Genomic DNA, 554,383 nt, shown 5'->3' on the forward strand with positions numbered 1-554,383 from the left:
TACAAACCTCAGAAAAGCTGTGTTAGAAAATGCTGCTTATTTTACTGAAGAAACTACAGCTGTTACAGTACAAAATTGCAACAAGAGTTCATTGCATATCATTGCTGTTATACCAACCTTGTATCTACTTTTTATAGATTCATTTTTATTTTTCTGCATCATCTGAGCCCTGAAACTGTCCTTTACATTCAGTGAACCATCAGAAATAGTCCAAAATTACCTAGAAAAAAATCTTGTTACATTAAAATACATTAAAAGTCAAGAATGCTTTGCCTTCTTTATATATATATATATATATATATATATATATATATATATATATATATATATATATATATATAAATAAAAGCACAGCATTAATATGCAGTGCACACTGGCAAAACCATGCTAGCTGCATTAAAGCTAAGAGACCTGCCTATATGTTCTACAGGCTTTAATGCTTTTGGAATAAATGATTCAAAACTGTCTTGAGTGCAGTCATCTTTACTATACTATCAAAGTGCTTATGGTTATATTTGGCAATAATAGAAAAACAGACACTTTTAATAAATTATCATCTATCTCAGTGTTTCATAGAAATGCCTCTGCAGTCATGCATTTAAGCTGGTTTTCACTTTTTTCTTGTTTGAGATTGCAGGGATCTTATCCTCGACTTGTCTACAGGATTATAAGAACGTTTCTGTAATGATGAATGTATAACCGATAAGTAATAAAGGCTTGTCTTAAAACATCAATATGTGAGATGTAACGAGTTGATTACTCTTTTTTCACATGAGAACCCCCCCCATTAACATGGCCAGTCGTGCCATTGGAGTCAAGTTTGCCCTCTGCCTGTAGTTTCTTGATGCAGTCATGCGGCCCCATCCCCATCAGAGCCGAGGGGTGTCTGTAGGAGCGTCCGATGCGGTCCCACAGGGTAAAGTACTGTCCATAGTTGTAGTCAAAGAAGAGGTGGTGGTCAGTGTGGTGTGCCGCGCCATTGATGAATTTTTCCAGCACTTTCGGGACCCGGTAGTCCCCGTCATGAATGGAGATAGTCCATATGTTGACAAAGACATAGAGGCCTAAGTAGAGCACCTTGTGCAGGGGGAAGAGGAAAGGGTAGATGTGGTACGGCAGACCCTGAAGGAAACCATCCACCGGGTGGAAAGCGTGGCTGGCGAAGGGAGTCGGGATCTTCCAAACGTGGTGAGGTTTATGTAAGTGCTACACAAATTCATGTACACATGAATTCGTTAGTAATGTATTTGTGATACATGTAAAATGACAATATGTTTTGTTAGAAATATGTTATCTTCTTGAGTACAACGTGGGCATCATCAGTGCTTCTAGAACAATGAACAATTGCATGTATAATAAAGAAGATCAATTGTCTGTAAACAACAACCTGCAGAAGCGGCACAGTTAACAAGTAGTTGATTGGATGTCAGCCCAGTATATTATTTTATTATATAACTGTACTCATTGCTTATCATAGTCTTTTTAAATGTGGTGCTACTGTTTTTCTGGTGTATTTTGTCCGTTCCAACTTGTCTGCAAAACCTCAGAAAAACTAAATACTGTGTTATGTATCATGATGTTATCATTGTGTTACATTTTGCCATATTGCCCACCCCATATTCAAAGATTCCATTCCAGCCCCTTTCTGAACACTTTATTAGTTCCCTTTGCTTTACTAGTTCTCTTTTCTTTTTTTGTTTAAGAATATTATAAGCTTGGCAATTACCTTGTAGAAAAGTTTGTGATGAAGGAACCTGTGAACCCAGTAGATGCACATATCGGTGAAAAAGAGGAATGAGAACATGCTGAAAATCAGCCCTGGCCAACCTGACAAATGCAAGAAAACAGACAGACTAAAAGGCCTGGAAAAGCTCAAGAATCCAACTGTATAAACAGAGAAAATACCAAGAACGAGCAGATCTGTAAGAACAGGCAGTTATTTGCTTCACACATTTTTAAATACATCTGAATATAAAAAAAAATAAATCAAAGAGAAAAAAACGTCTTAGCTGAGACATTTAATATACAGAGATAACTATGGTTCTCTCTATTTTACTAAGATGGATGAGAAGAAGGAAAGAAAACAAAAGTGGGCTTTTTCACATTTTTATATTGACTGCCATTCTTAGAACAGACAGAAGACCTCCAAAAGAAACTGCACTTTGAATGGCATCACATAATCTTACCCAGTGGAGAGTCGTCGACATTGTCATAGAGCTTGCTATAGCCTCGGACTTCAGCGAAGAACAGAGCGACTGTGGGAATGCTGATCACCGGTAAAGAAGTCATAGCATATTTTATTTCACGCCACACCTGGTTCTGTGAAGCAAGAAAAACAAAAAGCAAAAAAACAAAAATGAAGCAATATCACTTTTGGCTGATACCTGGATATTCTGGACATATGAAGCCTAAACTAAGGAAAGGTACATGCAAAATCACTAAAGTCAGAGTAACTTTTGCAGCTATATGCTCGGTCTGTGTTATTTGCATGTTATTTAAATGCGAGTCCTGACCTCCAAAAACTGAGGGTGTTTCATTAAACTGTGGTCAAAGATGAAATAGTAGCTTAAAGCACCCAGGCCAAGATATAAAATTGCAGCGCCGAGGTTGGTGACCACCAACAGTCCAAGGATCTGCCGCAGGGGCTCATCTTCAGGCCAAGAGGAGGGATACACATACGGAGTAAAGAAGTAATAGTCTGCAAAGTTCAGTACAAGGTCCATGGTTGGCACTATGGGATGAAAAAGAAAGAAGGGAGACAAAGTTTCATATAAGCTCTATACATGTACCTTACAATAACAATAAGTTTAATGAACCTGGCACGACATAGAAATGCTTAGGAAGGATACAGTCCTCAGTGCTACTGATATTCATTTGAAGTAGAAAAAAACGAGTGATCTGCTGTTTGCTCTGAATACACAGAACAAGTTCAAAACAACTGAGAAACACGGACTTCACACAGAGATACGTGAAATGCATAGTAATAAGGACATAATTAAGCACTAATTTGCCGTGTGCGACTGCAGGTTTCAAACACCCATGTACTTCAGTTCAGAGAAGAGTTTGGAGAAGAAACGAGCGTGTCTTACCTGATTAGGTGCTGAAGTTCAGCTCCCTGCAGGCTGTCTGCTGCTCAGCACTGATACCAGTACAACATTGCGTGACGCAGTCGCAGAATACAGCTGAGACCAATGAGCGGTCAAAACGTCACAACACAAGCAGATTTCTCGCGTCTGATTGGACAAATGTGTGATCTGATCATGGCGTTATAGAGACAGCGACAAGATTTAAAGGAGTACAGTTATGGATCTGTGTGACTTCATTTATATCTGAAAAAGTAAGTGGTTGTAAGTGGTGTACATGTAATACGTGCTTGATGTGGCTGCGTGTAGTAATAATCTAACAAGGTCTAGTTTTGTTTAGCTTACTAGAAGCTGCGTTTCAGTAAAAAAAAAAAACGATTTGTTGCCCTTTGTGTGATATACAGCGGCATTTCTGGTTGGATTTATGTGAAGATCAGTGACAGTGAGTGAAACTGCGACAGGATAAAGGCCCCGAGCCGGTTTAAGGGGCGCCCAGACACTTCCTATTTATCCCGCTATCTCAAAAACATGACTGCAAAACGCCAGAGGGCGCCCGCGAGCGAGTCCTAAGTGAATGGGGGTAAATGGTACTAAACGGCTTAAATGTAAAGTTAAAAGGGTTACTCGCCGTTCGTTCATGACCTTCCTTTAATTTTAGAAAGTAGAAGGATATATTTCACAAAAAAACCCCAAAAAATAAAACAAGGAAAACTTGCCTATACTTTTTTTTCTACAACAAACAGGTTTTGGGCAGTAGGACTTCAGCATTACAGCTACTGTGTGCTGATTGGTTAGCGTTGCTGCCACTGAATGCTGATTGGTTGGTGAGCTGATCTGCTCATTGGCTTGATGAAGCAGTTCGCGCTCACAGACGTCATGACCGCCCCTCTAGCGTTTGACAAACCTGGAAGACATTACTGAGTGGCAGTTTTCCACTGTATAAAATTCTGTGAAGCTCCTCTGTTTTGGTCTGAGAAGTTGACACATCGCCTTCTGCTATTCGCGTTCAAAACATAACGGAAGACACCGATGCACTTTACAGACTGTACAACATGACGCGGCCGTATTCAGTTATATTTCTTAGTACTTAGTAAATGCTTCCCCAAAACGGACTACAAAGTCTGTCGCGCGGATGACGCCACTATCACACATCCCACGAAGCGGCGCCTGTCCTGAACTATGGGTTTTGTAGTTCCGTTATACAAAAGCAAAATATTCTGCTGTTATATTGTATTGGCAGCCGCAGTTTGTATGGCAGCAAAGTAGTAAAATAAAGTTCTAGCTCTAGAATTTTAATCCGTTTTAAGAAAGGTCCAAAACAGCAAGTCTGCACTTCCTCCCATCCAGGACTAGAGTTCTGGACTGGTTTTAATCGTTATTTTACTGATGGCAAAATCAGTAAAATCATACACAAAGTGAGATATACAAAAACAATCGATTTTCTAGTCATTCCACAACGAGCTCTCTTACCACTATAAACTTTTAGAAAAAAATTATTTGATCTCATAGACATGACCTGGCAAAGTTTGTCTCACCCCTCCCCTTTTAAAAACTTTTATACTTATTTTATTTTTGTTTACTAAGTTTTAATTTTTACACTATTCTATTTATTTATAATTCATCTGTTTATTTATTAATATTAATTTTGTAAGTTAATAGTCTTACTAATATTTGTTGACCATGCACGGTTTGTGTTTTCGAATATATGTGGACATTGTTTTGCTATTACTAATTATACATAAATAAATAAAATTAAAAACCCGTTTAATTAATGTGATGACGTTGGGGTATAACGTCATCAAAAAGGGACTGGGCTGAAAAACACCGCGCTAGTGCTGACAGTCGGCTCTGCGGAGACTGACTCCTCGAAGTTCATTGTTGGTTATCGTTGTCTTACTGCGCGTTTTAGATGTGAAGCAGTGACGCTGGTGGCTGCACGGGGACGACAGTACTGTGTATTTAAAGCCGTCTGCGGTCTAGTCTGGTTTACCGGCTCAGCTGGTCCTGTTTGGCTCGGAGTCTCAGAGGCGGGATGGACAGCGAGGTTCAGAGAGACGGCAGAGTGCTGGATCTGACCGATGATGCCTGGAGGGAGGACCGGCTGCCATATGAAGATGTGACAATTCCTCTGGTAACTTCTCACTGTCTCTAATACTGATACTAATATTAAGGTTGGCTGGCTGTGTAAAACTGCCAGAAATTTCAGTAAAAACGTGTAAAATAGACGAAACGGTTGAACCACGTCAGATGAAAATGTGACAATACAAAAAGATATACGGCATTATTAATATACAATGAATTGTCACGTTAATCACATGCAGCTACCATAAAGGTGCATTTTGTAGGTTTACAGATGTGCCTGTACCCCATCTGTGGCTGCACAATTTAACAGCGCCCCTCTGACCTACCTATCAGTGGACACGGACCACCATAGAAGCATCTCTGACCAGATGTTATTTGGGATATTTTGGTGGTGGTCCATTTTCAGCACAACAGTGACACTGAAATGGTAAGGCTATCAGGCCCAGCACTGCTGCTGGGGTTTTAAAACACCTCTTTGTCACTGCTGGGTTGACAATGGAATAGTTTGCCAACCAAAATATCCTACTAACAGTGGATGATGGGCTTGAATATGGAAACACCAATTGTGCATGGAAAAACTTGAGATAACTAAATCTACACTGTGTACCAACACAGTAATGTGTTGAATAAAGCTGACACAATCCAGATGGTGTTCTAAGTCCCCTGAACCCTGTGGTTCTCCCCATACTTTAATGACATAAATTACATGCAGACCTATAGGGCGAGACACCTCAAGGGTGCTTGGTTTAAACACATGCATTTGGGACAGACTCTGTTTTGCACCCATCGAATTGGCCAAGCAACGAACCAGATTCCTTCTCTACAGTGGCTCAGTTTCAAGCATAGTGTAGCTAAATAACAAGCTAAAATAATAAACAAATGCATTTTTACTCACGTTTCAATATCTTCCTCTCTGCCATGTTGGCCAGTCATCCACTCTGACTTTTTAGGATTTTTGGGCAAGAGGCTGCATTGTTGTGGTCCTCCCTGAAGGCTGCATAGCTGGTGCTAGTGAGCACCCCTTTGAATGCCAAAGTGAGAAATGGGACACCCTATAGCCTTGCAGTCCTCAGGTGCACTAATTTGGGACTGAGCTGAGCTGAACCAACGTGTCCGTACCATGTCAGTATTACTTCTTTGCTGGGAACAGTCCACCTCCAAAATATCTGGTCTGTGGTGGTCCTATGGTGGCCACTTTCCACAGATGGATGGGATAGAGGGGAGCTAACAAACTGTATTGCAACAGATGGGCTACAGTAAATAACTGTAAATGTAGGAAGTGCACACATATGGTAGGCGTACCTGTTAAAATGGCCAGTGAGTGTGAGGTGTTCCTAATAAACTGACAACTTGGTGTACATCTGTTTTGATATATTGTGTTTATTAAGTTATTATTCACATTAGTAATGTTAATCTTGTTTTTCTTTTAGAGTGAACTTCCAGAAGCAGAGCAAGATAATGGTGGATCCACAGAGTCAGTCAAAGAGCAAGAAATGAAGTGGTCCGATTTGGCCCTTCAAAGTTTGCATGAAAATACTCCAAGTACTGGGACATAGCAGATTAAGTGTATTTTTATATGATCAATTTGCATGCAAGTTATGTTTATGTATGTGGTGGCTGATCCAGACTTTAGTTTTTTTGGATAAACCTTCAGATGTGCGAATGATCAAGCACATTTATGCCTGTACAGTTCTGTACACAGATCTAGATACTACGAAAATGTCTCACATCAGTTGCCATCTAAAGCAAATAATGCAGTTTCTGTAATACTATATAAAATTGTTTAAATTATATTTTGTGATATCTAAATGGAGAATGAATGATTTGTATTTGAAACCCAGTTAAAGCTGCAGTTTGACAAACATCCTTTTTTTAACAGCTCAGCAGATTTAGAACATGTTTGACTAAATAAATGTCTGTTGGACTTGGGACGTACTTGTGTGGATGTATAATTTTGTTATAAAGAAGTAAAGTTTTCATTGAAATTACATGTACAGTAAACAGCTGATGTGAGATTACTGATGCACTGAGAAATCAAGACTAATAGATAAAAACAGAACTGATATTAAAATAATAATATAGTTTGAGACAGACTTTCGAGGCATTGTTCAAATTAATATGCACATGGAAAACAATGTATGAAGAAGAGAGGAGTAGATTCTTAGTTCATAAAAAATAAGATTAAAAAAAGCATTAATTTCAACCATCCTTCATAGCTGGACCAGTTGTTGTATCTCTCTGTAGATGACTTGCCAGACAATTCTATACACAGAAAGCAATCGGGTTCCTCTGGCTAGACTGAGGTTTATTTGTATTTGTAAAGGTAACACTGAAATGATCCAAATGTAAAACACAAATAGCATAAATATATATTTAACCAGTGAATAATTTTGATCATATTATTCATCAATAGGACTCAACATTTAATACTTGAACTTACAAAAAGATGTTTTCACATTTAGCACACAACTAGGTGGCTCCGAGACATGTTAGTAAGGATCGGGGGAAATTTACTTGTATGTCCATTTGTGAGACAAAATCTGAGCCCATCACACTTCAATGGGCTGCTTTGCACAGCAACTAAGGGCCAAATTCAATCAAGACTAAGCCTGATTAATAAACTATAGGATTTGTGGATAATGTGAACCAATACTGTATGTTTAAAACAGAGTGTCATTAAGGTGTGCAGATGTCTTTTCTTAGGGTGACCATACTTTGGTTCGCAAAAAACACTGGGGGCAGGAGGACAGTCAACATGTAAGCAAAGCCAAATCCCAGATATATTAAGGAATTCAGAAATCCCAGCCAGATGAAAAAATAAACACGTATGGCCACACTAATTTTCCTGAATGGCTATCAAGAACAGGAATGTTCAGATGGAATATTTTGTACCATGAAGTGCTAAACACTACTGTGATTATCACTTACCAACTGGCAGGAACAGTTCACTGAGGGATCTAGGAGGCTTGACTGAATAAGGCCCTTACATTTCACATTTTACCTCCAGGGGGCATGCTGGAGTGGAAGATCCAAACACATATTAATCAGATAGGATTTCAGTTTGGTCCCGTAAAATACTATACATATGCTTTTATTTAGCTCTTTTTTTTAAACTAGACCACCATCCTTTTCACAGTCTTACAAAATCCAAACCAAAACAAAAAACAAAACAAGGCATGTTAATGAATCACGAAAGTGTCCATAAAAATGAAAACTATTCAATAAGACTTTTGGAGAGACATATGAGGCAGGGCAACACTACTTATAATCATTGACATGTAATAGGTCAATTTTAATTTCACCAATTATCCTGACCCTATTCCAATGAATTACAGATATAAACATACTGTTATGCAGAATGAAGTTTCATCTATACAACAAATTGAACAAAACAGAAACATGCAACTGATGTGGCAAACAATATGAACAGGTCCCCCTCATCATGAACCACTTTTTAAGAGTTTTATTATTAATTTATTAATAATTTATTATTATTATTATTATTTGGGAAATTTAACTTTCTATTCCTTATGCAGACCATGCGCTCAGAGTAAGAATGCTGGGATCTGGGATCAGCTTGTGCCTTTTACATAGCACTGACTAGGATTACATGGACTGACAGGGTTCTTATTCTGAATGAGGCCCCTGATACAATACCTGACAAATCATTCGGGTAGAGTGGCTCCTAATGAAAGAATATCAAATTCTGGTGTAAAATGTGTCTACATGAAATGTATTCGCTGGAAAAAACATCTTTAAATATAAGTCATTAAGGTGCTGGTTTAAAAGTTGTCTGACTAAAGCGTTAAAACTGCGAAACTCAATCACTAGTACTCAGTCAGTATCATGTTTCCCTTGCCAAGTTCTCAAGTGGGGAAAAAAAAAAAAACAAGACTCAACAGTTTTCTCTGCTGATTCATGCTGGCACTCTCAAGCTCAGTCATTAACCAACACAGCTGCAGGAATGCTTCCTCAGTTACAAGTCTCATTCATTATTTGGTCCTTCTGAAGACAGAATATCCTCACCAAACACAGTTCATTAAAATCTAGTATGTTGAATTCGGTTCATAGCAAAAATACACTGTATAATAGTAATGGCACAGTTGGAGAACAAAAGGTGAAATTGCACATTTTGGGCCCCCAACCCAAAGGCAGAGAAGTACAGGTTAACGTACCACCTAGTTGTGTACACTGAAAGTAGTGGGGGGTATGATGTTAACACAGATGTTCTCCTCCACTGTTACTGTAACATTCAAAAGTACACAATGGATATCAAGGTACACAGAACTGTTCTGTAAGAGATAGATTACATGCATTTCTAAAATGCAAACCTTTATCCCCCCCAATTATGCCCAACCCCAAGCAATTCTAATATAACAAAACAGAACATAAAAAATCCCTTATAACCAGTAGTATTTTGTCAGATATACATTACCTTTCTGGTTCAGGTGCATGTACCATTTGTCAATCACATACAGTATTTACAGTCTGACTGCCACGTTTCTTACTATCACAATGTGGCTTTGTACACTACTGAATCATGGTACATTCAGTTCCATAAAAAGTCCTTTACATATTGTTAACACAATAAAAAAAACTGAAATTAAATGGATACAGTCATGAGACAGTCCACTGTCCTGCAGAGGCTGCTGCTAAACTTTAATTCGGAAACTGTTATCAACATCCAAACCCTTTAGCCTGTTAAACATCTGCTCACTCTGCATTAATCTCTGCTTCGGGCCTCTGCATGGCAAGCTCAGCTTGAATAAAAGCACCCTGTCCCAAGGCAGTGGAATATGCTCGATTACTGTGGGAGGCGGAGTACCCAGGGGCATGATAGGAGCTTGAGCCTCCTCGGTTTAGCACGGAGGATTGTGAATGAGGTACTGGATGATAATCATCCAGATTATCATAGTGGGATTGCAGAGTTTGTCTTTGTCCGTGTGGTGGGTGAGAATAGGATCCAGCATGGTCTTGGTCCAAGCTATCCTGTACATGAGACGGAGGGTTAGACTGGTTGTAGTGTGGCCGTTCTCTAACACTATGCGATCTCTCTGGCTTTGGAGGAGGAACTGGTTTCACAGGGGCTGCCTGCTGGTCATCTTCACTGCTGCCGCTGGTGGTTTTGACCCTGCCTATGTGCCGATCTGGATCTGGACGATCATATCGAGGCTGGAAACTTCTGCTGTCTGGGTGTTCCTGCCAGTGTTTACTGGTTAGCTGCTTGTCTCCCGTTTCAAACTTTGACTCGAGATGTCCACTTTCTGATAGATGCAGGCTCCGTGGGGGAGGCTGTGAATGATGTGAATGGTTAGACGGATAGGTTCTGGAGCTACTTTGCTTTGACGTAGCAACTTTGTCTCCTATTCCATTTCCCTGGCCGTGTTTCTCCGTTTCCATATACATCAGAACGTCCGGATCTGACATCAAGTGTCTGGAGACATGCTGCGATCCAGGAGTTACACTATATCTCCCATCCTTTCCTTCAGCAGCCACCAACACAGTTTTACCAGGATCTGATTTACTGCGCAAGTGTAGCACTTCTACTCCTCCGATGTCTCCTGGCATGTAGGGCCCCACATTGTCATACTGAGACATGACGGGCCCTTTCACCTTTTGCCTGGCTCGACTTTCTCTGCGAATAGAATGCATGCGAAGCCTCTCCGCCTCCTCTGGGTCCCAAGCGAAGTAAACAGCTCCCTTTGAGCCATGGTAAGGAGGCATGTCCCTGCTTACAAAGCTATGCTCTTTCACAGGAATGACATACCGTGACAGGTACTGATAGCCTCCTGATTTGCCACTTGCCCTGCTGAGGTGCACGGCAGCATCACGGCCACTGAAAGAATGGATGTGGCGTAGTCGGATGGTACCATAAGGATCCACATCATAAAAGGGAGCGTTGAGAGGATGTGAGCCAGAATAAGGACTGTACCGGTACTGGACTCTTCCGTTCTCAAAATAAGGCTGCAGCTGCGTGACATGATATTCAGCTTGCGAGGTCTGCTGGTAAGACTTGCAGTGGTAAACCGGGCGCTGACAGTAATAGAGCTCATCTTCTGGAGGAACCTCTGTTCTAGTTATTGGCACTGAACGGATGGCGGTGGGTGGCACATGTAGAGAGTGCACTCTGCGGATAGTTGGGTACACAGCAGCTCCGTCCACTGAGCTATAGCCATGGCGGTGCACTGATCCTGGGGAAATGTATTCCCCCCTCATTGGTCCACGAGATTTGAAAGAGTGGTGGAAGGACCTTGGTCCAATCGTATTATAGCGGCCATCGCCATGGGCTCTGTAAGGAATCTGGGGCTCCGATTTAGATACGTAAGAGAGGTGTGGAGGCACGCTCTCAGGCCGATAATGGCACCCCATGGATGACGGCCCAGAAGGGGCAGCCCTCTGATGGTAGTAGGCCTCCCCAGTGGGCTCAAGTAACGCAGTCTCTCCCTTAGAGCGGTAAACATAAGCTGACTGATGAATGGAAGACTTGCGCTGTGATGGATGAGACTGTGGCAGAGTGTCATCCAATGGTCCAGGCACAGAGGCCTCTGCCAACATTGCATGATAGGTGGCTGCACTGGCAGCCTCAGTTTTACAGAGGGCAGCTGTTGCTATTTTGCTTTCCATTGAGCGAACAGGTGGGATTGGTGGTGTGACTCCATGAGTGTGGTGATGAGGAACACTTTCCACTCGAGAATTCACAGGCTTTATTGCTTCCCAAGGCCTTTCTCCACATGGCTCCTGGGGTGCTGCTGGGGTTGGTGCAATCCGTGCATTGGGCTGAGACTTAGACTGGGTTTGAGGCTGACACTGAGAGTGAGGCTGTGGTTGAGGATGGGATTGAAAGTGCATTTGAGGTTGACTTTGCATTTGACGCTGAGGTTGGAGAACAGCTATTGGCTGCTCGGGGAATTTTGTGGTTGGTGGTAGCAGGACACTTTCAGAGGTGTGAACCTGAGGAAAAAAAAACAGTACATTATTTATTGATTATTGGTATCTCTTTTCAACTGTAACTGTACACCTGCTGTGTATATATATATCATGATAAGTAACAACAAAAAGCTCACCTCAGAACTTTGTTGTGGTGTGACTCCGGATTCCTGTCTGTTGGTGGTTGGTGTGGTGGCACCACTGGTGGTGCTGCAGGTTGCAATGCTGACTGGGGTCTGGCCCACAGAAGGCTGGTGCCTCTCTGGACTTTTGTGTGTAGGGGGAAGCTGAACAGGTTCACTGGCAGGAAGAGCACTCTGGCTTGACACCACTGGAGTGACAATATCCTCGCTATTGCAGGGAGTGTTTGGTGACTTTGTACTGTCTACTATGGTGAGGGGCAGGCTCGTTGAGTGGGTTAGTGTTGCAGTTTGGGTGCAGGGAGGAGGTGAAGAAGAGGTAGCAGGGATCTGTGGCACATCCACAGCTTCCTCTTGGGATGTCTGTGATTGGAGGGTGGGCGGGGGTGGCCAGTCAAGTGTTTCTAGAAACTCCTGTGGCCTGAGAGGTGAGATTGGTGTGGGAGGTCCAGAGGATCTCCTTTGCGAAAGAATAGTGGCCTGCTGAGCAGATTCAGCTAAGGCTAAAGCCAGCATGCGGGCAGCGTTCTTTGGTTGGGGAGGAGGAGGGAGTAGGGACACAGAGCTTACTGGAGCAGTGCCCTTTGGTGAATCCAGAGCTACAGCTCCTGGGAAAGGACAAAACAGAGGGTTCTGAAGTTCAGGAGGAGTACGCTAATTGTCAAGAGCAGGAAAAAGAGGGAAATGTTAAGTGTGCACTATCTACAAAGTTTTTTTTTCTACATTTAGGACAGGCATGCATAGTGTTAAAGCTCAAAGCCTGGTAAACTAAACCTGAAAGCAAAACAGTTACTTTATTAACAAAATCCAATCAAATCATGACTTGAAAATTTTCTTTAAAAAAAAATCAAGATCATACAAGGTGAGGGGTTCAAATGAAACAGTTGCTTACTTACCTGCTTGCTCTTTGGCATTGGCAGCCAGTGTTGGTTCCAGTGCTTCCTTCCCTGATGCCTCTTTGCTCTGTCTACACTCACACAAAGCAGATTTAGAGAGCAGCTCTAGCTGAATGGCTTCACTCAAAGGCAGATCAGTGGATTTTAAAGACAATGAATTAATTTTGGCAGGAGAATCTTGGGGAGATAAAGGAGAAGGTGGAGCTGGCTGGAGCACAGAGCTTTCTTGTCCTTTATTAGGTATGGAAACATCTACAAGTTCAGAGATACTTAAGGGTGCCAACATGGAAAACTTTTCACTGCTCTCAGGAGACTGAAACATAACTTTCTCAGCAGAGGCCATCTGCTTAGCTGGACTGAGGTCAGGAGACTGATAAGGGCTGATGACTTTCGCTCGGAGAGGTGAAACCGGCTCTGAGTCACTGGCACTGCCAGGACTTCTCTTCAGACTTGCAGCATCAATTTCAGGTGAAAGGACAGAACTCTCTGCCAAAGGCAAACTGCATTGAAAAGACATGGGGTCAAAGTCCAGAGTGGCCATGCCAATGTCAGGAGGACTCAAATCTACATCATCAGCGGAGCGGGGTGGAGAGATAAGAGCTGGCACACAGATTGGGCCGTCATCCCCATCACTGTCTCCATGGCCCACGTTATCATAAGAATTACAGTGCTGTCTGCTGTCCAACAAGTCACCATTGAAGGATGTCGACAAGGCATCACTGCTGGAACGAGGTCTCCGGGGTCGATACATTTTAGACTCGCCTGGGTTTAAAGCACAGACATAAACATTAGGACAGCCATGGACTTTGTCTTTTACTGTTCATTTGTTGTTTTTAGGTTATCCCTCAACATTTTGTTTAGTGCAATCACTTTTTTTATTGTTGCTTTTGTTTGGAAAACAAAGGTAAGTATTGTCTATGTTGAATAGCTGAATGAATAAAGTGCTAACCCAAAAAAATAAATAAATAAAAAAAAACAAAAAAAAACCTCAAAGAAAGAACAGCCAGACAATCACTTTCAATACAAGTAAATCATGTGGGTAAACTTACCTTCAACATTGTGTAGTGAGCTGAGGGACTCCTCACTTTTGGCAGATCGAAGTGTGCCAGTATCTCCTCTACCTCCTGCTAATGCCATGGCTTTGAGTTCATTAGGTTCACTAGGGTTGCGGTGCAGTTTGCGCTTAGACATAGAGGAAGACTTGCCAAGGTTAAAGAATGATCGCCAACTACCAACTGGAGACTTCTTTGACTTTATAGGTTGTCTTTTTCTGTACAGGAGAAGAAGTAACATGAAATAAACCCCCATTGTACAAAATTTGTACAATTTGTTTATTAAAATAACAAAAAAATGGACATTTATGTATATTTTAATAGTAATTTAACAAACCTCTCAGTGGGGAATTCAATGACTGTGTGGAATTTGCCCTGTAAAGCAGCAGGTCCCTCACCCACTTCAATATATTTGCTATCTGCAGTGACAGGAGAGTTGATCTGGGCTTGAGTGCGTGCCTGAGCTTCCTCTAGCGTTAGCAGCTTTGTGGAAGGAGAGGGCACCAGCAGCGATTTAGGACGAGACAAAGAGTTGTGACCTACAAAAGCAAAGAGAAAGAACAGTAACAGAAAAATGAATATGCAACAATTGAGCATGTATTTGAAAAAAAACATTTATTCAAATTCAGGATGAACAATTCCTTTTCGGTCATTTATCTCACATACCTGCTCCCTCTCTGATAAGTGAGCTCAGTTTAGGGCTGAAGAGAACATCAACATGGTTGAGAATAAACTCAACCACCACTGACTGTATTCGTACTTCCATGAAGGCAGCTGTTCCACTAAAGCATGCAGACTCTATCTGCTTAGACCTGATAAGATATAAACAACAGGTTATTGCAACAAAGTGCATAAAATTTAAATAAGCTCTACAAACGTATGTGAGCAGTAGTAAAGCTTACCTCAGCAGGTTGGGAGCCCAAACAATGGCCAGATTCTTACTGTGCATGTTGGTGACATAGCTGAAAGTTGCCAGTCGTGACAAATGCCGCATCAGAAACTCCAAGGTTCTAAAAAGAGATTGACAAACAAATTAAAATATTTTAATCAAATCTACTTAACCTGAAAAAGCTGACATTACATTTACTGTTTTTTTTTAAGGAACTGGCTTTGTTTTGTATTAAAGCAATTGATACCAAATTCACCCCCCCCCAACAAACTTTTGCTTACAAATTATATTTTTACAAGTATTATTTGTAAACGGAGGGACGGAGCAGGAAATTCTCTGAAGAAATGTACCATGAAAGCCTGCAGGGGGCACTGCAACCATTCTCTTACCTGTAATGTGGAGGAGGCAGCTGCTGAATGACATCATGTATTTTGATCAGCCTCTCCTCATCTGTAGCTGCTGACACTGCCTCCTAAAGGGGTGGGGAGGGGGGTAGGGAGGAGGGAAGCTGAATCAGTGTCGATGTTGACCAGTGGTCCTTTTAAAAACACCAGTAACAACCATTCTTTCACCCAGCCCAAGCAGAGCACTGCACTTTCACACCACTTTACTGAGCCAAGTACATAAAAGCAAAGGACTCAACCCCACCTTCAATGGCCATCTCTATTTCCGTGCTCCCATAGCAACCTGGAAACATTTGTGCCTTCTTTACCCCTGCTTGTTTTATTTGCAGAGGGCTTTTATCTTGAGAAGCTGTAAATGTTCCTGTTCTATTTTGCATATGGATAAACTGAGAGTCTCGCCTCTGAAAATAAAATCAGCCCAGCTTTTTGCATATCCAAATGACTTTTAAATGGTCAACATAATAAAAAGGTTTCAAACATTAATACAGGGCCTGTACTTGCTTAACTTAGATAAGCGACAATAACTTCTTTTCATACTAAGACGTGACACCACAAAGATTTAACCGCAGTGAAATATGGACACTCATGTTTTTCCCGATACAAAAGCCTCCATCAAACACAGAACATTTGGATGTGAAAGTGCGTGTCTGTTGTGCTGCTTTAAAGCGATACTGTCTCAATGACAGAAGTGCTTACTGAGAATTTCTCATAGAGCTGATAAGTAAGCAGTGGGTTGGGCAGTTCTCGAAAGTACAGCTTGCAGAGTGAGCCCACACAGTGGATGTCCTGGATGTAAACATCTTTCGTCAGGTCTGGGATCTGCTCTGAATCAAATTCATGCCTAAAGGGGAAAAAATTACAATTACAAGTTGACTTGGCAACGTTGCAACTGAGAGAAACGTGCAACCTTTAATGGAAATAAAGTTATTATTCAATGTTTTGACAACATTCAGAAATACGCATATATACTGTATATTAAAGTTACTTTTTGTTGTGTCAAGTACAAACCTTCCAAAAAAGGTTGAGGCAGTATGTGAAATGCTAATAACATCAGAAATCAGCTATTTTAAAATCTACTTTGACAACACAAAGACAAGATAATTATTGTTTTACCTTATTAACTTCAATGATTTCATAAATGTACGTACAATCTGAAATTGTCTGTCTATATACATCATTTTAGGTTTATACCCAATGTATGTAGCTGAAATTGATGCCTGCAACACATTCCAAAAAAGTTGAGACAAATACAGTTTAAGACTAGGAACATTGTTAAACAAGCGAAGCAATCATGCTTGGGTAAAAAAGGAGCATACAGGAAAGACCTTGTCCTTTCTGAGCAAGGATGGGTTGAGTCTCGCCACGTTGCCAAAACACCCATCCACAAAAAATCCAACAGTTTAGGAACAACGCTCCTTAATGAGAGATTGTAAGTATTTAAATCCCCCTCTACACTGAATACTGTCAAGGGTTACAGAGAATCTAGAGAAATGTCTGTGCATAAAGGGCAAGGCTGAAAACAACAACTGAGTCCCTGTGACTACAGATTCCTCATACAGCACTGCAATAAAAACCAGCATGCTTCTGTGATGGATAGCACCACACGGGGTTGGGAATACTTTCATAAATATTTGTCAATAAACATGTCACTGTTAAGTTTTTAGATTGTCTTATTGAAATAATGGATGTTGTTTTCTAGGCCAAAGAAGAAAAGCACCATCTGTACTGTTACCAGAATAAAGTTCAAAAGCCAGTGCTCCCCGTGCACCCATCAATGCCTGAAAAAATTCAAAAAGTATTTTACTGTTTTCAGTTTGAAACAGGTCAAACAGAATGTACTAATCACTGCTTTCTGTTTTTATTATCATTTTCCATGCTGTCTCTTTTTAAAATTGAGGTTTGCATAAACTGTCCAAATAAACAACAATAACATAGCAGTATTATCTCAAAATCAACACACAGCTACATACATATAACAGAGACTAATATAAACCTATGTGTTCAGGGCATCATATTCCCAAAACTACTTCCACTATTTCACTGGCAATCTAGAATTCTGCATGAGCAGATCAGATCTACAGAGTAGTGTGCTTCTGTAATTTTCAGCTTAGTTTCTTTCTCATACCGCAGTTTCTGGATGTTGGAGGCGATCCCAGAGAGTCGATACATTCCATCCACAACTCCATGCTTCTCAATGAACTCTGTGCAACTCTTGAGTACCTGGGGAACTAGAGATTGAAATGAAGTGTTAGTAACATTGTTACTGTTAATTTTAGGTAAGTTCTTTATTGAAATTTAAGGTACAAACCTTACGCATATTGAAAAAAGATTTAAAATATTCTGCAAAATACTATACAGCACAAGATAAACAGTATAAGACTGTATGTCAGTATTCTAGATGCAGGCTACATTTAACTGTTAACTATTCATTCTCTATATACATCATTTTAGTTGTGAATATACCCAATGCATGTTTGGCATTTTTTAGTCTGGATTAGTTTGCAAAAGAAGAAAAATATTCTTAGATTTCACATAGTGGACACAGAGGACACCAATCACATAAAAAAGTGACAAAAAATATTCTGGGCAAGATTATAAGATAAGCCTTAAAAAAAAGAGGACTGTCTCTTTCATCAAAAATATTTGCACTGCAGTGACACCAGACAAACAGCAGACATCCAACTTGGCCTTGCAATGTCTCATTCAAGAGTAGACCGATCAGAGACAGACACCCTTGCCTGGCCTCTTACTCCTAACAAACGTTATCCGGATGATGAGTGAGACTCAGACCCTCTCGGAAGCAGCTGTTCAACTGAATTCCTGACATAGCAGTTTGCAGCGGAAAATCCGCAGGCCATATAAAACCCTTTCTGAGCCACCTCAAATGTACCCATAAGGATGAAAATGCTGCATTCTCTAAGAGATGGAATATAAACAGAGTTAAAAGCACACCTCTTTGAGGGTTCTAAATTAGAGAGACAAAAGGCGAGTGTACTCTTACATTTATGAAGCCATGGTTTGTCAGTTAAATTTCCAGATCTATAAGTAAAAAGTCTAAAGAGTTTTGAAATTACGTGATATTAATATTGCCTTACGCTAAGTGTGGAATATTTGAAGGGAAAGTTAAGTCAGTGTCATCTTTGTATGAGAATGTCTGGGACTGAATATATGGTCTGACATCAAACTCCTAAAACACACACAGACTTCAAAGATATGTGCTCCTGGCCTGGGGTGAGGCAGGTAAACACTGAGGAGAGCAAAAAGATCAAATCTTTCGAGGAACAACAAACTTCAAATGTACCTTGAGCATATTCTTAGCATCTGTAGCACCAGGTTTGATAGCACTTGAAAACACAACATCTTGCTCGATATACAAAATTCAGCACAACAACAGAAATAAAAAGTCCCTGCTGGCATGCTGACGGCATCTGCAGCCACAGTTTTTTAAAATGACAAAAACATTTATAAACGACAGTGCAAAGGTATAGCCTACACACAGGAGTAAACTTTTATTTATTATCAGCTTTTTTATGATTTTCAGAATTTAGTAGTTACTGAGGGAGTTTTATCCTACACGTGGTCGATTAAGAAAGCTTGTAACTGTGTAACAGTATTAACCAACATTTAAGGAAAAACCCAAGACTCTTTCCTTTTTTTTCATCCTTTAACTGTAAAAATGTTTGCAAAGGCTTCTCAAGTTGCATGGCACCCTTTGAAAAGGACAAGCCGTGGGTTCTGAGGGTAGGCAATAGCTCAGGGCAGATTTCGTAGACTAACAAACAGACCAAGAGCTGAAAGCTGCCAGGGAGCTTTGAATCAATGAAGAAGAAATCTTCAGACACTGCCTTCCAAACCATTCCATCTGACCTTTACACCCCTTTGAGCCAAGCAGTTGCTGTGGTAACTAAACCAAGCAGGCGTAGCCAGAAGAGGTGCTGGAGGTTGAGTGTGTCTTCTAGGCCACACAGGCAGAATTACTCACTGTGGCTGGAGTCAAGCCAAACCACGCATAACATGGGCAGCATGACCTCCCTTTTACCCAAGCCATGAGTTATAGAACAAGGTCTGTTTTACAGGCCAGCAGGGGCTTTAAGAACTTACCGTCATGGCCTGAGTTGAGGAGGTGCTCTCCCAGGTCACAGCCAAACACCCTCTCCCTGAGGATCCCTCGCTGCTTCAGCTTCTGCTTGGTGGGCCGGGACTTCATGAAGGTGCGCAGGAATGTGATCAATTTCCCGTGCTTCTTGGACACTAAAAAACAATTTGAGATAATAATCTTATTAAAGTGATGCATGACGGACACCTTTTGACCTAATGTACACTAAATGGATGAACAGAATTTATCACCTACATGGACTGAATTTAGACAGAAATTAAAGGCTATAACATCTTGGATTTGGAGAATAAAGGATTACCACCATCACAGCCTTTGCTGTTCTGTCGAAAAAGGAATTTCCTAAATCCTCTACTGAAAACTGTTGCTAACACAGCTCTGAATAACAATAGGCTGATCCTCCAGCAGAGCAGAACTACTGCATTCACCCAAAAATGGACCTAAACGAGGACACTTCATCCTCTTTCAAGTTATTTGGGCATTGGTTATTGTATAGCTGGCAAAGCAATACTGACCTGAGTTGTCCACTCCCCCTCCTCTTAGGATTCATGATATAAAGTAATTTCCACCAGAAGAATGCAAAAAGCCAGTAGCCCACATGGAGCAACTACCTACCTAACAAATATTACAACACTACAAAATGCTCTCGGGGGTTCAGTTATGAAATAGCCTACACAGTGTGACTGCCAAGCTCTAATTACACAATGTTAGGTTTATGAAGCTGTGAATAAAGCTTTCCATTCATCTGATTCTTAAAGCAGAATGAAATACAGTGCTGGACATCAGAATGTTTGGTCTGCTATGCTGCCTTTACTGACATTAAGTGCTGACCTTCACAGCCATGCAAATGAAATCCAGAAGGCTGATGTGTAATTTGCATGAGCAGTTCTTGGACTAACTAGAGGAAACATGGGCAGGAGGATAATGAACAGAGAAATGCCATGTAGCTCACTGGAAAATAAAAACAACTTCACCTACAGTGCTAAGACTCAAGTGAAACCAATTCTTTAAACACTTTTGTTTCTGAACTAAGGTAGTGTACAAAACCATATGTCTTATTTTCATAATATAAAAACATATAAAGTATTTAAACTAGAAGGCCATCTTGGCTTTACTACTTCTTTTCCCCCGTTTTCACACAGAAAACATTCCCAGAATATCCCAGGGAACTGTCTGGATCGAGAAGCTGTTCAGATCAGAAAGTCAGCTGTTGCTTGAAACACATGTGGAAACTATAAAGAGCCAAAGTCTGAGCTATCATAACTGTTGTGATCATTGGGCCTCACAAGTGACAGACTCAAACTGAGTGCGTGTGAGTGTATGCACACTTTGACATAGTGACGTTACCGGAATAATTGCAATCACTCTCCGTCTCTGTTAAACGCATTCCATTCCGAACTAACTAAAAGGACATATGCAATCTTCCATTACAGTGAAACCACAATGGACAAAACAGGATCTGAAGTTGACATTGAAAATGGATTTTTTGTGCCTCATTTATCTGCAGCCTATTTTTTGACATATTGACTGGAAATTTATTCATGATGGGACATTTCAAAGCCATTCTAACTGCGCCCCATTTTGTTATATTCTTCTTGTTAAAAACAGTTAAAGAATTTTCTCAAAGGGTTAAGATTCCATCACAAGTATTTCCTGTTCTACTTTTCAAGGGCCAGTAAAGTCACAGATATGGATTTCACAGATCCACTTCTGGCATAGCCAGCCAACTCAAGGGCCCAGAGAAGCTGCAGGCAAGGAGTGTTTGTTAGCACAGCAAGTGTGTCATTTATGCTGCAGAATGAGTGATTGTCCCAGGCTGTACCAAACCCTGTCTGAGGAGACAAAACGATACAATGTGCTCTACTAATGAATATCACAGAGTTTGGATCGGAAAGAATTACCATGAGCTGCTCTATTCAAACGGTTTACACCACATTTAAAATTTGTGCAATGTGCCCTGTCATTTGCAATATATGCAAATATGTATCTTATGCACAGGCATTACACTGGCAAATTGGGATTTAGAAATGAAACGTCCCTCGCCTCGCCTCTTACTGTGTCCAAATGCAGGGAAATTATATTTTAAACAAGTACACAAAAGTATACCTACAGACAAGCCATTTATCATGTAAAGAAAATATACTGAATATTTAAACCAAGCCGAAAAAAATCATTTAACAGCTCTGCTCTCACAATTTGACAGCCATGCCTGCTGCTTCTCTAAGGAAATAATTCATGGAGAGTGTAGCCATACGCTGGGTCATTTGTGGTGAAATAATGCGGAGAGAAAAACAAGAACCCAAATTAAAATCTACTGAGATATGAGTGCTAAAGTACAATAAATGGAAACAGAACATCAAGTTCAAACTACTGTACAGACTAACTCTTTAGCCTTCAGCTTAACTTCAGACAATAAAGAAAAAACAGCCAGCTCAAGTCAACAGAGTATGCTAAATGTCCAGGATAATATACAGAAAATAACTATAACTCTTACCTGAAAAGGGACTTTGCTTCAGCTCAAGTTCAGACTAAGAGTAAGACTAAGATGAAACCTGAGCCTGGCCGGCCAGCACAGCAATAACCGCAACCACAGCTCCATTCACCCGGTGTAAACTTACAGTCAGCTTTTTCCCCCTTTTGCATTTTTTCCCCCTCAGTAGTTGTCCAGCCCCCAGTATCAGCTTTCAGCCACGGAAGCCCGTAAAGAAGTCGATGATTTGGGCGGACTAAGCCAAACCGCTCCCACCACCATGCACAGATCCAGAGGAAAGCTTTCAGCCCCGTCTACAGCTATAAAACACATGCACTCCAGCAGCACAGCCAAACCCTCCCTGCTTATCTATGCTTTTTATAGTCAAATACTTACTTTCTACAACAGCACTGTTGTTGTAGACAGGTTAAATGGCATTTGAAATATTTACTTTTTATGGCCAATAGCTCTTCTGACTCAGAACTATCAACGTATCTCATACTGCTAAACGCTAACTAAAGCCACGCCTTCTACTGAAAGGCCAAGCTCCATTCAGCCACTGACAAGGAAAACCTCGTCTTCTATTAACTGCTATAAACTATGTCATAGCCTATGTTGCTTAAGTGCTGAACGATAAACTAGACAAAACATTTCTGCTACATCCAGGCGCTCAAGTGTATCAATAATGAATTAAACTATTTATATATAACCTACAGAACTCTACAAAATTCAAACATTTAACAATCACACAGAAAGTAAATATAATTATAACAAACATAATATAACTAATATAATTATAATGTAATAATACAATCATAACAAATATATTTTTTCAGTATTGAGTGTGTTTACCCTTTGCCTTTATTGCAGCTTCCATTCTTTTTGGGAGAATTACTATCAGTTTCCCAAAGAAATCTGCAGGGGTATTTTTCTTCATCTTGTGAACTCACACTTAAAAGTTGGTTGTAAGTTCTGTTTCTCACAATTCAAGTAATCCCAAACACATAGGATAATGCTGAGGTCTGGACTTTGGGGTGGTCAGTCCACTGTTCTGAGAACACCAACAATCTTTGCTTTATTTATGCACTTTCTTTTTCAGTAACAGCTTCTTGACAGCTACACTTTTCAGACTCACAGCATAGAGTTGTCTTCACACAGTGAAAGGACGGACAAAAACACCTGTGAATTTTTCAGACATGAAACAAGAGCTGAGCTTGATTTTCTTTCTTTCTAAGATGAAAACTTGAAATATCTGACGACACCAGAAGTGGTGGCCTATCAGGTCTTGCATGCCTGTTGAGAGCCCCATTTTCTCCATATCTTAGAATTCTTTAAACTCCAGTTTTGGAAACTCTGGTTTTAATCACTTATATAATACATTTAAATAAATATACGGTGGTCTCTGACTTTTGCACAGTGCTGTATACTTATCTGAAACTAAAAGGAGGGGAGGTCAACACTGGTCTGTTTAACACTAACACTGTATGTGCTAATTAAATAAAACCCATTTACCAGCGTACTTGTACATTATTACAGCTTTCAAATAACAGAGTACACAGTACAAAGAGTTATTGTTTAATATGAAACCAAATTAAAATACTGCTCAAAACCACTCGCAAGACAGTCAGACAGACAGAGAGCGAGGGAGAGGGAGGGAGAGGGAGAGGGAGAGAGAGAGAGAGAGAGAGAGAGAGAGAGAGAGAGATAGAGATAGAGAGAGAGATAGAGAGAGAGAGAGGCTGCAGTAGAGCCACAGATCCGTTTTCCCATTACAGGAGTTTTATGCACAATACACTTCTCACTCACTCACTCACTCACTCACTCTCTCACACACACACACGTTGAGAACAGGTCAGGCAGGAAATGGACGATATCGCCTAGGAGAAGAGGACAGTTACTGCTATGTGTTCCTTCAACAGTCTCTCACAGTCACACTCAGCTGTCTTGGCTTGTTAACACGCACAGCTGCCCTTTGCTCCTATGAGAGGAAGATACTGCTGCTCCACAAGGAAGTGAACGATGCAGAGAGAGTCAAAGAAGCAACATCTGGACTAGCACCTGCTCAGACTGAAGGCTAAACTTACTCTAACTGGGGCTCCACAACAAAACATTCTGTGTGTGAAGTACAGCACTCTGATGAACTGAAACAATTATATGATATACAAATCCTGTAAACGACCTGGCTTGGAAAGATTAGCAAAATGAAATTTAACACTGAATTACTATAAGCAGGCAAAGAAAAGATAAGCTTAACCATTGACTCAGGGCATGCCAGTCTCAAGACAGTCACACTGAGTGAATGATTCATAAAGCTCTGCCAGTTCAGACAGACTTCAGACAGCCTGAACACTCTCCACCTGCTGGGGAGCTGAAGAAAAGCTTGTATTTGAACACACCAGGGTAGCCTACAAGAATGTGGTATTTCAGACACCACAAAGAGACTGTAGTTCATATTGTCATAGGACAAAGCTGGAATTATTTTATAGCTCTGCTTTGACAGTGTTTAGTAAATCAGCTTTGAGACGGTGAAAGCCCAGCATTCTACCAATGCAGCTGGATCACAACTGCTTATAGATGGATATTAAAGAGCACGGCTGCAAATGCGGACATGATGTCAGAAGTAGGGCAGATTAGAAAAACACTGATGGAGAGAAATTTGGGCACAGGTACATTAACTGTTGAGTTGGCCTCAGTAAAATGCAAAGCACAGCACATTATACATTTTAAAAAAGAGGAAGTATAAAGGTGAATGTCACTGAAGATAAGTGGACAAGTGGAAGGTTGAAAGTCAGACAAAGGACAGAGTGAGCCAAAAAGTGAAAAGGCCAGAACTTTTCACACCTAGTACTGGGCAGTATTGATTACATTCCATGTACCAATATTTTCCAAATACAATATTGTACAAAAGCTTAAGAAAGAAGTTATAAATATCTTGGTTAGAAAAACAGTTATAAAAACACAAGCTTGGTTCCTGACTTTTCAGTGCACTCCAGCCATCACATCAATTTGTCAATTTCATCATCAGAACATCTGATGTAATTTAATGAAGGACTGACTGGCCAAACTTGGTACTGAATTTTGACTGTAACTACTGAGCTTTCTCAAGAAGAGGTTTGGAAATGATTAAAAAATACTTTGACAAAATCTAATTTCCACAATTTCCACTTACCCTAGATACAGTCGACCAACCGAAACAAGTCTTAAGTCCAAATTTTGCTTCTTTAGTTTAGAACTGGAGCTGCAAGTGGCACTGCTAACAAACACTAGAACTTAGTCAACCAAACAGCCCAAATAATTTCTGCAGCAATACACCAAAACTTCTCTACTCAATCAAACCACATTCAGATCTAAAGGCAAAAATGTAACACCACGATACTTCAAGAACTTATACACAATAAATATTTTTATCTTATTTTCTAAACTGATAAATTGGACCAAAGTAGTACCTCTTTGAAAAAGTAGTCAAAAATTATGAATACAATTATTTCTATTTAACATTTCACTGCACTATATCCAATTAAGCAGGACTAATCATGCTGTCTTTGTAATCAAATATGCAGATGGGAAGTGTTTAAGTACTGACAGTAACCATGATATGCTAGTAAAAGCATACTGTGACATATTTTGATGTAATTTATAACAATAGCGATAAATATTGTCATACTGTCCAACCATATCCAGACCACATTTAAGGTCGCACAGAATAATCAATGTGTTTTCGGACAGAGAACGACTTACTGTTATTTTGTTTGCCTTGCAGCTCCAGTTTAAAACTAAAGAACTAAAGTTTAGACTCCTAACATGTCTTCTCTGACTGACTACATCTGGCATAAGCGGAGATTTGTGTAAATTAGATTTTTTCCTGAACTATTCCTTTAAGCTAACTCACTGACAGACACACAACCACTATGTACCGCTGTTTGTATTAATACTAATGTTAAAGGTTTTTTTAACAAACAAAAGCTTACTACCCTGATGAATGGCTTACACAGAATTTTCTCTGAACGCTTTTGCAAGGTAATTTATATAATGGAATCAGATGATATTCAAGCACTTTAAGTACTGCATGCTTAAATAATGATCTGCTATTTGAGATTTTTAAGATAAAATTTTACAGTTTTTAAAAATCAATGTAAAATATGAACTATAAGAAGTTTAAACAGTTTCTTTAACCAGACAGAAACCAGATTATCAAATTACCTGTTACCTAATCATTTTTTGAACTGCTATTCCAGAGCAAATTACATACATTGCATTTAATTAAGTTTTTGTTATCCATCAGTACTGCTAAAGTTAAACTTTGGTTAAATTCAATATTGGCAAACTGATGTAGACAATACAATGCCCAGCACTAGCAAAACATAAGAGTACAGATAAGAAGCACACAGATAAGTGTAATGAGAATTCCTATATGGACTACCCATTGTGAAATTAGTGGAGTAGTGATTTTAAGACAGATTCGTGACTAACTACAGACTAATGTCAGTGGTTTTCAAGAAGACTCTGTAAAGGCTCGGGCAGTGACTGTGCAGAGAAGCACAGCAGTGGATTAGTTGGTGGTTAGGTACACAGAGAAACTGTTTGGTCTACCTGAGCTCAGCCTGTAGGGGTTTAATGGGTCGGGCACCCATGCACTGTCCTGCTTTACACTTTCCATCTCCAAATCTGCATGCAGGAGAGAGAGAAGCCAGGGAGCCTGTTAGAGAACATGTTAACAGCAGCCGCCCTTGAAACTCTCCATTGGTTTGGCAGTTGACACTTTGGAAGGAGAGGAAAAAAGGGCATTCCCTATGTATTAGGCAATGTTTTACAACGGTTCAGAGAGGGCCATAAACTGATAATAAACAAGCCAGTGCAGTAAAACGCACTGAAAGAAAAACAGATTAGGCTACTATAAGGAAGAGTGCTGTGTGTGGGTCAGAGTACTCTGTAGTGCTGAGAACCAGAAATGTCACCGAGTGACAATGCTAGAGCATAGGCGATTATATGAGATAGATAGATATAGAGAGAGAGAGAGAGAGAGAGAGAGAGAGAGAGAGAGAGAGAGAAAGTGAGAGAAAGTGAGAGTGATTGAGAAAAAAGGCAGGAGAGAGCAAGAGAGAAAGAGTGACTGAGAGAATAAGAGGGGAAAAGCATGAGACAGAGGAGGAAGAAAGAGGAAAAAATGAGGGGGGAGGGGGCAAGACAGCGAGAGAAAGCATTAAAATGCGAGACAGAGGACAGAAAAAGAGAGTCATAGAGAGGGAAAAAGAGTGAGTGAGACAGAGAGATTAAGACAGAGGGAAAGAAAGAGGGACAGAGAGAAAGAGGAAGGGAGAGTGGGAGAGAAAAGAGTGCAAGAGACAGGAGGAAGAGAGAGAGAAAAGGAGAGAGTGCAAGAGAGAGTCAGAAAAAGGGAAAGAGAGGAAAACAGACAGAGATACAGGGAAAAAGAAAGCAGAAAGAGGGAAGAGGAGCAAAAAAAAGAGTAAAAGAGAGAGTGAGCAAGCAAGATGGAGTCAGAGTGTGTACATGTGTGTGTATGTGCATGTGTAAGAGAGAGAGAGAGTGTGACCACGAGCTAGTGAGCAAAAGTGTAGGCTGAGTGAGTGAATGAGAGGGGGAAGAACAGTAGGTGAGTAGGAGAGAATAAGAGGGGAAAAAAGCATGAGAGAGAGAAGAGAGAGAGAGAGAAAGAGAGAGAGAGAGAGAGAGAGAGAAGAAGGAAGAAAAAAGAGACAGAGTGAAAGAGAAAGAGGGAAAGAAAAATAGAGGGGGAGTGAGAGGGAAAGAAAGAAGGAAGGGGAGCAAAAGAGAGAGAGTAAGAGAGCAAAAACAAGTGTGAGCGGGAGAACGAGAACGAGAGAGAGAGAGAGCGAGAGCGAGCGAGAGCGAGTGAGAGAGAGAGAGAGAGAGAGAGAGAGAGAGAGAGAGAGAGAGAGAGAGAGAGCAAAAGTGTGAAAGGAGGCGTGTTTTTGATTTTTACAAAGTGTAAAAGAGTGAGTCATTGAGGTGAAGCATTTAGGGAGAATACCAGCACGCACAGGGTGGGAACAGACTCCAGGAGGCCGGCCGCAGACCAGAGCAGGGGGACGCTGAGGGTACAGTGGAAGGAGGCACAATGACACGTCATTACACATGCATGGGAGAGCACAGCACGCTCATGCAAATACACATTAAACAAGCTCATCAACAGCACAGACAATGGGCCACTGGGAGAACAGTGATTATGCAAGCAGTAAAGTAAAAAGCAAAACCGCAGCCAAAAAAAGCTTTATATGCGCTTTTAAGCTATTATGCTCCTTGTGTGGTAAAGCATGTAAACACCATGTACTGCATTCCAGTGTTATGTTGTCCTTTGTGATAAAACAGTTTTAGAACACATCCTGAGGCATGACGCTATTCTTTTCCCTAGACTCGCTCATGTGCTGATTGCATAGCGCCGTGTCATCATGTCCCTGTTCTGATATTGTTCCCTGAAGAGCACGCAGGCTGCATATTCTGCCCACCCAGAGGCAGCACACTGATTAGTTTGATGAGTCAGGATGAGTCACTCCTTTGGGGATGCCAGCATGCACTGATGTGAAGCATGAAAAGGCCAGAATCTCAGCAAAAGGCTTATGATGTTAGAAAGCCCTCTAGAGTATTTGGCAGGGCGGTCAGTCCAAGAGATGATGTAAAGTGACCTCTCAAGCTTTCTGAGCATGAACTGAGACCACTCCAAACATGACAAATTTCATTACTCGTTCTGTAAATGTTCCGAGTTTGAAACACTCCATTTCACACTTCCGTTAAATCATGAGGTTTATTTCGCCTGTCTTTGTAGCATTTGGCCACATCAGCTGTGTGCTTAATGTACTGTAAATAAAGGAGTTCTGTATACTCTATATGGCATGATCCATGAATACTCATAAGATTCCTCCCTATGACTCTGAACAACTGAATGTTGGAAAAAAACAACTTTACAAGAACTGTTGCAAATGCATAAGGTCACAGAATTTGCAGAGAGGGCAGAAAGAAAAAAGAACTAGATTTGGAAGTGAAAGCTCAGAGTGAGCACAAATTACTTTATCTGCAGATGGTGGACAGAATGCTTGGAGGTATGAAACATTTTGCATCTCAGTTTTATCAGAGTTTTGAAACCCAAGATGACAGCTTAGGAAACTGTGCCACAAGAAGTGAAAAATATTCCTCCATTATTCTCTTGAATAGCGACCGGTATAGTATCACATGACAGCATTTAGTCTTCTCCTGTCTGACAGGGCTCTAGGAGCAGTGATTCATCTGACAGTATCCATGAGTTTCCTCTCAGCACCTGTTCCTGTTCACAGACACAGCCATACCACACAGGCTTGCTGCACGGCTGCTTCAGCACATCACTTCAGATTTCCTGCACAGGTCCCCTATCTCTCTTCATAATCAGCAGCACTCACATACAGCATTAACCGCCATCAGACACACATTGCCTATATGCTTTTACACAGTATGACACATGCTGTAAAATCCTCAACAGCTTTGAACAGGATTTAGATGGTGTGTAAGCAAATCACACAAGTATTACTTCTGACATTTGTTTTTTTTCTGTTACCTGGTCTGTTTTTTATTACTTTCACTGCAAGAGGTAAAATGCAGAGGTTGTTATTTGACAAACAGCATTGGTAGTTTGTGCATATATGTGTGTTTATATATTGGTACCTGGTTTTGGCACCGAATTGGTGACAGACTGAGGGACCTTGTCGTTAATCAGCTCCACACACTCACTGGGAAAGAAGCCAACCTACAGAGAGCAAGAGAAAATTGCTAAAGCATCAACACATCACATTCTGCACATCAACAAAAAGCACCTTGCACATAGACCCTTATAGCAGTGTCATAACACAGAAAGCATAACAGCCAGAATAACAAACATTACAGCAAGACATCATTAGTCACTGGCCTGAAATGCTTGTTTTGGAATGTGACTAATATATGAAGCAAATAAATAATTTGGCAAGGCCTTCAAATGAGGTGGACTTTGACTCAGAGCAGTACTTTCATGATGGTCTAGTTTTATCATTAGCAACACGGAGTGTCACATTATTAAAACTGTAGCTGAAGAAAGCTCTTGCACTTACAGTAGGCATGGCTGAGTACAGTTTAATTTGCTGTAGTATAGTAAATCGCAAAGGGCCAGAGCCACAGAGAGGCACTAAGGAGGCCACAAATAAATTACTTAGTAATTTTCTGTTTTGTCAGTTTATTAAATCTGCTTCGGCCATATATAAAAAAGTGGGGCTTGTTTAAAAATGGTAGATGTTATTAAACACTATTAAAATTCAACGGACGTGCCCACCAATCATATCCATCCATCCAGCGACCATCCAAGACCCACTTAATGAGTTATCTGTAATATCATAGAACAGTGCCATGCCATGTTAGCAATAGCTAAATGGACCAGCAAATGGACAAGGTTCTGGTAAGACATGGTTTGAGAGCTGCTGCTGATGGTGATTCCTGAAAAACATACATAAATCAGAGACCACCCTTCATTTATTTAATTTCCAGTCAAAACAACCTTTAAGAACAAGTTATTCACTTTCCAGTAGATATTTCTGAGGAGATCAGATATAAGATAATCCACTTGTGGAAGGGGAAAGTAAGAAATACATGAGTGAAAATACAAGTTTCCAAAACAGGGGTTTAAAAAATGATTAACATATATAAAAAATGGGACTCCTAGTAATATGTAAGACCTGGTAGACAACCAAAACTGTCACCATCAAACAAACAATACTTATAGCTTTCATCTTTGAGAGAAAGGAAAAACTCTATTGTCTGAAAGGGTGAAACAAAATAGAACAACATTTGCCAATCAAACAAAGAAGCTGTTGGTGTTCTAAGGACAATGGACTGGCCACCCTACAATGTGTTTGGGATTACTTGGATAGTGAGAAAGACAAAAAATACAACTAACTTGTAAGACTGAACTTTGGAGGTGAGCCCAAATGTCTCTGCAGAATTGTTTGAAAAACTGAAAGCAAGTCTAACAAAAATAATAGAAGCTGTAATAAAGGCAAAGGGTGGACACACTAAATACTGAAAAAAATCTATTGTACTTAGTTGTTGAGGCTTCTGTGTAATTTTCTGGTAAATATATGTTTTCTGCTTTTTTCCTGATGCTGAAAAATGAATAACTTGTAATTAATTTAATAGCAATTTTGACTGGAAATTAAATAAATGAAAGGGTGGTCTGACTTTTGAACAGTAATTTATATGAGGTCGGTTTCCCAGACAGGGACTAGGCCAAGTTCTGGACTACACAGTATTCTAGTACACTAGTACTCTACTGAAAAACTGATCTAGTTCTAAAGAATTGTTTCATATTCAATTTCCATGAAATGGAGAGAGGAGTCAAATAGTGAATTAGTTCAACACTGTGTGTTCTGACAACAACAACATCTTGAACGCTCAGAGACCTGTAGATAAGAGGCACATGTGAGGATCCAAAGTTCAGTTGAACTCTCAGTCACCAATATGAAGAAAAGAAAGAACCGCAAGTGTCAACAACTCGTTAATCTGATTCTATCAAAATAAAACTGCAACTATACCCTAGAAGGAACCAAGTGGTGCTTGTCTATAACAGCAAAGTCCTCGATCCAGCCCCAGTGCTGACCTAGCACAACCCTTCTTACCACTAAACCTGATTACATACATGCACAATCCCTAACCCTGCTTGCTGTGTGTGTCTCTGTGTGACAGCTGGTGTGGTTTTTGGCTCATCCTCTCTCCAGACAGATGCTGACTACCTGACCTCCAGCTGCAGTCTGCAAGAGTCCTGAGCCAGACTGCCCCCTGGTGGGCATCCCACACATCTGCCACCAATAGCCACTGCCATGCCTTTGCACATGTTGCCTCACTGCTGGACTAAGAACAAATGAACATCACAACGGCACGACTTGCCATAAAGTAGAATATAAACAAGAAAATAACGAGGGAAAGACATGAGTAAACTAGGCTGGGCATATTTTTGGGGTCCAATTAGGGAAGACTGGCGAGTTCACTTTTGCAGAACGTGTAAGTGTAAATGTCAGCGCTTCCAAAAAAAGAGGAGAGAACTAATTAATTAGCTACTGTCAACAACTCTAAAAATCAACAGAGCCATATATAAAAGAGCCATTCTACCCACACACTTCTGCGACACACCGAGACAGCATGAGCCCAATCCAACATGGCCTTATTCACAGCATTCCTGCCTGCTTGGCTGAGAGTGTGTGAGCTCCCCAGGGCCAATGAGGAGCCAAACACTTGGAAAATCAAACAGCCATGGTCCGCCATTACAGAATCCTATAGCCTGCAGAGCTCAGTGCAAAGTAAGTTCAACCACAACTCAACATTGATCATTATTAATGGGATTCGCTCACACATAACCAATCAATTTTCCACATATACACTAACATCAATATGCCCACCAACCATGAACAGGATAATAGCAAAACACTTGTAAGGTTTATAATGTAATTGTAGAGCAAGTTCATCCGCAAAATACAAACCTGAAATCCATGTTTTCCTCGCCACCATGTGGTATCCTCTTTAGGAGGCATGTCAATCACCGAAACAATGTCTCCAACCTGAGAGAGAAAGACAGCACAGTCATTTGTCACTTGTCACTACAAACGTCCTTTACTGCCAGGTCATTACCGTGGCCAATAAGGAATTGACCTATCCATGCACTGCCCATAATTGTGCTCTGCAACTGCTGCAAGGTTGCACAAACTTTACAGAACAATAGCAAAAATCCCATTCTGCATGTCGGATATTTTGACAAAAACTAAGTTGTCCACTACAATACCTCCTTAGATCTTCACTTCTCAGTAGAACTTCCCAACCTCGTCTTACTCACCTCAAAAGACAGCTCATCAGCTGCCTGGGCAATGTAGCGTTTAATGACGTGAGCAGCTGCAATGGCGGGGACATTGATGGAGGACTCTTCATGCACCAACAAATGATTCCCTTTGTTGTCAACCTGAAGACAAACAGGATGTGTCAACTCACTCAAAATGTGGCACTCAAGCTAATTGCGGTATTGAAATGCTGTTTTACTAAAAGCTAATGAATCTTTAAGCTTTTCTTCATAATGTCCTAGCACCCACACAGCACTAGGATACAATAAAGCCTCTGTCAATACTCTGCCTCTTTGAAATGAGGAAAGCGATACCAGTGTCAGGTTAATACCTCCATCCACGTGAGGGCTGGCCCACAGTTTATCTTATTATCAGCAATTGCTGAGAGACGGGAGAGGTAAGCCATCAGCATCTGGGATACTGCCTGTTAGGAAAAAAAAAAAGAGCGAGAGATAGAGTGAGATTTTGATAAAGTGAAAGTGAGGAAGGCCTTGATCTAGGTCTTACTGACCCTTGAAACACAGTGCACACAAACATTGAGAGTTTCTTCTTTCATATAGCTAATTTTGTGTCTGTATAAAAAGCACATAAGCTCTTAAGGCTGAATTTCCCTCGAAGTAAGAGGCATCCTAACTAAGGCCATGGGTCAGAATAAACTAGACAACATATAAAATAAGAACATACCAGGATCTTGACAAATGATTTATTTTCAAAGTATGTAATACAGTACTACATCTTATTGCAGTTATCCTCCAATTTTTGAGAAAGAGACTCTGGCTTGTTTTTTCTTCTGTTGCTGAAAGAAATTAGAAGAAGAACCAAGAACACCTGCTTCTATTTCCACCACAATCACATCTAGTCATATAACAAAAACTACAACAAAGCGCTTGATGTGTTTATTTGTGATTTAACAAGGCATATGTGTATTTTTGTTGCTTTTAGGTGTGCATGGGTGTTAGAGAGAGGCGGAAAGGGAATGTGTAGACGAGACTGCTTTTACTTTAAGAGCATAATGGTGGTTCAAAAAGCTACAGCTGCACTCAGAATGATAAATTGGGCTCAATTATAATTCCACATGGCTCTCACATTGAGTCATATGGCAAGGGGTGGCGAGGTGGAGCTGTTTCAACTTTAATGCAGCTCATGGATCTGGATGTGTGACTAAGAAAGAACTCAAGTATCAACCACCACTTTAAAAAAATACTGTACATCAGCTTTCTTTAAAAACAAGACACTATTCTCATGAAATGTTCTCTAGAAAAGAAAGTAGAAGAAAGAAGACATGTGCACACCTTTAAAACATGCCAAAACCAAAGACATTGCTTAGGAGTCAGTACTTGTCAGTACAGCTTAAAACAGAATGTACTTTAGGACTAGGATTAAACCAGACATACAGAGTAGGACTGCTATATCGGAGCAGCCTCCTCATCTCTTAATAGAGATCTCAGCTGCAGCCCTAGATCTGCTCTCCTATTCTAAGACGCTTCATGAATGGCTCTGGCTGCTAAGATTACCTCCACCCACATCAGCAGTCCAACAGCATCCATATCAAACCTTTGCTAAGTCACTTCTTAAGGAACCCCATGAGGAGCCTTTCACTGTTGTGCATTCTTCATGAATGGCTGAAAGGGAGAAGAATCAAGTGCACCACTGCAGTCTGGCTATAGAGCTCAGCTATAATTTACAGAGCTCTGATGGGACCTGCTCCAGCTAAACTTCTCTCCAGGTTCCACCCTAGTGTCACACTGAATTCTGAACACATGTTGGCCCCAAACTACAAAAATTAGTCCAAAATGAGCTCAAAGGCCTCAGTGGGGCTGAAAAGTAAGGCTTAATTATGTGAACAGGGACACAGGACTCTTTTAGTGTAGATTCTGTGCTTAACTAGAGGAATAAATGGAACATAGCAAGAGCAGCAAAAAGCAAGTAGAGCTTTGGCTACATTGGTAACAAGAGGGTAAAACGTTTTCGGTAAAACTTTCTATGAATGTCACATTTGTAAGCATCTATAAACACATTTATAACATGTTATAATGTATTCATAAGGCATTATACACATGGTTATAAATATTTATAAAAAAGAATTACACTGAACTACACTTTATAGCCATGTTTATTATACATTATGAATCGTTAATATAATGCATTATAAATAGTGGTAATAACATGTTATAATGTCGGTGCCAAAGAAGTCAGTCCCAGCTTGGTAAAGTAAAGACAAATACCAAGCCAACAGTGGTGTACATTACCTTTCCCACATTGGGTAAAACACTGATGGCAGCACTAGCACTATTATGTTAACAATTCATAATGCATAATAAACATGGCTATAACGTATAATGCATTTTTATAAATATTTATAGCTATGTTCATAATGTCTTATGAATGCATTATAATGTTATGAATGTGTTTATAGATGCTTACAAAGGTGACATTCATAGAAAAAGTGTTACCACGTTTTCTTTAATAAAATGGCTGTCTGCCTTTCTCAGACCGTTTGTTGTTACCCTGGAACCCGTGCCCAGTCCCCACAGTAACAAATTCTCCTGAAACTCTAAAGAACAAATCCTGTCTTGAACTAATTCAGTCAAACAAATTCAAAGAAAGGACCAACAGTCTTGAACTGGACATTGGACAAGAACAAGTTTGAGAGGGTTTCAAGGCTTGGGCTGCTTTCACATTACACAACCACCAAAACAAGATACACAGCATGCTGTGATGTTTTAGAGTGACATCCAAATATGCAGAACTTCAGAATTCCACTGACCTTCTAAATGACCCCTTGTGTTTATGCGAAGTACTAAACCCCTTATTGCAACCAGAGCTGTTGTGCATATGTGGTGTCATTAAATGTGTGTGGGGCTGAAGTAGCACCATCGTGCAAAATTATTTTTTGAAAATAAAATGAATACACTTTACATGTTTTACATTATCTACACTTTTATTTTCAAGGAGTTAAACTGTGTAATTAGTTCATTTATAGTCAATTCATTTACATCATAAGAATTCATGCGTGACTAAATGCTTTACAGTTACATACTGAGCCAAAGCTTAACATGCATGTATTTCTGTAGAAATGTTTAAGAAGTGTTAATAGCTCCACTGACCACACTAAACTCTAAGTGCTGCTTGGAATGTCAAGCCTATAAGAAAGCCCAAACAAATCTGCTTTTGATTGTAAGAGCTTAAAGACTGCTATAGGAAGCTTACTGCTTATGCCTACAAACATCCAGAAGAGAAAGCTCTTGCTAGTTTTACTCATCAATAAAACAGCAGATGATCATCATGCTTGAGCTTCCTGTCTTATTACTATTTATCAAAAAAATTCCATTAATATTCCATAATATTTCAACAAAACAACCTCAAACTAATATTTCAGCTTGTACAAAAAAGTTGCTTCTACAAGGACCAAGAAATTCAATGGTTAAAGCCTACTTATGCTGCTCCTCTGGCACAAACCAGCCTGCCTCTGCCACACACCGTTGCATTCACACCGCTGTATTACACTGTTGGATCGACAATCAAATGTTTGTCAGATTTGAATCTTTGCATTTGAAATTTGCATATGTATGGTAGGGGGGCACTGGACCCCAGAATATTCTCAGAATAAAGAAAGCTTAAAACAGTGTTGAAAGCGCTTTACTTTTCTGCAAAATACATCTATTATTCCAGATTGTTGTATTTTTCTATTTGTATATATGCCTATAGATAGGATTTCTTTATATTTATTCTTCCTGTTATATTGTTTACATCCTTATTACTGTCCTGTGTTGTGTGACTGCTACTGGCTGCTAAATTTCCTTCAGGATCAAAAAAAGTATCTATCTATCTATCTATCTATCTATCTAGAAGTACAGTCTCTCACAGGAGTTGATGTTGTGCTCATGCCCATGCCCATAGGTGTAATATGACCTTGGGAGCTCTTTTCTTGTGATGGTGCAAAGTGTTGGGTGGGCATAGAGCAGCTGATTACACAGGAGAGCCCCCTACTTAGCAGCAGAAAAAGAAAGAGCCTGCCATTACTGCTAACCATTATGGGCAGCATTAACAGCCACTCTATCTTCAAAGCGGATCGATTTAGCTGTGAAAATATGCTATAGTTCAAGTATACTTCTCAGGCAAACAAATGGAGAAAAAGCCCAATGCAGCAGGGAGAAGAGGCCTTCCAAACACAAAAAGTCTACAGAGACATACATCTGACTGCCTCTACATCACAAACCATTAAATGCTATAAACCATTCTAGCTTCAACACTTGCCTCACAGATGACTTAAAATGCTCAGAGCTTTGGAGGTGAGGCAGGCCATCTAGGATAAGTACACACACTGCAAACAACCGACCATTACTGTTAAAAGCTTAGAGTCCAAAACAGTTCACTGGCCTCATGGAAGGGGTAACGGAAGTGCATAACATCAACTTCAACTCTCTCTGGCAGGCAAAGAGCTTTTTATCATTAACTGATATCATCTTTAATAGCCTATAATCTTTAAATTAGTTTCATTTTGAATGTTGTGTAGTGGTCTGTCACAAGTATTCTCAAGGCATTTTCAGACAATCAATGAAAATAACATTGTTATGAGCCTACACTGCTAATGTTCATGAATCTCTGTCATTAGTTTTTTTTTATCTGGGTATCTAATAAAATTTGTCATGGTGCAAAATAAAACTCTTTTTTAAAACTCTTTTTGAGAGTTTTAAAAAATAAAACTGTTTTTGTTCAGAAGGGGAAACAAGTTACTAAGTTGCAAGCAACAAGCAAGTCTCAAGTTTTGATACTCAAGTCCCGAGTCAAGACAGCCGAGTCTTTGATTCAAGTCCTGAAACAAGACAGCTGAGTCTCGATTCAAGTCTCAAGTCAATACAGGCAAGTCTCAAGCCAAACAAGTAAGTATGCATTTGTTAGCTAATTTAAGGCCTTTTCAAAACTGGACACCAAGATGATGGTAACAGTAATACATCCTTTTAAAGACAACATGTTAGTACTGTGTAGCAATTTTTTTATTACATTTTTGTCACTTTTTCAAACAAAAGACAAAATCCATGTTACGCAGGAAACTCATAATTTTTGATGATTTTTGGGAACATTGTGTGCATTGGATTTATAAAAAAAAGCTCAACACTAAGCCTAGCTCAGCAAACTAAAAACAGCTGCTAGTTTGAATTGAATTTAGACAACAACAGTAACCACAACGATGGAGCTGAACAAAGTTTACAGAAAAGATAACAAAATGATGGTGAATGTACAAAGCTAAAGCTGACTCTTTATTCGCCAGCTTCTTATTCCAATTTTCCGTTCCACCTTAAACGGAGCAACAGTCAGACACCGGAATGTAACTGCTGCACCATTTAAGGCGGAACGCAAAGAGTCAGAGTCAAGTCGCAAGTCTGATGGAGTGTTGTTTTTACTCATCAACTATTATTAAGGATAACATAGTGAACTAGGCAAACTTAGTGACTGTTTTCTAACTAATGCTAAAGCCTCATGGCCCTCAGGTATGTAAAGAGTATGTGTTGATTTGTAAAGGGGAAATCCAACTCTGATCACTATAATTAGTTTTTACTTAAAAATTAACAGAATATTTGTTCATTTTACAAAAATTCTGGCATGATGAGCATATACCAGAAGCATCAAAATGTCCACATGTATGAACGTCTTACCTCTGCTCTTTCCCTCAAGCTGTCAAATCGAGGCAGCTCTGGTAGCTGAGAGAACCGTCGGTCATAGATACAGAGATGGAGATGCTTGTCCAGCACCCGAAAGTCTTCATAACTCCGCCTCACGATCCAGCTTCGTCCCTGTGGAGCAGCAGGACAGGGTCACAAACTCAGACAGGTAAACAAACATGCATTGCGATGTTGGTGTTCGTCCACTCCCTATCCGTAAAGCCTTTAGCAAAAAATCATGCTCTCACACTCTTTTTAGTGCTGGGTAAATAAAGGGCTTAGACTTTGGCTTAGGGCCCAGCAGGACAGTGCACTACTGCACGCAGCACGCATCACACATGTCACAGTAGTTCTCTAACTGCTTTAGCTTCTCTCACTGCAACAGCTAGCATGCAGAGAGTGAAGAAAGATGATGAGGACACATGGCTATGAACAGATAAACCAAGGCAGTGGAACAGAAAACCATTATTCACTGTGTCACACAAGGTTTCCTCACAGTAAGGGTGGTTCTAGTTCATACTCCTGAATAGGAATATGATGGGGATGGTGTGTAAAACAGGGGTGGGTGAACTATTTTTGCTTTTCAAATAACCACATTTTTAAACAAACAGTATCAAATACAGAGAAAAAAAAGAAAATATTTTAGACTGTACTAGAAAACAAACAAACAAACAAAAAAAATTACGATAAGTTTAATATTCCTTTAATGCATGTAGTCTAACTGGTGATTTGTAATCTGACCATTCATGTTGATTTAGCATAATACAGCTGACACACAGAATAGCACCTGGAACAGTACAATTTACACTGTACAAATCTGTCACTTTATGCAAAATATAGCTCTCTTGTTTTAATGTTTTCTGTAGTTCTACATTACATGGTTAATAATAACTGATAAGGCCTGTATTCAAAATGAATTCCACCATTTCTGTGTAGTCATTAAAGAATCTGAATCTGAACAGGCAAAGTGTAAACTACGAAAATTGGTTAATACATCTACACTCAAGTAATATATCCACACTCAAGTAACCACACTGAAAAGAACTTTTATCTCTTCACTAAATTTTTGAAAGCACTGAATAATGAATTGTGGTAATGAACATCACCACAGTCCCTGAAACATCACCACAGCACCATGGGTCCTGCTTCAATTCTTGCTGAACACCACAGCTTGAGTTTTTACATCAGCCAGTATATGAATTGATGCTAAACAGATCTACTATAAATCCTTCCCAGGAGCAATTCGGTCATGGCTGCCTGAACAATGTAGATGATCTATCATTTGACCAATCACTTTTTGATTGAGTTCAGGCCACTGAACTTTTGGGGGAGGGGGGAATCTTTACTCACACTAGAGACATTAACCACTAACCTACAGGCTAATAGAAATATCACTCAGTTTAAGAGCATCCTCAGAGCCTCCATTAATAATTGACAGAATTCAGATATAGAAGAAAAAGCAAGTGAAGTGAGAGATATACATATGTAGGGGGATTTAAGCATATACAGACAATACTTATACTGATTCTGGCACCATAGCATCTAATACTAGCACCGTAATTGTCAAACCACTCTCTGTCTCATGGTTAAAAAAAAAAAAAACTGCGGATCCCCTCTGCCTGAGCACATTTGTTGCTGTCCTGTGCTAGAAATCCATCATCCTGGCAGGTTTCTGGAATCTGGCTCTGAGCCCACCATAAAGTCCTGTACCCTGCATGCCTGCAGACCCACAGAGCACCATCAAGTAAAGACAAACTCTTCTCAGAGTCCTTTGGTAACAACCTTCATGCTTTCTAACTTCATGACTGACTGCAGCATGCAAATGTTGTCTTGTTTCATTATTTAGCTTGGGGCAAAATAGCAGCGTTACAAGACAAATAAGAATCCAGAGCCTTTTGAATTCAGATCATGCAGCATGATCTTAAAGGCAGGTTGAAATAAAATGTTGCTCATTGAATTAGGAGCTTACCCCAACAATTTATGACCCGTCTTTTAAAGTGATGTTCTGTGTCTTTTTCCTCCATTAACCTTTGGAATTTGAACAGATCAGATTCCTCATTCCACATCGCTGTTTCAAACCTCCAACCTTCAGAATCCAAGGCAACACAAAACCTCAGTGCCTTTGATATGGCCTTAAAAGATTCGTCTGAACTAGAGCCATGGCAGGGGGGACAAAAAAAATGTGCCACAGAGCCTGGCCTGCTGCAAAGCTTGCACAGCCGCTAGGAAAATAAATAGAGGAGTGCGGCCCATGGTGCTTATTCCTCGGGTCCCATTTTGTTTCATATGGAACTTCTGGAGCAGTTATTTGTTTGGGACTCCTGCTTCAAGAGTGTGTGGAACTAAAGTGATCTTCCTGTGTGTGTGGACAGGGGCTCTGGGCCAGGTCCAAACCACCACCTTTCTTCTGCAACAGGAGCAGGGGCTGTGGATTTAGGTCTCTTCTCACACACTGAAGGGAATTGGTGGAATTTCCACACATGCACTCATACTCAAGTCACATTTTTCCACAGAGTTGTCAAGGTCAGGATGAGAGTTGCAAGCACTTAAGCAAGTGCATGAAGAGAGACTTTCTGAAAGTCCTTCCATACTTTTTACCCAGTCAGCATTTTTGTGCGATGCTGCTAATAAACCTCTTTTTTTCCAAAAAAAATGTATCATATTTTCAAAATTATACTGGCTTGACTTTGAACCAATCCATTCAAAAAAGCCCTCAAATTAGGTAGCTTAAACCACAGTTTGACCAGCAGCAGCTCATCATATTTTTTAATAAAACTTAGGTTAAAGGAATGGTTTTGCAAAAATCAGTATGTAGTTGATCAGCCAAGACGTTTTTGGTGATCAAATTTTGCATCTTTAGTTTAGCGCTTTTATAAACAGGTGTTTATAAAAACAACAAAAATCATGAGAGTAATCCATGGCAACCATATGCCTCAGCGATGTGCATGCATGTGAAGACGTGTCAGAGGATGTTTTATTTATTTTTACAGTCCTTAAACCACTTTGACTGTGCATCTGCGTAGCCTTTATGAAGACCTGGATGTGGTTTGAGTGGGTTGAGAGAGGTTGGGGATGTATGTACACAGAATATTTGGGTGATTGTTGACTTCTAACGTGTGATAGCAATGTTAGCCTTCAGTGCCAAACTAAAGAAGCAAAATGTAGACACCAAACTTGTCTTGGCTGATTGGCAACATCTAGGGTAAGTGGAAAATTGTGCAAGTTTGATTTTTTGATCAGAATAACCTGACATTCTGTCAGCACACTAAATGAAAAGGCTGGGGCATGTTTTCCTCAGAACATTCAAATAAATCTAACAGTGAATGACACATTGCTTTCAATATTTTCATTGTTGGGAAATGAGTGGAAATATGTATTATCTAATATCTTTTTCCCACTATTTTAGGAAAGTAAAACCTTCTATTGTTTTGTTTTACAGTGAGCAGTCAACCAAAGATGTTAAGCAGTGTTTGGAGAATTCGGTCTGTAAAATGTTCGCTCAGAATCAGTGAGCATATAAACATTTTACATACAAAATCACCTTTACAGTAATTCAATACAATCATTCCAGCAGTAACAATGCTTATACATCTATGTTATTGTGTATTTGTTTAGTGTTCTAAAATGTCAGGCCCAACAGCTTTTCTTTTCCTAAACGTCCCTCCCATCAGTCTCACCATACGGATCAGTTCCATGCAGCATCAGATGCTGGTTTGTGGGCTACTGCCATCCATGCATTTGTGTGTTTGTTGTTCACTGTGATGTATAAAGCTGCTCAACAGAAAAAGGTAGGAATATTACAGAGAAATATAGACACACCTGACAGTAGATCTGGACCAGGTACACCAGCTCTTTCGACTCCAGGCCATTCCGGGTCACTTCACTCTGCTCTTCTGCGAGGCTCAGCTGCAAACATTGAGAGGCAAAGAGATGGAGAAATAAATCAGAAGAAGGTTATGTCTGAATTTTAAAGCGGTGGTTGCAAATGATGCATTAGCCCTTTCACACTCTCTTGTCCTTTGCTAAAGCTATATTTAGAGCACTTTGCTATTCCTCTGTTCAAGAAAGGTGCTACAAGGTTGAAGAGGCGTTGGATGATTTGTCACCAGCTGAGCATATTGCCCACATACTATGAATAATAGATGGAGATAAGTGGAATTACTGCAGCTGTGTTAAACCAGCACGGCAGGTGAATTACACAGTTTATTGCCATTCAGTGCTGACTGACAGTTGCAAGTGCACACAAATCAAATCATGCGTAGCATATCATTCAGAAAGAAAAGCACCGACACAAAGTAATGTGGACTTCAATGTACAAACCTGGTTCACAAAAGAGGCAATAGTTTGCCACACGCTCAGAGTAATGACAGCATTAACCGTCTATGATTACATAATTTGCATGAATCACACTGAATCCCACATACCGTCACATCACAGCTCTTCTTAGGGCTCCCTGCTCATATACTGGTGCGATACAAAACTAAAAACTAAAGAAGCCCTTTCTAGGAATGCAAATCTCCTTGATTATGTTTCTTTAAGAAGCAATTCTTTGAATTATGACATTTCAGAACTATTTTTTAAAAACACACTAAAAATCTATTCCAAAAATCTGACTGGAAAAAATCATTTACACAAGGGTGACAATGATTACTTTCATAATCAGTTAATCTATAGACAATTTTTCTGATTAATCAGCTAATCTAACGATTATGTTCCTGTTTCAGTACTTTTGTTTACATTAAATCTATTTCCCAGTTGAAATTGTTGTTGAATTTAACTTTATGTATTTATTTACTAATGTCTCTTTATATTACTTCATTTATGATTTACTGGCTTTTTTTCCATCTTATCACTTTTCCTACTTTCTCTATTGTAGCACACATTTAGTCATTTATTTCCTATTTCTGCCAGATATATCACTGGCTAAAGGTTTCTGTGTTAAACACTAATATGTTTATGGCTGGCATGAACGACTGGCACATTTCTGTTCTGACTGTGTATTTCACAAATTTTAGGTGTTACAATTTCACTCTGCTGAAAGCATCCTTAAACAGATTTACATCATCTTATGCATTGTTTTTATGCTCCCTTGGACAAATGGATACCGTTAGTCTGGAGCCTTAGAACTTTTCATTATTGAACTACTACCACATTATGGCATCTACGTTGTTCTCAACATCACTGATATGTTACGAAACCCTCTGTATTCTAACATGCAGCACAGCATTAATTGTACTAAACTGACAGTGACCACTTATGCTTCTTTGAAAAACACTTCCTAGTTAAAAGACTTTCCCACCAACAGTAGGAGTAGAAAACATGTTCAGCCCCATGTGCAGAATGTATGGAGCGAATTAATGCATATATTAACGTTATAGCACACATTTTTAAATAAAGTATTGATACATAACTCTCCTAGCAATTTCATATCTACCCAAAGGTCATTAAAACAAACACCCACTCACTCACCCACCCACCAGTGAAAAAGACCATCAGAAAGGGTCACTCTTTGAGTCTGTTTTTTAGTGTGCCCATTTTCAGAGGCAGTACTTATTTTGCTTTGTAGCACATTACAATCACCTATCGACAGAAACAGTATATAGTACAGAGTGTCTGCATGGGGCTCTTTTCAGACTATTCTCATGATTGAGATTGTGGGGGCGTGTGCATGTGTCTGTGAGTGAATGGTACCAACTGTCCTTTGTGCCTGGAGGGGACTGCTCTGCATTGCACTGTGACTGACACATTATTTCTGCTGTGGCTCAGATGGGTCTGCTCACACTACGTGATTGGTGATGCACATCCGTATCACCTCAGGGAGAAGCCTGCTTTCACTTCTACACATACATAAATACATACACATGCGCAATCACACGCACACAGACACATCAGGCGTCCCTCACAAAATGAGTAAAAGAGCTTCATTTAAAGATGAATTAAAAACTCATTTATCTGCCTATTTCAGTAACTGCTCCTAAGCAGAGTTCTGTTCCTCCATGCACAAATGAAATTTCTGTCTGTGATTGTTAAGCTCCTGGTTGATATGGTGACACAAATGTGGCCAACTTTAAATCATAATACATAACATCTCAGTATTTAATCAAGCACTTGGAGCTTCTTCAAGCGTGTTGAAATATTTGGGAAAAGCCATTTAAACCAAGACCTTCACCAACAGGATTTTTTGTGGGTCCATGTAAAGAAAAATCCCCAGAGGCCTTTCAGCATTCACACAACAATGGAAAACCACGTCCAATCTCAGTCATTAAAAGGAAACAGACATAAATTTGGCAAACTGTTCCTTACGTTATCCAATAGTGATGGGCAATATATCATCTATAATGTTATACTGGTATTGGTGTCACACAACAGTATAGATTTTTAGTGTTATATGGTACTGATGGACAAAAACTTTAAAGGGAAATTGCAAATTTTTCAAACTTTTTGCATAATTCAATCATTCAGATGTAAACAAAGTAATTCAGAGTGGTCTGATGTGAAATGCACCATTCTAGAGAAAATTAGGGCTCAGGTATTCTTACAGTGGTGGTGATAGTAACATCTTTACTTTTCACATCTTTATGAATTATATGAAGAAATTTTGGGGGGGAACAGTGTAATTCCCATTTAACTGCACTTTGTCATTTGTTAAGTACTTTTGTTTAGAAAGAACAGTTTGAAATGCATAACAAGAAAATAAATAGTATGTGTCCTTTCTGGAGATGCGCATTCTGTCTGGTTAACATTTAAAACACTGCAAGGTTTTCTTTAATGAAATTTTAGGAACAGTCTAATCAAAACAAGCTAACTCAGGTTTGTAAGACATTCTTTTTGCATAGGGTACCAGCACAGAAGAATCATGGGTGCACCCACTTTATAAATGAGATTTTAAATATCATTACTTACTACAAAACCTTGATACATTTGGAAAGGGTCATGATAAGTTATATACCGCCTAGCACTGCTATGTATAGTTAAATATCAGTGACAAAGATCTTAGAGATCAGTTACTGATTCTCACTCTCAGAAGTGCCATCCCACACAGTTTCTACTAAACCCTGTCCAGCTTCAAAAGCACTTTTAGCACTCTCCAGCAACCCTTTCTTTAGTGTGAGAGGACTGTGCACCCAGTGCTACACAGGCAAAACATATTAAATAGCAGCCCCCATACGAGTGTGTGTGAAACTTTATCTGTCTTGGCAGTAGTTGCAACTGTCTCATGGTCTAAATCCCATTCCACAGTCATTCCTCGTTCACTGTCCCATGTTCAAATATGAAAGGAAAGCATAATGCCGTTGGTTTCTCTGCTAGGGACAAAAAGTTTAAGCTGCTAGCACGTACATGGGAAAAGGGTGGTCTAACAGCTGAAGCAGGGATCAGGATACATTTCAAAGCATTGCAGGGAACACATGGTAGTGTTTTCTTTCACCCATTAGAGCTTGGTTCATTAGGAAAACTGCAGGTTTGGCTGGCTGAGCCATAGCAATCATCACACAATTTATGCGCCAGTGTGGTTCTTCTAAAAACACTAGGCAATCTGAGAACAAATGACCTAGTTATCCAAAAGAGCTCAATACCACTACTGTGAAACAGTAGTACAGCTTGCTAATGCACTTGTTCCAGAATGCACAGGGAGAGATGTTCCTCTACAAGTGCCAGGACCATAAACCAAACACATGCTATATCGAAGTAGATTAAAAATATTCTCCCTGTGACCACAGAGGTTGCTAATAATGAAATTGGTAAAGTGCTTTTGCTTGGTGGGTTGCACTCGCCATACTGGTGCACGTGTACTCTGACATCAGCACAAGAAGGACTACACACTGAAACTTTATGGGACAAAATGCTTACATGTTTCATTTGTGAGAAGAACCCAACTGGAACACAGGAATACAGCAGCTTAAACAACTGAAAATTATAAAGGTGATCTTGTTGCTAAAGAAGTGAAGTAGAGCACAAGCATAAATCCTATCCTGCCCTGCAGTGAATGGCTGCAGAGTGCTGGTCTACAGAACTCAAAGTTAACAGCACTAGCAAGAAAAGATTTACTAAATTGTTCAGTGAGAAATGACAGCACATTGTAGCCTTTAGACAGAAAGTGCTACCACACTTAAGCGCAACACAAGTACAAGGGCAAAAAATCCACAAACCAGAAAGAGAAGAAAAAGAAAGAGAGGGAAAGCAAGAGGCAAGAGAAAAGGAAAAAGAGAACGAGAGAGAGCGAGGGAGCATGGTAGCACTCACAGAGACGCAGCGTCCCGTCTGCACTGATTAAGGCAGACGGTCTTTTGTTCACGCAGAGACGCTGGCCGCACGCTGGGGGCTCGATACTGAGCTGCACTCCTCAAAGCTCAAGCCTTCCTCCCCCCAGCCTGCCTTCCATCTCCATCACTCAGCAGGAGTTTGGTGTGAGAGAGAGTAAGACTCGTTTCGGTTCAGCACAAATCCACTCTGGAGAACACAGATGTCAGTAGTGTTGCCCCCTTTAGAGCTCTGTCCCAGCACAGTAGTAAAAGCATGCTAAGTAAGGTCCTCCCACGACTGCGTTCACACAAACATACACAACACAGTGGTGGCTGGCTGGCTGTTTAGTGGATTCCACAAGACTTCTGTGGTTTCTCAGCTCCATCGTTTTTGTTTATCCCATCACCCTGCTGATGCACCCATACTTTCACTCCATGTCCTCTTCCTGGCTGGTCTTCAGGATTAGGGAAAAAAACAGCGTGTCCAATTTACCGGCCAAAGGAGGTACGACTAAACAGAGGCTGATGGAAAAAAAAAACACAGTTCTGCACCAATCCGGTGCCTGTCCTTTTACCACATGCTCTATTTCCCTCCTCCTGTCTTTCATTCCCTTCCTGCTACAGCCTCCCCCCTCTCTGCAACCTCCAACACCTCCTCCCCCCTAGCCTCTCCCACTGGTACAGTCCAAGAGACAAAGCACAGGACTAGTGCGCCAAAAGAAACAGTGGAGATCGCAGTGGAAGTAGAGGATTGCCCTTGCAGCTGCCCAGAGTACTTCTCCAGCATGTGTCCTCACTCTCTTGCTTTTCCCCTCTGGGAGTAATATGGGCCAGACTGAGAGGAACAAAGTGACACGGACTAATACAACTCTTTCCCCAGAGTGAAGGTGTGTCTCGAGATTGGTTAATGAGGGACAGTAGGTCTGCAGCCATAAAGACAATAAACAAGTATGCATTATCCCAGTCCGAACCACTGAAAGTCAACAAATAGACCAACATTAAGAGCAAAGGGCTTGTCGATTACTCATACCCCAGCTCAGGCTGCTTTTCATTAGATGTTCTTTTCATGAGACCAGTACTGTATGAGATTGGTCCAGCTGGCCAGGCAAGTGCTGTAGCTCACTGCAAGCTGAAGGTCAGCTCGTTGAGGCAGGGCTGAAGAGGTAACCCCAGGGAAGGACATTCAGGCTCTAACAGCCTGGCCATCTTTCGCCCAACTGGAACAACATGGCTTCTGATGAGAGGTAAAAGCCGGAGGCAGAGGTCATAGTAAGTCACAAGCAAGCAAGGGAGACTAAAATGTGCCACAGCAGAAAAGTGTTCCAGCAAAATGGCATCAGTCATGCCATCACATCTGAGGATGATTAAAAAACTTTCCTGGAGGGGCATCAAGACACAGAGCAGCCACCAGGAGAATCCCAGAGCCAGGCTATTTGACCTGTATAAATGAGAAATCTCTCCCCATAGCCTGTTATTTTGGAAATATATTTTTAAACCCCCCCGACATGACTCTGTGTGTGGTGGTTGTATCACATGCATTTGTGAGAGATGTACAGTACACCATCATAGAATGAATTCAGAGTGAAGAAAGACGAAAACAAATGAGAGCTTTAGGAGAACAGATGAAATGTGAAGATGATTTCAAAACTGCCATAACCTTCCCTTAATCAATTTCATATGACGTGTCATCTGTGAAAGGATTAAAGAAAACAGTGTGTTCTAGCAGAATGACAAAAGGGTATATGATTAAGAGATCAGTCATTTTACAGAGGTACGCCATTTTCCTATATGTTATGTCATTTCTAAACTGTGATGTTCGGTTTGAATTAGTGAAATCTTGAAGTTAATTATTCAGTTAAAATGGATGAATATCAAAGGAACTTTCTTGAAAGAAGACACATTCCTACAAAAGATTTAAGCCTATGCTTCAATATAGATCATAAGATAAAGTAGGGAAAATGATTTGAGGGAGAGGGAAAAACTATACGTTTTGGTCACTTGTCTTTTGTATGTACATTCTTCCAAAAAAAGATATGCTGCAGGCATTTTTACGGCTTTAATACATACATTTTACACTTGCAAAAGACATGTCAGTTAGCTGTTGAACTGAGTCTGGTGTGTTGAAAGCAGAGACAACACTACTATAGTTTTTTATATGCCTCTTAGACATAGATGGCATGTATGACTTATAAATAGAGCCCCATATCATAGACTGAATAAAAAACAAGCAAAAAAACAAAAACAAACCATGTTCTCTGAACAACTATAAATATCATAAAATCGTAATCCAATAGTGACCTAGTTCAAATTCCTATCACCAAAGACCTGCATGCTTTAATCCTCACATGATTTCACCAATCATACTTTTAAAGGATATTCAAAGAAAGGTCACATAGCTGAATATGAGCTGAAAGCTGAACACACTATATGCCAACTACAAAAGACTAAACAGTAATGAAAGTGGCAACTGAATATTTTAAATCAGCATTCCTGAGCTAAAATCTTCCAGCACAAACAAAATTGCAGAAGACCCTGCAGAGGAGCAGGCATGCAATTACAGAGTGCACTCCTACATCCACTACAACAAAACGGGCTAAATGGTATTTTTGTCCGGCAGTGCTGTTATGCATTTGAGTGCTTTGTGCCCACGAGGCTGGATGGCAGTTTTTCAGTGCAGAGGCAGGGGCCAAATACACCACCTCATATGATGATGCAACTAGGGAAGTTAACTTTGACAGGATTTAGACCTGACAGGAGATTGAACCAAGTGGATAGCATTAAATCTCATGGAGGAGGGTAACAAATTAGAAATCTGCTTATGAAACAAGGATCTAGGCTAATGCGAGTTTGTTTACAGCTCTCACATAAATTAAGCAGTGCTAAAGCAAATGTATTTTTTTTCTCTCACTGTAGCAAAAAGTGGTGCACAGAGCATTTTGCTTAAGATAATGTTCTATTCAGAGGTTACCCAAGATTGGTTGTTAGGCTGGGCAAAAAACCTTTGAAGCTACTGCTGTTGTTGTGGTAACATGGTATCATCAAACATCTGCGGGGCTGGATTGGTGTCCTAGCAAAGAATTATTTTAAAAATAGTCAATATATGTTTAAAGTGAATACACCAATTTGTACTTTCTCTATTGTTTTTTTTTCAAGAAGCGTGACTGTGACTGATTAGGAGTTCATTTATAGTCAGTTCATTTATATCTGAAAAAATTAATGCACGACTACTGTGCCAACTAATAATTTGCTTATTACTTATACTTCTAAATTAATGTATAAGCATAGCGTTAGAATAGCGTTATTTGTTCCATAAAGCCCAGAGAACCATAATCCATGTTTTCTTCTCGGCACACATAATACACATAAAAAGTATGTCAAATAAATTTAAATAAACTTTCCAATGTCTGCGAAATGGCTAACGTGTTTCCCCAAAATTCTCCTTTTTTGATGTAAACTGGGTGGACCTAATCTTGAGTATTCACCATATAAAAGCTAGAAGTGAGCTGTAGACACAGTGGAGTACTCTACAACATGACCTGCACATGCAGAACCTGTTCACTAATTTCTCCCCACTTGCAGTACTGTGTTTAATCCTGCTTGAATGGCGTAGCAGGCTGGGAGTGTTGGACTGAGGGATGTCAGTCAAGCATGCTCTTTAGAGTATTAGACCATGCCCACCCAGTTGTCAGTTTTTAAGCAGTTTTATCATATTTTTCTCTTCCATTTTCAATCAAACTTTGCTGCATGTTTAACATAACACTCAATTTTAGGATCATACAAACATTTTTAATATTTTACAATGCATCCCCTGGGACTTTAAACAAACACTAAATACTGTACGGACTGCCCATAAGAAAACTCATTTGGAGAATGCTATAGAACATTGACTGCTTATGTCTGTAAACATCTAGAAGCATTAAACAATGGTAATGATACATGGTAATCTTTCAGTACAAACAACCTTGCCTCTGTCACGCTGCTATATTAACAAACCGATCAAATTATCGGAAATTTAAGGATATGGGAAATGCTGCTATCTGCATTCTCTTCAGAGAAACAGAAAGCCTTCACACCTAAAGAATAATGCTGCATAGCACAGAACTTTTAGACTAATTGACTGCATTGACAATTTAGCATACATGTTTCCAAATCACAAATCACTCCTCCCTTCTTAATTAGCGTGCAGCCTTAGGAATGGCGCTTTCTGCTCTGCCAACAAACAAGCATGCCAAGTCTGTAAGCATTAAAGCTTCAACATAGTGTGAGCATCCTACAACTTGATTTCATATACCAGGTGGGTTAAACATATGGACAGTGGGTCAAATACAGCCCTGCGGTAAATTTCACTCAGCCCAGAGAGCATTCTTCATAATACATGTAAAATATACCCACACAAAAAATGACATTTAGAAAATATGAGATGGATGTGGTTATTGAGACCTTTACTCGACCTTTACAAGAACTGGCCCCCTGTTTAATTGTGTACCCACAAACACCTAAAAATATCAGTAATAATGCACTTGAAATGCCATTTACCCAAATTTATTTCTGGTAGTTGGTCCACTGTGAGTAGAATAAATAATATTCTTATGTAGGCCATGCCTCATTTGTCTGTAAAGTTTCCAAAACTCAAATTTCACTGCTGTAATCAAAACTATATACCTTGCTCTGCACATATTCATGACACAGCCTACCTCAGCAGCTAGCATACAGAGCTTTTGAGGCAAGAATCTTCTAAAAGAGGAAGAAGGTCATTCAAAAGTAGCTACACCTCCTATTCAGAAACAGTCTACATCTTATGCAGAATAGAGTTCAAATGTGGTAAAGAGCAGAATAGGTGGTGTCAAGCAAAGGCACATTCTATAGCTGTGGTATACTGCAGCACAGAAGAGAAGAATAAGCAAAGAGCAGCAATGTTGGGAGGGGAGATAACAGAGCATGAATTGAAGGTATAGAGGACATAAATGTTGTTTTCCTGTTTACGGAAGTTTTTTACGTTTTTTTTTTTTATTCCCAATCTTCCAGTCTAGCCTTCCTCCTACCCTCAGCGCTGCCTCGGATTTCTGTGTTATATTGAGCCTGCTCATTTACCACTTTTCGACTGGGAAATGTGTAGTGGCACAGCAAAACTTCAATCCTTCCTGCAAAAGGGTCTTCAGAGTTACTACCACAACAAGAAGAAACCTCATCCCCCTCAGTGACATGAGTGCCCTGCCTATAGTGTGAAAAGACCTTCAGAAACTCTTCCGAAGCAGAGTCCCACAGTAGCTACTCTCCTTTGACTCAAAGTCTCACAATGTAACTGTTGGTTTTCCCCAGTAGCTTTTCCACCTTAGTACAGAAGCTAACCACACTTAGAGATGCTCACGGGTATGTGTCAGGTACCAGTATCCAAATACAGAAATCACTATTCAGGTATTCGTTACGTTCTATTAAGAGAAGATGAAGAAAATAGACAGGTCTACAATTTAATAAACCACAGATTTTAGGTTTTAACAGAGCTGTAAAATGTGCCAATTTTGCTTTGCCATTAGAACAATTTGGTGACCAACCTTGCTGCCTTGATATAGATCACATTAATCAGGTCTTAAACAATTCAGGTTTGTACTTCAGCGTCACCTAAGCAGAAGTGTTTCAAACAAGATTATGGGCTTTCAGTACCACAACTGTGCCTACAAAAAAAAGAACAACAACAAAAAAGGTGCTGTTTGTACATCTACCACCACACTGTATCACTTCCACTCTTACCATCTCTGCAGGGTCTTTCTGAGATGGCACCTCAGCAAGATCCTTCTTCAAGTTCACAAAGTTTGTGTGGTTCTACGTACCAAAAACTGCTGTACTTCAGTTTTACATGACCACTTTTCAACCTTTCTTTCTCCTTTAGAATCAAAAGTGCACCTCTTTTCAGCCCTGTACTGTGTCTTGTTCAAAAAGCAGTCTGGGCGGAAATACACAGAAAAAAACTGTTAAGGTCAGACTAAAATTCTTAGGGACATCAAAAAAAAATAAACTAAAAAACTTCAGCCACTCTTTTCAAATGTCCTCTGGAAGGCTATCAAATAGTACACTTACTTCTTCACATCCAGCAACAGCACAATGTTCAATAATTTTCTTCTTTTAACACTTTAGTATGAATGGGTTGGTCAAACTGTTGTAGGCTAAATGGGTACATTAGATGCAAATGCATTCACGGTTGTTACTTCACCAGCATTATGAATTCACAATGAGCTGCTACTGCAGTTTAGTTTCCATGGATGGGGCAGTATGTTTTGAATCTTGCTGATGCTGATACCAGTGCAGACCAATACATACACATAAAATGTAAAAAACATTAGCAAATTGGGACAAAATCCTTATTATAAATGTAATACAATTAATAAAATGTAGACATTGCAGTGTAGTAGTCCAGTGCCACCTGAACATTATGCTCGATCGAAATATTGGTAAAATCTGCCAATTTTTGTTAAAACAAACATCTGGCCATACCAATACAAATTCAATTTCACTGCACATCTTTTGAAATTTAACGATGTTTACATAGTACATCAAAACCCTTATTTCAAGAAAGCAAGAAAATTGGGTTTCCTAAGTAATGGGTCTAATAATTCCTTCACAAACTAGCAGGACACTTGACAGTGGCCTTTAAGGCATTACATGGTTTTGTAACAACTGTCAGACAGAAAATGATTTGTTTGCTTTTTAAGTTATTGCTATGTCGGTGTCAGGGCTAGACCTATGCACAGGTGCATAAGAAATATGTAACTGGTACGCCTCTGGCGATATTCCAGAGAGAATTACAAGCAAGGTTCATGAATTTTGAGTTGGCGGTAGAAGCACAGGCTCTTATGCAAGTGACAAACATTCAGAGAATTATAAAAAAGCTCTCAAGTACTACAGACAGTTAAATGATTGGTGTGCCATCTCTATAAGTAAGTATTCATAGATTGTGCTCTGTTTTCAAAAGGCTGATATGAACAGGAGGAGAAGAGGATGAGGCAAACAAAAGATTCGCAGCAAGAGACCCCTCCCCCCAGTTTATTTCACAGGCCATATCCTTTCTCTATTAGTACCTAACTGCACCAGCTGAGACACTGTGTCATTATGAGACATACACAAGACTAACTCAGCGACATGATTAATGCGACTGCACATGCACACATGGCTAGACACGCGCAGATACTGCAGCGCTGCTAAAATACTAAGGCTGAGGCAAGCGCAGCTCTTGAGCTGGCAGGTCAAGATCGAACACTTCTCATGGGATTGGAGCATCAACAATGCTGACGGTACAACTGCAGATTGCAGATAACAAAGCAGGCTCTTCTGAATGATTTCTACATGAAAATGCACAGAACTAGTAACAACCAACCACCATCTATTGTGTTATCAGATAAAACATAGTGCTTGAACCTCAGCCAAAGAGAAAATTAACAGATTAGTTTTCACAAAAAAAACAAAGAAATACATAAAAATAATGATAACACTAATTTAAAAAAGCCACAAAAAACTATGTTAAATAAGTAGTACTAGTATAGTAAAAGTAAACGTGTGCTAAACTGGAGCTTGCCAATATTCTTAATCAATGAAAACCAGCAAAAACTGCAAGAGTAGCATAGAGTCCCACTGGAAGAAGAATGCAACACATTTAACAACTGAAAAGCCAGATAATCATTTGTGGGAGAGAAAATCTAGAGCAGTTAAGCTTTCTTTTGGATCTCTGTGAGGCAGCAATAAAGGCACTCAGTCACCTAGAAGGAGATTTCAACAAAATATTTCCTCTGCCTCATAAATCTGGGCAGAAACGTTAACTGTGCAGAAGTAATTTCCTGTAGCCTGCCCATGAGTCGCAGATGGTGCTGATCAACACATTAATATTGGCCTAAAAATAAACAGCTGACCGTTCCAAACTGAGAGGAGATTCCAGGCTCTCCTGGCCTGCGATGCGAATGAAGGGGGAGAGGGAAGCAGAGCGTGCCTACTTTGTTTCAATATGTCCACTCAAGTGTTATAATTGCAAACCAAAAAAAGGTTCGGTCTTCATTCAATTAGTTTTTTCCCCTTACTTTAATTGACCTTTTTAGCGGAATGACCAGGTGTTGCTAAGTGGCTCCACTTGAGATAGTAATTCCCCTGTGTGCTTTAATATCAGTCTGACGTGCTTGTGTTGACAGTGGCCATACTGGCCTGTCTGACCCCTGGGGTTGAAGCTGCCTCTCTCTGTCTCTTCTCTCCAGGCTGCCTAATAGTTTAAAGAGCGCACATGTCATCTGCAACAGCTAAGAGGGGAAAGTGTTTGACTTTCTCTGCAGGCCATAGAAATGACAGAAAGATGGGTGGGCAGACAGACGTGTGGAGAACGAGAGCGAGAGAGAGTGTAAATAATTTGGGCCCTGACGGAAAAACACAGATGAAACAGTGTTTAGAATATCAGAAAATAGATGTTTGTAGAGAAAAAAATAACATATTCACACAACAAATTATCAACACAGATGCAAGAAATCTAGTGGAATGTTTCTTTTTTTGTAAGTTGCACTAGACTGAAACTAGGACAAGACTATCTTTTTCAGGTGAGAACGCCATTAAGATTCTTCATGCATTGTTAGTCTTTGTTTTTTATCAGTTTGACTTCTGCTGTTCACACTTCCATTGTAAATCACTCTAGATTAGAATGCCTGACAAATTACTAAATGTAAATGGAGGAAGATATTTTTATTATCATGGCAATACCCTTCGGTTGATAAGTGATAGTCAAATATCAATATAACCCATTACTGCAATTATCGTTCTTTCATTTTCTTTCACATTTTTTTTATTGCTTGGCCTTTATTTACCCATTTCCTTTGTACAATCATTCTGACAAGTGGAAAGATTATAATGTGGCTTTTCAGTCTAGCAAGGAACGCTGGGGAAAATGAAAAAGAAACAAAATAAACCTCAGATTTGCTCTATGGTAGAGAGTAAAATGGACAAACCTGTCTAGAAGAAGGGTGCCAGTTTGTTGATTTGATGGACCTTCTACTCTCCTACAGACCAGACCCAGTTATACTGAGCTGGATGAAGTATCCTGAAATATACTTGCAAATCGGCAATATTACCACCCTTGCTAATAATCTATTTTGAACAGGTAGCATGTAACAATTTTAACATTTAGTGGTTTGTCTGGTTGGAAACCAAATATTGCCAAATTGGCACCCTATAAATGAAGCCATAAGAAGTTAGACCAAAAGTTAGTCTAAAGCTACTTCTTAACTGAATTTGGATCATTCTGATATTGATAACTCTGCAGACTATAATCATTTGTCTAAACTGACATTATTGCCCAAGCTTATTAAAAACGGATTCCGTGACACACTGCGAAGAGCTGCGACAACAGGAAGGATCAAATTGCATCACACATTCATGCGGCTGTAGTGATACAAATATATTGGAAGAAAAGTAGCATAAGAAACAATGCCTAATATTACAGCAGTGGTGTTCCTGTCTCAGCAGGGGATCGAACCCCGGTCTTATGGAGCGCAGCTATGATTTTTTAATGTGGGCTGTTTGCTTAGAGGAGTGATATACCTAGTGGTGCTCTTTTCAATCAAGAAACATCAGACAAATGCAAAATGGACATACAGAATACTGCTGTGCTTTTATCTACTGTTGAATAAACTAGAAAAAAGATTATGTATTATCTACATAGCCAAAAAGGCTCTTTACTTGTTACATACCTGGTCAGAGAAATACTGAAATTGTATGTTTTAATCATATTTTACTGCTTTTCACATTGTCATCACAACATGCAATAACTTGACCAAACATCACATTTTAGGTCCTAATCGTGCAGCCCTAGTGGAAAAAGTCTGTGATGAGATGTGAACTCTAATTACTGGTAGTCATAGAGACAGAATATCAGCTTGTAAGCTGCAATATTTGCTGAAATACCAAGAGCTATTCAAAGGACAGGAGCAGCGTCCAGAGTTAGAGAGCATTCCCTGGCTCTGAGGTGGAGCAGGGAAAGTTGTATGTTGAAGAGTCATGTATCTAGGGAAAGAGTGCCGGATGACTATTTGAGCCCAGAGCAAAATGGGGGCAGGGACAGCACGTGGCTCAGTAACAGTACCGACATGCCCACTGTAAAAGCCACACAAGCACTGCATGCTCTCATTTACTCACTCACTCACTAACAAGCCGGCCAGGAGGGGAATCCATGGAAACTATTTCCTCTCAGTCAACAGTCAGTGCAGCAGCATACAACACACACTCACAGTCCAGGGGGTTAAATACACACTCCACCACAGCCTCCTGCCTCTCTGTCTATTTTCTGCAGTTGGCAATTTCAGGCATATCTGTAATTAAATCTAAGTGCCACTTTGGTCTTTTGACTCATCGTTTTTTCTTGTGTAGTGCCAGGTACCACACAGTTACAGTGCTGAGCTGAGTGATGACTGCTGACAGATCTGCCGCACAAAACTGCCATTGTGTGCAATGGCAAAGCCTCAGACAATAAGCCACTACATCCAGCAGCTCTGTTGTCTATTAATATGTCAAATACAAAGCTAGCTTCTGAGCACTAACGCTGTCTGCTTATTGAAGAGTGGAAATTTCATCCAGGACTGTAAATTGGAAAAGAAAGCTTTCCACTCAGCAGTTCTTACTCAGTATTTGGAGCAAAGGGCTGTTTTAGAGTTCATTAAAAGCACTGACTTCCATTTGCTGCAGCAATTGCTGCAATAACAATCAATAACTGAGCTTGAACAGGTCAAATAAGCAGCTACAAAATGACCACTGTGGTGACACACATTTTCCAACTATGAGACCTTTAACAAGGTCACCATCTCACTGTTAATACCCCTGCTCTAACTTTAGTTTCTTCATACTGCGTACATGGCTCAGATATTGGGCATGGGGGCTGTTGTGCGCAGTGTGAGGGCCTCTTGCACTGCATCTGAGCTCAGAGAAACCCAATCACTGCTCAGCTCTACTAGGAACACAGGCCAACCCAGACCTATAATTACAAGCCATTCATAAACCACCATGAGAAGGCCAACATGCAGTGTTTCAGTGCAAATACAGGGCAGCAAACACGACTCAAGAACCTAATCCAGCAGCAGACGCCGCACTTTCACGCTCTGACTCATTTATTCTGAGCTCCATTTACACACGGCTTGAATCCAGAGCAGTGTTTTGTGCATATGCCATGATTACGAGCTGATTACCCAACAGCGCAAAGAGAATTATTCATATAAAATTGTGTCGCCATGGTGCCCTGCTGCTCTTACTGCCCACTGGCAAGTGCTATCAGTTACTGCCCTCTACTGGACAACCACAGAAACCACAGCTTCCATCTGCTTGATGCATCCCCACAAGACACTAAACTTGACCACAACTTCTACAGAGAAAGCTTCCCATCTATTAATGATGTGCACTATGAGAAAGCTTTCATATTAGGCTGCACCTGTGCTCACTAGACTAGTCAGTCTGGCCTCCTCTGCTCAGGATTAGTATTCGGAGCTTAATGCCTCTGCTCTGTTCCCACCCAGTGCTGAAGCTTGCCAGAGCTTCCCCATCTATTATCTCTAACTGTGTGTACTCCATTATAGCCACTAATCCCTAACACAAGAGCACAGCGCTGGCCTACTCCACAGCACCTCACCACCTTCTGTCCCCAAAGAACAAGACACTATTCACAACTCTCCCCAATCCTTTTAGGCTTTTCTACACAGCATTGCTTCTGGACATAATAAGAGAAATGTAAAAAAAAGCAGTATTTAGGAAAAGAACAGGAATTCCAATACACTGGAAAAAGAGACTGTTGCTCAAATAAAGCTTGAAGGACCGTGATCCAAGGTAAAGACAAGTTTTCTGAGACAAATAAACAAAAACACTGGACATAACACACAAAGGCTAAACAATAGAGGGGCCACTAGTTAAAAAAAGAACATCAGAATTAAAAAGGCATATAAAACAGGATAAAAAAATTATGCTACTTATAGCATTTAGCGTCATGAGCACAAAATATAAGAATTATACTCAGACCCCAAATATCCAACGATTAGTATACTTGTTTCTGGAAGAACTCATGCAGGGAGAGGGAGACAGTAACAGCTGGGGCAGAGTGTTATTGCTCGTTTGTGAGGCATGGTAATTACGCCAGTCACTGCTTTCCACTCCACTGCCCTTGAATTCCAGCCATCCCTTGAGGAACGTGCCACCGTTCCACTTGCTCTAGCTGTATAACCCAAACTTCTGATACACAGGCAATATGGGGCTAATGATAATCTCCACTAGCATTTCAGCAGTGGAACACTTTGCATCTCCAGCAGATGAACAGTAAACATCGTACCTGTATGGTCCCAAAGTCAACATTTTCATAGTGGAAGTGGGCGCACTCTGCTAACTTTGGGAAGTGACCCTTGGTGAATGAGAGTCTAAAGAAAAAAAACAAAACAAAACAAAACATTATGTAAGAGAGCCTTTGGTGCATGGTTGTAAGTATAGACATAACCTGTGTAGGCAAGCAGCTTGCGTCAAAATGTCAAACGTTTAAGAAAGAGCATTTCCTCGGGTTAGTACATCTCCATTTTTAGGACTGTATATCTGTCTGTGTGTGTGTGTAAAAATTAAAGGTACACTTACTTCTTAACATTCTTGACCTTCATGCTGGCAGTGCTGCTGCAGGAGCGTAGCAGCGGCTCTGAGCAAAGCTCTGGAACTTCAGCACTTCGTGCCTGAAAGAGAAAAGAGGAGGATACAGACATCAGCCAGCATCACTATGAGGTTCTATATCTTTACAAAGTGTAAGGCAGTTGATAATCAGACACTAAACTACAATAACATTTTACTAATCATTTGAAATAATCCTTTAAAAAAATAAATTAAGCCAGATAAGTCACAGAATGACTGCACAAGCAGACATGTGGCAGATGCACGCATAAGATAACAAAATTAAATATTCATCATGCAGTACCTGCAGTTCTCACTAAGTCATGGAGAACAGAAAATGCCACTAAATAAGGAAAGTCAGTGAGAAGCAGAGGAAGTAAAGAGAACAGGACAGGAGAAGAGGGCAGTATTTACTGGGAGCAGAGGACACTCGGGATGAGATGAAAGTCAGCATTTTGTACTGAGTTTAACACTGTGCCCAGGCACCCCTGCTGGTAAGGTGGAATAAATCTTTTGACAGCTGGTATGCCTTATAAATCTGCTACCAGTCACTTCAGTGTCTAGCCAAGTGTAAGACAGACATGGTTATCTGGCAAGGCCCATCAAAACAATCCAGTGAGTCAAAACACTTAGAAAAAATGAATCATCCTTGTGGCTGCGTCACAGCCAGACAGCAGCAAATCACAACACCCCTAAGTAGAGATAGCAAGAGTTATTGCTATATTCTATCATGGTATCTGTTTAAAAGGATGTGGGAAAATATATGCAGGTAAAGACAGGCAGGTCAGAGTGTCCCTGCCAATTGCGGCATAATGCATTCAACTTTAAATTCAAAGGCACTGATCTCATTCTCACCTCAGAATTAATAATGCATGAAAACAGCACTAGCTGTCATACACTGTTAAAAATAAAGGCACCAAAAAGAGCTCTTAGAGCAATGCCACAGAACAACCATTTTGGCTCCCTTAAGAACTTTCTCCCCACAGAAGACCACTTATAACATTTGTGTGGTTTTATGTACGAAAAACTAGTGTTGTATTATTCAAGTCCAGTTTCAAGTCTCAAGACTATAAACGAGCGGTCTTGGTCTTGAACTCATTTTCACTCATTTATTCCAAGCTTGTGGTAAGGTGGACTCGGAAATTGTTGTGAAGACCAGATGAGTGCGATTCCTCTGTCTGACCACAAAAGCTTCTGCAGAGTTAAGGTATCAGATTGCCTTTTCTGGCTCACCTAATGAGAAGGCTGATTTGGCAGCTACCAAGTGCTGGATGTCAGGATAAAGAGAAGACGCAAACAAAGTTCTGGCTCAATTTGACAGGTTTAGATACATATACACCGTATTTAGTCTCCAACTGTTGAAATTGAAAGCTTCATTTGAAAAGACCCCTGAGCAAACAGAAAAGAACTGTAGTTACTCGCTTTCAGTTCTCACGCAGGTGAAGCCCAGGGCTACATATTCGCTGCATTCTCTTTGTTTCGGTTAACTAACTCGCAGTTTGCCAAAACAATCAAGGAGCTCAATATGATTATGATTGATTTTTGCAAATAATGAAAAATATTTGTCATATGTAAAAGTACATTTGCTTAAATATTTATATTGAAATTAATTTTTGCATTAAAAAAAATGCAGAACCACCACGGCCCACTGGATAGCTGCAGCCCAAAGGTTGAAAACCACTGTTGTATAGGTTTAAATAAAATCTGTTGGTTGAGGATCTAATTGATCCTTTCCAGGATGGCTTAACTGAGTATTAGCAATTTGTTGATGCTCACTGGTTATAAATTCCAACGTCTTTAAAAAAATTCTTCATCTGGTCTTGGTCTTGTCTCGGTCTCGACTACTAAAAGTCTTTATCTTGATGTGTTCCAGTCTTCATCTTGACTCAGACTTGGTTCAAGTGACCTTGACTACAACACTACCAAATACAGACATAACTAATCGTTAAATGACCATTTTACAACCTCTCTTTGATATTTAACACCATTCAAATGTCTCGGGCACCTAAGCAAATTGTTTAAAACCATTTATCTAGGCAATAAGGCATATAGTTTGCTTTCTTGCATAGGTATGTTAAAATTTCCTTAGCAGCAAACCTGATTTATCTCAGATAAAATAAAAATCTAATCAAAATACTCATTTTGCTAGCATACATGCTAAAAACATCTGAATTAGCTAGACAGTTAACAAATAAACAACTAACTCATGCTGCGCTCTGAATGTGTTATAGCACAAAGTTAGAAGTCAGATTTTTTCGTTTTCATTAGACCCATGATGTATCAGTGAATTTACATTTCTTAACTCAAAGCACCAAATTCACATTCCAATGATACTGCTGTAGAGGTGGCAAACATAAGATTGCAATATTTCAAGCAATTTTCATCAGGCAAGCAATAAATAACAATTGTGACAGTTCTAGGTGGAGTGTCTTGGAGGTCAGACAGAACTAAAGAAAAAGTCTGGTAGGTCCACACCAAGCAAGAGTGAAAATATCTTTAAAGCTGCACTATGCATGATTTGTTTATTAAAATTGAAAGAATTCACATTACTGAGTGAAGAGGGAAAGAAATCTGCTAAAGTATGGTGTTCTTGCACTGCTGCGAGTCTCCCTCTTATGTCTGAAATACTCATTCAAAAGTCAGAGCTGTCAGGTCAGATTTGGCGGGAGTTTTTTTAGACCACATCAGATGTCTTTACGTATTGATGTCACATTCACAGACTCAAAAAGAAGGTCTGGCTTTATATGGGCTGGCTACCTGAGCAACACTGGTGGGGGCATAGCTCCTAGTGCTGGTCTGTACAGTGCTGAAAGTTAGTAATAGAAAGGAGAGAGATATCGTTCAATATGGAGACATCAGAACAGCAAACCCAGTCATCTCCTGTGGCGCTACCCATGGTCAAAGTGAAGAAATGCAGAATTGAAGAGAGCCAGTGTTTTAACAATTTATCCTACTTATCAAACAGTAGTGCACATCATTAGCAGAGCGTAGTAACTCAGTGCTTTAACCATTTTACTGTGCTTTTAATGTTAATTGAGCACAAACTCAGCTTGATGTTACTATTCACCCCCTGGTAAGGTGATTTAGGCTATCAAAATGTCCTAATCCTAATAATGCTGGTAACATTTTCTGATAACATTCACCAGCTTCTTGTTTGAACTTGCCCATTTCACCTTAAATGGTGTAGCAGTTACATTATGGAGGCTGAGGCATTATAATAACAGCTGCAGCATTTAAGAAGGAATGGGAATATTCAAATGAGAAGCTGGCGAATAAGATGCTTCAGCTTTGTAATTTTAATGCTGGTAATACATATGCATCATTTTTTTGATAAGGTGATTTAGGCTATCAAAACATCCTGTCTAGGATTTTTTTTTTTATGTAGACAGCTATCGATAAATATAAGCTACAATAAGGCAATTTGATAAGGTGATACAATTCGTCAGAACACCGGTAAGCTAAACGGCACAGCGACACAACTCGAGCTAAGACCAGAATCAACACTGGCTCAGCTTTTCAGAGATAGCAACAGCTCCGTGACCTGAAGGGACTCAGGAGTGATGCTGAATAGGCCTTTTTTATTGCTGGACTAGTAGGTTATGTTGGTTGCCTGCTAGATAGCTACCGAAAAATAGCCAGCCAGGTTATTACTGTTGTGGAATTGTTAGCCTTGTAATGTAATGCAGTGTACCCTTGTAACAGTGAAGTTGTTTCAGCTGTATACTTAGCGTTAGCAGGCTAATGTGCTAATATTAGCCGATTACTTGGTTAATGGTGCCTTTTTTGCTTCAGAGTTCGTTTTAGCTGTATAGCTAAGGTTAGCTGGCTAATTCACTAATATTAGCCAATTACTTAGCTAACAGTGTTTTTTTTTCCCTTCAGAGTTCAGAGTCCTCTATTGTGTGATAAACAATTTCCAGTGCTACTGTCTGTCTTATTTCGTAAATGCAACCAATATAAAATATATTTGGTTAACATTGCCTAAACAGAAATCTGACTGAGTTGAGGCTTGAATAACTAATAAACATGTACTACCCAGCTGTCGTGGGAACAGTAATGTTAGTTAGCCATCAGTTTTCCGCAGTAAAGCAGGATATCCATATATCTATACTTTTCCCCTCAGTTTTGAAAAAGAGTAGTTCAGATTAACCTACTCATAGAAGGAGACCACAGCACAACCCATGTTACAAAATGTTCTTCCGCATTTTTCATGCAGTTACATATTCCCACCAGAGAGGTTGCCAGTTCCCCAAATTTGCCAGACTTACGAAGTGCAGCATTAATGAAGCACTGATTAGACATATCAGGCACTGGATGGTAACTACAATTACACTAGGCTTCCTCGAGAAGAGGTTGGGAAATGGTTAAACAAAGATTTTAACATATATAAAATCACTATTAATTATTTTAATTTAAAGTTTTTTGTATTTACTCTAATATTAATGTTTTTCTTAAAGAAAAAAAAAAACGTCTACAGCCCAGAAAAATACATATTTTATTCTGACCGGATGCCCTGTATCGTGCCTCACTCAAGCAGTCAGGGCTCCTTAAAACCTCAGCCTGAATAGGTGGGGTTAGACTGCTGTAGGCGGATAAGGTGGACATATTTAAATGACATCACAAAAGCAATTAATTAAAAATGGGCTGATTTTCAGTTTAGTTTTCATATATGGACTATACGGACTGGGAAGTGAATGGTACGTTTTGAAACTTATTCAAATTTTTCATATTACATCAAACTATTTCCTTTTCAGGACTTGGAAGTGGTGCAACCATCTAAGCGTTGACCCTATCATCAGGACATCGCAAGTTCGATCCCTTGTGATGTTACATCCATCCGTGGCCGGGAGCCTAAAAGAGCACAACTGGTCTCGCTTTCTCTGGGTGGGTAGGATGGCCCCCTGTCTACCCGCATCAGCGTAATGCTAGCCAGCGCAGGCATCTGTTAGCTAATGCAATCATCTGCTGAAAATACATTAAAATACATTCTACTATGTATATGTATTAACATATAATTAATGGCATCAATTTAAACAGTGGAGATCTACAAACTCAAAGAGTGTGAAATGGATTTGTTTCATGAGCTGCCTGATAAATGGCAACTCTCCTGACACTGAAAGTAGTTTCCCAAATCTGTTTGTGCTCAAAACATCAGCCAACATTCAGGTTGCCATGGAGACCAACTCATTCCAGCTGCACTGAATGCAGTGGAAGCATGTTTAGAGTTGTTAAACTGAACATGAATCCAACCGCTTTCACTGATGCGAGAAGTGAAAAATAATGCTCCGCTTAAAGGAAGACCCTCTAAAAATCACTGTCTAACGTTCACTATGGCAGCCCTCCCATTACACCTACGTCTCTATAATAAAGATAGTCACTCATTCACATGGAATGGGTGTACAGCACCGTTTCAAGCATTTTGGTTTACATCAAAGCAGTAAAATGTAATTAGTCTATAAAATAAAGGAACAATATCTTCAGAACAGAGATGTGGGTGTGATAGTAGCATTGAAGAAGCTTTATCAGGGAGGAAGGAGTCAATCTTTAATTACCACAGAGAAACTCAGTTTTTCCAGCACTATCTTAAAGATCAGTGAATTTGGTGCATTATATGTGTGTGTGTGTGTGTGTGTGTGTGTGTGTGTGTGTGTAAGCAGGACATTTGCATGTGTGTATGTGAGATATGTGGTTCTCACCATAGCGCTGATTGTTTCCTCCCAGTCAGGTCTCTCCCGGGGGTGAATACTCCTGGCAAGATCAGGCACAAGGTCGTCCTCTTCCGGGTGGCGGCCAGGCCTCAGTCCCCTAGGGCAAAGTGGAAAGAGTAGAAGAAAGGAGGAAGGAGCGGGGGGGAAAAAAAAACAAACAAAAAAAAAAACAGAAAGAGAGAATGAGCTTAGTGAGTCAGGCTGTGAAAAACGGACATACTTGCATACTTTGTGACAATCTCTCTTTCAAACAGTCCAGCTGAGCAGAACATCAAGCACAGAGTGCAGATATAAATGGCATCTCTTCATTGTAGACAGAATTTAAAAACGTCTAAGCACGCACAGAGGTGTTAATGGTGGCACCATTTCAATTAGGAGAAATGTCAAAACCAATCACTGGGACATGCAGGGAAAACTATATCCAGCATACCCAGAAGAATTCAGAGCAAGGCGCGGAGACATCTTACAAGCTGAGCATACAAGCAGACATTTATTTAATTAACGACATTAACATATGTCTAATGACAATTCAGATAAATATGACTAACAAAGAATAAAGTCCCTGACACTCTCACCATCTTTGCAAATAAAACATTTACGAGATATAAAGATCCAACAAGATGAATTTACTAGGAATGCATAGTGATATCGGAATCAGTTTGCTATCGGCAGATTTACATTTACAGTGTTTAGCAGACGCTCTTATCCAGAGCAGCTTAGAAAAATGCTCTGTTGTCCACTAGAGATGGAAGGATCGATGGAAGGCCCAAATATGCAATTGGCCAGTATTTCTTCAACTTAGTCGATCCTGAGAGCTAATCAGTGACGTAAAGCAGGAGGATGGTTCTGTCCTGTTAGCTGTGCCGGTTGCTTAGGCTCCAGTTATTTCTACGGTTATGGTAGCCTGAGGTGCCAGAATGTAACTGCTGCACCATTTAAGGTGGAACGGGAAAGTTCAAACAAGGTAAAGTCATCTTCATTGAGAGCTGAAAGACATGAAAAGGAATCAGTAGGTTTCTCTGTTTCTGCTTGACAGGTAGCATTAACTTATTTTTGCTGTTTCACAGAACCAACGTCAATATTGTTTTGTCCTGTTTGCCAATGTTTGTGATAGCTGATCCTAACTGGTTACCTTCACAGCAGCAATTGTAGCAATAGTTTGCTAACCCACAATCTAGCTAATGTTAATTACGTTACTTGCACTCTAAAGTTATATCATAGTATTTGTCCGTACAACATTTGTGAAGGGTTTATGGCCACGAAGATCTAAAATAGTGTTGTTCACTTTGACAGTGCATGTACATGAATTTGGGGGCACAGATTTTTTGAAGGAGCACTGAAGGGAGGGGTGTACGTGTTCTGCTGTTGAGTTTAAATATAAGCAATTATTCTCCAGAATCGCTTACTACGCCTTTATATGTGACTCCCAGCACCCTTGATCAGTATTGGCCCCAAAAACCCAATTGTTCACTCGGAGAATGTATCCTAACTAGTACAAATAGTTTAGAGTTCAAATTACCTTTGAGCAAAGACAATGACAGAAACAAGAGTCAGTGCTAATATCTAGAAAGAACAATACAAAATACATAAATAAGACATAAGTGCAAAACAAGAAATTGCTAGATTAGGGTTCATTAAAATGCTTCACAAAGTAATGGGTTTATAAACATGCTCGGCATTGGACAGATGTTTAGAGTTGACTACAGGAATGCAGAACACTTAGACCATGCTTCTGTCTAAATTTTATTGCACATAAACCCAACAGAAACAACTTATCTGTGAAGCTAAACCAGACAGACATAGACATAAATGTTTGTGTCGGCAGATATGTACATGAAAAATATAAGCATCGGCCCACAATTCCCATATCAGTGCATCCCTAGGACTTACCCATAAAGCTTGCTTTAAAAAAAGAAATAATTATGTTGCAGTAAATACAGAATGCAAGGTAAGATGCTAGAATTTGGATGTGGCCATAATTAGAAAACTATACAAGCAAAACACATAACGTGTCATTTTTTTATCTTCCAAGGTTGGTAAAACATTTTCACAGCATTAACTTAGGATAGTCTTCATACTGAAGGTTATACTGCTTGATATTACTCATCGGTGAGACTGATGAGAAAATAACAGCAGAGGAGAGACATGATCGGCATGAACCTTGCGCAAACAATGACATGAGGTCTGGGAGTCTCGTAGGAAAAATAGCAGCCTCCTTTTTTCAGAAGAGCTAAATGAGTAACAGTCACTGCTCAAAGATGAAAAGCACAGCACTGTCCACAGCATCATTTCAGTCTCCAACATGGGGGAAAAAGTCTGTATGGCAGTTTGAATAGAAAATTGTTTCCATGAAAAGATCTGGAACCAATTACATAAAACCTTTTGCGCCATGGATTAGACCCATTGTGGATGACCTTAAAATTGCAATACATATTTATTTGTCTATTTTAGTATTGTAGAGCAGGCATCTGACCAAGAGCTTATAGCAGGGCAGGCAATTCAATTAGTGGCCATTTTGTTTCAGCCAATCTGCACAGTTAAAGCTATATAATGGCATCGCTTAAGTAATAAGGACATTTGCATCCTCATAAAGGCTTTAAAAATAATGATCTATGTAGCTCAAAACTTTAAATAGTAAGGAAGTGTGAGGGAAGACCAATACTAAACAGTCTCAACAAGAGGCAGCAAAGTATCCCAAAAAAACCAAGCAGTTTCTATTTGCTACAGGCAGCTGAAACCCATTCATCTCTGACACAGATTCAGTTTGCGATGAGCCCTTGAGGAAGAAACCAACAAATAAAAAATGAGAAGAGAAAGCATTAGAATGAGGACAGCAGATACGGCCCACAAGAGCACGCAGGATTTATCCAATACTCTCCAACACAAATTCCTTTCTGATGAGAGCTAGCCTACATCATGCAGGCACCCACTCCACCCTACGTCTGGAGCCGTCTCTCATGAGCATGGATGCGCCCCCCACAACCCCACACCTCAGGGGGTATCTACACGTGGTTGACCTCAAACTGTCATCCTCAATGCAGGTTTGAAGCAGCACGGTTTGCATCTCTAATCACCAGGGGAGGGGGCGCCCAGAGAGCAGTAGCATGCTGCATTATGACACAGCCTCAAAGGCTCTGACTGATCCAGGTGCAGCCAAAACAACCATCAACACTAGGGCCAACCAGTATTTCACTAATGTATCAGTATACACAAAATCGCCTCCTATAAAGCAGTGATAATTCGGGTCTTGTTTTATATTGACGTGAACGGTCAGAAAACAGCTGCTTGCTCATATGCCAGTTTTTAAATTCATTGTGATATCAGCTTGTTCCCATCATAACAATAAGGGTCTTGTTGAGGTTTTGTTGATTTTCTAAATGAAATTGAGTTATCACATCCGCTACAGGAAACAAACTTAAATATGGCATTTTCGTGCAAATTTTAGTGTACAATTTCTATTTATTTGCTATGTTTAACATATTGGAAAAAATAAAACACCTCAAGCAAATTCATCCTTAAATAACATACATGTGTATTTGTTCCTGTGGAGTAGTACAATGTAGTACAGAGAATGACAGCCTGCATCTTTAGTGAAGTGCTTCAATAAAAAAAAGCTCATTTAAAGCTTGATTGGCTTTGAATAAAAAATAATAATAAATAAAAATTAGTCACAAACTTCCATGTCAGTTGGGCCTAATCAATACCACCTTTAATGACTGTGATACAGGTTTGGACCCGAGATGCTTCGGCTGAGTGAGCATGCAGAGAGGTGTGATATCAGGAGATCATGTCTGGCATGTGTGAAGGAGAAAGAGCCAAAGCAATGATGTAGGAAGCACTGAGGGCTTCCCTCATTCAACCCTTCCAGGTTAATGAACAAGAAAATTAGTCCAGTGGTGAACAACAAATTATTCTTCCGAAACATGGAGTAGAAGGATAACCACAACAAACACAGGACAACAGAGATTCTCTCTACTGAGGAATAAGATCATTACTGTCAAAGAAATCCTCTTTACTCAGACACTGAGCAGGTGTTGTCGCTGTGCAAAAAAATAAAGAAAAAAAAGATGTATGTGCATTTTTATTTTTCTACATCATTTGAACACAACAGCTTATACTGAGTGAAAATTTTTGAACAGCAAAAGATATGCTCCATTACTATGCTCATTTGTAGGGCTGTCACAATTAAATAAAATAAAAATTAAATAAAAAAACAGCTAAATAATTTTCTCCATGAATCAGGAATGACTAGTTGGCAATTTGCATTATGATATTGCATATTTTAAATTCTTCTTCTAGTCCCTTTTATAGAAAGAAATGTGTTTTTAAGGCTTCCTTGCTCTGCATCATTTGTTATTTATCAGTTCAGTAAATTTTGATTGTTTATAGAAAGATGGAGAGAGAGAGAGATCGAGATTGAGAGAGAGAGAGGGAATCATAAAGACAGAGCTTGGCAGAACAAGAGACAAGTGAGCAGCAAAGAACATAAGCACCTCATTTTACAGAATACTTGCTTATCCTGCATGCTGGCACTAAGTGTCACCCTGCAGGAAAGACTTTGTCTTGGGGCTGGAAAGCTGAGATAGTCCAATGGGTCTCTGTCTGGCACACACACCCTGCTTCAAGGCAATTTTCACTGAAACAAACACGATCTGATACTACAGAACACGGCTGATTGAACAGCAATCCCACTGTATTACACTCTTCCAGCGTCAGAGAGAAGCGGGGCTATTACTGAATGGTACTTCCATTACAGAGCTTGCACCATCCTCTTTTCCAATTCAAACTGTCTCTGAACTTGGAGGAGAGCACATATAGCAACACACACCGACACACAGACATACACACAGACTCAAAAGTTTTAGTATTTCAGTAATGGACAACAGCAAGACACACTAGCATATATGAGTGGAGCTTAATGATCAAAACAACTGTCAAGCTGCCTTAACGTTCTTGTTTGTTGACCCTGTTCAAAGCACTGGCGCAAATGAGCACATGCAGGAGACATGAGGCCTTCAGAGACTCACTCTCCTGCAGGGCATTGTCTATCTGCAAACTCCAGCAGTAGGGTGTCAGTGAGGTAATGCAATTCTGAGAGCCAGGCCAGCCCACACAGAGGGACACTTTTTATTAAATTCACTGGGGCTGAACAATTGGGCTGTTGACAATGTAAACCTTTATGCGGCCTACAGCAGCGTTTTCATCTTGAACTGAGACTGTTTTCATCTTCATAGAGTGGCATTCCATAGTGAACCTGAGGACACCTGGGAGCCATTACAAGACAAGGTTGCACCCAAAGTGCATGTACTGTGCACCAACTGCATGTCTCATCATCTGACTCCAAGACATAAGCGCTAGGCATCTGTTCAGATAAAAATGATATGTTTAAGCAGCCACACCTACCCAGCAATCATTTAACCTCCTAGGGTTTGGGTGAGGTGTAAATGAGATAAGTAGAATAGCACAATCAGTCATGCTAAATGGATAATGAAGCGTGGAAGCTAATAGTAATGTCACTGGCTTACTGCTAGTTGGTGGTTATAAAACGGATAGTTACAGTCTAAAATCCAGCTGAGCCACGTTCAGAGCCATTATAAAATTCACAATATACACACACAACAACTGAACTCTGCATTACTGCACCATGTCACAAATAAAATGGGTTCTTATTTTGTCAGTACACAGTACAATGCTGCTCACAAGGACCACTGAGTGTACTGATAAAGTAAGAACCCATTTTTTGTTTAAAATGACAGGCTGACAACTTATTTTCTGAACTAGAACTAGGCTGGTCAGCTAGCTAACAGGCTAAAAATTATTAGCATAGACCTGAACTGATGTACTTACGATGTGATTCACTGTAAAACAGCAACATAAAAGGCTTAAAGAATGTCAGTTGAACGGCTTACACACTTCAAATGTCCGCGTTTTAATCAGAAGTAGCATCAAACCGAGGCTGAATCTCCAACGGCTCTGTACTCCCTAGCTAAATAGTGTGCTGTGTAAGTTTTCAAAATACTAGGTTCTACAGCCAAACAGCGCATTGTCTTTTGAGTATGAATGAGGCTGAATCACAGGTGACTATTTTTAGCAACATTATTCACTCGAGTCAGTATTTAAATTCTTTTGTAGTGAACTATGTAGGGAGCCATTTGAGATTCAGCCCCAGCATGGGAAGAGGGGAAGCATTAGATTGGCAGAAGAAAACTCATATTGGTACTTTGGTGACCAAAAGGTACTTATTAAGCAAAAGTTTTTGCATTAAACAGTGCTATGTTATGACGCGTTTACTGTTATAGAACAAAACATTTAAAAGTTCATGAAATACAACAGTATACAGTGATGGGCGCTGTTCTCCGCATTCAATGGTCCATGGTTGCTTGGCAACAAAATTATTTCATTCACCGTGAACAACATTAGCATTTTGCACTAGAGATGCCAATTTTGGCCATATCTTTTGACCAACTGGTATCAGTCACCAATAAATCATTAACCATTAAGCCCAAAATCAAAGAAGTGAATAGGGATGTGCTTTCTGACTACTTCTGATATTCAAGTCTTCGTTAATGTTCATGAACGGATATCCGGTTAACAGCGCTAAAGGAAAAAAACAACAGCAAAAAAAAGTATTTTGTCTGAAATTACTTTCTTTTTTAGGAGATAGTACTGGTGTCGCACAAAAATGCATCATATTGCGCAGAGGAAAACATTTCAAAACATGCTTTATTATTGATTATTTATTATTTCTCATCAGATCAGTAGCGTTAACATAACAAAGCATGCCTCAGATGAGCTAACGTTAATGACAAAACTGGATGCTGACAGAGACTTCTTGTCATCTAGCCTACACATCTTTTTTTTTCCCCTCTTCACTGGACAATGTTCCACGGTGTTAGTTTGTCAGAGAAATATATTATAACTGTTTCAAGACCTAACATCAGCTAACAGCATCTCTGCCTTCACGACTTTAACAACACATCCTCAGCAGTGCGCCAATGTTACGACACTTGCAAGGAGTAGCAAAATATAATGTAACATACACACAAATACTAGCAAAACTCTCATGTTTTAGAGTTCTTAAAAATAAATAATGGCGCCCTTTTATTAAAATATTGCTTACAAAATGGATAGTTGTACCCTAAAATCTCATTGGCATCATTGGAGTCATGCTTAATGTCATTGTAAAATACTTGATGATTGCATACTTATGAGTGCACATATTAACTGAACTCTGTATTAATACACCAGGATATTTAAAAATGCTCCTTGTATAGACTGTGGAATGTCGTACAGATCAGTGAGGCCCTATACCAGGGGTGTCCAATCTTATCTGCAACAGGCCGGTGCGGCTGCAAGTTCTCATTCTAAACAAGCTGGAGCTCATCTGATTCTACTTGTTCAATTAATTGCTCAGCCTTCAAACAACTGATCATGTGCAGTCCTGCTTTGTTGGAACAAAAACCTGCAGCCACACCGGCTCTTTGTGGATAAGATTGGACACCCCTGCCCTATACCCTATGTACAAACCCAGATTGGTTCAAAACAAAAAAAATAAAAAGCTGACAAAACGACAGGAATATACACTGATGGGTTACTTAATGTTCTATATTCTAAAGTTCTTAAGTTATACTCATCATTGATTACCAGCCCAAGTTCAAACAAACCTAAATACCATGCCTGGGGTCATGAGAAGCTCTGGCTCAATGAACTTCGACAACTCTTAAAAGCTGTCGCGTCCACCACGTCCTTCCTTATAATTTTGCACTCTCATGTGATTTCCTCACACATGTGCATCTTGGAGAGCTTGGACCAAATATTTGTCTGTTTTATCGTTTGCAGATGTTTGCTTTCGATATGGTACATCACTGTAGTTGTGCTATCATCCTCTTGACAGGTCACCAATATCTTTAGCTGCTTCATTTTTGAGCAGGCCTGTCTAGCAGAACCAACTGCCTACCGCACCATCATAAGTTCAATTTTAAAAACCTTCACTCAACTTCAATGATACACCAAACTATTCATATAGGAACTGTTGCTTATTGGAAACGAAACAGATTTAAATTATGGATGGGTAAACAAATTATGACATTGGTTAAATGTAACTGATAGCATTTGCTGAACAACTGTTTGTTTGTTGGTTAATGGTTAAAAAAGTAGGAGTGATAGTCAAAGTGGAGATAGGATTTTTCACATAATCAAAAGCTATGAATGAGCTTCCCATGCCAGAGTGCCTGAGGATGTTTCTGTTCAGCACTGTTGGGAAGAATAAACACAAACAATCTGGCTACTATACACTTTCTACAATTTAGTTCATTACTCTGTACATCACAGACCGATGTAGCTTTATGTCATAAAATGTGTGATCCTTGAATCTTCTCGCCTTGCCTTGACGGCTGAGGGCTGTTCAAAGTCAGAGTCGGGCTCTCGGGACACAAGGCACTGGCAGGACACCAGCATTTAAAGAGAGGTAGTGGCACTGCTGTGGGTCAGCATTGCACTCTGGACAGGGAAATAAACACTGCAGCCTGAAAACTGCTAAATTTACCATTCGTCAAGCAAGCACGAGTCACAGGGGCAACTGCTGATGGCATTCGCATAGTAAATTTAGAAGCCAAGTTTTTCAAAGGAGATGAAAGAAATAATGGCCTCGCTTTCGCTCCTTCTACTCTTTTGCCTCTGTAATGTTGTGCTAATATCTAATGTATGCTAAGCTGTAGCTACCATGGCAACCCTCAGCATACAGGATTTGGACCCTGTTCAAGTGAGGCAGAGGACTAAAATGGCTGGACAATAATCCTCAAATACAGACAATTCCTGCCCCTCCGGGCCCAAAACTGGTGGCAGGAAGGTTATCCTGTGAAAGGGATTTAGTGCTGAATCTCAGAAAAGGAAGCCAGCAGAAAGAGTTCACACCGCAAAAGCATGCAAGCACTCGTGAGCACTTGTGATCATGTGACTTGCGCTCAGGGCTCTGCCTCTGATGTCTGGCACTGCGAGTGGGTGGGAGTGTACCGGCATTTCAATAGTGTGTGTTGTAATTGACTGCCTACTAGAGAACATGATGGTGGTCACCACAAGTGTTGTTTCGTAGCACGTACAGAATGGGTTCTGAAGGTAACTGGGTAATGACATCATTCGCAACTGATTAATGACCTAATAGAGAGCTGTTATTACTGAATATGAACCTGTACAATAAAAATCAACTGCAGATGCTCAGAAACTCGCCTAATAACAGCTCCTCTCCTCAGCAGCCCAACGCTGCTGCATAGCTGGCCAAAAATCAGTGCATCTCACAGAACAGATCTTACCAAGCTACATCAGCCTATGCCTCCATACACTCACTTCTCTCACTTCTGACATTTCCTCTTCAGCCCCAGGAGGGAAACAGAAGCCCATGCCAGCAACAATCATATGCACACCTGCAATTATAATCACCTTCATCCCTTCTACTCTTGCACAAACATACACTCATAAATACGTATACAACGATGCACTCATACATGCAAAAATTCACTGACAAACAGAGATATCTCTTATATTCATGATTACCAGTGCAGGGAAGCCGGAGAACACGCTGAGGCAGGGAGACACACAGCACATGCTCATCCACATAGACACACGTAGCCTGCCCAAATGCAGCAGGATCCCCACAGATACGAGAATGACCCTCATGAGACTAGTGGAGTAGGTTAAGAGGAAGAGAAGTAAGTTTTTACCTGTCAGAGATGTCATGACTTCCTGTGGCTCCGAGCAGTCCTAGCGCTGCACTCCCCACCACTGCAGCAGCCCCGCTGCCTGCCTCCATGATACTGACTCACTGCAGGAGCAGCCTGCCAGAGAGAGAGCAAAGGAAAGAGTAGGGAGGGGGAGAGAGAGAGAGAGAGAGAGAAAGAAATCGAGGTGATGTAGTGTCACAAAGACAGGGAGATAGAACAAGATAGACAGGGGAAATATGAAAGTAGAGCAGGGAAAGAAAAAAAAGAGAAAATCGGAGTTATATTTTTTTCTCAGCCTATTCCAGGCAAGCTGAAACCCCTTTATTTTTTAAACAGTTAGCATTATGCACAGATTCCTCAAGGCTTGTCGTGCTATTTCCTGCTGCGCTATTAAAACACTATCATCAAACCCTTTATTCAGATCAACATACACTCTGTATATAAAATATGTACACCAACATTCCAAAAATAGCATGGCATAATGGTATCTGACAATGTTTAAGCCTGCATTAATAAAGTTAATGAACCAATGCTTCATGAGTACTGCTGCTCTAAGCTAAAGGACTCTCTCGCAAACAATCTTTTTTCCTCTCTTAAAATGACACCAAAGGGAACACTACACAGTATATTTCTGCCAGCATGACAACATTGTTATTGTATGGAATAGAACGCCAAAATGGATATAATTCTCAGTATCACTAAAACAAGGGATACGCCGAAATTCTGGTCACTGAAAATGACTAAAAATGAGGACACCGCAAAAAAAAAAACGCTAAGCACTGAGGGGATACACCCAAGAACTTCTTCACTAAAGGTTTGATATTGCCACAGAGTTTTGGCCTGGATGACTAACTATTTTCTGTTGCTGAGAATGTTGTATTTCATGGCACATACTGCCACCTAGATACTGTAATCATTTCCGTAAGTTTATTTTATCTAAATTGTTTATTGTAAGTTTTTTTCACTTCTTAGCCGAATGTGTCCTGAATTTTGGTTTTGTTTTGGGCAAAGACTTTCATTTTAGTGCATCGCTAACTAAAACTAAAACCTATGGACACACTGTTATCACTTCCAATACCTGATCCTTAAGTATCTACTGATATAGAGTATTGATACCGATACTAACTGTAACCCATTTTACGCCTGAATTTCTCAAGTTATTTATTCTCACTCGCGTGTCCTGAACACTCATGTTTACATCTGTTTTGCACTGTTTGTATGTTGTGTTTTCTGCACTTATTTGTGGCTAATCCCACTCAAATGTGAATTAATCCAACACTGTTGACGTGTTGCTTGCTTTAATTAAAGTCCATCTACTGGCCTATATGTACATGCAGAAACTGCTTCACGGTATTGATATACTGTATTGTTGATACCGACACAGTACTGGGGCAACACCGCTACAGTCAATATTATTGCGAGACAGAAACACTAGTATAGACAAAATATCGCCCAAAGCTAAAAGCATGTTTAGTTGTTATTAATCCCACTTAGTCTACACAGCCAGCAAACACAGAGGTGCCCACTAAGACATGGTGTGCATCACACTTAAAAACTCCTGCTCCAGAGCTTGGTGAGCTACATGATTTAATTGCAGAGACAGACGCAGGTGAAAGAGACTGACAACAAGACCGTCCCTCATTCACTAAAAAAACAAAACCTAAACCCACATAGCAAGCCTCCGACCACCGTCACTAAGCATCCTCTGAGGCGGACAGGAGAATTATATCAAAGAATGGCAGGGAGAGAAATCATGGAAGGCGTAAAAAACACCCACACACAATCCAAAAGCAGCTTGTCTTCAATAAGAGGGATGGGTTGTTGTCCATACACTTATGTTGAGGTTTGTTGAGAAAGTGTATCATTAAGATGGTGCTAGCACTCAAAGAGTGTCCTCAACTCTAAACTCCATTCAGAAACTTTCACAAATTGCTCAGTAAACTCTTTCTGCAAGAGGAATGGAGCAGCTGCTTGATGGATAGGTCTGGCCTAATTGTGTCACCCTCCAGCCTGACTGAGTGAGCCTGCCATGCCCAAAGCAGGCTTTAGCAGCCCACTATTAAAGTTGCAGTGAATGTGATGCAGCAAAATCCTCGGCCAGTGCTGCCAAATAGATTACAACCTCCACACACATGGCTGACCTAGTCAGAGGACATAATGCACACGATGGAGCCAGAAATTTCAATTCAAGTGACAGTATGGATCAAGAAGAACAAACTAATGTAAGAGGTGACGTCTCAAACAGCTTATAAAGTATTAGAGCACATTAAGCAGCAGCCATGATGAGAGTCATTACAGACACATGGGATATTCTATAAAAATCAATGATTAGCCAAAAGCCACAAAGCGTTTGGCCGAGAGAAGATCTATCCTCTGGGATATACTGAGAGCAGCATGAGAGCAGAAAAGGAGACACACTATCGCTCTCATATTGAGCCACTGTGGTGGGAACCTCCATGGAGTCCTCCTCTCAAGTGTTTAGTCATCTCTCTGAAAGCCTATGTGCGTCTGCTCGCTGCCTTTCTCCATTCAGCATGGGATTACTCATACCTGACATTTACTTTATCCCCACCACCACTCAGCATTTAATAAGATTCAAATTACTATGACGTTACCTAATTGCCAACATCCAGCTGACAGAAATACAGACAAACATCTGAACAGTTTTTCACATCCAGCTACCAGCTCTTGTCATTTGTGACTGCGTGGGCTGTCATTGCATTTTTACAATGAACAGAACAGTCAACATCATTTTGAAAGATTTCATTCCTCAACAATCTGTCAAAATTACACAAATAAGCAAATAATTAAAATAGTTCTCTCTATGAACAGGTCAAAGCCCTGACAGTTGCCATTTTGTAAAAATCATGACTGTATCCATGTTGTCGCACAGCTTACTAATGAAAAACCTGCAAACTCTGGTGTTCAAACAATGGAATTGTAATTGATGGCAAATTTAATTGATGGCCATTCTTGCCAGGGCACTGTGAAATCACAATAGCATGATGCATTGATACACACCTACAAATCTTCAAATAAATGCACCAGAAAAAAATTATATATTTATAGTTACATCAATTGTGTAAAAATGTATTAAGAATAACGCATTCACATTAACACAACAATATAGTCACAAAAAAAAATTACTGTACAATGATTCCAAAGTACAGGCTCATTCCCCATTAGTTGCATAAAATTATGTAAATGACAAGGCACACATACTTGCAACTACTATTTAGCTTAGAGGTGTCTAAGACATACCATAACAACACAAAAGATTCCTTCTTTTCAGTATTTTGTTGCTTGACACATCTTTTTTCAAATGTATGCCTAGAGTATATCGCCTTGTAAATGCAGCAGGAACAGTCTGGGTCTCCAGTTTAGAGCATCAGCTTTGCGAGGCTCTGACTGAAATGTGATCTCATTGACAGGCGGCTGATATGTCTGCTGTGAGACGTGGCTGCCTGCACTAATATGAAAAATCTGGGGATGTGTTTACATCACATTACATCAGGGGGAAGGGCTTGCTCCCAACTGACAATTACTTCATTTTAGGTAATACAAGGCCACCACACTTCACTGGACAGTTTGTTCAGGCAACCAGCACTTAGCACCAACAAATACAGGCTTAGGGCAGTATGACAAGCTGAGTGAATGCTGATAATGTTACAATATGCAAATAGTGTTTTTTCATTCATTTTTTGGATAATATTAGATCAAATATTGCATAATAGAAAAATGGAAACATGAAAATGGGCTTTAACTTTCAGTATTTCTTCTTCTTCGTCTTCTTCTTCTATATCTGTTGTTAATATCTCACAGTTGCAAACACAGCTATATAAGTGACTAATATTAGCATCATCTAACAGTTGTGGAACAATCAGTATTTTGTCAGGAGAGTTTTCAACACAACACAAGGCAACTAATAAGAGAGACTTACACCAAACACAGACAACCTGCAACGGTGAAGAGAAACAGTGGTTGCAAGTCAAAGCTCAGACTGAGACAAACAGGCATTTAACAGGATTCTCACTGAATGCCACAAAACTGTGGCTTTAAAAATCACCACAGAACTGAATCATACCTCTGTGATCCAGTCTCAACAGAATCTGAGCACTGTGAGTTTCACAAAGATGAAATTTATGGCAGCGTTGCCATTTGGAAACTACTTGTATCCAAGTCCAACACACAACGATGCATGACTTGGGGAAAGTAATGCAAAGCCAGGACCCTTGAGCAATGGAAATAAGTAATATGGTTTTATGAGTCATCGTTCAACCTTTTGACATCTATCTGTGTTTACATTTGAAGAATGCCCAAGGAAGTCTTCAACCCACAACGTCTGTTGCCAATGTGGGGATGGTGGTAGATCTTGTATGAGTCAGTAGGTCTAATCACTCCCCACAAAAGAATTGAGGCCATTTTATAAGACCAAGGACATTCTATGGTGTAAACAGAGATGCCTCATGACGTTACTCCAAGATAAGGTCCCCTATACATACTGCCTAATGAAGTCTGGTTTAATGAACATCAAATGCATCAAGACTGGTTTAATGAACATCCAAGAACATCAAGTCCAGTGTCCCACTACACACAGCTGAGAACAGTCAATACTCCAGAAAGGAAGCTGTTCTGATACTTACTCCTTGCTCCTTATTAGGTGTTAAGATTCAGACATTGTTAGGTGTTATTTTGTCCAACCAGTGTAAATACATCATATAAGCCCTATATGTTAGCACTAGTCAAACTGCACAGTAACCAAATAGAAAGACATGACTCTAATTTCAGTCATAACATAAAGGGGATGTTGCCGAAGTCTCTTAAAGCCGTGCTAGTCCCAGAACCAGGCAGCTCCAAGAGGTTAGGGTGCTTACTGATATGAAAAAGTAATTATCAAACAAAATACCCAAGGCTTAGTGTTTACATTCATTTAGACCTTGGGCATTTTATATTCATACAAACACCTTCGTTCCATATCGGAGAGGTACACTGCAAGGAGAGCATCTGTTAGCTGCTCGATAAATCACCATTAACAGACTGCAGAGCTTGAGGGGTGTTACAGCACATCTTGCTATTTACAGACACAGGCACTTGCTTTGACTTTAGCAAAGACAAAGGTTAAGCTGATGAGCAAACTTGTACTTTGTAAATAAGCAATTATTAAGGCTCGTGTGGGAGAGCACAGCAGCTCTCTAACATCAGGGAAGGGACTACAGAAAAGTGCAAGCAGTATCCAGAACCTCTGGGGCTGGAAAAACAGTGAAGCTAAAACAGAGCAACGATGAACTTCCTTTGCCGAATTACATGCTCAAAATACTGCATGCAGCTTTAAAAGGATTCACACAGAAATCCTTTTTATATTCAAACCTTTCATCTGAAAAGTATGTAAAAAAAAAAAGAAAAAAGAAAAAAGGCCAACTTGGGTGATTGGGATTATTATGTGCATTTCACTGATGCGAAAATCCATACGAACGTCATCATAACAGAAGCAGACACTGAGTGGCTGATTACAGTAAATTATTCTGCATATCAAATAAGGACACAGTTATGAGAAATGCATCAGCTCAAAGTCTCAATTTGCACTACTGTATATGCACTAACTGCTCTTGATTTACCAAACGATAGGAAAGAAGTCATCACAGCTTATGTTTTAGAACTACATGTACTGGACTATGTTGTGCAAGGATGTGTGTTTTAATCAGACACACAAAAAACATGTAATGGTGCAGCATACAATTTATTAATAGGTAAAGCAGATATTGGGTGATTTATTAATCCAGGAGTAATATCACTAAAAGACCTCCTTTGAGAGTGAGTCAGCAGGTCTTTCCTCTCTCACTTGGACTCTTTAAAAAGCCATGCCAGATTCAATACTTGTGGACTGCCAAACTCCCCATGCTGCCAACCTAACCTTGCTTTGGGAAGCCTTTAACAAGAAAGTCAAGGCAATTGTTTTCAAAGGATTAATCAAACTGGCATCGCACCTTGATAAACCTGAAAGTTCTCTATTAAAATGTTTTTCTGTCTCTGTATACGGAACTTTATTCTACAAGACAACAATTAGCATGCTTCGAGAAGCTTTGCCATAACTCCTTTGGGAGCCTCAATTACAGTGTTGCTTATTCTTAATTAGTCAGGGAAAGCAAAGGGACTTAATGTGCTGTTTACTTGTCAACTCACTGTATTTGGACACAAGTCCCAATATGAAGCAGGAAGTTGGGGGGGAGGGGGTGGCAGAGGGGCAACAATTTTCATGATTTGAAATAATAAAAGATGCTCTGCATTCAAATGGAAACTGAAATGCTATTAAGAAACAAAAGCAGAGCAATGTAGGCCTGGCCAATGTCTAAAAATAATTAACCCAATATTTTCTAGTTTAAAAAAAAATTGAGATCTTATTTTTAGTGTACATTCCTTTTTTTTAACTTAAGTTGTTTTAATTAAAATATCTGATAAAAACATCTATTAAATAATATAATACTGAGTAGCTCAACATCTTTTGAAAACAATTTCACCTGTCGTTTCATGGATGTTACGGTAAACTCGTACATTTATGAGCTTCTTCTGGTGCAGGTTCATAGCAACACTTGTGTGCTAATAGTGCTCCTTGCTGGAGAGACTTCTGACTGCAAGTGATTGCCAAAGTCAAGCCCACATGCTTTACACATTGAACAATTATGCATTTTCTGCTGTTATAGCAGATTTACTCTAGAATTCAGCTATTACATATATTAAATAATCATCTTCTAAATGTGATCACATGTTTGTTTTGTTTTCATGATTTATTTTCTGTATGGCTTCTGCAGAGTCTGGGAGGCACTGCCACTCTGCTCAGACAGGCTGTGTGAATGCTTCAACCTGTTAAAATGTTAACCTATCAATTTTAGAATGTATTTATATCCATTGTCTAAACTGCTGTCCAAATGAGGGCAAGCAATTCACACATTGTGGTCTACACATCATACATCCCCAGTAAAAAATTGGCTTATTCACAGCTTGTAACAGAATCCTGTGAATTTTATTTCATTGCAATAGAGAATGCTCTGCATCATGTTCATTTTGTAATTCCTGTGGCATGTCTGGCATTTTATGGCTATGACAAGCGTTCTTTTGCTTAAAAAAAAATAACTAAATAAAAAATTTGCCAGCAGTTTTAACCACACGGATAACTACATTCTTCTGCTAAATTATTTGGTACTGAGCTGGGTTCAATCATTTCAAGTCAATTCCAGATATTATATGGGGCGCATTGCTTAAAACTTTGTGCTGCCAACTTTTTGGTAAGATATACTTATTAAGTGAGCCCTTCACATAATCATATAAGCATGGTATGGCACTGTTCGATGCCCTGTATTTAAAATAAAGCCATCACTAAAATGTAAATAAAGCATAGTTTGACTTTTTAATGTAAAACGTACAAAATAAAACAGGAAACAAAATAACTGGTAATCAAAAAAAGGGTGGAATGGTTAATACATGAATTCTTGTTGAAGAGGCTCAAGAATTATTTCAGGATTTATTAGGTATTATTAATACCATTGTGAGAGCAGCTGAGAAGATCGTTGGCACCTCCCTCCCCTCCCTCCAAGTGATATACAGCTCCCGTCTCACCCGGAAAGCCCTCTGCATGGCAGGTGATCTCACTCACCCACTACACAGCTTCTTTAGCCTGCTGCCATCAGGGAGGAGACTGCGGAGTCTCCGGGCCAGGACCAGCAGACTGGGGTACAGCTTCAACTCTCTCCCTACTTTAATTTATGTCACACATTTCCTGTTTACTGTCTATTTAATGTTATTGCTACACCATGGGGTCTGAGAGTAACACATTTTCAATACTCTGTATGTCCTGTACATATTGTAGTATTGACAAAAAGCTGACTTGACTTGACTAGGTAGCACTGATCCAAATCAGGCCTGACTGTTCACTAAAGTATTCCAACAACCGTGTTTACACTTAAAGTCCAGTCTATTATTTAACTCCTTCTAAGCATGTATCATGGTTGATCGAATGGGTGCTGTGTTATTCTAAACTAGAAATGTATCTGGAGAAGATTGTGGCTGAAGTGGACATTGCTTATGAATAGTTGGAAGCCTACTTACGTTGCAGGTAAGGTCGGGTATTGGTAGCAACTTTACAATACATATCATGATACAAGCGTCATAATACTATACAATGACACAGAGCAGACACTGTTACCTGTTCAACAAAAACAATGTCAATCAGTTGACTTACGATTAAGAGTAACTTGATTTATGGTCTTTAGACCATAGACATACGAGTCTGAAGGTTGCCTGGTTGTTGGGTTGCTGAAGAGGGAATGACTCCCTTGTAGTTCTCATGTAAATAAATAAATAAATAAAATAAAATGCAAATGTCAGCTTGAGACAGCTGCTCTGCTAAGTTAAAGTATCTTCTCTACTAGACTGCAGGTAATATGCTTCTGTTTTAAATACTGTTATCTTAAATCTGAATGTGGCAGCAATTTCTGTCGTATATATGTGCCCAGCATAAATGTAGATAAAATATATATGAAACATCCATGACTGTATCAATTTGCACATTGTCAAAAGTTAATTCACAATGAACTGCTGTATCGATATTTTGAACACAGCCCTAACTGCAGGCTTACATGGCAAAGAAGCAAGTCTGGTAAGTGACTGAGAAAGGAGAGAGCCTATTGCATTGGTAGTCTCCCAGGCTTGGACAAAACCCTGTGCTTCTGTGTGTTCACAACAAGGGCTCTCCACTCCAAACAATGCAGCCCGGAACCTTCAGGCCTCGGTGGAGCGGCAGCACAAAAGCAGTACAGACAGGTCCTGGAGCGCACTGCCCACTGCCGCACAGCATCGCCCTGTGTAGGCTGTAGGTCACAAAAGGACCTTTGATCGCACACACAGCCAGGAAAACACATTCATATACTGTATTATAAATGTTATTCTCACAAACTGTAGTCAGAAACAAGCAGTTATGTCTAGAATTTTAAAATGAACCAAGATTCACTGCTACTAGGCGTGGGTAATTCAAGCTATAATTAAGACAGAAACCGATCATTTATGACACATAGAACATTACATAAAACAAGGCCCATACTATAATCACAGCAATACAATCCTTTAAATGAACCTGAATTCTCACACAATGGCACTGTCTATGCAAGCTTATCGTCCACTGTGGCCACATTGTACAAGATCATTACTGTACACTAATAACTGACCTATCTCCATGTTACAGCTGCCATATACAAATAGACTACGGGGAAAAAAACACTCACAAAACTACTCTATTTGGGCCAGGCATCAATTTTTTTTATAATCTCTGCTAGTGCCACTGTGCCAAGGCTTAGTGCAACTTCACTAACACAGAACATCACAAGCTCCCGGATGCTGTCTCAGGACTAAATAAACTCACGTTAAATTAATAGGAAGGCTGCAGCCAGGTACAGCCTTAAACCAGATTCCCATAGGGCCAATTCCCATAGGGCCAAATATATAGACCTTGTGAGCCTACACATAGAGACAGATGCCATCAGTTAGACTGTTTATCCAGTAGTTTGAGGAAAAACCCCATCACAGTAGCCTCTGGAGTATCCTAACTCTGCAGTAACTGGTAATAAAGACTCATCATAGCTTCTGCTTGCTGACATAACTTATCACAAAGTGGCATGGACCAAGATCTGAGTTCTGGGTATTACTGGAGACAAAACCATCTGGGAGACTCAAATTAAGGCTGCGTTATTCATCATGTATTAGGCCTAATGGACATTATAATTTTGCATCTGCCATTTTTCCTCATCTGTTTAATTTCTGTCACATGGAAGGACTTTTAGTTACAAACAGCAGCAATCATCAAATCAGTGTGTTGTTGTGAATTTGTGTTTGCTCACCATTCTAATATCGCTGATGAGACTTAATAAAACACATTCACAAAGTTGACCAACACTTCTGCAAAATGTGCTGTGATGCTGTGATTAAGCCTGTGTTCTTGGTTAACTGAGCATCTGAGATAACATGCCCATATGACAGTACAAGCTAATTAACAGGCCATGAGAAGGTCATTTACTTTATTACAGACCACTACAAGACAGTAGTATGTTATTAAACACATGACAAGGAGACATTCGACACTATATGGTTAGCAAAGTATGCAAATTTCAACACAACTCTGTGAAGGCAATTCCTAACTGTGTTTAACCATGACATTTCTTGTATCTCGATTCATGCACTATGCACTATATACATCCAATAAATATAACATAATTCACCACCTAGTGACTGCATTTTTGTAGAGTACTATCATCTCAAACACTAACATTTTTCACTAGACAGAAATGCCAGTGTGAAACTGTGGCTGATGAATAATAGAATATTTGAAATAAGAAATTTAATTGCCTTTTTTCTTATTGTGTTAAACTATTAAAGTACAAGTCTGAATCAGCCTGTTACTTTAATTCATTTTAATTCCTTGCAGTCAAAATGTCAGACACAGCTTGAGCTCAAATAAACAATCTCTCCGCTGCCCTCTGAAGGTGTCGGAGCACCTAGAACAAGTTAGAACTTTCCTGCTTTAATCAATATGAATTTGCCCCAACCCAACTGATGGATAGTCTGCATACAAACAGCAATCAAAATCTATGTGCATTAAATTATATTTGTTCACTCTACACTTGTAGCTCCTAATTTGCATCAGTGGTCTTGTTTGGTGTGTCAGCAGCATTTAATGGCTACTGTAGCAATGTCCCACATTCAAATCTTGGCTGTTCTAGTACATCATCAACCAGGTATTAACAGTATGCTACATCCCACTGCATTTCCAGTGTGAATTCATTACTTACACTAAGAAGTGGCTAGTACACACCTTTGAAGCGTTCGATTCAAGACAACTAATACATACATGATCATAGGGGTGGGAATCTCTAGATACCTCACGATTCGATTCAATCACGATTCAGAGGGCTGCGATGCGATTATAAAACGATTATTGATGCATCTTTTTTTTCTATACAGCATTTCTATTTTCTCACTGTCTGAGGACTTGGTACTTTTAAAACAAAGTATTTGTAATGATCCATAATGAATTTACTTCCAATATGTTTTATTAATAAATCAAATGGAAGTGATGTGGCAAGTGAACTAGAAGGTTCTCATTCACTGCTCTTGTTCAGAGCACATGAGATGCTGCTACCACTCATCTGCGATGAAATGCGCAGTTACGGTGAAATAAGATCCAGTGGTAATGGATGACCACGCAGCGCGTTACAGCCGTCCTACCCGTCCTACCCATTTAATTCAGTGATTTTATAACTTTGGTTTTGGTCTCGTTGTAGAGACGGGGAGGGGAGGTCGCTGTGTCAGTAAAATATCTTCGAGACAGCATGTGCGCAACATAGCGCGAAAGCCCTGTTTCGCAACATGCAGACTGCAGGTCACATAGCAACGATGCGTCATTCGCATTTATAAGCAGCGCAGTTGGTTTCCTGGTACGTTAAATCTGCAGCAACAGACAGTCAAACACTAAAAAGTTGCTAAGATGAAGTCGCTTTGCTTTCGAATTTTCCTGTTCCACCTTAAATGGTACTGCATTTTAGGTTACATTCAGCACCTCAGTCAGAATTTAAGGTGGAACGGGAAAATTCAAACGAGAAGCTGGAGAATGAGGAGCGACTTCAACCTCGTAAAACAGTCGAATGATGAGAGACATTTTAGAAGAAACTACTGAACTTATGAGGAAAAGTTTCCTGAGGGAAAGGGGAGGAAAGCGGCTATAGCTAAAGCTTAAAGCAGAGTAAAGTAAATCTCCACTCTCGTTTATATTGTTTAGCCTATACTAGGACATTAATACATACTGGACATTAAATGTTGTGGCTCCCAGGGTGGTTTGATTTTTGTTGAAAGATCAAAATGGCTCTTCTTAACATTTGTGTTGTGACTCCTGACCTGACCTGGCTTTAATACAGAGGGAGCTGGCCAGATTTCTCACTTATCCATGTGTGTTTTTGTTATGTGCCACCACAGACTGTCCGGGCGCTGCACTTACCCACTTCCAAGTTCCACCTTTTACGTTCCGTCAACATTATATATTAAATATTTAGAAAATCGATTTTTGGCATTTGTGAATCGATTCAGAATCGTTCACATCTGCATCGTGATGCATCTAAGAATCGATTTTTTCCCGCACCCCTACATAATCAGTAAGTGATATATCTTTGATTTGCCAGGACACTCATGGAACATGAACATACCGTCAGTATGCAGAAAGGATACAAAATGAATGCAAGATTTGTCAATATTGTTTTTTTAATTGTTTAATTTAATTTTCTTAAAAGACTAAAGTCACAATTTATGGAACTACCACAAACATCTAACAGGGGTTGGTTGTTATGCCTTGAACATCATAACTCCATGTTTTTTTAGATTATATCCCAAAGTGACTTGATCGCATTGCCTTGCCTCTGACTTTGATTAATGATGCAAATAAACCATGATAATCCTCTCAGTGGCATCCTGGCATTAAGTGATGACAGGCACACCAGTTAGGGCTGTACTGAAGCTTCCCTAGAACAGAGACTCTGCAACCTGATAACAATCCTCTACTCTAATTAAATGTAAAACTGTTCTTCTTTCTGAGAAAATTCCAGAGACTAGGGAACACGCAGCGAACAAACACTCCCACATTATTAAAATGTCCACGATACAGAGCACTTTCTGCCCCAAAAGAGAAAGCTTATAATTCTGGGTGATATCGCATATAATCTCATATCTCCAAAAAAAATCTCTATTCAAATTCTGCTAATTAATTAAATAAATAAACAAACAAACAACAAAACTGGCAAAAGTCTGTCTCTAATTAGTCTTTTTTTGATACTTATAGCTACCACGACCCAGAAGGATAAGCGGTTTAGAGGATGTGTGTGTGTGAGGATGTGTGAAACTTATAGCTTGTGATCAACACAGTGGCTACATGAGTTGATTCGTTTCTCAAATCTTCTGGCAAGGCCAAAAAGAACGAGGTCATATTTAAGATCTTATTCGTCTACAGCAAGGCTGGGTTTACGACTGTCACTAGACACTCAGAATGTAGATAGATGAGCAACTGCTGAGCACTCCACAACCCGCATGCCCTTTAGTCAAGGCTTTAGAGGAACACCATCATATATCTTCCCTTATATGACAGACATTATCTTTCAAAAACGAAAAATATTTGCGCACACTCACACACACACACACACACACACACACACACACACACACACACACAAAAAATATGTATACACACAAAACTACAATTAAAATAGACAAATTCTAAAGTAGACAATGTTGTGTCTGGGCCGAGATTTCCAACAAACTGTAACAACTATTGGAACAGAACGAGTTCACACTGGCAAATAAGAGAAAGATAAAAGTTTTCACACTGAATTTCCAAACAATACTGAACTTTCAACTGTGGAGTTCTCATCATGTAACTTGTGAGAAGTGTTTGGGTGGAGACAGGCAACCAGAGCCAAAACACGGAATAGCATTTTCATGAGGTTATGATCCCCCCATTGGGTGGGGAAAGATGTATCATAGGCCATTTTTAACAACTGTTTTTAATGACTTCTAAAGGCAACCTCTAACTGTCAGATCTGTAGATTTGTTTTACGGTACTATCTAAAACACAACCACTAAAACAGAGATGTTATTGCAGTTTGATGCAGGGGCAGTTGTAAGGGAGCCAGTGGTAGAGGATTTGAGGTGGTGGCATCTATTTCAATGACGTTAAAATTGTTATTCATGTAGAGACACAGTTTGGGTATGTTTAACTGATGATTACCTAGTTAGATCATTTTGCACAAAGTATCTGATTGTGTAATTTTGCAATAACAGAGTGCATTTTCGATAAATTACTTACAATTGATCACCAGATCAACCAGTGTACTTCAATATCAAATTGTGGAACTTCTATGCAAAATGTGTGAAGGTTGGCAAGTCCCCTAAATTGTGCTGGATACTGGCCCTCCAGGACAAGTACTGTGGTCTAGCCTGATAGTAGTCACATCTTACTGGAGCTACTTATTAATATAGTGATCATTAGAATACCATTGATCAAAACCTGCATGCTGACAAAAAGGAAATAGCTGCTATACACAGACGCTCCTTCCTACAATTAAATGGACGGATTACTGTGTTTCATGGCTATGAATAATAATGCCAACAACACTAAAACAACCCCAGTCAGTTTCACTGTCTAATTTTCGACAGTGGATTAGTAATGCAGAAAAATGTAAACCTATAGCATATGAGACTCTGTTCTTAAGTGGTCCAACTTTAATCAAAATAGCTTAAAAGATTATATGTAGCCAGAAAGTCACCTAACTACAAAATAAGCCTCTTGTGAAGAGTTTGTGCCATAAGCTACTGGATTATAATCACACACAAACTCTTGGCAAGCCAACATCAACTTCCACAACACACACGCGCGCGCGCACACACACACACACACACACACACACACACACAAATATAACCCTACTCACAATCTTAAAACTTCCTCAGTGAGTAGGTGGCATAGAAAGACAGACAACTTTATAGTCTTTGGACTTTAATTGAAAAGATCTACTTAGCACCTCGGTACATGCAGATGCTGTGATTCTTCACCTTATTTGAGCCCTTAAAAAGAAGTGATTTTAATAGAGAGAAAAGGTTTTGAAGAACAATGTAGTGAATTACATAACTTAGCAGCCCTTGGTTTACATGCTAACATGAAAGTGGATGATTGTTCTGCTTTTCCAAAGACCCGTGGCCAGAAATCTCCACCAAAATGGGTTACAGCAAATAATGCAACATTACATGTAAATATATTTTAACAAATTATCTTAAATATAGGCTATAATGAATGCTACAGACAATTCATCACACTTTCAATCCACCTCGTTTCAAACACACAAACGAGAGGGAGACTAACATAGTAAGAACTAAATAAGAAGAGAGGAATCCAAATATTGCAGGCTCTTCCAAAAGCATGCAGAAGGATAAAAAGAGAGCTGCACTGTGAAGCAGTGCCCCTTCACAAGAGTGAATTAGGCTCTCCAGATAGATCCTGAGGGAAAAGTGCTTGCCCATTCTGATTGCAAAGCCAGGATTTTCTCTCAAACGTTTCACTCCCTCTCTCAACAGCCAGACCTGTTTGGTCTCGCTCCTAAAAAGCACTGACCCTAATTCAGCAGGTAGCACATGGGGTAATTTATAGCAGGATGGCAGGAGAAATAGGCCGCCGCCCTTAGGACTGCATCACATCTCTGTGAGGAGCCACTAAGACACGGTTTGAGTTTCAAATGGCTGAGCCTAAGCTAGTGTAAAGGCGCAAGCACACACACATGCACATGCTGCTTCTTAGTATTTCAACTCTGCTTAGGCAGGTTTTCAGCAAGGGGTGATTATTAAAATAAAGAGGACCTTTATTTCTGCCTCTTTGTGGATTCAGCACTTCATTTCTTTTGACTTCCTTGAAAGAAACTGCATTACCTTACTTTCAGAGCACAGCAGGAAGGACGTTCTTGAAAAATGACCTTTCGAAACATTTTAATATGAAATATAAATTAGTGAATGTTAAATCACGCAGTACTATGCCACTTCTTAAAAGCTGAATCTTGCATATGTCTGCTTTCAGATCCTCAAGACACATGGAGAAATCCTATTCGTGTTGAAATGAGGGCAGACACTACCCTCACTCATACATACCCTCACTCCTTTTCAGTCATGGAGTTACCAAGTCCCCCCCAGCTGTCATGCCTTTTGACACTAAATCAATAGGCATGAGACCATGAGGAGTTCTCCTTCACTGTGTCTTCCTTTCCCTTCGTAATTTGATCTCCCATGCTGCAGGCTTTAGGGTAAGGACATTTAAGCTGTCCTTCCTGCCTAAGTCATAACCAACAGCAGTCTGTGGGCATCATGCCACAGACCATGTCTACTCTGTAAACAACTTAGCAGCCATTTATTTATCACAACAGATAGGGCAGTGGGGCTGACATGTGAACCTGCTAACAGAGTGCTTGACACTTATAGTGAACTGGAGGTCCATCAGGAACCAGGTGTTTGCAACATAAGCCTATCTATGGCAATATATGGTGCACCAGCTTTCGCTATAACCATTCTTTAGTGAAAACATATGAGATTATATATTTCAGTTAAATCTCAGACGCTACTGTCTTGTAAACATCTTATTTCTATCAGGTTGTCTGGATTATGACCTAAGACTCCAGTGCACCAATCATCAATAAGGCTGGGTACAGTCAGCAACTTCAAACTTCACAATATAATACATATTATGATACAACCATTACGATATGTTACAATACAATTACAAAACACGCCAGGTGCACCTCAGACTACATTAATGTCAATGACATTTTTAAGTTTTAAAAATAAATAATGCTGGAGGAGCTTAAGAACTATTGTACAGGTAGATTCACCCAAAAGAGGCCCCAAATATTCTGTTGTAACTCCCGTTAGGATGAAGCAATCTGAACCAAAAAATACACTACATACCTTGACATATGTGTAATCGATTGCATTACATGCGATGCTGGAAGTGATCTCCATTTTCTGCCAGACACATGAAGGGGTACTGGGGTATGCACCCAGAAGTTGCAAATGGAGGTTAAACGTTGGGATGGCCTCATCGCTCTGACGCAGGGGCATCTCAGCTTGTTTGAAGCTCCATATACTGAGGAGCACACTGCACATTGTTTCACTCAGATTGCTTCGCCCTAGCGAGAGTTATTACATCATTTTTGGGGCCTCTTTCGAGTGAATCTCCCTGTATTAGTGTGGTTCATTCTGAGGTGTTGGTCAGAACACAGAGAGGGAGAAATTGTTCTGCTCTTTTTATTCACAGAGGCACATATGCATCTCTGATAGCATGTGTGGCTGTAAAATAACAAAACGTTCACAAGCACATATCACAGATCACGCCAACAGCTAAGTGCTGACGTCTGATTGCTAATTACAGTAGCAACAAACAAATAATCCAATACAACTGCTAACTAAACCATGCCTAGGAAATTGAAACCAAATCGATTTCATGACTAATCAATGATTACACATGCCTTAAGGACAGTTCAGAAAGATATATATACACAAACACACACATAAACATATACATATATACAAGTGGATGTACTCCCAATTTCTTTAGAATTGTTTACGTATGGGCATAGATATGAATATGGAAAATATCAGATGTCAGTATTGGCCCAAAATATCTTATTGGTGCATCACTGATACTAATATAAAAGGTTCTATCTACTGATACTGACGTAAAACAGATTTTCTCTGCAAGTATCTGCCAATGCTGAATGTATAATAAGTGATTAAAAGATCGACTCTAAGAAACCAAAAACTGCTTGAGGAGCTCCAGGGATTGCAGTCGTACTATAACAGTAATCTGCAAAATAAGGCCCTCTACACCCTTATTGCTGGGGGTGGTGTCCAATAGCATTATTATGTTATGAATGTCCACCCTGATATCCATCTACCCCACAATTTCAAACTACACACACAAACACTTTGAAACACAAATTAGTCATGTGAGCTATTAAAAGGGTAGCGAATATTCAAACGTACTCATTAAATCAATACTGAAATCTGAAAAACTGATGAACAGTTTTGCACTCTCACATTTAAAACCTGCTGATTAATGAAGAGTAAATCAAAGCTGCAAATGAAAATTAAATTAAATGTGCTGCTATTTCAGTGCTGTCATGCTCCACTGGTGACAAAAATTCAAGGAAAGAACACTGATTTAAGCACAGCACCAGAGATCGACAATGAATGCTGACTATCAACCCTGCAAAAAGCTTGAGCTTGAGCTCAGAGATCCAGGCTGCATAGCAGACTGCTTTTGTGAGATGGAGTGCATTAATAACAGAGAATATAACTAAGATAAAAGAGAAATGCTACAAGCTATATTTTTTTCTCTTCAGAGCTCTAAATACAGACTTATACAACTGGCTACTGCATTATACTCGGGGTTGGAAAAAAGACAATAAAAACTGCAGGACGACATTCCTTCTTCAAAGTGCAGTTTTGAAGCCTGACAGTTGGATGTCCTACAAAACAAACAGGGAGCCAATAACAGCAGTCCAACCTTTCTGACAAAGCCAAAGGTGCCAGCTCATTCTTTTTTTTCCCACCCTGGAAACTATGAAAAGCCGCATTTTTCAGGCTAATAAAACGCTGCAGTGAGGTTTCTTTTCAAAAGGAAAAAGGAAATCATTTGTCATCCAAATGGTGAACAAAGGATTCAGTGAGTTGATTTGAAATGCAGCTCTTTTTACTTCTAGGTGTGCCGACATCGACTGTGCTGCACTGTCAACAGAAGGTTTTCTATGCAAGGAATCACCTTACTTCAATGTACCCTGACCAAAGAGAAAGCTTCTGAAAAGTTCTGTGAGAGAAACCAAGAAGCTCTAAAGCCCTTTTGAAATCGGCATGAATTCCACAAACCTTTATCAAGAAGAGCTGACAACACAAAAATCATAGCCATCTTAAAAGGTGTTGCCACAATAGAAGTCAATACAGTAATGTTTCTGACAAGAAAATTACCCACTCCCTAAATAAAGATGCCATAAAAAGAGCTATAAAATAAGCCCATCACATGCTTAATGTTATCTCCCCACCCGTATGACTTATTGCATTCTTTCCCGAATATTCATTAGTCACATGTCCTTACTTTGACCTCAGTTTGGGAAGATGATTTTTTTTTTAGGATCAACACATATTATAGTGATATTAGAGGAAGAAAAAACAAATTGGGAAATAGCAGGAGATAAGCCAGCTAAGACCTTCATCATTCATTTATAAACCTAAATTCCAGCAAAGCTGCAAGTAGAACTTTAAAAACAGGTTATGAAATCAGTTGATTTCAGTGACAAATCCTCAATCCCCTTGGTTAAAAGGCAGACAAAAAGTTTTCAGTGCTATGAGTACACGCATGTGCCAAACTGCCTCAATGATCAAGAAGATCAGTCTAAGTAAGCTGTCAGTGCTCAGATACAGGTTATAAGACCAAACAGAATTTCAAGATTTTTGGAAATATACTTTTTTTAAGCATTTTCTACGTTCACAAATCTATCTGTACCATTAGCTTTTAGAGAAGGCTGATCACTATTACTTTGGGTAAAAAAGATGCTATTTTTGTTAAATTATGCAAAAGTATAGACAAAAGATATTGTGACAAAAACATTTTAAAAGTTTGGGACTGAAGCAGCATGTCTTGTGAGCATGTGGGAAGACATGGGTTTACACTTTAAGTGGTGATGCAATAAAAAAACAGACTGGAATGCAGGGACCTCTTTAAAATAGTGAGAAAATTTATTTTCTAATTATTCTCTATTTATAATGAAAATCAAAATACAAGAGCTGTATTTAAGAGCTGTATTTAACAGCTCACCTGCAGACATTGGGACTGCCTTGTGTGAAAAGTCAAGGCTGTAATAGCGTAAGAGATGTGTGAAGAGGCAATCAGAATCACATCAATACAGCTCGTGAGTAGAGAGTCTGGAAGTGCTGCAGCTAGCAGGAGTAAAGCATGAATGCTCTGTTGCTTTTCACTCATGGTGGGCAGCTGGCTGACGTTTGCCTGGGGCACAGCATGCCAGTGTCAAGTGCCAGCATCTGATCAAAGAACATAGTAGCCTGTGGCATTAGACACTATGCCAATGAGTAAAAAAACAATAAATAAATAAGAGTATTCCACATAGTTAAGTAGCAATGAGGCGTTCTGCATGGGTCAAGTAGACCTGTTGAAAATAAAGAAAGAAATTAAATGAAGATTGTACAAATGAATATGCCTAAAAATATATATCTGTTTGGATATGAGACGTCTTCCATCATCAAATAATAGACGTCAATTTACAGTTTCACACTATATTAGTGGCTGAAAAACAATTTGCTGTGAGAATTCAAAAAGAATCTTGAAAATGAAACAGAGTCTAACGCCAGGCTGGACCAGGGAGATCACAAGGATAGTTTCTCACTGCCAGAATATATGATGAATAATTAATATTTTCTATCTTTAATGACTTTTTTATGAGACTCAATCCATATTAGCACTGGGCCATTCCCTGAGGGAGAAAATCAGTGGTGAAGAACAGAAAGTCTACAATATCTACTTCATTGACATATTTTGAGAAATTCTAATAGTACAGGAAAAATGTGAGCATACAGGCTCTCAAACTGAGGAAGATCTACAGGAGTGTAATGGAAGACCATTCAGAACACATAAATGATTCAGTCTGTTTCCTGATCTGACTTTAACAACACAGCCCATAAACTTCACTTCAATAAAGTTTCTTGTGCCACGTCTTTTCTCCCCCCCCTCCAAGAACCGAAAATGTCTTATAAAACATTTTAATGAGAATACCTTCTTGTAAGTCTCAGTTGTACTACACAAAAAATCATCAACTAAATCATTGTGACTGCCAAATGCTGTTTTAGAGAGCTTGTGTCACACTTGACCCAGAAAATCTCTAACTCGTTCTTTGTGCAAAAGAATGAACTACAATCTGTCAATACTTAGAAATCATGTTTTAAAGAGCCACAGTCAAATTTACATATAAATAATGTAGTAGGCTTCTGGCCTGTTTTAAGCAGCACTGGAAAATCTTATTGTTATAACTTCAAGACAAGAATTTATTTGTTTTTTTATATATATATTGGGTACATAGTTCAGTGTAAACTGCTGCTCTTGTTGGCCCAGTTCTGTCATGCATAGTTTTGCTCAAGATTTTATTTATGTGTTTTAAAAAAAAATCCTGCATCATAAAAACCCTTTTAATGCATTATTCCATCTTAAAGTATTACAATTAACTGTTCGCATTTAAATATTAGTAGAACAGATCAACCTGATTAATCTGATTAATATGACAAAATATAATATTTAATGTAGTCAAACACTCATATGCCCTTTAATTAATTATTTTACTGTGAAAAAAGGGAAAAAAACAGTTCATTCACTTCACCGGTCACCTGATTACCAGTTAGATAATGTATTTATTTTCTCACTCCATGCACTGTGTTCAGAACCTGCTAAGACTGCATAATCCTTCAGGTCATGTCACTGATTAGAAACAATACACAGATACTCCACTTTTAATAAAAGTAATCAGTAAGCTCTAATGGAATCCATTTTTTAAACAAATCCTAACCATAGGTATCACCTACAAACATAACATCATTCTCTGGAGCCATAGCACTGCATTTCTCTAAGAGCCAAATTCTGTCTCACAGCTTCCTCAAATCTTTACTCACAACACATGGGACACAGAGAAAGCAGCCCTGCATATGCATTTCAGTCAAATTAGAAGCAACGGGGAGAATAATAAGCCATAGCTGTCAAGACTGGGATTCAAGAAGATTCTTGGCTGATGAGTCATTGCTCAAATTGCTTCTTCCCACAGCTGGAGGATCAGGCACACAGCTTGTTGTGAATAATGCTGTTTTAGAAATGCACTGTGAATATGACAAATATGAGTTTTTGGCAGCACATTTTACAGACTAATTATTAGTAGAGCTCCACGTGGAAAACATGGATTGAACTTCAGGTTTACACATTTTTGTTAACTCCTAATATTTATTGATAATTCATTAGATTTTTCAGGACTGAAATCTGATATGAAAACTGGTCTGACCAAGTGCAGTCAGCATCAATAGATTCAACAGCATTTAAAGAACTGGACAAGAAGAGTGATTTTAGGGCTTTGAAAGCAACAAATTCACCTTAAGGAACACTAAATGACATGGAAACACTACAAACCAGATTCAACTAGACATAGAACTATATAGAAGACTCACAGAATGTACACAGAACTAGAAATGTCCAGTGGGAAAACACTAGTGGGTAAAAAGTTCATTCACTGACATGAAAACAGTGCAGAAGGAGAATTCTGAAAAACTTTATTAAAAAAAGGCTGAATGATTTGGGGAAAATATCTAATTGTGATATCTATTTTTTTCTGACAAATAATATGACTGCAATTTAAATGGTGATTATTTTCTATAAATTAGGTTGTAATTTCCCCAAGAAAACCAGCAGATCCATTTTTTTTAGCTTGAGGCTTGCTGTGATTGTGTTGTACACAGCACACGGGCATTTGCCTGCTTCTGATTAGTCTAACTCATCTACAGGCAGTTCACAAGCTCCATGTTATTAGGTTAAATTTCCCCACTTAAAACTTGATCGTATAGGCTCTTAAGATTATAAGATTGCATTTCTTGAAATTACAATAAAAATAATTAACCTTTCAGTCTAATTTTACAACTAAATCTGTGAAATCTAAAAACTGTGAGGGAAAAAATCTTTAGAATAGGATGCAGCACCCAGCCCAATTAGCATAACAATTACAATTACAGTTAGCTAGCAGGCTGAGCGTCTCCGTTGGCAAACACACAGCTGCTCTATCTTAGCAAATCTTAGTAAGAAAAGACCAAACTTACACAGAAAGTTTGTGTTTTTATGGTACACTGTAAAACTCTCCAAAACAGTCTTGTTTAAATTTTTTGTACTATAAGTAAGGCCCCATTGATTTCATTTTAATTTTTCACCAAATTCATGTTTTACTTTTTCCACTTTTACTTATTTTATTTTAGATTTATTTTTCTGCCATCTAGATGTTTACAGTTTTGCCTCCTTGGAAGGCAAAATTGGTGATACAGGTTAAAGAGCACATCTGTATTTCTATAATAAAGAAAGAACAGTAATGAACAAAAATTGTAAGGTCAAAATTACTGAAATAAAGAGTTGTAAACAAGAATAAACGGTGCAAGCTTTAATTCTTCTAAAACTACTAGTCATTATTCTTTGAAGTTGCACTGTGCAGCTACAAACTGAGCTTAAACAGTCCCCATTTCCTTGATGGTTTTGATGTTTCTGTTGGCTATTGCTTCAACATACTTTAGGCCTGCTAACCCACTGGAACAAAACTACCCTGCCACATTCACACAGTGAACATATTTAGCAAGGTAAGTACACACTATTGCACCCCTCACTGCAAGAAACTCTTAAAGCAGATGTGTGAAAAACAGTTAATGAGGGACTTCTAAAATTGCAATTCTGGGCGTTTATAGGGAAATTACGTTTTCAAGTGTGAATTCCAAGAACTCAATTCAGAACAAGGAATAGATAGAGCCCAGTGTTGACATCTAAACCGAAACCTCCTCTGATTTATTAATTTATGTAGCCAAAACATAAAATCCTGCACATTCATGTTCACAGATATCACGTATTTACACAGAGGCTCCTTTCACACACCGTATTGCCAACTGAATCTTGAATGAAGACTCCAATTGTCAATGCATTCTCATTATGCCTCTATTGTAGGAATTCCCTGGCGGTTCTCCAACAACGTCTCTCAATGCAAGAATTGTTAGGGTGCAAAGAATCCAATAGGGAATTCCAAAACATCTCCTCGCGCCGATGTGTGGTAGAGGCCAATGGAAATGCTTTTCATGCTTTGCACGATTCAGAGCATCAGCTCGTGTGTGGGGTTGAGGGAGGGCTCCTGTAATTAATGGACATGCAGACTGGAATGACAAAGCCCTCATTGCTATACAAAGCATCCTCAGCATTCAAAGCTTTGGGTTAGAGGTCACCCAAGGCTTTGTGTGTGGCATCAATGGTTGTTGAAAAGACAATAAACCCTTTGATATAACCATAAATTTTTCACAGTTGAGAGGGTGAATTTAAGCTTGGATTAGTTTGGCAAATGTAGCAACACATAAAAAGAAGGAGAAATGTTGATTTGGAGAATCTGGGCAAGCGTTAAAGCTTGTTCATTCTCCTGACAAGCAGACGTTGAAGATAAATGCATTGCTTCACTGGGTTTAAACGTATCAACCATGATAAAAATATTGAAAAGATCTCTCAAGCCTTACGACACGCAAAAATAAAATGTGTCTGATCTGCTAACTGCAAAACGAGCTTGAAACAAATAATGATCCAAGTAGTTCAAACTAAGACCACTTCAACTCTGCCTGTCTTTAAAATGGATAGCCAGTAAAAGACGCATTCTGGCTTACTACCCTATTTTGACCACAGGTCTGACCTCAGCTAAAGAATACTAAAGTAAGATACAGAGAATGTTGTTCTCATCATGGTAAGGACAACGTTACCGGAAAGTCTGATACATGCAACTGAACAGCACCAAACAAAAACCAGTTTAACTGCTGACACATCATATCTCCCTGGAAGGGAAGCAAAGGACAGATGAAACACTGAGCATGGCATGCAAATACTTGCACCTGAGGGTGAGTAAGCAGTCATTGCACAGCACTTCTCTGACTCTCTTCTCCTTGCTCTTGCAGCTTATTTGGTCAGGCTGCAATGCGACGGGCTGAGTGAAACACAATAAATCTGCCCTGCCCAAACTACCCCAGGGCTCAAGCTCAATTCAGCTTCTCCAAAAGCAATCTCACAGTCCAAGTAATGCATCTCCTCCACTCAACACAGCATGCAGGAAACCATCAAACATACCAAAGCTGAGCTGAGTCAAGAGCATCATTCAAGTGCAAGGTTTAGCAAAATCTGACCAACATCTGAGCGGAGAACCTCTATAAGGTTACAATCAAGCAAGACTACTTTCTTCTCCATTAACACTATAAACAATGATTGGGCCTACAAATTTAGGCAACTGAACTTCTGTAGTAGTGCAATACTAATAGGTAAAGCTCCCAGCTTCCAGAAAAATGTTAATAAAACATGCATAGAAATGCGAGATGCAAACAAAAAACAACTAACTTCTACTCAAATACAGGCTTCCCTGAAACAAAGTGGAGTTCCCGTTTCAGCATGTGCAATAATGAGATATTTGAACTAGGGATGTACATGATAAACCTATTACCCATTAACCAACAAAGAACTGTTAGAACAATGTTATTGGTTAAAAAAGTTTATCTAATTTAATTGACAACAAACAACAGTTCCAATCTGAATAGGCCAGTTAATCATTCAGTTTGAGGTACGATTATGAACCATACTCATGAGGGCACTGTAGCAACTGGCTGTGCTAGATAGGCCTACTAAAAATGAAGCTCACATCTAAAAAAAAGTGGTGTTCCCGATCACTGTTCAAGAAGATGATAGCACAAATACAGCAATATACCACACCAAAATCAAACATCTGCAAGTGAGAAGACAACAAGTTTATCCATGTTCTCCAAGAGAAAGTGTGAGGCATGGTGGCCTGAGGGAATCTCACACGGGTATGCAAAATTATACAGAGGGATGAGGTGGAAGACAACAGAATTTACATTCATTTTCACTTAGGCTAGTAAAGAGTGGTAAATGTAACTTCAGAATATAGAACTTTAAGCAGCCTATTATTATATATTCCAGTCATTTCACCAAATGTTTAGTTTTGGGTTATGTAATCATGAACACATAGTCGCCAGCCTTTTGGTTTAAACAAAACCAGGTTCTTATGTAGGGTACAGTTGATGCGGATTTAGGCCGTTTACTTCACATACACTCTTATGCCTGATACCACCTATCAGTACTACATTCCATGGTCCACATAAGGAACACTTTCTAATAGCATTTCTTGTTTACTTTTTGAAAGTATTTAACAACAGTTTTGAACGCGGCTCAACCAATCAGATTTCAGAACTGGAGCTAACTGCTTTATAAACAATATATTAATTTTACGCTTGCTGGTTAACAGCTAATAAGTAACGATCATTTGATAGTTGGTTATTGGTCAAAAGCATGTGCCAAAATGTACATCTCTAAATTAAACAGAAATAGGCTGCATGGAAGCATTGAGTTACAATTTTTGTACCTCTTGAGACCCTCAAGACTTCTGAAATACAGTAATTTAGAGCGCTGAAACAAAAACGTAACTTTATGTTCACAACAATAACTAAGTTTGGAGAAGAACAGCCCAATGGCCCAGCATGAAAGTGGATATCTGTTGTTATGGGTGTGTGAGCTACAGCAGCACAGGAAATTTCAAAATTGATGGCAAGATGAATGCAGCAGATTATCTGAAAATCTTAGAGGAAATTTTGCATGCTTTAGCCTGGAAGCTGCACATGGGGCACATTTGGACTTTACAAACAAGGCCAAGCCCACTGACTTCAAAACCATTGCTTTAAAAACACTTCAAAAAGGCAGTACATGCAAGGTATTGTTATTATTATTAATTTTGATTAATTTTGATAATAATAAAAATGACTGATTAATGATTATTATAATGAACATTTATGTGATGGATAGCTTTATCTGAGCACTATGCCTGCACAATAGAGTGATGCAATAGGATACTGTTGATGACTGAAAAGTAACTAACAAGTAATTATAAAAACATTTTAATTACAATACTACAAAGGTATCTACAGCTGAACTCCAGAGTGACTCCGCTATAATGACATAAAACACCTTTTTTTTAATAAAAAGTACGTGGACAGCCTTAGGTTTCTCCAGCAGGGAGCGGTTTTAGCATGCAAATCACCACGAATCTGCACCAGAAGAAATGCATGTCTGCAGAACCTTCCATTAAAGGACAGGTGAGGTTGTTTTCAAAAGATGTTGGTATACTCAGTATTATATTATTTAAAATCTAAGTTTTATTAAAGATTGTTAATTAAAACAGGCAATGTTAAAAAAAAAGAAAAACAAAAACAAAAACAAAAAATAGAATAGAAAGTATGTCCAAGTTGCCTCATACTGTGTGAATTGGTTGGTTGGGTGGGAAATAGTGTGGGTTTGGGGAGGGATATAATCAATAATTGTGATCTTAATTAAAAAATACCATGCTAATTATTTTCAGATATTTCCCAGACCTATTCAGCACTTTTGCTAAATACAAGAAAAGGTGTTTTGTATGGTAACTCATATTTTCTGACAAATTCAGCCAGGGGTATGTAAACTTATAAGCAGAACTGAGAACATAAGAGAACATAATTCTATGCCTGTGCAAAATTCCCAATTCACTGGCCTGAAACAACTTTACAATTCAAACACATAAGCTTACTATAAGACTGTAAAGTTCTAGTAAGAGAGGGTAAGGCTAAGGGACATTTGTGCGACTCTTATTGATCGCTACATCTTATTAGCTGATTTTCTTGTTAACGGACCTTCAAAACAGGCACTAGCAAAGCTATCTGTTTAATCTGAAGCAACAGTTAGACTGTGGAAAAAGACTGCTGGCTTGATTCATGTCACCCAAGCTAAATTTGCATAAGCTTATCCTCTGACCAGGATCTAAGGTCAGAAAGGCTGTTTTGATCTCAGACAATGCATTTAATCTCTACTGGTCTTACGATATACTAGGCCAGTCATTAAAATTTACTTTTCATGATAAAATAAAAGTATCTACGAACTTTAAACATTATCACTAGGCCAAATATTTCAGATTTTTGTACATTTCACAGAGTAGCGCAAAAACCTAGGGGCATTCATCATGCACACAAGAAAAAATGCAAATAGGGCAGATACTGGAGTACTTCTAAACAGGAGCAAAGCTGATATCTGCAGCTGCACAAATGTTAGGCCACAGTTTGTAAACAACCTTGCAACTGAAAGTGTTCAACAAAATCAGTGCCACACACAGCAGCACTGGCAAAGTTTACATCAGTACAGAATCTGACTATACTCAAAGATATGTGTGTGTGTGTGTGTGTGTGTGTGTGTGTGTGTGTGTGTGTGTGTTTTGTGGGCAACATCTCTGTTAGTGAGCTGCCAATGGTATCAAAATCATCAAGTTTCACAAATACAGATTTACTGAATCCAATTTCAATGACAGCATATAATAACTGAGAACTAGAGGCTGTATTAAATTTCATTAGCATCACTGCACTAACACTGTTGCTACTATCATTAACATTAGGCTATATAATTCCTAAAAAAAATCTGTTCCAGGAAAAAAGCAACATGACCATTTTGTAAATATATAAAGAAATTATGAAAGCAGCTAATTAAACTCTGGTTACTAGTGTAACCCACTTATAGCTCCTTACATATAAATGCAAAACAGGCAAAAAATAAGCATGTCATCAAGACAGGCATTACCGCAATAACAAGCATTTCACCCACATTCATTAAAAGAGTGTGCTGACAAAGTATGTAAGGCAGAGCTTAATGTACTATTCCACATTGAGTGCCTGAGCCAAAGAACAGATGAGCTTATGAAAAAACGCTTTGATCTTTCTGCCTGTTGGGGAAAGAGGATCTAACTTCATTCTACAGAAAATGAATCTGGACAGGCAGCCACGGAGAACTTTGGATCAGGCAGGTTTAAACAAAAACAGTCCTTAAAATCACATGTACACCCTGATAAAATGTAATTATCATGATGCCAAGTAGCATAGCTCCTAAAACACTTACTATCTTACCAGCAAACCACAGGCCAAATTTCCAACATTCATTATATTTTGTATGACAAAATTAGCACCTTTTAAAAAATAAATTGTTTTACACTGGGAAACAGTAATGGAAGAAGATATCCAACAATGAGAAATGTTGTTCTACAACACTGATTACATGCAAAGGAGTGCAAGCTGATGTGAAACAACATAGTTGCACGGCCTCACCAAGAAACTATGAAACACCCATAAAACATTTTGACTAGGGGTGCATAATATGATATTTATAAATATCATGATAAATTCTATCGCATTGCAACACAACATGCCTCTCTGTGCTTACAAGTCAGTACTTACAGTATTTGGATATTGTCAGACCAACTGCATGTCTCATTACCCAGAAAACTTGATTAGTCCTGTTTAACTGGATTTAGAGCAGAAAGCTGAATGTGAATCTCTAAATAAAAATCATTGCATTCACAGTTCTTTTCCCCACAGGCTGCCCCACCTTTTCAATTATCAAAGAAAACTAAACATTGCGATGCATGTTGTGTATTGTGAACATGGTCTGAAGTTGAGATGATTTTGCCATATCATTCAACCCTAATTTTTTTATTTACACTGAGCAGAAACATAAACTAACCTAATACACAAAAGGTGGCCGTAAAAGCATCAGGAATAAAGCCATCGCTTCTCACCAGCTGAGAGAAAATGAATAAACCAGTGGCTCTTCACTGAGTTATCATACTCAGTTTTCCTATCTCTATTAATACAATAGCATCAAGCCTTTCTGTGGCAAGAGCACAAATAAAAGAGAAATGACACTTTTCACATTTTCAAGTTTAGCCTGTCACAGTATTTGACAGAAAGGATATTTTCTTCATAAATCTCTCAGCCGTCACTTTACCACCACCTTAGGTGTGGCAATAAAGAAAAGGAGCGCATAACAATATGTGTCATTGAAGGGCAGGGCATTTTATATCATTATACACACCTTTCAAACACAGAATCAGGACAATTCTAGCGTTAACATTTCAGTATTATAAATGTGCTATTTACGGCACATTGTGTACAGGTATTTTGAAAGCTGATGCCATGATAGATTTTGTCTGGGAAAGCATGCAACAATTGTGGACATGGTTCTGCCAATGGAATTTAAGCCAAGAACTCTTTACAAAGGTTCAGAGCATGTACAAAAACAGAGCTACGCTGTTTGTTGGTGAACAAGGCGAATCTTAGACCAACATGCTTTGTTGTCCAGGGAAACACCATTTTCTCTGGGGATTGTGAATATTTTCATTACACTGTGAGCCAGTTAAGTTCCTGTCTTTGAAATATTGATGCAGGAGCACAAAGTGCTCCAGCACACAGAGGGAGAAAGGAAGACCTGAGCAGTGGTTTGTGGGGCTGCAAATTGACTCAACATTAAATGCAGTCAAACTGCTGTCTGAGATGATGCTGAGACAGGTTTATTAGTTAAAGATTAATGATGATGATTTTTGAAATGATGTTTGAAAATGATAAAACGTTTACTTATACTTTACTTTACTTATACTATATTTGTGAGGTAGAAAGGTTTTACTCAGTTAAATGTTTGTCATATTTCTAAACATTTCACTGCATTCTATTCTGCTGGGATGACACTTGATCTGCTTTGCTCTCTCTCACACCTCTCACTTTCGAGTTCTCATTTTATTTTACACCAAAAGGATCCATAAAACAGCTGTCTGACATATGTAGTTCCCAGTGCAGATCTCAGTCACTCAGAACCTGAGTAGTTTTTTGACCACTACTTGACCCTACTCAACTGATTTACTGGTTGGCTACATTTACTTCTACTTGAGTCATCATACTCTACCCACCTACATGGCAATATGCTCATGGTTCTGTCATAGAGTCAATAAACGCTTTCATTATAGGCCTTGGGAATGTGATGTCATAACACAGTGCTCCGCCATGGTGGCAGGGTTTGTCAGTCCAGGGTGGTGTCGAACAGTTGAAAAACACAAACGTTTCTATCTGCTTTCCTTGATTTTGGCTGATCTGTAGCTTATGGTCTTGCTAAATATGTTTGCAGAGCTGACTAGCGTGTAGATCTACATGACTAACAGATCACAGATAAGAGCCAAATCAAGAAACAGATCAGATAGGAAGGTTTAATCGGCTATTCAGACGCAGCTCTAGTTAAACAGCACATATGAAGAATCGCAGCGAGAGTGTGCATAAAGTTTAAGCTCATTTTATACTCTAATCATATAGATTTAATGGGATAAAACTTTTAACATTATTTAGTGGATTTATCAAAGGTTGGAAACAGCTAACTTTACAAAAACACTCCATAGGCGCCAGGATGAAACCGCTGCTCCTTTGAAGGTGGAATGGATAAAGGAATTAGAAGCTGGTGAGTAAGTAGCAAATCTCAGCATTGTGGTAACATCTGTAATTATATTATTACCATTACCAATCAACCAAACTAAGGATTTAATGTGATTTTCAAATATTTATGTGTTGAACATATCTGGATTCTACAAGTCAAAGTGCACATGCTACACAGATGGTGTAGTAAAGTATGCTAAATAGTAATGTTACAAAACAAAAGTAAATTAGAGTTGGGCAATACGACAATATCATTATTGTGATAAATTACATCACAATATGTCATAATATGCTTTTCTGAGCATATCATGGATATCATCAGTACTTAAAACACCTCCCAACTGCATGTTTGATTAAAAAGAGAGTATAATCAGTCCTGTTCAATGGGATTTAGTGTAGCACGGTGTGTGAAATGTTGAATACAAGCAATCGGGTTTACAGTTTTTGACAGTATTTTTAAAATGTGGCACTGCATTGGCTGTTATAACTTAGCAGATTTCAGTATTATAAACATGGTGAAATACCGTGTATCGTAAAAAAGCTTCCTAAGTATCACTATGACACATTTTGCCATAGCGCACACCTCTGGTGCAAATAAGCTCTTATAAACTATATAAAAGAGTTCTGATCACTGACAGCGTTTCCATGCAAGACAGTAGCTAAACGTAAACGTTGATTTTTTCGATTCTGTATTAAAATCGTTACATCCTTATGAGGTAAAGTTATTATTGAAAACACAAAGTAACGTTACGCCAGTCACAGGGGATGTTAGCTAGGTAGGCTGCCAACTTTTTCATTCAGCAATTCAGAACCGAAGAATACACGTTTACATTCATTAAGTCTGGACAGACTGACTCATCAACGTGAACCAGAGACTAGCAGCAGCAGCAGCACCACCAGTCGAAGCTAGCTAGAACCTAACCTTCTTATCTTACTTAACTAGGTAAATTACACCAGCATGAGCGTCTCCGTATGAAAAGCAGTCAGTCTAACGTAGTTTGAATTTGAATGGTCGCACAAGCTCGTCTGAATCAAGTACGGCACTTCCACACAGAAACGAGGCGACAGCCAGCCAGCCAACGTTAAATAAAGTCGCTACTCGCTAGCCTACTTACCGGTGTCCTATCAGTGGGGTATTTCGATGTGACTGTCGCCTAGCAGTGCTGCTCCTCCGTCTGGTGCCGGTGGTCTTCCACAGACTCTGCACAAACCCAGCCGAGGAACCCGCCACACCACAGTCTCATAGTAAATCAAGATAATCAATAAAACCCCATCGAGACCGGTTCCTGTCGCCAATGTATCACATGTAGAGGGAAAAAAATCGGGTCAAAAATAATATCCGCGTGCAAATAGTCGTTTCGTGGCTAGTGCTGAGCCGCTAGCGCAGACAGACTGGCTAGCTTTGTGGTTAGCTTCCACCAGCCAGCTGTTTGTGCTGCGCTTCCTGTGGTGTCTACGTGCGGAGAGCTTTGAATTAACTTTCAGAAACGACAGCCTGTACCTTTCTGTTTCTTCACCGGCGTGTATCTTTTTTCTTCAATGCAAAAACGCGGCTCGCATAAACAAACGCCGTTGTCAGGAACAATCCGCGCGGAGAGCCACGCGCACCGCCACTCGCAGCGGAGACTTTCCCTCAACATTCGAAATCGTGAGCGCGCCTGTGGGGTTTGGGGGGGGGCGGTGCGGTGGGGCACTCTGTGCGCGCCGCCGACGTGACGTGAGCGCGCAGGGTGATTAGAATGGCGCAGATGTCCGTACAGTGGCGCTCAGCGGTACGCGTTATTTTTAGCGCGCCGTGCAGCCCAAAGCCGAGCCAAAGCATTTCTAATCTGAACACTTTCTCTGCGTGGAATTATGGGACACTTAGCCATCATAATTAGGCTGGACTAACAGCTGTTTATAGTTTGCTGATTTTTTAAATACATTTTAGTGGTTGTTACACTATTTGTACAATTTACAGGTTAGTGAATATGGAAATCTCAAAATATAATAGTTATAAGTTAGTAAAAGTTAAAATATTAAAATGCGATAGGCCAACATTTTTCTGAATTTCGCAAGTCTGAGTAGGGAGGGGGTTTAATTCTATGATTTTAAAGGTAATTTTATGAAAATGAAGATGAAGAATAAGAAGATAAGAATTTTATTTAAAGGAAACTGTAATGTGCACTTTCACTTTAATAAATTTGTATTATTTGCCCAGTTAGACATTTTAAAGGCCAGCTTCCCAGACAAGGAGTAAAGGAGAACGCCACCAATTTTTTCAAAATGTCTGCATAATTAAGGATTAAGATGTGAAATACACCGTTCTAGAGAAACTTACACTACCTACTCTAGAGTGAGAAATGTTCACAGTGGTGGTGATAGGAACCAGACGTCTGAAGAGTTTAACACTTCTAAAAGCTCCTTCACAAAAAAGTTTTTACACAATTTGGTTATGAATACGCTGCCTAATGCCTGAGACATTGTTTTACAATAGTTTTGTGATAAAGTTTTGGCCTAAAACATTTTATTAATCCATTTCTTTTAATCCATTTATGGCAGAGGTGTACATGCAGGGCGCTGTAAAACAAAATAGTCAGATTTACCACTATTTTACCATCTTTAAGGGAAACCCACCCTAAGACTGCAATAGCTTAAATGGTCCAGATGAATGAATGAAATGGAATGAAAAGAAATTAGCCTATGTATTATTACAAAATGTGTTCAAATTAATATGGATAATAGGAAAAGGTGTTACTTTACTACTAAAATAACAGTTTCATTGTACAAATGTTAGGACTAGATATAATAAACTATAATGAAGGGAAAACCTAGGCTGATATGTATGTATTTGTGAATGTACATGCAGTTTGTTTTATATGGTGGCCATGGTCAACTATGTACCACATATATTTTGAAATATACTCACTAATATATTTTGTTTGAAATTAAATTTGATACCAATAAAATCTGAAAGCATCAAAACAGTGAAACCTGGCCATTTTGTAGTCTTGAGGTGTGCGTAAGGGTCAATTTTGTTATTGAAGTGTAGATGATTCTTCACATTAGGAGATATGGGATGTTAAAATTTTGAGAGAACATTTTGGCTGGAGCTTACATAACAAATGTAAATACTACAGTAGCCTAAGAGTAAACACTCACTGCAGTCAAAAATGTGCAGGAAGGAATGACTCAAACAAATATTGTGCTGGACTAAACAAATCAAAAGTACAGAAAGAGACATTGTTTTACAATAGTTTTGTGATTAGGTTTTAGCCTAAAACATTTTATTAATCCATTTCTTTTAATCCATTTATGGCAGAGGTGTACATGCAGGGAGCTGTAAAACAAAATAGTCAGATTTATCTCTATTTTACCATCATTAACATTCAATTTAAAAACTCAGACTTGTAGGTTCACGGTGGTTTTCGATAGTGAATAAAAGGGCTATATTTGTGTTGTAGACATTGTGACCCCTGGTTACTATCACTGCCATTGTAAAGACGTCTGACAACTGTGAATGACTTTGTTTACATCGCAACGACAGAATGCAAAAAAATTGTAAATTCAGTGGAATTTCCCCTTAAACCCAAGCCTATGTTCTCCTTTCAGTGGTGCATCTCCATTCAGATGGGTGTGTATTCTCAGACTAGGCTTAATCCCTTTAAGGGAAACCCACCCTAAGATTGCAATAGCTTAAATGGTCCAGATGACACTCCTGAATAATGTTGAATCTTTATTATTCTTTAGGAGCATTTAGCCTCAGTATTGGTGATAAAACACCTCCTTTAAAAAAGACAAGGCAGAAAATGATCAACTCTATGTTATTATATTTACATTTGTTTCTTAAGATTTTTCCCTGTTCTACACTGTTGTTAAAATACAGTCTAAGATTGTATGAGATTATGAATTATTATAAAGGCTCACACACATAAGCTTCTGTTTTGATTCTTTTATTATATCAAAATACAAAACATTTCTGAAGCAGAGTAAAGGTTACATGACACTATAGCATCTGAGCATGTCAACTCAATGAGCTTTGGAGCATGTGAAATAAAGGTAAACTCAGCATTTCTGAAGTAATAGCTCTTTCTTTATCAGGGCTACAAGTTTCAAATTACATGCCACGGTATGAAATTATAAGTCAATATGACTGACCCCAGTGACATTCCCACAGTCTGAGTCACTCCAGGCTACTACTGCACTGACACAGCTGACTTAAAATACATGAGCTTTCATTTTTGATAAAGGAGGGATTTCAATGACGAAATCTTTCATTCTTCACATTTTTGCCCTCTCTTTACTGTTTTCACTAACCGAAAGAAGGTGGAGAAAGAATGGTTACAGAAATGGCCTTTTGGCTTGACCTTAATTAACTGGCTATGTCAGCCTGCACAGAACAAACAGATGGAAAAAAATGAAAAAAATGCTGCTCAAAGTATAACAAAAGGCAAATCTTTGCGGTCTATGCAGCTCCACAGCATTTTGTTTACCATATATCAACTTTTCTCCATTTAGATTGGAATGAAAAGAAATTAGCCTATGTATTATTACATAATGTGTTCAAATTAATATGGATAATAAGAAAAGGTGTTACTTTACTACTAAAATAACAGAGTTTCATTGTACAAATGTTAGGACTAGATATAATAAACTATAATGAAGGGAAAACCTAGGCTGATATGTATGTATTTGTGAATGTACATGCAGTTTGTTTTATATGGTGGCCATGGTCAACTATGTACCACATATATTTTGAAATATACTCACTAATATATTTTGTTTGAAATTAAATTTGATACCAATAAAATCTGAAAGCATCAAAACAGTGAAACCTGGCCATTTTGTAGTCTTGAGGTGTGCGTAAGGGTCAATTTTGTTATTGAAGTGTAGATGATTCTTCATATTAGGAGATATGGGATGTTAAAATTTTGAGAGAACATTTTGGCTGGAGCTTACATAACAAATGTAAATACTACAGTAGCCTAAGAGTAAACACTCACTGTTACTGCAGTCAAAAATGTGCAGGAAGGAATGACTCAAACAAATATTGTGCTGGACTAAACAAATAAAAAGTACAGAAAGTCCTGGAGAACCAGTTAATAAACAGTAAACATTTCAAGAAAAACAAAAGCCATTCTTTCTCTCTGTCTTTCTTTTTCTTGCATAATCTGCAATACAAATGATTTATTCCTATTATCAGGCCTACACAGAGTACGTGTTCTTTTCGTCACTGACAGGCTTGTTTGCAGCAGTTTGCAAGTTCCACATCTTCTTTCTTGCTTTCATAGCACATTTGTTACACGTCATTTCTAAGACTGCAGTAACAGAAGTTTCTCTTTTGTATGAAATATCATTCACAAATACTTTCAGCTAGGTTTCCGCTTTAATCTGCAGATGTAAGTGTGATGCGTACCACGGGGATATTTCATAAGTGACAGAGTGCTTACAATGAGTGTGAACCAGAATCATCTCTTGTCTAGACCACAGAATGGATCAGAAATAGCACCAAGTCATAATGTGGTCGATGGTATAGCTGAGAAATATGCACCACACTGATGTTTCTAGAAAAGGTTACTGTGAGTTACTACAAAAGCAGTTTGTAACATCTGCTGTATCTCTAATAACCACACTTTCGCTACCACTGCAGCAGGGGAAAAAACAAAACAAAACATACATTTTTCTTTCATAAATAAGACATCTAACTTGGAATACACTTTCTTGACTTTTTATCTTAATACAAAAGTAAGATTTTCCCCGATTTTCTTTTTATATTTGTAGCTATAAATATCTGTCATTTATACATACAGTACACTGCCAAAATATCTCTACTTGTACAGTCTGCTTACTAGAAGAATACATATTACACATATCTTGCACTGTGCTGCTATACATATTGCATGTGCCCCACACCTCCCATCCGTCAAATGCCACTGAAGTCAATGGGATGAGACACAGTAATCCTGTGTAGACCGGTCATTGACTTAAACAGCATTATAGGACAGCAATGCATCGCTGAAATGTTTGTGATAAAGCAAAGAAAAAACATTCTGCAGGTATATAAACTGGTGAATAGTATAAGCTAACATTACAATGCAAAGAGTGAGACAGTTCACAGTTCAGATTCTTACACAAATGGGTACTGATGGCACAATAAGTAACTTTCTTATGCTGTTTGGGCCATTTAGAAAGTGTTGCAAAACAAAATGTGCTATAAATCTGCAAAAAGAATGTCTAATATTGTAGTCTAATTTATGCATCAGTCTTAAAATACTATTCCGCAATGTCAATGAATTAATTCAAAATCAGCCATACATTTTACCCTCACATAAGAAAAAACAAAGCATGTTTATGACATTTTGCAAGAACACTTTCAGACACCTGCATTTGTGCACTATCATAATTCATCTGTACTATAAACATCTCTCAACATGTATTGCTAAAAGCAGAGCTGCATATGAAAATGAAATTAATGAAACGCTACGCACTACAAGCAAACAACTTCTTTCCCCCCCAATAGTAGATACCGCCATCCACTTTGGTTTGTAATGAATCTTTCTTTTTAATCACTGTGTCGACTCTTTAGCTAATTTGTAACATCATCATTCACATTGTAAATATCTCAAAGTGAGGGCCTGCTACATATTTCACTATACAGACCATAAAATTACTCTTTTATCACTCATCCATCAATATCCACAGTGTGCAACAATATCTCATATACAAAAAATATATATTGCAAGATGTTTTCTTTATTTACACCTTTTGACAAAAGTTCTATTGTTTTGTGTTGTGTATGTGTGTCTGCTGTACGCTGTTGTCCTGATAATTTCTGTGTATTTCCTGCAAGTGCCATTTTAGGACAGGTTGTTCCATACCCCCCTCCCTCTTTTTTTCTCCACATTGTGCTGATAGCGCCTCCCTCTCTCTCTCTATCTGAAAATGTACATCAAAATGATGAGCAGCATGATACTCCTTTGAATCCCTGATGTTCTTTAAGAGGTCAACTTTTTGAGGAATAGTTCAGCCATGCATGCCACTGTTGCCAACAACAAATGGAAGCTCATCACCATTTGGCATGAGGTCATTTGCTCATTTGGTGACTATTCACTTTCATCATTAGCAATGTTAGCATTGCTGACTGAACAGGCAATTTGCACGTTTGACATTTGTGTTGATTTCAAGAACTAGCCAAGCATTATACAGGTGTGGTTAATTTTCGATAAGATATACAAATGGTTTATCGCAGTCGGGAAATTTGTAGTCTTTACAGATAAAATAAAGCCATAAATATGTCATGGCTGATGTCATATACTGTCATGAGTTGTCATGACAGATTTTGTTCGATGTCATGCAACCATTACTGGTAATTGTCATGACCGATGCCATAATGTAAAGCTTATGTCACATGCTATACACGGTTAGCTCTTATGAAATCACACATTGTTACATCTCTTATGACAATTACCTTTAATGATAACATGACACTGGACATCTAGCATGACAGCATATGACCTCTGCATGGTATAGCTATGTCAACATCATGTAGCAGGGTTCAAATAAAGAGTTACTGAGTAACGAAACCATTTGTGACATTTACACAACTAGTCTTTACTTGCTCCAGCTGAGAAAACATGTATAACTCTAAAGAACAGCATGATTTTGTCTCCTAGTTTGCCTTTGAATGTATGTCAGATAAACTAGACCAAATCAAATCAAAACCAATCAAAATGTGGATTAAAATGTTACATGATTAAAAAAACCTAAAAACTCCCAAAAGTACTGGCTAATATGTGTGTTTATCTGCAGTTGAAAATCTTAAATCTACAGTATTTTGATAAAATTTTGCAATTTTGTGTTAAATTTGTGGTGGCAAAAAATAACCATAGGCAAAGTTGGCAGTTTTTTCCTCATCATATTATCTCACCTTCTCTATCATCGCTATAGGTGATCTGAAAAAACACAACAAAAAAGGAATCTACTGCGTTCAGGCAAACCAACAACAGGCAACTCTGCACTCATACTGAAACACATCTGTTCTGGATAGTAACATTTAACAAAACTGCAAAATCATGCAAAACATCTACCTGCTACTCATTATGTACATGTACGTCTGTTACAAGAATTTTACTGTCAAGTCCTTGAAAGCGTTGACTAAGTTTCTGTCAATAACAAAACGATGCTCGCAATAATATTAAAATCACTTTCAAACATTTCAGTGCCCTGATCTGAAATGAAATATACATTTGACCACTGAATATGTTGTAGATGACACTGAGGTTCATTGAAGATAATGTAATGCATCCGGTTTAATCATTAATTAGCATTTTTATGTTATATATATATATATATATATATATATATATTTAAAGAAAGAAAAGAAGTATAGTGTAGATCTAAACTAGACATATCAATGATCCATATCAATAAATGTGTAATCAATGGCAATACAGATCTGCTCATGAAATCCTCATCAAACAATCAAATTATATGCCGAGAAGTCGGTTACCTCTGAGCTACATTCTCACAAGCATGGCATCTGAAAAAATACATGGGGATGGTGGGAAAAAAGCAAAAACAAAGCGAAAAATGATCCATCCTCAATCAAAACAAAGACTCAAGCTTTACTAAGATGGTTGTTTTATTCAAAATTATGCAAACTCAAATGATGGATTGAAATGGAAAATGTTCCTCTTGAAATATACGGTCAACAATGTAGTATCATGTTTGTTCTTTGTAAACGTATAAACGCCATATAAAATAAATACAATGCAATAAAAAAATGTGTTCAACTAAATTAAAGATCACCAGCGTCATTGCCACTCTATGACGGCTACAGTGCTACTGAGTGACAATCAGTTGTGAGCTTAAGGTGTTCACTTAATCACACTCTCAAATTTCTTTTATTGCCAGTTTTATTCTACACTGTTCATGGGCCAATATTTAGTCAGCATTAAGTAGGTCTCCCAAGAGTTTCCAAACACTTCTTATATGACTGTTGCCCTGCCACAGCCTAATTACACAAGACATGATGGTGCTACAGAGAATATTGTTCAATTTGTGATAGGGCAATCATCTTCACAAGTTATGTAAAGGAAAAAATATATTTTCCACTTGAATCTGTAAAATGTACTAGATAACTAACAACAAAATATTCTATATGAGTGAATTTTTTTCAAACGCAGCATTTTTTTTTCCCTCTCTTCTTATGTGTTTCTGAAGCTTAAAAATGCTTTCATGCATTGAAACCTTCATGGAAAAAGTAATATACAAACACACAGTTAGAAACTGAATCCAAAATATGGGAATATGTTTTATGAATATATTTAGTTGCGTGCATATATTGTCCAATTTATTCAAAATTTCTAAAATTTTATCATACATTGTGCAATATATGCTATTATATACAGTCTTTTGACATAGTACAGTACATTCCTAGTATTTTGGATATTCCTCTTGATATTACTCTTTTGAAAAAGAAACAAAAAACAGAATATTTCATTTAGGTAATTAAATAGTTCTATATCTTTTACAAAGCACCATAGTTGACAAAAAATTTGCCCAGATAAATGTTTTGTAAATACTTGATGAGCACATCTTCAAACTGAACTACATGACTGACCTATTGTGAACATCTATCTAAACTTGTGTTGCCACTTCCCTAGCTTTGTGAGTAAGTCATCTAATTAGACAAGTTACTTGAATTATAAATGGAACAGCAATTACAGATATTAAAAATCAGTTCTTTGCAAAGACTGAAAACCATTCACACAACGTAAAAAGTGGCATGATCTCGAATGACAAGTGTTTAGCTCAGTACAGTATTTCTAGAAGCTTCGAATGCTGTATAACTAGTTGACAATCAATCCCCTGACCAAGGCAAAGTGAAATCTCCCATAGGATTTTCCTTTATCATCATCATGCCTACATATGGACACTTCTAGTGCGCTGGTCTCAAATAAGCAGAAAATACATCAAAGGACTTCCTGTATAACAAAGTGCAATCACAACAAAATAAAACTGCATCCGCACACCTTCCTTTCCAGCAGGCTGTTTCCTTACTTAACTCAGCCTGAGGTACAAGCCTGCTTCTTCACGTCCAGAATGTTCTCACTGTAGCTAAAAACGTAAATGCAAGTTGGTGATCACATTCAGCACCCAGATGTAAGTCAAGTATGAACGAGGAAATCCTTAACGCTTAAAAAAAATGCATTTTGATGGACATTAAACAATGGCCCTCAAGATGCCACAGCAGACACTGGTAGGTTGATCCATCATAGATGCTGGATGATGTCGAAATCCTAAAACATCAAATACTGTGGTGTTAAGGTGACAAGCAGCAGCCACGTCTACTGCTGGAAGATCAACTCAGTGAAATTAAGCATCAAGTGATTACAGTCTGAAGACTCCCAAAGTTTTGATAGCACCTGAAGCAGGCTGTTGAGAATGCCTGTATTGTACTGATTGGCCATTGGGAGGGGCTTGTTCATGAACCAATGCAATCGATTTGCAAAACCCAAACGCAGGTTAATATTCACCCTAGCTTAATGTTGGAGTTCTGTTAAGATGGCCGAAGTAGCAGCAAACCATTCAGCCAAGCTATGCCCTCGTGAGCTTTTCAACAGGGTCGGCGTAATTTGAAAATAAGCCCACAAGTGCAGCACCACCCCTGACCACCACCAGCAACATCCCCCCTTCATACACTGGCCACCAAAGTGAATGTACATGAGCCCAGATATGCCTGTCCTGACAGTGAGAATACATATTAACCGGTAGAAAAGAAGCACCCTTGGATGATAGATACACAATAAAAAACTTTGGCCACATGGGAAAGCCATGTCATCTCATAGGCATTTCCCCTAAGGTCTTTCCAGAGGAGACAGACCGGCGCTGGGGTGCTGCTTCTACTTGCAGCCAAGTTAAACCACGAAACAAAAGGCTACAAAAATGGCCCACAAAGGCAGTTGGTTTACTTTTTAATAAACTAAAAAAAAAAAAGAGAAACAAAATGGAGGCAAGCATTCAGGAGCCCTATTAAGGCCTAAATATGCCTGTTTTGGATAAAAGGGGAGTATCTTGTATAGATGAAAAAAATACTACAGTATAATATGGCACAAAATCCTATCCTCCTCACAGTACAGTACACTTAATAGTTTTATTGATTAAGGAAGCTGTAGTATTTTTGGCATTACTATAGTATGTTTTGAATAGGAGCTCACAAAATCAATAGAGACTAAATGAGCATCAATTTAAAACATTACATCACAGTGATTACCAAGGTTTTGCTCCGATGCAAAAAGTTGTCTACTGAAAAAAACCCAGAACAATGCACACATGTGGCCATAGCAGCTTCTGGTTGTAGTGGAAATTAGTCTGTGTGCATCTTTGGGTGAATGTTTTTGTTCCCTTTTCAGTATTATTTCACAATTGACAGCAAAATAGAACCTCTCTTTACTTCAGCGAAAGAAAAAGCATGAATCGTTGTGCTTTGAAAAAATGAGGCCCTCCGCCAAACTGGAAATACTGATCATTCCACGTTCCTGGAGGAGCAAATGAAGGATCCTATACTGTATGTGAATGGGAAAGACTAACAACACTGCACACACACAATGCTTATTATGTACTTGTAATACATAATACCATCATGGGCATAACAGTCAGGGTGCCTTAAGACCTGAAACGTCTCCTTTCTTTCAATGCAAATACTCAACCTAACAAGAAGCAATTCTCAGAAATGCAAAATGCCTGAAATGTACACTTGGAATGAAATGTCTGGAACTGTTTGGAGGTTTATTGAATGTTTGTCTGTACAGCAGTGTTGAGCTGATGAGTCTCGGGCGACTCTGAGGTATATTTTGTCTATGTGTGAGAACCCTGTGTTCTACTGAGACAGAGTGAGACTACTGGCAGAATGGGACAGGTGCAGGAATGTGAGGAGTCATGAAAGCTGTAAACTATATGCATGAGCCTAAACGCTGACCCTCCTCTGCTGGAAGAGGAATAAAAATCTCAGGGACTCAGGGACCTAAAAAAAGAACTGCTTAAAACTGGACCAATTCTTTATTTGAGGTAATCTTGCACTGGAGCAAAACCTTGGAACACTACCAACCAGCGATATCTCATGATAAAATAAGTGAAAAGAAAAGAGTGGAGCGGGACATGAGGTGTGGATACGGAGCGTGGCTGGCTGAGCCAAGGTGCCGGGATAACTCAGTGCAGGATCAGTGGGCTTTGGGAAGAGTGTGGCCTGGTCTGTGGGCCCTCACAGGAGAGTGGCGTGGTCCGGGTCCGCTGTGTCCATACTGGCCAAAATGGCCTTCTGGTCCTCTCGCAGCGGGCGGCGGTACAGCAGAGCAGAGAAGCGGGTGTACGGGTCCTGTCTGGTCAACTTCCTCTTCTTCTTGCGGAGGTAGAGAGCTTCTTCTGGCGGGAGGACCTGAGAGGTGTGGGGCTGCTGGGTCTGAGAGGGCGGCACACCTGCAGCCAATGAAGAGACACCAGTTACTGAGATATAGATGTGGATTAAAGATGCATCATGATATAACATGATTATATCAGTAGGAAAAAAACAATCTAAGAAGAAGGGAAAAACAGGGCAGCACACTGATGTAACATTAAGCATGGTTTGCAAGAACTAAGTGGTAACTTCACAGCTAAATGATATTTGAATTTACAATCCCGTTCCCAAAAAAGTTAGGACAGAATGCAATGATGTGCAAATCATTTAGATCTTTGTGCGCTCAGGCAGCAATGCATTGAAAACAGACACAATTATGTAGTGGATCCACAAATGCAAGTTAAAACTATACCATGCAAAGAAGAAACCATATACACAGCACCCAGAAACTCTGCTGCCTTCTCTGGGCCCGAGTTCATTTAAGATGGACTGAGGCAAAGTGGAAAAGTGGGGTTTAAATTATTTGCACATCATTGCATTTTGTTTTCATTTACAATTTGCACCGCGTCCCAACTGTTTTGTAATAATCTGACAATAGAACTCTAATAAAAAATAATCATGTAAATGTCTTTACATCTACTCCCCACAAACCTTTGCAATCAAGCTGTATTATCAACATGCTGGCAGGTCAAGCTGACATATTTTTCTCTATGATAGCTTTTCATATGGCATGAGTATTAGGGTATGGATGTCTAGTTATTTTAGTAATGACTGCATTAAACTTGATTTTATCCACTGCATGTACAGCACTCAGCTTCTATGTAAGCAACACAGATCACCTACTTGTATGCATAACTTCTGCATATCTAGGGAATATGAGGGCTGATCAGGGTTAAAAACACCCCTAGTAGGTACCGGAATGTCTTCTTGACTACTTCTGATACTGAACTTCCAGGACATCTATGCACAGGGCAAAAGTTTGCATCTTGCACATGCATACATTTAGGTAAAGTCGAGTATACTGCAGTCTTTATTATGCTTAATTACATGTCTGAAGGTCAGTGACTGAGATAATTTGGAACAGTGGCTCCCAACCTGGCCCTCAAGGCCCCCAGACGGTCCATATTTTCCTTCGCATGAGCTGTGAGGTGGGCTGGAGGAAAAATGTGGACTGTCTGGGGGGCCTGAGGACCAGGGTTGGGAACCCCTGGTACAGAGTATGATTAAGATTATTATGAATACTGGTTCTGGTCTGATACTGAAGAGTTTAAGAGTTTTAGAGAGTTAGGATGCAGAGAGTAATCAATGAAAGTGTTCCCAGAAGTGCTGCTGTTGTAGAAGTGCTGCCAAGAAGGAAGTTCAGTAATGCAACACACTAACTACTCACACCTCAGTGCTGTGCTGTTGCTGCTTGGCCACAATCAGCTGATGTATATAGACTATTTGATTGAGGCCTGCAAAACAGGATGTGCTTTGTCAAATATATGGGAAAATATAATTCCAAAACCAGGGGATCTGTGAAGAGAGAGGCTTCCTTAGAAGATTATAAGTACAGTATATGTTTGACAGTGACTATTTCAGTTTTGTGCAAGATATAGTGACGGGCATACTGCTGAAAACTGTGTGAAGACTCACCTATTTTCCTTCTGGACTTAGAGTTGTTATTGTTGACTGCAACCTTCTTGGCTTTTTTGACTCGTTGGTATCTCAGTGCTTCTATCCTCTCAGACCCTGCAGGGCCACTCGGTGTACCTCGACGTTTTCTGTGCAGAGGACAAAAAGGAGGCAGAGCTATCACACAGAGGAAGAGCTGTCCCGTGGCCCACTATTGATAAAACACTGGCCACATATGGCTTGGCCCAGTCCTTCTTAAGTTACTGCTGTGAGTGCCAAGCTATAGGCGCACCAGATTACCTATAAACCAGTCCAAGACATCCACACTGTCAGAATCGGGCAGCTTGTTCAGCATGACAATATGGAGCAAAAAGTTATTTGAGTGGAAAGAGAGGTATACTTAAAGCTTTAGACGTGTACAGTTGATTTCTCTTGAGCTACAGTATGTGTTTTTCTGCATACTCAGAGCAATGAGGAATAAATCAGTAACTGAAATTTTGAAAGCTGAGCTTGATATTACTCTGGAATGTTAACTGGACAATATATTAACTTGAAGGGGCATACCTTAGTATAACAACATAATAAGTATCTGTTTAGGGGAAAAAATTAAAGAAATTACTGAATGGTATAAAATGCAATCATACTAAGAAATAGGAAGCCTAATATTGACTAGTACAGTATCAATACTGTAGCAATAAAAGTATGTGTTTTCATTTTTTGTAATTCATTTCATTACAACATTTAGGTTGTATTCACAGTCTTCCCATCCAAATACAATATGGAGGCACTAAAAATGGCAGCCCACATACTCTGCCACACACACACACGCACACACGGCTCTGACGAGGCATGGTAAACAAGGAAAAGAGCATTATAGAGGGGCCGTCCTTCTGCCGGGGCTGCCAAGAGAAATTAAAAGCCATTAGTAGAGGGGGGAAATCACAGCTGAGCGACAAAGCATCATCAAAAATGTGTTCATAGACATGAATACTGTCTACAATGGGCTTCACCATGCTGACAGGGGGAGAGATGGCGGGAGGGGAAAATGGCTACTTGGGAACAGTCACATAATGAAAAATAAAACAAAGCACTCGGACAACAAATGTAACAAGAATTTAATCAGATATTTGTTTGTTTTTCAACTGAAGAGCAATATTTAGCGATGGCATGCATGGAATTTTGCACATGGAACAGAACTTTAAAGGGGAATACTCTGAAAAGCACTTCACTGGGCAAAAGACATAAATTAAAAGGGTTTGCTGTTTGGTGCCCAGAGCCAGTAGTATTTTCCCCGTTACTTAGGTAAGTGCATGAGCTGCAGTATACTTTTTCATATGAGGGTGTTCTGCAGTCTAAACATACAAGTGCAGTTTAATACAAACATGTGCTTTTGGACTATGAATCATGTGCTAGAAAAGGGTAAATATATGTCTAAAATGATTCCTGAACAAAGCACTTACCCAAAATGAATTACAATATGCAACTCAGTCTCATGCTTGAAAAGTCCAGAAGGTAAAACTGCTTGTTTCCTACTTTGATGCTGAGCATTAATTCACAGCCAACACACTGCAAACGCTGCTTATAGTGTAATCAACCATGCAACAAGATTACAGTGAACATTCTCCATTGTAAACGTAGAGGCTCCACTCTCACAATGTTGCTTATAGGACTTTCAGTCACTTTTATGGACTTAATTTGGGGAACTTCCCAGCAAAAAAGTAATCACAATGCAAAATGTTTTTACATCCTTTAACAGTACTTCACATTTAGCAAAATAAATAAAGAAATAAATAAAAATACAGCCTTTAAAGCATGAGGTTGTGTTGACCACATGATATATGCCAAATTTCCTAATCAGGAATAACTAGAAAATTCACATATGCATACCAGGACAAGAATGCATATAGGATTCAAGACTGCAGAACTTAAATGCGTGGCTACCTATAAAACAAAAAGAGGAAAAAAAAAGAAATCAAGATCCACAGACTCGTATTCCCCTTTAAAGAACAAGGTGAATAAAAGCCCCACCTGCTGCCCCCCCCCTTTCAGACATGGATCCAACCCTTACCTATTGCGGTGTAGAGGACCTGGTCACAACAACGCTGCCCAGATAGCTGAGATCAATCAAAAACAAAGCAGGTAAGACTCCAGGAGTCATCAAGAATGACCAACTGCCCCTAATTGAGATGATGACGACATTGCAACAGATGAGAGCAGACAGTCCCTGCAACGCGATTCGCCCAACAAGCCTCCCCCTGGCAGTCAGAGCTGGGGTGACCTGGGTGATGGGGGGGTGGGAGAAAGGGGGGTGGGTGTGGGAGAGGCAATCATGCAGTCAGATTATTAAGGAACAGGAGAGGAGCCCTGTGCCTGCTGTGCTGCACACGTCTAAGTCAACCTCCATTTCATACATACTGTAAGTCATCCTAAAAAGCCTGTAGTTAGTCAAAACAGGGCTTCATTTTGACTTCATTTTGAATGATCAATTGGGATGCACATGTGGGGTTCCTCCTGTTGGGTGAAAGGCAGGGTAAAGCATGACACAGAATGGAAAGGCTTGGGTCCAGTGGTGGTGTCCCTCTGATTCCAGGCTTTTTAAGGGGCTTTGTTACTGCATTTTAAATGGACTTAAAATGGCACTTCTCCAGAGACTTAGCCCCAAAAGGTCTGTCACCATATCTGTGAAGCAAATAATCCATCCTGCCTTGGGCTGCTGTATACTGTCCCAATATCACAACTCAAAGAACTTTACTTTGTTTTGGTCGAAGACAAGTGTCTTTAAGTGCTTCACAGACCTTATGAATGAAATTTGATGTCTGACATGAAAAGCAGCATTAGTGAGACTGAGAGCTACGTTGCTGTAAAGCACAAATCATCTATGTAGAAAATGATTTTGAATGGTTTGGAAAATGTAAGGCATCTAGGGCAGTTTAGCAATGAGCACATTATTTTCAATGCAAATATTTTCTTTAGCATACATTGCTAAATCTGCTGTACTTTCATAGGAACTTGCTAAATATTTTTTCCTCAACACATACGAGCAAATGACTTTTTTGAAGTTTCAAATATCAAATTTGGCATGTTTATATATGTTACTGCACTGAGGCCTCGAGAAAGTCTTATTTGTGTGACTCTGGGCAGATGGTACATTAGCCATTTGATTTGTTTCCTGTAAGCCCATTGCACCTACCCTGAAGCTGATAACTGGGGCGGAGAGGGTTCTGATGGAAGGATCTCCTCCTCAGTCCTCCTCTGGGTTGGCATCTGCCCAAAAACGTTGCTGCTTTCCATGGGGGGTGATGGGGACTGGGACGGATAGCTTGTTGCTGAGGAGGCAAAGGCCATGTGGGAGCGGTAGCTAGGACTTGCCCTTCGGCTGCCCTGGCCTTGAGCAGGAGAGGAAGAGGGTGAGGACCTTCTAGAGAAGGTGACAGAAGAGGGGGGCTGCAGGGTAATTTCAGACATCTCAGGGGGGATTGGTGGCTGGACAATGCTAGGACGGGGCCTGGGACGCACTACGATCTCTGGTGAGCCCTCATGAGAGCTAATGGGGCTTTGAGTGAGAGGTGAGAGACGGGAGGGCTGGAGAACCACCATGCTGGGTTCCATCCTACGCGGCTGCCTGGGGCTGAGTCTGGGAGTTAGCTCATACCAGCGCGTATCCAGGCTTCCGAATGAGCTAGGGCCAACCATGTGAGACGTTGGGTCAGGGTAAGGCAATACCGGCACACCCATACCGTGGCTTGTGTGTCTTAGCTGCCCTAGACTCTGTGCCTCTTGCATAGGTAAACGCATGGCTGGAAGGCCCTGAGGCTTGACTTTGCTGGGAGACTTGCCTGGCCGACTTTTTGGGGCCTCCAGCTGCAGGATACCAGGGTAGGAGGGTAAGTGAATGGAAGCGGGTGGGAGAGCACTAGGAGGGAGAACAAGTGGAGGAGGAAGGGGAGGTTCCCGGTGAAACTGCAACGGGTGGTGGGGTGGGAATATGAAGTGAGGACCCTCAAGCGTGGCGAAGGAGAAATCAGGCCGTTGCCAGATGTCTGGGGAACGGGAGGAGGTATGTGTCAAGGGAAGGGCGCAGCCAGAGACTGCATAGTGTTGAATCTCTCCCTCACTGATCTCTTCCGGTATTGTAGGATGACCAAAAGGACCTTCGAGGTGGTAAGGGGGTGAAGACATGACCGAGCTAAGTGGGCTGGTGTCGGGCATGTAGAAAGGAGGTGGAGGCTCAGGTTCTCCAGGACTGCTCAAATAGCCGTAGAACTGGCCATGGGAAAAGGCTCGGAAATGAGGAGCACCACGAATTTGCCCTGTGGCCTGAAGCCGACTGCTTTCCATGATGGTCATACCTTCCATAGGCCTCTGGAAGCGAGGGCTATAGGCTGGCGGCTGCATGTAAGACTCCTGGCTGGAAGAGATGGGAGAGATCTGATGGGGTCTGAGAGTGGCCATCATAGGAGGCATAGGACCTGGATCATCATTCTCTTCATCGGACTGTCGAAATTCCGGGTAGAGATCCGACTCTTCCACAAAAGGGAAGCCCTCAATACGCCTGGGCTTGACAGGAGTCTCTGTTTCACTGGTATCAATGACAAAGCGACCATCTGGGCCACGGCTGATCAACTCTATAGGTGTGGTAGCCTCAGCTTCATGCTTAGAGACACTGTATTTCTTGCTAATTATTGCTCTTTTGGTCTTCTTGTATAAGGACAGCTCTTTCTCCTTGGCAGGACTTGGAGGAAACTTCTTAGCTCTCAAGCCATCCTCAGAGGACTCAGATGGTGGTCCAATGGAGCGGACACTCTCCGGGCTCATCTTTCCTGAAGATGACCTGAGAACGACAGGAGAACAGTTTGTAGCAGCATCTTAGTCAAACTGATTGACATGGTAAACAAGAACACCTAAATAAGCTTTAAGGCATGTGACATTCTTTGCATTTCTCAGATGGAGCGGGTACCCAAATCCTTGAAAAGAAAATAAAACCTGGTTAGCTAGAGCTAATCAATGGTCCAGGCAATGTGTCTCTGGTGTATAAAATTTTGTTTATCCAGTGATCACCAAATGTCAAGAAGTCATATTTCAACCACTAACCATTTCGTGCAATACAACCCAGATTATTGGCGTTTACCTATCCTCGATCTAACTGAAAAAAGAAGAACTTTACTCAGCCAGTCAAAGAAAGAAATATATATAGTCACTTTTCCTACAAGACAGATTATGAAACTTTGGTGTGAATGAGAAAGATGTGCTATCCTCAAACCTTCAACTTGGCTTTGAACTAATAGGTTTTAATTGTTTGTTATTCTGAATAACCAGTCAGCATCCATTACTATTTTTCAGTGTATTGTACACTTTATTAGTCATTTCACTCAAGTGAATTTTTGCTTTAGGTTGGAATATTTTCAGCTTTTGTTACAATGTAAAGATTGTACTTAAGTAACACATTTTTTTTTTTTGCAGGTTCATACAGGACTGGTCAAGTGCATAGTCCTGTAATACTGTGTGATCCTAGAATTCTAGTCTCTTAACCTTCTTTAGGACCCAGATAGGTTTAATAAGTCTGAGTGAAAGCCATCCACTCTTCCAATAAAATCTCTCCTTTCTGGATGCCTTGTCATATCTCTCTGCTAAGACCATGTTGTTCAAACATCAACATTCTGTGCTTTTATTGTAAATTGTGCTTCATTCTTTATTAGTCCAGAATGTAAGAATATGAATAGAATTACAAGGAAAGCAAACAAACAGGTGCTGTGCTCTCTATGTTTGTAACCAGTGTATGCCACTGTTCTCATGTCTCATGTCTACATGAGGAAATTAACACATATAGTGCTCATTTTTAAGAAGAAAGAAATCAGATTCTGGGCTAAGAAAGTATTTATTTGACCAAATGAGACATAACAAGCAAAAGCCAGAAAACAAGAGAGAAAATCTGGAGATTTTAAGATCCATAGTATTTTTGTGTTTTGCAGTAGTAAAATAATACACATTGTCGCTGAAGCTGCAGTTCCTGCTGAATCACTACAGCTTGTACATGTGCTTTTAATGGCTGCAGTGACGGAGCTGGGTTTCCACGGCAACTGCCTACTGATGACCAACTCTGGAGGCAATGACGTCATCCCTGCTTCTAGAGACAATATAATGCACCAAAGAGGAGGATTCCTACTCGTCGACAGAGATATGCTTACACACAAAATGGAAACAAAAATAACAAATCAATGCCTGCCAAAAGTATTTACAGCCACTAGACTTTGTATGTAAAACAGATTTGCTTTTCAATAAGCTTGTGCTTTCCATGCGGCTTAAAAATATGTCTTAGGCAAATAACAAACAAACAAACAAACAAATAAATAATAAAAAGAAATACAATGTTGTACACCTACCTATTCTGTCTACTCAACCTTCTGCCTGATTTGATGATTGTCATAAGCTCGTGGCCTCTGGGCAGATGTAGCCACAGAAACCAGCTGTACTAATCAAGTCAACTGCATTGATAAGCAAGTAAACCTAACTTTGGGGATACATCTGAGATATTTGAATGATGTTCCTCATTCAGATACTCTTCTGTGCCTTCCCAAAAGATTCAAATGAGTCAAGGTTGATTTAATTCGAGTTTGAATAGGAACAGATGTGAATACTGAGAAGTGTTTCTTCTTCATGGAAAGAAAGAAACCATGTAAGAGCCCTGATGACAGTGTAACTCACAACTCACTTGCATTGGCTCAGTCTTCAGTCTTAACACACTACTGCCATTCCAGTTAATATGGTATGAAACATTTAACATGGTAAATTGAAAGAAAAGGTAAGATCACTTGGCACTAAACATTAACTATTGAACAAGCTCACATCTACTACTACTGTATTTCACAGGGTGGAGACTGCTGTCAGATGTACCGAACAAGCACACGTTCCATATTTATATGCTCTGTAAGTGAGAGTGATGAGTAAAACTTCAAAATTACATCACCAATAGTTCAACATGAAAGAAAGAAAGGAGTAAAGGATTTGACGCAGGAATGTATGCTGCTGTGTGGTCACGCTCGAGTATGCAGTGGTGTGTTGGTCACAAAGAGGCGGTTCAGAGGGCGCTTAGCAGCGAAATCTGAAAATCTGAAATGAAGACCGTGAGGTGATTAAAACACGAGACATATTGTTTCAATGTGTCAACATGCAGTACTGTGTAAAAGTCAGAAAGCATCTATCATTTATTTAATTTCCAGTCAAAATGGCCATTAGGTACAAGTTATTCATTTTTCACAAGATATGAGGAAAGGGAAGGTCAAAAGAAAATGAATGAAAAAACTGGACTTTCCAAAACTGGAGTTTAAGATACAGAGAAAATGAGAGAAAGTGGTAGACCACTAAAACTGTCTCTTTCAGATAAACAGCACTTAAAGCTTTCATCTTTGAGAGATAGAAAAAAATCAAGCTCCACTTTTGCTTCAGATCTGAAAAATCCACAGGAGTGTCTGTCCATCCTTCCACTGTGAGAAAACGACTCATTGTTTGAGTCTGAAATGATGTGTAGCTGTCAAGAAGCTGTTACTGAGAAAAGGACACAGACAAGAAAAACTGCACATCAAACAAAGAATATGTTGGTGTTCTCAGAACAATGGATCATATCAGAGTCCAGATCTGAACATCATTGAATGTGTTTGGGATTACTTGGATCACAAGAAGCAAATAAAGGTCTAAGACTGAACTTTGGAGGTGTGGAAAAATATCCCAAAAGTTTTCTTTCAAAATTGAAAGAAAGTCTCCTTAAAATAATTAAATACTAAAAAAAATATATTATCTTTAGCACTTGAGGCTTCTTTGTAATTTTCTGTTAAATAGATGCTGCCTGCTTTTCTACCCAGTGGCCGTTTTGACTGAAATTTAAACAAAAGGGTGGTCTGAGATTTTAACACAGTATTGTACAACCCTATTTCCAAAAAAGTTGGAACTCTGTGCAAAATGTAAATAAAAACAAACTGCAATGATGTGCAAATAATTAAAACCCTATATTTAATAGAAAATAGTTGAAAGACAACAGACTGCGATGGACTGGCGACCTGTCCAGGGTGTATCCTGCCTTCCGCCCAATGACAGCTGGGATAGGCTCCAGCACCCCACTGCGACCCAGAAGGATAAGCGGTTTAGATGATGTATGATGTATGAAAGACAACATATCAAATGTTGAAATTTTATTGTTTTTTGAAAAATATATGCCCATTTTGAATTTGATGCCAGCAACATGTTCCAAAAAAGTTGGGACGGGGGTAACAAAAGGCTGGTAAAGTTGTTTAATACTAAAAAAAAAAACACCTAGTGGTTAATTGACAACAGGTCAGTAACATGATGGGATATCAAAAGACCATGCTTGAGAGGCTGAGTCTTTCAGAAGTAAAGATGGGGAGGAGATCACCACTCTGTAAAAGACTGTGCGGGCAAACAGTGCAGCAATTCAAGAATAACGTTTCTCAACGTAAAATAGTAAAGAACTTTTGCTTTTCATCATCTATGGTACATAATATCATTAAAAGATTCAGAGAATCTGGAGAAATCTCTGTATGCAAGGGACAAGGCCAAAAACCATTATTTGCTGGCTGTGATCTTTGGGCCCTCAGATGGCACTGCATTAAAAACAGACATGATTCAATAGTGGAAATCACTGCATGGGCTCAGGAACACTTCTGAAAACCACTGTCTATGAAAATAGTTCGGCATTGCATCCACAAATGCAAGTTAAAACTCTAAAATGCAAAGAAGAAATCATATATAAACAGGATCCAGAAACGCTGCCACCTTCTCTGGGCCATTTAAAATGAACGAGGGGAAGTGGAAAAGTGTCCTGTGGTCCGACAAATCATGGACACTGTGCCGTCTGGGGACCACTCAGCTTGTTATCAGAACACAGTTCAAAAGCCAGTATTCATGATGGTATAGGGGTGCATTAGTGCACATGGCTTAGGTGATGCGCACATCTGTAAAGGTACCATTAATGCTGAACAATATATACATGTTTTGGTAACATATGCTGCCATTCAGACAATGTCTTTTTCAGGGAAGGCCTTGCTTATTTCAGCAAGACAATGCCAAACCACATTCTGCATGTATTACAACAGCATTGCTCGATAATAAAATAGTCTGGATGCTAAACTGACCTGCCTGCAGTCCAGATCTGTCACCCACTGATAACATTTGGCATATTATGAAATGAAAAATACGGCAAATGAGACCCCGAACTGTTGAGCAGCTGAAATCCTATATCAAGTAAGAATGGGAAAAACATTTCACTTTCAAAACTACAGCTATTGGTCTCCTCAGTTCCTAAACACTAAACACAGAGTGTTGTTAAAAGAAGAGGTGATGAAACACAGTGGTAAGCATGCCCCCCGTCCCAACTTTTTTGGAATGTGCTGTTGGCATCAAATTTAAAATGGGCATATATTTTTCAAAAAACAAAACAATTTCTCAGTTTCAACATTTGATTTGTTGTCTTTGAACTATTTTAAATGAAATATAGGGTTTAAATGATTTGCACATTATCGCATTTTGTTTTTATTTACATTTTGCACAGCATCCCAACTTTTTTAGAAATGGGGTTGTATATTACAAATGAAATACCTATGTTATAGAATTTACGATTTGGCTGCAGGCAGACGTGGGCTGAGTAGCCTACACCTCTACTCAAGTAGACATATTGTTACAACTTCATAGTTAATTGCACCCTTGGTAAAGATGGTTAAAAAGAATAGTGAAAAAATGTCTTTGTGGTTCATTCCAATCTCAATTACAAGCTCAATCTCACACTGAAAATACAAAAGAGGAATTGAGAAAAAACGTCATAATTATTGGCTTCCCAAGGAATTTTTATGAACAACGTAACTGTATAATGTTTCCATTTATATTTCACTTTTTCAAGTTTACCTGAGTATTCAGGAACTTTTAAGATGTCATCCTTCACTTTATGTTTCACTGGGGTATAAATTTGAGGAAAGACAGAGGGTAACATAGAGCCATGCCCGCTGTTAGGGCAATAACTAAGAAGTTTAAAACAACCAGAGCTGTAGTGAATCTGCCTAGAAAAGGATGCACATCTATTTTGTCAACACAACCAGTAAGGTGGAGGTTAATCATCTCAAGCTTCATAGGAGATGACCATGTGTTGTTATGTTGGCAAAGGCAGGTTGCACTATGTACTAAATGTTGGGCAAACAAGGGTTTTTTGTTTTCTCAGACTAAATTTACTTCAGTTAAAAAACTTCTCTCCTATTTTCAGTGCAAGATCGTTTTTTCATGGCCTGTTTGCCCCATCAGTACCAAGGGAGCCAATAATTATGGAGCTGACTGTAAAAAGTAGAATAAAATAGCTACCAAAAACTGAAACTGAACACACAAACTGAATGTTTTAATTTCTGCTATTCTTCTATACCTTTTTGGTATAGAATAAAATGTTAAAGCTCAGACGTGAGGTGTGAGAAAAACAGTTCAGGTGCCAAACCAAAACCGAACGAAAGAAATCAGACAAAATAACAAAATTAATTAATAAATAGGAATGACTAAAGTGTAATTAAGTAAAAGGCAGATTATTCAAAAACACTTGAGTAGAAGTAAAATATAAGTAAAAGCATTATCATTTGAAAATAAGTAGAAGTACAAGCACAAATTCTGAAGAACATGTAAATGAGTGAATTGTCTAGCTATTACCCTAACTAACCAGCTAGTACCCACCTCTGGCTGCAGCCTATACAACAGGTTATTCAAACCAATGATACGATGATGCATACTTCAGAACATCACATACGTTTTCAAATCTATTAATCTATCATATGTAAATACAATACACATATGTGTGGACAAACTGCCCTACAGTTTGTCCACACATGCAGAAGCACACACTTTTAGTTAGGTGCAATAACACGTTTAATATGTAGTCTTGAGCAAAGTCAGCTATGTTTCCTAAAATCTGATGATCAGACTGTCATAAACCCTTTCATTTCTGCACAGCTTGCTCAAGGACATCTACTCTGTAGTGATAAAATTACAAAGAAATAGGTGGATGCGGAGAAGCGGCAGGCCAGCCAGTGAATCAAGGTCAAAGGTCAGCAAGGTGCGTGCTGGACGTGCCCCAGAGAGGCTCAGCCAGGCAGAGCAGGAAAGGCCTCACAGGAGGATTAAAAACTCCCCCTCCAACCCCTCAGTCTCACTCCCTAATACCATTCAGAATCCCGCTAAATGAACGAAATAGCATGTGAATCATGTAAAAACATGCTGAACATATGCTGTGTATGTCTTGAGTTGTTAGCATGTATGCCTACTTTGCTCCTACACTCACTGGCCATTTTATCGGGTAGACCCATCTCGTAGGTGCACTTTGTAGGGTTACAATTACTGCCTGTAGCCCATCTGTTTATGCACAATGTACCACCTGCCCTCCACTCTGCTCATCAATCGAAAAGGATAACTTTAGGACCACCACTTACTGGATATTATTTAGGTGGTGGACCATGCTGAGCACAGCAGTATGACATGGCATGGTAGTGGTATGTTAGTGTGTTACACTGGTACAAGTGCATCAGGCACAACACTGCTGCTGGGGTTATTAACACTGGTAGGTACATTGGTTGGTGTGTCTAATAATGTAGACAGTAAGTGTCCACAGTGTTAAAACGTTGCTGTTCTGAGGAAGATCCACTGCCCAAATAATATCTGGTCAGTGGTGGTCCCAGGGCAGCCCCTTTCCACCAATGAACAGTGTCTGATAAATTGTGCAGGGACAGATGGGCAACAGTCATTGACTATAAACCTTTAAAGTGCACCTATGTGGTGGGTGTTCCTGATAAAATGACCAATAAGTACAGAGCCAGTGTACATAATAAACTGGCACTTCATACAGTGTGTGTCAGCTACACGTATGATAAATAACTTGATTCCCTGTTTTCTCTGTTCCCCTTACATAAGGAAGAAGGATCTGTCAAAGCCTTTCCCTGTAAATAAATCATTACGTCAAGCCTTTATGGGGATTCCATGACGAATAAACAAACTGAAGCTGCACTGCCCTCTGCTGGACACATATGACTCAACAACTGTAGCAGTGGAGGTCAGCAGGCTGTTCAAAGCCAGATGTGTGGTGTGTATGTGAGACAGACGGGGTGGAAATAGGCAAGGGTCTCCTGTGAGCGCAGCAGGGGTGAGGGGGATCCACGGCCCGCCACAACAACTGTGCCCAGCAGCGTACATGCACAGCAAGATCCCCACTGCTGAAATAACTTGTGCAGTGTTCATTCAAGTTCAGTTGCACTCTTAAACATAAAAGTGCCACAAAGGGTTCTTTGGAACTTTTCAACTTTTCAGTGAATCCTTTTAATGAAATGAACAAGATGTGTGTGTAAAGAAAGCTTAAAAAAGCTCCACATAATGTAAAGGTCATCTACACCAATTAAATGTTTTTTTTTCCCCTAAACGTTATGTCTTAAGCTAGAACCATTTGGGAACCTTTATTTTTGAGAGTGTGGACTTGAATGAACACTGTATATGTTAACTCAACACTGGGGATTTTGCTGTGTCGGAGAAGCGGCCAAGACAGCTCACACTGCTGCAGGAGGTGCAGGCACTCACTGAGGGCTTGAAGGTGGGGGCCTGTAGCTGCTCCCATCCGTCCCCTCCCAGAAGGGCTCTATACCAGGCAGGGGGGTTAGAGGAGTCCTGCGGTGGAAAACATAACAGAAAAAGGAGGAAAAGGAAGGAGCAGGGGAGGATGAGTGCCATCAGTGAGCTTCATCTTCCATAAAACCAACAGAGCAGGAAAGAGGGAGAGTAAAAAGAGAAAAGGAGCTACACAAAAAAAAATTGACTGAGGGCACTTTGGGTAATTTTGCATTTATAAAGTAATAACATGAATTATATTCACATTGAAGATGTGAGGGCCTGGGCTGATATTGCTAGTAGCAGTACATGTTGGTTAGACTGAGCTGTGAGATTCTATTGCTGTTCTATGTACTGCAGCTTTAGAGTACATGATCTTAATGGACATGGCAGACACTGTCCAACAACATACTGACCTTTTAATGTTGGCAGTAATTATTATTTGTTATTCTGTTTCAGCATAAGAACTGACCAGCCAAAAGAAACCGTGTGGGAAGCATGAAACAGCAACATCAAGAGAACACTCTAGACCAGTGAGAATTAGAGAAATTATTCTAGAACAATGTCAAAGAGGGCAAACATGAAAGAGGGAGATCACTCTATAGAATGGTGTAACAGGGCAGAACATTCCAAAGCAGTGTGAATGGAGAACATTCTACAGGAATGTGAATGTAGGAGAACATTCTACAGAGAGTTGAAGCATTTAGTCATGGTGTTGCGGATGTTTTGGGCGCCATACCACATCTGAAATCATCTGTATAATTCAGCTCCATTAGGCAGTGTATCTACTGTTTGGTGATGCACAGACTAGCACCACTTTTTGTCACAGTTTGCAGGAAACAGAGAGATCATGTTAAAGATCCTCTCGCTATTAAGTAACAGAAGGATTAGGGAAGATTATCAACTACTTTAAGTGCAATGCACTGAATGTAGGAGAACATTCTACAGGAATGTGAATGTAGGAGAACATTCTACAGGAATGTGAATGTAGGAGAACATTCTGTAACAGTGTGAAATGGGGAGAAGATTCTAGAACAGTGTAAATAGGGAACCTCATAGAATGGTGTGAATAGGGCAGAACCTTCTACAGGAGTGTGAATGTGGGAGAACATTCTGTAACAGTGTGAAATAGGGAGAAGATTCTAGAACAGTGTAAATGGGGAAACATCATAGAATGGTGTGAACAGGGCAGAACATTCTAAAGCCGTGTGTATGTGGAAGAACATTCAAAGACAGTGTGAATGGGGAGAACATTCTAGAACAATGGAAAGAGGGAAACATTTAAGAGCAGTGTGCATGGCTCTACAGGAGTGTAAATGTGGGAGAACATTCTAGAATAGTGTGACTTGGAAGGAGCAGTCTAAAACATGAAATAGGAGCAGTCTAAAACATTGTGAATTAGTGATAATCTTCTAGGGTGGCATGAACAGAGAAGAACATTCTAGAAGAGAGTGAATGAGGGAGAACATTGTGAATGGGGCAGAATATATTGTGAATAGAGGAGAATATGCTACAGTCTCCCAACAAACACTCACGGGTCTGGGTTTGTTGGAGAATGCTGGGTCAGTGTTCTCTAGGCTTTAGGGCTAAACTCTTGGCTCGGCTAATGAGTGAACATGCTGTTTGAACCTCCTGGAAGGCAGCTAAAACCCCTCTGAAAGCCCTGGTCTAGGTTACAAAGGCTGTACGTTTTGAGAGTAAGTGTGCTTCAGAGAGTTGAAGCATTTAGTCATGGTGTTGCGGATGTTTTGGGCGCCATACCACATCTGAAATCATCTGTATAATTCAGCTCCATTAGGCAGTGTATCTACTGTTTGGTGATGCACAGACTAGCACCACTTTTTGTCACAGTTTGCAGGAAACAGAGAGATCATGTTAAAGATCCTCTCGCTATTAAGTAACAGAAGGATTAGGGAAGATTATCAACTACTTTAAGTGCAATGCAAGCAAAGATCAATCCACTTAACACCAAGATGCACCACTGCATATTATGTGATATTAATAAGTATGACTGAGGGCAGAGAATTCTTCAAGGGACAATGAGTATCTTTGTGAATCTATAGCAATCTACACATTTCTCTTGTATCTGTACAACTGCGGTAAAATTATTCTACAATTCTGACAAGGCAACAATATTGCAATGCTATGCACAATACGCATAGTGAACAAACAGTCACTAATAAACAGATCATGTCCAAAATGAGCAAAGTTGCAGTCATTTTCACTAGGGGAAGAAAAACATGTTAGAAAAGAAAGATTAGGACATTCTGAATGCAGCCACTGTGAATAGAGAGAAGGAATGCTGCCTTATCTGTTTTGTCCTTCACTTCGGGGACAACCGTTACAAATAAATGAAGAAAAAAAAAACACAGTCTAAAACACTTATTGGTATGTCTTTGTCATGTGTTGGTATATATATCATGGTAATGTAGTACAAGCTTAGAAAGCATTAAAGGGACACTCCAGCCAAAATAATAAACGTAGCCATCTGTTGTAAACATGCTAACTGACATCCTACAGCTGTGTCGCAGTAGTTTCTAAAGTAAGACTTTCTCGATTAAAGACTTGAAAAAAAAACCCTTCTGATGACATAAAATTAAGGTGGGGGGAACATTTGCAAACCATCTGCTCTGGGATGGATTTTTAGAGATGAGCTGTTTTAAGTGTTTCTTTTTTTCATTAGCTGGTGAACACAGAAGGAAGAAAGATAGCTAACGGTATGTCTAGGAAACCAAATGTCTTGTTGCAGCTGTAGAAATGCAGTAACTTTAAATCATTAATATCGACAGAGAGAATGAATTATTCAAAACTCAGAAACAACCCCTCAGATTTGCAGGACAACAAACTCAAAGTAAGCAAAGTAGCTACCTGGCTATTTAGAAACCTTACCTCAGTTTGGATCCTTTTCTTTGTCTGAAAACATAAAAACGTATCTCTGGCGTCTATTTTGTGCCAAATAATAACTGAATTTTCTGTTTTCTTTATAGTTTGGTTTGATGACCGAGGCATGACTTTCACTAAAGCTAGCTTGGTTGTATTTATTAGCCTATAGATGAGTGGCTAGGCAGTCAGAATTGGTTGACACCACAGGGATTTGCAATGTCTGTATGATGTGTATGAATCATAAATGCTAGGATTGTAGTGAGAAAACACAGATGAACAAAAACATGATGTTAAATCATACATTCTGTCAAACTTCTGAAGCCTAGGTATATGATGCCGTGCTACATAATACTGTCTGTCATGGTAACATATTAAACTCGAGTGTCAGGCCGGAATGCCCCTTTAAGAGGCAGGGTCAAAAATGAAAGCATGGTGAAGGCCATCTTTAGAACCACAGCAAAGCAGTGCATGCACATTTACTATGGTAACATTTCAGCAAAACACTGTTAAGACATTATTTAATAAAAATGAAACATTTTCTTCTTATAAATTAATGCACATTTCATTTATGACAAATGGCAATGCGTCTTATGCTGTTAACATTCATTTCTTAAACATGAACAGCTTTTCATCCAATGCATTTGCAACAGTAAAATGTTCCGCTGTGTTTGAAATGATATATACAAACCTTGATTCATGGGTTGTTATCTTTTCATTATCAATGTCATTTGGAGATTGTGTTTATAGCATTCAATCATTTTAATGCAAACACACTGTGATAAGTTCAACCAATTTTCATTTGAACAAAGATTCTTCGTTTCTCTCCGCTGGTCATATGATTTCGTTATGAGAAGAACTCACATGTGAACCATAATTAGAAAACATTTTTAAAGCCCAGGCCAGTGTGTGTGCAATCCACAGCAGACATCAGCGCAAGGATAAACCAAACTAAGTCGACAGAGTCACCCTTTTTGTCACCCATCCTTGAATGTGAGGTTACAACAGCTGAAAATTATCCAGTAATCATAATGATTCACTGTATCCAACTTAAATCGACGCATGTTAAAAAGAAGCATACTGCAGGAACATAAAGAGCATGAGTGTACTCTTTATTGTGGGATTATTTCAATTTGCCTGTAAAGTCTGTAATTAAAACTAAAACGAATGCCTTAGAATAACCAGCAAATCAGCTCCACAGGAAAACTGAGATAAGCCTGGCATCCTGCTCAAAACGCAGGGCTAATTAAAGAAAATGCAGTGCTGATTTATTTCTCTGCACTGTATTTACACGCATGACAGCAGTACGCCATTAATTCCCAGTGTAGAGCACATTTTTTTTGCTTGTTTTCTGTTTTTTTTTTATTCTGCTGTGTAACTACAAATACTGCACACCTGGATATAAACCTATTTAAAAAGCACTGTTGAAAAATCATGTTTACCCCAAAGCTCTTTCAATAACAACAAAACTGCTTGGAAAGTGGCATCTACAGGATACAACATGCAGTTAAAAACAAATGAATATGATTTGTACACAGTCTCGATAACATTGTTTCTGAAAGTATTCCTGTAGATTTCTATGATTCTGAAATGTTACCAACATTTAGACATTGTACATTAGCATTTCCTGCCTGAATATATTTTACTGATTTCCCATGTTTGGTCCAGTCCTGAGGCTTTAATATCGTTACTCCATGAGTGAATCTAATTTAGTATTTAATGAGCTACTTACTGTATGGCAATGTAGAGCAATTACATTCCTAATGTAGTAATTAAGGCAAATATATGCAATAAGCACTTTGACCACTACTGAAAAAATGTGCAACGCTGCTAATGGACGTTGATGAAAAGGCTTGGGCTGTCTACTCTGTGACCACTTTACGTCCAAGAGTTATCACTGACCAGTAATTAGTGACAATGCCAATAGGGGCTCGCAATGAGTAGGCATGTCTGTCAAGTTTGTGGGGTAACACGCCCTACTCATTGCACTGGAAGAAAATGAGGATGTGAGCAAGTTTGAGAGGTCACTTACGGAGTCTCCACGCTTTTTCTGCAGTGTGTTATCGAAAGTGGAGGATCTGGAGGCAAGAACAAAAACAAAATAAAACAATTTTAAAATAAGAAGACGAATTTGCAATTCAAAATTTAGATAAAAACAGCCTCAAGATGTGATTCCTCCACAAGGACGTAAAATTAGCTGCATGCAGAACCAAGTTTGGCTCAACAACATGTACAGTGGCCCCAAAAAGTATTTTGACACTTTAACCATTGGAGAACTTTAATGAATGTTCAGATATTAAGACTATTCTACATAATCTAGATGTATATGTGTATATATGTGAATATTTAAATATAAAAATATCTAAATATAAAAATATGTAAACATTTTAGATTTACGTCCAGATGCCTATATTGTGCATCTTCTATCATGACATGAAAAGTTTGCAAATGACAATGACAGTGGCCATGTCACATGGGAGAGTAAGAATGACAGGGCTGTAGGACGCGGACATTTAAATTTACGCATTTGTCAGACATTTTTATCCAGAGCAACTTGCAATTTAATGAATTATAAAGGCAAATGAACACAGTGTTAGGAGTCTTGCCTAAGGATTCCTATTGATATAGCATAACATGCTTGGCCAAAACACCATATTGCAATTATATTGCTGCATACTATGATTGCAATATGTATTGTGATAAAAACACTGGTGAACTCTTGATGAGTTTTGACCCTTTCGACCATTATTTACACCTTGACTTAATGGAGTTATGAAATTACTGAAGTTTGAGGAAAGACCACGCCTAAAACTCCTCCTTCTCAATTCCAGCTTCCTATAAATACTACTTCACTCCTCCCCCTTCTCCTCTACCTTGTCCACACCTGCACATGATCTTTACTACACAGGAAGGTTGGCCTTCTAGTGACCCACAGAAACCGTACTGAACTCCAGCCCAAAATTCCCCAGAGTTCCCCTTCTCTCATTATCTCATTTACCAAGGTGTGGTCTGCATTCGCAAGTTGGTCATTGGTCAGAATGCTCATAGGACCCAACAAAAAACTGAGTGATCGGTTACAGCGCTCATATGCATATTGCATCCTTTTGCAATTTCAGTGCTGCAAAGCCAATAAGCGATATCAAGAAACGATTTATTGTACAGCCCCAGTGTACAAGCAAGCTACTATGCTGACAGTGTTCCAGTAGTAGTGTGATAGTGAGCAGCAGTGGAGTGAGCCGCAGCATGTGTGTCAGGCCAGGACGAGATGGGAGAAGACGTTTGAACTGCGAGGGCACCACTGACCTCGTCTCCTCTTGAGCTTGCGCCGCCGCTGCTTGTTGACGAAGCAGGCTGCCAGCGTGCTGAAGAGGATGGCTGCTGCCAGGAAGCAGATGGTGGCCACAATGCCCGCCACCACCGGCCGCGCCAGTCCCTCGTCTGGCATGTCTGGCGGGAAGAATTCTGACAGACACAAAGGGTCGTCTTAGGGCAAACGCACTGGCACACAGCACAGAAAAGGCACTTTACAACGAATATGGGCCCTAGCATGAATGTTTCACTAAGATGTGGAGTAGTATTAAATGTCAAATTGAGGATTCTGCCTATTATGATAGGACTTTAATCATGTCGAAGGAAAATTTACTTGAAATTTCTTTAGATTGCAACTTATTAAGGAACATGAAAAACCAAAAGTGCACTCTTCATGAAGAATATTCTTAGAACGCAACAGGTTCTATTACCAGTTTTAAGTGGTGTATATGCTGTATAGTACTTGCAGAATGAACAGGCTGGTTAAAAGCTTGATGTGTTTTTTCCGGCTTGGACTGAGAATCACTATAATTATAGTCCATGTAACACGTAATTAGAAGCTGACTAGGATCTTAGCATTAAGCTAATTTCAGCCAGTGCTACTGGAGCGTAGTATCGTGTAGAACCTGACTGTAAACTGGGGGTGGACGATATGGTAAAATACACATACACACATTTTCTAAACCGCTTATTCTTCTGGGTCGTAGGGATAGTAACATATATAATATTATAATACTTGAAGACATTTTTCTGCAATGTGATATGCATCATGTTATACAGTTTTTCTGAGGTTTTATAAGTTTAAACAGACAAAAAAGAGACAGTAATTCCAGATTTAAAAATACAGTCAAAAACTATGACTACAATAATTTTGATTTTTTATGATTTTTAACATTTCACCTAGTGCACTGCACTAAATCCAATTAAACAAGCCTAATTAAGCTCTCTGTGTAATAAAACACTTGGTTCACTGGGCAGTGTTCTGTAAGTACTAATGATATCCACGATATGCTCAGAAAAGCATACTATGAAGTAATGCGACTTTTTTGGTTACCTTACTGACCAACCCTTTCTGTAAACTCACCGCAGTGATTCTTGATTCGACAACAGGGCATATGGCAATTTCTGTTACTTCTTATCTGTGGAACTGAGTAGTGTAAAACCAACCAGAGTTCATAATCACAGACGTAAAACAGCTGGTCTGAATACAGTGAACCCTGTCATATTTTTGTGGCTATTTGCTTTGCTATATGAAAGTAACAGATTCATATTTGAAACATGTCTCTTTTCTGAAAGGACCATATTCTCTCTTTTATTGTTAATAATAAAGTTATTATTTCACAGACATTTTAAAAAAGTGTCTGTAGAAAGGTCTGTTATTCATCTGTTAACTGTACATATTGAAGCACATTACACCACATTTAGATCTTAGCTGTAATCCAACGGTATATCCAGCAGGGGGCAGTGCAATAACATCAAATATGTAGAACTCTCATTGAATATCTTATATTCTGACCTCCAGCATCTGAAGAAAATGTCACAGTGCAATAAGACTGTTTATCTTCAGTATGTAGTAGATAATACAAACAAAGGATTTAGGAAAATGCACTGTATAAAGAGGTATTTTTACAGTCCTATATGTGTGGACTGTTCTTTACTGACCTGTACTGGAGACCCCAACTATATTACTGGGTTCACTGATGAGGTCTTCCATAACTGCCATAACTCTGAACTCATACCATGCCTCCTGGAGAAACAAACCCAGAAACACACACATAAATATATATACTCTGTAAACAGATAAACTTCAAGTTTTTAGCATCTTAGTTGTAATATAAGGCTGCGCAAAGCCTGAAAGAGACAGCAAGTAAGGTGCAGTAATTACAGGCTTCCCAAAATATGTTGTTGTTTATAAAGAAGGTGCTACCCGGTTCTCGGCCCCCTGCCAATCTCCATTTCTGCTGTTTCAGCTCCTAGTGCTCTGGAGCGGCAACATGCTCTTTTACTGCCCTGTTGGGGCTCCACAGCAGAATTAGATTTTAGGTAAAAAACTAAATAATCCTCCTTTACAGTAAAATAAAGCTCTGCTGGTCGTTTAACACAGTTTTAACACTAAACGGTCTTAAACGCTGGAGGTAATGTAGCCTATATCTGTTAATTCACCCTTAAACCCTGGATGTTGGTGCGCTGCTGGTCACAGCAACACAGACAACAACCTTGCCTAGCTAGTAGCTAACGAAAAGACAAAGAACCTCGATAATTTAGGGATGAATGGAAGACTTATCTGCATTTATAATCACTCCAGCTGTTTCCTGATACGTTTAATCTGCAATGAGAAATTGTAAAACACCAAAAAGTCGTGAAGCTGAAGTCAGTTTAGCGTTCGGATTTTCCCGTTCTACCTTAAATGGTGCCGCAGTTAACTTGCATTCTGGCGCCTCAGGCACCATTTAAGGTGGAACGGGAACATTTGAACAAGAAGCTGGCGAATGAGAAGCTGACTTTTCCTGCTGGATACGCCGTAAAAGCGGCTATAGCTGAGCTAAAGTTTAAAGCAGAGCAAAGTGAGTCAAAATTTTGTTTATAGTATATTTTTTAGCCTACACTAGTCAATCAGCACATACTGAGACATATTTACAGCCACGATGTTAAAATAGACATAAAATGTTGCGGTTTGATTTTTGTTGAAAGGACAACATGTCTCTTCTTAACATTTGGGTTGCCGACCCCTGGTTTAGTGGGTAAATCGTACCCCCCACGCTGTAGACTAGGGTTCGATGCACCCTATCCCTGATAGCAAGAGGATAGTGGACCACTGTCGGCCCACTGATGGCAAAGCTGGCGGTCCGATGGCATTTTGCTTAGTGTTCTCTGGGCGGTCCACCAGTGGTTAACCAGAGTCACAGACAAAATTCCACTCATCATCACTCATTTTCCACTCACAGTCCAATTTACTTTCTTTTCCTTCCTTCTTTACTTTAGTTATGCTTTCTAAATGAGTAGTTTAGTAAGTAATTTTCATCTAGAACAGTGTCAGCAACATTTTCCATAAAATAATTTTATAGTCATTATTTTTTTTACTTTCAGTTGTTTGTAATATTTGTTTAGGTTTATTTTCTAAAATAAAAGTCTGTGTGTATTTAAAATTTGTTTGGGGAGATAAAAAACTAGTTAGAGCTTGTATGCAGGACAGTAATCTGGGTGGTCCGAGGGTGGACCAGCAGTGGCGTACAGTTAGCGGGGTGATGACCTTATCAAGCCAGCGGACCGGTATATGCTTGCTATCTGGGATGCTACACCAATAAGAGTCCTTTTGCAAGACTCGTAACACTACTCTCGCCTACCTATGTAAAAAAGGTTCAAATTGTAAGCTGCTCTGGATAAGAGCGTCTGCCAAATGCAGAAAGATCTAAAAAAATAAGACAATGTAAAGTATCAGTGCCTAAATAGCCTTTCACTTAAAGCATGCTGGGAGCAGGGCTGGGTATTTCAATACCGATACCAAATTCAACTCTGGGACTGTTCTTAGCAGAATTGGCATTAGATGTCTACATTCACACACTTGTCTACAGTCTTTAGAGAGTATAAAAATATGTGCCATCTTGTTCTCTAGATATTAGCATGTAGGCTAATAACAGAAGCATTACAGCTTCAGAGCTAGCTAACATTATGTTATTTAAAGTACTTTTTAATTGATAACTTTAAAAATAGCGATTGGCACATCAATATAGCCTACTATTCCAGTTTACATTCTGATGAACTTGTTGGTCATGTGCTAGTGCTTGATGACTTCATCCTGACCTGAAAGAGTGAAACATTGCTAAATAACACTGCAAATACTGCAGTCAGAATTTCCAGTTGACATAACCTACAGTCCGAGCACATATGTAAATTACTTATCACTGTGTTATTGCAGCCCTTTTGTTGTTTGACCTATGACATGATGAAATAGATGCATTTTCTGTTTTCTTTTATTAGCCCTACATGAGTAGAGGATGAGTAACTGGGGCGATGACTTTGCTTCATTGAATTTGGTGTATAGCGCCACCTTCTGTTTGTCTGGGGTGACGTTTGTGCATGTGTGTTTTAACAATGGGTATCAGACATATCAGTCAGTCAGTCAAGCTGGCAGAATACTTAAAACAACATCTATTTTTTTGAGTACATATGGCGTGGTGGGGCAGCTTGCTGAATAGAACTCCTGAATACTGTGACCTCCACCTGACTGTGATTGGTCCACTGCACAAAGTGGGCTAAGGGGTAAGTATACTATGACAGTGTGCTTGGTGGGTCTTCTATTTCGTTTAGTTCATCATTTGAAGTATAAATCCGGGAACTCAGTAAGCAGCAGTGACTCTTGAAAGGTACAGATACAGACGGTAGTAGTAACAATGCTATTTGTTTTTGTGCTCATAAAGGCCCAACAGACAAAATAATCTGTATTTGTGGGGGCAGAATTTATTTACTTGCTTATGACGTACTTTAGTCAGCCAATCAGGAAAGACTGACCGCTTTCGTATTAAATATGACACCAAATTATTTGATACTCGGTTGTACTGAAATAATTTTGTGAGTACCATTACATAGTATTACATTTGCTGAGAGCAAGAACAGAACAAAACCACACTGTAAGTAAATCTTTCTCTTACATTTAGGTTTTTGGAAACATCTACCTCTCTATAACTCCCCTGTTCAAGCTTTATTTTTCAGATAAATGGATAGAGGACTGTCTGTTTTCATAAACGCTTCCTTCACCTCAGGATATGTCAAACTAAACTGATACAAATAGATTTATACAAAGTCAAATTTGACTTTTAATACCAAGGGGCCTTACTTCAGATAAAATGCAAGCTCTAAAAATAGGTTACAGTGTGACTGACTAGTGAGAAAATGTTCAGCATAAAAGTCTTGCTTTGGGCTTTTTAAAATGACTTTTTAAAATTCCTCATCCTCGCTGTGAAGAATATATAAAAAGTAAGCATTGTGTAAATATGCAGTGTGACAGAGCACTGTGCTGCTTAATCAAACACATTACATCCTGTAAAAACAGATGAATCTGCACATTCTCCACACAGATCTGGGCAACGGTATGAAAATGCCATTTACTTTAAAGCCCATGTATGGGGAAACACATTCTCAGACACTGTGTCTGCTGACATTAGTCTCACATTTACCTGAACTAGATCTCTGGCCAACAGCTCTGTCTCTCCAGCAGGAATTGCATCATCCAGGACTTCCCAACTCTCGCCAAGGCGAAACTCCATGATGTAATGATCAATTGGCGACGTGTGATTGGCTGGAGGGAGCCACGTTAGTAGGACTCCCTGTTGTGTCCGGTTGGCTGTGAGGCACCGTGGTGGGGTAAGCAGCACCAGTGGTTCAGGGGTACTTATAGGAAATACTGCAGGAACGAAAGAGAACATGAGTTCAAACGAATCATTCAGTATCCAACTGGCATCTCTAGCCAGCATCTAGGTGACTATGAATGGCAGTCCATCTACAACAGTGGTCCACATGATAATTTTAAAGCACATAGAACGCTGTCCTCGCCTGGCCAACAAAAGGGTGTTTTATCATTTATTGTTCTAATCTATTTGTCTTACCTAACACCGCATTTTCAATGTTTGTAGTGCTCCACCTTAAATATCTGCCAGACATTTGCAGACATAGTCACTCACATAGCATTTGTATTAGTCCACTTCAAATTAATGGCCTGTAGTTCAATGAAAACAGCACAGAGACAATATATATAATGTTTCAGCTAATCAGCTTCATTGTTTTTTGTAAATATACGCTCATTCTGAAATTGATGCTTGCAACATGTTCCAAAAAAAGTTGGGACAGGAGCAATTTAAGACTAGGAACATTGTGAAATTTTCAAAAAACATCTCTAACGGGATGCAACCACACCTTGATAAAGAAGGAGCATCCAGGAAAGGCCTAGCCCTTATAAGCAAGGATGGGTCGAGGCCCGTGATGGATATCACCACATTGGCTCGGGATTACTTTGACAAACCATTATCAATAAACACTGTTCGCCGCTACATTCACAAATGCAAGCTAAGACTGTACTGTGTACAGTGGAAGCCATATGTGAACAATGGCCACAAACGGCAACTTTGCTGGGCTTAAGCTTATCTGAAATAGGCTGAAGCACAGCAAAAACGTGTATTGTAGTTTGGCCAGTCAATCTTGTAGATTATCTACAGAAATAAGGAAATAACATGAGTATCATCCAGAGTGTTACCAGCATAAATTTCAAAATCCAGGGTTTGTCAAGGTATAGGGGTATATTAGTGCCCAGGGAATGGATAACTTGCCTGTAAAGGCACCATTAAGGCTGAAAGATGTATACATATTTTGGAGCAGCTTATGCTGCTGATGCTGACTACTTGTTTTTCAGAGAGATCCAGGCTTAATTCAACATGACAACACCAAATCACATTCTGCATGTGTTAAAACAGCATTGCTGTGCAGTCATAGAGTGCAGGTGCTAGACTGGCCTGCCTGCAGAAAAAATATGGCACATTATGAAACATAAAATACAAGAACAAAGGCCCTGTATGGTTGCACAGCGGAAGATTTGTACAAAGGAAAAATGGCAAAAAAAATCACTTTTAAAAACTAAATCAATTGGTGTCTCCAGTTCCCAAAAGATCATTAAGTGTTGTTAAAAGGAAAGGTGATGTAACACAGTGGTAAACATGCTCCTGTTTCAACTTTTTGGATGTGTTGAAGAAATCAAGTTTGGAACGAGTGTATACTTTCAAAAAAACAAAGTTCTTCAGGTATAATATTGTGTTTTGTACTTTTTTAATTTAATACACATCTAATTACTGCTTTCTGTTTTTACTAGCATGTAACATACTGTCCCAACTTTTTAGAAGTGACATCTGTATAAGCTTCCATCCTTTAGATGTTTATCTGATACAAAAAAAGGTTTTAATGCAGAATAAAATATTCATTGTGCCTGGCTTAATGATTGGTAAGGGCTACTATAACTAAGCAGACTAACTGAACAAAGTGACTGTTTTCCAGCTAACACTAAAGCTTTAGCCTTTCTGTTTCCTTGTCACATCAAATACAGTTACAAGTAACAGTTCACAAAAAAAATCTAATTTACACATTTTTCCCTTCATCCTAAACACAATCAGTCAAGACATATCTGATGTCCCAACAGCTGTTTCTTTACTTTTGCAGAAGAGTTATGAGGCTAATGCAATAGAAGTCTAGGTCACCCAAAAAGGTTCTTGGTTACATAAACATCCATTACTTTTCAGCTACATGAGCCTATAGACACAGTGAAACATCTTGACACCAAACATGTCCTTGCTGATTGAGTATGTTTGTGGTATGGAGAAAATTGTGTAAATGACATTTTTCTGTAAAACATTTTTTATTTGATGAATTAACTTAACAATAATGTAAATAATGAAAAGTAATCAATTTATTTTTGACTAGATTCCAGGACAAGCATACAGCCAGCATACAGCAAAACCCCTGGTCAAATTACAAATGTGCCTTCTAAATGAAAATAAGACATCCTGTACAAGGAAAGATGCACTAAGAAGTTTGCACAGACCACATTTTATTGTTTATTTCATAAGTGTATTCTAGGTTATGTGTACTTATTTTCCAATCAACAAAACATGAAACATGTCATTTTAACTTTTGCATGTGGCTGTAGGTCGCAGGCACCAAAATACTCATGTGCACAAACTTACCTAGAGTGTTCACAGTGACGACCTCGCTGAAGGGGCCTGTCCCCAGCTTGTTCTGGGCCAGGATGCTGAACTGGTAGGCCGTCTCGGGCGCCAGGCCCTGCACCAGCAGCCAGTGCTGCCCACTGGGCACAGGCATGGAGAGCCAATCATGCGGGCCCAGCTCCTCCCTCTTCACCCTGTGGAGGGAGCCACATGCACAGAAAACAGAGTTCAGCTCTGAACCCCAACACACACACAAACACACTCATACACACACACTCCCTCAGATAACGATCGCCATGTCACTCACAGTATTGATGAAAGCATTGCCTGCAGCTAGACACGTTCTCCAAAAAAGAGAAAGCCTATTTAGCTTGGGGTAAGTGCTTGGTGATATCCAATAGTGCAGAAGAATCTGCCAGCTTCCCAAAGGAACAAGAACATCATGCATCTGCCAGTGAGCTTTACAACAGCCGACACCTAAAAAAGCACGTTTTCATACTGTACTAGTAGCTACAGCTTGTGTCTTTTGTGGGTTGAGGCAATAATGATAATGTGAACCAGAAAAAGTGCATTAGCGTGAATTAGGATGAGTCATGGAATCACAAGAGCTAATCCTGACAGTGTGTAAACACAAACATAATTCCAGGTGACAGACGTGTGCAGAGGACGGTGATCGTGTGTATGATAGGGGCGGAGGCCTGAGAGGGACATAAATCAAAGTGTGCTTACTGTGCGCTTACTGTCAGCATGCTCTCTGCTCTGATATACTGCCCACAGCATGCGTGAACCTGAGCCTTATTTCACCACCGCAGTCAGTCTTCCTGCACAGTCAGGCGGGACACAGGGAGAGTGAGTGGTGCCCTATTCTGCTGACGCTAACCCGTGTGCTGTTTCTGTCGGTTTGTGAGCGCAAGTTTATAATGTTCATGTCAGGGCAGCCTAAGGGGGACGTTTCATGGGTGTATGGGGGAGGTGTGTTTCTATCAGAATCAGTTCCCACTGACAAAATTCAAAAGCTGAAATTATTATTTTTTTTTTTTTACATTTATTGTTCTTCCCAGTGGTAATTATTATTAATTAATAGTTATTTAAATATTTAATTTCCAGTCTAAACTGCAATTAAGTACAAGTACATTTCTTTTCCAGGAGATATTTCTGTAGAGGTTACATATAAGATTAACCACTTGCATAAGAAAGGAAAAGATAGAGAACATGGGAGTCCTAACAAACTATACAAGACCAGTTAGAGCACCAAAACTGGCACCATTAGATTAGACAGTACTTCAATCTTTAAGTGACAGGAGAAAATAAGATCTGAATTAGATCTGAAAAGAATCCACAGGAGTTTCTGTCCATCTTTCCACTGTGAGAACACAACTCAACACTGGATCTGAAAAGATTTGTAGCTGTAAATAAGCCATTACTGAGTAAAGGTTGTTGAGGCCTAATGTTCTCAGAACAATGGACTGATCACCCCAGAGTCCAGATACCAACATCACTACATGTGTCTGAGATTACCTGGACTATGAGAAGTAGAAAATGCAACCAGCTTCTAAGACTGATCATAAAAGGTGTTGAATTTCTTTGAAAAACTAGCCTCTGTGGAATATATATGCCTTCTGCTTCTTTCTTGGTGCTAAAGATGATTTACGTGTACCTTAAGGCCAGACTGGAAACTAAATAAATGATTGGTGGTGTCTGACTTTTTAACTTTACTCTTGATGTTATACAGCTTTCTCAGTTATTTTATCTTTTTTGTTGCTTTCCACTGTTGTCAAGGACAAGCACATTAGAATCATCATACATTTTTCTGCGATGAAAATGGTTTAATGTTATTAAAAACAGTGATTCAAACCTTATAACCATATATATTTTTTATTTCCCCGTAGTTATCCATTCATTACCTCTTATAAACACAGACTGTACTTCCCTAGTATCTTATATCTGTGTGGGTGTCTGCTTGTTGGGGGAGTTGGGGGACATTGAAGGGTTGAATCAATTCATCAGAAATGCAGGTGTACTGCCCTCGAAGTGGTTATGTAGGCTGCAGTAAGAAAACTGAACACAGTAGTTTGAAAGTGCTTAGTGCATTACTCATGATGTGCATGTGCTCACTACCATTGTTTTTCTGTACAAAGGCTCTACACCATTAAAAAAATACTGCTTAGTCATACATGAATATGGGCTGAATAGTGCTTTTTTCCTAATAGAAAGACAGTGGCCTCTAGACCCTTTGGCCCGCGTGTTACCCTGGCACAGTGGTCAACCATCACTACCTCTGCAATGCACAGGAAATGGCAGCCACATGCCAAGGATCTACGTCAATGGGCCTGATGTGGGCTGCTGTGGAGAGGGACAGAAGGCATTTTTAAAGGTTAGGCAGAACGGCCATTCATACAAAACCTTTAAAGTATGAGTCAGCCCCACTTCCACTGACATCTGGCCTACGCTCAGGAGAGACACCTGCTGTGCACAAATCAGACTGGAATGCGCTGGAGCCAGAGCGAGTCGAAAAGGTTGACAAAACTGTTATGGAACTCACTCATCCAGTCCATTCAGGATAGCTCTTCTCTATCATTACTCACATTTTTTGCTTATTTGTTACGCGCAAGTTTTCACTCTTTCTCTTGTCTTTGAATCTACTGTTTATGTGGGCGCTGTCTCATATACTATCTCCACTGCTGTTCAAGGAGTACCCCCAGCCTAAACTCTGTCTGTGATGTTTTATACGACTGATTATCACAGACAACAATTTCTCTGTGCTTAGAAAAGAGCAGAAAAAACATTGACTCAAAACACGCTCAGTAGACAAGTGCTGCCCATTGGCTTCTATTATAAATGAGTTTTAAATCAACAGTTTTTCTGTTCTTTTACTTAGTACAGGGAAATGACTGTCCATAGTTATCAACCACAAGCTACAGATGTGTCAGATAGAGATTAGTTAAAGGAAAAAGCCTTGAATATTCTTTTAAATACATAGCCATACACACTATTGACTTCAGTCTCGCATGGCCTCAAGTTTAATATGTTTCATGTACTGTGGAGGTAAAGCATCCTTGAGCATGTGGACCGAACTACATAAACAAAAAATATGATGAGAATGAAACCGGTGAACTTAGCAAAGAGGTGGTATGACAACCATTTAGAGTTACTGTCACAATGCTCTTGCAGCCAGTAATAGACAAGTACTCAAATCCAGCACTTGAGTAAAACTAGAAATAAAGTATCACTCAAATAAAAGTAAAAGTGCCCTGTTTGTATTTGTACTTGAATTAAAGTACAAAAGCACTTGCTTTTAAATGTACTTAAGGATCAAAAATATTGCAAGGTATTGTAACAATCATCTATTCTCCTCTTGTGTCTGCAGTTTAGGAAATTAGTAAAATTTTACTCCTCATCCAAACACCAGGTGTATCGGGTGTCGGATTTAAAAATACCCCACACCTAACATTATGGCACTTTCTTTAATTGCAAAAGCTTGTCAGAGTTGCCTAGTTATACTTGCTACAAATGGAGTGTATTTAAAGATGCAATGTGTAAGATTTAGTTGCATGTAGCAGTGAAGCTGCAGACTGAATAAACTAACTGAACACCCCTCCCTTTCCAAGCATGCAGTAGAACCTACAGTGGATGTCAGGTTTTCTGCCATCGCCTGTCCTGATTCCATTTTGCTTCTACATGTTTTTGCTTCTTTGACAACAAGAATTCACCCTCTCTTGCTTTTGTTCTTGTGCTAAATAATAAGTATGATCCTCCATTTGTCAAAATATGGGTTCTCAAACTTCTCACAATACAAAATGGTTGCCAGCCCTGGCAGCAACCACTGATTCTTCGTTCTATGTCTTCTAGTGCTGTAGCACCACCAAATTCAAGCTGCTGCTTCAACGTAAAAATGCACCTTTAAGAGAGGGATTTAGTGAAAGGTGCATTGTGATTGGTTGGATCTGTTTATGAAAGTGCATCATATTCTTTGGGACAATATGAAAAAGCTAGTTTTTACTTCACAGTACCTTGCAGAAAGAAGTAGAGTAAAAATAGGATACTTAGAAATGTAAGTAGAATCTCAAAAATTTAAGTATTTTAATACAGTACATGTACTTGAGTACAGTAATGAAATCTATGCTCTTCATTCTACTGTCCACCACTGCTTCCAGATCCCATAATGGACATAATTGCCACATAAACTGGGACATATTCAGGCAGAAAAAGGATGTGTATGAGTTTGGCTTTTGTATATGGGTGTACAGGTGTGTTTGAGTGCATGTTTGTGTGTGTGGGAGCTGCTGCATTAGCAGCAGGACTTGGAGATTAGTCTGCTGGTCTTAATCTGGTGGGCGGGCAGGGCATGCGGCGTGAATATTGATGCTGATGCTGTCCTCTATCAGTGCCTCTGCCTGCAGAGCACAACGTGAGCAGCTCGTTCAGTCACACATACACTAACACACACACACACACACACACACACACACACACACACACACACAGTCACATCCACCAATATACGGCCTTCTCTCCTCTGCTCTCCTCTCCTTCTTTCCACACACTACAATCTCAAGAGCTCAGCCTATTCACACAAGCACTTCAGGGCAGAACAAAGTTTATAGAATCTCAGCAGGAGAATGCTGTGAGTTTGTAAAATTCTGCACTGTTGCTTTCACCCATTAAACTGCTCATGTCACAGATAAACGAATTGTCCAAAGTTTCAAAGTTTCACTCCCCAGTTCAGACAGTCCACATGTGGAAACTAAAGGTGTTTTTCCACTGCCAAACAGAGACCTACTGAACTTACAGTTCCTGTTACAGTTCATTTTCATCCAACTTGAGGGGCCATCATAATGCGATTATTTTATTGTCTTTTTGGTCATTTTATGCCTCTCTGAAGCTTGTAATCTGGCTATTTAGCTATCTGGCTTGCTAGTTATAGTTAGCTTATCTTATTGGCTGATATGAAATGATGTACTGCACTTATAAGAGCACACACTCACACAAATATCTGCATTTACCAAGAAACAAAAAAGCTTGTATTTTAGTGTTCAGTGTGAAAATATGGGCAAAAACACTCTGAACCTATACTGATAGTGTTAGCTTCCTAACTAGCTTACCCTAGCAAACTCTTTACAAATTAATCATTCTAAAAATAGCACTCAACACCATCAACATACCGTCCAAACGCACATTCTTGTGCACTTATTGGTCATGTAATGGTGCTTGCTGTTTTTATCTTCACTTGAAACAGTAAATATGAAACAGTAAACAGCTAAATTACTGTTGGCATCAGCAAAAGACAGAAGACAACACCTAACAACAAGTATTATTAGGTCCTATTGGTACCAATCTTCAACAGGTTTCAAAAACCATAAAACTGTAACTTTCAGTACTGGAGTGATGGCCAATGGAATAAGCCCAGTTTTCCACTGCTAAAGATACTTCTTAAGTAAAAAAAATGACAGAAGCTGCAAAAAATGGCTTCTTTTGTGTCACAAAAACCAATGCATTTACAAATATCTGCCTATTTCATCTCCAGCACTTTAGCTCCATCCATTCACGCTGAAGTAATAAGAGTAATAAGAGTATTGAAGCCTATTTGGGCCTGTTGAATGAAGTACGTAGCAACCAGCTTTAACAGAGCTCACTGACATATTAACCTTAAAGGTACAGTCATAAATAAAAATGGTTTAATTCCAAGGGATGAAAGGATGTTATAAACTGATTTTGGAAAAAGTAAAATAGAAGAGAAATGTAGGATATTGGCCCTTTAAATCAGTCAGTAGTCATAGTAGTTACAGAATGATTCATAATAGTTACTTTATTTAGTTTAACACTAATAAAAAACATCAGTTCACATGCCAGTTTAGCACACAGTAATCTAAGACAGTAAATAAAGTAGAGCATAATGTGAAATAAAGAAAGACTATGGTCACAAACAGTTCACTGTTGTTTAAACTAAAGAGTGATATGTGGTATATTGTTCTTTTTATTCATGTTAAGCCTTGAGCTACTGGGCAAGAAGCCTTAAGACTAATATTTAAATAACAAGACTAGCCCTCCAAGTGGTTAAATATGATGAAGCGCTTCAGATAAAATATATGTAGAATATATGGTGTGTGTATATAAAAATACATGTATTCTCTCAGTTCAGAGTCAGAGAACAAGTTTTGCATTCCTCACTTCATTCACTCCAGCCTTTGTCATGGAATCCTTTTATTTAACAGTGTTATCTGCTTACACCCACAAAAACAAATATGCAAAGGCACTGCAAAGCATGTTTCCATTCTATAGGGAAGAGAGCACAAGGAGCTATAGAATGCTGATATTCCTGGTGAATATCACTGGGGACTGCGCCAGTGCAGTAGCAGAGCTGGGGGCAAGCACAGGCAGCAGACGAGAAAGAGAGAGACCGAGAGTAAGAAAGAAAGAGAGAGAGAAAGAGAGAAAGAGGGGTGGAGGTGCAGGGGGATAGAGGCAGATCAGTCACAAAACGTGCTGCTAGTTAGTTAAGCCGAGGCAAGAGCTTGGCAAGATGAATCCATTCATTCTCACAGCAAAAACACCCCCAAGCCCCCAATAATAATGTCTCCAAACACTCAGTGTACAGTCTAACCATAACCAGCATAACGGAGTGAAGTTACAACATTGCTTTCTTATCCAGATTTACTGTATGAAAGGGCATTCTTTGATGTTATACTTACATACTGGCAATTATGGCCTTTGTATACGATTCACCTACTGTAGCACAATGAACGTGCTTCACTGGATTGGGAGAGGGCATATGACAGAGTCTACACATTAATACGTCAGATTCATGCATCTTCAATCTCATTCCTAGCAAATCTGCTTTGTTAAAATAGTATAAGGAGATGACATATCTTTGTCTGGGTCATTTCGACAGGATCAGTCTTTCCCACTGGGCCAATCCATAACATAACCAGTGGAAGCAGCACAAACAGGACAATATGCTAGATGTGAATAGATGCAATGTATACATTTCATTGGAAACACATACCCTGTCACAGCCCTGTCATACTGCATCATTATCTGTACATATTTAAATCGGGCATATATACAGTAGCTGATTTTTGTAATGTACCTGTACATAAAATTCAACGCACATCCTTTTTATAATGCAATAATACATGTTATTCATCGTACATCGAGTCCACTTATCTGAAGAGTGACATTTATGTTGAAATTCAGAAAAATTTATTCAGGAAAATTCTCAGTTTCAAGAAAAGCTTAATGCAATCAGAGAAGTTACAGAGTGGTTACATTTAAACAAAGGCTTTATGGACTGGGTAAATCTCTTTGTCAATGTTATGTGAGTGGCTTACAGTAGACAGTCAATGCTGACTGCTTTTCTAGTACAAAATAAGGTTCCAGACAAAGATTTTCCATCTCAGTTAAAAGTTGAGCTGCCATACCTACTTTGTACTTGTTTGGTTCTGGTCTCTGTGAGTGACCTCACTGAGCAGATCACTCCATGGTTAACCACCCACCCTTTCCCCCAAACCCCCCCACACAGATGCAGCAGCCTTTCAGCATCAGCACAGCTCAGGGCCCATATGTATCAAACATCTCAGAGTGAAAGAGCTGATGTAGGATCAGTATTTGAAAAGCAAGGTAAAACTGAACCTACATAATAGGGGTGGGAGAACAAGACGTTGATACAACATAGGTTTCTATTTTACCTTAGTCTATCTATTTCTTTCTGGTAAGACCAGGGCTTCTGTCAGTGGTCACAGGAATGATTGGATAATATAGTGGATTACACCATACTGGACTGAGGTTTGGTTCTAAATCTAAGCAGAAGCTCTGCCGCTTGGGTAAGACTACTAACATCACATTCACCTACCAGTAATAGGTGAAGTGGATTATGCGAGTCTTATTACTTAATAAATGGTATCTGGAGAAAGCATCCACTAAATATGTAAGCGTAAGAGCACATACAGTACTGCGCAAGAATCACAGGCTGTCCTTGATGTATTCATTGTTTAGCATCAGGAACTAAAAAACATATATTTAAATGAAAATTACACTGAAACCTCAACAATTAAATATATTTTTTTCAGGATTTGGTGTGTCCAACTTTTCCCCTGATTATAGCTTCTATTCTTTTGGTTAGACCATTTTCAAAGAAATCTGCAGGGATACTGTACCACACCTCCAAAGTTCTGAGAAGTTCTGCTTGTGATTCAGGTAACATACTCTACAATGTTGAGGTCTGGACTCTGGCGTGGCTAGTCTATTGTTTTAAAAACATCAGCAGCTCCTTTGTTTGATTTGCAAATGTCTTTCTGATTTGTCCATTTCTTTTTCTCTGCAACGGCTTCTTGACAGCTACACATCCTTTCAGACTCAAAGTGTTGCGTTGTCTTCTCACAGTGGAGGGATGGACAGAAACACCTGTGGATTTTTTTCAGATCTGAAGAAAGAGTGGAGCTTTATTTTTTCCTCTCTCTCAGAGGTGAAAGTACTGTTTATCTCCAGGTATCTGGAGGTTTATCTGTTTTTATTTTATTGTTTATCTTATTTTCCTTTGACCATTTCCTTCCTTTTGCAAGTGGATTTTTTTATGTCTAATTTCCTTAGAAATGTCTCCTGAAAAAAAAAAACTAGTACTTAATGGTTGTCTTGACTATAAATTAAATAAACCAAGGTGACTTTTGCACAGCACAGTATATGTCATGTGGCAATACTTGGCATATCACATAAGAATCATACTGTGGCTAAAGTATCATGGCTTGTAGTGATTCCCACCCATACTAGATCAGCACTCTTCTCTAAAGAGGAAAGATACATACCACCTGAGGAAAAGAGTTAGGAAAGGAAGCAGAAAGCAAAGCATGCTGGGATGACTCACACATGGCCGTACCAGACTGAGAATGTCTGCTCAAAACCTCCGTCATAGCCAGGGTCCCACGAGACGTTGGCCGAGGTCGTCGAGACCGTAACGCGGACGTTGTTTGGGGCGTGAGGGCTTGTGCCTGTGGGGAGCGGACAGCATATGTCAAAACAAACTCCTAAAAACACACACTCATGCACTAATACTGATGGCGGCTTGTTTATTTTCTTCTCTACTTGTCCTACAGCACTGTCTGCAGACAGAGGTCTCTAAGTCACACTGATTAGCTCAGTTACTCACCCACAAACACATGTACAAACAATAAACAGAAAGAGAAATGGACATAGAGAACCAAGACACAAAGAGTGAATCAGTTATGCTGTATATCTTAACGAAAGCCAGCAGGCCTGTTAACAACCAGCTGGTTTAAAGTGTCTTACAAGTCACTTACAATGGACAACATGCCTTTAAAAGCAATTAAATGTGCTCTTTTGTACAGGAACTTGCACTAGAGGCATTCATATGAGAATACAATAAATAAAGAGGCAAAGACTGAGACAAGCTGGCCCACAGAACCAGTATTGAACACCTACAAATTGCTGCAGCAGCTGCCGCCCAGCTGCTAATTAGAGGGGCCACAAAGACTTTGCTTCAGACTGTCCCCTTATCTTTTGCATTCACGCTGTAGCCAGCAGCAGAAAACGCCACACACCAGCATCTATGCCACTGGACAACCGTTTGAAGGCTAAGCTGGCAGTCCAACCTATCTGCAGCTGCCCTTCTAATACAGGCCCTGTCTAAATCAAATGAAACAACTACAACTCTATACTGCTTCCTCTCAACCAACAAAACCTCTCACAAATCAAATTAGACTCTGTGCTTCCTTGCGTACGCTCCCAGCCAAAGTAGACACTTGCCCGTCTGTGCTATTCAAATAGCAGCAGCACTGCACTCCACTGGCCTGGCAAATTGCTCCTCACTGTGTCTACCAGGTGCTGCAGTTTACAAATTGAGCTTTTGAGAGGCATCAAATCACGCTGATAAAACGATACTGCCTCCAGAGCAAACAGAGATCCAGAGCCATCTCTGCTTTCAATTAAGCCAACATAAATGTCTGGACTCTACGTGTACTCTGATCATAACAGACCCCAGGGGGAGTAAAGGTGATATTAGCTCATGCTGGTACGTCACTGTTTTGCGTCACCAGCTGCATAGGTTCCTACCGATTACTAGGAGGTGCGTGCTGGCAGTGATGCTCGTGGCGACGTTGGTGGCGACACACTCCCACTCTCCGTGGTCCTCCTTGGTGAGAGATTTAAACTGTAAGCTGCCTCTGGGTAGGACGTTGTGCTTGCCCTTGCTGGGCTTCCCTACCTTTGCCAGAGAGAGAGAGAGAGAAAGAGAGAGGGAGAGAGACAGAGAGAGTGAGAAGGTGAGCAAGTGAGAGAGAGCGACATAGGGAGTGAGAGAGAGAGCAAGATAGAGAGGGGGATAACAAGGAGAGAGAGAGAGAGAGCATGAGGAGGAGAGAGGGAGGGAGGGGGAGAGAGAATGAGAGAGAGGGAGAGGGAGAGAGTGTAAGAGGGAGAGAGTGAGAGAGCAAGAGAAAGAAAAGAGAGAGCGTGAGGAGGAGAAAGAGAAATGGAGGGAGAGAGAGAGAAAGGGAAGGAGAGAGAGTGAAAGAGAAAGAGAGAAAGTGAGAGAGAAAAAGAGAAAAAAGTAAGAGAGAGAGAGAGAAAGAGAGACATAAATAGGAGAAGAGGGAGGTAGAAAACAGTTTGAGCATCAGAACGAATGAGTTAACACTAATGCTAACAGGGTCTGTGAAACTGTATCAGAGGTGAAACTTTACAGTAATTCAATTTGATTATGATTCTTTAGGAAATGATTCAATGCATCATAAAATGTGATCTGATTTGTTGAGTTTGAATATTTAGGTATGATCTAGAATTTTGAAGAAGATATACTGACTACGTAAGTGTGACTAGAGGACCTGTTTACACCGTAGTGGACCACAGACACTGAGAACAACACAGCAAGCACTGAGAGGGCTCCCACTGTGCTTTTCTGAAGGCTGCAAAAAATGCTAGGTGCACTTTTCTTGGGGATTCACACTAGTTTTTTAAATGCCTCTTCTGGCTGTGAGTCTCCGTGTTGCTAAGCAATAAGAGCGTTGTAACTGTTCATCAGCTATGCTAGCTGGCTGTCTTTTTGTACGTACTAACAGAAAGTTCAGTCACTTGCCCTTTAAGAAGGGACCTACTATTAACTAAGTAAAACAAGCTTAAAAAAACGTTTTGTCATGCTAATTTTGATCTGTGAATTCATACAGTTCAAGACACTGAATAGCAAAATGCTTATGATATAGGCTACCTTGAGCTCTCTTACCTGAAGGGAAGAGGATTTTTTTAGTTATGTAAGATTTAGTTACATAAGACTTAATTAACAGCTTCAGTTTGAAACTCTTTTAATATGGCCTTTTTACTTTAAATTCCGGTAGTGTTACTTAATCTCTGCTTTACAGACCGAAATGATTGTCACCTGTCAGTTGTGAATTTAAAATATGATGGTGTAAGGTCTGGACGTATGTTACACATCTCAGTGAATTGAAAAGTTCATTCTGCATTATTGTAATAAAATTGAGCTGATATGGTTTGTCTCTGTAACGAGAGGTATGTGACCAAGAAACTGTTTCCAGATTGGTCACTAGTTCTCTGTGCTTTTGCCAATACTCTTCAATATTGGCTGACGTTATCAGCCCACCAATATATATTGGTCAAATCCTAATTTTTACACACCACTATATTCGACCACCCGTGCTGCATAAGTAACACTGAAGTCACAACAGTATGTCGAGGTGACTTTATGACTGACATGAATTTCTGACTCATGTTACCTTTCTCCAGGTAATGTTGGGGAAGGGGTCTCCTTCTGCCTCACAGGGGATGACCAGCTCTCTTCCTGCTTCCTGCCTGTATTCTCCTCCAGGAACCACCATGAACTTAGGGGGATCCTACAAATATACACAGAGCACATCAGAGAGCAAAGACACTTTTAACATGTGTGCGTGTATGTACTGTGTGATCATAGATGTGTATGTGGGTACCTTTAGCACCAGGGGGGCGGGAGGGGACTGTCCCATGGTACCCAGGGCGTTGTAAGGCACGCAGGTGTAGGTGCCGAGAGAGTCCTCTGTCACCTCAGCCACTCGAATACTCCCATCCTCCATCTGGCTCCAGCCAGGGTACTGAAACACAGATGACAACATGTCCCACATCCCACAAAACAACTGAAAATATATATTTAACAGAAAAGTACACACAGGTTTCAACAACTGCATATAGCATCAGTTCAGTGTGTTCTTTGTCCTTTTTAAATAAGATTTGCTTTCAGTTTGTCAAAGAAATCTGCTTGGATATTTTTCAACACCTCCAAAGTTCAGTCTTAGAAGTTGGTTGCATTTTCTGCTTCTAATGATTCAAGGCAGAGAATACCCCCTTTGTAATATCCCCAAAGCCCTGCAGCATTAGCTGGCTGGCTGAGAGCAGGAGGGAGCCTAACCTTCTCTACCCGCAGAGGCAGGCCGTCTTTTCTCCACTTCACTGAAGTGACAGGTGGGTTGGCATCCACCGGGCAGCGGATGTACCCCGGCAGTCCGATGGCCACGTAAATGACGGGTGGCATGTTCACCACGCGGGCAGGGTCTGCAGGACATATATGGAGAGAGATGGCTGGTTTAGTGTAACTCTCTTGAAAATAAAGACTTGCATGTACAGATCCAGGAAAAGCCTTTAGTTGCCATTATGTGGAAATGTTTTGAACATTGCCCCATACTCTACTTTTATCATGTTTTTATTTATCTCCCTGTAGTTCACTTAAGACATGTGTGGGAGTTTATGTGCCATACACAATAATAATTACTTTTTACATGATCACTTTTAAATCTCTCTTTATCCCGTAGAATTAAACATGCTGTTTTGCTACTGAACCTTTTATGTATTATATCCGCAGTGGGAACAAAACCTTGTATCTTCATTTTTGTTGTTTTTTAGTTTTTAGCATAATTTGAAAATGCCTGTTACCTTATACATTGTGTGTACATTTCATGATGAATGTGTCACAAATGTCACGAGCGAAGCGGAAGAAACGAACTCTATCTCCCAGAATCCTCTGGGAGATCAAGACTTTGACGCTTCCTACAAACCCCAATACACACACGGACTCCATCTCTCAAAATACACAGGGAGATCAGCTGACTTCTGATCTCCCCACACTCTCCTATCAGCGTTCTCGATCGCCCGAATTCTGATGTATTACACCTGTGTGTTTTGATCATGTGACTTCCTCAGTTTAGCTTATAAGCCTGGGCTTTAGCGTTAGTTATTTGCGAGGTATTGTTTCATTTTTGCAAACTGCTGAACGTTCTATCTGTGATCCTGATTTTGTGCATGACCTGTATTACCTGTTCTTTTCGACTCTGTTTTTGGATTTGCCCTTAGGATTGATTGCCCTGGATATCTGTTCTATGTGTTTTGACCTTTTTGCCTGTTTTTTGACGACGACTTTGGATTCTGACTTCAACATTAAAGCTTACTTCTCTTTCTTTATCCGCGAGCGTCTGCATTCCGTGAAACTGTTACAGAATACCTCGCCACAAATGCAGACGACGGACCCAGAAGCCTTCCAGAAAGCCCTGACGGAGCAAGGACAACTGCTCGGACGTCATCAACAGGTTTTGACGGGGGTAACACACTCACTTGAATCGCTAGCTCACCAACAAGCTGAACAGCAGAATCAGCTAGCTCAACTAGTGACCAGCGTGAAGGGATTAACCAGCCAATTACAAAATATGAACCTAGCTTTTCCGTAAGTTCCATCCCAGGCCCCTTCATTGCAACTCGAGGTTTCTCCCTGTAAGTAAACCTGATAAGTTCGAGGGAGACCCGGATAAGTGTCGCGGATTTTTACTGCATTGTTCAGTTTTTTTTGAGAATTCTCCTGTTTGTTCCGACCAAGCCATGATTTCATTTGTAGTGTCCAGATTAGCTAATAAAGCATTAGAATGGGCTACTGCTAGTTGGACTCATATTCATAGACTGTCTTATGCCCAATTCGTAAACGAATTTAAGACTGTTTTCAATCATCCATACGAGGGCAAGATTAGTGGTGAGTTGTTGTCCAAACTATGTCAAGGAAGCCGCTCAGTAGTAGACTACTCCCTGGAATTCCGCACCCTGGCAGCTAGTAGTGGGTGGAACGAGGCTGCGTTGCTAATAATGTTTCGCCAAGGACTGAACGCTGAAATTTTGAATGAACTCGCATGTAAGGATGATGAATTGAATCTAGATCAGCTAATAAATCTAGCAATCCGCTTGGATCACTTGCTACACCACCGCACACACTCAAAGAGCGAAACACGGACCAGAAGAACGTTTGCTCGAGTAAAAGTAGTTCCAGAGCAGAACGATAGCACCGAGCCCATGCAATGCGAGTCCTTTCGCCTATCCCAAGAAGAGAGACAGCGTCGCATGAGAGAGCAACTGTGTCTCTATTGTGGCAAAGCAGGACAGCGAATTTGTGACTGCAGAATTAGGCCACAAACGATGAAGGCGCCGACCCTTGGACAGCTTGTGGAGTATACTCCACGTGCTAATGTGGTGAGTGTACCCACAAAGGGGTTGGTCTCAAAATCTGTTATGATACCTGTTACTATCTGCTGTCAGCCTCAATCTCTTGTCGTCTCAGCCCTATTTGATTCCGGAGCTGAAGGTAATTTCATTCATGCTAGAGTGGTGGAGCAGCTGCAGATTCTCGTAGGAACTTTGAAGACATCCCTGAAGGTGACAGCTCTGGATGGAGGTCCATCAGAATTCAACATGATTTTGGGCCTTCCCTGGCTAGAGAAACACAATCCATCCATTTCCTGGGCCGAGCATACTATTGAAAGATGGTCAGACTTTTGTATACAAAACTGTGTCACATCCCCCGTAATCACCATATCCTCCACCTTAGTGGAAAGCCCCAATGTTAATGACAAATTCCAAGTCCCTTCTGAATACTACGATTTGAAAGAAGTATTTAGTAAGCATAATGCTACTAAGCTACCCCCACATAGGACCTATGATTGTACCATTGACCTCATAGACAACCCCATTTTTGCCTCGCATTTATCCCCTGACACAAGAAGAAGAGAAGGCGCTTGACACATACATCAGTGAAGCCCTGGAACAAGGTTTTATTCGACCTTCCACCCCCCCGGTAGTTTCTAGTTTCTTTTTCATTAAGAAGAAAGATGGTGGATTACGCCCCTGTATTGATTATCAAGCACTTAATCAAGTCACTAAGAGTTATCAATATCCTCTTCCTCTAGTACCTGTAGCTTTGGAACAACTAAAAGGGGCCAAGTACTTTACTAAAATCGATCTCAGAAGTGCATACAACCTGATTCGAATAAGAGAGGGGGATGAGTGGAAAACTGCTTTCGTGACCACTAGGGGGCACTACGAGTACCAGGTAGTGCCTTTTGGGCTCTCTATCGCCCCCTCTGTTTTTCAAGCATTTATCAACGAAGTGCTTAGAGACATGCTAGGAAAATATATGATAGCCTATCTCGATGACATCCTAGTTTACTCTCCAGATAGAGAATCACATGTCCAACACATTTGAACAGTCTTGCAACAATAACTGGATAACAACTTATACTTAAAAGGTGAAAAATGTGAATTCCATTTACAAACCATGTCCTTCTTAGGCTACATCATTAGTTCACAAAGTGTGATTATGGACGATCAAAAGGTAGAAGCAGTAGTTCAATGGCCCACACCTACTTCTGTAAAAGATCTCCAAAGGTTCTTAGGATTTGCCAATTTCTATCGTCGTTTTATAAGAAACTTCAGTAGCATTGCGGCTCCCCTCACCTCTTTATTAAAAGGACGTGCTAAGAAACTACAATGGACAGAGCAGGCAGACAAGGCTTTTCAGACACTAAAGGAAGCCTTTACCACAGCCCCCATTTTAAAACATCCAGACCCGTCCGAGCCCTTTGTTGTAGAAGTAGATGCTTCTGAGACAGGTGTCGGAGCCGTTTTATCCCAACGATCAGGATCCCCTCCAAAATTACATCCCGTTGCTTTCTACTCACACAAAATGTCGCCAGCAGAACGTAATTATGGCATAGGAGATAGAGAGTTGTTGGCGGTCAAACTAGCTCTAGAGGAATGGCAACACTGGCTCGAAGGAGCCATCCACCTTTTTGTAGTTCTAACAGATCACAAGAACCTAGAATATTTATGTACAGCAAAACGTTTAAATTCCCGCCAAGCTCGATGGTCTTTGTTTTTCTCCTGCTTCAAGTTTAGCATCACGTATAAACCTGGATCTAGAAACACGAAAGCTGATGCATTGTCACGAATCTACCATAACGATCACAGTTCAAATGTGGCTGATAAGGTAGAACGTATACTCCCACAGGAAGTGTCTACCAGTACTATTCGCTGGCAGATAGATGAAGAGATCGCTAAGGCATTATCAAATATAGAGATCCCTGATCAGTGCCCTTCTGGAAAAATCTATGTACCAATTCAGTTCCGTACGTCACTCATTACTTGGGCCCACTCCTCACTTACATCTGGCCATCCAGGAGAGACTAGAACGCATCAGCTCGTAGCAAACAGGTATTGGTGGGAGTCGATGCATAAGGACATTCACACTTTTGTTAGTTCTTGTTCCACTTGTGCTCAATGTAAGACCCCTAAGACTCTACATGCAGGAAAGATTGTCCCATTGTCTGTTCCTAGTAGACCCTGGTCCCACATAGCTGTGGATTTTATCACTGATCTGCCCGAGTCACAAGGAAATACCACTAACCTGACGGTAATAGACCGCTTCTCTAGGGGAGTTAGATTTGTTCCTTTTTGTTCTTTGCCCACTGCGTTTCAGACAGCAGAAGCACTTTCTCACCATGTTTTTAGATTGTTCGGTATACCAGAGGATATAGTATCAGATAGGGGACCTCAATTTACTTCCCAAGTTTGGACTGCGTTTTTTGAAAGTTTGGGCGTTTCCGTTAGTCTCACATCTGGATATCACCCCCTACTGAATGGACAGTGCAAAAGAGCAAATCAGGAGTTAGGCAAGTTCCTTAGATTATTTTGTTATGATAACCCTTCTGACTGGTCACGTTTCCTACCATGGGCAGAAATGGCTCAAAACTCGCTCACCAGCTTGGCCACTGGGATGACACCATTTCAGTGCGTCTTGGGGTATCAACCACCTTTAGCGCCCTGGACGGGTATGTCTACAGACGTACCAGCAGTAGATGAATGGATGCAGAAAAGTGAACAGGTATAGGAAAATACACATCAGCGAATTGAGGATGTTTTGAAAAGGAACAAGGAGCAAGCGGACAGACGCCGGACGGAGAACCCTGTTTTTCAGCCGGGGGACCGTGTGTGGCTATCTACCAAGGACTTTCGCCAGTTTGAGGGAAGTAGGAAGCTTCAGCCCAAGGACATTGGACCATTCAAGATAGTAAAAAGAATCAATGACGTAACGTATAGACTAGACTTACCTCCCCGATATCGTGTTTCCCGTTCTTTTCATGTCTCTCTGCTTAAACATGTTATTTCAGGGCCCTTGGACGAGGCGGCGCCGGGCGACACGCCACCTCCGCCTGAGGAGATAGATGGGGTGCCAGTCTATGCTGTCCGAAGGCTGCTGGACTCCAGGAGGCGCGGAGGACAACTCCAATATCTGGTGGACTGGGAGGGATACGGACCGGAGGAGCAGAGTTGGGTTACAGCTAAAGACGTTCTAGGTCCAGGCCTGGTGGCGGGCTTTCATAGCCAGCACCCGGACAAGCCTGCTCCTCGTCCCAGAGGGTGCCCGAGAAAGGGGCTCTCCAATTTTCTCCCTGCTCGTATGAGGAGTCCACGGGAAAGGTCCTCATCTAGCCGGCGCCTCGGCAGCTCTGGGTCTGCCCCTGTTCGGCTTTCAGGTGGAGTTAGTGGTGGTCGTCCTGGCCGGCCTCGTTCCGGGGCCACCCCGGACTCTTTAAAGGGGGGTACTGTCACGAATGTCATGAGCGAAGCGGAAGAAACAGACTCTATCTCCCAGAATCCTCTGGGAGATCACATGACTTTGACGCTTCCTACAAACCCCAATACACACACGGACTCCATCTCCCAGAATACACAGGGAGATCAGCTGACTTCTGATCTCCCCACACTCTCCTATCAGCGTTCTCGATCGCCCGAATTCTGATGTATTACACCTGTGTGTTTTGATCATGTGACTTCCTCAGTTTAGCTTATAAGCCTGGGCTTTAGCGTTAGTTATTTGCGAGGTATTGTTTCATTTTTGCAAACTGCTGAACGTTCTATCTGTGATCCTGATTTTGTGCATGACCTGTATTACCCGTTCTTTTCGACTCTGTTTTTGGATTTGCCCTTAGGATTGATTGCCCTGGATATCTGTTCTATGTGTTTTGACCTTTTTGCCTGTTTTTTGACGACGACTTTGGATTCTGACTTCAACATTAAAGCTTACTTCTCTTTCTTTATCCGCGAGCGTCTGAATTCTGTGAAACCGTTACAGAATGGACCAAAAGGGTTTCGAAAATTTTTTCAAAATTACTTGAAAAAAGGTCTGGTTCCATTAACTTACATTAAAAGTAAAGTAGGTTTTTCCTTCTCCTGTAAACATTTTGGAGATATGAGGTTTTGTTCTGACAGCAGTGATTATATATATATATATATATATATATATATATATATATATATATATATATATATATATGGCTACCCTGTCTTGTGCCTCATTCAAAAAGAAATCTTAGGTGACTGGCCACTTTAAAAAAGCTCTTCACATTTAACTGTCCCTATTCTTTAAGAACCAGTGCTTGAAAAGTTCTGAAACTGGTTTGTTTATGGAACTGCTCCAAACAACTCTATTTGGCACCTTTATTTGAAGAGCGTAGGACAAACAGAAAGCTGCAACACTGCTGCTGAACATTAGCGGTCATTAGGCCTCACTGCTGAATCACTGGCTGCCTCTCAACCATTAGCTAACAGCAAGATGAGAGGAGATAGTCCCCCCAGATTCCAGCAGCAAGCAGGAGGATAGACATCTGAGTGATTAGACTGGCACGCGTGACATGGATCCTCTAATGATGGAGTAATCCCCTAATCAAGGATCATGTGCTCCTGTGCTGTAGCCAGAAATATGGATAACTCTAACTCCGCAGGACAGAGAAAATGAGAAATACATCGGCCGGGTATAAAAATGAGCCATGTGTCTGACCTTCGACTAAAAGAACCAGCAAATGCAGACAAGCGTGAAAAGACCAATTTCTTCAAGTGGAGATGCAGTGGGTTTTTTGGGGAGTGGACATCTATAACGCCATCAAGTATACAGTCAGTCATGTGTAACTCGGAGTGTAGATCACTGTCTCTCATTTGAGCGCAGCCTACTGTAGGAGTAGCCGGCGGGGGAATATGCGCCGAGCACTTTGAAGAAATTCACTGCTCCATCTTTACGCTTGGCAAAGTGCCAGGATCTATTTTTAGCAGAGGTGGAGGGGGGGCGGTGAAGAGAAGGGGAGGATGCAAGATAAAAAGATGGAAGAGAATTAAAGAGCAGAGGAGTAAAGAGAGAGCACGAAGAATACGAAAAGAGAGCACAGACTCAGAGAGAGAGAAATGGCTGGAAAAAAGGAGTTAAAAAAAAAAAAAGGTGCTGAGTGTAGGCCAGAGCTGCAGTGCTGCCAGCCGTCTCGTGGGGGCGCCAGTATCCACAACCGCCAGCCTGCCAAGTGTCTGCAGGTGACGTCACTGCAGAGGAGAGGGTTTCCACACAAGATGATGTCACCCTCTCCATATCGCCCCCTCCTCTCTCTCTCTTGCTCTCTCTCTCACTCACTTCACACATCAGACTCAGAATCACTTTATTGGCCAAGCACATTTGCATGAGGAATTTGCTGAAATTGCTTACATAAATGTACGGAATACCAACAGCATACAAATTATATGAATAAATACAATACAAAGGCTCAAAGGCTATTACAAATTATACATATATCAACAATATATAAACTGACCAGGTGGGATATGATTGTAACAGGTGTAAATGTATCTTCTTTTAAACAAAATGATTGCATTCCGCCATATGCTACTTATTATGATACCATAATGCACAATGTGGGACAAACCAAAGTGTGTTAAATATACATGTATATGAGTCAAAATACACAGTTTTACACAGGGCTGTCCAGGTTGGCTGGGGGACAGCAAAGAGGACAGACTCGGAGACTAAGAGAAACCCGGAGACTCCTCACCACACATTCCACAGCACATATCCCCTCCGCTTCAAAACCACAGGGGCTTCTCCAAAAGCCTTCAGAAAAGGCAGCTGCCGCCACCAGCTGTCGAACGGTTCCACAAGACGAGTGGGGGGGAGGTATTGCATAACAGGAGCAAACAGATCAATCCTACGGTTCTGAATTAGAGCGCTGATTGGGTTTTTAAGCGTGATAGGATGAGCCCCCTGCAGTCTGTGCTTTCTCTCTCTCAGCCTCAGCTCAGCTAAACTATGATGTAATGCCTCTCTCTCTCTCTACTGCCACACTTCCCTGCCGAACCAACGTGGGCCAATCTCGTGCCCGAGACTGAGGGAATTCAAAATGTCTGTTGCCTTGGATACCACAGTCACCATGAATGGCACGTCGTCTCCTCTGGACGGTCGCTGCACTCATCCACCCCACTATTCTCCATACGCACCTCCTGCTAGCTTTTCCCCTCAAAACCTTTGAGCAAAATGAGGCTTATACATTGAATGGTTACTTCAGGCACTTTCCCTACACATGTGTACTTGTATAGAGCCACGACTGACTGATCTTCTGGCTTACGCACTCAAGGTCACTGTTTCAATTCAAGCCCTGACTCCAGGGACAAAGAGCCATTCCAATCTTCAGGCTGCAAATAGAAAGCGCTGGGCTGCTGGCTGAAGCTAACACGCCCCGAAGCCCACGCACGAGCGCGCTGAATTGGCTTGGAGACTGGAGTAACCTCCGATCAATTACAACACAAAACCCTAATAGAAAAAAAATCACATCTCAGTTCTACTGTTCAGCATACAGGCTATATGAAGAGGGAGGTAATTGAATTACATATGTTTCAACCCACCACATGGATAATACAGCCGTGAGGATAAAGGCTTTCACTTAACGCTCTTAGCGTAATGGCATGTAATGAGTACATGCATTACATGAAAGCAAAAGTCATGCATTACCTTATATAAGCCTAAGGGTATGGGAGAGGTATATTGAGGAAAACGATTTCATGACTATGAATGTCAGTGATATCACCAAAATGTAATATCCTGAAAGGGAAATCATTATTGCCATTATGCCCCAACCGCACAATGTTTTATTGAAACTGGACCAATAAGCTTAGTGATAGCATAACTAACTTCTGAATGTATATGAAGCCACTGGTCGCAGAAATCATTGCATTTTCTTATCCCATATTTAAAGGGCTCATATCATGGAAAACAAGTTTTCCGTGCTTTTTTAACCCCTTAAAATCTCAGGCTTATTACATACAAAGTCTTATTATTCAGTAACTACAGGGACTTCAGTGTAAACTGATTGAGTTATTCTTATGGGATAGTTTGGGACATGGAATATGGGTATGGGATAGGTATATTTAGGAAAACAATTTCACAACTATGAATATCATTGATATCACCAAAATATAATATCCTGAAAGGGAAAACATTATCGCCAGCCCAACCACACACTGTTTTACTGAAACTGGACCAATAAGCTCAATAAGCTAAGTGATAGCATAACTAACTTCTGAATGTGTATGAAGCCACTGGTCGCAGAAATCATTGCATTTTCGTATCCCATATTAAAAGGGCCCATATCATGGAAAAACAAGTTTTCCTTGCTTTTTTAACCCCTTAAAATCTCAGGTTTATTACATAAGTAGTTCTATTATTCAGTAAATACAGGGACTTCAGTGTAAACTGGCTGAGCTATTCTTAGGCAATAGAAGTGCAAAACTTTGGGCCTGCCGATGGGCCTCTGGCCATTTAAGGGGTTAAATAGTTTTATGCAGTATGTAAATATTAGCACTTATAATGTACTGTTTTGTCCATATTGTCCACATATAGAACCAAAAAATTTGGTTATTGTTTCAATTTCTGTTGTGATGTTACAAAACCAAAGAGTTTACATACATCTGTCTATTCAGCCAGAAGGAGGTTCACACTGTATGGATGAAATGGGCCCTATAAAAGCACCATTTGATCAGTATAGAGCAGCACATACAGTCATGGTTTATAAGAGTAGTAGATTGTATGTGGCACTATTTAGATTCAGTGTGATGGTCTGTATGGGACAGTTGTGAAAGCTGCATGTATGTGATGATGATATATAAGTACTACATCAGCAGGACACGTAGCCTGACTCACATTGCACTATCAGGTATGCTGATGCAGAGGGCGACCGGCCAAGGCTGTTACTGGGAATGCAGGTGTACTTCCCAGCATCTTCAGGTTTCACCTGGGCAATGATTAGGGAGCCATCGATCAGAATTCTCACTCTGCGCTTCAGATCACTGCAGAAAGAATGAGAAAGACAGCTTCAGTAAAATTAACATTAGTGTCCTGATAAATAATTGTATACTTAATTATATTTTTCTAACTACATGAAAGTACACTAATGTAATTAAATTCAAAACTCTTAAAAAAAAAAAAAACTCTTACAAATCAAAACACTCTCCAAAAGCTATCCACAGCTATCCAGAGAGGGGAATAGGGAAAATCAAAACAGCTTGAGCAGACAGAGTGCTTGAGCGAGCTCTATTCATGCCCCAGTCTCCCTCTGCTCTCCTCCCCTGTGCTTTCAGCAGAACAAAAAAGCCATAAGATCCTTTTTCTATAGAGTGTACAGGCCACGCATGAGGGAGTCTAGGATAGCTCAGGGCTACGCTACTTATAATCAGTGCTAGTGGAGCGTATGATGACACAAGCACCATGTCACTTGATATTTCTGTCAGGGGAGCAAGGAGAGCAGAGGACATGCGGGCAGAACCTGAGCCATCTTACACTGAGACTGAGATTAGACTGAGATCAGATCAGACTGAGGTCAGACCAGAGTGAGATCAGATCAGACTGAGGTCAGACCAGAGTGAGATCAGATCAGACTGAGGCCAGACAAGACTGAGACCAGACAAGACTGACCTCAAACTGATCTCAGTCTTGAGATCAGACCAGACTGAGATCAAATCAGACTGAGATCAGATTGAGATCAGACCAGACTGAGATCAGACCAGACTGAGATCAGAGCAAGATCAGACCCGACCGAGATCAGGCCAGACTGAGATCAGATCGAGAAAAGACCAGACTAAGTTTAGACTAGACTGAGATCAGACCACAATGAGATCAGATCTGACCACGATCAGTCTATAGTAGGCTCTTGATTCAGAATGGAACCCAAGTGAGCTCAGCCTACAATCAGAACAGGACGCGTTTACAGCTGACCTATAAATCTGTGTGCATCCACTTCTTACAATTTCAGTTAAACTGATAAGCAATTACACTACCATTTAAAAGTTTGGGATCACAGTTCAAAAGTTTGGAATCAGTGATTTAAAAACAATTTTGCTGCAGAAGCATCATCATGGTATCATGGTGGACTCCACTTTGTCTTTTCCAGCCTGGATGAGCTCACTCCAGCTAATTCTGGACTGATTCTGTTAGCACATACCTCAGTTTGGCTTTGTTATTTCTTATTTTGTTTGCTGTTGTCTTGGGCTAAGTCTCAAGTGGCTCTCTACTCCCTATATAGTGCACTAAGTAGGCCTTAAAATAATAGCTCCCACACCTAAACAGTGCATCATATGTTTGACAGTGAGCTTCCACGGTATATTTCTGAGCCTTTTTCATTGCTTTGTGTTTACTGTGTTTTGACCATAGCTCTGTTTTTCTGTTTTTATTATTTTTTATTTTTTTGGAAATTGTGGATTTGCCTTGAGCGCACTTCTCTGCTTGTGTTTTGACCCTGCCTGTGATGACTACAAGTGTTGGATTGCCCCTAATAAAGCTACTCTGCGCATGTGTCCATCCTCAAAGCCCCTTCCATTACATACACGTTTAAAATGATTCTAATATTCCATAATAACCGAGAAAGATACAGAGCATTGAGAATGAACATCTAATAAAAGTAATATCCAGAATGCCTCACAATCAGAAAGCAGTGACCATACCTCACCAATCAAATAGCTATTTACAGTTTATTTATGGTATAGGATATTTTTTACCATGAAATAAAATAAAGTCATAACTTCTCACTTTGATGTCTAGTTTCTGACATTTAATTCTACATTGTATAAAGTATTATTGAATGACAGTCATTGATATGACTTACTAACATGAGTGATACCAAACCTTTGAATGATAGTGTGTAAGTAAATCATATATCATCACATGACTATGATGTTTGAAAATAATTACATCACTATATATGGAAAATGTGTTATTGACTCTTTTTGATCAAGGCCTCTTGGGGACCCCTCTACCTAGAGGCTCTGTGTAGTCAGTTCATCTATTCCCCTGTATGTGTGTTTTTATAGACTGCTGTGATCTGGCATATTATAATTTCCTTATCAGTTCAACCAAAACAACCATTTTTATTCTCAAAGGAGAACTCCACATCCTGCTATTTGTACTGCGCTGAGAAATATAGTCTGTCTAAACTGAACAATTTCTTGGTCTAGACTATACAATAGAATAACATGAAACTCAAACCCACCTGCCCCCCAATATAGACAGTCTTGACTAAATCAGGCACATCGAATAACAGCTAGCATTTAAGTATTCAGTAATGCAGTGTCGAATAAAAATAACTGCAGAGACTGAGAGAGAAATGTGTGAGGAAGCTCAGAGGTGTGTATGATCTTGAGGCGACAAGCTCAGTGACACACTGACACACGTATACAATGTGAAGATGAGCGAGAAACGCATAAGCAGCGTGACAATTCAGCAATACAACCCACTAAAGTCACTCGCACTTCCGTGGAGTGCAACTCAGTGCTCATGCAGATGGAAATAAATCAGCTAGATTTTCAGCTCATATAAAGGTGAAATCCATTAGTAGCACATTTTACCTCGAAAAATCTACATTTAAACTTGACATACTGCATTTACATCTATTCTTAAACTTTTAAAGTGATAGATTCATTTATAATGAATAGACTCCTTAAATGCACCTTAAAAAATGCGTTAAAGTGAAACTCCACCCAAAATCTGTTGAAAATCTTCAGCGGGGCTGCAGTGGTCTCTAAAGTGGGATTTTCCAGTTTAAAGATTTTTCTCGCTAGGTGGCCAGTGCAGAAGGAATCCAGATAGCTGTTGTTACTGGTAGGAAGCCACATATCATGTCTGTATTTGTTAGCCTCTACACTGGTGGCCACACAAGCATTCAAGATTTCTTTATCGCAGTGGGAATGTTCTCAATGGTTGCATCATATATTCATATAAGATCAAACCACTGAGCCTGAGGGATACAATTCTGCAGTACAGAATATTATATAACATGACAAATAACATGAAGCTCTAGTTTTAGGCTGGAATGCCCCTTTAAAAGAGTGCAAGTTTATACACTCTTTAAACAGATAGGCGGTTCTAGGAAAATCAATGTAAAACTTTTACATTACGTGGAGGTTCTTTAAACTTTTAAAAAAGTTCTTCCCACTTTCACATCACATTTAGAATAATGTTGTTTTTTAAAGAATCACCCTTTCAAAGGTTATGTAGGGAACCAAAAGTGGTTCTTCTATGGCATTGCTCCAAAGAACTGATGGTACTGATGGTAAACCTGAATGAGGATGGGCAGTGCACAGTGTATGGATGGTGGAGTATCCCCTGTGCTACAGCAGGGGTCACCGACAGTGAGGTATGGTACAGTAATGAACCCGATCATAACTTTACTTCTTGAAGAAGACATTATCTTCCTCCCAGAACCAGGTGTACGTCAGGTTGCCAGGATACGCCTCGGCCTGGCAGGTGAAGAATGCATCCTGGGATATGTTTACGGTTATGTTCTCTGGAGGGGATACGATAAATGGAGGTCCTGCAAGCCAAAATGAAACACATAATAAACCAAGAGCTCTTGTCTTATCGCATTTGCTCATGTCTGAGGTTGAAGGTTAAAGACAGAACAGTGTTAAAATTGTTTATACACATAAATCATTCATAACACATCTTCATAACATTGACAGGCTGTGAGCTCTCGGACACTGTGAATCAATCAAAATGATAAAATCTGTCAAGGTTTGAGCTGGCATGCTACACAAGCAACGATTGTTCTTTTCAGTCAATGCTTTCTTACTGCAAAATAAACAAAGTTAATAAAGACAACTACACTTCCCTTCATAGATGTAAATAAACCAGACGGGTCATTCATAAACCTACCCTGAGGTGAATATGACTACTTGTTAAATTTATGAGCACAATATGTATTATTTGAGTATGATTTGAGATTAGATTTATTATTGTTGTTGATTATAACAATAATGCATATTGTCACTGTCCAAAGAAAAACAAGTATCTCCAAAATAGTAACTTTACAGGAGAAGGCAAAAACACTTTTACCTTTCAATCTAAGTTAATGTAAAGAGATTTTATTTCAGAGATTTTAGAGCATTTCTATTGGTCCATTCATCATGAAATATTCACACAATGTAAAGGAGAGCTGGTGTGTTGAAATGATATAGAAAAATAAAAATTGCCAAAATGGAGATACATGGTTTTCTTTGGACAGCAAAGATATACAGTTGTATATACAAAATGTTCTGTTGATTTTCAAAGTGGAAAGTTAACACATACTCTACAGGGAAGAAACTTAAATATGCCCCTTAAGTCAAATGAGCAGTTTCTGCAACTGTTCTTTGCCGAACATTCTGGCACTCAAAACACCTGCTTCATGGAGTCTCATCTTTTCTTTCTGTCTGTCTCTCAATTCTTATTGAAAAACTACTTTGATATAGGATGATTACAGGCCATTCTGTGTCATCTTTGGGAACAACTTGAGTTAAAATTGTGGTCAGTATTAAAATGTCCAGTGTTATATTTTAAGAACTGCATGTGAAATAGACACTATTAGAAACAGGAGACAAACTGTGAGATGGACACCATGCAACTAAAAAGTTAGTTGTTATATAACATGCTATGTCATTTTACCCCAGGAAGTGTTATGACACAATCTAACGTCAACAAAAACATGACATGAGTGTTCTGTCAACTTAACAGTGAAGTTGACAAAAGCCAACTGCTGCTTGTTTGACTAAGCCTTTATAAATGTGTATGTAGGATTATATCAGCTGTCATGAAGGTCATGTAGCCTTATGAACATTACCCACAGTGATCACACAGCAGGGTCTGTATTTGCTGGACACCCAGTCAGCAGCACATTTAAATCATAATTTACTGCCACTGCAATGTCTAACATCGTCCACATTGTGCAGCTCTGCTGCAGATGTTGAGGAAACTGCTCTGTGTCTTTGTATCATAGCACAGTGACAAACAGTAAGTGTTTGTAAGCTAATATGGGCAGCGCCAGAATGTACCTCACAGGCCACAGATTGGGAACAGACGCTGGATTTGAATATCAATAGCTGAGGTGATGATCAGAGTCATCCCTACTGGGTGTGTGTGTGTGTGTGTGTGTGTGGCTGTCTGTGGCTCTTTGTTGGTCTCTCCACAGATCTCACTTTACCCCCTACCTAAGGGCCTCACTTTGGCTGGCAGTGGCAGTACAGAGAGAGAGAGAGGGATTATGAGGCCCAGAGAGTGCTAGCCCTGCGGACACCACACTGTGCAGTCGAGCAAAGAAGCTACAGATGCTCCATGTCTCCCTCTACAACACAGTGCTCCACTCAAACAAACACATACACACTCCAGCCAAAAGGCCCTTTAAACACCCACACCAGCTAACACAAACATATAGACTCATGCCACTCACAGTGCACATGCATTATGACAATACTTACATGTACAAAATGGCAACACAACAAAACTCTTCCAATAGCAGATCTCTGAGAACGAGTCATTATCTTGTAGTTTGTCATTAGCAGAAAGAAGAATGGTAGTTTCAAAAACCGACCTATAACACTGTGATTAACCAACAAGCTCTAAAGCCGAAACATCACACACTTGGACAAGCGACTACCCAAATACACCTTAGCTGCCTTGCAAATTTCTTTCTCAATCCACAATTGCTAAAGGAGATATTTCTGAGGATATATTAGATATAAGACAACCACTTGTTTAAGGAAGGAGAAAGTCCAAAGAAAATAAGTGAAATAAAGGAGCTTTCAAAATTGGAGTTCAAAATAGAGACAAGACCTGGTAGACCACCAAAACAGTCACCTTTAGACAAACAGTATGTAAAGCCCTTTTTGCTTTGAAAGACAGGAGAACATCAAGCTTCACTTTTGCTTCAAATCTGGTGTTTCTGTCCATCTTTGCACTGTGAGAAGACAACGCTATGAGTCTGAAAGGATGTGTAGTTGTCAAGGAGCTGTTACTGAGAAAAGGAAACAGAGACCAGACCTCAACATCTCTGAATGTGTTTGGGATCACTTGGATCATGAGAAGTAGAAAAAGCAACCAACTTCTGAGACTGAACTTTGGAGGTGTGAAAAACATCCCTGCAGATTTCACTGAAAAACTGAAAGCAAGTCTGAAACATGTAAGAATGTGAGCTGTAATAAAGGGTGGACAAATGAAATATTGAAAATGGTATTATATTTAGTTGTTTAGGCTTCTGTAATTATCTGATTCTAAATATGTTGTCTACTTTATCCTTATGGCTGTTTTGACTGGAAATTAAATAAATGAAAGGGTGGTCCCTGACTTTTGCACAGTACTGTGCATTTTTATTACCTAAATATCACTGTGTTAATTTGCTTATAGAACTTGCTATGAATTCAGAAGATCTAGTGATATTCATGGAGAAAGGTAAATCAGACAAATGTATTAGCACACATTTTGTATTTTCATTTACCGTGTGATGTGGTGATTTTCAAAAATGCTATTCGTTTTTTGTCCTAGTTCAGACTCAGAATTCTTATCCGAGCATGTTGCCGACTACAAAATGACGCACGACTCCAGAGGTCTACAGAGGGTCACACAGTCGCCACTAGTTGAGTCCGACATTCACCCTTGTTGTGACATGCTGTCTTTTCATTCCTGGTAAACACTGCTGAGTGTCTTGAAACTGTCCTTAAGATTACCTACTGAATGAATGTGTGCTAGAGTGCATGCTTGGACAGCGTGCGTTACGTAAGCCTGAGAGTGAATGAGTCTCCGCTCACACACATCGCCTCGGCTCAACCCTTCTTCGGCTCAACAGCATAATGTGCTTAGCCATCTCCATCCCTCTGGCCCCTCTGTGCGCTGGAATCCCGCAAGAAAGCAGCCGGCTACAATTACCTCTTTGTCATGTTAGCTGGTGCCTCATGACATGAGGGAGATCAGAATAAGTGATGCTTCTGCACTACTGTCTTGAAGATAGAGATGTAGGCAGCGAATTTTTAAAAGAGGCATGTCTAAATTGCATACTAAACCTCCTTTACCTAGCTGGCAGTACACAAAAATAAACCGGCCAAGGTTTCAGTTGCACATGGCCTCTAGTGCTGGTATTCTTTCAGATGAAGCAGTGATGGTCAGCGGGCTTTTAGAGAAGAGAATTGGGACTGGACAATGTTTTTAGCTGATAAAAATGGCTGATTTCAAGGTTTTAAGGTTTCACAGAAAATATCTCTTTAAATGTAACACCTATAATGATAACCATACTAGGGCTGTTACAATTAATCACTTAAATTGATTACTAGATTAAAAAAAAATGAATCAATTAAATTGTACACGCTTAATTAATCAGCTTCGTGATTAGCAATTTGAATGATCCATAGTGTCTTATAATGCTGGTAACTTGATGCTAGCTGGATGTTAACAAAACACTGAAATGTCCATAGAAGCACTAGTGGAAATTAGCATTATAATACTGGTGGTAATAAGGCTGCTTATCTAGTGAGTCTTTCTTCTATAAAATGATACGCATGGCCGTGACACTGGCCCAAAGCAGCATTAAAGATTTCTTAAAATTGCATTTAAAGTGACTTTAAATTTGTTGAAATCTGCAGATACACTAAAAATGCACATTTTAAATTACATTACTGTTATCTCTGACAAGAAACAGAGGCTGATGAATTTGTGCATTTTTTGCCAGACAGTGTTTGATTTGTGTAGAAAGTATATTCAAAGCCTTCCTTTTTTAGCTTTATTTTAGAATCTTTGTAGGATCTGCATTGTATATTATTAATAAGCCCATTGTTTGAGCCCACAGATCACTTTATTAATTGGCAAAATAGTTGCTAGATTACTCAATTTCTTATATAACTGATAGTGACAGCCCTACACTGTACATGCTTACAGGCACTACTGGAACTCTTGATTGGCAGGTCAACATTGTGAGGCAGTTTAACATGTTATTTAAAACTTAGTTAAGTTTTAAGGTTAGGTTATAAGGTTATTTATGCATGTATAGAGTAAAATGCATGTAAGTCTATCCATATACAATCAGCAACTAAATTCTGTAAAAGGTTTCGGTGATTAACTGGGGATGTGTAGAGATCATTGTGTCAGAGTGGTGATCCTGATGTCCATGTCCTGAGTGAGGGAGCTGCCCACAGTCAGCTCTTAACTCTCTCACCCACTTTCACACAGCCAACATAGTGTGCCCAATTAGCTACTGCCCTACAGCTCTACTGTGCAGACATTGTGAAGCATATGTTATAGTGACAGAAACACACACACATGCACAATTTGCTTAAACGTTAGCGTCACCCCCCTTTCCGTAGCTTGGTTTTTAATTTCTAACCAGTTGCTTACATATTTGGTGGTGTATTTCAGAACCTGATGCACAGTTGTGCAATAAAATAATGTTTATTATAATTTCACATGAACATTAGAAACCACAGCCAACAGTCAATGTCAAGATTTTGTGTTTTCATCATCCTGGGGACATCTGGTCCACACAAAGAGCTAAATATATAGCCACACACACAAACACACACACTTGAAGTAAGATTTGAAATGCTGTTGGCTCTACCTTGGACGAGTAGGCGTGTGGTATGGATGGCCTCTCCCTGCACGCTGTAGGCCCTGCACGTGTACGCTCCTCTGTCCTCCCGGCTAATAGACAACACAGTCAGACTGCCATCACTCACCTGTGGACACACAGCATGCTCTCATCATCACTACACAAACACAACGGCTTCTTAGTGTACACCCAAGTGAACAATTGTCTGTTAACACTCAGCATATTTTTCGCTGTAGCGACAATTTCTCTTATCTCAAAATTTGTGCCTTTACAGCAGAAGGAAAAAAATGTTCTTAATTTTGAATGGAAGTTAATGGAACAAAATGTTTTTCTAAGTTATTCTGGAGCATTTCTAATGCTCTGTTTATCATACAATTTTAACACAGTATAAACGGCAGCTGGCATTTTCAAATTCTGAAAACAATTAAAAAATTCAAAAAGCAAGGTTTTGTTCCAACAGCAACAATATTCACAATCACTGCATATTGTATGTTAGGCTACCATTTGGTGTAAAATAAAATCCAAGTTCTTTGTTTTTTGCAGTTGCTTACAAGTTTTAAGTCTAAACATACATTGTTAAAAATAAATGGTTCCTGACATTAGGGAAAACCTTTCAATTAGTGTAGAACAGGTTTGTGATGGTTAACTGAGTTACCACAGCAACAGACCCCACTGACAGTAAAAACTCATTTACTAAGGACTAAAAAAAGTTTTGTTGTTTGTTCATTTATTGATTTATTTCATGCAAACCATAGCAAGACACTAGTATTCTCACATGTGAACATAACTGAACATTTAAACATGTTGGGTGAGGCAATATCTACATTAATACCAAATTTGTTGTATCTAACATAGATTCTACAAACACGGCTGTTGAGCTGCACTGGTTGAACACGCATAGGAAGCACTTTTTTCAATGTAAAACCAAAACTTTTCCTAAACTGTGTTAATGTTAAGTTCTTTTATTTCACAAGAAATTAAGCATCACACAATATCCCTGTGTTTGCTCCCACATCCACATCTTAGTTAGGAACAGTCACAAAATTATTGCTTTATTATTATTATTCTGTATTAAAGACCCCCTCAAAGTCACATCATTTACAAATATTGTTCTTTTAAGAACCATATAGTAAAAAAAAATCATTATAAAATCAGAAGTGGTTCTTTTATGGCCTTGCTCTGAGAACCCTTTCAGTATCATAACTTTTCAAGAGTGTATATTATAGTTTTTAGGAGTTTATATTGTGGTTTTTAGCACTTTATACACATCAACACTGCAAGGGTACAGGGGTATAATTTTCCATCATGAAACTTCATCAGAAGCAGCTATATTATATAAACAGCACAACTACATAACTTTCAGGTGTGTGTACAGTTTACCGCTTACAGTTTACAGTGCACCTGGCACATAAAATACTTTGTTACATGGTCCATATGTCCATATGTCAATGAAACATTTTGTAAAGAGCATTAGCCAAAATCACATGTCTGTCATTATATCGTAGCACAAAAAGGGCCCCACTGCCACGAGGCGGGGAGCAAAGAGAGCGAGACAGCATAGCTGAGATCAAACAAACCAGGCCACTCCATCAGAGACTTAAAGATCAACGTGCTCCTGTTCTCTCTCGCCTCGCGCCCACACATGCACCATTTCCTTTTTATTACTGCCCCCTCCTGCTGCCACTGCTACCACTGTACCACAGCTCTGAGACCACTCCCCCCTAATCAAACACACTCTGGAGTCTCCTGCCCGATCAGATACATTGGTCCCAGTAGAACTAGGAGGACCACTGCACATCTCCCAATACCCGATAATGAAGAGAACACTTACTACCATGACCTTTTCACTCCTGAATGGAATTCCTCTCAGAAGGCAATTAACAATTTATAGTAGTGTTAAATATGCTTGCGGAGATTCTTGTTAACCTACAAACTCTTTCAACACAAAGCATAAGACAGGCCATCATTATTTATCATTAAAGGCTTGCCTACACATGAAAGTCTTTCCAGTTCTTCTGCCCATTAAAATTACGACACTATCCTCTCGATGCCTCTTAAGCCCCAAGAGATTAATAAAAATTTGTGTTTCTGAGAGAACTTAGGTTGAGATTCTAAGCCATAGTGTATGAATTCATGGAAAGTGAGCAGATGTGGATCTGAATAATTGATTGATTTTAAATATACTCATGTTTCTGCTGCAAGTGGTGCAGATTGGGAGAGTGATGCCGATGCTAAACAAAACCACCTGTTTCTTTCTCTCTTTCTCTTCTCTATGTACATCCAACTTGCCTTCAGTTGATCTAAGACCTCTTCCATCGCACTCCAACCCTTAAAACCAACCCTCTGAGCACAAAGTATGCTTAGAGGAAAAACATCCCATCTTTGTGGCTGTCTCAGGCTCTGTAAATGGGTGAAAAATCATATGATGTGCACCACCAACATCCAACCAATCAGGACAGGAAGTCCCATGTTGCACATGCTCAGCGTACAGCGTACAGCATACCAGGGCTGTAACCACTTATTAGTTGGTTAATAATTATTAATAACAGCAGAGAAATCATTAAGTTGAATTTATCATTTTTTCTTTTGATTTTGTATGCATGAGAGCTCTGCGCTCTGATCTGAAACTCCAGCCCTGACAGCAGTGAGGGAACCAACATCATCTCAAGCAGCATTTTTCATTCTTAATTATACAGGGAGATTCACTCGAAAGAGGCCCCGAATATTCTGTTATAACTCTCGTTAGGATGAAGCAATCTGAACCAAAAAAATTTTCTACATACCTTGACATATGTGTAATTGACTGCATTACATACGATGCTGGAAGTGATCTCTGTTTTCTGCCAGACACATGAAGGAGTATGGGGAACTAGAAGTTGTTTCCTATCTCAATCTAACAAAAAGGAAGCTCTGAGGGATTCCAGGACTCTGAGAACCCCAACAAGGGTATAGTTAGCTAACTAGCTAGCTTCTATGTTAACAAATGCGTGTTAGTATCCGCTCGTCTCATTATATTATTTGTGACAACTGATTATACCAGCATTTAGTTGTTATTGTCTAGGCAGTATGTGTCTTTTGGGGAACATTGCTGTATTTGTTTGTCTGTTGAGTTCCAGAACATCTAGTTTCTGCCAAAGTTGGTGAGTGTGCTTTTAAGCAGAATCAGAGGAGAAACTGTGAAACTTGCGTCAGATTGGGATAAAAGGACACTGTTTTATGAGCAGAGGCCGCATTGTCCTCTTAAGACTCAGAGGACCATTACAGCTTTTCTCTATTTTTCCTGGACGGCTCTGTGACAACACTTGTTTAAAAATGCATGAGGGCCACTCTGGAATAGGCCCATGCAGGTGGAACTTGTTGTGTGGAAGCAGGACGAAGAGTAGACAGATCACATAGATTCACGTTTATGTAAGTCTCCGCTCGGGAAACAGGAAGTTTTCAGATAAATTATTCACCTCTACACCAGATTAGATGTTGGGAAAATACAGGCAAGCCACATATTTCACAAGCAGATGGATCAAGCAAGAGATGGATCAAGCATGTAAGATTGAGCATGCTGATCTACGATAAGCTCCCTGTGTTCATTTGACTAGATTCTTACTGATAAGCTTGACCTTTACTATGCAGTGTGTAATTTATTGTGTATATGTGTGTATGTTTGGGTTACACAATGTACTGTTTGTTTATTGGTAGCATTCTCCTGCAAGTGTGTTGAGTCGTCCATGACATTGCATTAGCAGCAGTTTGAAAAGATGCAGTGACTTGGAGAAAGTATGTCCTAGCCTTGTGGCACTGTGTGTCATAGATGGAGACCCAACAAGTGGGTGGAAATGGCCAGGACTACATGGGGAGAAAACTGGGTTAAAATCCCTCACCCCCCCCAAAAAGATTTGCTTTTGCAGTAATGATATCACAGAAGATTTCAACATGTAAATGAGCCATTTAATAAATCACAAAATACTTAATTGTGTTCTGTGAGCATCCTTAATGACATAAATAGCTTTTTGATGAGTGAAAAGATTCAAGTGAATCAAAAAACATGAATAATTTTGGAAATTCTGAAAGGTGTTTTAAATCTATTTCAAGGTAGTCCAGACAAAGTAAACAAGTTTGTGAGTGAAAGTAAAGACAGCTCTTGTAAAATATTACTCGATTAAAAGTAGAAAGTCATTTATTTATATTTCTACTTGTGTTAAGGTACAAAGTACGTACCTCTTATTTTGAGTCTTTGGTTTAGGTACTGGGTCATATACATTGTTAAAAATAATGGTACAATGTAAATGTACGCTTAAAGGTACAATAGTGGATTTAAGGTCCAACTGTGAAACTTAAATAATTTTTTTTCCAGTGGAAAAGTACATATTTGTACATTTTCAGAACCTAATGTTTTAAAACAGAACAATCCAATAAAAAGCCTCGAGATGACAGAGATGGAGTGTGTGGAGTCAATAAAACTTATAGTTTCAGTGGATTATGGTACAGTTATGTTCCCTGACTAAAGATACTGAGATGCACCCTTGAGGGTACCACCCCAGTGACAAGAGGGGTACTGCCCCAGTGACAGATACTGATAGTGTATCATGCTATCACTCCTCCATCAAAACTCTTGGATATTGTGTATCCCATTTACAAAGATCCCACACAACATCACAGGCTGTTGTTAAATTACAAAAGCTCGTCAGAGGTGCCCAGGCCTAGTTGCAGTTGCTAAGCTACAATTGGAAAATCAGTATGTACAGGTGTGAGTTAGTGAAAGATGCACTATGATTGGTCTGCTGAAATATGAAACTGCATCACATTCTTTTGGTTATTTTAATAATAAAATACAGTTTTCTGGTCACAGGTTCAAGTAATGACACATTTGTGCAGAACGAAGTGGAGTAAAGAGTAGGATATTTTACTCTGAAATGTAATGAAAGTCTCAAAAAAGATAGAATAGAAATACTTTAATAAAGCAGTCTAAAACAGTACATGTACTTCACTACTATCCATCACCGTTGCAAGGCATATCAAATTCACAATACATTCACAATATGGTATATTTTAGTTGAGTTCCTATAAAGGAGTGATATACACTTTTCATATCTCCAGAGCATTATATGTTCCTGCTTCACACAGCTCAGCTGGAAGTCTTCTGGGCTGAACATTGAAGCTGACTGCAATTCAGTGATGTCATCTTATATAAGAGCACTACATCTCATGAAGACAATCAGAGAAAGTCTGAGCTGGAAATTGAACAATACCGCTCACACACAGAGTACACAACCACACACACACACACACACACTCACTCACACACACACACACACACACATAGATACACACGTATGGAGTCTCCGTAAGGCGAGAACGTAGATAAGTGCAGCCCATTTACTCAACAAACAGCAGCAGTCTGAGGCACAGTAATTACTCTAATTACACAGATGGAGACACATGGCCAGGCTACAGCAGACCCAACAGCGCACAACCACACATACACACACTCACACTCATGTAGATATGAGCATACCACAGCCAAGCAAACCACAGCGCACACTCTCAAACAATTAGACCTGACAGAATAGCTAGAATACTGATCAAATACATCAATCCCTCATTAGTTTGACTGAGCATTGATCCAGTAGATCAATACTGTGCTTTCAAGTACCATTCATTAAAACATTTCTGTCAGGGACAATGAACATATTGTGGTTGTCATAAAGAAACCCTGTAACTCAACTATTTCTGTTTTTTTTAACACCATATGAAAACACTAGCTGCCAATCAATAGGATCAATAGCAATGGTTCAGAATTACTTATATCTGGTTAAATCTTGTTTAGGGCTATCACTATCAATTATATTAGTAAACAAAAGAGCAAACAATACAAATAGGTTTAACTGAACAATAAAGTACTATGGAGTGCATTTTCCAAGGCTGTTTTATCTTTTGCAGAATGTATATATGGCAGGAAATGCATAAACCTGTGTCCATCAGGCTCTTTAAATATGTACTTTGAAGTATTTGCAAGTATCTGCAAATTCAGCAATATATTTTCAGACCTCTTTAAGCTTTTTAAGTTAATACTTTTTTGCCATGCATGTCATCATATACCAGTGTTTAATTCAGCCCTATGATAGTGATCATTTCTGCTAACGGATATCCTGCTATCCTATGGGTAGCAACAGTACATTCACTTCCCACACTGGGTTTAATACTACTCAGGCCAGGTCTTAGTAAAACATGAATATTTTATGCATTTCAAGTTTGTAACAGACATACAGGTGTTATATTCTTTACTTGATGTGCTGGAGTTTTACAGTAAATCCATTGGTTTCAAAGCCTAACTTTCAATATTACTGTAGTAGCCTGTTAGTCTGTAAGCCGTCTGCTGAACTGTTCAGCCTAGACATACTTGAACAAAACTTTTTACTTCATATACAGTTTTACTCCATTTACACACACAATTTGTAGCAGCAAACTTTTCATTTTACTTCATATATATGAAATTTATCACTACAGTGATTTATGCATTTGTGAGATCCTGCTGGTGTTGGTTTCCTCCTTTTTAGCAACATATGCGAAAAGTAACCTGAATGCTAATAACTTCCCCTTGTGGAGAATCTGCAAAACATGGCTTTATAATGACATGCGGATAACTTGCTTTGTCATTCAGACTGCAAACTGGTCACTGGGCTGATTCATTGAAAATGTACATTTTATTTAATTTTTTTTCTTTTTTTTAATTTGAGAATCAATTTTAACCGAAATAATCCTTATCATGTCACATTAACTTACATTCAGGTTAGGAAAGTTCTTTTCCTTCTCCTCTAAAATTTCCGGGCCTGGAGTTTTGTTATGACATCAACAACATTTCCAGATCAACCACGGCCACCAACTCAGATGAGCTGTCTTTGTAATTAAGCAATCTGCTTAAAAGTAGATAACTTCAGAAAGTGCACCCAAAGCACTGTTGCTCATGCCAGGATGGCGCGAGGGGGCAAGATGCATTTAAAAATAGATCACTTGTGTAATCGATTGCAATGTTCTCTGCGGTGCAGCGAAGGAGAGTGTGGAAGGTAAATGCGTAATTGAGCTGTCGTTCGCTAACCTCGACATCCATCTTCAGAAACCATAACACGTGCAGCTTCCAGCCTGCAGTCACTCTCTCACTCTCTCTCCACTCTGAACTCATCTCACAAGCAGACACAGCCACTGTGACAACTGCTTGCACACTTCACTGCAGAGCACATCATCAACAGGTGCAGTCCTGGATCACTCTATCTTTATGGGAATGGCTTTCTGTGAACCCCAAAGAGAATCCAGTCAATTTTTCTTGATGGTCAAGGCTATCCGTGATTAATTATCACAGGAATGCTGCAGACTCTACTGTCCAGCTATTGACTAAGAGGAGCAATGGAGGCGATGTGACAAGCAATTTGCACAAACTAAACGACTTGTTTCTTTTAAAATGTTAGACTGATTGCCTTTCACTGTGTAGACTTCAAGCCACATGTCATCTTGGTTGTCCATGGTAATCGACCACACAGATGAGGCCGAGGAAAGTTTGTGACTGAACTTGAAGTTGGCTTGACAAAGCATTTGCTATGAAACCCCAGGTGGTTGCTAATGTGTTGTTAGTCCATTGCTATGGTATCCTAGATGGTTGCTAGGGTGCTGCTAGGTCACTGCTTCCAGGTGGCTGCTAAGATGCTGCTAAGCTATTGGTACGGTATCCGGGGGATGTTGAGGTGTTGGTAGGCCATTGCTTTGGTGTACAAAGTGGTTGCTAAGGTGTTGCTAGGGCACTGCTATGGTGTCCCAGGTGGTTGTTAAGGTGTTGCGTGGCAAATGCTACATTATCCCAGGTGGTTTCTAATGTGTTGTTATTCAATTCCTATGGTATCCTAGATGGTTGCTAAGGTGTTGCTATGTTATCTCAGGTATCTGATAAAATGCTGCTAGGCCATTGCTATGGAATACCAGGCAGTTGCTACAGTGTTGCTAGGTCATTGCCATGGAATCCCAGGTGGTTGCTAAGGTGATGATAGGCCATTGCTATGTTATTCCAGGATGCTGCTAGGCTTATGCTACAGTATCCGGGGGATGTTAAGGTGTTGCTAGGCCATCGCTATGGTGTACAAGGTGGTTGCCAAGGTGTTGCTAGGGCACTTCTATGGTGTCCCAGGTGGATGTTAAGGTGTTGCTAGGCCACTGATATGGAATCCCATGTGGTTGTTAAGGTGTTGCATGGTGAATGCTACATTATTCCAGGTGGTTTCTAATGTGTTGCTAGGCTGTTGCTATAGTGTCCCAGGTGGTTGCTAATGTGTTGTTAGTCCATTGGTATGGTATTTTAGGTGGCTGCTAAGGTGTTGCTATGTTATATTAGGTATATGCTAAGATGCTGCTAGGCCATTGCTATGGAATCCCAGGCAGTTGCTACGGTGCTGCTAGGTCATTGCCATGGAATCCCAGGTGGTTGCTAAGGTGATGATAGACCATTGCTATATTATCCCAGGTGGCTGCAAAAATAGGCCACTGATATGGAATCTCAGGTGGTTGTTAAAGTGTTGTGTGGCGAATGCTACCTTATTCCAGCTGGTTTCTAATGTGTTGCTAGGCTGTTGCTATGGTATCCAAGATGGTTGCTAATATGTGTGTTTGTAATGTCTATGAAGGGCAGTGTGAGAGATGTCCTTTGTGACATCATTTGTGGCAGTTAGACTTTCGCCATCTAGGCTATCTAACTGTGAAATACATACACGTGACACTTTACTATCACTCAGCAAATGAGAAACACTGTTTGAAAAACACAAAATCCAGTATATGTCATAGTCAGTTTCAGTATCGCAATGTCAGTGCATGTTTTCTAGGTCAAGAGGATTTATTTTTCCCCACTTGAAACAGCCACTATTTACCTGAAGTCAAAACATGTGCTCTTGTAATAGTCTCGTACATGATCTCTTCTTTCACAAAGCATTGCTGTCTGTCAGTAGGCTTCTTCTAAAACTAAACTGCATCATTTTGAAGAGTATATATACACAAATACCCCACATATTCACACTTTCAGAATCAAGAAATGTGCTCTCAGCAAAACTGCTTCTTTAAAAAACATAATCTTCAAACATTTTGTTGAACACATTTACAGTAATCTTTGCCAAGTATTAAAAGCTGATCATTATGCTTTAACTTTAAAAAAACTCCATCCAGCATTAGGATTTTCTCTGTACGAAGCCACTGCCACTGAGGCATGTAATACATTTCATGACAGAGCGTATGTGGCATAGCAGTACAGCGTTTAACCAAAGTCTGCCGTGTTTGTCGAGTGAGAGCGGCTCTGCTATAATTGGAATGATAAGGCATCCTCTCTATAAATACTGTTTGACTTTCTCTCTCATCAGCTTCGCCAGCACCTCCCTCTCATCTCAGTTCAACTAAACGTTTGCTGTCACTCAATTGAAACTGCTACACATGGCAATATGCTTCATAACAATACCTCATCTTTCTACAGAAGTGTTTCATTTTAAAGGCAAGGCCTTCCGTCACCAAGCTGCCATTTTTCACCTAGTATTCAGCTCTGCGTACGGAAATGGCATTGATCTATGATCTGCTGCAAATCAAATGCCTAGTCACGAGAGCAACCTAACCATCCATTACTCTGGCGTCCTCTCTGCTGAGTCTACTGTCTTTAAAAACAGATGCATTACATTTAAAGGGCCCATATCCTACATTTTTCTTACATTTTATGTTCTTCCTTAAGGTTCACTTATATTTGTTACTGTGCATTAATGTACCAAAAAACAATAATAATTCAGTTTTACATGAAAATATTCTACCTTTCTTTATCCTTTGGAATTAAAGAGGCTGTTTTTGATACTGTGTCTTTAAGACTGATGCAAATGATCTCTGTTCTGATTGGCTGCTCTATATTGAGCCTAATTCAAAAAGCAATCCAAACTCCAACATGAATGGGTGGAGATGAACAGCCATAGTACATTTAGCAGAGTTATATGTAGGATATATGTAGATATATGTGATCTGTGACATAAAAATAGGGTTATTTTGGCAGCTTAATTTCCATGTATGGACTTTTATTTATAAAATTGACAAAAATTCAGTTTTCCATTATATGGGTCCTTTAACAATCTTTTTGGTGCGTTCACTTTATTGCATTTTGAGGTCGTAAGGGTTTGCAAATCATCATTCCCATCCCTCTCTGCAGAAACAGGCCCACATTTAGCAACCAATTTCAGGGAGAGGATTCTATGAAAAAAAAATCCGTCGTACATCCCTCAAGGCTCATCTGACCAAAAATAAAGAGCTTATCACTCCATTCCAGATATCCCACATTGGAATCAATGACTATTGTTTCGGTTGCAGTGACCTCACATAATCACCCAGCGGCGGAAGCAAAGCAGGAGCAGGGGACGGATTTCTGACCCCCGACACAAACGAGCATAGCAATTAGCCGAGGGCGCAGCGGCCAGAGAAAGCAGTGAAAAGGATCACTGCTGAATGTTTAAGGAGCAGATTCAATGGCCGACCCCTATAGCAGAGATTAGCTTTTCTGGCAGCTCCGTGCTTCATCTCCTGCATGACCTCCTCACACTGGAGCCAGCACTGAGAGGAGGTCATGGATTTTGTTGCTACTGTAAGACTCCTTAGAAATAAAGGTTCCTAAATGGCTCTTGGCAGGAAATTTAGTTTATTTAATGTTTGTAAGTCACAGCTTTAGTGAGCAGCAGTGAGTAATGTTTGTTTATTTGAGCTTGAGCTGTGTCTGTCGTTAGTTGGGAGCTACTAAGCATCAACAGCTAGGAAGCAAGATGGATAATCAGCCACTTCAGGGCTATACTTGAATAGTTGCATTCAATAAACACAAAAAGACAATGCAATTGTTAATCAGAACTGCTTATATGGCTATTAATAATCAGCTAAAACATCATGCCCATGACAGGCCTATTGGAATGATACTAAAAAGAGTATTGATCTAATGGGTCAATGCACAATCAAACCAATAAGGGACTGATGTGTTTGATCAGCATTACAGTTATTCTGTAACTGTAAGCTGTGCTTCACTTTGCTGGTGAGTGCTCATGTCTGCGCTGTAGGGTCTGCTATAGTCTGGCAATGAGTCTCTAAAATCGGGAAACGAGTGTTTAGACACTCTGGTTTTTGTTATTTAACATATTTGCAGCACATATATCTATGTCAAGCTTCTGGCCTTATCTTATAAATCTGAACAAAAAAGTATGTATTTATATGCATTGTATTAAAAAAAAAATCAGTCACTACAAATGAATAATATTAATACTTTGTTGCAAAGCTATTGTTGGGAATTATAGCTTCACAAAGCCTATGGTGAGAAATAATTAGCTTCTTACAGCATTGTGGTTCAGTTTTGCTCCAATCCTCTTGGCAAACTGTCTTTAATTCCTCATAGATTATGATGGTCCCTCTGCTGGACTCCATAAATGCTTAAGTGTGGAGTTATTGCTCTGTATATGGAGTCACTGTCTTATCGAAACATCCATTGTGATGCTCCTACCTCCATACTTTACTGTGTGTATGGTGTTCTTGGGATCATAGGTCTTTGCTTGGGCTCTGTAGCTTTTTCCATTCGAGTGTTGTTTAACAATGTTGGACTTTAGGAAGCTCCTTCACCTTCACCATAATTGCTACTTAAAGTCTTCCCAACCAATGTCAAAGTCTTTTATAATGCAGCATAAACATGTAGAACATTTTTGATCTTTACATATGTGTATATTTTGTCTGAACACATAAAGTTTGAAAAAACTGATTGTTTTTTCTTTAATGTATCTTAATTTATGTTTAAGAACACTTTTTTGCTCATACTTATAAGTATGGAGTTAAAATACATGTGTAAATGTGAAGTGGATGTATGTACAAAAACAAAAGAGTCTAAATATTTGCTTCCCCTCACTGTTTGGTCTGAGTCATACAGCCATACAATATACAGCCCTACAGAAGGAGAGAGGGATTGAAAAAGATGAAGAAGGGTGATGAGGGGAGAAAGAAAGAGAGAGAGACAGGGGTAGAATGAGAGAACAAGAGGAAGAGAGAGAGGGCAGTAAAAACAAGGAGAGGGTGAGAGAGAAAGAGAGTAATGAAAAAGTGCACAAAATCTGTCGCTTCCAATTTGATCGCACGTCATGGGTTCTAAGAGTGGCAGCTGCAGCGCTGCACTCTACGGAGACACCTGTCAATCAAACAAACACACACACACACGCATGTTCTTAATGCTCCCAAAGATCACCAGAGTGACCAAGCATTCACACACACACACATACACACACACACACACACACACACACTACAGCACTCCAGCTCAAAACACTTCATCGGACAAATTTAACAGAGAAAGAGACAGAGAGAGAGAGAGAGAGAGAGAGAGAGAGAGAGAGAGAGAGAGAGAGAGGAAAAAAGAGTAAACAAGAGAGACAAAGAGAGAAAAGACAAGAGCAGACAAAGAAGGAGAAAAAACAGAATGCAGACAAAAAGAGAGAGAGAGACAGAGAAGAAAGAGAAAGGGAGAAAAGAGAAAGAGAGAGGGGAAGAGAGGAAACAGAAAAAGTGAGAAGAGAGAGAGAGAGAGAGAGAGAGAGAGAAAGAGAGAGAGAGAAAGAGACAGAGAGAAAAAGAGAGAATGCAGAAAAATCACACGCATTTCACGTCATCACATGCCAAGTCTAAAAACACATTCAACTTCACATAAATGAATGAATCATGATGCGAGAAAATCACAAATGAAAAATAAAAATGTGCATCATGTGAAAAAAAAAAACATGAAATATCTGAAAACACGTGAAACTTTTTTGACTTTAAGTTTAAAGGGAATGAGAGAGAGTGGCATTGGAAGAAAAAGAGCGAGAGAGAGAGAGATCAGAAATTGCTCACAGGCCGTGCACTGACATGCCCTTCAGGTACACAACCAGCAGTGAGAGCACTCGCATTGTCAGCGGAGCCACACACACTCACACACACACACACACACACACACACACACACGCACACACACACACGCACGCACATACGCACACACACACACACACGCACACACACACACATACGCACTCAAACACACACACCCGCTTTGACAACATTCTCTTCATTGAAGAAGGGAGAGCGGATGAGCGCTGGTGAAAACACGCACCAGCACTGTGTTCTCCTCCCTCTGAGTCAATATTACAATCGTGTAGCATTTTGACAGGGGAGAGGAGCGTGAAGTGGAAGATGGTAATGGAGAGTGGAGTATTTGTCCATGCTCATGAGAGAAGGGAAAAAAAAACAGCATTTGCCTGTCATTCCCAGCCCCACTATATCCTCCACTCATATCCCTCCCTGCCAATATAAGCATGGCTCAATTAAGCGAATGTGACAGTATACCATGACGCGTGCTACAGGGCCTCCCCTTGGCTCTGGATGATCATTCTTCCTCGTCTGAGAGCCGGCACTAATTTCCATATCAAATTAAAGCAAAGCCATAAAAAATAAATTGGCTAAAATGTCACATGAATGCTAGCAGGCTGTATGCAGAGCCACGCTTACACAGCTCTAATGAGATCCAGTGCATGTTACAGCACAGATTAGCATCTGTATTCAATACAGGAAAACGAGCGTGTGTTTATGGCACACTGTTTCATTTTATATGGGCTGTAGACGTGTGTCACATATGCGTGTCATTATATTGTCACTTTCATGGACTGACATAATGAGACGTTATTGCACTGTCTATTACACTTTAAGGGGCCATAGTCTTATATTTTTCTTATGTAATTCCATTTACAACATTTGCATGATTTTGTTTACCAAAACCAGTGATAATTCCTTTTGTATGACCATTTCTCCACCCTCTCTTCTTATAAATACAAATACAAGCCATTTTTGTTACTGTCTCTAAGACTCATATACTGTACTGTGCTATAGTCTGAGACCATCCAGTCAAAATTGTACAAGTTTTTCATATTTCAATTTTTTTTTATAAAGAAATCTGAATGGACATCACATGGGTGTGATGTGTGCTGACCCCACTGCCCTGTGAGTGAGTTCAAAACAGGCTGTTTTTGCAGCTTATGCTGCTTTCAAGTGGTCTCAAGTATCTGCCCACCATGAGGCAATACCTTTCGAAGTCAGAAACATCTACATTTTTGAAGTGACACAAATTAGTTGAACTATGACATCAGTTCTATTTTCATCATGGTAAAAGAGACAAGAAAACTGTCAGTAACACTATTTTGAGTGGTCCTTTGTAGCTTATTAATAAACTCTTAACAAAGAATCAGTACCATGTCAACAACACATCCGTGAAGTAGCAGTGAATTTGCAGTAGTGCAGCATCTGAATAAATTGAGGTAAATATCTTGAAGATATACTGTTGATACATTAGGTAGATGTGTTAATGAGATATTACATTAAACACTCTTTATACTTGTATATATGGTGCTTCCATTATGCAAAACCTAACCCTAACCTTGACCTCAACCCAAAACCTAATCCTAACCTTCACCCTGGCCCCAATCCTAACCTTAACCTCAACCCAAAACCTAATCCTAACCCTCACCTTGGCCCTAATCATAACCATAATCCTAACCTCAACCCAAACTCCAGTGACAGAATCATGTCAGCAGCAGGTCTATAACAGCTTGTTGAGGATGTTGAGATGGTCTGTATTACATCTACATATGTGAACTTGGACACCAAATAAAGTGAAAAACAACTGAATTATTAGACTATAAACAAATCTTATTTATGCAATTAATTAAAAGTCTCTTGATAATCTACTGAATGCATTCACTGCTGGTACATCACTGATATATTGTTGATTATGTTACTGAGAGTCTGTTGAGTGTTTATTTCATCTAAAAAGGACCACTCAGAATAAAGTGTCACCAAACAGTCCATCAGCAGTATTTTTTGGAAAATTGCTATTACCTCACATCCAACTGACCCCTTTAAAATGCATGGATGCAGTGATGGATCTAGAAAATTTTTAGGTAGCACAGAGGTGGCAGGGAGTTTTGTCAGGGTGGCACATTGATGTTTCAGGGAACAGATATTTTTTTGCTATGTGTTTTTATGCCAGCAAATGTAAGATCATTTACATTTGTAGGACAATATCATGCAACACTGTTCAGGTCTATTTAGTACGGATTTACAATGTAAATATGGATGTTTTCCTACTCAAATAGCAAAACCTACAAACAACAGTGTTGCATGTAAGTTGTTGGTCAGATGTTGGTGCTTGATTGAAAAAGTAGAGCTGAACTGACTGCTAGCAGCTCCTCCCTCCTTTTTCAAGGTCTTATTTGTCCTGCCCATCATATCAGCTCTGTTTTGTTTACATTTTTTGCCTGGAGGAGGTGGATTTATTAGATTTACATTAAAGATATTGATAGTGGCGTGCTTTTCGCAGATATGATTTCTAACACACTGAAACTTTCCCATCAATTCCAATGTGTTTTTTTTCACTGTGAGCACACAAGGAGAATCAGGCCCAATCCCATTTTACCTCTTGCCCCTACCACTTAGCCCTTAGCCCTCCGTTTTGCATATTCACGTCTAAGGGTAGGGCGTCCCAATTTTTGTTGAGATAGAGGGGTAGGGCAAAGTGTTAGGGCTACATGGCCCTCCAAACAGAGGGTTTTCAGAGGCTCGTAGTTTGCTTATATCTTGGTAGCTAGCTAGCTAAATTTCCCATTCCACCTTAAATAGTCCAGCAGTACTGATGCCTGATTTACCGAAATGTAACTGCTGCTCCATTTAAGGTGGAACTGGAAAATACAAACAAGAATAGCTAGCAAATACTTGACATCAGCTTCACATCACCAAAAATGGTTAATAATAAATAATTATCACATTCCCCTCTTTGAAGGCATATAATGAATTAAATTTAACTAAAGACCAGCAGTGAGGTTGCTGAACTTTACCCTCCTCTCCTGTCACTGCAGACTGGCAGGGCTGCCTATAGAGCACTGCTAGTAGCCTGTTAATGAAGTAATGTCCTTTTTTATTTGAGGGTTGTCCCATTTTGTAGGGGGAGATTCTAGCCACTACCCATTGTAACGCAGTCCCAAAAGGGCAAGGTCAACCTCGAAAACACGGGGTAGGAGTAAAAATAGGAAGTGGGATTGGGCCTAACTGTATTCATCAAGGAGTGACGACGATGAAGTTATCAAGCAAAATAAAACATGATTTCAATGGATTATGGTATAATTATGTTCTCTGACTAAATGTACTGAGATGTACCCTTGAGGGTACCACCCCAGTGACAGTCTCATACCTTTTTTCTGAGAGTGTACTGTGTTTCCCATCACTGTAAATGTTAATTTAGCCAAAATCGCCGGTTCTCATTGTCAAGATTGTGCTTTTGTGGCTGTAGTGTTAAATAAACTAAATGCCACCATCAGGTGAACAGAAAAATTGTAACATATTGGCTACCAGGCCACTTACAACGCATTCTAAAACACAAGCCACAGGCTACTTAAAATCTGTCCGCAGGCCACATTTTGTCCTGGAGCCGGACCTTGGACACCCCTGCCTTAAACTAACCACACTCATGTAAACACACTAACATGTTCCCCATCATCTGATGACTCGGCACAAACGTGTCCACATTCGGTCATGACACTGCATCACTGCAGTGAAATTAGTTGCTTGTTTTTTAATATGAGACTTTACATAAATAAGCTACTGTTTCCATCTATACTCACTCCTCTAGCAGCAGCCTTGTGACACCCCCCCCACCCCGTGTGGGTTCCGAGTGGGAAAGCAGCTTGCTCACCAAGATGTGTCTTGTGATTTCTCACCACCGATTGGCTCCTTGTGTTAATTAATAATAGACTTTTTTAAAAATACAATATTCCTGCCCACTTCAAGAATTCTTGGAATACAGACATGCTGTATTTATTACAATTTTGCGTCATACTGAAGAGCCACAGAATTGGGGTGGCAGCTAGGGGTGGCAAGTGCCACAGAGGGGGTGGCAGCTGTCACCCCTTGCCACCTTGTAGATCTAACCCTGATCACAGATGAAAAATAAGATTAATGCGCAAGTACTGGCACAAAAAGCCCTTGGTTACTGATCTGAACTCAGTTCTTAATATTCCCTCATAAAGGTGACACTAGGATTTGGATGGCTGAAGTTGGACTCACCTTATACTTGTCGCTGTCCTGCAAGGGCTCTCCCTCCCGTAGCCAGCTGACCGAGGGCTTGGGGTTCCCAAAGGCCGTGCAGCTCAGAGTGATGCTGCCTCCCTCTTTAGCCTCCACGTACTGTGGTGGGGTGTCCGTGAAGGTGGGAGGAGCTGCAACACACATGAGAGACTTTAAGACGCTGACATTCCACATACAACCCACAGTCTGCCACACACAAATCACTGAAATGGTAACACGGCAGGTACATAATAACAACCTGCACCAGTGCTCCGTTTGATATGTGTGTTTAGAATAGAGCCTATAAAAGAGTGAGTTATTCCTCAGCTATAACTGCAGCCGTAGGGGTTCAAGAGGCCATCTGCGCTGTTAGTTCATACCTGTGCAGCACACAGCACCACGGCCATGAATCCTCTACTCGCACATATGCAGGCATTTATGAGCATTTAGTATATATGAGCTGCCACTGCTCCTCACTCACTCTCTCTCTCTCTCTCTCTCTCTCTCTCTCTCTGCGAATTATTCCCCATGCTACTCTGCTGTTCTCTCCAGGGCCTTTCATCACAAATACCTGATTTAGTACCTACAGTGTGACCAAGCAGCCTGTCCCTCTAATAACTCCAGCAGGGAGAGCAGCCATCCCAAAGTCATGTGACACTCACTGTGCCAAGTTCTGTTACATGCAGATAACCAGGATACAGCAATGACCAGAAGCAACTTAAAATATTTGTTCGAAACCAACAGGACTATTCACATTTTACATTAAAGTTAAATAGAAATATTTGTGCAAAACCAACAGGACTATTCACATTTCACATTTAAGTTTACCATCTTCAACAAATTTTGGTCAGAATTTACTGTGGTTTTCCTTTTTTTACTCTATTTTATTCTTCCTTGCTACTTTTACTACCTTAAACAGTTTTTAAACTGGCACACTGGAGTCAATTCATGTTGTTGGAATGATGGAATTCTTTTGGGTTCTGTAAGGTTCTGAGAGAATTTTGGTGGGTTACAGTTGGGCTCAGACAGAACGTTGTCAGTTTATGTTCAGGTTCAGACAGAATTTCACTGAGTTATGGTTGATTTCAGAAAGAATTTTGTTGGGCTACAGTCAGATGCACACAGAATTTAGGCAGGTTGCAGTCAGGTTCACACAGAATTTAGGCAGGTTGCAGTCAGGTTCACACGGAATTTAGGCAGGTTACAGTCAGGTTCACACAGAATTTAGGCAGGTTGCAGTCAGGTTCACACAGAATTTAGGCAGGTTGCAGTCAGGTTCACACGGAATTTAGGCAGGTAACAGTCAGGTTCACACAGAATTTAGGCAGGTTACAGTCAGGTTCACACAGAATTTAGGCAGGTTGCAGTCAGGTTCACACAGAATTTAGGTAGGTTACAGTCAGGTTCACACAGAATTTAGGCAGGTTGCAGTCAGGTTCACACAACATTTAGGCAGGTTGCAGTCAGGTTCACACAGAATTTAGGCAGGCTGCAGTTGGGTTTACACAGAATTTTAGTAGGTTGTTGGTTTACTATTAGGTTCAAACAGAATTCTGTCAGTCAACAATTGGATTTGGACAGAATACTGTCAGGATACTTTCATATTCAAACAGAATTCTGTCAAGTTATGGTCGCGTTCAGATTGGGGCTACAGTCTGATTCAGATAGAATTTTGCTGGACTACAGTTGGGTTCAGACAGAAAGTTCTTGTGCTGCAGTTGGGTCCAAACAGACTTTTGAGGGGTTACTTTCAGGTTCAAACTCAATTTGGTCAGGTTATGTTAGGGTTTGTACAGACTTGTTGGGCTACAGTGAATTTTAACTGGCTTAGATTTAAAACTTGGTGCTGTTATGATCTCAGCCATTTAGGTACTCAGACTCCCCCTGCTGCCATTGCCACTAAGTGCACATCACACATCTTTCATAGTGGGTTTTAGGAGGGCAGGCACTGATTAGGAATGGGTTATGATGCATATATCTCCTAAGAATGACTTAATTTAGGGGGATTTTTGTGTAATGTGGTCTCAGTTGGTCATAATGCAGCTTTCCTCGCTGGTTTTGTGCCTGGGGTCTTGGGGAGTACGGACCAACACATTCTGTTTTAAAAAAGCAGGTTAAAAAGTGAACCTTATTCACAGATTTCCCATTCCAGTACTCCAAGCTTTTCACATGCTTAATAAAACATTTGACCACATTTGTGTGAAGGCTGGGAGAGTGGGTGAGAAGCTTAAGCATGGAAAATGGGGAGAACGATTTAGGTGCATGAAATATTTATAGTGGTGGAAGAGCACTCTGGAGACACTTGAGTGTGGAGACCTGCTCTGGGCCCAGCATTACTGTATGAACAGGCAGGAGACAGAAGCCAGGGCTAAAATCTGGACAATCAATTACAATTCTAAATAACTGTAACCCCTTAAACCCCAAATGGCCTGAATGTACATCCACACTTTAGTTTCTCACTTTGATTGCTGCATAACTTTTCAAGTTTTAAAATAGTCACATAATAATTTACAGTGGCTACTGAATAAAATGACTTCAGATCAATAAATGAGTTAGGTATCTAGAATTCAAGGGGTTAACCCCAAGTGAGTTGTTATTGTGGGTTGCCTTTTTTTCCTCTGTGAGCCCTGTGGAGCTGGACAGATGTCATAGAGCTCAATACGGTGGCACAGGAACAGCACTTTGGCAGATGGAGTGGGACACACTTCTCTTAACATGACATCCTTGTTTTTACTGCTGTCTCCTGATAGTGCCATGAAACACTGCCTTCTCATCCAGGGGTACCCAATCCCGATTCTGGAGGGCCACAGGAACAGCACAGTTTGGTGATTTCCCTGCTCTAAAATACCTCCTAAACCTGGTAAATAATCAGTCAACAGAGTCTGAACAGGGAAATTACCAACAATGCTGAACTAAAATCATACAGGACCCCCTTGTTCTGCCATGGGCTTTTTACGTAGAAACACAAGACGATACATGAATGGCACACAAAATCACTTTGGGCGTCCTGTGGAGGGACAGGTGTGTCCCCAGGTTCACAAGGCAATGGAGGCCACAAGGCCAACATGCACCAAGACATCTGTCCACTCAGAGAGCTCCTTCTGGTCTACGCTCAGCTTCACACACACTCTCACTGCACTGTGATGTTGACCAAACACAGACTGTCTCGCTTTCTTTCTCTCTACTCTGCGCACACACAAGTGCCTGAAATTAATTCTTAAAAAGGCTGAAGATCACAGTGTGATAGCTAATCCTGCAAGCCAGGCATGCCCAAATAGGAATGTCAAAAGTATTTAATAACATTATACTATATTGTTTTACTAAAATATTTCAAAAAATACCAATCTAAAAGAAAAATAAGAACTTAAGTTACACACAGATTAAAGACATGTTTGTTCTATTATTGAGTGGAAGGGTGGGGCTACAGTAATATTCTGGTGGGTCAATTTTTTGACTGTAGGCCTTAGCTCTGCTTAAACTCTACAGACCTGTCAGCATGTTTAAACTTTCCAGCCCACACTCTAATAACTGTCACAATTAGGTTGTCATAATTGCTTAATTAATCCATAAAACTGACCTCAATGAATCTGCAAGAATTAGTTGGTATTTGACATGATGCATAATTCTCTTTGAAATGCTCTGCATGTTTTATTATTGTTTATGTACTTTATTGAACCTATAAGGAATATTTGTCATTTTCCTGCCTGTAGAGCAGCACTGCCTGGGGCAAAGGGGGGTTGAAGTGCCTTACCCATGGGCACAACCAGTTATAACCAATCAGTCCTGAAATTCCAACCCGTGACCTTCTGGTTGCTGGCTCACTTTTTCTAAGGCTAGACTAACAGCCACCCAGTGACAGCCCTATTACTGCCTAATAATCCTTAAGACTAATAACTGAATAAAATTCTAGAGTTTAATGGGGCATTCTGGCCTAAAACTAGCATCTAATATGGTATCTGTCATGTTATGTAACTTTCTGCAGTGCAGCACTGTATCTCTCATCCTCATTTGTTTGACATAACTCACGACTGTGTGAACATTTTGTGTTTTTATTGTTTCCTCAATACAATACCCAGCATGCATTGTGCAAATATGTCATACAACTGTTGGGGACCCCCATACAGTGACAAAGAAATGCACTGATGTACCACTCATGTAGAGGCTAACAAATACAGGTGTGATATCTTTCTTCCTAGCAGTTACATTAGCTATATGCCTCCTTCTGCTTTAGCAGCTAGTGGAAAAAATAAATACATTTTCAACAGACCGCCCCAAAAACTCCATCCCAAAGCAGATGTAGGGCTCTTAACAAAAACCTCCACCTTCAAGACACACCATTAGAAGGGGGTAGTCGTAGTCTGTAAACCAGAAAATCTCACGTTTACAACAGAAATGGTTACATTGTTATTCTGGCCGGAGTGTCCCTTTAAGGCAGTGGTGTCCAATCTTTATCCAGGGCCAGTGTGGCTGCAGGTTTTCATCCCAAACAAGCTGGAACACACGTGATTCCACTTGTTTAATCATCTGATCATGTGAGCTCCTGCTTTGTTGGAATAAAAACCTGCAGCCACACCAGTTCTTTGTGGATAAGAGTGGACATCCATGCTTTAAGGGGTTAAAGACTGCCTACTAATTGCAGCGATTGGCATGAGCGTGTTGCAGTTTGTGCAGCCACATTTTTGCATTGATCTTAAAGCCTGCCTCAGCTTTTTAATCAGCCTTTTGCTTTAGAGTGTCACAGTATTCAAATGAACTCACTTGACACTGGCCCGAGTGATCGAGACGTGCACGCTGACTGAAGAAGCAGCTCTGTTTTTGCTGAATCAGACCTGCTTGGCCCTACACCTGCAGTGTGCAGAAATCAAAGAGCCAGCGCAGAAGCAGAATAGGTCAAACACAGCTAAGCCGAGGCGCTTTCTAGTCATGTTTCGTCTGATCGCGGACATAACGTTAGACTCCGGCAGGCTGGTGTGGATAGTGCCGGTCACACTGTAACCGCAGTGTCAGTGAACAGAGCTTTCTGCTGGGGCTAAATAGAGCTTTCCAAACAAGTGCCTCTAACTATGTCCTTCACACATTTAGAGATAACTGCGAGAGAGAGAGAGAGAGAGAGAGATGGGGAGTGCACCTCAGAATAGAGCTGTTACATTCAGCTCTGCACCATCATCTGTGCAGCCCCTACAGGCGCACTCACACACACACACACACAGGCGAGAGTGATAAATGCATGCACACATTCACTCATCACCACTCTATAATAATTCTACTAAATATGCAGCTACTTCAGGGAAGAGCAACATCAATAACATCACTTCCACTGCAGTGTGTGTGCAATACCATCAACACCATCACAAGAAAATCAGTTTTTATTTTAGTTATTTTTTGGGTTACTATAGCAATGCTCCATTTGAAAAAGCTAGCTGCCCTTTACATTGCATGAACATTTCATGATGAATGAAACTAGAAATTTAGACTTTAGCAAACCTTTCAAGTTTTTCTAAGTTACACTAACTGACATTTAAATAAAGATTTTGATTTAATATGTAAACATTGTTTGGGTTACTATTCATTCCCCAGTCTATGGTGCAAACATGAAGGCTAAGCTGCAAAAACAGCCCATTTTAATGAACTGTTTTTGTGATATCACAAAAAACAACTCATCATATTAATAATTGCTGTTATTTTATTCACTTAAACCTATACAATATAGACTGAAATGTTATAAGATAAACACTAGAAGGTGTTTTATTCAATATTTCTAAACTGAATGTTGAATTTTTTGTGAACAAAAGATTAATAAATGGTTAATAATATACTGTAATTATCTATTTATAGTGATTTCTTGATAAATTATCTGCCTTGAGATTTGATCCTCACTTTTAGGAGGCATTCTTGATTTTAATTTTATTATAACTTAACTCAGGGTGGCACGGTGGTGCAGTGGGTAATGCTGTTGCCTCATAGCAAGAAAGGCCTGGGTTTGGCCCCCCAGCTGGGCGACCGGGGTCCTTTCTGTGTGGAGTTTACATGTTCTCCCCGTGTCTATGTGAAGAAAATGTTTGTGTGTATAACTTAAGTCTCAATGTAATACAGCTTTCTCAGTTATTATGGGATCTACAGCTTTGTTTTTAAAACAAAACACATAACATTTATTATGCTTTTGTAGCTTCCTACAAATTTAGGTGAAACCTAGGAAGTTGTAGAACTTGCAATATATAGAATCATGCTAAACATGTCCCTGCACCAATATTAATGAAAACAGTCAGTCCAAGTTTAAATGGTGATTGCAAACTTTTGAACATTAGTCTTTATCCAATAAAGAAATTAGACATGCTTTTTGAAAGAGGCACAATACTTTGACAAACACAGCATTTCTATTTTAAGGGATAAGGAGACTGAAAAAAACGGTTAGGTAAAAATGAATTGTTTTTTGGTATATAACCAAGACAAACATCATAGGTGGACCTCAAGAAAAAAAAAAAATACACTGTATGTTCAAAAGGGTCCAGATACCTTTTCTCTTTAGTGAATTCATGTCCTTTAAGGTGCCCCCATGGCTTGGTATTAATTGTGCATGCTTCCTGTGTCCATACAGGTTGTATAATCTCCAAACAAGTCAAGTCAAGTGAAAGTTTATTTATATAGTGCTTTTAGAACAGGTGTTTGTCACAAAGCAGCTTTACAGAAAAATCTGGGTCCAAGCCCCCATAAGCGTCGCCAGTGGTGGCAAGGAAAAACTCCCTAAGAGCAAGAGAAAGAAACCTTGAGAGGAACCAAGACTCAAAAGGGGAACCCATCCTCCTCTGGTCGACACCAGATAGTGCATTAAGGCATTAACCAATAGTCCACTCTGAAGAAGCTGCACAAGAGCCTAATGGCACCATTACTAATACATAGCATCAGGTATAAAGCTCCCCAGCACCAGGCTGAGGAGCAGGGGATCTGCAGGAGAAAACGCTAGATGAGCAGACAGGTGTCTACACAATTTTGGACAAAGAATGTAGAAGAAAAATGTAGAATATGGGCCCTTTAAGTTACAACAGTTTTTCCTTCTCCTATAAAGTGAGCATGTTTGCGCTGGAGTCCATAGATAATATCAGAAGCCTGTATCACAGGCGCAGATTGTGAGAGGAGATGGGCTATAATAAGGCTTTGTGGTGACACACAGGCAGATGTTCCTGAGAGCAAGCAAGCAAACAAACACACAAACACACAAAGACACACACACACACACACACACACACACACACACCCACACACACACACACGCACACAAACACACACACACACACACACACAGGTGAGAGCTAATTGGCAGCAGAAGTGTGAAGAGCTGGACAGATCTGGTCCCTCAGAGGCCTTCGTCCTCCTCCTCATCCTGGCAGCAGTGTGTGAGCCGGCAGGCCTGTGTGTGAAGCTCATCAGATCACACACAGCCAGTTTACACACTCAAATATGCATGAGCTGCTCTGCCTAAACATATGCTAACAGAGCAGGTCTCCTTAGCACAGTCTGTCCTCTGAGCTCTACGGCACTTTCTTGGCCTCATCCAAACATTCCGCCCTACCCCTCACTGTGCGTGGCTCCTAACACTGCTCTGCAGAGATTAGCACAATGCGAGCAGTCCTCATAATATTTTTTCAACTTCTGCCTCATCTGGCAGGCAAAAGACTTTTTTATTATTAACCGAAATTATCTGTAATAGCCTATAGTCTATCAGTTCTATATAGCACTTCCAAAGTTAACACATTAAAAAGCGTTACCTTGATAAATTATTAATGCCACTAATTTTTTCAACTGCATTAATGCATCTGCTTGTTTTTTTGTTTGTACCATTTGTTCATGTGCAGGCTGAAGCCCATCTGCTCACACGCTGTATGCTGATATAATAAAATCCAGGAGTGCAGCCCTCTCGTTCAAATACAGCTGTAAATGGCATTTAAAACCATACGTTCAGTACCTTCGGCCGACTATGCTGGATAGTGGATCATGGAAGAACTATGGGGAGGGGGGTCAACGGCAAAGTTTAAAAGCTGTGTGTCTGAACTTCTGTTCAGACTGGGTGAAGATTAGCAAACATGTACAGAGTGCTCCTTTGAATAAAACCAGTTTTCTGCAAACTATGTTCTCTTGAGTCTCATCCATGGCAAGATCAAAGATTTACATCACGTTATAATTACGCAAACTTCTTCTCCATAATATAGCCTGTATTGGTGCTGGGCAGCGTACATAGGGACGTATTGGGATGTAAAATGTATAATGAAGTATTAAAAGCAATAAATATATTTCAATAAAGCTTATTTTTTATTTTTGTCCACCCAGATTGCTTTAACAAAATGCACTGCTTTTATAATAAATAAAAAAAAACTCTCTCCAGGGTCAAATTTGTGCAAATGGGACCAATCACATACAGAAAAGAATTATATGGGCATGTATATTTTATATGTGAGATACATTTCAAATATATTGCCTAATATAATACAAACACAACAAATGACATTAAACTAAAATGCATTTTATAATACACAGAAAATGAAGAAACTAGCATGATGACATGTTGCTTTGATGTAGCACTAGCAACTACAGGTAAGGTTACAATAACTGACTAGGCTAACTTAGTGGCTGTCTATTAGCCAATGCGAAAGCTTCAGGTCATGGATCATATAGGGGTATGTACTGGTTGCCTAAGCTTATCCAGTAACTTGCTTTCAACATTATCTTGCATTGGCCAAAAAGAATTGGCTTAACAACGGCTAATATAGAACATATAAGCCAGGGGTAACCAATCTCATCCACAAAGGGCCAGTGTGGCTGCAGGTTTTCATTTTAGCAAAGCAAGAGATCACATGATCAGGTGAGCTCCTGCTTGGTTGGAATGAAAACCTGGAGCCACACCGGCCCTTTGAGGGTAAGACTAGACACCCCTGATACAAGCTTTAGGTTAAATAAAGAGCTGTCATGCTTGATATTCTAAATGATAAAATAGTTAATGCTAAAGCTTCATCCTTGAGGCTGTCAAGGAGACAAAACAAATGAGCATAAAGGGGGAATGTAACTTTGTCATTACAAACATAGTTTTAGGGTTAACTTGTTTTTATGTAAAATATTCACTGAATAATTGCTTGGTTTCACATTAAAAATGTAATTTTTTTAGGCACAGTGCGCATATACGCATTGTGGAAGACTGTTTAACAGGCTACTGCTGTACTGTGTCATGTACTAGACTCAGAAAGATCTGTGTGGGAAATGAAAAATACAATGTAATGCACTCCTATTGCTTACACTTTTCTATTCCAGCCATGTTTCAGCCAAATTATCTCTTAAAGCGCTGCCTAAGATGTGTTTGCTGAAGGGATTCCTGCAGGCGTTTTACAAGCATTTCCCAGGGTACAGACAGACGAAGTAGCTCACATATGTTGGAGCCTTTAAATCTCAAAGTACAACTCTGCACCTTAGATATCCAAGATCCCGCTCTGGACTGTTGAATTCAGAATTAAAGCTGCAGATTCTTTCACTGTTTATTCCCCCGGCGGGGCGAGTTTAGTCTGAAACCTGACTCCTGCCATGTCCATATGAGATGAACTTTCTAAAACAACAAGCACAGATCTGCAAGTGTGGAAAGAGTCCTGAAAATCCCTACTTAGTTAAGAGTACTGATAGTATAATCATAATTATATAATTATATATATATATATATAAAGTGATGATACAGTGGTAAATCACTCTTTAAAAAGATGGTTCTTCAAAGGTTCTTTATTAAAGACAATGGTTCTATATGAATACTCAAAGAACCCTTTTCATGCTTAAAAGATTCTTTGAAAAGTTCTTCAAAATGGTGAAATGGTTCTTCAGACTGATGGAAAATGTGTTGTACATGGTTCTAGACTGAACCTTTTTGAAATGGGTTCTATACAGCACCAAAGAGCGTTCTTCTATGTCAAGCTTGTAACATTAGAAGCACTTTTCTGAGTGTTATATAGAACATTTTTCAAAAAGGTTCTATATAGAACCTTATACAACACATACTCCATCAATCTGAAGAACAATTTCACCATGCAAAAGAATCCTTTAAGCATGAAAAGGGCTCTTTGAGTGTTCATGGTTCTATACAGAACCATTGCTTTTACTTAAGAACACTTGAAGAACCATCTTAAGCATGTACATCACTTAAATCAAGGTAAAAGCATTAAAGAGTAAAGAGTCACTGAAAACCTACTTAAATGATAACTTTTAGTTACTTTAAGTTAATATTCTCCTCACAAAAAGAAGATTCAAAGCTCAAGATTTTACTAGATATTCAAGCTATCTCATTAGCTTACCTTGACTTTCGGCTGCTATCAGCTTAATTTGGTTTAACTAGGTTTAGGTGTGATACAGAGCTGTTGTGCTTGCTATTCTAAAATAACAGCAATAACAAGAAAACTTGAAATAGTACAAGAACACAGGATCTGTTTTTCTAAGACTAGCCAGGCAGCTGACTGCTCCCTCAGGTTGGAAGCTGAGCTGTGAAAAGCAGAGATTGTTTTTTCTGTAACGGTTATGAAAAACAGCTAAGCTGAATACTTAACCGAAGTAAAATTACTGTGATTTAATTATACTCAAGTACTGTTACTGGAGAATACTTTTTTCAATTCTGCTGATCTGAGAGCTTTAAAACGTTGGTCTCAGATCAGCAATCTGTGAAGACACATGTAAATGTGTCTGCATTTAAATCTCCAAAATCTAATCTGTGCATTGCGAATCCGCGTTGCTGTGTGTCAAGCATACATTGATTGGCTATTTGATAACAGTGGAACCCAAACAATACTCAACCTGAACCAGAACTGCCAATCCAATTGAACATTTCAAACATTTATATGTGCCATCTTCAAAATATATCAAAAACCAGTGGAGTACTAATTTTTGGAGAGAAAGGAAAAAAGACCTCCTTCTTTTTTCTGTACATTTTGACTGAGACATTCCCAAGTACCTGATCCACGCTGTACAAAAAACAAAGTTTAAGTCCATGCTATTATTATATGACCTGCAATTTTCCCAACATGTTCAGTGCAGTTGTGACAGTGCCAAGACTGACCTTTGTGTGACCTTCAAATCTCTTTCCCAAGAGCCAGGCCACAAGAAGACAATGACAGCACATTCTATAGATACATGAAGAGCACAATGTTGACCCATCATCAAAACAGCGTAACCCTGAACACACAGCATAGACATGACTCTCCTCAAGATCAGATTCAGTGTGGTATGCTGCAGTCACAGATATATGATCTAGCCGTGTGCTGTGGAATCAATGGAGACATTCCATTCAATACAGCATTTCACCACATCATCACCTATAATGACAGAGCTGCACTGTAGTATCACCGACAGGTTCATATGAAGGTCCTGGACCAGAGACAGAACAAACTTTTCACAACTTTGCACCACTGCTAGTGCCTTTCAGACTAAGTGGACCCGTCAACTTTTAGAAGTTATGACTTTCCATGAAATAAATTCATTTTTAATAATGAATAATAATTATTTAATTCATTCAAAAAATACAAACACAAAATGTACTGATGCTGAGAAGTTCAGAATCTTTACATTTGACATAATTTCTACACTTTCTACACACAAACTACACAACGCTTTTGTTTTCAGTGAACTGGGCCAGCAACACTCTAACTGAAGCAGGGTTTTTATTCTTATTTCTATGTATGTTGCATTTTTAGGTGTCATAAGCATTCACAATAAATCCTGAATTCAACATGATATTCTTGACTATGTATATACTATAAGCAGCCACTCTAATTATATAGCCAGTGTTTTCAGCATCTGGAATTCCTCATAATGCATGTCATGTTTGACATTTGGGGGGGTTTATTTTCTCCAATTTCGGGAGATTTTCTGTGCTAGTGACAGCATAATTGCAAGTCTGGTCACCTATGAGGACCCCCTTCAGCCCCAAAAGTCATTTCCTTATCACACAGGCTCTCCTGACCACACAGAGATTAAGGACGAGGCTGAGCATACTGAGGAGTAGGGACAGAACTTCTTTCATAGAAAAACTCAGAATACTTAGGGTATGAGAAATCACCAGAAAAACTGAGAGAAAATAGCAGGAATACTTAGAGCAAAGAGGAATTCTGAGACAAAAGACCATGAATACTGAAAGAAAGAAGCAGGAATACTCAGAGAAGTGAGAAATGAGCAGGAATACTAAAATAAAGGAGCAGAACTATTGAAAGAAAGGAGAAAATAGCATTTGATAATTTGAAAAGAAAACATGGTGCTAGAATGGAGTAGCAATACAATAAAAAAGGAACAGGAATACTGAGAGAAAGGAGCAAGAATACTGAGAAGAAGGAGCAGGAATACTGAGGGAAAGGAACAGGAATATTGAGAAAAAGGACCAGAGGAGGATGGGTTCCCCTTTTGAGTCTTGGTTCCTCTGAAGGTTTCTTCCTCTTGCTCTTAGGGAGTTTTTCCTTGCCACTGTCGCCATTGGCGACGCTCATGGGGGCTTGGACCCGGATTTTTCTGTAAAGCTGCTTTGTGACAAACACCTGTTGTAAAAAGCACTATATAAATAAACTTTCACTTGACTTGAAGACTATAAGAAAGGAGCAAGAATACTGAGAGATAGGAGCAGGAATACTGAGAGAAAGGAGCAGGAAAACTGAGAGAAAGGAGCAGGAATACTGAGAGAAAGAAGCAGGAATACTGAAAGAGGAAAAGAGCAGAAATACTGAGAGAAATGAAAAAGGAGCAGGAACACTGACAGACGTGAGAAAGGAGCAGGAATACTGAAAGAAAGAAGAAATGAGCAGTAAACTATAGAAAAGTGAGAAAGAATACTGAAAAGAAAAGGAGCAGGAATACTGAGAGAAAGGAGCAGGAATACTAAAAGAAAGAAGCAAGAACATTGAGAAAAAGGAGCAGGAGAGAGGAGCAGTTCTGCTTCTTTACTTCATAAAACCAGCTCTTGCTGGTCTTGCTGCAGCTGCTGCTGCAACTACTGATGCAATTACTCCAGCCAGAGTTCTCTCTCTCTCTCTCTCTCTCTCTCTCTCTCTTTCTCTCTCTCTCCTCTCTCTGATTCTCTCTTTCTCTCTCCCTTTCCCTCTGTCTAACTCTCTTATTTAGCCCCCCCATTCTTTCTGTCTGTCTGCCTCTCTCTCTGACTTTTTGCTGATCCAAATGAAATAGAGATGGATAATAATGTGATATGACTTTGAAATTTACAATCTTACTGGAACTGCAACAATATAATGTACAATATAAAATCATAAGAGAAAATTTCTGCCGCCATCAGATTGTACGTTTTGTGAGACAATACAGAGCACCCAGACTGCCTATCTGCATCACAGCAGGAGAGAAAGCAGCCCAGAATGGAGCAGTGGAGTGAGTAGCCAATACAGAGAGGAGATGGACTGATAGCCAGAGCTAATTACACACAAACACAAATGCCACAGCCATCCTTCTACAGGCAAATCATAACGAGCAAATCCTCTTTAGCCCAGACTGATGGAGATCTAGATCATCCATACAAACACACACACTACTGGCACATCTCTGTCTTCAAGTCCACCCTCCCAGACCCCTCCAGACCCCTGCCCCCACCCTGCCAGATGATGCAATGAGCCAATGAGAGTTTTAATTGTACAAATACACATATAATCACTTCAGCCTCTTTATCTACTTACACATGTAATCTTTGGCTTTTGTACTGTTACTTATGTTCTATGGCCAGCCCTATCGCCAAATACATGTACAGCTAGTTTTATCCACACACACACACACACACACACACACACACACACACACGCACACACACGCACACACACACACACACACACGCCATGCATGCAATACATATGATTTGTCATGACAAAATGTTGGAATCTCATAACATTTTAGGAGAACATCAAATATTCTTGACTTTTAAAGGTAAAAAAAAATGATCAGCAAAATGTAGCTGATCAGCCAAAACATGTTTAGTGTCCAAATTTTGCTTCCTAGGTTAGGCTAACATTGGTAACAAACACTAAAAGTCAATATTCATCCAAATCTTTTCCACATTAATACAGGCCCAAAACTTCTTCCACCTGCTAAAACTGCATCCAGCTGAGGCTTGTTGATGTGTTTTTGGGCACAGTATGACTTACAGTGAACTATAAATATGAAATGAACAGTCATTTCAGACAACAGACTTTGCAGAATAGAAACAACAGAAATCCTAGCCGTAATCTGTTGTGTCCATATGCCTGACATGCATGCATGTGAAGGCGAATTTGCATGCCTAATGCCTAAAGTGACTGACCCCAGTATTCAGCTACATGGTGAAGTTTTCTTCATTTTTATAGCTCACAGTAAGTCAGACAGTGCTTTAAAGCACACTGACAAGTCTGCTTGACCTTGATGAAGACCTCAGTGTAGTATTAACAGGCTGAGAAAAGTTTTGTGAGCAATGTTAGTCTTGTAGCTCCAGTGTTAAACCAAAGAAGAAAACCTTCTTTGGCTGATCATTTGCATGTCAAAATGTCCTATTATTCCTGTTGTTATTACTACTTTTATGTTAATAAAACAAGATTTAATCCCAGGAACTTTCTGTTGGTCTGTTTGTTATGAAACATTTGTGTAAATGACAGCTAGATTTTTCAAATGATCTAAATAAATACAAATGGAAAAACTAAGTTTGTGATATGACAGTAACAATATACACATAGGCACGTACCCAAAAACATCTGAGCGGGGTCATTCTAGCAAAACTTAAGTATGTCATACAATTATAGCTCACAGCCTTGTTAGTCAACTTCTGTCATAGTGAAAAGATGTTAATGGACACCTAATGAGATGAACACAAAAGATAACATGATTGCAGCTCTATATAAACCTATTATAGTAGCCACTCTTGCCTGCTGCAAGCATTATGAGAGCAGGACGGCACTGTTTGGGTTGCCAGGTTTTCATTACAGAAAATCCTGGGCACAGATTGCAGAGAGGACAGCCAAATTACAGAGGTGTTCAACATACGCTGTGAAGGAATGATGCACTCTGGCATCAGTAATCAAAGATCGGAACTCATACAATCAACAAATGGTTTAAACATCAAGTAGTTATTACCATCACAATAACACAGGCAGCAATGATTGACCAGAGATGCCACTAATCCAGAAGTATGGTCACTGCTTTTGCTTCATTTGCACCCAACAGCACACATCACAGTGCAGACTGACACAACTGTTCAGTTCATCTGATCGAACACACAGTAACTAAACATCGAATACGGTGCACATACTAAAATCAATAGACTTGTCTTAAGGTAGGAGATACACATCATATTCTGGCTTGACCGTAGTGTCAAGTTTACACATATTTTGCCCAACGTTCTCCAGTGATCTGTTGTTGCATGACTGGACCACGATGCCATCTGCAGAGACACTGAAGCATATGGCTTGGCCCACTCTGATGAATACTCAGCACCCACACAAAACTGTGAGGCCTTCAGCACTATTGACAGCTCCCTGAGTCAACAGCATCGGCACCACGGACAGCTCCTGACTCAACGGCCCTGCCTGAGGCTGCAGCATGACCAGCTTCTCACAGGCCTCTACAGTGCAGCCCACTTGACCTATCCATTCACTGCCCACAAATGCATACTGTCGTAGCAACTGCTGCGAGGCTGAACAAGCTCTACAGGCAATAATTTCATTCAGCCTAATGAAAAACTGTAACACATAACAAGTAGCACATAAAAAACGGACATAAAAACTATGCTTTATATTTGTATATAAGGGTAAGATAACACTTGGACAGATCGGATGTAGTTTGTTGTCCTGTGATCGAGCTAAAGTTAGCATGTTGGCAAATTCGTCATTGGCCTTTTCAAAATTCCTGGTTTTCATCAGCTACAACTGCACGGTTCAGTAGCATAGCAGTTAAACTGGATTGGGGTGAAATCTGCCACTAAGAAGGGTATGTCTCTTTCTAAAACATGTCCCCAGATTCCTCTAGTCTGTGTTCTTTTAACATCAGAAGTACAATCAATAACACTAGCAATAAAGCTAGTTATCAAACACTGTCTTTAGCTAATGGACTGCAACCCAAACCCATCAAAGACAAGCAAAGCTTATGTGAGAGTGACTGTATACAACACATATATGGACCATTTTCCTGGATTAGGTCAAACTGTTATCCCACAGTTAAAAAAAGGTAATAATTAAAAAACAATCAAGTATTTATATGTTTATGAAGATTGTGTTATGATCTATTTAAACCCAAAGGCATTAATTGGAATAGTAAAAAGCTAAATATAAACAAAATCATCATTTATAGATTGCTTTCTATTGGGAAGTGTCTGTCCTAAGCCCTAACCCCTAAATTTCAACTTGTGAAAATAATACTTAATTATTAAAAATTAATGTTGTTTTGTAAAAGATCTGATTTCTTTTAAAGGTAAGCTGAAAAATTTAGACTTATCATAAATTTGATTCTTAAATTAAACAAACACAAAATGTGCTGTCCCATATTTTCATGTCACTACCGAAACACAAAGAGTTTTAGTCCAGAGGTGGAGCCTTATTTTAGCAACGACCCTGCATTTTAGGGCAGGAAGTGAGACTGCATCCCTGTCCCTCATGGCCACATGGTGAACAGTTAAATCCCAATCTTTTTGAAGTAAATGTATCCAAATTTTAATCACTATTTTTCCACAATTAAATAAACTTGGTTTGTGTTTTAATGAAAAATATTACGATTTTATGTATGTACAACTGTTTGCTGGTCATGTACTGCTAGAAGTTTTGAGTTCTGCTCAAAATTAGCTAAAACTGTCACTACTAACAGCTACTAACATTTGTTAAAGTTTCAGTAACATTATTACTGTTTTAGCAAGGACTGTAGTTTTAGTAGTGGACTGTTCGATCGTTTATTTTAATAAAAAATACATCATTAATTCAAAGCAAGATCATTTTAGTTAGTTTAAGTCCAAGTCAGTTAAAAGTCTGAAACAGGTTTTCAACTCTGACTGTGCCAGTTCAGTAGAATGATCCATGTACACTAGCTAAAATCTCAGTTCTTTTTACTTGGACTTTGTTATGGCTGTTAGAAAGCATTAAACACAACTCACTGGGCTGAATTTTTGGACAACATCCTCCTGCTCAAAGAAGTATGAGCCCACTCTGTCATAAGACCCTTCAGCAGCTACACTCCCTCTTAATTAAACCCACAGCTGTCTAGCAGCCAATTAGCACCTCTCTGCCCTGACAATGACTTCATCATACAGAACAGCTTGCGGATAACAGGAAAAAAAGGCAACCTCGCAAAACAGCATTCCTCTGCACACATGCCCCTCCCATAACTCCCTGTATTTAACATCCTACTGAGATGCTTCGAAGCTACACTCTTTGACATAAATTTAGATTTAGGCAGAAATGTGGATTTTTGGTTCCCTTAAGCAGTGGTTCTCAAACTGGTTCTCAGGGACCCCTAGATGCTCCAGATTTTTGCTCTTTGCCAATGTGTTGCAAGCTAGATTATAGCAAAAATCTGGACTGGCTAGGGGTCTCTGAGGATTGGTTTGAGAGGTATTGCCCCAAATAATTTTTCAATGGATGGCAATCTTTAAAGGTATGGTTTGGCAAAAAATGAAATTTACACAATTTTTCACTTACCCCAGATATAGTCAGTCAGCTAAGACATGTTTGGTATCCAGATTTTGCTTCATTATTGTTAAAATGGAGCTACAGGGCTAACACTAGAAGTCAATAGTCACCCAAAAGTCTTCAATAAGGTGACACAGACTTGTTAATGCAAAATAAAACACAGTATGACTAAATGTGGATTATAAAATCAACACACACACACACACACACATATATATATATACATATGCCTGAAAAAAAATCTTTATTTGGGAATCTACCAGTATTGTATCTATCTCACTCACTGAGCTTCATTTTATAATACCATGCATGTTTGTTTTGCTCTGTCCAGCAAATCTGCTCACAACACTCATAACTGCATTAGTCTGCTGTGGGTTATTTTTATCCGGGTCGTAACATTTCTGCAAATGCTACACAAAGCGTATTTCTGCAAATGCTTTTTGTCCACACCAAAGCATTTGCTCACACTATACAGTAAACTGCAGAAAGCAATCTTGATGTCACGACATGAGCAAGTCACATGGTTTTGCCGTCGTTGACCATTCAGAACACTATCTGGTCTGGCATGAAGCAGAGCCTAAACAACAGCACCACTCTCCCTGTGGGAGGATCTCATTAAATCCCACAGGATTAGCGCTGACTTGCCATCATGCAGGAACAGATTTAACCGCTTTGCTCTCCTCTCTGACCCCACCACTAGGAAGGAAGTATTTAGTCTGCATTCTATGATAACTGAACCTCTGACCTCAGCAAGAGAATATTATGTTGTGAATACTCAAACAGCTGCATCCAAATGGTCAACAAGAGGTGATTACTGTAATTTTGACATTATTTAGGCCTTTTGTATGCAGTTTGAAAGTTGAACGTCAGTAGCTTTGGAGATAATGTGGAAGGCGGGCTGACACGCAAAATGGCAGCTTGAGCTAGTACTAACGACACACAGGCTCAATACATAGAAACAAACAGAAACAGAACAAAAAAGGCATATCGAATTCAAGGCTGGATTGCAAGGCAAGCAAACTGTTAGCAATTGAAATGGCCAGCCTCTGAAAAACACCCCTGTCAGGATCTGTAAATAGGACAAACATTAGTCTGCCCCTGAATAAAGCTAATGCATTTAAATAGAATAAACAAGACGTCTCAAACTGTTTAATGCAAATTACTATCATTAGTCTAGATCTGATTACTTATGCATAATACGCAAACTGTATGGTTTATCCATTAAAAAAACGCTGAAAAGATTTCAGGGAAAGCAGCATCCTAGTTCAGTGATTGCACATTTATTCAGACCCTTACATACAATCACATCCAGCATATACTAAAATTGGTCATTACAACTGAAGCTCAAATAAGAACAGAATAACATGACTAACACACCATCAGGCTGTTTACACTCAAACCAGAAGAGCTGCTCAGACTCATGATGAACGAAACATAAAAAAAAAATAAAAAAGAAGAATTGAAAACTCAGTGAGCAGGAGATAGCAGTGCTAATAAGTGAGAAGTTCTTTCTGCCCAAATCATTCTACAGGGGTGTTATCTTACTTTAAGAAAACAGAGTTTGTGAAACAATAACAAAGACTAACAAAGACAATATCTTTTTACATTCAGTCCTGAGAGTTTAAACAGTGTTATCCTGATGGTGCCATTTTTTCAGCACGTGTCTTGGCTCGTGCCTCTGTTTGACCACTATGTCTGCTGTCATTTTTAAAGGAGGTCTCTCAGTAACACGTCTTTTGAGACCTTGGCACAAATTTATGGCTAGTTTTTAAAAGCCAGAGGAAAATCAATGCAAAACCAACTTGCTCAAACTTTAGTATGCAATCAGCTGCAGTTCCAATATCTACACCTACTTTTACATCACCATTTTGCACCTTCCTCCCACAAATGCACATGCATAAGTAAGAGAAGTGCATTTTTTTACATTTGAACATGCAAACGGCCCATCAACTGCACATTTAGGCTTGTGCACTAGTTTCATCAAAGCATGCAGGAAGAATGTATCTGATTTACACCACAACTGACATAAAAGGCTTAATTTATTGGGCACTAAACGTGGCACCATGAATGCACTCAGAATGGAAGGCAGAAGTAGAGCTAACTTGATATTACAGTATCAGATGATATTCAAGTTTACACTGATAACATAATAAACTCATGCTGAATGCTGATTCTCTATGATAAAACAATGTCTTACAAATCTGACAGAGCTTGCTTGGATTCTGTTAATGTCTGTGAGGTTTTATGTACCACAAATATCTCTTTATTCTTTAGAATAGGCTTGGGTAGTATGATGGTAATATGGTATACTACGAAGTGCAAAAATGATGACAGTATTTCAAATTATGACGTGTCAAATTTCTATCCCACGTCTGAATGGATAAATAAACACATTTCACCTGTTTTTATTTTAGAGGGTTCCCTGATTGGTGGTGTGGAAGCTCACATGAGGAGCCTGGCCACTTCCTAATTCCCCTGTTATATTAAAAACATGACTGAGGAGCCTGGCCACTTCCTAATTCCCCACTTCTGGCCACTTCCTAATTCCCCTGTTGTATTAAAAACATGACTGCAAAACAGCAGAGGGCGCCCACAAGCGAGTTCTCAATGAATGGGGGTGAATAGAGCTAAACGGCTAAAAATAAAAAGTTAAAATAATCTAATTTTTGTAATAATCTAAGTTTTATAAGTTTCTAATCACTTGCCCAGAACTTTCCTTTAATTTGAGGAAGTAGACAGATGTATTTCACTAAAAAAGCAAAGAAAACTGACTATTTTCAGGATATGAATGCATTCTTTTTTCTTAAAAATGTTCAAGCATTTATAAACTATGATTTTACTCAATACCCCATCTTAACCCATGTATTTTGGACTCGCTCACCCTCTAGCATTTGAAAAACCCGGAAACAGTTACAGAGTGGTAATTCTCCTCTCTACAAGTTCTCTGGCTCAGCCACATTTGATTTCCGCTTTCACTCCAACATCAGTCATTCGACTCTGCACTCTCCTCTAAATGAGTGCACTGTTCTCTATTGCAACAGAAAACGAACAAAGCTGGAATCAGCTTCTTCAAATTTTCCCATTCAACCTTAAATGTTGCACCAGTTACCTTCTGGCACCTCATGTTTCACAATGTAACTGCTGCACCATTTAAGATGGAACGGAAAAATTCAAACAAGCTGGCGAATAGTAAACCAACTTCAGCATTGTATAAAACAAACTTTATTGAGCCTAACCAAAGTTCAGTTTATTTCAGGGTCATAGGACTATCATAAACATCAAGACTATCATATCAAAGCTAATGCTAACCAGCTACTCTCTAGCAGCATTTTTAACACTATCAGTTGTTCTATGGATGGTTTGATATTTATTGAATAATGGCTTGAAAGTCATGTATTGTGTTCACTTATTGGGAACCGTCTGAGGCGAAGTACTTTTTGCCAATTTTGAAATAAGACAGCAAAAAGTGTTATAAGTGACTTCTATCACCAGCAGCTCAGCACATTTTTACAGAAATATCATCATATACCCCGGTGAAATGTCAGGAAGGTATTAAGGTATGAAAAAATAGATAACACCCAAGCCTACCTTAATTAAACAACGGTGCCTAATTACTGTGCCCTTAAGACTAATATATGTAATATGTATATTGGCTGCCTTGCATTATGCCTCATTTAAATAACAGTCCAGGCTGTACAACGTGAATGGGCGGAGCTAAGCTGTTGTAGGCTGAATAGGGGGATATATGTAAATGTGTTGGTCTTGACATCACAAAAGTAATTAAATAAATAGTTAAAAACTGCTTATGTGGTTTGGTTGGTGTGTTCTGAAAATTCATTTCTCTGTATTGTGGGCCCTTTAAAAATACACCAAAGAGAAACTACACAGTATTGTAAATGTTAATTTTACCACATCTCCAAAAAAACATGATATTACTTTAGTTTTTATATTTTAAACTGCTCTTTCTGACAATCTGAAGCACCCAGCAAATAAGCTCAAGCTAAAAATCAATATTATTGTGTGACAAAACAGCTGTATAGATGATATTGCCCAAAAGTACACGCAAAGGAATGTAGAGAATGTCCTACATGAGCAGACAGTGTCTTCTCCTCTCTGTGTGAAATAGCACCAAAGAGAGAGGCAACCTTGACAGGCATGTCTGAAGATCAAATGGAGCAGAGGATAAAAGACTCCCTACTCATGCTACATAAACAGATAAAAAACACGCTATGCTGCACCGGCATCCGTGAAAATTTTTCCTCTGCTCTCGGCAACAGTTCGTAATATTTAAGCCCTCACCTGCAGTCTCCTTACTGTGTACGTCTGGCTGGGGATTTTTCTTCCTTAAATAGGTTGACCTTGTGTGCACGGTTATGTTCTAATAATGATGGCGGAACACTAGCAAGAAGCAAGTGAGTCTTTTAATGTCTAAAAACAGCCGTTTGATTACAGAGGATTTGAGAAAGAAGTCCTGGCTAAAGGAGAGAAATGCTGGGTATTCCTCTGTCTTACTTGGCCAGATAATAATCCTGCAGAGATTAGGGATGAGCAGGGGTCAGGAGTAAATCTGTCCAGCAGGCAGATTTACCTGCTGCCCTCTGAAGCAGACCACTGGATTGGACAGACTGAGGGGCAGTTTAAAGAAACTGAGGACTACTTCAGTTTTGGCAGTGTGAACTGCAGGTCAGTTTCAGATGGTCTCACCACGGCTTCTGGTGGTACTGCTCTGTTTCATCCATATAAGCTTTCGGTGCATGTGCCCAAATACAGATGAAATGAATGCAGAGTACAAACAGAAGCCTCTGTCCATATCAGTATTTAACATTGAGCATTTATGAGCCTACAGTCACAAAGTCATGGTATCCTTTTTTTGTCAAAGGTTTTCAAGTTTTTTTTTAAACAGGTAGCAGGGGCTGCACAGCTTCAGATTTTGTAAAGTTGACAGTTATGTGATAAAAGTTGAGTTGACTGACTAATCGCTGGTGATGTCATGAATAAACACAGGAGAAGGGAATGCTTTGCAATAAGCGACTTTAAAAATCCAGAACAAAGCCAAGCTCTACAGGTTTCTAGCGCTAGCCTTCAGGCAACTAGAGAGATGAAACCCAGAATCTCACAAATTTGTATTAAACTTAGGTGCATCCTAGAAGGTCTTGCCGAGACGGCGAGGTCCAGAGAGCCAGAGAAATTTAGAGAACTGTAACTCGTTGAAAATAAGAGTAATCAACTTCAAACTTTACAGCATTATAGTGCATTATGCCCCCTCTCCAGCCACACAAGACTTTTTATTGTAGTTTTCTGGAAACATGAGATGTTCATCATCTGATCTTTGAAGCACTGTAGATCGGCAGAGAAATGTTAGAATGAAGCTAAACTTCACAGGTCAGTAGTAGAGCATGATGTGGCCTTTCCAATAGCTCCACATTGCTAGCCTTCAGGAAACGAGAGATATGGACCCTGAAGTCACTGGGCTTCTCACCTGTTTGCTTCTCTGAGGCGATCATGTTGTTAGTGTCATAATCATGTGATCAGTGACTAGTTGGCATCAAACTTAAAGCATCATCGCTGAGCAGTGAATTCAATAAGTTTACTAGTTGATTAGTCTGTGCAACCCCTAGTTAGTAGCAAGAAAACAAGATGAGTGCTTACAGAGTTTCTCACAGGTTTTGACTATTGCCTGCTCCTGTATGTTACACTGCAGGTTTGTGATTGGTTGTTCTGCATTCACATTGACATTTGCACTTTCTTGTGAAAGTAGGCAGATCATGGCCACATTGAGTAACGAAAGCTTGCAGATTCTCTGATGATAACCAGAAGCATGACTTGAGAGACAATAGACAGAAGTGTTCTAGTGTTCTGGGAGGTTGCTATTTACAGAGTATTACCTAGTAACTAGAGACAGAGGAAGGCTAGTATTTATAGTCCATAACTGATGTTATATGAACATACATGTATTTCTCACCGTGTGTGCAGGTATATGCATGCACCTGCACACACATCCACCTTCACACACTCTCATGCACCTCTTCAGTGCCTAAACCCTGCAGCGCTGATGCTGGATTACATCATCTCCACCCCTCCCTCCCTCTCCCTCTATTCCCCATGGCATGTGCCTCACACTTTGAGCTTGTGAGGGTGAGAATATCACAGGAACGTTACAGCAGAAGCAGCAGTGGTTCAGAGCAAGACAGCAGCAGCTAGCTGGGATCAAATCCTCTCTCTGACAGGCCAACGGAGCGCCTCTCACTCAGCGTCACTCTGCTCCTGCATTAGCCTGCAACACTCAGCAGCTTCAGCACAGCACAGCCTGCTGCACACTCTCTCTCCTTCACCGTTATGAGCGTTCCCCAAGGCTTGGGGAATTCATCACCAGGCCACATGCATAAATTCATGCAGTTACGTAAACGCTTTTTTTGCTGTGTTTTTTCATAGCATGGTGGGCTGCAGTAACATCACACAGAAAGAAGAGAAGACTGCAACTGCACTGGACACGTATTAATGACATTAATGAATGACCTCATCTAACTTCCGCAAGCCGCTGCTAATTGGGCTTTTTCACAGCACAGATTAAGTGTGAAATAGAGGCATAAATGGTCTGTCATATGTTCTGAATGGCAGTGATAGCATGCAGCTAAACTAATGGAAAAAATAATGGATAAAAACAAATGTCCGAAACAGTGAAATTTATAACTGTGTCAGCGGTGCGGCCCTTGCTGTCTTCTGAGTTTCTCTGATTCATGGAAACTATGACTAAAACTAAGCATCTGACTAAATCTAACCAGGGTAAAGTGAGCGGGGTGAGGGGAGGAGCTTATTCTATGTACACACTCACATTCAAATGATTGAGCTTCTTTCTGAAGTTGCTTACAAATTTTACATTTTGTATGTGTAAATCTATAAACTCGTATTTTTCTGTGTTATGTATTTGGAATGCACTTTCTAAGAGAATTAGGGCTAAAAAAAATGAACTGACCTAAGAATTGAAAAATGTATCAAATCTGAAAATATGTTTATCATTACACCATCATTGCTGAGCGAAATATCATCCATTGTTGGTGTCACCCAGCAACACAGATTGTTAGTTTTAGTGGAATTTTTGGTAAGAAAGTCTTAGTAAATGACAATGTATATCTTTTGCTGGGTGCTTAAGAACAGTTTAAAATATGCAAAAAAATTAATAAATCAAATTTCCTTTCTGTAAAGCTGGTTTCAGTCTGATTTTCTGATGTAGTATGTAGACGCTGCTAAACTTTAAGCGCACTACTCACTTTCTGGTCCTTATATGGAAATGAAGCTGCATGTTTGCAACATGTCACAAAAAACAACACTTATGTATCTGTCTATTATCCCAGAGCAGTTTGGCTTCATCCATTCATGGTGAAGTTATAAGGAATGTTTCAGTCTGCACTGATTTTTTACTGACACACTATACAGGGCAGCCAATCAGATCATTTACATATATCAATCTTAAAGGTGCAGTAACAAAAACAATAATAATAATAAGGGATAAAGAGATGTTGAAAAATGATGGTGTAAAAATAAATAATGGCTGTTTTTGGCACATAAACACATACAAACATCATAAGGTGACCTTAGGGACAAGGACACACAGTGTTATTTACACGAGCACTGCCATTATGAAGCTTCATAAGCCATTTGATTGCTAATGGCACCCCCTTATGGAGAATGTGTAGCCTGCTAAACATGAAGGAATGAGTAAGTGAATGAGTGAGTGATTCAGCGAGTGAACAACTAACTTTTAGTTAGTTAGTTAATTAATTAGTTAGTTACAAGGCAGTTCCATGAGGTACTTCGCATCTAAAATATTACAATTTTTGAGCCCTTTAAGGAAAGGAAATGATAAAACCTGTCCAATCAAAACAAGCTATACCACGTATGTAAGAAGTATGGAGTTCATTAATTTTATTAACGCAAACTATCAGGGTACCATGATATAATTTGAAAATATTGTGATGCTGAATTTCATCAGTATTATCTAGCACTGAGCTCAGCCTTTGCTGTGCGGCCTGCTGTGGTTATAACGTGACTGTCGCTGTTGATAGAGCAGAGTTGTGCTCTCAGAGACAAACAGCACTGATGTTAGTGTGTTAGTCACATTGGGGGACGGGGGCTCACACACACAGACACACACAGACACACATACACACTTCTGATAAACTGGCCTGTCAACACTCCACCCTGTCTGTGCTGAGCTGCCAGATTTAAGACCAGACTCAGTACACACACACATACACACACACACAAGTCACTCATACTCACATACACACTCACAGGCAGATTGCTGCAGGGCTCTTGTCGTCTCATACTTCCCCCCTCTGTTGCAGGGCCAGCCGATAAGGCAAATCAGTATTTTTCAATCTGCCCTCACACAGACAGCTAGTGCTCCCCTCTCACACACACACACGTACACATGCACACACACCCAACACTCCGCTCCAGTCTACACAGTACGAGACAGTGAGATGGGCCATCCAGATTTAGAAATGTGATCCAGCGACCTCAATACATAGCCACAATAAGCAAAACCTGCCTGCTTCCCAGTGTAATGGCAGAATGTAAATGCTCTTTAGATTTCTCAGCAGATGCTGCAGTAAGGGAAGGCAAAGCAGGCTTCTGAGATTTTCAAAGAGTTGAGTGTTCATTGCATAAGCAAGGCAGTTCCCCAGTCTTTTGGGGGTCTGTAGCCAAGGTCACCAGTAGCAAGCAGCTATCTGTTCTGCACAGTGTGAACAATGAAGAGCCTTTTAAAGTAATATAGTCAACCCTTGAAAGTTCATGGAATGCCAAGTTATTCAAATTCTTTGGTTTTACCAGCACAGCATTTCCTGGTGGCCGATGAACCGCTAAATGACCTGCCCCTACACTTTGTTCAAAAACAACAGTTAGCTGTTGGCAATTCTGCGTTTCAATTAAATTTCCCCTTACCGTCAAAATGTGCAGTTCTTGGCCCTGTTGAACAACAAAACCCATCAGATTCCTTGCCAAAAGCCAATAGTGAAGTGGGAGACAACCCTCACTCTACTCCAAGCCTGATTATTACACAAAAGGTGAGTGACCCTTAGAAACTGATGACCCTTAGCGACACTAACATATTTGACATGGTTCTGCATGTATATTTTAGCATTATTAGCCACTACCTTTAGCCACTGCTGGTACACTGTTGACATTGGATGGCGATGAAAGCGATAATATACACAGTGATTTAAACATCATAAACAGCTCTGTAAAGTAAACACAGCCTGTGACGAGAGGAAAACAGAAACTCACCGTTCACTGTGAGGTGCACCCAGCTGCCATTGTGGAAGGTGTCGTACTGCTGCTCCAGCATCAGAACCTTGCACTCGTACCAACCCTGGTCTTCCGAGCGCACCCTCTCAATCCGCAGAGATGACTTTCCATGCAGGGTGGCTCGACCTGGGGAAGGAAGGCATTTTGAGTTTTTTTTCAGTACAATACTCCTGCTTATATTTATACTGTGTAGAAAGTGATCTACAATTAATTTTATGTCATTCTGTTCTCTTGGTTCAGCAACTGGACTGCTTTACTGTTGCTCAGACATCTCACTTTGTAACTTTTTTTTAGAGTAAAAGATCCCAAAAACATCTGAATAGCACTTGACAATCTTCAGTTTCTGTGCTTATAGATGTATTAGGACGTTCTGGTGCAGCACCTGAGAAATTTACTTAGTACTTAAGGTTCAACGTGGAAGAGAAACTAGCCTTTTTCCTGATACTTTTGAGTCATTGTCAAAGAGCACAAGGAAAAGACTAGTTTCTCTTCAACCTAAGTCCATATATGATTGTAACAACTTTTGCTTGAGTACTGAATTAGGCTACTTTTCTCAGCTCTGGTAGTTTGATATCAAATGGAACAAATGCATCAGAAAGAAAGAAAACCAAGAGATTTGGGAGCAACGGTTCCTACCCTGGTCCTGGAGTCTTTCCCTGCAAATTATGGTGTTTTTCTGCTCTAATGTATTCAGCTAATCAGCTAATTGACAAGCCCTAATTCAACTGAATTGAAGTGGGTGTGTTAGGCAGAGAAAACATTAACATATACAAACAACAAAATGAAAAGCTAGAAACTACCATCAAATGCCTGCAGGTGGCGATATGACGTGCACATATCCCCACTTATGCGTGTATAATTATAACCACAACAGAAACCATCAACAGTACGTGACACATGTAAACAGTGAGACTGAGCCCTGGGTGAACCAGTGTGTAGAGTGCTGGAGGTCATTACACAGCTCTGCTTCAGTAATGAAATCTAAGTGTTTGTCTTTCTGCCTGAGCGCGCACACACAGCCTGTGCCCGCTGCTGCAGAGCACTGATGAGGGCCTTGTTTGGTGACTCCAGTATTAGGTCAGAGAGTCTGGGCTGTCTCTGTAAGGGGGGATTGGGAGATGAGCGATGGGAGAACAGTCATGGCCCGTGGTCATTTCTGACACTCTATTCCCAGCTCCTTAGAGGAAAAACACAACTCTAACCACAGCAGATGCAGGCAAATCCATCAAGATGCTGTGCTCCTAGCAGCCTAGGTTGCCAGCAATGCTTGCAGTCTTCAAGGGTCAAGCAGTGAAGGGGATTTATGCCTCTTTCTCTGAATTCTGGCAACTGCTCAGAACAGATGGCGGGCAACGATATCAGCTTAGGCAAAGGCAATTCGCATGAAGACAACAGAAGACAGGGATATTATACAGGCCTCTTTACTCTTTGAGAGAACTTTCTTAAATGGTGAAAGTGGCATAATACTGTGGCCTGTCCCACAAGTAAAACACTGGTATCGTCACTGTCATTAGAAAACCATGTAACTCCATTTTTTTGTATATCATCTTTTTTTTTTACAACACTCAAATACCAGCTGCTCTTTACATTGTGTGAACATTTCATGATGAATAGACCAACTAAGATGGTCCAAAATGACTTGAATAAAACATCATAGGGCATTAATATCTGTTGAAGTGCAGAGATTTTCTTATGACAGTGCCAATATAGCATTTACATGATTTTGTGAATAGGATATGCACTATTATATGTTGCTGATATAGGAGTTTTGAGCTGATCCCAATATCAAGAAGTTTCTATCTATTGATGTCAATGCCAAAGCCAATACACACAGATTTATAAAATATATAAACAGGGATTAGCATTACAGAGAGATGTCACACTTATTTATAGAAGGATACAAATGCAATTCTATAAATAAAATGCAGACATTTTAGAACAGTAGCCCAGAGTTCAGCTCTTCCACAATACAATAAATTCATGACCACATAGCTGTATGAAATATTGTTTTTTTATTGAGAAAATATTGATAATTCTTTTTTAAAAATCATCTTCAGATACCAATATTAATCTGATGTTATCATGCATCCCTAGTTATAACACACAACCTCAAGTGTTCTGTTGTGTGTGTGTGTGTGTGTGTGTGTGTGTGTTTAAAGTTATCTTTAACACATAATGACAAAAAAGAATAAAATCATCATTTCTATTGGTATATATGTCAATGAAATATTCACAGAATGTAAAGCGCAGCTGAAGTGAACTGGTATAAAAAATAGAAAAAATAGTGTAAAGCCTGATGATTTCTAGCAAACAATAAAAATATGTATTTTTTGCTCATTTTTATTTAATAGAATTATCATGCTGTATTCAAACTCTGCAAATATTAGTAAATTATAAGTTTAAATACTTAAGAATGGGAATAAAAGGGTTAAAATCTTGAAATGCACCATGGAAAACTGTCTAATCAGGATTATTTTCCTATTGTATCTAAGTATATACAGCCAATTTATCTCTCCCATTGGTTAGGCCTTCAGGAGCTGGACAGATGGCCTTAAAAGTTAGTTTAACTGCCATCTTGAGCATCTCAAGATCATTGCTCTCAATTGGAAAGGGACAGAAGAATGGACCAATCGTGTTTTGATTTACAGTTGGACCAATTTAGTGTGAAAAAATGTCACGGTAGGCCTAGATATGTCACTGACTGTAAATCAAACTATAGGCTAACAAGGTTTGAGTCGGTTGTTATAAATGGAAAACAGCAGCAGCTCTATGTCAGGGCTCTTTATTGAAAGTCACTGTAAAATAATAACATTAATATTGCTTTCAAGCTTCAAATGCTTGTGTACAATGTAGAATAGACTCAAATGTACATGTGAACAAGCGCTAACATACATAATAACCATTAGTGCTAACATACAATGTGAAATGTTTAAGAGGGACCAGAAGAAATTAGCATTATTGTGTTTTTATAATTTATTGATATTCATACCCCAACTCAAGGCCTAGATCTAATAGTCACGATTCACCACTGTGTGACAGTGTTGATGTCCATAAGTGTACAGTATTTGTCGAGCTACAGTATGGGTCAGCACTAGCACTCAGTCAGTGGATCTCTGGAGTGTTGATGATGGCAGAGCTCCAGATGTTCCTCCTGCTCTTCTCTCTCATGCTGACACAGAACTGTCCCGCTGCCATCACGTGGCTGCAGTATCACCATCAGTCTGTCTGCAAAGCTCCACTTATGACTGTTACGTCCTCTGAGACAGGTCAGGATCAACCACACAACCACACAGAGAGCTCCACCACCAAAGACATCTTCACTTTCAGAGAAGTAGGCCGAACTTGAGCATCTCAAGATCATTTGTGTCAGATGGCATGATGTCTATTTAGGCTGAGAGAAGGTCTCTTTCAGATTGCTCACTCAAATCATTGAAAGAGACTCTCCAAAACAGATCTTTTAGGTAGATTTGGGTAAAAAGTTCATCTTCTACTAGCACTAGTATTTTCAAGCTCAGCTGAGAAAGCATGCCACCACTTCCTGGAGACTTACAGATCAATACAGCTGAGCTGGAAATGGGAAAATGGGTTACGGCAGCAGAGTAGCAAAAGGAGAACAGTGGAAAGTCACGGGATGCCTTTAGAGCAATGCTGAAGTGGTGACAGGAGCAGGAGAAACAACACTGACACACTGCTGGTTAAAGATAGTCCTCAGGTGGAGACATTCTGGAGGAGCTGTAGAGGTCAATACAGCAGCCTTGCTTCAAGCTGCTCTCTCTCTCTCTCTCTCTCTCTCTCTCTCTTTCTCTCTCTCTCTCTCTCTCTCTCTGGTGTGTGCTTACGTAACTTCAGTGCTCTCTTTAAAGAAAGAGGACTAGAGAAGGTGACTGTTTCCTTTTTAAAAATATAGACACAGAAGCAGTAGTACAGACACAGCTTTCTTTATATGACATTTTTGCTGCCAAAGCAGGCCTTTAGCATGGAATATCTGTTCAGCACAGATGTTCAGGGACCAAAAAGACATCATTCCCAGAACACTGTATTTACTATTAATGAGCTCGACAAAGCTCTTAGTTATCTGTCATCTTTGGCCATTTCCAGTGATAACTGCACCCTCTGTACAGCTCAAACAGAGGCATGTCAATCGTCATTCTTAAACTTCATTCAGTGAGCAGTTGATGAGAAATGGCCCTTTTGTGGGAGATGAAAGAGTAAGCTTGTCTGGAGCACATCGACCGGCCTGTTCGGAGTGAGACGACTCTCTTTAGTCTACAGTGAACTGTGACCACTGACAGCACTGCCCATGCCTCAGACACACAGGCCCAAACAAAGCAGCACTGTGTGATGGAGGGGAGACATTAGTCTAGAGGAATGGGCGCCTGCCTTAGATCAGAGGAAATGTGGAGCTGTATGAGAATGCTCTTATGTCCAGAGGATGAGGAATCACTAAGACTAAATGCTGCTTTATTCAGGACATAACATAGCTCTCTGCTGGCCAATTGCTAGAGTCATTTATTTAGTTAGATATTTTATAACACACCTATCACATGCAATGGCATCATCCCTTGCTGAATAGACACTTACCAACCTTTTTCTCTATCTATGTGTGCTTTATATATTCAGTCTCACCAGGACCTCAAGGTCTTTGCAGGGGCTTTTCTCAATATTTTCATCAATATTTTATTTATTTATTTTTTTAATTTTTTTATTTTGGACAGGAGGACTTTACAATAAAACTGTAGACATTTTTGATGATTGTGAGCCTGATAATACATATACACTCACTGAGCACTTTATTAAGGACATTATACTAACACCAGGCAGGGCCTCTCTTTGCTCTCAAAACAGCCTCAATTCTACGTGGCATGGAATGTTGGAAACATTCCTTTGAGATTCTGGTCCATGTTGACATGACTGCATCATGCAGTTCCAGCAGATTGTTCAGGTGCACTTTCACGCTGTGAATCTCTTGTTCAACCACATCTCAGAAATGTTCTGTTGGATTCAGATGCAGAGACTGTGAAGGCCACTGAAGAACATCAAAATCAGTCATGTTCATTAAACCAGTTTGAGGCAACTTTGCTTTGTGACATGGTGCATTATCATGCTGGAATTATCCATAAGAAGATGAGTAAACTGTGGCCATGAAGGGATGTAGATGGTCAGCAACAATACTCAAATAGGTTGTGGCATTCAAGCAATGATTGATTGGTATAAACAGGTCCAAAGTGTGCCAAGAAAACATTGCCCATACCATTACACCACCTCCACCAGCCTGGACTATTGACACAAGGCAGACTGGGTCCATGGATTCATGCTGTTGGTACCAAAATCTGATCCTACCAGCTGTGTGCCTCAGCAGAAATCAAGAGTCATCAGAACAGGCTACGTTTTTACAATATACAACTGTCCCCAGTTTTCTGTTCTTGGCTGACAGAAGTGGAATCAGATTTTTCCCCATTCTGATGGTTGATGTGGACTTGACCTGATTCTGCTGACCTGCATCTGCATGATTTTATGTACTGCACTGCTGCCACATGACTGGCAGCAGTGCAGTCGTTTTGAAAGTTATGACTACAAATATATGCATTACTAGGTTCTGCTGTGTTCTTCCTACATCATGCTACAAAAGCGACTTACGTGCAAAAACCATTCTCGAGCAAGTTCGAAATCCGCATCCACATGCTTTACATTTAATGAAACACATGTAATATGTTTTCATTTTCATATAATTTACACATTTAATGCAGTAATAGGCCAATGACTGGACAAAATTATAAGCCCTTTCAAATATTGCAAGGGTTTGTTTGCATGAATTTGAGATCACAAATACCTGGAAGGACCATACATTACATGTCTTTATGCACCTGATTGCGCTGTATGCTCTATGTTGTTTGTTGTATCCATATCAAGAACAATTCTGATGTTCATAAATACATAATATACTGGTGAATACTGTGTTTTTCTGATTTTCTATACAGCTGTGCTCCTCCTGTGACTACTAAAGAACACAGTCACTTTAGAAAATAATAGTGTCGCAGCATGCACTGCAGAGAGCTAGTCTACAGCACATTTAGGTAACGCACATTTGTATGCAATATGCTCTGAAGCTAGGCACACAGAGCTTGGTAGAGCTGCTGGGGGTCTGAATATCTTAATCCTTTCAACAACGTTTCAAAATTTCTGCTCGGTGCTGAGGAATATGTTAAAGCTGCTGCTGGAAAATTCAGCCGAGATTTCAGGAGTGAGCGTAAGAGGGGAAAATTTCCTTTCGATCTCATTATCATTCAGTGTGAGCACAAGCCATTAAAATTGCATATCCTGCCCTTAGCGACATCTGATAAACTATCAAAGTTCTTTGCTTTCATAAATCTGACATGCTCTTAAATGATGCCCTTTCTGTCTCCAACTCCGTATCAATGGCGTAATTCCTAATCTAGATTTGAGAATAAAACATTACATTTGATCGGCCCCCCCCGCCCCCCACACTGCCCCAATCATCCACTCCCCTCAAGCTGATCTGTAGTACTGTACCTCATGCACCTTGCTGGAGGTCTGGGCTGCTACATACTGTATCCAACAGTGCAGAATAAAGGGTTGTGTCTCAACATTGTGTTTTAGGAAACTGTAGGACATATTTTTATGAAAGAGAGTAAAAACAGTCTATATGTCCTGTAATTTTGGTATACCATACTTCACATACTCCCTTTTCAACATTCATCACTTTCTAATGACAAAGATTGCTTTCTTGACTTATGTCATATTTCAAATCTTGTGCAAACACTGTGAAAGTGGTGTGATTTTCTCATGCTAAAAGAATGTCGCTCTCATATTTCAAGCACATTTGTTGAATAAGACATATTATAAACTTCATTTTCAAAAAGTTGTGACATTATGAAAAATGCAAATAAAAACAGAAAGTAGTGGTTTGTAATTCCAGTTTGAAGTTGTAAACAGCACAAAGTGTCTTATGTGTCTTATGAACTTCATTGTTTTTGTAAAGACACACTCATTCCAAATGTGATGCCTGCAACATGTTCCCAAAAAGCATATTTACCACTGTGTTACATCTCTTTTCCATTTAACTGCACTTAGTAATTAGTTGGGGACTGCAGAAACCAACTGACGCAGAATGAAAGAGGAATTTTTGCCACTCTGCCATTATACAAGTCTTCAGTTGCACAACTGTATAGGGTATTTTGTGCTTCATATAGCACCACATGTTTTCAATGAGAGACTGAAAATGTAGACTACAGGCAGGTGAGTCTAGCATCTGAACTCTCTCTGATTATGCACCCACACTGTTTTAACACATGCAGAATGTGGCTTGGCATTGTAATGAAAAAGAAAAAGACACTGACTAGAAAGCAGCATATGTTGCTCCAAAATGTGCATGTATGTTTTAGTGTAATGGAACCTTCACAGATGTGCAAGTTATTAATGCCATGGCCACGCCCATACCATGACAGACTCTGAAACTTTATACTGGAAACAATCGGGATAGTCTTCTTAGGCTACGTTCACATTACAAGGCTGAAGTGGCACAAATCTGATTTTTTGCCCTAATGTGACTCAGATCTGATGTTTTCAGGGCTGTGTGGACACACAAATCTGATCTTTTCAAATCCGACCTGAGTCACTTTCATATGTGGTCCTAAATCGGATATGTATCCGATTCGTGGCCATGCGGCCTTAATGTGAACGCTCAGATGGGAATTCATGTGTTTTTTTTCCCACTGCGCATGCCATCATTCAGCGTTACCATGTCAGCAGCGCCAAACAGAAGTTAAAGCTGTAAACGGTGGAAAAGCAACACATCTCACCTTTTTCGCCTTCGTCTCGCTCTAATAATGAACAGCTGAGAGCTGATCAGAGTTAATTATCTTTACAGGCTCGTTCTGCTCCTTTGTTTGCTGATGATGCACGTGACGCACGTGATTCATTCACGTGACGTTACTGAGTAAGATGTGCGCATGCGGGTCATTTCAGGACGCCGGTTCATTCACATTAATGACAGATTTGAATCACTTACCTAAACGAGTGTGAACCATCGTGTCAGACAGAATAGATTTGAGCAAAAAATCGGATTTGAGCAATGAAGCTTGTAAGACCATAATACAGGTTTCCACTGAGCATAGAGCCCAGAGTAGTCAATGCTTTGATATGGCTTCCGCTGTGCATTGGATAGTCTTAACTTGTTAAAGTATTCCCGAGCTCATGTGGATATCCATCATAGAAGCATTTTTTAATGGAGTGCCATCTGAACGATCAAAGGTCATGGGCGTTGGGTTGACGTTTTTGGCCATGCCCTTTACATACAGAGATTCTCTGGATTCCATGACTTTTTGGATGATATTATTCACCATAGAGTGTGAAATGCCTAAAATCCTTGCAAATGCTCACTGAGGAACTGTTGGATTATTCGCTGACACATTTTTTGGCAAAGCGATGAGCCTTAACCCATCCTTGCTCACAAAGGACTCAGCCTTTCCTAGATGCTCCTTTTATACCAGAGCATGATAAGATGCTTTTTGGACATTTCACAATGTCCCAAGTCTTGTATGGCCCCTGCCCCAATTTTTTTGGAACATGTCACCGGTATCAATTTCAGAATAAGCACATATTTTCAAAAAACAATGATGACGAGGTGAAACACTGAATATCCTGTCTTTTTTTGTTTAAATACAGGTCTAAATGGGTGTACAAATCTCTGCTATCTGTTTCTTTGCATTTCTTTGAATTAAGGTTTGTATTAGGGAATGTCATTTGTTGCACCAAAAAGCCTGTAATTGTTCAGACGTTTTAATGGAGAATCTTTTTATCTGATGTAGACTGAAACTAATCTCCTGCATGGCTTACAACTAAACACAGATTACTTTTCAGTCATTTCTTATTGCATATTAGAGTAAGAGTGAAAATATTCTAATTGGAATGAAGCCATTTCTACTAGATTTGGCTAATTGCGTTTCAGTACATTTTCAATGTGCACAAATGAAGCTAAAGGACTATTTACCCCAGAAGGAAAAAAGACAGTATTCACTTACAGTATATATAAACGGCAAAGACTATCCAGACTACATAAGTGCACTGTGCAATAATAATGTGGAATCTCTGCATCACTTTTTTGGCGGAGATCTTAAATCTGCATATTAAACCTCTTGAACTCCAGGCCTATAATGCAGCTATCAATCTTATTACATTATTCAGTGACTTCTATGAAACTAACATGTACGTTATGTAGTTATGAGAGTAAGGAACCGAGGTGTGGGACCACATACAGGCTTCTAGGGCTCAAAATAGTGTTTCTTAATCCTGTTTCTGGTGACCCACACCACTGCACAGCTTCAACTATTCCCTGCCCCAACACACCTGATCCAGCTCAAGAAGGGCTCCATAATCAGTTAATGAGCTGAATCAGGGGTGTTGAGTCAAGAGACACCTGAAACTGTGCAGCGCTGTGGGTTGCCAAGAAAAGGATTAAGAAACACTGGTTAAAGGGTTAATTTATTAAAGAGCATTAATAATGTTAATGGTATTAAAGCTCAGTGTAGTGAGGTATGCTCTGTTTGTGTGCATGTTTGTTTGTTTCTGTATATTTTTGGGACAAAACTGGGCTAATTTGTAATGCTTACAACTCTCTAAAGTGTTTTTTTTTACAAAAGCTACAGGATGTTGCTTTTTTAGCACTGAAAGTGCAAAATGATTTCTTTTTAGTTAGCCAAGGGGGAGGGGTGGGTGCTTGAGCCTATCCCAGCAGTCATTGGGTGGAAGGCAGGATACACCATGGACAGGATGCCAGTCCATCGCAGGGCAAAACAGACAACTGATTATTAGAATTTAACACGTCTGTTTGGCTCAGTAAAAACAAATTATGTTATTTATTTGTATTATATGTATTTCATGTGATCGTTTTGTTCACACAGTGTGAGTTTTGGCTAATAAAAATCAGCCAAAAAACAGTCATTGACCATTTTGGCTATAAAGTAATCAGTAACCAAACTGACCATAAAAATTTTTGATGTACCCCAAAAATGTGTGGTACATCTAGTTTTTACATACATATCGCTGCTGTCGGAATATCTCCAAAATGATAACTTTACAGGAAAAGGAAAAAACCTACTTTTTTCAAGTCAACGGAACCAGACGTTTTTCCAAATAATTTTGGGCTGTTTCTTTTGGTCCATTCTCCATTAAATTTACAAACAATGTAAAGGGCAACAGACATTTTCAAACTATGTCAAAAACTGAAAAACAACAAAAATGGAGATACATATTTTTTTTTCAAAAGCAGCAATACGTTCATATTCTAAAAAAGGTATAAAAACAATGTGTGTGTGTGTGTGTGTGTGTGCATGACTAATGTAATGCAGTCATGGTTCTGGAAGCTCACCGGCGTATTCCGGATCCACATGGGGAGGGTAGAAGCGGAAGTTGATGAAGAAGGGGATGGGGACTCCGTACTTAAACCACTCCACCACGTAGGGCTGGCCGTTGAGCGGGTGGGACACGTCACATCCCAGAACCACGGTCTCCCCAGCACGGGCCGTCACAAACTGGGGCTCCTCTCTGACTCCGTGGGCACCTACAGCAAAGCACACAGACACACTCAATGAGCAACATCATTCACCAACACATGGAAAAAAGTGGCGGAAGTGCAGTCTATACACCCACCATCCACTTTACTGGAAATACTTACACTCACTAAGCACTGTATGAGCTCCTTATAGGTCCATTATATAGGTCTTTGGAAAAAGTAATGCACTGAATTTAACTGATTTAAAAGTATGCATCATTTCCACATGAATAAAACGTATTACATAACACAGTTCTGTCTTTCATTTATGTACTGTTGGCAATATCTGTGCTGATGTATCATATTTTATTGATGTGAAAATGATGTACACATTTGAATCAAGTAAGCAGCCTAGGCTGAAACTCTCATTATCAATGGGCTTGCTGCTCTAGGTCAAACTGGTAGATATATGTAAGTGCATTGGTTTTTATGCCATCTCCAAAACAACAACTGCATATTTACTTGTTTTTGCAGTTTAGATTCCACATACAGAACACATGGAGCAGTGAATGAATGGCACATTTTAAAACTTGAATGTTGACCTCTCTTTTGTTAAAAAAGAATTCTTTTTACATGATATGAGCCTTTTAAAGTCAGTGCCATGACTCAAGCAAAATACCTTCAGTACAAGTTGACCAAGAAAGAGGCTGGTTGCATAGTAAATCTATGTCACTAATGAGACTCCAGGCTATGTGTTCTACCAGAGCATTGATTTTCAGTTAATTCTTGCATGAGTAAACTCTATAACCGGATATAGTGTGGCTATTTTATAAATCAATACACACACTCATTCATCCCTGTTTACTCGACCCTGGCTGAGTTCTGCTGCTTTAAGCACACAGAGCACTACAGAAATACTCAGCATTGCTCATCACATATCTGATTAAAGGGAAATTCCACTGATTTTTCAATTTTTTTGGAATGTGAACAAAACCTACTGAGTTTGAATTTGTTTGGTGGTGAAAGGCATCAGGGGCCATGATGTCTACACAGAAATACAGCCATTTTATTTACAAAATAACCAGTGAACCTGAGTTTTATATGTAATATTGATAATGGTAAAATAGTTGTAAATCTGAAGAAAGTGTCTTTCTTTGGGCACTATTTTGCTTTACAATGTCCTGCATTTATCTGTCCACCATGAATGCACTACAAATACTTTTTAGACCAAAATCACACCTCAAAGCTATCATTAATCAAAGTCTCAGGAACCAGGAAATATTCCCAATCTTTTCATGTATTGATATTCTGTATGCACTTTGGGAATCTGGTACATATCACCACCACTGTTGAGGTGGAATACCACCGATTTTTTCAAACTGTCAGAACGATTGAATGGGTAAGATGTAGAAAATGTCATTCAGAGTGGTTTGATGTGAAATCCTCCGTTCTTGAGAAACTTACCAAGTCAGAATTGGTAATAGGAACCAAACATCCAAAGAGTTGAATGCCCCTAAAAGCTCCCTCGCAGAAAACTATTTTATCATTATCACACGTATGAAAACTCAGAAGACATGTGTAGGTTCACTGGTCACTCTGAATAGCAAATAAAATTATTAAAATGTATTAGATATTGCATGACATGGATCTTATCAAAGCCACTGTAAAGAAAACAGAACTAGTAAGTTTACAATTGATCTCTGAACATCGAACTACACTGAATGACTTTGTATACATCTCAATAATTGAATTATGTAGAAGTTTAGAAAAATCATTTCCCCTTTAACAACTCTGACTTGGTAAGTTTCTGTAGAACGGTACATTTCATATCAATAAATTCTGAATGACTTTACATCTTAAATTTTTAATTACATGGAATTTGGAAAATTCAGTGGAATTCCCCTTTAATATACAGAGCTGCACAATATATAATTTGATAACTGTTATCATGATATTAGCCTTTGCAATACTGCCACTGCAGAAGCCATATGCAAATGAGCCTCTAACCAACCACTACATACATATAACCTAGGCTAAACCACATCTATGTTGCATTGAGGGTTCACCAATGCGCAAGGCAAATCCCAATTGCAATATGCAGTGATATAGTTGCAATATGGCATTTTGTCCAAATCATGTAGCCCTATTAACACATTATAAAAGAATTCATAAAATACAAAGTTATGTTATTTATATTATGTGTTTTATGCTTTGCAGTTAACATTAGGCAGGCATGGGCAGTGCAAAATCTCTAACGGAAAAGAGAAGAACAAAATAGGCATTAAATAATTGGCTTCAACCCACTCTTACACTCGACTCTGCGGCAGTTTCATTAGAGCGTTCTGTAAATACAGCTGAGAATCACTGAAACAGACAAAGATAAATATCATCTCTCCCAGCTGAAGCTCAGGATGCTGAAAGCACACATCTTTCCTCAGTGCTCTTAGAAGCAGGAGTCACCTTGGCTAGAGGTCACAGCCGAATAAAAGTCTGACTGACATAATTACCTTAACACAGGCTACAGCTACATACTCTGCTTTTATACAACACTATATATATTTATATATATATATATATATATATATATATATATATATATATATATATATATACACTATATACAACAAACACTATATCTATCACAATTATAGTAAAAGCAATGTTCAAGGTTTCACAATAGCAGAAATACACCACGTCTAGAAATAGGCTGCCTTTGCTGTCCTTTTAAAAGAATAAAACAGAACAAAACAGCCAGAAAAATTAAAATATGTCAGGTTTGCATCCCTCTAGTATAGAGTAACAGTACTCATGAAACGCTAATTGAATCAATGCAAGCTTAAATATCATCTGATGCTGCTTAGAAAATGCTGTTATAGCAAATTCTTTCTAACCACAGTATAGGATAATGTCCAAAGTACTATGGGACCATAATTGGTTAAACAGGACATCTGACACAGCAGGTTTAAAATGCTGCCTTATTCAGGTGTTTCTTTTCCATACTGAGACATGTCACAGAAGGCTGCGGAGTTGAATGATGAAGCCCGCAGCTGTGATTAAATATTCTCAGTTGCCACTGCTGTCTCTCTCTCTCTCTCTCTCTTTCTCTCTCTCTCTCTCTTTCTCTCTCCTTCATCCATCGGCCATAACGATGTGCTGATGAGCGGCGCGCTGCTGCCAGTGCGTCCCCATGCATATACCCCAGACTCCCCCCCTGCATCCTCTACCTACTGCAGCACCGCCTGCTGATTGGCTGCCAATGACATCACCGGTGAGCAAAACAAGCCATGGAAGGTATGACTTCACTGTATATGCATGGATGAGAGCAACAAGCGGTTAACAAGCTCCTCTCCTTCACTCTCCTCCAGGACTACTGCCGTTTACAATGAAAGACACAGGGGAGCAGGGCGAGCAACCCATTTGATCTCTGGGAGAGAGAGGAGGAGGGGACAGAGAGACACAGAGAGATCTGCTCTTATATACACATTTACATCCTATAGAGGGGGCTCGAACACCCAGTCTGGCTGATTAGAGTTTAAAGGAGCCTTATCCTACATTTTTCCCGCATTTTATTTTTTTCCATGAGATCCATTATGATATTTTTGTTATGTGCCTAAAAAACAGTCACCGGTCATTTTCCGATCTTTCCTATCTTTATTTTTACATGACATTTTCCGATCTTTCTTTATCCCTTAGAAAAAAAAACTGATTTTGTACTTTGTCTCAAAAAATAATAAATGTAAATAAGCTATGTTCTGATTGGTGGAAACACTCCTTATAACTTTAACATGAATGGGTGGAGTTAAAACAATGCAGGCTGGAGAGATGAATATATGTAAATGTGTATTTGTAACATCGGAAAAATTATGAATCCTACACAGGCTGATTTTTGCTGTTTAGTTTTCATACATGGCCACTATGGACTGGAAAGTAAAAGATACATTTTGAAACAATTGTTACATTCTAGATCAAACTCTTTTGTGTCAGAAAGTGGGGAAAAATGGTTTTAACGTCATTTGTCTATATTTGCCTGGGGGTAGGGCTGAAAGAATATTCGTTTTTATATATATATCGCAATTTAAAAGAGTGCAATTTTCAAATTGCAAAGGCTGCAGCTTGTATTATAGTCTTATAGTGTATTATCAACACCGTTGATTCGTTGCAAGTTTTAAGCAGGGAAATTTAACCAAAAAACATGGAGCTTGTGAACTGCTTTTAGATGAATTTGACTAATCAGACACAACCAAATATCCATGTGCTGTGACATCACAACCACAAATAACTGGCAGGTTGGTGCACTGTGTTAAGTGCTCAAGCCTCAAGCCAGAGAAAGTGTACGCTGGTCTCCGTAGCCAAAAAAAGGCCCATACCTAAAGTTAGAGAAAACAATCGCATTGAACAATCGCAATTGTAATTGCAGTATTGGTCAGAAAAACTGCAATTAGATATTTTGCCAAAATCGTTCAGCCCTACCTGGGAACCGCTGTCTTACTGTATTATCCTGATCACAACATACAAAGAAAGATGCAATGCATTTTGGAGGAGTGCTGGCAATTCTGTCTTGACTTTAAATATAATCACAATGTCTATACCTGCACATTGTCAGATTCCACTGCATTTTTTCACCTTAAACAACACATCTTCACTGGCATAACAAAAGATCAAAACTGGCCAAACTAAACCATGGCTGTTTGATAAGCTTGCAATACATAATACTTCAAGAATATTTTTGTGAAGGACTGAATCAGAATCATATTAAGATGTACTTAGTCTGTTCAACTGAGATACATTTAACGATTTACTGCAACTCAAAGACTGTAACTACGCTTAGAACTGTTTGAAGAAAGGGTCTTAATTAGTATCTTGGAGATGATTCTATAAATAAGAGAATGACAGTCTTTCAACAGTAATATCTCTTCATTGCTATAGCCTTGGTAACCAGCCAATTCATCTTAAATACACATCTGCCTTCATTAGCAAATACAGACACACAATAGAACAGATGAAATGAAAAGCAATAAGACAGAACTTCAAAAAATCAAGATTCTAAAATCCAAAACACTAACATCACAATTTCATTTGATGGCTGTATAACCCGGAAAAGCTCAAGATCAGTCATCTACGACAAGACTTTTTCAAGGCTGAGCTCCTGAGATCAAAAAGCTCAGTGACGAAGCTTTCAAATCGATAGAGAGAAAAAGCGTGCACCATAAACAGGATTGCTCCTGACTGTGCAATTACTGCTGGCCTGTCCACAGTGCAATGGGATACAATGAAAGAGAGGTGTGAATGTAACGCTTTATGTCTCTGTAAACAGCCAAAACTGTCTATATTAGTGAGACTAGAGAAAAAACAGAAGGTAGGAAGAGTGAAAACAGGCAAAAAAGAGAAGAAATTTGCTATGTTTGACAGAGCAGATCAAATGGCATTAATTCCCTCCATGACTATCATAATTGCTCCACTCATCTGCATTTACCCGCTCAGCAATGACTGACAATGACTAAAATATCCTTGAGGAACTAATGAAGCTCTAGTGGAAAGTCAGGCCTTGACCTAGTTCAGCTGCCTCAGCCCCTCCTGCAATGGATAAATTACTCACAGTGTTCACACTGAATCCTTAGAGAGGGATGCCCTCTGAAATGTACGCTGTGTCTTCAGTCACAGCTGAGTTCTGCCCCCTCACAGTGATATTCACATTAGAAACACTGTAAGACAGGGCTCTCAAACTCAAATCAACTGGACGCCGCTAGACAGGTGGTCTTCTCCAAGGGGGCAGCTGTAAAAGTGCAGGGGAAAAATAACTATGTAACATTTGTTTTAAATATTATTATTATTAATGGTAGTAGTCGTAGTAGTAGCAGTAGTAGTAATTGTAGTAATAGTAGTAGTAGTAGTAATACAAATGCAAAGTGTGTTTAATAAAAAAGTTAGTGTTCGATTAAATCAAGTAAACTTGCATTTATCAGTACAATTATATTGGACTTGTGATAGCTGTGGCATTCACGCTGAACACAAGTTATTGTAAATGACTTGTTGGTAAAGTAGAGAGGTTAAATTTGCAATAATTTCTTAATTCTGACTCATTATTTCTACTGCTATGTCATGAATGAATCCACAAAGGCAGATTCAAGTAACTATTGATCTAATAGATCAACTAAATGATCATAATAGATGAGTTACAGATGCACTACAAATATGCCTGCTCAGTGTGCAGCGCTCATGCTGAATCAAATTTTCGTTTCAATTGTTCTTCTTGTATACAGTGTTCTATTTTTCTTTAAGCATCAGTCTAAACTGATTTTAAACAGCTTATGTAAGATAATGAGCCACAGTACCTTCTGAGTAAAGCAAGTGTACCACTTGGATGTAAATATTTAGGTGCAAAAAATGACAAAATTTGATTTAAGAATGTATTGTAAATATATGACGGGCTGTGTGAAGCTGTCAGACTGGTAGTTTGAGACCCCTGCTGTAAGACCTATCCTACTGACGGCAATTGATTATTGATTAGAAACAATCATTACTACCATTAACCTTACTCAAAACATGCACATAACAGAAGCTGCCCATTGGTTTCTTTTGTAATTGTTTTTTTAGTCAACAGGTTTTCCACTCTTTTCAAAGTTTATGGAAATGCAACAAAATTATTGTCTGTAGTAATTAACTATATGAACCAGATGTGACAGATAGAGATTAGATTGAAAACAGCTGTATAAGTATTATTAATTACAACTAGTTATTTGGTAAATGTAAGTTATGTAGTTATTAGGTATGTAATTGAAGTGCGGGCTCACCTTTGAGCCTAAAGTTTAAGGGTTCAAATGACAGACAGATTCATTTGTGAAAGATAAGCTCATTTCTGCTTGCTGATTAGGTATAGATGGCTCTTCCAACCTTAAAGTCTGCACTTTCAAACTGATCTTTTCTGACACACAACACAACCCGTCAATTACCGTCAAGATGATGGGCACGTAGGGGGGGACACTGGAGGAAAAAATCAGGTGGTCCAAATGAGACAAAGTGTTAGAAACCAAGAGAAGCACCGAACATAGAGCACTCTCTGTGAAAACGACTGCTCCTCCACTGGATTTCCCATTTACACTGCAGGCCTGCGGAATCATTTTATTGATGTTATTGATGAACATCATCTCTGTTCTAATGACTATCCACATAAAAAACACACACTTCCAAATGGTTTGCTTGGAAAAGGAAAACGTTACCTCCCCTTGCTTCTATAAATAACATGAATTAGTCCTTGGTAATAACCACAGAGTAAGATGTTAAGGGGTTGATGGACCTCTAATTGCAAAGGAGGATCGGGGCCGTGTATAACTCTTCTGCACAGCGTCCATCGACAGTCAGGGCCACATGAACACACCACCTCAGAGCAGGGTGACTGCCTCCCTATAACCTGCTGCCACCTCCAATGCAGATTTACAGAGGGGGTATTAGTTCTGACAGTTTCTTGAGTTATTTGAGGTCTTTTCCTTCAGCTACTGTCTTAAAGTTCCAGCACACCACTCATACATAGCACAGTACTGTGGGTGTATCTGCAGTTGTTTAATGACAGAAACCAATCAGATCTTATGGTTCTTGATAGTACCAAAAGTTCAGGACACACTGGCCTGAAAACTGACAGGAGACAATAAATGAAAACAGTTTACATACAATAAACATACTATGATTACAGTAGGCTACAGTATGTGCCATAAACTCCAACGTCCTGTAAGATGGTTAGTCATCCAAGGCTATGGCTTCCATTATATTTTAGGGTGCCAGTTCGGACCATGCCTTCAATGTATGGTCGGGGGTGGATTTAGTGAATCTGGGGCTCTAGGCAAAAGACAGGAATGGCACAACTGTCTAATGTGAAAAAAATGCTATCATGGCAAGTAAAATCTTAGGCAATATATCTAATACTCCTCATTTTGAGATTGTTGCAAGAATAAGATTATTTAACTACTTTTAGACATTTGTTTTTACTTGTTTTAAGTACTTTTAACAAGTAAAATAATTTCATTGTAGTGGTACATAATGTTGCTAATAATCTCATATTCCCATTACAGAAAATGTATTATTATCATTAACGGATTACATTTTTGACTAATTACCCTAACCCTGGAGCTATCTATACTAACATTAATGCGTTATGTACACTCTGGTGAGCCTGTGCAGCACTCCACTCTGACTGAAAAAAAACACAGCTAGCTTTGTGCAGCACCAAACCTTTTCGCTCTCCTTCCTTTTTTGTGTTTCTCTGTTGCACTTTGATAGCTTCATTTGATTTTCCTTCTCAACAACCAGAAAATCACACTTTATCAAGTAGATTATCAATTTAGTGCCTTGTAAATACCAGTCTGTCTTCATGTGATTGTCATCACATAATATGGAACAGTTCATTATAACCCTGATTGTGGGGTGAAGCTACATTAAAATGCTGAACATAACCACGACAATCACAAATAACAGCTATTATAAGATGTATCTATGTATCAGAAAAGGTTGTTTAACATCAACATCTACAGTATAACTAATGTTTATTTTTATGGGGTCCTTGGCTCATGGGGTTACAAGTGGCTGCCTACTTTTACCTAGTGCATAGACCCCCTCTGCACATGGTAGTAGTATGAGAGGAGTCTGATTAAGTGAGGGGATAGAACTTGGGCTGGAGTTCAGGATGGCTTCTGCATGGAGCCACAAGGCCGGACCCCCCTTGAACTGTGGTAGGACTGACATAGGACTGAGGAATGGGGGGTGATGCGGTGGTACTGGGATTGTGAAAACACTGGCCCATATTTATCAAATTTCTCAGAGTAAGAATGCTGATGTGGGGTCAGCTTACAGCTTTTATATAGCACTAAATAGTATTACATGAACTGATGAAACCTGATCTTAGATCAGTGTTCTGACTTTGAAATGCTTGATTAATATAGGCCATCATCATGACAAATGGAAGGTAGAGATGGGTATTTATAGCGTGTTAGACTGAAAGGAGGAGAGGTTTCAGGCTTGGTCCTCTTCCCAAATTTTATTTTTCACTTTGGCAGCATTGTATATAAGTGTTTTCATTATTTAAGCTGTATTGGCAAAGTCTGTGAGGGTTGTATCCCCTCTTGATACCTGCCATGAACAGTGATTGCAAACTGCTTGTCTAATGTTCCTTGTAGAAACCTTCAAATAGTTCCACATGGCCAATATTTTCACTGTTTATCTGCTGCTGCTCAAACTGTTTGAACGCTCCTGCGCTAACCAGTCCAGGAGAGTGAAGGGAACAAACAGCGCTTTCATTCACTATCGCTCATTTTCATTAACCTAACTTGATTTGTAAAGTCTCTGATTTCTACTCTTTTTGTAGGTCTATTTAAACTTTGTTTTGCGTGATGTGCATGATGGTTTAGGCGTGATGCTAATCAGTGGCCTTAAGTTTCCATTACTTGTTAGCCGCATTAGCCTTGTAACACAAACTTTGAAAAAGCAAACATATTTTGTCATTTACAGGGAAACTGTAAATTGCATTCATTGAGAGCTTTAAGGTTAGCATTGGGATGCATTAGATTTAGACCGAGTTGCATTGAACGAATGCTTTTGAGGAAGACCATTACGAAGTCATGCCGACTTAACCCCACATAACTTTCAATGTAAAATCGTCTACATCTATTTGCAATTGAAAGATCTTGCTGAATATTCACACTATTCACTACATGCTACTACAGACCATCTACAAACACCTACAGACTGTGTCCTATATGGTTAGTGGAAAAAAAAGCGATATCTTTTTCAAGTGCACATCTTAGAAGTGTTATGAAGTAATGCCCTCTTTCTCCAGTCTTATATAGGAAGAAAGTGGGTCTTATGTAGAGCCTCTTACCCCCTGGTGCATGCTGGTATTAGGGGCAGATGGCTGAGGATGGATCAGCACTCTCTTGGTCGACAGAAAGGGCAGTAATGGTATGCAAAGCACTACATACAGCACCACTCCCTGTGGACTCGGCTCAGAGCTCATCCAGAGGGTGCGCTGTTTAATTAATAATATAAACCCCAAATATAATTACAGATTCCCTTGTTTTTAGGGTTGCTCTCAAATGTTTCAGTCCAATAGAACCTCTCAATCTCTGTCCTCAGGCAACTTTGGGTTTTGAACTACATGAAAAATGCAAAGGGATGTTTAAAGGGCCCATATCATGGGAAACAGTGTTCCTTATTTTTTTAACGACAAGAGTTTGATGGAGTACCTAAACAATTTTTAAAAACATTCCACTCACTCCACACAGTCCATACAGTCCATATACGGCTGTGAATTTTGTTTTTTGCCATGTTTGTGATGTACTGAAAACCAACTCTTTCACATATACCTGCCAGTTCAGACTATAGCAGGTTAGCCCTGCTCATTGATGTCCTTATGTGTTTTAGCCCAGACTGCTTTTTAAAAGAGCCAAAATACAGAGCAGCCAATCAGAACAGAGGTCATTTAGATATCAGTCTTAAAGGCACAGTAGCAGAAACACCCTGTCTAATTGAAAAGCAAAAAGAGAGACTGGAAAACCAATCTCTCTTCTTCCCTTTAAATGTATTTTTCCCTTTAATTGTATTAAAATATTAAATTAAATAATGTAGTAATGTGGACCATATGGAACAAAAAATAAAATACAAGAAAAACTTAGGATATGAGCCCTTTAAGTTTATTGTAGAATATGCATATTCAGGCACTCCTGAAAAGTGATAACGTTGTGTGCTTTATCACTTAGCTTCGGCACACATTTATAAAAATTAATGATGGCTATTAAAATCCTAAAAATAAAATGTTTTTTTAAACAAAACAAGCTTTAAAGACAAGCATATGCAACTGGATGTTCTTTTTTTTCCATTTTGTTTTACAAAATGTTGCATTAATTTTTCACTTCCCTTTGATATTTCCTTCCAAAGGGCCTGAGTGTATCAGATAGCAACTGGGCCTACCCCTTTAATCCTCTCTATTCAACCGAGGACCTAATCCACTTTATATGATTAAGCTTGTGCAGTGTTTGGACTGAAAGAGAACAGATTCAATCAAGTGGCTGTTCTAAAAATGGTATGGTTTGTCAGTAAATAGTAGAACTTCTACTTTTCACAACACTGGAATCCAAAAAAGCTGAATGCAAAAGGTCACAATTAAGTCAACTCAGGCAATGAATGGCCTAAGTGTTTTAATTTAACAGAGGTTATTTCTTTGCTTGAGCTATAAATTGTGAATGGCATCTGTATTCGCAAGACGTGGATAGAATTCAGCGCTGCTGATCCATGCTGCTTTTGCTCTGAGAAGCTGAAGAGCATAACTGTAAAATTGTCTCCTTGTCATGGTGATAAACGGTCAGGGCAAATTCTCATTTGCGTATGACCTGCAATGACAACCTCTGTAACGTCTGCTTCGCACTGAGCATAAGAAACCAGCTTTTCCCTTCTATTAAACGCTAACAACAACACTAAAGACCCAACAGTTTGAAAATAATGAGAGGAAATCACTTAATTGTGTGCTTCATTCAGGCCCGTAGGACAGTGCAGTGGAGGAGATGGTGGTGTGTTTAATTAATACAGTGTGTTTACAGTGTGTCCTACAGGCGGAAGAGCCGGCCCTCTCAGCGGGACTCCCGGCTCGTTGTGTGTGACCCGCTGTAAAGAGAACACCCAGAGGACACAAACAGTGCACACTGAACTGACTTTAGTGGCACTCTACACTACCACTAACATGCACACACACACATACACACACACACACATTCTTGTTTTTATACCAGGACACAGGGTCGTACAAAAGTCCAATGTGTATTCATATACCTATATGTACCTAAATGTGGTAATAACATGTCCCACATGTATTACATATATAAGTAACTACATGCAATAACATGTTCTTTAGTTTTATATATATGTAAATACATATATGTAATAATAATGTCAAATATGTATCATATATATATGCAAGTACCTATATGTAACATGTCCCATATTGTCACTGTCACATAACAACCATCTCCACTGTCTTATCAAAAACCTCCACAGCAGCTGCCCTTTATACTGTATGAACATTTCATGATGAATAGACCAACAGAAGTGGTCCACAATTACTTGTTAGATTAACTTACATTAAAAGTAAACTGTAAAGTTACCATTTTGGAAACGTTATATAAATATATAGTAAGTATCTATAAGTAAAAAAAATCCCATGCATTATTACATATATGTCATATCTATGTAATAATACCATGTCTTATATGTATTACACATACATAAGTACCTATAAATAATAACACTGTTCCATTTGTAGTTCATACATTGGCGGTTAAAAGTTTGGAATCAATTAATTGATGATTAATGTTATTATATTCAGTAATAATGTACGCTACACAGACTGAAATACTATAAAATAAATACCAGAATATACTGTATTTTGAGATATTTTATTCAATATTTCAACTTTTTAGGAAATGTTATTTAACAAAAAATAAATACTGTGATTATTTATTTATGGTAATTTCTTGATAAATTATCTGCCTCGATATTTGATCCTCACTTTCCAAATGCAAGGCATTCTAGATATTAATTTTACTATAACTTCATTGTCAATGCTAAACAGTTTTCTCAGTGATTTTGGAATCGTCGGCATGACTGTGTTATTCTGAACACATCTAAAATATCTCTTTTTTTTCTTCCTACAAATTAGTTGACACCTATAAAGTTGTAGAGTAGCAGCATTTTCATTATCTTAATTATATTAATAAAAACAGTGATTCCAGTCTTTTAAATGATGATTCCGAACTTTTGAATGGCTGTGTATATGTAAGTAGCTTTACGTAACATGGGCTTTCTAAGCCTGCATCCTAATCCTAATACTAACATTAACAACAGTGACTAATGCCAGAAGATTTTGCCCATGTTACAAATGTCACAACCATTTTTGCTCATCCTGATATTGTAGGTTAGCCCTGTTTTTCTCTGTTTTTTTTCCTGAGTACAAAAACAAACACAACCCCCCCCCACACACACACACACACATACACACAGATACATATTCTGAGCTGTGTTGCTAAGAACTAAGAAACACTGGAACTCAATAGTCACCCAAATAGCCCAAACCATTTTCAGAAAAATACATCACCAAGCTTCTCTCAATCTGCTCAAACCACATCAAAGTCTTAATTAAGTTTTCACAGGCTTGTTGAGGACAATTTGTCTTACAGTGAACTATAAAAATGATCTAAATCTCGCTGTGTAGCTGAATGCTGCAGGCTTTTTAGATAACAGGGTCTGTATTTTATCAAGTGCGTTAGATCACACCATCCAAACCAACTGAGGACTTTTTCTTCAGTTCTAGGATAGTAAAAACTGCTATTTCAAAGATACTTTTTACCTCAACCTTGTCACACACTTGTAAGCTGTAACGTTGCTATTCATTTTCTTGTCTTTTTGTTCCACAGCATCTCAGACATAATTTGCCCATATGACCCTGTGTCTACAATTCGAACACTCAGTCAAGCTCGCCCACTGAAGGCCATCTGTAGTAGAAGACGCAGTGGCGATGGAGCATACTTCTGTGGCTCTATCAGTCCTTTGATTACTTGCCAGCAATTAAAAAAGCAATTGTCACAGAGGCTTTAAAACCTCATTAGTGAAATCCAATATTTTGTTTCTTTCTCTGCCTGACTGGGTATTGAGTCAGGCTCTAACATCATTACTGGGAAAGAATCGCAGTGAAAAGTTGGGGAGGAAATCAGACAGTGCCCTCCGAGGAGTTTGGGAAGCTGAGTCTTAATCATACGTCTCCCATCTGGAGGATAGATTAACCTCAGTAGCCTTGACAACACAGGCACACAACAGCTGCTGGATATTGGAAAGAGAATTGCTACTGTTATGAGATATGAATATGTGTCTAACAGATTACATGCCAAGAATTCAGGAACACATTTTTCTCCCAGCTCTTAGTTTACTTTGTCGTAACACACTGACATTTATATACTCCCTTTATTCTGACGAAGAATGTGTTTGTCAGCTAGCCCTAATCCAAGTTAAGCCTTTATTTGGAATATAGCTGCACTTCAGTAGACAATGTTAAAATGCAGTATTGCCTCATGTGGGCTCACTCTCATTACTATAAAACTTGCATAATAATTTCATAACATAGGTTAATGAGTGATTACTTTTGTTTATCTATACTATTCAAATATAATTACACAGTTAAATAAAATGCATTTAACTATATATTGAGTTACACAATGAATTTACATTCCATATGGACAAGTTCAATTCTGCACTTCCAAATTTTATTCGATGTCAAGAAAAAAATAGATGATAAAAGATGAAAAAACATGTTTTTTCAAAAAATATCTTTCCTACAAATGTAAAACATAATAAAATATATCCTCTTCTACTTGGGAACACAAATGCAGTATTGACTGAAGGTTTACAATCCACACTTTCCATAGAATTTCTCCACTTGTTTCACTGAGCTAATTATGAGAAGTATTTAATATTGAATTACACCATGCTCTCGTCATTGCCGGAGATAACTTGTGACTTAAGGGTTAATAGTGTGTAATAATGTGTAAGTAAACACTGCTGAATAATAAGCCTGGAGTTTAACGGGTTAAAATAATGTCTTGCTATTTTGTTGTTATATTCAGTATATACGCCACTCAGGTCAGTGTTTCTATATGCTGAAGAGTGTTTCAGCTGAGAGTGCTGTTTGAGGAGGGTCTCTGTGGAATGCACAGAGCATTAGGAGGATCAGGTTACTCAGCCTTACTGTCAGCAGTTCCCCCATAAAATACACCTTAAAACATGGAAGATGGTTATGAAGGTCAAAGACAAGACCTGAATATTATTCTGTCCATATTATGTAGCCCTAGTGTGTGTATGTTATATATATACAGTCTGTGGCGGCACATAACAAAAACACACATGGATGATCGAGAAATCCGACCGGCTCCCTCTGCGTTAAAAGCCAGGTTAGGTCAGGAGTCACAACCCGAATGTTAAGAAGAGCCATTTTGACCTTTCAACAAAAATCAAACCACCTTGGGAGCCACAACATTTAATGTCCAGTATGTCTCAGTGTGTGTTAATGTCCTAGTATAGGCTAAACAATATAAATGAAAATGCAGATTTACTTCGCTCTGCTTTAAGCTTCGCCTACAGCCACTTTCCTCCCATCTCCACCAGAAAACTTTTCCTCAGAAGTAGATCAGTTAAATGTCTCTCAGCGTTCGACTGTTTTACGAGGCTGAAGTCGCTTCTTATTCTCCAGCTTCTTGTTCGAATTTACCCGTTCCACCTTAAATTCTAACTGAGGCGCCGAATGTAAATGCGGCACCATTTAAGGTGGAACGGGAGAATTCGAAAGAGAGAAGCGACTTCAGCTTCGCCACTTTTTAGTGTTTGACAGTCTCTCGTTGCAGATTTAACGTACCAGGAAACCAACTGTGCTGCTTATAAATGCGAATAACGCATCGTTGCTATGTGACCTGCAGTCTGCACACCGGTTCTCAGTCATTGCGAAACAGGGCTTTCGCACTATGTTGCACATGACCCGTCTCAATGATACTTTACTGACACAGCGATCCACCCCGTCTCTACAACGAGACCAAAACCGAAGTTATAAAATCACTGAAGAAAATGGGTAGAATAGCTGTAACATGTGCTGCGTGGACATCCATCACCACTGGATCTTATTTCACCGTAACTGCGCATTTTATCGCAGATGAGTAGCAGCAGCTTCTCATACTCCAAACCAGAGCACTGAATGAGAGCCTTCTAGTTCACTTACCACATCACTTCCATTTGTTTTATTAAAAAAGATATTGGAAGTAAATTCATTATGGCTCATTACAAATACTTTGCTTTAAAAGTACCAAGTCACTTCAAATAACAATAACACAGAGTCACTTAGTCACTTTAAAATGTATATTGTCGCTATATTCTGTATATATTTTGTGTAGATTTAATATATTTCAGTTGGTTTTTCTTGTATTTTTATTTTTACTTAGTTACTTTCTGTAGAGTGATTATCTGAGCCTCACCACAAGCATTTCAATGCATAAATGTCCTGACGTGCAAATGCCAAATAAACTTGAAACTTGAACTCGAAACTTGAGCTCACACAGTGAGAAAATATAAATGCTATATAGAAAAAAAAGATGCATCGAGAATCGTTTTGTAATTGCATCGCAGCTCTCTGAATCGTAATCGAATCGAATCGTGAGGTGCCTAGAGATTCCCACCCCTAATATATATATATATATGTATGTATATATATATATATATATATATATATATATATATATATATATATATGTATACACACACACACACACACACACACACATATATATAGTTTTTTTCACCAGATTTGCATGTAAATATTGGAATTCCAGTTACCAGAGTTAATGAATAATCTGTCTTTTCAATTATTGGATTGACAATACTGCACCTCACTATTCAAATCAATACACTTTACCTCCTCTTTAACATCTGGTAAAGAGGAGAAAAATCAATGGGTTTTAACAGCTCTACCATTTTAACAGCACTCTGCAACTGACAACACTGAGGTTGTCTGTGGACAGTTTTATGCTGTGTCCAAATCATGGTGCACAGAATTCAATGTGATCACTGTTTTCGCTGTCTGTCTGTCTCATGCACTTCAGTAGTCAGTATAAGAGCAGACACTTCAGAATTACAGCTGATAATTACAACCAATTGTTTAGCATCCCTTTTTAGCTCATGGTTAATAACTAGTGGTGGGCATTGTCATTCTATTCAACTCTCTGAAAGGGATAGCATAAGTGGATAACTCGCCATCCCACAGAACTGGGTTCAGCTCCCTGTTCAAGAACATAATTTGTCTGAGGTAGACTCTTAACATTAAATACTACTGAACACTCAAAAAAATGAAATAGCTTGTTCATTTTCTTACATTGATATTAATTAAAAAAAGCATGTACATCAGTGAAACTGAGTTAGTTGTGTTGCTTCAATGAAATTTAGTTTGTTAGATTTAACTCATAAGTATTTGTTTGGTCAATGCAATCTTGTTGAGTAAACTCAACTCTTTCCTATTGGCTCCTGGCATCATCTATTTGCATATTTTTTTCTTGTTTTACTTAACCTCTTGGTGTTGTCCTGCCCCCTTGGCCTATGTGTGTGCATCTTTTTTTATACTATGTTATGTGGATCTAACTTGAACGAATTAACACTATGTTCTTTTTCCACTTTAATTAGCAGAACAAAATCATATTAATTTCAGTATTGGGGTAATACATACAAATGATCAGTCTAGTTAATTAGAACTCACTTGAGTGTGATTTATATATTATATAAGTACATATTACTTAAGTGAGCATCTTAAAAACTACTTACTTAGTTACGTAAAAAACCTGACATTTTAAGTGTTTCATTATGGGGTAAAACATAAAAATAACCTGTTCAGTTAATTAGAATTGACACAAATCACTTTAATCATTTTAATTTCACATTTCGCTGTTATGTGTAATTAATCAATGACCAGTCAAAGTTTTACCCTGTCTTGTACTCACTGCACTTCATAAGAGGATTATAGTGGGAACCTCTTTTAAGACCCAAAAAAATAAGGTATTAATTATCAGTTAGTGATATCACATCAGAAATTCTATATTGAACCATCCCTGCTCTGCTGCACAGGCTAGCCCATTAGCCTCGCTATCACTAGGCCCATCTATGTCTGCTAAAGAGTGCTTCATCAGCAATGCTCCAGCTCCAACACTGGCGTGGAGGCTGCAAATCTGACAATGGAGAGCGCACTATAATAAATGAGATTGTGAACATGGTGAGGATCTATGGCAGACGCCAGCCGCAAATCCTATATTGTTGGTGAAATGTTGACCGTATCCAATCCTCTTAGTCTGCAACTTTTCCTGAGTAGAGAATCTCTCTCTCTCTGTTAATCCCTGGCTCTCCTGCAGCAATAACTTCCCCAACTTTAAACAACGCAGGAGGCAGAGAGAGGATCTGATTCGAGTACAGCACACATCCGCTAGAGACCACACACACACACGCACACACACTCACTCACTCACTCACTCACACACACTCACAGACTCTCAGCTGAGAGAGGAGGTCACACAGCTAATCTGAAAACAGGCTGCTCACCCTCCAGGGAATGGACACCCCAATCATTACGCAATACACATCCTCTCTGCTGCAGTCTGGTGCTGCACTGATGATGTTATGATAATCTTAAATGTTTTACCTATTCTCTCATAACTCTAAATTAAACTTGCATGATTTCTCATCGGATTTTGTGGCACTCGAAGAATATAAAGTATTTATACCTACTACTAGGGCCATGATGATTCACAAAAGTCATCATTCTGTTCAATATGATACAGCTGTGTCCCAATTCAGTACATTTTCCAATACAGTAAAAATAAGGAGTGCCTGAAACTGTGCCTTATGTTAATATATTAAAGTTGGTATTTTAATTCTCCAGGTAGTGACACTTATTTTTGAATGATCCTTTTAGATAAAACAAACACTCAACAGACTCTCAGTAACATTTCAAAAACAAATGAGGGTAAGTATTAGGTTCTGGGTTGAGGTTAAGGTTAGGGTTAGGATTAGGGCCAAGGTTAGGGTTAGGGGTTGGGTAAGGTTGGGTAAGGTTAGGTTTTGTGTAATGGAAGTAACATATTAACAATACATCTACTTAATGTAAGTAATCTATCAACAGCACATCTTCAAGATATTTACTTCAATGTATTCAGATGCTTCACTACTGCTGCTTCACTGATATGTTGTTGATGTGTTACTGATAATCTGTTAAGAGTTTATTAATCATCTACAAAGGACCACTCCAAATAAAGTGTTATCTTCCATTTTTACTTTATTAGAGCGCTCAAAGCACAAGCTAATGTTCTAGCAACAATACAACACAACACAACACAGTACAACATACTGCATGATTACACCCCACAGCTTTTGTCTTCATGTTGATAAAATATATTCAAATCAGGAAGAAATGAGTCAAGATTAATAAAAGTGTTTTACTGTGATTAAATGCTATTTTTTTATATATAAAACTGTGGGATCTGTTTAATTCGGCAAGGAGAGTTGTGAATTGTTTTCACAGTAGGGGGTTCTCACCCTGTCACCCCTCACTGCTCACTAGCAGCTCAAAGCAGAACAGTTCACACACAGAGAACCAACAGCGTCCATAACAGAGTCACGGAGAAAAATAGCTTATTTGATTATTTTAATCAAAAGTACCCCAGTTAATTTCCATGGAACGGCCATTACATTTTATTATGTAATGTACAGTGCTGTGAAAAAGTATTCGCCCCTTCCCAATTTACTTCTATTTTTTGCATAATTGTCACAGTTGAATGTTTCTGATCATCAAAGATAACCTAAGTAAACACAAAATGCTGTTTTCAAATGATAATTTCATTTCTTGAAGGACAAAATGCAGTTCAGACCTACTCGAACCTATGTGAAAAAGTAATTGCCCCTTTAGCTACTAAATCAACCAGTTACATTTTTATCTTCAATAAATGAAGATAGAATTATCTTTTAAAAGCTGCATTTTGTGTTTACTCATCTTGTCTTTATCGTGTATTAAAATTAGATGGATGATTTGAAACATTTAAATGTGACAAATTATCAAAAAGAAATCGATGAGGGGCAAATACATTTTCACAGCACTGTGGGCTATATTATTGATTAAGCCCATGTGAATGAATCAACAAATTAAAGAATTAATGTGAATGTGAACTAGTACCGTGTTATATCAAAGAAGTGTAGAAATGACCCATGTATGCTCCACTCACAAATGCGTTCCATCAGAGCAACTGTGGCCAGGCTGGACCACCTTGATACAGAACACTGGTAAAAAAAAATCTGATTCAACCAAATGACAAATTGTAGCACAATATCTTAAAATATTCAAAATACCTAAGCGGTTTTTAAAAATATAACTTCAGAATGTGTTACTAATTTAAAAATCTTTATTTTGTATGGTCACACTGTAAGGATAGATTGTGTTTAGCATTTTTTGTCATGTAATCAAGTTAATGTTGGCATTTGACACCTGCCTAGTTTTGATTAGCTACAAAAACATAGTCCACTGTCATATCAAAGCATTTTAAATTGAAACTCAATGATATACAGTGACTTTAAACACAGTGAGTAGGAGTTTTCATCAGGTTGAATGATATCTTTTCTTGTATCTTTGTTCTGTAAAGATGGCCCAACTGGGCAACATTTGTGGGCAGAGCATGGATAGGTCAATTTCTTATGAAGAAAGACACTATCAGTTTGATCTCTACACATCTCTGACATAACACCACAAGACAGATGATTGACAGATCAACCTAGAAATGCCTTTCTTATTTTGTACAAACTCCCAAACTGAAATTCTGAACATTCACGGCTTTTGGCAAACACTCTTATCCAGAGTGACTTACAATTTGATGCCTATGCTGTGTTTCTTACACACTTAGGCAAGGGTCATGTTAGGGCTCTTGCCCAAGTACTCTTTTTGGTAGGGTGCTTGCCAAGGGGGGGAGGGATCTAACCCCATTCTGCAGCCTGGGGGGCAACGGTGTAACCCACTACACTATACCAACCACATTCTGAATTCTGAATGAAGTTTTGTCCTTACTCAAGCACATGACCTAATTCAAACATATGGCCAACGTACACCGTGACATTTGATTACTCAGGCAAGACGATGATTTCTGCGTCCTTCGGCCTGTGCCCATATGGGTAACAACGCAGCCCAGCATATGACACCAGCACCAGCTCAGCATCCACTAGCCTTACATAAGCTGCAGTTTGATTTGCTGGTAATATATCTCTCTATTTATATCTGACAGTTATTCCCTGCCCACCTCCCCTCCACCTTTTCACTGCATGCAAGCCTTGTTCATGTTCTACACATCATGCCTGTGCGCACTCTGCAAGTAGGGAGAACCCAGAGCATGAGCTAGCTGGCTGAAGGCACTCTCATTCAGCCTCTGAATGGCTAAACGGGCATTAACATGGAAGTTTGTCCAGTAATGTTGCATTGTTTTGCCCTTAGGTCAAACCTGATGCTCACTGCTTATAACTGCAGACATCTAACAGCAGTGCTTAATGGAGTATGGATTGAAGTAGCTGAAAAAAGGAACTATTTCCTCCAGTGGACCTGATGCTTTTACTGAGCGTAGACCTAGATGAGTTAAATGTTTCTTCTTTTGCTGCACAGAAGCAATTTCTGTCAGCCAGATGAAAACACACAGGAAAATCAGTAATACTACACAGAATTAGTATTTATGTTACATGTATTAAGTTCAGATATCAATATCAATACTTTCCTTTCTGTAAACCAGTTGAACCACCCCCTGACACACACACATGCACATTAGGACTGCACAGTATACTGTTTGTTAATTATTATTGCTATTTTGGCCAATGCAATATTGATATGCCAAAGGGCTGCAATTTGCAAATGAAGCTTCAAGCAAACCACAAAATTATTTGTGAACATCCTGACCAGTAACAGATGTGTTTGTTGATGAGTCTTCTGTAAGTGTTTGGTCTGTTACTATCGATTACACTAAAGGGCCCATATCATATATTTTTCTTTTATTTTTTCCCTTAATTTCAACTTCTAACACTCATGTGCTTTTAGAAAATGTGGTCATAATTCATTTTTACATGGCCATTTTCCAACCTCTCTTTATCCTTTAGAAGTAGACAAGCTGTTTTTGTTATTGTGCCTTTAAGACTCTCATAAGCTGAATGAGATCTGTTCTGATTGACTTGTATTGTGCACGATGATATGAATGATATGTTTTGAAACTTATCTACATATTACTGCAAATTAACAAACCACGGCCTTTCAAAGATTCCAAAATACTTTTGTGGAAAAAAGATATGACGCCTTAAAAAAGGTTTCAGTTCATACACTCAAACTAAGTGTATCACCGGCAATACTGCAAGAATTTGGCAATAGCCAATTTAACTTGCTTAAATCTGCCACTAGAATGAAAATGTATCAGTGTGTAGAATCAGTGCCATCTGTGTGCTACTGTGCTTTCTATCACTGTATAAAAGATGCTTGAGGCTGGAAGTGGGCAACATGGCAAAAATGTAGTATTGTGATACTTCAAGAAATTTTCACAATATACGATGTGGGTACTTATTTTTTCAGACATCTGATGAGTTGAAAAAAGAAAAAAAAAGAACCATTAGTGCTACATTTTAAAACATACTATAAAAACTCAACAAATACAAATATAACACATTTTATTCAATTGTTCACATACTGTGTTGCACTAAATTCAGTTAAACAAGACTAATTCTGCTCTCTTTATAATGAATTATGCAGTTGTGACATATTTTATCATGTTAACGATAATTTTGTCACATTGCCCGGCCCTATTTGAATCTTTTTTTTTTGTTGGGTGCACTGTGATTCTTTTTTACTTGAACGAGTGAGCTCACTCAGAGCACAGTTCAGATCAGTAAACGCTCATTATCATTTTGTTTAATCAGAGCAGGGCTGCCCAATCCTGGTTCTAGGTCTACCACCCTGGAGAAGCAGACACTCCTGAATGCCTTCATTACTTGGATCAGGTGTGTTAGATTAGAGTTGTAGCTAAACTCTGCAGGGTGGTGGATCTCCAAGACAAGAACTGGACATCCCAATCAGAGCAGCAATAAAACCTGACTGACATGTTATTTATACTCCCATTTGTGTGTTTGTTCAAAATGTAATTTGTGATACAAATTAAACAAAAAACTATGAATTTTTGGCTTTGTTAGCTCACACTCTTTACATATCAAATAAATGCAACCACAGCATTGAGAAATCATATGGTGAATGGAGAACAGCAGATTATACAGCAGAAATAACCAAGTTTTGATGTTGCCCTTAAATAGTTAAAAAGGTTTAAAAATTATACAAAATCCATAGTATAACACTGTCTTTTTTTCTATATATTTTTATGAGCAACTGTGTTTAACTGAGCTATTGCGACAGCCCTACTCTTTGGAAATCAAGGCTTTAAAGGGGAATTTCACTGACTTTGAAAATTTCTGAATGATTAAACGTAAAGTCTTTCATAGTAGTTTGATGGGAAATTCTCCACTCTAGAGAAATGTAGTCAGAGCTGTTCAGAGTGGCAGTGATAGTGTCATGCCCCCTTGACTCTCCCTGGCTGTGTGTTGACCCTTGCCTGTTTTATGAACGAGTATTAGAATGCTCCTAATAAAGTCACTTTGCACTTGCAACCTGCCTCAGCCCCATCGTTACAGATAGGAGCCAGACATCCGCCTCCGAAACTCTCCCCCATAGAAAGTTATGAAATGAAATCTCTACAATGAACCATTTCACATCAAACCCCTCTGAAAGACTTTGCTTACATCTTAGCCAATGAATTATGAAGTAAATTTCGATAAGTCAGTGGAATTCCCCTTTAAGTGATGCAAGGAGACATTATGTAAAAGAGCAGCACTGGCGACCAGTGCTGTAAGAGACTGTGACACGCCCACAGTAACAGTTAGTGAGGGAAGTGCTTTGGCTCGCTGTACTGAAAATACATTATCTGAAACAGAAAAACAAATAAATATAAATAAGAAATGCTAAAATAAATATTAAATTTAGGTCAAATTAACTTCAACATCAAGGTTTTGTAATTGTTTATTTAACCTTTTAAAAGGTAAATCACAATCGCTTTATGTGGTAAGATAACTGTAATACACACATGCTTGTGTACACACACACACACTTCAGACAGGGTCACTGTAACAGTGTGATTGATGTGGTTAGATAGGTTGGCCCCTGTCTGAGCTGTGAGACATTTTCTGAATATGAGAGCTCATTCACACAGTGCAGAGAGACAGTAGCGCACACATACATGCATGTCTTCATCTCCCCATTATGTGCACTAAAACGGCCAAAAGGCTGATCTGTTCTAAACATATATGTTGCACAGATTTATGCAACAGCAACTGTTGTTTCTTCTACCCCTTCTGTATTCCTCTGCAGAAAAGCTGCACTGAACGTACAGGCTTTGCTAAACAATCTGATATGTGTTCTGATGGACATAAATGTCACCTTAAAAGTGTCTGTCTCCACAGCCTCCCTCTTCCTGCCATACTTATATTCTAATGGAAGAGGATAATTACAGGACCAGGCAGCCCTTAATGGCAAAAAGCTAAATGGCAGCCTTAATTACAGTTCCACAGTCAAGTGATGGCGGGCCAGAGAATGTTTTTACAGTGTGCAGGGCAGCCTGGCTGCTCCTTCAAGCAAGAGGCCTACATAAGGCCAAACTGATGTTCTCACTGACCTAATGGTCTAAGAACAGAGGAGGCAGGCAGCAGGGCAGATCTGAGAGAATGTATTGGTAAGAATGAAACTGTGGACTTATAACATATATATACATATAATAATATAATGGATTCTTGCATGACATTATATATCTGTAAGTCCTCTATATTGTATATTGCATGGTGTATTGCTATCAATACCAACATGCTGTTTAGCAACAAATGAATCTATCTGTCTATTTATGACTGAGCTGAAAAGAATGAGGCAGTTTTTACTGTTCTTCTAATTTGTCTTTGATGTTTAAGTGGGTTTAAAGACCAAAAACAGTCATAATCCATTTTTACATTTTCCATCCTCAGTTTTATCCTTTACAGTTAAACAGAGTGTTTTCTGTTATTGCACCTTTAAGACCTTTAAGATATATGTAAATGACCTCTGTTCTGACAGGCTGTTCACTATTGTGCTTCCTGTTCAGGCTGAACCATTCATTATAACTTCACCATAAATACATGGGCTAAACTGATGTACGTGAAATGGGGGAATATGTAAATGCATTGGTTTTTATGACATCACAAAAACAATATATTCAAAATCGGGTATTTTTACAGCTTTCTTTCCATTAATGGGTTGCATGGACTGGAGAATGAATGGCACTACTAGAAACGCATACACTATATCAAGGACAGAAAGAACTCTTTTACTCAAAAAAAAAAAAAGTTTTTCATGACATGTGCTTTTTAAATTCTATGGACCCATCAGTGGGCCCAGACTTACATTTCTCACTCTTGTACTTACATATTTACTTACACACATATCATAGAGTTGTTTTTTAGTAGTTCCTGAATAAATCCTGGTCATTACTGAGTAATAATCCATTAGATTTATACAAGAACAATGACCCCAGAGTTTAAAGTGTAAAGACAGCTACCTCTAAGTGCAGCGAGGGTACAGAGGGAACTGCAGCAGGAGGACGTAGCTCAGAAGGGCCTGATCCATCAGCGCTAACCTTCAGCAAGTGACAGTCAGTGTCCCTCCTGGCCTGGGCACTCAGCAGCGAGGCCCACTGCAGTGCACTCCCTGACCTAACATGCATATACACATAGCCTGATAAATCTAAATTTAACAGATATAGTGCAGCCAGACAGATTGAGAAATGTAGATGCACAGACAGAAATGTGGGCCTGAATTGATTGCTCTCTGAAGGATCAATGGGGAGGAGAGGAAAAACGGGCTGGGCCTAAAAGCAATGTTTCAGCCATAAAATCAAATTTACACAAAGTCCTCATTACTCTAAATGTAGTTAATTAACCAAGACATGTTTATTGTCTGAAGTTTGGTCTTTAGTTTTTCCCTTGAGGTACAAGCTAAAAAGTTGTAGACACTTCTATCTACCAGTTAGCACTGTGCAAACTACAGGCCTACATCACCGCATATGCACCTCAAACCACATTGAGGTGTTAAGTAATTGCACCTAGCAGTGCTTATGTGGTTTCTGATCATGTACAACAGGCTGTAACTTAAAAAAAGCATGTCCTATAAAACACTAGTAGTAGCCATCTTGAGGCCTGAATGTTTGTCCATTGTGTGCGTTTTTATAGATAACAATGTGTCATAGTGTCAGAAACCATACAAGTATGTCTGAGATTACTAAACAACTCAACACGGTTTCACTCAAGTGTAAGATGTTTTAGGCATGCAGTTTGCACAATTCATTACTTGTTAGCTTTATTTGCTTTGTACAGTTGTATACAAAAGTTTGAACATCCTTTGTCAAATGTTTTGTAGAAAAAAATAAGTAACACATCCTTTACCAGGAACAAACTTGTTCTGCAAATTTTAGTGCATAATTTCTATGTATTTGCTGAGTATAACATAAACAAATCACATTAAAATGTCATATAAAGTGTCATAACCCTTGTACAGGCTACATCCTATGTTTATGCTTTTCCCGAATACGCTAAGTTCAGCAAATAAACAGTAACAGGGAAGGAGGGACGGGTGGAGCAAGGAAAAGAGTGAGAGTTTCCTGGGCAGAGGGCTGGAGTACAGTAGGGGAGTATCTCATGGCCAGGGCATGAATGTTTAATGGGCATGGAGGAGCCGGGCGGGAGGAAGCTGAGTGCGCCGCATCAATGGCCAGCTGAAAGATGAGCCGCAGGAGGAAGCAGGCCAGCCGAGGGGGCGGGGAAAGGGGAGAGAGGCCAACAGCATGCTGCCCGCCACCCTGCTGAGCTCTCACGCGACACACACAGTTATACACACTCACTCATATCTGTCTCCACATATCCTGTACACAGCAGAGCTCTGCACTCTTGCACTAGTGCTGCCACATGCAGTAATGAATCTATGACCTCCTTCACCATTACGTTAAACTGCTACCCCTCCAGGAATATTTCCTTAGAATCCAGAAAATTACAACTCTCTGTTGGATTCAATGTTATTTGAATAATGTGCTAAAGCAACAAGGAGAAAAAAACTCTCTTCACTCACTTCATTATCATGTTCCATATCACCCTTTTCAGATCAAGCTGACGTTAGCCCAGGCAGACAGAGCAGTTTGATCACTACAGAGCAGTGTCTGTAAACTTCACATTGTGTAGCAAAGACTGGGTTATTTACATTTGAGATCTGCTATTTAAGACACCAACAATGGTTTATCACAAACAAAAAACACACAAACGCAGAATCACTGCACGAAGGCGCAATATCATATAAGATTAGTCTAAAACCCAAAAGCTGAGCTTAAAGGTCATAGCACACTGACCCAGTGTTCTCCAACAAACACCGATATTCTAGTGTTAGCAGCCAGCTCTATGCTAACAAGCTAAATGAACCAGCATGAATGGGTGGAAACATGCAAGAAACTCCAAACAAACTCAGGCACACACGCACACATACACACACACACACACACACACACACATACACATACACACACACACACACACGCACACACACACACACACAAATGTACTTCCAAACCACTGCAACAATTCCCACCAAAATCACTGTCAATGAAAAAGGGTACACCATGAACTAACCCAAACAGCAGTTTAAAGCTTTGAACACTTGCTGGTATTTCTGAATACTCGTTTTAAAAATCACCCTTAAAAACTATAATATTTACATTTCATAATTAACTATAATTTTAGGTATGTTCGTTACTGTAGTTCAAAAAGCACCCAGTAGGTGGCACTAGTGTATTAATAGGGAGGCTGAAGCCCGGGGCTTTTTTACCAAATGTTGCTATACAATCTACAATTGTAACTCTCTCGTTCAAATACAGCTTTTATAAGTCATGTATATTCTAAGGGTGCAATGAATTAGAATTAATGTTTTATTTATCACCATCATGGTTTTAGTTTTAGTTTGTTTTAGATTTGTGCTTTTATTACTTTTTGTGAGTTGTGTGCTTGACTCACATTAGTCTTACGGGGCCAGACATGATCTCATAAGAAGAATATATGTCTGAGAACAAGCTGTTCAACTTTTAGTGTTGGCATTGGTGTTGGTGTTTTCTTGCTCTTGCAAAGTGATGGATTGGTTTAAAAATTTCACACTCAGTGTCTTCCTACCCTAATAAGTCTATGTTCCTACTCACATTTAGCCCAAAAATCCTCATGATTGTTCCCCAGACGTTCTTGCACAAGATCGTGTACAAGATCACCTCTGGCTCTGTGAGACTACGCTACAGGTGTCAGGCTAGAAAGTTACCAACACATTTCCTACCTAAGCAGGGCTGGAATCAGCTCAGTGACACATAAGGCACGCCAAGTGGAAACGTAAGAGTAAAGAGGAGCAACAGTTTGCTGACAGAGAGAGCTTGGCAAAGAACAAAACCAAGAACAAAAGTGCTCCCCCTCCTGTGTTCCGCGTGCAAACGCAGAACCATCTCTGCTTAATAAGCTCAACCCAAACAACCAGCCTTTATGCCAACAAGAATGGCACTCAACTCCCTCCCACACATGAAGAAAAAAATCAGTGTTATCTATTTGTCCCTGTCCTAATTGCGCCCTTCTTTCATGCTCTTTAAAAGGCTGTACCAACATATTGTGTATCAATAACAAAAAGCGATTCTGTTTCTGCATTACAATTTCCACACGCCCTTGGATGCATAGTTCATCATCTGATGCTCTCAGCCTATGCGGTAAAGGGAGGATGTGGTCTATTATTTCAAAGCCTTTACCAATAGACTGCTGATAAGCGTACATTCACAGAGGTGATGATCAAACCTCACCAGACAGCTCCTCACTTACAGCCTCCACTGCTGGTACTGACAGCACCAACAGAGCTCCCACTCTGAGCTCACTATGAAACAAGAGTCAAGGCCAGGAGAGGTATGCTCATGGTTGGAAGGAGAGCTAATTGAAAAGCTGATGCTAGCTAGCTACTATTGCTCTAAACAACAATAGCTAGTTTAAAATATGGACAATGTGGAGTCAATAGAAGATCCCCAACTGCTGCTTAATAAGCCCATGAATCATGGCATGACAAGATAGCGAAGCCACTTATAAGTGTCAGTAACGGTGATCATGTGTGATTACTGGCTGTTTTAGTGGCACTGATGGCTAGTTGGTTTAACAAATTGACTTAAAGTTAATTCTGAGCCTATAGCAAATCCTCAAAATCAGCCAAATAAACCCAGCAATTGTGGTACGACAGTCAACAGCTAGTTAGCAAGGGCACTAGTAAGTGTGGGTGATGGTAATGATATATATAATCAAGGTAAGACTGCAAATGCTATTTTAATGGCCTTGCTAGCTTTCTAAAGCCTGCCATGTGATGACCCTTGGGCTAACCTAGTAGCTACCCTAGGCATAGTTAACTAACTATGCCTACCATTCATACAACAAGCTGTCTAGCAAGAACAGAGCTAGTATCCAAGATCTCAGGGTTCAGCCAGCTAACGCAGCATTCCATCACCATTCTGACTTAGTTTATTAACAAACTTGTTTCATTTAAAGTCCAAAACATGAAGATTTAAAGCCTGGGGCATATTTCCTTTCCACACATCAATTAACAAGATTTTCTGTCGCATTTTTTTTTATAAATGCTTATTAAATAATTCTCTATCAAGTAGTTAAAGCATTATGCAAACAAATGATCACTGGATTCCTAATTTGTGAATAGTGGCCAGCCTTGTGGCACACACTGCATGATGAAGCTTGACATCAAAATATGAGAGCTACACAGTGCAGGTTTCTCTTCAGCTCAACTTCCACAGTGCTAAGCCTGAGGCAATGGGCACATGGGCCCATAAAAAGTTTAATACGACTGAAAGGTTCAACCTGGTGTCACAAATCCTCCAGCACAGAAGAAGAAATCATTCCTATCTCTATGGCTAGAGCTCGCCAAAGAACAGAAGTTCAAAACCCAAATATACAAATATGTGAGTAAAGCTAGGCTTTCAGAGTCATAAAGGGAATCATGAAGCCACTTATCCAGTTAACTGGTTTTGGTGAGGCTACCGCAGGATTCCTCCTCTACTCCAGCTGGGCAGGTTGAACCGCCAACACCCCCCACCCCAAATGTGAATCATAATGAGCACCTCCACACACAGCCCACTCTATGATCAGTCAGCAGTGGCACCACCACACTCCTCCATTACTCATCTCTAACGTCACTAGTCTAATACCTGGCCATTAACCAAGCCTGCCACACACGTTAGGCTCTTTTTTAAGACAAATAATGATAAATTCTGTATGTTGAAATTGTACAGATCCAGTGAAGCTGGCAATGATCCCATGATTTCTATATAAAGCAAATATGTACGTATGAAGGTCTATAATACAAAATGTAAAGAAGCAGTTTTGAGACACTGACTCAACAACAACAAAACATTAAAAGATTCCTAAAGAAGCTTTGTCATGTAATCTATTTTGGCCTCACTCATTTAAGGCATTGCAAATGCCCCTTTGCATACAGACCTAAACTCCACAGCTACATTAGTTCTGTAAATACAGGTGCACAGCAAAGTTGAATTGCAGAAGCACTTCATTTTATGATCCTCAGGGTCTCTGACAGTTTCTTATAGGGATCACTTAACCTAGCCATATTTAGATAAGGTTTTGTCATTCGTGTCAAGTACCAGCATGTGGCATTTGGGTGCAGAAGGATTACCATGACAATGATAGCACTGACCAGCATGTGCATTTGGACAGCAGCTTAGAGACCTCATGATTTGGATGAGTCAAGACATCACTGTAGCATAGAAAAGACAGCCACCAGCCACCAAGCAGTCTCCAAGACAACATCAACAAAGACATTGGTTGTAAAATGGGCCCAGTAGAGTGGAACCAAACTCTACAAGCAGAATAGTGACATGCTCTTTATTTAAGCATGGAATATTCCTCTATTGTTTGAGCTCTGAATAATTAAAGTGTTGAAAAAGTGACAGGATTGCAAAGGGCATTTTGATCAAAGTCAACAAGAAAAGTAGCAAATCTCTAAATCAACACTGCATGATGGCTGAAATTCAACAAGCAGGTAAAAAAGGCCTGACTGCTGTGACCCTCCCTTTAGAGTGCTGGGGGCAGCATCACGGATCAAGACAAGTGTATGGCGTACATATCGATCGATAGCTCCATGCTCTTAATTCTTCATAGATCAAAGGTTTTCTGCCCAGTGAGTTTAATGCTGCTAAACCAGACGTAAAGATGCTGGTTTTACATGGACCTTGAGACCAAGAGACTTGCTTCATGATGATTCAACTCTTAGTACATGGACAAATGCCAGCCTGTTCACTCCCTGCTTGGCAGATACATAATTTAAGCCATACAGGAAGGTTACAAGGTGAGAGGGTTCTTTTCTCTGGAGAGCCACTTCTTTATAGCCCTGGAGAGCATACCACACCAGTGTAACACATGGAGAAACATGGAACAAGTGAGGAATCATGTATTTCCAAATGCATGAAGCTTGAGAAGACTTCTAGAATATTTTTTCAATTAATGCACCCTGATTAGGTACAGCATACTACATTGGTACATGCATGTTTCACAACTGTAACGTGTGCATGGCTGACACAAGGAACACAAAGACGGATCAATTCACTGATAGGCCATTAATAAAACAGACACCTGGCATGCTCTCACATATAAGTGTGGTGTTTTCATGTGTTGATGAGCCAGAAATAGTAACATACTGACCTTAACTACTACACCCGCTCAACTTCATGAATAATTAACCAAGTTCCACAGAGCCCTTTTGAATGTGTCTATATATGGAACATCTTCTTCTAGTCTTACTTGCATTGGCTCCTCCTCTGACTATCAGCCAAAAGAAGAAAGATGATCATTTTCAGTAGAAGCAGAGGGGCTACAGGAGGGGGAGGAGAACACAGTCAATGTTGGCCCATATACCAGTTGACTGGCATGTTAGCTGGGGGCCAGAAGAACCCTACTTCTAACCATCAGTATTGATATGATGGGTTCCAGGTTTAGTCCAGATCGGCCATATAAAAGACGACCTTATCTGGTGGGCTAACAAAACAACTGGATGGGCCAAATTCCAAACAGATACAGTTTAGGATGCCCTGGATAAATATAAAATTTTGTCCTGGTAAAAGCTGGATAAAACAAATTTTTTAATCTAATCAGTCGCAAATGGTAATGTTATATCATATAATTTAATATAATTGTAAAATTCTTAACACATGTCCAAATGATGTCAGACAAAGAATCTATACTAGGAAAACTTCGAAAACTCAGCAAGAAGCAGGTATGATAAAACTCACATGGTTCTTCATCATTACCAATATGCAAAGGAAATATTTTTCCACATATTTTTCACAATATGTGTCAAGTTTGTAATTTATTTTCATACATGTAAATATTAAAAATACACTATTACATATATTTCATCAACAAATGCAACTATATTGACATATATATGTGCATATACTGACATATATTTAAATATTTAAAAGTGACATTGTTAAATATGTTTAGCATATTTTCAAAACAACACATATAATGCACATATATTTTTCATATGAGCAAATATAAGTGGAAATATAAGTTTTCTTCCATATTGTTAAACACTGATACAAAGCACTAGAAGCCACTTGAGAGCTAATGGCACCCCCTTATGGAAAATCTTCAGCCTGCTAAATGTGAGTGACTGAGTGAGTGAGTGCATTACCAGCCAAGTCAAGAAGGTGTTTTGCATCTAATAAAATGCCAAAGAAGCTAAAAGTCAAATCGAACGGGCTCAGAAACCAACCAGCTACTTACCCATACCCTTACAACTTTTTCACTCTGACCTCCATAACTTGTACAGAGATAAAGAGCTGTAGAGTTTGGGGGATTTAATATCTACATTTGAAATAAGTTAATGCTGCACAAAGTCCCTGCAGGAGACCTCTTTGGAACACATGCCTCTCTCCCAGGCTGTGGCAGCAGACTAGAGGCAGACTGCTCAGGAGAAAGTGTATCAGAGACAGGAAATGGCCTTTGAAGTGCTGAGAGTGGGGAAATGGAATCCAGGCACAGAGACAGATAAGATACTCACTCCACCTTCCAGAGAGCTGGGAGCTGAGGTGCTCTAAGCAACTTTTCACCATTCAAATTAAACAGGAACTTCTAAAATCAGTTTATGCTAGCAGTGGAACAGAGTAATAAGAGGTCACAAACTGTCAGAAAAAAAGTTCATTCATAGAAACGAGATCTTCTTACTCAAACATATCACAAGGGCCAGACCAAAAGTTTCAAACTTCAGGGCTGCAGTGCTATAGAATGTAACATTTTCCCCACACCTGATTCAACTCAGCAGTTCATCATCCAGCTGAATCAGGTGCATTAAAGCACATACAAACTGTGCAGTGAAACCCAAATCTAGACCACCCATGCTGACTTCAAGATACATGACTAATCTCTGCTTAAATGACTCGCTGCAGATTTATTCCTTATAACCTTTCCTCCATTGCCGAATCATTGGAGCCAATACATCTGGAAATTGGCTGCCTCAGCTGTTGTTCCCAGTGTGGTTAGTATTCTACAGCTTTCCATGCACCCAGTCAGCTGCATTCCACTGCTGGACCAGAACTCTCACCAAGAGTGATTTGGCTGAATTAAAGCTAACATTATAAATCATAATTACGAGACATTAAAAGTATTGCTTAAGCAAGCCAACAAGGTAGGATACACCAATTTCAAGCCATTTTCTCCTCCAACTCTTTCTATCTTAAACAGAAATAGCTACAGGGTAGTAAAAATGATACGTGTAATGAATTGTATCGGAAACTTGGTGATATTTGATGGGAAGTTTTCATTCTCTACACTGATGCACAATTTATATTCGTCCATTAAGGGGGAAAAACCCACACAATAATCAATCAGCCAGAGGAGAAGAAAGGCTTCAGAGAGCCAGCAGAATGCAGGGCAGTGAAGCTACATGAAATATATGTCCAACATTATCCAACAACCACTTAATGAAAGTTGCTGCAGGCCTTCTTACTGCTCTCCTACACTCAGAAAATAAGAGGGCAAAAATGCAATGGATCAGTGGATGATTCTTCAAAGAAGGTCCACAGGGCCTGTGTGTGTGAAGAACCTTTACATCATGTAAAGGCTCTAGAGTAATTAAAGGTTCTTAGAACCACTGCAAAGAACTTTAACCTTTAAGAGTCTTCTCAACATACACAAGCTACTGAACAAGTTTCCAGGCCTAAAGTTAAATCCAGCACCTTCATCAGCTCAGGCTGATAGCAACGAGGGGACGTCTAAGCAGGATGAACCCATCGACCTCTCCACTGACTATACCACCTACATTCACTGCCATGGTATCAGTTCTCCCCATTACCTGCTCAGACTGGAGCCTGGGTGCTGCAGCTCCACCAGAGCAGCATTCATTTGGGCATGCAGATTAGTCATAATCAGTTTAAGGGAGACAGACGTTTTTGGGCATATGCTCATGAGATGGTTAAAGACGCACTGCTCCCTCAGGGAAGCCGCAAGAAGCATCAACAAGTGCGGCGCAGTCTGCTGCCATTCAGCCTGTTATAACAGACCTTACCTTGACCAGCTCCATCAGCTCCTGGCACTCTGAAGTGAGAACCCTGCTCTCGGTTTTGTGTCGACGGAGCAGAAAAGCAGCAAAGCGGAGAGGCCAGCTCTGGCGCTTGGCCAGGCTTATAGCTGGTGAAAGTAGATGTGTTTGCCAGATGACAGCTTGAGACAGCAGTGTTAGGGCAGAAGGAGGGAGCTTGACTGAGTGGCTCTGGGTCACACAGGAGGGAGATGTGGAGCATATGTAATAAACCACATGGCCTAGCATTGTGAGGTGAAAGACTCAGAGAGATGAGGTGACACTTCACACCATCTTAGCCAGAGCAATTAACTCCTTCGCTTTATAACTAGGAAAGGCACTATGCAGCAAGCGTGGTCAGATGTTCCTTACAGGTGATGCAAGAAGACCTACAAAAGTATGCATATTTATTTATATAATCAGATTTCCTACTGGTCTAATAGCATATTATAAACTGAAATGAAGAAGATTAATCTGAGCATTTGATGGTTAGTCCTCGTCTGCAATATTTGGCCACCTAGTGGACGCATTCGAAACTGCGGGGCTATATGAGTCCACGCATACAACATACACACAAAAAATATATAAATGCATCAGTTTTCATGTGTCTCCAGCAACAAAACAGGATGAAAACAGCTTCCAGCTTTTCAAAAAGACTCCCAGTGCCAATGTCATGTTAAACGACAGCATCTTCATTTAAGAATTAACCATCTTTTCAAGATCAAGCTCAGGTAGAAGGAATCAAAGGACAGCACAAGCCTTAAAGGGGTTCACTTTAGCATCCAGCAATAAAAAAGCAGGTAAAGAAAAGCAGTTGGTTACCTTGAATATACCAATGCACCTGCCTTAGTACATTGTATCAATCCCTTTGCATGAACAATACTTGTTGTATCTTTAGAAAAATGATAATTAAAGCTATGCTCACACAAGCCTCAAGTAACATCAAGTGCACACTGGACAGGTGCATACTGCAGAAACAGTTTACAGTGCAGAACACAGCAGAACTACTTAGGCTCCCAGAGCCTGACATATTCTTATCTGAGTTCAGCAACGCACACTTTCCTATCACGAATGTCACCTGTCCTACATTAGGCTAATCAGACCAGTCAATAAAAATGTCATCTGAAATCAAAGCCAGGTTAACCAGACATCACGCAGAAACTTATCAAGCGTAACATTACCTGCTTCATATTGGAGTATTTAAGCCTTAGGAAATGTCGCAACAGTGAAATGCGAATAGTTATCAAGGTTACATCAAAGAGGGGGGGGGGAACGCAAGTTGAGCATCGTTTCAAACACTGCACTTCAACTCACCTTGAGCAGCCGTTCCTCGGGTGCTGAATACACTTGCTGCTATCAAAGTGGCCACATACCAAATCATAGTACTATTGCCCACCAGTGAGAAACCTCATCATATCTCAAAGTGCCCCTTTCAGTGAATCACTCATAGCCGAGCCCCCAGGACGTTAGACGCACTATGAGCTGCTGAAATCCCTTTATTCATGCCCTACACACTTTTTTCTCCCCTTTCTCCGGCGCTTCCCTTCCTTCTTTCCCTCCCCTTCTATCCTTTCGCATCCTCTCTGTCTCTCTCGCTCGCTCGCTCGCTCTCTCTCTCTCTCTCTCTCTCGCTCTCCCTCTCGCTCTGGAAGAGACAGAGCACCTGCGCCAGCGCCAGGCGGACTGGGGCTCCACGGCACTGTCACGGCGCGAAACCAAGCGCGCTGAGGGCTTTACGCTCTGGCTCCGCCCCCGCTCGGCGCTCATTGGCCGCGCGTGGGAGGGCCGCGGCCGCCGATTGGCGCGCGCCTCGTCACTCCGTGAGTCAAAAAGACTCGCTCCGTGCGCTTCAAGGTGAGTTGGAGCGCGCGGGGCGGCGGGGCGAGCCGCAGTATCATGCGCAATAGCGGAGGGAACGAAGGGGCTCCTAGAGGTTCAAGCCGCGCGCGGGGCTTTTACCTTTCACCTGCTCCAGAGGAGGCAAACGAGGGCGCGAGAAGGCTGAGGGATGGAGGGAGAGGCTGGAGGATGGAGGGAGAGCGCCTCTGAAGGGCACACGCCATTCCCAGCGCATTTATGCGTTTTACGCACACAGCAGCCTCTGCTGCGTTGATTCAGCGAGGCTGTGCGTTTATGCTGAGACGCTGTGCGAAGCTGTTGAGTCATATCCCACGTCCGTAGCGATGTATCACGCATCATGGTGGAATCAGTCCAACTCTTATTCCAGTTCCAGAAGAAGAGACGTGATTAGCCTGTCATTAGCTTGAGATCTGGTCAGAGAGGCCTGGCTGCTTCGAAGGAGAACGCAGAGATCAATGATGGTTGGTTATGTGACCAAACGCTGAGTTTGTTATTAGAAACACAGGAGTGCCCAGAAATTGTAATAAATTTGAATCCAGTTACCTTAGAAAAGACAAACTTGTACACCTAAGACAAATCTGTGAGGGCACACACACACACACACACACACACACACACACACACACGTATATATATATATATATATATATGTGTGTGTGTGTATATATATATATATATATATATATATATATATATATATATCAACTGAATGCATAGTGAACTGAATGCTGGTATTTGCTATACAATGCATTTGAGGCAATGTTTTTAATGGAAAGCCTGGTGTTCTGCCAATGCTTACTTACCCTCAAAACGCCATCCTCTGAGGAGTTTATGGCGAGGGGATCTTGTGTTGACATGTAGCTACAATGCTTCATCCTTCAGTTTTGCTTCTGTGCTCTCACAGTTTTAACTGCCATTAAAGCCAATTTTTATACTAGCAACTTTTTTTTCATTTTCATCACATTTGAGTTAACTATAGTGCTGGTCAATAGTCCCAGACCACCCTTCATTTATTTAATTTTCAAACTAGCCATCAAATCCTGCCAAGAGATACAGATTTCTCAGTGTCAGGAACGCAGAAAACATAACAGAAGACTGCACAGAAATCTCAACTATTGAACATATTTTCACATCTTTCAGTATTTAGGGTATCTACTCTTTGCCTTTTTATTCCTTTTGGAAGGTATGCTGTCCATCTTTTTCATAGAAGTCTGCAGGGATGTTTTTCTGCTTAGAAGTTTGTTGCATTTACTGCTTCTCACATTCCAAGAAATCCCAAACACATTCTTGATGTTGAGGTCTGGACTCCGGGGTGGCCAGTTCATTGTTCTGAGAACACCAGCAGCTTCTGAGAATTTTGTCTATTTTCTTAGTAATGGCTTCTTGAAAGCTACTCATCCTTTCAGACCCATAGTGATGAGTTGTCTTCTTACAGTGGAAGGATGGAAAGAAACACCTGTGGATTTTTCACCCAAGTTTTGGAAACTCTTTTTTTTCCACCTATTTTCTTTTGACATTTGCCTTTGTTATGAAAGTAGTTTGATTATCTTATATCTAATTCCCTCAGAAATATCTCCTGAAAAATAAATAACTATAAATAAAGGGTTGTCTCTGACTTTTGCACAGTACTGTATATTAATATAAATGTGCCATGATGCATAATTTCTCAAGGTGAGGTCAAGTCACCCACCAAATGACACTGAACAGACTTTTGCGGTTACCCACAAGCATAAAAATCTACACTATATACAGGTCTATATATGTGCTAAGATATTTTGAGCTGATTACACATTAGACTTCAGTCACATGTACAGTTTGTTTCCAGAGAGTTATGCAATGATTAAAACCCCAGTAGAGTCTCAGTCACCCCAGAAGTAATGCCATATTTCATCACTGTCATAACAGAACCCTGAAATGCTAACTTTAATATATATTCTTACAGCATAAATAATGTCTTAACTTTAAAGATGATTGCATTAAAGTCACACTATTTAAAGAGCAGCTGGCATTTTCAGATGATGTAAACAAGTGGCATGTAACCCCCTGAAAAAAACAGCTAAATAGTTTGTCATAATAATGAGAAAGTTTCTCATAATGACTGAATATCTCATCATTATGAGACACTAAGTCATAGGTTTGATATACTAAGTCATAATTATGAGATATTGATAATAATTATGATAACTTCTCACATCATTATTACAAAGTATCTCATTATTATCATTACGAAGTCACACTTATGAGATATTAAGTATTGATTATGATATACTATGTCATAATTGTGACATAATATCTTGTAATTATAAAATACAAAGTCATAGTTATGAGATGGCAAGCCATAATTATGAGATACTGGATTAAAATTTTGAGTAGTTATCTCAATATTATGATATAATATTGCATTTTGAAATAGGGGGTCAAACATATGACCTAATAATAAGTTATAAGTTATATAAAATGAGATACTAAGTCATTAATTTGGGAAACTTCAATATTATGACTTACTAAGTGATTTTAGATGGCAGACACAGGTCTCCAGAGTGCACCAAAAAGTAATGCAGTGTCTTTACTTGATTTAAGTGTGTCTCACATGAATAAAATACATTAAGGTAACACATCTTTCACTTTGTATGTCTAGCAATAATTGTGTTGATGTAATATGTTGTATTCATATGGAAATGATGATGTAATTCATTTCAGTACATCACTCTTTTCAGCGGGTCTTGACTGGATATCAGCTCAGATGCACATACATCAGCACAGTCCGACGTTGTTGTGAGACAACTCCAAGATTAGTTTCCCCGCAGTATACTCAGTCACATTTTCTTCAGAAATCCTCCCAGAGAAATGTTCTTGTAGAAGAACCCACTCAAATGCTGTGCTTATCGACCCACACTCAATGACACACACTATGCTCAGAGGCCTTGAAATAAACACACCTCCATTGGGGACGCTCAGTGAAATCGTATGGGCACTTAAGTCTCCTCCACTACATTATTTGTGTTGTACTTTTGTCATCCACACAGATTGGTAACATTGGTAACACTGCCTCCTTACATCTCTGACACCCTTCTCAGACAGGCCCACATACTGTAAATGTATCACTGATAAACAACCAGCACGAATAATGAGTCATATGTACTTTGCTGTAAGCTATATAATATTTCAAAGAACGATGCTCAGATGAAATATAGTGCTCTGTTCTTTTTCAGCTTTGGACACCACATTACAGTGCTGGGCTATTTCCTGCAGTGAAAATGACACACAAACCTTAAAAGTAACCTTTCTCCATCTAATGTTTTGGGGGGAAATATTGAATCAGTTGAATCTCTCGAACAAATCAATTTGGCAGCTGCTTGGAGCACTCATTTTTGAAATAGGCTGTTAGATGAATAACTTTGAGAGATATCATCTCTATTTGGAGAAAAAGGAATGCTTTTCCAAAAGGCAAGCAAACACAAAGTGTGGAAATGCTCCATTAACATCATTTTACCTACCTCTTAGGCTTATTAATCAGTTTTCTATCTTAAGGTCCCAGAGAATATAGTGTGAAATGTTAAAAAAATATTTGTATGATAATACAATTTAGTGTTATATTAAATGTCCAGCTAAGTTTAAATGAAAAAATACAAGACATATAACACAACAGGGCTTAAAATCGCTTATCAGGCATAGGTAAGATCTAAGTGGGTTATTATTCATTCATTAATTCTGAATGTACATCCAGGGAATGCTGGCATGGCTGGTTGACCAAACAAATGAACAAATGGATGTTTTTTTTTTCCAGCTCAGTTATGCATGCTAGCTTTTGTTCGTTGTTAGAGAGTTTGTTAAAGCGATAGATATAATCCGTGTTTCATCAAAATGGCCTTCAATTAAAGATAGTAACTGTTTCTTTAGAACACTTGGAGCATCAGCAATAGCTCAGGTAATGTCTGTGACCTCCGAGTCATAGACATCAAAGGGCCATGTACACAGGCTTGGGTGTGTGTATACTGTATGTACAGTACCAGTCAAACATTTGGACACACCGTCTCATTCAATATTTTTTCATTCTTCATGTCTTAAAGTAATGATGGACTGTCGTTTCTCTTTACTTAGTTGAGGGGTTCTTGCCATAATATGGATTAGAAAAGTAGTCAAATACAGCTATTCACTGTATAGAATTGTGCACCAACACTACTTCCGCACAACACAACTGATGGTCTCAAACACATTAAGAAGGCAAGCAATTCCACAAATGAACTCTCAGCAAGGCGCACCTGTTAACTGAAAACAATTCCAGGTGACTACCTCATGAAGCTGATTGAGAGAATGCCAAGAGTGTGCAAAGCTGTCATCAAAGCACTTTGAGGAGTCTAATGCATAAAACATATTCTGGTTTGTTTAATACTTTTTTGGTTCTACATAATTCCATATGTGTTTTTTCATAGTTTTGATGTCTTCAATATTAATCTACAATGTAGAAAATAATAAAAATAAAGAAGACACATTGAATGAGAAGGTGCGTCCAAACCTTTGACTGGTACTGTATGTACTGCTACTGCTACAATATGGAATCGTTCTAGTTGCAATTCAAAAATAACTTTTACATGTGTAGACTTAAATGAACTGAAAGGTAAACAGTTTATTTACAGTTGAAAGCATTTTCAGAACAACAAGAAGTGATATATAGTGATACATAAAGAGATTTTACAGAGCAGGTACTGAATAATTTATACTAGTTATAATTCTGAGTAGTGACTGGATAAAAAATAATGAATTCTTAACTGAATGATAAGCCTGGAGTTTGAACCATTACTTAGTTTGTAGTAAATTCATCTTTATACTCTCAGCTCTGCGTAAGCTGTACCCTTGAGTTTGCCTGAGGAACTAAGGCTTACATCTTGTGTGGGACTGTTTGCGTAAAACCTAGTCAAAGTTGTTTTTTAACCTTTTCTTTTGAATGTGTCATGGGCACATGTGACATGATGTCACATTTCTGACATAACCTGGATAGAGTGTGGGCTTGTGTGTGTATGTGTGTCTGTGTGTGTGAAACAGACAGACAGAGACTTACGATGATGATGTATGTGTGTTCACACTGGTGTAAGTGAGTGTTAGACTCCTTCCCTGTCCTTGTTCTCAGCTTTCAAAAAGGTGGACCAAAACAGAACTGGACAAAATGTTTCTCTTCTTCTTAAGTTCAACACATGTTCCAAGACCATGCTGGTACAACATGCTTTTCCCTGGAATTTTTTTTAGAATATGCGTAGGGTCAGCACATGGCAGGGCAGAACAGGCAATAGGTCAACAGTAGCAAGAGTAGAAATTATATACATATTACTTGTAATAAGACAATAAAAATACATAATGTCCAAGAGACAAATCAAATGCATTATGCTTTAAGCTGAATGGCCAGTCTGCACTGCATGTGTAAGACGTTCCTGATAGCATGTGATGTGAGGTCATGTGAAAACCAAGTAACTATGTCTTTTTTGCTGAAATGGTCCAGATAATTTGGAATAACCATCTGGAATAACCATCATTTGCTGATTTCTTCTATTTTTGCTCATTTGTCACATCTAATTTTATCAGATCTTCAAAATATAATTGTAGCACCGCATGTGCTACCCTGGGCTCAAGGAGGACGCTGCCACAATATTATAAAACAAAGACAGAAGTAAACATGAGCAAACACAGAATACAGTTTTAAATGATCATCTCACATATTGAAGTACAAAAAGGTATCCAACACCAGCTGGCCCTGTGTGAAAAAGTAAGTGTCCCCTCAGTTACTCAATCAACCAATTAACTGTGATCAGGTGAAATTTGGGTTCAGGTCAACTAGATACACCCAGGCTTGATTACTGTCAGCCCTGTTGAATCTAAACATCACATAACTAAAACCTATTCAGCAGTGAGAAACAGGCTAAAATTCCTCCAAGAGCACAGCAACAACCATCCAGGAAGTTACAAAAGAACTGCAGAACCGCAGGACTCGCTCACCTCAGATACAGTCAACGTTCATGATTCTACTACTGGAAAATGCCTGGACAAAAATGGTATCCATGGAAAAGTTGCAAGGTGAAAAACACTTCAAACAACACTGCAAGTAGATGTGATGACCCCCAAGTCTTTTGGAATAATGTTCTGTGGACTGATGGGTCAAAGGTGGAACTTTTTGAAAGAAGGGGGTCCCGTTACATCTAGCGTAAAGCTTATTCCACAACAGGAATTCCACAGCTGTCCAACAAGATGGTGGCAGTGTGGGGCGACGCTTTGCTGCTTCAGGGCCTGGGCAACTTGCCATTCTTGATTGAATAAAAAAAATCAGGAAATCAGGAGGGGGGCAAGTATTTTTTTACAGCATCAGTAATTGGCTAACCTGTTAATGGAAATATACCCTCATTAAGATGAAGCTTTTCAAATTAGCCAAACAGATCATAACAGGTGCCACACAAAGATTTCTTTCAGCTGTAATCTAATAAACAGCATACGTTCAACAATGTCTCAGGACCATCTGAATGGCCTGATTGAAACTGCAAGAGCTGACAAACAATTAATAGTCTAAACACACACAGCAGGAACACATCCAAACAATGTTTTAATCAAATTTGAAATAACTTTGCCATCATAATTAAATCCCTCTAACTTCATACCCAGACCTTCTCCCTATTAATATATACAGTTACTTATCTTTTTCCCCCGTCCCTGGGGTGTATTCAAATGAAATGAAAACTCTCCTGACTGGATGCCCTGTTCATATAGACCCAACACTGGATGTTGATACTGTATGCAGCAGTCAATGATAAAGTTTTTGCCTATTTGTGGATTAGTCTACAGCATTTTCTTTGACATAGGGTAATGCTGATAGGGTAATATCTTGGTATCGTGTCAGATGTCAGTGGCTGATGGAACACGTCTCTTTGGGGAAGTGATGCTTTTCATTTTAGAACACCAAACTGCAATGCTATAGTCAGTATGTTGACCTGTAACACAGGGCAGGTCCATATAATGACAGTCCACATTAAATGTTTGTGCATCATCAATTAGAATTCATGAGGCAGATGCAGTACTGTCTACTGACTGCTGAAACGCTTTAAATATTTCTCATGTACCCGCAGGAGACAATAAATAGGACTTCTGTGTTTTTCCACTCCATTAGAGGATTTGCATATTTCAGAAGGACAGAAAATGCCTCTTACGGTAGTCTGTCACTTATCCTTGCTCAGGGTGTATTTTGGACTGCCTGTGTTTCATAAAATGTTAACTACTGTCGACTTGACAAATAGAAGAATGCAAAGCAAATTAGTCCAGGCTCTGAGGCATCTGAGAAATACAGAGACAGCTGATAAACAGGCAGCGAGCTGGTTAATGCCCAGACCAGAGCACAGAGTGAAAGAGAGAAGACATTGTTCATAAAAGTAGCTGGATATTGTACCACTTATTAGAGATGCATAGTAACTAGTTACATTTACTCCATGCACTTATGTAATATTCTAATGTAGTTAGCTCAAGGAAAAACTTTAATCAGTCACACTCAGTTACTAATTCTCTTTTTGCTCTTCTTACTAATTCACTTTTGAGCTTTAGCTATTTTTTTGAACAACTTCAGTTTCTAAGCTGATAGATGCTGGATGTACTAAAGTACATCCACTGCAGTTCTACAGGAAATTCAGTAGGTAGTTGAGTAGTTTTTGACCTGATACTTTTTTATTCATACTCAAGCTTTCTCTGCTAGGCTACTTTAACTTCTGCTGGAATCAATATTTAATTTAAAAAGGAACTCTTACATTTCTGCATTTCCACATAATTCACTCAGAAACTGACTGATTTCTTTACAGTGGTTGTGATAGGAACCAGGGCTCACAATGTCAGCAACGCTAATGATGCCATTTTATTTACTATCCAAATTGACTGGTAAACCTACATAATACAATGTTATGTACCTACATGTGTAATGTTGATAAAATAGTGGTAAATCTGAAAAAAGTTGGTCACACTTTATTTTGATGGTCTCTATAGATTATCTATAGACACTTAAATTATTAACTTCTTTCTGGTGATAGCTGATTATCAACAACATTATGGTTAGGTTCAGATATATAAACTTAAGTTAGGTGGTTAGATTTCATAGAATCTCCACATTCAACTTCAAGTTCAGTTGCATTTAATCAATATTTAGTTGAATGTTAAAGACAGAATGAACATATAGAAAGCATCTTTAGTGGACTATCAATATAAAGTGTTACTATAACTTTTCATTGGGGGCTATTTTGCCTAAAAAACTCTACATGTACCACACCACCATGAATGCCATTTTAAAAAATACCATACAAATGCCAAAACTATTACAGAACAATGTCTCAGGCATCAGGTAATATTTATAACCATTTCATGTGGTAACTTTCTGGGACCTTTTTAACACTTGGGAAATTCTATCACCTCAATTCTCACTTGAAGTTTCAAATAAAACCACTTGACTTTTTTTTTAACAATTTAATTATGCAGAAAAATCAGTATTTTAAATTGAGTATAGGTTTAGACTGTACCACACAGGCTGGTATTGCTCAGTAACACCATTCATTCATATAGTGTATTACTCTAATGTAGACCTCAGCAGACTGGGTGTTCATCATACCATAGACTTTCAGCTTCCTCCAGCTCCCACTTATCATTTAGTTTCTAATTATTTTTAGGTCCCAGGCATATTCAGTGAAATAAATTGTAATTGATCGACCTCTACACATCTAATCAATGCCATTGATTCTTCAATCAAAAAGACAAATAGAGTTCCCCTCACATAGCATTTTTTCCATGCTGTGGAAGATCTCACCATGATTTTGGCTTTAGTCATATCACATACAGTGTAATCCATAAGTCCTTGGACAGTTAAACATTTCTTTGTTCTTTTGGTTTTGCTCTCCAACACACTGGACTTATGCAGAATATGAGCTTTAAGTACAAAATTTTTACATCTATATTGGACGAACCATATAGGAATTACATCCTCTTTATACATTGCAATTTCAGCACACCTACAGCAACTGAACTACTGGCTTCTTGGTTGTTAGGTTAGCTGTGTATCATGTACTGTAACAAAAGGTTACAGAGTTGATTGTTGATTAGCAACAGACTCCAAATGAGTCCAAACTCTAGACCTTTTATTAGCTCTCTTCTGCATGAACTAATGAGGCAACAACACACAGCTGGCAAAGAAACAGCTGAGCAGCTAATTGTCCAATAAAGGTCCCCTGAATTTTCTATAAAAAGGGTTGTAATATGATTCCTATATCCAGTACTGTGCAGCAATCAGAGACAATCTTTTATTTCTTTCATTTCCACTCAAAAAAAGCCATCAAGTACAAGCCTAAAGAAAAAAAGGAGAGCATATATATTTAACGGAACATTACACAGAAGCCTCAACAACTAAATATAAAATTAAAATTCAGTGTTTATTTTGTCCACTCTTTCATTTTTTGGAGCCCTGCATTTAGTCTTTCAAAGAAATTAGCTAGGATACTTTTGCACTCTTTCAAAGTTCAGTCCTACAAACTGGTTGCATTTTTTGCTTCTCATGATTGAAATAATCCCAAACACATTCAGTGATGTTGGGGTCTGTGAACACCAGCAGCTTCTTTGTTTGATTTTTTCAAATTTTCCCCTTTTTTGTCTATTTTCTTTTTCCAGTAACGTACACAGCCCTGCTGGTGACATCCTGTATAAGTAAAAATAATGCGCAGCCACGTCTTATTAACACATGTGAATGAACAAGGGAACGAGATCATGCCTCATTAAGCTGTGGTCAAGGCTTATTTGTCTCATTCATGGCCACACATTAGGATCTCATTCCCACAACTTACTAATATTATTCTTTATACGGCTACGTAGTAATGTCTTGACAGCTGCACATCTTTTCAGACTCAAAGAGCTGAGTTGTCTTCTCACAGTGGAAGGATGGACAGAAACACCTGTGAAGTTTTTCAGATCTGAGGCAAGAGTGGAGCTGGATTTTCTCTTATCTCTTAAAGATGAAAGCTTAGTACTGTTTATCTGATGGTGACAGTTTTGGTGGTCTACCAGGCGCACTTGTTAGGAGTCCCATTTTCTCTGAATCTTTTAATCATTTTTCTCAATACTCCAGTTCTTTTGCAAGTGGATTGTGTTACATTTCATCTCCTCAGAGATATGAAAAATGAATGTCAAATAAATGAAAGCTGTTCTCTGCATTTTTCCACAGTACTGTAGTTACTGTAGTCAGCACATGTGTAAGCTGTATCTAATTCAACCTGAGATTCTGCACTAATTCTTTTATTTCAAACACAAAGAGCTGGACCACAGAACCAAAAGAACAAAATGTGTTACTATACCATTACTTTGACTTAGACTGCACTGTATGCATCTTCTTCTTTGACAGAGAGAGTTCATTAACACTGTTATCTCCTTAAGACAATACATTACGCCTCTGTGTACTCTTGTCTGTACATGGATTATTGGTATTTCATTATAAACTTTCTATGATAACCTTTGATGTGTAAATTTGCACTGCCACACAGAATATGACAGACATGGTCATTAAACATTTATGCTACAAGATTAACCCAAGACAAATAATAAAAAAAAAAAAACATTATGCTGCTTCCTCTCTGTGCTGCTGGTATTAAACTGCATTACTCTATTCACAAAGGTCTAATGAACAGACTTCTGGATGTAAGCCTTGCCTGTGGCATATCTAGCTTTAGTGACATGAGTGACAGCATGTTGCTGGTTGCGTTGGCCTGTTTTTAAAGGTATATCGACAAAATGCATCACACATCTTGCTGGAAGGGAAGAAGATTGATCCTGCTCCTTTTTCTGGGATGCATTTGTGTGCTTCCAGCAATACGAGTTAAGAGTATGAAAGAGAGCTCTCCACTCATCATGACATTCTGTGTGTGAGTAGGCTTCCTATAGCTCACAGTGCATTATTTAAAGCTGAACTACATACACTTGTGCCCACTTCTAGATCATATTCACTCTGACAGTTTTACTATTTATAAGATTCCCACTCTTCCGTCTCATCCTTATATTCATCGTGTTAGATCTCACTTGGTTGAATAGCTGGTAATTCTGAAGTTCCATTCCGTCTTCTTGACATCTGCAGTGTTGAAGCGTACAGCTGCCCGAGAAACAGCTGAGCAGACAATTGCTCAATGATAGTCCACTGAGCTATCTATAAAAAGGGATTTGTATATGTGTACATACCCAGCATATATGTCAATACCATCGAACTGACCTGCTCATTCTGTTCTTTTGTAGCACTTATGGCTAATGAGAAATTCACAACTCTGGTCATTTTATCAAAATACCTACATTTATAGTGCAACTTCTATATACAAGCATAAACCCTCAAAGAACCATGTGCATGCTTAAAATGTTCTTTGCATAGTGAAATGGTTCTTCAGACTGATGCAGAATGTGTTGTATATGGTTCTATACAGAACCTTTTTGAAAACTCTTCTGCTATTGTTGCAGTGTCAAGCTTGTAACAATAGAAGAACCATTTTTGGTGCCATATAGAACACTTTTCAAACAGGAACCATATACAACACATTCTCCATCAATCTGAAGAACCACTGCACCATACAAAGAATGCTTTAAGCATGCAAATGGTTCTTTGAGTGCTCATGGTTCTGTATAGAACCACTGACTTGTAGATGTAAAGACAGTAGCTCATCTGTTGCTGCACAGTTTGTTTTAGTCATTCTCTAGTCCTTCATCAGTGGTCGCAGGACGCTGCCCACAGGACTCTGTTGGCTGGATATTTTTTGTTGGTGGACTGTTTTCAGTCCAGCAGTGACACTGGGGTGTTTAAAAACTCCAGCAGCACTGCTGTGTCTGATCCACTCATACCAGCGCAACACACACTAATTCACCACCCAAATAATACCTACTCTGTGGTGGCCCTGTGAGGGGGTCTTGGCTGTCGATGAACTGGGAAAAGGCTATCAATGAACAGGGAAAAAGGTGGGATAATGAATTGTGGAAAGACACAGATGGACTACATTCTGTAATTGTTGTATTACACGATGCACCTCTATGGTAAGTGGAGCTGATAAGATGGACAATAAGTATTGATACAAAGTAGGCGTATTCAGTGAGTGTATATCCATGCAGCAAAACGTATCAGAGTGTTTTTGTTTAGCACAACGTGTGAGAGCAGGCATTTTCTAAAAAATTTTTTTTCCACAGATAAAAACTGCTTAGATCCTAATATGGCCATGACACTGACTACAGAATGACACATAACATGAGAGCTCCATTCAAAACTAATGCCTCTGACATACCTTAAACAGCATCTCACTAATTAAGTGATGCAATTCAGAGAGTACCGCACAGAGAGAGATGTTATTGAGGAAGTTGAATGGTAAAGATTTTTTTCAATATCACTCTTACTACGACAAAGGGCACCTTTAAAAAAAGTTTTTTAAATAAGGCAGCCAAGCCAATGTAATCCCGCTTCATTCTGTCCTGGGCCGAACAAATAATTGCATAGCTGTCGGCTGGCACGGCTCCACCCGAGTACCCAAGGGGAGCCTGGCATGGAAGCCTGGCCCTGGCACTTTGGATTTGGGGAGGTGGTGGGGGGGGTGAAAGTAGGTCATGTGTAGAGTGGGCCAACACTACTCTCGTGCTCTGGCCCCTGGCTGCTACGGTCTGCATGTGGCTGCTGTCTGTGCACCACCCCCACCATTCTGCATTACTATAATAGATCAAGAGTAACAACAAGTGAAACAACACAGAGAGAGTGTAGGTGTGCACTATGCACTGTTAAAAACAATGGTGCCCAAAGGGCTCTTTGGAGCTTCGTCACTTTTGGTTTCCTTTCAATGGATGGTTCTTTAAAGAAGTCTTTTTCTAAATGAGGAATGAAAGTGTAAGCAGCCTTTTTAACATTTAAATAATTTACATATAATAAGGTTCTACACATTCTAAAGGGGTTTTTCAGGGGTTCTTGGCTGGGACATATGGTTCTAGGAAAAGTTCTAGGATTAGCTTTATACTTCACAAAAAGTTCTTCACATTCATACTCATTCACAAAGATAGTTCTTTAAAGAACCATCTACTCAAAAGCCCTTTAGGGAGCGAAACGTAGTTATTCTGTGGTATCACTTCAAAGAAGTCTGTTCAGCAACAATTTTTCAGTGTATGGAAATTCCCAATGTAAACAAACACAGCCCACCTTATGATCAGAATTAATAGCCAATAATGTGTCAGTACAGCCAAGGGATTGTCATCCAGTCACTTCCCACTACCAGTCCTGAGACGTCACTTAAAAGGAAAGACACTGTAAAATTAGGAACCTCCTCCAATTTACATTTAGACATCACTTAGCAATGCAAATGTTTCCCGTGGCACCAGTGTGCAATCTGTTTCCAACCGGAAAGCGATTTTTAAAAGTCCATCACAAATGTGGAATTACAACAGCAGGCGTTTTTGAATATTCAGTCAAAATGATCTCAGTCACCCTAGTGAGGACTAAACACAATACAACTCTGAACACTGTTTGTGTGGCAGGCTAATTGTCTGAGATTGTGTTTTGATATTTGTGTATCAACAAAAGTGGTGACCCTCAAATCGCTGGATTGTGGCCTATAATTAATTTAGCTTGAATTTCTGCCATTTTCAAATGTCAAATACAAGCTATAACTCAAACTAACACAGCCTGTCTCTGATAAAAGTGCAATGAAATCTTTGATATACACAGTGGTCTATCACCAAATGGATACTTTGGGTCACTAACAACCCATGACCTCATTTGCCCCCTTCATGCCACCAATTTGTTTCAGAGAACTAGTGTGGCAAACAAAATAAATATAGTTAAATTTGTATGATTTTATTATTTTACTTTTGTCAATAAAATGTTTTGACACTTTTACATTATCATCACAGTTTACTGATTTATTTGTGTTGAGTCACACTAACAACCAGAGATACATGTAGATATGAATGGTTGACAATTAACCCACACATTTTATGAGCTCATATCATGGGAAGCTAAATATGGCTCTTTTTTTACATAAAATATTTTAAAGGTGCTATCTCATACATTTATATGCATTTTATATTTTCCCCAGAAGTCCACCATGACATTTGTGAGGCTTTATGTACCAAAACCTGCCCTAATCTATTTTTACATAACCATTTTCCAACCTGTCTTTATCCCGTAGAATTAAACAGCCTGTTTTAGTTACTTGGCCTTTCAGACTGATATATGTAAATGACCTCTGTTCATTTACATATATCAGTCTGAAAGGACAGTAACAAAAATAGCCTATTTAATTCTAGTCACATAAAAGTGGAATATGACTGTTATTGATACATAAACCAACACAAACAATCAAAAATAAAATTGAAGACAAGATGCAGAATATATCCCTTTAAGGTTTAATTGTCTTTATTGACTGCTGGCTAATTTTCTACCATGATTTTCAGAATTGCGCTGAGACTCAAGCAGCACAGACGTGCTTAAAAATGATCAGGCTTAATTGTAAGCTTATGAATATCTTCGTAAGATTGCTGTGATGTAGGATCATCTAGTACATGCCAGATCATGACCATATGGAGCAGCTCAGGCATGATCAGTATAACAGAAGCAGTCGTCATGCACTGTGCAGTGTCCTGTGTGTGCTTACATGCATGTAAGCCTGTTCCCTGAGAGTGCACATAAGGGACTGGGGGGGGTGTGCGCATATGTGACTATTCCCACTCGGGCCTTAAGCTGCCATGTCCTGTTTGCCTTGCGCTGTCTGAGTGTGGGCTGTGATGGAGTGTGTCGGAGAGGCTGTCAGTGTCACTTACTGTATGTAAAGCCCTCCAAAGGGGAGTGCAGTTATTTTCAGCACCTTGTGTTTGCGTGGGTCTCTCTAGGCATCTGGGTATAGACAATGGGTCCCTGATAATAGGTGCACATAGAGCATCAAAGTGACAGTAAATCAAACTGACATTTGGACTTTCAAAGCGAAAGCTTGCTCTGTGGCCCTGCTCAAATAATCTTATAAAACAAGTTCATTATTTAAAGGGAGTATATAATGGAAAAATGAATTTTGCCAAGAATTTGAAATGAAAGCATTCGATGTAGATAAAGTTTAAACATTGTTAAAGTTTCCCCCCAATGCTTACATGGAAACTAGGCTGAAAAACAGTGTGCTTTGAATTCATTGTTTTTATGATGTCACAAAAACCAAGACAATTACATACAACCACTGACAACAGTTCAACTCCGCCCATTTGCGCTGTAGTTATAAGAAGCATTTCAGCTCAAACTGCAATTTAAATAAGGCACGATACAAGACAATTGCAATGTACGTAGTTTTGTTTTTCTTCTGGAAATAAATAAAGAATCATGGTTTCATTCAGCTGGCTCCACTCTCTCCAATCTCCTCACTTTATTTTTCCTGGTCCCACCTATTGATGGGTGTTTCCCATGTCTAGTTAGCTTGCATGTATAAATAGCCCATTTGTCATGGTTAAATTTATTTTGTTAATAGTATTTTTTGCTCCTTTCCTCCCTCCATTCATCATGTTTGAATCAGATGGGCATAATGATGAAAATTATGTTACGATATATTTTTCTGGGTATACTGTAGGCATTGCTATTAGCAATTTAGACCATAGAGAGCCTGTAAACAACAAAAGTATAGTAACTACATGGAAAACAAGCAGCTGACTGGATGTCAACCCATTATGCTATTATTTATTCTATTCCCAAATTCCTTCTTTATATGTTTATTTTTGCAGAGGCAAAAGTAAAAAAAAATGTTTATCATGTTTATTTGTCTTTTTGGCTGGTACTTTATGTTTATTTCATATTATTTCATACACTTTGTATTGTGATGCACATCATGTATCATAAAAACATCTCAAATATCATGATGTTATATTTTTGCCATATCGCCCATCCTTTGCAGGAACAGAGTATCTGGGGACTTCCCTGCTTCACCACGCTTAATGATACACTCTCTAGCTGCCCACCTTTGGCAGCCCACCTCTCCTTCCTGTAGCCCTGCAGTGCGCTGAGAGAGCTGTCACACTGTGAAGATGAATGGGGGCTTCCCAGATCTGTGGCCTATATTTACTGTAGGGGCCAGGACTAATTGGTTTTTATTTGGAAGAAGGTGAGGTGGGGAGGGGGTCTTGGAGAGAAAGAGAAAGTGCTGAGCCACAGAAAGATGAGGTAGGGGGAGTGAGAGAGAAGCGTGAGATTACCTAATGAAAGCCTAAAGCTGTGAATCTGGGCCAAATGAAACAGTGTCTCCCCAGTGGCCACTCAACACTATGCGTTAAAGCATTCATAATTCTTAAAATTCAAGTGAAAAGCTCATTAGCAAGCAAAGAGGGAGCTAAACTGCAGTGTTGGAAATTTAAGGGAGTTGTGAGCCAATTCACATTATGCATTATATTAAAAAGGTTCTTTGGAGCAATGCCATGGCTCCCTAAAGCAGTGGCTTTCAAACTCATCCTCAGGACCCCCTGGACAGTCACATTTTTTGAGAACCACTGGCCTCAAGAACTTTTCAGTGGACAATGTGACTCCACATAAAGAGACCTCATGCTTTATTTTGTTGTTCTATTTATTTTCCCCCAAAGATCCACTTATAACCTTTGTGTTGTGTTATTTACCACAAATGGTCCTAAAGAGTCCTGAGGACTAGTAATTCATTTTCATACACCTATAATCAACCTCTCTTTATCCCTTGGAGAAAGAGAGGTTGTTTTTTTGTTACTGTGCCTTTAAGAATGATATATGTAAATAACCTCTGCTATGATACTATGATATGCCTTTCTTTGTTTTTTTGAAACTTTAACAATGTTCACATACTACATTAAACTATTTTATTTTTAAAAAGCAAGGAAAATTCACTTTTCCATGATACAGGCCCTTTAAATGTTAAAAGAACTGTACGTCCAAACCAAAAACCATTCAAGAAACTTTTTTCCCCCAGAGTGTAGGATGTGTCAGATAAACACAAGAAAACTGACTTTTTACTGCTTTGCTCGTGAAAGTTCAGTGCAATTCTGCACCTCCCACAACTGAAGTCATTTGTCTGAATCAGTCGTACTGCATTCACATGTGCCTGAAGGAAGTTCACAGCGGGCCAATGAGCTGACACAGACAGTGTTTGTGTAGGGGAGTTAAAAGCCCTTCATGATTGATACTCAGAGGCTGTAATCGGATGAAGCACAAAGATGTGCATATTATCAGCTAGGGGTACAATCTATCGCTTGGCAAATTTTGTGCATGATAAAAGCTGATGAGCGATTATGGTTCCTCCCTTCAGACTGCAATCCGCTTGATTTAGGCACTCGCTGCCAAATTAGTCAATATGCTGACCAAGATCATCTGGATTTACACCGGATCAATTGGTGTAAACCAGTGGGACGACATATTGTGATTAGCGAGCATCTCAGTTGTTTTTTGCTTGTGCTGATCATAATGTTAGCGACAGAGATGTAGTCAGTGTGGCACTTTAGTTGTCCCCAAAATGAGACTTGTCCTATTGAAAGACCATTGTTGGATAAATCAAGAATAGTGAACAAAATGCTGGAGGAGTGAACCATTACTGAAGCATTTCCACATATGATTGTCATGGTTCATGGCAAGGGTCAGAGTACAGGCAAACAATCTTTTGGTAACAGATATAAAAATAATCAGAAACCCAAAATCCCAGGAAAATGAGATCACAATAAGAATACATCAAGATACAAGTAACTGAGGAAACTAGGAAACCACAGGAACACTGTGCACTGTGTTTGGAACAGTTCACTCTTCAATTCACTATTCACTGAAAAGCAAACAGCATGCTATATACCGAACGACCATGGACTGACTGAAAGATTCATCACTGAAAATTTAACTATAAAATGTCTGACACACCGTATAGTTCACTATTGCCCTAAAACCTATTGTCCGAATTTGTGGACTCCAGTCTCACAGACTTTGGACCTATATACTGTAACGTTCACTGAACCACTCAACGTTATCGTGTTGAATGTGTGGTTGACACCGAAATCTGCACATTTGCACATCAAGGATTATGTATTACTAACAATGGAAGTGATTCTTTATGTTTCAAAAATATTTAATTCTTGTCAAGTGTATTTTGCTGTGAATTTTGGGTAATTCCACAAGTAAAATCTGCTAAAGCTCGCATCCAGACAGCCTCTCTGGAAGTTCACAAAATGTCAGCACTATCCCCTTTAGGGCCTAGATGAGCACCAGAATTAAACAGCCCAACAGCCCTGTGGACTTTCTCATTAATGCACACATTAAGTCAGGGTGTCTGTCTATTTACACCATGTGTCTTGAGCATCAGGATTATATCTGGATAGTGACACATTTAAAACAGATTTAAATAAGATCACTCAAACCACTTCAACAGGTAGTCTAAGAAGACTTTTAGCCAGCGTGAATGTATCCGTGTGTCCAAGATTCCTGTGGCAGCATCTCCCTCTGCTGTTCTTCATTTGGGGAAAAATGCTCATGTGAGTGCCACTTGACTTGACTCAGAAGAGTTTGGTTGATCTTTAAGTCAAGTCAAGTCAAAGTTTATTTATATAGCGCTTTTTACAACAGTTGTCACAAAGCAGCTACCCATGAGTGTCGCCAATGGCGACAGTGGCAAGGAAACACTCCCTAAGAGCAAGAGGAAGAAACCTTGAGAGGAACCAAGACTCAAAAGTGGAACCCATCCTCCTCTGGTCGACACCGGATAGCAAAGAGCATTAGCTAGTATGAAATATTAGAATACAAAATTGGGGAAAAACAGGTGGAGCAATGGTTAATTAGCTTAAGTTTATGCAGCAGCAGCAGCAGGAGGAGGGTCCGTTTGTGCAGGTGAGGTTTGCACTGCTTTGTACAGCATGAAACTCCATGGTGGTCAAAACGGTGCAGATCAGCCAATAGAGATGGAGCTCTGGTGACTCTGGCAGCTCTGGCGGCTCCCATGTGGCAACTCAGGCAAACGTCGCTCAGGGGCTCAAATAAAGGGAGAGAGAGCGAGAGAGAGAGAGAGAGAGAAATAGATCAACAGGACAGGTCCATTTACGGAGAGATATTAGTGAGTAATAGTGCAACAACTGATATTAGCAGAATGCTTGTGCAAACAGAAAAGTTTTAAGTCTAGTTTTATATGTAGAGAGTGTGTCTGAGTCCCTAACAGAGGTTGAGAGATGATTCCACAATTTTGGGGCTACGTAGGAAAATGCTTGACCACCTGCTGTGGTTTTTCTAATTCTAGAAACCGTCAGCAGGCCGTTATTTTGTGAGCGGAGCGTACGTGTGAGTTCATATGACTGAATTAATTCACTAAGATACTGCAGGGCCAGGCCATTTAGTGATTTATACTTTAAGAGAAGGATCTTATACTTTACATGAAATTTAACAGGTAACCAGTGTAATGACGACAGGATTGGGGATATATGGTCAATTTTTTTGGTCCTTGTAGGGACTCTATCAGCTGCATTCTGGAGCATCCAGCTAAAATGGTCTTACAGTAGTCCAACCTGGACTACTAAATAAAGGCATGCACCAGCTTTTCCACATCATTTAGGGCTAGAATATTATGTAGTTTAGCAATGTTATGCAAGTGAAAGAATGCGGTTCTAATGATGTTGTAAACGTGGCATCAAAAGAGAGACTGGAATCGAAGATGACACCTAGATTTTTTACAGTAGTGCTTGGACTGACCGTATGGCCATCTAAATTTAGTTCAAATTTGGAGAGTTGAGATCTCTCTGCTTTGGGTCCAAGTAGTAGGACCTCAGTTTTGTTAGGATTAAGAAGAAGGAAATTGTTGGTCATCCAGCTTTTGATATTTTTAACACATTCTTCAAGTTTGTTTAGATTCAGAGCCTTGTTTGGTTTAGCAGATCTGTAGAGCTGTGTGTCGTCCGCATAGCAAAACTAATGTTCACTGAAAGAAAACTAACTCTGAAACTGTGAATTATGTTACCAAGAGGTCGCATGTACAGAGAGACAAGCAGCAGCCTAAGCACTGATCCTTGGGGGACACCATATTGTACTAGTGTACAATCTTTACTTTGAGGCTAATTGTTTGGAACAACAGTCTTCTTGCAAATATAGGTATAAAGCCAGTGTAAGGAAATGAATAACACCATGAAAACTTTTGATGATTTTGAGTCGTCGATCATTTTTTAATGGAAAAGGAACAAGGAACAACATCAGTGACTGGTTGTAGTATATGAGCTCATTTGCATATTATGTGGATTTTAATCCAAGTAACTGGAGACACATTTGTTTACTAGGTGTAAACAAATCAAACTCATCCAGATACAAGTCACATGAAACAACAAACTGTAAATGGGGTCTCAGATTGGGCATTTTCTGTAATAGGAACTAAATTCAAACAGGGCAAAGGAAAAAGAAATGCAGCTCAGAAATGTCCCATCCCTGCTCCACCCACAAATGTGAGATTAGATAGCTGGACAGAACCCATTCAACCTAAAGAGACGTTGTACTCACTTTATTCAAGTCACTACATAACTGTGTTTCCACTGAGCTACTGAGCTGGACTATGTTACTGTAGCTAACTGAAACTGGCCAGAATTTGCCGCTGTACCAGTGTGATTTTGAATAACCAATAAAATAAAAATAAAATAAAATAAAATAAGAACTACATCTGATCTGTTCTAATAGTGTGATCTTTTACACATATGTAAAATAAATACATTAATAAGATACCCTAAAGTTATGTATTTTGTAAAAAATAAGTTAATATCTGATCAGATAAGGCAAGTTTAGTTATATAGCACCTTTCATACACAGCAGTCATTCAAAGAGATTTACAAATAAAAAATACAAACATAATTCAAATTAAAATTAGAAAAGGAGAACAGAAATTAAATATATGATTAAACATAGATTTAAAAATAGATTAAAAAGAATAAATAATTAAAAGTGTCTAGTGTCAACGCTCTTCTAATTCTCTCTGCGAACTGGATCTATTTAAGCAGCATGGTAGCTAAATGCTGCTTCCCATGTTTAGTCTTTACCTTAGGCAGGACTAACTGACTCATTCCTAATGATCTGTTCTGCTCGGCTCATTTCGCTGAAGCATATTAGATGAATATGCTTGCCCTACACCATTAAGACATTTATAGACCAGTAATAGCACCTCAAAATCTATTCTGTAACACACTGGTAGCCAATGTAAGGATTTAAGAATGGGGATGATGTGTTCCCTTCTTTTACTCCTAGTCAGAACTTTGGCAGCTGCATTTTGAATCAACTAAAGCAGCTTGATTGTCTTTTTTGGGAGTCCCTTTAAGAGACCACTGCTTTTTATAAAAAAAAAAAATGTGAAATTATAATACCACATGTTTTTCCAAAGGCATCAACAGCTGAATTCCAGACTGACTTTGCTATAATGACAGAAAACACCTTGTTTTTTAAAGGTAAAGTATGTGGGCATTGCTTTGGAAATCACTAGCAGTCTTATGTTTCTCCAGCAGGGAGCGCTATAAGTATGGAACTCACCATCTACATCTACCATCTACATTAATCTACACCAGAAGGAGCACATAAGTGCTCAGTATTATATTATATAATGTGTGATTTTTACGCTGCAGCAGACTGCGTGTATTGGTTGGGGGAGGCAATATAATCAATAACAGTGATTTTTAGGTATTGTCCAGGCCGAGTCACATGCACCAGCGGATTTCGTTTCATATTAGCAGTTCTACTTTGTCATCTGAACAGTTAACTAGTCAAATTGTGTCCTCATCACAGCCTGTGTAACACTGGAATGCCTGTCTGAGATGATAAGGCAGCTCTTCCAATTCTATCTCAGAGCCAAGTAATTCCACCATGATTTGCTGTTGAGGCATTACTGTAGATGAAGGTTTCCACTGATACTTTGTCACTTCACAGGGAATCACCTACAACAACAAATCCCACCCCCACATCCCCTGCCAATGTCGCCGACTGCCATAGTTACTATCTCCGAGTAAATGAGGAGCATGCTTCAATATCTCTGTAAATTTCTCTCTGCTCATATCTAATAACGCTGACACAAATGCCATCCTTCATGGATCCATCCCCTGTGTTATGCCTTCAGGCCAGGATTATAGGCTTATTGCTCTTATTGACGGGCTACAGGTATGAGCAGGATTCATTCTGCTCCGGGGCTAAAACAGCATGAACATGAACAACATCCTCACTCAGCCTTTCCTCAAGTGTCCTGATCCTGGAGGACGATGAAGGAAACATGACTGTAGGTAAGTTATACTGTTAGATAACTGACTAATGCCCTCCCCTGCCTGAACATCAAACCCCAAGGGTGATGTGAAGAAGGCTGCTCTACATGTTGGTAATGTATGTAATACGCAGATTTCATCACCATCACAACCTCATAGCTATTTTTATTTGTTTTACACCATTAGAAAACAGCAGCTGGTCTTTATATTATGTGAACATTTCTGTAACGTAGGGCCTGAGGCAGGTTGCAAGTGTGTAGTGACTTTATTAGGGGCATTCTGATACTCTTTGTCATAGCAGGCAGGGCTCACCACACAGGCAGGCAGGAAAAAAAATGCAGATCCATAATCAGAGAAAACAAAGAGAGTAACAGGGGTCAACACCAGTGAAAACCAAACACAAGAAACAGGCTCAGAACTCAGGTACTGGACACAGAGACTTCGCAAACACATGGTGAAAACAAAAGGGTATATAAAGCTGTCTTAATGAGATCAACATAAGTTGCAGGTGTGTGGGAGAGGAGGAGAGTGGGTAGAGCCTGGAAGAGTCCAAGTCAGTCTCCCCAGATGGGGGGAGACAAGACAATTTCATTATTAGAGGACCAATAGAAATGGTCCAAACTTATGTGGAATATAAACTTGTTACAATTATGTACATTTTTGACCTATGTCAATCCCATAGGGAAGCTAGCAGAAGTTAGCATTACGGTAAAGGTGTTTTTTACCCTCATATTTTGGCAGAGTTTTGATATTCATGGCTCAAATTGAAAGTCTAGCTCTAATAGTCAATATCAGCAATGGGATTACAGAGCTGCCATCTTTTGCTCTCAGTTGATTTCAGGTATTATAAACAGATAAACAGCTTAATACCTGTCAATCTGAATAGTGAAAAAACATTTCAAAGTATTTATCTTGGCCCTGAGGAAAACATTTCAAGACCTGCCCTGCTGGCTATCAGAGCAAAAGCATGCATGACTGTCTCATGTAAATGCTTATACATATATATAATAATTAGACATATAATTGCAACTGACCAAAATTCATGAAAACTTAGCTAAGGTTTCTAAAAGTTCACATTTATATTTCTCCTTTGTTACAGCAGTGATGGTCTTTCACAATGGCTCAGGCACTCATTACAAACAAGCACCAGATTTTGATGATTCACTAGAAACGAGCACGGTCAATTAACACTGCAAGAAATATTGAAAATAATACCACCTACAGCTAACTAAGCAAGAAGTTTACTTGAGAACACAACACACTTGGTAAATGTAGGCCTAAAAATTGATTCATGTTTAAAATTTAGGTCCATGCCAAAGTGAACCCTAATTTCAGTATGAAAAACATGAGTGGGCCATGGCACCACTATTCAACACTAAACAGTCTACATTTTAAACCAAAACACTTGTAATGGAGTTTACTGGCAGCCTGCAGTTTGATTCTGGCAAGACAAACAAAATCAGAGCCAGACACTACAGCAGTCAGGACTGCTGGAACCTTTCAGGGCCATGTTTTGGCTGGCTTTGTGGGGTTGAAGCTGCATTTTAGCTGCACTATTTCGTTGTTTTGAGAGCAGCTAGTGAAAGCCTTTAGACACAAACATTTTTCTGAGACGAGCATCACACACGTCCCACTTGCAGTTGTTATTTTAAGACACTGAAATCATGCTTCTCCTCTCACTCGGCCCCAAGAGGTACAATTGGAGTTGTTTCTCCAATTTACAGTTTTGAGAACAGATACATTTTTAATTAGTGCATTCAAAGCGGATTTCTGTTCTGCGACTCAAACAGGCCCTGAGTCCCACAACTGTTGCTTTTGTTTGGAAAAACTGGGTGAATGGGACCGGATTTACGTGTTGACACTTGTCAACAGCAGCTAACAGAAGTATAGGCCTACAACGAATTCATGAGTTAAATGAGAGTCATACGTCTTCAAGATATTGATGCACAATACTGCCCACACAGTGATGATTCACTGCAAACAAATGCAATCAATCAGCATTTCATCAGACACTGAAAATCGCACACACAGAAATCGAGCTGCTCAGAAATGTATAATTATATATTTTTTGCAAAGTTTCGGTTTAAACTACACCTAACTAGAGAACAGAATGTACTTGGCCTATAATATTACCCATTCAGGCCAATACCACAGTGAACATTAATTTCAGTATCATTAACTTTGAGAACCTTCAAATATTCATCAAGCAAAGAGCGTGCACTCTCTTATCCAACTGTATTATTCAGTAGCTAAGGAATGTGCCTAGATATTTAGGGTCTTCCCATTTAAGAACAGTTATTAAAGAAGGTTTTACTATTACTAGTCACTAGCATCTTTTAAATAAACGCCACCTCCACTGACAGTAACACATATAACCACATAAAAACTGATGCATGTTCATAAGTTTTACCTAACTAAGTAGCCCTTTTTAATAGTTTGGAAGAGTGTGGGACATGAGAGACCAGATTCCATTTCTTTCACTTGAGTTCTAACAGTGTGTGCTCTTAAAGGAGTGAAAGGTTAACAGAGCGTGGAGCAGCATGTGTGTTGGATGTGATGGACATACTGTCGACAGACTGTGTTGTGAATGTGACATTCACAGATTTCTGATGCTGAGTGAGTGAAGCACCCTGCCAAAGATTAGTTGGAGGGGAGCAGCCTCTCATGAAAAAATCAACTTTGGCTCATTCTTGTCAAAATGTAGCAAAATGTTTAGCTCTGCAGAAAAGTTATAGAGTATGATTTTCTAACATGCATAAAAACACATCACTTTGAGTCATATTTTGACCCATAAACACAGTTTTGTTACATTAACCTGGTACCTTTTTGCAGAAAGTGGCTGAATCTTACACATTTAGCAACCAACTTCTAATGCTGAGCTTTGTAGGTGTGGAAAAATATCCCTGCAGATTTCCTTAAAAAACTAAAAAGCAAGTACAGAAAAATAGAAATAGATAGATAGATAGATAGATAGATAGATAGATAGATAGATAGACAGACAGACAGATAGATGTATAGACAGGCAGACAGATAGATAGATAGATAGATAGATAGATAGATAGATAGATAGATAGATAGATAGATAGATAGACAGACAGGCAGGCAGCTAGATAGATTTATAGACAGACAGCTAGATATATAGACAGACAGACAGATAGATAGATAGATAGACAGACAGACAGATAGATTTATAGACAGACAGATAGATATATAGACAAACAGACAAATAGATAGATAGACAGATAGACAGACAGGCAGGCAGACAGATAGATATATAGACAGACAGACAGACGGATATATAGACAGACAGACAGACGGATATATAGACAGACAGACAGATAAATTTATAGACAGACAGATAGATATATAGACAGACAGACAGATAGATAGATAGACAGACAGGCAGGCAGACAGATAGATAGATAAATATACAGACATGGAGGCAGATAGACAGGCAGACAGACAGATAGATACTTCATTAATCTCAAAGGAATGTACAAGGTTACAGAAGCAACAACAGCAACCATGCAAAAACATATACATATATTAACAGGTGGTATAAAAATGGATGGCATTGGTACAGAATTTACAAGATGTTATGAGTGCTTATTATTTAGATCTATTCTAGACAAAAAGAAGACATTTCCCTAAGCCATGCCTCGAAATCTTACTATCAGATGACCTTGAGCGGGGCCACCTTTCTGCTCAGCTTCAGAGAGTGCAGTTTTATGAGAGCTGGGTCAGACTCCTCTTAACTGAAAAGACTGAGTGGAGTGTGAGCTGTGTGAACTGACAGAGGGGTGATGGCCAGGTGAGGCTGGAGCGACCCAGCACTCAGCTCAGAAAACAGACATCAAGAGCAGAGCCCTGAGTGGCAGAGCAGAACATTCCTCCTGACTGCGTCTCCCTCCGGACACAATGTCGCCCCTGGCCTTAGGCAAGAGCTCTGCTTACTGCTGTCACTCATGCACTGATTACATACACAAGAGCGCACACAGCCCGTGTGTTCATATTGACATGAAGGCACACTGTTGCGTTTGAAAAGGTTGAACATTAAGATGGAAAAGGGTCAAACCAGCAGCGATTTACCTTTTATTAATGCCTGACACGCATGAAAATCCAAAAGTGCATTTCAGGCAGCGACTACATCCACGTCTAACACCGTAAAGGCCTTGTTTGTTTGTTCTGGCCCAGTGAACTGCATGATTAGAACGAGTTACACACTCATTAAGCTCTGACATAACTCTGAAACATCTTATGGAGACTGAAAATCATTAAGAATCAGGGCCCATATTTTTCAAGCATCTCAGAATAAGAGCACTGATCTGATATCAGGCCTCATCAGCTCGCTATTCTATTCAGTGTTCTAGACGAAAGACATAAGCTTATCCCAGATCAGCATTTGTACTCTGAGACGTTTGATAAATAGGATATGATTTCTAAAGTTTTCTTTACATATATGATTGATCACATTGGTAAACATACTCTTTGTCATGTAAGCCAATTTGTGTTTCATACATATTTTTGCATGCTGAATTTAAAAATTGCAACCACTTTTGTTTAAGACACTGAAATCACCTAAACATTCTGTGTGCAGATCATTTTTTTAACTTAAGCAAATCCATATACGCCTTTGCCAGTGCACTTATTTTGTTGCAAATTTGGAGTGCTGAAGAACTTCAAGGCATCAAGGGTCACAAAGGTGCTAAATTTACAGTCATACGCAAAGGTTTGGGCACCCCAGTCAAATGACATGTTTTGTTGATTTTCTAAGTGTAAATAAGTTAACACATCCTCTACATTGAACACAATTTAATGCCATATTACTATTTGCTGAATTTAACATATTGGAAAAAAGTAAAACAAAAAAAACACAAAAAAAAACAAATAAAACATAAAAATATATATATATATATATATATATATATATATGTGGCCTGTGCAAGTTATGGCACATTGTATTTTTTTATTTTTATTGTTTTCCAATATGTTAAACTCAGCAAATAAATAGAAATTGCGCACAAAGATTAGCAGAAAAAATGCCATATTTACATTTGTTCCCTGTCAAACTTCTTTTTACTTAAAAAATCAATAAAACATAAATTGGCCAGGGGTGTTTACATCATAGTATGTAACTGCACATATCTGAAGAATACATTTCCAACGATGAATGATGCCAAGACCAAAGAAGAGATTTTTGTAGGTTAAAATTAGAGAAGTAATTCAAGATGTGGAGTTACACAGAAAGAGACCTACAGCTGTCATTAAAGAATATTACTAATAATTTTTTGGGAAATCACAAAACAGAAAACTACAGTGAAATAATGAGTAACCTATTGCTATTGCACAAACCTATGGGGTACAACATGTCATTAAAGATGTATTTTCCTGGACTCTAAACTGGATTTCTTCTGTGAGAATTTCAACAGAGAGCACAGCGAGCAATTTCATCAAAACTCTTCTCTTCTCTATGGAAAAGGGGTACCCATTGAAAATGTTTTAGCACGCTTGCAGACTACTGTTAGGCCTACAAAAGAGATGTTCCAGAAGCGAAAATCAACTACTGTAACTTTTTAGACACTGTAAATCCGCTTGAATATTTTAATTGTGTGAGATTTGAATTCAGTACAAAAATACTATAAATACTATTAAAATCTATTTTTTTATTTGACAAGACATTTTTTAGAAATGAGAAAACAAAAATAAATATTCTTCAAGTATTGCCTCAAGCAATGTAATATTTAATATTTCAAGTGTTTTTATTCAAAAGAAACACAATTTTCATTAAAAATAAAGGTCATTCCAAAGACCAGAGTTGCTCTGTTGAGGGACACCTGTGATTCAACTCAACAAGGCTGTGGCTAAATGTCAGTTTCTATCTCCACTGATACCTTCAACAGCATTTGTCTACAATAAATGGATCATTGGAACGAATAAAACAAGTTTTAAATGACAGGCTCATGCAAGCTCATGTTTAAAGTCTGCAGCTTTGCTTGTCAAAGTTTGACAACAAAAGTTCCTTTATATGCTATACTTTAATGAACTGTCTAATAATGCTGTGAATAAGCACTAAGCATCCTAAAAAAACCTCCTCCTCCACAAAAAAGACCACCAAACACAACCATTCTTCCCCAAACGATAATGTAGCGTGTAATGTGTTTAGTAAAACAGTTTAGAAATTTAATATTCCAAAGAGCTGCACCTCAGGTCCAGATGTTCTGTTCATCTGACAGCTGGGCCTACATCAGTGCGCAACACACGCATTAGTCATACCAAGCATGCAGTAATACCTCTCTTATGTGCTTGTCTGAAGTGGTTAACAGGAAGGTACAGTGCATTCTCTTTCTAATATAAGAAAATGTTCAGACTTTCTGACTTTCTTCTTGAAGTTAAGCACCATAAGCTAGAAATGTAAGCCTTAAAATAAGAGATTCTGTCTTAAGAACGCTATTTCGAACTATCAGGCCCTTCAAAATCAGGATGACACTGATGGTGTTATCAACGTCACTGAGAGGCACTGATAAAATGATCATTAACGAAAGCAGCTGAAAATAACTCCTCCCTGCTTATTTTCCCCATTACTCATCCTGGTAAACACTGACCACGGAATGCAAGTTACATCAAATGCCCACCTCCACAGCAGCTGTTTCTATGTTCAAACACTTCCTAAGTCAAATAAGACACCATGTCCCTGAAGCTACAGTACAAAAGAACAAATGACAGACTGACATAGTCAACACCTTTCAACTCCCATTTGAAAACACTGTCTTCACTATGCATTATATGGACATTCCTTAAAGAATGGACCAGCAGAAATTCTACAGTTACCTGGAATTAAATCTCCCTGTATAGGCATACATTAAAATTAACACCTTTTTCCTTCTCCAGTACCATCTTGGAGACAGAAAGTCAGTGGTGCAATTTATTTTACCATAAACACAACCTTTCTGCATCCTAGAACTGAGATAAATGAGCAGCATTTTGGGTTTAATAACTGTAACTGAACAGACTGATCAGACTCCATGGTCTGGTGAATTCTCTAGGTTAAGATGCAGTGTATTCTCATTTGTGCTCAGGTCATGAATACTGGCTGTGACAGCAATGCAACTGTCAGATTAGAACAGCACAACACTGCCATCAGTTTACTGCTGCTGTCCTTCATGTATTTCTATGCCACAAGTACATAGAACAGAGTAGAAATCTAGAGGCTATTTTATCACATGCACGCACCAGTTCGAGTATTTCTTAAAAGAGCAACACACTGAGCAAAATAAACACAGAGCGACTCAGCACGGAAAACACAGACAATCCAACACAAGAACACTGAAATAAAAGGGCTACTTAAACAAGAAACAAGACTAAAAACACCTGGAGAAAGAAGCAGAAACAAACAAGACACAGGTAGAAGGAATAATAACAAGATGGCCTAGCAAACACACAACATTGTCACCATGTTGTGTAGTTCCTTACAGCGTTTCTATAACGTTGCCAAAAGGTGCTGCTGTTTACATTGTCTCAACAAGACTGTCACAACGTTGTCACAACCGCATTATTAAGTAACACTGCCATATGGTATTATGGCTACCTTTTGGCAACTTAGCAAAATTCCATGAAGTTCCAAGCACAACATAAGCCCTATTCAGATCTTAATACTGATAAAAATGGAACTTATGAAGGATACTAGAAGGTTACATAGTGTCAGTGATAGAACAGATTGCATTTCCTGTCTCGTCCACATTGTTGTCACTATGTTTTCATAACCTCCTAGAATGTTAATAAATTGTTATGTTAATAAATTGGGATATTTAAGGCTTAAATATTAGACAAATAAAAAACCTGAGTCAAGTTTACGGATTTGTTTTACTAATTTGGTCACTTGGCTTCTCATTTGTGGACACGCAGCATAAATCACTCTGGCCATCTATTCTAACATAATATCATAAAATTATAAATATATAGATATGTATCTTACAACACCGCTGATTGAACCTAGATCAATAGACACAAAAAATAACAATACTACAAATCAATGTACATGGCAGTAAATATTAAAGAGCATGAGGTTAGCGTTTAGTCAGCAGCAGAGTGATTTCTTTAGGTTCTTAAAAAAAAAAAGAACATGACTCCATCCTGCACCCTGGATTTGTCATCTAATAGCAGATAAAGTTCTTAATGTGTTTATCTCAGAGTTAGAGAAGTGTGACTAGACCTTTCACGGCACATGTTTACTGTCATTTGCCACTTGAGTCATCTACAGAAGTAATTGGATGCTGAGCGGCCAGTAATTCAGTTAATGTTCCATTAAAATCCTGCCTTCAAACTTGATTAAATCGAAGCCAACATATTAATGTCACAATGAGATAAGGTTTACTCTTCTCTATGCCTCTATTTAAATAAAGAGGACAAGTCCTTTTAACAAGCGTAGATAACACCATGCCACATTTGTTCATTCTGTAAACAGTCGAAGGCCTAAAACCTTTTGTATAAGATGATCTTGTATTATTGCATTCACTTATAACGTTTGTGTGGGTCAAAGTTCACCTTTACATGACCAACTTGACACCTCTGTTCAACCTTTAGAACTAAACAGGCTGTTTTGTTACTTTGCCTTTGAGATTGACAGATGAATGTCTTCTAAATGACTTCTGATTGGCTGCTTTGTATTAGCACAATCAAAAGGCACTACAGGTTGAAATCCTTCTTATAACTTCAGTGTTTAACATGCAGGGATAAACTGCTATAAATGGAATAGGTGAATATATATCAGTGCACTGGTCTTTATGACATCAAGAGCAAGAATTGCTTTTTATTGAACACACTGGCAGAAAAAGGAACATATAACACCAAACTCATGGGGGAGCCCCCCCCCCAACCATACACATCACCCCGATGGTGACTCCCCCCACATACAAAACCCCAAGCCCCCAACACCAAACAACAAAATAAACACAGATACACAACTTAAACTAACAACAGCCAGCACTAATCAACCTAAATAAGTCCCTTTGTCAGGGGGGACGCTCTACCATGAGACTTTGCGCATGGTCATCTGCCTAGTTACACCTCCAGAGTCTCAGGCTACAGCACCAGCCAGGAACAGAACACTATAGTATGTTTTGAAACATAATATTCTTGCAATATCTGATATTTGCATACTACATCTAAAAAGTGAGGAAAATTCACTTTTCCTTGAACATCCTTCAAAGGTTTCTCTTAGTACTGCATGTCCAAGCCAGGAACTATTTAAAAACTTTTTTATTTTTAACAGAGTAGGATGTGTCAGATAAACACAAGAAGATCTCAGAGTTTTTACTGCTTTGCTCGTGAAAGTTCAGCGCAATTCTGCACCTCCCACAACTGAAGTCATTCGTCTGAATCAGTCATACTGCATTCACATGAGACTGAAGGAAGTTCACAGTGGGACAATAAGCCGACGGAGACATGGTATACATGTAATTCAATTTTCCATGATCAGTCTGAAACTGAGCATTGAAGGTACTACAAAATATGTTTTTTAAATGATTGAATATATTTGATGTCTAATATTAATGATTTATTCTTGTAGTGAGGGGAAATGAGTATTCAGACATATTACATAAAATGTAATATGTATTCTGTTATGTAATATACTTCCAGTGAATATATCCACCTCAATTTACACATAATGTCATTTGACTTTAGACTAATAAATCTGAACCATGTATGTATTCTTCAATATAAAGAAAGACAAACAAAATGAATAGGGGAAAACAGTATTCAGACCCCATCTTAAAACACAAATCTTGCAAAAATATTTTAAAAAGTTCTCAAGCAGATCGGCCCTGTTGTCATTATAACAGACATTGCCACTGGTTCAGAAGATTTCACACAATCATGGTGAAGGTGAAGAAGTTCCCTAAAGTTATCAGGGACAACATTATTGAACAACACTCAAATGGAAAAAGCTCCAGAGTCATAGCAAAGACCTTAAACATCCATGTCACTACAAACTATTCAAACCTGGACAAGTGCACCTTGCAAAATCTCTCTCAGACTAATGATATAGGTAAGGAAGAAGCCAGAAGTCATTCAAAAAGAGCTGCAGGATGACCTGAAAGTGGCAAGAACAACGGTTACACAAAGAACAATAAGCGATGAACTGCACTGCATTGTCATCATGTGCATTCCTACCTTACACAAAACTTCTCTGCTGAAAAAGAGACACAGAGATGCACATCTAAAATTTGCTTACAAGCATTTAGAATCAAGAACAGAACGCTTTGACAATTATTCAGCTTGTCATGTATGGAGAAAGAAGTGTTGTGCATATGGTTCCAAGAATACCATAAGTACAGTGAAGTACAGGGGTGGGAGTATCATGATACAGGGCTGCTTCTCTCCAAAGGGTACATTACACATCATCAAAGAAAACATGAATAAAGGGATGTACCAGGAGATATTAGAGGAGAATTTAATCTCATCGACCAAGAAAGAGGACTAGATGGACATTTCAACATGACAAAAACCCCAAACTCACAGTTTAACTCGAGACCTTGGGGATTTGAAGATGGTGTGGCAAGAGGAATGGGCCAAAATTGAACCACAATGTGTCAAGTAACAAACTACTTCTTACTGTAGATGTTTCAAAGCTGTAATTCATTTGTTCATTTGTGGTGTTTGAACACTTTTCCCCCTATCCATTTTGCTTTTTGAATATATACTTATAAGTACATACATTTTCATTATATTTATAGGTACAAAGCCAAAAAACATTATGTTAGTAAATTTGAAGTGAATATATGCACTAGACGTGTATCAAATAACAAAACTAAATGTCTCTGAATATTTGCTTCCCCTCACTTTATGTAAACAATACCTAAGTTTAAAATATTGTGTCATTAGTCTTTATGCCCTGTATCATTTTGCATAGTCTAAACTACTTTAACATTGAGCTGTCTTTTTTATACAAACATCTAACTTTGCAACCAGAACATATTCTTTTCTCCGAGAAGACCTTGTGAGTAAAATATTCTTAAAGAGTTTTTTCTTCTCATGCATTAGTAAAATATGGTGGAAGAGTGGAATTTTGCTCTGAAATGAGGTGGAGTAGAAGCTAAAGTTGCCAAAAACAGAACCACTCAATTAAAGCATGGCTCCACTAAAAAGCTTTTTAAGCAACAGAGTAAATACACTTTGCTGCTTTTCCAACACTGTGTTTTTCCACCAAGCTGCTGCTGTGTGCTGCATCATTGTGAAAAAGAAGAAAAAGACTTTTCTCACATGTTCATTAGCGAGTGTGGATTGCCATTTGTTTCCTACAGCATCAGCTTTCTAGCTATTCGGCACTTGAGGATGTATGACATCAGGCTTTGCCGTGACTGGAGCGTGTTCATTAGCAGCGTGGAGATGCTTGCAGGGACTTCCACCATAGATCCATTCTCATTTTCTCAATGGAGGCTGACCGATAAATCACGGCACTGCATGCCTCGCCCCACTGCTAATGTCTTACAGTAGTGCTCCAGTTTAATTACTAGTATGTGCAGAGCTGAGCAGCCGTCTTACTCCACGCTACAAAAAAGCCAATGGTGAGTGTACTTAAAGGCCCTGTTAAAAGCTGAATTATTTCTGTGTCCAGTACAATCTGATTCATGAAATAAGGTGCTATTACTTTCTGCCCATTCTGTAGAGTGTACGTAGCCCCAGCTATAAACATGCTACCTATCCACACAGTTTGGAACATGTGCAATGATTTATCCTATCAAGACTCCTCAGATTTTGTGACAGATGGCTTTAGCGCTTAGCAGTCTACAGTTATTACTGCTGTTTTGCCAAGTTATTTTAATGTAATGTAACTGCATATTTTATTACATTGTGAGTTGCAAAGAATTACAGTTCCATTGGATTTGCATTATGTATGAGCAGCTTCAAGTCTGCATTTGCATCTTTTAAATTAGTTTGTCAAGCAATGAAAGACAAAATAAACTAAAATTAATATTATTGTTGGCCTGATAATTGATGTGAACGAATATTGTGATGTGTCAACAACAGGCAAATTATCATTCTTTCACTCTACTTCACACGCCACATCTCTTTTATTTATTGCTTTGTATTTATTTAAATTGTTCTTCCACAGTTTTTCTCCATAATTCAAAAATAGATAATTCAAAAATAGAGATGTAAACAAAGTCATTCAGAGTGGGTTGATGTGAAATGGTTATTAGTTGAGAAACTCACCAGCTCTTTTTTTCTTTATGATTATGTTGATGGTAAGCAGGAGCCACTCAACTATAGCCATTTTATTTACATCCAAAATGACCAGTGAACCTGCATATCTTCTCAGTTTTTATATGTAATATTGAGAATGGCCAAACAATTGTAAATCTGAAAACAAGTAAATTTTCGTTGGGGGACTATTTTGCCTCACAGCGCGCTGCATGTACCTCTCTGCCATGAAAGAATAAAAAAAATGTTTTAGGCCAAAACCAATCTCAAAACTACTGTAAAGCAATGTTTCAGACGTCAGGCAGTGTATTCATTACCATTTCATCTAAAAACCTTTTGTGAGGGAGCTTTCCAGACTTCTGGTTCCTATCACCATCACTGTGAACAATACTGATACAGTATGTTTCTCTAGAATAGAACATTTCACATCAAACCACTCTGAAAGATCTTGTTCACATCTTTTTTGTAAATGTTGTAAAAATAGTGGAATTAAACTAACTATTCCCTTTGTAGAATCAGAGTAAAATGATCCAATTAGCTTGTCCAGAAGAAGGGTGCCAATGTGCCAGTTCAGCAACATTTAAACATTTTAACATTTAAACATTTTAGTTTACAACCAAACAGATGCAGAGAACCTTTGGATGTGATAGCCCAGATAGTAATACTACCACCAGGGAACCAAATTTGTATCATGATTCTATCAGTCATAGCAACAATTCTGCAGATGATAATGATTTGTCTAAATTTACATTACTGCCAAAGCTTAATTAACATAAAACAATAGTAATGACAAATCGTAGATTCTATGAATTGCTCAGCATTAGACATATTATGTTGCGACCTACACGTTAGCAAAGAAATTCTTTTGACATGATCAAACCTGGACTGTTTCAGGGGACTATAAAAATAAAAAGCAGTAAAGGTAACATTTCCATTCAAATCTTAATTCTAAAAAATCCTCTTATAAATCTACTTATGAACACAAATGTAGAATGGATCGAAAGTTTAGAATCTTCACTTGGTGTAATTTCTTTACTTATTTCAATGAGCGATGACTGAGAAATATTAAAGGTAAACAGTTAAACAGAATAAAGAGACTTTAACTGTAACTGTAACTCTAACTATATATAGAAATAAAATAAATAAATAATAAATAAGATAAAACAGATCAACACCACATGCTCGCTGCTGCCCATTGTTTGCTAGGGGGCCCTAAGCTACTGTTTATTTAAGGTTTTATTGCTTATAGAAAGAAATGGCCCCAGATCTGAGTGACTCTGTTTAATTTTTTTTCACTTACTGCCCACTTCACTGGGTCTGCCTACCTTGTATCATTTATTCAGATCTACTTACCATATAGAGGCACTTTGTAGTTCTACAGATTTTAGTAAACCTACCACAATTTGTTAGCCCTCCTTTATCCCATTCATTGGTGTTGACACTTCATTGCAGTGACACTCATGTGGTGGCGGTGCATTATTGTGTGTTGCGCTGTTATAAGTGGATCATACACAGCAGTACTACTGGAGTTTTTAAACACTGTGTCCACTTACTGTGCACTCTTTTAGACACAACTACCTTGTTGGTCCACCTTGTAGATATAAAGTCAGAGACAATAGCTGTATGATCTGTTGCTGCACAGTTTGTCTTAGTCACCCTTAGTCACCTTAGTCTTTCATCAGTGGTCACAGGACACTGCCCACAGGATGCTGATGGCTTAGGTATTTTTGGTTGGTGGACTACTCTTAGTCCAGCAACACACAGACACTACAATGTCAGTGTCATGGCGTTGCTGAGCATGATCCAAAATCCAAATAATTTAATCTCAGTGGTGGTCCTGACAAATGGGGTAAAGGGGCTAACAAATTATGCAGAGAAACAGATAAACTACAATCTGAAATTGCAGACAGAACTACACCTATAAAGTGAACAGAGCTGGTAAAATGGACAAAACAGCTACAAGGTCGGTGCACCTAATAAAGTGGTGTGTACTGTATATATGTATGTAATACAGCATAATATAAGACAGTCATGTCAAACAGACAGATGTCTACTTGCACCAAATCATGAGACCCTTTTAAGCAGAGTGGCTATGAATGCCTATAAGACGGTTGAGAGACTGAGAACAGGGAAGACACTCAGTGGTCCATGACCAGAGAACAAGCGAGAGAGAGAGGTAGCTCACATTAGAAAAGACAACAACAGGCTTATGGTTAGTCAGGACTTACTACTGTAACGCTGCTTCATTTAATTATGCAGAAAACAAACAGTACTTAAAGGATTACCCTGAGACACAGCAGGCCTCTGTTAAGATGTCAGCCTCCACTGCGGACTCTTCCATATGTTCAGCCGTGGCTGATGGCCTGAGTCCAGTGAAAACAAGCCATGCATTACTGCTACTTCCCATACTGGCCTAGCAATTCAAAGAGAAGCTGCTGTGAGTCCAGTAAAATGTAAATGCTGTACAGTCATTGTAATATTCAGCTTAATTAAGTTTTCATACTGTATAGAAGGATAATGTTGTTGATAGTGTATGCTTAAAATGCACTGCTCAATGTGTGCCTTTAAGTGGCTTTAAAAACCCATTTCCATCTTAGCTTTTATACCTCAGCACCTGCGCACCGAAATTTAAAGACATTTTATTTGGCACTATTGAGAAGTGTTGGCAGAGGTGCATTGGCTTTTACTTTAATCTATTTTTTTATTGCCAATTTTCTCCCCAATTTAGTCATAGCCAATTCCACCAGCTAAATATGAAGGAGAAGGCTAGTACATGCTTTCATCTGAGACATATAAAGCCAGTCACTGCATCTTTATGCACTGCTGGTAATGTAAAGTCACTGGATAGCTAAACACCCTTGGAGGAGAACACTAACTCCCAATTGTGCCCAGGTTGACTAGCATCATGCTGAGTGTTGGGGAAAAGGAAGGGCCACCCAGAAATAATAAGGCTAATTATGCTCTCTAGGATTCCCAACCTGGCTGTAGCATTGCCAGGGAAAGAACTCATGACCTCCTGACACTAGTACCACTACCCTGACATCAGCCTTTTATACCTTTAGAAATGAGTGGAGTTTGTTAGCCTGATCTTCTCCCTCAGATGTTAAACTATGCCCAGATGTTACAGTTTAGCCTCTCTCATATTAAATGTGCCACAGAATGCATTTATTCTGTATTTTAAATTGTTCTCTGATTTCCACATAGAAGTACTGTGACTTTGGTCAGCATTAAAAATGCCCAGATGCGGTTTTATATGCCCATTTACAACCCTATTGTTTGGCCCTAGAATGAAACAAGCTCCCATTTTTGGTAGGCTTATGAATAATTTGATGCTCTGATTTGCTGGTTAGTGAGGCACCATGACGGCTCACACAAAGTAACGCATCGCAATGGACACTGCAAAATAAAATGAACCTCCACATAAATAAGCTAGGTCTTTACATTATTTAGTTAGCCATGCTAGTTAGTGGGATTAGCAGAGCTTAGTAGCTAATGTTACCTGTACTAGCTACATTGCTTTTCTCAACAATAATACAAAATGAATTCAAGTTGTTCACTGCTAGCTCACTGAGAAACGTTTAATTTAAGATGATAACACGTCAACCGTCAAAAAGTGGATAAAATCACACACCATGGCTACGTACAGATTGTGGTTGTGATGCTAACAAAGCTGGAACTGCCCCTCTCCTCAGTGTCAAATGCTGAGCGAAGCTGCTTTATATTGTCCAAGGTTTGACAAACTGTCCAGAGTGAAATGTGCAGAGCAAACTAACAACTTAAGTTGGTAAAGACGTGGGAGCTACTCGCCAGCTTTTCCATTCCACCTTAAAAGGTGCCCAGTTAACAGTCACATTCTGGTGCCTGTACAAGCTGTAGCATTAAAGGTGGAATGGAACATTAAGCTGAGGAATAGGAAGTCAACTTCAGCCTTGTTTAAAGTTAAACATCAGCTGGTTGATGGTTTGATTCCTTAGGAAGGGTATTAAAAGTGCCCTTGTCTTTGTTTTGTTCTTCACAATACCTGCTGGGATTGAACATGGGCTGGTGTATGTAAATTTTGGGGTAAATATTAATAAGTCAAAACTGTTTCATGACAGTTTTGGAAATAGCCCATTTTACCGCCTTACTTCACAAATGCAGGATTTGTATTTGAAAGAGGAGACAACAGTGTTTAAGGTTTACAGTGTGTCAGTTTCATGTATCTAACTCTCCTTATTCAACAATGCCTGTGTAAATACTGATTTCCATTCTATGGCATCTTTAACTCATTCATGTCTGACTAAATTTAGCATGATAAGAAAAAATGCCAAGAAAGGCTGAATTATTGTGATTGGTAATAAAAACTCACATCTTGATCAGCTCAAAAATGTTTTCAGGTTTGTGCTCAGGCTAGCTCAGAGAACACATAAACCAAAGAAAATGTAGAATTTCACATATATAGGCATTGATGGGTTAATTAGCTGCAGTTGCTTTGATTTTTTTTGTTATTCATACTGTGCATACAAAGTAGACTTCTAAAATTCCAATTTCATTTGCAACCAGAGAGATCCAACTTACACCCATTGACTGGTGTAGTCAGATTGATAGACAAAGTGGTAATGCTGAGATGTGTGTTGTAACACGCCTTTAGCCCTGCAATCCTCTTAAAAATCCACATTTTTTTATGTCAGGAACATATAGACCTATATGGCCGGAATGGCTGCAGGTGCTTGGTTTAAAGGAGTGCATTTGGGACAGACTTGTGGGAAGTGTTGGCTCTGAATGTGCCGCACCAGGCAATTTGATCATTTTGAATGAGCTTATTTGCTTCTCTGCAGTCCCAAAATTAAGATTTCAAGCATAATGCAGTTCAATGGCAAGTTAATAAATAAAGGCACTTTCATTTGCATCTAAATATGTTCTTCTCTGCCATATTGGCCAGACAGTTGTAAACAAAAGCCTCCACTCTGATTGGCCTTCAGCTGCATCTAAAGAAATTCTGGGCTACTGCTGCTGAATCTGCATCATTGCAGTCCTCGCCAAAAGCTGCAAAAAAGGGCACATAGAAGGCACTATGGAGCATATATCTGACTACCAAAATGAGAAACAGGACACCCTATTGGCTTTGTGGTCCTTGTGTGCATGCACAACTGCGGACTGCATTTGGAAATGGTCTTAGGAGACTGTATGTGGCTTTCATGAATAAAAAAGAGTGTGCAAAGTGCCGTGTAAAGTAAGTATGCTGTCTATCGCATGAACACAGGTTGAGAGCAAGTTTCTGAAAGTGAAGTAATCTGAGGAGTAATGTGTTCTGTGGCATGCATTTCTTCAGAATCACCTGGCTGTGAAAGACATAAGCAGCAAGCATACCCTGGAGCCATAACGTCCACTTTGTGGTTCCTCCATGCTCTCTGTCCTGCTTCTGCTGTCCATCAGTAATATCACTGTGAGCTTTTCTCTTTACTTCTATGGGCAGAGGATCTGAAAGAATGACACTGCACTTGTATCCGTTATCAGAATGATCAGTAGACTTGTCTCACCTGCTTTTCGTGATTACCTTTGATGTAATTGCTGTACTCAATCTCCATCTAGGCAGCCAATGGGCCGGTCATCATTCTCTGCAACACTGCCTGACTTCACACAAGGCCTTGTTCTTCCAAACTGGATGGGGTGTGCAGTGTACTGACCATGCTGGTAGGTGATAAATAATTCTGAATGCTGCATCCATTATCTGATCATTTGTTGCTGACATGAAATCTATGTATTTTGTATTAAACCTCTACATCTATAGGTTCTTACATAATCACGAAATCTAGTTGCCCATGTGAAAAAAAACAGTCATTTAACACCTTATATCCTTACATTATTGGTCCAATCGCATGGAGACCTTACATCTGTTGTTTGATTTAAAATGTAAATAAAACATAAACGATTGCTGCATGAATAGCCACTGCATTTGCTTTAGGCTTATCCCTGCCACAGATAGAACACCTAATGAGGGTGAAATAACATTTTCTTGCGTAACTGGATAAATGTTTTAGACGCTCTGCCCTGACCCACTTCACAAACAGCCTTTACTACTTTTCAGTAATGCACAATAATTGCCCTCATATGCAAGCCTAATTGCCTGTGTTTGCTCAGGCATGTTTGAGCGCTGAATGTTTCTTAATTGCTCTTTTTGTATATGATAATTACACGCAATTGCTCAAGCGAAGGTGGTCTGATGGGGTTAAGAGGCTTTTTAAGAGGAGCCTAATGAAAGCGAATCCAGTCATTTCAGGCACATGAGAAGCTGAGGCGCTAAGGATGTTGCAAAATCCCCAACTTTCAGGATTGTTTAACAGCAACTAAAATTGCTCAAATAAAGCATTTCATGATGTTGCAAAAGGTAATTTTCCAAGAGCGCTGTCAAACCCAAATTAAGAAGGATCAACAGTGGTTTGGTTTCTACCAATTCAGTACCCAACAACACTGACTGCACCAATTAACAAGCCTCAGTCCCTAGAACAGAAAGCATAGCGATCCTTTTCATCAACTAACTTAATTTAGCCCTGTAACAGCTACTCCTCTTAGAGATAGCAGAATGATCCTACAGCACACAAAGGTTAGCCCTGCATAAGCTATTTCTAATGAGAGGGAGCAGAGTGATTCTAAAGCTAATGTTAGCCCTACAACAGCTTTACCTGACACGAGCAGAATGATCTCCCTAATCGGCTAGCTCATGCTATCCGTACAGCCATTCCTAACAAGACCAACTACCTAAAATAAGCCTTATGACTTGGCTGAAAGAGAGCAGAGTGACCCTAATCTAGCAATACAACAACTATAGGGCTTGGGAATGTCATGTTATAATGCAGTGTTTTATGGATAAACTGCCACTGTGACAGGGTCCGTCAGTATAGGCTCGTTTAGAATAGTTGAAAAATGCTAACTTTTCTACCTGCTTTTCTTGATTTTGGCTGATCTGTTGCTTATGGTCTCACTAAATGCGTTTGCAGAGATAACTAGCATGTACATGTACATAACTACCAGATCACAGATCAGATCAAAATCAAGGAAAACAGATCAGAAAGGAAGGTTTAATCATTGATAACAGATAGGAAGGTTCAATCACACTCTTATGTTTAAACATTTATAATAGATTTAATGGAACTTTAAACATCATTTAGTGGATTTATCACGTTTGGAAGAAACAAACTCCACAAAGTGGAACAGAAAAGTGGAATTAGAAGCTAATGAGTAAGAAGCAAATCTCAGCATTGTGGAGAGGAATGCAGTGATACTATCACTACCAATTAACAAACCTAATGTTTTTAAATCTGCTGTTTTCCAGCTAAAACGAATGCGGTCCAAGATGAAGTAAATTAAACTGTGACTGGGCCAGTGATGTTAGCTTGTTTGTTTCTCTTCATGATTTTTAGATTGGCTGTCTTTTCAGTGCAAATGTAAGACTTGTGTGATCTAATATAGATTTTGTGGGAATTAATATTGTACAGTACAGCTATAGTGTCATTAGTTTGCAAACTAGCAAACTTTCAAGCAGCGTCTGTCAAAAAAGCTGCCTAAAGTGGAATATGCCAAAACTGAGTGAAACACGCATGTAACTGAGTTAAATCAAAGACTGTATGAATCTTTTTTGGTTAAATATGTCAATGGCTGAATGAATAATGTAAAATCTACCAGTGAAAGACATCAGTAAGTTCTTGCTGGTGGCTGAAAGAAATAACCCTTTGTAAACTGCATGTAGGCTGTGAGTTACTTTCTGTCTTACTTAAAGGAACAGACACTTAAGCCTCACACCAGCTAGGAAAAATCAGTGAATGAAAGAGAAAGTAACATTACCATCTCCAGATCATTACTCCAATCATTGTTTAGGAGTTTGTATGGACTCACACTGTAAATAAGGCTGATTTTATCATTATTTAGCTGTTTGACATTCCTCTGGAGTTGATTAAGATACACTCTCATTTCGTTTGATTCATTATGAAGAATGACAAGCCTGGAAAAAACAATGAAACAGCAATTTTGCAGTGTAAGTGAATATTTGCAGCATGTAAATGAAGAAGGAACCCTGCCAATATGGCAGAACAATTCCATAATGCAGCAGGACGTGACGTTCATTCCAAAGCCCTATACCTAATGAGAGAGCACAGTGATCTTCATCAGACAACTAAGCCTACAACAGCTATTCTTAACTGATCAGCTGGCTAACGTTAGCCTAATGAAAGTGAGCAGAGCGATCAGTTAGCTAACATGAACCCTGCAACAGCTGCAGTGGCTACAGAGCAAAAATGAAGAAAAATGATACAGCACAGACTTAGTATGATGTCACTGTGTAAGCTGCTTAAAATGTCTGCACTCTAACTTAAAACGACCTAGCCTGTTCTATCAGAAACCTGACTAGTATCATGACATCGCTCAGCTGTGTATGCAGTATCACTTTAGGGAAGGGATCAGCAAAAGATCCCCTCCATTTAGATGGACAGGCAGAGTAAGGGCGAGCGACACTCTGCAGTTTAGTGCTGAGGAGAAGAAAAGACGCAGCCAGCTGTCTCTGGAGAGTGCGAATGCGAGGGCGTGCAGTCAAGGAGAGCAGTCGTCTTCATTATCCCCCAGTCCTGACCGCCTGCTAGTGACACACAGCACGTCACTTTCCAACCATGGCCTGCTTTGTCTCCCCGATCCCCCCGCAGATCTGAACCACGGCTCTGAATATTAACAAGGCTGCCTGATACCTCCCTAAGGGCTGTGCCTGCTTGGGTAAGCGAGGTGCAAATATTACTCTGTCAGTCCTGCAAATGGAGCCATTGAGGTCCTGGTTCACACGCAGTTAAGAATCAAAGACGGGATTATGCGCCCTGAGTGCAGAGTCAGTCTGTGGAAGGAAACAGAATATGTGTTAGGGCTCTGATTAGGGCTAAAAATGTAATCATAAACCTGCTCACATGCATTACAGTCTCTGGAGGCTAGAGCATTATCAAACAGCAAGTAAAAGGGAGAAACTGCTACATATTAGGGTAAAATGGACATGAAACTGAGAGTTTAACTGGTCAATGAGCCTGAAGGACTAAACAGATGCAGGACAAAGTACATGTCAGTATTTTTCAAGCTCTATCCCACTTCGTAGTACTGCTTTTGGGAGAACTGTCCGTGTCATTTGGAATGTGAATGGGAAACCTCATAACGCTCAACATGGCGTCTGTTTGCAGAGAAAGGCCCACCCTTCAAGAAAAAGAGCCAATCAGCTTGCCGGTTACGCTGCAAGTAGGAAAGCTCCTCCTGGTTCTGGAGATGTGTGCAAACAGCAGCCAGAACAACCTGAAAAAACATGTTGTTTGTGTGTTACTGAGACAAACGCTACAAACTACTTATGAGGGTTTTTGTCAGATTTTATCAGTAATTTCAAACATGTTTCTGAAAAAGTAATTTGACTTTCAGTTTCGTGTATTTTAGGTCTCTCCCAAATTAAGGAGATAGGAGCCAGGGGCCATTTTACAGAAACTTCTTAAGTCGGAAATCTTATCTTATCTGCTTAGCCACCACAATAACTTCAGTTAGGGCGGAAGCAACACCAGAAGTGTCTTGAATTCTGTTCTAACCATGTTTCTATCATTGTATGCACTGACAGGCAGCATAGTTCACTATAACTATCATCGTGATGTCACATCTATCTACATTGAAAACGGTACTTTGATTTGAAGGTTTTTTTTAACAGCATTTTAAAAGCCCCAGACACTACAGACATGATCTCCACCGTCCCCTCTTATTATCTACATGTGTCAATGTTCAATGAAACTTCGTCAGATAAAATATTATAGTGATGGTGGTGAATAATGAGGAGACAGAGTTGAACGTGTTGCTCTTTGTTAGGAGGAATAACGTTAGCACGGTTGGCTAAAGCAGTTGGGAAACTGAAACTGAAACTGGAAAGCGGTGATGATCTGATAAACAGCATGAAGTGCTGTCACAACATTCATGACTAACAGTCCATGGCACTTTACTTTAGTTTGACCTTTTCTACACCAGTAACGGTAGCTAACATTAGCTGTCTGGCTAACTAACTTGATTATATTGCATAATACACCTTTGCTGTAGTTTGTGATTCACTGTCGAAAGCCACAGTTTGTATATTTCTGCATCATTAGGGAATCGGTGGCAACATACCGAACTACAACAGTCTTACAGTTTTAAAGCCTTAGTTATGCTAACAAACATGATACCTGTGTAGTGACATGTTGACATGCAACAGGCCCCTTGTGGTCCAATATGAAAATGGAATAGTACTACAAAGAGGGACGTCATGAGGATTATAATGTAGTTCCAATTTTTAGCTTAAAGGTTTAAATTAAAGTTTATCCCTGCAAGCAATGCAATAGAAGAACCACTTCTGGCTCCCTAAAGAACTTCTAGATTTTTTTTAAGGACCATTTTGGTTGGTGCCACAAATAAACATTTTGGTTAAACAAAGAAATCTCTATAGCTCTTTATCACAGCTTTTCAAAAAAGGTTCCTTGTAGAACCTCTCCTCAAAAGGTTCTTTCTGGATTCTATACTAGCTTCCCTACGAACCAAAACCATAACGTCTTTTGATTCAGATGCTTCTTTATAAGCCAAACCAAGACCTATATAGGAACCTTTATTTTAAAGAGTACTTTATAAAAGTATTAAAAATAAAGGTGGTGCCTAGAGCTAAATGAGTTGTTCAGACACGCTACTCTGTATGGTTCTTGGCCATTCTCTGCAAATGTCCATCCTGATCCAGTCTTACCTAAGGGGATTGCTTAGGACATTGAAGTGGGTGGGTGAGTATGATGTTTGAGTTTATGGGGTGATCTGTACACTGCCGGGGGGTCTTTATGACTCATTGTATGACTGTATCAGTTATGTACATGTCCACCCCCAGGTAAGACCCCACAGGGACTACCACAAGGGGAGCACACACCTACACTAACCCCTGCTGTGCAGGACCTGTCCAGTGCAGCTTAGATGACATGCTGGTGAAACACAGCATCATGAAGAATTACATGATAAAGTGCCTAGATTTCACTTTTGACTACTTTAAGTACAGTACTTGAACGGTTGTCCAATATGTAATACTATACAGCGGCCTCCAGAATTATTGGCACCCTTGGTCGTATCTTTACTGTACCCTGAAAAGAGTGTATTCAAATGTGTACATAACTTCCCCATGAATAAGACTATTATTATTAGGAATTGCATCAACACTATTATTGACAAAGTAAACGAAAGACAAAATTGTGTTATAATATTTTTTTTTCATGTGGAAATGATGTTTTAAGAGAAGCCTCAAGATCAAGTCTTTTTTATAATTCTAGCTTAAAAGCTGCTTATCTTGGCAACAAGCATCTATCTGTTCAGAAAAAAAGCACTAATATTAGAATAAATACAAACAGCATCAATGCAATAAGTAGCGATTTTATGTATGTCAACATGTTTGTTTAACTGTTTCCAAACCTCTCCTTGGTGCAGTCCAGTATTACTTGTGCTTATCACTCAATACCTGTTTCAGCTAATCCAGGGGTCGGCAACCCAAATGTTAAGAAGAGCCATTTAATTCTTTCAACAAAAATCAAACCACCTTGAGAGCCACAACAATTTATGTCCATTTTACCATCTTGACTGTAAATATGTCTCAGTGTGTGCTGATGTACTAGTAAAGGCTAAAAATATACAATATAAATAAAACACAGGCTTACTTTGCTCTGCTTTAAGTTTTAGCTCAGCTATCTCTGCTTTTTCTCACATCTCAGACAGGAAACTTTTTCTCAACAGTAGAATAGTTTATTGTAAAATGTCTCTCAACATTCGACTTTTTATGAGGTTGTAGTCAGCTTCTCATTTGCCAGCTTCTTGTTCGAATTTTCCCGTTCCACCTTAAATGGTGCCTGAGGTGCCAGAACATAACTGCTGCACCATTTAAGGTGGAACGGGGAAATTCGAACAATAAACTGACTTCAGCTTCACAACTTTTTAGTGTTTAACAGTTTCTCATTGCAGAATTAACGTATCAGGAAAGCTGGAGTGATTATAAATGCAAATAAGTCCATTCATCTCCAAATTATTGATGTTTGTCTTAAATCTTTCTTTTTGCCTTTTCATTAGCTACTAGCTAGGTGAGATTGTTTTATTTTTGTCTAAAAATCCAATTCTGCTGTGGAGCCGCAACAGGGCAGCAAAAGAGTCGCATGCGGCTCTGGTGCTGCCGACCCCTGGGCTAATCAAAACTTAGATGCGCAGTACTGTATAGTTAATGGAAAATGCCTCAACTCAATGCACAGATGCCTCAACAATTAAATATAATATGGGATATTTTTTCACAGCTCAGTTCAGGCTTGGAAGTCTCACAGTCCAAGTGCAAACACATTTAGTCATGTTAATGTCTGGACTTTGGGGTGACCAGAATGCTTTACACATCTAGAGTAGAGGCTGTTACTGCAGCAAACACAACAGTGATCTTCATTGATTTCAAAGAAAATGCTGGATAACTAAGTGTCTACAAATTGTTGGACACTTCAAGGCTTTTGGAAAGATGTAGAAATGATTAAAAAATTTGAATTCAGTGAAGTTTGAATATATTAAGCATCGCTGACTATTGTCAATGATGTGGCCTTCAAGTAGTGATGCAGTCCTGAAGGACAAGGGGCTGAAATCATCTGTGACCTTTAAAGCCCCCCATTCCTGATAACATAAAGCAGAACACTTTGGTCCCCACAGCTGCCAGAACATGACAAGTTCCTGTCAGCAAACGCCCACCTGCCAGCCCACACCTGATCCACATGCTGGCTCTTCAGATGTCCCAGGCCTCCGTTTCATCAGCGTGTCAGTCAGTCAGTCAGCCTGCGCGTGAACGTGCGGCCCTGGAACACTCCGTACTCGCACGCGCCGCGTAGTATGTAGCTCTGTGTGAGTCACAGCTTGTCGTTGTAGCTCTTTTGTGATTTGGATGGTGTGAGATGGTGTAAAGGAGGCTTCACCTTTTCTTTCTGGCCTCCTCTCAGCCCATAGTGAGTCACCGCGAGCCCCTCCTTCTCCCACCGGAGCGCCGCGCGCGTGTGGAGAGGAGGCGCTGAAATGAAGGGCTCGATGGACCTCCACATATGAATCAGCCTGAATCAGCCCGCCGACCTGCAGGCAGCTCCGCGCTGGTCAGTGTGCCCGTCATTCTGCGCGCGCAGCTCGACCCGGCAGCCCGCGTGCTCCCCGCTGTTGCCATGGTTTCCGTCTCGTTCGTCAAAGCAGCCGCGCGAGACTCCCAGCCTGCTTAAGCGCGAGAGAGGTGAATCACAACTCCATACACTTTAAAAACATTGTTCGTCAAGGGTTCTTTAGTAAAGGGAATGGTTCTGTTTAGCATCATGGACTCTATATAGAACCATTTTAATGCTTAATTGGTTCTTTGCATGGTGGAAACGTTCTTCAGATTGATGGAGAATGTGTTGTATATTGTTCTGTATTGAGACTTTCTGAAAATGGTTCTATATAGCATTAAAAAGGGTTCTTCTATTATTATGATGTCAAGCATGCAACAAAAGTACAACTCTTTTTGGTGCTTTAGAACCATTTTCAAAAAGGTTCTATACAGAACAATATAGGACACATTCTCCATCGATCTGAAGAACCTTTACTCCATATACTCTTTAAAGACATGGTTCCTCAAGGGTTCCTTAGTAAAGGGAATGGTTCTGTTTAGCACCATGAGTTCTATATTGAACCATTTCATGCTTAATTGGTTGTTTGCATGGTGAAAAGCTTCTTCAGATTGATGTCTTACAAACTGCACAACACAAAATCCAATTAAACAGGCTTAAATATGCTCACTCTGTAATGGAACATGTAGTCGGCCAGTGTTCTTTAAGTACTGATGATGTCCAAAATAAGCTCAGAAAAGCACAATAAAAAAAAATGATCACCATAAATCTAAAATATCTTAATGTTGCCCACCCCTACTCCAGACTAACACTTACTACTAGATATGCTACCAAGACAAGTCTCTTATCAGTACTACTGAAACAACTGGAAAAACAAGCTTCTGTGTGCAGTCTGTTTGATATCCTTAAAGAAATGGTCACTGAAAAATTAGATTTACACTATTTCCCCCTTACCCCAAACATAGTTCATTGGCCAAGGTATGTTTGGTATCCAAAGTTTGTTTCTGTAGTTTTGTACTGGAGCTATGAGGCTTAAGTAGCTAAAAAGTAATGGAATGCTATGTAAACAAAAATCTTTTTGGGTGACATAAACTTCTATTAGGCCTATATTTACTTTGTAGCTACAGTGCAAAACTAAAGAAGCAAACTTCACACCAAACATGTCTTGGTCAGTTGAGTATGTTTCAGGTAAGGAGAAAACTAAGTGAATTTGCTTTTCTAGTGAACCATTCCTCTAAAATGAATCGATTTAATGACCTTTGTGACCTCTAAACAAGGTAGTCTATGATTACTGTGCTCTACTTCATCATTTAGGCCTAGTTTTACTACTAAAGCTATTAACATCTCATATGCCAAAAGAAATCTAACATCACTGTATGTAAAGTAACTTTCTACCCATTGAGGTTCTGATTCACATTTAGTTAAGGTAAATAGTCAGAGCTGAATTACATGAGCTTTAATGAAGTAATCGTTAAGCAAATTAAACAACTTTCCTTCTTCCCCGAACGTAGTCAATCAGTCAAAACGAGTTTGAGCTCCAAAGTCTTTGTTTTTAGTTTTGTGCTGGTTTAGGTTTAGCTGTGTAACATACTGTGTCCACAGTAGTCATCGATTATTATGGGTTAATCTAAATACTTCAGTCTAATGATAGACTGATTTCATTTGGACCTGGATTTCCTATGAAGTTGTTTTGTGACAATACCTGTTGCAAAAAGCACCATATGAACAAATCTTGAATTGAATAGAGCTTTAATAGAGAACAGTACACCAATCAGGCATAACATTATGACCACCTCCTTGTTTCTATGCTCACTGTCCATTTTATCAGCTCCACTTACTATATAGGTGCACTTTGTAGTTTTACAATTACAGACACTAGTCCATCTGTTTCTCTGTATACTTTGTTACTGACGTGGTGGTGGTGGTGGTGGTGTGTTAGTGTGTATTGTGCTGGTACGAGTGGATCAGACACAGCAGTGTTGCTGAAGTTTTTAAACACTGTGTCCACTCACTGTCCACTCTAGTAGACACTCCTACCTTGTCAGTCCACCTTGTAGATGTAAAGTCAGAGACGATAGCTCATCTGCTGCCGCACAGTTTGTGTCATCAGTGGTCACAGGACGATGCCCACAGGGCGCTGTCGGCTGCATATTTTTGGTTGGTGGACTATTCTCAGTCCAGCAGTGATACAGAGGTGTTTAAAAACTCCAGCAGCACTGCTGTGTCTGATCCACTCATACCAGCACAACACACACTAACACACCACCACCACATCAGTGTTACTCGAGTGCTGAGAATGATCCACCACCCAAATAGTACCTGCTCTGTGAGGGTCCATGGAGGTCCTTACCACTGAAGAACAGGGTAAAAGGGGGCTAACAAAGTATGCACAGAAACAGATGGACTACAGTCTGTAATTGTAGAACTACAAAGTGCACCTATATAGTAAGTGGAGCTGATAAAATGGACAATGAGCATAGAAACAAGGAGGTGGTCATAATGTTATGCCTGATCAGTGTACGTCATACAGGGTCAGACACCACAAGTGAGTTTAAGATTAAATAACAACTGTGATGACTTAGGCATGCAGTTTGCAAGATGCTTGTTGCTGGGGTATAAGTTTTCATTACTTGTTTACTACATCAGGCTTGTAGCTCAGCACATAACTAAAGAAACAAACTTCAGACACTCAGCATGTCCTGGTTGATCGACTGCATTTGAGGGGAAAATTGGTTAAATTTGATATTTCTCCAGACGATGGCATTAAGATACGCCTCTCTCATATCTAATGTGTTTGTTATACTGACAGAAAGTCTCTATAAGATTAAAAAAGAGCGTAGAGTCAAATGGCAGACAGGAAAATGTGTAGGATATGAGAGGATTAGACTGGATTAAGTGGAGATTTGATTTTGCAGTGCATAGGTGAAAAGTAGAAATAGACTAAAAGATAAAGTTCTTTAAATAACTTAGAGTTTTGTAGTTTTTTACTTGCATATAGAGTGGGATCCAAAAGTCATAGACCACTAGTGAAAATGCTTCTATTTTGCATTCTTTTCTAATGTAGTAAAAAGTGTTTCATCACAAATTGACTGAGAAGTACATTCTTCGAAATTTTAACATGAATTTCACAAGTTCTTACTATTTGATATGTCCCCCTTTTGCTTGAATGACAGCATGCACTCGAGCTGGACTCCACAAGTTTGTGCGAAAGCCTCTGATGAGTGGATCAAATCCATGTGAGAGTCATCTGAACATGTGCTTCAGTGGAAGAGAAACGACTAACAAAAAAATCTGAGGCTTTTGTTAGTGTCACACATTTGCATAAATTTGAATAGTGACCTAGAAATAGCACAGAATCCTGAACATTTCTTCATTGATTTGTTTCTTTTTTATTAAAATTTTTTAGAATTTTCAAAATTCTAAAATGTTGTTGATTAAATGCAAAAAAACACAGATCTCGATGTGCTCTCAGACTTCTGGACCCCATTGTTTAGTCAAACGTTTGTAGCATTATAAAGGTAACAATGAAAATAGAGAGAATTATGAAAATACTGAAGATGACACAACAAATTTAACTTTGCGTGAAATTTTTACGATTTCATAAGGGTTTAGTATAGACAGTCAGTACAGTAATTCTAAACTGAAGCCAAACAGTGGAAATGATCTGAATTTTAGTGACCCCCTAGGCATCTTCTCACACCTGTTTGTTTTTATGATATGTGATCGTAACGTTATCAACAGCATTTTCCTCCAATAGAATAACTTTCCTCACATGAAAATAAGTAAATAAGCCATAAAGCGCTATTTATATGTGCTTGCATAAGATTCCTCAGAGCTTTGGTAGTATTAGTCAGCCACAGTATCTGTGAATGGAGGTTAGCAGAACAGAATGGCCTGTGAGCCTGTGTGTCACACTGAAGAACAAATCCCACGTGAAGCATATCGTCATGTGAAAGAAAAAAAAAAAACAATAGTGAAATGCCTGGGCGCTCATTCTTAACCACTGAGTAGTAACCGTGGGTCTACTCCAGCTCATAACACATGCCGTTCCTTAGGGAAACCCCTCAGTGTTCATTCTCACAATAGCAACTCCGTATGGAGTGGATCACTTGGCAACATGTGTTAGTTATGGTAACTCTGAGTTATGGTGGTGTGGACCCTTCTGTTCTAATTTGTTGCTGGATCATTCAACATATGACCTTTAGTCATTCTGCTGAAGGATTTAACAACCTGTGACCTCAGAGAAAGTAAAGCTCATACGTTAAAAAAGTCTTTTAGAAGGATTATTTTGCATTATGAGTCAAATATTGTTGATTTAAAGAGCTCATATTCTGCATGTTTCTCATTGTTCAACTTGTCTTAGAATTACAGGCTGCCTTTGTTACTGTGCCTTTAAGACTGATATATGTAAATGATCTCTGTTCTGATTGGCTGCTCTGCTTTGTGAAAGAGCTAAACCTCTGTAGTCTAAGTAGGCAGATATACAGTCATATGCAAACGTTTGGGGCCCCTGGTGAAAATTGAGTTAACACATCCTCTACAGAGAACACACTTCTGCACATTTTAATGCACAATTACTGTTTATGTACAATTGACTTGATATGCCTACCCTTCATACCCTTCACTGAACTAAGGGGCCTATGCTAACCCCTGAAAAACAATACCACCGCATTATCCCTCCTGTACCAAACTTCACAGTTGACACAATGCACTCAGGCAGGTAACGTTATCCTGGCATTCGCCAAACCCAGACTCATCCATCAGACTGCCAGATAGAGAAGCCTGATTTGTTACTCCACAGAATATGTTTGCACTGCTTTAGAGTCCAGTGGCGGCGTGCTTTACACCAGTTCGTCCGACGCTTGGCATTGTGCTTGGTGATGTAAGGTTTGCATGCAGTTGCTCGACCATGGAAGCCCATGCTATGAAGCTCCCACCGCACAGTTTTTGTGCTGATGTTAATGCAAGAGAAGGTTTGGAACTCTACAGTTATTGAGTCAGCAGTGTTGGCGACTTTTATGCACTATGCGTTTCAGCACTCAGTGACCCCCCTCTGTAACTTTATGTGGTCTGACACTTTGTGGCTGAGTTGCTGTGGTTCCTAAACACTTCCACTTTTCAATGATACCACTCAAAGTTGATCATGGAATATATAGGAGGGAAGGAAGTTCATGAACTGCCTTGTTGTAACAGTGGCATCTTATTACAGCACCATGCTCAAATTCAGTGAGCTCTTTATAACGACCCATTCTTTCAGAAATGTTTGTAAAGGCAGACTGCATGGCTAGGTGCTTGATTTTATACACCTGTGGCAATAAGATAATGGTAATAAGACTGAATGAAACACCTGAATTTAATGATTAAGAGGTGTGTCCCAAAATGTTTGCCCATATAATGTATGTTAAAATTAGCAAAAAATGCCATATTTAAAATTACGGTAGAGGATGTGTTAAATAACTGACTTCAAACCAGGTTGTTTTTGCAGCTTAATGTCCATATATGGACAGAATGGACTTGGGGGGTGAATAGTACATTTTGAAACTTTTAACAGTGTTTACATATTACATCAAATATTTTTTAAAAAGGGAGGGATTTTTTGATGTGCCCTTTTACTGTGCCTTTTCTGAACTTTGGAGCATATGCAATTGATGCTGTCATATTTAAAAACAGAAATTTGGCTTAGAATGTAGATGAAGACTGAATGAAACCTTAATTTCATCATGTTAATGGATATAGAACTACATCTACTGGCCAAAACCACAGCATCACTGTAAGAGCGAATGGTAGAGCTTGATACACGTTTTTAAGAGAAAGGCCTTATTTCATTTAAATATAGCTTATTACACCTCTCGTAACACCAGAGGGAAATGTGATATACTGACGTCACAGCAATCTGTGCACTGTTCTCACACATCAGACCTATTCTAGGCAGACGCCCATTAAAATTCAATGTGAGTTTGCACCAACTTCATTAGCGCTGATTATTTTTACCTGCTTCTATAGACGCAGAGGACTGTGATGCAGTTTCATCTACAGACTGAATGCAGCCTCAGCGCAAAGTTGAAGACTTCTGATACTTTGCTTTAGAGCCTTCGCACCCTTTTATCACAGATCAGTCCTCTAGAGTCTCAAAAGCAATGCTGCTCTTCACCTCTGTCTCAATCATGATTAGATTTTTGACCCTGAACTAAAAGGAGTTAAATGCAACCCCTATAATGGGCCTCGGGGCTCTGCTAATGATTTTGAATATGACTTAGTTGAATAGTTCTGTTCACATTGGCCAGAGCCCTTGAAGACCAAGGCCTCCATTGAAGCCACTTACTAGTGATGCTTTGTTTGCAGTGGCCTGCAAGATCTCATTCTGATGTAGTGATGGTGATGAAATAGCATGAGATACAGGTCAAAAATCATTCCGAGTTTCTGTTTCTAATGCAACTAGTAAAACAGCACCACTTGGAGCATTCCAGCTGCAATTGCACTCTTCACTGAATTAGCCCTTCTTTATCCTCTTCCCTGTAGACTCGCATATGTCATCCCATTAGAGCTCCATTAGACATGAGGGATAGTTTTGCAAAACGCTAATGGCAGCTGACACATTGTATACTGAACTGAAAACATTTGTCACGTTTCATGCATCTTTGAATTGATCATTGCATCTGTGAATTGCTCGCTGCGAATTATCAGTGCACACGGTGCCTTACTACACATCAGATAAATAGCTATGAATTTCAGCAAGTTTCTGTTAAACCCTTAAACGGCCAGATCCCACTAATGGACCCAAAGTTTTAGTACACACTTCTAAAACCTAAGAATAGCTCAGCCAGTTTGCATTGAAGTCCCTGTTGATACTGAATAGTAAGCCTTAGTATGTATTAAGCCTTGGATTTTAAGGGGTTAATAACTGCGTTTTCCATCTGCTTTTTTGATCACATTTAATGTTTTTTTCCAAATCACCCCTTATTAAATTGTATTAAATTGTATTAACTCTTTACCATTGCCTCTTGCAGACACACTAACTCTTTAACCTGGCGTCTAAATTGTGTTATCAGCCTTATCTGCCTGCAAAATGAACTTATCATTAAACTACATATTAAACCACATTTCTACAACTTCCAACACCTCTTCAGAGAAACATAAGCATCATATCTACCACTAGATGGCAGTGATTAACCAGGGCTGAGTGGTCTGCCATGCAGGACCATGGAGTAGTATCTCAGTCACGAACCTAAACTCCTTTTCGACTTTTATTCCTCCATTATGTTGAACATACTTCACTCAGTAAACGTGAAACCCATCATAAAGGTCTTCATGACCAATGACCCTTAATATACAATGCTGTACATCAGTAGTCACCAACCCTGTTCCTGGACATCTACCTTCCTATAGAGTCTGGTTCCAGCGACAGTCTGCTACACCTGCTCCAGCTAATTAACTTTTCCAGACGTCCTTGATTGGCTGGATTAGATGTATTAGTGTTTGGGTAGGCATATTAGATACAGGTTGAAACTAAACTGCACAGGAAAGTAGATTTCCAGTAGGAGGATTGGTGACCACTGCTATACACTATACAACAGCGAAAACTATGCATAGGGAAGACTGGGGGGGGTTGTGATACTTTTTGTTTCAGCTGCTGTAACTTGGTGGCTGTAACTTTTATATGAGATACCTACATTTGTCTGTTCCAGTTAGCAATAATGTAGTAATCTACTGCTCACTCACTAAACCAGCAAGTTTATATTAAAGATTATTTAGTTCTTTTGTTACAACCTGCCCCAATACAGGGCTAGGTTCTCCCAGTAGGTGGAGTATAAAATAACTCATTAAAGCACACTTGTACAGGATATTTTTAAAAATTCCCCTTTATTTGTCTTAAATTCAGAACAGGAGACAAAGAGGAAAAACATTGATATTGAATCTATTAGTCTCTACCAAAACACTTCAAACATGTAACACTATGTGTGCGTATGTGTTACTGTAAGAGGGAAGGAAGCTGTAGATGTTGTAGAACAAAGTCTATTTTTCATTGACAGATAAAGCTTATCTTACTGGAGTGGGTTGATGTAGGAAATGTAAATGGGCCTGTTTGGACAGTCTTTTTACGTTACATTGTGTTTTAGAACCCACTCGGTCCTGGACAAGCTAGCGTACACTAGTCTTGGGCGATAATGTTAATTTAGACAAACGATTATCGTCTCCAGAATTATCGCGATAAACGATATTATCGTGTTAAAAATTCATTTACGAAGAAAACTCAAGTGAGTGGGCCTTTAAGTCACGTGATGATTTTATTGCGGCCTATGTAAGTGAACTGCTGCATATTGTGTGTGTGGGGGAGGGGCTGCAGAGCGCCAAGCCCGAGCTTCGTAGAAGGTCGCGAGTCTCGCGAGTGACGGCGGGAAGAGGAGAACGACGGCGCCGGCCACAAGGGGCACCAGGGCAAGGAGCGAGGCCGCCTCACTACACCTCACGCTCGACTCGGGCGGCCGAGCTGCAAGCTGGGGGCAGTGACGAGGAGACGGAGCAGCGAGCTCTCGTTCCCTCTCGGCTCGGGTGCTTTTAAAAAGAGCAGAGAGGGAACAGAGAGAGAGAGAGAGACGAGCAGCAGCAACAGAGACTGACTGAATAGCTGGTTGGTTTTGTTGAGTTTATTTTGTGTGAGTTTGAAACAAATATTAAAGGAATGGCTGCTGCAAAGGTTTTTCCTGCCTCCAGCGTCCTCGAGCCCGGGTTAGCGCTTGACGTGCTACAAATAATTATTAATATTATTAAGATTATAGTCTTTAACAACCTTGTTTGTTTCATACACAATTAACATTATCACACATCTCAGGCGCCGCTGTCTTGCTGAAGTACTTACGGCTTGGCAGCTCGTACTGTGGATTCAAGGTCTGTATTGCCGCCTTTGATGATGATCAGTTTTCTGATAGACGGCATGTAACACTGTTAACATCTAACGGTTCTCTGTGTTCGTCTGGTTGGAAACCAAAATATTGCCAAACGGGCGCGGTAACACCCTTCTTCTGTACAAGCGTATTCATGTTTCAAAGCTTAGGGATACGGTCACATGTAGGGGAGTGTTTCATTTGCATATACCCAGCATTCTTTGCCAGGCTGAAACACTACATTTTAATCTTTTCAAGTGGCGTTTTAAAACGTATATTTGTAGTTAATTAGTTATGTTTGCGTGGTCTATACTTAAATGCCGTCTTTGCTGTTATAACGTAGGTGTAAACTTTTAACCTACCATATATTAGAATGCTTGTGCAAAGTCAATGATTAAATACAAAGCCAAAAAAAGGAAAGATGAATTCCTCACATGGCAAGGGTACATGATAGGAAAAAAATAAAACAATAATTTATTTCATATCGTCACTGGTTGAAATTATCGCGATATTCGATAAGATCGTTTATCGTTCCAAGGCTAGTGTACACATCGAATTAAACGAGAAAAACTGCTGAGTTAGAACAGTTAATCTCCTTTAACATGAGATTAAGCAAATTATAACCATGATATGAAACTTTATTTTCTCAAAATCAGGTGTTATTACATAAAACACATCACTGTGTCACACAAAGACTTCAAACTTTTCCTGTCGACTTTGGAGGGTGATAGGCATGCACAATAGTAATATCTCCCATGTAGCTTATTTCTAATTGGTGTCTTACCATTTCTTTCTCCATCTGCCCATTTCAGCACCAGTTTTAACATGCCCTCACCGTTTCCTCTCGAGGGAATCCCTGACACCATTGTAAGAGTTGTTCCATTACTGTTTTAGCTGAAGCGAAGTTTGTCAGATGAGCCCTGGGAGGGTGAAGGATCAAATGAACACAAATGTCGACTTCGGCAGCAGAACTTGCCCCGAAATCTTTGTGATCTGATGCAACTCCCTTTTCAGTCCCACCAAAAAATGATAGGCAAAGCTGTTTATATGCGAGTTAGCATTGAAATACTTTAAAATACTGAATATTTCTAAACCGTTTGATTTGTGGTGTTTGGAACTGGTTTTAAGTTGTAAACTGTTTCACCTGTTACACAAGCTAAAGGCTACACAGCTAGCAACAGCAAAAAGAAAGGCAATACATCATGGTTTCAAACCAAACCATACAGACAGACAAAGCAGATATTCATGGATTTTTTTTTTATGTTATGTTAACACTTGTCAAAAACGTTATGCATTACAAAGTTTGCATGAGGTTAACCTAGTCAAGGATGGATACATTCCATTTTAATAATCCACTCCTCACTTTCTTCTCCTCTATTTGTTCTCCTGACCTTGTATTAGCAACAGCAATAGACCTATGCTACACTGAAAAACGTAACACATTGAATTAATTTCATTTCAATGTCATTTCCCTGTAAATATACTATATTACATCAATAGTACACTTCTAATCAGGCAAATTCAGTGCTTTACCTTGTCAGTGTATTCATGTAAGTGGCGGAGAAAGTTGTATCACAATTTCTGACATTACAAGGATTTTTAAAGCACACAGTGCTGCAAAGAAAACTATACAAATACCCACATGAGTGCCAAAGGCTATTAGCTGATAGAAAGTGCAATTCACTGTTTTCCCCATATTCCACTGCTGTCAGAGCAATTTGTTCTGAGCGCGCCCGTCGGCAGGATTGAAGCAGCGCTGTGGTTGAGGAGTGACTTTAAGTGACTTTGCTCTGGGCAGGTGTTCCTGCTAACAGGTAGCCCATGAGTTTCCCCAGACCTGACAGGGCGTTTAAAGCTGCTCGTGGTGCTTCAGTGCCCCAGGCCTTCCTGCTGCTTGAGCGTTTAGTGTGGAAATGGGCTGGCCTGTCAGAGAGCTGGCCTGCTTCAGTATGGAGAATGTTACATTCCAAATGGCTCGCCTCAAAAAACACTGGCCAGAAGTTGTGTATATATGAGTATATATGTATGAGTGTGTGTATGTATATTTATTTATGCATATTTGTGTGTTATCATATATATATCTACATATAATATAGGTATATACATACAAATTTACACACACACACACACACACATATATAAATATATATATATATGTTATACTTGTATGTATAACATTTACATATATTACATATATATATATATATATATTGTAATATACATATATACATACATTTGTGAAGGACATTTCTACAAATCCCCAACACACACACTCACATGGGACTGACTTGTGTAATACTGTAACAAAATTATTATTATTATTATTATTATTATTATTATTATACTAATAAAAATATTTTTTGTAGAGCACCATTCATACTGTCCATTTTAAAATTAAATAGTAAGTTTAAAAAATAAAAGCAAAAACACAAAAGATACAAATAGCAATAAAATAGAATAAAATTAAGCAAAAAAAATAGAAGCTAAAGTTCACAAAACAAAAAGCGTGTGTGTTTTGATTTCAAATAAAAAGTAACTTAAAAACCTGCAGATCTTAGATCATGTGTTGTAACATAAACAGGTGTTCACTGAAGTACTACTACTTAGAGCTTTAAAAACAAGGAAAAAGACTTCATATCCTAAATCTATCCTAAAATATATGAATGACCAGTGCAGCTGTTTCACAATGGGGTGATATGCCCTCTCTGTTTTGTTATCATTAGGATCCATGGTGCTGCAGGGTGGGTGTACTGTGTTTATGGGCAGCCCACAAAAAAAGAGCATTACAGTCAATTCTACATGTAAAAAGCAGATGAACAAGTTTTTCTATATTGTATATTGTGAGATAGAAAAGGCCTAAATGTAACAATACTTTTTAATGATAGAATTTAACACTATTTAAATGAGAGATAAAACAGATGATCACAATCTAAAACTGCACCCAGGTTTTTTGACATGGACCGAAATTCTCACAAATTCTTTTTTGCTGTGATTTAGTGTCAAGTATCAGTATCTCGATTTTGTCCTGATTAGGCTGCAAACAGTTTTGTGATGTCCACTGAGAAATATCTAACACTATTTATTAGCCAATTAAGAGTCTTGATGATAATTTTGTATCACCAACAATGTGTCTGATTTTCAAAATCAGAGGCAAACTGGATTTTTGTCTTTGTAGGTGAGCAAGGAAGTCAGCATTTCTGAAAGTGTTTTGTTGAGTTTAGGTTTTTTATTGCCAGCAGTACACGATTTTTGATATGAAGAAAGCTGTCCATTTTATCTCAGCATGGCTGTTTTTGTTGAGAGGTGCGAGTTGTTTTCACAGCAGGGGGTTCTTCCCTTTTCACCCCTCATTGCTCACTAGCCGCTCAACACAGACTCACAAGACGTCACACAAAGACAGCCAACAGTGTCCCAGTTTGCGTGATTAGAGAATTACGGGAGAAAATATTTCATTTGATTCTATTAATTTTAAAAATCAAAAGTCAAAACATTCATTACATTAATACATTACACTAATACATTGATATAATGAGTATGATTTCCTTCTCATATTCTACTTCATCCTTAATGTTTTCTAAGCCAAGGGCTTTTTCAGTCCTGGCAGAGGAGTCTAGCAGACAGGCCCACTTCATCTGTCACTGCAGCTCCCCCAGACACTCACTGATGCTAACACTCACTGATGTCAACAGCACACACTCATGGCATTCCTTCTCCATTTTAAACATTAGAAAACATTTGGCACATCATGAAATGGCAACAACTGATGGTCTGGTGCCTTTAAGTTTCAAGGCTTCCACAGGTTCAAGGTTTATTTGCCATGCGTCACAAGTTAAACTGCATGTGTAAAGGAATTCTTACTTGTCAGTTTGTTCATGCATGTTTAGCACACTGACACGGTGCTAGATGCTTTTCAGTTTGCTGATCTCTTCATTGTGCATTATCATGTTGTGAAATGGAGCTACAAACTGAGCTGAAATTTGAAGCATGCCATCCATGCTGGCTCGACAGTGGGAGTTCAGTTGTCTAGTGCAGTTTGTGTTTCTGTTCTAACACACAGCACTGACTGTCATAAACACCCACAATCATTTTATCTCAACTTAAGCTTTTAAAAGAAAAGAAGCAGAAGAAAATGTTAAAAGAGCATGTCAAAATGTGTGAACTAAAAAAGTGAAATTTTTTTAATCAAAGAGGCATTCTGGTTCTTGGCATCATATCATCCCATATCATGGTCAGTTTTGAAACACACCGTTCAGTCTTAAAAGGGGTTCTTCAAGGGTTCTTTAAAAACCCTTGAAAAACAAATCATCATTTGTTATCAATAAATAGATAAAGTAACTTAATATGGCATAGCTTTTCCCTTTGATTTCTTTAAATATTGAAGTCTTATCTGTAAATTTGCAGACAACCTTTTACAGAAAGAAGTGTCAGTATTTTTCCACTCAGCACTGGTGGCTTTAAACAGTTGAAAAACATTGCCGGTCTGAGCGGGTTTGTGTTTAATGTGAGACCACATATTCTGTACTGGGTTTAAATCTGGTCTAATTCTGGATTAGATCTGGTTTAAATCTGACCAGGCCAAAACCATCAGTAAAAAACATTATTTTTTGAGGGTGGGGCGGAGAGTGTATATATATATATATATATATATATATATATATACAGTGGTTCATGGTCAAGTGGTTCTTCTCTATGGTGCAAAACCTGTTGTATATGGTTCTTTAAATAACATTCTAAACAATGGTCCTATATAGCCTATAGAGTACATAGAATGGGGTACTCAAACTTTTTCTGAGAACCTTTCAGGACCTTTCATGTGCAATGTTTGGGTTGCGCCAAGGGCTAAAAGATAAAACAATGTACAAATAATGAAGGTAAGTAGGTTTCAAATCAAGTTTCTCTGTATAACATTACTCTAGATGTTGTTAGTAAATACTTAAAATGCTTACATTTTAAAAGGTGTATGAAAGGTGCTGTAACATAAAGAAAATGGTCATATAAAAAAGGAATTATGGCTGTTTTTGGTACATAAACACACAAACTTCATAACTGATCCTCAAGCAGGCCAAGAAATACAAATATGGGATATGGGCTTTTTAATAGACAGAGGGCCCAGTTCTGGCTGAAAGAATTTGAGAATGCTTCTATAATTTATCAATAAGGAGTTAAACATTTGTATATCACTGTTGTCGGAAGAAAACGTCGTATGGGATATGAAAACGTCGTATCTCCAAAATGATAACTTTACAGGAAACGGACAAAACCTCCTTTACTTTCAATGTAAGTCAGTGGAACTAGATGTATTTCCAAGTCGTTTTAGGCTGCTTCTATTGGGTCATTTTACATGAAATTTACAGACAATGTAAAGGGCAACCGTCGTTTTCAAATTATGTTAAAACTGAAAAACGACAAATGGAGATACAAGGATTTCTTCCGACAGCAGTGAAATGTGAAAGCCTTAATCACACTGATGCATGTGAATTTCACAAATCTAACAACTTTTTCAAATGCCTATGAGTTCTGATGCCCCTGATTGCTATACTTCAAGCACAACAAACATGGTAAGGATTCATGTGCTTTGTCTTTGTGACACACAGATTTCTTCTCAAGAGCTGTCAACTCCTTAAACTCTGAGAAAGCATGATGACATTTTCTAGTAATAGATGAAGGTTATCAATAATTCAAAAGCTTAAATCATAAATCATTTACTTTTCCGCTGGTATCACATCATGACACTTAAGCGCATTCCTATAACAAAACTGCCCCACCCCCCACCTTCCACCTTATCTACTCTAAATACGTCTACAGGTCTCTCTTCATTGTACATGACCAGTTTCAGGCCCTTCCTGTCTCTCTTTGTCCCTTAGAATTAAACAGCCTGTTTTCTTACTGTCATTAAATTAAGACAGACTGTTGTATGTGAAAGAGCTGTATTCTGATTGGCAGCCCTGTATTGTGTATCATTTAAAATGCTGAACCACTCTTTATCACAGTAAACACTCTTTATTACAGTAATGCGTGGGCTAAAATGCTGTCAAATTAATAGGCAGAGTTTGTGGTCTCCGCCACATGTTCCACATTTCAGTAGAGGCTTTAGAGGTATGGAGTTAGATTAAAGCCTAAATGTATCGTATTTGTAAATTGTGATTTGACAGCATACCTCAGTTTTTGAATGTAAATTTATTAAATTGCAAATATAAAAAGTGAGTGACAAGCAATTGTTGGGTCTTAGTGCATCCAGTTCCATTTTCAGATGTGTAAATATGCATTTTGCCTGCATTTTGTACTTTTCATTCATTGAGATCAACTCAGAAAAGTTTGCAGTTCATGCAAAAGTTTGAATTTCATGCATTTCTTGCATACATTGCAAACTTTTGTCAGTACTGTTGCACTGCTACCAGAATCACAATCATAAAGTGTGCCATGAAATCTGTACCTTATTTGTAAAGTCTGAATTGTAGATATGTTACTTGTGAACATGAAAGTAAAAAGGCAGATTTGAATTTTACCCACAATCTTAGTGATACAGTCATTCGGATTAACTTTTTTGCACAAGTTTGCATCTTATTTCCTTGTGTGTGAACAGTGGTGTTGTCCCTCTCTGAGAATTGTGATTGTACAGCCCAGAAAAGAGTGTGAAGATGGCCACCATGGACACTTACAGGTCGTGATTGCTAGACACTTTTCACTCCTTCAAATCACAATTTACAAATATTTACAATACTTTTCGGCTTAAATCTCCATAGGGCTTCCTATGATTATGAAAACAAGATAATCAAGACAATATGATCATTGTGCCGTATTCCGTATTGCAGTGACGCTCTTGTTTTGTCTTGTGTTATAAATCCAGCGCACCCCTCTCCTTTACTGCAGTGCGCTGTCACCCCTCCCTAAAAGCCCAAACTGTCTCACTCTCAGCCAGGCTGTGGCATGTTTAGTTCAGCTCAAGCCAAGATGACGGACAGAGAGCCTTTGGTCAACAAGAAAGGTAAAATCAATTCAGCTGTTTGGAAACACTTTGTTTTCATGGAGAGCAACAAGGAACAACAACAAATACTTGTTACATGGTGACGTTAATTTTATTTTTTTTTAAATCAATAAATTCTCGATATTTCCAAAGTTAAGGAGCAGTAATGACTTAATGTTTCAAGCAGCTAGTAATGATTCAATGTAGTAATCAGTAATGATTCAATGTTTTAACTTAAAAACGTAAGTAACCTGGTTGCCCTAAAATTTTGAGTTCATTGAACTTCTGATAGTGAACAGAACAATCTGTTTTACATTGTGTTGACTTATTATCTGAAGCTTAATGAGCTCAAAATTTTAAAGCAACCAGATTACTTACTTTTTTATGTTAAAACACTGAATCATTTTTTACGGTGTGACTATAATTGTGGCCATAATTGAGCAGCCCTATTTAGAGGCGTGGTATGCAAAGCTGCGCCACCTCTCTCTGAGAAGGACATTTGTTACTATTTTGTTGTTGTTAATGTCCTTGTTTATTAGTTTGTTTGTCTACAATAGAGTGAAGAGATTATTTAGTAGTGACCTTCTTCACCTTTCCAACTGTATTGCATGTTCCGTTTCTGCGGGTGTAGATAAAAAACACTTCTCACAGAAATAGTGACCTCTCCCGCATCTCCTTCCATGCCAATGCCACAATATGTAAATTGCATATTTTATAACATAAAAATATTTTTGAACAATTTTTACAAATAGGACATTCACTTCATAATAAAGTTATTTCTCACTCATTGCTCATTTAGACAAGTGTAGACATTACATCCAGAATTTTAAATCCATGGAACATTTGTGTTTGTAATTATAAAGAGATATTTTCTGTGATGTTTCTATGTAACATTATTAATTTGAGCACACATTTGACTTGCAAAAAACAACTTCTTTGTCCATTTTCCAGGTTCAGACCCAACCCATTTAATGCAAAATATAAATTGACTGTAAATGCGTACCTTTGTACTTTATCATATAATTATATTTAAATTTTATACCAAAATGACAATAAAACGTTATACTTCTAAGGGTTAAGGTTTGTTAGCTGGGCTCAGTTTAAAGGCAGGTGTGGAATCCTCCACCATCTGGAGACCAGCTCCAGACCGCCCTTCTGGGAATTTCATTTTGTTGAGGGAACATGGACTTGGATGCAAGCTGGGGGAGCTGGCAGGATCTTAAAGGCCTGGGTACCTGGACAACCTGCCTGGAATGTTACCAGTAGCTTTAGAACAATGAGCAAGAGGCATTTGAAACAATACATTAGTCGGGCACAAACACAGCTGTGAAATGCTCTGAACAAGGAATGTGTTCCACAGCAGCATGCGTGCCTTTTTTAGTCCTGCTAATGCGTGGAGCTTGTGCAGAAAATGCTGGATGAAAACAAAATCCAAAATAAACAGAGCTCATGTTGTAAGTCTCAGGCTTCTGCCTGCATATATATTATGCCAGCGCTGTACTTTAAGATGTGTTATTGAATCAGGGTTTTATTATTTAGCCAGCATGCAGTGATGCACTAAATGTCCAAAAGCATCCAGACACCTCTTCTAATTAGTGAATTCAGCTATTTTAAGGAGCACTTGCTGACACAGGTGTTTAATGTTGCATGCCGTTTGACTCGACACCAACAGAGCAAAGCAAAACTAAGTTTAGCAAAACTTCTGCTTGGGTGTTGGGTATACCTAATGCCCTCTCTATACTGGTGAGTAGCTAGCACAGCCTCTTTGATATGCATTTATTTCCAGGACACCAAACATTAATGTGTCTAATCAAATGAGAGTGGATATTTTGTACTTTTCCCATTTTTTTATATTACTCTGATTTCTCTCAATATTATCAGCCATCCTATTAAATCATGGTCTTTGCTATTTTTTTAGAACCATTTAAATTAAAGGTACACAATGTAAGTTTTTGATATTTGGAGACCTCTCTGGTGGAAATGTGTAATAGCACAAAACATGCAGAAGAGCAACTTGTCAATAATTGTGCTTTGGACCCCTTGCTATGGAGGATGAATCTGATGTTTGTGAATGTGTTGAAATAGTATTTGAAGCTCCATCAATAAATGCTGAAGGACGTGTCTTCAGAGGATATATGTGAATTATCTGCTATTGTCATCATATCTTTATCAGTATAATGTTGATTTTGCATTTTAGGCCTAAACATTGAGCCTAACCTTCTTTGTGAACTTGTGTGTGTGACATTGATACATAAAGACATGTGACACAGTCCAAAAAATTCCTGCAAAATCCCACCTGATGCCTCTCACTTTTAAATAATTATTTTAGGCTTTACAGGGCAACTGACAGCAGTGCAAGCACTCCATATTTTTATTCTAGTCTATATGGTGAATTACCCCTTCATCCATTTTTAGGGTTATAATTTTTGGAGTTTAGGGTTTATTAACTTTGAAAGCTATATAGATATGACCAGAGAAGCCTCCTGCATGCTTGAGCCAACAGGCATTCTTGCTTGGTAGGGTTGCCATGCAACACAGGTGTATGAATTCCCCCTTACAATGTAAATTAGCTCAGGAAAGACAGGAGGCTATAAATACAATCTAGCATGATTAGAATTGCTTCAGGGAGGTTTACAGCACTGTGAGTTTGTGTTTGGCTTTGCTGCGGTAGTTACGAAGGGGGTTTAGCCGTGCACAAGGTCCAGGTGCAACTGTATGGAACATCTGTATATATGGCAGATTTCCAGCGCTCTCTCTCTCTCTCTCTCTCTCTCTCTCTCTCTCTCTCACTCACTTGCTCTCTCTCCTCTACTCTCACTTAAACTGTTTCACTCTCTCACGCTCGCTATCTCTCTTTCTCTCTCCATTCTTCTCTCACCTTCTCCTCCCTTTCTCTTCCTACCTCTCTCCCTCTCATTCTTCCGCTCTATCTTATTCCTTTCTGTTTTTATCTCTCCTTTTGCCTGTCTCTCTCTCCTCTCATTGTGTCTCTTGCTGTCTCTCCCTTTATTTCTATATGTCTCTCCCTCTCTTGCTGTTTCTCCCTCACTCTCTTTATTTCTTTTATCTTCCTTTGTTTTTTTGCTTTTTCCCTCTTTTCCCTGTCCTTCTCTCATCTCTTTCTCTCTTTTGCTCTCTCCCTTCATTTGTTTCTCTTTCACTCTCTCTTGCTCTCTGTTTTTCTCTCCCCTCTCTCTTTCTCTTTCACTGTCTCTCTATCTTCCCCATCTCACTTTTTCTTTCTCTTTCTTCTCTTTTCCTACCTTAACATTTTTTTCTGTTTCTTTTGCTTTCTTCCCCTTTATTTTTCCCTTCTCTCTGTCTCTCTCTCTCTCTTACATCTCTTTCTTGCTCTTTTCTTTTTACTGTTTCTCTTTCATTTGCTTGCTTTCTTGTTTCTCTTTCTCTCTCTCTCTCTCTCAATCACTCTGTCTCTGTATTGTGCTCCCTCTGTCACTTGTTCTCTCTCTCTCTAACTCTCTCTCCTCTCTTTATTGCCCTTTCTTTTTTTACTGTTTCTCTTTCACACGCTCTCCTATCTCTCTCTCTTTCTCTCTCCATCACTCTGTCTCTCTACTGTGATCCCTCTGTCACTTGCTCTCTCTCTCTCTAACTCTCTCTCCTCTCTATATTGCTCTCTCTCTTTTTTTTTTTACTGTTTTTCTTTCACTCGCTCTCCTCTCTCTCCCTCTCTCTCTCTCTGCAGATGTTAGCCCACACGCTATGAGGACGGTGACTTGAATCAGTCTGCGTGCTATAAGAGTTCGGGGCAGACAGTGTTTCGGCCGGCCCAGCTCTGGCTTGCTCAGCTCCAAATGACCCAACGCGTGCTTGGCATGCCAGAGGCCAGTGGCAGCTGTGGCTGCGCGGGGGCAGTCCGCGCCCGGGTCTTGGCAGGCTAAAGGGAACAGGTGGGCTCGGCACAGCTACGCAGACCCGCCTGGTCACACCTCTAATATCACGTGCCAGAAATCCCAGGCATCTGTGCTCCAGTTACCTGATAATCCATTTGTGACTAATACCTGAAGGCAAGTAAACACAGCCTGGGAAAAGCCATTTATTCATCATGCTATGCATGTATCAAAAGGGGAGGAGCTACTATATTGGACATGATTGGAAATGTCTATACATCTATATATCCACTGTGATTATGATGTCAGACGAAAAGATGGGGGAGTTCAAATCGAAGAGCCAAATAAAGAATCTCCCTTGACGCAGATGGATAACACTCAGCACAAATCTTTCTTTCTCTGATTTCTTTTTTCTCTTTCCAGGACGAAGAAAAGCAGTGCAGAGATTACTCCCCTTTTCATTTCATTTTATGAACGAATCCCAGAGCAATCCGACTTCACATTAAGAGCTTTAAAAGAAAGGTGTAAGAGGTTTAGGGATTTAATTCCCTCTAGAAAGCTCGTCTTAGGTCCCTGTATTACTACCTAAGAGCCTCCGTGGCTCCATCTCTGTGTGGAGCTTTACTGCTGATTGATTCAGCCACTATTAATCTCCCTTAATTTAGGTGCACAAACCAAAAGGGCTTACAATAACTATGACGTGGCCACCCAAATGAATTAGGGAATTGATTCTCTCTCACGTGCAGATGCCTCAAGCATATTGCGCTGTGACTTTACTGTGGTCCCTAGGCGCCAGGACAGTCGATGAAAGCACCCAGGAACTGCCCAGCATTCATTGAGTTTTGTCAAATAGTTAAATTTAAATTCCTTTCACTTGAGATGTTGTTGTCATCGCTGCTGTCATTATTACCAAAAAGAAAGGTGTGAAATAGTTCATCTTGCTATAGATCGATAGTTTGGATGATTTTAGGCAAACAGTTGTCGTCTGTAGAATTATTGTGTTAATATTAGCATGATTCAAATTCAGCTGTGAAGTACTACAGTAATACACCTATTCATTTATAGTGATAAATACCCTTGTTTTGGATAAGCTTGTCCATTTACCCTCTAATAGAGAGCAGATCTCTTGTACCAGGGTTTTTTGCATGTACCCAACATTATTTGCCAGACTGAAAATCTACATTATCATCTCTCCTAGTGACGTGTAGTTAAATAATTGATCATGTTCTGTCTGTGTAGCCTATAATTATATGCTTTTGTTGTGTGCAGTCATATGCAAACGTTTGAACACCCCTTTGTCAAATTACATGTTGGTAGTTAATATGATTTATATTTCATTTTTCTGCCAGTTGTGGTGTATTTTAGTTTAACATATTGCAAAAAAAACCAAAACATAAAATATTAAATGACCCATAACCTTTGCACAGGCCACATTTGTGTTTTATTTTTTCTCCCAATATATTAAATTCAGCAAATAAACAGTAATTGTGCATTAAAGTGTGCAGATGTGTGCTCTCTGTAGAGGATGTGTTACTTATATTCACTTAGAAAATCACAAAACATGTCATTTGACCAGGGGCGTCCAAACTTTTGCATACAACTAAAGATTTTTGACCCTAGATTAGAATGATTATGGAATGGTTAAATAAAGGAAGCAACAAAAATCATATGGAATAGAATGGATGAGAATGAAAGAATGACAATTTGCATAACATAGGCAGTAATTTAAAATATGGTCATATTGAGTAATCGCAGTTAACAGTCCAGAGCTAGTAGATAGCCATGATTAGCCATTGGAAAGTGGTTCATTGTCTAATCACCAAGTGTTATTCTCCACTCTGTAATGTGCGCTGCCAGATAAAAGAGCATGACCATTCCCCATGTTTCCTATTCTGCCTCTCCCTTGCAGTGCATTTAACAAGGTTTGTTATTGCAACCATGATAGTGTTTCATGCCAACTTGTTTAATCCATAATAAATAAAAGACATTTGGTTAGTGCCGTTTGTTCAGTCCTAAAGACTGGTATAAGTGCATGTATTGATTCTCCCCCATGTGTGTATGCTTCAGGTGTATTGTGACTTTACTGTGGACCCTTGGCTCCAGGATGCTGGATGAGAGCACCCAGAAGCTGCCAGCTCCCGCTCTCTCCACATGCATTTTTGATGCTGCCCAGGCCTGGAAGATCCAGAGGGGTGTGGGGTGCAGAGCTGGAGCTGCAGCTCCCCTCACTCCCCTCTGAGTAGGGCTCCGGGCAGCGGCCCTGTCAGCTCTCATTACCTAATTGGAATTGAGATGCAGCTGGCCTGCGTTTCTGCCTGCAATGGCACTCCTAGCTCAGGACTCAGCTACACTCTCTGCACACAGTTGACTATCCGCGTACGATGAGCCGAGTGTCTAAATGAGCTGGATAATCCTTTTCATGATAAAAGTGAATTAAGATCATAGGCAAACTTGAAACCTCAACTGTCAAGATCATATACCACTACTTGCAGAAGCACCCAGACTCCTGGGAGTTGTCCAGATTTTGCCGCATTACAAGTGAGACAAACTGACTTCTTATCATTAATCTTTTATTTAAGGGAGAACACACAGCAGAGAAAAGTACACACACATTTGAGTATTGGGGAACGTAGTTTTATGTAAACACATCGTTTATGTGAACTAAAACACACTACTTTTTAATCAAACAGTCCGGCCTGTAATTCAGACTGGGAAGTACAATTTAAGAAACGGTATCATTTGTATAGTAGTCCAGTATAAATGCATTAAATCGAGCTATTCTGTATTTGATGTCTCTACACTCTTAATGGGAAGCCTGACTGTTAAGACTTGCGTGCTTTATAATAGTGTACATTTCCAATACTATTCAAATATGATGTAATATGATGAAAGCGTTTTATTTATTATGAGAAGAAAATGTATTTGATTATCCAGAGGTATTTAAGAAATAAATCAGTTTTATCTGTTCATTGCTTCTTGTTCCTAGAATATGTTTACTTAGTATCACACATGAGCTTCTCATTCATTTTCATAATGGACATTTGTTACAAGTAATTTACAATGTGTACAAATGCATGTTGCTACTTTGGGTCAGATTTTAAAGTGTGGGAGCCTTCTCTGGAATATGACCACTTATTTGGTAGGCCTTCAAGTCAAGAACTGAATCTCGTCTAAGGATGTTCCTGTAATGAGAATATATGAATGCATTTATGTATGTGTATGTAATAGGGCTGAAAGATTAATTTTATAGCCTATACTATCAACAATATTGTCTGAAGGGGGGAACATTAACCTCATATAAGGGCTTTTAGAGCCTGTGGAAGGGTTAGACCAGGAGTTGGCAACCCAAATGTTAAGAAGAGCCATTTTGTCCTTTCAACAAAAATGAAAGCACCTTGGGAGCCACAACATTTTATATCCATTTTACCATCTTGGCTGTAAATATGTATGTAAATATAAAAAGTATGTGCAAATGTACTAGTACTATTTACTATTTAAAATACAATATAAATGAAAATGCAGACTTAGTTTGCTCTGCTTTAAGCTTTAGCTCAGCTATAGCTGTGTTTCTCACTGGCTGGAAACTTTTTCTCAAAGTAGACCAGTTTCTTGTAAAATGTCTCTCAACATTCTACTTTTTATGAGGCAGAAATCAGCTTCTCATTTGCCAGCTCCTTGTTCTAATTTTCCCGTTCCACCTTAAATGGTGCCTGAGGCGCCAGAATGTAACTGCTGCACCGTTTAAGGTGGAACAGGAAAATTCAAACAAGAAGCTGGTGAATGAGAAGCTGACTACAGCTTCACAACCTTTCAGTGTTTGACAGTTTCTCGTTGCAGATTAAACATATCAGGTAAACCATCTGAGTGTTTATAAATGCAAATAAGTCCATTCATCTCCAAATTATCGATGTTTGTCTTAAATCTTTCTCTGTCTTTTCACTAGCTACTAGCTAGGCCAGATTGTTGTCGTTGCTATGGTGACCAGCATTCTGTATGCCAACCTTTAGGGTTAAAAGGTGAATTAGCTGTTATACATGAACTTCAGCATGGTCCAGAATGATCAGCAGAGCTTTATTTTTACTGCAGAGGAGGATTATTTTATTTTAACCTAAAAATCTAATTCTGCTCTGGAGCCACAACAGGGCAGTAAAAGAGCCGCATGTGGCTCCGGAGCCAATGTTGCTGACCCCTGGGTTAGACCAATCAGAAGCAACTAAAAACGTGTTCTGACATCACAACCACAACTAACTAGCAGTCTGGCATGTTCAGCGTTCAAGTCTCAAGCGAGACAAATTGGTTGTGCTGGTCTTCTTGGTCAAAATAACAGGCCTGAACTTCAATTTACAGAAATTAATCGCAATGTAAATCGCAGTCGCATTATCGTTCAGAAAAATCGTAATTAGATATTTTTCCCAAATCATTCAGCCCTAGTTTATCAGCACTCACCCAGCCAGCAGAATGCTGAATGTTTTTGTAACATACATATTTTGTGTGGCATGGACTGCCTTCAGGTCCGCTGCTCTCCAAGCCACACCTGAACCAGTGGTGAATGCTTGAGCTTGATGGCCAAGATATTCCAGACAATAAAACACTCAAGATAAAAACTACAAAAATCCATAAGAAAAAAGCCCCTAAACCTTCATTTCAGTAGGACAGTGACTTCAAACAGCACTTGAATATAAAAGAGAAACCAAGGTGAGGCCAAGCCATTACACTGAGACTGTCACAGCTTGAAAACTGCAGCCCATCAGTGCAAACGCAATCAGCTTCTTCAGCAAACTGGAGCAAATCACGTTCACCTGGGAGGTGGAAATGCCAGGTAGCGGGAGAATGATGATTCAAAACAGCGGGAAAATGACCCTTTATTTAAACACACAGATGCTGCAACCCTGTTCATCATTTTTTTAATTCAGCCTAAAAATTAATAACAATATAGTAATAATAATATGTTTGTTTATAGAGCACTTTTCATACCGGTGGCAGCTCGAAGTGCTTTACAGACAGGTGAAAATGTTTAACAGTAATAGAAAAAACTATGAGTATTCATTTAAAATCACATAAGATAATGACACAGATCAAATTAAAAAGATAAATACCACAAAGATGTAGAATTTGAATTAAACAGTAAGTTAAAGTGATACATTTTCTAATGTTTCTTAAATGTGTGCACTGAGCTTGGCTGTCTAATAAAAGGTGGGACTGATAAAACAGAACTCAGAGTCTAAGATTACACCAAAGTTTCATACAATGTGTGTTTTTATTACTGAAAAAAAATCTTTCAATTGTAATACAGTAAAACATGAGAAATTTGCAGGTGTGCTTTAAACTGTATTGCCATGTGAAATAACTATGATGTGTTCTCTAGGATTAACACTATGTAATGCTCAAATCCACCAGTATTTATTTTATCCTTTTATACATAAAGAACAGTTTCTGAGGCACAGATTAAACAGGGATTCCACAGAACTGAATTGTAAAAATGTAAACAATGCCTTTCAGAGTGTTTTGATGTGAAATGCTCTGTTGTAGAGAAACTAGAGTCTCAGAAATGTACACAGTGGTGGTGATAGGAAGCGGATGTCTGAAGAGTTTAATGTCTATAACAGCTACACCACAGAAATTACAGATGTTACAAATTAACATCAGAAACTGATTTGGCTTCGAATTTTGATACTCTTAGTTATCATAAAAATAAACAGCACATAACTGTATCCTCCATGATAAGTCCTGCTGTTCTGATCTACCATTGTTTCCCTGACCCCCACCCTCAAAAACAAAAGTGGTCCTCTGGCATGCATGCCTATTGTTAGTGGATGTCCACCAATGCTGACCTGATTAAGATGAAACCAAACCTAGGATTTCAGGAAGTTAGTCACAGACCAGCAGCTAACTTCTAAAACACACAGTGTTGGTTCCAGAGGCCTGGGGTTCAAATTTTGGTGCTGCACCCCTGCATGAACGATTGTACAATACATTTTTCTGATTTTTCAATTTTAAGTGTTTTTTCAATACACTCATAATGGAGTGAATATTTTGCTCTATTTCACCCCATCTTCAAGGCTCAGCCATCATGTTTTCAGATAAAACTTTTTCCACCAAGCGTGCTGTCGGACCCACCCTGATCGGATGATTGACAGGTTGGGAAGTCCATGAAAATGAAAATGCAACTGGATTGAATGCATTTTCAAAGTCATGCTGCCACAGAATGAGCGTAGTAGATGAGAATATATGATTGCAAAGAGGAGAGACGCCATTTCCCTTCTTATATTTCAATTTTGCCATCTTTCTAGCTTGGTATTCTCTTTGATAATGCAGTTACAAATGCATATATGAGTGAGTCATATGCATTCAAACATAAATTTTACGTATTACGTTCTCACTTTAATTTTGCTACTTAATGCTGTAATGATGTGCCATAATATTTTTCTGTAGACAAAATGACTCGTGGTTCACCACCACTGTAAAGAAATCTGAGACCGGTTTTCTTCAGTGAACTACTTCACATTAAATCACTCTGAATGACTGTTTACTGATAGGGATTTTATTGCAAAATTATTATTATTCCATATTTAGTCCATCTAACAAGCTAAGGAATGTCCTTATACCACAGTAAACCATTATTGAGTTTAAGTAAGATATACTGGTACATTCAGGAATACTGAACATAATTTCAAGCTAAAGGGAAATGAAAAAACAGACTGTGGAGTAATGCACTGAAGTGGACTGCAGTCACAGAAGAAGGAAATGTAATTTGGAGTCTGTTTTGTTCTCATAAGCACTTTTAAGGTCATTTCCTAGGATAAAAATACAAATGAGACACATAATGGTAGCTTTATCTCTGTGTAAACTCTCAGAATTGTGGCATAACAGGAAGCTGGCATTCATTACCAGTGCATGTGGAAGAGGGTGCAGTTAGCGCTGCCTCCAACGAGCACGACAGCAGACTTAATTAACCAGTTCCTGTCATGAGCACACTCAGGAGAATTATCCGTATAAACCGTTGAAGAGCCTTAATGAGCGGAGATAAATTAACCCTCCCTTAGCGTGTCCTTGTACTCTATGGAGGTACTTTATATGGATACATGGATCTAACCAATAAAAAACAGCATCTTATCTCAATCTCTCACCTTTTCAGTTGGTGGAAAGGTCCAGCTTACGTTAATGTCTCAAAGGGCCTTGTAATTTAAGAGACTGGAATGAATGATTTGGCCAGAATCACAGTTAGGATGTGATTAGAAGTTAGAAAAGATTGTACAGGCATATGACCTTGCGCATGCCTTTCTCACCCAATGCACAATTCCAACAGCACATGTATGAGATTTTTGGTTCTTGTTCTCAGCCCACAGCACACACAAAGTACAAGATAGATGAATCATTTCAACTACTTTTGGAAAAAAAAAAACATGTTTCTCTAGTAGCTCAAGAAAGCTGTGTCATTCTGACTCACTGACCCTGTAGGACCCTCTCAAACAAGAGTTTTCAAATAAATAAATAAGGTGAATTTTACAAGTGACAACTTAAAAAACAATAGGCCTCATTCACCAACCATTCTTAAAACCCTTCACGAAGATTCTGACATTCACCAGTGTTTTCTTATTTGGGATTTATTCTTAGGTAAGAACAGAATCTAAACACACCCAAGAGCACAAATGTGAGAACAATTCGAACAACACGTCATGAATCTGACTTTTTCTTAGGACCCTTCTCATTTAAGAAAAAACTTAGAAAGATATTGGTGAATGAGGCCCAATGTTTTTTTAAAGATTGATCATTCGCAACTTCAAAAATGTAAGCATGTGAAAAGGTTTCAGTCTTTCTTATGAATCTTCTGATTTTGATTGGTAATTTCACATTTTAAAAACGCTTATATGCAAATCAGTCCAGTGTCAGATAAAAAGGTACTATACTGGTGCAAACAATATAAATGTACCCTCAAAGCTGCAGCATGGTGTTTGTGATCCAACTGTGTACCTTAAATGAGTTTTAACAGTACACTACATCAGAGAAAAGGTGCATATTTATATCCAGGGCTGACTCTAGCCTTCTGGGGTTGCTGACCTGGTTTAGATGAGAAAGTTTTATTAAATGTTTCAAGGATTTTGAGTTATTATATATTGTAAATGTTATACTGCAATCTCATCTATTTGCAATAATTCTTTTCGTAGAGTCTTCTGGCTCGAGATTTGATCCCCACTTTTCAAATATGATACACGTTGAATTGTAATTTTTTTCTATCTTCATTCTTGATGCTATACGGTTTTCTCAGCCATTCTAGAATCACCGACAGCTCTGTGCATCTTTCTGGACACATCTAAAATTTCTTTATTTTCATTTATTTATTTACTAGATTCTTATTACCTAGCTGAAAGCTATCAAAGTTCATTTTATTTCATTTTTATTTGCCTAAAACTAAATTGGTTCTATTTTGTTGAAAATTTCACACTTTTGAAGAGTGTTTCCAATTTTTTGAACAGTAGCATACATTCAATGAAATTTACTGGAGTTGTAACTGTAATTCTGTATAATAATTTAATATAAAATTTGAACATAACATTTCACATACTAATCCTAAATAAGTAAACAGCAAATATATGACCAAGACATTTAATGACCCAGTCATTGACCAAATTAGCTTAATGAGCAGTCAGTCCCTGGCCACTCTTCAGCTTTGGATTGCCCCACTTACATGACTCTTAAATAATATGGCACTGATAAGACTCCACTTCAGTACAATCTCTAACATGCAAACAACCGCCTTAACGACATGCTGAAAAAGCTGTGTTTTTTCCACTGGCAGGAAATGACATCTGTAAAATTTCGGCCAGTAGGGGAAGTGGTCGCCATTTCCTCCAGAGACTCTGTGTCTCCTGTGAATGGTGGGATGGCTTTAAAGCAGAGAGAGCTCACAGATTTCTGTCTGACTGGCCCCGAGAGACCTGCAGCAAGCAAGCTTCAGAAAAGAAAAAGCCTTGACTGGAGCACTAAATGAATTTCAGAGCCGATTACATTTAAGCAAGCCCCTGGCGGAAAGAATTAATTACCTTTGCATTTACAAGACATCTGTTGTGGCAACGCAATGAAATTATTCATTAAGCAATTAGGAGATCATTATTCAGAAGGACAGTGTAGGCAACATTGCTTTAAAGAACATTCAGCTTAAAATAACCATCAGTGCAGTCGCAGTGAGAGGCTCTAAAATATGCTATTTGTGCCTGTATCACTCTTTAACTTCTCTGGTGCTCCTCTTTTGGTAGCAGGACGACTATATTTTGTCTAGAACGTGGCTGGTAGAGAATTTGTCATACACCTGAGGCTTTTCTGTAGAACATGAGTAATAAAGGGCCGCAAGGACATCAAAGTTAATTAGGTCTCAAATTTAGTGTTTGGGTGAGGTTGTGTTAGACCAAAGGGCAGTTTAGGCTACGCCAGACCAGGCTTAACCCCTCAAACACTTATTCTTATTAGGCTTATTATTCAGTTGCACAATACTTAGTCACAGTAGTGTGCAAAAGTGCAAAAGTCAGAAACCACTTTTCATTCATTTAGTTTAAAGGAAAAACAGCTATTAAGTACAAGGTACAATCAGAAAACATATATTCTACAGGAAAATAACAGAACTAAATATCTCAATGACTAAATATAACATAACCTGTTATATTTATATATACATATTGTGTCCACAATTTGTCTTTATTACAGCTTCCATTCTTTTGTGGAGACTTGCTTTCAGTTTTTCAAAGATATATGCAGGGATATTTTTCCACCTAGAAGTTGGTTGCATTTTCTGCTTCTCACAATTTGATGAAACCCCAAACACAATCATCAGTGCTGAGGGTTTGAATAGGCTGCCACCACTATACTGATGTGTCTAAGTAAATAATGGCCTCTTGTGTTTGAAACCTTTGCACTCCACGATTGGTTGGCACCTTTCCTGTGAATAGTCAATTAGAATTATGAAGTACTGTAAAACTGTAAAAACTGTAAAAAACTTTTCAGTACCTGTTCAGAGGTAAACTTCCCCTTTGGAGCATTGGGTCATTACCTGGGAGTGTCTAACTAGCTGGCTGCCGCAATGCATTGTTGGCTCAGTGACCACAGTGGGTATAAATAGTGAATTGGGCTGTGGTGAGGCATTCTGAACCATTTTTGTATGATCTCTGATGTTTTTAGGGAGCCTACATTTTTTTATTGTATAGGTAAGATGGTTTTGGTGATCCACCAGGTCTTGCATGGCTGTTAGGAGTCTCAGTTTTTTTCTTTTAATGTTTTTACTTTTTATCTTTTAATAATTTCTTGAACTCCAGTTTTAAAAACTCCTGTTTTTTCATATATTTAATTCTCCTTCCATATGCAGATTATCATATATCTCTATCTATCTCTACCTATAATCTACTCAGAAATGTCTCGTAATTACATAAATGAAGGGTGGCCTCTGACATTTGCAAAGGTTATAAGAGTAAGAAACAGAAAGTGAAGTGTAGGTCCTTGTACATGCCCTCAGGGTTTAAGACAGGGGTGTTCAGTCCTGGTCCTGGATATCTACTACCCTGGATAGTTCAGATCCAACACATCTGGCTCTAATGTTCACATGCCACTGAAGGCCTTCATTACCTGGATCAGGTATGATAAATTAAGGTTGGAGCTAAAGTCTGCAGGGTGGTAGATCTCCAGGACCAGGACTGAACACCCTTAGTTTAAGAGTTGTTCATCGAGTTTCTTGATGGAATTGTACAGATTTAACTTTTTAAAGCTGACAAATGTTCTTGTTTTCTGAATGGTTCCTTTGGGTTCTTGACCACATTAGGACCAGATTAATTGTCATGAATCTACAATTAATGTTTTCTTTTTTATTTATTGTAATAAGCTGATGTTCAACATACAGAGTCCTAACATGGGAGGAAAGCTTGAAAGTGCTATGTGGCTACTGGCTCCAGAAGTGTGGCTAAAGCATTCAATTGTTTCTGCACTCATCCACTCTGCTCTCACTGGCCAGAAGCTTTCGAGTGTACACTGGAGATGTGGCCATGCCACACTAAGCCTAAAGGATCCAGCTATTTAGCCTACATCCCGCCACACTGAGCACTTTACACAGCACCATCTGCCATTTCTACCCTTCCAGAACACTCTGCTCTTATTGTAATGCAATGCAACAGCATGAAAGGCTGAGGCACAGGAGAGAAGTGTAACTATAAAAGTGCTGAGTACACTAAAGTCTGTCTTTGTTTTTCACAAAGAGCACGTCACTGTCATTGTTTTCTTCACACAGCAGTACACATCACATACGGTGAAGTTACCGAATGGCACTGCGCTCATGGTTAACTTTACAAAACGCTGAGTTAAAGTAGGAAAACACGGCAAGTTATACATACAGATATGCTATGAGTTTTATCCTGGTGAGTGAAATGCCTCCCTGCATCATACTTTTAAAAATAAAGAAGAATCAATGTGGTCCCCTGAAAAATCTTTAAGTGGTTGGCTTTTAAAGAACCATATCTATAAATAAAGTGTATGAGTGTAAATAGTCTTTTTAAAGTTTGAAGAACCTCCACATAGTGTAAAGGCTCTAACACAAGGCTGTCCAAATTGTGGTCCATGAGGATGTTTGAATAGGTCTGATAGAAAATTACCCTAATGCCACATGCCCATCCAATGAAAGAACTTATGTTTATACTACCTACAGACAGTACTGTGTACAAGTCAGAGACCACCTAATTTTGTTCATTTAATTTCCAGTCAAAACAGCCATTAAGTAAAAGTTGCTCATTTTTCAGTATCAGAAAAAACAGAAAACACATTTAACAATAAATTATACAACAGCTAAATATGTCATACATTATTTTAGTATTTAGTGTGTCCATTTTTGCCTTTATTACAGCTTTCACTCCTTTTAAGACAGTTTTTTTAAAGAAATCTGCAGGGATATTTTTTTTCACACCTTCAAAGTTCAGTCTTAGAAGTTGGTTGCATTTAGACTCATCAGTCCATTAATCCTTACTCTACATCTTAGATGTGCAGTTTTGGTGTTCTAGTGCAAATGTTCTTCTTTTTTGTCCTATTTCTGTTCTCAATAATGGCTTCTTGAGAGCTACGCATCCTTTCGTAGCAGTGTTCTCACAGTGGAAGGATGGACAGATACACCTGTGGATTTTTTCAGATCTGAGGAAAAAGTGGTTTTCCTCTGTCTCGTAAAGATGAAAACATTAAGTACTGTTGATGTAATGGTGACAGTTTTGGTGGTCTACCAGGTCTTGCAGGTCTTGTTAGGAGGCCAATTTTCTCTTTATCTTTTAACTATAAATCAAACTCCAGTTTTGAAAACTCCTGTTTTTCAGTTACTTTCCATTGACTTTCACCTTCCTTATGCAATATATATTTATATCTAATCTCAGAAATGTCTCCTTTAAATGCACATGAGAGAGAACTTTTTGAGGCAGCTAATGTGTATTTGGGAGGACGCGGCTGTAACTGGTTGGGTTTAAGATTGGAAGAGTTAAAGTGGCAGCACTGATAGGTTTGATAATATTCTTAGTGTTTAAAGCTTTTTGTGTAATTTTGAAAAATCACTAACTTGTACTTAATAGCCATTTTGATTGGAAATAAAATTAATGAAAGGGTGATCTCTCACTTTTTTTACACAGTATAATATAACATTAAATTCTTATTTTCCTTTTAAATTTGTATTTGCAATTTAGTAACAGAGTATAAAAAATTAGATAATTTGAAACTAACCTAGCTTGTTTATTTGTATATTGTTTTTTGTGCTATTGGCCCACCACAAACATTGCACTTTGGTTCTCCAAGACTAAAAGTTTTTTCATGCATCCAAGCTAGGAACTCTTTACATCATTTACAGGACTTTCCCATGAGTGAAACGCTTATGATAACCACATCCAGAAAACGCTTGTAACAGATTTACCAAACACCAGAAGCGATTACTGCCTCCTTGGGGGAAAAATGCCCTATATATTTAGGCCGAACGACCATACTTTGCACTCTTGCTCTCTTTTCTCCCAATCCTTTTGCTTACTTAAGCTTAGAATTATTTAGTCGGCAATCGTATACGTGCAGGGCCTATGAAAGCATCACTGAAAATGTTTGCTGCTGGCCAGTGTCCAATTTTTTCATCTTAAGGTTGTCTCATAAATGTCATTTTCATCTCTTTTTCAGTCAGACGAAAATGACAGTAGATTTGAGTTGACCTGACTGATGCACTCTAAATATAAAAGATGAAACATCTGAGATATAAATACACCGACTTGATCCTTGTCTTCACCTCCTCGCCAATCAGGTCTCTCATTGGGCATGTGTTTCCACCACATCAACTCCACTCTGAGTGGCAGCATGGCGGAGTCCTGCCTTGCACTGCGGCTGAAGTCAGAAGTTCGTCCTGGGTTCTGCAAAGCTGGCAGAACGGGGGGCTCTCCTGTTGTGTGTCCTTGCTGCTGATAAGCTCCAGCAATAACCAAAACCTCGCTATGTCAACATAAGCAAGGCAAAGTTGAAATACTTTTGGGAAACGTGGCAAAGCATGAGGCACACCCTGAGTCAACTCGGGTCCTGTGTGTGCTAAATCATCTGCTCTTTCTCAACACTTTACTCCCTCTGTGACATTTCTTGTGCAGGAACAAATTCAACTTGTGAAGTAAGGGCACATAACCAAGAAAATAAACACTGTATGAAAGTAGTGATGGCTGAATACTGACTACACTGTCCTAAATGTATTCAGTAACATATTCCATTATGTTACATAAAAAGTAACATATTCAGTACCCAGTACAACATTAATGCTGAGCTTATGTTTTGCAACCATGTCCACTACTGAGGAGATTATTAGTTTGACCATCCCTCAAAGGAGCTCAGTAACACTGAGATTAATAAATGCCTCATCAGCTTGATTTATCAGTCTACTCAGGCTTTAGCAGGAACTTTAGTGTTTATAAAGAAGCCATAATTCTTTATTCATCTGCTGACCATGTTTTCTACATGCTGTGTGCTGATTTTCAAATTTGATAAACAAATTAATAAACGAGCATTGATGTTTCTTTTAAAGATAATACACACACACACACACACATATATATATATATATATATATATATATATTTTTTTTTAATTTAGTTGGTAAGTATTCTAAAAGTATTATCCTAAAATTTGAAAAGGTAACCGTATTCTGAATACTGCCTTTACAAAATGGAACTTTCATTCTCATCCCAACCCTGCTTGCATTGAATTCAATCAATAAAATCAGCATATATAACTTTGATATAGCAACATGAAATGCGATTGAAATCCTACATTTTTCTTATATGTTATCCCCCCCCGATGTCCACTTATGAAGCTCATACTGTTTTATGAAAACATTCATAATTCATTTTTACATGACTATTTTCTAACCTTTCTTTATCCATCAGAATTAAAATGGCTGTTACTGTGTTTATAAGGCTAATATATGTGATTGACCTCTGCTCTGATTGGCTGCCCTGTATTGTGCCTCATTTAAAAAGCAGTTCAATGTAAATGGGCAGAGCTAAACCGCTGAATTTGCAGACATGTGTAAATGTGTTGAGTTTTGTGACATCACAAAAACAACAAATTCAGAACAAGCTGGTTTTCAGCTTATTTATTATATGGACCCTTCAGTGTTTCCAGTTTCAATAAACTCCAACCATTTATTATTTTTTAGAGTTATCTTTTTTTCTAGAACAGTTTGTATGAATGTTCAAATGATAAAAAATGTCAGTTTTCTACGATGCTGTATCTTTGTTTTAGTTAGTGCACTATTATTTGTCAGTTATGGTGAGGTCCACAGGAATGTCTGGATCATACACAAGGAAAGAACGCTCCCCTCCCAACTGTAAATCCCTCCTTGTCACATATCTGCGGTTCTTTGATTCATTGAAGAATGCTTTGTATTCGAAACATGTTTTCCCTTCTCTAAAACACAAGGCTCACTTCCAGCTCAAAGGAGCAGCAAAGGAGGTGATACAGTTGTCTGGACATCAAAGCATATGTTGCCCAGCTCAGTGAAAGAGCATCATACGTCCCAAGTTTAGTAACATGAACTTAATCCTCAAATCCTGATCTGGTGAGAGAACAACACACAAGAATGCAATGCACTAAGAATACTGCAGACGAAAGTGGATGGTTCTCAGTGTTCAGTATTGATAAACTCTCTATGTTGAGAACCAGACCACCTTCACATCACAAGTTTATACTTTGAAGTTACTCTACAGTCAAAAAATTATTCTTTACCTGAACTTTACTGGACTATGGAAAGAATTTCCACACAGTTATATGGCTTTCTTTCAAAATAAAGCAATTCTGTTGATCCAACACAATTTACTAAAACTGGCTAAACTTAAGTTCATTGATTTACTTGTGCTGATTTAACTTATGTTCGTTCAACTTATCTTACTAGCATTGGTTTAAAAGTGGTCACTGTAGAGCACAGCTGGTTTAGAATCACACGTAACAATAAAGAATACAGCAACATACTCTTACAACCACCGATAGCTGGCTAAGCAATGAACTAAAATATAGAAAGTAAAACAAAGGGAAAGACACACACAATATGCAAACAGATCCACAAAATTAGAGCCAATAAAATCTTGTCTTTTGTGCCAATCTCTCAAGTGCCTATTAGCAACAGACTAATATTCAACTCAGTGATTCCATTTGAATAAATGAAATCATCAAAAACATTCTCCTAACTCAAAATAGTTACATCTCACATTAAGTGCAACAGACTTCATTTGTGATACCAGACATACATCCAATACAATATGGAAAAAAAATTCATTCTCTTTTATTTGACTTTATTGACTTGGCTGATTTAATCCTTTGCATAATATTGTTCTTTCAATCCTAATACGTTAAGTACATTTTTAAATGGTTCAGTTCAATTAATATCAACTTGATTTGTTTTTGTAACATGTACATATTTAGTTTCATATTTAGTCAGTTTTGTACAAGAGCCAGTTCTGTATTTTCCCATTAAAAAGCAGTGAATTTTGCTATAACTATCTGAGTGGACATAATAAGCTTAATCAGAATACATGTATTACTTTCAGTAACCTTATTTTCATCATCACATGGGTCACATGAACCTGATTATGAAAATCATGTGATTTCCATAGGGGTGGGACATGCGTATAGTCTCCACTTTTCATCACTGATGTCCAGTGAGAGCCCAGTGGCTGCAAGTTCTCCTCCTACTATTGCATCCCTCTCTTTTTCATTCATACAGCTTGTGGATTCTTGTTAGAGTGGAAGCTCTCGAGGGGAACTGTAGCTTTCCACTTTGCTGTTGATTTTGTTTGCTGCTTGTTGATTTCTCTCATAAGACTCCCATGGGCATTGTCATGTGTAATCCTAATTACTAAAATTATTGCCAATTCCAGAATCTGACTCCTTTTCACAAGCATGCACGTCAGACTAAAGATTACATTTGTGATTTCAGTTGTTTCTGTTTAAAATTTGCAGTCAGCAGTGTATTTTCTATGCCAATGATACTTCAGACTGTTGAGCTTCAGTGATAACCAAATTCACCAGTAGCTGGAAATAGTTTTTATCAAGAAAGTCATCAATGGAACTTGCCAGATAAAAGCTATATTAGAATAGACTACAGTCTAGAGTCATAGCAACACTGCACAAGCAGCTGAGCTTCAGGCTGAACTAATACATGGTCTGAAGAGTCAAACTAGTGTCAACAGCATTAAAAAATACATGGCATTAATAATTTAGTGTGTTATCTTGAATAGCACTAATGTAAATGTCTTGGTTTTTGTGACATCACAAAAATAATAAATTCAAAATGGATTGTTTTTTCATACATCAACCACAAGGGCTGGGGAAGCAATGACATGTTTAAACTTTAACAATATTTCCATCAAACTCGCAGGGGCTCTTCAACATGTTGCCGTACACCGTGTGAACAGGTCTCACTGAGAAACAGTTTCGTTCTCAATGGGATTTTACACCTTGATTTTATCAATGAATAAATCGAGCAAACAAGAAAAAAAAAAAAAAAAAAACCCATAATCCACCCAAGCAAGCAATTAAACAAATCAAAAAGGGTTACGCAGACTAACGGAGCTATTCCCGAACCACTAATGTAGCTATAGGTATATATTGACGAAATGTAAACGACTGAATATTCAAGCAGAAATAGATGTTGGTTTACTGAGTACAACATTTGTATCCCTTTAAAAATCAGAACAATATTTTTAAAAATAAATAGCTGCCTAGAGATCTCAACAGGAGGGTGTGTGTGTGCGTTTGTGTGTGTGTGTATATGTGTCCTGCATAAGCTGATGCTCTATCTCTCTCTCTCTGAAGATGTATATTCTCTCTCTCTCTTTCTCTTTGTAGGCGTATACACTCTCTCTCTGTAGGTGTATTCTCTCTCTCTTTCTCTGTAGATGTATATTCTCTTTCTCTCTCTCTCTCTCTCTCTCTCTTTCTCTTTGTAGGCGTATACACTCTCTGTAGGTGTATTCTCTCTCTCTCTCTCTCTCTCTCTCTCTCTCTCTCTCTCTCTCTCTCTCTCTCTCTCTCTCTCTCTCTCTCCCTACTGTGCGCATGTACCGCTACACTCAACGCTACATCCCCTCCAAGATGGCGTTAACACGGCTGCCTTGCGTGCTGGCTCTCCTCACCGTTCACTGTGAGTAAAAGATGTCTGCGTAAATGCCTTTTCTCTTCGTGAAAGGAAGCGGGGGAGATGATGGGAAGTTTGTTTCGTTCTCTTAACCGAATTTTCACTCCGGTATCCCGTCACATAAAAGTAGCGACATGTCTGAGGGAAGTGGCTGCCTGTTAAGCCAACTAAACTATTCAGTTAGCCTGCTAGCGTGCGCTTCTCAGAGATGCGAACTTTTATTCACTGGAGTCAATTGAAGTATCTCAGCGTAAAGTTGTTTGATGTGTACGCGCTTTTAAGGCGCTCAGTTTGGTGTAACTTCTGTTCAGTTGGTTGGAGCTGGAGTGATTCGCATCGTTGGCCGGACACGCATCCCTGTCTGTCTGGCTTTGCTCGTCTACCCACAGAAATAAATCCCCTCGAGCTTGTCTTTTGTGCAGTGATCCGGCCATTTATCCGCTTTTTAGATGATGTGTAGCAACATAATGACCGCTATCTGAAACACAGCTCTGTTTAACACGGTGTTTGGGAAGGACACTACTTCTTTTGGGGGAATTTTAATCGATCCAGATTTGGTCTGGAACAGTCTCCATCTATCGCCTGTGCTTAGGAAAAGTTTTGAAATGATGGCCAAACAAGCAGACTAACAGTTACGTGTTGTGATACTCGGAATTAATGTAGTTTAAATGTAGGACCCCCATTCCGGGAACCGAAGAGAGGAGACGATGAAAGTTGTTCGTGGAATTGCTGATGCGGAATAACGATTTTCCACGCGTTATTTTCCCCACCCGTATTCCGAGAGGCACCCCATCCTACACTACGATTGGCTAGTAGTTAAGATTGTCGGCGGACTGCTTGAGCGTAAGAACTAACAACCAATCACAGCGCAGGTGGTGGGATACTGCTGACCAATCACGACACAGCACTGAAGGATTTATCTGGATACGGGTGGGAAAAACAACTGCGCGTTGTTTGCCATGTAGACTGTGCGCGTGAGGAGCCGTTAGGCGTGAACTGAATGCTCTGATTTGTTTTTTTAAACCTCACCCGTGTCATGACTTTAACCGTTAACTCTGCGCGGCAGCTCCGCTTTATATCTAATGTTTTAATCTAAACTGAATCTTTACTTACAGCATCTTGAAACAGTTGAAGACCATCAGCTCAGATTTTCTTGCCTAATTAAATTAAGCAACAGCCAGATTGTTGCCCAAGTGGTTTTTAGCTGATTTAGCCAAGAGATTCTCATCTGTGGGTGGAATAATTCGCCCTGTTTTACGGCTTTTGCTTAGAACAGTGGGCTCTCTAAAGGTGGATATGTTAACTTATAGGTCAATTGAAATAGAATTGTAGCATCCTTTATCCAATTTGATATGAAGTATAGCTTGCTGAGTTGTTTCATTATGTATTTATTTATTTGCTTTATTGTTTTGTTTGCTTGCTTACTGTTTATCTGTTTTGTTTGTTTTGAGGTCCTCGGTGTAGGAAGAGGTATGAACAATAGGAGGTTTGGAAGTGCGGGGGCAGGAGGAAGTGACCGCTGTCTCTGTGTGCATTGGCTTTGGTCAATCAGGGTGTGAATTAGATTGGCTGCTCCTACAACGAATGTGTGTCTGATATAATGCCAGGCATTTTTCAACGTGTCTGCATAATTTAATGGTTGAGATGTAAACAGTCATTCAGAGCGGTTTGATGTGAAGTGGTTTATTGAAGAGAAATTTACCGTCTCTGGTTTTTCATACACTGCTGGGGATGGGGACCAACAGTTGTGATCTCTACAAAGCAAATGTAGCCATACCAGTGAGTCTATACAATTTTAGATGTAATGTAGAGACTACTGTGAACAGTTCTGTCTCAGGAAGTTGTTCTAGAACGGCACATTTCACATCAAACTACTCTGAACAATTTTTTTTTATGTCTTAACAATTTAATTATGCAGAAATATTTTTAAAAATCAGGGAATTACCTTTTGAGCACCATCTGCACTCTCTCTTTATCTTTCTCGTTCTCTCTTACCATCACTCTTTCGCTCTCACTCTCGCTGTTACTACTGATTACTTGAAAACATTTTTGCTCCTCAAGGATTCTGAGTCCATTGTGTGTTTTGCACAGTGTGAAAAGAAGGCTGTTTATGTTTTCCCTTGGGCAAAAAAAATGCCTGTCCTTGAAACACAGTAATTCTAAAGGTTCATGCTTGTTGATAGACTTTTTTTTTTAATATTTTTATTTTCAAGGTGATGGTCACAAAGCCTCTGAGACAGTGACATTTGTCTCAAGTCAGACCATCATGGAAAGCAAATAAAAGGGCTGAGGTTCTAAGCGCTTTGATACTGCTTGTAAGTTTGAAAGCTGTGTCTCTAGGAAGAGCAGCAGTGCTCTGGAAGTTATCTGCCGTCTCGTGCCAGATTCTAGCAATATGAGGAAATGCAGGAACTGAACAGTGCACACAATGGAACTGTTTTAGCTTAGTGTAAACAGTGAGATTTCCTAGCACAGTCTTAGCTGAAACACCTGTGCAAGTGGAAAACTTCCATTTTAGGCCTAAAGCTACTGCAGTATATGAGCATGGCTAACAATAAAACTGCTGATGTTGCTTGGTGTTTACTGAAATCACAACCTACATGCCCCCACCAGCGACACATAAGATATGTAACTGTATATCAGTCTAGTGTAATTATATATCAGTCTAGTAAGAAAACAAAGGTTTGTTTGGAAAAAGAGAAAGTGCCAAAAGTGTTTCCCCCTAAAGCCATAGCGTGTCAGCTGCTTTCTCTCCCTCCCTCAGTTTCGGAGCAAATGTTCTTCAGGACTCTGTGAAAAGCATACAGGTCCTCCTGGAATACTCAAATGACTACACGTTTTAGTAAGTCGCAAAAAGTAAATGGACGACAGCCTTGAGAACTCTCTCTTCACATTGCTGTCTGTGAGAATCTCCTAAGGCCATTTTGGGTGAGACCGTTAGGTGCGTTTAAAGGCCCTGTCAGAGGATGGTACAGTTATAGAAGAGTCTCCAGTCTGAATTTAGATATAGTACAAAAAGACAAGATACTCCAAAACAGATAGGTATAAGAAAATCACCATGGGACGTATACAAAGGTAAAGGCAAAAGTGCTTCCATATTCAACATTTTTGCCCCTTATGGCAGTGCAGAAAAATACAGAAGCAAAAAATACCCTCCAAAATAACTTGTTGTAAAAGTAATAAATCAATATAAATAGTCTAAAACAGTAATAGGGATACACCCATGTGGGAATATTGAGCCAATACCATATTCTATATTTTTCTTGTACATATCTGCTGCTGTCAATGCTTTGAAGAATTTTGGGACTAAATCTACCTGGTTTTGCATCACAGAGAAATGTAAGTTATGTTTAGAGGGTTATAAATACAGTAGACAGAATGAAATGGAGATATTTTAGGGTAGTAGCCCAGTGTCACCTAAACTTTCTGCTCTTCTAGAACGAAATAAGTTGGTCATCAAATATTAGTATAAAATATATCAGTCAAATCTAAGCCAACATCAGTATGATTCTGTTGTCGTCATCTCTAAAATGTAATAAATTAGTGTGAGTGAATGTCACTGTGAACCTAATAAAAAGCTTTGCACATGGCTTCATCCTCTAAACTTGACTTGGCAAGATGAATGTACCAATCCAAATAGCCGGAGCATCAGCCTGCCTATAATTGAGAAGTGGAAGTGAGTTTGACTCTAGATTTAAATGGGTGTTGCCTGTGCTGACTGCATTAATCTCTTTGGTAATTATTTAATGGGTCCATTGAACTGGTGAGTGTTAGTGTTATTTTCTGCATTTGAGATCATATTAGTAGTTTTTATTGGGATTAAGTTCAAATGTTTTGTAGATTGTGGAATGTGCCCCCATTTATATATAAACTATCCTTAAATATCACTCACTGAGGCCAAAAAAAATTGCCCCTTAACGAAAAACATATTTCCTCCCCTGGAGAAAACGCTTATCCCACCGTCTCTTCGGTGTAGAGGAATATCTCTGACGTGGGGCACCAGGGTAATCCACATGGGTACCACCACAGTCAGTGTGTGATGAAACATGCTGAGTCTTTGAGCAACAGGAGAATTGCGCGTCTGGTGGCCCAACCAGAGAGTAATGGCCAGAAACAGCTGAGCGCCTGTGGGTTGAAGTGGCTGGAGGACGCCACTCACATGGAGGTCACAGAAATATCCAAGGCAGCTCACCACGCCGCAGACTGTCAGCTTTGGGAACAAATGTGGAATGCTCTCCCACAGTAGATCACAGAACAAATGGAAGCCTTCAAATATGCACTTGATCAAAAACGCTGCATTGCGTGCATTAACAGGGCTTTCTGTGTGCTATTGAAAGATAAGATGATATCCCTTTTATATTTATATATATATATATTTTTATATATATATATATATATATATATATATATGAAGTGTGACCATAGCTGTCAGATCAAAACCCCTATTTTTTGTGTGCTTTACTTCTACACTTCATTTTCATTTTTTAATAAGTTTGTTTTGGCGCAAGCTTACCTTTACATTGTGTGAACACTCAATGACAAGTGGGCCAATAGAAATGGTCTAAAATTACTCTGAAAAAAAAATCTTGTATTTCTTAAAAAACATAATGTTTTTCCTTCTTCTGAAAAGTTGCTATTTTAGAGATAGAACGTTTAGTTCAGACAGATTAACTGGGTGCATTTGGAAATGTGCACTGTGGGAGGTATTTACCATGCTGTAATCTGTGTGTACTTTGTAATAAACATATGAAAGAATCATGCAAAAAATGTTTTCCTCATGAAGCCATCCTGCTTATTAAGAGGAAATCTGTGTATACTTGGTGGTAAAGACATGAAAGTTGTTTCTGTGATCCAGCTTTTATTATTTTTTTCTTCTTGGTAAGCAGTGACAGATGCTGGAGGGAAAGCTTAGAACATACACATTCACCCTGTAGGAATGGCAAGCATGTGCATTCCCCAAATGTCAGTAAGATTTCCATCTGTAAAGATGGGCATTAATCAAAATAGTGCCTTAGTGCTGCTCTGAAAATACTAATGCATCTTCAAAGCAAGATTAGGTCAGGCCTCACCCTTAGAAAAACAAGGCTTTTTTGTTTGATTCTTTCTTTCCTGCTTGTTCCTACTCATCATCTGCTATTTCTTCTTTTCTCGCTTTGGTTTCCCTCCCTCACATCTTGCCTTCTTGCATAGTAAACGTTGATTATTTGATCTTTTTCAACAGGAAGTTCTTTCAGCGGTGCATAATTTCATTGCTGTCCAATAATCGCTGTAAATTGGAACTGATACAATCTTATCTCAACAGTCATGTTGATAACCTTCTGTATTTACATATGATATGATTGTTCCACATTTACTCTCACCGTCCTCCAAGTTAAGGACAATGTTTGGGTGATTTCCTGCTGGTGATCTTTATCTGGTCTCATGCTCCCGCTGGGAGAAAGTGCCAGTGCAGCATTCCTCTCAGTGTCTGCGTGGTTTTGCCAGCTGCTAGTCACACAGCACACTACATCAATAGCTCTATGGTCACCGGCATCAATCAAACAGCAGGATACTGGCGGTTTCATACAGCGTTTTTTAATTACAGTCCAGCCTGGGGTACAGTGGAATTGTCTTGTTCATACAGTGTTTATTTAGAGATGAGTCTTATGTTGTTTTCCAGTTTCTTTGTTTCATGCACTGAATCATAGTCAGATGAATGCGCTGGATTCAATCCTTATTTACAATCTAGTCAGAAAGGCAATTATTGTTTCTAAAAATAGATGTGGCAGATCGTCTGTCTGGCTCTGCAATCAAACTGCTGCCCTTGCTGGGTTTCTGCTTTCTGCTAATAAGCTTTGAGATGCAATTTGAAATTGTAGTAATAGTCTGAATAGGTTATGCATGGTAGCATCTCAAAATAGAAATATCAGAACGTGTAAGTGGTTTTTAAACTAATCTCTCCTAATGTATTGTGAAGATTGGGAACATATTGCGCTGAGATCTTCCGCCCCTTCACTGTGATTGTACAGAGAGCCCGATGGCTTGCTAATATCAATGTCGTCATTGCTGCCTTTTTCCTCCCTGAAGAGGCATCTGGCATTTTCAGGCCTCGTGTTGTATGTCCTCCCCAACATGCCTGTCACCAGTACACAAAATGACAGTGAAAAGCAGACTCCCGCCCATGCCTGGGCGACGATGATTTTGGTCCCTCACAGCAGATACGAAGTTCTAAAGTGAAGTATCTGTAGGTGAGATGACACCAGGCTGGTGAAAAGAGAATATAAAAAGATAAAAATCACATTATTTTGTTGTCTCTTGCAGCAGTTTGAAGTAGAGACGGAAGTGATTAACCGTTAATCAACAAAAAAAATTTTATTGACCAGCATCAGTTTTTAAAAAAAACAAAATCAGTTTTAGTTTATTTGCTTTCCAGTAAACAATTTGTATTTGAATAGCTGAGTTTATTATCCACATTGAGTAATGTTTTTAAACTGTACTCATGATGGTGTAATATGTAATTGGTTCCACTACGTAGGCCTACAAACTTTGGCGACTGCTTATAGACAGAACGATAGCACAGAGCTAAAGCTAGCTCATAAGCATGTACATTTATGTGTGTATGAAGTATTTTACAATGGCACGGCCAATTAGATTTCAGAGCTGGATCTATCCATTTTAGAACTGGTATTTTCATGGTTCGCGTTCTTAAATTTAGGCTTGTCTATACAATTAATTGCTAAATAATGACTGTTGGTTAAATTCAAAAGAATTTGCTAAAAGTTGCATCCCTATTTTGAAGGCACTGGGCTCTGAGGTATTTTCAAACATCGGGAAAGAGAGAGTTCTAAATCCTTCACTAGTCAGCAGTGACTGAAAGAGACATTGTGAAACATTCTCAGAAAACCTCAACCAGGAATTTCACCAGAACTGTGAAGTCATCTCACACCATCTCTATGATTTATCAGCTTGGAACTCACTGTCAAATTATGCTTCTTTATTTTTACGACTCCTGATTTCCAAAGAGCGAAACAGGCCAACAGTCAAGTGGCATGTTTATTTTCTAATTCACAAAGCTCACTTTCCATTAAGGTCAGAAAGAAGAATGTTATTGAGGTCAGATGAGCATCAGCTTCTAATGAATTCTAGCTCCGGAGGGCCTGTGTTTTAAAGGGAGTGATGAGTTTAAAGTACCTCACTGAAAATAGTGCCTTTTTCACCTTTAAGCTGTTGTGATTGGACCTCCTCTTTCACCAGGAGATAAGCAATTGATAAGTAAACAGAAATAGAGCAACCCAGAAAGCCTTATTTTCCTCCTCAGCGCAATCAGTAACTCTTCCCTGGGTTGAAATCCACCATTAGCACCAGATTTACTGCTTGAATGTAGCCGACTGGTCAGATTGCAGTGGCAGATTGAAACCGGACCATCTGGCGGGCCTGTGTTAAAGCTAATGCTGAGTGGTTTTCACACTTACTTGTAAGGAGGATTGTGCATTTTGGTCTTTGGACAGCTTGAGTAGTCGTCTGATGACTTGAGTGCTTTTTTTGTGTTCTCTAAAATCTTTCCCTCTTCAATTAAACTTGGGAGCAATTAGTCATGGCCTAACATTCTAGCTGTTAGCTGTTGTTAAGATTGCCACTCCTAAAGCTGTTTGTATGACTCTTTGTGGTGTCTTTGCTTTCATTAGTGTTTAAAGGTGGAGTTACGGTGCAGTGCTGTGATATTAAAGATTTGCACTGCCTAACATGTACTATTGTACTTTGACCAATTTAATCAAAGTCTTTCACTCATCACTTTCTAAAATTTGATGATAGAGCTTCCACTCTGTACAGTGATTGGCTGATGTCCATGCAGTTTATACGTTTCTGCCCCTAACTCATCATCAAACACAAACCACTGGAACATGAAAAGGCTATATTTCTAGATGATGTCATTTCTGTTCTTTGGTATACAGGATGTGATTAACAAAGCAGTAATTACTTGAAGAATTTGTAATATTAAAACAAAAGTTTTAAATAAGTGTTTGGTCACTATTTGTTGCTGTTACCATTTCATGATCACCAACTGCTGTCAGGTACTCGGCCCATTTCCGCTTGAAAGTAGGGCTAGGTGATATCGAAAAAGATATTCATGGTATTTCCTGAATGTATCATAGTTTTAGACAATATGTAAGTTTGCATTAATAATAAAAAAAAAGCTAGACAGAAACTACATAAGAAAGAAAACTAAAAACAAACTTTTTGTCAGTGCCACTATTTTATAGGCCTTCTATCATGAACATAATGCTTGTTATGTGTCAAATATATCACTACAATATTGCTAAAACTGTGTCATGTGCTAGTATCACAGTATATCAGTATAAATGATATATTGCCCAACACTATTTGAGAAGAAAATGAGGAGGTTTTGTTAACACTGCCCTGCAAGCCCAAATCATGTTACAGTTAGTTTGCTGAGGAGCACAGTTTTAATGCAACATTATTGTATTTTTAATGGTTATTAATTTTTTTATTTTAATTTTTTTCCTCTTCGTTGTTAAGTCTTGTTCTCTGATTCGGACTAATGCACAGTTTAGTTGCAAATATAAAACAAGCCCATAAATGCTACAGGAATACTATGGAAAGCTGAAGTGAAACATTCAACTGCAGAAGAGGATTGATGCCTCTTCACTCTGTTAAAATGTACCCTTCTGTAAGGATGCGGCCAGGGTTCACTTGGTGCCATGTGTCAGACATGGCTCAGCTTTGTAACCGTATGCGCGCAGTCCTGCTGCTAATCGTGTGGCTGCTTGGACTTGGTAAATGAGTGCTTTAAATGTTTGTCAGAATGCCAGACATTGGTGGAGAGCCTTGTGGTGGGCCTGAAATGTTTATCCCTATAAAATGTGGGATCTTTAACTGATAAAATTATCTTTTTTGACAGTTGGTAAAATGTGTATTGATCTGTATGAGATGGTGTATTTTTAAAAACATTGAGAAATATTTTCAGAATCATATGGTGGTGGGTGCACAATGTCTTTGGTCAGTGTGTGTGTGTGTGTGTGTGTGTGTACATGTTTTCGCAGATGTCACTTTACTGATTTCCCCCCTACACAGTGGGTTAAGTATGTTTACGTAACGAACGTTATCAGGCTTTACAAATGTAGCTTTAAAAGGAGTTATCCAGATTGACAGTATGAAATGTTTCCTGTAGGAAATGACCCACAAAGACATGCTCTTTAAGAACGTTTCACCAGACTCAGGAAATGTGCACTGATTTCACGTATGCACCAGGCCAGAGCATGTAACATATCATTACCGCTGTGAGTAATGTGCAGCCTTACTACCCAGTGTAAACAGATACAACAAACAAGAGTTAGTAAACAAGACTAAAGCAATGAGCAAACATAGAAGAAGAGGGGGCAGATTATTATGTTATATTAGGTTATTACACTGGAGTTAATAAAGCAACAACAATGTATTTGTATTCAGGATTGTATCTGTACAAACAAGCATGACTTAAACTTTGAAAACACTCTGGCAAGTCTAGATGTATAAATCAGTGTAAGTACTATTAGACTTTATGTATGTATTCAACAAATGTTTAGAGAGAGTATAGAAAGTCTTTCAATTAATGTACAATGAACAAATAACTACAATTTCAGAAGAAAAGTACTGTCACTGGGTACCCATCTTGTTACTGGAGTCTTTAGTACCTTTTAGCTGGAGAACATAATTGTACCGAAATGCATTGCAATTTGAAAATTTGTGGAAGTTGTATTGAGTCCACACACCCATGTTATTGGTCTGTTTTAAAATGGTGGGTTATGAAATGGTACAAATATGTACTTTTTGCCTCAGAATATTTATTCAAGGTACACTTGGACCTCAAAAACATTGTTGTACTTTTGAGGGTACGTTTACATTGTTTGTATATTAATAAAGGAAAAATTTACCTGCACAGTACGTTTTTTTGTTACATTGTAACTACTACAAAAGTAGTAGTAGGTTCTGTGCTTAACCTATTAGTAGTAGTGGCAGTACTAGTAGTAGTAGTAGTAGTAGTGTAGTAGTAGTATTTTCGTACATGTACCAGCTAAGTGCTTAACAATTAAATGGTAAGCTTATAAGAAAAGCACACAGTTAAAAAAAGTAGTATAATAAAGTAAAATGAAGTCAAAGAACAGAAAATTGGAAAAAAAAATGATTAAATTAGTGCACATTATGATTGTTAATAAAGGCAAGATTAAAATGCTATATTTTCAAATGTCTGTATTTTTCACACAAATAATTGCGAATAACAATTCAATTTCCTGTATTTCTTCATTTTCCGCAGCTAATAAGTACACGCTTAAAAGTGGCCAAAATGGCTGTTTAGTTATTTTGCTTTTTAGCTGTTGATACTTAGTAGCTCCCAACTGACGTCAGACACAGCTGGAGCTCAATAAACAACCGTTAGTCATTGCTGCCTTATAAAGGTGTTATAGCACCAGTCAAAAGTTTAAACTTCTGTTTTATTCATACAATCTCACCCAGTGTAGTTTGCAGTTGTGATTAGGTGATTTTGTAATAAATGCGACAAAGCTATCCAAATGGATCTTTACGCATTTCACAGTTTAGAAGCATAATAACAGAAAGAGGCTTTCTCTGTTATTTAAAGAGAGTATTTGCTGAAGGCTAGAATCTGTAGATCTTGGATCACATGTTGGAACATACAGACATTCAGTGATGTACACAGGTTCTAGGCCATTTAGAGCTTTAAAAACAAGTAAAATAACTTTAAAATGTATGTAGCCAGTGCAGTTCTATCAAAAGGGAGTAATACATTTTATCTTTCTTATGAGAGAGAGAAGCCTCTCTGAAAAAAACCCAGACAAGCTTTGAAAGTCAGTTGAAAAAATGATCACTCTCCTGGAAGTGTCTTGTCATGCAGCACAAATGTAAGATTTGCCACATTCCCAGTGTTAGGTGTTACAGACTACAAAGGTGAGGTTTTGCCCTTGGCATGGCACCTTAGACATGTGACTTGCAGTCTGCTCTTGTTGCTGTGTGGACTTTACAATAAAGAGAACACAGATGTGTGGCTTTTGAAATATTAACAGCATAAAACACTGGAGAGAGAATAGAACTGACAAATAATTTATTGCAAAAATAAAGAAGAATGGGAGGCTACATGCACACAATGCCTTTTAGCTACATCTCTAAGAGGTTTGAGCTCACTTGGGCATTGATATTTGTCCATTTGAAACAAAAGTGCCCCTCCCTCCCTAAAGTGCCCCCCCGCAAACTGCACTGGTTTGAACTAGAACAGTGATCTAATAGTTTTTGCATATTCATAGCGTCTTCACTTAGAATTTGTTTTTGAGTACATGGACCCTTCAAACTGCCCTGTACACTCTGCACAACAAATTCTGTTGTGAAGTCGTTCATGCGAAACTGACCAACCATGCAGCTTTATTTCATATCAGCAACACTCAGGATCATCCCCCATGCAGGCAATAGCCCATAGTTGGAGGGAGAATATTCTCACTAGTCAAAGGCTCTCGGCGCACTGGGAATGACAAGCCTGTAATGCCAAGCTTGCGTCAAGCTAGGCCCCAGATGTGAGGAAAAGGTGCTTTACTCTATGTAGGTTAAATCAGTGAAGCCCACACAAATTGGCTCTATGTGCCGGATGCCAGAGCTGGGCATGTTTTGGTGGTCGTGTAAGCAAAGAGACATCATTTGGCTGGCACTTATCATGGGTGGAGTAAATTACTATGTGCCGCTGCATAGATTCTGTCTAAAATTGGACTGAATTGGTAGTAATGGGCTAGCCAATGACCAGGATGTTCCTAGCCATCAAGGGAATACTCTTCCCCTCTGTAGACCTACTGACTTCCTTTTCTGGTTAGTTTACATTATGTTATCCTAGGGCATCAAAGGCTTAGAATATACCAGATACAGCATCAGGAAATAATGTAATTATATTAACACTTGTGTAGGAGGCCTTCAAATTTGGTAAGCTTTTGAACAGACCACATGCAGCATAGCTCTACAGTTTCGTAATGTGCAGAAATCTAATTGGTGGAACAGTTCTAAAGCTTCTATTGTTGTAACTTAAATATTAGTGATGTTTATTCTCACACCGTTGGACACTGATGAGGGTTTCTTCTACACAAGATCTTTTGCTCCTCAGTGGATGGTGTGCCAACATGTTCCTATCTGGATCTATTTAACGTCAGCTTGAGCTGGTAGCGAAAAAGCAGTGGCAGAGCCCGTCAAGGTGTCTCTGCTTTCTCGATCACGTTCTTTACAGTGTGTCGTATAAAGCGCTCATGTTAAGGTACTAGTGTTTTTTAACAGTGTAGTATAGTATAATACAGTGTAAGATAATAAACATATACAGCTGTTAAAACAAAATCAGTTAAAATGTTTTACTGAATTGTTAGCCTTCATATTTTTTCTTTCCATGCATAATGATTTCAGTATTTCATTACTTATCTTTTTTATATTGTTTTTTTTTTTCTGGCTGAATCATGACTACAACCTAAATCACTGCTGTCTCCTGGACTTCAGGGACATGCACACATGCAATATTGAAATGTCACAGTAAATCACTTAGAAATTTCATAGATTTTTCAGCATGTTTGATGTCGCCTCTGTTGTCAATAGCATTTTCCCCATGACATGATTTCAACTGGCAGGGTGGATGTTTCCAGAGTAGGAAAACAGTTAAGGCCACTGTCTGAGAGTCCGTCCTGCATCTGAGGAAGAAAACCCCCCCCCCAAAAAAAAACAGAAGCGCTTTACAAATCTCTGATTGTGATTTTAAAAAACACCTGAGCCATGGAAGTATCTGCAGACATGAAGATGAGATTTTAATGAACGTGTTACGAACAACTGCAGAAGGCCATTAGTGTAACTAAAGTATATTGGTCTGTCAGGCACCATAAGCTCATGTGGTCTCCTGCTGACGTTGCATCACAGTACCAGTCTGCTTCCTCCCCCGGCCTTCTGGAATGTCCACATTTGTTTTAGATGCCCGCAGGATGGATGGCATCAAGCTCTTAGCATTTTAGCCGACTGAGGGAGCGCAAAGCATTTCCCATACGAGCGGGGATCCTCCAACAGCAGGTGATGGAAGGGTTCCTGTGGGGGAGGTCTGTGGTAGCACAGGACTCAGATGGTTCCTCTTCCCCCGACGCCCACATCTCTCCCACCTGTTCCACAGTGACATTCCCTCTTAGGCTTTTCAGACAGCTTATGCTAACTATTTGAGGCTGGAGTCTGCCTTTGAGAACATGTTGTGTTTCCGCCCATCTCATGGCTTTTATACTCCCTGGTTTTGTTTTAGACGAAGTTGGAGAAATGTTGGTTAGAAAATCTATAAAAGTAAAATTTATCATCTTGATGAATTTGAATCAAACTAATTATGGCATATTAAATTCTTAGTTTCTTACAGTGAGAAGCAGCCTGGTGGACACTCCCATTTATATGCAATTTTTGCCACCTGATGTTTAGTCTCTTTCAGTTTTTTGAAGTCACTGGTTGTCTTTACAATAATAAGACTTTTTTTTTAAAGAAAAGAAGAAAGAAATGAATAATTCAAATAATCTAGGAATGGAAAGATTTTCTTGATAGTAACAGTTGATCAAAGCAAAAAATATGTGAGCCATATTTTGCTGCATGCGCTGAAAGGAAGCATTTTCAATTTGCCAGTTTTTTGCAATATCTGACACCAAGCCAGTGTTACTTGCAACGTGGCTTGTCAAAGTAGCAAAGTAAACATCATTTTAACTTAAAAATCATTAATACATCACTTGTGAGTACATCACTGAACCATTTGCAGTGAGTGTCAGAAGCTAGCAGAACTAGTGAAGATGGCAATAACCTACTAAACTGTGGAGACAAGTGGATTCTTCTCATCTAACGTGTCTGCTGAAATACTCGAGGAAAACTGGGAAACGGACAATGTTATTTGAAGCAGTGCTTTTGCGGTCCCATACATGTGCAGCAAAAGCACTGCTTCAAATGTCTTGAAGAAGATGAAGAACAGACTGCCTTGCCAGAAAGCCGAGATGTTTAATGTCCAGAGGGGATCACATCCCTTTGCCAAACACCACAGAAGAATATGGGTCCAAGCCATCAAAAGAGCGGATTGGGGTTCCGATGGTCCCAAAGGCAGTGAGTCTGTGCAGCGCCCACTTCATATTTGAATGTAGTGTGTTTTTTGATAGTAATAGCCCATCACCACATCTGAACTGTAGTTTTAATACTGGTAGCATTTTCTGACATGGTGATTTAGACAAGGCTGAAGTCAGCTTCCTACTCGCAAGCTTCTTGTTTGAGTTTTCTTAGTTTAAATTAAACTAAATAATATTGGTTTAATGTAGGTCATAGCCTAAATAACTGGCCAACTAAATTGTTAGTGACACTAACAGTACCACCATGCTCCTGATATTGCAAACAAGGAGAGTATAGACGGGCCCAACAAACAGCGAAACCAGGCATGTTGGGTGAAATTCATAGGACATATCAATAAGCTAAAAAGTTTTTTTTGTGATTTAGATAGCTGCTATTCTCAAAATATTTAGTGAATAGCAAACTTGGTGGGGCGTTCAAAGAGACCTGTTGACCAGCTGGTACTGATAGTCAACTATTGTTAGCTAATGTTTTCCATAATGCTTTATTAATATACAAATGAAAGGCAAACTGAACAGATTCAACCCAGAAATGGCATCTTATTATTGCGTCAACAAGAATTTACAAACATCAAAATCAATGTTGGTTGCAACAGCTGACTGATCTTGTGACTGGCTACCTTACCAAAGCGGTTTTGCCCCCTTGCTGCGCTTGCGCTCAGTAATGTTTGTAAACAGGAAACTCATCAATTGTCTACTTATGAGTTTAACTTCTTGCTAATTTTATCTGAAAATACAGTTGAAACGGTTGAAGTTGTATAATATTTGGCCATTAAGCTGTAAGACTCTTGTGCTTCACATGAGTTTGCTGCAGTGTTTTGGTTGTTAAACCAGTTTAAACCATGTTTAGTGTTTTTGCCAAAGAATTTAAGTGTTGTGGCATCCTGTGCCTGCCCCTCATCTAAATCGGCATCAGCCAATCGTGCTAAAGACAATCTGCAATCAGTATCTGCCTCATAAAACGCTGATCGGTCTATCTTTAGAATAATCTTACAGCGACAGCCCTAGAGTAAAGCAATGTCCTTGTAAATGAACATCCCCCCATCTGTTTGCTGTTTACAATTACATTAACTAGGTAATGACCTGACAAGGTATTTTTATCACTGATGCTGACACTGATAATCTGTAAACAGTGAAAGTTGCGACAGTTTTCGTAAGCTGATCTTGCCCAGTAATGATAGCTCACTCTGGGGAAAGCAGGAGGGAAGCAGGCCACTGTATTTGGTCAGTGACCTTTAACCTGTAACGTCTGTCGAAACACTGAATCACCTGTTGTACATTGTGTCTCAGCTCTAATAACCACAAGCTTTGACTCATCCTTGGCTCATCTGCGGCTCAGTGGGGACCAGTGAATCAGCTTGACCTCAGAATAACAGAATTAATGTTCATGCAAATACGTCAATAATACTGTCACAGAAATGGTGGGGGGTGTTGGCTTTCAGCAGGAGTACACATTTTTATACACGTACAACTCAAAGCTTTGATTTATTCAAAGCTCTAGTCCGGCACTTGCACGTCATTCTACCCACTTTTTATGTGGGTTGGTGAAAAACTAACCCAAATGCTATACGTTTCTGTGTTTTCAAAACAAATGTATTGCATAACCAGTAATCGTTTACAGCAGATTAAATGGGGCTGGTAGTTCTCGCACTAATACATTACTCCTCCTGAAATACAGCACAGCGTATAGAGGAGCTGTATTTTATTGCGTTACTATAGAGCCTGGGGTAAACAGCCTGTATGTGTGTCATTTGCAAATGAAAAGAAGGCCACAAAATTGTAGGCCTGTTTTCCTCTGTAGGAAGCAGTTGAATAGAAAAAGATGGGGGCTACAAATGCATATACATTTTTCGCTTGTGCATGTTATAACATAGGTGAACTTTTCCTGTAATTGAAATAGATTTTAACATCATCTTCTTAATTAATCTTTATTGTATAAACAAAGTGATAAAACATGATAAATTAAGTATACGTTTTCCATTACTAAGACAGATAAAGTTGCCCATTAGCCAACAAAGAATTTAATTAACACATGGTATGCACAAGTATGGTGCGTTCTGTGGTACATTTATACCAAGCCTGACGTCTTGAACAGCTTTACTCTAGAACAGGCACAGCACATTCAACTGGTGTAACTGCTAAGGAGAGTTTCAGGACACAAGATAGCTTTTGTTCGAACTTGCAAACAAAAGGCAATTAATGAGAGCTGCTATGGGGGGCCAGTGCTGCACAAAAGACAATGAGAGCTGAGGGATTTGTGCCTGGCCTGCTGTTTTGGGGCTGACGGTGTCTCAGTGAGCATGCTGAATGCAACAGCCCAGCCTATTATGCAGAGTTTATGAGCTTCCTGCTGCTGGCTCAGTTACTGGCTACTGAGTACCACTGTGTTGCTCAAGTGTTTGAACTTACTGCTCTTCTTTTATTATTTGAATTCAGTATTCTTTCACTAAAACTGTGCTTCTAAAGTATATGAAGGTGTACATATCCTGAGAAATACTATTTGTGTGTCCCAACCTGTACCATATTTGAAAAGTAGTGTTCCTAAGCACATTAATTCAGTAATGTCACTTGCAGTGGACCTTCCTCAGGGAACTCTTTTCACCCACTGGATTCTGGGGCATCCCTTTTAAGCAGGAAGTGGAGGGGATTATGGCTACATCCCTACTAAATCAACAAGTTTCCCCCAAGCGTGTGGTGCTGTTATTCAGCTGTCAGACGAGTCTTACCTCACCGGTCTGCTATACAATCCATACTACCAACAATGGAAACTTTCTGCCAGTGCTGGGATTTTAGGTCTGCAGTCAAAGAGAGCGTTGCTGATCAATCACTGAACAATAAAAAGGTTGTAGATCAGTGTTACTGGGTTAGCAGTAATAGATCACCATACCGTTGAGCATTTTTCCTGATTTAATCTGCCACATTCATCTAATAAAGAGTTTGGTAAATGCCTGGTAACCTGAATAAGTTGTGTTAGAGCAGGACAATAATACTGTGCTTTGCTAGAGTTTTCCAGGTTTGAACGGAAAGGACAGTGGCTAATAAAGGGGAATTCCACTGACAAAATATCTGCGACATTGAATTGTTAAGATGTAAATAGTGGTTTTCTGTGAAATGTACTGTTCTAAAGAAACTTATTTAGTCGGAAACATTCACAGCAAACATTTTTAACATCTGAACCATTTAATTCCTCTAAAAACTACAGAAAGTTTTTACACGAAATGGTCACACATACGCTGCCTGATGTCTGAGACATTGTTTTGTGATAGGTTTGAGATTGTAAGGTTTTGGCCTTATCGATATTAAATATACTCAGATACATGTGGGTTCACAGATTTGTTTTGGACAATAAATAAAATGACTATATTTTAGTTATAGACATTGTGACCCCTGGTTTCTATCACCTCCGACATTACACATCACATCAGACCACTCTGAATGGCTTTGGGCGCATCAGTGATTGAAAAAAAATTGGTGGAATTCCCCTTTATTATCTGTAGAATGAGTTGAACATGGCATGAGGCAAAGATGGAGATACTGATACTGATATTGAAACCTTAAAACTGATCATTTTTCTTCAGAAGTTACTAAGCTTTAAAATGAGCTATTTTTAATTGTAGCACTTCACTTAAATTGAGCATCTAAAAGTAGGCTTACATTTTTTTAAAACTGCTCATTACCCCACAGGAAGTGAGCTAAAATGTGTGTATACATCTGTGAAGGAGATGCAGGATATGACGCACTTCATTTCCTCCACCCTGTTTAAGGAATTTAATCAGTACCTTTGTGTATTATCATGACACATTAAGAAGAACATTTTTGCCCGGAGCTGTGCTGTGATGTCAGTGCATTAACCCCTCGTGAGTTTTTGCAGACTCTAATCTGTACTGGAAAGAGGTCATCAAAAACCCACAAACAGCCCTACTGTTTCGTGCTGCTGAGTAGTGTAATCAATAACCAAAAAAAGAAAGTATTTATCTGTAAAGCACAGGCATTTACTTTCCACAGCACTTGGAAAAGGCTCTGGTGCAAATTGCATTCCTAATTAGGATTAAGGAAGAGGTCAGTCTGCTTGGACGAGAATGTGAGGCATTTGCAGTGAGCACGGCTGATGCCATCTGTGCTGAGAGCAGAGAGCGGCTAATTCTGGCAACGGGAGCAGCGCGATTTACAGATTTCTGTGGCGGCAGCTTCGTGGTGAATACTGGATTCTGCGCTTGGCCAAAAACAATGTGCTGCGCTGAATTAGGCCCAGTGTCTCTGGTAGAGAACAGCACATTTATTTCCATAGATTAAATATTGTGGTGCCTCAGAGCATTTGAAATCTCTACCCGGTGCGTTTCTTTGACAAGTAGCTCTGTCACTGTCGTCCCCAGGCAGGGAGGTTGGAAAATGAGCCATAATTTGATCTTATTAAGGGGGATGGTTCGTGCTCCCAGCTGCCTGCAAATGGCATGGTAAGAGATGTACTGCTCTGACTTACCTACAAATGCAACCAATTAGTAGGCTGTGCAGTCTCTGCCTGCCATTGAGAGTTGCTATAAATAGCAGAGGCTTCCTGAACGCTAACCTGTTCTCACCTCTCCTGAAGAATAACTCACAGGCCTGCTGCCTCCAATTGTCCACCATATCATCACTAATTCACTCTGACATTGGATTCAATTAGAGTATTGACACTGAAGCTGCCTATTTACCCTTTTATTTTGCTTAGGGCTTGTATAATTTCTGAATAGCATTCCCCCCTGTTGCGTTTCTAGCAGTAATATCTCTCCCAATCAAAAGAAAACAGACTAACAGGAAACATCTTAAATTCTTTCTGTGGTCAAAACTAAATGAAATATGACCCTCTCATTTATATTGTATTATCTGGTCTAGATTTCAAAATCATTTAACTTTTTTTTTGTTTTTTTTTCTGGTATGCTTGACCTAACAAGGCTCAAAAGTTGCCTGTGTATTTTGGTACTATGGTTTGCATAGTGCTCAAGGTCTAGTTCTATGTAGCAGTGTTTTTTTCCCCCACTTGCCTTCACCACTGCAAACATCTTTCCAGTATGAATAATAAATAAATGTCATGATTACTTTTCATATCAAACTAAACAAAACTTTGAATAACGGTAGCAGATTTTCACTGAAAAATCACTCAGTACTTTGCTACACTGAAAAATGATGCACTGAATTAATTGCTTTGATTAAAATTTGTGTAAAAGTGTGTAATCTCCACAGAAAATACCACATCACTGCAAGTATGTTTTCAGTTTAGTTACTTTTAGCAATAATTATGCTGATGTAACATTTTATTCTTGTGAGAAATTATGTACCTATTTATGCAAAATACATTCGGTGTATCACTTTATACAAAGCTGTACTATATTTAAGTAAATTAATGTAGGTTTACAGTTTTTGTTTACTGCTACTCTTTCTTATGACTGACACAGTGCTGGAGTTGTTTTAACTTTGCTGTTAAAATCTTAGAATGGTTCATTTACAGTAGTCATCAAACTAGGCCTGTGCCAAACCAAGTTTTTTTATTTCATTGCAAATCATAGCAAGACTAGTATTTCTACGTGTGAGCAGAAGTTTATCATACATCAGTGGTCTCCAGCCCTGGTCTCGGGGAGCTACCATCCTGCATAGTTTAGTACCAACCTGTATCCAATAAGCTGCCCTGCCCCCTACTTAACTTTCTAATACATCTGATCCAGCCAATATGAGACATGGAAAGAGGTTGATTAACTGGGGCAGGTGTGATAAATTGTGGTTGGAGCCAGGCTGTGCAGGAAGGTAGCTCTCCAGGACCAGGGTTGGAGACCACTGGTCTACATTAATACCACATTTATTGTACCTAGCATAGATAAGATTGTTCTGAAAACATGGCTGTACTGGTAAAAGCCATCTGTATGTTATGGTGTACATTTTTGAACACCTTCACACCACAGCATAGGCAAAATGGCTTCAGAGAAGAAGACTAAGCCAAGAAGTCCAAGCTAAGAGGTCAGAAATTCCCAGACAGTAAAATTTGTTTGACATTAGCATTCCTTTCTTTCCTACTACATTAATTATATATTAATTTTGTAGGCAAATTCAACATTACCTCAATGGCACAATGGCAACTTCTACTGAACTTCACTATTATTGTGCCATTTAACTTCAACTCATATGCTATCACCGTGTTTGCTCCCACGACCACTTCAGTGTCGGAGACCATCGCAAAATGACCAGACATAAGGAACTGCAAAGGAAAAAGCACCCCACCCCCCAACCTGGTTTGACTGTTTACTGCGGTTGTTTTCCACACAGTTAGTTGAGTAAGAGGACTCTGTTACCGGCACAGGCCTATATCAAACGCTGTTGTGGATTAATTTAGCATTCATATACTGCCACTGTCTAAAACTGTGTCACAAAACAAAGGTTCTGTATTCATCAGAGTGAACGTGATAACAATGTGAGACCAAACAAGTGGTCTATTTTTTGCTGGTAAATAGAGCAGTCTTATCAAGCCAGGGTCAGTTCATGTCAGCTGCATGTGGAATGCGGGAGTAATAGCCTACTTAATTCAGTACTTTTCAAATTTATGTTTAATTTCCTGTTTCATAGTTTTATGTTGTTTCTTGTGCGTCAATCAAGAAACGTTGTTCTCGGATTTTGTCTTGGCTGCTATTAACCCCTTAACCTGCAGCCTTGTCATTCAGTTATTAATCTTAAGCCTTTTATTCAGAAATCTTCAGGCTTTTTATACAGGAATGTAAATTATACAGTATCTACTATGAAGCTGTGGAAATGTGGACCTTTGCAGTTCAAGAGGTTAAATCACAGCTGAAGGGTCAGCTTGTTGCTGTACAGCAGGCCGGTTAGTGTGCAAGTGGACATGAGGTGTGGTTTGAGACTCGCTCGCTCTCTTGGCCCATTCCTGCGAGCTCAAGTTGACTGGAGGCGGAACCGGGCCTGCTGCGGACTGTAACACTGACACAAAGTGACATGTTCCCAGGCATTCTGTGACACCGCCGGCCCCCTCTCATTGGCCCGGATCGAGCTTAGTCTTTGACCTGGATAGATCAGAGGCCTCCTATCGAAGCCACTCTTCTAGGGCTCGCCTTTTACGTTTTTGCGAATGCAGGCGGCACGAATGCAGCAGGAGAGCCTCTAGCTAATAGTGAGCTGCGTCATAGAAATGCCCGATTTAGACGCGATGCAAATGAGCATTGCTGCACGTGGCTGTCTTCACCAACTGATTAACCCTTGTTAACTCAGCCTGTGAAGTAATGCTCACACACAGTTTATGTCCCTCTCAGCGGAGGCCTGTGTTGTATTTGAAGGGAGTTGCACTTAAAAGAGAATGCCACCTTGTCCTCCACTCTCCCTTTGAAGTGAAGCTTAGTGACATTTGCTCAGCAGCTGAAGGAATATCTGAGGTATTTTCTTTGTGGAGATTGCCTTATCTTGGTGGAGTGCAGCTATTTTTAGTCAATCTGGAATGAGAAAACGACAAAGCCAACTCATCCACTTCCAAACTTTGGTTTTGTTATCCCTGTCCGTGTAGGCTTTAAAAATATAACAAGTATATTTCCTTTTATTGCCTTTGTTTCATTACGGTGGAATTAGTAGCACAGTGGGAATGGTTTGCTGAATGGTGGTGCAGTTTTTCTCATCAGCTAAATGAAAACCAGTCGACGTGTAAAAGGATTACTACCAGTGCTATGGCTGCGCCTAGATCTCAAAGGTGCTTTATTCTAGGCAGTGCTTTCATTATCCTTTGTCTTCTCCAGAAATCCACCCAGACCGCTACAGTAAGTGTGGAGGTGTGCAGATGTTTTTAGTTTTAGATCCAAACAGTATGTCACTTCCCTCCCAAAAAAGAAAAAGGAATGGAACTTCTAGTAATGTACAAGTTCCTTCATTTGGTGTGTGGATTGTCTTATTATATCTAATCTCCTCAGAAATAAATCTTGAAAATGAATGTGTGTTGGTTAGCCATTTTAACTGGACATTCTATAAATAAATGGTGGTCTTTAACTTTATTGTACCTCAGAGTATTAAACGTAGGGATGGGTGTAGTTATTCTAATATACAAATATCCAAGCTCTCTTTACTGTATGTTTACTTAATCTGGTATTTGAATAAGGTATGGGTAGTTTGGAACAAACAGTATTGTAGTATTTTGTACATTTAAGTTTTTGCCAGAGCATGCCAAGTAAAGCCAAAGAGGAGCTGGGATGCACTGTATCTTAGGTTAAGTAAAGTGACATCTAAGCAGAGCTCTCCAAAAAATATTTAAAACAAATTCATGTGAATTTGTATGGTTTACATCGTGTGACTCAATTGATAGTGTTATTATGTAGGTATGTCATGAATCAGTTGACCGATTAGGCACAAGGCTACTCTTATGCTACCTGTGCTCAGTAGAAAAGTATTTTCTGTAACACTCTTACAACACTTTGGTTATTCTCATGAAACAGGGCAAATACTAGAACTAAAACAATCTCATTACCACACTGACGGCTATTGTGGTTTTTCTTTTTTACTTGGGACTCAGAACATTTTGTTGGTTTGGTTCACTTCCATAGAATTTACAAGGAAAATATAAAGGTCAGGGATTCAAAATCAAAATAAAAAAAAGAAAAAAGAGATATGTGGACACAATGTGGTAAAAAAAATAAGGGTAAAAATGCCAAAAACTTCAAAATGGAAAATGAAGAATTCACTTTTTATTGGACTGTAATAAAGCTCCCATTGATCTGCTAAATTATGTGAATATTCTTCATTTGCATTACGATTTTTGACACTCAAATACTTGTGGACATGGTTTGAGGCTGCTTCGTGAGGATGACCAGCTCTAAAAAATAGTGCTGAGCGTGAGTGATAATCTTAAGTCCAGTCAGGTCCACAGTCTGAGCTGCTTCAAGGCCTGTAGTAGGTGACAGTGTTCACAGTCCACAGCTGTGAAAACATAGTTCACGCACACTCAGCCAGTAAGTGAAAGCTAAAACAAGACTTTCTTATTGTCAACACGTTTTACCAGAGAATTCAGGAGTAGCTAAGCTTCTTTTCCCCTTTCTCTCGTGACAGGTGGCCTCTCCTAGCTGGGGAGATTATTTGTTTAGGGGCTAGCAAGGATTCTCACGCTACTTTCTCAATTACTGGAGCTAGCTTAGCAAAGAGTCTTATCTTCAAGAGACAAATTCATCTCTACATGGGCTTTTACTTCTCTTGTATCTTAATTCATGCATGTGAACACGAGCAAACCTTGCTATTCATGGTCAAGTTATTTTCTTGTTTAACACTTCGGTGTACTCTGAGGAAGTTCTTGGCTGTGTCAGTGTGTGTTGTAACAGAGTCTGAAAGGCCAGTACAATAATACAGCCTCCCAGCTGAGGCACAGTGGGGATATAGGAGTTCCCAAAGTGTCAGCGGAGGAGGATTCGCAACCTCTCCCACTTCACAAGTTATATGGAGTAACTGCTGTGCAGATCTTTCTAAAGCGGTGGCGGTGGGCTGGAGTCAGAGAGAGGACAAACTCCAGTTTATATTAGGGTGCATCAATCTAAAGGTGGCGATTCGGCTGCGTTGATTCTGCAATGTTGGAATCTTGGAGTGTTGGAGTTTTCAAATATAAAAATTCAGAAAAATAGCTTGAAATATTGTTTCTATTGTTTATATTGCACTACTGTGTAAATTGTTTCTGCAGTCACATTTGTGTGTTGAGTGTATTTAAAGAATAATTTTGAATCATAACAAGATAAATTAGGAATGGAAATAAATAACCAATTAACTGTTAACCAGCAAATAAACAATTATTCGTCCAGTGCTATTGGTAAAATATGAATTCAGTTTAATTTTCTAAAAAACAGCAGTGCTTATTTGAATAGGCAGGTTTATCATTCAAGTTGAGGAAGGTTTTTGAATTGCATGATGGTGAAATAGGCAGTTTTTTCACTGAGATAGACCTTCTAAAAATCAAACACAGCAAAAATGTGGGACAGTAACAAAGACGATGTACCATATTGAAAGTAAACATCCAGAAGCTGTAAGACACAGTTATTTCATCCATGTTCTCAGAAAGAGCATTTGAAGTGAGGAAATCACGCATGGATTGCAAAATTATAGAAAAGGACACGGCTTTTGAGAGTTACTAAGGTGCGTCTAAGCAAACTAGCATTTCTGTTCATTTTAACCTGAGCTAGTAAGGAGTTGCAACTTTAGAGTATAGGACTTTCAGTAGTCCATCATTTTGTCAACTTTTTAATTTTTGGTCACAGTCATGATCATATTGTAGTTGTCAGCCCTTTGGTTCATACATAAGTAAGTTTTCACGTAGGATATGTTTAATATTGTTTTGGTCCGTTTACTTCATATACATGCTTATGGCTGGTCTCCCCTGTCAGTACGACATTCTGTCGTCCACATGTATCAAGTATTTTACCATGACTTCACACAGACCCCAGCCAGTCAACTTCTAAATCTGAAATTTTATAATCAGTGTTTTAAAGGATCTCATCCTTGATTTAGGCTTGTCAGTGACTGATGTTGGTTGGTTTTCAGTGAAAAGAATTTGCCAAAATTTGCATCCTTAAATCAAACTGAATTGGTGAAATTTGCAGTCTTGTGCATTGAATTGTTTTCTAAAAAATCATAAATGAATTGCTGCGAGATCTGAGATTGACACCTCTACTTCATATAGTGAGCTGCAGAGCTCATCCAGTCCTATGCAAGTGATGACTGGGGTGTGTAATGAATGGCTTTATGGGCACCATTTTTATTCCAGCCAGAGCATAGGCCTCTGCCCAGCGGAATTGAATCAATGCAGCGGTTTAAAAATAACAAGGAATATTATCCACTTCATGCGTTGCTGAGCGAACTGGATGTGTTGAATGCTTCCTGACAAGCTGCATGGAGGCGGAATCTGCCTCAGTTCTTCCACTCGCCTGCTCTCTCTCTCTCTCACCCTGTTTCCCTCCCTCTCTCTTTCTCCCTCTGCTGATTACAGATCTTGTGTTGGTGTTGGGTGTGGCAGTTTTGAACTGAGAACTGTGGAGGCTGCCAAACAGCCCTATGAATTTAGATTTAAGTCTTTCTGTGGAGTAAGTTTTTCCTCCACAGTCCGTTTTCTGTTGATTATCATGCTGAGCCAAGCGTTCAGTCTGTGGTCAGATGATGCCCACTCTCTATAGAACGTTGAGCTGATTTACCTTGCCAGATTTTGTCGACCTATTGTATGGCTATGAGTCATACAGGTATTTTTAGGGTATTATCTTTGATTTTTTTGCCTGGTGTTTGCCAAGTTCATCTTTTTGAGTTATAGGTCATTTAACTCTGCAGTTCACAATTTATGTAGCCCCTTGTATGCAAACGCATGCAGAAAATTAAGTCAGAGAATACTTTATATATATTTCTCTCACGCTCGCTCTCCCTCTCTCTCTCTCCCCTGTCTGTTGTATTATTATTCAGTGTTGTAATGCCTGGGTTTTATCAGGGCATTACACTAAGATTACTAAGGAGCTCCAGTCGTGCCTGTAAAGGAAGGAGGTGGAGATTAAAACTTGGGGCAGATTGTCAGATTTCTCACCCAGCTGTGCTCTCCAGTGCCCAGAGAAGACACACACACTCACACTATGTAGGTCACAGAGCACCTGCGTGGTTTGAGGGCTCAATTATCCCACGACTGGCATCAGACCTTTGAGACCTTACGTGGCAGGACAGGACGCATGTAACGAGGCGAGGTGCCTGCTCAGACTTCCTGCTGGACAGTGCGAGGTCCTAGAGTCATCATCCAGGCATCTGCTGTCACCGGCTGCAGTGGACTGGTATTGAACTCTGAGTCCCTTCGGGACAGGGGAGAGAGAAACCAAGAGAGAGAAGGATATGACAAAGAGAGCGAGAGAACCAGTAAGGAACGAGAGAGAGAGCAGGATAGGATACACGGTAAGAGGAAATAGGAGGATATGACGGACAGAAAAAGAGAGGAAGACAGCAAGAGAGACAAAGAATGAGAGAGCAGGATCTGGCAGAAAGAACGGACAAGAGCAGAAAGAGAGATGGACCAGGAGAGAGATGAAAGGGGTAGAAAGAAAGACAGAAGAGAGAGAGAAGAGAGGGGGCAGACAGAAAGAAAGAGAGAGAAAAGAGAGGGGGTAGACAGAGGAAAGAGAGAAAAGAGAGGGGGCAGACAGAAAGAGAGAAAAGAGAGGGGGCAGACAGACAAAAAGAGAATAGAAGTGGCAGACAGAGGAAAGAGAAGAGAGGGGAAGACAGAGAAAGGAGAGAGAGAAGAGAGGGGGCAGACAAAAAGAGATGGAGGGGAATAGGGGGGAGAGAGAGAGGAAGCAGACGAGAGACGCCTGCCCCAATACACGCACACATCGTTTCCCTACCACACAGTCAAACCGCAGCCAGGACTCACCACACCAATGATTGCTCTATCCTCCACCTGCGGACACACAAACACCACACAGGATGTCATTGTAAAGGGGTGTGTGTGGGGTGGGGGTGGGGGCAAAGAGTCGGGGGGGGCGCTGTGGGCAGTATGTGAGTCTTACTGCAATCTTTGGTAAGCCTTCATGTGGGCAGGATATTGAAAAAGGCATTTTTGCTTTTCAGTTCCCTTACGGTCCAGTGTTCCTCTGTAATACATGATCAAAGATGTGATGTGCTTTGACTTGTTTTCACACTTTCATGGAGTTCTTTCATTTCTAGGACGATCCTCGCAACCTTTTAGCCGAGTGTCATCTTCACTTAAGCGCCAAACTTCGCACTGAAACTGACAAAAAGGACAAAGACATGTTTTCACCGAAAGGACAATGCGAACAAAATGTGCCATATTTGTGCCCTGCCATGCAACGTGAGGCAGTTTTCATTTGACTTAAATACTGCTGTCATGTGTGACTGTAATGAATACAGCTAATTTAATGTACTTTTGGTAAAATGTTAGCCTCTTTTTGAAGTTCCCTTGTCCTTGTAGTGTTTATGTAGGTCTTACCACTTTGATCTGTTTTCTTGGACAAATATTCAGTTCTTCTTTTGTGCTAGCTCTGGGTGAAATGGATGAAATCTCCAGAGTCTTGGCCCAAAATACAGTCATTAAACATTCATAGAAATTATCCTTAGCAATCAGAGGGCCATTAATGTTTCAGTGTCCTGATTAGATGCCCTTTCTGAAACAAAGCACTCTGTCCTAAACTACATTTTCTCCCTGTTGGGTTGAAGGATTGCAGAGTGAAATACTTGGCCTGCAGTATCCTGGCAGACATTCAGGCCGTATGCTCCAGCAGGCTGGAAAGTGTGAGACGTTAGCTGTCAACCTATAGAAAATCGTACAGGACGTCTTCAAAGTGGGAAATGAAGTTTTTAAAAGGTTACAGAGACCAGATGTTGAAGAAAGCATGTGTAAACAGAGCAGAGGCTTGGTCTTCTGCCTCTCTATTAGCCTCAACTGCTGCTAACTCTATCGGGCAGTGCAGCCACCATGGAGTCCCATGATAAAATGCTTTAAATGCACTCCTCTTGTTTTAATGGACCTCACACTTTAAGCTTTTTATCACAGACAGTGGCTGGGGAGTTGAGATGAAACGGAATGTCATAACCTGTTCTTGTGGCTGGCTCTCATGAGATAGTTAAGAGGAAATTAGATGAGAGGAAAGTTGAGACGTCTCGATGTTGCTCATTTCCTTACAGAAGTCACAGAACACAGGCCCGTAGCTCATGGAACGTCGGTCAGAACATGATTAGACTTCTCTAAATGTTTTGTTAGATAAGGCAAGCGCAGGATTTGGCTCATTGTTTTTCTTTTCCCTTTTTGTCCATTCAGCTGTCCTTTACATTGTGTGAAAATTTCATGATAAATCGACCAGAATTACTTGGAAAAAAAAATCTTATTACATTAACTCACATTAGAAGTTTGATAAGATAAGAACGTTCCCCATTTCCTGAAAAGGTACCATGTTGGAGAGCCAAGATTTTTTTCCAACAATAATGTGGATTGGTAGGCAATTTGTATAGCAGCCTTTTGGTAATTTCAGTTCTTGTGGATTTGAACCAAAAGGTGACATGTGAGTTCATGCATTCAGGCAGTCAGCAGTCAGTGGTGGGTCCTTGTTCATCAACAACAGTAGCTGTGAGAGCTAAACTTAAAATGGCTGGTAACGGATCTGCTAGCTGGACAGAGGGACGTAAAGAATGTATGCGGGTGGGGTTCAGGCTCTGGGCACTGGGGCTGAGTGTTAATTGAGTTTCAGGAATTTTTGGAAGAGTCTGCGCGTATGATATTGCAAATGGCTAAGCTGATACCGGCAGTCCTTAACCTCAAATTTACTTCTTATGGTCAAATAACCCCCCCATCACTGTGCAAGGAAAAAAAATTGCCATACATAACAGTGATGCAAATTCTCTCCTTCTCATCTTCATCACAGGCTACATTAGCGTCTTGGCAGTGGTATTGAGAACGACAAATAAGGCACCATGGGCCAACGAGTTTGAATGTAAGTATGAGGTCTTTTTCTCACAACAATCACTGAGGAAATGCAGATAATAAAGAATTTTCTTATTCTGACACTTTTTTGGTTGAAATCATGCAGAGTTTCTGTACAGTCTTTCTCTCTTTTTTCTGTGTAGCAATTGAGCTGCCTTGCCTGATAGAGTCGATCTCCACAGCCAATCCCAGGATAGAGTGGAAGAAGATTAAGAATGGAGAACAACCAAGTTATGTCTATTATGAGAAAAAAATCTCAGGTAATCTCAACAAAGCATTCTATGACAGAGATGACTATACTGGACTCCGTCTGAGTTTAGATACAATTTTGGACTTCATATCATATCATTTACTTATGACCTAAATGTTTTTGTCTCATTTCGCAACTACAGTTTTGCAGCAGTTACTAAGTAACACACAAACATATACGTTGCTAATCCTTTAGCAATAATCTGGTAAAGTAGGGCATTGAAATTGGGGATGGGCGATATGGCAAAAATGTATCACAATACGTACAATGTACAACTTATAATGCAGCTTCAACAGTGCATTTTTACAATACAAGATATGTATAATTACTCTTTAGTTTTTGAGATTGGAAGTCGGAACAGACAAAATAGAGCCTGTAGTGGCAAATATAAAAAATTCTATAATAATAATAAATCTACAATGATTTTTATTCAAAAATTTTTTAAAAATATATTTTATTTCAAACTGCATTGAATACAGTTAAACAGGCCCAGTTGTGCTTTGACATTATCCACAGTGTGCTTAGAAAAGCATGCTGTGACATAATTTATCACAATAACGATAAAATGTCATCTCATTGCCTACCCTTAATCAAGACCATTTCTTTCAGGCTGAGTACATGATTTTAGTACCCGCTGTTACTGATTCTGATACCATAATGAATAACCAACTTAGAATTTTGTAGTTTTTGGTATAAATGAGTGCAACGTACCTAAAGAGTTAAATCTTTAAAACCTGGCTGATGTTAAATGACATTCAATAGCATTGTATGCCTGGCGGGAATATGCCAACGCAGAATGTTTAAAGTGACCTACAACAATTGCCATGGAGTCAGCAACACTTTGCTGTGCAAGTAGTTTCTCATTCACTGCCAGTTTGAGTTTTGCGTTGTAATGTACACTTGGTATCAGGTGGGATCAGATGCTGATGGTGGTGCATTTTTATGAGTAAATGAGCATGGTATTGGGCCAATACCTGATACCAGTATCAGTATCGATGCATCCCTACGGTGAAGTATAGATTGTGTCCCTGGTGAGACATATTAAAGTGAATTTTGTTTCCTTTAGGTGACTTGGAGAACAGAGCATGGCTCAGAGAACCAGCAACTTTGGTCATTTCTAATACAACGAGATCAGACACTGCATCTTATCGCTGTGAGGTCACTGCCCCCAGTGACCAGAAAACGTTTGATGAGATTCTGATAGACCTCAGAATAAGAGGTGAGTGAAAAGCACTTACTAAGGAATAAGCAATATTGGGTAAAGATACAAACAGAATACAGGACTTTCTGGAGGTGCTTTCTGGCATATTATTATGAACAGTAGTTTGGTTTTTATTTCTTATGGGTTTTAATTTGTGTCATGGGGACCACATGTGCATTATTTCCCAGTCAGCAAGAGCATCTGAACCTGGCTTGCAAACAATTTGCTTGCCCTATTTTGTGTTACAAATGTTATAGTTGACCAGGCACAGCATATAGGGCAGACTGTGCCAAGACTAAGGATAGATTAATGCATAGGGTGGGTTAGCTGTCAAATTTGAAAGCTATGCATTACAAGTATACAAATATAACTGCCTCATTGAATCTTTAAACTTTTAACTTTTTTTTTAACATATGCCATAATAATAGTATCTCAGCACTCATAATAATGTCATAGTAATATTACTATTATTTATATCCCTGAGCCCCTTGACTACACCATTAGCAGTTAATAGGATAGTGTTTGTCTTCTCTGAAGTGGTGTTAGTATTTACCGAGTAGCAATGCTGTAAGCTGAGCCGGAGCACTCTGTCCTGCCCGCCCTTGGCGCACATTCGAGGATGCTTTCTGCCCTGCCTCAGCCTCGGGCGTGTCTATGGCTATATGGGGAAATCTCTGAAACTGCAGCTGAGTTTAATCAGAAAGCTAAAAGGGGAAAGAGCACTGTTCTAGACTGCCTGGGATGCTTAAAGGCATGAATGCTTGGCTGTAAGTCTTGCTGTGCCGCGTGCCTCAGAGGATGCTCCATCTGAACCAAGAACTCTGACTTTATCTCGAGCTCTGTTCGAGCTGGATTTTTACCTGGAGAAGTGCTATAATTGAAGTGATTACTGATGAGATGCGTGATATTAATCCAGTACAAATGTGTAGTGTCCATAGTTTTAAAAGTCTGATTGTAGTAATTCCAGATCAAATTGCCTTTTTGTAGTAGGAGTCCTGTTTAAATTTGCCTCAAGATAATAACAAAACTTGTTAATAGACTGCTGTACGATATGTTGTTTTTGTTAGTCAGTGTACCATCTGTACATCTGGAGTATGACATATCTCAGTCTATCTAAGGGAATCTTTCTGGACTATCTAGACAATCTTTAAGGAAGTTACTCAAATACTTTATTTTGTATGAATCAGCCAGTCTGATCATTTGCAAACTACATTACAAAACCTCTTCTGGTCAAACTAATCCAGTGTTTCATTTTGCTGGGTTCTGTGCTGTATTGCAGTGAAGCCAGTGACTCCCACATGCTCCGTGCCCAAGTCCGTTCCAGTGGGGAAGTCGGCTGAGTTGTCCTGCGTGGAGGACGAGGGCTTCCCCAGGTCTCAGTACCAGTGGTTCCGCAACACGGAGGAGATACCAGAAGACCCCAAGAGCAGCCCCAAGTTCTTCAACTCGTCCTATGTACTGAACGGGGAATCAGGCACGCTGGTGAGTGCTGGGGCTGTGCAGGATGCGGCCGAGGGGCTGGGAGGCGCAGGGGCCTGGCGCCGGGCTTGGAGGAGGGATATTTTAGGGAGTCAGTTGATGTGTGACTGCTCCAGCCATGAGGGGAATCTGCTGTCCTAACTTGCACATTCCAAAGCGCCATGCGCCGCCATTCGCACTCGGTGGCCTGCCCTGGCCACTCAACCTTCATGTTGACCTCTAAAGCTTGCCCTGGCTTTCACTGACTCCCACACTCTCCCTTGGAGGAGACACAGTCCACAATGCAGCCCGCTTAACTGTACAGCCTGTAATATCTAGGGCTACAAATAACAACTATTTATATAATCACTTAACCTATAGACTATTATTTGATTATTAATGTACATTCCTCAGTTCCTCTCGTTTTGGCCACCACCATCATTTAAAGTTCTGCCTGTATGACCAGCAGTTTATCATATTGGCCCCAGTGTTTCCGGTAGTGTATTGTGGTCTGTTTGTATGTACATGTGTATCACAAACATTTTAGAGCAGGGTATTCATTTTGAGCACAGTTTGTCGATTTCAACTGTTCTGTAATGCTCTAACATTTGATTCAGTTAAATAAATACATACAGGTGTAGACATTGAGGCTTTTTTTCTGAAGTGAACAGTGAACACAGAGGTAAAGAGCAGAGAATTGAAGAGAAATGACACGATGATTCAGAAATTAAGTGCAAATGAGCGCAATAAGGTGTTAACCTAAGTAAGCCTGAAGAGGTCTTCAGACAATGCTGGAAGGAACTAAGTGACTATGAAATGCAGGGTTCAGGGGGAGTTCGTTCCACAACTGAGGACACTAAAGGAGCCAGACTTAGCCTTATGGGCATACAACACTACCACTGGTCCATAGGCCTGTTCGCCGAGGACCTTACCTTTTGCCGTTTACATTCTTAGTAGTGCTTGACCTGCTTGACTTAACTCCCTTTAGCAAAAGATCTTAGCAGTGCTTTGTGGCCTATATGTGCACAGCAGGAAACAACCCTTTCAGAAGATTTGCACTCTGCTGCCTGTTTAACACAGGCATGCACACAAAGAGGCAAGTGCTCAGGGTCATGTTATTTATTTCCCCTGCAGAAATTTAGCGCTGTGAGGAAAGAGGATGCTGGGCAGTATTACTGCAGAGCTAAAAACGATGCAGGAGTTTCCGTGTGTACCCCACAGATGATGGAAGTCTGTAAGTCTCTCACTTACCTCTATCACGTCATAAATACAAGTGTAAAATTTTGCATCTTCCTCCTAGCCTTCACAATGCCCTCATGCTTCCCTCTTTTTCCAGATGACATTAACATTGCTGGCATTGTCCTGGGCGTGCTGGTGGTTGTGGTGGTTCTCTTGTGCATAACAGTGGGCATCTTCTGTGCATACAGAAGGGGATACTTCGCCAGCCAGAAGCAGATGGGAAGCAAGTAGGTGACAAAGGAAAAGAGCCTTTCCTGCTATTTCAGACTGATTCACAGACACATCTCAAAGCTGTTTACCACTTTTAGTCAATGCTATTTTAAAGCGGTTTTCATCTTGTCCTGGGGCCCTGTTCCTCATCTCAAATTTATGAACATTGTGAGCTGATATTTAACATTTTTCCATTAACACTTTATTGGAATCCTGCTACATATCGTTGACATAACCATGCCATAAACATGCCATGGAAAATGTCATATCCTGTCGTGAGTTGTCATGACTTTCTTGAGTAACATAACAGTATCTTGTTATCAGTAATTGTCTTGACATATGTAATAATGTTTGATGTCACGCCCGCTTATGTCACATGCTTAATTTACTGTCATGACAAATAAACAGAATAGTAACATGACACTGGACGTAATCTGTCATGACCACTCACAAAAGCATATGACATCTGCCATGGCATGCACAGTTACATCAATGTTATGTAGCAGGGTTCAAGTAAAGTGCTATCACTTTTTGGTCCCTTTGTTCTCTGTGCTTGCCTGAACACAAATCTGAAGATTTTTCAAATCAATTAAACCGTATAGATAAAAAAATTAATACTGATTTTGAAACAATATAATCGTAAATAAAAGTATGAAAGATACATATAACAATTCAAATGATTACTGTTAGATGTTCATTCAACATGCTTCTATACAAATATTCATCGCTTCTGACCAATCACAAGTTCTATGGCATTTTTTGTAATACTACATTGAGATGTTGGGCATAAATATGGAGTAAATATGGAAATGAGATCAGAACTGTGACTAAAACTATGCCTATTAATGCAAAATATCAACTAAATCAAGATAATTAAGAGTGTAGTCTGTCTTTTTCTGATGTGGTAATAAAGTTTAACAGCGGGTGTAGCTGTGTGATTTTGTTCAAATCAAAACCAAAAGTAATGTCTGCTTTGTGTTGTAGTTACAAAACTCCAGGGAAGGGTGATGGAGTAGATTATGTCAGAACAGAAGATGAGGTGAGATAAAACAGTTCCATGCAGACCTGCTGAGAACAACATATCTTTCCAGTGAGTTTGTTTTGAAGATGCAGAATTCTTCTTGTGCTGCTCACTCCCTCTGACCTCCTTTCTTTTAGGGGGATTTCCGGCACAAATCCTCGTTCGTCATCTGAGTCGAGGCAATGAGAAAGACATAGAAACACATTGGAGAAATGAGCGCAATACCTCGCGGACACAGCCCCCCCACATTGAGGAGAGACTATTAGCTGCCACAGAACGTGCCTTGCTTCATGGCACATCTGCAACAACACTTATTCATATTTGCCAAAGCTGACAATTTATCACAAACTGCTGTTTCCAGCAAGCATTAATCTCTGTATTAGTATCACTGAAGGTTTTTTGTCTCTTTAAACCTACTTTTCACCCCTTTTATCATGAACAAATACAGCTTTTCTTTCTATTCAGTAACAGCTTATTAGTAAACTGCAGCTAACAAATTCTAAGGTTTCAGTAGAAAGTAACATATTTCTATTGTAAACATTGGATTTAAAAGTGTTTATATAACTTTTGTTTTGTACCAGCTAAACATGTCAGTATATTTTTGATGGAATATATTTTGAAATGCCTATAGAAAAAGGTTTACTTTTATAAATGTTTGTAATTACTAACATGGAAGCCAGTATGTTTTCTAGACCAATTTGGTGTTTGAAAGAAATTAATAACCACTTTAACCACACTGTAGTTGCTTTTAGTAAGCCCTAAATATTCCTTTAATGTCATAGGACACTTGACCTTAGTTCTGCTATTTTTTGATTTAATATGAGTTTCAGTAGCATATCCAATTATATAGTTTTCAGAGGTCTTACATAATTACTTTACTGCTGGGATCTAAATAGTGCTAGTGTAAGGTTCCATGTTAATGTTTGTAGATAGTGTTAGACGGTGAGATTCTTAGAGTAAACACCAGCAGAAAGCTGGGAAACACTGTAAACAGCCAGTGCTGCGTATCCTTGATTAAAAGTGTCCTTCTATGCTTGTTTTTCATCTTGTACATAGTGAATATAATGTCCAGGTTGTGTTTTTTGTTTTTCTTTTTCTTTTTTTCTTTTTCAAGTGAGGAATATTCTCAGTATTACTTTTTAATAAAACAGGGTTTTTATTTTGGCTAACAAAAAGCTGTGCTGGTTGTACATAGATCCATTGTTACCAATCCTGGCAATATGAACAGTGGTCATTTAAGTTCAAATGTAAAACATCCAGACATACAGGCAAGTATGATGCTCTTTCCATGGTGTAAAGTGGACTAACTACCTGTAAGCCCGGTCATGGTAGAGAGAGGATGTGCCTCGTAGGCCACATTTGAAGACCTAAAATACAATTTGACTAATTGTGTTCGCTAATTTTCTTTATCTCTAACAGCGGTAAACTGGCGATTCAGTCAGAACTTGAAATAACATTTTAAGAGTATTTGACGTACAATCATAGCTGAATAGTCATACTTCATATATAACAGCCATTTTTGATAGTTTCAACGTTCCAGTTGATTAAACATAAATCATTCCTCTTAAGTGCCTTCCAATGTGGTCATATGATACTGATGCTCAAAACATTGTATCTTTTGACTTAATCTATACTGTGACCTTCAATTGGACACTTCACTGTTCAATCCAACTGTTTTCAAATCAGTTTATAATACATTTAAGTCAGAACAGCAGGTGTTTGAGAGGAATGATAGCATGCTGTGTTCACCAACTCCTAAACTACTACTTTGGATATTCTGATTTACAGTACATATCTGACTTGCTGTTTTCTGTAAATAGATTGTTGTGCATCGATTTGATTACCTTTTTGTCACTTAATTAGAAATAGAGATCTACTACGTATTAGTGCCTAAATATAGAGTGAAGTAATGTTCCATGAAGCACGGAGCACTACTATTAATCCGACAGTTATACACTCAGAGACAAATGTACTTTTTCCACTAGACACATACGTACATGAAATTTAGAGTGGGACATATACATACACTGATTTGATAGTGGCAGTTTGGACATTTATACCACTAAAAGTGAACCTGCATTACTGGATTGTTGAGATGGCCATGGTAAACAAGTGAGATTTTTTTTTTATATATAAACAAATATAAATGGAGTAGAGAGCTTAACCAAATAATGACTGCCAAAAGAGCATTATCTTCAGTTTCAGTATTGTCCTGCACCCACATCTTGGGAGTAAAGTTCTGTAAAGGTTAAATTCACATTCTCTCCTTTTTACTTTCTGAGGGTTTATGGTTGTATTCAGAACTTTTAACTGAAACGAATTTCATTCACTAATTTCATGTGACGCCCTGTTGGTTTGGCGCTGGTACAAATCCTGTGTGAATTCTTGAACAGTAGACCATGTATGTTTGTGATTAATAAAACTCACTTCTTAAGATGCGTCTTTACTGTTCTTTTACCGCAAGGTGGATGAAGTTAGAAGATAAGCAAACACTAAAACAAAATGTCTTTCTGGCTAGGTCATATTTTCTGTAGTTAAAAACAAAAGCTAAGTTAGCTTCAGCTCGTAGGAGTCAGACAAATACCAGCGCTATCCTTTCACTTCCTGTTACTGTATGAAAACTGTAGGAAAATCACAGGAAAATCACAGGAATTCCTTTTGTCGTCAACTGATTGAAATAACACATGAATACAGAGAATAGTCTGTCCTACTTTGATGTTTTCATTGTTATATAATGCTTCTGTATAACCATTTATTTAAACTAGGGTACAGTGTATATATGAGGAGCTCCACAGCATTGTTGAAAATAAACTCAAAATGGAGACACTATACATGGAAAATGGGACTCCTAACAACCATGTAAGACCTGGTAGACCACCAAACCTGTCACCATCAGATAAACAGTATCTAAAGCTTTCATCTTCGTGAGATTGAGCTGCACTCTTGCTTTAGATCTGAAAAAAGGAAATAGACAAATATGCAAATCAAACAACAAAGGTGCTGGTGGTGTTAGAACAATGAAAATGACTACCCCAGTCCAGACCTACACATCACTGAACATGTTTGAGATTACTTGGAGCATGAGAAGCAGAAAATGCAACCAACTTCTAAGACTGAACTTCTAGGTGTGGAAAAATATCCCTGCAGATTTCTTTGAAAAGCCGAAAACACATCTCCCAAAAAGAATGGATGCTGTACTAAAGGTAAAGGGGACACACACTAAACGAAATATGATTTTATTCTCAATTTTTTGGGATTTTTTTTTTTGTTAAATATGTTTCTTGCATTTTTCCTAACACTGAAAAAAGAAAACATACATAATGACTGGAAATTAAATAAATGAAAAGTGGTGATATGCACAGTACTGTGTTTTAGGGCATTTGAATGTCCTTAGTCACTAAAGAGGATGTTACCACTGTCATATAAACAGTTCTGGTACACACTGTTCCCATATGTTGAGTCTGCTGACTTATTTTAGTAGCAGACAAGTGTTAGCACAAGTGTAGCACCAGTCCCTTGTTTGCACACAGGAATGCACCAACGAGTCCATCACTCGTTAGAATGTGAAGTTTGTGGCATGCAGGAGCTCCTGAGTCACTTCAGAGCATGATCGTTCTGATGGGAGTCAGGCGTGGATGTGCCTCTCGGTCAAACCTGACAAGTGAGATGAGAGAAGAGAGAGGAGGGAGCAAGACATTGAGTGCAACTTCATGTGCAGAGAAATGATCTGTTTACTTGTTATGAAGCATTAATTTAACCCTTGTGTAGTAAAAATGACAGGGAAGTCAACATTTGGAATCAGAACCCAGGGCCAGTAGGGCATCACTCACTAATGGAATCCTAGCAGCTGCATCTTGCCAGGGGTGGATATAGCGATTCTGTGGCTCTCGACAAAAGACAGGAATGGGGTCCCCTGGGTGGACATTTGTAAATTAGTTGAGGCTCTGGGCTCCAAAATGGTGTAGTCTGCAAAAAACAATATCTTGAAAAGTAAAATGATCTCAAATCTAGTCAATATATCTAATATTTCTTCTTTTGAGATTGACTGATTATTTAAAAGTCCCATATCCTATATTTTTCTTGAAAGTTATTGTCCTGAGGTCCACTTAAAACGTTTGTGTGGGTTTAGGTACCAAAACAGCCATAATTCATTTTCACATGACCATTTTCCAACCTTTCTTTATCACTTTAACAGGCTGTTTTTGTCACTGTGCCTTTAAGGCTCATATGTAAATGAGCTCTGTTCTGATTGGTTGCCTTGTTTGTGCTTCATTCAAAAAGCATTCCAGGCTGAAACAGTACTTATAACTTTAGCATCAGTGGGAAGGGCTAAACTGCTGTAGGCTGAATGGGCAGATATATTTGTAAATGTAAATATTTAACATTTATGGTACTTCTAATCTGTTTTTTCATGGGGCCCTTGGTTTATGGGGGCCCTAGGCAGCTGCCTACCTTTGCCTATTGCCAAGACCACCCTGGCTCTCGCAATCGTGCTTGTGGGTCTTTCGGCTTCTTCACCAGTATGTTCAGGCTGTTCTCCAGGTCTGCTGCCAGCTGCCTGTCCTTCTCTGCAATCTTGCAGTGCCAGTAAGATCAACCGCCGACTACCAGTAGCAGCTGCTAGTTTGATTAGCTTTGTCTGGCTAATTTAATTAGGCCGCTAAACCTAACTCCAGAGCATTAGCATGTAACAAGGCTCATGGGACTAACTACAGTGTTCAACTAGATTTGAGATAAGAGAAAAAAGTGTAAGACTGAGTTTCCGGTGAACCATTCCTTTAACCTTTATCTGTTTTACCTCTGATGAAGTTTGTTTGACTAGTAAAAATTCCACACATCTGCACATTCCACACATTCGTTCATCGCCAGATAAGTGTTAACTCCTAACTTCAGTAAAGTCTGCATGTTTGTGGTGTGTAAATATACTTAAGGCACCCTGAGGCACTAGAGATCATTTTCTAAATGGTCTTCTTTGGTCCTGAGGAGGCAAAACAAGGGTTTAGTGGTAAACAGCGCCCTCTGGTGGTCATTTAAAAAGCGTACGTCAATGTCCTTTGAAACTATCGTCATTTCTGTTTGTTCAGACGCAATGTCAGACTGCATTTGTCTCATGCATGAAGACATTTGAACAGTTGCTTCAGAGGCTGCAGAATGTTTTTGCATGTTTTGTGTGCAAATGCCATTGGCTTGCCTTGATAAGGCCTTGATAAGATTTGCTGAATGTGCTGTCATTAATTGCAAGGCTTACAACACTGGAAGAGTTTCACTTCAAACAGAAGTTAATTTGATAACCATAAATTTGTTACTTTTAAAGAGCATAGGTCAAATAATTACAATAACAAGAATAAGAAGATGATGAAGAAGAAGAGGAATATCATTATTGTTGCCGTTATTGTCATAATTATTACAAAAATAACACTGAGAAGAAGAAAAAAATATGGTATTTGTCACATACATTAAAAGGCCTGTGTTCTTTTTTCTTATACATTATTATGAACATAATTTTTTTCAATTTCACTTTATCTCTTAGAATTAAACTGGGTGTTTTTGTTGCTGTGCCTTTCAAACCTGAAATATATAAATGAGCTCTGTTCTGACTGGCTGCCCTGTATTGTGTCTCATTCAAAATTCTCATTCTGGGCTAACTGAGCTGCTGTGGGTTGAAGAGGTGGATATATGTAAATATGTTGATTGTCATGACATCACAAAAATAATGAATTCAAGACAGGTGTTTCTGTGGCTTAATTTCCATATACGGAATGGGGGGTAAATTGTGTGTGTAACTGAATTTAGTGCGGTGCAGTAAGTGAAACGCTGAATAAAATCATTGTGCTCAGTTTTGTTAGTATTTTTAAATGTGGCACTGCCTTTTCTTTTTGTCCACTACAACTTATTGACTTACTTCAGGAAAACTAAATGCATATTGTGTATCATGAAAAGCATCATGATGTCATATTTTTGCCACATCACCCATCCCTGTGTCCATCCTGTGGTTTTGACACTCAGAAACACAGATCAACATTATTAACCTCTGTGAAATGATATCTTAGACTCTTGGCAAAATCTCAAGCAAAGAAGAGCCTACAAATGACTATAGATGCTCCCCTAAAGCAATCTATAAATGGAAAACGAAGTTTCCCTCATTTTGGACAGAAGTGTTGTGGCAGGATATCAGTAAATTTTTGCTCCCTGAAAATGTTAAAATACACACATTATACAAACACACAGTTTTTATCCATGTAATGTCCTGCTTAATAACTTTAAAACTGATATTTCATCACAATGTTCTTTTTGCCATTCAGCTTTGGAAACTATTACTCACTTATTTTGTACCTGCATTTTCTCAAAGGTGGTATTCATGTCCCAACACACATTTATTTCTAGAAATGAGATGATGGTCTTGTTCCTAAACTATAATACTAATTCAAGTAGAATGAATGAGAATATGAAACTATATTAACCTTATTGGGCATATAAATAAATCTGGAATCATAGCATCGGGTCCTAATTTTAGGCTGTTCTGCAATTACCTGAATTTGTTTTATGATTCCTTATTACAAATACAACAGAAAAAAAGCTAAGAAAATACATCTCTTCTGTCAAAGCAGCACTATATAATATTTTTGTTCAAACTAAAAGAAGCAGCATTACTGAGTATGGAGAAGAAATATTACACTAAAATATGGTGTGTGTGTGTGTTGCTGTGAGTTCCCTATAAAGCCTGAAATAATCATTTAAAAATCAGGTGTACTGGGACAATCTGTGAACACAGTTCATCACTGCATCTGCAAATGCAAGTTAAAGTCCACCTTTCATGAATCAAAATTTGAAATTCACCCACAAAAAAAAAAGAAAAAGAAAAAAAAAAATTGGCGCGTTATGAAATGAAAAATATGACAAAGGAGACCCTGAACTGTTGAGCAGCTGAAATACTATATCAAGCAAGAATAGGAAAACATTTCACCTTCAAAACAGCAGTCGGTCTCCTCAGTTCCCAAACGCTCACAGTATGTTGTTAAGAGAAGAGGTAATGAAGTGGTAAACATGCACCTGCTCAAACTTTTTTAAACATGTTGCTGGCATCAATTTTAAAATCGGCATATATTTAAAAAAAAACAACGAATTTCTCAGTTTGAACATTTGATATGTTGTCTCTGTACTATTTTCAATTAAATATAGGGTTTAATTTCCTCATCGATGCATTCTGTTTTTATTTACACAGGCTTTAAAGAAGATCCAACTTCATGTTTAGGTCTCAAAGGTCTTTCTTTTTTATTTTACATTATTTTATTTTACTTTGTCATTTATGTATTGGTTTATGTGTCGACCTGTTATTAAAATAGGTTCTGTATAATTTTGTATGTTTAAATATTTCCAGATGCAGTTGGAGCTTTACGTTTACCCCAAAATACAAAAAACATACTATATTTAATAAATAAAAAAGAAGAGCCTGAGCCATTTTACCTTGTGCTGCTTGTAGCCCTGATCTGGTTTTCACACGTCGCTCCAGCTGGTGGCGCTGTGCTCACTTCATGATCTTGAACGTCCAGCAACGCAGAACCAGAAGAAACCCGGAGCCGCAAAGCCCGTTCAGTGTCGCGTGAATATGAGCGAGCGCTGCTGCTTCTCCCTCAGTCAGCAGCGTCTACGGCAGCCTGAGCTCATCGGCCGTTCATCTCACCCTCGTTAGCTAATCACGACATGGCTGTCGCTGAAGAGATTCGCTCCTGCTCTTCTGGGTAAGAATCTCCGGGTGTAGTTAAGAGTAGCAGACTAATGGAGTGCAGTAGCTAACAGACTGACCGGCTGTACTGCCGCATGACCGGTAACGTTATTTGGCCTGGCCAGTCAATGAGGAGACTCAGCTAACGCCTATCATTCCACCGAGAGGGCTGTTATGCTCATACGTTCTCTGCTGCATGCTACGTCTATGTGTTTTCGAAGATTGTTTACTGTAATATTGGCAGAACCGTATTAGCTAAGGATGCTGGTTAGCTAGCACAGCTGGAATCAGACCGTCCAGATGTGCCTTATTATAACCAGTGTCGTATGAACACCTTTAACAAGGCTTTTAGTCACTGGTCTGTTCTCTCATGGTGTGACCATGCAGGACATTTTCCCTTTTTCCTCTAATACAATACAATCCAATTTAATACAATATACAATACAATAAATAAATAATAAAGGTGAATTAATGGGTCATTGACCTTACAAAACTATTAAAGTTTTCCTAAATCTAATATTTGAAACCTGGCTTGTGGCTAAATAAGGTTCTTATAGACTATAAATTATTGTTAATTAGAGACCATCGGCCTACATGTAGTTTTGTTCTTTTTAATGGGCAGGAAGGGGCGTGAGAGCCTCCTGTTGTAGCTGGCTCTGTGTGGACACGACCGCCACCGTGGAAGAAAACAGCAGCTCTTGGCGGCAGGCCTACACAAACTCGGGCTACAGCCCCCCTCCAACATCACCCGAACACTTGTGCAAGGCCTGCGGAGGCCAGTTTGACACCGCAAGGAGGGTAAGACATGCACGGATCTGGTCCCTGAATTGGTCGTTTAGTATGGTGTTCCATCTGATTTTCAGACCAAACCTGACTGTGGAAACGCAGAGGGAATCGCTGCATTGCAGATAGCCTTAGAGCAGTTCTAGATATTGACCAAGATTATAGCTGCCCCACTGACAGTTCAGCATACAAGGGCAGCATTTGTGTATGGCAGAGGTTGGCAACTGCTATACATATCCAAAGCTATCCAGACACCTTTTTAAACCGTTTAAATCAGCTTTCAGTCAGCCTTAATTAATCTTAAGGTGCACCCATTGCTGACACAATTACGCACACACACAGCTTGCATAATCTCCATTAAAAAAAGCATTGCCAATAGAATAGGATGATGTGGAACTGCTGCACATAAGCCTATGGTCACCCTGACCAGGCTTCAGCTAGAGTAAAGCCCCCCAGCAGTGGGCTGTGGAGCAGTGTTCTCTGGTGTGATAGAGCACCATCCAGTACCTTTGGCATGAGTTGGAGTAGTGTTTGTGATCTAGAACTACTCATCCAACATCAGCACCTGATCTCACTAATATTCTTGTGGCTGAATGCAATCAAATTCTCACGGCAATGTTCCAACATCTAGAGTGAAGCCTCTCAAAAGACTGTTACTACAGCAAAGGAGGACAAACTCTCTATTAGTAGCTTTGATTTCAAAAGAAACGCTGGATGAGCGTGTGTCCACAAACTTTTGGACATTTAGTGTATGAGCCAGAAGTCCATTAAAGGAGATCTAGGATCAGATTTCCCATGCTCTTTAGGCTGGTTCTAAATGTATGACACTTTTTGATGGTTGCTATGGAACCACGTGGTTATGTTGCATTGATGCATGAAGTGATGCTGGTAGAGATCAACTGTAGCTAAATTGATTACTAAGTGTCTGCATATTGGCAGGATAAGACCACTCACCATTTCAATTTCATAGAATGTGTGCGTGGACTGCAGGAAGCAGTTCTGTGGCCGCTGCTGGGTGCAGCCAGAGCTCAGGCTGTGCCACACCTGCCAGCGCTTCCACGGCACGCACTTTGAGCGGAGCGAGCTGATGCGGCTGAAGGTCAAGGAGCTCCGTGACTATCTCCACCTGCATGAGATCCCCACACAGACATGTCGCGAGAAGGAGGAGCTGGTGGAGCTGGTGCTGGGTCAACACACCCCCAGCAGCAGCAGCAGCAGCAGCAGCAGCAGCAACAACTCTGTCTCCCACCCAGCGGCACTGGACCCTCCACAACCCCCCACACCTCCCTCCCAATCAGCTGAGGAACCTGAGGAGTTCACAGAGGAGGAGGAGGGTGAAGATGAGGACGAAGAGGATGATGACGATGAGGTACACAGTTTTATATATTTGCGTTAACCAGCCTTAAACTATGTCCATAAATATTTGATGTCATAAGTATCGTGCAGATAAAAATTGTTCATATAAATTAGTAGATCAAGCTTATTTTGCCATTTTTTACTCTAATTCTCATTACTACAGCCTGTCCATGTGTGTTTATCATTATTGATATTTAGCATTGTTTTGCATTTTAAATTAGAAACAAGAGTTTATATTATTTTCAACTTCTGAATGTCTTAAAGCTGCAGTATGTAAGATTTTTCTGTTAAAACTGAAAGAATTAGTGTTGCTCAGGAGACAAAAAAGCATGCTAATAGACTTATTTGGAAGATGTCATACATCTTTATGTATTAGCATCAAGCACAAGCTCAAAAAGAAGGTCTGTCGTGATGTTACGTATCAAATGCAAAATCAACATCATACTGACAAAGATATGGTGGCAGTAGTAGGTAATGCACATACATTCTCAGAATGAGTTCTCTTTAAATACTCTTTCAGTGCACTCACGATTGTCAGATTCATCCGCTTGGCAAATGTTCTTCTGCACGTTATTTGCAATTACACATTTCCACAAGAGAAGTATCCAAATCTAAACATCTTACATAGTGTTGCTTTAATGTTTTCCCTGTAAACTCTACAAAATGTTGTGTGGCACCATAAAAAAACTAAAAGAAAAAAACTCAAAGGCTATCAATGTATTGTGTTAATGAGATAAAACCACAAAATGCATACATTTTAATAATGTGTGTGTAGAAAAGACATTATTTTTCTTAAAAAGTGTTAGTCACGGATCATGAGAATAACCCATTTGTGTCTGTGCGTGTTTATATATAATAGATTAGAAACCTTGTAATTTTGTTATTCATCAATTTACATTACACAAATGTTTGTGTAAATACATAACTAATTAAATTGTTAGATACGTAATGAATTAAATTAGTTTGCATTTACATCCAGTTTACATTTTGTATCAACGGGTTCAAGTCTGCACTTCCAACTACCTTCTGTTTGTTCCAGTGTCAAAATATGACAAAAACATGGCAAATATGTAAATTATGTGTTTCTTTCCACAAAACAATGTGCACAACAATAACATCATCAAATTCAAATCACAATCAGAACATGATGTCTTATATGAACAAGCACAAATGTGATATCCATTGCACTTCGAACAGAATTTCAAAGCTTGTTCCAAAGAGATATGAGGGACAAATAATTAAACAAACGTGCTAGTGGGATTCATCCTGTACATCACTTTGGCAGAATTGTTATTATTAATTCCTTTTTTAAATTGTCTTTTGAATATTCCGACAGTGCACACTTAATTCAAAAACATAATGTTTGTAATTTTGTGACAAACCGTGTGTTTGTGTTTGATTCAGTCCACAGATAGTGAGGAGACGCTGGTGCACAGCCATCGGGCGTCTCTGTCTGATCTGAGCAGCGTGCAGGACATCGAGGGCCTCAGTGTGCGGCAGCTGAAGGAAATCCTAGCGCGGAACTTTGTGAACTACAAGGGCTGCTGTGAGAAGTGGGAGCTGATGGAGAGGGTCACACGGCTCTTTAATGACCAGAAAGACCTCCACAACCTGGGTGAGACAAAGTACTATCACTACATTCTGTTGGTGTGTTCGTTGTACTCTATAGTAGAAGATATACCAAGAGTTTTGTTCTTATTTATTCAGTATGGCCTTCTTGTGGCGTTTAGTTTTTCTAGACAGACTACAGAGTAGACAGTCATTCGGAAGAGATTTACATTTCTTGTGTGAACAGAATACTGATGAATTCATGTTCATTTACTATTATAACATTTTACTCTTTTATTTTCAGTTTCGAACACTAAAAAGGAAACGGGTACAGGTATGTATTGTTGCATACTTGTATATCTTATGTATATACTACTGTTTAAAATGTGAATCTTATGTAGGTGTATTTCTTATAAACTAGACACCAAGAGGTATTTAATGTTTAAGAGAAGACGAGAAGACGTTATTAAATTATAAGTAATGTACTGTAATTATGTGGTTACAATAAATTTGATCTATAATTTGATCACCATGTTTGAAGTACAAAGTGTTCTGGACGTTCATTTTATTGTAGACTCAGCCTCACAGTCCATATCTGTGGACAGAGCTGTGGACAGAGCTTTTGAGGCTGAAGCTATAACAAAAAGAAAGTCCAGAAATGTTTCTGTATTGATTGAATGCACATCAATGCACCAGGTTTAATCTGTCTGATGGAAAAAAAACTTTGGCAAGAAGTTACCTGCTCTGCCTGCCGTGGCATGCATTTCGAAACAAGATGAAGTTCTTGGACTAAAATAAATTTGTGAATTTCACAGTATCACACATTTAAAAGTTGTTAAAGAGAAGTTTTCTTTGAAGAGTTTAGTACAGGGGTGTCAAACTCATTTTAGGCAACAGCCACATTACAGTCAAATGTAAAGTGGGCCAGTGATAATAACACATCAACAGTTCCTTATAAATGTGTTAATTTTATAGTAATTTACCTGAAAGGTACATTCTGAGTGATCAAACAAATATCACCTACAAAACAGATTAGACAATCAGATTAAAGTGAGTCGGTGCAACATTAGACACTGAGCTATGTCATCTTTCGCACAAGGTTTTTTTAGCAAATCTCAAAGATTGCAAAGGATTTCACACATATGAGTGCATCAATATTTATCTTCAAACAGAATGTTTTAATGTCAATGCTGTACAGTCCTGTGTGATCTGACTAAGCTAAGAAAAGCTCATGTAGCTTGCTAACAGATCATAGTGTTAATCTTGTTATCTAAGGTTAATTATCATTAGACATCGTATTTTAAATTTTTAGCAAATTCAGTAACATAGATTTAACTGAGTTTAACTGACCTGAGCTGTTTGTTCATAGTTTTGATACTGAGCTGTGAGTGTGATCTTCCACATTGTTGAATCCAAAGCTTTTTAAGTTTCTGCATTTAAATAAAACACACAACCATCAGGATAGCGTGTGTCAAACATTACACGTTCCTCAGCAACACTTTTTTTAGTATTTCTTGGTCTAATAATTCTGGCTAATTTACTGCCACCACCATAAACTGGCTTGTGAAGCTAATTGTATTTTTTATTTTATTCCTATTGATATATCCATTTTCTGGATATCTATTTTTTCCTAGCTTCACAGTACACCTATGAAGATGCAAAGAAACAGCATATTAGAATTAATTTAAGCATTTGTCTGCCACCAAATTGGTCATTGAAATCATCAATTCCAAACTACTGAATGCTAATGTATGTAATTGTATAGAATAGCATAGTATTTTACTGTAGTGGTGTGCTGAAATATGTCTCCCTGTGTGTGTAGCAGAGCCAGCTGAGCCCAGTGGGCAGGAGGAAAACCTGTGTAAGATCTGCATGGACTCGCCCATCGACTGTGTGCTGCTGGAATGTGGCCATATGGTCACTTGCAGCAAGTGTGGGAAGCGCATGAGTGAGTGTCCCATCTGCAGACAGTACGTGGTGCGTGCAGTGCATGTCTTCAGATCTTGATGAAGAGCCACGAAGATCCAGAGCGCCTGCAGACCGCACACAACACTCTGCCCACTATCCCTGTGAGGAATCCTGAGAGTTATGGGGGTTCGGTCTCTGTTTGGTTGATTGTGCTCCTTTTTGTACCTGCACAGAAATTTTGTTGTTGATATTATGTTTTTCTTTTCTGTTTACTCCTGAGATTAAGTTCTCTTACCATCACAGCAGCTTGCGAGGATTCGGGTGTGTACATTTTGATTATTTGAGTTACATAGTGTTTGTTTTCTCATTGCTGTCAGCTTTGTGATGGCTCATTGTAGTTGGACAATGACAGGTTGAGTACAGGGTAAGGATATCAGCTCTGTGTGCGTATATATTATTTCTGTAATACTGTGTTTGGTACACTGTGGTTTACCAGTTGATCAGCAACTTATTAGTGTCATCGCCATGGCATGACTACAGCTTTGCAAAATCAGATGAAAAGCTAGTCTGTAGTCTTTATGTGCATTTCTGTGATCAGGTGCTACTTTCAAGCTTCTGTCTATTCCCAAAACAGAAGACATGGGCCTTATCTCTTCTGCTTCATCTTTTTCTCCTCCCGATGCATTTGCAGAAAGTGCTAGGTGGTGCTTGGATCAGCCACAAGATGGCAAAAGGAGGAAAGCCAAGCTCATAAGAGTCTGGCTTAAGTAAGGAAGCTGTTATCTCCATTGCTTTCACATTGCTTCTTATGCACAGCTGACAGTTCAGATAAGCTGATGGTTTCTGGATGGTTCCATGGTCTTCCCTCAAATCTGCTCAGCTGTAACACTAGCCTTGTCTGTGTTTGCTACAAGGTGCTCTTATTACTGCCCACAAATCCACTTAGTGCTCTAGAGTGGAGTGCTTTTTAACTCACTTGGTAGGCAACTTGGACACATTAAACCAATGCCGTGTATTCTAGGGCTTACCTAGAGTGAAACATGTTTATAGATACAATTGTAAATAATCTGTTTTTGGTGAATTGCAAACAATTTTTTGATTTTGGTTTATAGACAACTCATGATCATGGGTAACGCAACCTCATCATTAAGTGATATTAGGATTTGTTTTTGTTTGTTTGTTTGTTTATTGTTTGTATGCTTTTTTTCTAGATTATGAATGTATCGTATGGATTGTTTTGGTCTTAAAATGCTCTATTTCTGGGCGGATGATGCTTTTCTCCGAGCCATGGCCTGCTAGAAACTAATGCAGTTTATGTTTCTAATGGCATATCTTCTTCCACTGTAGGATTTAGAGACCTGGCCTCCATCTTTAATGGAGCTTTGTTTTGTATTAGATTAGCAGAGAAACACATATTCATTGACTGTTCATGATACAGTAAGTACAAGTATTTTAATTTATTTCTTTAAGTTGTTTAGTTACTCTGGCCTGTTTTGGCGGAAAGGCTTAGGGAAAAATCTAATTTACACAATTTGCCACTTACTCCAGATGTAGTCAGTCAGCTGAGACATGTTTGGTGTGCAAATTTTGCTTCTTTAGTGCTGAAGCTACAAGGCTAATGTTGCTAACAAATGCTAGAGGTCAGTAGTCACCCAAAATATTTTCCGTCAATACATCCCGAAAACGTCTCTTAACCTGCTCAAACCACAGCCAGGTCTTTGTTACGTATGCACAGTCAGTCAGTGATGTTTAAGGCACAGATTGACTCACTGTGAACTACAAAAATGAATAAAACTTCACCATGTAATTAAACTCAGCAGGCAGCCATATTGGACAACAGGTCCGTTATTTTTACAAATACTGATAATCTTGAATCTGAACAAACTGAAGGTATGTTTTAAAATAGAATCAACAGAAATGAGCCTGTAATCTAGAGTCCATATATCTGTGTGGCATTTCTGAACATGAAGGGGAGTCTGTGGAGGAGTCAGGTTTCGATACAATCTCTGATGTCTAACATGGCTGATTGCAGTGTTCAGTGAAGTTTTGTTCATTTTTATAGTTTACAGTAAGTCATACTGTATCCTAAACCACATTAACAAGTCTGCGCACCCTTAATATAGAATATAGATGCAATTTGAGAGGGTTGAGAGAAGTTTTGGGGATGTATTTATACTGAAAATATTTATATTGACTTCTAGTGCTGCCAGCAAAGTTAGTCTTGTAGCTCAAGCACTAAAATAAAAAAGGAAAATTTGGACATCACACCTGTCCTGGCTAATCAACTACATCTGGTTTAAGTGGAAAATGGTGTAAATTTCACTCTTCGCCCAATCATTCTTTTAGTGTCACATTGAGCATTATTAGAGGAGAGTAGGTTACGTTTTTATTCGTATGCATATAAAAAGTCTTTAACGGTTAACAGTCTGTTAGTGGTTTATGAGTAAATGTGAGATTACATGGCAAGGTTATCTTCTGTGCATTATCAATAATAGTGAAATTAACTATTGATGAAATTAAAATGTGTGCAAAATAAAAGCCCCCAAATAGATGCCCAAAAAAAACGTATATGTGCCAAGTTGAGTTGTTCTCTCTAAGTCTTCGGTAGTTTGTGTTTCTGTCTAAAGACGTAAGCGTAAACTATTGTGAATTTGAATATAAACCAAATCAAATTGTGTGAAGTAACAAAACAGCTGTTCATGCAAGGTAAAATGTTCTAGTATATGGGAAATCACAAAACTATGATATTGTATTTGGACTGATTTGTATTCACAGTCTTAGAAAACACTATATCTGTGTGGAATGCAATGATGACAAACCCTTAGACAAAGAAAAAACCTGCTGTTTTAGTGAAGCATTATATTGGACGTGTATCCTAAGATAATCCCATATGATATAAACCTATAATATTAAACTATAAGTAAGAGCTCTGCATGCATTCGCTGAAAAAGGATATGTGGTATACTGAAAAGCATTTGGGACTGCTCTTTTGGATCTTTATGTTGCCTTTTGATTCTAATTATACATTTATTTGTCCTTATGTTTTTGTCACTGTGAAATTGTTTCATAATCTTGACAGTAATCTCAGATCAACTGACACTGGTTAAGTTGGTTGTCTTGGATGTTTGCTATACATTTATCATATAACTCGCATGTGTAATCGACAGTGTTGTCTTGAATTGACAAAGCAGTGAGCAGACTGTGCTAAATCCTGATCTTATTCTAAAGACTACAAAGCTTCTGGGGTTTATAATTATGGAAAAGTATATATTTTTAAGATTTTGTTACTAGAAACTGTTGTTCTTGTGCAAATATTTGGTTTGACAGTTTTGTAACAATAAACTAACCTCTATCAGTCATTTGTGAATGTGCTGTGTGTAGTTGTAGCTTGAGGTCAGCAGAGGGAGACAAAGACTCACAGACAGGAGTTACTCTGCGCAACCCTGTATCCTTTCTCACGGGTGAGTTTTAGTTATGTCCTCTCAAAATATTACTCCATTAGTGCTTGTTGGAATCTCTTTTCTTTATGAATTAAGCTATATGTTGCGTAAATGTATGTAAACGTGTAATGCGAAGATATTTCCATCACAAGTGCAAACCCCCGCATACTGTTTCTGGTAACCATAGTAACGGGAGCACTAGGACCGAGAAAGGCTCCGAGATTTGCTCTGGGGAAAATGCACTTTGTTGCTGAGAGAACGGGAATTTTGAACCAAGCTGTCATTTCCATCGTCTTCCAGAGAGTAAATTAACACCCGGTGAGTTACTAGAAGTGCAGACAGTTGCGGCTAAGCAGCTACTTTGATTAAAAATGACTGTTAAGTAAGTAACTAGTTGTGTTCGGCTTCTTAACTAGCTAGCTAAGCTAACCAGTTATTTTTAACTAACCTAGCTACTAGCTAGCTAGCTAACTAGTTTTGGTTCACCTAGCTAATTTCATTAGCGTTGGTAGTTAACCTAGTTAGATTTATAATTCATCGTATTGTTCATTTAGATGGATCTGACTTAACATATGATCAAATTTCAAACTTCAATTAAACATGTTAAAAGTCTGACTTAAATTTTAAAGAGTGAGTCGGTTCTCTGTAACCTAGCTAGTTTAGCTCAGTCAGCAGAACGGTAGGTTAATCTACCATTAACGCTACTTATAACACGTTCTAGTGTTAATTCCTTGGTTTCTCCTTCTCACTGACTGGTTAGTGTATTAAATAGCTAAGTTATCCAGATGGCCAAGGCTCATGCGCAAATGAGAAGAGCATTTCATTGTATACATGCTGTATACTTTGCAGGCCAGTGAGATGCCTCGCTCCTCGGCTGTGGATGGATCTGTAAGTAGCCTTAATTTATCTTGTTTATTAGCTGTTTAAGACCATCGCCTCTTTCTATAATGTCTATGTATGTCTGTGAGTTAACAAACACGTTGACTGAGAAATTATGCGAGTTTGCAATTTTTTTAAAAAACACAGTCTAGGTTTACATAAAGGTGTGGATTAAAAAAAGCACAGGCGTCCCCAGAGTCAGTTTCCCGACTCCAACACACCTGACCCCGGCACATAAGGAGCTAATTAAATACGCAATGTATGGCCAAAAGTATATGGACACCTGATATATATATATATATATATATATATATATATATATATATGTATATGTATATATATATATATATATATATATATGTATATATATTTGGATGGTGGATCATTCTCAACACTGCAGTGACACTGACACTGGTGGTGTGTTAGTGTGTGTTGTGCTAGTATAAGTTGATCAGACACAGCAGTGCTGCTGGAGTTTTTAAACACCTCAGTATCACTTGCTGGACTGAAAATAGTCCACCAACCAAAAATATCCAGCTAGCAGCGTCCTGTGGGCAGCGTCCTGTGACCACTGATGTAGGACTAGAGAACGACCAAAACAAACTGTGTAGTAACAGATGAGCTGTCGTCTGTGACAGCTACAAGGCGGAATTATTCACAGTCCAGCAGTGACACTGAGGTGTTTAAAAACTCCAGCAGCACAGCTGTGTCTGATCCACTCAGACCAGCATACTCATGCCAGTGTCACTACAAATAATACCTGCTCTGTGGTGGTTCTATGAGGGTCCTGAACAAGGAAGAAATTGGTAAAAAGGGGTTAACAAAGAATGAAGAGAAACAGATGGACTGCGGTCTACGATTCTAGAACTACAAAGTGCACCTGAATGGTAAGTGGAGCTGATAAAGAAGGACAATGATTGTAGTTACAAGAAGGTGTATATAATGAAGTGGCTGGTTGGTGTGTATATATCACTAATACATGCATCCTTCTTGTTAGCAATATTTATTGCGAAGCTGTGTAACTGTGCTGTTTGCACACAACAGCATAATCCATTTAGACTAAAAAGACTAGGAATAACATTTTACTCTCTATGTATGATATGTAAGATGAGGGTATGAGCAGCTTATCGAGACTACTTTGTCTTGGACAAGCTCTGCTTTGTTGGGCTACAAATACCTGATCTGATCATGACTACGCAAACAAATAGAGTACCAAGAACAAGGAGGGTCATGTTTTAGATTATTCCAAGAAACGCACATTGGGTACTGAGTGCAAGGGTTTTAAAAGGGCAGATCTGATTTTTTTAGTGTTACTGATTTTGGTCAGAAACGCATTATATAGTGTAGTCAGGGCTACAAGCTGAATCAGGAAGTTCTAAAACTGACAGGAAGGATGTGGTCTGGTGGAGCAGTACACAAAGCAGCCATGCACAGAACTGCATACTTTTTACTAATCCTTACTGTTGTGTACTGTTAAAGAGGATACATTTAAGGTGTCATGATTTTTTTTTTACCTTTCACACTGGGTGACTCCCACTTTCTGTTGTACTCTAACAACAGAATATACCATCATAAAAGATCATAGAAATTGCAGTTCATGTTTGTGAATCTTTTGCATATCATCGAGTGAAGAAAACCTCTTAGAATTTATGATTTTAGGTAACATATAAAGTGAAGTGCATAGATTTGTGACTGAAATACAGTGTAACATCTCTGAACATAAAACGACTACAGAGAATCCCTCTTGGCAGTATCTTGTCCTTTTTTGAAAAGGAACCTATGCAGAGCATCCTGATTTGTGGTTAGATCGCTTCTTTACTGATTGTCTATAGAACAGTCATTACTGCTTGCATTACTGATACACACTCATAAATAATTATCAGCACATTCAGAACACTAGAAGATTGATGGACATCTCTCTAATTGTCCTCTACTTTCTACTTTTTGTAAGTTTGCTTCATTCATCCAGTTGCAGTATAGCATATTATATTTGCTTTTGGTTTAACATATATATTATAAGCTAATATACACTATATACCCAAAGGAACCAGACACCACTTGTAATTAGTGAATTCAGCTACTTTAAGGTGGCCCCATTGCTGATGCAGGTATTCAGTTGATACAGATACACACTTAAAAATATGGTTCTTCATATAGAACTCTGAACACTCAAAGAATCCTTTGCATGATTAAAGGGTTCTTTGCATTATGAAAAGCTTCTTTAAAATGATAGGTACAATGTCAAGCATGTAACAATAGTGTAACCCTTTTGGGTGCTATATAGAACCCTTTTCAAAAAGGTTCTATATAGAATCATATACAACACATTCTCTATCAGTCTGAAGAACGCTTTCATGATGCCAAGAACCCTTTAATTGTGCAAAGGGTTCTTTGAGTGCTCATTGTTCTATATAGAACCATTTTTTTTTTTTACCAAAGAACCCTTGAAGAACCACCTTTTTAAGAGCATTGCTAACAGAATGGGATGCTGTGAGACAGCTGCCCTTGAGTCTTGTCACCATGCCTCATGCCAAGCGTCAGCTACACTCTTAAAAAGCAATGGTTCATCAAGGGTTCTTTAGTAAAGACAGTGGTTCTCTATAGAATCACAAACACTCCTTAAACAAATGTTTTTTGCCTGGTGAAATGGTTATTTAGATTGATGGAGAATGTGTTGTGTATGATTTTTTTATGGAACCTTTTAGGGTTCTTCTATTTTTACAGGCTTGAGATCCTAACAATAGAAGAACCGTTTCCAAAAGGTTCTATATAGAACCATATACAACACATTGTCCGATAGTGTGAAGAACCATTTCACCACGTCCATAACGGAGAAAGTAACGGCTTAGTGATGTGGGTTTTCTTTAGAGAGTTCTAGTAGTTCTTTAGAGTTTCTCAGGCTGTTATATTAGTTTCTGGAACATATGTCACTACAGTGTAGCAGAGATCAGCGTATGATATAAATTCATGTCATAAATTGGCTCTTATTTGTTTTGTAGCGTTACAGCGCCCTGATTAGTCCGGCTGGTGTAAGCGGGGCCGTAGCCATAGCGACCGCGGAGTGGCCCTGTGCGGAGCATGCGCAGTACGTCAGCGCTAACCCAGTCCACCTCGTATCCTGTTTCTTAACGCGAGCTAACGGTGGCTGCACATATGGCCATCGCACGGCCTCGGGGCTTTTCTGTGTAGTTTCTTTGTTTGCTGACTTCACCGATGCGCGTTTAAAACGGCCCCGGTGAATAAGGAGGCTAACGTTTTGCCTGTTCGCCTCCATGAGAAGGCAGAAGAATGATCGCATCCTTATCCAGAGGAAATGTGCTGGACGTGCTGCAGGAGGGCTTCAATGAGGTAACACGACCAATGAAATCCAACCAAAACTTTACTGTCCGTTAGGTGTTGTATCCGCATTCCGTCTTTCGTAAATTTATTTTGTCCTGTATTGTTTAAACGGAGGACTGCGTAGAAGTTGCTTTTCTGGATCGAGCTGCTGTTTATTCGAGCAGAAATTCAGCTAACCGCTGCAAGTTGTCTTGAGAGTGAGATGAACTAGCAGACGTGTTTGAATGAAGTGGGACTGAGACGCTGTGGATAATATGGTGGTGTCGACAGCTGCCAGCCTTGTGTTAAAAGTCTTCAGTCCTCGCTGAAGCATTCTTTCTTCTTACTGTCAGACAAGTGCGAATTACCTCAGTAACCTTAACTAACTTGTTAACGTGCGGGATATAAGAAGCTACAGTGTCCTTTAGCCAACAGTACTGACCAGTGGAGCTGTCCACTAAATCTCTTGCCTAGATGATGATTAGTAACTAGTTAATGTATGATATCAAGAAGTAGGTTTGTAAGTTGGTGTGTTGAAAGGTTTGTGTATGTTTACTTGTACTGAATAAAAGACCACTGATACAAAAGCCAACATATTATGTGGGTTTGGCCTTTCAAGCATTAATTACTACAGACATCTATATCATTTTAAGCATTACCTCACTGACAGAGTGTGGGGTAGTGTTAAGTGCAAGATGTCCTACAGAGCCATATCCAGTCTCATAATGCAACACCTGTTAGACTGTTACTTGTAGCAGCTGCCACTGCATTTAACCGTAAAGAAGTCCAGTGGTGTCCTCAATGCCATGTGGCATTTGTTATGATCCTCAGCTGCTATGGGGCCTTCACACACTGGTGGTGCTTTATCTACTGCTGCAGGATGGAGTGACCCGGACAGCGCCGCAGTGGTGTGTTCAGTCGGCTTGGTCTCTGTGGGAACAAACTGCTAGCAAATTTTTTCGGCTGGTTGCACTGAGCTAGCATGGCATTCCAGCCATACAGCATGGTCAGCAGCTAACACAGCCTCACTGCTGAATGCTCCCTGTGTTAGGCATCCTTTCTTGGGAAGGCACCAATCTGGACCACTTTGAGCTTTTAGTGAGACAGATATGCTCCAGACAGGGCTTCCATTGTTCAAGGCAGCCCAGCGTATGCCAAATATGTACACTGTTTTCAGAGGCTTATTCAATTTGCTGAGTGGCCACTAAAATTTCTTTTTTGTTTACATGTAAAACCGCAAATGAGGAAAAAGTTGTGCCGTGCCAGCTTTTTTTAAGTTGACGTGGTTTCTCCTTTACCACTGTGCTACATATTCAGTCACAGTTTCATTTTTTTCTTCAGTTTTGAGCTTATATTCTAAAGAATGTTAGGGATCAGATGATGCAAACTGTTGTTAAACAATCTCAACTCAGACTTCATACCTGTTCATATGTATTAAGCTAGTCTGTACAAGTGATGAGATATTATTATCACTAGGTTAATACGATTTGTTTAAATAACTAGTTAAAAAAAAATCACAAGAGAATTGTATTATTTGAAGATTATTTTTAAATTCTAAAAGTGGTTCTATTTTGGAGAGCAGACATCTGTTTGACTGCCAGTGTAACAGAGTACCAATAATAATACTGGCTCACTGTTCTTGATAACAAGAAATTTAACTTGGTTTGTATATTTCTTTTCGGTTCAAGCAATGTATTGGATGACATCCCCTTGCATTCCCCCTGTCAAATTGAGTCCTGCTTATGCCACACAGATTTCTAGCTGTCACAGCTCAGGCTGACACACATAAGTCCAGTTTCTCGTAAAGGTTCATAGTATTAATGTGGAACTCCACCAGTTTTTCTCCTGTCCTGTTTCTTGTTCATGTCCTGTAAATTAAAAGGTTAAGACGTAAACGCAGTCATTCAGAGTGGTTTGATGTGAAATGCTCTGCTGAAGAATAATTTGCCGAAGTCATCAGAATCAGAATTGTTCACAGTAGTGGTGATGGGAACCAGACGTCTGAAGAGTTTAATGCCTTTAAAAGCTACATCACAGAATGTTATTACATGAAATGGCTTCAAGATACATACAGAGTGTTGTAAGACAAAATAGTCCCCATAGAAATTTTGTTTTTTTTTCAGATCTACCAGATCGATATTATCAACATTACATACAAAAATTCTGAAAGTGGTTTTTGATACTAAATAAAATGGCTAAATTTGTGGTGTAGAAATTGCAACCCCTGGTTCCAGTTACCACCATTTGAAAAAAATCCAAGTGTGTGAATTTCTTCTACAATGCAGCATTTCACAACAAACCTGTAAATTTGAATGGCATTGTTTACATCTTAATGATCGAACCATGCAGAAATTTTGAAAAATCAGTGGAATTCCCCTTTAAGATCATGTTAACTGTTAGAAAGAGTGTTTACTATGATGCTTACTCTACCATTTAACAATCTTTGGGCTAAGATGCTTTTGTGAAACCCAGTCTTTGAGTGCACATGAATCTTAAGTTTTTTTTCAGGCATTATATTATGATCTCAGTATTTCTTACACCTCTTACAGAACTTTAGCATCAGTCTCTGTAGTCTTATATTTATCAAAACTAGCAGTCTAGACTGAGTGCAGAATTTAATTTGCTGGAAAGTTATGGGAAAATGACCATTGTAGCTATATTAGCTCTTTTATCAAATATAAAATACCATAAAAATACCATTTCTCATACTTTTTATGATTTGTGTATTTGACCCTATTAACCATAAATATATGTCAGAGATAACATTTAACCATATGTGACAAAGATAATCCTTCTCCCAAGGAAAATAATTTGGGTCTGAAAGGCATAAGTTAAGCAGGGTATTTTCAAGAGCGAAGAATATGCTGCTCACATGTGTTTGAAGTTTACCCCTGCTCAGTATTCTCCAGTAGCACTTTTGAAAAACAGCTTTAGTTGACTGTATTATTTTGCCAGGAGGCAGAACTCTGCAGCAATCCTTAGTGAGGCACCACATCCCTGAATGTGCAGGGCTGGATTCTCTATGTGTCCGTACATGTACTGGCTGTAGGGAAATAGAAGCTAAGCCTTCATGTTGTGGTGAGGCAGAAAACTACAAGTCACACTAATCCTGGCTGTTGAACCCGGGCATCACAGACCAGGCCGAGTGAATGGGGAGGGATTTGTCCTGTCAGAGGATGTGAGTCTTGAGCTCTTAGAGATAAAGCTTGTTTGACAATTGGCATTTCAGCAGGCATCATGGCAGAGGCACCCAGTGTACCCTTCGTCAGTGTGCCTGTGTGAATGAAAAGGCTTTCATCAAAGTTCATGATTTAAATTAATTTCACTTTTCCTGGATTTGCATTTTTTCTGGATTGGTTTATATAGAATGATAAAGAAGACACTGAAAAGTAAATATTGTGATTACAGTACCTCTGTTCATTTCACTGTAAAATGATAAATAAATGCACAGCACAGAGAAAATATAGACCAGTTAGCTTTGTTGCAGCAACATGTCTCTGTCGATGCTTTTTCTGTATTTTGTGTATTTTATAAGTGTTTAGTCAGAAGTCAGAGATGGATTTAATGTTATTTTAACTGACCTCAGTGCTGATTTCATTGCTGTTGTAATGTGGATGCATTTGTGCAGATGTTGTTACATTATTCAGCATTGCATTTCCAGCAACAGCTGGCGGCATATGTTTCCTGGGTCAATGCCCAGCTGAGGAAGAAGCCCGGTGTGAACCCCGTGAGTGACCTCCGGCAGGATCTTAGAGATGGTGTGGTGTTGACCCACCTCATTGAGATTGTGGGTAAGGCAGCATAGTGACAAACATCAGAACATTGCCATGGTGCTTGTATCAAGCTTTTGATGATTTTGAGTACCTTTACAGTACAAAGGTCAGAGACCACGCTTCTTTTATTTAATTCTCAACAATTACATATAATATGAAACTTTTCAGTTCTTCGTGTGTCCACTGGTCACCTTTATTACACCGTTCATTCTTTGCGAGAGACCTGTGTTTTTATTTTTATTTTTTTAAAGAAATCTGCAGCGATATTTCTCCCTCCAAAGTTTAGTCTTAGAAGTTGGTTGCATTTTCTGCTTCTCACGATCCAAGTAATCCCAAACATATAGTGATGTTGAGGCCTGGGCAAATTTTCTTCTTTTCTGTCTATTTCTTTTTCTCAGTAACGGCTGCTTGACAGCTACACATCCTTTCAGACCCGTAGTGTTGAGTTATGTCATAGTGGAAGGATGGACAGAAACACCTGTGAATTTTTCAGATCTGAAGCAATAATGGAGCTTGGTTGTGTCCTGTCTCTCAAAGATGAAAGGTTTAAGTACTGTCGATCTGATGGTGACAGTTTTGGTTCTGTGCCAAGTCTTGCACTGTTGTTACTAGGCCAGTTTTTAAATATTTTTTGAATCATAATTTTTAAATCTTTTAACTTGTACTTAAGGGATGTTTTGACTGGAAATTAAATAAATAAAGGTTGGTCTCTTACTTTTGTTCAGTACTGCACATTTGGTTTAATTTCATTTTGAAGCGTTTATTTGATGATGTGGCATAACATATTGTGCACTTTTTGCATAGATTAGTTCCAACCCCAGCTTAACACACCTTGCACAGTTATTGGGTTACTAGTCCTTAGGTGGATCAGGTTGGCAGATTAGGGTTGGAGCTAAACTCTGCAGGAGGGCATCTCTCCAGAAGCAGCCTTAGAGATGACTGTTTGGCTAGGCAATAGAATAAAATGGAGAAAGTCAAATAAAAACTATGATATAAGGCAATATAAAATACTGTTATTCATTCTCCTGTTTAGCTGTAGTGTTCTCGGATTCTGTTCTTACTTACAAAATATCTTTGCTATAAATGCTACAAAACTAATTTTAGGTGTAGGCTTACATAGCCTGTTATATGACTTTCATCTTTTTGTATGGTAGCTGGTGAACTGCTTGAGGGTATTCACTACTCACCGAGAGACAACCAAGAGAAGAAAGAGAATGTTGAGAAAGTTCTGCAGTTTGTATCATCCAAGCGGATACGCATGCCCCAGACCTCTGCCAGAGGTAAGTAACTCAGCAGGTGCCAATTAGGTTAACTTCTATAGACACGTACTCTGGCCTTTTCCTGAGTATGTCTTTCTATATCCTCTTTCTCTGTTTATCTCTCTCTATTCATAGACATTGTGGAAGGGAACCTCAAATCTGCCATGAGGCTCATCTTGGCCCTGGCAGCACATTTTAAGCCATCTGCCTCAGCCAATCACAGAGCAGGCCTTGGTGTGGGTAGGAGCTCTGCAGGGTCTTTGGCCAATCACAGGCCTCATTCCACTATGGCCATGGCTCAGAACGCAGCAGCAGCTCTGGCAGCGGCCAGACATGATGCCTCCTGCTCGGGCCGCAGTGTCCTCCACCTCAGACAAGACTGGCACAGGTCAGCTTTTGTTTATGCCTCAATTAGATCTATCTTTTTGTCTTACTGTCTTGTAAACAGATCCTATACAAATACATGATTATAACACCATTCATTTGTTGTTTACATCATGGTAGCATTATTTTGTTCTATATTTGTTCTTCACATATAAATAATTTGAATTTAAATAATAAAAGTCCTGTTCTCAGAGTACAGTTTGATACTAGTTCTAGCTGCAGTATAAGACTGCATATAAATGAATTTAACATGAGATAGATAAAAACCTCAAAGTAATTTGATTAGTTGAGCATTGTCAAATTCAGTCATGCCCCAGTCATGCCTTCGTAGGCTTGCACAACAGATGAAAGTACTCAGTAACTGTGTCGCAGGATGTTTATTCTCTACACAGGCTTGTGTAAAGAGGAGAGCGTGTGAGGACCGAGGAGATCTGTTACTTAAGACCTGCTCTGTTTTAAGTGGATTAAGAGGATAGAAGCTGTGCTCTCCCTCTCACTTTAAGAGGATTCATTGGTTTTGCTCGCTATGCAGAATGTTGCCCTCTTCTTGTTGTCTGCATGTACTGCAGCTCAGTTGTTAAAGGGTAAACGGAAAAAAGCCACAAATCCACATACACTTCATTCAAAACCATAATTAGCATCTCTGTCATTTATGGAAAAAGCTGTGACACATTGTGGTGGATGTTTTTTTTTGTTCTTGAAGACATTTGCTTGCAAGGATAACAGTTTAAGCTGAGGACATTTAAATAGCAGTTGGCTGTATTCTAGATGAAGCAGTGGTGTAGATGAAGTCATTTTTTTAGCCCTGGGATAAAATGACTGAAATATGGTCTTCTAAACCCTCTCTGGGTTTACTTTAAACCACTGCTGATTTAAAGCAACTTCCAAGCTGATCTTCATTCCCTGTTTCCCCTTCAGCCGAAGCTCCAGTGGTGATGAGGAGATTGAGAACCCATGCTGGAGTGTGCGTGCCTTGGTTCAGCAGTATGAGGGACAGAAAGGAACATCTGAGGAAGACCCCGAGTTGGAACCTTCTAGGTGAGACCAAGGCATCCTAATGGAAATGCCTGATGTGGTGTAAGAGTACGTAGCAGTTGCCCACTGTAAAATTTAAAACTCTGGGAAACAAGCAAGCTGTTTGCCTTGTCGATCTTATGAATTAGATATTAATGGTATGCTCGGTGGCCCTGCGATGGACTGGCGACCTGTCCAGGGTGTATCCTGCCTTCCGCCCGATGACAGCTGGGATAGGCTCCAGCACCCCACCGCGACCCAGAAGGATAAGCGGTTTAGATGATGGATGGATGGATGAATGGTATGCTCGGTGGTCATAGATTGTCTAGTTAAACATTTGGTTTATTATTCCAGGCATAAACCATTATTGCTGTTTTTAACTCCAACAACAGTATTTTGATAGCACCCGTAGGCGGACCCATGGTGCGCAGAAAGCTATGTGAAGAATGTAAACATGAAAGCAAAATGACAGGAATGGAAATATTAGTCTCATTTGTGTGATGTTGCTATTTTATGTGTGTATTTCTGTGCTTTTTCCCTTTTCCCATTTCAGCATGCCGTAAACTTGGGCTGAATGATTTGGAGAAAATATCTAATTGTCGTTTTTCCGACTAATATTGCAACTGCAGTTTAAATTGTGATTATTTTTTATAAATTGAGGTTCAGGCCTGATTTTTTTTGTTTCTTTTGGCTAAGAAGACCACAATATCCACCTTTTCTGGCTTGGGGTTTGGCCCCTGAACATAGTGTGCCAGACTGACAATAAGTTGTGGTTGTGATGTCACAACGCATGGATGTTTGGTTGCCTCTGATTGGTCTAACTTATCTACAGGCGTTTTACAAGCTCTGTGTTCTTAAGTTCAGTTTCGCCTGTTTAAATGTTTTTGGTAATGTACGCGCTTTAAAATGATGGTTTTCAAGGGATCTTCAGTAAAGACAGTGGTTCTATGTAAAACCATGAACAACCAAAGGCCCATTTGCATACTTGAAGAGTTTTTTGCATGCAGAAATGGTTCTTCAGATTGATGGAGAATGTGTTGTATATGGTTCTATGTAGCACCTTTTTGCAAAGGGTTCTGTATAGCACCAAAAAGGTTCTTCTGTTGTTACAAGCTTGACACCGTACCAATAGCAGAACCCATTTTGGTGCTATATAAAACCATATACAACACATTCTCCATCAGTCTAAGGAACCATTTCACCATGCAAAGAACCCTTAAGCATGAAATCGTTCTTTGAGTGTTCATGGTTCTACATAGAGTGATTGTCTTTAATAAGGAACCATATTTTTTAAGAATATAGACTATAATTTAAAAAATTTGCAGCTCTTGTGATTTGAAAATTGCACTCCTAAATTGCGATTTGGATATAAAAACAGTTCATTTTTCAGCCCTTCTGTGGAGCAGTTTCACATTGTGATCCCAAACTTCAACATGTTGGAACCTGTCCAGTTGTATTGGAGCAGTGGTTGCTCAGGTGCTCCTTCATACAGGCACGAGCTGAGCAGCTGCTCTGGGCCTGTGAGCCCTGTCCTCAGGCCCGTCCGTCAGGCCTGTTGGCACAGCTGGCTCTCTCTCAGCCATTGGGAACAATAGCGACTTTCTGTTCACTCCCCTGGAAACACCCAGCCTCACTCTGCACATTGTCAGTCCAGCTCAGAGCTTCTCTTGTTCAGATTAAAGTTCCAACACACCCTGCAGCACCTTATCACAAGTGCCTCATTCTCCTCGCTGCTTTTATGAGCAGTGCCTGGGATGGATGACAGGCAAGAGGCTGCCTCCCGAGGGCTAGGTGCTGTTTGTTTTGTAAATGTGGGATGTTGCTGGGATATTGTGCCCATTGATGCTCTCTGAGGCGCCAGTATGCCTTATCATGCTTTAAGATATTGCCTTGCTACTGATAACAAGGAAATATGTGACTCTGCATTTATATTAGCCCTTTGCATGCTGTGCTGTTAAAATTAGTTCAAGCGATATGGACCTTGTTTGTTCCACTAAGTGACCTTTAGTTAGCTTTACCTTCTTCCAGCATTTGGGCTGAGGGATGTGATTATAAAAGGATTGGAATGTTTAAGGTGCTCTCGCTTATTAGCCTTGGGTCGATAATTGATAATATAATGGAGATTTATGCTGGTTGTATGGTTAGTACAGAAATGTATTCAATAAAAAAAAGCGTAATTATAGGTTATACAAAGAGAATATCACCAAATTATCAGCAACACATGCAGACTTTGAATGCCACTTGGAAAGATTACAATATGCATTTTCTGTTGGGCAAAAAATGCTGGGGAATATGCAAATGAAAAAAGAAACTTTAGTACATGAGATACTTTCCAGGTGTGTGTGTTAGTGCTACACTGGAGTTATTCTGCTTTTTTTTCTTCGTCCCCATTGTTGCCATTATGTACCTTTTGTTATTGTTTAGCACACTGTAGTTTAAATCTCAAATTGTCACATGAATTAGGGGACATCTGCAAAACAGTACAGTGTGTTGTAACAGTGAGAGAAGCTATTCGAAAGTGTAATCTATGAGGACAGCTGGAGGCTATGTAAGCACACACTGAGCATGGAGTGATAACTTGACAAAAGTTGGTTTGGTCAGCAAGAGCACAGCTGAAGATGTCAGTCTGAGGATGGATGTTGATAACCAACGCCTTTGTCAAGTACTTTTACAGGAACAGTGCCCCCTATTGACCAATAACAGTACATTCCAACTTAGCACAAGACACAAAACAGTTGGAATAAGTCTAAAACAAGGAATCCCAAATACCAGAGAAATGGCACAGTGTTCTTACCTAATTGAGTTCCTTTGCCTAGTGCACTTATTTAATTCAGGCTTAACCATTTCTTTATGGAGGAAAAAGAAAATTCTCTTAAATTTTAATTTAGATTTTTCCTGAATGTTTCTGCTGAAGTGATAAAAGTATGGCATGGCCTCCAGTAAGCTGTCTACTAGCAAAGCTGTCTGAGTGTTCTGTGTTCTTCTGTTTCTTCTTGCCTTTTTAAATTACACATTCCCTCCTCCCTCAATCCCACTTACCCAAGTGATCCTCTACAGAGACCAGGCTGGGGGGGCCTTGAGAGAGAGAGAGAAGAGGTGGAGGGAGGAGTTGAGAAACAGGGGGAGGGGAAAGAGAGGAGGGCTGAGCCATTTCTGACATCTCTGCAAGAGAAAGAGGCGAGAAAGAGAGTGTGAGTGCAAGCAAAAGAAAAACAGGAGCAACCTGGCTGTGTTTTTTCAGCGACTGAGAGCTTTATGGGTCTGGCTGCAAATAGCAGTTAACATGAATGGGGAGTAGTCTGAGAGGAGAAGACTCACAGACAGACTGCCAGGGAGAGAGAGAGAGGCAGGATACAGCTGCCGTAGCGACACAGCAGTGCCTCTCTCCTCTGTAATTGAAGCGGGGAGTGAAAACAGGATTTCCATATGTGCCACGTCGGGAGCAGCTGAAGAGCGGATCACACTCAAAGGTTTTTTAACTGACCACATGCTGGGCAGAAGCATATTTAGCTTTGACATATTCATTTTAAAGGGTCTACTTGGAGCACCGAGGTTTGGGTGGTAATTTGCGTGTTGTCAAGTTGTCAATGGACAGTTTTAGGAAGTTTCGGCTACTGTCTCCCTCTGTTTTCTGCCAGTCTGGGGATTTATCAGTGAACCCAGACAAGTGTTTCTGTTTGTGTACAAGATGCTGGTGAGCAGCTTTCTAGCCCTTGTTACGTGGATGAACAGAAGCAGTGCAGTGGGGTAGCAACTTAAAGCCGACATGGGAGCAAAACAAATTAAATGGTAAGACTTCATTGACAGCATGTTTCCTTAAATTGTAAATCATCATTTAGAACTTATTAGTACTCTTGGAAAATCATCATGTGCATGCCAGATTCTGATATGTAGTTTAGATTGTTATTAATTAACAGGGCATTTTCTTCTAAATTGATCATGTAGTTGCTTCTCTGGTCTCTTACTGTGGGCTGAATGCTGTGTTGTGTGGGAGAAAGTTCCCTGTACCGTGTCCCACTTCTGATTGTCAGCATAATTAGTACAAAGGAGCGCTGTGGATGTCTCTGACAGCACGTGGCCCAGAGGACCAGGGCTGTATTTTAGAAAGCTGTATTTGATTTGACATTGCCATCACTTTGCTGAAGCTCTTGAAAATAAGCAGCCATTCTGCTTGAGTAGAATGTCACATGGAACTGCAGTTTGATTTAAGTGCTGAGTTTGACAGTTTAGTTTAGTAATTTTTTTTTTTTTGTCTGTACAGACTGTCAGCACAGTGCAGTGTTGTTTTATGTGACGTCAGACACAGGTGGAGTCTGTAGTTCAGACCTGTGTATGGGTTTGACATTGTCTTGGAGAATAAGGTTGTACTCATTGGTGTGTGTTGTTTGCTACAAACTAGGGCTGCTAGATAAATGATATTTTTATCGGTATTACGATATGAGTTTCCACAAAAAACAATAAGCAAAAATATTATACACACACACGCACATTAAATGCTGTTGTGTGTGTGTGTGTATATGTATGTATGTATGTATGTGTATGTGTGTAATATATATATATATATATATATATATACACACACAACAGCATTTAATGTCTATGCAATGCAGCCCACCCACATGCTGAAATTTAATTTAATATCTTATGTAGGTTTTTATATAAGACATGTTGGGTTTTTCCTCTGTGTTCAGTGCTTTTTGAACAATTGAGAAAAGGTGGGGTACATCTGTCTGAAGTAATGTTCAGCATGCTCAGTCATGAAATTTGAGTGCTTATAATAGCAAAAGGTCACTCTTCCTCTCCCTTGACCCTTTTGAACAGGCGTAGAAGTTTTGTTGTGTCAACATTTTTCAGCGCAGTGGCTGCTGTGTTTAAAAAAAACATGAATTTCTGGGACCTGTGCCAAATGCCAAAGTGTAAATACACTGTTTTAATGGGCTTCCTGTGATTATATCTAATCACTGCTAGTTTAATGTGGGGTGTTTAAAGAGCCCTCGCAAGAAACGTCAGAAGAGTCTTCAGATATTTTTCTAGAGAGATAGCGAGCGAATTCCAGCAAGTGTAGAGATTTTCTCCTATCATTAGCAGTTTGGGAAGGATCACAGCATGCTCACTTATAGATCATCAGTTCCTGCAGGGAAAGGGTCTAAAAGCCAGTATACACTGAATGCACTGTGAGACAGCACTGTGTGTAATCAGACAACAGGCAGAGATGTCCCAGCTTACAGCAGCAGTTTATCACACAGTATCTGCCACATTCTTGGGGTACACGAACCTCAGCCAAGCTGCTCTGTGCAAGTGAGAAATGTAAACTGTTGTTTAATAATCATTGTGACATTGTTCCATCATTGTGCTGTAAATCCTGCACTTTGTAAAAGGTTTGTAAGAAGACATTTTCACAGCTTAGTAAAGGCTTTGATTTATGCTAGGAGCAAAAATAAAGCTGGTCTTTATTTTAAGCATGAGGATAGTGTTCTAGGTTTGCATGCTGTGGGTTTGCTAGTCACAGGCAACAATTATCCATCCCTAAGCTGTCTTTATTCATCTGGTTTGGCTTACCAAAAGAGAGGATGTTTTACAGAAGTCTACCCTGATATTCTTCACTTGAGGACATGCCTTTTGAAATGTCATGCTTGCACAATGTTCTCTCATGCTAAACGTATCAGTGTTCTTTCCAGGCAGTCAGTTGCACCATACCCTGAATTCATAGTTTGAGTGTGGGAGTCTGACCGCTGTTCAGAGATGTCTTCGGGTTTACTTAGATTAGATGAATAGCTCATTTCCCTCTGAATTAAATCAGCTTTGGTAGCTGCAGTAATGAGATCTGTAGAAAATAGCATTTGAAATTTACGTCACTTAAAATGATGACGGAGTAATAGGAAAGATGGGTGTGATAGTTTACATGAGTGATTCTGACATAGAGTGGACAGTAGAGCAAAAATGTATCAACATCTGCAGCTATATTGACAGTAACATCGGCCTGCATAGTAGACTGACTAGCAACTTCAAGAAAATAGTCTATATGAGGGCACTAAAAGCTTTGTAAGTCTTAACATTTTTAATTAAGAAATCCTGTTATTAAAGGAGAAGATTGGATCAAAATACATAAATAGCAGCTTATTTGACCTCTGCATTAAAGAGTTAAGAGCTGACCTTGTCAAAGTTCATTTAAAATAAAGCAATGCTGCATCAGTTATAGAATTCAAATGAATATATTATCAAAATTTCAGAAATCCTCTCATTCACAGCACAATAAGATTTATACATATTGTCATGTTTCCAAGCCCTTATCCCAAACTTTGGGGTATGTAAGGGGGATTGACGGTATTGAGGGGGGTGAGGGTAAAACTCCAAAAGAGGCCACCCCCTCCCCTTTACCCACAACGTGAGAAAAAAAAAACAAAAGGCAGAAATGCAGAGTATGTCTCTTTCAGAGCCTCAGTCCTGTGTCCTGGTGCCTGGCTAAGGACAATGAGCCCCTCTAGCACAAATGCACACACACACAGCAGCAGCAATACAAAACAACTACTCCTCTGTTTGTTTGCAGAACTTGCATTGTTGTGGTGAAAAGAGATGAATTATGGCTCTGCTCCTCTCCTATCCCTGCTTCAGACACACAAGCACACAAAACAAAAATGGTGAAAATCTGCAGGGTTTTATTGCCTGCAGACAGATCACTGAGGGTTATGATTTACAACTCTACAGTGGTTAATCCATTCCAGCTTCTCTGAGAAAAAGTCTCTCTTGAAATCTCCAGTCTGTTAGGATCGGCCATGGGAGTTGCAGGTTTTTTTATGCAGGTTTCAGCAGCGCATGAACACAAACTCTCTAGAGGTTATTTAGCCCACAAGCTCTCAGAATGGCTATTGGCAGAAATGTCACTTTGGGTTATTGAAAGTGTAAGAGGAGCCAATGAGATTTACTTAATCCCTGCACAAGGAATGAAGCATATGGGGACAGTATTGATTAAGGGAACTCCTTTGTATTGCCTGATCATTTGTGGGGATGAGGTAGGGGTATATTAAATTAGGTTCTGTAGCTCAAATGTGATGTACACTCATAAGGGAGATTCTTCACCTCTTTGAAATCTCCTGAGAGACAGCTCTGGCAGCGCTGCAGTACAGTGACAAGTGTTGGGTTGAATTCAGATTTGAGTGCTGTGCTTCTGGATCTGGAGGGCTTGCCAGAGTCAACTTGCATTGCCAGGCTAACTCATCTGGAATACTTCCTACTGTACAGCAGCTAACTGATGATGGACATGTGGATCACAGAAAACATGTTTATTTAGACACCAGGCTACCAGCTTTCATTTGTAGCATTGGTCGCTTTCTCTTCAGATAAGAGATGCAATACAAATTTCATGCACAAGGTTCATCCATGGGCCGAAGCTTTTGAAGTGGGTCAGAAGTACATTATTTATATACCCTCAGATCAAACAAAACTGTTCCAGTGCAAACATGCAGTCTTCCAAATAATATTTATAATAAGATATAAAATGTTAATGTGTTATTTTGTGATTAAATAGCATGGTTTTGTGTTGTGTCAGATTTTCAGTGGGGGAACACAACATTGGGCACCTATTACTGGGCTGACTCTAGATGTCTCCATGACAACCCGTTTATAAAAGGCACTGTCCTTAGTTGCCACTAGACATGTTAATGTTTATTTATAGCCATGTGCCATATTTGGCTGCACGCTTTTGAGGTAGCATCAGCAAACCTTAATTGAACTGAGTAATGACAGGAGTGTTTTTCTGACCAATTTTTTATTGGCTTTAAAAGACAATGGCAATATTGCGACTCATAAAATAAGACTCCTAAATAAATTAGACCCCAGGCTCTGATGGTTCTGCTGTTTCTCCCTGTAACAGTAAGTTATTTCTTATGTACATCAGTAGCTGTCAATTAGAAAATCCGTGTGTTCTTTATGACCAGAAGTATTCCTTGATTATATTCAATTCCTTGCCACTGTAACTGCATTAAGAAGGTTTCTGCAGCGCAAGACAAAGGAGCTGCAGAGGAAAGTCCAAGGGGATAAGGGAAGCTTGGAGACGAACGCCCATGGCATCAGACATCACAGCTGCAATGTTTAAACAGGAACTATTGACAGCAGGCACTCCCAATCGATTGTTCCAGTGCTATATATACAGCAGTAAGAATTTGTTTGACAGTGTCAGGATAGTGTGCATGCCCCCTAAATAAATCTGAAGAGAACATGTTCGCTAATCATTAATCTGAAGGTGGCGGTTTAATGACATCAGTTTTGCGTTGTTGGAATCAGTTATAATTGATTATTATAGTATTCAGAGGTACACACCCAGTTTTTTGAAGTTTGAAAGTTGCAATATTGGTTTGGTTTTACTAAAATGTGCTGCTTCTTGAAAATAAATGTGCTGAAAATGTAAAAGTGCACTGTTTTTTTATCATATTTTGCAACTCTGTACATCGTTTCTCCAGTTCCATTGCTCAGCGTATTTTTAAAAACTTATTCTGAATCATGTCAAAACAATCTAATTGAACTGAATAATGATGACATTTGTGAATCTTAATCAAATTGAATCATTATTCTGTCAGAGATTAGCATCCCTGGTTTGTGTTCTTCGTATTTAGAGAAGAAAAAGGGCGCTGAGGTTATTTTGTTGTTGTTGTTGTTGTTGAGTAGCCTGATTTTGTCTTGGGAACAGAGGCTTAGCTCTTTACGTATTTTTTTTTTCTGTTCATTCAGCCTGAGCTCTCCCAGCCCCATCCACACCCCAAAAGACTGCGTCAGCCTATCAGAGGAAAAAGCACAGTTTTTGGACATCCAGTCAGGAGAACTCAAAGGTAATGCAAGAGGTGAATGCCCTTAAGAACAAAGACCATTCACCAAAGCGCTAAACCGTATCTGTGTATGAGTTTTGAACGTGCAGGATGGTGATGCATAAACAGACTAAGGTAAATAAACTCTTAAAAATCTAACAGGGTCAAGACTTCCCTTACCTGGAGTAAGAAGCTCCCCTGGTGAAACCTGCAGCAATTTATCAATTTTCTAATCTTTGCAAGTACAACACTAAAAATTTTACGTTTAAAAATATATTTAAATTGAAATTTGTCTAAATAATTCAGTTTTAAGTTATGACAGAGGGCAAATGACAGAAAAAAAACATTTGCAATGTCAAATTTGTAAAAAGTTATTTTGGTTAGACTACATTTTTATTAGTATTTGTTACTATTATTATTATATTATTATTATTATTTTAGCAGAAATAATAACTAACAATTTAAACAAAGCGATAGCATTCTGCATTTAATGGCAAGTGCAAATGATTAGTAGACATTACAAAATAAAAGGTATGAAAGTAACTTTGCTTGTCTGCAACACTCACCTAGAAATTCATGGATTGCTATTATCCAGTGAGGAAAAAAAAATATCACCTGACCCCAAGCATTTCCTGGAGTAATAAATAAATTCCAGGAATGCAGTGATCTGTGTGATATTTCAGAATTAATGAGACCATAGCCTTTTAGTAAAGATTAGATTTTGAGGGCATCTTACCCTTCAGGAATTTCAGGACTTGTACTACCTTGCCAAAATGGGGTAGTTTGGTGCTGTCTCCAGAGTACTGATGGATAAGGTTTGTCATAAAAGTACAGATTTGTCTGATTTGGTGCATCTTCTCCCTACTGCTACACAGATAGCATGGTTAAATTGGTTTCATGTGGCCCAGGATCTGCCTCAGAGCATGATGCGATATGTGTGCGGAGCTTTGCCTGGGAAGAACAGCTGTGGGAGCAGCAGGAGCAGCTGGAGAGGGAGATGGTGGAGGCCAGGAGAATGGTGTCCAGCTTACAGGTGACCTACTTGGCTGACACAGATCAACAACACATTTCAGAAATGGATGCTGAATTAGACGTGCATTCTCCAGGCTTGTTATGTATACTGGGCTAAATTTAAAGGTGGACCGTAAGGCAAAAATGTCAAGTCAAAGTATGTCAAGACATTTTTACAGTATGTATGTATGTATACACCTGCAAAGTAGTAGTGATGCAATAAAAAAGCTAGAAAACTATAATGCAGTGATTTTTTTAAGTGTAACTTAGTGAGCACCAAGTGTAACTAAAAGGCATCAAGTTTGGTGGTTGAAGTAGATCATCAAGCAGAAGGAATTGAGCTCAAGGATCATATGTTGTGATCATAAGAACTTGAAATGGCTCCTACCAATAGAGTGTGTGTGTGTGTGTGTATGTGTGTGGGTGTGTGTGTGTATGTGTGTGTGTGTGTGTGTGTGTGTGGGATTACAGGCTTTGCTTCTCCATGGATCATTACCTGAAGATGAGCAGGAGGTCTCACTTAGTTTGGGAGAGGGAGTGGAAAATGCAGAGCAACAGCTGGTATCTTTGTTTTTTCATTCTGGTTCTTTTACAGTGAGTCTTTACTTTTTTTTGCTAAAATGTTTCAGCCTTTTTACCCTCTGTATCTACTATGAGGCTGCTGTGCACTGTAAATTCTCTATATTCTTTCTCTTCTCTTTCACACTCACTCAATAGCCACTGTCTCACTTGGTTCTAGCAGGAAAGATCAGGTTACTCTGTGGTTAGCTTTGGGCTTTGCTTTGTGTGTGTGTGTGTGTGTGTGTGTGGAGTGCAGGTGTCCATTTCCTTTCCTCTCCATTCACCTGCTCCTCTCTCTAGCTCTGTCTCGACTTCATTTGGCCGTTTTCTCCCTCACACTGTTTCACGCCTTACCATTTGGTAATGTCCTTTTGCATGATAGGGTTCATTTGCTTTTCAACCTTTAAGTGAAGGAATTTGCTTTTCAACCTTTAAGTGAAGGAATGCTCTGTTATTCCGTGCAGGTAGTAATCCGCAGTCGTCTTGACCAGAGCATGGAGGAAAGTCAGGAACTGAAGGTAGGCTCTTTTTTGCATTCTTTTATTTTATTTTTTAATGTATTCTTATATTGGGGGAATCCTAGATTCTAGATGGCCTCTATCTCCTAGTGTTTTTCTTTGATTGTGTATCTTTGAACATTGCTTTTTCTTTTTCATTATGGTTGTTGTTTTTGTCCCGATCATTGGTTGTTGTCTGTCTGTCCTGTAGAGGGACCTGTTGAAGTACAAACAGGAGGCACGCAACCTTCAAGGAGTCAAAGTGAGTAATTTAGTCTCAGTACTTTCAATAGACCTTATGTAGACACATAACCCTTCATTCTTAAGAGCTCTGTGACAGGTCAGCATTTAAACTACAGACACACATCAGAGCTCACCCATTAAACTGCTGTGTAGTACGGCAGTATGTGGTGAGGGATGCAGAGGAGGGCTATGAATGTAATGGTGTGCTGTGTGCAGGATGCTCTCCAGCAGCGTATGGCTTTACAGGAGGCCTCTGTGCTCCAGCTTAAACAGGAACTCCTGCGCACCAGCATGAACCGGGACGAACTGGCTGGACAAAACGTGAGTCTGTGTGTATGTGATTGTTTGTGTGTGTAATGTAGGGCTATCACAATCGATTATATCTGTAATTGATACAAATTATTTTCACTAAGTTTTGATGGAGTTCTTTTTAAATACTGTCATCAGATTCATCATAGTGGCTTGAATCATTCATTTATTTTTGATTTGGTAAATCAAGCAATCAAGTTTAATCAGGTTAGTGTAACAGCCCCAGTGTAATATTTAATAGGTTGTTTGCAGTCATTTGATACTTCATGCGAAATCCAAATGGAGGGCAGGAAGTATCAAGCAGAATGGACGAGATGGAGGCAAGCCCGTATGGTGTCCATACTGACCTGTATCGAAACAAAATGTGTTTGCCAATGCACACAAGGAGAAAGATTGTTAAAGCAACACTGTTGTCTAATCTGGATTATGGTGATACACAGATGTGCATCTGTAACTACTCTCGAAACTTTAGACTCTGTACACCACTCTGCTTTAATATTCATTACTGGTGACCCCTACAATACTCATCACTGTATATTGTATGAAAAGGTTGGCTGGTCATCTATGGCTGTGCGTCCGAGAAAAAATTGGCTTCTATTTATCTATAAAGCACTTACTGGCCGTTGTATATCACAAAAATGCTCTGTGTAAATAATGCATTTTATCATTCATTCCAGTGATTGGATCACCCTTCAGGTGTCAAGACCTTTTACCAAACTGGGAAAGTCTACATTTAGCTACAGTGCACCAGCGAGCTAGAATTCACTACAGGACTCTCTAAAACTTTGCTCGCTGGTGTCACATAAACATTTCAAACTTTTAGTCTCTAAGCACCTCCACTCAGCCTGCAACTGTTTTATTTGATTTTAGTAGACTTTAAATTAGAATTTGGTATGTTTCAGTTTTGTGTAGCATTTATTATTCTTTTTATTTATTTCATTATCAACTTTTAAGTTACTGCCAAGTTACTGTTTTGCACTTACAGATGAAGGTTTGTGAGCCATTTTGCCGATTGTTGTTTTTTCTTGCATTTTTCACGTTTGTGAACATCAACTTTTATTACCGGATAAAAGCTTATCATGGTTTCTCTGTTAGATCGATTTGAACAACCATAAACAACGCAGAACATAAGCATTTTGAGAGCTTGTGATCATGATGTAAAAAATCACTTCCTGCTCTCCATCTGTGGTTGCCACAGCAACACAGTGACGTGACATAATTTGCAAACACCCTGTGCTTTGAATTATACCTTGTCTGGGGTTTTGTGGCTGTGTTTAATCAGTGTGTATATGATTTCCCAGGCTGAGCTCCAGAGGAAGCTAGAAGAGAGGAGCAGGCTTCTCAGTGAATATAAGGTACAAGTAGTCATTTTCCTGCTAAGTGTTGCTAATACAATTACACTACTTCTGTACTCCAAAGATAAGCAGTGAGGCAGGTTTCATCACCGCACAATTTCGTCACTGTACCGCACTAGTTGGTCAGTTGGACCTGTTCTTAGAAACATTTAACTAATTTACACTTAACACGCTATAGTTCAAAATCAGAACGGTGTTTGAGTAACGTGCATGTTATGCAGAAAGAATTGGGGCAAAAGGATCGCCTGATACAGCAGCAACAGCTCAAACTGGATGAAGCATTGCGCAAGCTGACAGATAGCAACAATCAGCAGGTACTAAACTAATAGTATACCTCAGAGCAAACTCACTTGGTGGCTTTCCAACAGATTCAGCTGTTCTCACCCCCTCTTTTCTGTAATGTCCAGGCTGACCTGCAGAGGGAGCTGGAGCACAAGCAGATGGTTCTTCAGGAGCTAATGAACCATGAGCAAAATGAGGTAAGACAAAAGCAACTAAAATACATTTTCTGCCTGTAATTATATGCAATAAAGAGCTTTTATTTTCATCCTTTGTTTTAGCTTCCTGGCGCTCAAAGCAATGGTTACTCTCACCCAGCAGCCTCAGAGCACAGTACAACACAATCACACAAAGGAGTAAGTAGCTGTCTTTTCCTCTTCTCTTAATGAGTTCAGCCATCAAAGGATCAAAGAGTTGAATTTTGTTGCATTTAAATTTCATTTAATAATAATTCATTTAATAATCTTCAAAGATATAACAAAACTGTTGTAAATATGAATAATTAAGCAGGACCAGCTCTGACAAATGTGCTTATTTACTTTTTCAATAGTTAAGCTCCACGTGCTTCAGAGGGCAAAAATGTAAACTCAAACATTCACCCATGATATTATTACCAAGGGGTAAAGTTGTGTGTTGAGGGACACATATGGCTTCTTTACAGTAGGTGTGTGTGTTGTAGGGCTAGCCCAAACAAGTTGTTCATTATATTGTTAATGAAGTCTCTGTTTAGTATTCGGAAGCTTTGTCTTATTTTCTTGGAGGCATTTCATCAGCAACTGTCTTTAGAAATTACAGGTATTGCTAAAGTACATTGAATGTTAAAAATAAATAGCTGGTTTACATTATAAATACATAATAAATTTGTGTTTGGTACATCATCTCTGAACGCGACAGAATGCACCACTTTCCATATGGCAGCAGAAGCTTAGAAGAGCAACTCAGCCTGCCTGTCATTTTTAACTGCAGTAACAAACGTTCTTAATTTTCATGTGAACATAGTTATTATTGTCTTTAAGGGTAATTTTGAGCATGAGTATTTTGTGTACACCAACAAATATTCAAATTGCTGTTGGGGCCAGTACTAATGGGTTTTGGTTGCGACAGTAAACCATGTGTTTCTGTCAGGCAGAGGAGCTGCAGTTGGTGCGAGATGCTCTGCGCAGCCTGAGGAACAGCTTTGCAGGTCACGACCCTCAACATCACACCCTGGACACGTTGGAGCAGGGCGTGGCCAGCCTTATGGACCGCCTCTACACACTGGACACACATCACAGGCAGGAGCGGAAGGTGGGGGATCAGCAATGTTTACACACACTGTGTACACAGTGCCTCATGACCCAGCCTGATAACGTCTTAATTAGTTCTGTCTCATAGAAAGCTGGACTTAGGGAAGTCTTTTTAACCCTTTGCAGGTGAGGGTGAAATCTCCAGGACACAAGGCCACTCACATAGACAGGGACTCCTGGCCTCCCAGTACCAGTAAGACTTTCTCTCATACACAGTGCTGTACCACTGACCTTGACTGACTGGGGAAGAAAGAAAATACAATGCTAATGAAGGAGTTAAGCTTTAGAATTACTTTTTATTTTTTATTTCAGCTTTTCATGACTGCCGAGTCAATGTTTCTAAAAGGTTTGCTCTGTAGGATGACTGGTATGGGTTCCTTCTGTTTCTGAAGCACAAATGGTACAGTGTAGGGCTGTCAAAATAAAAATTAAAATTTGAGTATTTGTTAAATGAAATATGCAGAATGTAGAAAATGTCTATTGGAATGCTTAAAGCAAACTGTGCTGCGTTTCCTAGTATGGCCTATTAGTTATTAACATTATCATATATGACAACTACCAAATGGAGGGAAGAGCATGTCATAGCTGACCGTAAATAAACAAAATAACAACAATTTTGGCTTCAATTAGAATTATTTGAAGGTATTAGAATTTTTGCAAACATTTAACAGCTTTTTAGCATTTGTCATTATGAATAAGACAACCTATTTATGAGTTGAATAATGCTAATAGGCAGAAATTGAATTGCTTTATATGGCAGAACATCCGAAGCAATATGTATGAATATAAGGTAGTGACTAAGCTGCTACACAGCCACTGCAGCCACCCGCACCAGTTACAGACTTTTACTTTCACTCCAATTGGTGTGCTCATATTTTCAGAACAGCCACGCTCTTTAGCTGATAATAATAATAATGATAGGATATCAGAGGCATGGGGATTTTATTAATGTCGTTACCTTTTTGACGGTCTTGTTGTGAGTCACGATCCCCAGGTTGACAATCACTGCTTTAAACACAGTGTGCTTTTCAGGAAGCTTGAAAGGTTATGCTGAGCACCACCTTGTGGAGATAGGAGACATAACATTGACTTAGATATTTAGCTTTTACTGCAGTTATGTATTCTACTTATTTTCTTAGTAGAGTATTTTTAAGCAATATATTTAAAATATGAATATATTCAAATATGTGACAAACAAACAAATGGAAACTTTGAATTTCTGATCCCATCTAATAGCCTTAGTTGCTACACACAAAAAGTAGCGAAGTTAGCTGCTTAGCTAAACACTGCCAAACACTATAGCCATCTATCCTGATTAGAGACTCTTTGCTACAACTCATTATGCATGTGTGTGCCTTCACATAGCCTCTCTGTGTTTTACCTCATAATGACAATGTGATACTATTTGTGTGGGAGATATCTTATGGAAAAGTCATTCTCAAGAATGTTATCAAAATTAAAGTCTATTAAAGTCTACTTTTTTCTCCAGCAACCATCTTACACAAACACCTTTTGTGTATGCTTGATATTTATGCTGAGCATACCCTTGTAGATATGAGACATTTTTTGCATCTAAAAAATATATTTTGAATGTATAGTTTGAATGTATTCAAATATTTGAAAAACAAGGAGAAAACATGAAGTTAATTTCTGAGACAGGCTGACAGACCTATCAGAATGAAAGTCATGCCTCTGTTATCTGTGTGCTTTGCTGCAGAAATGTCCCACTCTCACAGCAGCCCTGTGCTCAACTCTTCAGCCTGCACCAAGGTCCTCTACTTCACAGACCGTTCTCTCACCCCCTTCATGATCAACATCCCGAAGAGGTCGGTTTATCACTGCATTTTGTGACACATTTTTTTCTTTATATCTAGATTAAAAGCCAATACTATCAAATCATATATTTAATGTTGTTTCAGCATGTGATAGTTGTAATATATTAATTTGTATGTGTATGTGGTGGTGTCAGGTTAGGAGAAGTTACCCTTCGGGACTTCAAGGCGGCTATAGATCGAGAGGGCAGTTACAGGTATCATTTTAAAGCCCTGGACCCTGAATTTGGCACTGTGAAAGAGGAGGTATGCTGATGTCACTTCATTCATCATTCACAGCAGTTCTTTACACTTGAGCCTCATGCTGTTGACACTGTAGTTTTAAGTTGTCTTAATTTGTCTACTTCATCAACATAGTCCAAACTGTAAAAAAGCTGATTGCTTGACTGTTTTGCTGTGATAGCAGTGATGTAGCAAACATTGCAAAAAGGATTGCTGTTCAGTAGCACAGTGCAATGAAGCAGTGAATGAATTGTGAGGGCTGACTGCTTGCTTTTTGTAGGTATTCCAGGATGAAGCAGTAGTGCCAGGCTGGGAAGGCAAGATTGTGGCCTGGGTGGAGGAGGATCATGGGGAGGGGAGGTAAGGCGCATAAACATGCCTCTGTAAAAAAAGAAAAATGCACACAAATATCTTTGTATATTGAAAGAAGAAAGGCCATGTAAACATTTTTAACAGGAGGTTGTATTGCTGCATAATTGACAAACCAGAGTACTGTTGACAGTACATAGTAGCTTGGTTTATTGATTGGTCATTTTGCCAAGTGCACTTACTGCATACAATGGCCTCAAATAATATTTTGGACGTTTGCGCCATACCTAAAAATGTATTTTGTTCATTGTGCTAGGCAACGCAAGGTCAAACCAAGTTCAGTTTATTTTAAACAGACTATTCCTGTAATTTTCTTTTTGGCAACATAGTCTTTGAAAAGGTGGCTGGCGAGTTTTAGATTATTGTTTGAGTGGTTTGCGGGCTTATGCAGGTTTGCATTCAAAATGCCTTTGTATACTTTATGATCCCATCAATGAGCGCAAGCTCACCAACACCATTATAAGAGAAATAGCCCGAGACTTTGACGTTTCCACCTCTGTGCTTTACAGTATGCTTGGTTGGATTTTTTTTTTCCAGGCTTTCTCCACACAAGAGTCTATGATCAGTTACATGTTGTGTTAATAGGGTTACGGTTAGTGTTTTTCTCTGGAACAAATATCATTTTGTTAAATATTGTATGAAGTAACATAAATAACTTAATTAAAGTTTACCAGTGTTTGAATGGTTTAATTGCCCAAGTACTTTTGGGAGGCACTGGTAGGTACACTTGCTAGGAATATAATTACTGATTTTAGCCCAGCTGTTGTCATCCTCTACCGCAGAATAGTCCACCAACTAAAATATCTAACCAACAGTGGTCCTGTGGTGAGAAACTGGCCATTTTAAAGGGCTAGAGGATAACTAACACAAACTGTGCGTGATAAAAAGTGATCAACAATAAGGTGATAAAGTGGCCCATACATGTACCATTATTGGCACACCAGTGTACTGTACTGTTTAATGTCTTCATACCAGCTTACACTCTCTTTGTTTCTCTCCTCACAGGATCTAATTGGATGCCTGAGGAAAGGGAGGCACACTGGGATTTGATGGAGATGTGAAAAGATGTTGGAACTGTGCCAAACTGCCAAAATGAATGTGCTTGTGTCAGATGTACAGATGCTGAGCTCTCTGAGCTAAATATCTCTGTTCAGTGTACCTTGGCCTTTACTGTGTGTGTCAAGGAAGAGCAGGACTAGAGAAAGGAACCAGGGGAGTAATTACGTGGCAAGAAGTCCTCCGTCTCCTCTGTTCTGTGTCTTTATATCAGCAAAAAGACTTTGCCACTTGCCGGTGGCTAAGCAGAGGAGCCTCTCCCAAACCGATTGCCATAGTACAGACATCCATTCCCAGCTGACACTTTCAGAACAGCTTGTCAAACAAGTGTTTCACTGTGACTACAGGAACCTTTTGTTTGGAATTACGAAGAGCTTTATGTCTTAGGGTTCCTATTTTACGAATGGGAACTGCCAGAGTTTTGATATGCTACTTTTTTTTGTTGTTGTTGCAGTGGAAAGAGATTAAACGATTTACGAACAGCTATGTGTGTGGTATCACAAGGTGTAGAGTAAGTGAGCAGAATGTTGTGGATGTTTGGAAAAATTATAAGAGGGATTGTGCAGTGTGCCTCTGCCTTGATATATGACTTCTTTTTTTTAAGATTCAGTTGATATTATGATTATCGACACTGTAGACGTATTATAGGAGTTATCAAGTACACCCAGCTGCCTCCAGCACAAAAGCATTGAAGGATTACTACAAATAATGTGATGTCAGCTGAACCTGTAATCCTAGCATTTGAAGTTGCATGTAAGGTTGAGGGTTTTTGATGCCTTCAGTGAAGGCCAGGCCCCTAACAGCAGTTTGTCTCTCTTACTGTTTGTCAATTAACTTTGGTCGGGTTGTCTGGACCATTATTTCATAAACACTTGTACTCAATATTGGGTCGGGTTCTCTTAGTGTCTTTCTAACTCAACAATTGATTATGAATAGCTTTATGTCTGTAGTTTCAATGCACATTTCAGGCACTGTGAGTTTACAGGACCAAAATGACTTCGTAGTAACCTTTAGAAGACAACATTCAGTTGTTTCCTGATAAATTTTGTGAATTGAGATGTCCTCAAGGCACAAATAAAGTATAAAATTTCAGTACTTCTGACTTACGTTAGGCAGTGAACAAAGCAGAGATCTGTAGCGCAGTCTGTGATCATTAGCACAAAGCATTTAACTTTGCTGAAGTCATTTCTGATTCGTATTTTTAAGTTATGTATATATGAGTATCTGTTGAGAACTGTAGCACTGCAGCATTGATTTGAAAACCACAGTCAGTGGAGTTTACAGAGAAGAACTGGGGTGTGCCTGCACTGTACTGTACCTTAACTGGAGAAAGGTTATGAAAATGAGATTTGAGTGTTGCTTTTTTTAAATATGTATTTAAAATTTGTTTTTGTTTTTTTTTCAGAAAGAGGCATGTGGCTTTTATTTTATCAGTGTTCTATGAATTCTGAACAATGTCTTAAAGAAGTGCTTGCTTTCATGAACAATGTGCTCATGACCTAATGTACTGTTCAATATTGCGCTTGAAACCTCAGCGGTGTCACTTTCCCTGCTAGTGACTACAAGGATTGAATTGTTATTTGTTTGGCAAATAAACAATTTGAATATAAACATGTTTGCATGATTTTGTTGTGTACACTCCATCACAGTCAGCAAATTAGATATTTTGGTCAACTCAACAGCAACACATTTGTGGCATATAATCAAATATTTTTTTAAATGATTATAATCAAGAGTATTAAAGTAAAGGACATTTTGGCTATAAATATCCATATATGTGAAAGAGCGCCCTGTAATCGATCTAGCAGTTATACAATAAACTCCAAGCCCACTTTTTCAGACCTTATGGGGCGACTTTTATCTTTTGTGACGTAAGTTCTCGGGTTGTGATGATTCGGTCCTACTAAGTTGAGAAGTGGTGAAGCGGTTGTGGTAGACTACGCAAAGGGGTGTTTTACTCCAGTCCGATAGGGGGCGGCAACGTGCTGTGAGTCTCCATGCAGCTCGGAGTTCACGAGGAAGACAATGTGCGTTCCACACGTTGTTCGCTGTGAAGAGTGTTATGCTGTTGTGTGTTTAAGGACGTTACGAAAAAATGCGTATTAAAAAGGGAAAAGAGAAGAAAACAAACGACGAAGACCCAGTTAGGAATTTTGAGAAGTGGAAAAAGAAGCATGACAAAACCAAAAAACGAACTACGCGGCCCAAAAAGAAACGCGAGTGGGAGATAGAAAGAGAAAACATAGAGAAGCTGGTGGGCAAATACGGACAGGCAAGTAGATCTAATCCACTTATGAATCTGTTACTGTTTAATATGTCACCGCTGCACTTCACTAGTGTACTACTTTATCAGTCTGTTACTGTGTTATTGTCACTACTGTACTTACAACTATACTACTTTATCATAGTGTCACTACTGTACTTATTACTATACTACCTTATCATAGTGTCACTACTGTACTTAATACTGTACTACCTTATCATAGTGTCACTACTGTACTTAATACTATACTACTTTATCATAGTGTCACTACTGTACTTACTACTATACTACCTTATCATAGTGTCACTACTGTACTTATTACTATACTACCTTATCATAGTGTCACTACTGTACTTACAACTATACTACCTTATCATAGTGTCAGTACTGTACGTATTACTGTACTACTTTATCATAGTGTCACTACTGTACTTACTACTATACTACCTTATCATAGTGTCAGTACTGTACTTATTACTGTACTACTTTATCATAGTGTCACTACTGTACTTAGTACTATACTACCTTATCATAGTGTCAGTACTGTACTTATTACTATACTACTTTATCATAGTGTCACTACTGTACTTACTACTATACTACCTTATCATAGTGTCAGTACTGTATTTGTTACTGTACTACTTTATCAAGGTATTACTGTATTACTGAACTACTGCACTTACTCTACTACTGTATTACTCTATCACTGCTGCACATTCTATTACGGTTACTCTGTTACTGCTGCACTCACTCCACTACTGTATCACTATGTTAGTCTGTGACTCTATCATTGCTGCGCTTCATATATTTCTCTGTTTCTCTTTTTTCTCTGTTGCTGTTTTTCTAATGCTCTAATACTCGATTTCTGTTGTCTGTTCCACTGCCTTGTGTTATTGAAGAGCTGTGTTTGCTTTTGCGCTCATTTTTTGTGTTGGTGGTGTTTTATTATTTTTTTTTAACTGATCTTTATATTTTGTGTAACTAGTCACGTTGAAGACTAAATTTGTTGCTGAAATCAACTTTTCAAGTAAACTGAAAATAAAATGACCCATTTGAAACGTATCATAAGCTTCTTTTCCGCTATTCTCTATTCCTTTGTGGGTCTCCACAAGAATAAGAACAACTAAATAACACATTAGCCAATGATAATAGATCATCCACTTTTGTTATCTGTTCAAATAAAAGCTGCTTATTTTTCGCTTCACGTCACTCAAAAAATGAACTGAAATCCGTTTTTTCTGTCTCACAGATAAATCCAAAAGAGGTAGTGAGGTTCTCAGACTTTCCACTCTCAAAGAAGACGCTGAAAGGTATCATTTTATCCTTAAATTTTCTGTATAGAATAAAAATTATACAGATATATACAGGCAGTATGGAAATGTGCTTGTTCTGTTTTCTTCAGGTCTACTTGAGTCTCAGTATCGGCAGCCCACAGAGATCCAAAAACAGACCATTGGCTTTGCTCTGCAAGGAAAAGATGTTCTGGGTGCTGCAAAAACTGGTTCTGGAAAAACTTTGGCTTTTCTCATTCCGGTGAGTAATCACTACTGAAGCAAAGATAACAGCAGCAACATAGTGGGTCACATCCACTGCAGCAGTTCAATATGAAGAAGCCTCAGGCTCTGTCTGTGCATCATGCTGCTGAGAAGCTACAACATCAGTTTAGTCCAGGTGCTGCAGTATCTTACACCCTTTGTTGTATGACAATTTCATCTAGGTCTTGGAGTGTTTATACCGTCAGCAGTGGACAGCAGTGGATGGTCTTGGTGCTCTTATTATCTCTCCCACTCGAGAGCTAGCATACCAGACATTTGAGGTGCTGAGGAAAGTGGGCAAGAACCATGATTTCTCAGCTGGTCTTGTAATTGGTGGAAAGGTATGTCTTTGGTTCAGCGTTCTCTATTTGTGATCGATGTATATTCATTTCCCCGTTTACTTTGGTCTGTAAAACTCATAAAGAAACCTGATGGAGTATATTTCATGAGCAGCTTGCTTTGTGTCTGGTTCCAGGACCTGAAGGATGAGTCGCTGAAGATTCACCGTACTAATATAATCATCTGCACACCAGGGCGTCTGCTGCAGCACATGGACGAAAATTCCTCCTTTCATGCCTCAGACCTGCACATGCTTGGTAAATATTGTAGGCACCTACTTAGTGTCACAAGCAAATTAGTGATCAAAGTATGATTCTGAGGGGATTAGTTTTAAATGGGAAGGTGGGATAACGTCAGTATTACCAGTGTTTCTCAGTGATTTCAGTCTTGTCTGAATCTGCCATGGTAGTACTTTTTATGGACTGCACACTCCGGTGTCATTAAAGATTCTGGGTGCTTTTGCTTTAAACCGTAGAAATAACCCTACTTATATAAATCCCCTACAAGTTGCCATATTCCATCACATCCTGTGGGTAAGAAGTCTTCATGTTTTTGAACTCTTGAATGTGGAGGCATGTGATGAAGCATTTACTTCTATTCACTGTCCAAATCAAGCCAGGGTATACTGTCCTACCACAAGTGTACCACCCAAGCATTAGAACATTTCTTAAACATTAAAAAAGTTGACTGTTGTCTGTAAATTACCCAAGCTTGTGACAATGGTAAGGACAAGTAGATGGATAGAGTAGAGTGAAATAATGAATAAATCAAATGTCTAGATGTGTTTTCTACTTTTAAACAGCCAAGCATATTGTGGAACTCTTGCTTAGATGACAGTGTGTGATTTAAGTTGGCGCTCCCATCACTTTAATTTATACCAAGATTTCTTAACCAGTGTGAATCATTCTCAAACATTATAGACATCCTGTGCTAAAATGACATTACTTCATGTAACAATGTAAAACCAGTGTCTGGATGGTGCTGAAGTCTGTAACTTAGTTTAAAAACCATACACTTTCTTGATTACATTAACAGACCAAAACTGAACTGCAAGAGTTCAGTAATACTGCTAAAAGCTTGTCTTATACACAGAGCAAGTCATTTGTTTTCATTTAGATGAAATGTCCCTTAGTTAGGCTATGAAAGAAAGCTACCTTGTGTATATTAAAACTGTTATATGTATGTCTGTTTCCTTTGACAGTGTTGGATGAAGCAGACAGAATTTTGGATATGGGCTTTGCTGACACACTCAATGCCATCATAGAGAACCTTCCCAGAACCAGACAGACGCTGCTCTTCTCCGCCACACAAACCAAATCTGTGAAGGACCTGGCCAGACTCAGCCTGAAGAACCCTGAGTATGTCTGGGTTCACGAGCAGGCTAAATTCAGGTAGGACCACCACACTACTGTTCCCTACGGGCTTGGTAGGACTTGCTCTTTAATTTTAGATAATAGTTCTACTTCCGTCTAGGGCTGGAGGGCATGTCTCTGGTCCTGTGGGGTGTTGTGTAGTTTATTGTTGTCCTTGCTCCTGAGATCTGGTCATAAATCACTGCAGGAGGCACTTTATTGCCGAGAGTTCTGTTTTTTCTGTGTGATGTTGAGAATTGTTGAAAGTGAATTTCTGTTTCTGTTGATGTTCTTTTCAGCACTCCTGCTACTCTGGAACAGAGCTATGTGGTGTGTGAGCTGCATCAGAAGGTCAACATGCTCTTCTCATTTTTGAGGAGTCATCTGCAGAAAAAGATTATTGTCTTTTTCGCTTGCTGCAAAGAGGTAGCTGTTCACATGTCTCTTGCTTTTTTGCGTCAGCATTTGAAGTTGTATGTTTACGTGTTGACCAATTATAGTTACAGGGAAATTGTGACTACAGTCGTCATTTCCCATTGAACATCTGGTATATTAAGTGCTTAGCTACATGACTTCTAATCCCTGCATGAAACCTAAGCCGTTTCAGCACATTTTACATCTGCCTTACACTATACTGAGAGTCTATCTACTAGGTTCTTATATCTGACACTCTGTATATATTGAGCACTGTTGCTAATCCACCCTTTTTCTGTTTGGTTTTTTATTTTAACAATTTTTGATAGACTTCTGGCATTAGTCATTAGTTATTACGTTAGTTATTATTGTGCTATTACTTAGAAATCTCTGTTTTGTCTGATCTGAGTATTTCTCTTTAATCTAAATTCTTTAAATTGTTTGTGCTGTCTAGGTGCATTAATTTCCCTTTTGAGTCCTGGTTCCTCTCATTGTTTTTTCCTCATGCTCTTAAGTAGGGCTCAGACTCATTTTCTGCAAACCAAGGCGTTAATTTCCAATTCTTTTCAATGGGATAGAAATTCTTTGCTCGCTGTGTTTTTACACACTGGCCACTTCATGTTTTATGCATCCTGCATGACCATTTTTATGTAGATTGCTCCAGTTGACTTGAGTTAAAAATAAGTTTAACTTGAAGTGCTTAAGTGTCCTAGTACTGCTGTCTAGCAGAGTTGAAGAGGGTTTTTTTTCTACCCTGACCAATCACATCAAAGGAAAGGCAGGCCTTTAATGACAGTTGTAATAGAAGAGAGAATGCTGAGTTTGCCTGTGTGATTTCACAGATCAAAGTCATGACGTGAACAAAAAGCAACTTTTTAAGGCTATTTTTTTGGCTAGTTAACAGTAGTAGTTAAATTTTCTGCTCACATGTATTAAAACGATCAGCTGTCAGAGCTGATTGACGTTTGTGGAGCTGTTGGTGCTGGAAGCAGCATTCTAAAAGTGCAGTGTGAACCCCCAAGAAAAGTGTAACCTGCAGCTTGTTCATTAGGAATTTGAACGCGGGTTTCTGTAAAGTTGCTTTGTAACAACATCTGTTGTAAAAACTGCTATGTAAATAAAAATGAGTTGAACTGAATTGCACTGCATTAATAATATCAGCCACCAGCTTCTTCTTTGGTCAGTGAGTGTGACCCTGTGTGTCTGTGCATTTTCTCCAGGTGCAGTACCTGTTCCGTGTGTTCTGTCGACTGCGACCGGGTATCTCAGTGCTTGCCCTGCATGGAAAGCAGCAGCAGATGAAGAGGGTGGAGGTCTATAACGACTTTGTCCGCAAGAAAGCTGCTGTGCTCTTTGCTACAGATATTGCTGCAAGAGGCCTCGGTAGCTAAAGCTCTTTCATCCATGTTCCATTTCTCTGCTGCCAAAACCTCATATCTTCAAAATATTAACTTGGCAGGAGAAGGAAAAACATTCTTAACATTCATTTTAGCTATTGATTAGTTAATTAGTTATTTAGCTATGTTTTATTCCAAAAAAAGTTGGGACAGTATGACAAATGGAAAAAAAACAGCAAAAAGCAGTGATTTGGAAATCCATATTGAACTGTAGTTGCAAAGACAAGATATTAAATGTTTCACCTTATTAACTTTGTTTTTTTTGTAAATGTATGCTCATTCTGAAATTAATGCCTACAACTTATTCCAAAAAAAGTTGGGGCAGGGACTATTTAATCCATGCTTATTTCAGTATAACAATAGCAAGAATCATTCTGCATGTGTTACAACAACATGGCTGTGTAATTAGAGGGTGCGACTGGCCTGCCTGCTGTCCAGACAGTTGAGAACTTTGAAAACATGTGGTGCTTTATTAAGCAGAATGGCAAAAAATGGTGTAACACAGCAGTGAACATGCTCTTGTCTCAACCTTTGCAGTTTTTGAGTTGTTTCCAGTTTAAAACATGTCAAAGCGAATTCACTCATTACTGACTCACTTATTTTGGAAATGAGGTTTACCGTTTTTGTCCAATTCTATTGGTCTAGTATTTATTAATTTTTACACAGTGTGAAAGGCAGATGTCTTTAGCAAATTGTGTAAACAATGACAAAAAAAAAGTTGATTTTGATATGGCTGCAATGATGAGCATTCAGCTGCAGTAGAGAGGTCTAAGACCTTGCTTTTCAAATGAATTTTAGTGGTTTGTGTTTTGGTAAGTTGTTAATCAGGGTTTAATGCTTCTATTTGTAGATTTTCCTGCTGTGAACTGGGTGGTGCAGTTTGACTGTCCAGAGGATGCCAACACGTACATCCACAGAGTGGGGAGGACAGCCAGGTACTGTACATACAGGCTTGTTGCATTTAGTCATGTGCTGATATTAACAAACCTTAAAGGAGCCCCAGTAGATGGCAGTGTTGTTCATTTCTTTATAATCCCAGTTCAGCGGCGTCTTCAGTGCTGGTCTGTATTTGTCCTGTGTACAGTACCACAGCTACAGTCAGTAATGACTCAGTTCTGCAGATGCTGTACCTTTAATGTTTATACTCTGTCACCTAGGGCACGGCTGTTTTATTTGTGCTACAGAAAGAAAAAAATACCTATAATCTGGGTATGTCTCACATAATGTCCCACAAAAAGGAAAAGGAAAACTTTTTTTTTTAACATGAACTTCTTGTTTCAAGTCCTGCCACAGTATCTTATTGAGTTTAGATCTAGATTTGGAGTAGGCACTCCCAGACTCTCATTTTGCTTATGTTAAGCCTGATGGACCTAGTTTTGCATTGTGGATTCTTATCTTGATGCATGACCTAAATATACTTCATCTTCTGCTTGGATTGTCAAATTGTCTCCATAAGAATCTTCTGAAACAAAACACATTTCACGACTCTTTTAATTATGGCAGGTTGGCCAGGTCCTGACAGTATCCTCATACAATCACATTACTACTATCATGTTTGACTGGTGGTGCTGTAGTGTTCCTAGTATCCAATACTGTATTTACGTAGTGCTCGACATAGCAAGGCTCGTGTCATTGTACATATCTGTCCACAGAACACTCCCTAAGTGCTTGAGAATTATCCAAGTGCTTCTTGGGAAAAGTTAGTGTAAGTAAATTTGAGACAAACATTTGTTATTGTTGGTCAGAAGTGCTTTCTATCTTGGTACTCACCCATGAAAACCCGTATTTGCCCATCAGTCTCTTTGTAGTTGTAGAGGGACTCATCTTAGCTGAGGCAAGAGAATCCTGCAGTTCTTTGGAAGTTGTTTTATGTATTTATTTTTGTTAATCCTTTGTGACTTTTTGGCTGCTTTTACACTGTGTCCTTGGAGAAATTTTGGCAGGCAGGCCACTACTGAGAAGATGCACTGCTGTTCCAAGTGTTCTTCATTTTGTGATTGTGACTCTCACTTGTTCCTTGGAGTCTCCGAGCCTTCAAAATGGAATATAAATGTAACCCTTTCCAACTTGCAACCACTTCCAATTTTCTTTTTACCTTGTGCTGGCTGTGGTCAATAGGGATGCACTGATATGGGAATTGTGTGCCGATGCCGATTTCTGAAATTTTTCATGTACGTATCTGCTAATGCTGTTATGTAAACATTTATAATATGTAAAAGTTAGGTCTATAACCACCTAGATTAGCTTTACAGCGAAATGTAACATTTATGCCTGTAGGATTGCAAATGCAGTAAAAGGAATAGCTAAACTTTCTGCTTTTCCAAAGTTCACTAAATACATCAAATATCGGTTTAAAATATTAATAAAATCTAAACAGCAGATCTAAACATCTGTCTGATTATTTTATAAGCAAATATCTTCTGATACTGATATGATTCTGATATCATTGTGCTTCACTAATTTTCATCATCTGGTTTTAATTGTCCCTGTATGTGAGCTGGTTTTAGTTGGAGCAGTGACTTTTTCACACAAGGCCATTGATGTTGGATAACAATATGAAAGGTTAAAAAACTTTTTTACGTTTGTCTCGAAGTGTAGGTTTTGTATGAGGGACTAAATCATTCAGTGTTTAAAAAGCGCAGTAATAGTGACAACCAAGAAGGAATCAAATACTATTTCACAGCTCTGCATAGTGAGTAAAGTTAACATTTTATAATCATGACTTCTTTCCTGTCTCTCTCGTGGTGAGTGGTAGAAACGTGGTAGAGTGGAGTTTTGTCAGTGGCCAAAGCCCTAATATAGCGCAGACAGAGCCATTTAGCGTTGGATAAGTTTAGATCTTAACATTTCTGAAGCAGGAGCTCTCATCTCCGTCTGTCCCAGTAAGTGGCAATGAGGTATGTGGCCAAAGCCATAGTAGTGTGCAGGTAGATTTATTAGGTAGGAATGTAACAATACAACGTATTGAATTTCAGGTTGTTGTGTAGTGTTTTTGTGTTATAACTGGCATATTAACTTGGAACTAAAATAGTAGCTTATAGGGAGAAGCACAGCTTTTGTTTCAAACATGGTACTTTTACAATACTGAAAATTAAAAAAGGAAACATTGGCATATTAATGTACAGCACATTTTCAGCCACTCCTTACTTTTGCTCCAATGAAAAATGTATTAGGTCTTGATGCAACTTGATGTATTCTTGATGTATTGTATTGAATCAAGTTCTGATTTTTGTGAATTATGCACTCTTACCATTTGGTGTTGGATAACTTTATTTAATGAAATGAAATAATATTACTTAAAAGTTTACTTAAAACAAAACTTGTATTCAGAACCAAAACAACAACTTTTTCTTGAAAACAACTCTGTGGTTTGACTTCACACGGTGTGCTGTGCTCCGGATGCTAAACAGAGCTCCTAATCACAGCATTGTTTGATCTGAGATGTTGATCTTTGTATCATGTTCTGGTTGAAGACTTGAAATCACTCCATGAAAAACTGTAAGACGTCATTAAGGGCCAGTTTTTTTACAGCACTGTATGTTGATTGAGGTTAGTGTTTTCTGAGTGTGATCTCCTGTCTTTATCCCAGTAAGTTACAGTGAGTATCAGAATATTTTGAATGCATTGCCAGTGGCCAAAGCCCTAGTGTTTAGGCAGAGCACCTGCTGTAGCTGTGATTGTGTGCGTGTGGAGCCTGACTGAGCTTGTTCAGGCCCTCTGGCTGAAGACAAGTCTCTACTCCACTGCTCTTTTCTACTGATACTGTTTCCCTCACTGCTCAGAGCAACATGGCGGCCGCACCTGCCTGCTGTTCAGCTGCAAGTCTCCCTGTGTGGCTCTCTGGTTGCTCGCATGGTTCTTGTGGCTGGCCTGACGAGCGTCAGCACGCTCAGCCTGTCTCTTCTGTGTCAGGCTCAACAGGAATCAGCATGCTCCACTCGTCGCTTTTACACATCAGCGCCTCCGCTCCAGCGCTCATGGGCTTTAATAAGCCTCTTATTCAAGACCAGCCTAGGCTTACCAAAACTAAGCCAGCCTTTTGTTGACAGCCTGGTTTTTGAAAGGGGTGTAATAGCAGAATTAGCATCAAAAAGCTGTGCTGTGCATGTGCTCTGTCCATCAACTAATTGCGTTTATGTATTTATCTGTTGAATGTTTGCAAATGAATTATGGTTTAAGTCAATGTAAATTGGAAGCAATAACACACATTCCTTCTGTCAAGTGACCTGTCTGAGTGAAATAAGCTATTAGTAAGGGTCTCTGAGCTAGCTGAGCATTTTCTTGTGATGATAACTGGGGGAGGTGGAAGGTGGTATAACAACATGATATTGTTGGTTAATATTATATTTCCCTGCCCACTGGTGCACAGTGATGTAATCAAGACATTGTAGAGACAGGCAAAAGTCATTCAGACAGTTTAAAATTTACAGTTTAAAATTACTTTAAAACAAAAAGTTTGTCTTTTAAATGATATAATGTGATGAACATGACCTGCCGCACACATGTACAAGCTAAATAAGGTCAGTTTTGATTTCAGGTCGACTTTAAAACTAGATATTTCTGCAAATCGAAGTTCAGACCATGAAGCTGGTGAATATCTGTGTAAGTTTTAAACAGTTCTAATTTTCTAAATGTTTGGAGAGTGCTAAAGAGCAAGACAGAGGAGCCAAAGAACACTTCTGTCTGGGTTCACTTTGAAATTTGTAAAGATAATTCCAAGAAAGTGGAATATAAAAAAAAACTTACTTGCCCTGTCACTTACAGTACAATGTTAAAACTGTACTGTAAGTCTTGGGGATTTGGAGACATCCTTGGTAGAAATGTGTAATTGCACACAACATGCAGACGAGTATTTTCTAACGTTGTTTGTGACGAGTCTGGATTTGGCGAATGCCAGGAGAACGTTACCTGCCTGACTGCATTGTGCCAAGTGTAAAGTTTGGTGGAGGAGGGATAATGCTGTAGGGTTGTTTTTTGGGGATTGGCTGAGGCCCCTTAGTTCCAGTGAAGGGAAATCTTAATGCTTCAGCATACCAAGACATTTTGGACAATTCTATGCTTCCAACTTTGTGGGAACAGTTTTGGGAAGGCCCTTTTCTGTTCTGCTGTTTTACCTGAAAAGGGGTGGATCAACTCCATATTAATGCCTATGGATTTAGAAAGGGATGTCATAAAAGCTCCTGTAGGAATAATGTGTAGGTGTCCCAGAACGTTTGCCCATTTAGTGTACCAGGGTTGGGAAACTGACACATGAGTATGAAAGGATAGCATTGCAACCTGAGTTGTGAAGCTACTGAGACCGATAACATACTAAACAGCTGTGTAGACATCAAATAAATCATTGGATCACAAAATGAAAGAGCAGTGGGACTTTGTGTAACAAGTGCTGCTCTGCATATCTAAAATATTTTAACACTATGCTGAATATCACAGTATACCTTATTATTGAGTATCGGCACATGTCTGATCCTATCTGCAGGTACAAGGAAGGAGGAGAGGCTCTGCTCATTCTTTTGCCTTCAGAAGAAAAGGGTATGATTGCTCAGCTTCAGGAGAAAAAAGTCCCCATCAACAAAATCCAGTGAGTGACTCTCTTTTATATGTGTATGCTGAGGGATTGAACAACAGCAAACCTCAGCAGGATTGTAACCCGTCTGGATGTTTTGGGTTAGTTTGTTTGGATGTGTGGGTGTATATGTGTGTTTGTGGTGCCAGCATGTAGCCCAGCTGCTTGCTGGTGTGTCTGGATGCTGGTTTATCAGCAGGCAGCAGCAGCAGCTGCTGCTGTGTAAGGAATGGATATGGCCCCATGCAGCCAAGCTGGCTGAGAATAGAGACTGACAGCTTTAATTCAGAGCCAGTACAGATTTGGCTCTTTTGCTACATACATATTGGAGGTGGATCAATAACAATTACAATGGATACGCAGCTAGAAATGCAGACATGCAGAAACTGTGCACAAAGGAAACTGTAAAACTGTAAAATTTGTAGTGCAGTCACTATATATCAGGATTTGAAAAATCTACAGACTATACGGTGAATCTCATCTAAACAAACCATGCGTGGCCTTTCAGAGACTCTACAATATGTTATTGGAAAAGGAAAAACAAAACAAATCTTGCAAATAACATGATCTTTTGGCTAAACAGTCAATTATAAAGCACCTGAATGTGCACAGCTCAAAAAACTCCCTTAACTACTAACCTATGCAAATAGTTCAGACATGATGATTGTAAGTCTCAGAGTTGTGTGGAGACTGTGTGCAGCAGTCCTCACGACTGTAACAACAAACCTGCATTTTAAGGAATTAAATATATAGATTTTTGGATTTTGTAGCCTTATATAGAAAATAAAAATACATATGTTTATTCTGTTTAAAAGGCCTATAATGAAAAAGCACAGGGACTACCAAATGCGGACAAAAGCATGTACTTACAGCATATACGGTCAGAGGCACACTATTTTAATCATAGCTTATTGACTCTGATCATATTGTGATATCCAGCTTTATCCAACATCACATTTTACATCCATATCATGCAGCCCTAATTATCATAATACATGTTGTCAGTTTATGATTGTTTTATTTAGATGGTAAATTCTAACCTATTATTTAAATTTGAAACAAAGTTTAATCAAGTAGTTATGACATCTCTTCGACTTTGCATAATGTTTTAGGGCAGAATCTGGAAATGAACCATGATAATTGTAATTCTCTCTGCACTGTTGGTTTAATGCATTTTAACAAGTTGTAAGTGGTTCACTAGCATTAGCAGTGAATGTGCTCAGGCAGGCTTGCTGTAACAGAGTGCTGCCACTGTTTTTTTGCAGGGTGAACCCGGAGAAGCTGGTATCCGTGCAGCAGAAGCTGGAGGCCTTCCTGGCCCAGGAGAAGGAGCAGAAGGAGAGAGCTCAGAGAGTGAGTGCCAGTTTAGACAGTCCCACACTTCTTCTGCTCTAACTGAATTAAATTCTACTCATTATGCGACAGTTATGGCACTGTTGGTTAGAAGAGAAGCCAAAGCAGTTGTGTTCTAAATGTCTTTGGGAGGCTGGAGCGCTTTGCTAATAATCTCTGTTTCAGAGAGTGGAACTGTGTGAAGTGTGATGAAGTGAAAACATGGCTGTCTTCGCGTTTTGTTTGTTGTTGGATTTTGTCTGTGCCATATTTGCATACGGTACCCTCGGACATCACTTACCAGTTCTCCATCTGTTTTTTTTTCTTCTTTTTCTCAACCGCAGTGTTTCGTTTCCTACCTTCGCTCCATCTATCTGATGAAGAACAAAGACGTCTTTGATGTGTTTCAGCTCAAGCTCCCCGAATACGCCACGTGGGTAGATTCTTTAAATAAGGCTGAATATCTGAATATCTCGGAGCCTGAATGTGTGCTTTCAAAGTTCTTCAGATGTTGTGGTATCACTATGCAACATTTCCTCAAACAGCTAAAAATAGATGATGAATCCAAACACCATATTACACAGTTCATAATAGAAAAAAATAAATTAACAACTGAATCTAAAGATCTATCATGCTGATCATTCACTGCCTAGTCAGTACTATTTTTATTACTATTTTTATGTACCAAATTGTGTAGAATTAATTATTTCATTTCCAGCAAATATAGTTACTGTAAAGTTGACTGCAGTTATATGTATATCTGATCATTTGCATTCAGTATATCTTTGCTGTAACTTTAGGAAAGGAAAAAGCATTCTTAACTTTACTGTACATTAAGGTACCAGTACTTTTATTCCAAGCAATTGTGGACAATTCTATTGATACATTTTTTGATCTGTCAACAACAATATATATTAACTGACTCTCATTGTTGCAGGTCTCTAGGTTTAGCTGTAGCTCCTCGGGTGCGGTTCCTGAGTAAGGCACAGAAGCAAAGAGAGACAGCAGCTCAGGAAAGTAGCACTGCTGCAGAGAGTGATTCAGATGAGGAACTCAAGAGCTTCAAGGCCCAGCTCAGAGGAGACAGCAAACCCAGCACACGAAACTCTCAGTCTGAAGAGGAGGAGGACAGCGATGAAGAGGAGGAGGAGGAGGAGGAGGATGACAATGAAGAAGAGGATGAGGACGATGAAGAAGAAGAAAGAGAAAAGAAGCCTGGAGGTCTGCTCGGTGCTGATGAGGAGGAAGATGATGATGACCTAAGGGATGTAGACCTACTGACAGTCAAACAAAAAGATGTGTTTAATGTCAGTGAAAACAAGCAGGATGAGAAGGTGAATACCATTGTGCTCACTTTTTTCTGTCAGCTTACAGTCTACAGTCGTTTGACACATTAATACTTTGTACAGTTTAGAATGGAAGTTGACTGTGGAAATACTCTATCATAGCCATGTAGTTCTCCTGAATAGAAACTTAAATATATAGAATAGTAAGGTAATCACAGTATGTTTTATGAAGCTGAGTGTGGTGCCAAGTTTGTCAGTATGGCTATTAAGCTTTGCTAAAGAAGATTTTATAGAGTTTTTACATTTTTAATGATTTCTTCTGATAATCTCTTTAATGACTTTCAAACTAAATCATAACATCCTGATACTTTAAATCTCCCCACAATGCATGCTACATTTTACACTATTTAGTTTTTCTTTGTTTTGCTATCTATTTATCTATTTATCTGTTTATTTATGTAGTGTTTGCAGAAGTTTACTATTCAGTCAGCTGCTTGTTATGTTATACAGTGATTCTTAGATGCATCACGATGCAGACGTGCACGATTCTGAATCGATTCATTCAACGTCAAAAATCGATTTTCTAAATATTTAATTCATAACGTAATGTTGACGGAACACAAAGGGAGGAGCTTGGAAGTGCGGAAGTGCAGCGCCTGGACAGTCTGTAGTGGCACATAACAAAAACACACATGGATGAGCAAGAAATCCGACCGGCTCCCTCTGCATTAAAAGCCAGGTTAGATCAGGAGTCACAACCCGAATGTTAAGAAGAGCCATTTTGACCTTTCAACAAAAAAACGCGGACTTACTCTGCTCTGCTTTAAGCTTCAGGTATAGCCGCTTTTCTTCCATCTCTGCCAAAAAAACTTTTCCTCAAAAGTTGAATAGTTTCTTGTAAAATGTCTTTCAGCTTCTGCTGTTTTACGAAGCTGAAGTCGCTTCTCATTCGCCAGCTTCTTGCTGAACTTTCCCGTTCCACCTTAAATTCTGACTGAGGTGCCGATGGTAAATGCGGCACCTTTTAAGGTGGAACGGGAAAATTAGAAAAAAAAGCGACTTCATCAACTTTTTAGTGTTTGACAGTCTCTCATTTGCAGATTTAACGTATCAGGAAACCAACTGCGCTGCTTATAAATGCGAATAAGTCCATTTGTCTCCAAATGTTCTTCTGTCTTTCTCTTTTCCTTTTTCGTTCGCTACTAGCCAGGCAAAACCTCGTTGATAGGGGACCTGCAGTCTGCACGCCAATTCTCAGTCATTGAGAAACAGGGCTTTCACGCTATGTTGCTCACGCCCCGTCTCGAAGATATTTTACTGACACAGCGACCCCCCAGCAGTGAATGAGAGCCTTCCAGTTCACTTGCCACATCACTTCCATTTGTTTTATTAATAAAAGATATTGGACATAAATGCAGTATGAATCATTACAAATACTTAGCTTTAAAAGTACGAAGTCCTCAGAAAGTAAGAAAATCGAAATCATGTATAGAAAAAAAGATGCATTGATAATCATTTTATAATCGCATCGCAACCCTCTGTATCGTAATCGAATCGAATCGTGAGGTGCCTAGAGATTCCCACCCCTAGTTACTATACAGTGGTAATTGATAGGAATACATGATCAGAATCAGCCAAGATTGGAATCAGTCATGATCAGAACTGGGAGCTTTTTTGCTCCACATCCAGTCAGCAATCAGCCAGTATATTATTTCTGTTTAGGCAGATCTGTGTATGTGAGTCAGGTAGTGCATGTGCACTGTATTTGAACACTGCTGCTACACCTTTACCGAAATGTCATAGCCTAATTATACATGTCTCATTATGCTAAATAGCCATTCATTTAAGTATTTAAAATGCCAGTTTGGATAAATATTGTTACCTAAATTGTGGCAAAAAAAAAGTACTGAAAGTGCAGTAGCTTGTTTCATAAGCTCTTTTTTATTTTTTTATTTTTTATTTTTTTATTTTTACCCAATCTTCTCCCCAATTTAGTCGTCTCCAATTCCACCCGCTAGTTAGGACTCCCCCAATCACACGATGCTATCAACGCTAGGAGGGTGAAGGCTAACACAGGCTTCCTCCGAGACCTGTGAAGCCAACCACCGTTTCTTTTCGAACTGCCGCTCACGCAACGTCACTGGACAGTCGAACGCGCTTGGAGGAAAGCGCCAACCGCCAGATCTGTTACGTCAGCTAACAGACACCTGCGCTGACTAGCATTGCGCTGAGTGATGGGGGGGAGAAGGAGGGGCCATCCTACCCACCCAGAGAGAGCGAGGCCAATTGTGCTCTCTCGGACTCCCGGCTACGGATGATACATAAGCTCTTTTAACCCAGACTGTGTGAGCTTTGGGTTTAAAAAAAAAAATCCTTATTAAAATTGGCCAAAAAATCGCCAGTTGGCCAAAAAAGCTGTAAAGAAATCAGAATCAGCCATATATAATTCATGAACAGTGCATCCCTAGTGCTTAGTGTTTCCAAGCTCTCTATATTTGCTCTAAATTGACTATTTATGATGCATGCAGTTGTTTAATCTTCTGGAAGGACTGATGATGCCCACAGTATGCACAGGTCCTGTAGTAACATAATTTATCACTCTAACTATAACATGTCATCATATGTTGAACTGTAGGGAAGGAATATGCTCTGGCTTGGGAGAGTGTGTCCAAAGGTCTTGTTTCTGTAGTTTAATACTCCTCCTGGAATCTCCTATGAAGTTTCACCTCATTCTCATATAGAATGCGTGAGTGCAGAGTGAGCAGGAGATCCAGCTTTTTGCAGCCTCTGTGGTCCTGTGTGTTGGCCTGTGTGTTATTTTCAGGAGACTCTCTAGACTTGGCAAATTATGTAAAACACCTCTCAGTATGCCTCCAGCGCAGGGAAAGCAAGTACTCTTCGGCAAGCTTCTGAACATTGGGAGTGAGTCAAAACTATGACTCATAAACGTCTGAGGTGTGGTAGCGAGCGGTGCAAACAAAAAACACTGTCCTTCTTTGTTTAGATGTTGTTGCTGTTAGCGGTTCCTACACTGTGAACCCTGTTGTTATGAGAGTGTATGAGTAGTGCTGTGTCTCTGAGCATTGATTGGAAAGTGCTGAAAGTTCTCTGCAAGTAATAATAAGCCTAAAGCTGTGCAAGACACAAGGAGCTACTGCAGAACTATTAACCAGGAAAATACATTCTTTGTCTTTTTTAATCTTGATTGTAAAATAATTATTGTGTTGTTTTGTTCACTGCATTGCAGCTGTGAATACACCTTTGTTGCGGTATGCTCTATACTATTCAGGACCATGCAGTATGCTGTGAGCCATAGCTTTCCAAGCTGCTACAATGAAAATATATCTTGTGAAATGTTTTGCATAGCTCACTTAGCATAATCCATCTTAATATGTGGTGACAGTTACTATCAGCTTACTGTGACGTTGATTCCTTGCTGTCCACAGCCTTTTTGGTGCAAGTTATGTGCCGTTCAGCTAATTCTCACCACTATTTCCTACCATGTTCTATCCTGCTTTGTAGGCTTGTGAGATTGTGTGCAAAATACCTTGTTATCGTACCTCTAGCCATCACACGATAGTATCATGAGTGGTCTGGGAAAATATTTGAGATTGTTTTCAGAATGCGTGTAAAAAAAGATGCTGCAAACATTGCAAGAGAGGCTGCTGCTAACCTACAGACTGAGGAGCCATTCAGTCGGGGTTCACATGATTCTGTTCTTCCTTTCCCGACTAACCCATTTGAGCTTAAAGCAGAGAAAATAAACATGTTCTTGCTTCTGGTAAGAAACTGTTTGGTATTATTTGTTAAACTTTCACAGCCTATAAATCGCTTCTTGTTACAATAGTTAAAGCTTATTGTGTTAAGCTAGTTGTAGGCTACTGTTACTGTAGCCTACTATTGTTGTTTGGCTGACATATATGTTTTAATTTTTTACAACTTTGACGGGACCACAACGTCAGGTCAGTTAAGCCAAAGTTCATGTTTCGTAAAGGAAAAAGTTCCTGTTCATTCTGTATCACAAGAGAAACCACCGGGAAAAGGAAGAAGTGTTCCCTCGCGCTGCTGGAAAATATTCTGAAGCCAGACAACATATCAGGACTGATACAGTAGTATGCAAAATCAGAGACCATCCTTCATTTATTTAATTTCCATTCATTAAGTATGAGTTATTCATTTTTCAGCATCAAAAAAGCTGAAAACATATTTAACAGAAATTCTTACAGAAGTTTCAAAAATGAAATATAATTTCAGTCTTTGCATTCTTTACTATGTCCACCTTTTGGCTTTATTACAGCTTTCGTTCTTTTTCAGGAGACTTGCTTTCAATTTTTCAAAGAAATATGTGCATATTTTTCCACAGTGCCAAAGTTCAGTCTTAGAAGTTGGTTGCAATTTTTGCTTCTCGCAATCCACGCACTCCCAAACACATTCAGTGATGTTGAGGTCTGGACTCTGGGGTGGTCATTCCATTATTCTTAGAACAACAGCAAAGTCTTTGTTTGAACTGCAAATTTTATTCTCTCCTTTTCTCAGTAACAGCTTAGCAGCTACACATCCTTTTAGACTCATAGCGTTGAGTTGTTTTCCCACAGTAGAAGGATACACAGAAACGCTTGTAAATTTTTTCAGATCTGAAGCAAGAGTGGAGCTTGATTTTCTCCTCTCTCTCAAAGATGAAAGCTTTAGTGCTGTTTATTTTGTGGTGGTCAACCAGGTCGTGGTTGATAAGGGTCCTGTTTTGTCTGTATCTTTTAATATTTTTTTAACTCCAGTTTTGGAAACACTGTGTTTTTTTTTAACGTAGTTTCATTTTACCTTCCACTTCTTTGTGCGAGTACATTATCTGATAACTAATCTTCTTTGAAATATCCTGAGAAATGAATAGGTTGTAACTAATGGGTGTTTTGACTTAAAATTAAACGAAGGCCAGTGTCAGACTAAAGCCATGGGTGGTATGTTTTCCGACATTAAAAATCATCTAATTTGATGGTCATCATGAGAGCAACCTTTTGGTGACTCCTGATACTCTCATCAGTCGGCTCAGACCTGCTGCATTGTCTTATCATGTATACTTTTCTCTGCACTGTAGGTTGACAAAGCCATGAACAAAAAAGAGTCTAAATTCAAGGAGGCAAAGAAAATCCAGAAGAGAAACTTCAGGGTGAACACAAAGAAGATCTTCACAGATGAAGGGGAGGTCTGTGTAATGCTTCTTCTGAACTAGCATGTTAATTGTTGTAGTTGTGTAATGGGGCAAAATGTCTTTTGATTGGAAGAAGATACTTTCCAATGTAAATGTCTCCAAATACCTAACAAAGAATATAGAGAATAAGAATATTCTCCTAGAACAGTAGTAGAACTGCGAAGCAATAGTTGTTCATCTCATAAAGCATTTTCAGATATTAAAGGCTTGCAGTGCACTGAGAATGCAATAATATAAAAAGCCTTTCTCTGAAACCTGAAATAGCACAGATGTCATTCTTGTTGTTTTGTCAGGGAGGATGTCTTTTGAGTGCAAGGTCTCATCTTACAATGTCAGTGGCTCATGATACCAGACCTAGACCTGCTTTTATATGAAAGTAATGGAACTGTGAAGCCAGAGTTCATCTCTTCAAGCGTTTCTGATGGCTTGCACGAAATGTTCTTAACTTTGGGATTGCTGCAGGTGGTGCAGCAGTGGCCTCCGCAGCAGAGGACTGTAGTGCAAGACGAGGAGGAGGAAGAGGATGAGGAGACGTCAGGCATTAATGTGGAGGCGGCCAAGGAGCGTCTACGCAGGGAGGACCAAGAGTTTGATAAGAAGGACTACAGCAGGAAGATTAAAGAGAAACACCGGGTAAGACTTGCTGCTTTCCTAGTTCGACACAATATGATACTCTGTCCAGACTGATTCCATGCCTTTTAGTTAGCAATTTAAGGGATGGGTGAGATTCCATTACCTTCTGTATAGGCACTGCAGCTTTGTTGTTATACTTGAGAGACTTGGCACAGCCTGAAAACATCTTCCACAATGGAAGTTTAAAAATGCATTGTTTGGATAAAAGATACACAAATGCTTATAAAACACCTACAACCTAATAATTTTAGTTAATAAAGCTATTGATTAGCATTAGTAATTGGCTGCCATCTAACTCATGCTATTAAGTCTCTGCATTAGTGCTGATTCCCCTGGACTTCCCCTCATTACTCTGGGCCTTAATTCTGGAGGCAGAACCAATTTGATTTAGCCAGTGGGTAATCTGAAAGGAACCCCTGCTGCGTGGCTGTGACAGGTTGAGGCAGATGGGAATAGCTGAGATGCCTGGGTAGGGTGCATGGCTTCGAGCCGGGGGCGCTGTAAAGGGGGAACAGGCTTTTGAGTTATTACTGCAGAGCCACCTTCATGACGAGATCCTAAATGATTGCTCTCCAGCAAGTTCATACAGTTCATGCCGTTCAGAGGAATGCATTTTTCAGCACCTGCACTCCAGTCCAGTGGCAGAGAAGAATGTTCAATTTCTGTTGACCACAAAATTCATATTTTGTTATTATTGATCTCCGTGAGAGCTCTGCAGTGAAGAGGCAAGAAACAATGGCTTCTATAATTATAATAAAGAGCAGATGAGTCTTGTATTCAACAGTCCAATTTGTCACACCCCTCCTCCACGTTTCTGAAGAATAAGCCAAGGCCTCTTGGTCTTCTACACCAGTCTGTTAGAGATAAGGTAACTGCAGAGAATGAATGATTCTTTTGCTTTCATCCCACTCCTATCACTCCCTACCCAGGCACATATGAAGGGTGGGCCTGAAAAAAGCCTCCCTGTCTGGAGTCACAGGTGCATCTCTTGCTTGAATGCTGCGATTGATGAAGGCTTGATTTCTCTTCCTAAACAAGGTCACTCAGCTTTGTACAGCTACTCATAAACAGTGGAATAAGCGGTCAGCTTTTCGGGACGATTTTCATGAAAAGCCTGGATGTTCAAATCTCGTTTAATTTGTATTTTCGTGCCGCTGGTGTCAGTGTGAAACAGAAACCCAATAATCAATTAGTGGCGTGCACGTGTACACATTAATCACTTCAGCTAGACCAAACTGGGCTGTCTCACACACACTCAGCCTGGAGTCTAGTGACTTCTCCCCACTGTGGCAGCAGGGCTTTCCTATTGATGAAGTTCAGAACTTTATGAAACTTCTAAACTGTGTTTTCTAAGTTCTCAGGTTAAGACAAATAAAATCCAAATTACTTTACGTGGCCCTTGAATCAGACTTATTATCCAGTCATTAATCTTAGGACTTACAGAGTGAGTCATAAGACAGGAATTATGTAAATATCCGTAAGATGACTAATTCAATCATTAGCATTATTATTAGACCGAAGGATAGCACGTCATAGTGGTGTCACCGGACCAGACATGATCTTGGAATGTTCATACACGTCTGGGGACAACTTGTTAAACTTTTGGTGCTGGGTTGTAGCAAAAACCACCACAAACAAGGATTTTGCTACAATCCAGCACCAAAGGTTTAACAAGTTTAACACCCCCAAATTCCTCTGTTGCTTTGTTAACATCTGAAGTACAATCAACAATACAGGTAAAACAAGTTAGCTAGTGAAACGCCATCGTTTTTTACTTGCAAGAAGTTTTTTTTTTCCTCCACTCACATGACACATATTTACATGCTTAATTAGAGGTTTTTTGGGAGGGGGTCATTTTAGCCATGCTAGGCAACCTTACCTCCATGGTCATGAGCTAAAATAATTTACGATGTGACTAGGATAGAAGGATGATTATACCAAAGTGGTTCAAAGTGACTTAGACTTCAGACTAAAATCATTTTGCCTTGAATGACCCTATATATAATTATGTATGTCATTTAAATAAATTATTAAACATTCCATTTGACAGTAACAATTATAACACTACCAAAACGTTACCAAATGTTTACTGAATGTTTCGGTAGTGACAGTTTTATCCCATTCTAAGCATAACTCAAAAAATGTTTTGAACAGTTGTACAAACATACAATCCTATTTTTATGAAAACACAAAAATAGCTACTTAATTGCAAAAAAATGTGTTTCAGTAGTGATGGTTCTTAATGCTACACACAGATTTTCAGACTTTGGGACACATTTACTTCAAATTAACAGGATCTAACTGCTCACTGGCCAGGACAGGGATACAATCTTACTTCCTGCTCTAAAATGCTGTGGTGTGGCTAAAAAGGCCCCGCCTATTGATTAAAACTCTTTGCTTCAGTGGTGACATGAAAACATGGGGTGGTATTTTTTGAATAAAGATTTTTATTTAAAATTCACACTCATAATAAATCTGAATCTTTCAACTTCAACTAAAAAAACTTCAACTTAAAAAAGATATAAAAAAAATACATTGATAAGTATTATTTTCACAAATATAACAGAAAGTACCCTGTAAATGATGATTTTGTATATATTCAGCTCATTACTGTCTCAATTATTGCTTTAGGTTTAAATAGATAGACACAATCCTTATATATCTAAGGTCTGAATACTTGTTCCATGATGTAGCAAGAACATCACTGTAACAGCCTCTGTGAGAGCAAATCAGATATTTATGACCAGTATCAGTATCACTCTCAGCCTAAAAGCTTTTGTATCAGTCTGTTTATTACATATGCTTAAGTGTATGATATCAACTAGAGCAAAAGAAGTACTAGATTTACATGTCTCAGCTATTCCCATGTATATTAACAGAGTGATATTGCTATATTAACTTTTAATACCTCTGCAGTTTTAGTGCTCTTTGTATTTGCTATCTTTGCCCCTGCACCTTTTAGTCTTCCATTCTGTTTGACCCCTATAAGCAAATTTCTTGAGAACATTTAGTTCGTTTTTGTTCGTTCCCTCCTTGGTGAAGGACACGTCCAGTCTTTGTCAGTCAAACTGCAACCTGGCTGCCCTCTCTCCCACACTTTTTATCACTCCCTCCCTTTCTCTTGTATTCATCTTTTCCTATCTCCTTGTTCACCTCAGACATGCTTCACTTCGCTCTTTTGGCTGACTGATGATATGATTGCTTTCAAATCAGGCTCTGATTGCATTAGGACACTAGGATACAGGTTTTGGCTTCTGCTCTGGTGCAGTTTATCATTCTGTATTGTTTGTTCTGAACAGGAGAAAAGGCTGAAGGAGAAGGCTGCACGAAGAGAAGCCAGCAAACGCACAAAAGAGGTGAGTCTGAGCAAATGAAGTCATTACTCAGCATCAAGATTGAGCTTTGATTGACTATGCACTGCCATAATGACAAACTTATTTTGTTCTTTCTATAGTAATACTCTGATTGGCTGTTTGATTGAGTTAGATTACTTAGTTGACTGGATCTGACTGATTTTCTTTTTGGAAATGGACAAATAAGCCTTGAGTAGCCCGTTGAAATAAGACTATTTTAAAACTTAAAGGTTAACATTTAAATGATGGATTGGTGACAGATCAAAACATAGACTTTAACCCCAAATGTAGTCAGTCCGCTATGTTTGGTGTCCAAAGTTTACGTCTTTATTCTGGCACTGGATCAGTGTCTGACTTCAAGATGGCTACTGTCGCTGTCTTTACTAATGCAGTTTCCGTTTGTGTAGGTTACAGTATATCATAATGCACTAAACCTAAGCATTCCTATTTGATGTTGTTTAACAACTCTGCATGGTTTGTGGCAAGTGCGTTGATATAAGCGTGCAGTTTGCACAGTGCTAATGGGTTAGCTGTAAGCTTTTGTAACCTCGCAGCTGTATTAACCTTTTAGCTGTGGTGCAAAATTAAAGAAAGCAAAACACCTTCAACTTCAAACACTAAACAAGTCTTAGCTGAAAAACTGTATAAGGTTGATTTTCTTTCAAACTACTGCTTTAAGTTTTTTGGTGGTCCACCTTAAAAAGATGTTAAGGTATCTCAGCCTGAATTGATCTAGACTCCTTGTGAGAAAGAGCATGTGCAAGTCAGAGTGGCGGAGAGGTTGCCCTCAGTCTGTGGCCATTCAACGGGCAGTCCATAATTTTGCAGTGGCAGCTGTCATGTGTCCTCTTGCTCTCCCCACTTGGGGATAGCTCGGTCCACATCCATATGGAAATGCAGCTGGTCAGTCATTTGTCTTCTGATCAATGCTGAGGCCTGTCCAAGGACAGTTCACTATTCATCACTCCCAAACAGTGAATCCCACCGGCCCTGGAGCTCATCTTAGCCCAGCATGATATTGACTCGCACCCTCTCCAGCGCCCAGTCGCTCTACTAGACTACTAGAACTCAGCCTGGAAGTCTTTAAGCCTGGAATTGAAGTCATTAATACCGTATTAGGTATGGGTGTCGAAATTCATCAGTACATCGTGATGCAGCTGTCTGAAGGTGGTGATTCAGCTTCGTCAGTTTGCTGAAGTATACATACATACATACATCATCTAAACCGCTTATCCTTCTGGGTCACGGTGGGGTGCTGGAGCCTATCCCATTGGGCGGAAGGCAGGATACACCCTGGACAGGTCGCCAGTCCATCGCAGGGCAGACAGACAGACATACACATTCACACACTCACTCACACCTAGGGGCAATTTAGCATGTCCAGTTAGCCTGACTGCATGTTTTTGGACTGTGGGAGGAAACCGGAGTACCCGGAGGAAACCCACGCAGACACGGGGAGAACATGCAAACTCCACACAGAAATGACCCTGGTCACCCGGCCGGGAATCGAACCCAAGCCATTCTTGCTGTGAGGCGACAGCGCTACCCACTGCGCCACCGTGCTGCCCGTTTGCTAAAGTAAAAATCCATTAGTTTAATGATATTAAGTAAAGTGTTTTTGGCTAAAATAAAAAAGTCATTTTTTTAATGTAAAAATCCAAAAAAGCTTACGGTGTTATTTTCATTGTCTGTTTTCTACCGCAGTGTAAATCAGTGGGTTAAAACTCAAATGGCCTGGGGGTCTCTATCCCTGGTTGAAAAGATGCAGAGAAAAGTGTTTATTTTTGTCCAAATTTGAAATACATAAAGTTAATCATCTAATGTTTTGACTAACATTGTAAACCCATGTCCCTTGTTTTTTCCAAGTATTTTAATTGCATAACAGTCAAATGCAACATTCTGCCCTGTCAAATTATGTTTTGATGATTTTCTAAGTATAAAAAGTCAACACACCCTCTACAAGAAACAAACTTAAATATGGGATTTTTCCATTGTTTTTGCTGAGTGTAACATATTAGAAAAAAATAGAACATGAAATATAAATTCAGCAAATAAACAGTAACTGTGTATTAAAATGCACAGAAGTGTGTCCTCTGTAGAGGATGTGCTGATTTTTGCTTAGAAAATTAACAAAACGTAATTTGACCGGGGTGCCCAAAGAACTGCATATTCATTTAAGGGCATCTTAGTAAATGTTTATTAGCAATTGTTGTTACCACTAGTAGTTCTACCACTACTACTACTAGTACTACTAATAATAGTAATAATAATAATAATACTAATAATAATAATAATGATGATAATAATAAGTGTTGTAGTAGTAATATAAATAGAATGTTCCAAAAATTACTTAAACGTGTAATTAACTCAAGTAAACTTACATTTACCAGTAGAATTATGTAGGATTTTGTTGGCAAAGGAGAGTGGTTAAATATTAATGCGTCATCTCAGTGGGTTCATGTCATAATTCTGTTTATTTCTTAGCTCTGATGCACTGTATTTACTTCCATGTCATGAATGAATCCACAAAGGCAGAATTTAATTAACTATCAGTCTAAGTTTGAAAAATAGCTACATTAGTCGTAGTTAAATTACAACCATTCCTGATATTCATGCTGCGTCAGGTTCTCATTTGAATGGTTCCTCTTGCATGCAGCTCTCTATTTTTGCATTTTACAATGTAAGCATCAGCCTAAGCTGATTTCATATAGCTCATGTGGTAACCACTCTGGTGGGTGAACCAAATATACCTGTCTGATATCAATATTTGGCTGTTAAAAACTGAACAAATGATTTGTGGGCTGGATTTAAGGATAAAATGTAAATATGTGATGGGCTGTATGAAGCTCTATAAAAATAGCCTTAAATCATACCAATCTAATTGAATCGAGTCGTGGAGAAATTTGATATTACATGAGACATTGAATAGTTCCCCAAAGAATAGTAATCAAATCTTTATCAGGTTAGAGATCTGCACGTCTGGAACTAGGTCAAGAGCAGCTCATCCAGGACCTTTTTATGAGGGGCACTGCATAAAAGGATAGGATAGGTGCTGCCTTAGGGCAGTTAACTTTTCTAAATAGTGCTGGTGCACCTGCTGCAGAAGTGCTTGTAATGTTACTGTAAGACTGCTTAGTGGTGGCATTTTGTAAACAGTCATTTTGAAGAAATTTGTTTGGGTAAATGTGAGTATTATGGTGCCCAGCGGAGATGAACCGCCCTAAATGCGGAATATCCATCTTGAAAAATTGATGTTCACCATTCCATGTTGCGAGTGTCACATGGCTCTGATGATGTTGTAAAATATAAAATGGTTACAGCTTTTGTTCAATTATTCATGCTCGGAGGCTTTAGCTGCTGCTTGTGTAGAGCGATTGCTTTTGGGCTCATTCATGTGTGCGTGATGGCATTTATATACAGGAGAACTGATGAGACATGGTTCGGGGCCTTTGCGGAATAGATAATATGAATTTCAAATAGTCGCAAGCTGCAATCGTTTAAGGAAATGATTTCCCCCTACCTCTGTGGAAGGGCTGAAGTGACGGTGCGGATTTGGAGAGGGTGTGATTGATGGGTTATTTAAAGTAGGGAGGGAAGCGATCAGTGTGTGAATGAGAATGTGTTGAGTGTTTTGAGTGGTGAGAGAGACGCCTAGGCCCGGTTAAACCGATGGTGGCAAAGGAAAAATGGCATAGCGTCCTAACCAGCTGTGATATAATCAGGCATTCTCAATATGTACATAGTAATTTGTCTCTGGAACTTCTTGCAAAGTTGTAAGTCACATTCATACACCGTTGTTCTTGCCATGCTGTCCTTTTGTCTTCTCTCTTTTCCCATCATCCCTTTCTTTTCCCACTATATCTCTTTCTCTATGTCCCTTTCTCATTTCTTCTTTCTCTCTCTCTCTCTCTCTCTCTCTCTCTCTCTCTCTCCCTCTCTCTCTCTCTCTCTCTCCCCCCTCCCCCCCCTCCTCCCTCTCTCTCTCTCCTCTCCTCTCTCTCCTCTCTTGTCCCAGTAAATCATCTAAGGCATGAGAGGGAGTTGGCTTTATTCCGCACACGTGGATGTGAGTGTTCAACCCACAAGTCTGTCAGCAGAATTTCAAATGAATCTCTCGCAAAACAAGGTTATGTTATAGCACAGGGACAGCCTCTTATCCCTCCGCTCCCAGTCTGCCCCCAATCAGCACGAAAAACCCTCCACAAAGATTCCCTCAGCAAATTCCCCACACAGTGGGTTTATATCCATTGCTTTCACTTACTCCTCAATTCAGCTGAGCGTCATAAATATAAAACTAAAGACTCTTTTCTGTGCAAGTGGATTACATTTGTGTGGTCTGAAAGAAGGGCAGTTGCTCTGTAGAAATTGAGTCCAAAAATAGAGCCGTCTGAGGCCTGAGCTGGCAACACCAATCTGGGGCAAGTTACTTGTTGACTTCCAAAATGTTCCTGGTAGTTTGCCAGCTACTAAGAAGGCTCTTATCACATTGACTTGTCCTAGGTTGCATAACAAAAGCCAAGGGGTCTTTTTTTCCATTTTTTTTTTCCATTTTTTTTTAAAGCAGTGTGTGTGCTCGAGTCCACCAAGTGAATGTGACCCAAGCCTTTTTGCTGCATATTTGAAACAGAAAAACAAAGATTTGTCCAGTTTTTCTCTTCCTACACAGTATCACTGTTGCCCACTGGGTGTAATAATGTTATATTATTTAACAGAAATTATGTTATCTTGTGAAAAAGACTGATATAAATTGCACAGAGACGTCATTTTAACTCTTGCTGTTTCAAATAGAAGGGTGCTGAGAGAGGGCGAAGATGAAGATGAGGAAGTGGTGGCGTACCTGTCAGGAGCTGATGATGAAGATTTTGACCCCAGCATGTTACCTGATCCTGACAAAGTGCGAGAATCAGAGGAAGAAGATGAGGAAGGGTAAGAATGCCTTTAGGGAAGAGCATGAATCGTGCTCCTAAAAGCTTCTCATCGCTTATGCTAATAGAGGTCTGCCTCTTTGAAAAACAAGCACGTCTTTATCATTTTCGTATTGGTATGCTTGTCTGCAGTTATAACATTGCTTGACCGTATTGAAAGCCTCCTGTGCTACGTTTTTACTGTATTTTTCCCTTGACTTATGACTTATGAATACTTATGATTAAGTATTTGTTAGTGTAGATGAGTGCAGTGTACCTTAACAGGTAAATTGTTGAAAACTACCTGATTTTAAATAAAGTGCAATAGCAGGTTACATTGGCTACATTAGCTGGTTACCTTGGATCAAGTAGTGTTGCAGTGGAGAAGAGCAGTTTTTTCCACATCAGAGAAGCACTTTACAGCTGAAGTAAATTATGTTTTGATCCCAGCTCCTCATCTGTGTCTTTCAACATCAGTCCCTGTGGCACAGTGAAAGCAGGAATCACATCCGAGGCTCACGAATCTGAAGAGCTCACGCTTCATGTTTGCGTCTTGTTGGAGTCTTTTGATTGGCTGGTTAAACTGTAGTTGACTATCCTCCAAAACCAGAGCTACACTGTTCAATGTTACAAATCTTGTTCTTTGATGACTCACACTGTCTGTTTGAAAAGACCATTGTGTACTGACAAAGAATACGATTTATATGCTTATACTAGGTGAAAATGCCCAGCCCAATTGACGTGCTTCATGAAACACAGTCTCTATAGACAGCTCTGTCTATGGACAATAATCAGTAAAGCTGTTTCATTCAAAATAACATGTTCACAGTAGGACACAACTGTCTCTATACAGCCTGTTTTACAAAGACAGTTTACAAAGACGTTTATAATTCATAATTCTGTTCGTCAAACACAGTGAAGTCAGTATATACAGACTTTGGTAGTAAATGTCCACTTTTTCACATAGAAACCGGGAAAGGAATAGTATGTTCTGAAACTTTAACAGTGTTTACATACTACATCAAACTGTTATGTCAGAAAAACGTGGAAAATCCTATGACATTAGAGTTTATTTTTTTATGTTAAAGGACCACTTATTAGGCTAAATATTGTATTATTTTTATTTCCAGACAGCTTAAAAAGTCCTTGTTTTTCTGACATTTCTGTAACCAGTCATGCTGTACCTTTTTAATGCTGAGACGTACAGTAAATTAGCTGTGTTTAAAATGTCCTTCTATAGTAAACCAAGCCAAAACACCAAATCATAATCCCCTAATTATCCCAAAATGAGAAATTGATTCTCCCAGCACTTAATTACTGCACAGGCTCTGCTGCTTCTCTTGCCCATATTGGTTCTACGGAGTTTCATTAGGTTTGCAGCACACTGGTCCTGTGTGTATCAGTCCTGGAGTCCACTGCATAATTGCTTCTCAGAAGGAGTTATTCCCTTATAGAAGAACAGGATTCATTTATTGGTTGGCAGTGTAAAGCATTGATCCCCGTGCTGGCAGTGGATAGTCCATAAAACGTGTAATTACATTCAGATTTAGAGTGGGAGATGGAGGGGAAGAGGTAATGTGGTCTTGCCTGAAGAGTACTGTACAAAAGATTTATACTGTAGCTCTGAGTCTGAGAGAGCCTTTCTGTTCTCTCTCATCTACCGATTCTCTTCTCTTCCCTTTATACGCCTTCCATTATGTTTTTACTCTCTTTCATCACTCACTTCCTTTCTCTTGCACTCTCTCTCTCTCTTTAATTATCTGAGTCTTATTCATTCATTCATTTCCTTCTCTTTATCTCTCTCTCTTTCATTCATTCATTTTTTTAAACTTTCTTTCTCTTTCTTTTATTTTCTCACGTCCTCCTCCTCCCCTCCTTCCTTCTCTTGTTTATTTCCTCTCATTCATTTATTGTTTTCCCACTTCGTGTCATTCTCACCATGTCTGTTTTCACTCTCATTCATTCATCTGTCTTTCTCTTTTACTCCCTCATTCGGTCTTTAATTTATTCATGCTCCCCCTCACTCTCTCCATCCCTCCCTCTCTCACTCATTTCCTCTCATTCATTCATTCTTTTCTCCTCCTTCCCTCTCGCTTGTTCCTCTCCTCTCACTCATTCACTTTCTTTTCCCACTATCTCACTCTCTGCCTCCCTCTCATCTTCTTCTTCATTCTTTCATGTCCCTTCTAATTCAATCATTCATTCCTTTTCTTCCTTCATCTCTCTCTCTCGCTCTGAGTTTCTCTCTCTCGCTCATTTCCCTCTCATTCCCTCTCTTTCATTCATTCATTCTTTTTCTCTCCCTCTCTCTTGCTCTCTCTTGCTTTGTCTGTCACTCTCTGTCTCTCGCTCACTCCCTCTCAGTCATTCATACATTTATTCATCCTTTTCCCTCTCTTGCTCACTCATTTACCTGTCATTCATTTATTGATTAATTTTCTTTCTCTCTCACATTCTTTCTTGCTTATTCCCCCTTTCATTCATTCACTTTTCTCTCTCTCTCTCTCTCTCCCTTGCTCTGTCACACTCGGTGTGTCTCTCACTTAGTTCTTACTCATTCATTCCTTTTTTCATTTCCATCCTTTTGTTTCTCTATCTTGTTCTCTCTCACTTTTCCTCTCATTCATTCATTCGTTCATTCGTTCATTAATTTATTCATTCATTCATCTCCCCTTCATTCTGTGTTGTATATGAGATGTTGTGGGTCAGGTGAAGCAGGCGGCTCCTGTGGTTCAGACAGCAGGGCTGCGTCTGATTAATGGCCGTGGGCTGGGTGTTTACTGCATGGCTACACTCTGCGAATGCAGGAGAGGCTGGTGCTGCTGTAAATCTGATGGTCTCTCTCACGCTCTCTCTCTCTCGCCCTCCCTCCAGCCGCACTGTATTCCAGAGCAGCGCCTGCCGCTTTATGACTGGGCCTGGAGCCAGGGGCTGCACTAAAGTCTCTGCTCATTTATGTGTGCTACCTGTCCTCCTTGCACACTCCACTGCCCTCACACACACCACCTGTCACTGGCTGCATCCTCCTGGCTCCGCTCCACACGCCCGCACCTCTGGAGCATGGCTGCTTTAGCCCCCTGTCCACCTGCATTACGCACATCTTAAGCTATGTTGTTCCTAGCTCTGGCGCATCCTTCATGAACAGCACCATCGATGTCTCTTGTTGCGGTCCAAGCCTCGGCTGTGCTTCCTTGTCCAAATTGATATTCAGCCGCGTGCGCGCATGCTATTAGGAACTGGCCAGTGATTTATGGGTGCGAGTGGAAGTCAACAGGCCTTAAAAGGCTAATGATGTGTGCTCGCTACAAGCCTGACTGTTAAATAGATTGAATGACATTTAATGCCCTTTCATGCAAAAAGTCTCTTGGCGACAATGAGGCTTTCAAAGTGTTAGCCATCCAGGATGCACATGAGTGCGCTGAGGTAGTTTACATAACTTTATATAGTACGATGCTGTTTAGGAACAGACTGTATTAAGTGCAGCACTTGGCTACATCATTATTTGCCCCGGCTTTATGCTGATACTTGACTGTGGGAGAAAAAAGAGAAAACAGTGATGGAGGAACAATTTAGATGAGATGTTTAAATAATTCAGCAGCAGGCCTAGTTGGGCTCATTTAGTGGGATAATCCGAGCAGCAATGCATGAGTGTGCTCATGCATACACATCCCTCATCATACAAGAGCCTGGCAAGCTCTTTAAAGTTGTCAGGAGGCTAGAGGGAATGCTGCCCAGAGACACTGTCGGAGAGTAGCCTGCTCATATCGCTCTGCGATTGATGGTCTGGCCCTGCAGAAATGACCTGATGTAAATTAAATTAAAATCCAAAGGAGAATCCAAAGGAGAATGCACAAAGTCCTATCAAAAACTATCAAAAAAAAAAGAGATGCACGATAATATCGGTATAGGCAAATGTTTAGATTTGAGGTATAATTTAAACTGATATTTGATCACGTATTTATTGCACTCTGGAAGAACAGAACGTGTAGGTAACCTAAAATGTCTGCATGTATTCATTTACTACATTCATAACCCTCTATAAATAAATCCCAATCCAGACAGATGTAGCCCCACTTTCTATATTCTGTAAAAGTGCATCAGCATTCTTATCTGCTGATGTGTACATGAAAATCAGCCCAGAATTCCCAAATCCCTAATTAACGTACATTAAAGTTAAAAAAAAACATTTGTTTTCCAAAACTGTGAGAGGAGGAGACTATTCCCTCATTTGAAATATGAACTGGATAGCTTGTAATGCTCAACATGGTGATTGTATTACAGTCCCCAACCCCCAATAAAAAGTGTCAAAGTGTTGGCAGGCAGGAAAAGGCCTGCGTCGTTGTGGAGATATGTTCATGCATACTAGCCGCAACAACCTGAAAATTAAATTTTTTGTGTTATTCAAGCTAAAAACCGCAAATCCTTTGTGCCATTTTTTTCAGATTTTAACACTAATGACAAAAATAGCTTTTAGTTTTGAGGTTTTCAAGTCTCTCCACTTTCAAGTAGTGGTCTTGTGTAACTGTAAATAACTGCCTGGGGACATCTCCAAGAAAGATTGCTGCTGGATGGACAGACATAACTATACAGACTTTGTTTCTTTTTCTATGTAGTTACCTTTTCAGAGATACAATGATGTGTTGCCAGCCCTGCTTCCTGTAAGGTCCTTGCCGTTCATTGTAATTTTTTTGTTTGTTTTTTTAATAAAACTTTTGTGCTTTGCCTCTGTTAAACAGCGGTCCTGAGCGCGCTGGCAGGAAGAGGACCCACAGCAGCAGTAGCAGTGAAGATGAGGATGATGAAGAACAGTGGGGGACGGGGAGAAAGAAGGCCCGGCAGACCTCCTCAGGAGCGGAGCCTCTGGACACTGGCCTCTCTCTGGCTGAGGACGAGGAGCTGGCGCTGCATTTGCTGGGCAGCCGGACCTAGTTCTACAGGACCACGTGACCAAAACCTGGCCCCACCTATGTGCTTATACCTCTCCCACAGCGGACTCTATTTGCAGAATCTTCTCCTGCATTTATAGATGATGTAATTTCCTTTTTTGTCAAATAAAACTTGATATTCTGGATGTTAAACGCTTCCAAACTTAACTTTGTTTGTTCAGAGTTATCTAATTGGATTTTGCCAGTCTGTATCTCTCTCTCTCTGTCTCTTTCTGTGTGAGTTGCAGTCTGTCTTTATCTCTCCAGATGAAGTGAAGTCAGGAATTCTCATCTGGCACTCTACCAGGTGACTTGAAAGTGTCTGTTTTTTGCAGTAAGAAAAAAAAAAGACCTACTTTGCTGATGCCAATCTTAATGGCAAAACATGTTCCGCTCTCAGGCTCAGGTACCTTCTGTATCTTAATTTAACTGCTGCCATTTTTATGGCTCAAATGTGCATCCAATCACAATACCCTTCCACTTAGCATGCATGCGGTTTGCTTGCCCGTTCCCCTTCCCGAGATTGAAGTGAAAGGGAGAGGCTCCGTGATTGGCTTCTGTTGTCCTCCAGTCAGAGCACAAAGGCCATGTGCTGAAGTATTTGGTTATCTGCATTCAGCCAGCTCATCTCTGGAGAGGGCTTGCTTTGGCTCTACATGAGAAGAATTCACTCTGCCATGGCTTAGCATGCATGCAACTTTGAAGTCTTCTTAGTGGCAGCCTTAGAATTGCTGCCTTGAAGGACTTCCATGACCATTTTTCACAGTTTAATCTTTCTGATCCTTGCTGCTCTTCAAAACACATCTGCTCTCTTTCTATGCGTCATTCGGTCCGAGTTGCTGATTTCAACTTGTGTGCACTCGTTATCTGTACAGGACTTTTTGTGGATGGTGACATGTTTTTTTGTGACTTTCTTTTGTTATTTTTGCAAACCAATTGGAAAACAGCTTAATGTCTGTGGAGAAGTGAATTGTTTCCCAGCCTCTGGGTTCGGATGATGTATGTATATCCTTACGCTCTTCTTTTCACAAGCACAGTTGCGAGTCACCGCTGCGGACAGGGCTGGCAAACGAGTAGATGAATTGTGTTTGTGTACAAGGGGGCTGGAGTGACTCTCTTTGTGTTTTGGCTTCATGGGTGTATGGTCATCCATCACAGATGTGAGTTTATAAGGAGCCCCTGCATCCTGCCTGGAGAGTCATTTCCCCCACCACTATTTCTCTGCTCTAATAACTATTTCAGCACAGAAGGGTGTGGAAAGGTTCAATTCCGTGCCCGGGCCATTTCTGAATAACAATGTGTGCCGAGCACAATGGAAAGACGCAATCATTAGAGCTAATGCTCAGATTGCAGCCCCTCTCTTTCAAAGATGGAAAAGGAGATGCTTTCTGCATGTAAATGCCAGCCTCCCGAGTAGCAGAGTGCGGCGGTTTTGTTTTTGTATTACTTTTTGGGTAGAAGACATTCTAATAACTATTTTGAGAAAGTGGGTGTTGGTAAACCTCAAATTCGTGCCTGTGTCTATTGGTTAGTGCAAAGCCATCCTACATGGGGTTGGATTTGTGCCTTGGCGTGGGACACATCACCTATGAAGGAGTGCATTGACGTGGATAATTACAGGCTATGAATCCACAGAGGTCTCCCCTGAGATGGGCTGGGTCGTCACAGTCCAGCGGATCTACAGGGATTTATCGCATTTGGATCCCTTCCTTCGGCGGGTGGCAGGGCGTAGTAGCTTCTAGTGCTGTGTACTTTATGAAGGATTTAATGAGATGGCCTGAGGGACCCTGTTTTAATCCCATTCTCACTCCTGAGATTTGTGTATTGCTTTTTGTGTATGTCTCTCTAGAGATTATACTAAATTGAATTTAGTGCCATGAACCTTTGTTCTCTCATGAGTATTACAGTTATTTGTTGTCTTACAAAGTGTACAGGATCTTTACCTCCAAAACAGTGTCATCATTGAACTCAATGGGTTTATACTCGTTCAGTTTTTTCCGTTGAGACTGAACACTTAATGTGCTGCACTTGTGAATGGAAACCAATTTATATGGCCAAATGATAACGGGGCATAATCGCTGTAGTTTAGTGCCCTGTCTAGGCCTGTCGGTTTTAAAAGCCTGATTGTTCTGGATGGGCAGATCACAGCTGGCACAAGACTAGTTGGCGAAATACAGGAGAAACAGATGGGTGCTGAGGGAGGCAGTGTCAGTGCTCAGAGGAACTGATTCCCGCAGTTCCCACAGTACCACCAGAATCAGTTTAACAGCTAGTGAGCTACTTTAAAGGAAGTTGTTAAAATATGTTGCCACAGTCATGTGATCAGGTTTCTATTTCTTGAGACCTGAGATCAGCTAGAGGGGTAGAGCTTTGGTCTATGGAGCAGTGAGGCTGTCTTCTCTGGAGTGATACACCATCCAGTACCTTTGTGATGAGTTGGAGTAGTGTTTGTAATCCAGAACTAATCACTGACCTCACTGGCTCTCATGTGGCTGAATAACATCAAATCCTCACAGCACTGTTCCAACTCTAGTGTAAAGCCTTCCCAGAAGAGAAGCGGCTGTTACAGCAGCAAACTCCCTATTAATACCCATGACTTCAGAATAAACTATGGACAACTTGGCATATAGTGCCACAAGGGTTCAGATTATTTATATGAAGTTTGGGGAGTTGTGCAAAAGCAAAATCTAAAGTTACTGTTTAGAAAAGAGTATTAAATATGTAATAATACAATAATTAGTAATTTTACACAAGTCAATGCATTTGACCATGTCCAAACCTCTCCTCATGACCGATATTATTTGTAGTTATCCAAGCCACAGTTTGATTAATCATGTCTTCATTCAGTTAAAGGTTTGTTGCTGGTGGATTTCAGTAAATCCATGCCATGGCTGAGTGTGTCAGAAAAATCTAGAACCAGACCTTTGTTCTGACTTGCTAAAAACACCTTTTTGTTGCTTCTTACTATTTACTGCATTATGTTCGCATTTGAAGAGTTTAATTCCATAATGATGTATATACATTTCTTTTTTGGATATAACACGTTTTTTTCTCTAATAAACATGGTATTAATCCTAACATAGCAAAGAATTTCTTGTGAATGAACTCTCAACAAGGAATTTCATTAAAAAGGAATTCATTGGAAATCTGTAATGTGTTTTGGAACTAAATCCTTCATTTATTCTGTGGTGTTTTTTAAATGGTTGTAAACATGTCCAGATTAAGATCTTGTGGTGCCCCTGGACATTACAGCTCTAGTGCCCCATCCTTACAAACACACTGAGAACCTAAGAGAAGTTTGCTGAAAAGGTCTCGGTTTTACTGAAAACTCGTCCTGTCAGGTCTTCACAACAAAATTCTAACCGGGACCAGACTAAACTCCTCAGCTATCCTGAACTACACTTAACTCCCCAGCTATCCTGAACCAAACTTAATTAAGCTGTCAAGAAACCAGACTAAACTCCCCAACTATCTTGAACCAGATTTAACTCAGCTATCCTGAACTAGACTAAACTCCTCAGCTATCCTGAACTACACTTAACTCCCCAGCTAACCTGAAGCAGATTTAACTCAGCTATCCTGAACCAGACTAAACTCCTCAGCTATCCTGAACCAGACTGAACTCCTCAGCTTGTAAAGATCCATCAGATGTCACTATAAAATGCCAAAATAAGATGCCAAAATGATCCTGTTTATGTTTTATACATATAGATGCTGCTATCTGCCAAATTTTCAGTGTTTATGCTTTTTAGATATTTATCAGGCTCACTGTTGTGATGTGTGCAAAGATTGAACATAAACTGACTGCTTCAAAAAGTGTTATGTTAGCAGATTAACATAATTTAAAACCATGCACTTTTTGGAGCAGCCTTTTGGTGCCCCTGGGCAGTCACCCAGCTCATCATATGGTAGATCCAGACATGTTTGTAAACATCATCAGGATTCTTTTTACTTTCGTTTTTTTTAAAGGACGTCATTATTATTATTATATTTTAATTTCTTGTCTAATCATTTTCTTGAAATCCACTGTGGAGATTCTTCCACTGCCTGAATGGGGCTGACCGTCCACACTCCAGCTGTTGAGCGCCTTCAGCACTGGATAGCGACACTGACGCCTCCTCGTAAACAGCTACGTGCAGCATATGATTTCCCTCTCGGTGCTTTAATTGAACACAGTCTCCCAGCATGCAGGAGCGGCCACAGGATTGTTCAGGGAGCTCTGTGCGCACAGCAAGCCTGTCGTTTTGGTCGTGTGACACATTTCAAACGGGCAGCTGAGGAAGCGTTTGGAGGTGTTTAACCTCTCTGCAGCTGGGAGCTCATCACTGTGCCCTAGGCTGAGCTCTGATTATCATTTGGACCTGCTGGACGGAAGGAGGGCTACTGTGGAGCTTTACGTCAGCTGAAGTCTGAGAGGTTTCCAAACCACCTTGCTTGAGTGTGTGTGTGTGTGTGTGTGTTGGATGTTAGCTCGGGCTCTGCTGTGACCAGACACTGTTTTCAGGTAAGAGGCTGAAAACTGAGTGTAATGTTTTTTTGTTCATGTCTTTCAGCGTTTGAACGCGCTTTCATGCGTGTACAGTAGTTTCCCTTTCTTGGGGGTAATTAAGGTTGAATCGAGCTGCATTTTTCTCACTTGCAGGACATTCATTTGTTTCCTTCTTGGTTCGTTTCTAAAGCCGTCCTGAGGGATTCTCTGCGTAAAAACGGGGGTCTTCTCTGGAGAGGCGCAGTCGTACTCCTAATCAGCCCGGGATTCTGAAGAGTTGACACCGCACGGAGATCCACGTCCCCCTCCCGGTGCTGAAAGATGCCCTTCAGCCCTCTAGCCATGAGCTCCGGGGCAGCGGAGAGCGGGGCTTTCGGCGAGGGGCTCGAGAGCAACGCCACATGCGCCGAGAAAGTTGAGCACCTCCCGCCGCCGTTCTCCTCCACTTCTGCTCTCACTTTGCTGGGCGTCGTGATCGTGGCGATCGTGGCGCTGTCCCTGACCACACACCACTGCCACAAAGGCAAGATGAAGAGGAGGAAGATCGAGAGGGCGCAGGAGGAGTACGAGAGGGACCACTGCAGCCCCGTCCCGGCCAGAGCCAAGCCTGATTTGGGGCGTTGCACCATCATCCGTCCCGCTTCCAGAGACACTGAGCATCGGCCAGCTTCCCCAGGCAAGCAGAGCGCAGCCCCTGATCATCCACCCACCACTTCACCCACGGAGACTGAGGACATGAAGGGCGTGGAGGAAGCGGTGCTCGAGGCTGTTGCTGTGTCATGATAAGCTGGAGAGGGAAAAAGTACTTGAGACTTGTAAATATGCAGAAATATACCAGTAAACACAAACACCAACACCAACGCCGTTCCGTATTAGCATTAGCATCTCTGGAAATATATCTACTTTCTCCGGTTTCTTCTCCTTCCAGAAAGGAGTTACAGCTTCCCCCCAGTGTAGGCTAGAATCCCCCCCCAATCCCCTCTTGTGTTCTGTACATACCGGCCCTCCTGCATTGTCAGTGGACAGTGATGGATGGGGAAGAAACTGGACAGGACAGCTGAGGGACATCAGGCGGGTTTTCATCAAACTGGACGTGGAGCGCTGTCCGAGGTGCTGATCACGAACTTCCTTCTGCTGTGGAGTGTTTTATATGGAGGAAACTGTCCTAATATGACACTGATTTTTGATTCATCTGATGCTCTAAAGCCTGCGCTGTATGAAAAGCAGCTGAGACTGTTTGTTTGTTTGTTTGCCTGCGCTACTTTAGATAGGCAGATATGAGAAAGCTGCTGTCGAGGGACTGTAATGATGCACCGTTTATTCACTCGTTAATTAGCCATGACGTCCTTACTGAAGTCAACTCTAGTCAGACTACCGCAACAATTATGTCAGGAGCGCATAACATAAAGTCCATCATAGTACAGAGCACCTTTACTGAAGCTCTGTCAGCCTTGGAGGCCTCTTAACACCAGTGAAGTGCTGAAAGAAAGGAAGTGAAAGTTTTACTGTTGTTTTCTTATATAGCTCTCAGATTATTTTGTAGTGTATTATTTGAAGCAAGATATAGTGTAGTTGCAAATTATCAATGCTAAATAAAGATTATTAAACAATGTATTTGGTTAATTATTGACTGTTTTCTTATGTAATTCTGTTTTGGGAGAGTTCAGAGACTTGTTTATGCTTAGAGGCGTCTACAGGCAAGTTGGGAGATTTATTTATTTGTGTTTGTTTGGTTGCTTGCTTAAAAAAGATTATTTAAAGGTGTGTAAGGTGAGTGGTAACCCTCACAGTTACGTACCCCTGCTCTAATGTCTCTAACAGCAGTTGTTATGATTTTTATTAAGGAAATTATATATATATTTATATATTTATTTATATTTAAATTTATACACAATGTAAGGGACAACAGGCATTTTCAAATAATGTCAAAAACTGAAAAATGCCAAAAATGGACATGTTCTGGCAGCAAAAAAAAACAACAACAAATGTCTCTGTGTGTATATATATATATATATATATATATATATAATATATATATATATACACACAAATTATTATTACATATATGTATATGTATTCAGCAGAAGTAAGGACTTTATTTATGGACATGAAATGACACAGCAGGTCATTCACTCAATCTCAAAACGGCCTCCCAGTGCATAATCCCGACTACCTGCAAATGGGATCTAATTGTTTTTTGCAAGTTCGAACTGTGCCTTCAACATATGGTGACAGTATGAGGCAAGACTGATTAAAGGAGGGGAGAGAACTCTGAGAACTTAGCCTGGAGTTCTAGGCAGCTTCTGCTTGGGTCTAGAAAGCCAGAAACACAAACAGACCCCATATTACATGAGCTCCTCCAATGAAAAACCATATATTAACCATTCAACCATTTTTGATTATCAGTTATTTATTATTTTTTTTTATTCTGTGCAACCTTTTACATCAAAAAGCCAAACTATAATTTATATACATTTTAGTGAACCTTTATTTTAAATACAGGATATCAAACAATGCCATACCATGCTTATAAGATTTTTACAAAAATTGTCACATTTACTTCAACTGTGGAAGGACTGAGGGCTGAGGAACGGAGAGCAGACGGGGTGGTGTTGGGGACTGTGAAAACTTTGTCATGGGAAACAGTAGGTAGACAAGGGAATTTATAGAGTGTTAGACTAGAAGGAGGAGGGGTTTCGGGCGTGGTTCTCCCCCCAAATTTCAGTTATTCCATAACTCCATACTGTAGAAGAATATGGTAAATGGATTTAATCAGCTATGACACATGAATCTATAATAATCAATACAAGTTCAAATTGCTTGGTGCATCACATTCATATGTACATAAACTGCAAAGAACTGCCGATAGGCAGGAGATAGAACTTTCTCATCAGACATGGATGTTTCTCTTAGCACCTGGTATCAGTATCAGAGGCAGGAACAGGCAGCTCTGAGAAAAGCTTTTTAATGTCCCCTCAATTCAATACCCCAGAGACCTGGACAACATCGCTAGCCATGTGGTTTTTAGCATGAGACAAGAAACCAGCAAGAAATCCCCTGGTGCTCTAAATGTCTGCTTTTCAAGGTTATTTGGAAGGTGAGAATTGATTCTGAGTAGCAGCTGCTAAGCTTGTGCAGTGCCTGGAATTACCTCCAAAAAAGGGATTTGTTGTTTGAGAACTTTTGCAGTTAGATAACAAGAAAAATTATAGCTGATGCTATCCTATATTACCAGCGGACCTCTTTTCTGTTACAGCATGTTACATACCATTCAGCACTGCTGCAGCTACGGTTCTTTTTCCTTTGGGGCAATAAACAATCTGTTAATAGCATATTCACCTGTCAATCAAAACATACCTCTATCAGCAGAGGCTCCAGGGCCCCTTTAGCTTAGATGTCCTTAATGCCGTGGGCTGTTGAATCTCTCCGAACATGTTTGGGGCAGATCAGTGCCTGCAGGGGTGACGCTGGCCTGCCAGTCATATGAGTTAGCCTGGTAGGCAGCTACAGCAAATCAGCAGCATCCAACATGAGCAGCCCCTGCAAGGCCCGGTTTATTTAAAGCCAAGCAAGGTGTTAGGACAGCCTGACTGAGTGCCAGGACTGCTCTGCAAAAAGACCTGGACCCCAGCTCTGAGAGTCAACATGGCCGACACCAGCATGCGAGTCAGTGGGGGAGCTGTCAGATTTGGGGCCACCTATGGAGGCAACCGTCTGTTCTCTGGGGCAAGGGGTGCTGGAGGTTCTAGCGCAGCCCTGTCCCGCTCGCTGGGCTTGGCTAGGGGAGCCGGAGCTGGCCTCGGCCTGGGTGGAGGGCTTGGTTTGGGTCTAGGATTGGGGGGAGGCCTGGGGCTTGGTGCTGGGGCTGCTGGAGCCGGTTTTGGCCTGGGTGGTGGTTTGGGCCTGGCTGCTGCTGGGGGTGCCAGAGCAGCAGGCTTCAGAGCAGGTGTGGCCCCACTGAGGGCTCGCCTAGGTGGCCGTGTCTTCAAGATTGGAGGCTATGGCTTCAACCCATCATTCCTCAGCTCCACCACCACAATAGATGCAGGTGTCAGTCCGGTGCCCAGCATTGACCCCACACTGCCATCCATGGACACCGTGCAGGTCACCCGCATGAAAGAAAAAGAAGAGCTTCAAGCCCTCAATGACAAATTCGCCTCCTTCATTGATAAGGTAAACTAAAAGCCTTCTTTTCGCAGTCAATTCAAGTCAAACTTTATTTATGTAGCACTTTTCACAACAGGCAGCTTTACAGGATATTGGGTGTGTTATATTTGGTGTGATGGTCATTAGTTGGTCTATATGTATATCCATTGGCTCAGTATTTCAGCATCAGAACGTCCAATAAACCCTCATACAATTCATGAACACCTGCTGTGTCCCTCAGGAATAGCTCATATCAATTTCTTTGATACTGTTGCTTAATGATTTTAGTGATTTTTCAGTATGAAACTCCTACTCCCTCTAACCTAGAAGTTCTGTTTAACTGATGTTCTTCAGGCTCGGTCCCTGGAGCAGCACAACGCTGTTCTGAAAGCCAAGATCTCCATGTTCACCAACCCTGAGCAGGGTGGCCCCGCCAGCACCTCCATCCTGCTCACATCAGCAATCGGAACCTACAAATCCCAGATCGACAGCCTCACTGCCACCAAAGAGGCCATCATTGCTGAGATCGAGCACTACAAAGGCATCATTGACGATGTACAAGCCAGGTCAGATTCACATATTTAGTTTCATTATGCAGAATTTGTTGCTTAACCTGCTTATAGTTTAATTCAGGTGTGAATACAAACAATGTATGTGCATTATCAGAGTAATGAAGTTGAATGCTGTTTTTTTGTCATTTAAGATACGAAGAGGAGACAGCTCAGACCAAGTCTCTAGAGATGGACTGGTCCACGTTAAAGGAGGTATGCAGGTTTAATTGATAGTAGACTGCATGTTCTTTGGTGCTATTATGTTACATTAATATGTTTTTTTTATTGTTTTCTTTAAACAGGAAGTGGACCACCTGTATCTGACCATTTTTGAGCTGCAAACCAGCATTAGTGGCCTGGAAGATCACATTACTCTGTCCAAGCAGGTGTATGATGCTGTGAGTACCTGTTTCTCAGCAGCAGTGGATTTCAGTATGAAAGGCTTGGTCACTGGAGCTGCACAAACCATTATACATTATGGCACTGCTAATTGTGTTCATGTGTGGGTATGTGTGCTCTTCAGAAAGTGAAGGAGGTGAGGAACATTGTGACTGGCAGTGTGAAGTCAGCAGTCTCCATCTCAGTAGACAACACGGCTCAAGCCCAGGACCTGACGTCTGCCCTGGCTGAAGTTAAATCCCACTACGAAACTCTGGCTCAACGCAGCAAGCAGGATGCTCTCCTCTCCGTGCAGGACAGCGTAAGAGACCTTCATAATCCAGTTGCAGAAACAATCACAGTCTTCTCACACTGAATTACATGGCGATTGCAGGCCTTTGATGCAGACTCTATTTAATTTCATGCTTATGTCTCCCCCTAGTGGTCGTTTAAAATATCCCTGATGAATTCTTGTACTCTGACTTGCAAGCAGTTTACAGATATTCAAAGACCTGAGTTGGACGCTGTTATAATCTCATTTGTCCTGGTGTTTTTTTGACTGCAGCTCTCTATGATGACCGTATCATCCCAGCCCAGTACTCAGTCCCTCACTGCAGCCAAAGAGGAGCTGCGAGTCTACAAGCTACAGATCGACTCAGTGCAGAGAGAGATCGACCGGCTCAAATCACTGGTGTGTGTCTACCTGATGGTGTCACTGACAGAAGCACCAGTTAACCCTTTAACACTAAGGATCTGTATGTGGGTCTACTAATAATAACTGTTTAACACATATATTAACACATAAATTAGTTTCATAGTTATTACCGAATCATTTGTAGTAATTACTGAATAATACGTCTTAAAAACTGAATAACAAGCTTGGGGTTTAAGAGGTTGAGTACTTGCATATAAAATCTTATGTAAGTCCAAACAGCAATAGTTAACCCCTCAAAGGGTACCTGCTACCTATTTAAACATTAAAATGTAAAAAAAAATAAATTAAGTCATTCACTAGTTTGATATAAAATGTGCAACCCTAAAGAAACCAACAGAGTTAGAATTGTTCACAGTGGTGATGATATGAACCAGATGCCCAAACCGTTTAAGCTACTTTACAGATAGGTTTTACATAACATGGGCACAAATACACTGAGATGTTGTTCTATGATAGTTTTATAAGAAGGTTTTGGCCTCATGTAGTTTTTTAAATCCAGTCATAGCGGAGAGGGGCACACACAGGGCGTCATAAGGCAAAATAGAACCAAAGAAAACTTATTTTTTCATATTTGCTACTTTCAAAATATACCTATACCTTTGATACACCTTAAAAATATACCTGTGATTCCCTGGTTACTTTGAATTGTAAATAGTATATATATATATATATATGTTTGTGCTGTAGACATTGTGACTTTGGGTTCCCATCACCATTGGGGTAATCAGAGTCAGATTTTATACCATGCTCCAAACCACTCTGAATGACTTTGTTTACATCTCATTGAGTTTATTTTCAGTTAAAGAGTTAGAAATAGAAGCCTGGACCTTGCTGATATAGAATGTATATCAAATGTAAATTCAATTCATTATGTAAATAACTATTTAATAAATAATGTAAATTATGCCACCATGTGCTGGACATTTTAGGAGTTAAAAACGTTTTTGTTTCTAGTCACTAGTATATGAAGTGTGTATATGTAATCTTTTTTGTGCTCTTGTCTTCCAGAATGTCCAACTGGAGTCTCAGGTGGACGAGGCTGAATCTCACACAAGCTCCCACACTGAGACCTACCAGGAACAAGTGGTCGCACTCAAGTCGCAGCTTGATGACCTCAGAAAGGTATGTTTCCTCTCACAGCTTTGAGAGAAACGAATTGATGCACTGAATATTAGTAATTCATTAATTTGCTATAATCACTTCTAACATTCAGCTGAATTGCCACCTTTCATGGCCACCATGTATTTTTTAACTGTTAATGGACACCCTGCTAAATCTTTGCTTTGTAGCAAATCACACATTATGGACAAGAATACCAGGAACTCCTGGCCAGCAAAATGTCTCTAGATGTTGAGATTACAGCCTACAAGAAACTCCTGGACAGTGAGGAGAACAGGTATAGAGACAGTTGGGCCCACCTACTCTCAAACATTTTTTGTTGAAGGAAGTGCGATCAAAGCAAATGACAGCGTGACTCATGTATGTATGTGTGTACGTGTGTGTATGGTGAACCAGGCTGAAGTCTGGAGGAGGTGTCACAGTTCACATGTCTAAGACAACAGTGGGAGGAGGAGCAGGAGGTGCTGGAGCTTTGGCCCTGGCTGCAGGAGGAGGAGCAGGAGGCCTGGGAGGAGGTGCAGGCCTCGGTCTGGGAGGAGGATATGGTCTTGGCCTGGGCCTGGGTGGAGGTCTAGGAGGAGGTCTGGGAGGAGGTCTTGGAGGAGGTCTGGGAGTGGGACTGGGAGGAGGGTTCGGTGGAGGATTTGGAGCAGGCGGAAGCAGCTACATGTCATCCAGCCTGAGCAGCAGTGCACGTAAGTGTAATGAAATAAACTGCACCTTCAAGTCAGTGCTCTAAATGGCCAAAAGTATGTGGACACCTGCCCATCACACCTTTATGAGCTTGTTGTACATACAGGGCTTTCTACAAGATTTTGGAGTATGTCTACTGGAATTAATGCCCGTTTAGTCAAAAGAGCATTTGTGAGGTCAGGCACTGATGTTGGACAAGTAAGCCAGGCTCGCAACTGATTTTCCAATTCATTCTAAAGGTGTTCAGTGAGGCTGAGGTCAGGGCTCTGTGCAGGCCACTGGAGTTCCTCCATACCAAATCTGTCAAAGAATGCCTTTATGAAACCTGCTTTGTATACAGGGGGCGCCGTCATGCTGGAACAGGAAAGGGCTTTCCTCAAACTTTTGCCACAAAATTGGAAGCAAATAACCCTAGACTGGCTGAAATGTCTTTGTGTGTTGTAGCACTAACATTACTCTTCACTTGAACTAAGGGGTTAAGCCCAAATAGCCCCAGACCATTATTTCACCTCAAACGAACTTCATTTTTGGCACTATGCATGCCAGCAAGAAGTGTTCTCCTGGCATCTGCAAAACACTCTAGAGTCCAGTGGTGGCATGCTTTACACACTTAGCATTGTGCATAGTGATCTTAGGCTTGTGTGCAGCTGCTTGGCCGTGAAAACCCATTTCATGATGCTTCCGAAGCACATTTCTTGTGCTGATATTGCTTCTAGAGGCAAAGTGCACTAAGCAGTTCAGCACTCCACGGCCCCACTCTGTGTTTGCGTGGTCTACCGCTTAGTGGTTGAGCTGTTTTTGTTCCTAGACGTTTCCATTTCACAATAATAGTTCTAACAGGTGACCAGGGCAGATCTAGACAGAAATTGACTTGTGGCAAAGGTGACGTCTTATGTCAGTGTTACATTTAAAATCTTTAGTACAACCCATTCTACTGCAAGTGTTTGTCTCTGGAGACTGCACGGCTATGTGCTTGATTTTATTTTGCGTGTGTCAGGGAGTACTCATGATGAGCCTGTTTTAGTGTTTTCCCTGGTCTAATACATAAAAAATCCAAGCACGTAGGAGCTGGGTACACAAATTGTACCTCAGACTGTCAAGCTCTTTTGAGGTAGAGCTGCACTGCTGACAGGGACTTGGCGTTGTCTAGTTTTATTTATGAATATATTTCTTTATTTATTGATTGATTGTAGAAGTTTTTGTCCAATAATTGCTGGATCTTACTTTATCTTATCTTAAAGGTACACTCAGTTTTTCAACCGCACCTCTATCTTCCAGATCTGCAGCATATGTAGCCAGTTTGTGTGCCCTGGTCAAATTGCGTTCTTGCTGATTTTTTGAAAATAAAATGAAAATAAGTAAACACCTACAGAGAACAGACTTCTGTACACTTTAATGCACAATTACAGTTTATTTTTTTTACATATAGGAAAAAAATAAAATATGGCCTGTGCAAAATTTATGGCAAAGTTTATTTTTTATGTTTTGTTCATTTACAATATGTTAAACTCTTAATACAAATTGTGCTCAAAAATGTCATGTTTATGTAATATAAGATAACTTATTTTTGCTTGGAAAATCAACAAAATGTCATTTGACCAGCAGTGGTCAAATTTTGGCTTATGACTTTAGTCAATTACCACAAATTCTTAAAAAAGTACAGAAAAACCATTGCCATACACTTGTAATAGAAGCCAATGGTTAGTTGCTTTAGCAATGAATTCCCTCCCCAAATTTATTATGAAAAATAGTCATAATTAATTCCATCTGAATGCTCCCAACATATTATGTTCCTCTGAGTCACATGGAGCACAACCTCATTTTTTCTATCCACTGCTAATGTAATGTCATTGGACAGTTCAACATGCTTGAAGGAGGACACTAACTGCCCATTCTGTTATGTCAGATGGCTAGCATAGATGGGGGGCATCCTACTCACCCAGCGAGAGCAAGGCCAGTTATGCTCTCTAGGACTCCCAGCCATGGTTGGCTGTGGCATCACCAGGGACTGAATCTGTGATCCTGACAATACAGCCAATACTTAGCAGAAGTGCCACTTAGGAGCCCACCAAAATGTGTTGAAATGTCTAAGAAATAACTAAATTAATATCTGTGGTAATCAACTATACAGTACAGCTGTGACAGGTAGAGATTAAACTAAAAAACACTGGAGTATTTCTTTAAAACACTTGATTCAACTGATCAGCTAATAAATGAGCTCTTCTTGAGTTGAAGTGGGTGTGATAGAGCAGATGAAACATCAAAATTATAGTTCAATTTTTGGCAAAGATAAAAATGAGGTTTACTAGACGATTCATAATTCCCAAAACTGTTTAGAAAAGAGTCATTCATGAAATGTTCTGTTTTCCTCCAGTCTCGTCCAGTGTTTACTGAAGAAAAACAGTCATCCTGCCTCTTTGCTCCACTGAACAGCACTGCATCACTGTACCCGTGACGACGAGGGAACAAGCTACACGGAACACAGATAACAACATTTGCCCAATTATTGCTTCCTAAAATAAATCAAAGTTTGAGAAGCGTTCGTATTTTTGTGTGGCTCCAGATATCAAGACCTGTAATATTGTGAGATTCTATAAAATATTATACTTCCAGATTCAGATTTTGTACAATTATTATGCTAAAACACAATAAAACAGTTATTCATTTAATAACGCTGTGTATGTTATAACCATTTTCAGCATGTCTGATCTGAGAAAATGTTTTCAGACTTACTTTACTGTTTTAGCTTAAAGGTTTACACAGTATGTGCGTGTGTGTACAGCAAGTGGCTACATTTGTTTCATCAGTGGAAAAACATACAACCCCTCACCACCTACAGAGTCATAAACACTTCCCAGAAAGGGGCGGCAGTGGCCTACATGTTCATTTTTATTTTTCAGGCTAATGTCTCATAAAAATACGTTTAAAAAAAAAAAGTAGGCTATTAAAGACCCCATCAGTAAGGAACATCAAACATCATGCATTGACAGAAAAGAAATGCTCAAAACTTTGATGTTTTCTTTAACCTTTGACATTTTAGCTGAATGCGTCTTTATTTTTTATGTTGCAGGTCAGTGTTTGAAGTAGTTTTCTTCATGACTGCAGACAGATTAGAGGAAAGCAAGCTAATGTGTGAAAACCAGCCCTCTGTGGCTGCTGTGCAGGTGTTGTTGTTTTTTTAAAGGGCACTAATGCTATGAAGATGTCAGATGTTAACCTGCTATTAATGCTCAATCTGACACTTGTACAGTGTAATGTATATAGAAACCCACTACGAGTGAAGTGACATTGTATGAGATACGTACTGGTCTCTCTCTCTCTCTCTCTCTCTCTCTCTATATATATATATATATATATATATATATGTGTGTGTGTGTGTGTGTATATATATATATATATATGTATATATGTGTGTGTATATATATATATATATATGTATATATATATATATATATATATATATATATATATACATACACACACTCACCTAGCATTTTATTAGTTACACCTGCCTTGTTTTTACACTCATTATTCACTTTGTAGTTCCACAATTACAGACTGTAGTCCATCTGTTTCTCTGCATACTTTGATGGCTTCCTTTTCCTTGTTCTTCAGTGGTCATTACCACCATAGAGCAGCTATTATTTGGGTGGATCATTCTCAGCACTGCAGTGATACTGACGTGGTGGTGGTGTGTTAGTGTGTGTTGCGCTGCCATGAGTGGATCAGACACAGCAGTGCTGCTTGAGTTTTCAGACACTGTCCACTCACTGTCTACTCTATTAGGCTGCCTTGTTGGTCCAAATTGTAGCTGTAAAGTCAGAGACGATAGCTCATCTGCTGCTGCACAGTTTGTGTTGGTCATCCTCTGGTCGTTCATCAGTGATCACAGGACGCTGCCCACAGGACACCGTTGGCTGGATATTTTTGGTTGGTGGACTATTCTCAGTCCAGCAGTGACACGGATGTGTTTAAAAACTCCAGCAGCACTGCTGTGTCTGATCCACTCAGACCAGCACAACACACACTAACACACCACCACCACAACCACATCAGTGTTACTGCAGTGCTGAGAATGACCCACCATTCAAATAATACCTGCTCTGTGGGTGTCCTGAGCTGATAAAATGGACAATGAATGTAGATGCAAGGTAGGTGTACCTAAAAACCTAAAGTGTTAGAGTGCTCAGTGAGTGCGTGTGTGTGTGTGTATATATATATATATATATATATACACACATTAAAAAAACAGAAAACTGAAAATTGCACGTTTTTTCTTTGAATATATATAGATAGATATGTAAATATAGATATAGGAGATGCAAGATTTCTTATGTGTACTGTAAATACTCTATAGATGCTCGGTTTGTCTTTAACTGCCATAACATTAATTCTTCTAACTGGTCCTAATCCTAATCCCAACCCTGATGTATTTGATTATCGAGTTTCACCAAATAACTTGAGGACTTGTAAATTGGTTACAGAGGATCATCGCCAGTTTGACCAAAAAAAAATTTTTGAGCTGTACTGTAAAATAGCAGGTCACCAACATTTAGAATGTATCACAACACGTCAGCATATTTCCCACATTTGGATCAGGGCATGTATAAAATATTTCTAACAGTGGATTTGGCCATATATAAAGTGTAATTATAGTAAATACAAAGCACATAAGATCAGTCCTGTTTTGGAAAAATACTTGTAATGTGAAGATATATTATAGCGCACTTACAATGCAGTGTATCGTAAATGTTCTTAAGGTGTCATTAGAAACTGACTCTATCATTTGAAAGCCTGTGCAAATAGCAGCACTTTCTTTGTGGTGGTCTCCTGTGTCCGGAGCACTGATGCACGGATGTGGTTGAGTTCAGTTTGAAACAGGAAACAGCAGTGCAGCAATACCTCTATGCTCTTTCATCAAACCCTCAGTTTTGTCTTGAAGCTCCTACATCAGAATGGCCGCACACTGAGACTTCAGTTTAAGGTAATAGACACTGAGAATAATTACATTCTTCAGAAAATAACAAATACAGCACTTTAAAAATAGTCGCAGTGGAGAGAATTCTCAAGGCAATCAACAAAAGAGTTACTTTACCCATCATTTGTGCACTTAGAATGCAATCAAAAGCGGTTTGACTAAAGTGAAAAGCAAAATCTCATACATGCTTTTTAACTTTTTAGTAATTAGAATTAAGTCTAGCATGTAATCTTGTTTAAATCAAATGCAGCATTTAATTGTGAAACAAGGCTCACCTTTTAATCTCCAGACAAGCGTTCCAATGCGATTCAATAGATGTAAATGCAGAATTAATATTTTTTTAAACTAGCATGTGCCTAATATATTTTTCTACTATTGTTAGTAATTGTGCTGTTATATCATTTAGATAATGGTATTTCATCTTTCCAATGTTTTACTCTATTCTTGTGCAAATCAATGCACCCTGAAAATGAGAAGTGCTACATAAATAAAGGTTAACCATTATTAATTCCTATTTTTATTATCTTTAAGGAAGACATCAAAAAGCAATTCAAAGTTGATGTAAGCATATAAAATGACCTCTATTAATATCAAATGAGAAAAGTATTTGTGAGCAAAAGTAATGGCACCCTGCGTTATTATAAAAAGCCGGTGCTCAAGTGATTATTTTACTCGTATCCTGTGGTTAAGCTTTGTTTACAGGAAAACAAAAACAAATTAGGTCAAAAAAGGGTTACATTACTGCACTGTCTTACATGTAAACCATGATGTCAGTAAACTCCAATTAGTTGTCATTGACTAATATTTTTTTGTGTCAAGATCAGGCTTAATCTAGGCCCGGAAATCTGTACTTTGTAAATTTCATCAGAAAAAAAAGGCTATGATTTTTTATAGGGTTGTGGTTGGTTAGACGAGCTTCAGAAAGTTTCAGATGTTTACTCTCGTAGGATTACTTGTGAATGGTGTCACAGCTGTATATAAGCTTGTTAGATGCATTGCCTGATAATAATTGTGTGATGTGTCTTATGCGGGGAGGAAAAAAATAAAAAAACATTTACCATTTATTCAGAATCACAACTGCAAACTCTTACTGTTCAAGGTATGGTTGAGGTCACAAGCCAGCAAGGAGTGGTCCTTGCTTTGGTGTCTCTGGCCACACTTGGGTTTGTTTCTGCTATCTGCCTGGGCTGTAGAAAGAAATCCAGTAAGTGGCATTCAGTACAGACATACTCACTCCCCACCACACAGGAATACAGAACTGCACTAATATTAGCTGCCATTCAAAATATAAAATTACTATTTCTTTTGCAGAGATAGTTCAGGAGGATAACCAGCTTTATATTCCACAAATATTGTAAGTTGTCTGAGAGAAAATTATCTGCTATTATGCTCCTTGACAGACGAGGAATAATGGTTTAATTTTCTTCTTTTTACCCACAATTGAAATAAATGAAATTGGAAAGTGGAAATAAGTTCCGTGTTTACTGTTTTGGCTTATTCAGTCAGCGAGAGGGGAGCAGATTCGCTGTGACAAGATCAAAAACAGGTGAAGAGATTTTCTTTGCCTCTTTTTTTTCTCCTCCTGCCCTCTCCCTGCAGGTTCTCACTGGTCAGTTTATGGTAGTCTGAGACAACAGTTACTGAAGTGTTCACCAAATGGTTACCTCATACAATCGAGTTAACCATAACTTAAGACAGATGTCTTCACCACTACCAGCCTTACTTTTTTCACCACACCAAAGCTGCTAAGCATGTGTCAAGTCTTTGAGCTCCTTAACTTAGAACCCGTCCTTAGTCATATATATAATAAACATTTGTGATATGTAATTTATCTTAATAGATTAATCTTAATAAGATGTTGCTAAACGTTACCAAACGCTTACCAAAGCGTTCCATGTTACCAAAGATTTATCACACATCATCTATGTGCGATGTGCTTCACACATCTTTATGTTCTCACTCACTGCTGTAAAGTGATATCTATCAATATAGTGAAACAGAACAGAAAAAGATTGATGGATAAGTGAGAAGACTTTCTGGTAAAGCTAGTAGTGTATCTTTCTGCACAAGAGTATTGAGACTGAGTGGCATTTTGAACGGCATAATGTAATAAACTGAGAGTTCATATACAGATGCACTATTAACTCATGCTGATTGTGACTGTCTTACAGTGACGAGGCCTAACCAGATCACCTCAGAGGCGTCTCCAACTGTGGGGTAACGTACTGTGAATGGTGTCTAGAAATTAACTGATATGTTTATAATGATCTGTAATGAAATGTATAGATAGAAAAAAAACAATAATCCACATACCTCATAAGTCTACTTGCACTTTTAATGTGAGATATTTTGAAAATTTAACTGAGCAGAAAATAAAATCTTGTATCGCCAAAAAAGTGGCCAACTGTCAATGCATGTTAACGTAACAAGACTTTAATTATTCTAAGTTTTGGTCTCTTTCTATTGGTCCAGTCTTTGAAAACTGTGTATACAGCAGCTGGCGTTTTCAAATTATGTCAAAAAATGGAGATGTAAGGTTTTGATACGGCAGCGACGATGTCACAATATGTTACAGTATGTTACTTCCCATTCCCATTTTCTGTTTCTTAAAAACAGAAAAAGTAATTTTAATGATTTTTGTGTACATTTATATATAAATAATTAAATTCCAAATGTATACTATGCCATTTATATGGCATTTGTCAGTGGGTTTTAAATGAAACCTTCATGTGCACAATGTGTATGAACTCATGGAAGTCATGGTGGGGGTCGGGTAAGAAGGATCCACTCTCAGGTTTGATAATCACAATGTAAATATGACAACATGAACCCTAGTATCTGGGATATTATAAGAAAAATCTTTTATTGTTCTACAGCCTTATTACTCTTTTATTGCTTGAATGAGCGTCCCCCAACTAGGAACTGGACATTTGGACATATATATACACTTTAAAAAGCATGGTCGACTAAAAGGCTACAACTTATTGGTCGGCTAGTCTTCAGGAAACAGCTCTGAATGCATGAAATGTTAAACAATTTTATTAATAATGATCCCTGGTTTAAAGGTTTGCTTTTAGCGCTTCTTAAAAGAATGTCTGTAGTTTATGTATTGATAAAATCTTACGAATGATTAGGATTAGGGGGTGGGCGACATCGCAAAAATCTATCACGATACTTGAAAACATTCTCACAATACACAACATGTATCACAATATTTAGTTTTTCTGAGGTTTTATAAGTTAGAATTGACTGAAATCTCCATCGCCATAACTAAATAATACTATCAACATCTATGATTACAGTAATGTTTATTCAATGTTGGCAATGAAACTGGATTAATTATGTGTTAATATCCACAACATGCTCAGAAAAGTGCACTGTGACAATTTATCATGATAACAATAAAATATCGTCACGTCACCCACCCCTAATTAGAATTCATATTTTATTTATGAAATACAACACTAGCTGTGCTTATTGGGATCACAAGAGACCTAAAAAAAAAACAACAGTCCCTTTAAGACTAGCCCAGACCAGATCTTTCCTGCTCTGTATTTATTTTTTCAAATTGAAATTCCTTGATTACTTTAAAATCAATCTAAAATCAAAATTGACCTTTTTTACATTGTTAGTTCATGCCCCGGTCATATTAGGCACAATTCACCATTTCATGTTATTCAAAAGACAACATTCTTGCTTTCCTGTAACCTTTGATCTAACTGTGGTGACTTTTGCCCACCTCGACAACATCTGAGTTTTAATTACATCATGCACCAGCAGGCAGGAAGAAATAATATTAACATACAATATTGTGTTACCTGTCCACTTTCTTCTACCCAAACCTATTGAGCGAACGCGCTCAGCTAGCTCCGAGACCCCTGTGATACTCTTTCATTTAATTTCTATAGGAGGCTTTTCACCTATACTGAAATACTAATTAAATCAAATTATTCAAATTAAAGTTACTAATAACAGAGTCATTTTCTTCTACCTCTCTCTGAACCTGACTATTGTATATTTATCTCTTTAAAGGAACAGTCAACGTGCATCTTATGTCCAACCACAGGGTAAGAGCTTCAGAATGTAAAGTATCACTTCATCAATGTCACAAAGGAATAGCGGCACTGATGATATATTTTTTGGCTTGTTTCCCAAAAGCTGTTGAGGACATCCAAGGCAGTTACCAGAACATTTCCAAGCGTAGGTTTACGTTTTCTTCCAAGATTTGACAGACGTATTTTATTTTTTTTTAAATGGCATTTATGATATGCCTCCCACCCCCCTCAACAACTCTCACCCCATAACCTCTCTTTGCAGCTTGTTGTGGAAGTCTGGAACCCACTTATGTGTAAGTAGCCTTTATTATCACTTGGTATACGAGAGAAATAAAGTGCAAGGATGTCCATTTGAATGTGGGAGAGCACCGTTACAATTCTGCTTGTTTTTCTACATCTACTGTCTCGTTTTTAGACATCCAATTCCAACCCCACCTGTTCCAGACGAGCTTACAGACAACGGTGAGTAGGAGCCTCAAATGAAAAGCTCTTCTGTTATGTGGTCTTTGTAGCATCTACTGCTGTCTGTCTTATATTCAAATGGGAGGAGAAACAGAGGCTTCAGCGAAGCCTCGTGTCGCTGATGGAAAGGTCATGAGAAACCACGCCATATGAGAACTAGATAAAGATTACAGAGTGAACACATTCTGCTGTAGCTGCAGCTGAACAAAGTAAAAGGTCATGTTTTTGAACTTTCCACTCAGATTGGACTGTAGATCTGTGGGTGAAGACAAGGAGTTTGTCTACTAACAGCGGTAAATGCAGTATTATATAACCTTAATTTTAATTCTATTCTTCAGATATAGATGGAGATGCATATGAGAATGTTTTTCCAACAAAGAACATTGACCATTACTCAGGTAAGTACTTCAATTATTTCTGGATGCGAGTCGTTTTTTTAATTTGGTGTGGACCGTTGCTCTTTTTCTGCACGACTGCCCTTTAATTACAGTTGTAATTCAATCTTATTTCTTCATGTTAGTCGTAAACATACAATACTGTGCAAAAGTTTGGACAGTAAGCATTTGTTTGTTCAGAAAAAAACACCACTATTAAAATAAATACAAATAGCACGTATACAATAAGTTGTGATTTTATGTATGTCAAGTGCTCATTTAACTGTTTTCAAACCTCTCCTTGTGGAAGCTCAGCACTTATTATTCAATACCTGTTTTGGAATATCAGTGCTTCATTACACTAAGTCAAGTGTGTTCGCGATGGAATTTAACGAATCTGTGATGGCTGGGGAAGTCCGGGAGACCGCTTTGTTCTTCAAACTAGTTTACAAGATATCAACTTTTTCAAAATGAGAAATTATCTTACTTTTTACTATATTTGTTTATTCGTATATATATTCTGTTTTTTAATAGGTAAATAAATAAATAAATAAACACACTGTCAAGATAAATGGTGTTAAATAAGCACTTTAGCACCTAAGACTTTTACACAGTACTTTATATACACTACACGTGCTTTACAACATGTACAAATGTAGAATGTTGTAATAACACAAATATAAATCCATTGTCGCAGTATTTCTTCGAAAATGTTCATTCTACCCCTGTGATTGCAGACAGCGAGGATTATGAAAACGCTGATTTCCTGAAAAGCAAAGATGACGAAGGTAATAAAAAATGCTTTTTTGTGTGTTTATTATTTCTTTCACTAACAGAATAAAACACTAAAGTTCACTTTGATCTTTATCTTTGAAACAGATGAACCCGATTATGTGAATGCTCAGCCGGACTAAACCAACATCTTTATTGTTATGAAACTTTACAAGTTAACTTATTAGAGTATTAGATATAATTTTACTTTAATGTTAGGTTGTTAGATGGAGAGTAAACGATGTCTGTCCCTCTTGTGAAATTATGTTTGTAACAAAATGTTTTGTAAAAGACATGTAAGACCAATTAAACTTTTTTTATTAATAAACTACTGTGCATGTGTCACTACACAGAAAATAGTCATCAGAATCTGCTGAAAACATTTGTGCTTCTGATTTTTCTTCATTAGCTATATTTTCAAAAAATGTTTCAGCTTACACACATATTTTAAGGTACAGACTATTTGATGTTTCAATTACAGCATACTTCCATCTTCTTGAGGTAATTCTGATCGATTCACAGTGATCGTGTACACTGAACACAAGATGCTTTTAGCCACTCAGTGACGAGAACAGAATATTTCGCAATTTTCAGAATTTGTGATCCAATTAGACAAGAAACTCTAAAAATAGTTTCATTTCAGTTAAGACAGATGTTAAATGTTAAAACTTTAACCACTATGTACATAAAAATACAAACATTTCTGTAGCAGTACACCAAATCTCAGCTATGCAATCAAAAACTGATTTAAATATATTTCTATGGGAACACATTTCAATGAGGTTTAGACACTCCTCTGCAAAAGTTTCAGATAAAACTGTATTCATTATTTTTGAGTACACAGCACTGAGGCTGAGCGAAATGGGTTAAATCAATTGAGAACCCAGGAATTCTCTGTGTCCTTCATAAAAAAACAACTTCAAAACTAATCTCACAACAACTGGTGACAAACAACTGAAAAAGTAGTTTTTTTTTTATTAATGATTTTCAAAAGTATTTACAAGTAAAGGTATCTCTACAAATGCTTTTGCTTGCAGATATTAAGCACAGGAAGGCTAAGAAGCCTTGAATACTTGTTAAGCTTTAGCTGGCATCGGGTGCAGCAGTCTTACTGCAGAGTCGCCCTAGGAGTCCAGCCATTTGCAAAAGGGAGTTTACTCCTTCCGCTATCTTCATGTGTGTGTAGCCAATCTCCTGAGAAAGATACAAATCACATTTCAGCATGTTAGGAAAAGAATCAAGCAGATACACTAAACGAGACTTGGTGCACCTGTTGACACTATGAACATTCATATCAAGTAAAAAAACAAGTACTATTTACAACAAATATAAAAACACAAAAGGTACAACTGAAGTTTTTTTTTGGCAAAAAAAATGCATCTGTTTTCAGGATTTGGTTAAATTGTAGGCTAAAACGCTCAATTCAGATTTGCTTTCCTTAATTACACAATCAAATTCTTGTGCTTAGACATGCTATAGGCAGGTGATTAGCTACATGACAGGATATCGATGCAGACCAAATCGGAACTTCATAGATGCGGTTGAATATGCTCACATTTTTGTGGTTAGTAAAGATCAGACAGACTTCATGAAAAGAAATGAGACTTGATATGAGTTTCTTTACTCAAACAGTACTGCAGTAGGAAAAATAAACGAGGGCTTCAGGCAAAAATGTTCCCACTTTTATTTTAAACAATATTTTTAAAAAGTGACTGGATCATTCATTGACATTTCATTATATACAATTTTTGATTTACATCAGTGGAGAATCAGCCTACTCAACACCACAACGAGCCCTGCGCCAACACCTGAAACCATTAGTACATCAAGTGAAACTTCATACAGTGAAAACTTCATGGACGATGGACTGGCTGGATAATAAAACCCATAAAAATGGAACATTGGCTATGTTCTGCAGTTTCTGTAGGCCAACGGCAGCTGCAATGAAGAACAGCTTTACTAACCTCATAATAGATCAGTTTTATAGCAAATACTTATAGAGTAACTGTTGCAATGAAATTATTTAATTAAGTTAAAATGTAACTGTTGATAATGTTTTTCATGGCCTACTAAATGTTATTTGGCCAAACTTGACAATAGAGGTCGAAACTGGCCATGAGAATCAGCTGTAGAGGGCAAAAAACACCCCTTGATCTTTCAAGGCTCATGAAATAGTTGCTATTTTTTCCCATTTAACCTGCTCTTCTCCATCAATAACACAATTTCTCAATGCTATTTTTGCATTTATTTATTATGTAAAGAACCAAAAAAAAAGAAAATGTCACAAACTACCTTTTTGAATGACAAAACATAAATCACACATCAGTCACGTTTTATCATTATTTTGATTAAACAAATCAATAAGCGCTTACCAATCCGAACTGCATTGAAAGTCCATGTAAAAAATCTGACACTGCAATTCAACAGTCAAAACTATGCCCCTTACCTTGATATACTCCAGTTTCAAGTACTCTGGCATTTGGAAGGTTTTACACACTCTGAAGATGTTCCCTATTATGTCCTCAGGAGAATAGCCAAGAGACCAAAGCTGTTCAATGATCTGTTGAATGAGAACATACATGTGATGAATATGTTTATATGATTGACATTTTCAGAAAGTGCATTTTATTATTTTTATTACACAATCAGTGATACCTTGTAAGCTTCGTCGATATTAGCGTTGACACAGTGTTCGAGCATGTTTTTTACCAGCAAAGGGTGTGGCTCATCACATACCTAAAGAGAAACAGATGTCATCAATGCCAGCATCCCATTAATGAGGCTCTGACACTTTGTACATATCCAAATACCAACCCCTGCCCAGATATAACAAATGTGGTGAAGGTGAAAGGGTAGAGAAGCTGAGACCAACCTTGAATACATTTTCACTGTTGATAAAACCAAATCCAGAATTTGTAGACTGCAAGTTGTTCAGTGCCTACAAATACACAGTGAATATTGTGTAAACGATATAAACTAAATACTATTCAACAAATATTAATCTCAGGAACTGGCCAAGACTGACCTGTCTCATATCTCCTTGGGCAGTGAAGATAATGGCCTCCAAGCCATCATTGGTGGTGTGCAGGTTCTCTTTCTCCACCACCTCCATCAGCCGCATCATGATCTGCTCATCCCTCAACTTACTGTAGCGCAGCACTGCACAGCGGGACTGAATGGGCTCTAAGGGAACAGATTACAAGATTCAATTTTTGTTTTTTAAGAACATTATAGTAGTATAGTCAGTTTTACACATCATAGTTAAGGCTGTACTCACCGATAATCTTGTCTGACGCATTGCAGGCCAGGGCAAATCTAGTGGTCTTTGAATAGATCTCCATAGTTCTTCTCAGAGCCTGCTGAGCTCCATCTGTCATGCTTATTTTTAAAAGGTCACAGGTAAGCATCTTTTACTTATGCACATTTAAATATAAACACTGGCAGCATACAAATCAACATACAGTAGCATTATGTATTGGTTACCTGTCAGCTTCATCCAGAATTATGATTTTGTGACGCCCTTTGGGGAGAGTAACTTTTTGCTGGGCAAACATCTTTATCTTGTTTCTGACAACATCGATACCTCTGAAATAAATTAAAAAACAGTGCCAATATAAAGTTTGCTGTTTTCATTCACATTCAGGTGCACCAAATTTTGATGCAAATAGAATCTGCAGAGTGAGAACAAACTCCAACTTTATTCAAGATATTTTTCTGCAATCTTAAGTTTATCAATATCTCTGGCAAATTGTTGTGTGGTGCATGAACGAAACCAAAGGTTTTAATAAGTTAATTTTAATTATGATGGAGGTATGTGTACATGCAAGTAATACCAAGATTAACAGCACATCTTTGTAAGCAAACAATGACAACAAGCAATCTTGATATTCGTGAAATATAAGCAAAGTGAATTTGCAAAGTTAAATAACACAAATAATTCCATCATAAACACGCTGTCAAAATTCTCAAAGTTTGGTTCTGTCCTCTATATACTTCTGTATATAACATTTTTTTGATGAACTGAAAGCAGAGCAGACAGAACTGAAAACTTAGTTACCTTGTCAGAAGTAAAACATGCACAGTGAAGTATAAATGGCTTAAGTTACATTGTTACAGATTTGTGTGTGGTCACATGTTCGGTGATTCTATAGCTGTTTATCAAAAAAGGCTGTTGATTTTCTACTAATTTTATACACATTTTACACAGTTTATACTTTCAATAACAGGTTAAAACTGCTGTAATATAAATCACACAGTTTTTACCTGTCATTTGAGGCATTCAGTTCAAGCACAGCATCCTTCATTGCTGGGCCAAGAAGAGCTCTTGCCAAACATAAAATGCTTGTTGTTTTTCCAGTGCCTGGGGGACCCTACCAGCAGATACGATTCTGACTGTCAGATATATTATAACAAAGCAGTTAACTATTCAATTTCAGTTATTAGTAAAGTAAAATATAAGCTATGTTACTTACAGCAATGATTATGTTGGGTACATTGCCCTCCCTGGCAAACACCTGTTTCAACGTCAGAGTTTAAAAGAAGCTGTGAGCTATCTTTACGTTATATATATCTTAAGTATATCTAACGTTACTCATGCACATTTCAGATGAGATGGTAATGTTAATTATTGTGGTTTTGTTACCTCCAGTCTGCTGACAGTTTCCTCATTTCCAACAATTTCATTCAACTTCATAGGTCTGTATTTTTCAACCCTAAAAAAAAAAAACATGACTGACCCTCACAGTAAACACACTACTAACGTTGGCACACGGTAGTCAAAATACTAACCTATGTTCACTCATTTATGTCTATCTATTTTTTGTGAAAGGAAGATTAGCAAAGAAATTTTAAGAATTTCATTGTACAGTGTAACTGCCTTTTTACTGTGCATAAGACAAACATTAAAAACATTTTAAAAACCTTGAATCATTTGTTGAGTTCACCTAGCAAGCTAACTAGTTAGTTAGCGTTAATTAACTACCTAACTAGATAGTTACCTAGCGTGATGAACATACGATACAATGCGTTTGCAGGGATGTGCTACTTAATCAAACCGCAGCTATTTTAGGAGCACAAACACTGAATTTCGTTCCAAATCTACTAAAATTCACCCACAGCACTGCAGGCTACAGGCTAACGTTACGGCTTTCTTGCTTTGTTTATTTTTTGCACGTTGGACACGTTAGCAACGTCGAAATAATCACTGTCAGTACCATGGTAGTTCGTAAGTACTCGTCGCTGGCTTTGAGACAACATCTTCCTTTTTATTCTGCGTGTCTGGCTGGATTTGTTCGCCATCAGCCTCTTTCATATCCACGTCCATCTTTCCCTCAGTAGCAGAAAACCCGCCACAACGCAGAACGAACGGAACGACGTCACACTGACGAAACTTCCTCTAACTACCATTGGGCCTTCAAAATAAAATAAAATAAAATAAAATAAAATAAAATAAAATAAAATAAAATAAAATAAAATAAAATAAAATAAAATAAAATAAAATAAAATAAAATAAAATAAAATAAAATAAAATAAAATAAAATAAAATAAAACTGCTAGATTACAAGAAAGAAAAAATAAAATAAACGTGTGTTTGCTGCACTCTTAATTATGTCATCGGTTGGTCGACATCAAACATGTAGCTAACAGAGTAACTGCAACAAAATTCCTTTTATTATTATTATTATTATTATTATTATTATTATTATTATTATTATTATTTTAATTTTTTACCCGATTTTCTCCCCAATTTAGTCGTCTCCAATTCCACCCGCTAGTTAGGACTCCCCCAATCACACGATGCTATCAACGCTAGGAGGGTGAAGGCTAACACAGGTTTCCTCCGAGACCTGTGAAGCCAACCACCGCTTCTTTTCGAACTGCCGCTCACGCAACGTCACTGGACAGCCGAACGCGCTCGGAGGAAAGCGCCAACCGCCAGATCTGTTACGTCAGCTAACAGACGCCTGCGCTGACTAGCATCGCGCTGAGTGATGGGGGGAGAAGGAGGGGCCATCCTACCCATCCAGAAAGAGCGAGGCCAATTGTGCTCTCTCGGACTCCCGGCTACGGATGGCTGTAGCATCACCAGGGATCAGCCACAACTCCCTTATTACAGAACCGATTTCCACCAAATTTGTTTTGTTATAATCCTCAGACATAGATTAATATAGGCTGCTCGGACTCCTCTCGGTAGGTTTTATTTCTTTATTAAGTGATCGTGCTAATTAGCCGTCCGGACCAGCAGGAAAGTACTGAGACTGCACCTGACGTTACAAACCGAGTTCAGCGCGAGCTCCGGTAGAAACATAATGTCACACATATTAGCAAATCCATCAGTGTGTGAATCACTTCTAATCGTAATACACATAAAAATAAAACAAACCCCCAAAACACAGTAAGAAGGACGAAGCTGAAGTTGGCTTCCTATTCGCCAGCCTCTTGTTTGAGTTTTCCCGTTCCCCCTTAAATGGCAGTCATTTTGTGGTGCCTGAAGCTGCACCATTTAAGATGGAACAGGAAAATTCGAACAAGATGCTGGTGATGCATCATTTATGGTGGAAATGCGAACAAAAAGCTGTCAAATAAGAAGCTAACTTCAGCTTCGTGTAAGGTGCTAATGTTAATCTATTATGAATATCTACACAGATTAAGGAATACTATAATTTACCTAGCTACAAAGCATTAAACATCATTGTAAATAAATATATTAGTTATAACTACTACATAAAGTTAAGATCCCCTGAACAGACAATTAAATGAAATAAGCTTAATATAAAACCAGAGGGAAAACAATCACATCAACAGGTTCTCTGTGCCTCGTTAACCACATGGCCATATCTACACATGAACATCACACACACAATACGCATCACACCGTTATGTAATCTTATCCCGCTTTCTGAGTGCAGTATTCTTAAAACAGTAGGTTATAATTTTTGACAGTGTCTTACTTGAACTGTCGCTAGGTAATGGTACTGAATGCAGTCCAGCAGCGATGTTGACCGCCCTAAAATGGCGGCGCCGTTGACGTGCCTGACTGGACCCAAAGCGGCATCTAGATACGTGTATCTATGGTCTACACTGATCTGAGGTCAGATGTTCATTTTTCTGTTAAAGATTTTAGGTTATGCATTTGGTAGTTAGTTTGGTCCAAAAAAAGAGCAAAGCAGATTCAGCACCTTCGTTTGATAGATCTGTAGACCGACCCTGCTTTGGCACTTTGTTTGGCTGGAAATTTATGTAATGTTGTCCCTGAATCCCTGAATGGTAATACTTGAGTAATTGTACTTTGTTATTATGCTTAAGTATTATTTTGGAAGATTTGTAAATTTGCTCGAGCATTATTGAAGATGAAACTTTTACTCAATTACTAAACTGTTTTTCTCTTGTCAATCAATTGAATGTTTTGTTTTATTAAAAAATCCAACCAAATTCATATCAGTGTAAAATGATATGACCCACAATACGCTAACTAGACTTTGTGAGGACCAGCACTCACCACTGCCTCACATACTAATAAAAATAAAATAAAACTTTCAATTATATCTGTTAAAACATTTACTTTTAAATTGTATATATTACAGTATGTGTAAGTCTTGATACATTTTTACTTTCACAAGTACATTTCTGGCTCCATACTTCCACCTTTAACTCAGAAGATTTGACACAGTGCCCATACTTTCACCTAAGCACACCTTCTCTGTGCTTTTTCCACGCCTGGCAATTTATCTGTGAGCCCTGCAACGTGGAGGACGTGAAAACTGACCAAGTCCTGGCCTCGGAAAGACAAAAGGAAAAAAGTTCTAAATGTTGTTGAGCATTTGCCTTGTCCTTGCAGGACTAAATTTGATTTTGAAGGTTTCAAGGCACTTAAGTGCCAGAAAAGTCTATTGCACAGAGCAAAGCACCAGATCAGCAGTTATAAATAGAGACCGTGGAGGCTGTATCAACCACAAGGTTTTACCGTGCAGACTTTTTTTCACAGCCCCACCTTTTCTCATTTTCTGCAGTCACAGCTGAGAACTTCTGCAGGTGGCTCTGAGAGGCATCAAGGTAGGAGTTACTTCACCCCTCAGACGTGCTGTAGTGACTTGCAATAGGTTACAGATTAGTGCACAATACTGATAACACTACACTGATACAACCACATAACTATCACTGCAGTAAGGCATTGTGATTAAGTCAAAACTGGCAGCCTTCTCACTCTGTGGTGATTTCATGTGTAATGTGTGTTGGAACTTCCTCATCATGATAGATAGATAGATAGATAGATAGATACATAGATAGATAGATAGATAGATAGATAGATAGATAGATAGATAGATAGATAGATCACTATCAGCTCATCAGACCTGCCTAATATCTTAACCAAAAAGAAAAAATCCGAATATCAAATCTGGCATATCCCTCAAATGGGAGAGCATATACAGTCATATGCAAAAGTCTGGACACCCTGGTCAAATTACAAGTTTTGTTGATTCTCTAAGTCCAAATAAGTTAACACATCATCTATAGAACACACTATCTATCCATCCATCTATCTCTCTCTCTCTCTCTCTCTCTCTCTCTCTCTATATATATATATATATATATATATATATATATATAATTATAAATTAACAAAACATGCAATTTGACAAGGGGTGCTTGAACTTTTTTACATATGACAGTATGATGGATTAAGTAAAGAGAGGTTCTTTTCTTTAGTTTATGTATTCTGAGAAAGGTAACATGATCCACCCACGCACAGACCACCCCACCTAACCCCAAAAAGAAACAAATATATTTTCTATTAATCAAAGTCACAACATTAATAAATTCTTTTGTTCTTTAATGAGAAAAAAATGAGCAAAATTGGCATTTTAAATGAAAAATCAGTTGCCTATTTAAAAAACATGAATCCAACTGTATATCACTATATGGTTCTCTGTTAGAACAAAAATAATCAAATAATCGACAATTATAGCGATAAAAAACAGAGTAATAAACTGTTTATCTACAATTTGTTAATAAGTACAGTCAACACAATATTGTACATACTTGAAGTATTTTGTTTGATTATCCAGTTTGTCTGATTGACGGGGAAATTGAACAGTGTGTTGAAATTCCCATAAATAACCTTCATGCCATCTGTTGGCTTATGTGGACATTCACACATTGACCAGTTGCAAAGAACAGCTCTGTATATATACTGCCACATTCAGTAACCTGCTGCAGCCTTGTTTGCTCGGGAGACTGAAGTCATGAAGGTATCAGCTGCTCTCCTCCTTTGTGCTATGTGCCTCCTGGGCTCGGAAGCTCAGTGCCCAGAGCCGAGCACCCTGAAAGATGCCGAAGGCACCAAGCTGTGCGCTCGCCTGTTTGAGGACAGTAACTACTACTACGACCAAAGCTGTGGAGGAGAGTTCCTTGACATCTATCCCAATGACGACGTCCCCATCATCCCATGGCGCTGGAATAACCGCGTGTCCTCTCTGGTGGTGAACAAGTCGTGCAGCCTGACAGTGTGGTCTCGTATCAAGAAGAACGGAAACAAGAAGAAGTTTTCTTCTGGCATTCAGTACCGCCTGAAAGAAGTGTCGCAGGGCCTGTTCGGAGACTGGGACAACAGCATCTCTGCATACTACTGCGTGTGCTAGAGGAAGTGAGACTGAAATCAACAGCTGTGAATCTAGATGTTGTCACAGAAATCAAACTCACAAAAACACAATCTGTAAAACTGAAATGCCCTGGATTGATTAATTCAATTCAGTTGTCCATTGAAAAAATCAACTCGTCTGCAGTCTTACTGTACTAAACTGAATTTGTTCATCAATTGAATAAAACAGTATTCAGCAACTGTAAAGAAAAGTTTCTGATGTTTTATTTCAAAATCTGTTTCTTAGCATTGCCTAAGCTAAGTTCAACAACATGTCAGCTGAATGCTCAAACAGTAATGTTTTATAGAAACCCTTCTTAAAAAGACAAAATGTTTGTAGTATTCCAGGTGTAGCAAGGTAGCACTGTATTTTTGATATGAAAAGTCACTGGTGGAAAATAAATGGGGAAACAAGTGGGACGTGCCCCTCCCACTGTTTTTTAAATGTGAGATAGACTTGAGGGACCACGGGATGACTGTCACAGAAGATACATAATCTACAACCCCATTTCCAAAAAACTGTGCAACATGTAAATAAAAACAGAAATAAAAATAGTACCAAGTCAACATTAAATGTTGAAACTAAGAAAATGTAATGTTTTTGAAAATTATATGCCCATTTTGAATTTGATGCCAGCAACACATTTAAAAAAAGTGGTAAAGTGGTGTACTTAAAAAAACAAACATCTGGTGGAACATTTACAACTAACTAGGATAACTGACAACAGGTCAGTAACAAGATAAAAAGAGCACCTCAGAGAGGCTGAGTGATGGGGAGGGGTTCACCACTCTGTGAAAGACTACGCAGACAAATAGTGCAACAATTCAAGAATGTTTCTCACTGTAAAATAGCAAAAATCTCATCAGCTACGGTACATAATATCATTAAAAGATTCAGAGAACCCAGAGAAATCTCTGTGTGCAAGGGGCAAAAAAACAGTCCTGGATGGCTGTAATCTTTGGGCCCTCAGACAGCATTACAGTAAAAACACAACATAATTCTGTAGTGGAAATCACTGCATGGGCTCAGGAACACTTCAGAAAACCATTATCTGTGAACACAGTTTGCCACTGCATTCACAAATGTGAGTTAAAACTCTACCATGCAGAGAAAAAAACACATATATAAACAGGATCCAGAAATGCTGGCGCCTTCTCTGGGCTTTTTAGATGGACTGGAAAGTGGAAAAGTGTTCTGTGAATTGAAATTCCTTTTGGAAATCATGCTGCGTCCTCTGGGCTAAAGAGGGGAGGCACCATTAATGCTACAGGTTTTGAAACAACATGCTGCCAAGACAAGGCCAAAACACATTTTGCACGTATAACAACAGCATGGCTATGTAGTAAAATAGTCCAGGTGCTAAACTGACCTGCCTGCAGTCCAGACCTGTCAGCCACTGAAAACATTTGGCACATTATGAAACGAAAAATACAACAAAGGAGACTCCGAACTGTTGAGCAACTGAATCCTATATTAAACAAGAATATGAAAACATTTCACTTTCTAAAGTACAGCAATTGGTCTCGTCAGTTCCCAAACGAAGTCAAAAACAGAGTGAGCAACACAGTGGCAAACATGAACCTGCCAACTTTTTTGAAACATGTTGCTGGCATCAAATTCAAAATGAGCAAATATTTTTCAAAAAAACAATACAATTTCTCAGGTTTAACATTTAATATGTTGTCCTTGTCATAGTTTCAGTTAAATATAATATTTATGATTTGCACATCATTGCATTCTGTTTTTATTTACATTTTGCACAGAATTCCAAGTTTTTTGGAAACGGGGTTGATCCTGCTAACATACTTACATGACTCCATAAAATCTCCCACACCAAGCATTTTAAGCTATCGCTGTGAACTAAAATCACATATGGTTGCAGGAATAAAGACACACTCTGAAGAGTAGGAGAAAGGTGTGGCAACTGTGTAGCACTATTGTCTACTGTTTCTATATTTACTCTGAAGATTTTGAGCGAATCAACGAGTTTGAGTCTTGCATGTCATGAACAACAGAAGTCTGATGCTCCTGTGTTGTGACCTAGTTTTTGCACAACTGAACTGTTTGTAACATCTATGCCCTTACAAACACTTACAAATTACTAACTAACCCTAACCTAACCCTAACCATACTATAAACATTCATTGACTTATGATGTTACATTAATTTGTAGTCCCTTCTTTTTCTTTTTGTCACATTTATTATTATCAAAGTATATTTCAAGAATTTTTATCACAACATGTGGCTCAGAGAAGAATTTATTGGAACAAAAACAAAAAACAAACAAACAAAAAAAGGACCAGCTGCCACCAGGGGCGCCCAAACATTTGCACATGACTAAATATGACAATATGTTAATTCAAACTGCTGGTATACTTTGTCATCTAGATTAACTTTTGACTTGATGTATCAATGCCCCCCCCCAAACACACACATCAGACTGAACCTGCATGCCTGTGAGCAGTGGATCTTTATGCCCCTGTCTAAGAGATGAAGCTGAATCATGTGCATTTCTCTCTCTATAGCCTATTAGAGTGAAGGCACTCTTGCACTTCTTGCTGTGATGTAGACCAATGAATGAATGACAACAGCAGCTAATGAGGCAGCTGACATTAAAGCCCGGAGGTGGAAATCAAGCCCCCCGCAGTGAAATGCACAACTAGTGCTGCCCAAGATACTGCTCTGTAGGCTTTGAGAAAGTGACAGAAGGATGGGACTTTATCCTTACTTTCTTTGATTGTTGTTGTGAGCTATTAAAAGTGTGCTGACTGAACTGAAACAGCATCCTTTGGACATTTAGTGGCTAATTGTCTTCAAACATTGCAGCCAGTGGGCCTCAATCTGATTGGCAGAGACTAAGACACAATGCTTTAGTTTTAAAAAGCCATATATCTATTATCTCTGTTATAATGCAGATTTATAAAGCAGGAGATTCACTTTTAGGATTCACTCTCACTACAGTCTTGGGTCCCAGGTAAATATTTTTGGCGGCAGAGAGAAGAAAAACAGCACTGGGTATATCTCTGGTGACTCTCATAAGCCCCAGGCTATTAGTAACATGCACTGAAGACAGTTATTTTTCAGCGTCTATAAAAACAACAGGTTACATTTACAAGGGAGTAAAGACAATAGGTTACATTTACAAGATGTTAAAGGCAATAAACTTATTAGACCCCATTTTAAAGACAAAAAAAAAATATTTTTCAAGATTTTTAAGTAATTATCTTTTCCAGCTTCACCAAAACACATCATTTTTAGAATATTTAGTATTTAAAAAGATGAAGTCCAGAATGACATTTTCCTCAGCCAGATGTCTGTAACACCTCTCTATGCATGACACACTCAATAGAAGGTCACACTGCATGAAGTCTGGGACTTACCTATGCAGCCCAATATGGGGGAGGAATAAAAGCTAATTATGAGAGGAGGCAACCTTTCCCACCCCTCCTCTCCACTTAACTCCTCACTGTCTCCTCATTTGCTCCTGCAAGCTTGGGAATATGTGCTTCGTATAAGCAACAATAACGCTCCATTTCTACAGATAGAAATCCCAGACACAGAGCCCCACTGTTCAACTGGTGGTAAGTCTTAAAAGCTTTTTATTACAGAATTTAGAGCCGAGGTGTGGATTTTTTTATCTTGGAAATACATGAATGAGCGTCAAAAGTATGCATTGTGCTGTAGCATAACAATACTTACAATACTTTATTCAAATGTTCGCTCATTGCATAAACAAATCTAGCATCATGTTCCCGACAGACATTCATGGAGCTCCTGCGTTTATGTGGTGCTATCAGATTATAATCATGCAGGCAAATTGTAAAAATATGAAAAAGTGAAAGAAAAAAATTTGGGTTATACAGATTAAACAAAAGTTCATGCTAAATGTGAAATCAACACAAAAGAAAAAAAAAAAACATTCTAACAATTAGACAGTATGAAAATATAAATGGCTGATGACAAAGAGTTCTGGCTCCATATAAATGAATTTATTTTAGACTATCAATAGTGGTATTAATATATCTGTCTTGACAAATCTTGGGCTGCAATGTATTATTCATTACTTTGAGCTAAAGCTACAATTAAGATAAGAGGTTACTGAAGGAAAGTGTCGGAGGCAGGGGATGCTAAGCAGGTTAGTGACAGCCTCATGAGGATACTTGCACTTGTGCTGTGTTCTCCCACTGAGCCTCATGCTGTGCACGACCAGCTGAGACCCAGAGAGTCTTCCCCAAAACAATTACAGCTGCTCCGCTGCAGACCGGCCTCTGACAGAAGGGCAAAAGAGTAATAGGTGAAATAGCTACACTAATCAGGCACCATCTTAGCAAATTAACAGGGTTCAAATACATTTCATTGTGACACATCAGCAGAACTGCAGCATCAGTCTACAGCTATAACTCCGCATCTGTTAACTCTCAGTCCACTTGTTCTAACATGCACTCTGTACACTGGTCTGCAAAAGATTCAGGATTTATGCAAAACCGAGGAAAAACCAGAGACCCATATCCCTTATTTGTCTTGTATTTTATTTTCCCTGAGGTCCACTGATGACACTTGTGTGGGTTTATGTAACAGAAACAGTCACAGTTCATTTTTACATTCTATAATTTGTCAACTTCACTTTATCCCTTAAAATGAACCAAGTTGTTTTCCTTACTGTGCTTTTGAGACAATATTTGTTGATTGGCTGCCCTGTGTTTTGCCTAATTCAAAAAGCAATCCAGATTGAAACACTCCTTATAACTTCAATGTAAATAAGTGGGGCTAAACTGGTGTAGATGCGTTGAGTTTTGTGACATCACAAAAACAATTAAGCTGTTCATGCAAGTTTCTGTATATGCACTGTATTGACTGCAGAGTGAACTGTACATTTTGAACAGTGTTTACATACTAAGTCACACTTTTTCATTTCAATAAGTGAGGAAAATTTGTTTTATTATGATATGGGCCCTTTAACTTTAATGTAACAATGTATGTTTTGGTAATTTTGTACCATTTTTTATAGCAAAAAGTTCACACAAGGGCAGCTGACATATTTAAATGGTGTAAAAAAAACTTCCAATATTTATATTACTAACTTATTATTACTGTAATCTCTGATTGCAGAATTAAACTGAGCCACCCGATTAGAACTGTCTCTGATTAAGCTAGTTTCCACAAGAGCACAATGTCCAACAACATGGCCAAGATTGCAGATGCTCGAAAGACAGTGGAGCAGTTAAAACTGGAGGTGAACATCGACAGGATGATGGTGAGAAATCAGTCCTGTACTGAACAGCTCAATGACTACTGTAACAACACTGATAAAACTACAACACCTGAGGTTTATTCTTCACGGTTAGAGATGGCATGTATGGGTATCAGGCCGATATCAGCAGAAAATGCTGGAACGGATATTAGAGGGAAAAAAAAAGAATAAATCTGCTACGTTCATGTAATAAATCTATCCTGAATCATCACACACTCTCTTTGTCATGTTATTAGCTGTGTATTTCCGACTATAGTGTAGTAAAGTGAGTAGTTTGAGCATGATAGCTTACTTTTAGATCTTCAATTAGAAACATTTTAAGTTTGTACTTTTTTAAAGAAAAATATCAGATTGGTATCAATGAGTTTCAGTTTACAAGGTTTCAGTATTGGTATCAGAAAGGAAAATGTGCCATCATGTCATCTGTATTTGCAATACGGAAAACTGAAAATGTTAATGTTCCTAAACAGGTTTGGAAAGCAGCAAGTGATAATAAGCTATAGCAATGATGACAGTAGTGATTAGCAATAGCGATTGTACTTTATTGTAAAACAATGTATTTCCTGTAATTCTATGCCAGCTGTCTTCTCTTTGCACAGGTGTCTAAAGCGGCCGCTGAGCTGATGTCATATTGCGAAACTCATGCCAAAGAGGATCCCCTGGTGACTCCTGTGCCCTCCTCAGAAAACCCCTTCAGAGAGAAGAAGATTTTCTGTGCCATTTTGTAGCTGTTTATAATTAACTTGCATCACATTTGGGAATTAATTTCAATTTTAGATGAAGCATTTTGATTTTCAGAAGTTATATTTCATTTGTGAAATTCCTGTCAAAACACCAGCCCTCACACAGCTATGTCCAACAGCCTTATCCTAATGGGTAATGTCCAATAATCCAAAGGAACTGTAAATGCTATGTGAACGTTCTAATCTACCATTGGGTTGTATATAATGTCTTCTTTGTGTTTCAGTAGAATAATTATGCTGTTCGGTCCTATTTTTTAAATCAGCACTCGCTCCATGTAGATGTTGCCTTTATGCTTCTTATTTTTGACCTTAACCCCTTAAAACACTCTTAAAAATGATGGTTCTTCAAGGGTTCTTTGGTAAAGAAAATGAATCTATATAGAACTATAAACACTCAAAGAACACTTTGCATGATTAAAGGGTTCTTTGCATCACTAAATTGTTCTTCAGGTTGAAGAAGCATGTGTAGATGGTTCTAAATATAACCTTTTTAAAAAGGGTTCTTGTATTGTTACAGTGTTAAGCCTGCAACAATAGAAGAACCCTTTTTGGTGCTATTTAGAGCCCTTTTTAAAAAGGTTCTATATAGAACACATTCTCCATCATCCTGAAGAACCCTTTCATGATGCAAAGAACCCTTTCGTCATGCAAAGGGTTCTTTGAGTGTTCATGGTTCTATGTAGAACCATTTTATTTACTAAAGAACCCTTGAAGAACTATCTTTTTTAAATGTGAATCCCAGGCTTATTACATACTAAGGCTTATTACTCAGTACTGCAGGGACTTCAATGCAAACTGGCTGAGCTATACAGAGAAGTGTGTAATAAAACTTTGGTCCTGGCCATTTAAGGGGTTAACTTTAGGCCTGTGGGTCTCATTTTGTGAAGACATCCTGTTCCACAGTTACACAGATAAAAACATCTACTAGTCGCTGTTGGGACATGACCTTGTACCTCCTTTTTTTGTTGTTGTTTTTCATTTTTTGACATAATTTGAAAAAGCCTTTATATTATGTCTAAAGGTCATGGTGAACTGACCAACTCACATGGTCCAAAATTACTTGGGGGAAAAAATCATTTCTCCACTAAGTTCCAATAAGAACATTTTTCCTTGTCCTGTTAAGTTGCCTTTTTGGAGATAGAACAGCAGCGATATTTAAACTACAAACTTCATAAGTTGTCATGCTTCTTTTCTTTTCAGCAGAAGAGTGCTATTCTAGGCTCAGTGTTTACTTTGTAAATTCCTGTGTTTGCATGGACAAGAAAGATGTGTTCCTGGATTCGAGATGCTTGACAGAAATGAGCCACTGAGAGCTCATTAGTGCAACAGGGCAAAGTCACCAGGTCCATTTCACATTAGGAGCACAGCAAGGCCTGCTTACACCATGTGACTCCAATAAAATTGCATTTTGTGATAGGGAGCAAAGTTCCCTCCGTTTCTGTTCATTATGGCATGCAGTGTCTGTTAACTTCCGTGAGGATGGTTTACACATTAACCCAAAATGCACTAAGCTCTTTCGCTAGCCAGCCTCTGTCAGAAATTAGGTGTGGCATTATCATCATTATTAATAAAAGTAAGAGTTTTTCATATTATGCATTGGGCTGATTAAAAGATTTGATTAATAAAATACATGTCCTTTAAATCTGCCCTAAGTATTCTATGGGTAACTACAACAAATCGGATCTGCTCTGCTGAATGCACCTTGATCTGGTGGTGACCTGATTGAGAAGTTTATTGCCTTAGTGAAGGGCTGGAAAAGCAGCCTTGTAGTTAAGGAAGCTGAAGCAGTGATCTAGTCTGAACCCTTTACCTGCTATAGTCACCTGCCCAGGTAGGGCGGGCTGTGCTTTATTCACACAAACACACACAGGGACACAGGTTGGCTGGCTGTTTCCATCACAAACAGGTAATGAAGAGAAGCGAGCTCCACCGGTTCCTCTAGCCTGTCAACACGGAGCACAGCACAGGTATGGAGCAGCCAGCAACAGACTATATTCAATCACAGATTTTGTAGTTCAGTGGGTTGTAAATGGGGAAATTGGTAATCTTTTGTGAAACTAACACTAAAACACGTCTTTGTGGTCAGTAGGTTGTAGTATATATTTATGGCAAATTAGGAAACGTGTATATTAAGCAATAGATTAGCTACGACAGTATAAATGGCAGCATCCAATGAGCTAAAGGAGAATCTAGATGTGGAGAAAGCGCCGTCTTGCTTTGGGAAGTGAAACATGGCGATGTTGTTTTCTAGTTAGATTTTCCAGGGAATGAGTTGGAGCAAATCACCACGTGTCTGAAAGAAGACGTAGGAAAAAGAAGACCGAAAAAAAAAAACACACACACACCAAAGCTCCTGACCTGAAGATGCTCTGATTCCGAAGACCTAAAAGTAAAAAGTGAGCGACGAGCAGAAGAGCTAAAGCAGTCTACAGAGGTGAGATGTGGGACTCGCAGCACTGCTACACATTAAACATAGCAAAACTGGCGGAATAATAATGGCCGCCGGCAAGTTTACTGATATTTCCATATTCAAATCAGTTTTCGGGGTGAAAGTAATGGCACAGAAGCTTTAGCCCATAACAGAGAGAGCACAGCACAACAAGAGAGCCAATTTTTTTAGTTTAGGGTTTGTGGTATTCAAAAGCAAAAATGCAAAACACTGCTGCAAATTCTCACTGTCATCTCCATATACCTTGAAAACATCTAAAAAAAAATAAAAAATAATAATAATAATAATATATATATATATATATATATATATATATATATATATATATATATATATATATATGTGTGTGTGTGTGTGTGTGTGTGTGTGTGTGTATACATACATACATATGTATATATATATATATATATATATATATATATTTTACATTTTTTCAAGGTATATGGAGATGACAGTGAGAACATATATATGTATATATATATATATATATGTATATATATATATATAGTAATTAAATGTAAAATTGTAATTATACATTGAAGTATCACTTGAAATCATCAACATTGTGATAATGAAACAGTATGCACAATATTCATATTTGATTTATTTACACCTGAGAGATGTGGGGAGTGGAAGATAACAATGACCAATATCCTTATCTCTTTATGACATGAAACTTGGACAGATTTATCAGAACTACTGTATCTGTACACTCTAACTCACCAAGATAAGAGCTTTGGACTGTATACTTAAAACTGATGAACAGTAGTTTGTCAATATGGACGTGACTAAAAGCACAGACTGTGGTTGTCTTTTTGTGTTGACCTATATCTTTTTTTTTTTTTCTCTACAAACACTTGAAGGGTAGATGGTATAGTGGTGTGGTCAGTGTGGTTAGTTTATGGAGTTTTGTTCTACTTCTTGCTCCACTTTTCATGCCCAAACACTTTTTTTCCAATTTCACTTTTGATTCAGGGTTGTGTTAAAGTCAGTGTTGGTGGCTGAGACTAAAACATGGCCAACTTCAAAGGACACGCATTGCCTGGTACATTCTTCCTGCTGTTTGGCTTGTGGTGGTCTATGAAATACCCCATGCGACACATCTGGCAGAAAAGACAGCAAGGCAGCAGAAAAAACCTGCCTCTGTTCTTCAAAAGGATAGACCTTATCGAGGGGGTTCTGAAGACCTTCTTTGCTTTTGTTGGTGAGTGAAGATGTCAGACCCATATGCATTGGGTTCTGGGTTTTTGATAGACTGCCTTTGGTTATGAAGCGATCAAGTGACCAATGTAAGAAACATGTAGTTTCAGATATGTAATTTCCTCCTGTTGCAGGCATCATGGCAGAGCAGTTTGTGCCAGATGGACCTCATGGTCACCTTTATAACGGGGAGTGGGTGAAGCTGATGAACTGGCAGCACAGCACCATGTACCTCTTCTATGGCATCTCTGGCATTGCTGACATTCTCAGCTCATCCCCACTTCCTGTCCCAGCAGGGCTTGACCGCCTCTCCCTGTCTGTGGCTCTCTTTGTAGAAGGTACAAACCAGTTAATGTGTTAAAGTGTCATTGTAAGGCAGTGTAAGTAATAGCATTTCTTCATATATCTGTCCAAAGAAATCTGTTTAAAAAAAACAAACCAAAAAATGTATCCCTATTTTTTTTTTCCTGCATCATTTGAGCTTTTTATGTCATGTGAATATTTCATAATGAGTGAAAATTCTCAATCCTTTTTTAAATTTTTGAAAATAAGTAGTGCCATGTGATAAAAAGACCATTTAATATGACACATGGAGGGGCAGTTTCGCAGTTGCAGATTAGGCCTAAATTTGGTGTAAATATGATTTTCAGTGGTAAATTACCACTGGCATGGCAATTTAGGAAATTTAATATATGTAAAATATTCTGATATGGACATTAATGGGTTAAATTTAATGTATTTTAACAATCAGATTTTATTGCATGTAATTTTGGACTGTTGTCATAAAATGTTCATAAAATGTAAAAGGCAGATAATTTTAGTCAAATGATAGTTTCCCCTTAACCTGTGTTTACCTGGTCTTTTTTAGGGTTCCTGTTTTATTTCCATGTACATAATCGGCCTCCTCTGGACCAGCACATTCACTCTTTGCTGCTGGTGGCTGTGTTTGGTGGGGCAGCCAGCACAATGCTTGAGGTGTTCTTGCAAGACAACACTCTGCTTGAGCTGTTCAGGAGCAGTTTGGCCATTATGCAAGGCACCTGGTTCTATCAGGTATTCCCAATGTTATAATTATGTTGTTCTTCATTTAGCCTCGTGGCCTTGAAATAAGCAATTCTTATATGAATGCATTTCATTTAAGTTGCTATTTAAGCCCCACACTATGAATATAAACACTCTGAATTTGTTCCTACCCCAGATTGGTTTCGTGTTATATCCTCTGAATGGTGAAGAGTGGGACCTGGAGAACCATGGCAACATCATGTTCATTACTATGTGCTACTGTTGGCATTATGCAGTTGCTTTGCTGATTGTGGGGATCAACTACAGTGTGGTCTATTGGTGAGTAGACACTAGCATGTGTAAAATCATTTTGTAGAGAACAAATATTTCAAGATGCCTATCTGCACCACTGAGCTTTACTGTATATTATTTAGCATTTTATAAAATGCCTATATAGACTTAAGGCACAATCATTTTTCCACTCTTTAGGATCATAAGAAGGTTTGGAGAGAGGCACAGGGCGGATATAGAGATCAGCCTCAGAAAAACCAGCCACCCTGACTCCTCCAGTTCACAGAAGGCTTTGCTGCAGGAATCAGATGAAGAATAGACAGAGTCCTGTGACCAGATGTGAAGAAATCTGAAGAGATATAAATATATACAGCATAAAATAAACTGACACAATGCAAATTTTATATACAGTACTGTGCAAAGGTCTTAGGCACCCGAGCACATTATTGAAAACTATTTATCTTGTCAGCAAGTGTGTTTTCGCCTGTAAAAACACCATATTTGATTAGAATAAATGCAAAGAAGCATATAGTCACAAGAATTCAGGTCACAAAAAAGTAGTTCATATCTTGTGAGCTGATTAGTAAAACAAAGTTTGGTTTGACAACCACAACCATCAAATAAATGTATTACATTCGATCACTAGCACACCTGATTTAACTCAAGGAAGCACTGATTAGCCAAAACTGGTATAATTGGATGACCACAAATTATACTGGGCTGCCAAGTGGACAGGCTTGGAAATGGTCAAGTAAACAAGAAATTTCATATTAGAAGCAAATACTGGCCAGTTATATTGCTTTTTAATTCTGATTTTTCCCAGGTGCCTGAAACCTTTGCACAGTTCTATGGGGGTGTGTGTGTGTATATTTCATATTGTATATATAAAGACACAAACACACAAGCCATATGTATATCCTAATTAGTTTATAGGTATAGAATATTGAATACTGATCAGTCTATGCACAATGAACTAATCAGGCGGGGTGTTCCTTGAAGTTTGTATGTTTGTTTAATATGCCAGATAAGCATGTTTTGGGGAGGACTCTGATAAGGCTCTTTAATGCACTGATGCCTGTAAAGCCTGTTATTTTTGTACAGTTGTGCAAGTAAATATAATATAGTAAATATAGTAAGAAAATTTTTTTAAACAGTAAGTTTCTAAGTGCACTTTTTCCGAGGGGTGGAAAAGTGCTTGGTTTCTGAGTAACTGGAGTATCAGGCTTATTTCAGGTATGTCTTGTCAAGCCTCTCAATAAGAAGCAATTCCTGCTGCAAACCAGACAGACCTGCTTCTTCTTTCAAAATGTGATGCATGTGTGGGATGTACCAAGTGTACTTAACTTTTGTTTGCTGGTCAGCTTAACATACAAACCGGATTCCAAAAAAGTTGGGACACTAAACAAATTGTGAATAAAAACTGAATGCAATGATGTGGAGGTGCAAACATCTAATATTTTATTCAGAATAGAACACAAATCACAGATCAAAAGTTTAAACTGAGAGAATGTATCATTTTAAGGGAAAAATATGTTGTTTCAAAACTTCATGGCGTCAACAAATCCCAAAAAAGTTGGGACAAGTAGCAATAAGTGGCTGGAAAAAGGAAATTGAGCATATAACGAACAGCTGGAAGACCAATTAACACTAATTAGGTCAATTGACAACATGATTGGGTATAAAAAGAGCTTCTCAGAGTGTCAGTGTCTCTCTGAAGCCAAGATGGTAAGAGGATCACCAATTCCACCATTGTTGCGCAGAAAGATAGTGCAGCAATTCCAGAATGGTGTTACCCGGCGTAAAATAGCAAAGACTTAAGTTATCATCATCAACCGTGCATAACATCATCAAAAGATTCAAAGAATCTGGAACAATCGCTGTGTGTAAGGGTCAAGGCCGTAAAACTCTACTGGATGCTCGTGATCTCCGGGCCCTTAAACGTCACTGCACCTCAAACAGGAATGCCACTGTCAAGGAAATAACAGAATGGGCTCAGGAATACTTCCAGAAAGCATTGTCAGTGAACACAATCCACCGTGCCATCCGCCGTTGCCAGCTGAAACTCTACAGTGCAAAGAGGAAGCCATTTCTAAGCAAGATCCACAAGCTCAGACGTTTGCACTGGGCCAGGGGTCTTTTAAAATGGAGTGTGGCAAAATGGAAGACTGTTCTGTGGTCAGATGAGTCACGATTTGAAGTTCTTTATGGAACACTGGGACGCCATGTCATCCGGACCAGAGAGGACAAGGATAACCCAAGTTGTTATCAACGCTCTGTTCAGAAGCCTGCATCACTGATGGTATGGGGTTGCATGAGTGCTTGTGGCATGGGCAGCTTGCATGTCTGGAAAGGCACCATTAATGCAGAGAACTATGTTCAGGTTCTAGAACAACATATGCTCCCATCTAGACGTCATCTCTTTCAGGGAAGACCCTGCATTTTTCAACAAGATAATGTCAGACCACATTCTGCAGCAATCACAACATCATGGCTACGTAGGAGAAGGATCCGGGTACTGAAATGGCCAGCCTGCAGTCCAGATCTTTCACCTATAGAGAACATTTGGCGCATCATAAAGAGGAAGGTGCGACAAAGAAGGCCCAAGACGATTGAACAGTTAGAGGCCTGTATTAGACATGAATGGGAGAGCATTCCTATTTCTAAACTTGAGAAACTGGTCTCCTCTGTCCCCAGACGTCTGTTGAGTGTTGTAAGAAGAAGGGGGGATGCCACACAGTGGTAAAAATGGCCTTGTCCCAACTTTTTTGGGATTTGTTGACGCCATGAAATTTTGAAACATATTTTTCCCTTAAAATGATACATTCTCTCAGTTTAAACTTTTGATCTGTGATTTGTGTTCTATTCTGAATAAAATATTAGATGTTTGCACCTCCACATCATTGCATTCAGTTTTTATTCACAATTTGTTTAGTGTCCCAACTTTTTTGGAATCCGGTTTGTACAATGTAGATGGAAACTATATAAAATACACAGCCTTAATAATCTGCATCTGTGCAATGGGACATCATTAAGGTCACACAAGTAGCATAGGGAATTTCATATTGGAGTATAAGCTCAGTATAAAGTCAAACTTTTAAAAATGTCTGGTTGAGGTAGATTTCTCACTGCTTAATATGCAAGCACTATGAAAACTGTTAGTGTATACACTTTCCACATTTCCACTTTCTATTTTTTTTCCCTGTTTTATATCTGTTGTATGTTTTATGAACATAGTCCAAAGGGTATCGCAGCAGTTATTTATTTAAGGTGAGAAATAATGATACAGTCAAATACTACACAGAACGTAGGCTTTTTCTTTCTGAGAAAAACATGTAAAGAACACAAACATATAAACTGCTTTAACCTTCTCTGCATACAGCACAACAGACAAGATGGAGACCACTGATATCACTCTGGTATCTTTACTATAGAAAGTCACATATGTACCAACAAAAGCAAAGAAAGTCATGGTCCAACATTATATTTTCTTCAAAGTTTCTGCATAATTCAGTCTTTGAGATGTAAACAGTCATACAGTGTGGTTGAATATGAAATGGTTTGTTGTAGAGAAACCTACAAACCTGAATTTGCAGTGTTGGAGAAACACAAATGCATTTTACTTACTACCCAAAATGACCAGTGAACCTACATGTCTTAAGTTTTCATATGTAATATGGATAATGGTAAAAAAAAAAAAAGTAGATCTATAAATAAGTTTTATTGGGATACTATTTTTCCTTATAATACCCGCTATCTCTCTGCTATGCATGAATGTAAAAAACTAGGTTGTAGGCCAAAACCTCCTCAAAATTACTGTAAAACAATACATACATACATACAGCACATTTATAGCCCTTAGATGTAAGAATTTTCTGTGAGGGAGCTTTTAGAAGCATTAAACTCCAACCACTATGACCAATTCTAACTCTTTCTACAATAGAGAATTTCACATCAAATCACCCTGAACATCTTTGTTTACATCTTTACATAATTATGTAGAAATTTTGAAAATCAGTGAAATTCCCATTTAAGTACATTTTTGGTGGTTTTCCAACATTTTTACACAACATTGAGTCCTTACAAGGTCTCAGTCTAAGTTCTACTGTGTAGCAGGGCCTTGGAAGATTTGATAAAGTTGCCCTAAACAGCCTTGTCAGTTGGGAACCAACACTGAACACCAAACATTTCACACGTGGATACTTTCACAGAGTTCTGGCAAGCACTGGCTTCCTACAGCACGATAAGGTGCTGTCACTGTGATTCAGCCATAGCGTTTTTCCCTGATCTGCAGCTCATGCCCCAGTGGCTGACTTCACACGGGCCTTCAGCGTCACTGTGGGTCAGGTGCCGTTTTGGTAGAGGGCGTGGTGGACACCACCACAGTGGACACTGTTGATTTAGGAGAGCTGGCTGCTGAGCGCTGCTGCAGCTGTTGGGCTGGGACGGTCTGGATGCGTACCTGTATGGGGGTGTGGACTTTATTATCTTGTTTTATTGCATTTTCAATTTGCAATGTGAATGCTGAAGTCACATTTATGTCTGTGCATTCCTAAATGTTTATGACAATTACTATGTCCCTCAGTAGAACACCACATGTATTTTTCAACACTTTCTATGCTCCTGAGTGCCAAAACATTATAGCTGTTGTCAGGCTGCAACAGGCCAGCTAGACTGAATCAGACCAGACTGGCTGCTGGACTGGTTTTGGCTACCTTTACAGTTAAACAATAATGAACAATTTCTGCATCCTGGTCTCCTGGCTCTTGTCTCTGTGCAAGGAAAAAGATTTCTAACAGTGAAGGGGAAAAAAAACTTAATATGTGCTTTACTTTGGGGGTGTAAAAAAATGCATCAAAATATTTTGATGCATTGGTCTGAAGGTGGTGAGTATTCATTTTGGAATGCTGTTTGGAATTGAATGTAATCAGTTCTAATATTAAATACATAGGTAAATATGTATGTAAGCTAATTGACTATGTCCAAAATAGGATTCCATGGCTATTTTCAAAGGTAAAAGTAAAAAAAGAAAAATAGATTACTGTATTTTTTTTGTCTGAGTTCCATTACTGCATACATACTGCACAAACATTTGTGACTGGAGGTAGCATATTTTTAATAGTACTTTTGAATCATACCATAAAAATATGATGCACTGTTGTAAGGTCAGAGATTTACATTTCTGCACACTGGTAATGACAAAAATGTTCCAGATAACGTTAGTGGATGTAAAAATAGTGGATTAACTGCTGAGGTGCTGACCTGCGTGGCTTGGCCCTGCTGTTGCAGTTGCTGCAGCTGCTGAGCTGTGACGAAGCTGACAGGCTTGTTCCCCGCGATGAGCCTGGTGCCTGCTGGCATTGTTGTCAGGATAATGTTCCTGCCGAGATTACTGATACTGCGTACAGAACAGAGACTTGGGTCACATCAGGTAGACAAGCTACACACATTATAATTGCAGTAGTCTGCAGCAGGAAGGCCAAAACAAATTCTATGGGTCAAAGGTCTGTTGCCTGTAAGCCAGAGTTTACATCAGACTCACTATTCTCTATGCTGGAGTGGAGCAAAAATCGGGCGATTATGGGTGGACCTGATGTGTTCTGGAAGGAACATATAGTTCAGTGAACAGCTTACATTAACTAGTTACACTTTGCACGTTTTGGGGTTCTGGAGTCCTCTCTGGTGTAAAGGTATAATTGCACGCTATGTCTGGAAGAACGTTTTGTAATGTCTGTTACGGTTTGGACCCCTTTACTAAGCAGGTAAACCTGTTGATCACAAGTTGCTTGAAAGAGTATTCAAAGAAATCTCAGTCAAAACTTTTGATTGATTTTGCATTTGACACATACTTCAAGCCAGATCTTCTTTTAGAGCCTGTGTGTGTAACGTTAATGCATACAGACATATCATATGGGTAGAATAACTCCCATGAAATCCAAACACCTCTGATTTTTAAATTAGCAGAACAGCAGAACATGCACACAATATTTTAGTGTTTTTTCCTCCTGACTTAACTGACATAACTTGTCCTTTTGTTTTCTATTGGCACACACTTCCATGGTTTGAACCAAGTTCGTGGGGTTAAAGAATATCTTAGTGTGAAGCAAAATGAACAACTACCGGAAGCTAAATCCTTCTTTGCGTTCGCATGTCCTTTCCCTTTGAAGTGAATTGCCTTTTTCGCCAAGCAAATTTTTTACTCACATTTGGTGTGACCGTGGTTTTAGACCAGGCATGTCAAACTGGGGACCTTCCAGGCCAAAGTGCTGCAGAGATTAGCGTTTACCCTCATCTAACGCTCTGAATTCAGTTTATGAATTTTATGTAGGAGACTAACAGAAATTCTAAAAAGATGCTCACTTAGTACTGATGCTGCCTTTCAGTATGGGTGTAGTGACCACACTCTTGCTCTTCAGAGGCTGGCTAAGGACAGAAAGAGGCACTGTGATCCTAGCAGGCAGCTTCCCCTGAGAAGACACAACAGAGACAGTAGGTATGCTTTTACTTGCTTCAATCATCTAAATTGGTGGTCTGCATGAAGCTTTTACAATTGGCTCAGCCTCATTCTTGTGTTTGTTTGCTAGGCAAAGAGCTTTAATCATTAATTGCTAATGTTTTTAATGGCCTATAACCTATTCATTTTATCCAACAGTATATTTTAAATGTTTGTAGTGATTTGCCAAACAATCTTTTAACATAGTGTTGTTATGAGCCTGCATTGCTAAATGACTATAGCCTACATCAGTAACATTTTTTAACTGATATCAAAAAGAAGTGGTGCAAATTAAGGTTCACCATCGTGGTTGGTCTAATGGCATGCTGTTTTTACTTAGCATCATTATCTAGATTATTATAATTAATAAGGCTACTTCTTTCTAGCTAATGCTAAATCTTCTGCCTCATGGCTCTCAAGAACACCACATGTGAAGAGGAATGTTCAATCATCATCAGCAAAATTTTTGGACAGGCATCAAAACGGCCACATGCACACCACTGACATAAATGAATAAATATGTTTACCTGTTGTGTGGCCGCTAAGGTAGCGCTGACAGGCACCTGCCTGACTGTGGCTGCTGCTGTGCCCAGAGAAAGAGGAGAACCTGCAGCAGCAGGGCCCAGTGTCACACCTTTAGCTCCCGCCACCCCGCTTGTGGCTATGGTGACTGTGGCCGCCCCCGAGGAAGCCGTGACAGGCTTGGTGCTCGTGGTAGTGGTGTTAACCGGAACAGTCTGGCCCTGTTTCTGCGGGATCACTCCCAGGTTGGGCACAATGCGAATGGTAGTGCCTCCGGCTTTAGAGTCTGAAGAGGTGACTGTGGAAAAGGTGCGGGTTTTGGGGTCGGCTACAGTCACGGCCAGTGCGGGCATGAGGCGGATAGCTGTGTCACATGTGGCCTTCAGCTCGGGGTGCACCTTCACCAGAGTGGCAGCCCCCGGAGGCCCCAGAGAGGAAGAGCCTTTGACTGCCAGGCCCTCAGCAGCAGCTGGTGGGGTGGGATTTGAGGTGGCAGGGGGAGAGGCCTGCGGTGGGGTTACATGCAGAGTGGCCGAGATGCCCTTGGCTGTAGTGCTGGTAGCACTGCCTAGCATGTCTGGGGTGAGTTTGAGCGTGGCCATCATTTCTGGAGTGATGCGAAGAACTGTCTGGCCTTTAGCATCGGTGGTGATGGAGGAGGGAGGCAAGCGCAGAACATCTTTGCCCTGAATACGCAGGTTGGTGGCAGTCAAGGGAATACCTGTTGCATTTTGGGCCTTCACACCCAGCTGGCCAGTAATGGCAACCTGGACGTTTCACACAAGGATGAAAGGAGATTTGTTTAGCCTCTTCTGCTCTAGGGTATTTTTCAAATTTTTTTTCTAACCCTAAACCTAAATGATCTACTTGAATGGAAAAAAGAGAGTTGGATGTTTCATATAATACATACAAGAGGGAAGTATCTTATGAAATATGGAAGGAATGAAGTAAACAATATAAGAAACAAGTCTGTAACCACCAACAGGTTCCATGGACTTTAAGAGGCTACAATTCATTTAGCAAGTACATGTGATGTACTGCATAGTTTTGTATCATGTTCATGCCATGTCCTCAGTTAGGTAATCCAAAAAAGGCATCCAGTATGGAAATTTTAAAAATAAAGGGGCTTATGCCCACTCAAGAACAATTTTTTAAAAAGTCTGACAAATAGCTTACACTACGGAAGGTGGTTCATTATTTGTACCTGTTTAATGATGTTCTGGCTAGTGACCCCCTGTAGCACTGCAGGCGAAGCAGTGTTTTGAGCAGGGCTTCCGGGAGAGCTGGTCTGAGCTTTAGTAACCGCCACAGCTGAGGCCAGGCCTGGGACAGATAGGCTTGTCTGAGCTCGCGAAGCTTGCACCTGGACAGGACTTCCTGCAGACTGGCTCCTCAAAGGCAGGGTCACCACAGCCTTTACACAATGACATACATCACCACACATGAAAATCATTTACAAGAAGGGCAGGTACTTCAACTGAAAGAAACTGTTAAACCTCTCATGACCATATGTACTTTCTAGTTAGGTCTATGTTCAATAAAAGTTCTTCCTCACTTACAACGCCATAGAATTACTGTTAGGAACAAAGCTGAAATTACAAAATGTCTTCAATCTAAAACATTAAAGCTGGTGTGCACCCATGTTATGAGCAAAACACAATTTGTTATAGCAATCATCAGATTTTACAATGATGAACCCCTGTACAACAATGTAAAGGGCCAGCACCCAACACAATTTTCTGATTTCTCTGTCCTAACAAGTCAGCTAACCCTGGCAGTTAAAATGAGCTCAATCAGGTGTGTTTAAGCAGAAAAAAGCCAAGCTGTGCTGGACTAAAGCTCTTCAGGGTGATAGTTTTCTTCAGCTGCTTTACAGAGACCACAGTAATTAGGTACTGAGCTGACCTGTGCAATGCCCTTGGTGTGGGCCACAGTGACGGGCACTCTGATATGGTGGGGCGTCTGGTGCACCAGTGTGGCTGCCTGGCCTGCAGAGGCAGCAGGAAGGCCAGGCTGAGCAGTGACCACACGGACCTGAGGCAAAGAGCCTGCTGTAGCAGAGTGAGCCACTACTCGAGTTGCAGGCGGCACTGAGGCCTGCTGAGAAGCCTGAGGGGCAACCTGACTGGCAGAGAGCAGAGTGCCCAGCTGAGGCATGGAGGGAGGAGACACCAGCAGAACACTGCAGAAGAAAGGAGAAAGCACAAGCAAATTATCATTCCACTCACACTGAGAATATTCAATTAGATATTATAAGACAGGAATGTCAAACTCTGGTCCAGGATCTACAGACTAGGGGTGTAAACCACAAGTTTCATCACAATGCAATTCTACATCAATTCTTTTAGTCAACGATCTGATGATTTTCAATAACTCAAAATTTGCAGCAATTCAATTCGGTCTGATAATGGAGTCTGCAGTGATCGGAGTTAGTTCAGTTTAGTTATTCTGCTCAGTAGCAGTTATTGAGTCTTTTGTTGTGAGGACACCTATTTTGATGGGCAGGGCTGCATGCTGAGGTAAAGAGTGCGAGTCTAGCAGTAAACACAGAAGCCTAGCCAGCCAGCAGTGAGAACAGAGCGCTAGGCTGAGCTTGAGCCCCAGTTCCCCTTTTTTGTTTTTGTATGCTGTTTATTCATTAGTTATACGAGTTATTCAGTAAAGCAGAGTTATGGACCAGATCTACAACTTGTCTGAGTTCTTTGGAAAACCCGCCAATGTCACAATATCATGATCAATTCCACACAGTCGAGGAGCTTCCAGTGCTGATAATGTTGGAATAGCTGTGAAAATAAACATGAACGCATTGACGTTTATGTGTCAGATCGGTGACTCCAGATTATTTGCTATTTGATCAATGCGTTGATACAGATCACTGGATTGTTACATCCCAACTACAGACCTGCAGGATTGGTGTCTTTCCTCTTCTAACTCTCTGAATTCAACTTATGCAGGCCTTGGGCAATAGTTGAGGAGCTGAGTCAGAACTAAACTCTGCAGATCATAAGACTGAACACAGAATATCTTAATTCAGTGTCCTACCTGGGGCTGGTCTTGACAGGATCTGGTACACCTGCTTTTGTAGGTGTTGCCACAGTGGGTGGTAGTGGGGATTTTGGTGTTCCCGGGGTGCTTGGTGTTGGGGTACTAGGAGGCTGGGGTAAGCTGACAACAGGTGTAGAAGGGCCCTCAGGTACAGAACACTGGCCCTCTGTAGCACCACTCTTACCACTTGTTTCCTTGTTGTCAGACTTCTACAAGACACATACACAGATAAGCAAATCTTCAACCCACAGATGCTTTCCATTTCAAATGAATGTGCAAAGGAAACAAAGGAATGAATTCAGGGAAAAAACTGGTAATACCAGTTCTCAAGTGCTCTCAAGTCTACAAACATAGTGTAGCAATACTATAGAAAAAGGTTGAAATGTGTGTAAAGGGTTGTCATGCCAGAGTACTCACAGGTTTGGGGGTAGGTTTAGGCTTCTGCTGCAGGGCTTTCCGTGCCTTGGCAGCAGCTGCCTGAGCCTGGTGAATCCTCTCTGCATGGAAAAAAAGAACTTAATACTCAGTCATCTAACTATAAAATACATGTCAGGAGCAAACAATTATGATTTCATATACATACACATAGAATTGTGCAAAGGTCAATGACCATCCTTCATTTATTTAATTTCCATTAACTACCACTAAGCACAAGTTATTAATTTTTCAGGGAATATTCCTGAGGAAATTAGATATAAGATTCATAAGGGGGAAAAAGTCAAAGGAAACACTAAAAGGAACACTAGGCACTGGATTTACTGGACCAATAGCTGCATGGCACGTGCCACACAAGTGTCTATGATAGAGGATATATTATTATTAGAGGACATACTTGGATGTGTTGATTATTATTTTAGAATTATCATTTTGAAAAGTTAAATTTATTCACTGATTTAACATTAGCTAGCTTGACTTCAGTGCAACCCTTTTTTATGGTTAAAAATATTTCACGACCCCCTCTTTGCCAACCCATTCCACCCCAGCCCTCCTTCCCCATACACACCAGTATACACAATAAAAGACAGAATAATGAAATACTAAATCTACTCACTTACTGGGCCTGCATTCTTTAGCCAGCACTGTGCCAAAAACCACAAATCTTTAGCCTGGTGCTACAAAATGCATCAAATTCAGTCAGTCAAGACCCTCCCTCACTAATGAGCTCACCCAACGGAAATTCATAATCAACATTAGCCTGTCTTTCAAGGCCGGTACGTGGAGCCATTCAACAGAGCTTATATACACTTATTATGATGTCTCACAATTATTTTCTCTGTGTTTGATAAGGTACATGCCTTGCATCACCACTCTCGTGACCCCGCCCCCCCATCTGTTAAATTAGTCAGACTGTCACTCTGCAAAATGAGGTAACCTGACACTTGGCTCTTCCCTGCTAAACCTGTTCTGCACATCTGCATCGGAAGCTCAGATGGAGGCCATGACAATACAGGCAGCCTGTCACGATTCATGTTGACTGCCATAGAGCCACAGGCTATGAACCATGTGTGCAGTCTGGATGCCTATGAATCCCATATATGCTCTGCTGCTGGAGGAATTACCAAACTCCTCTTGACTCCGGTCCCTGTGTAGGTAAATCCACAGCTTGCGGCCAATGTCATACTTCACACACGGGTCTTTCTCATAGTGGAGGCGGTCCAGAGCCCCGCTCACAACTGTGTTCACCTGTGTGAAGCACACAGACGTGCGGTTTTAACTGCAAGAACAAACCAAAAGAGGTAGGAGAAAGAGAGGCGCAGAGAGAATCAGTGTGTATTGGGTTAGGGACCTGTGCACTGGTGACGTCAGGGGCCAGGAACTGGGAATCCTTCAGCAGCTCGCAGATTTCAGCTCGGGTTCCCTCTCCATTAGGCAGCCTGGCAGCTGCATCCCGCACTAGAAACACAAAAGGGCCACATTCAACACCAGAAGTAAACATGCTGACTTATGAATAGTACTTGCACTTCAAATATTAAATGTCATGGCAAAGACTATACAGGTGAAACCGATCCTGGATCAGCAATCAGACACAATATGCACATTCTAACAAATGCATTTTGACAGAAGACTTCCTTGTGGTAAACTCAAAAATTTTACCACAAGTAAGCTGAATGGTTGCTGTAAAGCTGAAGGAAGAAAACTCAAGCCATTATGCTCTGACACCACATAAACACAATAGACTGAGTTGGCACTAGTCCACCTCAGTAGATTTATATTTTGTTTACCAGGAGCCAGTTACTAACTCGAGAACAAACAATTGGTAGTTGTAATGTGGTGACGTGACAAAACTATCCATTTACAAGAACTGTCTAAATGCACAATAACACCACAACAACACAATAATGCAGCACACCCAGCAACATATTAGCCACTGCTGTAACAATACCTTACAACTCCAAAATACTCATTTTAAAGAAGAAAGGATACATTTTTTTTTTAATCTTTTAAAGTATGTTAACAAAGCAATTTTATGTCAAATTGTTCTGGACCTTTTCTGTTTAATCACTTGTCATGAAATTACATGATGTAAAGGAAGACTGATGAGGTGTTAAAAAAAGTTAGTATAGGAAAAATATGTTGATATCACAGTGAAGCACTGGAATTAAAATTCCTGGTTGAAACCATAAATCAAGACACATCTGACTAAAAAGCAAATCAAAATTATTTTAATTTCCCTTCTTATTTATGATTTATATAAATGTACTATACATAAAACTTCAAGGCCAGAAACTAAACTTTTATTATTGAGAAAATCCAATAGGACATGAGGCTGACAATAAATAAAAACAGGTCCCGTTAAAAACTACTACAATTATTAAAGTATGTAAAATAAAGAACAACATCCTTAACAACACAGATACATTGATTAGGCAATAAATGCAACTATTTTTTTTACTTTGCTCTTTTGTTTGTAAACATTTTTGCCATTTCAAAACCTGTGGCTATAGATGGCACCGTTGTGCTAGCAGGGACTTTACTTTCTCCTGTTATTTTGCTGTATACTGTGTATCAAGCAGGATGTCATGTTTTCAAGGGGTATCAAATCTGTAATGGAGAAGGTCTTACACGCTGTGCCCTCTCTTGATACTCTGGATTAACAATGATTACATATCACTTGTGAAATGTCCCTCACAGAAATTGCAAAACAGTTCCACACTGATCTGTTGCTGCTCAAACTGTTTGAATGTCCAGAGCAGAGCATGATTTTCGTTACCATGCAAATGATGTAAGTGTTAGATTTTGACACTTTGTTACAGTCTTTTTCAATCTTTTGTTGGCCAAAATGGTCAGCCTTTTTTCCTCTTTCAGCCAAAAAGCGAAAGTGCCACATTTGGCCATTTTCAGCCAAAATGTTTCAGGGGTTGAAAGTCAGGGCATCCATAGACAGCGATATGTTAGTTTGTGTATCTAGGATTTTTGTGCAACTAAGAGCTTTTAAATGTTACCCAGGGAGAGGATGGTGACATAAGCTGGTCGGTCAGAGCGCAGTAGAGAGTGCTCGCGGGCTTTGTTGAGGGACGTCTCCTTATCAAACACTCCTTTGACAGGCCCCACCACAGACTCAAAGCCATGCATGCGGAAGGTGAAGGCTTTGTGAGGCTGGTCATAGCGCTGCTGCTCCTAAGAGTCAGAAACACTGAGGTTAATGCTACAACTAAGTCATGTTCCACATGTACTCCAGATAATACTAGTGTTTGCAGAATCCCACCTTGAAAGCACAGGGGATTGATCACCCAGTTGAGTCCAATGCACTTACCTGCTCTTGAAAGACATGCCGCTCCTCTTCTGTGCTGGGCCTCACCACATAATCAGTCCACCTGCCATATGAAAAGAGCATTGAAACGTGCAGATAGCAAGGAAATGAAAGAGATCCTGTTTAACAGAATATGTGGTTATCTTGATGTGCAAGATCTAAGACAAATAAATAGGGTTGTCACTGTTGGCTCAGGGTGAAACTCACACTCTAGGAGCTGGAGGAGTCAACTCAGCTGCTTCTTCTCCTTCCTGCTGTTAAAAGAGGGAAAAACCAAGGTTATATAGAGTAGGGGAACCAGTGTTGTGATGATAAGGTGGAGGTCAATGATTACACTAAGGTACTTTGACTACCACATGGTCCTTCGACTCCAGCCAAAGAAGGCAAAGTGCACTAAGATCCTTCTCTGCATCCTGACAGGGACCTGAAAGACAGTGGATAAACAGGGGGGGAAAGAAGCCATTTAATCACTTCAGTGCTTTCACAGAAAACAGAAAAGCAGGCTGTAGGCCTAATGTATATGACAAAGTTTTTGCTGCTGTTTATTTTAATACTGTTGCACAACACAGACATGATGATTAAACAGTCAGTTCATTTTACCAATCCATTTCCACTGCTGGGTATGTTCTCTGAATTCAACATACGGAGTGAAGCCACTCGGCTGAGCCATGGAGCCAGCTACATAAACCACAGAGAGAATAAACAACATGTTCACCTATGATAAATAACACATTCTTCAGCAGAGATTCAGTTAATGGCTGGCTTAGAAATACAATCAGCTTGGAGAAAGAAACAGTAGTACTAACATTTATTTTCTCCAGCTAAGAACTGCAAAGCAGGCACTACCAGCTCTGACCAACAGGGGGCCATAGAAAACCAGGGATTGAGGGCACTGGCAGGAGAGGCCTGCCACTGCTGCACCTTCTCCTCTATCTAGGAAGCCAAGAAAAGATCACAGTTATTTTACTTCATGGATCTCACAGGCCCAACACAACACACATTCCCTCAGACAGACATAACTATGTTTACATGCAACCCAACGGTTCGATGATTAATGTACTCAAGATGCGATCATGACAGCATGGTTCAATTGTCATGGTTTTATCATTTAGAAACGCAAATGCTAAGATCACTGACACTCTTAAGAGTCCAGTTTCTAAGGCTGGCTTTATATTTTGTAACTGCCATGCAACCTCATTTGCTTGAAACCTATATGAAACTACACTGCACTTGATTTGCATAATGTAAAGCGTCCTGCAACTCATTTGAAACTTACTTGCAACAGTTACAAGCGTCTCAAGTTCTTGGAACTTGACCAAAACGGCAATAATGCATCATATGAAAATGTGGAATATCATCATTTCAATTATTAATTTTAACAGATCAATGGACAAGAAAATGAAACAGAAGATGATTTATTGCACAGCTGAAAATTAGATCCTGAGTGACTTAACACAAGGCTGGTAGTTTTGTATTTTATCACTTTCCTGGGCCATGACAACAAACGTGAGTTTAGCCAATATTTCTGTAACTAGCTCTTTTAACAGTAACAGCTGTTTCAAAGGCTGCTTGTGCCACCATTTATTCTCCTTTAGCCTACTGTTGTAGTGATCTACGTAATTATTCGTTTTCTCTAAAATGATAAAAAATTACAGAAGAGTCAGAACAGACCACAACTATAAAATACTGTAAAGAAAGAAAAGAAAAAAAGAATATAGAACTTAATATAGAGAAGAAGGGCAGTGACAGATGGAGAAAATAACGATATATGAAGGTTATAAAAATGCTGCAAATACGTAAATAAAACCAAATGGTTGACTTTGTACAGCGAGAATGGTGCGGTGTACCAACAAATACTGTTAATTTGGCTAAACTGTGGAATAATCAAGTGTGTTGCAACTAGCTACATGAAACTTTCACTGTGGAAAGTCAGCCTTAGACTAACTACAAACTTAGGCTATTGTGCACATGCAAACTTAGTTACTGTTAGTATTGATTTCAGTGCATCACAGACTGAAGACAAACAGTATGGTTTCTTGTTACAGAGGCAAATATACCAGGGAAGATGATGCCAGGCACTCCTGTCTAAAGATGTTTTCCAGCAGATTAAAGAAGCTAATGGCGATTTCCTCCACTATGTCAGGGCTGTTCTGGATCTCTTCCATGGGTCTGTAGTGAACAGAAGAAAAAAATTAACCCAAACCCATCAGAGAGAGCTCAAAGCTCAGAACTAAGTGAGTGTATTAGTTGGCAGACTCACTCTTCCTTAACACTCTGTAGGCTAGCAGCTGCACTGTCAGACAGGGTGGTAGCCATGGAGGCTGCAGGGGTCTGACCATCACAGCCATCCTCGGACTCTGATTTAATAGGCCTCATTTTCCGCTTCCTCTTCTCTTCTCTCATCTTCTTTTTAGGCAAAGCCAGGTCAGATAAAGCTAAGTGCCAAAAAAAAATAACATGCACTCAGTTACAACTGCAGAAATTTGCATGAATGATATTTACCAAACAAACAAAAAAAGCAGGGAAATATTAAGGGATAATAAACAACTGAGGTCATTATTCTCACCCATAACTGATCCTTTTCTGCCTATATTTACACGCGACATAATATCACCAAGTTGGAGGTCAGACGTCATCAAATCGGGATGATCCTAACGGAGATGATATCATAACTGTGGTTGTCATTGCTAAACACCAGGCTGAAAATTGCTGTGTATACTTTGTCTACTGCCATTACAGTATAGTGAGTAAAATAAAGGTATTCTAAACCAGAGAAATTTTCTAAAAGTGACAGTAAACTATGAAGTGGCCACACACATCTAATCACACATCTAATCTGATCTTGAGATGTAAAATTAATTTCTCAACCAGTGTATTTCACCTCTCACCTTTATTGTCCCTCTTAACTCCATTTACATCTACACAAATACATTTCACCACAAACTAGCAAATCTGTACATTTCAGGTGAAATATTTTAGTGATGGCATCAAAATAATGAGGATGAGGTCATTTGCATAAACTAACTGGATGTTGTTTCCTCTTCTCTCTGTGTCTTCTCAGCATGGCTTTCAAGTCTTTCTCTCCCAGTTCTGTCTTATCTGTGTCAAGAAACATTGTTCTCATTCTCTCAGAACAAAATGAATGGAGGTTGTAGTCAATGACAGCTATTATACTGACCTCTGGTTTTCATGTCGTGGGTAGAGAGGCTCGGCAGAACCCTAAGAGAGATTGTTGGCGTTGGGGAAGAGGGGGACGGAGGCACTGGCAACCAAGACGTTGTGTCTGCAAGCACAAATACCCTCTATTTAAGATTTTGGCTTGTCATTCTTTAAACACTTTGTATATATCGTGGACTGACTGACATCTGCTCACACTGCATGAGGTGATCTTGTTAGCTGAGCATTTCTTCATGTGGAGCACTAGAGTGTCTGAGTAGTTTGAGCATGATGGCCTTCTTTTAGATGTTCAAAACTGTACTTTACTAACCAGTGTGATTCACAGTTGCTAAAAGTGAATTATCAAATATAACTGTCAGTTCTCCTTGTTCTCTCATAAAATGTAATAAACCCAAACAGCAGAAACTCCCAAAAGTTTAAACACTGTTTAAATATATAGATATTGCACAGTACTTCGGGCCTTATTCACCAAACGTTCTTAAGAAGAAATTTCTTCGTAAACATTTACACAGTTTTCAGGAAGATTCTGATATTCTGATATGTTTTCTTATTTGGGATTTGTTCTTAGATAAGAACAGAATCTATGCACACTCAACAGCACAAAAGTACAAATAACTCTTCGGTTTAAGAACATCATGAATCTGACTTAGATTTTTCTTAGAACCTCTCTTAAGAACAAATTTAAGAAAAACTTTTTAGATATTGATATTGGTGAATGAGGCCCATTGCTCTCAGCAGTTTTGTTGATTTCTCTGAATTAGCTCTTGGTTTTCATCAGTTCTTTTCATACAGGGCTTTTCTGGGTTATGCTTTATGCTTAAGGTCAGGTTTTGGATGCTAATTCATTCTTATATGTTTTTGTAATTGTAACCATAAGGTATTACCAAGTTTCCCAGTCCTATGTCGTTTTTAAAAAAAGAGGTGATCAGCCAGTAACTGCCAACTTAACAGTCTCTATAAAGAGTATAAAAATATACCAATTTTATCAGGCAACTGCTAGAATTTAGACATATTTCAGTCAACACACCATCGTCATCAGAGGACAAGTTGCTATCCCCACACTCGGTTTTCACTTCCCGCAGTATTCGACCCACTCTGTGCCTGACACGCTGCTCTTGCACCTCCTTGTGGGAGGGGACAGTATAGCGCCGTTTCACAGACAGCTCAGGACCACTGCGAACAGCCAGATCCAGTAACTCCTACACAGAAACAAAAAAATGACATTACAGAATGAATGACTATGTAGCTTGCCCAAAAAATAAATAAGTTATTAACAATTTAAGCACCTATTTTTTTTAATTTAGTATACCTTTCTGGAGACAAGAATTTGCTTGAGCAATTTGTGGTAGTACTGCTGGAGGGAGTAGATGTGTCTTTTTCTCTGGGACTTTGCACAAAGTTGCCTATACTTAACCACCTCTGGGTTAAAGTAGCCATCTGAGGACAGATTTTTAAAACATGTTATATCCTTATAGGATACACTGAGAGTGGAGGAATCTTTCAGGCCGATTGAGAAGTAATAAGCTAGTATTTCAACTACCTCTGAAAAGTTTTTGGGCAAGATGCAGAGGGTTGCCAAAGCAGAAGTTCTGGTTGTTGAAGAGGTCGCTGATGACCCTGTCTTGCTCTGAAATGTTGTTCTCTGGAAAGTGAGGTAGGAGCTGACGAAGGTGTTGTCTCTGGGCATCTGTCAGAACCTCAGACCATGTACTTTCACTTATCACAGAAAAGAAAATCTCTGGCTGCTCGCACATGCATTCACACACACACACACACACACACCATTTAATGACAAGAACAAATGGTAAAATTATTGTAATTTTCTTACAGTGCAGAGAATGACGTTACTTACATCCTCCAGAAAATCTTCTGGAATACGAACTCTGCAGTTCCCCAACATGCACTCCTCCATTACACAGCCATCAGTGTCCATTCCTGAGTCCAAGGGGTCCGTTAACATATGAGCCAACGAATCCATGTTTTATGAACCTCAAAATTGAACACATATTTGTTAGACAGTCCGTTTCATCTAGCTACCTTTCTCTGTGAACATGAGAACGTGAAACCTAAGGAGACTCATTCAGTTGTTCAAATGCACTAACAAGCTAGTTAGCGACGACTTTGTCAAATCTACAAAAAGTAGCCACGCAGATCCGAAAAGAGGTCACAGTTGACTTCAACAAGTGTATTGTGTTCCTGCTCTTGTAAAGGAATGAAATGAATTAAGACAGTGACATTAACTACGTTAGCTAGCCAGCTAGCAAAGTTTCACTCTTAACAGCGCCACAACAAACCAATCAAACCAGATTTATTTGCTATTTAGGTCATAATCAATATGGCTCTATGTCAAAAGAAAAAAGCTGAAATCATTCTGTAAAGACCTTTCATTTTTTCTAATATCTAATCTTTTTAGCATTTTAGCGTGGCTTCCTTAGCTGGCTTAGCTAACCAGCAAGCAACGTTGCTGCAAGTTGTGCTCTTCTCCAAGTTCTTCAAATAGCTTAGGTGAATACTGCGCATATATACTACATCCACTTTGTATCTGATCCACATACATAAGTAAATCATCTTACCTTGCGTGCTGAGGAAAATGAACAATAAAGCTAGCTAGCTACAGCTGCTAGCCACACGAAGGAGAGGTAGGAATAATAACATCGCTGCACCGCGGTACGTTTCGTTCCGTCTTCTAAATTGTGCCGACGTTCATTCTGCTTTGTCTCACACACGCACGACCAATGTTTGGTAATTTACGGCAAAATTATGACGAAAAACAACCAGGTACATTTATAAAACTATTACGAATTTTATTTTTGTGTGTCAGAGAAATAAGGCACACAGTGGGAATGTATTCTGAGTAAGGGCTGCATGTGTCTAACAACGTGGTTAAAATGAGCTTAAATGAGTGAGTCACGGCTCTTTGCATACAAAGTAAAATATATGCAAAAAACAATTACGAGATGTTCCCAAGCTAAACAGTAATTTAGAATTTATCCAACTACAGAATAAAGTGGAAACTATGAAAAACAACATAACAGGAAACTAAATGGCCAAATTTCAAGTCCTATAATTTTATAGAACATTCTAAATAGCGAACGGGAATGAAAGTAAAGACATAAATACAATAGTTCACCCGAATCCCCTACATTTATAACATTTTTCTTTTAACGTTTTCTAAGAAACATTAACAATTTAAACTCATTCACATTTAAAACTCCTGAGAAACGTATCCTTATGAGGTCCATTATTGCACCAGAAATTTCCAAAAATGGAAAATAAAAGGTATACATAAATTGGCTGGTGTAATGATGGACCTCATAAGTATAAATACTGCACATAAATAACAAGAAAACACTAAGTAGTACTTGAGTCTAAATACAGTTCCTTCTATTTCAATTTAGGCTCGTCAATACAGACCACAGATACACTGGCATGCCTAATCCAGGAATAGAAACATATGTGTAAACAGTTCTTTTTAATCATACATGCATACACTTTAAAAATTGCATACAAACAAAAACATAACAAGGGCAACAGCACCCCCCCCCCCTCCAAAAAAGTGATGTAAATATATTTACAAATCTCACCTTAGGGAAATCATCAGAAGTAATCAAAGCCCAGAAATTAACTTAAAATGAAATAATAAAAATGACAGAATTAGTAATCACTGTTGAACATTATCACTAACAATTCCTAACAAACAAAACATAATTCAAACATATTCAATACTTCCTTTTTGGATTCAGATTAAGTTAACACAGGGGTGCCCAATCCTGGTCCTGGAGATCCACCACCCTGCAGAATTTGGCTACAATCCTAATCTAACACACTTGATCGAGGTAATGAAGGCCTTTAGGGGCATCTGAACATTAGAGCCAGGTGTGTTGGAACTGGTGGATTTCCAGTATTAGGACTGGGCACCCCTGCATTAACATGTGGGCCCATAATTCAATTCTCTTAAATACAGATTATTATTATATTGGTTGCATTGTAGTTATAAATAACCTAATAATGGACCCAGAGTTTGAGTGCTGAAGTTTCCACACATGAATTCGGACTTCGCTGGTCTCAAGCCAAGCTCTCGAAGTAGGATGTTAGAGATGAAAAAACACCCTATGCCTCTATACCCCAGACTCCTCTTGGATCCAGCTGCGATATTTTGTGACCCGAGTGTAAACACCAGGCCTGTTCTTTCGGCCACAGCCATCCCCCCAGCTGACCACTCCAGCTAGAAACAAACGCCCGCTGTCTGGGTCTACAGAGGACATTGGCCCACCTGAGTCGCCCTGAGGGTGCATGAAGGAAGTGAGTTTATGAATATGAGCAAATGAAACATGTAAGGTAACAGGAATAAAAGTAAATTTTCTGTACCTGGCAGGCGTCCACTCCTCCAGCCAGAACTCCAGCACAGATCATGCGTGGAGTGATCTCATCATTCATCAGCTGATTGCACACTGTGTCATTGATGATGCGGACCTCTGCTTTCTGCAGCACTGATGCTAAACCTGAGCCAGGAGCACAAAGACAATACAGTTGTACAGTACCCCAGTCTTTACATCTACACACAGAGTTTACACGTAGTCCATCAGTTTCTCTGCATACTTTGTTATCCCCCTTTCACCCCATTTGCCAAATGGACAGGACCACTATATATATATATATATATATATATATATATATATATATACATACATTGATCAGGCATAACATTATGACCACCTCCTTGTTTCTACGCTCATTGTCCATCCAGCTTCACTTACTATATAGGTGCACTTTGTATTTCTACAATTACAGACTATAGTCCATCTGTTTCTCTGCATACTTTGTTAGCCCCCTTTTACCCTGTTCTTCAGTAGTCAGGACCCCCATGGACCCTCGCAGAGCAGGTACTATTTGGGTGGTGGATCATTTTCAGCACTGCAAGTAACACTTTTGTGGTGGTGGTGTGTTAGTGTGTGTTGCGCTGGTCTGAGTGGATCAGACACAGCAGTGCTGCTGGAGAATATATACACACGTCCTAATGGCCATTTTTACCGGAAATTATTAAAGATATGATATTTGCACAGTGCTATAAACATACACACACACACAAATTTTCTAAACCACTTATCCTTCTGGGTCACGGGACAACGCTATAATTTGGCAAAAATAAAATGAGTGCATACTTTATTACAGATTATTAAAATTAATTATAATAGATTCTGTTATTCCAAAATGGATGTAGTCGAATCACTACCTTTAGCATTCAGATGCACTGATGCATATTTACGCACCTATTTAGCACATGATCTGGTTTCTTTTTTGCATGCATTGCTAAATCCAATCAACCTCTTTTCCCTAATAAATGTATTTATACTTACTTCCGTCCTCTCTGGTTGTGCCCCAGCCTGTAATCCACACAGCCTGGCCTGCAGAGAACTCATGTGAGGCTGCAGGTAGGCAGATAGGCCAGATATTCTGGTTGAAATTAACTGGGCTGTCCAGCTCCATCAGGGCAATATCATTATCATAGGTCTTGGGATTGTACTCAGGATGTGAGATGATCTGCTTCACACTCTTCTGTACTGTCGAAGTACTGGCTTTACCCTGAGTGAGTAGCCCCAGGTAGGCCTCCCACTGGCCCGGTTGAGAATACCTGCCCAGATATCCAGTATAAAGGCTTGTGCATACAGAAAGCATACAGGTGGTACAGCACAGTTATAATTTTTTTTTTTGCACCCAGAGGATTCCTCAGGTAAAAAGAATGTATGCCAGTTCTCACTGAAAGTGTTTGTGAAGTGCTGTTTAGTCATCTACACATCAATTGTAAAGGAGAATTCCACCAATTTTTCAAATGTTTTGCATGATTAAATGGTTGAGATTTGAGTTTTGATTTAAAATGGTTCATTGTAGAGAAACTTACTGCCTCAGATTTCGTTACAATGGATGTACGAGGAACCAGCTTTTTAATCTACTGTACAAAATGACTGATGGGCCTACAAACGTGTGTTTAATACTGATAATAGTGATAAATCCAAAAAATAAATTATATTGGGTACTGTTTTATCTTACAATGCCAAGCTTTTACCTCTTCACAATAAACGGCTTTTAAAAATATGTCCCAAGCCTTACTTCAAAACTATTCTGAAACAATGTCTTAGGCGTCAGGTTTCATATTCAAAACCATTTCATGAAATAGCTATCTGTGAGGTAGCTTTTAGAGTTATGAAATGCTTCAGATGTCTGGTTTCTATCAATACCACTGTCAACAACTCTGACTCAGTAAGTTTATCTAGAGTGACAAATTTAACGTCAAACCACTCCGAATAACTGTGTTTACATCTTGATGATTTAATTATGCAGAACATTTGAAAAATTGGTGTAATTTCTCTTTAAACAATGCTTCAATCCACACCAACTCCGCTAGACCTTGCACACTCCCATTTTTTGTAGTGTCATGAATTATATTTAAAATCACCATGTACTACATTATTAATCTTGTAGGCCTACTAGCTACAGTGCAAATAATGCATCGTACTATGGTGTCTGCTGTAAAGATGATAACTAGACCTTCACTAACATTCACAGCTTGTCATTGGGATTTTGTTGCAGTAAAGAGTTTTGCTGTCACATTTAACGCCAGTAGTAAAAATGCTGAATTAGAAAAGAAAAGAAGAAAAGAAGAGAAGGACATTAAGTTGGAATCCATGTGGGGATGGAAAAAAGAGAAGATGTGCTTACATTAACTTTTCAGTGTCTTGTACACAATGGGCAGCAGTGACTAGCCAGAGGTTGCTGATTACAGAGGCTCCGCACACGTGACCCTGCCCTTTCATGTGAAGGCTGACCTGCCAGGGCCACTCGCCTTCACTTGATTCTTCACCACCCACAATCCGGGAACTTTTGTAGGGTCTCGTACCACACTCTGCAGAAAACACATATATGCATACAGGTGGACATTAGGACACACACTGAGGTGCTAACAGACAAACCAGCAACCACAGACACAGAGCATCACTAATGGATTAAATATTGTTAGGGTAAAAACAGTAATGGAGTATATTGAAATTATCTGAGTCATAATGGTCACAATAGCCATAAAGTTCATCGGCCATTTGAACTTACCACAGTCTGCTTCATCTGAACCGTCCTCACAGTCTTGCTCCCCATCACACTGAGGGTTCTGCTTACTAATGCACGTGTTATTCTTACATTTGTAGGTGTACTCGGAGCACCTGAGAACTACGGCTAAATACACACAGGAAAAGAAGTTAAACTGCATGCTGATTCTCTGCCTGTACACAAGCATGTATGTGTCTGAAAAGTAGGGATGTTACTCTATTTTAAAAAAACAACCATTAAAGTTTATTTTCTCAATTAATTGTCAATCATTAGTTGGCAATTTGCATGATACTGATGCATAATTTAAATTCTTCTACATCTCCTATGTATTTTTTAACATCATTTAAATGGAGCAATAGAAATGCTCCAAAATGGCAGCAATTAGAATCTCCTTACATGAACTTACATTAAATGCTAAGAGTGTTTTTGCCTTTTCCTGTAAAATGACTGTTTTAGAGATTTTTTTGGACAGCAACAAATTAAATATGCAATTTACTACGCAGTGATTTTATATTTTTAAAGAGCCCATATTCTACATTTTCCTGTATAGATTGTAATAAGTTTCTCTTATTACATCTGTGTGGTTTTATGTACCAAAAACAGATGTAATTCATGACTATTTTCCGCAGCTTTGCTTCCATATATGGACTGTATGGACTGGCAAGTGAATGGTACGTTTTGAAACTTTATCAGTGTTTACATATTACATCACACTCTTTTATTTAAAAAAGCAAGAGATTTTGGTAGGTGTGTCTGTTCTCTAATCTTTAAAAAGATTAAAAAGAAACAATTGGTGCCTGTGTGCAGTAGGTGTGCTCACATTTGGGGCACTCGGATTCATCTGTGCCATCACCACAGTCATTATGGCCATCACACTTCTTGTATTCAGGGACACAGCGGCCATTTCGACAGGCAACTTCTCCAGCTTTACAGTGTCCTGTAGACAGGTGGCAAACAGCTACTGTAAATATTTGCCAAACCACATTGGCAGTCAAAAAGAATTGATCACATTCACATATGTCATACACTGACGTTTTGCAGCTGTGTTTGGTGTGTTTATCTTGTCTACAATAAACAGCGGATATTCCAACAAGACAACGTGAGATGCAACATGCCACACAGTTAAAATTATTTAAAAGTGCTTGCCACACTTTCTTCACTGCTGTCCACAGAAAATCTAAGTGGGTTTTAAATTGTGCCAGTTCATTACATCGCTTAATGAATTGTGTGGCCTCTTGCACTGTCTTGTTGGAATATCTGGCATTTATTGTGGTTTTCCTCCTTGAAGTAAACAGACAGGAAAAACACACCAAAAACAGCTCTTTGGAGGCCCCCTGCACTCCAACAGTGTTCACAGTGCCTTCCAACAATGTAATAAATAAAAAAATAAAGAACTGAAAAGTGGCATTAAAAATAATTCACATTCGTGTTCATGTACACTTTGACCAACACTGAAAATTTATTTGAGAAATTAAATGAAAAAATGTGCCTTATTATCATGCAATATCATATTTTGCCTACATTGTAACAATATTTGTGTATGATTTTTTTGTAAGATTTGAATCAAGATTTCTTCTCTTTCCCTTTCAAGCCAAACAGAGTCATAATGCAAAAACAGAAGCAGTCTTACACACAAGTCAGTGGCAAGTCAACAATAATCTAAAACTTACATGACCTCAAAAAAGATAATATTCCTTTTTTCATTTAGTTATTTGTATTCAAGGAGCTATTTATTTTATATCTAATGTTTATATCTGTTTGGACTATACTATCTTTAACCTTTTGGTCTGAGGCCCCCCCAGAACCCATGGACACTAGCCTCAAAGGCCAAGTCTGTAATGCATCCTTGGCCAAACACCAGTGTATGACATACATGCATGTGAGTAATTCTTTTTCTGTATAATCAGAGATAGTCATGACATAGACTATAATCAGCTTTGCGATTCCATTCTTACCGCAGTTCTCCTCATCTGTGTTGTCACCACAGTCATTCACCCCATCACAGTGCCAGAATTTGGGCTTGCAGAAGCCGTTCCTACATTTGACGTGAAACTCCTCACAGACTATAAGCAGAAACAACATGTCAGGTGACACTAAAAAGTGCAAAAAAGAATGCAGCACTGCATGCATAAGCATGCATGGAGTTTAAGGGAGTGTCCCAGTTAATTCTGTGGAGAGTGACAGCTCTGAACTTACCACAGTTCTTCTCATCACTCATGTCTCCACAGTCATCGTAGCCATCACACTTCAGCTTAGGGTTAACACAGACATCATTGTCACACTGGAATTTCCCAGGACAAGCTATGAATACAGGACAATCAAATGTATGTTATTATGGACATATTATTATATGGTCATTTGTATACCTAGCATTTTAACGTATTCGTACATTAAAACATTAGTATGAATATCCTCACAGCATATTTAAATTGGATATTTTTTAATGTGCTTGAGAACAAATCGTTTGGCGTACGATCATTGGGCTCAAAGGCCTCAAACTCTGCCGAGAAGCCCTGGTCCACATAGGACATGTCGGAGTAGAATTTGACCGTTATCTGGTTGGTCCTGCTGGAGTGGACTGTGCTCGTGGATTTTTCTCCACACATCCTTAAACATATGAAATAAAACATATCATTAGCAAACTGAAATGCGTAGACAAATAACTTGCATGCATTATTTATAAACTGAACGAAAACATCTAGAACAGCCCTTCACAGGGAGCATTTTTTTCTTTTAAATGCTCTCAATATTTTTCAAAGCTCTAACCTGTTGTTGTTTATCTCCAAGTAGTCTTTGGTACAGTGGTGCGAGTTCTGTTGTGGCTCATGCAGAGAAAACTTGCTAAACTTCACTTTGACATGCTTTCCTGCTGGAACCTGAGAATCAGCACATAGATGCATAAATAGAAAACACTACAACTGGAATATGAGATTAGAAATATCTGGTGTCAATTATCCAGTGCATTCTCTATGGCCTATTAATAAACTTTGCTTACCTCAATGTCCCAAACGCACTGGATCTGAGGAGGATAGCGTGAAGGAAAGCCAGGAGAGGTGAATGTGCCATTCATTCCTGTTAGTTTCCCCCCACACTCTGAAGGAGACATAAGTGTCAAATTAGTGTAGGTTTTAATTATTGTAATTATTGCTACATCATCCACAAGAGAGAATCCAGAGTTCAATATCTATCATGACTTTGTAAAAATGTACCTTGGGATTTTACAGGGACTTGGGAGTATGTCGCCCTGAACCCTGGGAAATTCTTCTCTCTGTTAGTGACCAGTGTAACTAACATGACATTTCCAGAGGAAAGGTAAATCAGCTGCTCATTGGGGGTGTAGTATCCACACTTCCTGAACATATTGGACAGATTATTGATCACAAGGGTGTAATATGATAGTAGCAGTTTGAGTCTAAGTTCAGAGTAATTACCGTCATAGTTAATACAAATACTACTGATTTGCCTGTTCATTTGCCACACCTGCCTTGTTCCTACATTTAGACCCACACAAAGAGACTGCAGGGCTCCTGAAAAATTCTGCTGGCTGCCCACTCCACACCCCCCCACCTCTATCTAAAGAGGGTAAGACGAAAAACCCCCTAACCCTGTCATAAATTCAAGTTTTTTAACATTGAGTATGTACTGATACTGAATACAAGCTGATCTTTGTATTTTTGTAGGTATTACAATTGCACAATGAACATTACAATTAATATCAGTCTATTCTAGGTAAGACATTCTTATTATTTTATTATTTATTTTAAAATGGTACAGTAAAAATAAACAGTAAAATCACTAGGATGTGCACTAGAAATTTTAGGATGTGCATGCTATGTTAAACTGATACTTAAATGTGCAAAGGGGAATACACAGGGGTTAAACTGTAATGTCAGAGAGGAGCCCTATTTTTTCGTGACTGTCAACACATGTTCCAGCGTCATGCATTCTGAATGATCAGCCTCTTGGGCCCCCCTAGGGGCAGGGCCCCTGAAAGTTCTGCCTCTTTCCCACCCTTTTGGTCAGCCCTGTCTACATTTACTAACTACTTTCCCATGTATATTTACCATATAGGCGCACTATGTAGGCTTACAATTACTGACGGTAGCCCATCTGCTGATTCAACAGCCATTCTCTACCACCATTGGACCACCACTGACCAGATCATTTTTGGGTGATGGATCATTCTCAGTATAACAGTAATACTTACATGGTAGTGGTGTGTTAGTAAGCATTGCACTGGTATGAGTGTTTCAGGCACAGTAGCTGTTTATATTGCTGGCCATATACATGTACATCTTTTCCATTTATGTGGCATTCCCATTCATTTGTGTTATCCATCCTTAAGCCCCACTGAAAAAATTGTGCTTCAAATGTGTCAAATGGCTGCATGTGAAATGAACGTCATGTGCAACCACTTGATTTGAATCTTGTAAATTCAATGCCCCATTTTTTCAGCGAAGGCTACATAATCATTGCTGGCTGGAGATTTTTTGGTTGGTGAACTATTCTCAACCCAGCTGAGGTGTTTAAAGAAAGACACTAAAGGCAGAAATGATTGTTTGGTTCGGTTAATCATTTCTCAGACTTTTTGATGAATTGCATCTATAACATAGTCTTTTCTTAAAGAGTAATCATAAAAATGTAAAAACATAAATGTGTCCACTCACGTATAACTGTATGTTCTAAAAGTTAGCAATTTCAATTACTCAGTTTTAATTTCAATAATCTGCTCTGTAAAGTCCTTTCTCTGGAGCCTGTTTTCACAATGAAATATAGATTTTAATTCTAACATTACCCAAAAGCTAGATTTTGTGTTTTTTAAAATTTGCAAATGGATGCACAAGTTGTAAATATCTTATTTGCATGTCTAAATGCAAAGTTTTTGCAAAACTTATATACAAAGATGTACTTGTAAGAATATCAGTAATCAACTTGCAAAGGTTTATTCTATTCTATTCTACCAATTTAAAATTACCCTACTCACCTGTACTGTCTCATGTTAGTGCTACACAAACTAACGTGCCACTATAGCTTCGTGCATAACCAAGTTAAAGCAAAATCTGATTTTTTTGCTTTAATGAGACTGTGAACATCTAAAGTTAACGCATCAGATCTGAACCACTTTCATATGCGGCCTAGACTGCATACATATCTGATTTGTGACAATGTAACCTTAAGCCTTTTGGAATTTATGTGTGTTTTCACTTTCACATTTCCACTGCGCATGCACATAACACCCACATAGCCCATGTTCGCAACATGAAGAAAGCAGATAACTCGAAACTCAACTGCCAGTAAACGCTACGAATGCACTGAAGCACACGGTCTTTTCAAACCTTCTTCCCTAATCATGAACAGCTGAGGTAAAGGCTCATGCTACTAGTTTATTCTGCTAGTTTATTGCTGTTGTTGATCATGACACACATGGATCATTAACATGACGCTACTGATCAGGACACAGGTTCGTTCATACTAAAGTATGTTTCACACATGAATGTGAACCATCAAGGCAGATTTTAACAAAAAAATCCGAAATCACAAACTCTAAGCACTAAAAGTACTGAAATACAAAGACTACTCACTCTGCAATGACCTGCTTCTCAGTAGGGACTAGAGAATCATATATTTTGATGAAATCGTTGTTGCAGTCTTTCTCCAGGTGGAGGGCTGTGAACTCCAATCTGATTCTGTGAGCAGGGTCAGCACGGAGCTGCCACTCAACATAGACGTTTGGAGGGTAGTGAAAATTAGGAAAGCCTGGGGACTCGATGGTGCCTAACTCTCCCATATGGGAGTGGTGAGCATTCTTATAGTGACCTGACAGAAGGAACAAAGTCAGTAAGTACCTAAAATCACAAAGTATCTGATCTAAAATCTGACTCATTTGAAAAAGATCTTTCACTCACGTCTAGAAGTGGCATTAACAAGCCGAGCATCCACAGCTGTGACAATAAATTAAAACAACACATTAAAAATCTTCATTTTTTGGAGTGACTGAGACAATATGATCTTATTTATTTCATAATTTAACAAAAAATGGTAACACTTTACTGAAGGGCAGCATTCATAAGGCTACATGACACCTACATAAACCTAAAACTGACATAACAAAGACTAATTCTAAAAAAAACTGACTTAAACCTATATAAACATTCATAAAGGCTTATTCCAACAAACATCAGCTGTCAATTTTGACACTTTTATTATGTCACGGAATAAGCCTTCATAAATGCTTATACAGGTTTATGTCAGCTGTCATGAAAGGCTTTTGAAGGTTTTGTGCAGCCTTATGAACGCTGCTGGTCAGTAAAGTGTTACCCAAAAATGTGACTATAGACAAACAATACATAAAATGTACTTGCATTAAATAACTAAAGAATTCTTCAAACCGATACCAACAGTATGAAATTGTAATACAAGCCTTAGGAACCTCAAGACATCATGTTGTTGATAAGCAGGATGTTGCCAGGCTTTTCAAATCAGATCTTGAATCAATCAGTTTCATATGTGGTCCTAAATTGCATACATATCTGATTTGTGATTGTGTAACCTTAAACCTTAATGAGAATGATTGGATTATTGGAATTTGTGTTTTTTTCACTGTGCATGCATGCAGCACCCACATAGCCCATGTTCACAACATGAAGAGAGCAGCTAACTTGGAACCTAATTGCCAGTAAACACGCCGAATGCACTGAAACTAAAGAATTCTTCAAACCATAACCAACAATAAAACATTGTGATACAAGCCTTAGGTACCTCCAGACATCATTTTGTCGATAACCAGGATGCTGCCAGGCTTACGGCCCAGACTCAACCTCATGCGGCCTTGCTTGGGCCCCACAGCTTCCTCAGGGGAGTTGATGGCCTTATCCACAGCAGATGACTGAGCCACTGGCACACTGAACTCCGAGAGGTAGTAGGCTATGACGTTGTTATCACTGGATTCACTGAAAAGGACAGCAACATTTTGTTAATATTATAACATTTGAAATATACAATGGAAAAATGCTTAGCTAGCTAGAACCAGGTGAATGCCAAATAATGAGAGAAGCTTGACTCTGAATTTAAATTCCTTACCTGAAGGCTTGAACACTGGACTTGACATAATATTTGGACAGTACTGGGGAATGACTGTATATACCTTTCATCTGAAAGACAAGCGCTTGAAACTTAGAATTATGCTAAGACAAGTTACTCTGGTACATGATTATTATTACAGGCCTAATAAAAAAGCAAAGCATCGGAATAAAATGTCACAGATAATTAACTCACTTGCTCTGAGACCCGCAAGGCCAGCTCTTTGAACTGCCTACTGTTAGAGTCCTCATAACTGTCTGAGAATCTCTGATTGGAGATTGTCATGGAACCACTGATAACCTTCTTTACTCTGCTCTCTGTCCTCACTACATGAGACAAAAATGAGCATTATTATATGCTATGTATAAGAAAAAAAACTCTGCATTTATTCTGTGGAGTGTCAGGTCAGAGTACTTACAATGAAAGTGCCACACTAGCAATCCTATGGTTAGCGCAAGCAATGCTGCTAATATGGTTACAACAATCACTACAATGGTAATGGTTCTGCATGGCAGGTTGTTCTTCTCCATCTTCCTCCCCGCAGGTGAAGGGAGGAAAATCTCTGATGGGTCATCATCCTACAGATGTGTCAGAACAGCAAGTGAAATAAGCAGGAACTAAAAAAACTAAAACATACACACACACACACACACACATATATATATATATATATATATATATATATATATATATATATATATATATATATATACATAAAGACACAACCATGTTTTCCCCCTTTAAAGGTTATTTGGACATTCAGTAACAAGAGACACAGTAATGGAAATGGCTGCTAACACAATGTCATAAACAGCATAACACGACAAAATGTTCACGCCCTTCATGTCCTCCACACCTTTTAGGGACACCTTTGGTATGCGTGTTATGAGTCATGTCATTCAAGTTCAAGAATCCTTTAGAGAGTAAGATTAAGGTTATTCTGCTGTAAACGTCATTGCTTTATATCATATATATCAAAGTAAGGAGAAAAATCCACCATTTTTTTCAAAATGAATAATGAAATGATCAAGATGTAAACAAAGTACTTCAGAGTAGTTTGTTATGGAATGTGCCAACCAGAATCTGAGTCTAAAGAGTCTAAAAGCTTCCTCACAGAAAGTATTAACATGAAATAGTTATGAATATGCTGCCTGATGACTAAGACAATGTTTCACAATAGTTTTGAATAGTCATCCCCTTTAATAACAAGCTTACATTCCAGTAGTGCTGTCTATGGGCTGGATGCTATGTACAAATCTATATTACAGAAACTTGACAGTGATGTCATTATGACTGCATAAATAAACAATATGAATCACATCAATTATTCAGTTGCCAATGAGTTTGAACAATTAAGACTACCGTTTCGTCCAAAAATCAATACACAGTGAATTATTACATGTTACATGCATATGCAGTTTACTATTTAGAGGTATTTGGATCATAATAGAATCTTAAGTTCTCTACTGAAGTTCTCTACGGAAAGCTAGCAGCGTTTGAGGCCTTAGGAATATAATCTACAACTAAACTTAGTGTTAAAATACATTTAGAGGGATAGAAATACATCTTAGAGACTTATGAATAAGGGCCATAAAAAGCAACTCTGTTGAAAAAGCTGTGTAAAACAGCGTTCAAAATCAATCACAGCCACCGAAAATACAGGATTGTGTAAATTATGTACACAAACGTCAACAAACAGTACTAGGCCTGTCTTGATACCAGTGCCCTCTACTGAACCGTCGTTTGTTAACCTTAAGAGTACTGTAGACCCCAGAACGCTCCCCAACCAACCCCCATATCCCAACAACGAACACCACCACAGTGTAGTCTGGAAATGGGCGTAGGCCCTGGTGATAATAAGGACTTTAACCTCTACAACATTGCCTTCACACGACATGGAGATGACATGGTTATGTGTAAGGGACATCACCAATCATACCGGGGGTTTCTGGCTGTTCTTGCCTCCATTCCTCAGTGGCTCCATGTTACTGTCAGGTTGCGGAGGCTTTAGTATCCTGTAGCTCCGGTATGCCTCACGATAGCTGGCCGTGTTCTCGCCTTCACGGCGTCATCGAGGCTGCTGTACCGCCGAACTGTGTGCTGGGTGTGCCGTTTAGCCAAGTCCAAACCCGAGTTACTAAACCACTAAGACACCTGCTCAAGGAGGGCCTTTAGTCTGTACTGCCGAGGTCAGTCGTCTCATTCACAGGAACTATTTTTATGCGGTAAAACACTTGACTACAAAAACCGGGTACAGCAGTGAGCAAAAAGGTACATGAGTAGTAGCAGCTACAGGTGGCTGTAGAATAACCTGTAAAACAGGCCACTTCCTGTAGCATACCTGCAGGAGAAAGGCGGGGAAGGCGAGAAGTGCCATAAAAGCATGAACCGTTAAAATCAGAGATGTGTAGGGTGGCCTAAACCCACACTCAGATAAAAGTGTTGTTACCTATTTGAAATACTGAGTCAGATACTGAGTTCCTTTACAAACGATTAGTTGAGTACAAGTGAAAATGTACCAAATAAATAAATGGTTGTGGAGTACATCCAGCACAGGAAACAAACTCTGTTCTTGTGATGTACTCTCGGTGTAAAATAAAATAAACACTTGAATAAATTGATAAAGCACAAAAGTCAGAAAATTGCCAGTTGCCAAGTACAGATTATGTCACCAATGTACCACAATGAAAGCAAACACAAAAAAGGAACTGGTAACTAAAAGAGTAGGAGATTACTTTTCTCACAAATATACTTGATTAGTAAAAGTATTATTTTTTTTAATGTATGAATACTCATGAACAGCAGGGCATTATAACACCTTTATAATGCACTCATTAAGCCTCAACAAGTCAGTAGTTGGTAATCAACTGGCTTCTCATTACTACTTTATAAAGTGATAACTGGGTGAATTAAACATTTTCCAGAGCACCTATTCTTGTATGATACATAAAACTCTGTGTATATTTGTGTGTATATGTATACATCATAAACATTTTAGGTGTCCTTAGTATGCCATTATTAAGCTTTATGTAGCCAACAGCTGGTAAGTACCTTAACTACAACTTAACTGGCTGCCCGTTACTACATTATTAAGCAGTAACTAGAGAGGATAAAGCATTTCTAAAGCTCTTATTAAGCCATAGCCCTTTACTAAGCTATGTCTTAGTAGAGCTGCATGTGAAAGAATATAATTCTTATGCGTGTAGAATACAAATGTCCAAGCAAGAACAATAAACTTACATTCTGTAATTCAATCACCTTCAGAGACACCCCCACCCATCCCCCTACCCCACCACAAAAACACTCACCCACACACACACATGCACACACACCCATAGAAAAGGACTCATGGTCAAAGGTCCTTACTAACTGTGCTCGTTTTCACCCCCTCAAACCATCAACCTTCCGGTTTCTCACGTTTACAGTGAGTAGTCAAAAGTTCAAGCCTGAATGTCCATCAAAAGTACACTTAATACTCTTGTGTGGAAAGTGAAGCAAACAGACAACTGTAGAGTAAACATGTTTTTGTTAAACAAGCTTAGCGAAACACACTGGGGAGCATTTAAAAAACACCCCAAAGCATCAATGTCGAGGCATTAATTATTCAAAGCCTGTCTTATGACTTTTTATGGCACATGTCATTATGAAGCAGATAAACAAAGGTCCTCTATGGAAAAGCCATGACAGTGCAAAGGGGTTTGGTGCCATGGAGCTCTTTCAAACTTACTGAAACTTTAACAGGAAGCATGGGCTGGCTGACTCCTCCATTACTCAGTGTTACGTGAGATTTGTTTTCCATATTTTTGCAGCCTTGTTTCTTGCTTTATGTACATGCACATGCATCAGTTTCCATCCCTCCTTGCTTTCCTAACTTCTTGTCCACAGAGTCTGAGTACATCATAGATTATGTCCCAAAAGAAACTGTGTTTTCACATCTATGACAGGATTAAACACATGATGGACAGAGGATGCATAAATGATTCATGAATGTAGTAATGAGGGCACCAGGGGACAAGGTTGGAGGGACTGTTGATGCACTTGCACCCGTGAGCCTGTCTGCATGTATTAACTTTGCTGTTTACTGACTGACTATTAGGATTCTGTCCGAGGCCTATACTTTAGTCCCTCTGTATCTTATGTCTTTATATCTGTATTATTAGAAAAATCTAAATACTAAGAAAAGAAATTGTAAGTGTGCTGAATGTAATAAGAAATTCTTCAGTCCCTTTCAACATAAATAAATTAGCATTCAGGTTCTGAAATATTGGAGCATTGGTGTAATGACAAAGCATCTCATAAAAAACACTAGTGCTCATTTTACGTGATTTTGGGTTACATAAAACACAAAATACAAATAAAACATTGAACAATTACAGTAACACTGAAATATTTTACATTTTCTCTGTAATACATCCATTGGAGATTGATATATATATATATATATATATATATATATATATATATATATATATATATGAAAATTTCCATCAAACAAATTCAAAAATATTTAAAGAGGAAATTCAGTTTGCAGACACATTCAGTGTCCTGCCCTCTAAAGCAAATATTGCTGTGGCACAACATAAATTTGGTTTCATTTGCATTTTAACCTTTACACAAGGTGGCATCAAACCAATAACTGACAGTGGATTTAGCAGCAAGGAACAGCACAGTGCAGCTGTGTCAGAGGCCTTTGAAATGTCAATAAAAAGGGTTGCAAAATGCTGTCTCTTCTCCAAAGCAGAAGTCATATTGTTTACAGTTAGAGAGAAGGCAGAGACAGAACTAAGACCAGCCCTGACTGGTAGGTAAGTAGTATAATGTAGCAGCAGAAGGATTTAGAGATTTTGAGGATCTGGAGAGCAACAACTATTCAAATTCTAAACATAGTAACTCCAAAAAGGTGACTTTACAAGAGGAGGAAAAATAGCCCTAATGTTCAGTGCCTGTTCCAAGTCATTTTGGACCATTTCTATTGGTCATCTTGAAATCTTTTGATACAGTGTAAAGGGCAGATGGTGATTGTAAAATTTTAAATATGGGTATAAAATGAAGATGGAGAGGTTTTGTCCCAACAACAAATATATATATATATATATTTGACCAGGGACACCCAAACTTTTGCATACAACTGTATTATTCCCATTCCGATATCTATCAAGCCATGCTAAAAAATCACCAAATTTTAGTTTCATAAAAAATAGAAAATATAACTTCCAACAGTAAATAATATTCAAATCATTCAGGCTGGTGTCAGTGTAATTAAAAAAATAGAAAAGCAAATATGGCTCCTTGGCAGCGCAAACACACACACATACATACATACACTTGACACACATATCATTCCCCTAAAGAGACAATGACTGACCCACGCTGTTAAGGCTACATAAGTCCAGGAGTTGGAGGGCTCCTTTCTGTATAGTGGAGAACCACACGCTGCAGCACATGGAAGCATAACAGTCTGTGGCATTTATTCCACCTACAGTGCAGGTCTGTCTCTTATGTCTTCCTTTCCCTTCTTTCCTCTTTTGAATGAAGTTCATTTAAAATAATATCAAGTTAATATCTATGTTGCAATCAAATAAGAAAAATGCTTGCTGTAGCGCAACTCATTTTGGAGTGATTTGTCCTGTGATCTATTGAGACTTATGTTTATTTGTCCATAGCGCATGGCGGAAATCAACAGCACCAATGACAAGCAGCTGTTCACCTATGAACAGGTCTACAAAGTGGACTTTGATGCTGCCACCGGGTCTAAGATTGCAGTGGTGGTCCTGATGTCTCTGTTCTTTGTCTATATAAATGGCATCATGCTTTTTGCTCTAAGGAGCAAGCCTATATTCCATGAGACGCCCCGGTACATTCTGTTTGCCCACATGTTATTCAATGACTCTGTGCTGCTGCTGGTCACGACTGTAATGTATGCTATGTCTCTTGCTCTTCTTCATGTGGCTAAAGGAATCTGCTGGCTGTTAGTCCTGATTTCTTCCTGCACTTTCCAGAATGCTCCTCTGACACTGGCTGTGATGTCCCTGGAGCGCTATGTGGCTATCTGTTACCCTCTGAGGCACTCCACCATTGCCACCCAGAGAAGCACTGCCATTGCTATAGGAATTATTTGGTTCCTCAGCTTCCTGAACTTTTTGATAGACATCATATTTGAATTCATTACTGATCCCAACCAACTAGTTAAGATCACATTTTGCACAAGAGAGAAACTTTTCATGGCCAAGTGGCAGGCTGACAAGGCTCAAGGATTTGAGATTCTTTATTTTCTGTCAGTGACTGTGATCATCATCTTCACCTACATCAGCATTATGGTCGCAGCCAGGTCTGTGTCCTCCCATAAAGACTCTGCTAAGAAAGCCCACAAGACTGTGCTGCTGCACCTCATTCAGCTGGGCCTGTGCCTCACCTCTTTTCTATATGGCACCATAGAGAGAACTCTTTATATGATAACTGGTAGCAGCAGCTCTCTGTTTATACATCTGCGATATCTGAACTTTCTTATTGTCCTGATCCTGCCCCGCTGCCTGAGCCCTCTCATCTATGGACTAAGAGACGATGCCGTATGGCATTTATTCAAATATTATTTCTGCTATGCAACTAGCAAAGTAAAACCTGCAGTCAATGTGCTTTGACTAAAGTGTACAACCAGAATATCAGCTGCCAGCAAGTGACTCAAAGCACAAATGACTATTCAACTGTGTACAAATAGTAGATAAAGAGGAAAACTATGCTGCTAGAATAAGAAATTAAAACATTTTTAAATTGTTATTTCAGTGGTGCCCCCAATAGCTATACATAATTCCACACAAATACAGTTGGGTGACAAAGGAAAAAACTATGTAAAGTGTCTTAGGAAGGTGTTGGGCTTCCCTGAGCCACCAGAACATCTTCAAAGTGCCTTGGCATAGACCAGGGGTGCACCGCTCAGGTCCTGGTGCGACGGTGTCCAGCACAGCTTGGAGGTTTCACTAATCAAACACACCCACTAAGCTGGCAATTAAGCTGAGCGTAATCAAGTGTGTCTAAACAGGTAATTCACCAATCTGTGCTAGACATCGGCCCTGCAGGACCGGAGTTGTACACCCCGGCACAAAATCTCCATAGGTGTTCAGTTGAGTTGAGATCTGGTGAGTGAAGGCCATATGATTTACATCATTTTTATATTCATCAAACCATTTAGTGAGCCGTCTTGGTAGGTGATCAGTCTTCTAATGAAGGGGAAATGTGGGCCTAAATAGTGCCCCCCACTGCATAAAATAGCCTGCTCACTGTAGGGTCTGGAATTCAGGCCTGTACATTTCTTTTGGTGAATGCCACAAATTCACTCACCTATTTGTGAAGAATATTGTGAATGATGACTCATCTGATCATATCAGTTTGTCCACATCTCTGTAGACCGGTGCCTATGGTTTTTAAAGCTCTGAACTCTTAAGTATGCATTTGTCTTTGTAATGAGGGGTTTATGCATGGAAACACCACTGTAATATCCTTCCTTAAGTAGATACGGATGGACTGTTTTTGCTGACACAGTCTGATCACAGTAGCTCCTCAGTTTTTCCTTATGTATTGCACTAATGCACAAGCAACACCATAATTTAATTTCAAACCTATTTACTGACGTCTTTCCCATAGATCTAAATGCGGGTGTCATTTTAGTTCTTGTTTCTAATGAAACACTAGCCAGTTGAGTGGTCTTTGTGACTGAAGCTTATGTCCCAGTAATGAACCCCCTTTCCCAGAACTCTCTTGTTTGGAAACATCTGTCATTACATTTCTCGACTCTTTCATCCAGGTTTTTCTATTAATCTGTCACCAATCTTTATGTGTACATAAGCACCTCTTGAGTAGGCTACATAGGTTGTATTGTCAGAATACAAATATAGTAAAACTACAATGCCTGAGACTCCCAAAATAAGAGCAGATGTTTGGATACATTTGTATTTGTGAATTTTTATATATGTGAGAAAGTAAACAAAATGATGTTCAACTCAAAGGTTACTTGGTATTTTTATGCTGAATTTCCCATCACCAAGAAAAGTTAACAGAAAATGAATTAACATCTGAAGATAAAGGCAAATACCACATTTCTCAGATCTTTACACTGTAGAAATCAGTATTAGACACTAAAGGTCCTTGTTGTGGAAGACCAAGCATGCTGACTTCTCTTTCCCTATTAACACATTAAAGACCAAGAGTTGCTCACTTAGAAAGACTGCTGAGATGGTTGAAAATATTCTCAACATTGCTTTCGTAGACACTCTGCCATGGATCTAATTGACACAGTGCTTCTCAAAACAGTCCTAGGGCCCACCAGATGGTCTATATTTTTTGCTGTAGCTTAGCTCCTAACCCACCTAAACCAACTGTGGCTGGCAGCAGGCCCACCATACTGGTCAGACCTGTTTTTCTATGTCGTGGCAGCTGAAGGCAGCTCTCCGAGGTGCTGACTGGAGCTATCAAGTTTCAGCACCTCCGGCTGTGGACAGAAGGCAACCATGTGGTCTCAGGGGCGGGGCCCAGGATTTCAAACGCCTGGCTGCTGCTAATGACACCAGCTGTGTTCGCTCACCCAGACATAGTCTTTACCATAAAAGGCTCAGTCAGGTGAATGACTGAGTATTCCACTTACCAAGAGACCTAACACCTGGTGTCTTTCTCCCAGCCTGTCTGTTCATTCTTTCTATCTCTCTCTCTCTCTCTCTCTCTCTTACATCCAGCCGAGCCCTGGACCACACTGCCCCAGCTGCGAGATCCTTGTGCCTGCTCCTGAAGCTAGTTTTCTCCGACTGAAGAGGTGACCCCAGTCCCTTGGAGGCATCTGGACTTTAAAAGGCTCTATTGTTTTTTCAGACTTTGAAACTCTGTTAAATAAAATCTCTCTCTACTGTGAGCACTCCCACACAACCACTTAAGTGATACTAGTGAACACCCAGTACAGATGTTAATGCAAAAATGTGGACAGCCTGCTGGACTCTTAGTAATGGTTTAATAACTGCTGCCAGTTTTAGGTACCTACATTCAGTGGCCATTTTATGAGGTCAGCCTGCCATCTGTGCACTTTGTAGGTTTTCAATTACTGACTGTAGCCCGTCTGTTGCTGTACACAATTTTTCAGCCTCCTTTACCTACCCACTCCATGACAAAGGACTACCACTGACCAGATATTTTTTGGATGGTGGGCCACCCTCAGCACAGTAGCAATACCAATATGGAAGCAACATGTTTGTGAGTGTTGCATTGGTACAAGTGTATCAGACACAGCAGTGTTGTTGACGTTTTTACACACTTCTGTGTCACTGCTGGGACGATAATAGGCCAAGAATCAAAAATGTCCACTCAACATCCATTCAACTAAGCACTATCTTTCAGGTGAATCAGCTAACAACTTCATAAATACTTTTCAGTGTACTATTCAACTCATATGGGCCCAGCATCCTGTGACACTAGTTGTTTCTGTGAAAAAAAATATGGAAGAGCAGAGAGACAATGTTGGTGCACAAAGCTAACTGTGCACTGTGACGTTTATTAACAACAACTGAAATTGATGATCAGTGAAATTAAACTGCTTGAGAAAGCTTACATATCAAAATTGATGATAAAACAAACAACCCTCAACTTCTTTTCCCCACTCACTTTTTAAAATAGCTTTGGACTCTTTCTGGTGAGGTCTTCAATATTTAGTTAGTTGTCACTTCAGCACTGAATTTATCCTCACAATCTCAAAACAGCTGTCAGGGCCTTGCTAAAAAAGAGAAATATTGATGTGTCCATATTAATAACATAGACTTATCTCTAACCTTCCATTTCCTGTTAAAATAATAGAGTAGGCAAAAATTAATTATTTCAATCTGGCTTTTGGGCCCACCATTGCACTGTAACAGCTATTCTCAAAGTACTAAATGACCTGAGAAGTTTTAAGAGATGCAGACTAAATAAATATTAGAACATGAAATATATAAAAATAAATCTCTCTATCCTGGTTCTTCTTGCACAGCCTTTGACACAGTTGATCTATTTAACTAGCTCTATAACTGGGTGGTACTCTCTGGATCTGTTTTAGAATAGTTTAGATCTTACATAAGTAATTGAGAAAACTAACATCACACTGGACACATATACTTCAACACTCCATGTAGTAACCAACAGGGGTTAATATTGGGTTCCTTGCTATTCAATTTAAATATGCCATTTTTCAGTTAAATAAGTCTTCAATTTCTCTAAAATGTGTTCAGCATGAATGGTGCCTTCACATATGTGCAAGTTATCCACTAATACCCCTCGTACCTTGACAGAGCCTGTCTTTCGAACTTTACGCCTTTAACAATCTGGATGGCCATTTTCTTTTTCCGCTGTGCATCAGTCCATTTCAGATGAGTTTGAGCCCAGATAAGTTGGCAGAATTTCTGGATGCTGTTGCCCTAACCCCCATCAGCATTTCTGCATAACCTTATAAGACCTAGATGCGGTGTTGAGAGAAGTTATAGTGATGCATTTCTAGAATTATTATTTTTTTTGCTATTTGAGTGACTGAGTTAAAGTGCTTGTTACCAATGAAAGCCTCTCTGGTTCAGTTCCATTTTTAGAAAATATTCCTTTAATTTAGGAACACTGCAAGGACATATTGCAGTCACATAAAGGCACATTTGAATGAGGGCTTCCTCAAGCAACTCTCAGAAATATCAAGAGATTTTTGGGTATTCTACTGTAAATCTAGGCTGCTGCACCAGTTCCTGGTTTGATAATCAGGGGTCTACATTGTTAAGAAGGTGGGTTACTTGCAAATTTTCTTTAGTAAGTAAGTAAGTAAAGTTTATTTATATAGCGCTTTTTATAACAGGTGTTATCACAAAGCAGCTTTACAAAGAAATCAGCATTAGGATGGAGTTTAAAAACTTTTCAATGAATTTTAATGTAAATTATTTCATTTGTGTTAAAAAAGGATTGATTCTAAGGAGTGTGAAAATGATTGCTATATTACTGTCTTTTCTATGATTTTAGATTTTACCTTTTCCATTTTATTTTTTTTTGCATTTTTTTCCTGAAAAAAGCTGTTCATCATGTGCAAATTACAGGAGATGGACATTACATTATTACCATTAACTGTTGCATGCCCAAGAAACTGTGATGAATTTCTATAAACATGACCTTCATATATATACATTCAGTGAAAATGTATATATTTCAGTGGAATGTGTTGTAAATAATTGCTGCAATACATTTTGTTTACTTTTCCATTTCATTCTTTACTGTGGGAAAAAAGCTATACACTACATGTGAATGACATTAAAAGCTGTATTACAAACTGTATCATGACCTCCCAGAGATGTAAGTGTAGTAAGATCAAGTCTGTTGTTCTAAGTCTGAGATGTGTCATCATTTCTCATTCTGGGACCACCAGTGTGATGTCATGGATTGTTACAAAACCAGTGAATTACAGCGCTGCTGCTTAGTGCTGGACCTTCCTGGCATATACAGGCGCTGTTGTCTGTCTATTCTATCTACATTGTTTAAATATTTTTTGCTGTCTAAATGTGTTATTTGTAGTGTCGTGTCCTGCACTGTAACATGGTAATATCTGTAAAAATTACTGTATGATGTAAATCTAATTCTTGATATAGCTTATGGACATTTCTAATGTAAGTGCTGCTGAGGCTTTTTATCTGTATCAACAACTGTATAGTGTTGTGCTGAATGAGGGACCGATATCAAAGCTAGCTGTTGTGATGTTAATGTCTCTGTTCTTTGTGTATATGAATGGTGTCATGCTGTATGCTCTTAGAAGCAGGCGTGTATTCATAGAAACACCACGCTACATCCTCTTTGCTCACATGCTTCTCAATGACTCGATTCACCTCATGTTCACCTCTGTGATGTACTGTCTTGGGCTGGCCTACCTCCCGTTAGTCACAGCTGCCTGTGCTTTTATGGTTTTCATTTCAAGTGCAACTTTTCGTAACACTCCTCTAAACCTGGCTGTGATGTCACTGGAGCGTTATGTGGCCATATGCTTTCCTCTAAGACACACACAAATAGCCACTCAGAAAAGGACTTACATCGCCATCGTTTTAACCTGGTGTGTTGGCTCCTTAAACTTTATGATTGACTTGTTTCTTAGAGCGGTGTTGGACCCTAACTTTTTACGTTCAAAGGTATTTTGCACAAGGGAGACGCTCTTCATAAAAGCATGGCAACTTGATGTATTCAATGCCTTGAATGTACTTTACTTTGTGTCAGTGACGCTGATCATCGTCTTCACTTACATCACCATTATGATCACAGCCAGGTCTGTGTCCTCTAACACAGAATCTGCGAAGAAAGCTTACAGGACTGTGCTGCTGCACTTCATTCAGCTATGCCTGTGTCTCACTACATTTCTCTTCAGTGCCATAGAGCGAGCTGCGGCCATGCTGGGCAACAGCACTCTCTACTTGGACGTGCGGTACTCGACACTTCTGTTTGTCCTGGTTCTGCCCCGCTGCCTGAGCCCACTCGTCTACGGACTGAGGGACAAGGCCTTGAGACCCTTGTTCATATGTTACTTCCGCTGTGGTACTGGCAAAGTCAAGCCAACTGTCGATGAGCATTGAACTTACAATAACATACTTAAGCATGCATCAATATGTCAAATGTTTTAGTTATTGCTTATTAACATTATTATTTGCAGCTTGTGTTCTTGGTTCAGCATTGCCAGATACAGGCATTTCTTTCACTTATAACTGTCTGTCACAGCAGCCTGTGTGCCTGGGGTCTAACATTTTTAATTCAGCTGTATTGTTTATATGGCATTGAACATCTTGCCAATAAAAATATGAAACTTCCTTTTTTTAACAAATTCAAATTAGCAGTAAGCATGATGAATCAAATGCTGGTTAGAAGAATGTAGGCTTAGGGTAAAATTTCTGCCCTGAATATATATTTATTTATCTATTTATTTATTTAGTTATTTGCAGGAGTGCAAAACTGGTTTGACAAGTAAGGGGACAAGTTCTACCATCCTCTTCTGTACTTGTATTATTTTCATAATTTGCAAGGTTACAATTTTGTTTTGACAATGGCCTCTAGTAGAGATGGGCAATATAATAATATTTTATTATTATCATGATAAATGTTGTCACTTTGTCATTATGTCAACAATATGCTTTTCTGAATATACTGTGGATAATTTGAGTATTTAAAGAACACTGACCAAGTGCATGCTTCGCATGATAAGTGCTGTTTAACTATTTAGAGCAGCAATGAATGTGAAATATTGCTAATAAACCATTGCACCCAAAACTTTTGATAGCAGTTTTTAAATGTGGCACTACTAATGCATTGTGTTTGAGTGTCAAAAAATCACAGTAAGTATTG

General features: G+C 39.3%; 19 protein-coding genes across 34 annotated transcripts; 13 read left to right on the forward strand and 6 right to left on the reverse strand.

The window, feature by feature from the left end:
* Positions 1 to 467: 467 nt before the first annotated feature.
* Positions 468 to 3,183, reverse strand: sc5d (sterol-C5-desaturase). The gene is made up of 5 exons (XM_036588212.1): positions 3,090 to 3,183; positions 2,514 to 2,731; positions 2,187 to 2,319; positions 1,727 to 1,827; positions 468 to 1,206 (listed from the first exon to the last, which is right to left on the reverse strand). The coding sequence occupies exons 2-5, from the start codon at positions 2,721 to 2,723 to the stop codon at positions 757 to 759; spliced, it is 894 nt and encodes a 297-aa protein (XP_036444105.1). The 5' UTR covers positions 2,724 to 2,731; positions 3,090 to 3,183; the 3' UTR covers positions 468 to 756.
* Positions 3,184 to 3,247: 64 nt separating this feature from the next.
* Positions 3,248 to 7,096, forward strand: anapc13 (anaphase promoting complex subunit 13). Of its 2 annotated transcripts, XM_036588213.1 has the most exons (3): positions 3,248 to 3,337; positions 4,993 to 5,214; positions 6,596 to 7,096. In XM_036588213.1, exons 2-3 carry the CDS (start codon positions 5,116 to 5,118, stop codon positions 6,719 to 6,721), a joined length of 225 nt encoding a protein of 74 aa, XP_036444106.1. In that variant the 5' UTR covers positions 3,248 to 3,337; positions 4,993 to 5,115; the 3' UTR covers positions 6,722 to 7,096. The 2 variants fall into 2 exon arrangements, with proteins under 2 accessions (XP_036444106.1, XP_036444107.1); XM_036588214.1 differs by lacking the exon at positions 3,248 to 3,337 and having other exon boundaries at positions 4,896 to 5,214.
* A 351-nt stretch (positions 7,097 to 7,447) lies between these two features.
* On the reverse strand, positions 7,448 to 107,241 carry arhgap32b (Rho GTPase activating protein 32b). 5 transcript variants are annotated; one of them, XM_036587849.1, is made up of 24 exons: positions 106,721 to 107,241; positions 74,892 to 75,005; positions 65,164 to 65,272; positions 59,441 to 59,532; positions 59,148 to 59,232; positions 42,399 to 42,485; positions 38,574 to 38,711; positions 33,248 to 33,340; positions 32,916 to 33,038; positions 32,566 to 32,643; positions 29,732 to 29,813; positions 28,081 to 28,131; positions 26,648 to 26,722; positions 19,575 to 19,724; positions 17,599 to 17,701; positions 16,170 to 16,314; positions 15,459 to 15,541; positions 15,083 to 15,190; positions 14,847 to 14,992; positions 14,518 to 14,719; positions 14,178 to 14,398; positions 13,129 to 13,890; positions 12,230 to 12,840; positions 7,448 to 12,116 (listed from the first exon to the last, which is right to left on the reverse strand). In XM_036587849.1, exons 2-24 carry the CDS (start codon positions 74,978 to 74,980, stop codon positions 9,879 to 9,881), a joined length of 5,871 nt encoding a protein of 1,956 aa, XP_036443742.1. In that variant the 5' UTR covers positions 74,981 to 75,005; positions 106,721 to 107,241; the 3' UTR covers positions 7,448 to 9,878. The 5 variants fall into 5 exon arrangements, with proteins under 5 accessions (XP_036443742.1, XP_036443743.1, XP_036443744.1 ...); XM_036587850.1 differs by lacking the exon at positions 28,081 to 28,131; XM_036587851.1 differs by lacking the exons at positions 26,648 to 26,722; positions 28,081 to 28,131.
* A 9,660-nt stretch (positions 107,242 to 116,901) lies between these two features.
* Positions 116,902 to 267,682, reverse strand: igsf9bb (immunoglobulin superfamily, member 9Bb). The gene is made up of 21 exons (XM_036588980.1): positions 267,390 to 267,682; positions 231,614 to 231,805; positions 221,206 to 221,352; positions 194,276 to 194,427; positions 177,131 to 177,248; positions 171,949 to 172,090; positions 168,430 to 168,575; positions 158,518 to 158,660; positions 158,063 to 158,203; positions 157,853 to 157,969; positions 156,180 to 156,330; positions 154,987 to 155,098; positions 146,136 to 146,311; positions 143,586 to 143,812; positions 140,074 to 140,158; positions 138,406 to 138,564; positions 137,135 to 137,180; positions 132,196 to 132,282; positions 122,786 to 124,426; positions 119,617 to 119,744; positions 116,902 to 118,061 (listed from the first exon to the last, which is right to left on the reverse strand). The coding sequence occupies exons 1-21, from the start codon at positions 267,454 to 267,456 to the stop codon at positions 117,847 to 117,849; spliced, it is 4,392 nt and encodes a 1,463-aa protein (XP_036444873.1). The 5' UTR covers positions 267,457 to 267,682; the 3' UTR covers positions 116,902 to 117,846.
* An 85,102-nt stretch (positions 267,683 to 352,784) lies between these two features.
* On the forward strand, positions 352,785 to 389,285 carry jam3b (junctional adhesion molecule 3b). The gene is made up of 9 exons (XM_036588654.1): positions 352,785 to 352,885; positions 381,414 to 381,482; positions 381,616 to 381,732; positions 382,789 to 382,941; positions 384,203 to 384,405; positions 385,516 to 385,615; positions 385,718 to 385,847; positions 386,815 to 386,869; positions 386,989 to 389,285. The coding sequence occupies exons 1-9, from the start codon at positions 352,801 to 352,803 to the stop codon at positions 387,022 to 387,024; spliced, it is 948 nt and encodes a 315-aa protein (XP_036444547.1). The 5' UTR covers positions 352,785 to 352,800; the 3' UTR covers positions 387,025 to 389,285.
* A 5,172-nt stretch (positions 389,286 to 394,457) lies between these two features.
* Positions 394,458 to 403,528, forward strand: zgc:171740 (uncharacterized protein LOC795694 homolog). The gene is made up of 6 exons (XM_036588907.1): positions 394,458 to 394,536; positions 395,197 to 395,372; positions 396,328 to 396,726; positions 398,118 to 398,328; positions 398,566 to 398,595; positions 400,084 to 403,528. The coding sequence occupies exons 1-6, from the start codon at positions 394,458 to 394,460 to the stop codon at positions 400,266 to 400,268; spliced, it is 1,080 nt and encodes a 359-aa protein (XP_036444800.1). The 3' UTR covers positions 400,269 to 403,528.
* A 286-nt stretch (positions 403,529 to 403,814) lies between these two features.
* dixdc1b (DIX domain containing 1b) lies at positions 403,815 to 433,659 on the forward strand. Of its 5 annotated transcripts, XM_036588089.1 has the most exons (23): positions 403,815 to 403,927; positions 404,459 to 404,497; positions 411,468 to 411,597; positions 412,734 to 412,859; positions 412,974 to 413,226; positions 414,141 to 414,260; positions 422,961 to 423,058; positions 423,910 to 424,067; positions 424,517 to 424,606; positions 424,907 to 424,966; positions 425,071 to 425,124; positions 425,315 to 425,365; positions 425,563 to 425,667; positions 426,957 to 427,010; positions 427,232 to 427,324; positions 427,418 to 427,489; positions 427,571 to 427,645; positions 428,415 to 428,576; positions 428,702 to 428,768; positions 430,293 to 430,401; positions 430,545 to 430,653; positions 430,910 to 430,989; positions 432,004 to 433,659. In XM_036588089.1, the coding sequence occupies exons 2-23, from the start codon at positions 404,468 to 404,470 to the stop codon at positions 432,008 to 432,010; spliced, it is 2,103 nt and encodes a 700-aa protein (XP_036443982.1). In that variant the 5' UTR covers positions 403,815 to 403,927; positions 404,459 to 404,467; the 3' UTR covers positions 432,011 to 433,659. The 5 variants fall into 5 exon arrangements, with proteins under 5 accessions (XP_036443982.1, XP_036443984.1, XP_036443981.1 ...); XM_036588091.1 differs by lacking the exons at positions 403,815 to 403,927; positions 404,459 to 404,497 and adding an exon at positions 405,129 to 405,375; XM_036588088.1 differs by lacking the exons at positions 403,815 to 403,927; positions 404,459 to 404,497 and adding an exon at positions 407,615 to 407,836.
* Positions 433,660 to 434,041: 382 nt separating this feature from the next.
* ddx10 (DEAD (Asp-Glu-Ala-Asp) box polypeptide 10) lies at positions 434,042 to 466,712 on the forward strand. 3 transcript variants are annotated; one of them, XM_036588261.1, is made up of 20 exons: positions 434,042 to 434,326; positions 435,567 to 435,627; positions 435,720 to 435,850; positions 436,035 to 436,193; positions 436,328 to 436,448; positions 437,393 to 437,582; positions 437,843 to 437,969; positions 439,178 to 439,340; positions 440,205 to 440,289; positions 444,834 to 444,935; positions 446,186 to 446,273; positions 446,597 to 446,685; positions 447,190 to 447,586; positions 452,631 to 452,738; positions 453,207 to 453,377; positions 456,677 to 456,737; positions 457,479 to 457,510; positions 460,323 to 460,351; positions 461,531 to 461,656; positions 466,371 to 466,712. In XM_036588261.1, exons 1-20 carry the CDS (start codon positions 434,150 to 434,152, stop codon positions 466,561 to 466,563), a joined length of 2,610 nt encoding a protein of 869 aa, XP_036444154.1. In that variant the 5' UTR covers positions 434,042 to 434,149; the 3' UTR covers positions 466,564 to 466,712. The 3 variants fall into 3 exon arrangements, 1 of the variants encoding a protein (XP_036444154.1); XR_005008229.1 differs by lacking the exons at positions 457,479 to 457,510; positions 460,323 to 460,351 and having other exon boundaries at positions 434,044 to 434,326; positions 456,677 to 456,733; positions 461,522 to 461,656; XR_005008228.1 differs by lacking the exons at positions 457,479 to 457,510; positions 460,323 to 460,351 and having other exon boundaries at positions 434,045 to 434,326; positions 456,677 to 456,733; positions 461,519 to 461,656.
* Positions 466,713 to 471,017: 4,305 nt separating this feature from the next.
* On the forward strand, positions 471,018 to 472,660 carry si:dkey-183i3.9 (uncharacterized protein C11orf87 homolog). The gene is made up of 2 exons (XM_036588526.1): positions 471,018 to 471,063; positions 471,202 to 472,660. Exon 2 carries the CDS (start codon positions 471,370 to 471,372, stop codon positions 471,829 to 471,831), a length of 462 nt encoding a protein of 153 aa, XP_036444419.1. The 5' UTR covers positions 471,018 to 471,063; positions 471,202 to 471,369; the 3' UTR covers positions 471,832 to 472,660.
* Positions 472,661 to 474,593: 1,933 nt separating this feature from the next.
* Positions 474,594 to 481,319, forward strand: si:dkey-183i3.5 (uncharacterized protein LOC566445 homolog). The gene is made up of 10 exons (XM_036588063.1): positions 474,594 to 475,221; positions 475,549 to 475,760; positions 475,898 to 475,958; positions 476,048 to 476,143; positions 476,269 to 476,445; positions 476,689 to 476,814; positions 477,847 to 477,960; positions 478,128 to 478,234; positions 478,354 to 478,652; positions 481,025 to 481,319. The coding sequence occupies exons 1-10, from the start codon at positions 474,694 to 474,696 to the stop codon at positions 481,042 to 481,044; spliced, it is 1,740 nt and encodes a 579-aa protein (XP_036443956.1). The 5' UTR covers positions 474,594 to 474,693; the 3' UTR covers positions 481,045 to 481,319.
* Positions 481,320 to 483,531: 2,212 nt separating this feature from the next.
* On the forward strand, positions 483,532 to 489,622 carry si:dkey-183i3.6 (LAT2 domain-containing protein). Of its 3 annotated transcripts, none has more exons than XM_036588731.1 (12): positions 483,532 to 483,634; positions 484,728 to 484,832; positions 484,940 to 484,982; positions 485,092 to 485,174; positions 485,800 to 485,845; positions 487,661 to 487,695; positions 487,787 to 487,828; positions 487,946 to 487,976; positions 488,099 to 488,145; positions 488,484 to 488,543; positions 489,257 to 489,307; positions 489,399 to 489,622. In XM_036588731.1, the coding sequence occupies exons 2-12, from the start codon at positions 484,730 to 484,732 to the stop codon at positions 489,431 to 489,433; spliced, it is 576 nt and encodes a 191-aa protein (XP_036444624.1). In that variant the 5' UTR covers positions 483,532 to 483,634; positions 484,728 to 484,729; the 3' UTR covers positions 489,434 to 489,622. The 3 variants fall into 3 exon arrangements, with proteins under 3 accessions (XP_036444624.1, XP_036444625.1, XP_036444626.1); XM_036588732.1 differs by having other exon boundaries at positions 485,131 to 485,174; XM_036588733.1 differs by lacking the exons at positions 484,940 to 484,982; positions 485,092 to 485,174.
* Positions 489,623 to 490,244: 622 nt separating this feature from the next.
* Positions 490,245 to 494,715, reverse strand: rfc2 (replication factor C (activator 1) 2). The gene is made up of 11 exons (XM_036588730.1): positions 494,504 to 494,715; positions 493,933 to 494,002; positions 493,763 to 493,804; positions 493,554 to 493,660; positions 492,774 to 492,875; positions 492,568 to 492,668; positions 492,316 to 492,473; positions 492,163 to 492,228; positions 491,946 to 492,026; positions 491,737 to 491,850; positions 490,245 to 490,484 (listed from the first exon to the last, which is right to left on the reverse strand). The coding sequence occupies exons 1-11, from the start codon at positions 494,611 to 494,613 to the stop codon at positions 490,374 to 490,376; spliced, it is 1,062 nt and encodes a 353-aa protein (XP_036444623.1). The 5' UTR covers positions 494,614 to 494,715; the 3' UTR covers positions 490,245 to 490,373.
* Positions 494,716 to 498,488: 3,773 nt separating this feature from the next.
* Positions 498,489 to 499,134, forward strand: LOC118820606 (syncollin-like). Its single transcript, XM_036588983.1, has one exon. The coding sequence runs from the start codon at positions 498,533 to 498,535 to the stop codon at positions 498,926 to 498,928; it is 396 nt and encodes a 131-aa protein (XP_036444876.1). The 5' UTR covers positions 498,489 to 498,532; the 3' UTR covers positions 498,929 to 499,134.
* A 3,267-nt stretch (positions 499,135 to 502,401) lies between these two features.
* Positions 502,402 to 505,225, forward strand: gng8 (guanine nucleotide binding protein (G protein), gamma 8). The gene is made up of 3 exons (XM_036588357.1): positions 502,402 to 502,509; positions 504,038 to 504,182; positions 504,779 to 505,225. The coding sequence occupies exons 2-3, from the start codon at positions 504,099 to 504,101 to the stop codon at positions 504,905 to 504,907; spliced, it is 213 nt and encodes a 70-aa protein (XP_036444250.1). The 5' UTR covers positions 502,402 to 502,509; positions 504,038 to 504,098; the 3' UTR covers positions 504,908 to 505,225.
* A 1,479-nt stretch (positions 505,226 to 506,704) lies between these two features.
* On the forward strand, positions 506,705 to 511,297 carry tmem45b (transmembrane protein 45B). Of its 2 annotated transcripts, none has more exons than XM_036588755.1 (7): positions 506,705 to 506,889; positions 507,174 to 507,356; positions 508,347 to 508,575; positions 508,706 to 508,909; positions 509,440 to 509,624; positions 509,770 to 509,912; positions 510,063 to 511,297. In XM_036588755.1, exons 3-7 carry the CDS (start codon positions 508,386 to 508,388, stop codon positions 510,181 to 510,183), a joined length of 843 nt encoding a protein of 280 aa, XP_036444648.1. In that variant the 5' UTR covers positions 506,705 to 506,889; positions 507,174 to 507,356; positions 508,347 to 508,385; the 3' UTR covers positions 510,184 to 511,297. The 2 variants fall into 2 exon arrangements, with proteins under 2 accessions (XP_036444648.1, XP_036444649.1); XM_036588756.1 differs by having other exon boundaries at positions 507,178 to 507,356.
* A 1,730-nt stretch (positions 511,298 to 513,027) lies between these two features.
* Positions 513,028 to 529,527, reverse strand: nfrkb (nuclear factor related to kappaB binding protein). 2 transcript variants are annotated; one of them, XM_036588287.1, is made up of 26 exons: positions 529,423 to 529,527; positions 528,702 to 528,838; positions 528,390 to 528,591; positions 528,159 to 528,286; positions 527,877 to 528,048; positions 526,851 to 526,955; positions 526,698 to 526,771; positions 526,239 to 526,323; positions 525,933 to 526,107; positions 525,730 to 525,841; positions 524,479 to 524,605; positions 524,273 to 524,350; positions 524,026 to 524,096; positions 523,880 to 523,926; positions 523,676 to 523,736; positions 523,365 to 523,539; positions 521,708 to 521,814; positions 521,481 to 521,604; positions 520,339 to 520,418; positions 519,919 to 520,130; positions 518,782 to 519,058; positions 518,081 to 518,290; positions 516,882 to 517,643; positions 516,222 to 516,328; positions 515,124 to 515,259; positions 513,028 to 514,323 (listed from the first exon to the last, which is right to left on the reverse strand). In XM_036588287.1, exons 2-26 carry the CDS (start codon positions 528,825 to 528,827, stop codon positions 514,195 to 514,197), a joined length of 3,882 nt encoding a protein of 1,293 aa, XP_036444180.1. In that variant the 5' UTR covers positions 528,828 to 528,838; positions 529,423 to 529,527; the 3' UTR covers positions 513,028 to 514,194. The 2 variants fall into 2 exon arrangements, with proteins under 2 accessions (XP_036444180.1, XP_036444179.1); XM_036588286.1 differs by having other exon boundaries at positions 524,017 to 524,096.
* Positions 529,528 to 530,306: 779 nt separating this feature from the next.
* On the reverse strand, positions 530,307 to 543,068 carry st14b (ST14 transmembrane serine protease matriptase b). Its single transcript, XM_036588665.1, has 19 exons — positions 542,967 to 543,068; positions 541,446 to 541,605; positions 541,223 to 541,353; positions 541,028 to 541,098; positions 540,707 to 540,897; positions 539,854 to 539,889; positions 539,530 to 539,764; positions 537,157 to 537,299; positions 536,943 to 537,040; positions 536,714 to 536,823; positions 536,421 to 536,554; positions 536,144 to 536,248; positions 535,903 to 536,010; positions 534,768 to 534,884; positions 533,951 to 534,073; positions 533,567 to 533,750; positions 532,207 to 532,481; positions 531,218 to 531,351; positions 530,307 to 531,132 (listed from the first exon to the last, which is right to left on the reverse strand). Exons 1-19 carry the CDS (start codon positions 543,009 to 543,011, stop codon positions 530,968 to 530,970), a joined length of 2,565 nt encoding a protein of 854 aa, XP_036444558.1. The 5' UTR covers positions 543,012 to 543,068; the 3' UTR covers positions 530,307 to 530,967.
* Positions 543,069 to 546,693: 3,625 nt separating this feature from the next.
* LOC118820481 (odorant receptor 131-2-like) lies at positions 546,694 to 547,665 on the forward strand. The gene has a single exon (XM_036588842.1). The coding sequence runs from the start codon at positions 546,694 to 546,696 to the stop codon at positions 547,663 to 547,665; it is 972 nt and encodes a 323-aa protein (XP_036444735.1).
* Positions 547,666 to 552,654: 4,989 nt separating this feature from the next.
* LOC118820487 (odorant receptor 131-2-like) lies at positions 552,655 to 553,620 on the forward strand. The gene has a single exon (XM_036588847.1). The coding sequence runs from the start codon at positions 552,655 to 552,657 to the stop codon at positions 553,618 to 553,620; it is 966 nt and encodes a 321-aa protein (XP_036444740.1).
* The last annotated feature ends 763 nt before the right edge of the window (positions 553,621 to 554,383 follow it).

The sequence above is a fragment of the Colossoma macropomum genome, unplaced genomic scaffold (genome assembly GCF_904425465.1).
Source record: "Colossoma macropomum unplaced genomic scaffold, Colossoma_macropomum, whole genome shotgun sequence".
In the NCBI taxonomy this organism is placed as follows: Eukaryota; Metazoa; Chordata; class Actinopteri; order Characiformes; family Serrasalmidae; genus Colossoma; species Colossoma macropomum.

What these genes read in the sequence shown, in the direction of transcription:
- ddx10 (XM_036588261.1), top strand. Translation starts at nt 434,150, where the DNA reads ATGCGTATTAAAAAGGGAAAAGAGAAGAAAACAAACGACGAAGACCCA. An exon ending in TGGTGGGCAAATACGGACAG is followed by an intron (nt 434,327 to 435,566) that starts GCAAGTAGATCT and finishes TCTGTCTCACAG; the next exon opens with ATAAATCCAAAAGAGGTAGT. An exon ending in CTTTGGCTTTTCTCATTCCG is followed by an intron (nt 435,851 to 436,034) that starts GTGAGTAATCAC and finishes AATTTCATCTAG; the next exon opens with GTCTTGGAGTGTTTATACCG.
- anapc13 (XM_036588213.1), top strand. Translation starts at nt 5,116, where the DNA reads ATGGACAGCGAGGTTCAGAGAGACGGCAGAGTGCTGGATCTGACCGAT. An exon ending in AAGATGTGACAATTCCTCTG is followed by an intron (nt 5,215 to 6,595) that starts GTAACTTCTCAC and finishes TTTTTCTTTTAG; the next exon opens with AGTGAACTTCCAGAAGCAGA.
- LOC118820487 (XM_036588847.1), top strand. Translation starts at nt 552,655, where the DNA reads ATGGACATTTCTAATGTAAGTGCTGCTGAGGCTTTTTATCTGTATCAA.
- igsf9bb (XM_036588980.1), bottom strand. Translation starts at nt 267,456, where the DNA reads ATGATTTGGTATGTGGCCACTTTGATAGCAGCAAGTGTATTCAGCACC. An exon ending in TGTGGATCCGGAATACGCCG is followed by an intron (nt 221,353 to 231,613) that starts GTGAGCTTCCAG and finishes TTCCTTCCCCAG; the next exon opens with GTCGAGCCACCCTGCATGGA. An exon ending in CACGCACCTCCTAGTAATCG is followed by an intron (nt 155,099 to 156,179) that starts GTAGGAACCTAT and finishes CGCTCCCCACAG; the next exon opens with GCACAAGCCCTCACGCCCCA.
- nfrkb (XM_036588286.1), bottom strand. Translation starts at nt 528,827, where the DNA reads ATGGATTCGTTGGCTCATATGTTAACGGACCCCTTGGACTCAGGAATG. An exon ending in CCGGAGTCAAGAGGAGTTTG is followed by an intron (nt 520,419 to 521,480) that starts GTAATTCCTCCA and finishes TTTTCCATGCAG; the next exon opens with AGAGGATTCACCAGGCTCAG. An exon ending in AAAGGCAGCATCAGTACTAA is followed by an intron (nt 515,260 to 516,221) that starts GTGAGCATCTTT and finishes TTCTGTACGCAG; the next exon opens with TATCAGTAATCTCGGCAGGA.
- si:dkey-183i3.9 (XM_036588526.1), top strand. Translation starts at nt 471,370, where the DNA reads ATGCCCTTCAGCCCTCTAGCCATGAGCTCCGGGGCAGCGGAGAGCGGG.
- dixdc1b (XM_036588088.1), top strand. Translation starts at nt 407,777, where the DNA reads ATGATCGCATCCTTATCCAGAGGAAATGTGCTGGACGTGCTGCAGGAG. An exon ending in CCACCTCATTGAGATTGTGG is followed by an intron (nt 411,598 to 412,733) that starts GTAAGGCAGCAT and finishes TTTGTATGGTAG; the next exon opens with CTGGTGAACTGCTTGAGGGT. An exon ending in CTCCTGGCCTCCCAGTACCA is followed by an intron (nt 428,769 to 430,292) that starts GTAAGACTTTCT and finishes GCTTTGCTGCAG; the next exon opens with AAATGTCCCACTCTCACAGC.
- gng8 (XM_036588357.1), top strand. Translation starts at nt 504,099, where the DNA reads ATGTCCAACAACATGGCCAAGATTGCAGATGCTCGAAAGACAGTGGAG. An exon ending in TGAACATCGACAGGATGATG is followed by an intron (nt 504,183 to 504,778) that starts GTGAGAAATCAG and finishes CTCTTTGCACAG; the next exon opens with GTGTCTAAAGCGGCCGCTGA.
- jam3b (XM_036588654.1), top strand. Translation starts at nt 352,801, where the DNA reads ATGTACCGCTACACTCAACGCTACATCCCCTCCAAGATGGCGTTAACA. An exon ending in TTATGAGAAAAAAATCTCAG is followed by an intron (nt 381,733 to 382,788) that starts GTAATCTCAACA and finishes TGTTTCCTTTAG; the next exon opens with GTGACTTGGAGAACAGAGCA. An exon ending in CCCACAGATGATGGAAGTCT is followed by an intron (nt 385,616 to 385,717) that starts GTAAGTCTCTCA and finishes CTCTTTTTCCAG; the next exon opens with ATGACATTAACATTGCTGGC.
- zgc:171740 (XM_036588907.1), top strand. Translation starts at nt 394,458, where the DNA reads ATGAGCGAGCGCTGCTGCTTCTCCCTCAGTCAGCAGCGTCTACGGCAG. An exon ending in CGGCCGTTCATCTCACCCTC is followed by an intron (nt 394,537 to 395,196) that starts GTTAGCTAATCA and finishes TTTAATGGGCAG; the next exon opens with GAAGGGGCGTGAGAGCCTCC. An exon ending in GAAAGACCTCCACAACCTGG is followed by an intron (nt 398,329 to 398,565) that starts GTGAGACAAAGT and finishes TTTTATTTTCAG; the next exon opens with TTTCGAACACTAAAAAGGAA.
- si:dkey-183i3.5 (XM_036588063.1), top strand. Translation starts at nt 474,694, where the DNA reads ATGGCCGACACCAGCATGCGAGTCAGTGGGGGAGCTGTCAGATTTGGG. An exon ending in TCGCCTCCTTCATTGATAAG is followed by an intron (nt 475,222 to 475,548) that starts GTAAACTAAAAG and finishes GATGTTCTTCAG; the next exon opens with GCTCGGTCCCTGGAGCAGCA. An exon ending in TCGACCGGCTCAAATCACTG is followed by an intron (nt 476,815 to 477,846) that starts GTGTGTGTCTAC and finishes CTTGTCTTCCAG; the next exon opens with AATGTCCAACTGGAGTCTCA.
- LOC118820481 (XM_036588842.1), top strand. Translation starts at nt 546,694, where the DNA reads ATGGCGGAAATCAACAGCACCAATGACAAGCAGCTGTTCACCTATGAA.
- si:dkey-183i3.6 (XM_036588731.1), top strand. Translation starts at nt 484,730, where the DNA reads ATGGTTGAGGTCACAAGCCAGCAAGGAGTGGTCCTTGCTTTGGTGTCT. An exon ending in GAGGCGTCTCCAACTGTGGG is followed by an intron (nt 485,846 to 487,660) that starts GTAACGTACTGT and finishes ATCTCTTTAAAG; the next exon opens with GAACAGTCAACGTGCATCTT. An exon ending in GAAAAGCAAAGATGACGAAG is followed by an intron (nt 489,308 to 489,398) that starts GTAATAAAAAAT and finishes TCTTTGAAACAG; the next exon opens with ATGAACCCGATTATGTGAAT.
- sc5d (XM_036588212.1), bottom strand. Translation starts at nt 2,723, where the DNA reads ATGGACCTTGTACTGAACTTTGCAGACTATTACTTCTTTACTCCGTAT. An exon ending in AACACCCTCAGTTTTTGGAG is followed by an intron (nt 2,320 to 2,513) that starts GTCAGGACTCGC and finishes CTTGCTTCACAG; the next exon opens with AACCAGGTGTGGCGTGAAAT. An exon ending in ATCACAAACTTTTCTACAAG is followed by an intron (nt 1,207 to 1,726) that starts GTAATTGCCAAG and finishes GAATTTGTGTAG; the next exon opens with CACTTACATAAACCTCACCA.
- LOC118820606 (XM_036588983.1), top strand. Translation starts at nt 498,533, where the DNA reads ATGAAGGTATCAGCTGCTCTCCTCCTTTGTGCTATGTGCCTCCTGGGC.
- rfc2 (XM_036588730.1), bottom strand. Translation starts at nt 494,613, where the DNA reads ATGGACGTGGATATGAAAGAGGCTGATGGCGAACAAATCCAGCCAGAC. An exon ending in CTGAATGCCTCAAATGACAG is followed by an intron (nt 492,876 to 493,553) that starts GTAAAAACTGTG and finishes AATTTATTTCAG; the next exon opens with AGGTATCGATGTTGTCAGAA. An exon ending in CCCAAGGAGATATGAGACAG is followed by an intron (nt 492,229 to 492,315) that starts GTCAGTCTTGGC and finishes GTGTATTTGTAG; the next exon opens with GCACTGAACAACTTGCAGTC.
- tmem45b (XM_036588755.1), top strand. Translation starts at nt 508,386, where the DNA reads ATGGCCAACTTCAAAGGACACGCATTGCCTGGTACATTCTTCCTGCTG. An exon ending in GACCTTCTTTGCTTTTGTTG is followed by an intron (nt 508,576 to 508,705) that starts GTGAGTGAAGAT and finishes CTCCTGTTGCAG; the next exon opens with GCATCATGGCAGAGCAGTTT. An exon ending in AAGGCACCTGGTTCTATCAG is followed by an intron (nt 509,625 to 509,769) that starts GTATTCCCAATG and finishes TTCCTACCCCAG; the next exon opens with ATTGGTTTCGTGTTATATCC.
- arhgap32b (XM_036587849.1), bottom strand. Translation starts at nt 74,980, where the DNA reads ATGGAGGCAGGCAGCGGGGCTGCTGCAGTGGTGGGGAGTGCAGCGCTA. An exon ending in AAGGTCAAGAATGTTAAGAA is followed by an intron (nt 59,233 to 59,440) that starts GTAAGTGTACCT and finishes TTTTTTCTTTAG; the next exon opens with ACTCTCATTCACCAAGGGTC. An exon ending in CAATGCCAAAGAGCAAGCAG is followed by an intron (nt 12,841 to 13,128) that starts GTAAGTAAGCAA and finishes GTCCTTTCCCAG; the next exon opens with GAGCTGTAGCTCTGGATTCA.
- st14b (XM_036588665.1), bottom strand. Translation starts at nt 543,011, where the DNA reads ATGGAGCCACTGAGGAATGGAGGCAAGAACAGCCAGAAACCCCCG. An exon ending in TTCAGATGAAGCAGACTGTG is followed by an intron (nt 533,751 to 533,950) that starts GTAAGTTCAAAT and finishes TGTTTTCTGCAG; the next exon opens with AGTGTGGTACGAGACCCTAC. An exon ending in CACAACCAGAGAGGACGGAA is followed by an intron (nt 531,352 to 532,206) that starts GTAAGTATAAAT and finishes CTCCTGGCTCAG; the next exon opens with GTTTAGCATCAGTGCTGCAG.